General features: G+C 38.1%; 1 protein-coding gene, 4 long non-coding RNA genes and 1 pseudogene across 8 annotated transcripts; 3 read left to right on the top strand and 3 right to left on the bottom strand.

Moving 5' to 3' along the window:
- Positions 1-3,728: 3,728 nt before the first annotated feature.
- ABRA (actin binding Rho activating protein) lies at positions 3,729-12,348 on the bottom strand. The gene is made up of 2 exons (XM_004328455.4): positions 11,666-12,348; positions 3,729-4,279 (listed from the first exon to the last, which is right to left on the bottom strand). The coding sequence occupies exons 1-2, from the start codon at positions 12,340-12,342 to the stop codon at positions 3,760-3,762; spliced, it is 1,197 nt and encodes a 398-aa protein (XP_004328503.2). The 5' UTR covers positions 12,343-12,348; the 3' UTR covers positions 3,729-3,759.
- On the top strand, positions 3,990-246,364 carry LOC141276926 (uncharacterized). Of its 4 annotated transcripts, none has more exons than XR_012327307.1 (11): positions 3,990-9,673; positions 13,542-13,584; positions 15,362-15,527; positions 41,652-41,782; positions 209,836-209,901; positions 210,369-210,426; positions 233,962-233,991; positions 235,404-235,560; positions 236,597-236,799; positions 238,815-239,135; positions 245,110-246,364. It is a non-coding gene; the product is annotated as an uncharacterized lncRNA (long non-coding RNA). The 4 variants fall into 4 exon arrangements; XR_012327306.1 differs by having other exon boundaries at positions 41,652-41,732; positions 245,113-246,364; XR_012327309.1 differs by lacking the exon at positions 236,597-236,799 and having other exon boundaries at positions 41,652-41,732.
- LOC141276929 (uncharacterized) lies at positions 152,039-172,670 on the top strand. The gene is made up of 3 exons (XR_012327312.1): positions 152,039-152,197; positions 167,971-168,053; positions 170,149-172,670. It is a non-coding gene; the product is annotated as an uncharacterized lncRNA (long non-coding RNA).
- On the bottom strand, positions 201,615-401,458 carry LOC141276928 (uncharacterized). Its single transcript, XR_012327311.1, has 6 exons — positions 401,374-401,458; positions 311,798-311,981; positions 241,483-241,572; positions 237,258-237,322; positions 217,502-217,635; positions 201,615-204,171 (listed from the first exon to the last, which is right to left on the bottom strand). It is a non-coding gene; the product is annotated as an uncharacterized lncRNA (long non-coding RNA).
- On the top strand, positions 317,949-321,206 carry LOC117308662 (RNA polymerase II elongation factor ELL2 pseudogene; annotated as a pseudogene).
- A 46,339-nt stretch (positions 401,459-447,797) lies between the features above and the next one.
- Positions 447,798-457,343, bottom strand: LOC141276859 (uncharacterized). The gene is made up of 3 exons (XR_012327109.1): positions 457,201-457,343; positions 448,135-448,298; positions 447,798-447,905 (listed from the first exon to the last, which is right to left on the bottom strand). It is a non-coding gene; the product is annotated as an uncharacterized lncRNA (long non-coding RNA).
- Positions 457,344-495,328: the final 37,985 nt, after the last annotated feature.

Here is a 495,328-nt window from a genome sequence, read left to right on the forward strand (position 1 = left end):
GATCCCCGAGCTTGTGATCTATCCCCCTCCTCTTTGTGTTCCCTGCTCAGGGCGCAAGCCCTGATCTGACAGCTTCTCCTCCCTTCCTACCTGGTTCTGTGTGAATCTTTCTTTAGAGCCTTTGTTGTAGAATAGCCTTTCTGCCAGTCTCCAGTTTGTTTTCAGTGAGAATTGCCCCACGTGAAGTTGTACTGTTGATGTGTTCCTGGGGTGAGGTGAGCTCAGCATTCTCCTACTCTCTGCCATCTTAATCTCCCCTGCAACCTTTTCCTTACTTTTTTCAGAGCTGCATCCATGTGTATGTACCATGCTTTTTTCGGCCATTTTCCTATATGTATTAGGTTATTGCATTATTTTACAATTAAAAATAGTACACTATGTTATGCATATGTATTTTCATATTGTTTGAGTTGTATCTTAAAAGGAAATTTGGAGATTGGAATTTATTGGTCAAAAAGTAAATGCAGGGCTTCCCTGGTGGCGCAGTGGTTGAGAGTCCGCCTGCCGATGCAGGGGACACGGGTTCGTGCCCCGGTCCAGGAAGATCCCACATGCCGCGGAGCGGCTAGGCCCGTGAGCCATGGCCGCTGAGCCTGCGCGTCTGGAGCCTGTGCTCCACAATGGGAGAGGCCACAGCAGTGAGAGGCCCACATACCGCAAAAAAAAAAAAAAAAAAAAGTAAATGCAATGTGATTTTGTTAGATACAGGGGTGCCCCCCAAATCTGGACACACAATGCCATGAGATAATCCTTGCTGGGATGATATTGAACCACAGCACTCTGAAAACCTCTAGGCCAAGAAGTTAGGTCCTACGGTGCATTTATAAATTAAATACTTCTGCAGACATTGTGTTCTTTCTGTGTATCAAGAAACATCCTCGGTACTGGGAATGAAAATGTATATTCTAGGAGGCATCTGCATTAAGAGGCCACTTTAACATGAGCCAGATGGTTCGCTGCTTCTGTAATCCCTGAAAATAGTGACAATAAAGTACAGCGATACTTTCTCTAGCATGAGTTCCCGCTGAAACGAAATTCTACTTTACACAGAATTATTCCCACATCGTGTGAGAAACAGTACCTAATATATCTGTTGGTAGTATTAAAAAAAGGGTGGGGGGCTTCACTGGTGGAGCAGTGGTTAAGAATCTGCCTGCCAATGCAGGGGACACGGGTTCGAGCCCTGGTCTGGGAAGATCCCACATGCCGCGGAGCAACTAAGGCCGTGCACCACAACTACTGAGCCTGCGCTCTAGAGCCCACAAGCCACAACTGCTGAGCCCGCGTGCCACAACTACTGAAGCCCGTGCACCTAGAGCCTGTGCTCCTCAACAAGAGAAGCCACTGCAATGAGAAGCCCACGCACCACAACAAAGAGTAGCCCCTGCTCGCCACAGCTAGAGAAAGCCCGCGTACAGCAACGAAGACCCAACGCAGCCAAAAGTAAATAAATAAATTTATTTAAAAATATATATATTAAAAATAAAAATTCATTTAAAAAAAAAAAGGAACTTGAGTTGGGGAAGGGAAAGTAAAAGCAGAAGTAAAAATATAGTTGCAGCCTCATTTTCCAACACAGTGTTGGCGAGAAACAAAGTCCGAGTGCCGACTTCCCTCCTGTTGATGTAAGTGGGCAAAGTGATAAGAAGGTGAACTTGGGAATCAGGAAGTCATAAAACTTCAAGTTAAAGAAATTAAAAGGCATCAAACATTTGGAGGTCCATACAGAAAAGGTTAAAAAAACAAAAATGTACCTTTCAGTAACCCCAAGCTCTTTAAACATCTGATTGAAAGTTTTGAAAAATCCTGAAGATTTGGAAACCAACTATACACTTATCCATTACTAGGAATTTAGAATTGCCAAAAGTAAAGTGCTATTGATAGTATATTTACTTTATATATAGTTATTTCATATGTTATTTGGTGACTGAAAATATGAGGACTTTCATTAACATGTTTGCCACCTGAGTTCTACTCATCTTTTTTAGTCTAAAAGCCTTAAGGTTTTCAACCATGGATTTTTCCTGTCATGGAGTTTTTTTAAGATAAAAATCTGTCATATAGCAGGCATTTTCCTCTAAGAAAACTTTCTGATGTTAGAGTCACACCTTATTCAGAAGAGTGTTAATGTAAGCTCTCTGAGAAGAAGACTTTTAAATTCCATCCTCACATTCAGACACACTGAACTTTGAATGATCTGCATCGATGCTTGCATAAACTGTTACTGTCCAGAGTGGGATATGCGCTCTCTGTCTAAATATTCCACCGATTCTAGAAGTAACCCGAGTTGCACTCTATAATTTTGTATTTCAAACACCAGAAAGTGGCATTGTGGAATATAACTTCAAAACAGTAATATAAAAACAAGAACATAAAGTACAAGAAAGTATCTTTTATTCTTGTGCCATGTTTTTAAGTTTGACATAGGTTTCACTGTTGTGATAAAAGTATACATCTTATATGAAATCCTACTTAGAAATATTAGTCATTAATTTGTAATTTAACAAATCTGTTATGGAAACAAAAATGTATAAACCTTCTTTAAGAAGATTTTTGGAACTTTCAGTTTGAAAGAGAATCATACATGAAAACAAGGATAACTCTTACAGTAGTTTAATCCATACTTTATATTAAACCTAATGCCTAACAATTATGAGTGTCTTACTTTGAGGTATTATGCTTTGACATTAATTTCTGTATCTAACACCGAAGTGCTATAATATCATTTAGTAACTTCCATTGAATTCTGTAAGAATTGTAATCTCACAATTTTTATTCAGTTTGTTTTTAAAATTATACAAGGCACATTAAATCTAATTGAGAACAATTGACAAGTAACAGATTAGTGCCAAATAAATTTGTCATCATTAAGCTATACTTTTTTCACTTTGGCAGGACTAATATTGCTGCTTTAGGACTTTCAGATATTTCAAAAAATTTGTTACAGCATGAAGTAAATTAAAATGTCTCAAGTCTGTTTCTGATCTACCCATGATTCTATCAGATTCTTCTACACTCAACATTCCAATTCATTGTAGCATTTTCTGTATTTCTACTTCAAACAGCATGACTCACTAAGGTTTTGAGAAAAAATAAAACTTCCCCAAGAAGTCCTGCAATGGCAGGTAAATCTAAATGTCTTACCTTTGCTCTGCTTTCATAGAGAAAGTGAACAAAATCGCCTTCTCTGCTGGTCTAAGACCACCAGCAATGTCTTTTTATGTGATTTGTGCAAATCACATCAGAGAAGGGTGGCTAATTTCTGTTGGAAACCTATTAAATTCAAAGTCCACAGAGAAATTCCAGCATCTTATTTGAATACAACTTTTTATTTGTGTGCTTATTTTGTGTGCTTGTTTTTTAAGGGATAAAAATAATGGTACAAAGTCAAGCTTCCTAGAAAATTTTAAATTTAGTTTTGCCAAACTTGCTGGAATTTTTTTTTCCTGAACAATGACACATTGTAATATGTTTTGCTGATATTTCCCTGAAGTCAGCATTTTTCTTAGATATAATTGTTTATTTAAAGATTTATAGTAGTTGTGCAAAGAATAGCCAAACATTTTTGCCTAGAAGGGTAAATGGAATTTCAAATATTTATACTATTATATACGAATAGTCCTCGATGTCCTTTCTGAAATGCTTTGTGTGTGCTTAAATAGAGTGCCAAAAAAGTCAATCATGTAAAAATTGTTTAATATTTACCAGCTTATTACAGAGCAGTTTGCATTTTACTTTTCACTACATTCACATTTAGCATTAAGACAAAAGTGGGTCAAGTTTGGCTTGTGCAGTTGAAGGTTCACTCAGTAGAGTAATCACAACATGGTCATCCCGGCCTTGCCATAACATCTCTCCTTCGAAGTCAACCAGTCCATGCTTCCTGGCACGCAGGAGAATGCCCACAACTTTATCTGAAATACGAACGTATCTGTCAAAGAGATCTCCAAAAGTAACCTGGATCTTGCCGTCCCGTCTGTGGTGAGCCATCGTTCGGATGATGAAGCACATGTCCATGATTTCTCTGTAGATGTGCTCCTCGGCTCTCTTGGCCCTTTCGGCAGTTTTGGTTCCTTCCTTGGGACGGCCGTAGCCTTCATCTCCTTTGTGCAGGCAGGTGGACATGGCCAACTCATAATCAAACTCTTCACTGAAAGGATTGAGCTTCTGAGATTGTCTGTGTTCATCAGCCCAGTGTTGCCATCTTTCTGTCAGGTTGCCCACTTGGCTGTATTTTTGCTGGGCTTTGCAGTTGAGTTTCTCTGTGACTCTATTTGCCCTAAAAGAGAGAGAGAGGATGAAGAATCAAAATATTGATATTTTAACACCCAAGTGTTGCTTTCTATCTGTACTTCTTGTACATATGCATCTTAATGTAACTATAATTGTTTCATTATGAAAGAAGTATGAACAATTCAAAAAAGTAAGAGATAAAAGAAGAAAAATCATATACAAGGCCACCATTGTTCTTAGTTTGAGGTATCTCCTTCTAGATTATTTTCTCTCTAAATAACAGTAATGTTTTAAGCTCTGTAAAATAATCATATTAAACAATTTCAAGAAAAAACCTTCCTTACACAAATGTAATGCAAATATGTGTATCTTTTTTTTTTTAAAGAAGATGTTGGGGTAAGAGTTTATTAATTTATTTATTTTTGCTGTGTTGGGTCTTTGTTTCTGTGCGAGGGCTTTCTCTAGTTGTGGCAAGCAGGGGCCACTCTTCATCGCGGTGCGCGGGCCTCTCACTGTCGCGGTGCGGAGCACAGGCTCCAGACGCGCAGGCTCAGTAGTTGTGGTTCACGGGCCTAGTTGCTCCGCGGCATGTGGGATCTTCCCAGACCAGGGCTCGAACCCGTGTCCCCTGCATTAGCAGGCAGATTCTCAACCACTGCACCACCAGGGAAGCCCCAAATATGTGTATCTTAAAGTTGCATATTAGTAACATTTAGAACTGGACTTGAATGAGTGTATTAAGGGAATACACTTTACACAGGACATCAAGAAACAGTTATTTGCCCAAAATAAGCCTTGTATCGGCACACATACTCTGTAATATTTACTCATGTATAGATTTTTATATATGGATTTTTTTTTTTTTTGGCCCCCTGCACAGCATGCGGATCTTCTTTCCCCGACTTGGGATGGAACCCGTGCCCCCTGCAGTGGAAGTGCGGAGTCTTAAGCACTGGACCGCCAGGGAAGTCCCTATACATGGATCTTTAATGAAGCATATCTATACTAGTATCTATGATGTACCACAAATTTTGAAAAATCAAGCTGTATATATAGGAAACACCAGCTAGCAGTAGTAACATTTATTGAACACAGTGTGCTGGCATTCTTCTAAACACTTTCTACTAATATTTCCACAACCATTTCATGAGATAGGTACTGTTAATCTCACTTCCCAGATGAGGAAACTGAGGCCAGAGGGGTTAAGTAACTTTGCTTAAAGTCACAAAGCTGTTAAGTGATGGGTCTGTGACTTGTACCAAAGTTAATCCGGCTCCAGAGCCTGTGTATAACTTCTGTGAAATGCTGCCCTAACCCAGCGGAAGAGGCAGGATTCAAACCCAGACTGTCTTAGGCAGCGTCAGTGCTCTTCCCTCTGTGTGATGATGCCACTCAGCCTGCCAGGACAGTGTCTAATATGTGGATGAGCTCTGTCTCAAATGTGTGTGTCTGCCCTTGCAGTTTGGAATGCATTTCTTATTAAAACAAAACAAAAACCAGCATTGGAAAGTGTAGACCAATAATGTCATGAGGGTGCAGATCTAATTTTAAAATGGCAAAATTTGTCTTTAACAGACTTTCCTGTCATTTCTGTATCTCCAATCTCCTAGACCTTTTTTCGAGGTCTCTTTGCCTTCATGAGTAAAGCATGAACTCTTGGACTACCTAAAAGTCAGAAATTTGTATTCGTCATCTGTACAGGTGCCTCACCCATCCTTCTCCCCAGCTCCGAGTGGCCTCATGTGTGGAAGCGTTGGAGGTGGCAGATGGAGAGCAGGGTTGGATTTGCTTATGGCAATGGCATGCCCGAACTCAGCGGCCCCTGCTATCTGAACTCTCACAATTTGCTGTTCAAAACCCAGGAACGGGTCAGATGTGAGTCTTCCTCGCTATCCAGACTCACTTCCTGCAGTCTGGTCATTCAGATGCAGGAGGCTAACCCTGGGTAGAGAGGCAAGCATACTTGCCTGAGCATTGTTTTCTTCGAAGAGGAAGGCCATCCACTAGATGGCGACCTTTCACTAATTCCCGTGGTTTGTGTCCTACACTTGCTGCATTGTTTCACTGTTGCAGTAGAATTCAAACTAGGAGTACATTGCTGAATATAACACTGCTCTTCTTTGTAATGACATGGACAAAAGTATATGACAAAGTTAATTGGGAAAAAGCAGCATACAAAAACTGTTTACACAATTATCACAACTTAAAAAAATCATACATGTATGGAAAAGTGCTAGGAGCTACACTGCCCTGAAGTGGAATGCATTTCCCTCAACCCTGCTGGTCCTTGTCTTCATCTGCATCTCCATAGACTGTCCCTGTTCAGCTGCTCAGATTATGGGCTGCTTGATCTCATGACCAAAGGAGAGGAAACACCTAGTGCCCTTGGAATGATGGCAATCCATGGCAGACATAGTCTTCAAAAACAAGCCCAAGGCTGGAACATCTTGCTGGAGAAGCGACTTGAAACATCTCAGAAGAAAGTGAAAAGAATAGCACGATTTATTAACTCATACTTTTTGTCTCCTGAGCACCACCTGTGGTTCTGTCCTATAGTATAAAACATAATACATCCTCCCTTTAAGGAGCTTCTGGGCACTTTGACATTCCTTCCATCCTCTAGTAAAGTACTTATGACAACTGCTGTGTGCCAGACAGTCTTTTAGGTACTCATTGAATATTCAATAATGAAAAAAGAATGACGAATAACCACTAAAAGACATTCATGAAAATCATCAGAGTGAACCAAATTTGAGTATATATGGTACAATTCTAACCATGTAAAATGTGTACACACCAGGCTGAAGAAATCAAGAGCATGTGCACAATTGAAAATAATTATGTTGGTATCTAGGTGACAGTTGATTTTTTTCTTCTTTTTCAAAATTCTCTTTCATGCTGGTATTATAGTTGACGCTTGAACAACACAGGCTTGAACTGCGCGGGTCCACTTATACATGGATTTTTTTTTTTTATAGTAAATACTACAGTACTACAGGATCCTCATCTTGTTGTTCAAGGGAACAATGGTGGGGGAGGGGTTCTGATCTTTCAAGCACTTGAAAATCCGAGTATAACTCTACACTTATACTGTATCCATGGTTCCACCTCCATAGAGTCAACCAACCATGGATTGTGTAATAGTGTTGCAAGCATTTATTTGAAAAATCTGCTTATAAGTGGACCCACACAGTTCAAACCCATGTTGTTTTGCATCAACTGTATTGATTTTAAAATTTACAAGAAGCAGAAAAATACTCAAATTATCATCCAGAGGTAATTTGTTTAAACTGTATGTTATATGGGTCTCTCATTCATTGATGTAGTATTTTTTCTTCTAATTTTAATTAGGAACTTAAATTCCCTGAGTGTTGACACTCTATGTCATTTGGAATAAGGGTTAGGGTTGGTGAGGTAATAACTCTTTGAAGAAGAGAAACATCTAAAAAAGCACCTACTAAATCTTAATTTCCATTTGTTTTATGGTCAAACTGTAATTTCCAGTAATAAGAGAAAAGGAAAGCAAAAGAATTGATCCTATTAGCAAGAATTAGAAAATAGACAAGGTTGTTTTAAAGAAGTACTAGAAGAAAATATATCTTAATGAGTATTTAATTTTCACTATCTTATAAACGTTCTATATTGTCTTAGTATTTCCAGTTTTTAAAAAGTATGGAAGTTTCAGGTTTAAATCAGGATTAGAAAGTCTTATACCTTGAGTATCCTCCTGATCAATGAGTGTAAGACTTAATATATCAGCTTATCCTGTTTTTCTAAATTTCAAGTAAAAATGTGAATAATAGTTTAGATTGAGCTTTAGAAAGACAATCTCTTACACATTTACAGAAGCAAAGCGATATTCAAAGACTAGCACCACATCCATACCTTAGGCTAGAACACTTCTCTGTCAGTAAACTGAAGAACTTCTGCCACCCTTTCCAACTTCTCAGGGTAGTTCTGGGGAGAATCTGCTCCTCTGTCCACTGGTTTGCTTGCCCTTCACCACAGGAAGTATAGCCAATTTGGTTAATGGGAGATTGATATCTACAGGGTCACACTTTTCAGAAGCAGGGTGACTGAATTCAAAACTGTGCTCTCCTTTCTGTTATCAGCCAGGTTTGGGAGCCAAGCCTGTGCTTCTCCTTGCAGATTGGCAACTGTCCTCCTAGTCCATGGAAAGGGTTCCAAGCTCGAGAATTGAGGGCAAATATTAGAAAGCCATACTTTCCCCTTCATTTCTAGCAAATATCTTCAATATAGTTGTACCAAAACACTACAGTTTGGGAGTTATTGGGATTCCACTAATTAAGCTGATGCTTTGATCTCCATTTGATTTCTTGAGTCCACTCTGTCCTCAGAGAATCAATCTAACACAGTGGTTAAGAATGCAAGCCCCGGCATCAGCCTTCCCAGTGTCATCACTTACTAGCTCTATGACTTGTATACATCTCCTCGCTCAGTTCCCTTTTCTATAAAACGCTCAACCATTAGTATTTTTGCTAAACAGAACTTGGAGGAGAGAATGGATGAGTGATTGTCATTTCAATATTGCATCATTACTGTATGGGAGATAAAATTTCCTTTGTCTACAGGAGCTGGACCAAACAAGTCACATAGCTATACAATCAAAAGACTGAATATTTAAAAAATAAAGCATAAAATAGAAATCATTTTCATGGTAAAGCCCCAGGTAGTAAAACTCTACTGGTGAAGAATATTTCTACTTTCTACCAAACCTGACTTGTCTCTGTTATCCATAGAACATCTTAACCACCAAGAAAACTTTTTTTCTACTTAAATATTCGTGACACATAATTTTCTCCCTCTTAGTGGATATGGGGAAAGAATGGTGCTTAGAATTAAAAATAAATGAACAAAACCCCCTTTCCCATAGGCCTCCTCAATAATGCCACATTCATTTCTCAAGCAGTGTGTGAGAGTCCCATCAGGTAAAAAGTCCCATTGGGCTTCTGCTGAAGCTTCCTGAGCATAGCTAGGATTACTGCTGACATTCAGAGCTGCTGTTGCTGTGTACAACATTCTGGTACCCTACGTATTCTAAGACTAAGGGAAAGGAACCAAAGAAGGAAGGAAGGGATTTCATTCCCATTCTCCTCCCCAAACCCTGAGAGCCAATCTCCTAGCATCTCATAGTGTTGGGATCACCAGGGCTGGCCCCTTGCATTATAATGAGTACAACTTATTAAGTAGCTTTCCTGGGTCCATTGCTTTACATAATTAATACCAAAATAACTCTATGGATTATCACATCTATTTTTTTTAGATGAGTACAAAGAAACTTAGGATTTGCCAGAGTGACCATGATTCAAATCTGTCTCTCATTCAAAGGTATCTCTCTATCACACTAAGAAGGTGTCCATGTACATGTCTGTTTGGAGGAACCAACAGAAGGGTCCGGTATGGAAGTTCTCACTTCCAGGTGAGACAGTTTGAGTAGTGTTCAAGAGGGTGGGCTCTGGATCCAGAGTGCCTGGGTTCAAACCCCATGGGCTGTACAATCTTATACAAATTCCCTAATACTTCTTTGTCTTATGTTCCCATCTATCCAATGAGGATAATGACTGTACCTACCCCATGAGAATGTTTTGAGGATTAAATGAATAAATACTTAGACGAGTGCCAAAGAAGAGTACATGCGTTGGAGATTGGTCCTAACTGTCACCTCCCTACCTCTGGCCAATTCAAAACATGCTGACAGTAAGATCGTCATTGTGCCACCTTTAGTCTTTATTCCGTTGGGTTTATTCGGTTCTATTGTTTTGTTTTGTAGCACACGCCCCCCCCCCCCCCAAATTCACAAGGCCAAAACTTAGACTATGGTTCCATATGGTCTGGTAGAATAGTGATTTCTGATTGTGAATTCCTATGTGAATGTAAATAGAGCACAAATCTAGATCTCTGAGTGCATCCTCAAGGTGCTGCCTGAGAAGTAGCGTCATGTCTGGTTCCAAAGCATTACATTTAGAGACAGGCATACTCATCTCAGGTCACTAACTTGCTGAGTGAAATTTCCCTCTGAGCTTCAGTGCTCTCATCCCTAAAACGGGATATTACCTACCTCATTGTGAGAGTTCTAAGGACAAAGCACGTAAGATACCCACAGCACACACTAGATGCACGCGGAATTATGATTATCTACGTTTGCCATTTCATTTTGCTTGAAAGCTTTCAATATAATAGTGCTAATTCTTTTAAAACATCTTTAAAGTCACAAACTGACAGCTTTTTGTCAAATAAGGTAACCAGTTTTGTTCTTTACTTTCTGATTATATCATAAGAGTTGAAAAACACACCTACACATCTAACCGTTCCCAGGAGTCAGTTTATAATTATTCGCCACATCTGAGACTTTCCCTATATTCTGACATCCTGTGGTTGTTGAATGAGAAATCCTGACTTTCTGTTATGTGGAGGCAGCTACTGTCTTGAAACAAAACATGCGTTTCTTGTCAGACTAAAGTATCAGTTTGAGTCAGTGTGTGTGTGTGTGTGTGTGTGTGCGCGTGTGTGCATTTAGTTGTTTTCGGATTGTGATATTTTAATTACCTAGCTTTTATAGCATTTCTATCTTTGTTTATAAGCAGAACAAAATTTTCTGAAGGTTTGAAAAATTGCTAAATAATAAAATCTATATGAGGAGTAATAACCTTCATATAGTGAGCTTATGTGCAGGCACTGTGCTAAATTCTCCTCTCCTCCCAATACCACAGAATTTATTCCAAAAGCTTACTGTTGCCGTTGTTTTACAAAGGAGGAAATGGGTTTAGAAGAATAAGCCGTTTTTTTGTGTGGTGAGAACATTTAAGAGAGATTCTCTTAGCAACTTTCAAGTGCATAATACAGTATTGTTAACTATAGTCAGGGCAGAGCTGGAATCTGAACTTGGGTCTGTCTGACTTCAGAGCCTGCTTTGACGTCAGACAGCAGCTTCCCACCTGTATACAGGCTCACAGAAATCCGTGTTCCAGGGGCACTATTTGGGTAGATGTGTCTCTTGAAAATATTGTAGACTGATTTTGGACAAGGGAAAGGTTTCTCCACTCAGTCTACCAGTAAATACTTGTCTCTGCAGAAAAATAAGCCAATTTGTTACTCATTATAGAATTGACTTAAAAATTTTTCCCAAAGCAGATACCCCTCTCCGGTGGCTTCAGATTTGTTGTGGCTAAACCTGGAGTGTTCAAAAAGAGAAAGGAGAAACCAAATAGTGCAGGCCCTTGGCCCAAAGGTCCATAGCTGAGCTTGGTCCTGCCCTCCTAGCCCAGGGGCGTGCCTTTCCCCAGACCTCGCTGCCTGCCCGAGCTGTGAGATTCTCACTCTGACTTTGGTGGTCCTTCCCTGCTCTCTGGGATTCCCGCAGCTGCCTGGGGCTCAGGAGCGGGATAAGGAGTTGGGAGATGCATTCACTTACTGGAAGGGCAAGGGACGTTTGATTCTGGCAGTGGCCACCCGCTCTCCATCCAGCTCCAGCCTCCCCTCCGTCTCCCCTCCGTAGCCACTGTCCTCTGTGTCTACGCTGCTGCTCCTGCACTTGGGCCCTTCCCGTTCCTCCTGTCCCATCTCTTTCCAGCCTTCGATGAGCTCAGATACCAGGCTGGCACATTTTCTCCTCCGCGTCGGGGAGCCATGGCCGCAGAGGATTCTGTCCATTTCGCTCTCTGGCTGCCCAGCTTCAGGCGTGTCCCCATCCTTCTCGTATCTGTGGCTGAGGTGGCCCACATCTCCTCCTCTCTCGTAAGCCTTGCTGACCACTGTTTTGGTCACCTCTTTCCTTCTGATCTGAGACACCTCGGTGGCTTCCTCTGAGCTTGGTCCATCTCCGTGTTCCTCTGGCTTTGGGGAGGAAGACTTTGGGGCCGTCTGAGCTTTCTGGTGGGTGGTGGGATGGATCACTGGTCCAGAAGCTTGGGGTGGGTTCTGGGTCCCTCCTGGCATCCAGCCTGTGGGCTCCTGGGCCTGCCTGATGCTGTTCTCATTGGCCCACTGCTGCCAACCTCGGGCCAAGCTGATAACCAGGGTGGCTGTGCGTACCTTCCGGAGGGCACTCTTGGCTGGCCCTTCCTCCCTTTCCTTTTCCCCTGGAGCCATGCTACCTTCCTCTTCTCTGCTGCTAGCCTGGGCACTGGCTAAAATGAGTGGGGGCCGGTGGAGGGCCTGGGATTTAAATAGAGTGGGACGTGGGGTGGGAAGAGAATTTGGTCACGGTGGAAACTATGTTAAGCACTTCTTGCCAAGATGCAGTGCCTTCCCTGTGATGGTGTGCTTTTTTTAAACCCTGACAGCTCCAGTTTCATCAGAGCAGAGGGACATCTCTGTTGGTAAAAGACAGTGATAGGATCACGCCCTTTCTTCTCCAAGTGCCAGAGTGGAAATTACTAGATCCGATCATGTGCTCAGCCTTAGGTTTTTCCTGACCTTAAAATATGGTCCTACCATTTATAGGAGCATAAAATACATGCACAAGTTGTGCTGGGAACATCATAGGCTTGTTTCCATTGAAACCTCAACCGCTTTCAGTATAGCTCTTAGTCCCCATTTTATAGCTGAATACAGTGACACGTAACTTCCTATAGCGAATAATATCTGAGACTCACACCCAGATGTCTGATGTAGGGCATGTGCCTCTTTTCTCTCTACTCATCAAGGGTCCTAAGTAGCCGTTTTCTTTTTGTCTTCAGCTCTATTCAATACAGACTTTAGAAGTCACCTCATCCAACCTCCATTTACCAGATGAGAAAATTGAGGCCCAGATAAGGGGGGGGAGACAAGGGCCTGGTGTTTTAGTCCCACGTTTGAATTATTTTATAGACAAATCCTATTAATACACAAGACGATAGTCAAAATTTTGGTCCAATTATTTTTTTAAAAAATCTTTAAATTGAGACCTACACACACACTGAACTTCAGAGATTATTACAACAAATCTTTTCAAATGTTTTGTTAAAGCAGACTATTTAAAGACAAAATAAGTGAATGCTATCAGAAGCAATCCCTACCCGAACTTTTGTTTTGAATAACACAACCTTCCTTAGCAGAACTTCAAGTTCATGCAGAAAAACCATTTTTTTCAATTCTCAGAACAAAGACCTGAAATATAGTTTTTAAAAAAGGACTGGATAGATAGGGCACTTGGACAGGAAAATAACCATCTATTAAGTGTCCTAAACCAGGTAAAAATGCTCAGGGCTCAACACTGAGTAATAAAGTAAGACAAATAGAATTTTTTCTTCATACAACAGTTCTATAGATTTTTTAACTGTATTCTTTCCTCCAATCTTGACATGTAGTTAACCACACTGATTGAAAACCGCTGTCTAAGACCATAAAAAGGTAAGAACTTTAATTACTTCTGATTGTGAGACAAATTTATTTAAAAAAATATGTTGATGTCAGTTTTCCATCCTGTAGGTCATTTACCTCCCAGGATTAAGACAATTGGGGAGACGATTTACTACTCAATCTAGAAATCTGTCAGATGTGTTTTTAGAGTTCAACAGCATCTGAAAATGTTAACTGTGGTCCGACAATGCAGAGACAAAATCCCTCTTGATTAAGAGGAAATTGGATCACAAGAAAAGAAAACTATGACAAAGATTTCAATCTGAGTCTGAAATTTCTGGCATTCTTTCTTAGAATGTAGACACACTGCAGACTGGTTCCTGTTAGATTCCCTTCAGCTACTTAGAATGCCTTTTGAAGGAATGGGGTTCCTCAGAGATGCCCATGAACTCAACCCAGGACCAGGCTAATTTATAACTCCCCAAGGGACTTTTCTGCTTCCCTGCCCACACCTGTTCCACATTCAATTCTTATAGGGAGAGAATGGAAACAGCAAAATGTTACTAGTCTTTCACATATTAACAGGCATTGCAGTCAGCTGCCTGGGCTTAGGGCTATCAGCAGATAGTCTTGGCAAAAACAGGCAACTACTAAAAGAATCTGGTCATTCCTTCTGAGATTTTGCTTCCACGGCAACTGTGGTCCTTCACTCATGCTTCTTCAGAAGAGAGTGTGAAATCCTTTTCCTCCTCGTGTCAGCTTTGGGCATTCCTTCCCTAAAGAAAGGTCTGTATACTACCTACTGTGCATCTTATAAGGAATATCTTCTTTCTCAACCTCGATCTAGATTCTTAAGAGTTCAGCATTCTTCTGCTTTAACAGAAGGTGTAAAAGAAATGAAAACAGGGGCTTCCCTGGTGGCGCAGTGGTTGAGAGTCCGCCTGCCGATGCAGGGGACGCGGGTTCGTGCCCCGGTCCGGGAAGATCCCACATGCCGCGGAGCGGCTAGGCCCGTGAGCCATGGCCGCTGAGCCTGCGCGTCCGGAGCCCGTGCTCCGCAATGGGAGAGGCCCGCATACCACAAAAAAAAAAAAAAAAGAAAAGAAAGTCTCAAAGAAAGAAAGATATAGTGAACTAAGTAGTTTACAATGTGAGTTCCCTGTGAGACGATGAGATTAGAAACTGTAGGTGAAAATGCAGACCTGATTAATGAAGTAGTTACCACCTAAGAAATTTGTCATAAGTGTGGAAGTGTTTTGTAAAAAATACTAGTTATTATTTGATCATATGGGCAATACTAAGGAAGGGAGGAAGTTATATTTATACAATTCTCTGCATGATACACTTAGAAGCCAGATGGAGCCAGCTCTCATCACCAGCTATATAATCTTACTAAGAGACTTTAGAAACCGACGTTTGCTCAAGGCTTATATGAAACAATAATTTCATTGATCCTTTCTACATAAATAAGTACGTTTTTTACTTGTTCATTCACAGAAAAGTGGGAATGAAAAGACTTTAATGGGCAGCAACAAATGGCTTTTGATTTCAAATGAATTTACTTAACTCACTGCTAATGGAATGAATACAATGGGTGAGGCCTGATGGTAGACAGTGTCGGGGAGAGTGTAAAGCTGAACAAAGCAGAAACTACTCTCAACGTCTTCCCATCTAGCCAGGAGAGGACATGCATACAACTGCCCTTAACATTTTGGGGAGAACTACACTAGAAATAGAAATAAAGCTTTATGGGCTCATTGAGCACAGGTGACTGATTTTATTGGAAGGACTTCACAGCAGGGGTGGTCCTTTATCTGATCCTTAAAAGGTAAAACTCTACGAGGTGGAGAAAGGGTGCTGTAATCTGAAGAAACGCCGTGAACCAAGATAAGGCATGAAGATGCACGGTACACCTAGAGACCTTCTAATGGCCCCGCCTGGAGATCACAACCTCAGATGCCTACAGGATCATGCAGGTCATTTAAACCCATGAGGTGAGTTGGGTTGGGGCACAATATGGGGTGGTGAGGACTGTGGGCAACTGGCGAAGCAATGTCACAAGAGAAGTAAGAGATCTGGATTTTTACATGAACTCTCCCGGTTCTTTAAGTGGTGACAGTTAATACACACACACACACACACACACACACACACACGCTCACACACAGTAGTATTGGGTGAACCTACACAGTTCTCGGACCAGATTCTGTGGGCCCCCAGTTTATAAGCTTTAGAGAAGAGCATACAGTGTTTATGGGGTAAGAACAAGGGGCCCGGGAGCAGTAGGACAGGCCTTTGAAGAAGTCAGTTGGAACGATATTACGAAGAACGCCTTGCTAAGGAATCAGTGTTTTATCAAATGGGGCTCACTGCATCACTAAAAAATTTTAAACCTCAATGTGTTATCAAATTTGCGTCACCAAACGATCAAATCAAAAACCAGTGAAGTGGGGTTTGGATTTGAAAAAGATAGGACTAGGGTAGGGAGACTCTTTATAGGGGTTACAAAAATAATCTTGGAAAGAACCCAGTGAGGATCCGAAAGAAGAGAGAAAGGTTTGAGAGCCATCGAGGTTCACATCAGACCCGCTAGTTGCCAAGGGTGATGGGTATCGGGGGTGGTCTAGAGGTTTCAATTTAAGTGACAGGTGTGAGGAGGTGCATTATCTGGAAAAGGATAGAAGGGACGATTTGTGGTGAGAAGGAGGTTTTCCCCCTTGAGTTGCGGAAGTGCTGGGGCGCCCGTGGAGACCTGGAGCACTGAGAGGAACCAAGAACATGGACCCGGTGGTCGGGCAGAACCAGGTGAAGATCCAGGCTCTGCAGGTTAGCAGGGTGACCTAGGTCATGTTACTTAATTTCTCTTAGGATTCAGTTTTTTCATCTGTAAGATGAGTATTATCAGAGCGTCTACCTCATAGGGTCAGTGTGAGAATCAAATGAGTAACACACGTGAAGCACTGAACAGCGTGCCTGGCCCATGGAAGCTCGATAAGTGGTAATTGCTATTAATATCTGGATGTTGAGTCATGGAGTTAGAGAATTAAAGCTCCTTAGATATTTCTGTCTGACCAAGGACAGGACTGATGCCAAACCCACGGCCCGGATGCGTCTTCAGGTGGGAGGGTCAAGTGGGGTGATTTGTAGGGAGGGACTGGTGGCTGCGAGAGAACGCTTATTTATAGTGTTTCATTGTAAGGTAATTTATAGTGCGGCCTTTAAAGCAGTGTTTGAAAGGGTTCCCTCAGCCTGCTGCAGGTCAAATGAGGTCTCAGTTACTTGGTAGGGATAACCAAAGGGTTGAGCACAGGTGCTCTCCTGGAACCTCCTGGAATATGGAGCTTAGTGGTTTCCAATCACTGAGGCTCACATCAGAATCTTAAATCACATTGGGATCACCTGTGGAGCTTTAAAAACTACCACTGGTGCTAAACTGTCTCTGGACACAGGTCTTGGGTAGGATCCCAGCACCATCTTAACCTAACACACCATCGGGGCTGACAACCCTTGTTCTAGATTCTAGAGGCTTCCAGCAGACATTTCACATGCAGGTCTCAAGAGTGTCGAGACCAGTAGCCCAGGTATGGATTCAGGCAGATTGATTTTGCATTCTGGATCTCCTTTCAGAATCTGTGTACCACAAGAGTTAACTCCTCTGAGACTCAGTTGCCTTGTCTGATGGCAATAACGTGACTTTCCCCGCCGTTCTTTGTGTGTCTGCATGAGGTGATGTTTGTGCAGCAGTTAGCACAGTGCCCAATACGCTGCATAAGAGCACCACGTGGAAGCTGTTCACATTGTTCTTTATACTGTTACTGAGGATAATGATGCCGCCTTCTACATAAATGACCTCAGTTCACAGACAACACATCGAACCTCAATATGTATAATACAACATAAACTTTTACATCATAAACAATAATAATTTACATACATTGCCAGAGACCAAAGAAAATTTCAGAGAACAAATGTCACACAAACCATTACCAATCTATAGTCACATTAATTTAATTCAGGAAACAAACAGATAAGTGCTTATGATATTTAATTAAATCTGAACAATGGTGTCTCAGAAACTGACCTTGTAATCATGACTGAAACTCACTCTTCTTTGAATAACGTTGTTCAGTCTTTACTGTGTTATTAACACTAACTTGGTTCAATTCATGTTTAATCGATTAACTCCAAACTGCACAATTTAGAAGTGTACCTCATTAACACCCTAAACTGACAATACCCATTAAAGTATCATGTTCCTAACTCCTCTGATCATTGAATAGTATAACATAACACACCTAGGATGGTGTCAACCTATAGTTCAATGAAAAAAAAGTGAAATCAATGGCTGGTTTGGGCTGATCACGCCCACTTAATTAGTGCGATAGCTGCTTAATACATTTTGCTACTTCTCATTTTGCTCTATGCAAATCCATCTGAACACATCTCCCATGTTTATACCTTGAAAGTCGCTCAGCTGATCAAAACCCTTTAACCACTTCCCAGTATCATCCAGATAAAGTTAACACGTCTTAGCCTCATAGTCAAAGCTTGCTATCATTTGCCTTCACTTTTCACTCCTTGCCTTTATAGTTTGGTAACTCTATGGAATTTCACCGAAAAAAGCCTTTTTCTTCCTATTTTGGAGGATGTATGGCTGAAACAACAGTGCACATAGAGAAGCTTTGTGTGTGCTGCGACAATTCATTTAATTTTTGCTCCTGTTTCTTCCTGCAAAAATCTTCTTTGTCCTGGACTTGGTGTGAGTGTCAATAATGTACACCGAAGTGTTTCATAGACTGTAAAGAAGGACAGCAGCCCCGTCACCATGCTCGGACTTCTCTTTTTTTCTTCACCACTGGGTCTATTGTAATATTGTAATACATCTCCGGCTGTGTAACAGCTCTGTACCAGCTGTAGTTTTTAAAGTTCCACAGGTGATCCTAATGTGGTTTAAGATCCTAATTTGATCCTCAGTGATTGTAAACCACTGAGCTCTGTAATACCCCCATCTCTGGGTTCCATTGGTGCCACCTACTTTTACCTTACTACCTGATGTACACCCATGTAGTCACTAAGCACCACCTGTGGGCTATGGAGGGGACGGGTGACAAAAGAGATGAGTCTGACCAGTGTCTGTCCTAATGAAGCTCACAGTAGAACATGGAGAAAGAAAGAAAGCAATCAGGTGTTACTGGGTTATGATATACGGGTCAGAATAGGGGTATATCTGAGGTCAGAATCAGTTATATCTTTGGGGTTAGGGAACGCCTCAAAAAAGAGGTGCTGATTGAACTGAGCATTATGGGTTGCTGTCCAGTCGAAGGCGGTTGGGGAGAGGAAGCCCCAGAGACAGGCTTAACGACTCAAGGTACGGAGGAGAAAACAGCATGTCTTACTGGAGTGTAAACTGGGTGTCCCTACATACTACAGCCTGATGGGGTCCCCTTTCTTTTTTTTAATTTTTTTTAATATAAATTTATTTTATTTTTGGCTGCGTTGGGTCTTCGTTGCTGCTTTCTCTAGCTGTGGAGAGTGAGGGTTACTCTTCCTTGCGGTGCGCGGGCTTCTCATTGCAGTGGCTTCTCTTGTTGCAGAGCACAGGCTCTAGGCACATGGGCTTCAGTAGTTGCAGCACACATGCTCAGTAGTTGTGGCTCACGGGCTCTAGAGAGCAGGCTCAGTAGTTGTGCTGCACGGGCTTAGTTGCTCCGTGGCATGTGGGATCTTCCCGGACCAGGGCTCAAACCCGTGTCCCCTGCATTGGCAGGCAGATTCTTAACCACTGCGCCACCAGGGAAGCCCCCCTTTCTTTTAATAACCCAAGAAAACGACTTACATCCCCCTCCACTCAGTGTAAACGGAAAGAGTCTAGTGGCTATCTTAGAAGTCTTTTCAAATATGAGTGTGAATGGAAGTATCTAGAATTTGACCATTTCTCACCATCTTTATGGACATTAACCTGCCCGCCCCTTCTCACCTGGACCATGGGCAGCTCAAGCCACCATCAGCATTTTTGTGGATTATTACATCGTCTCCTTAACTGGTCTCCCTACTCTTAACCTTGTCCAATCTATTCCCAACATTAGTCATATCCTTTAAAAACTTAACTCAAATTTTTCTCTGGTTTTTGCCTCAGAGTAAAAGCCAAAATCCTCACAATGGTCTGCAAAGTCTTACCACACTCTCCCCGTTTAGGCCCCTGACTGCTTTCCCTGTGACTCTCCCCTACCCCATTCTTCACCCTGCCTGGGCCACACGGATCTCCAAGCTCTCACCTGCCCGGGGACTTCTGCACTGTAGCTCCCTTTGTCTTAACCTCCTGATTCCCCACCAGCCGGCGCCATTGCCTCTGCATATTCCAGAGACACAAAGTATCTCTAAACAAAAGAGGTTCTCCTCTTAAGAGCAATGCTGCATCCTTCTGCAGTGGAAACCGAGGAAGGAAGTGCAGTGAAGTTTGCAGCTGGTCAGGTAAATAAGTAAGACCAGATAGTGGAGGAACTTTAAAGCCCTGATAAGAAAGACAGATTTTATCCAAACCTTGTAAAGTTTTAACCTGAAGAATGGCATGATCAGAATTGCGTTTTAATAAATTCATTTTGTCAGTAGTATGGAGAATGGACTCAAGGATGGTGAGTGGGCAAGAGTAGAGGCTGAGATAATTTTTGTTTTCTTTTATCCAGAGGCAACCCCGCCAAGGGCAGGATGTTTGGGGGTCTCTACTGGCTCTCTGGTCTCTTTCCCACCCCCTTTATAAAGGCTCTTCTAAAGCAGAAATTCCAGTCAATTCTTTCCCCTACTAGTTCACCAACTAGACCAAAATTGTTCCCACCGCTGGAGGTGGGAGAGTGGAGAGACGGCCCCACCCACTAAGTTTCGTTACTATGGTGACAGCGGGGGGTGGGGGAACCTAAGTGCCTCTCCCACCCTCCTCCCAAACCGAGAAAGATAGTGGGCCCTGCTGACCGCGCCAAATTCTAGCCAACGGGCGGCTGCTCCTGCTTTCCGCCAGTTTTCCCGGCCCCCCCACCCCCCACCCCCCGCCCCCCGCCGTCGGCCTCGCCCCCAGGAATCGGATTCTCGAATCTGGACTAGGGATTTACAGTTCCAGGCCAGGTGCGAGGGCGCTGGGCGGAGGAGCGCAGAAATCTAGGTAAGAGATGATGAAAACCTACTCTAAGATGGTAGTGGTAAAGTCGGAAAGGAGGGAATAAGCACTACAGGTGTAATTAAGAGGTGGAATTGATAGGCGTTGGTCACAATGAGATATTAGGTGTGAAAGAAATGAAGGCATTTGAGACGAACAGGCTTTTTGTCTTGGGTTGATAGGTAGATGGTGGTTTCATTCACGAAGAATAAAAATACGAAGGGAATGCTAAGCTTGGGGATTGGACAAATATTAAGTTCTGGACATACTAACTTGGAGATGCCTGTAAGACCTCCAGGGTAAGGTATCCAGTAGACGCGGATTGGAGCGCAGGAGAAAGGTCTGGGCTCTTATGTAGATTAGGGCATCATTTTGGATCATGGAGGCTAAGTCATGCCAAGTCACAGAGCCAACAAGAGTTAACACTGGGATCAAAGTCAGACACTTTGACTCCAGAGTCAGGGCTGCTAATGACTGTGGTCGGACACAAATTCCTTTCCTCCTCCTCGCTTAGGGCCCCACCTTGAAGGATGGGCTTCGGAAGCTTGTGACACCACTCTCGAAAACAGCTTCTTAAGAAGATCTAAATATAGGGTTTCTTAGCCCTGACTTTCTCTCTGATCCTGTAAAACTTCCCTTTCCTTAATGCCAAGTGTCTTTATGTGACCCGATGGAGGTGTTAGCTAACTCTATAGTGGTAATAATTTTGCAATATATAAGTATCACATCAACACATTATACACCTTAAACTTACACATTGTTACATGTCAATTATATCTCAATAAAGCTGGAAAAAAGGTATGTTTAAAAAGTAGTCTTCACGGGGCTTCCCTGGTGGTGCAGTGGTTGAGAGTCTGCCTGACGATGCAGGGGACGCGGGTTCGTGCCCCGGTCCGGGAAGATCCCACCTGCCGCGGAGCGGCTGGGCCCGTGAGCCATGGCCGCTGAGCCAGCGCGTCCGGAGCCTGTGCTCCGCAACGGGAGAGGCCACGGCGGTGAGAGGACCGCGTACCGCAAAAAAAAAAAAAGTAGTCTTCACTTCTTAATTTGTGACCTCCTGTTCACTTCTCAACCCATTCAACCCACAATTCTGGTTTCTGCCCACAAACTCAATTTAGTCAAGGCACAGATGACTTCCTCATTGCCAAACCCAAGGGAGATTTTTAGTTCTAACTTATTTAAACTTTCTATAGCATCTTGTATACATCCCCTTCCGTGTGTGTGTGTGTGTGTGTGTGTGTGTGTGTAAATATGTGTATGTGTTGAGGGAAAGAAAGTCCTAACAGAAAGATAAAGTTTGGAAAACCAAGAAGGAATAGCCAATCCTAATTATACTCATACAACTTATCATAGGCCGGCATGAATGTAACATACAGTTACAATTTATTCCCAATCCTGAAACCTTAGTTGTGCTAGAAGTATTCCTTTCAGTGCAGGGCTGTCATTTTGAGAAAAAAGTGCTGAAGTAGCCCATTGAACATGGCTTTGTACACCAGATGTTTCCGTCTTTTCCTGGAAATTATCTAAAAGCAACAGGTACAATTTTTTTTTAAAAAAACCTCTCGGACTCTATCTTCTGTTAAGTAGGACACAGGTAATCTACAGACTCTGACATATGTGTAATAATTGCTAAAACTAGCTGAGGTTGGTTAGAATCTATGTAGCAGAAAGTCAAGAGGGATACTGAGAAGGCCTGCAGGGGTGGGTTGCAGAAGGATTTTGTAAAAACACATTTTCTGAAAGGAAGCAATTCACGGTGTAGTAAAAAAAGCTGCATGGCATGTTTGCTGTAGTGAGTGTAGAAATCTGGTGTCAGGTCTGGCAATCAAAATCCTCCTAAACTTCAACTTTGAAAAGCAGTTTTGTTTTTCTTTTTACCATCTTCATTGGAGTATACTTGCTTTACTTGTGCTAGTTTCTGCTGTACAACAAAGTGGATCAGCTTTATGTATACATATATCCCCATACCCCCTCCCTCTTGCTTCTCCCTCCCACCCTCCCTATCCCACCCCTCTAGGTGGTCACAAAGCACCGAACTGATCTCCCTGTGTGATGCAGCTGCTTCCCACTAGCTATCTACCTTACGTCTGGTAGTGTATATATGTAAGTGCTACTCTCTCACTTCGTCCCAGCTTCCCCTTCCCCCTCCCCGTGTCTTCAAGTCCATTCTCTATGTCTGCGTCTTTATTCCTGCCCTGCCCCTAGGTTCATGAGAACGATTTTTTTTGTTTTAGATTCCATATATATGTGTTAGCATACGGTATTTGTTTTTCTCTTTCTGACTTACTTCACTCTGTATGACAGACTCTAGGTCCATCCACCTCACTACAAATAGTTCAATTTCGTTTCTTTTTATGGCTGAGTAGTATTCCAGCGTATATATGTGCCACATCTTCTCTATCCAAACAACCCAATCCAGAAGACATAAATAGACATTTCTCCAAAGAAGATATACAGATTGCCAACAAACACAGGAAAGGTTGCTCAACATCACTAATCATTAGAGAATGCAAATCAAAACTACAATGAGGTATCACCTCACACCCGTCAGAATGACCATCATCAAAAAATCTACAAACAATAAGTGCTGGAGGGGATGTGGAGAAAAGGAAACCCTCTTACACTGTTGGTGGGAATGTAAATTGATACAGCCACTATGGAGAACAGTATGGAGCTTCCTTAAAACACTAAAAATAGAACTACCATAGGACCAAGCAATCCCTCTACTGGGCATATACCCTGAGAAAACCATAATTTGAAAAGCAGTTGATTTAAAGAGGCAGAAGCAGTAAGGGTACACAAAGAATTAAATGGCTGCATCATATTTGCAGGAAGCAGTCAGATCTCTAAGGTGGCTATAGAAAGTTCTTTGGATTGAAAAACCTGGAAGCTACTCTGGTCCATCCTCTTTCTTTACAGGAACTTTCTTAAATGCCTAGTCCAGAAAAATTCAACTCATTTAGTGATGTAAAAAAAGTTTTAAAATGGTACAGTAGCAACCCAAAGACACTTTAAGAAAAATATGTGGAAAAGAACAATAAACTCACCAACAAAGACCACTCACCAGAAAAAAGCTACCACAGAACAGGTGAAAAATGTGAACCTTCAGCCAAAACTGTAAAGACAGAAAACATGACCTCTGTGAAGTAGAAGGGAGCACGCAAAGCAGATATAATAATTCTTGGGAGAGATGGTAAGACAGCAATCAAGGCCAAAAAAGACTAGAGAAAAGATATTAGAGGTAGAAGAGTGGGACCGGAAGAAATCTGGTATTTTTCTCAAAGAATTTGAATGTATACTTGGAAAACACGAGAGGAGCACACATGGTAGGCGCTCAACAAATGTTTGGTCAGTGAATGAATGGGTGATGGGGGAGGGAGATGTTCGTGAATTCCATTGTATACCTTAATAATGAATCTATTTTAAAGGTAAATTATAAAACGACAAAAGTGTGATTGATAGAAGGGCCTCAGATTTATTCTTATTTTCTCCAGTTGTTATGTTCTCCAGTTCAGAATTTACAGGAATCTGTCTCCATTTCCATGACTGTGTTTTGATTTGATGAAGACTGAAAACATTTGTTTGCTCTGAATTTCATGGGGCCTCCTCTGCATCCCCCCAAATGAGGGCAGGGTTCCTGGTCCTTCTTCTCAGTCCTGCGGAAGAGCCACACAGGCGATTCCAGTCTGATCTGCCCTTTGGAAGGGACTGACTGGTCACAGCCTCCTCTGCCTGCGCTCAGATGATTCCAGGCTTGCTGTCTCTACAGGTTCCGCTTGCCAGACCTTCAATTATTTCCGTGGCCCAAGTCAACAAACATTCCTTGAGCTAAGTATCATGGTTGTAAGAGGTACCAAGACACACGAGGTGGTGTCTCAGGGTTTGCACCCTAGTCAGGGATTCAGGTGCGCATGATAATTACAGGGGCCTCGACAAGTTGTTAACCTAAGGATTTGTTTTGTCTTAAGTCTGTATTATTTTGCTAGGGCTGCTGTCACAAATTGCCACAAACTTGGTGGTTTAAAACAGAAATTTATTCTCTCACGGTTTTGGTGTTCAGAAACCAAGATGGTGGCCTGGGGCTTCCCCGGCGGCGCAGTGGTTGGGAGTCCGCCTGCCCATGCAGGGGACGCGGGTTCGTGGCCCGGTCCGGGAGGATCACGCATGCCGCGGACAAGCTGGGACCGTGGGCCGTGGGTGCTGAGCCTGCGCGTCAGGAGCCTGTGCTCGAGGTGGGAGGGGCCGCAGCAGTGGGAGGCCTGCGTACCGCAAAAAAAAAAAAAAAAAAAAGATGGCCTGGCTGTGCTCCCTGTGAAGGCTCGAGGGGAGAATGCTTCCTTGCCTCTCCCAGCTCCGGGTGGCTCCAGGCTTCCTCGGCTGGTGGCTGCACCACTCTAGTCTCTGCCTCTGTCTTTACATGGTTCTCTCCTCTGTGTCCGTGTCTTTTTCTCTTCTTTCTGTGTCAAATTGCCCTGTGCCTTTCTCTTATGTAAGGACACGTGTCATTGGATTGAGGGCCCACCCAGATAAGCCAGTATGATATCAAGTTCCTCAAATTAATTACATCTGCAAAGACCCCTTTTCCAAATAATATCATATCCACAGATTCCAGGGGTTAGGATGCGGACGTATCTTTTGGGGGGGCCACCATTCAACCCACCACAGTCTTCTTGCAGAGTGTTTTACTTTCCTTTGGCATCCTATTGTGCTTTTAGGCTTCTCTGTTTGTATTATATAGTCTGACTTTGGATCAAATTAAGCCCCATTGCCAGCTAGCTGTGTGACCTTTGGGCATGTTACCTAGCTTCTCTCTGCCTGAGTTCTCTATTGAAACAGGAAGTGCAAATGTGCTTTTGACAGGATTATTATAGGAGGAATGGGGCATGGAATGTAAAGCTGTTAGCCCAGCTCAGTAAATAATGGGAAGAGGTGATTTCACTGCAGTTAGCAGCTGTGACACTAGGCACTGGGAGGTCGTCAGCTCTTCAATGTGTAGTTTTACAAGGAGGCCGTTATCTCTCCTTTGTTTCCTTCTGCCTTAATTTTCCCAGCGCCAAGGTAAGCACTGCAGACTTGCTCCAACCTCAGAACAGGGGCTTTACTTTGAAAGCCTTGCAGCTAGCTGGCAGACAGCTGGAAATTCACTATTTTAAGTTTTAGGACACTGGCGGGAGGTCTGAGCTATGTTAATTTCAGAACCCTCTGACAGGCTTATCTTCAGATTTCTTTTTTTGTTTTTTAAATAGAGATTAGAGCTTACTCAGAGAGGCAAAGGCAGCTGTGTGGGGAGGTATCTTGTTTAACGGTCTGTCTGTCATTTAACACCACTTGTACCCCACAGGGAGGAAGGAGAGGCTGCCTGAGAGCTAAATTTAAGTTGTAAGGGTCTAAGCATCATTTTAAAAAGAAGATAGATAACAGCTTCCTGTCTGGGAGAGATTACCAAAAAAGAAACTTTAATTCAACCATTTTTATGCTTTTGGTGAGAATGGTTCCCCCACTACAAAGTCCAGGGAGAATTATTTGTAGTTAGTTAAGTAAGATGTTTTAAATCCTTGTAAGTCTTTTCTTCCAAGTAAATATTTATTCTCTTAAAACACCAAGGAGTGTTCAAAACCTGTACTATCTTTCCTTTTCTTTAAAAGGAAAATTTTTTTTGGTAAAACACTTGGTCAAGTAAAAATATCCATGGAGGCCCAATTTATAAAACAAGTTAAGAAGAAACTTCTCTCGTTTAGAGCGGGGAGGGGATGGTTGAGAACCTAGGGGAATGCTTATCCAACACTCCTCAGCAAGCCGAAAAGGGAACAGGCAAAATCCCCTCCCCAGGGTGTCACCCTTAGCCAGGGCAGACTGTCACCTGGCTGAGGAAGGGGATGGAGGACACTAGGGCCAACTAGAAGGTGTCTGAAGCTTTGATTTAAAGGCTAGCTTGCCCATGGTAAAGTTTTGTTCTGTAAACCACATATATGCGCAAAGAGGTAATCAGATGTCAACTACACGAACACCTTAGGGTTCCAAGAACAAATGCGCAGCAAAAATAAAAGTAGACACATTGTTGCCAACAGCCTTATGTCCAGTCCTGGGAGATTTAACAGGTATAGTGAAGTGGTTAAGAGCATGGGGCCAGGAGCTCAAATTGCTCGTTCCTACCTCAGCTTTTCAGGGTCTTGGTGGTCCCCAGACTGTCAGTAGCATCAGCATCACCTGGGAGCTTGTTGGAAATGCAGATGCTCAGGCCCCTCCCAGACGTACTAAACCAGAATCTGCATTTAACAAGATCATCAGATGATTTGTGTGTACATTGAAGTTTGAGAAGTACTGGCAGACAGACCCTGGGGTGACCCCCCAGCAGTTCCTCCCTCCTGTGGTTCATGCCTTTGCATAATCCCCTCCCTTGAGTGTAGGTGGGGCAGGTAGCCTCCAGGACCAGAGGATGGCCTCCAACCAGAAGCCAGATAAAAGGGACACCCTCCATCATACAGGTGCAAGGAGATGATTCCTACTAACCACCTAAATGACCTTGGATGTAGATTCTTCCCCTGCTGAGCCTCGGGGTGACTCAGCCCAGCTGACACCTTGACTGCAGCCTCGCAAGATGCTGAGCAAAGGGCTGTTAATTCAGGCCTGGACTCTTGACCGACAGAAACTATAAGGGAATAAATGTGTGTCGTTTTAAGCTGTTCGCTTCGTGATATTTTGTTACACAGCAATAGAAAACCAGTACATCTAAGGCAATTTATCCACTCTGTTTGCCTAAATATTAAAAGGCGATAAAAACAGTATTAGCCATGGGGTTACTGTGCAGATTAATGAGTAATACGTGCAAAGTGCTTAAAACCGAGCTTGGTAAAACATGGTAAGTGCTAAAAAATTGTATTATTATAGCATATAACTGAAATGTGGTTATAATTCCCTACTTTTTGAAAACTGCTTTTTAATGGGGCTGAAGCAGGATGGACAAAGCGAATGATGGTCAAGGAATTATGTTGTATCTTGTGTATATGAGCTTCCAGGACATCCCTAGTGTGTCTTTTGAATTTGCTTCAGTGATGATGTAGGTAAGTGCTGCTGGGGTCTATGTTGCTTCTTGTGTTAAGTTTATTCACCTAAGAGAATCTAATCCAAGCACCTCCTGGTTATAACTCAAAGTGGAAAAACGTGTGCCTTATCTTCATTTTACAGACAGGTAAGTGAAGCTCTGGAGGAAATGATTTGTCCATGTTGTGGTGGAAATACACGCTGCTAGAACTGAAGTCTGGCATCTTGATTCAAGCTCAGATAATCAAAACAGCATGAGCTATTTGCTATGTGGATCAAGACAGGTTCAGGTAGAAGATGGGCTACATAAACGGACATTTCCCAGTGCAAAATCTCAACACTTGCTTCTCTCTTCTGTGTCTGCCCTACCTAACCTGCCAATCAGTAAACTGTCCAGTTTTCCCCTTTGACTGAAACTTTGTTTTGGGACTTGCAAAATGTTACTTCCGATTATACACCGTCTCTTGCAGGTGTAAGCAATGCAAAAGCAATAGCAGGTCTCTGAGCCTTTGAGTGTCAGCCTGCCTCCTGTCATGACAATAAAATTAGAATGGGAGATGAATTATACCCTTTCTTCTGACACCATTTGTTAAAGCCCCTATGTGAAACTTCATGTGCAATGTAATTTCCAAGCACTTGCTTTCTGAGAATCCTTGTCATTCTTTGTCAGTGCCTGTGTTACCTTCTTACTGGAATGGCCTTGTATATTGTATTTAAAAACTATTCAGGTATTTTTAATTATAATGCCCTTTCAGGAGACGTGTATCTGGCAGCCACCCATTATATTGCTCTTTTGTTTTGAAGATCAGTATGCGTTCAGGGCTGTTTTTCTGTTCTACTTTACCAAAGACACTCACATCTGGTTCTTGGCGAATACCACAGACGGGGTCGCACTATAATTGAACTTTCATAAATCATCCTCTGCCACATGCAACCAAATTCCCACAACCTTTTCTTCCCTCAGAAACATTTTCAAGCTGCTCAAGGATGAGATAAAGAAACAGGTCTATCTCCCTCAGTACATGTTTTACTTTTCATTCCTTTATCAGCTAAGGGTTCGGGTCTTGTGGCTAATGCAAACGTGCTATTCTCAAGTCAGCTGCTGAGGAAGTGGCTGAGTTGTGAAAATTGTATGTGTCCTCAGATACGACAATATTGTAGAGGATATACATATATATATTATATATACATGTTAATCATTTTAATATGCTAGTCTTGATGTTTACAAGTCATGTCTCAATTAGTATACAGGTATCTGAATACATATAAATATCTATTTATGTCCTAGTAGTAGAAGTCCCTGGATTTGTAATATACTCTAACCCTAAAATGCCAGCATCATAATTATTTTTTTTTATTGTGGTAAAAAACATGAGGAGAGTATATTTTTAACCCAATTAAAATTATTTGACTTAAGGATAGTGGAAAAAAGTGAACATAAACTTCTCTTTAGAACATCATTAGGTGCTGAAAATATCTAAATAATGTCAACACAGTGCACCAGTGATGATGATGATGATAGTCATCTAGCTAAGACAGTATGTTTGCAATTTTAATGACCGTGTTAGGAAAGTTACAGGACAAAAATTCTTTAAGAATATTTCAAAGACAGACAATGCTAGAGAGTAATAAAGAGCTTTCTGATGACAGATTTCCCTGCAGAAAGCTTTCACAATCTGTGTTTTCGTGATGACTGAGGTTAGAAAAACTATTTTCCACAAGAAAACTAAGACAATGAGATTAATCACACAGTTGCCTAAGAAACACAGCAAAGGTTCAGAATCTGGATCATACCATGTTTTCTGTTGTATCTCCTAATGAACAATTTGGAGCGGCATAAAACAGGAATAATATGATGCAGGTGTACACAGACACAGCTAGTACGGTTGCTAGAATGTTGAAATACTCATGTAAACAGCAGTTATGCTTTCCCACCTCACCTCTGACCCAGGGACCCCTAGACACCCCCAGTCCAGCAACCAGGGGATTAACACCTGGCACATAGTGGGACTTTCAAGACCCAGGTTTAATTTAGTGCTCAGGCTGTCCAAGTGGTTCAAGCGTTTGAGTGTTACCCATCGATAAAGTTTAGTAAGTCATTTTGATGCTAGTGAAGTTTCAGCGGTTGAAGTGACCTGTTAAAAAGAATTGTGATATGTCTTCTCCTATTTATGTTGCAGTGTGTTTCATTGCATCTTCATCTCAAACTCTGAAAATGTCAATTTACCCACCTCTGTTCTGTAAAGTTTCAACCTGGAAAGCTACTCCAGGGAGTCTGATATTTGGAAATCTGAATACCTTAATGGAGCTGCTAAAATACTCTTGCTGAGACAGGAAAGGGAGAAAAGGAACGGGGACTCTACATATGCTTTAAAGCAGTAATCCGAAAAGAGCAGAAATATTATCAGAAAGACTTCTTAGAGGATGCCGGGATTTGGCTACATAGCTGCAAATTTTCCTGGTTATGGTAAACTGGCTTCAAACATACAGGAATAAAGAAGAGGTTTTGATCTTCCCTGGAAGATAAAGACAGTCTGTGAATTAAGTTAAATAAACCTCACAAGTTGTTGTTCTTTAAGTGAGAGAGGAATAGTAACAGAAGTTTGAAACATCTGTAAATAACCATGCTTGTCTTTCTGCAACAATGATGATACAAGGTTAAAGCAACATTTCATGTAGCAAGATCCACCTTAAATTTCCAACATTATCTAAATGCCTCTAATGGCAAGACTAGTTCTTAGGGAAGGAGACTGAAGACTAAAATTTCAGATGTTTTTACCTGTTTCAAAGGCTGTTCAGAAATGCTGTCTTAGGACAGGTTGAGCTCAACCTTCATCTTGTATGGAGTCAAATGGATTACTTCCCCTTTATGGCCTTAACTCATTTGCATTCTTAATCCTCATTTTCCAAGTAAAACTTTCTTCTAGTGAGTAGTGGCCAGCCCACAACAACAAGATGCATGTGTTGCTGATTGACAATCAGTTTGATTTTGCTTTCTTCCAGGGCCCTGTGTACTCTGATTCAGCATGAAATGCGCCCCCCCCAACCCTGTTACCTTTCCTTCCCTACTCAAGTGGCTTTCCAGATCCCATAATTGATCGCTATTCGTGAAATTTTTTGTTTTCTGATATAGTGACAGACCCAAAGATCATAGCCTGAGTTTTCAATCAATGACTGGACAGTATGATCTCGTTTTTCCCTCTCGGTATGTTCTCCCTCTGGGCTTGGCTTTCAGAAACAACTCAGTTGCATCTTAGTCCAAATGTACAGCTGAGTTGCTTGACCTTTCTATTCTGCAAAGTCTCTCAGGGCAAGCTGGGCTCTCAGCCTCCCCCTTTCACATCTCATAGCAACAGGCAGGACATATTCTTATTCACTACTTTTCCAGCCACCAACTGTTTTGCTCAGCAGGCAGCTATGTTATGGCTGGGAAAGGTGACCTTCTAACAGACCTAATATTTATTTAACCAACAGCAAGCTCTGGGGCTCACCTACAATCATACTGAGCCTCAATCAAACATCTTCTGCACATGCCTAGGCATGTCAAGGACTTGAGATTAGAAACGTTGATAGAGTGCGATTTATACTCACTTAGGCTCCTGAATGCCTTTGGGGCTCTCAGCTTATACTTGGGACATTCATGAAATATGAAAAGGAAACAGCAGTGCAGGGGATGTTATCATATAATTCAAAATATAAGCCAAGATCCGTGTTAGAGGTGAGTTCTTTCGGTTCAATTAACATTTTTAAGTGCGTTTAAGGGAAAGTAACCTTTTATTAAAGCAACTGGGCATAGACTTAAATGAAAAACAGGTGTAAAGTCAAAAATTTTACTTTTTAAAAAAGGATTAAACCATTAACCTACTATGTTTTAGTCCCTTATAGGGTCTAATGTATAAAAATATTGGGGCAGATTTTTTAATTGGATTCCACGTTCTTAGTTTTTCTTCCCTAGGGGTCAACTTATTTCTTAATTAAACCAGCTCTCAGAATTATCCTAGATAATCCGTATATCAGTCCAGTGTAATTCATAACTCTTCCATTTTACCTACTACCCTGATCCACCTAAGATAGCTATTTCCCTGCCACCACTTGTGTCTTTATAACTTGCCTCCACCTGTCCTTCTGCCCTTTGTTCAATCCTCACTTCACAGGCACTATTTGACCTCTCTTGCATCTTTCTTTTTCTTTTTTTTTTTTTTTTTTTTTTTGCGGTACGCGGGCCTCTCACTGCCGTGGCCTCTCCTGTTGCAGAGCACAGGCTCCAAATGCACAGGCTCCACGGCATGTGGGATCTTCCCGGACCGGGGCACGAACCCGTGTCCCCTGCATCGGCAGGCGGACTCTCAACCACTGCGCCACCAGGGAAGCCCTGCATCTTTCTATTCTTACTGATTGAAGTAAATGTGTTCTAGAGAGCAGAAGCCATGTAACAAGTGCCATAACAATATTAATCATCTCTAAAGCATGCATAGTGGTGGTATCAACAAATTCACTGAGTTTGCTTAGTTTGAAAGCAAAAGCAAAGGATTTAGCTCTTGGAATATAATTGTCCCTTGGTATCCAAAGGGGATTGTTTCCAGGACCCCCAAGGATACCAAACTCCACGGATGCTCAAGTGCCTTGTGTAAAATGGTATAGTATTTGCATATAACCTATGTAATCTTTCCATATATTTAAACCATCTCTATGTTACTTATAATATCTAGAACAGTGTAAATGCTGTGTAAATAGTTGTAAATACAATGTAAATGGTATGTTAATAGTGGCCAGTGGGCTTCCCTGGTGGCACAGTGGTTGAGAATGTGCCTGTCAATGCAGGGGACATGGGTTCGAGCCCTGCTCCGGGAAGATCTCACATGCAGTGGAGCAACTGAGCCCGTGTGCCACAACTACTGAGCCTGTGCTCTAAGAGCCTGCGTGCTGCAACTACTGAAGCCTGTGTGCCTAGAGGCCGTGCTCCGCAACAAGAGAAGCCACCACAATGAGAAGCCCACGCACTGCAACAAAGAGTAGCCCCTGCTCGCTGCAACTAGAGAAAGCCCACACGCAGCCAACAGAGAACCAACGCAGCCAAAAATAAATAAATTAATTAAATTAATTAATAAAAAAACTAGTTGCCAGTGCATGGCAAATTGAAGTTCTGCTTTTTGAAACATTCTGGAGTTTTTTTTCCAACTTTTGATCTGTGGTTAGTTGAGTCTGCAGATGCGGAAACTGTGGGTATGGGGGCCACTGGACTCATTCTTGGAATGTTCTCTAGGACCACAGCCACCATATTGGGAGATGCCCAAGCCATGTGGATTTGCCATATGTAGACACCTTATTCAGTATCTGTCAGGTGAGCTCCCAGTCAGTTGTCGGTTCTGTGAGGTCTCTTGGGTTTGCAGCTCACTGGCATGATTAGACCACTCCAGCCCCAGCAGCCATGGAATTGCACCTACATGAAAGACCATAAGAGAGAACCTTTCAGATGACTCTGGTCACCCTACAGAACCCTTTTCCAGGTGGCAAATGTATCTCAATTTTTAACAGAGTAAAGATAATCTGAAGGTTGCTGTTTTGTTGACTCCTTATAGACCCTTTAAAGTAAATAAGGAGTCTTCTTAGAATCTTCTAGGCGTTGTCTCACCTATAATTGCCAGATAAAATACAGGATACAACATTTGGCAATACTGTACTAAAGCTTCATTTATTGTTTATCTGAAAATCTAATTTAACTGGACCTCTATTTTATTTGCTAGACTTGGCAACCTAGCACATACCCTGAATCTCTACCCAATATTGAAAAGGGGCTGGTTTCAAAGAGACTACTTACCTTCCCTATCCATCCTTCATTCCTTGACTCCTGGTTAGATCAATACAGGAAATAAAATCTCTAGATCAATCAAATCCACTTATTAAAATCCTGTAAACCTTTCCCTAAGATCCTGTAAGCAAACATTCATCCCCAACACTCCCAAAACATCTATAAAATATGTAACTCAATCCCACAAAACAAATCCAAAAGCAGAGTAGAACTTGGGCTTTGGAAAAATCAATTGCAAATAAAAACAAACTGAAAAAACCCAAAGCAGTCCTTGTTTTGATTTGTCTCTGAAGGGTACAGTGAAAGAAAAAGAAACCAAAGAACTTGAATGGCTTTCAGTGACAAAAAAAAGACCTTAAGCTTCATGGAAAAATAATCCAAATAGCATTTAATTGTTGGATATTGATTCATAGTTTACAAAAGATTCTTGTATTATCTAATTTGAATTTCATAAGAACCTGTATGAAGTAGAAAAGCAATAGATCATTTTTGAATCTTATGGACCTTAACTCTGACTGGGATTCAATACACTGTTATGCAGTTGGATAGTTATTTCTATTTGCCCTCAAATAAACTGAGGTTCTGAGAAATTATGTTAACTGCCCACAGCCAGAATTAAATAATACTTGAAAAAGCCAGGACTTGAACTTGGTATTTTCAGTCTTGATGAAGTGATTTTCCCATTATACCATGCAACCTCTCTGAAAATTCTGTAACAAATGAAAATCAATTAAAAAAATAAGCAAACAAAGACAGCATCACAATGGAGGAAAATGCTGATTCAACTTATGTTATTGAGCACCTGTTATGTATCAAGCACTAAGCTAAGTGGTTTTGCACATGTTTTCTCACCTCACAAGGACTGTCAGTAACAGTTTATGCAGAATCCACATATCTAAACCTACAAAGCCAAGAAATTTATTTATTATTATTTTTATTTTTTTATTTTCTATTTTTTTAACATCTTTATTGGAGTATAATTGCTTTACAATGGTATGTTAGTTTCAGCTTCACAACAAAATGAATCAGTTATATATATACATATGTTCCCATATCTCTTCCCGCTTGCGTCTCCCTCCCTCCCACCCTCCCTATCCCACCCCTCCAGGCAGTCACAAAGCACCGAGCTGATCTCCCTGTGCTATGCGGCTGCTTCCCACTAGCTATCTACCTTACGTTTGGTAGTGTATATATGTCCATGCCTCTTTCTCGCTTTGTCACCGTTTACCCTTCCCCCTCCCGATAGCCTCAAGTCCATTCTCTAGTAAGTCTGTGTCTTTATTCCTGTTTCACCCCTAGGTTTTTCATGATTTTTTTTTCTTAAATTCCATATATATGTGGTAGCATACGGTATTTGTCTTTCTCTTTCTGACTTACTTCACTCTGTATGACAGACTCTAGGGCTATCCACCTCATTACAAATAGCTCAATTTTGTTTCTTTTTATGGCTGAGTAATATTCCATTGTATATATGTGCCACATCTTCTTTATCCATTCATCCGATGATGGACACTTAGGTTGTTTCCATCTCTGGGCTATTGTAAATAGAGCTGCAATGAACATTTTGGTACATGACTCTTTTTGAATTATGGTTTTCTCAGGGTATATGCCCAGTAGTGGGATTGCTGGGTCATATGGTAGTTCTATTTGTAGCTTTTTAAGGAACCTCCATACTGTTCTCCACAGTGGCTGTATCAATTTACATTCCCACCAACAGTGTAAGAGGGTTCCCTTTTCTCCACACCCTCTCCAGCATTTATTGTTTCTAGATTTTTTGATGATGGCCATTCTGACTGGTGTGAGATGATATCTCATTGTAGTTTTGATTTGCATTTCTCTAATGATTAGTGATGTTGAGCATTCCTTCATGTGTTTGTTGGCACTCTGTATATCTTCTTTGGAGAAATGTCTATTTAGGTCTTCTGCCCATTTTTGGATTGGGTTGTTTGTTTTTTTGTTATTAAGCTGCATGAGCTGCTTATAAATTTTGGAGATTAATCCTTTGTCAGTTGCTTCATTTGCAAATATTTTCTCCCATTCTGAGGGTTGTCTTTTGGTCTTGTTTATGGTTTCCTTTGCTGCACAAAAGCTTTTAAGTTTCATTAGGTCCCATTTGTTTACTTTTGTTTTTATTTCCATTTCTCTAGGAGGTGGCTCAAAAAGGACCTTGCTGTGATTTATGTCATAGAGTGTCCTGCCTATGTTTTCCTCTAAGAGTTTGATCGTTTCTGGCCTTACATTTAGGTCTTTAATCCATTTTGAGCTTACTTTTGTGTATGGTGTTAGGGAGTGATCTAATCTCATACTTTTACATGTAGCTGTCCAGTTTTCCCAGCACCACTTATTGAATAGGCTGTCCTTTCTCCACTGTACATTCCTGCCTCCTTTGTCAAAGATAAGGTGACCATATGTGCGTGGGTTTATCTCTGGGCTTTCTATCCTGTTCCATTGATCTATATTTCTGTTTTTGTGCCAGTACCATACTGTCTTGATTACTGTAACTTTGTAGTATAGTCTGAAGTCAGGAAGCCTGATTCCTCCAGCTCCGTTTTTCTATCTCAAGATTGCTTTGGCTATTCGGGGTCTTTTGTGTTTCCATACAAATTGTGAAATTTTTTGTTCTAGTTCTGTGAAAAATTCCAGTGGTAGTTTGATAGGGATTGCATTGAATCTGTAGTTTGCTTTGGGTAGTAGAGTCATTTTCACAATGTTGATTCTTCCAATCCAAGAACATGGTGTATCTCTCCATCTATTTGTATCATCTTTAATTTCTTTCCTCAGTGTCTTATAATTTTCTGCATACAGGTCTTTTGTCTCCTTAGGTAGGTTTATTCCTAGATATTTTATTCTTTTTGTTGCAATGGTAAATGGGAGTGTTTTCTTGATTTCACTTTCAGATTTTTCATCCTTAGTGTATAGGAATGCCAGAGATTTCTGTGCATTAATTTTGTATACTGCTACTTTACCAAATTCATTGATTAGCTCTAGTAGTTTTCTGGTAGCATCTTTAGGATTCTCTATGTATAGTATCATGTCATCTGCAAAGAGTGACAGCTTTACTTCTTCTTTTCCGATTTGGATTCCTTTTATTTCCTTTTCTTCTCTGATTGCTGTGGCGAAAACTTCCAAAACTATGTTGAATAAGAGTGGTGAGAGTGGGCAACCTTGTCTTGTTCCTGATCTTAGTGGAAATGCTTTCAGTTTTTCACCATTGAGGATGATGTTGGCTGTGGGTTTGTCATATATGGCCTTTATTATGTTGAGGAAAGTTCCCTCTATACCTACTTTCTGCAGGGTTTTTATCATAAATGGGTGTTGAATTTTGTCAAAAGCTTTCTCTGCATCTATTGAGATGATCATATGGTTTTTCTCCTTCAATTTGTTAATATGGTGTATCACGTTGATTGATTTGCGTATATTGAAGAATCCTTGCATACCTGGAATAAACCCCACTTGATCATGGTGTATGATCCGTTTAATGTGCTGTTGGATTCTGTTTGCTAGTATTTTGTTGAGGATCTTTGCATCTATGTTCATCAGTGATATTGGCCTGTAGTTTTCTTTCTTTGTGACATCCTTGTCTGGTTTTGGGATCAGGGTGATGTTGGCCTCATAGAATGTGTTGGGGAGTGTTCCTCCCTCTGCTATATTTTGGAAGAGTCTGAGAAGAATAGGTGATAGCTCTTCTCTAAATGTTTGATAGAATTCGCTTGTGAAGCCATCTGGTCCTGGGCTTTTGCTTGTTGGAAGATTTTTAATCACAGTTTCAATTTCAGTGCTTGTGATTTGTCTGTTCATATTTTCTATTTCTTCCTGATTCAGTCTTGGCAGGTTGTGCCTTTCTAAGAATTTGTTCATTTCTTCCAGGTTGTCCATTTTATTGGCATAGAGTTGCTTGTAGTAATCTCTCATGATCTTTTGTATTTCTGCAGTGTCAGTTGTTACCTCTCCTTTTTCATTTCTAATTCTATTGATTTGAGTCTTCTCCCTTTTTTTCTTGATGAGTCTGGCTAATGGTTTATCAATTTTGTTTATCCTTTCAAAGAACCAGCTTTTAGTTTTATTGATCTTTGCTATCGTTTCCTTCATTTCTTTTTCATTTATTTCTGATCTGATTTTTATGATTTCTTTCCTTCTGCTAACTTTGGGGTTTTTTTGGTTCTTCTTTCTCCAATTGCTTTAGGTGCAAGGTTAGGTTGTTTATTCGAGATGTTTCCTGTTTCTTAAGGTAGGATTGTATTGCTATAAACTTCCCTCTTAGAACTGCTTTTGCTGCATCCCATAGATTTTGAGTCGTCGTGTCTCCATTGTCATTTGTTTCTAGGTATTTTTTGATTTCCTCTTTGATTTCTTCAGTGATCACTTCGTTATTAAGTAGTGTATTGTTTAGCCTCCATGTGTTGGTATTTTTTACAGATCTTTTCCTGTAATTGATATCGAGTCTCATAGCGTTGTGGTCAGAGAAGATACTTGATACAATTTCAATTTTCTTAAATTTACCAAGGCTTGATTTGTGACCCAAGATACGATCTATCCTGGAGAATGTTCCATGAGCACTTGAGAAAAATGTGTATTCTATTGTTTTTGGATGGAATGTCCTATAAATATCAATTAAGTCCATCTCGTTTAATGTATCATTTAAAGCTTGTGTTTCCTTATTTTCATTTTGGATGATCTGTCCATTGGTGAAAGTGGGGTGTTAAAGTCCCCTACTATGAATGTGTTACTGTCGATTTCCCCTTTTATGGCTGTTAGTATTTGCCTTATGTATTGAGGTGCTCCTATGTTGGGTGCATAAATATTTACAATTGTTATGTCTTCTTCTTGGATCGATCCCTTGATCATTATGTAGTGTCCTTCTTTGTCTCTTCTAATAGTTTTAAAGTCTATTTTGTCTGATATGAGAATTGCTACTCCAGCTTTCTTTTGGTTTCCATTTGCATGAAACACCTTTTTCCATCCCCTTACTTTCAGTCTGTATGTGTCTCTAGGTCTGAAGTGGGTCTCTTGTAGACAGCAAATATATGCGTCTTGTTTTTGTATCCATTCAGCCAATCTGTGTCTTTTGGTGGGAGCATTTAGTCCATTTACATTTAAGGTAATTATCGATATGTGTGTTCCCATTCCCATTTTCTTAATTGTTTTGGGTTCGTTATTGTAGGTCTTCTCCTTCTTTTGTGTTTCTTGCCTAGAGAAGTTCCTTTAGCAGTTGTTGTAGAGCTGGTGTGGTGGTGCTGAACTCTCTCAGCTTTTGCTTGTCTGTAAAGCTTTTAATTTCTCCATCAAATCTGAATGAGAAACTTGCTGGGTAGAGTAATCTTGGTTGCAGGTTTTTCTCCTTCAACACTTTCAATATGTCCTGCCACTCCCTTCTGGCTTGCAGAGTTTCTGCTGAAAGATCAGCTGTTAACCTTATGGGGATTCCCTTGTGTGTTATTTGTTGTTTTTCCCTTGCTGCTTTTAATATGTTTTCTTTGTATTTAATTTTTGACAGTTTGATTAATATGTGTCTTGGCGTATTTCTCCTTGGATTTATCCTGTATGGGACTCTCTGTGCTTCCTGGACTTGATTAACTATTTCCTTTCCCATATTGGGGAAGTTTTCAACTATAATCTCTTCAAATATTTTCTCAGTCCCTTTCTTTTTCTCTTCTTCTTCTGGAACCCCTATAATTCGAATGTTGGTGCGTTTAATGTCGTCCCAGGGTCTCTGAGACTGTCCTCAGTTCTTTTCATTCTTTTTTCTTTATTCTGCTCTGCTGTAGTTATTTCCACTATTTTATCTTCCAGGTCACTTATCCGTTCTTCTGCCTCAGTTATTCTGCTATTGATCCCATCTAGAGTATTTTTCATTTCATTTATTGTGTTGTTCATCATTGTTTGTTTCATCTTTAGTTCTTCTAGGTCCTTGTTAACTGATTCTTGCATTTTGTCTATTCTATTTCCGAGATTTTGGATCATCTTTACTATCATTATTCTGAATTCTTTTTCAGGTAGACTGCCTATTTCCTCTTCATTTGTTAGGTCTGGTGGGTTTTTATCTTGCTCCTTCATCTGCTGTGTGTTTTTCTGTCTTTTCATTTTGCTTATCTTACTGTGTTTGGGGTCTCCTTTTTACAGGCTGAAGGTTCGTAGTTCCTGTTGTTTTTTGTGTCTGTCCCCAGTGGCTAAGGTTGGTTCAGTGGGTTGTGTAAGCTTCCTGGTGGAGGGTACTAGTGCCTGTGTTCTGGTGGATGAGGCTGGATCTTGTCTTTCTGGTGGGCAGGTCCACGTCTGGTGGTGTGTTTTGGGGTGTCTGTAGACTTATTATGATTTTGGGCAGCCTCTCTGCTAATGGGTGGGGTTGTGTTCCTGTCTTGCTAGTTGTTTGGCATAGGATGTTCAGCACTGTAGCTTGCTGGTCGTTGAGTGAAGCTGGGTGCTGGCGTTGAGATGGAGATCTCTCAGAGATTTTTGCCGTTTGATATTATGTGCAGCTGGGAGGCCTCTGTCCTGTGTCCTGAAGTTGGACACAGTGGACACAGTTGGACCAGTGTCCTGAAGTTGGCTCTCCCACCTCAGAGGCACAGCACTGACTCCTGGCTGTAGCACCAAGAGCCTTTTATCCACACGGCTCCTTAATTTGGGATGATTCGTTGTCTATTGAGGTATTCCACAGATGCAGGGTACATCAAGTTGATTGTGGAGCTTTAATCCGCTGCTTCTGAGGCTGCTGGGAGAGATTTCCCTTTCTCTTCTTTGTTCTCACAGTTCCCAGGGGCTCAGCTTTGGATTTGGCCCTGCCTGTGCGTATAGGTCGCCGGAGGGCGTCTGTTCTTTGCTCAGACAGGACGGGGTTAAAGGAGCCGCTGATTCGGAGGCTCTGGCTCACTCAGGCCGGGGGGGGGGGAGGGAGGGTCACGGAGTGTGGGGCGGGCCTGCGGCGGCAGAGGCCGGCATGATGTTGCACCAGCGTGAGGCGCACCGTGCGTTCTTCCGGGGGAAGTTGTCCCTGGATCCCGGGACCCTGGCAGTGGTGGGCTGCACTGGCTCCCCGGAAGGGGGCGTGGACAGTGACCCGTGTTCGCACACAGGCCTCTTGGTGGCGGCAGCAGCGGCTTTAGCGTCTCATGTCTGTCTCTGGGGTCCGCGCTTTTAGCCGCGACTCGCGCCCGTGTCTGGAGCTGCTTTAAGCAGCGTTCCCAATCCCCTCTCCTCGCGCACCAGGAAACAAAGAGGGAAGAAAAAGTCTCTTGCCTCCTCGGCAGGTCCAGACCTCTCCCGGGACTCCCTCCCGGCCAGCCGCGGCGCACTAACGCCCTGCAGGCTGTGTTCACGCCGCCAACCCCAGTCCACTCCCGGCGCTCCAACAGAAGCTGGAGCCTCAGCTCGCAGCCCCGCCCGCTCCGGCAGGCGAGCAGACAAGCCTCTCGGCTGGTGAGTGCCGGTCGGCCCGATCCTCTGCGCTGGAATCTCTCCGCTTTGGCCTCCGCACCCCTGTTGCTCTCCTCCGCGGCTCCCAAACTCCCCCACTCCGCCACCCGAAGTCTCCGCCCGCGAAGGGGCTTCCTAGTGTGTGGACACTTTTCCTCCTTCACAGCTCTCTCCCGCTGGTGCAGGACCCGTCCCTATACTTTTGTCTCTGTTTATTCTTTTTTCTTTTGCCCTAAGCAGGTACGTGGGGGGTTCCTTGCCTTTTGGGAGGTCTGAGGTCTTCTGCCAGCGTTTAGTAGGTGCTCCGTAGGAGTTGTTCCATGCATAGATGTATTTCTGGTGTATCTGTGGGGAGGAAGGTGATCTTTGTGTCTTACTCTTCCGCCATCTTCCCGGAAGTCCCTGGAAAGCGCCAAGAAATTTAAAAGTTTCAGAGCAGTTAAATAAGTGCCAAACTGTCAATTCATTTAGCCATTCAGCATTTATTTATTGAGTACCAATTATATATCATCTACTCTGGTAGGTTCTAAGAATGCAGATGTGGCCCTGCTGTCTTAGACTTCTGAGTGTAGTGGTCGATGAATATAAAATAGTTTATGCACTGCCACTGTTGTACCTTATTCATTGCAGAGCTCCTCAAATGATCTATGTAGTCTTATTTTAGAAGAATTCTAACAAGCTCACTTACCATTTTCTCTTCTGCCACAGGTTGGAAATGGCAACCAGGAAGATATACTTACAGCACTATGAAGCCACAGGAGGACACAGCAGACACAACTCCAACCGCATGTGAGTTTGAAGTCATCTAACATATTGGCTAAACACCCATACAAACCCCAGTAAGTTATAAGCCTTGAGACTGTCACTGATTTTTGACATATTAACTTAGTTGATGTTTTTATCTATGACCCAGATATGTATGCTAACTAAGCTACTACATAAAATAATGCACTTTAGAAAAATATACCAAAGTAACACATAATTAAAACAATTATCTAGGAAATCTTCTTATATAGAATACCTTGTTCTATGACAATGTTAAACAAGATAGTATCATGTTAGGACACTAAAACTAAATGTATAAAGCCATGAAAGTCACTCATTTCTACCTTCATTTTAAGGCATGGATTGTTCTGCAAATTATATTGTGGATATCAATAACATCCTTGGCAATTCCTGCATAATATACTGGTATAGGTTGAAAATCTAAGGACAAATTCCAAAGTAAACCCAAATAACATAAACTAAGCAGCTAGAAAAATCTTTAAGGAGCTAGAGGCTCTCCTTCTGCAGAGTTGGGTTATACCCGAGGGCTCATTCTTCAGAGGTCTCGGAGCAGCTCTCAAGCTTTTATCTGCTTTCACACACGTGAGAGATGGCACTTAAAAAAATCTGGATGTAAATTTAAGCAAAGTTTACCATAATGGTGTCAGAGTCAGTATGGATATGCAGATACTACTTACTCTTTTTGCATTTTCCCTTGGTCTCTTTCGTATTCAAAATGTATCTATCGAGAAAATGAGAAAGCAAATCGTTAGAATTTATGAAATTATAATCCACAAGTACCACCACAAAGTCATCACTGTTGTCATTCAAGAGAGTAAAGGGTAAGATAGGATCATCTGTGAGGTATGTTTGACAAGTGCTTTTGCTAAAGCTCCACCTTGCTCTATGGAGTTGACTGCTTTTGGTTTTGTCTGCTTGGCTCTCATTTTTCTTTTTTCTGGAAACAGCATCCCAATTTTTCTTTGAGAAAGCATCTTATTCTTTGCCTATGTAGTTGAGTGAGACTAAAAACCCACCACCTGTCCTGTACCTCCCGTCCTGGTGAGTGACTGATCTAACAAACCAGTGTGTTTTATCCCCACTGGAGGTAGGAATGGACAAGTAACCTTATTACTATAGTGAGACTCAATCCCAGAGTTTTTCTGGAATTATTGGGAAGGAAAGGTTTTCTTTCTATTGGTGTTGCTAAGTTATAAGGTAAGCTGTTTTGCTACATAGGGAGAGCCTACATGAAAATGCCATCAACATAATGGAAAGCAAATCAGAAGATGGAGAGAGTTAGAGTCCAGATAACACTGTTTTAGCACCTTGGTCAAGCCATACCTGTAGATGTTACTCCCCTAAGACTCTTCAGTTATGTTAACTAATAAATTCCCTTTTTTATTAAGCTACACTGGACTGGAATTTTCTCATTTAAAATCAATCAAAATCCACAATTAAACAAAATATAAACCAGCGAGAGTGACATTATAGGAAAAACTGTGACTGTTTTAATTTAAGGAAAGCATAAATTTTGACCCCTTAAATTGCAGTTACTTTAATGAATTAGATAAATTATTGACCATTTGTGCCACTGACTTCAGAGCACTGTGAGATGTCTGTGAGGAAGAGCCATTATTTGTCCTTTGCACATATTTAATTAAATGAAGGCCTTTACTACACCTAAGAATGTCTTATGGCCTAGCATCATAGACAAGCCACTTCACTACCACTCATGAGAAATCCCAGCACAAAGTACTACAAAACACTAAACCTAACAGGTGGCAGCTTCTTGAAATATATAATATGAAACTCAAGCAAGGAGTACTTGAATTGGATTTAAGGTAGCCTACCCATGTGAGTGTTGCAAACAAGGAAACAAGATGCCTTATTTTACCTTCAAATACTTTTGGTCAGCTAGCCCAAAAGTTATGTCATGGAGAAGATGCTGTTGAAATAATGACTGTAATGGGCCAGGTGCTGTGGTAAATCTTTGCATTGAGAGTATATTAGCCGCAGGTTTGTTGTACTAGTAGTGTTAGGGCGATGAATATTTATACCCCTCAAAAGGAAGGATTATATTCAGTTTTCCTGCCAAAGAACTTGTCCTTCAGGGATAAGAAGGACATTGTAACTGCATTCGCTTAAAACTTATACAATAAATTTTGGTGGTCACGTATGAGGTTGGTGGCACAGAGTTAATAAGCTTGAACTTGTAGGGGAAAGATTCGCCTTCCCTCTTATAGAAATATAGAAAGACCCTATTTGAAAGGAATTCCTCCTTTTCTACCTTCTTCTCAAGTCGTGTGCAGCCATCTTGCCCACATACCTGCTGGTCTAGAGTAAATTCCTCCTTGGGCAGGAAATACAGTTTCTCTGGCAAGTTAACAAGTCAACTTTGCCTTAGATGGGGCTCTTCTGAGTTCTAATCAGAAGTTATTTTTGATGATCACAGGCATCCTTCTCAGGGGTTTTTTCCTTAGTTTCTAACTTTCAAATCCACCAAAATCAATGTGTGTTTGAGTGTGCCTGTGTGTGTGAAAAGCAAGTGGCTACTTTTAAATGTACAAGTGACGCTGTCATATCCCAGACTGGAGCCCTGATGAGCTTCTGGAAGGAAAGGGATTTCACAACACTAGAGGTTAACTGCAGTGAAGGATAAAGGATATAGCTAGACAACTTGCCCAATGAATCAGCATAAGAGTATGTGTTTACTTGGTCAAGGCCAGAGAGAAAATACTCTCTGATATATTTTATTAGTCTCTGTGGTATTTAATAAAATGGGCTTGCATTGTGGTGAAGGACATTGGGTTCTGTAGTCAGAGAGATCTGGATTTAAACCCAAGCTTAGCAACTTACTAGTGGTAGGACCTCAGGTAACTTTCTGAACCTTTCTGAGCCTTGGTTTCCTTATCTGTAAAATGGGGAGGTAATAGCTGAGAGGTTTATATTCGATGATGTTGGTGAAGTGCTTAGTGCCCCAGGGGACACTCAATAGTTCACTGTTAGACTCTAATCTTACTCGAAAGTGGCGGGGCAAGTGACCACTTGCTCAAGTGGTCACTATCTGTCTGTCTGTTAATTCAGCTCCTCAGTGGTAGTTGAAGTGTGACATGAAAACCTTGGCACAGTTTTTTTTTTTTTTGCGGTACGCGGACCTCCCACTACTGTAGCTTCTCCCGCCGCGGAGCACAGGCTCTGGACGTGCAGGCCCAGCGGCCATGGCTCACGGGCCCAGCCGCTCCACGGCATGCGGGATCCTCCCGGACCGGGGCACGAACCTGCGTCCCCTGCATCGGCAGGCGGACTCCCAACCACTGCACCACCAGGGAAGCCCTTGGCACAGTTTTTATTGAACTCAGAACTAGGAATTTGGATTGTGACAGACATCTGAATTCTAACTTAGGATGAAATGACCCGTTCACTGTATTCTCCTCGCTTCTCTTACATTTTGAGAGTGAGCCCAACCTGAGGGCTTGGATTCACTTCCTGAATCTTGCCGTATCTCTACACCATAGACTTACACCTGGGTATTTCCAACCCCTTTGATAATAAAACTTGTGTCCATTTAGGGGACCAGACCTGCCATCAGTGGAATAGAAAGAATGACTCTGAGAGGTTTCATGTTCTCACTCATTTACTCAGAAACCAAATTGGGAGGCCTGGAGGTTCCCTGGAACTGGACCTCTCCCCTCTGGCAGAACTGGATCCAAAACTTTTCAGAAAATTAATAAATGTGTTTTTTTTGTTGTTCAGTCTTGATTACCTGGTAAATCTAATAGTATTATCGCCAAGAGAGACTATATACTACTTAAGATCTCTGTACTGATTTTCCCTTCTTTGTATGTGATCTAATTTTAATTTTCTGAGCCTAAGTTTTCACTTACGTATAATCCACAGCAGAAGGTCTTTCAAAAGCAGTCTTAGCTTTGCTGACTTCTACATGGACTGTGGAGACCTTGCTCTGCCTTTATTCATCTAGTGCAATGCCATTTATTAAAGCCTTTTTAAAGGATTTCGGTTATCTTAAACCTTTCTAGTAGTTTGCATATTTACTAAGGGTACGCTTTAAAACTCCACAGTAGGGAAAATTTCAAACACAGACAAAAGTAGAAAATATAGTGTAATCACTTCTTTGTACACTGAGTCTCCATCAGAGGTTCAACCATCATAAGTTAATGGCCAAGCTTGTCTCATCTATGTACCCACTCTCCTTCCATTGTCAGATTATGTTGAAATAAACCCTAGACAACACACAATTTTACTAATAAATGTTGCACCTGGGCCTCTCTTTCTTAAAGATCTCTCTCTTATTTTTAATATATCCATAATACCATGATCACACCTAAAAAATAAACAATTTTTCCTTAGTATCATGATCAATCCGTTAGTGTTCAGATTCTGCGAAACTCATCATACTTTTAACTGCATAAAACTGCAGCCTCTTTTCCTAGGTTGGTCTGCAGAGCAAATCATCAGGATGTGGCCAACACTGGATGGCCACTATGTGCCTACCAAGAACTTTTGGCAACCAAGTTGATCCACTTTTACTCAGAACTCGGGGCATTCCCTGGGGGCTTTGTATGCCGAGGCCCAGGAGAGCTGCCTGCTCTGAGGAGCAGGGGAGGGGTGGGCCCTGAAGATCCACATACATTCATGAGACACGGAACCAGTGGTAGTGGTTAAGCGTGGGAATCACAGAAAGCTTTCTCTTTGCCCATTAGTGAGCTGGGTGATGCAGAGGTGTGGGCAGGGACCCTCCTTACAGACGGAGAGACTGCACAGCTTACAGTTGCCTCCACATAATCTCCCCCCAGCCCCCCACCATATCATGCAACCTAGGGGTGGGATGTGGCGCAGAAAGGCTGGAATCTGTATCTGTCATTCCAGAATGGCCTTTCCAGTCAACCCCAGGGGGAAAAGCAAGGATAAAACCCTTCCAGTATGGAAGGCACATATTCTCTCACTAGTACCTGCTCTCCATCCCTCTCCAGATGAGGCTGTGCCCTGAGAACAATGCTGACAGATAGGTGTATCCTACTGAGGTCCCTGCTCACGTCTGTCTATTGGGAATGATCCAGGAGGGCAGTACCAGAATCAGGGGGCTGGCGGTAGACCTGGAGCCTATGGTGTCTAATGTTTCTCTTGTTGACAGTTGCCTTCTGGGAGAGGGTGGCAGCTTCCTAGCAACCTTTGGTGGGAACTGCAGAGAAACAGGGCAGAGGGACAGTCACTGACTCTACCACAGTGTCACCTCTAGACTGTGTGCAGGAAGTGTTCAGAGCAGGTCAGCACCTGGGGATGTCTGGGCAGGGAGAGAGCTTTGCCCCAGGAAGAGACGCGCGTTGGTATTGGGTGCGTTGTTTCATTGTGCTTGGGGGTGGGGCTTTCCCTAGTCCCAGTATAACTGAGTTGATGTGGCTACACAACACAGTCACCAAGGAGCGACGGACCTTGGCCCTCCTCTCCAGACTCATTGCTCAGGATCGTCTATAACCCAGCCACGGGCAGCTTCTACCGCTTCCTCAGAAGTGTATAGCTACCCTGACTTCCGGCCTTCGTGCTTTGTTCTCTGTTTGGAACACTCATTCTTTTCCAGGTCCAATTCCCTCTCCTTCCTCAGGTCTCAGCTTGAAGGCCTCTGGCTCTGGCAGGCCCCTTGTCACCCCGACAGGTGAGAGGCTGCCGCCACATGCTCCTTTACTGCCCTACAGTTTCCCAAATTATACTTCATTTATGCTAGTGCTTGTTTATTTGCATATTTTCCGTATTTGTTAACACCTTGAAAGGCAGGACCCACCCCTATCTTGCTCACCCCTTTAATCCTGGTGCCTGCTACAGTGCCTGCTACACGTAGGTCCTTGATACAAATTTATTGAATGCATGCTTTCGGTTTATAAATATACTCAAGGGACAGGTTTGAGCCAACGTTTTGAGCAGGCTTGAAAACATCAAAAGGGGACCTGACTAATTAGGGATGGGATCTTCACTGGATTGCAAACCATTTTGCTGATGGCGAGAGGAGTAAGGGCAGAGAAGAGTAGAGGTGGGCCATTTGCGTTCTCTGGTAACCTGCACTATTGACAGAGCTCATGCTCCGTCATGAACAGTGGCTCCAACACAGAAAATAGGCCAAGCCTCCTGTCACTGATGCTCCGGGGTGGCAGGGGGGGGGGGGTGCTGTGCTAGGTCCCTATGGGGCTGGAAGAGTCATCTGACATCTTAGAACCCACCACCTGGGAGCCTTACATGACGGCCACCTCCAGATCCTGGAGTGTAGACCCTGGCAGTGTGAAGAGGCTGTTCTAAGGGCTGCTAGGCTAGCCTCTCCTTTAAATCATTTTAAATCAGCGATGAGGCAGCCCCTGCTGGAAGAGCTGATGTACAGTAGAGCTCAGTCTGTGGCTAAGCCATTCTCCTTAAACAGCAACAGCAAGAGGTTTCTTTCTGTATTTTGTTCTGAAACCTGATTTCCTAAAGCGTCTGTCCATGGGCCCTCGTTCTGGAGAAACACATAGGGACTTAATCCCCCCTAAGGTAACAGACCTTGAAATATTTAAAGAGAGCTATAAGTTGTGACCATAATGCCTTTATCTGTAATGTAATTGAGACATCACCTTGAATCTAAGAGGAAAATAGGAATTAATTATTTTGAAGGAGAAATGGGGATTTTTTTTTTCCTAATTGTGTAGTGTTTATTATGGGAGTATATTTATAAAAAATCATCTAAAGTAGAACCCTGCTAAAAAGAACCCATTTATCTATCACTTTTAACTTACTTTTCCATTCCCAAATACTGTTTCCATAGACTATCACCACATCTGGCAACTGGACATCATAAATGTGCTTTAAAGAAAATCCCAATTTAAAAAGTCTCTATCCCACAAAAAAGACCCAGCTGACCTTATTGATGGTCTGAAAAAAAAGTCACAAAGAACCTAGGAATAAAGACGCAGATGTAGAGAATGGACTTGAGGACACGGGGAGGGGGAAGGGTAAGCTGGGACGAAGTGAGAGAGTGGCATGGACACATATACACTACCAAATGTAAAATAGATAGCTAGTGGGAAGCATTCGCATAGCACAGGGAGACCAGCTCGGTGCTCTGTGACCACCGAGAGGGGTGGGATAGGGAGGGTGGGAGGGAGACGCAAGAGGGAAGGAGTATGGGGATATATGTATATGTATAGCTGATTTACTTTGTTATAAAGCAGAAACTAACACGCCATTGTAAAGCAATTATACTCCAGTAAAGATGTTAAAAAAAATTAAATAAATGGGTTTATGCAAAAAAAAATAGCGACAATACCAAATGCTGCAGGGGGTGTGGAAAAACTGAATCTCTCATATATTACTAGTTGAGAAAGTAAGATGGTACAATTACTCTAGAAGATAGGTTGTCAGTTTCTTAAAAAACTAAACATGAACTCATCATACAATTCAGCAATTATGCTCGTAATGAAAACTTATGTCAGCACAAAAACCTGTAGGTGATTACTAATAGCAGCTTTATTTGTAAACCTGGAAACAATAGAAATATCCCTCAATAGGTGAATGGTTAAACAAACTGGTTTATCTGTCATCCATACCATGGAGTGAATTACTGATACACAAACTTTGATGGATATCAAGGGCATTTTGCTAAGTGATTAAAAAAAAAAAAAAACCTCAAAAAAAAAAGTCACCCAAATTCTTGGTTATTTTGCTATAGAATAGAACCTTGGACTCTCTGTTCCATTAATTTATTAATTTGGTTAATATGATTGTGATGATGGATTAAGTTTTGCTCTCGCTGAATTCTTCGTTTTCAAATGTTGTCTCCTGAATTCATACACTGCCTTATTCACAGGTTATAAGCCACCACCTCAGTTGCTTTGTTTAGTTCCTGAATCACTTCCCTATTTTTAGATCATTACCATATTTGAGAAGAATAGGTAACCTTTGATTTCTTGTGCACGTGGCAGCCTGGGGTCCCAGCACTTAAGGTTAATGTAGCTAAATCTAAAGTATGGAGTAAAAATACTGGCTCGGTTGTAGGCGTGACATCTACTTCAGTGGAATTTTTTTTTTTTTCTGAGAACAGATCCCATTTAGTAACTTTAGCCCGAGTTAATGTAGCTCTGTTTGAAGCCCCTGTCCCTCTCAGGGAGTGGCTGTATGGCGACATCCCCCCTGCCCACTGGCCTGTGCCCTGTAACCCAAAGCCACCTGCAATTGGTTGGGTTGGTGTCTGATCTCCTAAGAAGTCACGCTATGCCCTTACAAGTGCAGCCACTGAACCTCTGTTTAATGCCATTCCAGGTCAGTTTGCCAGGAAAAATGACTGACTCATGGAAAAAGAGCTTGTATTAAAAGTGGAGGAGAGTACAGTGAATCAATCCAAGAAGGTCCTAATACCTAAATCACTTTGAAATAGCTATTTGTATCCCTGACACTGTGTGTTTTGTGCATTGAGAATGTAAAGGCCTGTGGGATTGACACATATCCTACCAGTGTATATTCTCAACTGAACATTTTCCTATCCTGAATTAGCAAAGTTATCCTTGGACGATAGCTTCGTTTATTTCCCCTCAAAATACCTTTGGGATAGAACAGTGGTTCTGAACTCACAGATTATTTTGTCTCAAGGGGACACTTGGCCATGTCTGGAGAAATTTTTGTTGTCACAATTGGAGGCTCCTGGCATCTAGTGGGTAGAGGATGCTGCTAAACGTCCCACAATGCACAGGACCACCTCCCACAACAAAGAATGACCTGGCCCTAGGTGTCAGTCATGCCAAATTGAGACGCCTTGGGTTGGAGAATTTATTTCTAATTGATTTAAAATTTCTTCCAATTGACTTCAACTTTATTGTTTTAGATCATTTTCTTGAGTCCAAGAATGACTAAAGTTAGTACAGAACCGCTGCTTATCAAAATTCCCCACACCACATCCAAGGTAAACTGGCATTACAAGGGTAACAAGTATAATACAGATCACTAGTGTATTCCTAGGTGAGACTGTGTCTCCATGTCTTTTGTATCCTTAATGAGGAGAGACTGAAAAGTAATAAGGAATTACTTTTCCAGGGCTGCCATAACAAATTACCACTTAGTGGCTTAAAACAGCACACATTTATTATCTTACAGACTGTAGGTCAGAATTGTGACACGGATCTCACTGGGCTAAAATCAAGGTGTTGGCAGACCTGTGTTCCTTCTTGAGGCTCTAGGGGAGTATCTATTTCCTTGCTTCTTCTGTCTTCTCTAGATTGCCCACTTTCCTTTGCTTGTGGCCCCCCTTCTCCACTGCAAAGCCAGTAATGTTGCATCTTTCTGACCAGTCTTCTGTAGTCATATCTATGTCTGATCACAGCCAGGAAATGTCCTCTAGTTTTAAGGACCATTGTGATGACATTGGGCCCACACATATAATCCAGGATAGTTTCCTCATCTCAAGGCCCTCAACTTCATCACATCTTCAGAATCCCTTCTACCATGTAAGGTAACATACATATTCACAGGTTCCAGGGATTAGGATGTAGACGTCTTTGGGAGGCATTATTCTGTCCCACACAGAATAATACTAACTTTGTCATCACCGAATTTCCATTGAGCTACTGATGTCCCACAAACTGGGGACGGGTTAAAGCACATGGGCTTTGGGAAATATGCTATCAGTTGTCATGGAACTGTCCTGTGAACAGCTCAACTGCAACCTTGTAGTACGAGTGGGTTTGCCTCCGAAGGAAATGGACATTTCAACTGTCGATCATTCTGGAAAGAAGTCATTCCTAAATGAGCCTTAGAACAGGGTGAGGGAAACACTTTTCTTTCTCTCTCTGAGACTGGGTTCCCTTTGGCCTAGACCTGGAGATGTGGAGGTACCTGGAGCACGAACAGCCACTGGGCATAGGATAAACCCTTGGGGCTGAGTAAGTGGCCTGGGGTAGAGCACATGTTATAAACTTGCTTTATAAGGGACCTAGAAGGGGCGGGACTGTGCAGTCCCCTTGAATTACTTTTAGAATAATTTTATTATCACTGTTTTTTCAAAAGTAGCCTGTTTCTGCTTGGCTGTGAAAAGTGAAAGGGAAGGGCTTCTGCTATACTTGGGGATGGCTCTCCTGGGGTGAGAAGAAGCAGCTTACAGAATCTAGAATCAGATGACTGGTGACAGGAGGATTTAGAGAACACACAAGATACTGAGATACTCAGAAACCGGTAAAAGAGGAAAACCTATGCTGTAGGCAGAAGGTTTATATCCCTCCCCACTAAATTCATGTTGAAATCCTAACCCACATGATGATACTTTTAGGAGATGGGGCCTTGGGAGGTGATTAGGTCACAGGAGCAGCGCCCTCGTGAATGGGATTAGTGCCCTTATAATAGAAGCCCTAGAGAGCTTCTCGCCCCCTTGTACCATGTGAGGACACAGTGAAAAAATATCCATCTGTGAACCAGGAAGAGGGCTCTCACCAGATACCAAATCAGGCAGGTGCCTTGATTTTGGATTTCCAGCCTCCAGACCTGTGAGAGATAAATTTCTGTTGTTTATATGCCACCCAGTCTATGGTATCCTCTTAGAACATCCTGAACTTGAATGGACTAAGACAACCTGGAAAAGAATGCATGTCAAAAGAATGAGGGGTTCCAACTGTTGTGATTTATGTATAAAAGGGAAATGTGACCTCCTGGGTGCTGAAGTCTGGGATATTTGGGCTATGTACCCCAATCTGCTTTATAGTAAACAGTGCAAGTGTGAGATTTGAATGCATTTTGGTCATAAACATGACATTTTACATTCACATAAAACTGTCTTAAATCACAAGATTTTACAATGTGATGCTGTGGAGATGACATTAAGTTTTTCCTTTGAAGGTATTGACTGGAGTGGGCCTTGTGGAAAGAACCTTGGGTGGCTCATGAGGAGACGGGCTTTTGTGTCTCCTGTTTTCACTCTGCACATTGTACCTGAATGATCTCCTGACTCCTGCATTTATCCACTGTAGCACGTATGTGATTCTTGGTGTGATGAGTGTAGATTGTTTATTTCCCCTTTGCACCCATTGGTACCCAGCACCACGCCTGGAAAAATGACTTTTTTTTGCTAAGTAACTACATCAGAGTCTCTGTTGTCACTAACCAGCTGGCTGGCTTTGGTGAACTCACTTTATTTGAGCTTCAGTTTCCTTACTCAATATGAGGAGTGTGGAAATTTTAACTCTAAGATAATTTCTGGCTCTCATATTTCATATCCTTTTCAATGTATAAATTGTTGCTTCAACCCAGTGATTGTTTTTCCTACTCTCTTTTATTTGGTAAAGTAGGGAAGGCACCTAATTATCTTCCAGTAAAGCGTTGGATGTTTCAACTGACAGGTAACCAAGCTAAGAGTAGGATGACCCTTGATATATATGCATTTCGTTCCTTTGATTCTACTCGGTTCCTGCTATGTCTATACAATATTAAGTGCATTGGAAATAAATTTCACCCTTGTCGGACAGAAATCAAAGGAAGCAGTTTCTGGGCTTTACATCAGACAAAGGTTTGAGCCAAATGAGGCGTGGGATGGGCTCTGATCTTTTATCATTCCCTTCTGCCTTGCTTTCTCTTTAAGCTTCTTAGATTCATGTATCTAGTTCTAGAGATTCCATTCCCCTGGCTGGAACCCCCTTAGCTCTCCAGCTTTCCCCCTTATTCTCCAAAGGAAATGCTGAGGTTGTGTGCTAAAACATTTCTTAACTGCATTCTCCTTCAATACACACGTAGCTGTCTTTTGAGCTTTGGCATGCAAGTGATGACAGAAATATACTGGTTTACAAGTGCCAACACCCAAGGCCACCACAGGGGTGTAGAATTCACCTGCCAGAGCATTTGACACTTGCGTCAGGAATAGGCAACAGCTGAGAAAAGCCCTGTGAGAAATAGTTTTTCACGTACACAGGAAAGGCTGTCCAGAATTGTAAATCAGTTGGATGTCTATTTCTTCCAGCAAATTCTCCCAAGGGTGGAGGAAACGGGGAGTCTATCCAGCTCACTTGGTGGTTGTGTGGAAAATGATAGCATACCAGTGATGCAGGAGTCATTTTGCACCATGAGATGAAGGCCTTTGGTTCCTCATCCTGAGAAGTTTGGCTAAGACTGGGAGGCCAATTGCTTCCAGGTGCAGAGGTTTGGGTGCAGTCCCTCTTCATATTTAATAGTAGAGATCACAAGCTTTGAGCCCGTCTAAAGAGACCAGCTGTTTCATTTGGCCAATCATGACGGTGGTATTCAGGCATCCTTCCCTTAGCTCTGCCACCTTGAAGCCTAATCTTGGAGAACTTTTCCTTTCATTCGTGATGGTGTGCAGATGCCTTTAGATGCTAACAGGAAGTAAGCCACCCGGTTTATGGTATTTTTTTTATAGCAGCCTGAACGAACTAAGACACTGTCTCTTGACTTCTAGGACATTACACTTCATAGGTATTCATCCCACATCTTTGATTGTGTCTTGGTGGTTCCTTGCCCTTCATCTGTCACTTAGAGGTCAGTTGCTCCGAAGCTGGCCAGACTTCCTATATTCTTCCTGGTCAGTCTCACCCACTTTTACATTTTTTTCTAACATCTCTATGGTGATGATTCATAATTTTCCAACCAAGTTTGGACCATTCTTTTAACTTTCAGATCTGTGTTTCTACTGTCTCTAGTTGGTTTCATCACATACATTGCAATTATTTTATTCATACAACAGATATTTGTTGAATACTGACAACACAACAACAAATAGCACAGTTTCTCTGCCCTTTCGTTGTTCATGGAATCTTGTGAGAGGCAGTTTTCTTGTCTGTCCTCTCTAGAATGTGAAATCCTTAGAAATATAAATTGTCTTTGTTTTGTGTGTGTCCAGATTCTACCAGCAACTGGCACGCTGAGATGCTCAAAATATGTTCACTGCATTAATTCACGAATCATAGACACATGAGGGCAAAAGGAATCTTACGTTCAACCACTGTCCCAGTTAGATTCCCAATTTGATTTACTTCTAAAATATACCAATACCTGGTCACCCAGTTTCTGCAGGCACTGGGAGTTGTTCTTTATCATTGGTGTTTACAGACTATGCAAAATGGCTTTTTTTCTTTCTTTTATAATGAGAAAGAAAGAAATACCGAACCTAGAAAAGTGTGGGGAAAATCCTAGGGTATGTGAACAGAGGTAGAAAGAAATGACCACTTTGCAAGGAAGAAGTCATATAAGCAGGTTAGAAAAAGAGACTGAACTATTCACCTCCTATAGCACCCATTCAAAACAGAGGGTCAACAGCTACAGCTGTTTCAGTTTTGCCAATTTTGTCCTCCAGGTTAGACACGTGCCTTGCATTTACTTTAATAGGAGCCATATGTACGCAGTTGATGGTGATACTTATTGCTAAGGAAGCGAAGTACTGAGTTCCTGCCACCCGCCCACATCTGCGGCTTTATAAGCCGCAAGAAAATGAAAAACAAACACGCTGCTGGCATACTAGGAAACCATGGAGGTTTGACAACACCAACCAGGAAGAAAAAGAGAATTGGAGTGTGGAGACTGTGCTGGTGGGACGCTGGAGCGTTACAAAAGGTCAGGTCTTAAATTCACAGCCCTTGGGTTACTCCGCTCCTCATAGCTGGGGTCTTTCTTTGGATGAAGTGTTATGGAGGATATTTCTGCGTCTCTCGGATCTGGGAATGAAACACAAAACTCATGGGTGATAAAGATAGCTTTCAGTTCATTTTTTGAACAAATGCTTGTTTGAGTTCCCAGAAGTTGTTAGCTAGGACATGGCAACCCTTCCCATAGTACCAGGTTTGAGTGTTTGTTTGTTTTTTTTTTTAAAAAAACCTCTTTTCATAAGTACAGTCAAGGATATTCAGTGCAGCATTCTTTATGCTGTCTCTAAATTGGGTAGAGGTCGTGGTCAGCAATAGTGGATTTGATAAATAAATGATAAAACCTTTATACAAGGAAATTTGTGGAACTTAGAGAGGGTTATTAAGCTCGTAGGCACTGATATGAAACTCTCCCCGAGACATTGCTAACTGAAAAAAGAAAAGCTGCAGAAAACTATATGTGTGGACTTTTGTTCAATAGACCAAGGATTCTCTGAAAACACAATTCCCTTAAAAGCTTAGTAGGTTTGGGCTCTGTTTGCAGCCACTCAATTTTAGTAAAAACAAAGTTAGTTATCTTGTCAAGTCAGTGCCCCAGAATTGAGATTAGAGCGAGTTCTGTCCATCTGACCAGAGATCAGCTTAATACTCTCCAGTTTGGCCTCTGTCTCAAGGTAGGTCAGAAGTCCCATCTTATCTTTCCCTTGTCCCTAACCCCAAGTCCAATGACTGGCTCTTTTCCTTGGGGTAGATTGTCTCCTTTTAAAATAGGAAGTTCACAGGTTTTAAGAAGCCTGAGGGAGAAGCCTGTTGATTCCTCTTGCTGTCTAATCTGCTCCCACGTTTATCTTCAATTCCAACGTTATCCTGGGGCTTAGTATCTCTAACCCTGCAAGTAAAATACAAACAGAATTGAAAGCTTCTCCAAATTACTTGTACGTAGAAAGGGTCTTTCTTAGCAAGGTTTTATTTTCCCTCTGTTTCCAGAAGGGCAAGTGTGCACAGGAGTTCTTTGTAAAAGAAATTTTTTTCTTGCTGGAGCTTAGTGAGGGCGGCAAGGAGTAACCGATACATCCCTACATTCTAGAGTTTTTCTGCAAAATTCCCTAATATTCCAGCCTTCTTAGACATGTTCTCTATATCCCCAGGTGCAAGAGGTAAATCACCTTGTAACAAACATTTCCAGCTTCTTAGCTTAGTTAGGCCAGAGGTCTCCTAACTGCCATCTAACCTAACACAGCTTGGCTAATTCCCCATTATGGACTCTTATTTATAATACTATTCCCTATTTCCAAGCACCGGTTTCTGTATTACATATAACTTTCAGTGTCAAGTGACAGAAACCTAACTCAATATACTTTAAAATAGTTTCTCTTTCATTTGTGAAACAGGGTAGTTGTTCTTGAAGCACAGCTGGATTCCATCAAAAGCTTAATAGGTGTGGGATTAACCTACTTGAGCAATGCTGTCACACCCAGGTGCACCTATTTTCCACCCCTGCGTTCTATGTCCTTGTTGTTGGTTTCATTCTCAGGCTTCTGTGCTCGCTTAGGGCAATTAGAGATGTATTTCTAAGGCTGGTATCCTCAGAAGAAAGAGAAAGTCTTTGTCTAACAGCATAAGCCGTCTTGAAGTTGTCCTGTTGCCTCTAACTGGGCTGGCTGACCTGTGCTCACCCGGAACAGACAGGTCACTGCGGATTTATAGGTGATGGCCAGCTCGCGCACTCAGCCTTGGAGACAGGTTTGCTCAGCTACATTTGAAACACTTTCAAGAAAGGGGGTGATTTCCTGAGAAAAAGTGCTTTTATTACTAGAATAAGAAATTATGGTTGCTGGGCATAAAACATAAAAGGTAACAACGACAGAAATATTATAGAGACAGAAAGCTATTTGTAGGAGGAAAGAGTGGATCTGAAGGAGGAGAGAGAAATGGAAAATGCTGAGTAGGCCGAGTTTTTGAAAGACAGGGTGTTTCTGAGAGCAGGGAGGAGATATTAGAGACATTTGCTATGCTGTGATGTGGGATTTGGGGAAGATGGTGTTTTTAAGCTTAGTTTGCTATGTTTCATGCTATATAATTTCTTCTCTCTCATTTTTCAAGAAATATAAGTAAAGACTTATACCCTTCGTCAAGGCCTTTTGGAGATACATTTGTGCTGGCTTATGGATACAACACTAGGCCACTTCTGGTCTAGAGGGCACCCAGATTTGTTTGGGTTACATAAGATACTTAGAAACAATTGCTAAATTTTTAGGGAGAGTGACTAGACACAGGATAATATTGAGTACAGAATTTCTACTTTCAAGCAACAGACAATTTTTCTAAGAGCTCTCCTTTTTCTAATAGTCTTCCATTTTTTCTTAACTGGTAAATTTCCTTTTAATAAGGATTTAGGGCCATTTGCAGTACTACCTGTAGCAGCAGTTGAAGGTCAACAGTAAGGGTGGTCAGCCCTCCAGTCTGAGAAGGCATTCAAAAACATTGATTCTGAAACCAATAAGGATTAATTGACTATGAAAATAATATAAAGCAGAAGTTCACTTAGCTGCACATGAGAACCGTGAGGGAGCTCTTAAAAATACCAACTCTGCGTTCCCACTGCTAGTCATTTTGATATAACTGTTCTGGGGCAGGCTTGGCATCAGCATTTTTAAAAGCCCTTTAGGCGATGCGAATGTGCTGCTGGACTTGAACCATTGCTGCAGAGGTTAGGGCTTAATCAGGCTTGCCGATTAGTGTCATCGTCACATGAACTGCATTTGTTGAACACATACCTTCTATCCAACACACTCCTGTTAGGCATTCCCATGTCATAGTAACCTAAATAATGAGCTAACTGTAATGCTTCTCTCAGGAAGTAATGACAGTGCCAAGTAAGCTCTCTGGGTTGGCATGAGGAACTGGGAGTTGACCTACAGAGTGACTGAACCCAACGAAGTACTTCATGACCACATTTCTATGTTGCATTTGTAATAGAGAGCAGAGCTGGCCCAGAGTTAAAGGCCAGCAAGTAAATATCAAAAACCTGCAGCAGAGGCCTCTGAGATCTATGGAGCCAATGAAATATTCAGGCCGTGATCTGACAGCAAAGCTGTTTTGACTTTCTGTACCTGTAGAAAGGAGGACCGGGCCACTTAGTTCGTATTTAGCGTATGTGGCAACTCTAACTCCCATGTAGGAGAGCTGCCACGGCCTTAGGGAGAAATAGTTGATGAGTTAGAGCTCGGGTGTTTCACTTGCTTTCACCTCACCTATCCCCCTGCCCTGCCCAGCCCCTGTTCTCTGCTTGCTGGCTACCACCCACCCCCATTGCTTCCCGCTTCAGTTAGTGTCCTGGGAAGAGGGAGAGGGGCGTGATTGACCTCATTGGCAGATGCTGTGATTGTTATTCCTGCGTCTGCTTCCCTGCCTGCAAAGGTAGCACCCTGTAAGTCAGATCTGGGAAGCAAATGCCTCACTGAGAGTTGCCTGCATTTGTTGTCCTTCAATAAGTAAAACACCTCCTGGTGTGGTGATTAAAAGGGGCCGCCCAGGAAGGTTTTACACGTGCTTTAAGACACAACATTTACATTAATGCTGTGTTGAAAGTGACCTTTTGATGCTGCTGTCTTCCAGTAAAATAGCATTTCGTAGTCATTTGGTAGTTTTCTCTCTCGAAATAGCCGCTTCTGAAAGTGAGGACCACTAGAATTTCCAAACTGAGGGGTTAGAAAGTGGTGTTTCACTTGTTTTGTAATGAAGAAGGTTTGACAGAGCTGAGCTTCTGCATTAGAAAAAGTGCTGCAGGAGGCCTTAGAATGAAGCGGAGAGGGGAAACTGGGAGAATGAAATCAGTGGCTTCCAGGGTTGCCAAAACCCTTCTAAAATACAACAGTCTTTTTAGGCAAATATACGATGACTTTTAATCCTTTTTCTGGTTAAAGTTGAAGGAGATTGTATTCTTCGTAAGATCTGTTTCAGGTTATCTATTATTGTGTAACAAGCCACCTTCCAATAGTGGTTTGTTAGAACAATCTCTTATTATCTCTGATAGTGCTGAGAGTTGACTAGGCTCAGCTAGGGGGTTCCCACTTGGCATCTCTCATGGGATTGCAGTCCTTCCGTGGCTGGGTCTGGGTGGTCTCTAAGGCCTCCAGACTCACAGGTCTGCTGCCTGGGCCGAGGGCTCCCACAGCTGGGGCTCCTCGGACATCTTTCTCTGCGTCTATGCGCCCTTTCCATGTGCTGTCTCCATCATGGTAGTTTTAAGGTAGCAGCACTTCTTACATGGTGACTCAGGCTCCAAATACACTTGTCTCAAAAGAGGTTGCCAGGCGGCTTCCTTCTTGGTGGCTCTCTTTCTCTTAGAGCATGTGCTTCTAGGGAGGCCAGCTGCCATATTGTGTGCAGTCCTTTGGAGAAGACCATGGGGTGAGTAACCAAGGGCTGTGGGCAACAGCCCCATGAGTGACCTGGGAAGTAGATGCACCAGCCCAGCTAAGACTTCAGATGACTGCAGCCCCAGCTGATACCTTGCCTGCAGCCTCCTGAGAGACCCTGAGCCAGATGCCCCCAGCTAAGCCTCCCTCAGATTCCTGACACTGTGAGATAATACATTTTTGTTGTTTTAAGATACTACACTTGGGTTAACTTGTTATGCAGCAATAGATAATATATACAGCCTCTTTTCTGCTCTTTCCTAATCTTCCATCTGCCAAGTAGGCACTCAGTTGCTGTGGAACGAATAAATGAATGAGGAATGAATAAATACATGGTTTTTGGCTCTAAAGGTAGTCCATTGTTTCTCATAGCACACACTTGCTTTTGTTATGGAAACTTTAGAGATCTATATTGATTGTCTCCACTTCCTACAGAGCTGAAACTTGCCAAAGGCCATTACTTAATCTCCATCCAATAAGTCAGTGATATAGACACACATACATGAACACGCAAGCCTATGTGTGTGTGTATATATACATACATGTATATATGCGTAGACACATACATACACTGGGCTGCCATATATTTTTCATGTCAGAAAGGCTTCCCTTTTCTAATAAAATAAATTAGATGGTATGTTGGTCTGCCACATCCAGAAGTATTTAAGTCCTAGCATAAGTATGGTATAACCCTATATAAACTTTTCTTTTTTTCTGACAAGTTATATTCTTGGCTGTTTTGCTGTTTGTCGTGTTTATTTCTGCCTATTTACTTCTCACCTCTTTAAGTCAATTTAATTGGTATCTGGGAGTTATAAAAATATTTTAAAGTAGACCGATTTTTTTTTTTTTTGTGGTACGTGGGCCTCTCACTGCTGTGGCCTCTCCCATTGCGGAGCACAGGCTCTGGACGCGCAGGCTCAGCGGCCATGGCTCACGGGCTCAGCCGCTCCGCGGCATGTGGGATCTTCCCGGACCGGGACATGAACCCGTGTCCCCTGCATCGGCAGGCGGACTCTCAACCACTGCGCCACCAGGGAAGCCCTAGACTGATTTTTACTACCCAACCATTGGGTTATGATTTTGAATTCTCCCTTAGAGGATATAGATATATATACACATACATCTGAAAGTAATTTTTATACCAGTCGACTCTGTTAAAGGTATTTGCTTTGGATCTGTAGTACCCAAATTATACTTTCTAGTCTTTATGTAGAACTATGCTAATAATTCAGTGAAACCTAAGTCAAACCAGAAAAAGTGGCTTGCTCGAGATTTCTTTTTGGTAACGAGGTAAAAAGATGAGTGAAGACATTCTAGGTAATGTTTCTAGACCATTCTCACCTGCTGTAAACCTCATCCCAGCTGTCCTTATGGGGGCCCTTTTTCCCTATAGCTCCGTCAGCGTTCACTCCTGGCCCCTCTTGCTCCCTCACTTGTTCCCCTCGGCAGAAGAGCGACTTAGCTGATGTGACTTTGGTTGAGGAGCTGAGCACACACGACTTTATCCCTTTCTCTTTCTTGGCTCAGGAGAGCCTAACGGCTGGTCTGCTCTTGGTCACATGCTGAGGTTGGCCTGTGCTGTCTGTGACTCGATGGGTGCAGCAAGTACTGTGGGTGCCCCATCTCTCTCCTCCCAGCCTTCACCTCTACAGGCAGAAGGTTGCTTATTACCAATGCCTGCGCTTTCTTAGCGTATGTTCCTGGCCACAGGAACATACTTGGCCCATGCACAGGACAAGCTGGAAGTGCCCTAGAGTTGATGTTCTTAGAGGCAGCTCTCCAACAAGGATGAAGTGGGAGTTGATGAATAAAGAGCTAGTTTCAGAGACACTGGGGTGAGACAACTCTCAGAGGTGTGTTCTCTGCTTTCTCCCAGAATTCCCCAGCTGGATTGAGAACAGGCTGCCCACGGTGGGAACTTTATTTATTTATTGATTGATTGATACTTAAAAAAATATATATTTATTGGCATACAGTTGCTTTACAGTGTTGTGTTAGTTTCTGCTGTACAGAGAAGTGATTCAGTTATACACTTGTATATCGGTAACTGACTTTAGGACATGCTCCTTGCTGGCTTTCTTCCCTTCCCTGTCACTCCCTCACTCTTCTGCTTGGATTAACGCCCAGGGATACTACTTGGGGTCAAATCTTTGCCTTGGGTCCAGCTTCTGGGTAAATCTGTTCAGGTGCATTATTAGGGACCGCTGCTGCTTCCCACCTGAGTCACATTCTCCAACAGCTCATGTGAAGCTGACATCTGTCGTCTCATTTGCCCGACTTCTGTTTATCTCGCTTAGTTCAGAACTCAGGAGGGTAAATGGATTATATTATTAAGGTTCCTTCTCAAATCCCCATAACTTGTACTTTTCCACGTCTCCTAGTTTCTTCACATTAAAATTTAAAAATATAAAATTAAGCCTTATAACCAAACATTAAGTGAATTTGGCTCACAACCCACTCTGTTCCTGCCAAAGACATGGATAAAAAAAAATGTGTATTTTGATATATGATAAATATATAACTTCTATTTTGTTTACAATGGTATAGTCTCATGACAAGTTTAATATCTTTAGCTAGATTTTGACAAAAATTTCTTTAGTTGCAGTATTGAATGTTTTAATTTTTTTTTCTGCTGGATAACGGTATTTGTCTCTTTATTCTACCTTTATATGGTGATTTTCTGTGGAAACGGAAAACATTTTTAAGAGCATATGGCTCTTTATTTTTATTTTCTCTTAGAGCTGAGTCAGAAAAATTTACAAGTGGGGAAGTTGATGCTGAGAAGTTAACCCAATGTGCAAACTTGGGTTAATTGTTTAGCCTCCATCTCCTCATCTATAAAATGGGCATGGAATTATTTTACCGACAACACAGGATTGCTGTTAATATCAAATACAAGGGAAAATGTTGTCTTATAAGCATAAAGTGGTATAAGAATATCGGTTTTTATTTTTGCTTTTGAGGCAAAGAGGGGTAGCTAATTCTCAAGCATATGGCTAATTTGAAAGTCCATGTGAGGCCCCCACAAGAACCCATTGACCTTGAGGTAGAAAAATAAGAAATTTTCTGGGAGGTGCCAGTCTGTTCTAAGCATGGCAATTTTCAGGGCCCATTGAGGTGAGGGGGAGATGATGATTTTCACTTGATTCTTTGTGGCAGAGGCCATTCCCTAAATAGGCAGAACCTTCTCTAAAATTTCCAGTAAGAATCTGAGCGAGGTTATTTGCGTGGAGAGAATGGAAGAGCCAGTTAAAATTCCTTGGAATTAATCAAAAGCCGTGATCCTCCAACAGCTGCCCATTTCCCGTGATGCTTGTGGTGATCCCAGGTGGGAATGCGTCTGATGGCCAAGTTTATTAAAGTAATTTTGCTATTTTGCTGTGTATCTGATCGATAGGAAGCACTGTTTCTTCCTCTCCCAATGTGGCATTGGTTAACTAAGATAGACATTCTCTGGAATCATGAGAAAAATTGGGAGTTCATTTATTATGGTGTTCATTAACAAACTTTTTTGATAATTTTTGTGAGTTTCTGTATTTGATATTCCCTTTATTATCATTACTTTTCAGTATTACTATTAACACATGTCCAGAATGTTATCTCCTAGTGTAAATTTAGGCAAGTTAGTTTTTTTTTAAAACACCCAAACTTGATTTTATTTTCTAGCTTTCACTGACCCCTGGTGGCTTCTCCTGCTATGTGGGAAGGAAAGCCATGATGCTAGGTTGCACTTTGGCTGGACAGCAAGCAGCCAGGTGACTTCTGTATAATGTATTTGGATTTCAGAGAATCTTTAATTTCTCAGTCAAACTGTATATCCTCTCTAGAGCCCCCTGCCATGACCATCTACCTTCCGTATCATGTTTCCAGTGATGGGTTTCCTTCATTTGCTGAGGATTTTCATTGTTAGAATTTTTATTTTTGCTGAGGTTAAATTTACTTCCTACTTTATATGGCTGTTAATCTTCTCTCCTCCCATATTTCTTCTGGTATTTTTTCTTTAACAGGATCTTGCTCTTGTTATTTGGGAGAGAAATAGAGACCAGATGACCCATAAGATGTGTTGGATATTCTAGACTGTATTGGATCTGCCTTTTCAACTGCAGCATTTGTGTGTATTTAGGGAGAGGAGGAGTTAGAACTGGAGAGTTCAGTGTTCACTCTCTCTTCTCCTTTGCCCTGGGGTCATAAAGAAACTATCCCAGAAAGTGAAACTGAGCTGGTTTAGAAATGGCCCATTTTAAGCCTGTTGGCATTCTAGGATACCAAATAATTACTTGTCTTCTCCTCTAAGTGCTAATAGATATAAAACTGATTCAGGGAAAACAAATTATTTTTAAATCAAGAACTAATCATTCCAAAGCCGAGGGCTCCTTGGTTGGAAATTAAGGCAAAATTCCTACTACCTCCATCTAAATCTAGACCTTGAACTGGCCTTGGAGAGAGTTGGGTCTGCAAAGCGGACAGTGAATTGACTCTCTGAGCTTTGTGGAGGATCTTGGGCTGCCTTGCAGCCAGGAGAGCAGGGAGAAGAGAAAGATTTCCACGTTGGTCCACTTGGGACGCACCAAGACTCTAATAGCCTTGGAATAGTGATGTTTCACCCTGATGCAGTCCAAAATGATCACTCAGACATGGTTCACAGGTGCCCCACAGTAATTTTTTTCTACATACGAAGTTCGCAATGATTACTGTCTCTGTTTAAATTCCATTCCAGCAGTATGGAATGGTTGACTCATAGGGTAGAAATAACAGACAAGAAACTGTATGCCTAATGACTCACTTAGATGCATCAGAAATTGGTGTTGGTTTGGTCTCCTTTTAAAAACTTTCATGGTCAAGCAGAATCTTCAGAGTTGGTTTTTGGACACATACCCCCAGGTTGCTGGCCTCCTGAATAAAGCAAACTTTTTGTTCCTATAGAAAAAAAAAATGGGTGTTAGCTTGCAAAGTGCAGGGGGTGGGGAGATTAATGAAAATTGAGTCACTAATTATGTAATAGAATTCCTGTACGTAAATAGAATTGACCTAACAGGCACTAAAAAAGCGCTATTTGGAAATTCAAGGAGAATCTGTTTCCTGTGGAAGCACACTTACTACTAAAATTAGTGTGACATCACAAACTTACCATATGCTCAGTACTGGCTAGATATTTGCTGTGGGAGCTTCTCAGTCAGTTTCCCCTTTAAAGGGTATATTAGAGTTCTCCAGAAAAGCACAATCAATAGGATCTATATCCATATCTACAGATCTATGTGAGGAGGTTTCCTATAGGAATTGACTCATGATCATGGAGGCTGAATCCCACAGTCTGCTATCTGCCAGCTGGAGACCCAGGGAAGCCAGTGGTATAATTCAGTCCAAGTCTAAAGGCCTGAGAACTAGGGGAGCCCGATGGGGTAAATACCAGTCTGAGCCTGAAGCCTGAGAACCTGGAGGGGTAGGGGTGCTGGTGTAGGCCCAGGAGTTCAAAGACCCAAGAACCAGAAACTCTGATGTCTGAAGACAGGAGAAAAGGGATGTCCCAGCTCCAAGAGAGAGGGGGCGGGAGAGAGAGGGAGAGAGACGTTTCACCAGCTCTCTGGGCATCCCTTAGCCCAGTCAAGTAACCATCCACCAATGGCCTCAAAATCCCTGACACTTAGCGTATAATTATTTGTTTTTCTTTTCATGGGAAACAAATAGGATTAACAAACTGTGCTCATTGTTGTTTATTCTTAAACAAGTCACTATAAAATACATTCTACATGTCACACAAGGGGAGAAAGCATGATTATCTCGTAAACATTTCTGAGGTAAAGTTGTCCACAATTCTGCATGTTGTTTAATGATGCTATAACAGGTTAGAAAGAGATTTGCCCCTTTATGACTCAAAAGAAGTAAAAGAGCAGTGATTCGATAGCACAGTTTGAGGCCCACGTTGCACCAGAAGGACGTAACAGCCCCTTACCTTTTGCAGCCATCGCTTGGTAAAGGCCATGGGGTTTGGCTGCGGATTTGTACACATACCCCTAGGAATCCTGGATCACTCAGGTGGGGAGACACACACCCTGCTCAGAGCAGGGGAAGAGCTGGTGTTTCCTGGGTGCTGCTTGGCGCCACATTTTGTCCAACAAAAAGGGACAGTAAAGCTTTCTTGGCTGGTCTAATTGTCCTAAGCTTCCATCTCATTGTGATTAAAACAGTGCAGGGTCAAGTCCTGCCTAGAATGGGGAGGTGTCACTAATTTCATAAAGCTCCTAAGATCTTTGGCAAAAAATTCGACAGGTCCTAAAACAGTGCTGGAGAGACATTCTTGGCAAATGCCTTGTTCCTATGACAGCCCAGTGTCTGTCTTTCTGTTGAGCTGATATAATACCATGAGGGCAGAAACCGTGCCTTACCCATCTTAGAATCCTCAGCAACTGACACATCAGAAGACACACAACTAATGAGATAAGTGGGCAAAAGTTCTGTGGGGAAACAGGGGGAGATGAGTCTAGAAGGTTAGAGTGACTATGGACAATTCATGAAGGGTCTTGAATGAACCCTGGTGAATGTGTGGTTGATTTTAAAAATAAAAAAAATATCTTTTAGTTGAACATTTGCATCTGAAGCTATAACCCCTTAAAATCCAGGAAAGGCACAGATTGGAGAACAGTGATCACGAGGCCTCTGTGTGAGATTTAGGATCTCATCTGTCTCGGATAGGATAGTATTTAACTCAGCTCGAAGAGTGAAGAGTTAAGAATGGATTTTACCAAGTCTCTCAATGTCAGGTGTTCATGGGAGCTTTTGGCCAGGGCTGGATCACAGAGAATTCTTGTCTGCATTCTTGGAGTGCCCAAAGTGCCAACTGTCTGTGGTTTTGATTAAAGATAGATCTATATGCCTTACATGCCAGACTTGCAGGCTGCGGAGTTGACTTCCTGCCATGAAATGTTAGCAGCCCTGGCTTTTGTGCTTAGGCACAGATCATCCCACAGCTGGGAGGAAGCTTCAGGGCTGCCTGGGAGCAGGGGAAATATTTTCGTTAAAATAGCCTAGACCTTCAATCCACTAATTGTTGAGGGAGGCATTCGTATCCTTTTGTAAAAAGCATCCTAAGAGACCTATGAAAACCTTGTTAGGGATGGCCACCAGTCTGGCTACTTTTGGCTTACAGTTTAAGAAGGAGATTGGAAAAATTATATACTAGGAAAGGACTTCAGCACCCTGGCTTCTGGGGACAGAGAGGAAGACATTTTAATCAAGTCTATTTAATGAAACTGTCAATAAAAGAGAATTTCTGATAGATGTTTAGATGTCATATCAGGCCTCCATTTCAAAGAGTGTTACAGTAACTTTAGAACTTCTTCAGATCAATTTACCAGGTTGCTTAAAACTCTTCAGTCGTTCTTTATTGATTCTAGAGTAACGTCCAAACTCTTTTATATGATGATCAAAGATTTTCAAAATTTGGTTCCAAAGTTTCTTTTTGGTGTCTTCATGCAACTCTTCCCACCTGCTTGTTCCCCATCCTGCAGACACTTGATAGAATCTCACACCTGTCTAGCTACTTCTACCAGGTTCTCTAAAATAACCTGCATTTTTTTATTGTGGTAAAATATATACAACATGAAACTTACTCTTTTAACCAATTTAAAGTGAAAATTCAGTGCATTAAGTACATTCATAATATTGTGCAACTGTCGTTACTATCTAGTTCTAGAACTTTTTACCACTGCGAAAAGAAACCTGTACCCATTAAGTGGTCACTTCCATGTTCCCCCACCCTGCCGCCCCACCCTTGGCACCTGTGCTTGTTGCTGTTTGTATATCTTCTTTGGAGGAATGTCTATTCAAGTCCTTTGACCATTTAAAATTGTCTTTTTTGTTGTTGTAAGGGTTCTTTCTATATTCTAAATACTAGACCTTATCAGATATATGGTTTGCAAATATTTTCCCCCATTCTGTGCCTTGACTTTTTACGTTCTTAATGTGTCCTTTGATGTATAAGTTCTCAATTTTGTTGAAAACCAATTTATGTATTTTTTTCTTTCATTGCTTATGCTTTGGGTGTTGTATTTTAGAAATCATTAACAAATCCAACATCCTGAAGATTTTCCACTATATTTTCCTCTAATAGTTTTTAATTCTTATTTGGGTCTTTGGTCCATTTGAGTTGATTTTGTATTTGTATAGTTTGTAAGGTAAGGATCCAACTTATTCTTTTGAATGTGGATAATCAGTTTTCTCAGCACCATTTGTTGAAGAGACAACCCCGCAGTTTTGACATTTCCTTAGAATGCTCTCAATTCCTTTTATTTAAGTGAAACATGGTTTTCCCTGATGATACAGCTTTTCTGGCCACCCTCTCAAACAGAGGGCTTTTTTCCTACCTTCCCTCATTGATCCTGGAAAGGTCATTACACGTTAAGTTTCCATTTATCTGCTTCTCCCTCACTGCTCCCCACAAACCCTTGTTAATGCCTTTCTTTGGACTCCCAATGTTATTCACTTAATGCCACCTTCTCCCCAACTTCGTTGTTGTTATCTACTTATTCCATCTTATTTGATGACTTCAACACTTAGTTGTAGACAAAGACTTCTCTGAATCACTCTTGTCATCTTTGTAGACTCCAAACATTGTATTGATGACTGGCCTCTTCATGCCTTAACTGTCACAATGCCAGGATCTTGATCTTCCCTTTTCACAGCCATTATTAGTGAGGCCATGATTTAGACATCATAACCCTTGGAAACAGCTTCCTTTATGTGGTAAAATTCTGAACTCCTTCTTCTCAGCATATGCTCACTTATGTTTCTTGTTGTTGTTTCTTTTCTTGTTGAACTTGATATTAGCTTCTGACATTATTTATGACCTTTATTGCCACTCCTGATTCTTCTAATTAATTAATTTATTATTTATTTTTGGCTGTGTTGGGTCTTCAGTTCTGTGCGAGGGCTTTCTCTAGTTGCGGCGAGCAAGGGCCACTCTTCATCGTGGCCTCTCTTGTTGCGGAGCACAGGCTCCAGACGCACAGGCTCAGTAGTTGTAGCTCACGGGCCTAGTTGCTCCATGGCATGTGGGATCTTCCCAGACCAGGGCTCGAACCTGTGTCCCCTGCATTGGCAGGCAGATTCTCAACCACTGCGCCACCAGGGAAGTCCCTGATTCTTCTAAAACAACATAGATATAAACATTACTTTTAATTTTAATGCAATTTCAATCTTTTAGAAAAGTTGTGAAAATAGTATGCACTCTACTTCATATTCAGATTCACCACTTATTTACATTCTAGCTCTCTTGCTTTAACATTCCATTTCTCTTTATGAATCATTTTAAAAAGTTGCAAATCACACTTTATCCCTAAATATTTCAGAGTGCATTTCCTAGAACAAGAAATTCACTTACATAAGTACAGTAAAATTATCCAAATCAGTATATTTACTGTTGAATGTTATTTCTCATCTAATTTATATTCTATATTCAAAGTCAATTTTCCAATATTGTCTTTCTTTTTCTTTCCAGCCCAGTATTATGCATTACTTTCAGTTTCCCTATATCTTCAGTATCCTTTAACCTGAAACAGTTCCTCATTTTTGTCTTTCTAGACCTTGATTTTTTTTTCTTTTCGGGCCTCTCACTGTCTTGGCCTCTCCCGCTGCGGAGCACAGGCTCCAGACGCGCAGGCTCAGCGGCCATGGCTCACGCGCCCAGCCGCTCCGTGGCATGTGGGATCTTCCCGGACCGGGGCACGAACCCGTGTACCCTGCATCGGCAGGCGGACTCTCAACCACTGCGCCACCAGGGAAGCCCGACCTTGATATTTTTTAAGAGGAGAGGCAAAATAATTTCTAGTATGTCCTTTAATTTGGGTTTATCTCAGGTGTCCTTATGATTTGATCAGCAAGCCTTTTCATCAGGAATGCTACAAATGTTATGTCCTCACTGCATCATATCAAGAAACATATAATGGAGCCTTGTCCTATTATTGGTGACATTAGCTTTGATTACTTTGTTAAGGTAATGTCCACCACCTCTCTCCACTGTACAGTTACTGTATTTCACTTTGCCATTAATCTACAGACAGTTACTTGGAGATTAATATCCTGTAAATACCCTGTTCCTCCTCAAACACTCAACCACTAGTTTTATCAGCCACTGATGATTCTCTGCTAAATCAAGTCTTACAAAGATGGTTGCAAAATGGTGATTTCCATCCCCCCCAAACTCTATCATTGTTTTCACATTTATTAGTTGTCATTACACTTTAAGGTAAAGCCTTACTTTCCCCTGCATTTATCAATGTATTTATATTAGTTTTATCTCATGGATATTTGTTTTATTCAAAGGATTATTTTTATATATTACCATTACTAATTATTTCGATGTTCAAACTTCCCAAGTTTAGCCAGTGAGAGTTTCTTCATGCTAGTTATGTCCTTTTGACATATCTCCGTTATTCTTTGAACAGTTCCTTACTTTCTGGCACAGGAAGATGCTCCAGGCTTACCTTCTACTTTCCTTGCTCCTTGGTTTCCAAGAAATCCTGACTCCTTTTTGTGAGGAATGGCATTTTGAAATCAAGATCTATTGTTCCTGGGATGTCAGTGCTTCTATGTCTTCTCAGCAGGAAGAGCTGTGTGTATGTGTGTGTGTGTTTCTATATTCATTTACTCTATCTGTCTATCATCTATTGATCTATGTCAAACACCCCAAGTTTATACTAATACTTTTAACTTCTCCATTTCTGCATTTGTAATTTCTTCTCCAAACAACCAGCCAGTGAGAAACCTGGTTCCTATTATTCTCAATATGTTGACCCATTTGCTCAATCCTGCACTATATACAAAATAGTTTCAGAATTGCTAATGCATATCACTGTGAAAAATAAACTGTGAGCTACAGTTCAATATTTCTTTGCTTTTTTTGTCTTAAGACTAAGGGAGGATTTTAAGTTCTATTCAGAACAATTACATTTGAAGTGCTTATTACATATCTGAGTAGACAGGTAGAGTAGGCTTCCTGCATTTCGGAGGAGATGTCAGGAATAGAGATAAAGATTCAGGAATCATCAGCTTAAAAATGATATTAAGATAATTTAAAGCAAGAATTGAGTACACTGATTAGGGAAAGTAAAGGTAGAGAAAAGAGCTGAGGAGGTGGATGCAGCAAAGGTAGCTGAGAAAGATGGGCCAGTGAGATAAGAGGCATATTTAAAGAATATAATATTCTGGAGGCCAACTAAAGGAAGCATTTGGAGAAGAAGAGAATCATCAGCTGTGCCGGATGCTGCCAAGAGGGTTTAGAAGATGAGGTTTGAGAAATAACCAGCAGATTCTTATGTGGGTGAGGTTTCTATGGGGTGATCTAGAATGAATGCTTATTTAGAAGGGATTAAAATATAGCCAATTCCTTCCTACGAATGGGAAGTGAGGAATAGACAGTGAGTACAGACAGATCTTGAGAAATGTTGCTATAAATGGGAGCAGAGCAAAGGGTTGATAGCTGGAGGGAGTTGTTATCTTTTTAAAGACATCAGACAATACAGCATGTAAGTGTGCTGCTAAGAATGACCTCAAGAAGACTGGAAACGAATGATACAGGAGAGAGAGGGCAATTATTCAGGAGAAAAATCTTCAAAGAGCTGGGATTATAATGATCCATTGTACAAGTGGAGTGGGTTGGGAAGGCCATCCATGACAACAAATAAAGGGAACTGAGGATTCTGAACTGCACTTTGCTGACTGCTGAGTCACCTTAAGGTATGACAAACAGCATAGTAACTGCACTGTTCAGTACTGCTTTAGGTGGCCTTTCAGAACCAGTTTCCTGTTATTCCTACTCTTCCCAGTCACCTTATCCTCAAATCACTAGTCCATGTGTCTGAATAACATTCCTGCCTCCTCCTGAAAATGCTTTAAAACATAACAGTCCCAAAGAGAGCATTTTCAATGTTTATCTCCTACTTCCTTTTTCCAGCCAAGTGTTATATTCCCACTAGCTTTCAACCATGGGCTCTGGGCTGCTTATAACTAGAGACTGGCATCTCCTTACAATAAAGGAGATCTTGGCCTCCATGCCTGAGGTCATGTTTTGTTTCTGAATCCCCTCATCACCCACCCCAGACACCAAGGGGGAGTTGACAAAGACCAATTTAAAAATAAAGGACCTCTGGACTTCCCTGGTGGCGCAGTGGTTAAGAATCCACCTGCCAGTGCAGGGGACATGGGTTCAAGCCCTGGCCCGGGTAGATCCCACAGGCTGCGGAGCAACTAAGCCTGCGCACCGCAACTACTGAGCCTGCGTTCTAGAGCCTGTGAGCCACAACTACTGAGCCCACGCGCCTAGAGCCTGTGCTCCACAAGAGAAGCCACTACAGTGAGAAGCCCGCGCACTGCAACGAAGAGTAGCCCCCGCTCGCCACAACTACAGAAAGCCCGTGCGCATGCAGCAACGAAGATCCAATACATCCAAAAAAAAAAAAAAACAAACAGAAAAATAAAGGGCCTCAATATCTTAGGTTTATGTGTAAAACTCAGGGTCCTCCCTACCAGATACAAAGAACTACATATGGAAATCGAATGTGTTAGGTAGCATTTCGTGCGGGTGTGATGCCCTGCCTCACCTCCTCAAACCCCCCACCCCAACCCTACTGCCATGGGATTTGAGGATCTCAGAGCAAGTGCACTGGAACCTCTTCCCTGTTTGAGATCTTAGCAGTGTGCCTCTTCTCCCCACAGCACCAAGCTCATGGTGGCTGAGTTGGGGAGCTGAAGTGGAAACATATAGTATCTGAGCATCAGAGGGACAGTGACTGCCCTGTCCCTCATCTCCCATCTGAGTTTCTCAGGGCTCCAGAGAATTGGAAGGGTCCTTGAGTTCCCTGGGGCCCTGAGCGAGTGAAGAATTGGAAGTGTTCCCAGGCCTGCCACCTGGTGGCCATGGCTAGAAGCAGGATGAAGTGTGAGGGCAAATGCTGTATTGATAGTTTACCCCCACGTTATCAGGGACACTTGATCAAAATCTGAATAGATCCCAAAAGTCAGGGAGGAGGAAATACGTAGAGTCAGTTACACAGGATGCTAGGGTCCTCATCGTTCATGGGAGGGACCCACAATCACTCAGGCTCCAGGGAGAAGTGGGACAGAGATTCATCAGCTGTTACTGGAGCCTCCCTCATATTAGGACTGTAGACGCAACTTAGGAACTGGGTGAAGTAGAAAAGCCAAAAGCATGTGAGGGAATTTGGAACTGTAACAAGACTGTGCTGTAGGCCTGCACTAAGTACTCGGGCTGGACCCAGAACTGATCCAGAGTTGACCCGTTTTCTACCATCAGCAGAAATGGGGCTATAGAGCTAGTTACAGAGAAGAAGCCTAAATATTTTCATATTCAAGTATGTACTTAAAAAGCATGTAGATTCCAATAGAGTTACAATAGCTTCCGTATTTAATAAATTTAAAATCTAAAGAGGAGATCTGATCTTACCTCTATATTGTTGGATTTGTAAAATACAAAAACGCTCTAGGAGAATACGCTAAATCTAGTATAAATTAATAATTTTTACATAAAATCTAGTAGAATATTTAATTGACCAATAAATATTTGAATAGTAGACTATTTAAATGATCAAATAATCTCTGCTCATTTAATTACTACTTTTTGGTAAATTTCTGAATGTAGATTAATTTGTGTTTTGGTGAAGTTTATTTTATATTGTCTAAGTTAGCGATTAGCAAACTATAGCCTGTGGGAAAAATTGGGCATGTTATCGATGTTTGAAAAGAAAATGTTACTGCAATATAACTACTCCCATTTTGTTTATATATTGTCTACCGTTACTGTTGCAACAGAACATTGGGCTGGCAAAGCCTGAAATATTTATTATCTGACTCTTTGTGGAAAAAGTTTGCCAAGTTCTAGACTAAGGCTTACATTTGTACTCTTATCTTTTACAGTATTAAGTAGAGACTTTTATTTCCCTTTGAGCCTATTTAGGTCTTATTTCATTAAGGCATGGTGCTTTCCAAACATGATGGTTGGAACATTGCTAAGAATGAAACTGTAGAGATCTTGTCCTGTAAGAAATGGAGCTCCAAGTAGAATATTAATCTTAGAACTCAAGCTGACATTTATAGCTGTACAGCGATTTTCCTTAGCTTGTTATAAAAACTGAAGTACTTGCTACAGTAGCTAGAAAAGAATGTCTGCTGTTTTTTGAGAAAAGAGTTCAATGAAGAACTTTCCTGCATCACTTTCACTTCCATTCCATATACTAACACCATCCCGTTGCAGTGTGGACCTCCTGCCCTTAGTTTCCACGGAGTGTTAAAGTTAGACCAAGTGGACGCTATGATGTACTGATAGGAAAACGTGACAGTGCCCTCCTATGAAATGACTCGGTACTTTACAAAGATCAAGTCCATATTGCATATCCTACATGTAAGGCCTGATATCCTATTGACTTCCCTTTATCAATTTAATCTTAAAATATATTCTTAAAAGGCATCTTCTATTCCAGCTGGGTTAGTTTCTTCTTGTCTGCTTTATATGCTATTCCCATTTCTTGCTTCACACTTTAGGCTGTCCCCTGTAGGACTTAAGATACTCATAAGGAATTGTGTGGGCTGAATACCAGAGGTTCATCTTTGGATACAGGCTCTGGAAGTCATAGTGTTCCCAATTGGACAGGATTGAAATAAGCGTCAATGTTTCTAAAATAAAAATCTATATTCATTTTAGAAAAAAGTGAAATAATAGAAAAGGAAAAAAATGAAACATTCATAATGCCTCCCCACTTCCCACAGAGTTACTGATTTTACAATTTTTGTATAAATGCCTTTTCAGAAATTTTTCTATGGACACATTTTTTTTTTCAATTTTCAGTGTAATTTTACTTGATTTTTCCTTTTTGTCCCTTCCCCCATCCCATCTCCTTTTATTAGCCTCTTCATCAGGTAAAGTCCATACAATTAAATTTATTTTCTCTGTGCTTATATAATCATATGTTGACATATGTATATGTACGTACATACGTTCATAGTAATTGTTTACAGAACTGAGATCACATTACACTCACTTTCTGCGTCTTGCTTTTTTCTGCTTATGATTCCTTGTGGAAAGTCTACCAACTCAACTAGTATACCTCTGCCTGGTATGGGTGCTCCCTTACGTTATTTCTGTAAGAACACGTTCTGATTTCTGTTTCAACCTGTAATCCAATGTGTGCTCTTCCCAGCTCGGGCGGCCACACCCAGGGTCTCCTGCCTGGGGATGGGAAAGAGACGGTGTGAGAAAGTTACGATGCCTCGCCCCAGGTTTTGCTTAAAGCTGGCCTGCCTGGTGGGGGGCACCCATTCCTCCTTCTCCAAGTGGGGGAGCCCCATCTATTTCAGAGGAGCAGGAATGGCTTTGGTTGTGGAAAGGAGACAAGGAACCACTGAGGTACCTCTGACAACAGCGGCTGTGCTGCTGTGGGGACAGATTCCAATGGGGCAGGACTCCTTTCTGCCCCGGGCCACCAATGACGGGCTTGTTTTATGGACACACTTTTTTTTTTTTAATTTTTTTTAACATCTTTATTGGAGTATAATTGCTTTACAATGGTGTGTTAGTTTCTGCTTTACAACAAAATGAATCAGTTATATATATACATATGTTCCCATATCTCTTCCCTCTTGCGTCTCCCCTCCCTCCCACCCTCCCTATCCCACCCTTCCAGGCGGTCACAAAGCACCGAGCTGATCTCCCTGTGCTATGCGGCTGCTTCCCACTAGCTATCTACCTTACGTTTGGTAGTGTATATATGTCCATGCCTCTCTCTCGCTTTGTCACAGCTCACCCTTCCCCCTCCCCATATCCTCAAGTCCATTCTCTAGTAGGTCTGTGTCTTTATTCCTGTCTTACCCCTAGGTTCTTCATGACATTTTTTTTCTTAAATTCCATATATATGTGTTAGCATATGGTATTTGTCTTTCTCCTTCTGACTTACTTCACTCTGTATGACAGACTCTAGGTCTATCCACCTCATTACAAATAGCTCAATTTCATTTCTTTTCATGGCTGAGTAATATTCCATTGTATATATGTGCCACATCTTCTTTATCCATTCATCCGATGATGGACACTTAGGTTGTTTCCATCTCCGGGCTATTGTAAATAGAGCTGCAATGAACATTTTGGTACATGTCTCTTTTTGAATTATGGTTTTTTTCAGGGTATATGCCCAGTAGTGGGATTGCTGGGTCATATGGTAGCTCTATTTTTAGTTTTTTAAGGAACCTCCATACTGTTCTCCACAGTGGCTCTATCAATTTACATTCCCACCAACAGTGCAGGAGGGTTCCCCTTTCTCCACACCCTCAATGGACACACATTTAAGAAAAAAACTTAAAAATTAGGTGACGCCATTTGAACTGTAATGTAATCTTATCACGAATATCTTTCTGTATTGATAAATAGCAACTAGCAACCTTTGGTGTGTGATGTATACCTGCCACAAAATTTGTATAAAGCATCACTCTATCCTTTGATCCCTTGATTGTTTCTAGGTTTTCATTATTATTCATGATGCTGTGGGAAATTATATGTATCTAAGTATTTGATCAAATACTTCTTTAGGCTAAATTCTGAGTGGCAGAATTACAAGATCAAAAGATCTGAATAATTCTGATGCTCTTGGAACTTATTACCAAATTGCCCTCTGTAACAGTTGTACCTTTTCACTTTCTCTGTTGAAGTGTAAGAGAGTGCCTTGTTTTCAACAGCATCACCACTACCAGGTTATCTAATTTAGTGACCTTTAAAGTTTTTCTTGAATATGACCCAAGAGTAAGGAAAAAAAATACTTTATGTTGTGATTTAGAACACATACACTCATACACACATAATAAATGCATATACATAAACAAACACATATTTAATGAAAACAAAAATCACACAAAATAATTCTAACCCTTACGGTATAAAATGCGTTTGATTTTTTTATCCTGTTTCATTAAACAATGCTGGCTGAGACCCACCAAGTAGATTTCATAAATGGCTAGAAGAAATGGTGAAATTTTAGGGTAAAATAAATATGTCCTAAAAAGTATCTTAGCCAGAGCAAAAGTCCATAACGAGCTGAAGTTTAACGCCAGTATTGTGAGGCTCCTCAAGTGGGATGAACGCCAACATCACCACCACCTGTATCCAGGTTTTCCATCCGTACAATGCTTGTCCTGCCGTCACTTGCTAAAAATCTTTTGAACTTTTAAGATGTTCTTAATGGTTTCCATTCCTAATTCATCATAAAATTTGCTTCATTCCCTTCAATATGCTCCCTGAGTGTTTAAAATCTGTATTGGTGATGACCCTTCCAGCATCTAGCAGCATTCCTCAGCCTTCTCAGCTTTAGGCAGTCATCTTCAAATCTAATTCAGGTACCACTCTTTGTCCTTAGAGTTATTTGGAACCATTTTTGTGAAACTTTCATTCTGCCCCTGGGCATCCATCCTTCCACCCTCTCCCTTCACTATATGTGCTAATAACCTTCATAGAATCTTCTCTGCTTGACTCTTTCTTTCCTTAGAATGACGTGAAGATGCTCCTCAAACCCTAAATTAAAGGGGCTTATGTTTGGCCCATCACATGTGCTTGGGCATTTCTGACTTTTAGGAAAAGACATGGGTGTTCCCTTCTCCCATCCCTACCGTTCCCATGAAGACCTTCAGGGAAATGGACTTTACTGGCTGACTCTGGCAGAGTCATCAAAACCTGACTTCATTCTTCATCCTCAGAACATATCATATCACCTCCAGAGGTCAGGAATACTGCCCATTTGTTTTCCACTTGGTAACAGCCAGTGGTTTACAAACTCTAGTCTGGAGGCCTAGGGGTTTCGTAAAGACCTTTATGCACTCCCTCAGGGGCAGGAGGGGGATGTACTAGTGGAGGGGGGGGATGCTCCAGAACTCCAAGCCCCTTCAGTGAAGCTGCCACACTTTTATAACGTTTTATACGCTGGGCTTGCATCTAAAATCTACCTTAACTCTCCATCAGTAACTTCCATAGAATTTCCAATACTAAAAGTTAGTGATAAGAAAATAAGAAATTTACCCCCAAATTATTAAATACTTAAAATTCAGCAGGCAGTATTAAACAGACGTCAAGTCCCATTAGGACATTTGTATTGCTCTACTCACCGTCACGTGAGTGAGTGACTGGGGCCGTCTCTAAATGATCTAAGCGGGCTGACCCTGGTGGGTCTTGGTACCCTAAGGATAGTTTTGAATTTCACATGGGCAACGTAGAGAGCAATCAGATGTTTCCTTTTTGGTACCTGTCATTTCCTGCTACAACATAAAATAAGTAGAGTGGCATTGGCTTTAAACTTGTACTTGGTCCTTTATCCAATGCTGTTTGTCTGCCAAGTAAGCAAAAATCCATTGCCTTTTCTCCGAACAGCCCATTTCAATTTTGTACAGCATTTCCCACCTGAGTTGGGGCACTGAAGGTTGTTCCCAGCTTTGTTGTCTCTGATGGTCTTACGGAGCCAGTACCAAGCCCCTAAGCATAAAATCCTATCCATGCTGGCCTCCCAGAATCTGGGCAACAGCTTATTTATGAGTGCAGCTCTGAATTCAGAACGTCTGGGTTCAAATACCAATCCTGGGACTTCCTAGATGTGGGTCCTTGGGCAAGTTAGATCTCTCTGTTCCTCACTTTGCTCATCTGTAAAAGAGTCTTGATAAGCGTAGTACTTGGCACATAGGGATAGCATGTGCTTTCTAAGTGCTTTATGTAAAGCACTTAGAAAAATGCGTGGTGCATAGTAACTTCTCAAGAAAAGTTGATTTTTATTATTCCCAAATAACTCTAATCCACTCTAAATTAAGATTGAGATTTTACTGTAAGTGAAGGCTACAGGTCTGTATTGCTATATCATAGTAGAAAAAGTATGAAAATAAAAACCATTCACACATGTGGAAATATCGGGTTGGGCAAAAAGTTCATTTGGGTTTTCCATAAGCTGTTATGGAAAAACCTGAACGAACTTTTTGGCTAACGCAATGTTTTTGATTCATTTCTTTCTTTTTTTTTTTTTTGGCGGTACGCGGGCTTCTCACTGTTGTGGCCTCTCCCGTTGCGGAGCACAGGCTCCGGACACGCAGGCTCAGCGGCCATGGCTCACGGGCCCAGCCGCTCCGCCGCATGTGGGATCCTCCCGGACCGGGGCACGAACCCGTGTCCCCTGCATCTGCAGGCGGACTCTCAACCACTGCGCCACCAGGGAAGCCCTGATTCATTTCTTAATACATGTGAATGTACAATGAGAATAAACTGAGTCAGTTTGGTGTGATGTCTAGCTTTATAAATTATGATACCCACTCCATAGAGATATTTTAGAGTCTGACATGTTCTAAATACATCAAATATTTTAACAAGAAAAATCCGTTTTTTGATGAGATAAATGGCTTTTTATACTCACTGATTTCCTCTACCTTGTCACCACTTTTCTTCTTCCTCCACTGTCATTGCTAATAGCTTTTTAATGGAGTCTCCCACAAAGTACTTTCACATTTAGGAATATAAAAAGCACAGACGCATGTTGAGCTGGAAGGAAAAATTTAGATCAACGAGTCCCAAGCAGCCACATTTGCTGGGATCTCTGCTTCCCCTAGAAATGCGAGGTGTCAGTACAAGGTAATGCTGTTCTTAATGACGCAGGGAACTGGTGAAATCCTGTGACAGAGATCTGAAAATGCTGACCCTGATTCAAACTTGCTAGGTGTTCAGTGATGCTGTTGAATAGATTAGGTACCAATAAGACCACTTCTGGATCATCAGCTGATTCATGGACTGTTCCTTGTCCTAGACCAGTCATGCCACTCTTTTTTTTTTCTTCTTCTTCTTTCTAGAGCCTGAGGTGACATACTAACTGCGATATTTAAGTTTATGGCTTTTAACAACTCTCTCTTTATGACGCATATTTTCTTTCCTATGTATCACGATAAGGTGTGTACAAATATTGAATCCTCAGACTTGGCTCTTTTTAAATGCCTGCACTGCAGGATGACACCTCTCCGGATAGCAGTGTAGCATTGGAAGAGGTTGTAGGCACCTCTGTTGTATTTGGCAAGAAGAGAAAACCCTTTAGGCTGAGTGCTACTTCAGACTTGGACTCTTCACTAAAAATCATTATTTTTGTTAGCTGTTGTTTGCATCATCAGATGACACTATCCCCCCTCTCCTGCTTGAAATCCACCTAGCTGTAGCTGTAGTTTAAGCTCTCCAGTTACTGATTAGCAAGGAGATGACTGTTTTTAATTGTTTTCTCTGCTATACATATTGGTTACACGCAGAAATTGAAGATATAAGAGAAAGGGAAAGATCAGAGAGAGAGAAAAAGAGAATAGTTTAGAGCGTTTGTGTTAGGTGGAATTATTTTGGTTGAAAAGACCAGAAACCAACTAAAATGAAGTTCGGCCAGAAATTTCTTTATAAGGACACTCAGTGTAGAATGGAACCCAAAGACAGGAATGCTTCTAGGTTTCAGGAGAGGCAGGATTCAGGGATCTGAACCCCTGTCAAGACTCTGACTTTTCTCTCTCTGTTCCTCACTCTGTATAGGTTTATTGTTTGCTCTTACTTACATGATGGAACACAGTCATCCAGCAACAACTTCCATGCTCTATGTGTTACAGTGTAGACACAAGGAAAGACTGTCTCAGTTCTCTTGATTCAGGTCCAAATTTCCAAGGAAGAAAACTCATTTACTAGCGGGCAGGTGACCTGTTGTAACCTGACAGCTCCTGCAGCAACTACCCAGGCTGTGGAGAGATCAATTCCTAGAAAAGGAATGCTGGACACACACAGAGGTGATCACTTCGGATATTTTAGCCAAAATTCTTTTTCTCAAACCAGTTTTGAATTAATCTCTACAAATTTCTAACTGCTGTCACCTCCTAAGTTACCCAGCTGAAAGAAGCAATACTTCCATGTTTCCTAACTCCACCTCACTCAGATTTGAAGGGTATGTTAACATTATAGAATTAGGTGAATGAGTCTGCTAATCCTTGTTAGTGACTATATTATTCATTTTTCTGTTACAGTCCAGCCTCACCCTTATAGACCTACGTGTTCCAGAACTTTTAGCCTTCTCTCTCCTCTGATCATTGTCGTTACCTTTCTGTGCATGTTTTCCACTTCATGAACCTTGAGTTTATGACATGAGAAATGATTTCCAGTAAAATAGTAATTTATTGTGAAATTCTAGATGGCTAGTCAACTTAAATGTTAAGATCATAAACTTCATCTGTATCATATCCCATGTCCTCTGGTACTAAATACCGTACACATCACTGTTGATCGATTGTGGTAAACTAAGAAAAAACTATTCAGTTTTTGAAAAGAGTTGAGAGGAGGCCAAATTATCCTTGACTGGTAAAAGAAGGATGAAAACGTAACTTTCTTGGAATTTGCGAGCCCACCTTCTCAGAAAGCTATTAAATCCTTTCTGTGTAAAGTTAATCCCCTGGGCGATCTGTTGATAGTTAATGGTGACAGCTGAAGCATGAAGAGGGTTGACTCAGTTTATACCAGCATTTTAACTTGATTATTTGGGAAGTGAGTTTTTGGGTGACTTTCCTTTTTTTTGTTTTCGTACCTTATATTTTTCTTCTATTTTCTCCATCTCTTCCACAACTTATTATTTTTTTTTAACATCTTTATTGGGGTATAATTGCTTTACAATGGTGTGTTAATTTCTGCTTTATAACAAAGTGAATCAGTTATACGTATACATATGTTCCCATATCTCTTCCCTCTTGCGTCTCCCTCCCTCCCACCCTCCCTCACAACTTATTTTTTTGTTTGCTTGTTTTCTTCTATTTCCTCTCCCTACCCCCCACTATCTATAAAACATGCTATTAGGAGGATGGGGTAAAGCATGCCTCACACAAGCCAAAATGGTAGGACATAAAACAAGACAGCACATGAAATTATCCATGGCAATTGCACTATTTAAGTCATGTTTGTTTTGCAGCTACTTAAAAATGCATATTTTAATCAGGAACAAGTCTTAAAGGAAACAGTGATGGAGACGATGTCCACCACCACACCAGGCTGTGTACTCCATCCACCCACTTATTCCTTGCTTCTGCCATGATCCCTTTTGTTTCTCTGTTTGACCTCTTACAACTCTATTTCTCCTTCCTCTTTTACCCATATTAATTTCTCTGTGATTTTTAATTCTTCCAAATAAAAGGAAGAATGTACTTGCTGGTAAAGTACATTGGTAAAGATATTTTGTGATTATGATTGAATATTAATATCGCTTCTAGACTGTGAACTCACCAGCATCTAGCTCATTACCTGGTGTATGGTGGATGACCAACAGTGCTTGTTAACTAGACTAATAAGTTTTGTTGTTTTTTTTTAACATCTTTATTGGGGTATAATTGCTTTACAGTGGTGTGTTAGTTTCTGCTTTATAACAAAGTGAATCAGTTATACATATACATATATCCCCATATCCCCTCCCTCTTGTGTCTCCCTCCCTCCCACCCTCCCTATCCCACCCCTCCAGGCGGTCACAAAGCACCAAGCCGATCTCCCTGTGCCACGCGGCTGCTTCCCACTAGCTGTCTACCTTACATTTGTTAGTGTGCTAATAAGTTTTCTAAAACGTTTTTGGCGGGATGATTTTAGATTCACAGAAAAGTTGCAAATATGGAGCATTCCTGTATAGCATAACCCATGCGCTAATACCATATCATATATCCTTGGTTCATTTGTCAAAACCAAGAAATTAACATTGATACTATGCTACTAACTAAACTACAGACTTTATTCAGATATCACCAGTTTTTTCCACTAATGCCCTTTTTTTCTGTTCCAGGATTAAATCCATGACACCATCTGGCATTTTGTAACCATGTAATTTTAGTATTCTCTAATACTGAATACTAATTTTTAAATTTCCCTTTTATGATTTTACTTTTAATAATTATGTTAAATTGTAGGGAACACTAAGAAAATTAAAATATGAATATCTAAAATAAACTAGACTCTATGTCATTTTACAGTGATTCTAATTTTGCTTAAATTAAGATTGCCTAATATCAGTATAGTAGAAAGAAAATTTATCAGATTTAAATTTCAAGATCTGGAAAGGGAACATTTTTCCTGGCATCTCTTGACCACTCAAATTCCCTTTATTTTAAAATATAACTCTGTTTATTGACTTTCATAATATAGTGAAGGTTTATTTCTTAGCATTGATAATTCAATTTCTACTCAGCTGGTCTCTGGAAAAAAATATTTTACAATTTTATTATTGTAAGCAAATTAAATTCCAAAGGAAATACTTTTAGAAACAAAAAGTTTGGAATTTTGGAGTCAATCTTCAGATTTTTTGTGGTAATCCTGGTAGGATTTTTAAAGATTGTCAGATACACCCAGTCTGCTATCTTGATTATTGCTTTATGTGCTACTTTTCTTGCATACATTTTAGTTGTGTCTTCCTGTGCAGCATATAATTATATTAATGTACTGTCCAAAAGTTCTTGCCTTTTCTCCAGGGAACAAAATACGTGGTGTTTTTTTCTAAGTCATATGGTAAATAAAGGTAATCTTTAAAACTGAATGGTATTCCCCACCTCCCCAAATCTAGTATAATCCTTGTCACATAATATGTATTCAAAAAAGATTTATTGAAAAGTCGAACTCATAGAAGCAGAGAGTAGAATGGTGGTTGCCAACTGGAGGATGGGGAAAATGGGGAGATGGTCAGATGGAATAGACTTTCAGTTATAAAATGAATAAATTCTGGGGGTCTAATGTACAGCATGGTTACTGCTGCACATTAGGTCCTCAGACTATAGTTAACAATATTATATACTTGAAATTTCTAAGGAGGTGGATCTGAGTGTTCTCACCACAAACAGAAAGGTAACTATGTGAAGTGATGAATGTGTTAATCAGCTTGGTGGTGGTAATCATTTCACTATGTACATATATCAAATCATCATATTGTACACCTTATATAAAACTTTTAATGTTTCAATTATACCTCAGTAAATTTGGGGAAAAAAGAAAAAAGATTTGTTAATCGATTGAATAACAGGTGATCTGAATCAGAAAAAAAGATCTATGAAAAGTCTTTCACTAGCGCTCTTAAACTTAGTCTAAATCCCCGCCTGCCATCTTGTGGACACAATGAGAATTGCAACGGATTCTATCTAAACCGAGCCTACTCGTAAGAGCAAGGCCATTTATTGAATCAAGGAGGAAACATTGCAGTTTTTAAAAGGGACGTGAATTGAGACAATTATTCAGATGATTAAGATGGAAAGGAGTTTTCACCAGAAATGTTCCAATTATGGAAGCAATTTCAAACAAAATTACAAGAAAAACTATTTGTCCTGTACTTGATCTGGTTAGAGTGGAGAAACAAAAAATCTACCGTATTTTCTTAAACTCTTCAGTATCCATGGATCAAATTCTACTTTATTCAAGTAGTTTGTTTAGTTTTCTTAAAATGTATGATGCTTAGGTTGGAAACAAAAAAGAAGACTGTTGATAATAGAGGAACAAGGAGGGAAGAAGATCAGGCAAAGAAACAAAAGGCTGCTTTGCATATGGTCAAGGGAGGCATCACCCTTGTTATTTTTACCATGTAAAATCATGTAACATGAGCACAATGGAGTGGGCCGTTTGTGGCCAAATAAATCTAGGCATAATCCTTTTTCTCTCTTCCTTCTTTGTCCTTCTGCCTCATCACAAATCTGTTACCACTCTTATTTTTATTCCCTTACAGAATCTTTTTGTATGCACAGGGCACAGTCCCTTTCTCTACACTCACCCTTGATTATATCTGGTGGCGCTTTGAACTCCCAAGTGTCTGGTGCACAAAAGGTGCCCTTTGTGTGAGCGGTGAGGCAGCGCCCACACCCTATCCTCAATGTCCTTTGTGGAATCATTGCCTCCTTAGCATTTTTCCTCTTGCAACCTGTTTTCTCTTTATTGTGTCATTTTGAAACGTCACGGGTATTGTTCTCTGTAATAATCATTTCATTGAAAGTCTGTCCCGTTGTTAAGACCACAGCCCTTCATCTCTCCATCTCCTGTGTCATCGGCCTCTTCAGTGCACTCCTTGATCTTTCCAGATGTCTCATTCCCAAAACACAGCTGTCCTTTCTCTTCTTCATTGTTGTGCATTTGCCAGCCAGATGATGAGAATACTTACATCATTATGGACACATTTTCCACACGAGGATTTTAATGGGCATGACTGTACATCCTGGGATTGACAAAATTGTTAGAACTTGGTGTTGGGGGAGCACACCCAAAGAGGAATCGGTTCTGGGCAGGCAGTATAGAGTGGGCTGTCTGTAGGTACAGAGATTTTCTGCTCACTAGGCCAGCGTCTTTATACTCCTGGTTGCTCTGGTGGTTTCAGCTCCTACTTGATACCACATAGATCCATGTAAATGCTGAGTTTGCCAATCTTACACAATCCCTTTGGAAGCTAACATTTCTGAGAAATAGCACACATGCTATGTAACAGTAACTGTGTGCCAGGCATTATTTGAAGCACTTTACATATGGTAACTCATTTTAGCCTTACGACAACCCTATGAGGGAAAAACTCATCATCTCTAGTTCAGAGATGAAAAAAATCAAAGCTTATGAAATACTTCTCCCACCGTAGTCTTGGAAGGTGTTTTCCAAAGGTACCTGGATAACAAAACTCCTAAATTGTGGAGCCAGGATTTGGACATAGGCAATTGGTCTCTAGAATCTGTACTCAGATTATCTAGGTGCCTAGTGCTGGTGAATACCTCCTGGGGCAAAGGTGAGAGGGGGATTTTATGGGCTTCATTGGCTTTCAAATGATCTGATATGCTCCAGCAAGCTACAGTTAATTCAGCATGTTAACTCTAAAAGAACGAACGGCAGACATTAGGAATTTGATTAGAGTCTGTGCACATCAACCAGAGCACCAAATCTGGGTTCTCAGGCTGTTTTTGTGGGAAACCCTCAACCTGAATAGAGCTCTCCTCACTGAAAGATGAGGAATCTGGTGAAAGGGAACACTGGACTTAGGAAAAGATTCTACGATCTAAAGAATGACACTATTTTTCTCAAGTCGTAGAGAAAAATCAGACTTCTAAAAATTATGTAAAACACACAAATTTAAATTTTATAAACCATCTGCTTTGGGTTTTCAATAGAATACAGAAAATTATTCTATAAAAATATATGAGGAACACAAGTATATGTAGGTGGCTAGCATAGTAGTGTAATATACATTTGACAAGAAATATGAAAAAGGAGTGACTTCTATGCAGGTAAAAATAAGAAAATCCTGCACAAAACCTAAAAATGATGAAGTTTGATTTACAGCTGCAATAGAAGCAGTGAAGGGCATACTCAATATTCAGGAAATTCTATTAGAAAAAAATGTTCCTGGTCAGAAAAAAATGAAGAGTAATAAGGAACAAATATATAAAAGCGTAAAGCTTTACTGACTTAAAGACCAGTTATAAATAAAGTAGGCTCAACCAAATATCAGGCAAAATTGATGAAAAGGAAACAACCCTGAGACAGATCCTGATGAATTGTTTTTAAATTTTAGAGCTAGAGAGCAATCTATTTAAGTGTCCAGATGGAAAAAAAACAAAACAGAAACAAACTAGGGTAATTACAAATAAATTGAAATGAAACTTTCTTTTTTTTTTTTTTTTGCTGTACGCCGGCCTCTCACTGTTGTGGCCTCTCCCGTTGTGGAGCACAGGCTCCGGGCGCACAGGCTCAGCGGCCATGGCTCACGGGCCCAGCCGCTCCGCGGCATGTGGGATCTTCCCGGACCGGGGCACGAACCCGTGTCCCCCTGTATCAGCAGGCGGACTCTCAACCAGTGCGCCACCAGGGAAGCCCATGAAACTGTTTTTACAATTCTTTATATTAGTGTTAGACTCTAAGGGCACAACACATCCACTCCTGGGAAGAAATTGTGATCCAATTTTTCTCTTTTTCTTTCTTTTTTAAAATTAAAAAAAAATCAGTTGAAATTTTTTTGACATATAACATTGTTTAAATTAAATGTATAAAACATGTTAATTTGGTAATTTTAGGTTGTAATATAATTGCCATTGTAGCAATAATGAACACCTCTATCATGTTATATAGTTATTTCTTTTTAGAGATTGGGATAATTGAATTCTAAATTCTAATCTCTTGGCAAGTTTGATTTTAATACAATATTGTGTATATTCACTACATTGTGCATCAGATCTCTAGGACTTATTTACTACGTGTTTCAAGTTTGTACCCTTAAATAGCATCTGTCCTATCCCCATGCCCATTCCCTGGTAACCACCATTTTACTTTCTGTTTTTATGAGTTTGGCTTTTATAGATTCCACATACAAGTAATATCATATAGTACTTGTCTTTCTCTGTCTGACATATCTCACTTAGCATAATGTGCTCAAGGTCCATCCATGTTGTTACAGATGGCATGATGTCCTTCTTTATCATAGTGGAATAATATTCCATTGTATAAATATATCATAACTTCTTTATCCATTCATCTGTTGATGGACACTTAGGTTGTTTCCATACCTTAGCTATAGTAAATAATGTTGCAGTAAACATGGGAGTGCATATGTCTCCTCCATATCCTGTTTTCATTTCCTTTGGCTGTATAACCAGAAGTGGAATTGCTGGATCATACAATAGATCTATTTTTAATTTTTTGAGGAACCTCCATGTTGTGTCCCATAGAGGCTGAAGAACCAATTTATATTCCCATCAACAGTGCACAAGTTTTCTCTTTTCTCAGCATCCCCACCAACACTTGTTATCTTTTTCTCTTCCTAATGATATCCATTCTGATAGGTGTGAGGTGATAATTCATTGTGATTTTGATGTGTATTTCCCTGATTAGTGATGTTGAGCATCTTTTCATGTACCTGTTGGTTCTTCGGATGTCTTCTTTGGAAAAAATGTCTATTTAGTTCCTTGGCCCATTTTTGAAACATTTTTTGTCATGTTCTATGAGTTATTTATATATTTGGATGTTAACCCCTTATCCAATATATGGTTTGCAAAATTTTTCTCCCATTCTGTAGGCTGTCTTTTCAGTTTGTTAACTGCTTCTTTCCCATTTGTTGATTTTGCTTTTGTTGTTTGCACTTTCGGTGTCATATTCAAAATCATTGCTGAGACCAATGTTGAGGAACTTCTTCCCTAGGTTTTCTTCTAGAACTTTTATGGTATCCTATCTCATGTTTGAGTCTTTGATCCATTTCTAGTTAATTCTTGTGAATGGTGTAAGATAGGGGTCCAAGTCCACTGTTCTGCATGTGTTTATCCAATTTTCCTGAGATCATTTATAGAAGAGACTATCCTTTCCCCACTGGTATTCTTGGCTCCTTTGTTGAATATTATGTGACTGTGTGCTTCTGGTGTCTCCTTTCTGTTCCTTTGATCTATGTGCCTATTCATATGCCAGTACCATACTGTTTTTACTACTATAGCTTTGTTGTGTAGTTTAAAATCAGGACGAGTGATGCCTCTGGCTTTGTTCTTCTTTCTCAGGATTGCTTTGGCTATTTGAAGATTTTAGGATTTTTTTCCTACATCTTTAAAAAATGCTATTATTATTTTGATGAAGATTACATTGAATCTATAGATGGTTTTGGGTAGTATGGATGTTTTAATATTCTTCCAATCTATTAACATGAGATGTTTTTCCATTTGTTTGTGCCTTCTTCAATTTCGTTCAACAAATTCTTGTAGTTTTTACTGTACAGATCTTTTACCTCCTTGGTTAAATTTTTTGCTAGGTATTTTACTGTTTTTGATGTTGTTGTTAATGAGATAGTTTTCTTTATTTCTTTTCCATATTTTATAATTAGCATATATAAATGCAACTGATTTCTGTATGTTGATTTTATATCCTGCAAATTTACTGAATTTTTAAATTAGTTCCAACAGTTTTTGGTTGAATTTTTAGGATTTTCTATATACAAAATCATATCATCTGCAAATAATGACAATTTTACTTCGTCCTTTCTGATTTGAATGCCTTTTATTTCATTGCCTTGCTTAATTTTTCTAGCTAGAACTTCTCCCTAGTGGTGGGAGTGGCCACTGGCATCCTTGTTTTATTCCTGGAAGAGTATAATATGGGCTGTATGTTTGCTGTATATGGCCTTTATTATGTTGAGGTATGTTCTTCCTATACCCAGTCTGTTGAGGGTTTTCATCATGAAAGGATGTTTTATTTTTTCAAATGCTTTTTCTGCATCTATTAAAATGATCATGTTATCTTTATCTTTCATTCTATTAATGTGATGTATTATATTTATTGATTTGCATATGTTGAACCATCCTTGCATCTCAGGGATAAAGCCTACTTGGCCATGGGATATAATCCTTTTAATGTAGTCTTCAATTCAGTTTGCTAATATTTTGTTGAGAATTTTTGCATCTGTATTCATCAGGTATGTTGGTCTATAGTTCTCTTTTCTGTAGTGTCCTTATCTGTCTGTGGTATCAGGGTAATGCTGGTCTCATGGAATGAGTTTGGAGGTGTTTCTCCTGTTCAATTATTTGGAAGAGTTTGAGAAGGATTGGCATTAATTCTTCTTTAAATGTTTGGTATAATTTGCCAGATAAGCCATCTGGTCCTCTCTTGGGAGAGTTGTGATTACTGATTCAATCTCTACTCATTGTTGGTCTGTTCAGGTTTTCTGTTTCTTCCTGCTTATGTCATGTAGGTTGTATGTTTCCAGAAATTTACTCATGTCTTCTAAGATGTCTAATATGTTGGCATGTAATTGTTCATAGCATTCTCTTATGAACGTATATATTTCTGTACTATCAGTTGTAATGTGTCCTTTTTCTTTTCTTTTTTTTGAGTGTTTACCATTCTTTTCTTTAATTGAAGTATAGTTGATTTACAATGTTGTGTTAATTTCTGCTGTATAGCAAAGTAACCCAGTTATACACATACATACATTCTTTTTTATATTCTTTTCCATTATGATTTACCCCATGATAGTGAATACATTTAGTTCCCTGTGCTACACAGTAGGACCTTGTTGTCTATCCATTCTACTATCCATGTAATAGTTTGCATATACTAACCCCAAACTCTCAGTCCATCCCTCCCCCACATTCCCTCCCCCTTGGCAACCACAAGTCTGTTCTCTATGTCTATGAGTCTGTTTCTATTTTGTAGATAGGCTCATTTGTGCCATATTTTAGATTCCACATGTAAGTTATATCATATGGTATTTGTCTTCCTCTTTCTGACTTACTTCACTTACTTTGATAATCTCTAGTTGCATCCATGTTGCTGCAAATGACATTATTTCATTCGTTTTTTTTTTTAATAGCTGAGTGTTATTCCATTGTTTATATGTACCACGTCTTCTTTATCCATTCGTCTGTCATTGGACATTTGCATTGTTTCTATGTCTTGGCTATTGTGAATAGTGCTGCTATGAACATAGGGGTGCATGCATCCTTTCGAACCATGGTTTTCTATAGATGTATGCCTAGGAGTGGGATTGCTGGTCATATGGTAATTCTATTTTTAGTTTTCTAAGGAACCTTCATACTGTTTTCCATAGTGGCTGCACCAACTTACATTCCCACCAACAGTGTAGGAGGGTTCCCTTTTCTCCACACCCTCTCCAGCATTTGTTATTTGTAGACCTTTTAATGATAAGAGTGAAGTGGTACCTCGCTGTAATTTTGATTTGCATTCCTCTAATAATTAATGATGTTGAGCATATTTTCATGTGCCTATTGGCCATCTGTGTGTCTTCTTTGGAGAAATGTCTATTTAGGTCTTCTGCCCAGTTTTTGATTGGGTTGTTTGCTTTTTGTTGCTGTTGCATTGTATGAGCTGTTTGTATATTTTGGAAATTAAGCCCTTGTCGGTCCCATCATTTGCTGGATTGTCTTTTCAGTGGATTGTCTTTTTGTTTTTTTTTATGGTTTCCTTTGCTGTGCAAAAGCTTGTGAGTTTGATTAGGTCCCATTTGGTTATTTTTGTTTTTATTTCTATTGCCTTGGGAGACTAATGTGTCCTTTTTCATTTCTAATTTTGAGTCTTCTCTCTTTTTTTCTTACGGTAGCCAAAAATTTGTTTTCTTTTTGAAACAGCTCTTAGTTATATTGGTTTTTTTCCTATCATTTTTCTGGTCTCATATATTTTATTTATTTCTCTTCTGATCTTTATTATTTCCTTCCTTCTGCTAAATATGGATTTAATTTTTTTCTTTTGTTCCTTGAGGTATAAAATTAGGTTGTTTATTTGAGCCTTTCTAATTTTCTAATATGTGCATTTATTGTTATAAATTTTCTCTCTGAATGCTTTTGTAACATTTTATTGGATTTGATACATTGTGTTTCCATTTTGTTTTTATTTTGAGATAATGTTTTACTTTTCTTTTGATTTCTTCTTTGACCCATTGGTTTTCCAAAAATGTCTTGTTCAACTTCTATATATTTGTAGATCTTACAGCTTTCTAGTTTCATATTACTGTGATCAGAGAAGATAGTTGGTATAATTTAAATCTTAAATTTGCTAAGACTTATTTTGTGGCTTATGATATGATCCATCCTAGAGAATATTCTGTATGCACTTGAGAAGAATATGTATTCTGCTGCCATTGGTTGGAATGTTCTATATATATAACTGTTAATCCATTTGGTTTAAAGTATGGTTCAAGTCCAACATTTCTTTTATTGATATATATATATATATATATATATATATTTTTTTTTTTTGGTCTGGATGACATATTTATTGCTGCTAGTGGGGTACTGAAGTTCCCTACTATTACTGTATTGTTATCTATTTCTCCCTTCAAATCTATTAGTTTTTGCTTAATATATTTAGGAGCTCTGCTGAATTGTGCATATATATTTATAATTGTTGTATCTTAACCCTTTATCATTATATAATAATGTATTAACCCCTTCACCATTATATAATTGTCTTCTTTGTCTTTTGTTACTGTTTTTGGCTTAAAGTCTATTTTGTCTGATATAGGTATGGCTACCCCTGCTTTCTTTTGGTTTCCACTTGTCTGGAATTTCTTTTTCCATCTCTTCTCTTCGAGCCTATGTCCGTAGGGCTGAAATGAGTCTTCTATAGGCACCATCTAGTTGGGTCTTGTTTTTTAAATCCAGCCAGCCACTCTGTGCCTTTTTGATTGGTGAATTCAATCCATTTATGTTTAGAGTGATTATTGATATGTAAGGACTTACTAATGCCATCTTATTGTTTGCCTTCTGGTTGTTTTGTATATCCCTTGTTTCTTTTTCTGTCTGTTTCTGCTTACTTTTGTAAATTAGTGGTTTTCCATTGTGGTATGCTCTGTCTCCCTTTTTTTTTCTTTTTTTAATATTTTCCTGGCTGTGCCGTGCGGCACGTGGGATCTTAGTTCCCTGACCAAGGATCGAACCTGCGCACCATGCATTGGAAGTGCAGAGTCTCAACCACTGGACCACCAGGGAAGTCCCTCCCTTTTTTATATTTCATGAATTTGTTGTAGATTTTTGCTTTGTGGTTATCACTGAAGCTTGCATAAGACATCTCATAGATAAAACAGTCCATTTTATGCCAATAGCAATTTATTTTCATTTGCCTATAAAGTCTCTATTCTTTTATTCCTCCCCTTTTATCTTCTTGATGCCATAATATACCTCTTTTTATGTTGTATATTTGTTCATAAACTATAGTAGCTATAGTTATTTTTAATGCTCGTTTCCTTAAACTTTTATACTATAGTTAAGTAGTTAACACATCATTCTATCAATAATAGAATTATAGTTTTCTAATTCTATCAACTTTTTACCTTTACCAGAGTGTAATATACTTTCATATGACTCTGATGAACATCTTTTCATTTCTGCTTGAAGAACTTTTTCAGCCTTCTTGCAGGTCAGGTAGGTATATTGGTGGCGAACTCCCTCAGCTTTTGTTTGTCTGGGAAAGCCTTTCCATCTCCTTCATATCTGAAGGATAACTTTGCTGGATAAAGTATGCTTGGCTGGCAGTTTTTACCTTTCAACACTTTGAATATATCATAACACTCTCTCCTAATCTGTAGAGCTTCTGCTGAGAAATCTATCGTTAGCCTAATTGGGGATTCTTTGGAGTTACTTTCTTTTTTCCTCTTGCTGCCTTTAAGATCCTGTCTTTGTCACTGATTTTTGATAGTTTCATTATGTGTCTTGGTGAAGGTCTTTTTGCATTGAGACAACAGGGTGGACTTATATGTCCAAGTTCTTCCCCAGGTTTGAGATGTTCTCAGCTATTATTTCTTTAAATAAACTCCCTGCCCCCTTCACCTCTCTTTTCCTTCTGATACATCAGTTATACTTATATTTGCCTTTCTAATCAAATCCAATAACTTTCCTAGGGTTTTTTCACTTAAAAAACTCTTAGTTCTCTCTCCTCTTCTAATTGAAATATTTCTATATTCCTATCCTTCAAGTCACTTATTCTCTCTCCCATCTGTTCTTCCCTGTTATTGATGCTCTCTATTGCATTCTTTATTTCATTTATTGAAATCTTCAGCTTCAGGATTTCTGTTTGGTTCTTTTTTTATAATTTCTGTCTTTGGGTAAAGAACTCCTTCTCTTCATTAATTTTATTCCTGAGTTCATTGAATTGTCTTTCTGAGTTTTCTTGTAGCTCAATGAATTTCTTCATAACAGCTATTTTGAATTCTTCATAAGTTAGACTGCAATATTCCATGCCTTTGAGTTTGGTTGCTGGTGAATTATCATTTTCTTTTTATGATACCACATTTCCTTGATTTTTCATACTGTTTGAAGGTATGCACGTTTGCTTTTGCATTTGAAGTAGCAGACCCATCCTTAATTGAACTTCGGTTCTTTGGTTCTTAAAATTCGACAAACTGTCTACTAGAAACCTTTCTTTTATATTCCAGAAGGTGGCATGATAGCTCAAGTCTGTGGTTTCTCCTACTGGAGCTGGCTGTCTGGGATGCTCTTGGGAATGTGGAGCTGACAGCAGAGTAAGGGGAGGTGTGAGCTTAGCACCTGCGACTTTTGGGGTACCCACGAGCGAGCCCAGGGATGAACTCCTCAAGTGTGTCACTCCCAGAGGCCCACAGGCTGACCTCCTGCTGAAGTCCTGAAGCAGACAGCAGGAAACACACTCCTTCAAAGCCCTTTTATGTTATCTGCCTCCTTCCCTTTCCTGTCCCTTCCCCAGTCACAGAGTTTCGTCCTCAGAAATCTGGGTGTTGGTAGAGAGAAACAGGTTTCTCCAGCTGCAACCTGCACACCTGGGACAGCCTGGAATTCACTCACCACTTTTGCTTTTTACCTCCTCCATGGGAAGGGTCCCCACTGACACAGCCAAAAGCCCAGCCACTTGCAGTGTTGCCCTGGAGAGGGGTTCCCATCTTGGCAAATTCCTTCCCTTTTCTGCATCCAAACTCATCTCTGTCCTGCTTCTGTGGTATGCCAGATTCTCCCCTCAGAAAGGCTGGACCTCCACAAAATTTCTCACAGGTGGCCACGGGTATCCACCCAGTTTTGTACCCTCCAGATTTCCTTTCTGTGATCAAGGTGAGTGAAGGCGGGGCAGGCTCATCAAGTCAGCCTCATAGCCCCTACCGAGGTCCTGTCTGCCCATTTTCAGAAGCATGTGTGGGTAGAAACCTTCTGGGTATCCTGGTATAATGTGCAGCGGCACTTTTGTTCCATTATGGATGTCTAATTAGCTGTTAATCAAAGGGGAGAGAAAAGAGGAATGACTCTTGCTGCCATGGTGCTGGTGTCACTCCCAGCTTCCCCTTCCTTTCCCAAGGTATATAGGAAATGTGAAAATATGAGTATATGGAATATGAAACATATTAAATAAAGGAAAGAAATTCTCATAAAATCAAAAATTGTATCACTCATCCGTTTTTAAAAAATTAAATATACATTAGAACAAGACATAAATTAATAACAAACTGAAAAAAGGACAAATTGGGTCATAAAAAGATTGATTTTAGGGAATTCCCTGGTAGTCCAGTGGTTTGGATTCAGCTCTTTCACATTGAACCAGGTTCAATCCCTGGTTGGGGAACTAAGATCCCACAAGTTGTGTGGCTAAAGGAAAAAAGAAAGAATAATTGATTATAAACACTGCTACCAGTGACACGTAGATAAGTTTAAATTCTTGCTGTAAATATAAATTTAAAAAGTACAAATATAAAAATATGCCCAAAGAGAATATACAAAATAAAAATAATTCATGCCTTAAAAACTCATATTTTATATATAAAAAAACTGAGTAGCTGAGAGAGAATTAAGGAAAGCCAAACATGCTAATTTTCTTATTTACAGGGGAAAGTCAAGAGATTCTCTTGCATTCTTAATATTGATCATTGAAAACAGCGAGTTCAAGCACATTTTGAGTTTTGAAAACACTTAGGATAACTTTTAATTGATAAAAATAGAGAAAATATAGCATTAGTGCACAAAGAAAAGACAGAAACAAGGTAAGTTATAGGACAAACCATCAACAAGGGGTGTATTAAAATACATACATGTAAATAACAAATTTGTCTATAATTTAATATAGATAGATTACAGTTTTATATTTTTTTAAAAAAGAGAAAAAACCCAAAATAAATATATGTTGTTTCCAAAGGACAAAAGTAAAATAACAAAAATTATTGAGAGTAAAAGGATCGGCCAGGATAGATCAGGCACATAGAAATGAAAAACGGTGTGAACTCCTACAATGGGGCTCTCCTGTAATTCCAGGTTATTCTCCCCTAGTTGAAAGAAACCAAAACAACCAAACAAACAAAACAGTTGTGGCAACATCAACATGCTGCAGAGAAGAACCATTTCCTCCGACTCTGAAACTAAGTAGCACGCACACTCCAAAACCAATAAACAAAACACAAAACCCCACCCAGTCACATATATACACCCGTGAAATTAATATTTGAAGAGCAGTACATATTTACTGACTTTGTACAGTTTGAAAGCACTTTGAAACTGATCTCTTAAATGTCCCCCTCTTCTCCCATCCAGCTTGCACACTTCATAGTCTTTTCTCCGCTCCTCTCATTACTTACTTCTGTGCTGTGTTTACCACTTGACTAATCCCTACTTCCCCTCTAAACTCTGTTAATAGTTTTTACCCTGTAATCCTTGGCTTTATTTTCCTTCTTTGACCAGCCACACCCCCTGTCTTTCATAAATATATGTTCTCCTTAAGACTTAGTAGATTTTCCCTTTTTCAGCATCCCACCCCAATTTTAATCTCCTATCTGTTGTCATGTCTATTTCGAGAAGTCAATTTAGATCTGTCATCCTGATCTCCTTTCTAAACTGCTAGCTTAAAATTTCAACTATATATGCCTACTTGGAACGATTTACTGAGCATCTACTATGTGACCGGTACTATTGATATTTTAAGTGTGTTTATGCGTTCACTCACTTAATCTTTGGGAAATCCTGTAGGGCAGATGGCATCACCACATTTACAGAAAAGGAAATCAATTTAAGACATTTAGTTAACTTGTCCAGTAGAGCATCAGAATCTGTTTTCAAATCTTATTCTGACCAACTCCAGTGCCCAGGGAGAGGACAAGTGAACACTTAAGTTTAGGAAAATCATCCTTTTGTCCTTTCATCTAGGGAATGACCAAGTTCTTTGGGATGAGAAACAAAGAAAACATTTCTAGAACTTGCTCTGTACCCAGCACTGTGCTGCATTTTGTACCTGTGATCTCTTTTGCAACAACACTAAGGGGTGGAGGCAGACAGGAAAAGACGCTTGAAAAGATCATGCAGTGGATAAGCAGCAGAATAGAGATTTGATTCTGAGTCTTTTTCTTCATTAGACATTCTGCCTCAATTAATTAACTCGTTGTAAATTTTGGATTAAGTTGCTTTCTTTCCTAGTCTGTGCTCAGTTCCTTTATTTTTAAAATGAGGAAGTTAAACGTCTGATAACCAAAGTCCTCTTTGGTTCCATCATTACAAAATTCAGCAGCTCTAAACAGAAAAGTTGTCCTTTGATAAAATTAGGTACCTTAGTAACAGAGCTGCAATTGGGTATTTTGCCTCAAAATCTACCCTCTGCGTTCTTGTTACACCCAACCTGTTGTCTCCATCTCGTTCAATAGCACCGTCCTCCATTGAGCCGACAGACATGTGTTTGTGTGTGCACTCCTCACCCCTTCCGTTTAGACAATCATCTAGTCCTATCCACTCCTATGTCCATTATAACTTTCAAAACTGGACACTTCTCCCCAGTCTCAACTACCCTTATCTCTAGCCTGTAACAATGCAAGATCCTTGTTACTGGTCTTTCTGCTTCCACTAGGGCCCTTCTCTAATCTATTCTCCACAAAGGGCCAGAATGGTCTTTGCAAAAACCAGTTCTCATAACAAAAGCCTGATTGTGGGATCCCATGACACTCAGGGTAAAATCCAATCTTCTCAGCATGACAGATATGACCCTGCATGATCTAGCCTTTTCTAACATGTCTAGCCACAGTACTTGTCAGTTCTGTCCTGCCTCTAGTAGCATTGAGTTATTTGCCGTTCCCTGACTCCATCAAGTTCTCTTTTTTTTTTTTAAATAAATTTATTTATTTTATTTTTGGCTGCGTTGGGTCTTCGTTGCTGCGTGCGGGCTTTCTCTAGTTGTGGCGAGCAGGGGCTACTTTTCGTTGCAGCGCGCGGGCTTCTCACTGTGGTGGCTTCTCCTGTTGTGGAACATGGGCTCTAAGCCTGGGTGCTTCAGCAGTTGTGGCTCGTGGGCTCTTGAGCGCAGGCTCGGTAGTTGTGGTGCGCGGGCTTAGTTGCTCCGCGGTATGTGGGATCTTCCTGGACCAGAGCTCGAACCCATGTCCCCTGCATTGGCAGGCGGACTCTCAACCACGGCGCCACCAGGGAATCCCTCAACTAATCTTTTATCACAAAAATATTTGTTCCTGGGGCTCATTTCAGCCCCATTCTGCTTTGTGGGTGTACTTGCTAAGAATAAGAGAAGAATGATGAAGACAGGGATGCTAGAGGAAGGAAGGTGATGGAGTTTGGCAGAAAGAGAAGAAAAAGAGCAAATAAACTTTCCTTCACAGAGTAGACTTAGCCCATTCCAAGGCTATTTTTTTGGAAAAGGAGGCAGACCAGAGGCGCGTTCTCAGTTACGCCAGGTGGGATGTCTTATGCTGATGAAAAGGGAGCGAAAAGTGTCCAAACTAAACGCCAAAGACCCCAGCCGGCCTGTTTTTCAGTATTCATCTAAAGTTCAAAATCATTTTGCCTTAGATTATGCATTCTAAAGTAGACTTTTCCATCTATATTTGGATTTGGGCTTTCTTTTCCTCTCCTAGAGGTGGTGCTTCCTCTGCTCTAAGTGTATGGTCTACTCTCTTCTATAGCAGTGGTACTCATTAGGGGCAGTCCTGCTGCTAAGCGATGTTTTGGAAATCCGTGGGGGTGTTTTATGGTTGTCCCAGTGATTGAAAGGCCCTGCTGGCATTTAGTGAGTGGAGAATCACCAGGTTGGATGTCTAACAATGTTCGGGAGAGTCCTGAGCCACAAGTAATTGCTTTTTGTACTGCTGACTTTCAGAAGTCCCACCAGACATTCATAAGTGTAAACAACCTATTTATAATTTTCTGAAGGAAGAACCAAATGATCTTTTTACATATAAGCAAATGGTATTTTTATGCAGTTTTAACATCAACTGAATTTGACAGAATACAACCATTGTGTACATAGAGTCTCCCTTTGTTTTATTTGGAACTTTTCCGAGAGTTATTCATCATTGTGGAACATCTCATCACTGATGACAACACTGCTTGAGGTACTTGAGTCAAAAATGCAACACACCGGGCTTCCCTGGTGGCACAGTGGTTGAGAGTCCGCCTGCTGATGCAGGGGACACGGGTTCATGCCCCGGTCCGGGAAGATCCCACATGCCGCGGAGTGGCTGGGCCCGTGAGCCATGGCCGTTGGGCCTGCGCATCCGGAGCCTGTGATCCGCGATGGGAGAGGCCACGACAGTGAGAGGCCCACATACCGCAAAAAAAAAAAAAAAAAAAAAGCAACACACCTGTGTTGGTCTGCATTTTTGGCTGTTGAGGTCATTATTTCTTCTAATGTGAGTTTTTGTATATTGAATTATGTATTATTTTACTGTAATTTGCTTTTTTTTTATTTCTCTTTTGTATAACAACTAGGGAGTTTTGGGGGGCTTTTTGTCTGTTTTAATTATATCTGTAGGTAGATTATATTTTCTATAAATTTATTTTAGAGTTTTGAAATAGGAGTTAGACAATATTATTTTTAAGTGGGTATTTGATAGGGTTAAAAACCATGAATCTATAAAGAAGTGCTTAATTATTTAAAATCAAGGACTATGGAGTCGGCCCTGGGTTTGAATCCCATCTCTGCTACCTGCTTGCTGTGAGAACTTTGAAAAGCTATTCCCATTCTCTTTGATTTCATTTCCTCATCTGTAAAACAGTTAACCTGAAGGGTGATTATGGTCATAATGCAGCAGAAGGTGCATAGATCTGGACCGGGTACAGAGAAAGTATTTGGTAAATGTTGGGTAGAATTATTTTAAGCCTTGATTATTTATTTATTTATTGGCTTTTGAAAAAAGAACAGCTTTATTGAGATATAATTGAGATACCATGAATTCACACTTTAAAAGTATAGTTCAGTAGTTTTTAGTATATTCACAGAGTTGTATAATCATCACCACCATCTAATTTTAGAACACTTTCATGACTCTAGTGAGAAATCCCGTGCCCATTCGTAGTCACTCCCCATCTCCCCCTCCCCCCAGCCTCTGGCAAGCATTAATCTACTTTTTACTTCTATAGATTTGCCTATTCTGGAAATTTAGTATAAATGAAATTATAAGCAGTGGCCTTTCACTTGACAGGCTTCTTCACGGGCATAATATTTTCAAGGCTCATTCATGTTGTGGCATGTATCATACTTTATTCTTTTCTATTGCTGAATAATTTATGTATGCAAGCGTTGATTATTTAAGTACTCATTTCCTATTTATTTTTTAATCATATCTGAAAGCATCTGTTTTAATTTTTGGTTCTCCTCTGTTATTTATTATTAGACTATTAGACTTTCCAAAGCATTTTTATCTTTGCATATGAAATATAACTTGTCAAGCTCTGTTAATATTCCATAGTTTAAAGTACAAAATTAATCATTTAAAATACTTTGAGACACGTATGGGTTGGAGAGAGTTTATAATCACTACGAGAAATTATTATAATAGTAATAAATACAGATTAGTTTGTAGATTTACTTGGATGATAAATTAAGATTTGTGTTTGAGTCTTCTTTTGGAATGGGGTCAAATGTGAAGATTAATTGGTGGAGAAAAGATGAGAGTGCAAGGTATGGCAGTGAGGTGGCCTTGATTAATCAAGTAATTCATCTTAGTTCTTCTTTTTATGGACAAAGACAGCCTGTAGATGTCCCCCGACACAGTTGTGCTAATGTTTAAAACACAGCTTTGCTTAAAGCAGTTAACACATTTGTAAATTATCAGCAGCTCCAGTTAAAGGGTACAGGAGGGAGAAAGGCAAGCCCGAGATGGAGTTGGCTGGTCTTGGAAGGGTGTTGGAGGCTCAGGCAGAGGGAGGAGTGTCCCAGAAGACAAGCACGACTGCCAAGAAGTGGAGAAGGAAATAAGGAACTCTGCATTTCCAGGAAGGATCGTCCATTATGGACAATATAGCCAAGAAATAGATTTGTTTGGCTTATGCAATGCTAAAATAAATTTTTTTTAATTTAATTGGTAAGTTTGAGATTTAGCTTTTTAAAAAAATTCCAGACAGAAAATTTATACAATTTGGTTGACATATTACAACATATGTTACTAATCATTATATTCCTTAACGTGGGAAGAAAATTTTTTTAATTATTTAAATATATTTATGGTCGAAGTATTTTTTTTTTTTGAAATTAAATGTTCTTAAAATCTTACTTCCACAGAAAATGGCATAATAGACATATATTTTCAGTGGCTTTTGGCATCTAAAAATCTAACGAGTACGTTAACCAATTGGAAACTGGAAGTGTGACATAGCCTAAGAATTAAGAATTTAATCATGGGCTTCCCGGGTGGTACAGTGGTTGGGAGTCTGCCTGCCGATGCAGGGGACACGGGTTCGTGCCCCAGTCTGGGAAGATCCCACATGCCACGGAGCAGCTAGGCCCGTGAGCCATGGCCGCTGAGCCTGCGCGTCCAGAGCCTGTGCTCCACAGCAGGAGAGGCCACAACACTGAGAGGCCTGCATACCGCAAAAAAAAAAAACAGAAAACAAACAAAAAAAAGAATTTAATCATTATAATTTATTAATCTATGAAGGCCACTGGGTGTAAAATGATGTGTCTCACTAATAGGAAAATGAATAATTAGCATTTGTTTACCTCATTGAAAAGTTCAAGTGAATTAGGTTTTTCAGAATTTGATTGTACAAAGCAGATGACATCTTGGACTTACAGCAAAAGTCCAGCTGAAAAGACCTATGTGCAAGGAACAGTTATGCTAACATGCTTTCCAAGATAGGTGAATATGCACCAGCTATTATTTTTCTGGTGAGAGCATTGCTGAATATAAATGCTCTCAATGTAGAAGAATAAATGAATGGAAGTATTAATAGAATTTTAGAGCTCAAAAATACAAGAGGTAGGGTGGAGAGCATTATTTATCAACCAAACCAGGGCATGTTTCAGTGTGAGAGGAGATGCCATAAGAACTCCAGAACAGGTGCAAACTGGGTCTGTTCTCGGATGTATGGTCGTTTACTAAGAGGTCAACCAGTCAACCCTTCTCTTGGTACGTATTAGGAAATGAAGCCACAAGATTTGCAATTTAGTGAAGTCACATTCTATCAGGGACCAAAGTAGGACTACAGCCCAGCTCTTGGTAAAGTGTGTATCTTTCTCCTACTCATGTGCCTTCCTTTCCAATTACCTCTTTTACACGTTTCTATATCAACTTGCAAGAGAGGCTAAATCTTGATCTTTGCAAATATAGAAAGAAACAGAGCAGAAGTTAACCCTTATCCTCAGCTTGTTTTTAGAAGTTGGGCTTTTTGCCTTCTTACCTGCACATATGCAGAAATACTAGGAATAGAATGAAAGAAAGGACTTTAGAAGTATACTGGTTAGTGATCTCTTCACTAGCTCAATGTCACTGTTTCAGAGATTGTGTTATTTCACCTACTTTAGTCTTACTGTTTTCTGAAGCTTGCTTTCAGAGTGTGAGTTGCTTTCATTGTCCTTTTCTTCTTTCTTTCCTAATGTCAGCAACCTGGTGACGCTGAATAGATGCTGATGCAGTGCTTTTCAACATGACATGTCTTTTATGTTTATTTTGGTTTGTTTTACTTAACTACTGTTTAAGCACACTTGTGCAGGCGCTGCTTAATTCGGTACCTCTCTCTTTGTAACCCGTTCTACCACATGAACCCTGGTATGGATCAGGTCTCCTGGGGACTCTGCAGAACACACTGTCTGCATTTAAAGGCTTCCAGTACACCCAGTGCTGAATTTGTAGGGATACCTAAGGGGATCATCAGTTTACAGAGCCAAGCCTGAGGGCTGTATGTTTGAGGACCTTGTTGAGCCCCCAAGCACAGTGAGTTCTGAATCCACACATTAGGATGTTAAAGCCCTTCGGCCTGTGGGCATGACTGTGGGTATCCCTGCACCAGATGCCCAGGACATCTGTAGTTCTTGGCAGGTGGGGAAACCTGTGGTAAACATTTGATTTGACTTGTCAGAACTTTATGAAAAAGATCTGACCGTAAAAGGATTCATGTTTTTTCTTAAATCAAATTTGTTCATTAAAATGAACTTTATAAAAATTCTTCAGTTTATAATGATTCGTTCGTGCATTTAAAGTAAGAACAAAGTCATTTTGAATTTGTGACATTAAATTTAAAAAATTCAAATAGTTTTATCCAAAAACTACAACTGAGCACAGAGAACTAAAAAATGAGGTTGTAAGAGCCTCAAGTTAATTGAGCCCTCACCACATGGCAAGTATGGTATTATGTGATTTATAGGTCTTAAATAGTTAATCCTTAAGACAACACAGTAAAATACACAGTATTATGATCAGACTCTAGATGAATAAGCTGAGGCTCACAAAGTTTATTGCCCAAGACCACACAGCCAGTAGTGGCGGAACCTGGGGTTAATCAGGCTTCTGTTCAAACCAAAGCACATGCCATGTTTCTTCACCTAAACAGTAGCGAAAGTAACGTCGTTCAAGCAGTGTCTACAGAGTTCATATCAGCTATGGTTTGGACTTTCCCTGTAATATCAAAAACTAGCTAGCTTTTACAGTTACTAAGGAAATCACATCATCATTAAAAATCAATCCCCATTCTGTTCCCTTCGAGGAACACACACACACACACACACACACACACACACACACACACACTCTCTCTCTCTCTCTCTCTCTCTCTCTCTCTCTCTCTCTGTCTCTCTCTCTCTCTCTGTCTCTCTCTCTCTGCACGGGGAGAAGCAGCTTGAGCCCATCACAGCAGTTTGAAGCATCTACACTTGTAGATGCTTTCTGTTTGGAGATCAGATTTGAAACCAGGGTTTTCTGTCAGTGGTGTCTTAACATTGTCTTTGGCAAATCTCTTCAAGTTGGCAGCCGTACTGGGCTTTTTATGTTCCTTAGTTTCAGCTGTTCAGGCACTTGGGGCAGAGCCCGTAATAAAGATCAATCATCCCAAATGTAACATACAGATCTGATGACGATGTATATTTGTCTACGGCTACATCCTATAGCAGCAGACAAATATATACATAGACCAGAACTTTAATAGATCATTTTTTAAAAAACTTTTGTCTCTGTGTCTTTTCCACTGAAGAAGAATGAATGTGGATACTTGGGTTAGAATATGTAATCTGTATATAATTGGTCCCCACCTGTCGTAAATATGGCTAATGCTCACTGACTCCCTCCTCTTCCCCGCCCCCGGGTGTGCAGGAACCTTACTCCACAGCCCTTGCAGCTGTGTGAGGTCTGTGACTGGTTCATGACGATGAAGTACGAGTAGGAGGCAAATAGCTACCTTTTGGTTTCCCTGCTTATATAGCCTACTCTGACACCCTGTTGCCCTCAGGGTAAGTACCAAAGTCTGAATATGGTTTAAAAGGTTTCCAGTGCCCTGACTGCCTTCACCTCTCCATCCCTTCTCTCACGATTTCATGCCTTGCTCTTTGTCTCAGGCATCCTGAAGCTTCTAGAAAGAGCCAAGCTCTTTCTCTCCACTGTCATTCAAATGACAGTTATTTCCCCCAAGCAGTCCTCTCTGACCTCCAAAGCATGGTTTACTTCCCTACTTAAAACTTGCCAATAGTTTACTACTTTATTTAGAATTTAAGGCAAACTCCTTGTCATGGCCTGTGGTACTATGTGAACTGGCCACAACCTACTCCTCTGACCTCATCTCATATATGCTCAGTACTTTCCAAGCACTCTGGCCTTCCTGCTGTCCTTTGAGCTTGTGTAGTCCAGATGTGTTTGTGTGTCCACTGTGCTGCATGAATATCCCATTGTGACACGACAGTGTGTCCGAGGGCAGTGATAAAGGAGCAAATGCAGTGACATGCCATCTTTACTACCTCTTTTATTTCGTTTGCTATGTCAGTAAACTGCTGCTGGTAATTAGTCTTGTAGCCATAGATTTTTTTTATCTCCTACAGAGAAGTAGGCTAAATCACTGCATAATGGCTTATGGGATAAATTGTGTCATTGTAGTGAGGAAAAATTTCTATTCTCCTGGAGTGGAAACTTGCTCAGTTGGCAGACACCTGTTGAGGAAGTGAGTGTACAGAGACAACTAGCTGAAATTGGAGCTACTTACTGACTATAGGCATACCTCGTTTTATTGTGCTTCACATTATTGCACTTCACACACTGCATTTTTTACAAATTGAAGGCTTATGACAGCCCTGAATCGAGCAAATCTATTAGCACCATTTTTCCAACAGCGTTTGTTCACTTCATGTCTCAGGGTCACATTTGGTAATTCTTGCAATATTGCAAACTTTTGGTTATTATATCTGTGATGGTGATCTGTGATTAGTGATCTTTCATGTTACTATGAATTGCTGAAGGCTCAGATAATGGTTAGCATTTTTGGAAGTAAAGTTTTTTTAATTAAGGTATGTACTTTCTTTTTAAACATAATGCTATTGCACACATAATAGACTACAGCATAGTGTAAACAACTTTTATATGCAGTAGGAAACCAAAAAATTTGTGTGACTCACTGTATTGTGATATTTGCTTTATTGTGGTGGTCTGGAACTGAACCCACAATACCTCCAAGGTATGTCTATAGTTCATTCTTCAAGGCTGTCCACATTCTTTCAACAACTTAGCTGGCACTAAAAATCTAGTAATAACCAGAAAGTAACTAGAATGGGACCTCTCAATATAGTGTAAGAAAAAATATTAACAGGACTATGACAAATAAAGGACTGAAAATTGGTTCAGATGAGAAATATTTTACCATTAAGCAGACAAAAATTAGGATAGAGAGTCTTTATAAAGTTCCATAGTGGCTACCCTGAAATAAATGCTCAAAGTGGAAATAAGACAATAGAACATAATAAAAATATTGTTGGAAGCACTCCTTAAAGAACCATGAGAAATAAACAAAACCACATCAGAAGTGAAAAACATAGATGGATTAGCAAAAAGAAAACTGAAGACTAGATGTCGCTGAATATGGAATTAGGGCTATGAAAAACAGGTCCTAGGAAATTGAACAAATAAAATTTTAAAAACCCCAGAAAACATTGAGTCAAAAAAAAAGAAGGAATACAGAGAGTGTTCCAGAACGTCAAAGGAGATACACACACATTGATATTTCGTAAAGAAAGAATGAAAAAAGTAGAACAAAAATATACAGTTAACCCTTGAACAACACAGGTTTGAAGTGCACCGGTCCATTTATATGCAGATTTCTTTCAATAAGTACTACACAATCTGCAGTCGGTTGAATCCACAGATGCAAAACTGCTGATGTGGAGGGCTGACATAAAGTTATATGCCATTTTCTACTGTGCAGAGGGTCAGCACCCCTTCCCCTCATGTTGTTCAAGAGTCAACTGTATTAAAGTGTACTCTAAATATTTCTTCTACTGAAAATGTTAGATAAAATATATCTTTTCAAATGCATCACTGAGCTGACAAGAAAACAAATCCATACAGGCCAAAACCTAAGTGAAAGCAGGAATACTGGGAAGCGAAGGTTTGCCCTGAGGATATCTGCTACACCCTAAGTGACCCTAGACTTCTGGTTGTTTGGTTTTTATTATTTTATTTCAACATAATTTAAAACTACAAAAAAGGTGCAAGAATAACACAGAGAACTCCTATTTATCATTCTCTCAGAGACTCCATTCAAGTTTTGCTAATTGTCCCAGTAATGTTTGTTTAATAGCAAAGGATCCAATCCTGGATTATGCATTACACCTGTTGTCATGTCTTTCTCTTTCAACCTGGAACAGTACCTCAGTGTTTGACTTTCACCACATTGATGGTTTGCAGATTCTAGACCAGTCATTTTGTAGAATTCCCCTCAATTTGAGTTAGTCTTGTGTTTCTTTACCATCAGTCCTAGATTATACATTTTTCCCCCCAAATATCATTGAATCCTATTGGGTGGCACATGATGTCCATTCATCCCTTTATTGATTGTGTTAAATTTGACCACTTTATTTAGCTGTTGCCTGCCAGGTGTCTCCACTGTAAATTTACCCCCAATATTCCTCCCTTTTAAATAATTATTTTGTGGGGAGATACCTAGGGACTATACAAAATCTTGTTTCTTAACTTTTACCAACTAATTTTAGCATCCGTTATTGTTTCTTGATTGAATTAATTATTACTAGTATGGTTGTCAAATGGTGATTTTTCTAATATAGCATTCCTTCAGTATTTATTGGATGGCTTCTACTTATTTATTAATTTATATTAGTGTGGACTTTGGGTTCCTATATAAAAAGTAGGATATAATCCATTACTATCACTATTTGGTTTTTTTTTTTGAGTTTCTTTTTTTTTTGAATTTTATATTATTTATTTTTTTACACAGCAGGTTCTTAATAGTCATCAATTTTATACACATCAGTGTATACATGTCAATTACAATCGTCCAATTCATCACACCACCACCCCCATCCCCCCCATGGCTTTCCCCCTTTGGTGTCCATAGGTTTGTTCTCTACATCTGTGTCTCAACTTCTGCCCTGCAAACGGATTCATCTGTACCATTTTTCTAGGTTTCACATACATGTGTTAATACACGATATTTATTTTTCTCTTTCTGACTTACTTCACTCTGTATGACAGTCTCTAGATCCATCCACATCTCAACAAATGACCCAATTTTGTCCCTTTTTATGGCTGAGTAATATTCCACTGCTTATAGGTACCACATCTTCTTTATCCATTCGTCTGTCAATGGGCATTTAGGTTGCTTCCATGACCTGGCTATTGTAAATAGTGCTGAAGTGAACATTGGGGTGCATGCGTCTTTTTGAATTATGGTTTTCTCTGGGTATATGCCCAGTAGTGGGATTCCTGGATCATATGGTAATTCTATTTTTAGTTTTTTTTTTTTTTCATTTGTTTTATTTATTTATTTTTGGCTATGTTGGGTCTTCGTTTCTGTGCGAGGGCTTTCTTCTAGTTGTGGCAAGTGGGGGCCACTCTTCATCGCGGTGCGCAGGACTCTCACTGTCGCGGCCTCTCTTGTTGCAGAGCACAGGCTCAGTAGTTGTGGCACACGGGCCTAGTTGCTCCGTGGCATGTGGGATCCTCCCAGATCAAGGCTCGAACCCGTGACCCCTGCATTAGCAGGCAGACTCTCAACAACTGCACCACCAGGGAAGCCCTATTTTTAGTTTTTTAAAGAACCTCCATACTGTTCTCCATAGTGGCTGTATCAATTTACATTCCCACCAACAGTGCAAGAGGGTTCCCTTTTCTCCACACCCTCTGCAGCATTTGTTGTTTGTAGATTTTCTGATAATGCCCATTTTAACCGGTGTGAGGTGATACCTCATTGTAGTTTTGATTTGCATTTCTCTAATAATTAGTGATGTTGAGCAGCTTTTAATGTGCTCCTTGGCCATCTGTATGTCTTCTTTGGAGAAATATCTATTTAGGTCTTCTGCCCATTTTTGGATTGGGTTGTTTGTTTCTTTAATATTGAGCTGAATGAGCTGCTTATATGTTTTGGAGATTAATCCTTTGTCCGTTGATTCGTTTGCAAATATTTTCTCCCATTCTGAGGGTTGTCTTTTCGTGTTGTTAATGGTTTCCTTAGCTGTGCAAAAGCTTTGAAGTTTCATTAGGTCCCATTTGTTTATATTTGTTTTTATTTCCATTACTCTAGCAGGTGGATCAAAAAAGATCTTGCTGTGATTTATGTCAAAGAGTGTTCTACCTATGTTTTCCTCTAAGAGTTTTATAGCGTCCGGTCTTACATTTAGGTCTCGAATCCATTTTGAGTTTATTTTTGTGTATGGTGTTAGGGAGTGTTCTAATTTCATTCTTTTACATGTAGCTGTCGAGTTTTCCCAGCACCACTTACTGAAGAGACTGTCTTTTCTCCATTGTATATCTTTGCCTCCTTTGTCATAGATTAGTTGACCATAGGTGCATGGATTTATCTCTGGGCTTTCTATCTTGTTCCATTGATCTATGTTTCTGTTTTTTGTGCCAGTACCATATTGTCTTGATTACTGTAGCTTTGTCATATAGTCTAAAGTCAGGGTGTCTGATTCCTCCAGCACTGTTTTTTTCCCTCAAGACTGCTTTGGCTATTCAGGGTCTTTTATGTCTCCATACAAATTTTAAGATGATTTGTTCTAGTTCCATAAAAAATGCCATTGATAATTTTATAGAGATTGCATTGAATCTGTAGATTGCTTTGAGTACTATAGTCATTTTCACAATATTGATTCTTCCAATACAAGAACATGGTATATCTCTCCATCTGTTGGTATCATCTTTAACTTCTTTCATCAGTGTCTTATAGTTTTCTGCATACAGGTCTTTTGTCTCCTTAGGTAGGTTTATTCCTAGGTATTTCATTCTTTTTGTTGCAATGGTAAATGGGAGTGTTTCCTTAATTTCTCTTTCAGATTTTTCATCATTAGTGTATAGGAATGCAAGAGATTTCTGTGCGTTAATTTTGTATCCTGCAACTTTACCAAATTCATTCATTAGCTCCAGTAGTTTTCAGGTGGCATTTTTAGGATTCTCTATGTATAGTATCATGTCATCTGCAAAGAGTGACATTTTTACTCCTTCTTTTCCAATTTGTATTCTTATTTCTTTTTCTTCTCTGATTGCCATGACTAGGACTTCCAAAACTATGTTGAATAATAGTGGTGAGAGTGGACACCCTTGTCTCATTCCTGATCTTCAGGGAAATGCTTTCAGTTTTTCACCATTGAGAATGATGTTGGCTGTGGGTTTCTCGTATATGGCCTTTATCATGTTGAGGTAGGTTCCCTCTATGCCCACTTTCTGGAGAGTTTTTATCGTAAATGGGTGTTGAATTTTGTCAGAAGCTTTTTCTGCATCTATTGAGATGATCATATGGTTTTTCTTCTTCAATTTGTTAATATGGTGTATCACATTGATTGATTTGCATATATTGAAGAATCCTTGCATCCCTGGGATAAATCCCACTTGATCATGGTGTATGATCCTTTTAATGTGTTGTTGGATTCTGTTTGCTAGTATTTTGTTCAAGATTTTTGCATCTATATTCATCAGTGAAATTGGTCTGTAATTTTCTTATTTCGTAGTATCTTTGTCTGGTTTTGGTATCGGGGTGATGGTGACTTCAAAGAATGAGTTTGGGAGTGCTCTTTCCTCTGCAATTCTTTGGAAGAGTTTGAGAAGGATGGGTGTTAGCTCTTCTCTAAATGTTCGATAGAATTCACCTTTGTAGCCGTCTGGTCCTGGACTTTTGTTTGTTGGAAGATTTTTAATCACAGTTTCAATTTCATTACTTGTGATTGGTCTTTCATATTTTCTATTTCTTCCTGGTTCAGTATTGAAAGGTTATACCTTTCTAAGAATTTGTCCATTATTCCAAGTTGTCCTTTTTATTGGCATAGAGTTGCTTGTAGTTGTCTCTTAGGATGCTTTGTATTTCTGTGGTATCTGTTGTAACTTCTCCTTTTTCATTTCTCATTTTATTGATTTGAGTCCTTTCCCTCTTTTTCCTGAGGAGTCTGGCTAATGGTTTATCAATTTTGTTTATCTTCTCAAAGAACCAGCTTTTAGTTTTATTGATCTTTGCTATTGTTTTCTTTGTTTCTATTTCATTTATTTCTGCTCTGATCTTTATGATTTCTTTCCTTCTGCTTCTGCTAACTTTGGGTTTTGTTTGTTCTTCTTTCTCTAGTTCCTTTAAGTGTAAGGTTAGATTGTTTATTTGAGATTTTTCTTGTTTCTTGAGACAGGATTGTATAGCTATAAACTTCCCTCTTAGAAGTGCTTTTGCTGCATCCCGTAGGTTTTGGACCGTCGTGTTTTCATTGTCATTTGTCTCTAGGTATTTTTTGATTTCCTCTTTGATTTCTTCAGTGATCTCTTGGTTGTTCAGTAACATATTGTTTAGCCTCCATGTGATTGTGTTTTTTATGGTTTTTTTCCCCTGTAATTGATTTCTAATCTCATAGCATTGTGGTCAGAAAAGATGCTTGATATGATTTCAATTTTCTTGAATTTACTGAGGCTTGATTTGTGACCCAAGATGTGATCTATCCTGGAGAATTTTCTGTGTCCACTTGAGAAGAAAGTGTATTTTGGTTGAAGCATTTAATCCATTCACGTTTAAGGTAGTTATTGATATGTATGTTCCTATGACCATTTTCTTAATTGTTTTGCGTTTGTTTTTGTAGGTCCTTTTCTTCTCTTGTGTTTCCCAGTTAGAGAAGTTTCTTTAGCATTTGTTGTAGTGCTGGTTTGGTGGTGCTGAATTCTCTTAGCTTTTGCTTGTCTGTAAAGCTTTTGATTTCTCCATCGAATCCGAATGAGACACTTGCCGGGTAGAGTAATCTTGGTTGTAGGTTCTTCCCTTTCATCACTTTAAGTATATTATGCCACTCCCTTCTGGCTTGTAGAGTTTCTGCTGAGAAATCAGCTGTTAACCTTATGGGAGTTCCCTTGTATGTTATTTGTCATTTTTCCCTTGCTGCTTTCAATAATTTTTCTTTGTCTTTAATTTTTGCTAATTTGATTACTATGTGTCTTGGCATGTTTCTCCTTGGGTTTATCCTGTATACGACTCACTGTGCTTCCTGGACTTGGGTGGCTATTTCCTTTCCCATGTTAGGGAAGTTTTCGACTATAACTTCTTCAAATATTTTCTCTGGTCCTTTCTCTCTCTCTTCTCCTTCTGGGACCCCTATAATGCGAATGTTGTTGCATTTAATGTTGTCCCAGAGGTCTCTTAGGCTGTCTTCATTTCTTTGCATTCTCTTTTCTTTATTCTGTTCCACAGCAGTGAATTCCACCATTCTGTCTTCCAGGTCACTTATCCGTTCTTCTGCGTCAGTTATTCTGCTATTGATTCCTTCAAGTGTATTTTTCACTTCAGTTATTGTATTGTTCATCTCTGTTTGTTTGTTCTTTAATTCTTCTAGGTCTTTGTTAAACATTTCTTGCATCTTCTTGATCTTTGCCTCCATTCTTTTTCCGAGGTCCTGTATCATCTTCACTGTCATTATTCTGAATTCTTTTTCTGGAAGGTTGCCTATCTCCACTTCATTTAGTTGTTTTTCTGGGGTTTTATCTTGTTCCTTCATCTGATACATAGCCCTCTGCCTTTTCATCTTGTCTATCTTTCTGTGAATGTGGTTTTTGACCCACAGGCTGCAGGATTGTAGTTCTTCTTGCTTCTGCTGTCTGCCCTCTCGTGGATGAGGCTATCTAAGAGGCTTGTGTAAGTTTCCTGATGGGAGGGACTGGTGGTGGGTAGAGCTGACTGTTGCTTTCCTGGGCAGAGCTCAGTAAAACTTTAATCTGCTTGTCTGCTGATGGGTGCGGCTGGGTTCCCTCCCTGTTGGTTGTTTGGCCTGAGGCAACCCAACACTGGAGCCTATCTGGGCTCTTTGTTGAGCTAATGACAGACTCTGGGAGGGCTCACGCCAAGGAGTACTTCACAGAACTTCTGCTGTCAGTGTCCTTGTCCCCACGGTAAGCCCCAGCCACCCCCGCCTCTGCAGGAGACCCTCCAACCCTAGCAGATAGGTCTGGTTCAGTCTCCCCTGGGGTCACTGCTCCTTCCCCTGGGTCCTGATATGCACACCACTTTGTGTGTGGCCTCCAAGAGTGGAGTCTCTGTTTCCCCAGTTCTGTCAAAGTCCTGCAATCAAATCCCACTGGGCTTCAAAGTCTGATTCTCTAGGAATTCCTCCTCCTGTTGCCAGACCCCCAGGTCAGGAAGTCAGACATGGGGCTCAGAACCTTCACTCCAGTGGGTGGACTTCTGTGGTATAAGTTTTCTCCAGTGTGTGAGTCACCCACCCAGTAGTTATGGGATTTGATTTTACTGTGATTGTGCCCCTCCAACCATCTCATTGTGGCTTCTCCTTTGTCTTTGGATGTGGGGTATCTTCTTTGGTGAGTTGTAGTGTCTTCCTGTCAATGACTGTCCAGCAGCTAGTTGTGATTCTGGTGTTCTCACAAGAGCGAGTGAGAGCACGTCCTTCTACTCCACCATCTTGGTTCCTCCCTCTTTCCACTATTTGTTTTGATACATTAATTTTCCCAGATTTAGCCAATGTGAGTGACTTCAAGTTGGCATTTGTGTTGTTTTTCCATGACTTCATTATTTGCATACTTCATTACTCTTTGGTACAAGAGATTCTAAGGTCATCTTTCTATTCATGTGCTCTAGCCCAGGATTCACCTATTTTTTCCAAACACCCCAATTCCATTTAGTGGAAAACAGTATTCAGAAACCAAGATCTAAGTGGGACTTGTGCATGATGCTAATGAAGTGTCGCTCTTCCCAAGCTCTATCAGTGGAAAAGTTAAGACATAGGTGTATATGCACATATGCATATTCGCAGAAAACATACATTTACATTTAACTCAGTGTACATTTAAAGCCACGAGTTTACATGGTTATCTCAAGTTCCCATCCAACAATACAAGGTTTATTCTAGCTTTTCCCTTTTTTGCTATTTGTACTTCCTCCTCCAATGAGAAAGCTAGTTCCCATGGTCTCCATCTCCCTGTATATATCCAATGTTCTCCTCCTGCTGACTGTTCATCCCCTCCTGCAGGAGAGTGCTTCCCTAAGACACCATCTCATTTAGGACTACTTCATGGCTTTTTGATGATGAAAAGAAGGAATTCAATAATTTTTTAAATTAAAAAGAGGAAAGCAAAGGAAGAAGAGAATTGAAACCCAGTTTTCAAAGTTCATAGGGCTTGATGTATGGGAAATAAAATCTAGGACCTTCTCAATGTAAGGAATATAATAGAAGACTCTGCTAAAACTGGAACCTCAAAGACTCACACTTCAACACAATGGAAAATGAGTAATAGCTCTGCCACACAGAAGAGGACATACCTTTGGCATTGCTTGAAAGGAGAGCGTATCTCCTTGATGATTTGTACAAGTTAATCCTCACACAGGTTTGCTACCTGGATTCATGTAATCTGTTTGTTTCAAAAAATATGTCAAGCGTAAACCACTCTAAATTTAGTGAGTAATCTGTAAGAGAAGAGTATAATTGAATCTTTTGAGACCACATACAAAAAGACATAGAAAATGTTTAAGACAGGATAAGACGCACACATACACACACATACACGATAGTGAAATACGTCTAACATATACTTATTTAGAATCCTAGAAGAAGAAGTAAGAGAAACTAGAAAAGAAACAATATTTGAGGGATAAATGCTAAGAATTTTCCAGAATTTGGGAAAGACCCTTCAATTAAAGAAAGACAAAGATAAGACACAAAATTAACAAGATAAATAAGAAGGAATTCTAATTTGGATGAGTCAGAGTGAACTGTAGAATACTAAAAGCAAAAGTAAAATGTTGAAAGCAAGCAGAGAAAGAAAAAAATGATTACTAGAAAGAAATAGCAATTTGATGGCTGACTGACTATTTAATAACAGTAACCAGAAAACAATTAAATACCTTCCAAGTGCTGAAGAAAATAACTGTCAGCCTAAAACTATATATCTGGTGGAAATATCTTTCAAGAATACTGGTAAAATAAAGTCATTTTCAGACAGCAGTAACTGAGAACATTTATCACCAATATATCCACACTAGAAGATATTCTAAAGAATATTCTTTAAGGCAGAAGAAACATCTTACTGTAGGAAGGCTCTCAGAGGTGAAAATAAATGGTGACCAAAGATGTTAATAATTGTGTGAGAACGCTCTGAACAAATATTTGTTGTGATAGAATATCTGTAAGAGTATAATTCAAGTTTTTTGGACTGCATAGACAGAAAAATGTAAAACTGAGAGGTTAAGAGAAAAGGATAGTGAGATATAGTCTAACATATATCATATAATGTGAGTGAAATACAGCCTAACATATATCATGCAATGTGTAATAGTGGAATTAATAATACAAGATAGAACTAAGACACTGGAAAGCAATAGCATATGAGTTAGCAGGGGATATCAGAATTAATGTGTCCTAAGATTCTTATATTTGGGGGGGAAGAGAGTAAAGACCTGGTCTGGAATTAGAATTGGTCTGGATTTAGTTATGCATGGAACTTATTAAAAGAATAAGCGTTAGGCTTCCTTGGTAGTGCAGTGGTTGAGTCTGCCTGCCAATGCAGGGGACACAGGTTCGAGCCCTGGCCTGGGAAGATCCCACATGCTGCGGAGCAGCTGGGCCCGTGCGCCACAGCTGCTGAGCCTGCGCTCTGCACCACGCAAGCCACAACTAATGAGCCCAAGTGCTATAACTACTGAAGCCTGTATGCCTAGAGCCCGTTCTCTGCAACAAGAGAAGCCACCTCAATGAGAAGCCCGCACACCACAACAAAGAGTAGCCCCCACTTGCCGCAACTAGAGAAAGCCCACGCGCAGCAACGAAAAGCCAATGCAGCCAAAAATAAATAAATAAATAAAATAAATTTATTAAAAAAACAATAAGCATAAAAGCATGTTATATAAATTAATAGAGGGAGTAATGGATTGAGAAAAAAATCTTCTTCCAATTGATCAAATAAGGCAAGATAGGAAAAAAAAGAAGAAATAGGACAATCAGGACAACGATAAAGTACAAATAAGATGGTAGAAATATATCAAAATTTATCAGTAATCAAAATAAATACAAATAAAACATACTCCCCAGTTACAATACAGTAATTGTAAGACTAGATTTTAAGAATCCAACTTTGTGATATTTATAGGTGAATCAGCTGAAACAAAAAGATACTAAAAGTTTGAAAGAAAAAGAAATGGAAAAATATCATTATATACTAACCAGAAGAAAAGGAAATTCCAAAGTGTCTGAATTACGAGCACGCAAAATAGACTTCAAGGTTTAAAAAAAAAAAAGACTGTAAAGATGATTTAAAAAACTTATTTTATATTTTATGGATTCTCTTCATAATGAAATAATGTTTGAGTCACCTGGGAGAAATAAGAATTATGAACTGAAAATATGGCTACAAAATATTATAAAACAAAAATTAAAGTAAAAAGAGAACTGGAAAAATCCATCATCATCTAGGGAGGATGTATCATACCTCTTTCAGTACCTGGTAAAAAAACAGTCAAAAAATCAATTAAGTACATAATAAATTTGAACAGTAATTTAGAAACTCGACCCGATGACAAAAATAGAATGTTGTATTGAATAACTGGAGACTATGTCTAGCGTCAACCTGGGAGCAAAGCACTTAAGTGCTAGCCTGAAAAGATATTCCTCTGAGTTACTGATGAGAAAGGGTTAAAATCTAAAAATTCTTAGAGATCTAAATCCAAAGCCCTAGACAAAAGCTTATTCCTCAGTCTTTACCTTTATGTTTTTCTATTTCCCTCCTGAACTTCAAATGTTTATACATAATGAAGTTGGCTGTATTTGAATTAAAAACCTGCTGAGAGTGAGTTTCTGTTTTCCTCCATCTGTGTCTAATTGGATTTCCTTCTTTCATGGGCTGGTCAAATCAAGTAAAGCTTGTCTACAGGCAAAGCAGATTGTAAATTCCCATCCAGATTTGTGATCAGTCAGGCTTTAATAAGAGTGTTTATCATTTTATTTGGGACGGGCCAAATGTTCATGCATAAAGTTGATCTTGAGCATGTTCACAGAATATTTAGTTTCCACTAATATGCTACTAACCTACTACATGTATTTTTCTTTTAACATTTCTTTCCTGTCAGGTCCTCTTTTCATGTTGAGGATTGTGCGAGTGGCCATATGGCCATTCTATATACCTATTTTAGTAAAAAATAATAGTTTGTTTATTTTCAGATACATATGGCATTGGCATCTGGTTCATGAAAATGGAGGAGTGTGTGTGTGTGTGTATGTGTGTATGTATCTCTCCTCCTATTCAGAGAAACGATGGATGGTCACATAACGTATGCAGAAATTTCATTTTTCATATCAAATCTCAAAAAAAACACCCAACTTCTACTAGTCTGAGGAAACTTCTGTTCTAATCTGAAGAGATACTCTGCCTACCAAAATATAGGGTTACAACTGTAGTTCATGTAATTGGCTGAAAAATAAATCTTAGAAAAGAATGCTGTGTAAGAAAGAAATGTGATATGGCTAAGGGTTAAAAATTCTGCTTTCTTTTTTCTGTGGAGCTTCAAAATCCCTTATCTGTTCTCTTCCTGATGAAGTTCTTGTTTTTAAAGTTGATGCTCACAATGCAGCTCCATTTCCTGGTCTCTTTTCAATTAGCCTTAGAAAAGATGGTCTATTTTTTTAAACTATTTTTTCAGCTTTACTGAGGTATAATTGACGAATATATATCGTATATATTTAAGGTGTACAACTTGATGCTTTGATATACGTATACATTGTGAAATGATTACCACCACCAAGCTAATTAACATACTCATCACCTCACATAATTATTTCCTTCCTTCCTTCCTTCCTTCTTTCCTTCTTTCCTCCCTCCCTCCCTCCCTTCCTTCCTTCCTTTGTGATAACTCTCAAGTCTACTCTTTCAGCAAATCTTAAGTATACAATTCAGTATTGTTAACTAAGGTCCCCATGCTGTACATTAGATCTCCAGCACTTATTTATGTTGCATAACTGAAACTTTGTACCCTTTAACTAACATCTTATTTCCCTTTCTGTAGCATGTGTTTGCAGATAACTTAGCACTTCACAGGTGCTCACTGCTTCAGAAAAATCTGTGCAGTAGAAAAGTTCAGTGTAAATTTATTTTGTTTGTGTATATGAATCAGTATTAGAAGACTTGATGTTGAAGTCATCCCACAATGACTACTTTAGTAATAACAATAATGCTGGTATACAGAGAAGAGTTTCTAAAACTTGAATGTGTCTGCATACCATCTGAGGATCTTGCTCAATACAGAATCTGATTCAGTTATGTTTCCAGTGGGCCTGAGATTCTGCCTTTTTAATGAGTTCCCAGGTAATGCTGATGTTACTTATCCTAGGACCACGCTTTGGGTAGCATGGGAGTAAAGCTTTGTGAGTTTACATGGAATTCTCCCATAGCTGCTTGGAGTAGGTATTAACCCCTTGTACAGATGAGGAAATAGAGGTTAAGAGAATTTATCCGATACTGTCAGGTAGCCATAAGTCCTCTGATTAAGCTTTTGTTCCCCCTGCTATTCTTCAACTGCATTCCTCTTATAATTATCTTATTTATCTCTTGAATTACTATTTTTGTATATTTAGTTTTCATGTAACAGCAACTCCTGCTCTTCCCTTAAGGATTTTGTATCTTCTTTGTGAGTTCTTTCCAAAATGGTAATGTTTAAGTAAACCATAACACTTGTTAGCACTAGATTTTTAAAATCTTATGGGCTTATAATTTGTCCAGTCCCTTAGATAGGACAGCCCCACTCTCTTCTGTATAGTTGACCACAATACAGCTTCATGTTGACCTGCAGAACACAGCATGTTCTGCAAACATAAGGCCAGGGAGCTGACCTATTTATAGGTCCTTCTGCTAAAGGTGAGTTTGGGTTCTCTCAGCAATTTTGTAGAAGAAATTCTCCCAGAAGTTAACCTAGGCTGCTATTAAGAAACACCGGTGAGCTTTTAAACGCAACTGTCATTGGGTGCCAATCCCAGAGAGTCTGACCAATTGTTATGGAGTTGGGCTTGACATTACATGGTTAGAGAACTATTGTTTTAAAAGAACTGATACTTAAGCACCTACCTACCCAGGACAATTAATCACAATTTTGGGTAGAACTCAAACATAGGTTTTTTTTTTTAAAGCTCCTAGGTGATTTTAATTTGGAGCATGTTTGAAGATCGCTGCCACAACTCATTTTCCTAGTGAGTTCATTATCTTTGAGACGTATGGCTTATATTAGTGTTGTGGATTTTTAAAAAGGAGTTATTTTCTTTCTCCCAGGAAGATTAATGAGAATTATCACAAGAGGCTAGGGGGTTAGCTTTGGTTAAAATGGTAACAGTTCTGAAAACTGAAGTAACAGGGAAAGGGCATCAGTAAGATGAGGTCAGTTTCTACATGTTTTAAATCAGTGGTTTGTAAACAAGAATGTGGCAATTGTTTGTCGGATAACTGTCAGTTAATCTCATTTGTACTAATCTTAATGCGTGTTTGCATTGTGTATCTTTCCTGTTAGAAGTAATAAGAATAATTCAAGGACGTAAAGGTAAAAACATTTTGAGATCTTGTATTAGGTAAGTTGTTAGAATTCTTCAGATGTTAACTTTTATCTTCAACATTTTCCCCTGTGGTGATTTTTTTTCCATAGGCAAGGTCACGCTGATTTGTCTTGTAAGCTATTTTAGCCTCGTAGATCTTGGTTTCTTATCAGGTTCAATGCCATATCCCTTAATATAAAAACAGCAATTGCAACAAATTCACCGTTCTTGGATAAAAATGGAGTACGACTAAAATTCATTGCTCTAATTTATCTAGGTTGTGCTACAAGAAAACTACAAGGCTATTTTCTACAGTACAATGAAATATGTTCACATTCCCATATGGAAAGCAAACTCAAATTTAGGAGCCTGTCTACCACTTCCTTCTAGAGAGGCACTGAGATTTAAGTTGGTCTCTTCACAATTTATTGAGAGAGAATCTCAGTTCCTGCCCAAGTTGATGGCAAAATCAAAATGTTGAGGTGAGACCTCAAGTAGTCAACAGCTTAGCTTATAATATTCTAGGCAGTTAAAATCATTACTTTTCATGTTTATTTTCATGCAACATACTCTCATGAAGTTAGCTCATTGATAGTTGATAAGCAGACAGTAAATATCTCTGCCTCATCAATCTCTTGCCCTTTACCAAGACCCTCTGTTTGGAAAAAATCTTAATTTTTGTGTGCTTTCAAAGAATTGAGGTGGGGAGAGGGCAACGCAGTTCTTCACAATGATGATGATGATGTGACAGAAATGAAGATCTCACAGTGACATTGCTTCATAACCAGTGGGTGCTGAACTATTAAATGTGATGGACCTTCATGGTGAACCATGAGATGCTAAGGTCCCTGATAAGTTTGTGCCATATTGACAGGTGTTTTTCTTCATTTCTTCAATACTTGCCAACCTCTCTCACTTTCTCTTACAGAACTTCCCTCCTTCTATTCAACAGTTAAACTAAACTGAATTTCTTTCAGTTCTTGCAATGACGTTACATCTCTTCTAGCCTCTAAAATTTTGCACGTTTTGTACCTTTTGACCAGATCAACGATTCTCAAACTGTTCTCAGGACCCCTTAACACACTTAAAGATGATTGAGAACCCCAAAGAGCTTTTGTGGACATAGGTTGAATGATCATATCTACCACATTAGAAATTGAAGCTGAGAAAAATTTAAGTTATTAACTTTTCTGATATAATGACAAACCCATTATATCATTACAAATAACATTTTTTTATAAAAAGAAAACTATATCTTTCAAAAGAAAAAATAAGTGAAAGGAGTGGCATTGTTTTCTGTTTTTTCAAGTCTCTCTAATAGAATATAGGCAGATTCTTATGTTCTGCAATCAGTCTTTTGTAATATATTGTTCTGACTGAAGCATATGAGCAAAATCCAGCCTCAGACAGATTTGTAGTTGGAAAGGGAGATGTATTTTAGTAGCCTTTTCAGATGATTGTGAATATCCTTCTTTGCTACTATACCAAAATTCAACAACAGCTTCTTTCAGCTTATTTGTGCTGTGGTTGCAAGACTAGTTCACAATAGAAATTTTTAAGACGCCCAATCATAGATTTACTACCACTTCTTGGAGAGAACAAAGAAATCTCTGCTTCTATGAACCTTCTCTCAAATCACCTAACACAAGCCAACATCCTGTTACGGATGATTTCTTAAACCCTCTTATGGAACTCTCCCCATGGTTCTCTGTGGTATGTATTTTCCCTTGTTGAAATAAGTCAATCAATAATGCCAGCTTTGTCTGACTACAGGGATATTCCTAGTGGTGGTCTTGGACTGGAAAGAATCAACAATTTCTTTTATGGCCCCTTGTGAGTGGGGATTTGTAGAGTATATTTCTACAGGCAGATAAAACAACTTATTAACCAAGAGATTGCTATAAAGATAGAGCAGCAACAGCCCTGCTTTAAGATTTGGTGTTATTCTGACAATACAACTGCTTTAAGTCTTTTGACTTTCTCTTTAGAAGACCCTGAAACCCAGTAGTAAATGCTGAAAGTGTTGTTGAATTGTAACATTTGTATCTGGGCTTTGTGAATCTGAATCCCAGAGTCAGACTCCCTGGGTTCAAATCTCAGCTCCCCTACTTACTAACTGTATGATCAGATGCAGTTTATTTATGCTGTCTGTATTTCACCTTCCTCATCTGTAAAATGGGGTCATAGTACTACCCACTACATAAGATTGTTATGTGGATTAAAAGCGTTAATATTTGTGTTCACTCTGCATAGCATCATCGGGTACATTATGCATATGTGTTTGGGAAAAAAAAGTTTCTTAACAACAACCTGGACCCTGACTGTCCCCTTAGACCTTAGCTTAACTGCACAGGTTTAATTAGAGACAATTTTCTTGTGTGGTTGTCACGATGAAATAGTGATGTGATTGGTAGAAAGATAACTACTTAAACAATTGAAGATTGTGACGTTTTTTTAAAGACCACTAAAGAAAGTTAAAGGTATGATTACATGAAGCAGGAGATAATAAAGCATGCCTCCACAGAGTCCTAACAGCACGGCATGTTTAATCCGTGCGAAAATCTGAACTTTTATACTACAATTAGCTAAGCTCTTCTATATTAATAGTATCCTAAACTTTACTTGGATTGAGATGGGAGGATATATATGTAATATGAATTAGGATTGATAATTGAAATTAATTATAATTCAAATGTACTAATTTTTTATTAGTATATTGTTAGACAATTACAGAAAATACTTAGAAAATACAGTAAAAATTACAGGAGTCCACAGAAATGATTTTACATGAACTTTTGTGGTAAAGCCCATCTTTACAGCTATGTCAATGGAAAGTTTTAATACATGAGGAAACATTTGTGTACATAAGGGACTCTTTACGTTTATTAGGATTTTAACTAATACTGAAATTATTGAAAATATAAAATTGAAACCTGGCTTTTCTTAAGCCCTATGTACAACTTACAAATTTTCTTTCACTTAAATCTATGGGATGGCAGCAGTCACACATTTACTTGTTTGATTTACATTCATTAACTCATAAATTTAACAGATTAAATTCCTCTGTATAAATAATCTTATCTACAATGTTATTTTAAATATTTCAAAAAATTAGTGTACCTAATTTTCTGAACACTATAAAGATTCAGACTTACACGTCTAGCAAGCAGAATATTCCTAAATCTTTCATTACTACTTCTAAACAAATATTGTGTAAACTTATAAATTTAATAAATCATATAACATTTAATATTAAAAATACTGTGTACAAATCGATCAATCTGTCTTTTATACCTTTCAAAGTAAAATCACATCTCTACTATCAATTTAAAAATTTCAAGTAAGGCAACATGCCTAGTAAATCAATAGAGAGTCCACATCACATAGTAGATAATACATAGTATGAACTCTGGAACTTGACTATCTTAGGTTCAAATCCCAGCTTTACCACTTACTACCTGGATAACTTTGAGCAAATTAATCCTCTGTGCCTCATTTTCTTTATCTCTAAAATGCACTGATAACAGTACCTCTCGTAGGCTGGCTGTGTGTTTTAAATAGGTTAATATTTCTAAAATACTCAAAAGAGTGCCTGTTACATAAAATACACTGTTTATCAAAATAAATACATACATAAATTTCTCTAAAATATCAAATTAAGCATTTAAAAACCTAAAAAAAATTGATGATTGCAGAACTTATTTATAAATGTTATACCAAATTAATTATATGGATTTGATTTACTTATTATTTCTGTCTTTGCTTTCACAACTTCTTGTAGTTTCAAACTCACCTAACTACATAGGGGAAAAATGTAATGTCTTATACAAGTGGACATTACTTGCTCAACATTGGTGATTGTGATGCAATCATAGATTTGAGTTATTGGCCAAAGACTTGAGGAACAGGGCCTAGGATCTGTTCTGGGTTTGTGCCTTCCAGAAGGATTTTTTTCTAAAATATTTAATGTCAGTAAGCTGATCTTACTCTTAATGGTGGGGCTCTGCTTGCTTTGTCAATAGAGAACTGAATGTTCATAATTACAGCTATGGTTTAATTTAACAATCTGGTAACTTTAGCTCTAACCCAATTTTCAACTTCAATCTTATTTCTAATCTTGTTTCCAAAATTTAATTGGCTGAATGGGAAGGATGGGATTTTTCAGCCCCTACATAGACTTTAATTTATTCACTATTTGGATTACACAAATCTCTTTATTGTCTGATAAAATTTTTGTTTCTTTTCATTTTTTTCTTTTTATACCATGTAAAATTCTATGATCATTTTATTGACAGCTTCCTCAATTACTCTGCTTCCCCTTTTTATTTATTCCTAGCCAAAACACAAAGGAAACAAATTACACTATTACACTGTCTGACATTGACAATCGAATTACTGGCCCTCTCTTGGCAAAACTTTGTAACCCTGCTGCTGGCCCCCTTTAGCTGGAATACCTTAGGCCTTGTGCCTCCTTCTCTTGAAACATTTTATCAAAATCTGAAAGAAGTAGCTAAAACACTCCACCATCCTGACATTTCCTATCCAGCAGCCTGGAATTCTTATCTTTAGTCATATTATCTGGGTCTCAAAATACAACAGATGGTTGCTTAATCAAACAACTTTTCTGTTTAGCGTAGCAAGAATTGAAACTTTCCCAGCCTTTAATGTAAGAAAACCTCACTGTTTGTCATTCAATCTCCATGCAGTTATTTTCACATTTTAGTGTTTGGAACTTCCGAGGACTAACCTCTTTATTAGTTAGGACTCTTGCTTGCAAGCAACAGAGGATTACTCTGGTTAGGAAACTAGGGTTATTTAAGAAATACTGTGATAACCCATAGAATCAAAGGAAGAGTAGAACAGTTTAGCCTTGGGGAAGTAAGAGGAACAGGTGGACTTCGGATCTTCTCTCTAGTGTTCTGACATTTTGATGACATAGCTTGAAAATTTTTTCATTAATTACCTAAGTCCAACTCTACTCGTAAAATACCATTTAGACTCTAAGAAGTTTTATCAAAATTCAGTGGTCTTAAACCCCCTTCATTTTACAGATGAGAAAACTGATCTAGACAAGTTAAATAATTGGATTATTGTACATATATTAAAGTTCCTTTGACACTTAACTAAATAAATCCCTCTGAATGGTCCTTAGAGTAAATTAACTTCTAAAGCATTCCTAAGAGTAAATATGATTAAAGTGACATTTTACCAAGATGCATTGTGTAACTTCCTTTGTTGTGTCACTGAATGTGGCACCATGATCTTTATATTTATTCAGTCTTTATACTTTTCTCAGCCCTTCCCCTCTATCTACAACAATACCAAGATTATGTATCAGTTGTTGCCCAAAGTCAATCAGTAACACTGAGAGCATATTTGAGAAAGACTGCCTAGATGTAATACTTTCGGGAAAATCATATTTTTCTATATTATCTCAATACTTTTTATCTAGTGGTTTGTTAAGATTAGCTTACTCTGAAAAAAATTTTTTTCTTTGGAATTTCATTCATTTGTTTAACAAAGATTTATTGACCATGTACTGTGTGTAAGGCATATAAAAATTTGGGATGCATTAGTGAACAAAACAAACAAAAATAAAGTATCTTAAACTTACATTCTCATTGGAGAATAAATGATAAACATATGATATAAGTAAATTATATACTATATTAGCTGACATTAAGCATTATAGGAAATAGAGTAGTTTAAGGGATCAGAACTTGGAAAGAAGGGCTGAAATTTTAAATGGAGTGGTTAGGAAAGTCCTTGCTGAGAAAATGACATTTGAACAAAGACTCAAAGGAGATGAGAAACTCCTTCATGTGGGTATTTGGGGGAAGAACTTTAGACTATACTACTTTGATTTACTTTGGATTTTTAAATTAACTGTATTGAGGTATAATTTATACACAGTAAAATGTACCCACCTTAATTTCAGAGTCTGATGAGTTTAGACAAACGTATATTCCATGTTACCACCATCACAACCAAAACACAGGACATTTTCATCACCTCCAAAACTTTCTTTACATTCTATCCCAAGCTCCACTTATTACCACTAGTCTCAGCTAACTGCTGATCTTCTTTCTATATCTATAATTTAGATTTATCTTCCTAGAGTTTCATAAAAATGAAATTATACAATATGTCTTTCTTTGTGCCTGCCATCTTTTGCTCATCATAAACTTTTTCTGACTCATCTTTGTAGTTGTACATCTCAGCAGTTCATTCCTTTTCATCACTGTGTATTGCTTCATTGTATGAATATGCTATAGTTTGCATCTTTGTTTACTTGTTGACATTTGTGTTTTTTCCATTTTTTCACTATTGCATATAAAGCTGCTATGGGCATTTAAGATAAGACTTCATGTGGACATATATTTTCATTTCTTTTATTGATACCTTGGAGGAGATATCTTGTTGGGTCACACATAAGTTGTATATTTATAAGAAGCTGTCAAACTCTTTTCGAAGTGCTGGCACCATTTTTATTCCTGCCATTAATGTATGAGATTTCCAATAGCTCTATATCCTTGCTAATGTTAAGCAATGTCAACCTTTTAAAATTTAACCATTCAAGTGGATGTGTAGTGGTATCTCATTGTGTTTTTTTGTGTGTGTGTTGGGGGGTTATTTATTTAGTTTTTGTTGAGTTGGGTCTTGGTTGCTGCATGTGGGCTTTCTCTAGTTGCGGTGGCTTCTCGTTGTGGAGCATGGGCTCTAGGCGTGTGGGCTTCAGTAGTTGCAACATGCAGGCTCAGTAGTTGCAGCACACGGGCCCTAGAGTGTGCAGGCTTCAGTAGTTGTGGTGCGTGGGCTCAGTCGTTGTGGCTTGTGGGCTCTAGAGCACAGGCTCAAAAGTTGTGGCATATGGGCTTAGTTGCTCCACACCATGTGGGATCTTCCCGGACCAGGGATCAAACCCATGTCCCCTGCATTGGCAGGCAGATTCTTAACCACTGCACCACGAGGGATGTCCCTCATTGTGGTTTTAGTTTGCATTTTCTCAATGGCTGATGATGTTGCTCACTTGTGAATCTTCTCTTGTGAAAAGTTTGTTCAAATATTTAACCTATTTAAAAAATCCAATTATCTCTCTTGATATTATTGATTCATAGGAAGTCTTTACATATTCTGGATACAAATCCTTTGACATTTATATGTATTGTGTCTATTTTCTCCCAGTCTGTGGCTTGACTTTTCATTTTCTTAACAGTTAATATAGTGTAGATGACTGAGTTTTCCAAATTTCAGGAGCACATGAAATAATATGGATAAAGCAGGAAATACTAAATGCAGATGTGAAATAAATGAATTTTTTATGCCAATGACACCTTTGTCCAGTCCAAGGCCATTTCTTAGATTAAAGAAAATCTTTTTTCTTTTTTGCACCATCTAACACTTGATTATATTTTCTCATGTTATTTTGCCTTGGTTGTTTCATGTAAGTCTTATTTTCTTAGCTAGATAGTGTTTCTCTTTCCATAGCTGAACTCTAAGTCTTTTTTCCTTCACTAGACTGTAAGTATTGTTTTTTCTTCTGTGTCTACAACAACAGTTTTGGGCTCACTAGGTACTGAAGAATATATCTATTCATTTGATTATATTTGAATTCCAAAGTCTAAGTTTTGTAACTATTTGGTGGGTTTGTAATTATTTTTGTGGTTTTCCATATTTTTATTAGGGTTCTCCAGAGAAACAGAACCAACAAGATATATATATATATATATATACACACACACACACACACACACACACACACATAATAAAGAATTGACCTTTATAAAGTGTGTATATATATATATATATATATATGTATATATATAAAGTAAGGAATGGGCTCCTGTTGTTAGGAAGGCTGAGAAATCCTAAGGTATGCAGTCGGCAAGCTGGAGACCTGGGAGAGCCAATTGTCTAGTTCCAGTTTGTGTGTAAAGGCCTGAGAACCAGGAGAGCTGATGGTATAAGTGCTGGTCTAAAAGCTGGCAGGCTTGAGAACAAAGAAGAGTTGATGCTTCAGTTTGAGTTTGAAAGCAGGAAAATATAGAAGTTCCAGCTCTAAGGCCATCAGGCAGAGGAGTTCCCTTTTAACTCTAGGGAGGGTCAGCATTTTTGGTCTATTCAAGCCTTCAACTGAAGTTCAACTGATTGGATGAGGACCACATCAGAGAGTTCAATCTTCTTTACTCAGTCTACCAATTCAAGTGTTAATATCATCCAAAACACCCTCACAGACACGCCCAAAATAATGTTTGAGCAAATAGCTGGGTACTCTGTGGCCCATTCAAATTGACACATAAAACTAGCCACCACATTGTAGAAGGGAAATTATCTACAACATAACAAAGTTCTTCTCAATTTACTTGGGGACCTGGCAAATCTGAGTAAGCAAATTTCAAATAAGAAGAGATGTAGCTATACAAACATTTATACTTGGTACCTACCTATAGAGAAATATAGATATCTTTTTTAAAAAAAATATTTATTTACTTATTTATTTATTGGATGGGCCGGGTCTTAGTTGTGGCATGAGGGATCTTTAGTTGTGGCATGTAGGCTCTTTTAGTTTTGGCATGTGGACTTTTAGTTGTGGCATGTGGGATCCAGTTCCCTCACCAGGGATGGAACCTGGGCCCCTTGCATTGGGAGTGTGGAATCTTAACCACTGGACCACAGGGGAAGTCCCAACATATAGATGTCTTGAACAACACAGGTTTGAATTGCATGGGTCCACTTATACATGGATTTGTTTCAGTAAATATATTGGAAAAAATTTTATAGCCATTTTTTCATTAGCATATAGGCTAGGCTACTGTGAAGCAGTCATATTACTCCTGCTTCCTCATCAATGCATGAACTGTTTTACCTGTAAATAAATATGAATTTCTTTTTTGAGTGTTTTTTTTTTTTTGCGGTACGCGGGCCTCTCACTGTTGTGGTCTCTCCCGTTGCGGAGCACAGGCTCTGGACACGCAGGCTCAGTGGCCATGGCTCACGGGCCCAGCCGCTCCGCAGCATGTGGGATCCTCCTGGACTGGGGCACAAACCCGTGTCCCCTGCATCGGCAGGTGGACTCTCAACCACTGCGCCACCAGGGAAGCCCATAAATATGAATTTCTTTGTCATGTTATCTTTTCATTTTTTGATGTCTAGTGTTAGTAATACATATAACATCTACAGTGTTTTGTGTCATATAAGATAATATTGATGTAGGTAGTAACAGATAATTCATGTTGTAAACAGACATAAAGTTATGGTATCAATGAATGCAGTACAGTACTATAAATTTCTCTTCCTTACAATTTTCTTAAAAACATTTTGTTTTCTTTAGCTTACTTTATTGTAAGAATACAGTATATGGTACATATAACATACAAAATGTGTGTTAATCAACTATTTATGTTATTGGTAGGGCTTCTGGTCAACAGCAGCCTATTAGTAATAGCTATACTTGGATTTTCCACTGTGCTTGGGGTTGATGCCCTTAACCCCCATGTTGTTCAAGGATCAACTGTATCTTGAATTACTAGGTACTTGATGTGAATAAATACCTACTTTTATTATAAACAATTGTTCATTGATGCTGTTACTACATTTTTATTAAATGTGTTTTAGAACCGCATTGTTTAATGTTCCTAAATAGCTTGAAATATTCAGATGCTAATTTATAACCCCTGAAACTGGAGGAAGGTATATTCCCCATGCAGTCACTGGGTTCTTAACATTGCCTAAGTTTTACAGGATGTAAAAGAGAAGATATTTGGAGAAAAAAGGAAATCAGATATTTCTAGTTTCCATGAGGCGCCATGCTGTGGTCAGACCAAGTCACTAATGAAAGCTTCAGCTGTGGATATATAAAAATGCTATCTTCTTTGTGAACAACTAGAAACTAGACATGAATCTGAGGTTGTATCAGAAGCACTCCTTGCTTTGGATTTCCAGGGACTTAAAATGACAAGCTAAGGCCAGCTCAGTGGTGGGCAAGATGCCCAAGTAAGACATTCCTCTCTAAACCCGCCATACTCGTCAGAGACATTGGCCCATGTTAACATAATAGGAAGCAGGGTTGTCTAATGGGATGGAAGCAAATGGAAGGAACACAAGCTAGTAAGTTTGTAGATGGCATTTGTCAATAACATTGCCTACATTTTGTTGATAGAATAGTATGTCTTTTGGAATAGCTTCAGATGGCCAAACAAGGAATGGTTGGGTATAAATGAGGATGGGAAGTCCAGACAGGATATGGTTTCATCCTATTAAATTTCCAGGTTTTTGGCACTGACTCCACTGCTGTGGGGAGGAGTCTACATAGCCCATCACATCACAGCTTTCTTCTAACTTGACAGAGCTTCTATTGTACCAGGCAGATAAAACCCAAGAGAGATTCATTTGGATTTAGGCTTTGGGTGGGAACTAGGTTAAACTTTGTTCCCAGCTCATGTTCTACATATCACATTCTTATGCCAAATAAAAAAACACCCATCCCTTCAAGGTTGACATACAACTGGGTTTTACTTCACATAGTGAGATTGAATTTTTGAACAAGGAGCATGTCCCTAGGGGCCACTTATGGGTGAACTTTCACTCACTTCAAGCTGTAGGGGAAATCTCAGCAGCATATGAATATTCAGTGAGACCATCAGTACTTCTGTTAGAATACAGATTCTGTTTGATTTTTGTAGGATAGGTACTTATTCATTAGGATTTTTCTCCTTGGAGATTATAAAATTAAATGTTTTTCTTCCTTTAATAAAATACTTTCAAAAGAGGAATTTTACTCCTTAAGCCAGGTGGATTCCAGTGATATTTACCTAACCTTCACTGACATCAGATGTTCACATAATTCAATTTACTTACAGCTCTAGCTATTTTCTAAAAGAAAAAAAAATTTCTGAGATTTTCATGATACGGAATCTCCCCACTTAGCATATAATATTTTACCTAATTTTAGATTTGGTTATAAAATTTTGTCTTTATTTTCTTCTTATTCATATTTACCACCACTTTATTACTTTGTGAATTGTTTTTGTGGGTAATAGATTTGAAACTTGGGATGTTCTTTTGTTTTTGAAGAGTTTCATATCACAGAGTTCCATACCACTAGGATAGAAATTAATTCATTTTTGTGGCCTCAGTCAAAATAATTTTCAAAACAATGTTATGTTCAACTTTCACTTGATAATATTTTAGTTTTGACCATCTGTCAATATCCATTGTGCTTTCATTCTCATATTCGCACATTCTTACTGTCGTGAAACATGTAGCATGAAAAATATAGTAGATTTTTTTTTTCATTTAAAGTGCACAACTAGGGACTTCCCTGGTGGTGCAGTGGTTAAGAATCTGCCTGCCAATGCAGGCGACATGGGTTTGAGCCCTGGTCCAGGAAGATCCCACATGCCACGGAGTAACTAAGCCCGAGCGCCACAACTACTGAAGCCCTTGCGCCTAGAGCCCACGCTCTGCAACAAAAGAAGCCACCGCAGTGAGAAGCCCGCACACTGCAACGAAGAGTAGCCCCCCCCACTCGCCACAACTAGAGAAAGCCCGCACGCAGCAACGAAGACCGAACACAGCCCAAAATAAATAAATTTATTAAAAAAAATAAATAAAGTGCACAACTAAGACTGACTACTGGTATTACTTTAGGAATTTTCACAGCATGTTTTCTTTCTGGGAATTATTAAGTTAGTTTTGGGATCTGGACAAGTTACAAAGAATTCTGAGAATCTTGAGTTCTAAAAGTAGCTATATCAGTTCAGAGGTCAGGTAGTTTGCCAGTGAAAGGGCAGTGCTGGGGCAAGTGACCCTTCATCATGCTGTCATAGAACTGCTTCTTTCTCCTACAATCTGCAGTGTAGAGAATGGCTTCTTTCCAACCACCTAGCCCCATTCTGACTCCTCAGTTAACATCTGATGTGGGGGCCTGTAGCCCCTGTTTGGGGCAAGGACTTATTGAAGGTTGGTGAGCTTGGTTGTGGCTTATCTCTCTTGGCTGCTGACAAGACTAGCTACGTTTGTTTGGAAGTTGATTTCAGTTTCTTTTGTTTTTGTTTTTTTTAACAGACGAAAATGCTTCATCAAAGGCCCAGATCCTTGTCCTCAGCCATTCTTGAGTTGAGTTTATGGTAATCATATCATTCAAACTGGGACAGTTTGAGGAGTGAAAGACGTATCATGAATAATTACACTGGGGGACAGGTATAAAATAAGACTGTCCCAGACAAACTAGGATGGAAGTTCACTGTATCCATAACAGTATAGAGGTGGTTTCACAGTGTATCTATAGTGAGAGTGACTGACGAGAGGAGAAATGTACTGTCATAAGGTGAACTAGGTGATAGATTGATGCCATGTTCATGCAATGACCTTATAAATCACAGGCCACCAGGACCAACACAGAAGGGAAACACTAGATCATTGCTTATCACTCATTGCTTGGTTTCAGTAAACCACGACTTGCTCAACTTTGTGTAACAGACTTTTTTTGAAATGTGATGAAAGTTAACAAAATGCTCTTCAAAAGAATACACATAGATGTCAAATTTTGCGTGCAAGTCCAGGGAAGTCTCACTTTCCTTGAAACCACCTATGAAAATATGGACCCTAGAGTTATCAGCCCTATAAGACATAAACTACACAATAGATTTTTATTACTTTTTTCAAAGGTGTTACAATAAATTTAGGAATATATAACTTGTGGAAGCAATTGAAATATGATCAAAACCCATTGTGTATCAGGTAATATACAAAATGTATATGAATCTAATTCATGAGTGGTTACCTTAAGTTCACTTTTGTGAATGTGCATCACATTCGCATCACATGTGAATGACTTTTGGACCAACTGGGGGACGATAAAGAAATTCATACATCAGAATTCAGCATACCCTGAATCCAAGAAGATTACTCCACTAGAGGTGTCAGTTTATGGCAGTAATCACAACTTGGTAATATTCTGTGGCTCTAGTTGATGTACGATCTTATAAGGAATATAGACCAATCTTTTAAAAAGCTAGCATTTGTTGAGCACTTACTGTGGGCCAGGTGTGCATCCAAGGACTTTACATGCATATCTCAATTTTCCTACATATAACCCTTGAAGTATTTAATTTTAAATTGTATTCCCATTTTATAAATGAGGAAATTGAAACTTAGGGATGTGAAGTAATTCCCTCACATATTATCATTTCATCCCAGGTTGTCTGACTATAAAACAGGCTCTCACCGTTTACAAAATGGAGGCTATGATCTATGAGTACCATGTTTTCTTCTGCTAATGTTGTAGGATTGCAATCCCATGTACAGGCAAGAGAAAATATGACAACATAGGGTTAGGAGGAAAAGAAGTTGTCCGTAGTAGGATGCAGTTTGCCTCACATGTCATTTTAGAGCTGCCTTGGGAGAAGAGAGGTGAGATTTTTTTTTAATGTTTTAGGTTAGTTGTGATAAACAAAAAATGAAGTTGAAGTTTTGATAGAAATATAGGTAAGAAAATGGTCCCCTGGATGGGCTTCAGAGACACGGACCCCCTTAGCTTTTATCTCAATCACTTCTTGTGCTTTTTCTCATTCTTTTCTCTCCCTTTTTATAGTGACATATTCAAAGACTTTGTATCCTACCTGGAACTTCTGGTATATTTAAAGAAATTGTAAATTGTTTTGGGCAACTCCAAATCCTCTAACAACCTCTTTAAGAAAAAATGGAATCACCTAAATACAAGGAATCAGAAAAATTGAAAAATTATAGTATAAGCATACAATGGAAATCTATGCAGCTTTAAAGATAAATAATTAGAATTACAGTTATTAATATGAATAACTCTTACAAACAAAAATAAAGCAAGAAGAATATATTCAGTATGATATAACTCCTATTGTGTATCATTAGGGATACAGACATATGTGGCAAAAGGAAAAAGAAATGTAATACAAAACACCTAATCCAAGTTCGTGGTTATCTTTGGAGCAAGGAATTGAGAGAAGTGACTGTGAAGTGGTATACGGGGGGCTTCAGTCCTGCTGTCCTCAGCTAAAATATCTGTGGGAAAGTCCCAGAGAGAGGAGTCATCTGAGAACTATCAGTTGCCTATACGCCCAGCAGCTGGGAGAATGGCTGTTTCTATCCTACACTGGGGATCTGAGTGGGCACCACAGCTTCCACTAAGTCATTAGAAATCAAACTTGCCTGCACATTAGAATAACTTGGGGAGATTAGCAAACTTCCAAATCCCCTTGTGCATGCTGGACCAATTAAATCATAATTTCAGGGAGTGGGGCCCAGGTGTCAGTACTCCTTAAAACTCCCCGAGTGGTTCCAGTATGCAGCCCCAGTCAAGTTGAAGAAACACTGCATTTCAGTACAAACTTCCACTTATATAGGTATTTAAAAATGTCTTATGGTATGATTCTTTTGAGTGTAACTGTCCAACTTTCCCAACACCATTTATTGAAGAAGCATTCTTTCCTCATTGTATATTCATGCCTACTTTGCTATAGAGTAATTACCCATATAAGGCTGATTTCATTTCCGGGCTCTCTATTCTGTTTCATTGATCTATGTGTCTGTTTTTGTGCCCATACCATATCATGTTGATCACTGTAGCTTTGCAGTATAGTTTGACATCAAGGAGCATGATACCTCCAGCTTTGTTCTTTTTTGTCAAGATTGTTTGGCTATTCAGGGCCTTTTGTGTATCCATAAAAAATTTGAGAATTATTTGTTCTAGGTCTGTGAAAAATGTCATTGGTATTTTGATAGGGATTGCATTGTATCTGTAGATTTCCTTGGGTAGTATGGTCACTTTAACAATGTTAATTTTTCCAATCCGCAAACACAATATATCTTTCCATCTGTTTATGTCCTCTTCAATTTCTTTTCTTTTCTTTTCTTTTTTTTTTTTTTTGCGGTACGCGAGCCTCTCACTGTTGTGGCCTCTCCCGTTGTGGAGCACAGGCTCTGGACGCGCAGGCTCAGCGGCCGTGGCTCACGGGCCCAGCCGCTCCGCGGCATGTGGGATCTTCCCGGACCGGGGCACGAACCCACGTCCCCTGTGTCGGCAGGCGGACTCTCAACCACTGCGCCACCAGGGAAGCCCTGATCTATGTATCTGTAACTCTTTTGTTATGTTTGTTCATTTGTTTTGCTTTTTAGATTGCACATATAAGTAAAATCAGGCAATATTTGTCTTTGGCTCATTTCAGTTAGCATAACACCCTTTTGGTCCATTCATGAGGTCACAAATGACAAGATTTCATTATTTTTTAATGGCTGAGAAATATTCCTTTGTATATATATCCACATCTTCTTTATCCCTTCATCCATCAGTGGACATCTAGGTTATTTCCATACCTTGGCTATTGTAAATAATGCTGCAATGAATCCAAAAAAAGAGGGGATATTTGTATATATTTAGCTGATTCACTTCGTTGTACAGCAGAAACTAACACAACATTGTAAAGCAGCTATACCCCAATTAAAAAAGAAAAAAAAAAAAGAAAACCAACATATAGCAGGTTGTTATGGCAACTGGAGTACTGGAGTTTATAACATCACTCTAATTAATTAATGTTATCCAAACCTTATTAATCTTTCAACATCACTCACATTCTGTGAAGGAACAGCAGCTGTGGCTCTCCCAGGATTTTTCAGTAGTGTAATCTCTCCCAGCTTTCTTCACAATTTTTTTTTCAAATAGATCTTAACCTGACTTTGCTTTAGTGAAATTAGCTATTGTTTCTACTCCTTTACTCATTCTATTTTCGGCTACTATTTTATTTTATTTATCTATTTTTTGGTTGCGTTGGGTCTTCGTTGCCACGTGCGGGCTTTCTCTAGTTGTGGCGAGTGGGGCCTACTCTTCATTGCGGTGCACGGGTTTCTCATTGTGGTGGCTTCTCTTGTTACGGAGCACAGGCTGTAGGTGCACAGGCTTCAGTAGTTGCAACATGTGGGCCCTAGAGCATGCAGGCTTCAGTAGTTGCAGCACGTGGGCTCAGCAGTTGCGGCACGTGGGCTCAGTAGTTGTGGTGTGCAGGCTCAGTAGTTGTGGCTCATGGGCTCTAGAGCACAGGCTCAGTAGTTGTGGCGCACGGGCTTAGTGGCTCCGTGGCATGTGGGATCTTCCCGGACCAGTGATCAAACCCTTGTCTCCTGCATTGGCAGGCAGATTCTTAACCACTGAGCCACCAGGGAAGTTCTGGCTGCTATTTTTTGATAAAGCTTGAAATAAAATGAAAAAAAAATTACAGCTAAAAAATAGAATAAAGCCTAAAGATGTTAAAAAAAGGCTTATATATTTAAATGTGGAGAACCTGAGAAAAATATTAAAATATTTTCCATACCAAAAAAAAAATAATGCTGCAATGAACATAGGGCTGCATATATCTTTTCAAATTAGTGGGGTTTTTTCCTTCAGATAAATACCTAGGAGTGGAATTGTTGGATCATAGGGTAGTTCTATTTTTAATTTTTTGAGGAAGTTTGATACTGTTTTCCATAGTGGCTGCACCAATTTACATGCCGACCAATGGTGCACAAGTGTTCCCTTTTCTCCACATCCTCGCCAACTTATTTCTTGTCTTTTTTACAGTAGCCATTCGGACAGGTGTGAGGTGATACCCCACTGTGGTTTTGATTTGCATTTCCCTGATGATTAGTGATGTTGAGCATTTTTTCCTGTGTCTGTGGCCATCTGTATGTCTTCTCTGGAAAAATGTCTATTCAGGTCCTGTGCCCATTTTATAAATTGAATTGTTTGTTGTTGTTTTGATATTGAGTTGTACAAGTACTTTATGTATTTTGGATGCTAATCCTTATCAAACACATCATTTGCAACTATCTTCTCTGGTTCAGTAAGTTGCCTTTTCATTTTGCTGATAGTTTTATTCATTGTGGAAAATCTCTTTAATCTTGTCCCATTTGTATCTTTGCTTTTGTTTCACTTGACTGAGAAACAGATCCAGACAAAATGTTGCTAAGACTGGTATCAAAGAGTGTACTGCCTATGTTTTCTTCTATGAGTTTTACGGTTTTAAGTCTTACATTTAAATCCATTTTGAATTCATTTTTGTATATAGTATGAAAAAATGGTCTTGTTTCATTCTTTAACCTGTAGCTGTCCAGTTTTCTCAACACCACTTGTTGAAGAGATTGTCTTTTCCCTGTAGTATATTCTTGCCTACTTTATCATAGATTAATTGCCCATATGTGAGTGCATTTATTTCTGGGCTCTCTATTCTGTTTCATTGATCTTTGTGCCTGTTCATGTGCCAGTTTTGACTACCATTAACTTTGTAGTATAATTTGAAATCAGTGAGCATGATACCTACAGCTCTATTCTTTTTTTTCTCAAGATTGCTTTGTCTGTTTGGGGTCTTCTGTGGTTCCAAACAAATGTCAGAATCATTTATTCTAGGTCTGTGAAAAATGCCACGGGTATTTTGATAGGAATTGCATTGTGGTAGTATGGACATTTTAACAATATTAATTCTTCCAATCTATGAGCAAGCATGGGATATCTTTTCATTTATTTGTGTCTTCAGAGTACAAGTCTTACATCTCCTGGTTAAACTTATTCCTAGGTATTTTATTCTTTTTGATGTGATTGTTAATGGGATTGTTAATTTCACCTTCTGATAATTTATTACTAGTGTATGAAATGCAACAGATTCTGTATATTAATTTTACCTCCTGCAGCTCTACTGAATTCATTTATTAGTTCTAATAGTTTTTTGGTGGAGACTTCAGAGTTTTCTAGATTTAGTATGCTATCTGCAAATAGCAACACTTTTACGTCTTTTCTTCTAATTTGGGTGCCTTTTATTTCTTTCTCTTGTCTGATTGCTGTGGTTAGGACTTCTAATACTATATTAAATAGACGTGGTGAGAGAGGGCATCCTTGTCGTGTTCCAGATCTTAGAGGAAACGCTTTCAGCATTTCACCATTAAATATGTTGTTATCTGTAGGTTTCTCATATATGGCCTTTATTATGTTGAGGTATATTCCCTCTATACCAACTTTGTTGAGTGTTTTTTTCATGAGTGAATGCTGAATTTTGTTAAAGGCTTTTTCTGTATCTATTGAAATGATCATGTGATTTTTCTCCTTTGTTTTATTAATGTGGTGTATCACGTTGATTGTTTTGTGGATATTGAACCATCCTTGTATCTCTGGAATAAATCCCACTTGATCATGATGTATAATCTTTTTAATGTATTGTCAAATTTGGTTTGCTAATTTTGCTGAGTATTTTTGCATCTATGTTCGTCAGGGGTATTGACCTGTAATTTCTCACTTTTGTAGCTTTTTTGTCTGGTTTTAGAATTTGGGTAATGCTGGCCTCATAAAATGAGCTTGGAAGTGTTAGCTCCTCTACAGTTTTTTGAAACAGTTTCAGAGGAATAGGTATTTCCTCTTCTTTTAATGTGTGTCAGAATTCCCCTGTGAAGCCATCTGGTTCTGGACCTTTTTTGTTGGAGTTTTGATTACTGATTCGATTTCATTACTAGTAATCAATCTGTTCAGATTTTCTATTTTTTCCTGATTCAGTCTTGGAAGATTGTGTTTTTCTAGGAATTTATCCATTTCTTTTAGGTTGTCCTATGTGTTGGCTTATAATTGTTTATGGTGTTCTCTTATGATTTTATTTCTGTGATATCAATTGTAACTTTTCTTCTTTAATGTTTAATTTTATTTATTTGGGCCCTCTATCTTTTTTTCTTGATGAGTCAGGGTAGAGGCTTATTAATTTTATTTATCTTTTCCAGAAAAAAAACTGGCTCTTAGTTTCATTGATCTTTGGCATTTTTCTTTTTGGTCTCTATTATATTTTGGTTTCTGCTCCGATCTTTATTATTTCTTTCCTTCTACTACCTTGGGCTTTGTTTTTCTAATTCATTTAGTTGTAAAGTTAGGTTGTTTATTTGAGAATTTTTTTTGTTTTGCTTTTTGAGGTAGGCCTCTATCACTATAAACTTCCCTCTTAGAACTGCTTTTGCTGAATTTGATAGATTTTAGAAAGTTGTGCTTCTATTTTCATTTATTTCAAGATATTTTAAAATTTCCTCTTTGATTTCTTCATTGGCCCATTGATTTTTTTTTTTTTTAGTAACATGCTGTTTAGTCTCCACATGTTTATTTTTTTTCCAGTTTCATTCTTGTAATTGATTTCTAATTTCATATCAGTGTTGTTGATGCTTGATATGATTTCAGTTTTCTTAAATTTATTGAGACTTATTTTTGTAGACTAGTATGTGATATAATCCTGGAGAATGTTCCATGTGCACTTGAAAAGAATGTGTATTCTTCTCTTTTGGGATGGAATGTAGATATTGATCAATTTCATCTGGTCTAATGTGCCATTTAAGATCACTGTTTCCTTATTGATCTTCTGTCTGGATGATCTATACATTGATGTAAGTGGGGTACTATTATTATATCACTATCCATTTTTCCCTTTATATTTGTTACTATTTGCTTTATATATTTACTTGCTTCTGTGTCAGGTGCGTATATGTTTACAAAATGTTATAGCATCTTCTTGGATTGACCCCTTTATCATTATGTAATGCCCTTTTTTGTTTTTTGTTATAGATTTTGTTTAAAGTCTATTTTATCTCATATGAGGATTGCTACTGCAGCTTTCTTTTTATTTCCATTTTCATGAAATATCTTTTCCCATCCCTTCACTTTCAGTCTGTGTGTGTTTTTAGCTCTGACGTGAGTCTCTTGCAGGCAGCATATAGGTGGGTCTTATTTTTATTTATCCAGTTACCCTCTGTCTTTTGGTTGGAGCATTTATTCCATTTATATTTAAAGTTGTTATTGATAGGTATGTACTCATCACCATTTTGTTACTTGTTGTCTGATTGTTTTTATAGTCCTTTTCTGTTTCTTCTTCTTTTAGTCTCATTCTTTGTGGTTTGATGATTTCCTTTAGTGTTATGCTTGGTTTTCTTTCTTATTTTTTGTGTATCTATTGTTGGTTTTTGGTTTGGGGTTACTTTGAGGTTCATGTTTATCAACCTATGTTATCCCTATTTGTTTTAAACTGATAGTCATTCAAGTTCAATCCCATTCTAAAAGCTCTACATGTTTTACTCCCTCTTCCCCCATGTTTTATTGTTTGATGTCATATTTTACATCTTTATGTGTATCCCTTAACTATTTATCATAGTTATAGTTTATTTTATGACTTTTGTCTTTTAACCTTTATGCTAGCTTTATCAGTGGTTGACCACTAACTACCTTTACTATGTATTTGTTTTTACCAGTGAGATTTTAAAATTTATTTTCTTATTTTTCGTTGTGTCCTTTTCTTTTTCACCTAAAGAAGACCTTTTACTATTTTTCTTTTTTAAGTCATGCTTAGTGGTGATGAACTCTTTTAGTTTTTGCTTGTCTGAGAAACTCTTTATCTCTCCTTCAATTCTGAATAATAACCTTGCTGGGTAGAGGATCCTTGATTGTAGGTTTTTTATTTCAGCCCTTTATATATATTATGCCACTACCTTATAGCCTGCAAAGTTTCTGCTGAAGATCAGCTGATAGCCTCAAAGGTGTTCTCTTTTATGTGACTCTATTTCTCTTGCTGCCTTTAAAATTCTTTATCTTTAATTTTTGCCACTTTAATTATGATATGTCTTGACATGGTTCTCTTTGGGTTCCTCTTATTTGGGACTCTGTGCTTCCTGGACTTGGACATGTGTTAGTTTCCCCAGGTTAGGTTTTCAGCCATTAGTTCCTCAAATAAACTTTCTGCCCCTTTCTCTTTCTTTTATCCTTCTGGAACTCCCTGTAATGTGAATAGTAGTACATTTGATGTTGTTCCAGAGGTCCCTTAAATTATCCTCATTAATTTTTTTTTTTTTTTGCTATTCTGATTTGGTGATTTCCACTATTCTCTTTTCCAGGTCACTTATGTGTTCTTCTGTATCACCTAATCTGCTTTGATTCCCTCTAGAGTATTTTTCATTTCAGTTATTGTATTGTTCAGCTCTGATTGGTCTTTTTTATACTTTCTAATTCTTTGTTGAAGTTCTCACTGTGTTCCTTTATTCTTTTCCTGAGTTTCATGAGTATTTTTATGACCATTTCTTTGAACTCTTTACCAGGTAAATTACTTATCTCCATTCCATTAGGGTCATCTTGTTCTTTCATTTGGAACATACTCTTCTGTAGTCTCATTTTGTTTGAATTTCTCTGTCTCTATGAAATTAGACTATCCCAGTCTTGAAGGCATGTCCTTGTATAGGAGTGTCCCTAAGCAGTCTACATGTAGCTGGTAGTTTTGGTGGGAGTGCTGGAGCTGAAACAAGCATGGACTGAAGCTTTTTCTGGGGTACCTAGGGCTGCTGTCTTGGCAGGTGCAGACTAGAGCCAGGGGGCTAGTGCCAGAGCCTTGTGCTTCTTCTGGAACATGCACAAAGCTTTTCCCTTATGTTTATTTTTACCCGTTGTGTTTTTTTAAATTATCTAAAATGCTTTTTTTTTAAATCTCATTTTCTCTTGTTGCTAGTATATAGGAATAAGCATCATTAAAAATAATCTACCTATGTCCATCAATCTTGATGTATTTTCTTAGTAATTCTCACACATTGCCTGTGTTTCCTCTTATGATATCTATATGAATAATTATAAATTATTGAATAATAATTGTTTAGTTTCTTTCTTATCAATGTTTATCCACTTAAACCTTATTTTCCCCATCTTACTGTGATGGCTTGTATCTCCAGGGCTAAGTGGATGACAAGTGATGATGACAGAAACAATCCACTCTTGATTTTAAAGGGGGTGCTTCTAATGATTCATTATTAACTACGTTTTTTTTTAGTTTTTATGTAGATCCTCTTTATTGGGTAATGAAATTCTCTTCCTGCTTTTATAAAAGTTTTATATTAACTGGTATAGAATTTTACTGAATTCTTTTCTTGCCTATATGGTTATCTGAATGTTGTTTAATCTGTTTATGTGTTGCATAACATCTTCTATTGTTAAAATATTCTTTCATTCATGGAACAAATCCAACTTGCATTACCCCTTTTTGTTTCAATTCTGTTCATAAGTGAGTTTTGCTAAAGTTTCCTTTTTATACTGTGATATTGGTAAGAAGGTTATACTATCCTAAAAAAAGATAAAACATGGTATTTCTTTTTTCTTTGGTAGAGCTTGTGAAGTTTGTAACAATCTTTTCCTATATTGTTCAGTAGAATTCATCTGTAATACAGTCTGAGATACTTTTGATTACCTGGGTAGATTTTCAACTACCAATATAATTTCTTTAATGATTTAGGACTGTTTATGTTTTCTTTTTCTTCTTGAGGTAGTTACACTAAGTACATATTTGTAGGAAATTGTCCATTTTACTTAGTTTATTAAACACATTGGTTTGATGATAAAATGATTATTATTATGTCTTCTTCTGACTTTATGGCTCCGTAGTTGGTGCTTATATAATTTATTTGTCCCTCTTTTATTTTTTATTGGTCTTTTCTGGGGAAATGTATCCATTGGTCTCTTCTCATGCTAAGAGTGATGAATAGATTCATATTCAAATACTTGATCCAAAGAAAACATTGGATTTGACTAATGCTCTTCTGCAAACAAACCCAAAGTTTTTTAATGACAAACATATTGAGCATACTTTGGGAGGGGTGGGTGTTAAACTCAAGACTTTTGAGAAGTTGCCAATTCTGGTTATGAGTAGTACTGCTTTGCTCTCATACATTGCCCAGGTTTTTTTTGTTTTCGATGTTGTTAACAATCAATTAAAAAAGGAAAAGGCATATTCAAAAATAAAGAATTAAGTTCAAAGTGTATAGCGAAGCAGTGAACAGATTTGTTTATTCATTCATTTATTCAACAAGTATTTATTAGACACATGTGCCAAGTAAAATCTTAGGCATACCACATTACTAGGCATTGCCATTTTCCTGGCCTAGAATGCACATTGCCCTGTGATTTGAAATGTGCTATTTCTAAAAATCCAAGAAAAACATAGAGTATTCCTAAGGGCCAAGATCAGCAATAGGAAGAAAACACTGAATCAAACAGTTGATAAAAACTAAAACACTGGGCTTCCATTCTACCTGTCTTCAACCTAAGTCCTTGTGACCAAAGTGTATTTGGGTATGTTTCTCTCCTGGTGCTATTGTTTATGTCAGATTGATGTCACCCAGTGAGAGGTTCATTTGCTTCATACCATTTATATTGCTGGTGAAATCTGAATAGTATATATATTTCTTTAACTGAGTTTTTTTTTTAACTGAGTTTTTTTTTTTATTATATCACTGTCATTTCTAATATATTCTGAGAGAGATGTGGTTACATAGTTATGTCCACTCACATAAGGAAAACCATTTTGGTTTTGATGATACATAGTTTACAATGTTATTGCCAAAATTTAAGAGTCAATAGCCATTTATATGAGAACCATTTTACAATTTTCAGTTTTGACCTGTTGCAAATTGCTTTCCCAGGGTATAGTGTTTGGCATTCTTGTTGTCCTTTGGTGGACTATAGATATTAATTCTCATTCTCTATTATATAAATAAAATTATCTGAACATGCTTTGAAGGCAATTCTCATTTCACTGCCCATCTAAATTTGCCTTTAATATTTTTTTATGTGACTTCAGGCATTTTACAACTGAGTTGTTTTCAATCTAATGTCCTTCCCAACACAACTGAGTAACTCAAATGTTTTCATTAGTAAGTAAGATACCTTATCAATGATATGTTTGGAGGTGGGGAATGATATGAATTTTATAAAAATCCCCAAAGAAGTTTATTCACAAAGATTATCATAAAAATTTGAGTGTTGGCTATATGTTAAACACAATCCCAGCTACTGAAGATATAGTACTGAGCAGGATGGTTATTGCTGTCTTGGGATTGTATGGTGAACTTTTATCGGGTAATAGGATAGGAGTTACCGTGGATTTAATACAGGTGCTCATGGAGCATGGAGGAGGTGCATAGAGCCCAAACTTGGAGACTAGAGAAGGCTTCCTGGAATAAATTATCTCTACACTGAGACCTGAGTAACAACAGTTAGCTAGATGAAGAGATGTCAAGGTTGTGGACTGGAGGTTGGGCATTTTAAGAAGCAAAAAGCAAACAAACAAAAAAACCATGTGGAATGAGCTGGGGTTATATGGAACAGAGCAAGTTTAGTAAATTCAGTATTCACCAGCTGTACTAGAATGTGTACCGGATGAATTGAAGCAATTTTAGGACATGGGTCTGTCCCTCTTTGTTTTGTCATTTCCTTCATATATACTGTATATACATTTCCTTATATACTTAATAGTGTGTGAATTAATTTGTACACCACCCTTTATAGCTTTTACCTGCTGAGGCTCCAAAATCAAATGAATAAAAATGGCAAAAGGGGGTATTCAGAGAACAGTGGTGACTATTAGTAGTCCGTCTGGTGAAAAGAGCACCGAATTTAGTATAAGAAAACCTCATTTTCTCTGGCTCAGAATAACATTCCCCATTCTACAGAAGTCACAGATGCCAGCAGCTCTGGAGTTAAACATATCAAAGCCCTGTCATCAGAGAGAAACTTTCTTGGCTTAAGCCCAAAGAATCTTGAGAAGAGACCCTTTGGCCCAGATTGCGTCAGAGGTCCTCCTTGGACCAATCACTTGTGGCCACTGTGAATGTCGTCTGCTATTATTGACTCCGCTTGAGTCTTGTCCCTACTCTTGGGCCAATCGGCTGTTGTCAGGAGTATGGATTTACTTAAGACTTGGAAGTTCTCACAGGAGGCTTATGAATGAAGTGGAAGGCAAGACATTTTCCAGGATGAAGAAAAGTCCTCAGCAACCAAAATATATCTACTACACTAACAGTTATTATTAAAAAGTCACTTAATTTCTCTGAATCCCAATTGTCTTATCTCAAAAAGGGTATGAATTGGCTATTGCTATGGATTTGTATCAGATGAGATATTTATAAAGTGTTATAAATGATAAAGTTCTATAAAGTTCTATAAAGTTCTAAAATGTTGCTTTGATTAGTACCATGACTTTGCTGAGCACTAGAACACTAGTGAGCACTAGAATCTACCTCTCAAGATCTTTAATTTGTGAAAGTAGAATGAGTTTCCTCTATTTCCTGTGGTTATGGACCAAGAAAACAAACAAACAAAAATCTTCCTTTTATTGATGCGTTATTAGGTAACAAGAATTATGGTAGGAGCTTTGTATATATTATCTTTAATTTTCACTACAGTCATATTAAGTAGATATTCTAACCAAGTGCATTGTAAATTGAGAAGGGTAAGTAGATTAAGTTCCTATAATTAATAAGCATCAGAGAGCAGATTTAAATCCAGGTCTCAGAAATTCCAAAGATAAGGAATGAATGGCAGGGATTTTAAAGAGTCATTTCAACTCATTGTATGAATGAATATATTATAATAATTTATTTTTATTGTTCATCTTTACAATTCAATTATTATTATGGTTGTGTTATTTCTTAACTAGTATTCTTTTAAAAATTAAAATAATATTTTACTCTTTTGTTTCTATTTGGTGATCTAGTGATTGTATTCAAAACCCTATATTTTACAAAGACATAAGAATTTCATATGATGGATTTGCCAAGAGGTGCTCTACTAGTTGGGAAATTAAAAATTTAATCCAAATGGAAAGCTTGATGTTTGTAAATAACTGCAAGGAGAGAGGGATAAGTAATCGCAGTTTGTCCAGAAACAGTATAATAGCCTCCAGGATGGTTTCTGGAAAATTCTCAATAGCAGGTCAACATTTTTGGTCTCAATAGTGGAAAGTACAAGTAATAAGCAATTATGAGAATTTCTGGATTCTGACCAGCTGAACAGAATACACCCTCCATTCTTTTAAATTTTTTATCGAAAAGGAGGAGGTACCTGGCCTATCTAAGCATGTATGATTAATTTGGTGGAATTGTGTTGTAAACATAAATATTAGTCTTCTAATTATCTTTGTAAGGCAAAATTTTTCCATCAGATAGCAAATACCAAAAAACAAGTCTTCTACTTTTATGTTTCTGAATATAATGAAGTGTAATAAATCCCAAATTACATCCAAAGCAATGAGTGAGCCAGCTGTGTGATAGTTCTTATTACTAGGATATTTTATGACCCTTTCAAGTATATCTGAAAACCCATAGGGCAGAGTCCACTCTTCATGAAGCCTCTTCAGTGTCTCAACATTGTTACTGTTTACCTCTTGACTTCCAGAAAGTTTCTGTGCTATGCCTTTCTTTTTGACTTGACTTTAGGTCTCTCCTCTGTTAGTCTGATGCATATACTTAATGGTTCTCTTTCAAAGAGTATTATTTCTTTTAATGTTTAAGCTCCTTTGTGAATTAATCCAAACTTGTGGCTTCACATAGTCATCTAGGAATCACAAAATTATTTATATACCTGAGAGAACAATTCCATCCACAACACATTATCACATCATTTACTCAGAAAGTATTTTGATTTCTTTGGACATGGCTTCTTGAGAGTGAGTTATCCTTTCATGTACCAAAAAAGTCTCAGGTACATATAGCTTTCTTATTTGAAAATACTTTTCAACCATGGCATCCTGTGATGGTGGAAGAGAATGTTTTACTATTTCTATTTTGCAGATGGTAGAACTAAAATTTTGAGGAATGATATTAGACAATGTCACATGGCAGATTGGGAAGTAACACTAAGATCTTCTGGCTTTTAGTTCAGAATATTTTCTGTAATCTCTTTAGACATGACTTTCATCTCTATTGTATTATTTTGTTCTTAACATAATATGGCATGCAGACAGGAACATATTTGGTCCCCTACTAGTTTACTGATGAGAATATTGAGTCTCAGAGGAATTTTTCCCCAAGGTTACACAATGAGGAGTTTACTTCCCAGTCCAAGTTCACTTCCTGGCTTCCAGGTTGCTGGCTTTCCAACTTTTAATAAGTCCTATATGGCTTATTTTAAAATTCTACAATCTCTTGGTTTTTAAAAAAGTTGTCTTTATTTTCTTGACTTCTATTTATAATATTTTAAAATATGTTATTTTATTAAACTAATGAAGTAATACTTTATGTAGAGTTTCAGTCTGAACTCTCAAGGGAACCTGACCTGCTCTCAGAGTACTAACTGCAGCAAAAAGCTTTTTCAAAAATATTATTTAGGTAACACTGGATTATAACGTCATATAAGTTTCATGTATACACATCATATTTTGATTTTGCTGCATGCACTACAGCATGCTTACCACCAAAGGTTAGTTTCTATCCGTTACCCTAGAGTTGACTCACTTTGCCCATATTGCTTGCTCCAGCCGTCCTCCTCCTTCCCCGCTGGTAACCACTACTCTATTCTCTGTGTCTATATGTTTGTTTGGGGTTTTTTTTGCTATTTATTTACTTTCCACATGAGTGAAATTATACAGTATTTGTCTTTCGTGATCTGACTTATTTCACTTAGTATAATGCCCTCAAGGTCGTCCATCCATGTGTGTGTGTGTGTGTGTGTGTGTGTGTGTATATATATATATATATATATATATATATATTCACACATACACATATACACACCACATCTTCTTTATCCATCCATCTATTGATGTGTACTTAGGCTGTTTCCATACCTTGCAAATAATGCAATGAACATAGGGATGCATATATCTTCTTGCATTAGTGTTTTCATTTTGGATAAATACCCAAAAGTAGGCTAGCTGGATCTATTCTTAATTTTTTGAGGAATTTCTATACTGTTTTCCTTAGTGGCTACACGAATTTACCTTCCCATCAACAGGGTATGAGTGTTCCCTTTTCTCCATGTCCTCTCCAACACTTGTTATTTCTTGCCTACTTAAAAATAGCCATTCTAATTGGCGTGATACCTCATTGTGCTTTTGATTTGCATTTCCCTAATGCTTAGTGATGGTGAACATCTTTTCATGTGCCCGTTGGCCATCTGTATGTCTTGTTTGTAAACAAGTCTGTTCATGTCCTCTGCGCATTTTTTAGTTGGGTTGTTTGGGGTTTGGTTTTTTTTTGGTGGTTGTTGTTGAGTTTTTTAAGTTCTTTATATATTTTGGATATTAATCCCTTATTGGATATATGATTTGCAAATCTCTTCTCCCATTTTGTAGGTTGTCTTTTCATTTTGTTGCTGGTTTCCCTTGCTGTTCAGAAGCTTTTTAGTTTGATGTCCCACTTGTCTATTTTTGTTTTGTTTCCCTTGCTTGAAGAAACATATTCAGAAGGATATTACTAAGGTTAATGTCAACGATGCCCAGGTTTTCTTCTAGGAATTTATGGTTTCAGGTCTTACAATCAAGTCTTTAATCCATTTTGATTTGATTTTTGTGTATGTTGTGAGATGGCGGTCTAGTTTTATCTTTTTGCGTGTGACTTTTATTGAAGAGTTTATCCTTTCTCCAATGTATGTTTTTTGTTCCTTATTGTAAATTAATTATCCATATATGTATGGGTTTATTTCTGGGCTCTTAATTCTGTTCCATTGATCTGTATGTCTGTTCTGCCAGTATCATGATGTTTTATTATTATGGCTTTGTAATTTTTAGGATTACTTTGGCTATTTGGGGTTTTTGTGGTTCCATATAAACTTTAGGATTTTTTTCTTCTATATTTTGAAAAATATCATAGGGATTTTGATAGGAATTGTATCAAATATGAAGATTTTTGTAGGTAATATGGACATTTAAACAATGTTTCTTCTTCCAATCCATGAGAGTAAAATATCTTTTCTTTGTGTCCTCTTCAATTTCTTTCAACAATGTCTTACAGTTTTTAGTGTACAGGACTTTCACCTTCTTGGTTAAATTTATTGCTAGGTATTTTATTGTTTTTGTTGCAAAGCAAATAACCTTTTGATTGAGGCCAACATCTGTCTGTAGCCAATAAAATGAACATTTCTTATGTGATATGTGTGATTTAAAACTTTAAAAAAAATGGAAATTCTTTTCATCTAAGCCAAAATAAAAGTTCTTATGATTCTTTTCCTTGAAAACTAATTGACATTAATTTAAAACCATCATTATCTGTATCTTTCAGAACATCTGTTAATTTGCTAAATGTCCACTAAGAAGCAGTTCAAATTTATTACCAGGAAAATAAAGGTATATTTAAATTTTAAAAATATTAAATTAATAGGGGACTTCTCTGGTGGTCCAGTGGTTAGGAGTCTGCACTTTCACTGCAGGGGGTGCGGGTTCAAGCCCTGGTTGGGGAACTAAGATCCCATATACTGCTGTGCGGCCAAAATATGAAAACAATGTCCTAGCCCCAGTGTTATCCCTAAAAGTTCTATGACTTTGAGAAAGTTACTTCTCTTTTCACTGTGGTCCTGAATTAGTTTTCTTTTTTTTTTACATCTTTATTGGGGTATACTTGCTTTACAATGTTATGTTAGTTTCTGCTGTACAACAAAGTGAATCAGCTATGTGTATACATATATCCCCATATCCCCTACCTCTTGAGCCTCCCTCCTACCCTCCCTATCCCACCCCTCTAGGTCGCCACAAAGCACCAAGCTGATCTCCCTGTGCTATGCAGCAGCTTCCCACTAGCTATCTATTTTACATTTGGTAGTGTATATATGTCAATGCTACTTTCTCACTTTGTCCGATCTTCCCCCCACCCCCCATGTCCTCAAGTCCATTCTCTATGTCTGCGTCTTTATTCCAGCCGTGCCACTAGGTTCATCAGTACCATTTTTTTAGATTCCATAAATATGTGTTAGCATACAGTATTGGTTTTTCTTTTTCTGACTTCACTCTATATGACAGACTCTAGGTCCATCCACCTCATTACAAATAACTCAATTTCGTTCCTTTTTATGGCTGAGTAATATTCTATTGTATATATGTGCCACATCTTCTTTATCCATTCATCTGTTGATGGACATTTAGGTTGCTTCCATGTCCTGGCTATTGTAAATAATGCTGCAGTGAACATTGTGGTACACGTCTCTTTTTGAATTACGGTTTTGTCAGGGTATATGCTCAGTAGTGGGATTGCTGGGTCATATGGTAGTTCTGTTCTTAATTTTTTAAGGAACCTCCATAGTGTTCTCCATAGTGGCTGTATCAATTTACATTCCCACCAACAGTGCAGGAAGTATTAGTTTTCTCTTACTGCCATTACAAACTACCACAAACTTAGTGGTTTAAACACACAAATTTATTATCTTTTATTTCTGAAGGTTACGAATCTGATCCAGGTATCATTGGGCTAAAATCAAAGTGTTGACAAGGCTGTACTCATTTATGGAGACTCTAGTCAAGAATCTTGTTTCCTTGCTCATTCAACTCAGAATTTATTTCCTGGCAGTTGAAGGACTGAGGTCCCCGTTTCTTTGTTGGATGTTGGCTGGTGGTCATTCTGAGTTTCTAGATGCCAGCCTCATTCCTTGACATGTGGGCCCTTTTGTCTTCAAAGCTAGCAATGGCAGGTGGCTGTCTTTTTGTGCCTTCTTTCTTCTGCTTCTTTATCTGTCATCACATCTCTCTGACCACAGTTGGGAAAGATTTTTTACTATTTTTTTTTTGTGGTACACGGGCCTCTCACTGTTGTGGCCTCTCCCGTTGCGGAGCACAGGCTCCGGACGTACAGGCTCAGCGGCCATGGCTCACAGGCCCAGCCGTTCCGCGGCATGTGGGATCTTCCCGGACCGGGGCACGAACCCGTGTCCCCTGTATCGGCAGGCGGACTCTCAACCACTGCGCCACCAGGGAAGCACCAAGATTTTTTACTTTTAATAGTTATGTGATTAGATTAAGCCCACCTTGATAATCCAGAGTAATGTCCTCATCTCAAAGTCCCTAACTTTAATCATATCTGAAAAGCCCCTTTTGCTGTGTAAAGTAACAGTCACCAGTTCTGTGAATTAGGCGATAGACATTTTGGAGTCCATTTTTCTTTGTACCACAGGTCGCTTATGAGATTTTGTGACTCTTTCACTCAAGTTTAATTGCATTAAAAAATAACTTTCAGGGGGTGGGTAAGATGGGTGAATGTCATCAGTAGGTGTAAACTTCAAGCTATCAGTTCTAGGGATATAATTTACAGCATGATGACTATAGGTAACAATATTGTATTGTATATTCAAAAGTTGCTGAAAGAGTAGATCTTAATTAAAAATTTGCATCACACACACATATTCAAAATTTGTGACTACAAATTTGTGGTGATGGATGTTAACTAAACATGGTGGCAGTCATTTTGCAACATATACATATCTCAAATCATTATGTTGCAAACCCAAAATGAATACAATATTATATGTCAATTATTGCAGTTAGAATGTTTTAAAAATTTTTGTTAAAACATTAAAAACTCCTACTGTAGGTTATAAACGTATAGGGAAATTCTTTAAAATAGTAAATATTTAAATATTTTATCTAAATTATTGAAAACATCAGAAACATTGAGAATTAAAGGGCTTTATCTCTTTGTAGAGAAACTTCTCAAGAGTACTTTGAACAACGCTTCCCTTCTTTTCATCATATAAATAAGGAGCAAATATCTTAAAAAAAAACTTTCTGGAAAAACAAATTCTATCCCAGTTTATGCTAAGTATACTGTGAAATGACAAACCCGAAACAATTTAGTAACGAGTTTGATGTCCTTTATTAGGAGGAAAATAATCCGTGGATTGGGGGAGTGCAGTGCCTCATAAGCAGTAGAGCACTCCTCCCAAGGGATTTTGGGCAAGAGTAAATTGTAGAGACTGTTAGGGGCAGCAGTATGGTACAGGGCATGATTGGCAATGAGCTTGGGTGATCTCCTTAAAGGCTAGGTAGTTCTATTTTCTGGGGTGGGGTAAGCTAGCTAAAGCTGAGTTGGAAGATTCTGACTGGTGTTCACCTTCCTTGATAGTGAGGCATTTCCATAAGTGCAGGATGGCTTAAGTTTAGATTTGTGATGTGGGCTGGGTGACTGGGTCTGCCTCCATTTTGTAGGTCCCAATATACAAATTAAGTGTATCAATACCAAATAAAAGATTCATTTTTATTAATTCAGTCAATGCCATGAAAAAATTATACTCTTGGTTGTTAAGTGTCAAAAGACTGAAGGTCCTACTTTCAAGGTGTGAAACATAATCACATAAATATAAATCCACTAAAAGACAACATTAGCTTAAAAGAAAACGTTACAAAATAAAAAAATAAATTATTTGGTCTTTGTCCCTGGCTCCTGGCATAGAATTCCTAAAGCCCTTAGTCTCCAGATTAATGAGTGTCTTTTGTATGTTAATAAGATGTCCAGTGGCCCTTGGATAGCTTCAGGGTGGGTGCTAGTCACCAGAAAGACCAAAGTATAATTAGAGGGTGGAACCTGCAGCCCCATTCCCTGGCTTCTGTGTTTGCTTTAACCTATTATTCGTTCCCTAATCTATTTATTGACATTGATTGAGCTTTTTAATCTAACATATATAATTTCAATTATATTTTTTATACCTGTAAATTATAACCTCTTCAATTCTATCTGCTTATTTCTCATAGTTTTACTGTATATTTATCTTTGTAATTGCATTTTTCTTTTATAAATTTTATAAATTTCATACTTAGCTATTTTCTGTTATGTCAAACAGTTACAGTATCTACAGTTCTTTCCATTTAAACCTTTGTTTCTTGTCTGCTGATTCTCACACATTGTGGCTTGTTTTTCTGTGTGTTTGGTGAACTTTATTTGTAAGTTCATGCATGCTTTCCATCTGTGCGAGACCCGTGGGCCTGTTTCAGGAAACTTTCCTCCAAGGAGAGTTTACTTTTGCCTCTACTGTTGGGCAGGTAGGTGGGAGGGTGGGACATTCCTGATACTTCCGACCTCTAATCCCAGTTATGGTTCCAACGAGGAATCTCAGACTCTACTTTCCCTCCTGGTGCTGTTCTTACAACATTGCTGCCTCGGGTCTCTGCCTCTCAATGGTGCCTGTTGATTAAGCCCTCTGTCCTTCTGTCTGCCTACTACTCAAACTCTACTTTCTTAGCCTAGACTCTCTTTCTCTGTGGGCCTGGCTCCAGGACATTTCATGAGATCCTTCAGAGATTCTGCTTTGTCTTCTGCCTCACCCAGTCCCTACCCCTGGAAGTCCTGTGGTCATCTCTCCTTTGCTGACTTGTCTGTTTTCTTTCTGGGGGAGGGGAAAGAAAACAGACAAGTCAGCAAAGGAGAGACGACCACAGGACTCCTACCTTTTGTGACACCAGTGGTATGTCCAAGAATGTGCAGTATATGGTTCTAGTTGCGAATACGATGATTGGTCGTACCTCTTAGATACTAGGGCTCTTGGGAGTAAACTCAAGCCAATGGCTTCTTGGCATTTGGTTTTACAAGTGAGAATTCCAGAAGACAGCCACATGTTTGTATACAAGAGAGCAAAGAAGCTATATTTGGGAAGTTCTATTTTGAGAAGCAAATGTTGGCAATGACTGTCTTGCTTGTATTTGTGACCAGCTAACAAGAAGCAGCAGCCAGAAACTGGACAACATTGCAAACATAAAAAGAACAGTCAAATCTATGCGTTATCTCTGTGGAAAGAAAGAGGTGAGAGTTTCAATGCTGTTAAGGATATTCTAATTATTTAAGTATTAAATAGCTTTAAATATGAACTATTTTCTGTTCTTTCTAGGAAGCACAAAAATCTGGGTACTATATGAATGATCTAGATGGGGAGAATTTATTTTCTGTACAAGTCTGTATAGATGTATAACTCTGGAGGAGTTAATGTCACATTGTCCAACATATGTAGATGACATGAAAAGCTTCTGAGAATTATAGAACTTTATAATTATAAGGGATCATCTCCATTCAGCTCCTGTAGAAGACTAAGTTCAAATAAGGCAAAATGTGTTGTTTAAATATAAAGAACCATCAAGTGACACAGCCAGTTGAGGATAAGTTTTTGATTTCCAGACCAGTGCTCTCTTCATTGTAACCTGCTGCCAATCTAAGGATGGGTGAACAGGGCCTTTAGGGACAAGCTGAATAGAGAGTGAGGGTCTTTGAATTAAAGCAAATCTAAAACTGGAGTTGGCTTTATTTAGGCCTTTAACAAAAAACACTAATTCATGAAGAGATGTTAGCAAAAACAAATCTTTCTTGAATTATCACTGATTGAAATGTCATGGTGTCTGCTGATTAAAACAGTGTGTTCAAGGAAAGGACAACTTGTAGCTTCATTTCTTCCTAATGAGGTAGAATTTGGCACTCATCTAAAAAATTTAAAATATGTTTCCATTTTCATGGTGCCCATTTCTATCATTTTATGCTATTGAATAGTTAATGAGGAAAAATAGCGGGAACAGTAACATTTTGAAAACATTTTAAAATTAATTTTTAAAAGAATAATGATCATGGCAGCCACTTTATAGTGTTCAATGTGCCAAGCATGGCTCTGAGTGTTCCAGGAATTTTAACCCATGTAACCCTCACAACAACCCCATGAGATAGGCCTTATTATAATCTATATTTTAAAGATGAGGAAATGGATGTACAGGAGATTAACTAACTTTCTCTGGGGCAAACAAACCATTAAGAATATGAACCACATGTCTCAATATTAAATTTCCAAAATGAAGTATTTTACAAATCCTTATATATTTAGAAATGAAGAGCAGAACCAATTATAAATCTAAGTGAAGATCTTTTATGTCAGTTCATTAGATGGCTTCTAAAAACCCCTTTCCCAAATTTGAGTCTGAGATTTCAAAGAGGTACTCAAATCCATTCATTTTGCTGATTGTCCTTTCCGCCTTTTTCTAGACTGCTTTGTTGATGTTCTTCCACAAGGCATAACTTTACTCTGAAAATAATTGACATCTATGTAGGAAGATAAGCAAGGTCAGAAAATTCCATAGAGAGCAAGACACTCTAAAGGAGTGCCAATGGCAATATTATTGTATAGTTTCTATATGAACAAAAATAGAGGACATCTGTAATGAGTTATAGTCATTGGATAGTTTTATGTGGTCATCACCTTAAGTGGGGTACCCAGCCAGTGATGGTAGCTATAGAAAGAATAAGAATGGTTTCAGAAAATCAAAATAAAAAAATAACTGTGGAATTGGAGATGACAACGGAGAAAAAGTTGATGGCAAGGGATGTAGAGACTGTTGGATTGACTAGAGGAATATGAGCTTGAATTGAATTGAATAAAAGAATAAGATCTTGAATTGAAAAGAATTTAATCTTGTTTGCTCAAAATTCTTTTGCAGATAAACCAGAATGTTTTTCCAACATTTTGGTCTAAGTAAATTGTTGCGCACACCCCACAGAGTATCTAAAACAATGACCAATGTTTCAGCCTTTAACTTTGTTCAAAAATGCCACATAGAATATTATACATAAAGAACTTGACATAGACTAAATGGCTACATATGTTTAGTGTAAATAAATAACTTAACTTGGAAGAACATCTTGGATTGGATATTTCCTTAAGTCATAAGGATGAAATTCAAGTCTTAATAGAATGCAGAGTGGGAAATTTCTTACATTTTCACAGTTTGTTTGTAGGGATTGATAAGGACATTGTTAAGGATGCTTTCTCACATTTTCTTTTTAATGTTGACCTGCAGAGGAAATGTCTGACAGATTTCCATGACATGAAAAGTTGTGTTTCTCTTGAGTCACTACTTTTTAAGATTTTGGGGTCATTATGTATCTAAGTGATTATGTTTCTCTCTTTGGGCACTAGGAATCTCAAAGTTGAATTTGCAAAGCTTTTTAATAAGCATGTAAGCTCCTGTTGGATTCCATTTTATGTATCAAATCCATCTAACAGGCCTGCCTTTATTCTCCTTTGCCCTCATTTGCCTTTTTGGCCCTGCTTCAGTATCTATATTTCTGTAAGCAACTCCAAACCATTTTGAAAGCATGTAAGGTGTAATTACCTTAACAAATGCTCTATTTTTCCCTTGCCAAAACTTATAAGTATGATAAACAGTGATAGGGAATGAATTATCAACTATGCCAAAATGACATTAGAAAACCACATACCATTAGTTTGAGTATGGGGCTCCAAAGTATAAAGAAGATCAGAAATAGAGAAGTCTTAATGTTATATTATTTCAATAATGGAAAGGGAGAAAGATAGATATACAATTCAAATATTGAACAAATACTAGATAAGTGTTATTGGAAGGAATTAGGGCACCAAAGTCACTTATTGTTTGAAATTTAAAACATGGTTATATATTGGAGAAACTTTTAAAAAACCTTTAAGATGTATGAGCTTTGTAATCTGTTTTGCTTAATGTAAACCAATTGTAAATTATCCCACTTGTTTTTTCCATATTAGTCAGTGAGAGTATTCAAGGGACCAAATTTAATTTGTTATACATTCACTTTGGCTTATTCAAAGGTCAGATTTTTGGAACTGAATTTCAATAGCATGAATAATAGTGATGGGATTGTGATTTGAGGCCAGGCAGTTTGCTGATCTCATCCTCTTAATCACTGTCTTACATTGTTTGTATCTGTAGGGGTAGACAAAGTTAATGTGCAGTAACAAATGACCTCCCAAACATAGGGGCTTTAAACCATAAAAGTAGATTTCTCATTCACATGTACATGTTCACCATGGGCTGGCTGGGGCTTTGCCATCTGTTGTCTTTAATCTTGAACGTAGGCTGATGGAGAAGTTCCTATCGGGGCATTGCTGGGCTCATAATAGAGGGAAAACTAGAAACATGATTCATGTGCTGGATCTGAAAGCTTCTGCTAAGAAGTGATATGTGTCACATTCTGTTCACATTTCATTGTGCAAAGCAAGTCACATGGCTAAACCTATTGTCAACAGAATGGGGATATATAATACTCCCACAGAGGAGCAGTTTTGAATGGTAATACAATATATAACATTGCTGCAAACAAGAGTCTTATCTCTTGTATTTTTTTGTTTAGCTAGATTGAGCTTGGTATAGTGTACAGAACCTAAACTATATGGCTATCTGTCAAGTATACACACTTCCAGACTATCTGATCTTGACCCTGGCACAAATAGATAGCATTTCCTTCTTCCTGTATTGTCTAGGATGACTACTCTTTGAGGTAATGAAACTGAGACAAAAGTCTCTTAGTAAAGCCTACTCTCTTACATTCTTTTCTAAAAGGCTTTACAAAGGATAAATAGAAAGTGTATATGTGACCTTGGCAAAGGTATGAGGTATGGCATATGTTAACCTCATAGAGTTGTTTTAAGGATCAAATGGGATGATTTTGGGGTGATCTTTAGCAAGGTGTTTGGCACATGGAAAGTGTTCAATAAATTTTATTATTAGTAGTAGTATTAACTCTAATGTAATATCATCTGCTCTCTTCATGGATCACCTAATGCTTGAACAGTTGTGTAAAAAAGTGACTTACTTAAAAGAATTTGAAAAAACTACCCTATTCAATACATTTGTATTTTATTAATATAATGGTGTGTATACACACACAACTAGAAAAGATGTATGTGAGAGGCATTATGTATTTAGCCTACTAAAAAGGCAAGATAGGTGTGCCAAATTGTTTGAAGACTCTTTGCAATACATCTGTATCCTCTGATCCACTCTGACCCTCCAAAGTTTCATGGTTAGCTTCTTGATATATGTCGACAACTGCTTCCACTCCTGCAACAGAACACTAATTCTAACTCTGGCCTCTCATTAACTGCCAATCATCAAACTCAATATTATACTGTAGGTTTATCTGACCTTACTGGTCATCATCAAGAAGTTCACTTAAATCTTAATGATTTCAAATGGAATCAAACTCTTCTGAATTAAAATTTTCAATAAAACACACATAGCTTTAAAATTTGGAGGGCCAAAATATTCCATAGAATATGTTTTGAATTTAATGAACCTAAGGCTGTTAGCAATAATTCGAATCCCAATGAAATGAACATGTGTGGCAAAGATTTGTCTACTCTGGTAACCAGCATTGCATTTGTGCACCAATTTCAGCTTTAAGTTTTATAGAACTGTAACAAAAGAGAATGTGGTTGCTTACTTCAGCTCAGTTCTTTAAATCAGTTTCTGAATAAAATGGAGAAAACTTTGTAGGAAAATAAATGAATGACATCATTCAATACCATCATTCAAGTGAGTTGACTTTTCTCCAGTGAAATTATATATTATCATGTTAGTACCATGCCTTGCATTTTCATTGTCTCTTTCTCTAGAGAAATGTTTTCCTTATGGTGGAAATTCAATGATTTCTTTCCTTATAATTGAAAATTTCTGTTTGCATGAGGCTAAAGCAGAGCAAATAAGATACAAGTGAGGAGGCTAACAAAGAAATGTTGTATGGAAGCTCTTTTCTTGTGTGTAGGGGGCACAGACACGAATGCGTGTGCTGAAGTAGTTTTACATCACTAGAAACAAGTCTTATCACTGAAGCACTGTGTGAATTAATGTTTTGGAAAATGGGATAATTTATTCCCATTGATTTATAACTATAGAGATATTTGGTTTTTATTTCTAATTGCTTTTTAACAATGTCCCCTCCTTATTCAACCTTGAAAGTATCTATCTTCTATGTATACATAAGAATTGGAAGATAAAAGGATACTATACAATTTACAGAACTTTGAGATGAGTGAGTGCTTATGTAAAATGAAATATACTATTTTAATTGTAGTAATACCTTTCAGTTGATCTCTTTTGCAAGTTGGCCTTTTAATATTTAGTCTTATGCTTCTGAAAGTGAGTGTACAATGAAGAATCTGTTTGTAATGTGAGTGATTGTCCCGTAATTTTTCTTCTTTGGAGGTATGGACCAATTACATGTTAAGTTTCGAGGGAGGAAGGATAGATGCACACATCTCTGGGAGTGGGAATGGGCTGGGTCTGAGGAATTTTGCCAAAATGACATGGCCCCTAGTGTTGGTGGGGCAGAGGTCTCCACAGAAGTCCCACCCATCTTGTGTCTGGGAGGGCTTTCGTCTTTTCATGCCCTGGTTCCCATGGTAATTTAGTACATTATTTGCCTTTGGCATTAATAGTGGCATATCATGTTAAATTAGAGCCAGGGACTCAGCTGCAAATGCTTTGGCTTCCTGATTTATGAGAGATAGCATGATTTCGAGAAAAGAATTTGTAAGTAGCAATTAGAGGAGCAGAAGTAAAGAATTGCACTGAGATTTATTTTCCCGGTGAAGTGCAGTTAATGGAGCATGTAAATGGAAAGGACTTTCCATTCTTTGGTTAGCTGGTACATTCTCTGATTTAATCAAATGAGACTGAAGTGTGCCTTTTACTTTCTGTACAGTCTGACAAAGGTAATTTAGGATGGAGCTTTTAGATGAGTGTTGGCTGTTGCTGCCAGGACTTATGTCTTTATGGAGGGACTACAATTGCAGATGTCTTCTCCAGCTGATTGATCGGCAGTAAAGAAGTGAAACAAGAGCTCCATCTCCAAGAAACGAGAAAAAGTCGTGTTTGTTAAATAGGGCAGGAAAGATATCTGCTATTCTGTTGTGATTTTTGCTTCTCTCTTAGTGCCTATGTAGGTCTGTACTGCAGCATGTGAAACCTTATACACATTTCCAATGTAACATGCTTCATTTGAGTCATAACATTTTCACTGAACTGCATATCCCATAATGTTCCAAAGCCAGCCAAAAAATTTTGACTGATTAGAATTATCCACATTTGTAAATTATTGATGTTGGACCTGGAGAGAAAAGAGAATTTGCTGGGCCAGGGGCTCTAGTACATATTGTAATTAATAGAAGAATTTAAATTCGGATCCTTGTTTTCATCCTCAAATTATTCTCTTCTGTTCATATAAAATCTGTCTACTAAAAATTGAAGAAAATACTCTAAGGTCACTGTATAGATTATTGTTTATTACTACAGCACATTCCTTCTTCCCTCATTCCATTCTTACACACATTTATTGCATCTTTACATACCTAGCAAGGACATTGCTATCTGCTATGGAGATACTCGTAAAACTGAATAATTATGACAATAGTAGATAATTTATATACTAGAGGATTAAGTCTGTGTAAGAGATTTGGAAAGACAGAGTCAGTAACTCTGTCAGAGCTTTGGGGGTGAGTCAGAGAAGACTTCATGCAGGAGCCCAAGGAGAAAAGAAAATTCCAGGCAGGCAGAACAGACAGTGCTACAAAGACATGAAAAAGTAAGGTATTTTCAATTACTTAGTTCCGGTCAAGACTCCAAGGAAGGCCTAAGAACAAAGGGTAACGACATTAACCTTTCCATGCTACTAAGCTGGATTACCACGTTGACTTGATATTATAAAAGTGAATAGAGTTTTCCGACAAAAGATGTAGTCAGGAGCAAAGTTGAAACGTTAAATTTCTCCTTGACAAATCTCTCATGTGTGTTAAGTGACTAGTATTCACCTAAGCAAGGTGCACGTCGGTAAAGAAGATCCAAATATTTGGTGCAGATAGCAAGAAGCTCCCCAATTTTGGAGAAAGTATTAACAAGCAAAAGTGATGATTGTGAAAGATTATTGTGAGATTTCTATTTTGGATTACTGTGATGTCTATGCAGGTATCGGACAGCTTAAGTTTGAAATACTAATGAGCCAAGATAGTTATCCTGTAGCTAGAAATACAAATTTAGATTCCAGGAAAGAAGCTGAGACTTCAGACATAAATTTGAGAGTGCCTATCATAGAGTTGGTAGTTAAAGCCATGAAGTAGCAGATGAAAATACCCAAAATTGCTGTACGTGAAATTCTAGAAAGCCACAAAATTTAATTCACAGTCCAGGGGGAAGCTGATGGGCCTTTGTCTGTGGTCAGCTGAGCAATAATACCGCCTCTTTCCCCTTCCTAACAGTACCAGATTTTTGTTCGGGTATGCACACATTTTTCTATTATGCTGCTGATATATGTGTGTCCTCAAAAGCTGAGTCAAACCCAACTCCAGGGATGAGGCCTGGTTTATACAGCTATTCAGAGTAATCCTATACCACTGCCACAATGATGGGTTCAAATACCCCAAGCCTGAGACAATCAGAACATTTCTAGGGTAAGAAGGATTACTTTAGGAAGGGGCAGAGACCCAATTAAATTTAATTAGACATGATGGGAAATTTGCTGGAGATTTTGGGGGGAAAAGATCTCCTGAAAGGTAAGCTCCTCCTTCTGAGAGGTGTGGCCTATTAATATGAAGACTGGAACTATTACAGCATAGGATGAAACTGACACCAGAGAAGCAGAATACAAGGAAAGAAACCAGGTTCTTGATGAACTGCCTAATCAAATCAGCTCTAAAACCTGCTGTAACTGAAAATTTCGGTTATATTACCTTGTAAATTGTTGTTTAGGCCAATTTTAGTTTAGTTCTTCTTTATTTGCAATGAAAGTCGTCCTGACAGATATAGTCGCATTGTCACAATCAAGAAGACATTGAGAAAAGTGTCAAATGTCACAGATTACTGAGGTAGACATAGGTCTGGCTATTACAGTTCATTCCTGATCTTTGCTAGAGCAGCCTTGGATAGAGTGAGGACAGGGGGATGGGGGAGAAGGGGGAAAGCAGATTTCTGTGGGTAGAAGAATGAATGAAAAATGAGACAATGAAAACAAGTTCAATAAGGGCAAGTATTTTTGTCTTTTTAAAATGCATTATTATATTCCCAGCATCTAAAAATGCTCGTGACACACAGAATGCACCAAACACATACTAGAGAGTGAATGAATGTGCAAAAATTCATTGCATATCTCTCATTTAAGAAGTGTAGGGAGGAGAGAATAGAGAGAATGTGGCAACAGCTGAAAGAGGGTACGGTTAAGTAAAACAATTCAAAATTGCAAATTTTTTAGTTTAGCAAGGTTTTAACTAAGTCATTAGAAGAATTCAGGAAAATGTAAAAGACAATAGAAAAAGGCTAGAAAATGTGACGAATAGTCCAAGAAAATGTTTGATAAGGTGGAAGATACAAAGAGAAAATCTTGCAAGTTTCCTGGTTGAAAAAAAAATAGACTATTTACAATGGAAGAAAAATGATACTGGAATTCTGGAAGCAAGAGGATGGTGGACTAACTGCTATAGGCTACTGGGAGGAAAGGGCTTCAGGCTGAGAATGTTGATGTAATTCATTCGCTAAGGCATAGGAAAGATTTGTGGATATATGAGGATTCAGAGAACGTGTCAAGCACACACCCCAAATGGGAAAGATACTTGTAAAAAACCCTGAATCAGAGGAATTCTCAACATGGTGAATATAAAGAGAAGAAAGAATGGCAAGCAATAAACTTTAAAATGTGTGTAAGTGGACATAAATATATGTAAATTTTATTAAATGTATGTAAATGAATAGTGATAATGTAACAAGAAATGTAAAATTTAAGTGGTAAATACAAATTGTTAAAGCAGAAGGGACATATGGAAAGGGAAGCTGCAGTTCACCAAATATTTGCCTAAAAACTTGGAATTTATGTGTTGGTGGAGTGGAATAAAGAATGGGGAAGCATTCTACAGAACTCACCACCAAGCAGTGTAGAAAGAAAAGCCTTTATAGTGGTCTTGTTGGGGAAGGGAAAGAAAACAGTGGAGAAAAAGCTCATCTCATTTGGGAGAAATAGTTATTATTTTGGTTCATATAAAAAGAGATAAATAAGAGTTTGATTATGAGTGTTGGAAAAAAGGTAAATACTGGCAGCCTGGAAAAGTACAGATTTTCAAATTAAATACAGGGGAAAGAGGGAATAACCAGCAAAACAGCAAAAGCATGAAGAAAGAATAAGTAAGCAAAAACAAAGTAAAAATAAATGAGCAAACAAAGATGTAAGGAGTAAAGTATGTAAATTGTCACATTCAATATGACTTGGCAAATTCTCTTATTAAAAGATAAACACTGAGAGATTGGATTTTTAAGAAAAGAAAACAGATACATTCAATTTAATGAAACACACTTGAAATGGTAAAGTTTGGAAATAGAGGATGGACAAGAGAGACCAAAGGCCAACAAAAATGAGAGTGGTGATATTAGATGAGGTTGAATTTAACATTAAAGCATCAAATATATATGTGTGACCAAAAGAATGAGTTAGATCTTTTTTTTTTAATAGATCTTCATTGGAGTATAATTGCTTCACAATGCTGTGTTAGTTTCCTCAAGTCCATTCTCTATATCTATGTCTTTATTCCTGCCCTGCAACTAGGTTCATCAGTACCATTTTTCTTTTTTCTTTTTTTAGATTCCATATATACGCATTAGCATATGGTATTTTTCTCTTTCTGAATTCGCTCTGTATGATAGACTCTAGGTCCATCCACCTCACTACAAACAACTTAATTTCATTCCTTTTTATGGCTGAGTAATATTCCATTGTATATATGTGCCACATCTTCTTTATCCATTCATCTGTTGATGGATATTTAGGTTGCTTCCATGTCCTGGCTACTGTAAATAGAGCTGCAATGAACATTGTGGTACATGACTCTTTTTGAATTATGGTTTTCTCAGGGTATATGCCCAGTAGTGGGATTGCTGGGTCATATGGTAGTTCTATTTGTAGTTTTTTAAGGAACCTCCATAGTGTTCTCCATAGTGGCTGTATCAATTTACATTCCCACCAACAGTGTAGGAGGGTTCCCTTTTCACCACACCCTTTCCAGCATTTATTGTTTCTAGAATTTTTGATAATGGCCATTCTGACTGGCTTGAGGTGATACCTCATTGTAGTTTTGATTTGCATTTCTCTAATAATTAGTGATGCTGAGCATCTTTTCATGTGCCTCTTGGCCACCTGTATGTCTTCCTTGGTGAAATGTCTATTTAGGTCTTCCACCCATTTTTTTTTTTTTTTTTTTTTGGTGGTACACGGGCCTCTCACTGTTGTGGCCTCTCTGGTTGTGGAACACAGGCTCCAGACGCACAGGCTCAGTGGCCATGGTTCACGGGCCTAGCCGCTCCGTGGCATGTGGGATCTTCCTAGACCGGGGCACAAACCCGTGTCCCCTTCATCGGCAGGCGGACTCTCAACCACTGCACCACCAGGGAAGCCCCTGCCCGTTTTTTAATTGGATTGTTTGTGTTTTTGATATTGAGCTCCATGAGCTGTTTGTATATTTTGGAGATTAATCCTTTGTCCAATGTCCCATTTGTAAATATTTTCTTACATTCTGAGGGCTGTCTTTTAGTCTTGTTTATGGTTTCCTTTGCTGTGAAAAGCTTTTGAGTTTAATTAAGTCCCATTTGTTTTTTTTTTGTTTTTATTTCCATTACTCTAGGAGGTGGGTCAAAAAAGATCTTGCTGTGGTTTATGTCAAAGAGTGTTTTTCCTGTGTCTGCTTCTAAGAGTTTTATAGTGTCTGGTCTTACATTTAAGTCTTTAATCCATTTGGGGTTTATTTTTGTGGATGGTGTTAGGTAGTGTTCTAGTTTCATTCTTTTACCTGTAGCTGTCCAGTTTTCCCAGAATCACTTATTGAAGAGGCTCTCTTTTCTCCATTGTATGTTCTTGCCTCCTTTGTTGTAAATTAGGTGACAGTATGTGCGTGGGTTTATCTTTGGGCATTCTATCCTGTACCATTGATCTATATTTCTGTTTTTTTGTCAGTACCATACTGTCTTGATTACTGTAGCTTTGTGATATAGTTTGACGTCGGGGAGCCTGATTCCTCCAGCTCCGTTTTTCTTCCTCAAGATTGCTTTGGGTATTCGGGATCTTTTGTGTTTCCATATGAATTGTAAAATTTTTTGTTCTAATTCTGTGAAGAATGCCACTGGTAGTTTGATAGGGATTGCATTGAATCTGTAGATTGCTTTGGCTAGTATAGTCATTTTCACAATATTGATTCTTCCAATCCAAGAACTTGGTATATTTCTCCATCTGTTTATGTCATCTTTGATTTCTTTCATCAGTGCTTCATAGTTTTGTGAGTACAAGTCTTTCGCCTCCTTAGGCAGGTTTATTCCTAGGTATTTTATTCTTTTTGTTGCAGTGGTGAATGGGATTGTTTCCTTAATTTCTCTTTCTGATCTTTTCATTGTTGGTGTATAGGAATGCCAGAGATTTCTGTGCATTAATTTTGTATCCTACAGCCTTACCAAATTCATTGAATAGTTCTGTTAGTTTTCAGGTGGCATCTTTAGGATTTTCTATGTATAGTATCATGTCATCCACAAACAGTGATTGTTTTACTTCTTCTTTTCCAATTTTTATTCCTTTTATTTCTTTTTCTTCTCTGATTGCTGTGGCTAGAACTTCCAAAACTATGTTGAATAAGAGTGGTGAGAGTGGACAGCCTTGTCTTGTTCCTGATCTCAGTGGAAATGCTTTCAGTTTTTCACCATTGAGTGTGATGTTTGTTGTGGGTTTATCATATATGACCTTTATTATGTTGAGGTAGTTTCCCTCTATGCCTATTTTCTGGTGAGTTTTTATCATAAATGGGCGTTGAATTTTGTCAAAAGCTTTTTCTGCATCTATAGATGATCATATATTTTTTCCCCTTAATTTGTTAATGTGGTGTATCACATTGATTTATTTGCGTATATTGAAGAATCCTTACATCCCTGAGATAAATCCCACTTGGTCGTGGTTTATGATCCTTTTAATGTGTTGTTGGATTCTGTTTGCTAGTATTTTGTTCAAGATTTTTGCATCTATGTTCATCAGTGATATTGGTCTTTAATTTTCTTTTTTTGTGATATCTTTTTCTGATTTTGGTATCAGGGTGATGGTGGCTTCATAGAATGAATTTGGGAGTGTTTTCCCCTCTGAAAATTTTTGGAACAGTTTGAGAAGGATCATTGTTAGCTCTTCTCTAAATGTTTGATAGAATTCACCTGTGAAGCCATCTGGTTCTGGACTTTTGTTTGTTGGAAGATTTTTAATTACGGTTTCAATTTCATTACTTGTGATAGGTCTGTTTATATTTTCTAATTCTTCCTGGTTCAGTCTTGGAAAATTGTACGTTTCCAAGAATTTGTCCATTTCTTCATGGTTGTCCATTTTATTGGCATATAGTTATTTGTAGTAGTCTCTTATAGTCCTTTGTATTTCTGTGGTGTCAGTTGTGATTTCTCCTTTTTCATTTCTAATTTTATTGATTTGTGTCCTCTCCCTCTTTCTTGATGAGTCTGGCTAATGGTTTATCAATTTTGTTTATCTTCTCGAAGAACCAGCTTTTAGTTTTATTGATCTTTGCTGTTGTTTTCTTCGTTTCTATTTCATTTATTTCCGCTCTGATCTTTATGATTTCTTTCTTCCTACTGACTTTGGGTTTTCTTTGTTCTTCTTTCTCTAGTTGTTTTAAGTGTAGGGTTAGATTGTTTATTTGAGATTTTTCTTGTTTCTTGAGGTGAGATTGAATTACTATAAAGCTCCCTCTTAGCACTGCTTTTGCTGTAACCCATAGGTTTTGGGTCATCGTGTTTTTGAATAAAGAAAAAAGAATGAAAAAAATTGAAGACAATCTCAGAGACCCCTGGGACAACACTAAATGCACCAACATTTTAATTATTGGGGCCCCAGAAGGAGAAGAGAAGAAAGGTCTGAGAAAATATTTGAAGAGATTATAGTCGAAAACTTCCCTAACATGGGAAAGGAAATAGTCACCCAATTCCAGGAAGCACAGAGAGTCCCATACAGGCTAAACCCTAGGAAAAACACACCAAGACACAAATTAATCAAACTAACAAAAATTAAATTCAAAGAAAAAATATTAAAAGCAGCAAGGCAAAAACAAAAAATAACATACAACGGAATCCCCATACGGTTATCAGCTGATTTTTCAGCAGGAACTCTGCAGGCCAGAAGAGAGTGGCAGGATATACTTAAAGTGGTGAAAGAGAAAAACCAACAACCAAGATTACTCTACCCATCAAGGATCTCATTCAGATTCCATGGAGAAATCAAAAGCTTTTCAGATGAGCAAAAGCTAAGAGAATTCAGCACCACCAAACCAGCTTTACAACAAATGCTAAAGAAACTTCTCTAGGCAGGAAACACAAGAGAAGGAAAAGACCCACAAAAACAAACCCAAAACAGTTGAGAAAATGGTAATAGGAACATGCATATCGATCATAACCTTGAATGTAAATGGATTAAGTGCCCCAACCAAAAGACACAGGCTGACTGAATGGATACAAAAACAAGACCCATATAGATGCTGTCTACAAGAGACCCACTTCAGACCTAGGGACACATACAGACTGAAAGTGAAGGGATAGAAAAAGATATTCCATGCAAATGGAAATCAAAAGAAAGCTGGAGAAGCAATACTCATATCAGATAAAATAGACTTTAAAATAAAGACTGTTACAAGAGGTAAGGAGGGACACTACATGATGATCAAGGGATCAATCCAAGAAGATACAACAATTATAAATGTTTATGCACCTAACATAGGAGCACCTCAATACATAAGTCAAATGCTAACAACCATGAAAGGAGAAATCGACAGTAACACAATAATAGTAGGGGACTTTGCATGATACAATAGACCAGATAGATTTAATTGATACTTATAGAACATTCCACCCGAAAGTGGCAGAATACATTTTCTTCTCAAGTGCCCCAGGAACATTCTCTAAGATAGATCACATCTTGGGTTACAAATCAAGCCTCAGAAAATTTAATAGAATTGAAATCATATCAAGCATCTTTTCTGACCACAATGCTATGAGATTGGAAATCAGTTACAGGAAAAAAAATGTAAAAAACACAAATACGTGGAGGCTAAACAGTGCGCTACTAAATAACCAAGAGACCACTGAAGAAATCAAAGAAGAAATAAAAAAATACATAGATCTTTATTCACTTTCTTGGTGAGATTTCCGTGTGTGAGTGTGAAATGGTAGATGTAGAGACTATAATGTGAAAGTGAGTTGTGTAATTTAGTCCCTCAAACCTAGATACTTGTGTTTGTGAGTGTGGATGTGTACTTCTATGATCATGAGGAAAGGTGTGGAAGGATGCATACTAGGTTTTAACATTGGCTGCCTAGGAAGGGTTGGGGCAGGTTTTACAAGATCAGGTCAGGTGAGGTTGGAGGAAGAAAAATAAGGATTCAGTAACATCTGACTTTGAGCAAATGAGTTGTTAAAACACCACCACCACCAGATGCCTTCCAAGATCTTAGGACTGTCTGCTTAAAAGAAAATTCATATGACGCGTTCATGAACACAAGAAAGATGAGTTCATTTACAGGGGGCTGGATGGATTATAAGGTTGATGTTGGTGAGCACATTCATAACTTAAGTGTGTAAATTTATCTTCTGATAACAAACTTTTTTTTTTTTTTTTTTTTTTTTGCGGTGCGCGGGCCTCTCACTGTTGTGGCCTCTCCCGTTGCGGAGCACAGGCTCCAGATGCGCAGGCCCAGCGGCCATGGCCCACGGGCCCAGCCGCTCCGCGGCATGTGGGATCTTCCCGGACCGGGGCACGAACCCATGTCCCCTTCATCGGCAGGCGGACTCTCAACCACTGCGCCACCAGAGAAGCCCAAACATTTTTTATTTAAGTGAATAAGTATGATTTCCTATAACAAATGTTGCATAAAGTTTGTGGTCACCAAAAACTATATTGTTAAGCATCACATTCCTTTGTGATTAAACCAAAAGTTAGTTAAATAGCTGGATATTAAAGAGAAGAGCTTTAATCATGCTAATAAGAAACAGAGCTTGTGTAGGTTTAAACTTAACCAAGATAGTTCCTCCTTCTGACTAATCTCTACGTCATAAGCTACCCTTGTTCTGTCTCCCTTTTAGGTTCTACCAGGGAGAGGCACAGGCAGGCTACTGGAGGTTGGGAGAGTGGGTTGGGATACTTATTCCCCTAGCTCCCTCCCTGTCCTATTGCTGCAGGTTGACTGTGTTTGTCCCTGGAAGTCAAGGCTGTCCAGCAGCCCCTTTATACACAAGTCTTTGGGTTCCAGTAACCGCCTTTCCCCTCGTCCCTTCTGATCTGGGTGTGGCCGTGACTCCCACTATTGCCCTAGGCTACTGGCTGTCCTCTGCTCAGAGCTATGCATAGGACGCATCAATGAACCCTCCTCAATACCTAGTATGATTGTGCCAAATGTTTGCTGTTAGGCCCCCGACAACTACCGTGTACTCTTACCTTGTCTTCTGCATCTTATTCAGAAGTGCAGTTCAACACAGGGCTTTTTCTTTTTTTTTTTTTAACTTACATCAACAAGGTAGTTCTCCTCAAGATCATTTTCCTCAAATATAAGCATACCTTACATTTTCATAATCAAAGCCAGCCAAAGAATTTAAAATTTACTAATCCCAACTTTCATAGTTAGATCCTGTTTTATAAGTTGCTAATCAGGGGACACCCAATTATGATGTGGATGTTATGATCTAGGGTTTCATTACTGTGTATGTTCACAGGTTTACGCCTGTATTTCTTTGGACTGTGGAATTAACATGTCGACATTTTCTGGCAAGGATGTCTTTAAGAGAATCCTGAGTAGGTATGAGTGACAATGATTAATCATTTTGTTGTTGTTTGTGAGACAGACAGTCTCAGCAGGGCCTCCCAGGGTGCATAAGAGGGGAGTGTGCTGTGGATGGCAGTGGTGAGTGACTCTGTTTGTCCCTTCATCCATTCAGTTAAGAATTCTTGAACAAGTAGAAGTTTGAATCTTTAGAGACGTTTTCCTGCTCCAGACCCCTCAGCCTAGCTAATGACAATGAGGTATTTCTCAAACTGAGAACATCCTAAAAAGCATGAGGGAAGTTGACCAACCACTAAGGATGAGCAACCTGACAGCCCAACATGCAAATCACTGAAAAGCCTTTGTAATCCTCAGGGTTGACTTTTGTTTGGGAAAAACTGCTGCGCATAAAATTACACAGACTAAACTGTCATTGGGATGCAGTTTCTTTCTCACATGAAACAGATGTGAGAAGGTTTCTGGATAGGATTTTTGACCACCTGCTTAGTGTGTACTGCTCAGTGCCCGCATCTTTTTCCAGGAGCCCTGCCCAGAGATCCAAGCGGTAAGAAAGGAGACCCAGGTTTCCCAGGCTGAAGGCTAGCTCTGTTCAGAGGCATCCTGTGAAGATGGTGGTGCTGTGAACAGGAGAAATTTGGAGCCCCAGCGCAATCTTCCTCTGGGTAGTTTAGAGGTTTCTTGCAAAACATACTCTTACCATGTGATCTAGCAATTATATTCCTTTGTATTTACCTAAATGAGTTGAAAACTTACATTCACACGAAAACCTGCCACAAATGTTTATAGCAGTTTTCTACCTAATTTCCGAAACTTGGAAGCAGACCAAGATTCCCTTGGTAAGTGAATGGACAAATAAACTGTGGTATATCCAGACAATGGAGTATTACTCCACCCTAAAGAGATTTGCTATCAAGTCATGAAAAGACATAGCAGAACCTTAAGTGCATATTACTAAGCACCAGAAGCCAATCTGATAAAAGCTCTCGTATAGAATGGTTCCAACTGTATGACATTTTTCAAAAGGCAAAACTATGCAGACAGTAAAAAGATTAGTGGTTATCAGGGTTGGGGGTGAAGAGGGGTGAATAAATGGAACACAGAAGAGTTTTAGGGCAGTGAAAGCATTCTGTGTGATGCTATAAATGGTAGATATATGTCATTATGCATCTGTCAAAACCCATCGACGGAGCAACACCAGGATTGAACCATGATGAATCTATAGACTTTGGGTAGTAATGATGGGCCAGTGCAGGTTTATTGCTTGTAACACATGTACCGTGTTGGTGCAGGATGTTGATAGTGGAAGAGGCTGTGTCCACGTGGGGGCAGAAGGTATGTGGGAAATCCCTGTGCTTTCTGCTCAATTTTTCTGTGAACCTGAAACTGCTTTAAAAAAGCAGTCTATTTAAGAAAAAGAAATGAGGCCCAGATTTAAACGTGAATTGAGTGAGGGCGTGTGTCTCACAGAGTCTCCAGCTCCGGGGTCACATGTAAGGAGTGTTCAAACAGCCTCTGTTTAAATGCCAGGATCCTTTCACACTGTGTGTCTTGCTAATAGAGCAGAGCATCAGAACTGGAAAGCAGGGAAGGTCATCCAGTGGTCAGGGGACATACCCCTGTCTTCAACTTATTCTTCTGGAGCATTCTATGCCCGTGGGAATCTAATGAGAAGTTTAATAAACACCCTCAATCTATTAAAGAGTTTCATTGCTATTGGGGGCATTGGCCTGTTTGTGTGTTTCTAAAAACATTTCCTAAATTACTGTTTGTGGCTTGGAAGCATTCAGGGGTGTCCAATTTCTAAAGACCAAGGGTTCACCCTGCACAAGATTTACTAAGAGGATAAGAGAAGAGAGAGAATTTGTATTCACACCGGAGACCAAATAAAATATTGTGCCATGATTGCACATTTTTGGGATACTGAGGCTTTGGGGCAGTGTTTTCTGATGCCCTTAAACTTTCAGTAGTTGCCAACTGGCCAAAAAAGAAAACAGCAGGAGAGCACGTTTCTGTCCTCTGCTATTCATAAAGGCTTTGGATATTTCCCCCAGAGAAACTGATGCTCCTTTGGCAGATGGTAGATCATTAATCCATCATCCTGTCCCTACAGAGGAGAGTTTCCTGATTTAACAGATGAAGAAAATCTGATCACCCACGGAAGAGAGACTGGCAGAGATCAGGGCCTTGTGTCATGGTCAAGTTGAACAGCTTGGACTACTGTGAACTTACGGTGCTTGGGCTGCTGCTGCAGTTTCCGAGAAAGATTGGCTTGTTTGTCTTGACATACGCATTTCAGAAGCAGATGAATATACAGGACAGCATAAAGCTGGGGCAGAAGTGTTCAGACATTTCTCATGCTATGCATTCTTTCGTCCCTCCTGGAAATTCAGCACGTGCATTTATCCCATTAGTGGTAGGAGAAAAAGTCCCGATCACCTTCCAATTTATATGAGGTACGTCGGTGGGTTGGGGCAGTGCTGGTGATGCATTCTTCTCTGCTGAGGCTGTTACACGTATGTAAGGGTCCTTGAAATCTGAAAGTGGCCACACTAGAAGCAGCCCCTTTTCCGAGCTACTGCTTAGATACAGGTTTCTAATTTAAACAAACACATATCCTAATCCAGGCTGCAGAACTCTGAAGGAGATGATAGAAAATTCTACTTCCCATCTCCTTTCTTTGTTGTGGTTTGTCGTGATTTTACAAATATAAATTTAGGTTGGAAAAGACACAAGTCTTTATCACACATACATAAACATACAGATGTGGTAACAACAACATCAACAAACCTAGCTACTTTGAGCTTTAGAACCTTTTGTCCTGCTGTTTTGTGTGACTGCTGTTAGGATAGTATGAGGAACGTGAAGAAATGTCAGCAACCTACCGGGAAGGGGGCACTGGGGTAAGTTTTCATGCAGGACCCGTTTCCCAACTGCAGAATGACATCGGGAAAGAGTTGCAGGGCCTTTTGGCGTAATGTCCTTTATGTCCTGTCTTAGTAGGTGTAGGCCAACTCCATTTGGAGAGATGGTTGAGTTGAGCCCTCTGGTGAATTGTTTGACTCTAATGACCCGCCTATAGATTGAGTTTTGTGTCCCCCCCCACCACAAAATTCATATTTTGAAACCTAATTCCCCATATGATTGCATTTGGAGGTGAAGCCTTTGGGAGGTGATTAGGTCACGAAGGTGGAACCCTCATGATGGGATTAGTGCTCATGTAAAACAGACCCCAGAGAGCACCTGCATCCTTTCCCCATGTGAAGACACAGCAAAAAGAGGGCTGTCTATGAACCAGGAGGTGGGTTCTCACCAGACAGTAAGTCTGCCAACACCTTGATCTTAGGCTTCCCAGACTCCAGAATTATGGGGAATAAAGGTCAGGGTTTTTTTTATAAGTCCCCCAGTTTATGGTACTCTTTTATAGAAGCCTGAACTAAGACAAGTCAGAAAGAGTAGATTGTATTTATGGCAACAGCAGCAAGAGGCAGGGACACTGAAAAGCAGTATAGAGTAGGGATTGTGAAAGGTTTTGGAGTTTGGAGGCGCATGACTTGAATCCCGACTTTGACCTTTGGTTGTCGTGGGCGAGCTTTCATTTTTCTTGTATATAAAATGGTTTCAGTAAGAAATAAATGTAGGTAAAACACTTAGCATAGTTCCTGGCCTATAGTGGACATACAACGTATAGTGCAGTGATAATGACGATAGTTAATACTGGGAATAGATTATTTTTGGATCAGACTCCTGTAACCTTTTCTAGCATCTTCTACAGAGTTACAGAATCTGAATAGCTAAGATTAGGGACTAGACATCTGCATTTTAGAAAGCTCCATAGATGACTGTGTAGGGATTGGACGGAAAATCACCCTTTGGGAGTTGGGACTCTCTCTGACCTCTCCAAGCTTGGTCTCTGGTTATCTGGCTCAGATAACTTTAGTCAACACTGTGTGCAGCTAAACTCCTGGTCCTAGCCCAGACTTTCCTTGTTATTATACAATCCCTGCCTCATGCCATAACCATTTCTCTGCCCCCCACCCAGAACCCCACACTTCAGGGAGTGGTCAGAGGGCTACTAGGAAGATAGTATTTTAAAGAGAATGACAGTTACACTGAAGTAGGACAGGTCTTTTGTGTAGAAGATACAGCCTATGAAGAGATGTTAAATTTAGGAGTGGTAGAACCATTTATAATCATACCTTGTTTTATCATGCTTCGCAGTTACTGTGTTTTTTACAAACTGAAGGTTTGTTGCAACCCTGCGTTGTCAGATGATGGTTAACATTTTCTAACAATGAAGTACTTCTAATTAATGTATGTACATTGTTCTTCTCAGGCATAATGCTATTGCACACTTCATAGACCACTATATATATATATAAACATAACTTTTATATGCACTGGGAAACAAAAGATTCATGTGGAACACCTTATTATGGTATTTGCTTTATTGTGGTGGTCTGGAACTGAACCCACAATATCTCTGAGGTATGCCTATAGTACATGATAAAGTTGCATAGGCAAAATTGAAAAGTAACTTCTGATTCATCTGTATTTTCACTGAAATAGTTTTATCAAAACTCCCAACTTATGTCAAGTGTGCAAGAGGGTAATAAACTAAAATTTATTTATTCAGCCTGGCATTTGCTGTGTTAACTCTGTTAGTTGTTTAGGGAATGGTGGATATTTAAATGTCCTGTTCACCTGTGAGTTTAGGGAACAGTGGACATTCCTGTTCACTTATGGGCAGTACCAGGGTCATAGAGACAGCAGGACTAGGATTGAGCACAGGCAAATAAAACACAGCTTTTCATAGAGCATTCAAGAAGAGAACCAAACCTTCAGTGTCAGTGAATGTTGTGAAAATGCGAAGACAACCTCAGAGATTGGGGAGTGTGGCCAAGAAACTGGAATCCCAGGTGAGATTTCTAGAAGTGGAACTTGAAGTCAGAAGTCCAATTATATGAATCTGGGCAGATTGTTTGGATGTTGACTCGGGAACCCAGAATAAAATGACGAGACACCAAAGAATAGTGAACAGGTTTTAAGTCAGGAGAATCAGCCTGGGATGCCACTTTTTCAAGTTAGAGAATAACTTAATGCTATCAGACCCTTAGGATAAGATTCCATCTTTCAGGGAATCTTCAGTCAAAGGAGATTAGTAGGTATAACTGTGAGGCAAATCCAGAGGTGTTAACTGCTCTATACCTTCTGAGTTTGGCTAAAATTTGTTCATCTGTGCTAAATCAAAATAGTCCTTTCTGAAGTAGTTTTCTTTATTCCTTTCCACTTGTAACTCCACGTTACTCAGAAGGGAGATGAAGAGACATGAAAAGACACAAGAATATACTCACATTCTCCTTCTTTCTGTCTTCCATCTCTCTTCCCCCCTCTATCTCTCTCTCTCTCTCTCTCTCTTTTTTTTGTGTGTGTGTTTTTTTTTTTTTTTTTTTGGCTACTTTGGGTCTTAGAGCTTTCTCTAGTTGTGGTGAGCGGAGGCTACTCTCTGTTGCGGTGCGCGGGCTTCTCATTGCGGTGGCTTCTTCTGTTGCAGAGCATGGGCTCTAGGCACACGGGCTTCAGTAGTTGCAGCACACAGGCTCAGTAGTTGCGGCATGTGGGCTCTAGGGTGCATGGGCTTCAGTAGTTGTGGTGTGCATGGGCTCAGTGGCTGTGGCTCACAGGCTGTAGAGCACAGGCTGAGTAGTTGTGGCACACAGGTTTAGATGCTCCGTGGCATGTGGGATCTTCCCGGACCAGAGATCGAACCCGTGTTCCCTGCATTGGCAGGCAGATTCTTAACCACTGCACCACCAGGGAAGTCCTGTCTTGCATCTCTATTAACTATAAATTTAGATCTATATAGTGCTAATGTAGCATTAGTTATTAAACTTTACAAATACTGAGCTCCTATTCTGTCTTTAAACATTAAGTAAGACAGTGTGAAAGATTTAAGCATGTAGGAAATATTCTCCCTGGGCTCAAGAAATCTATAATTCAGTTGGGGGCAATAAGCAAAGGCCATAATAATGTAATGAAGGTCATATGTATCACATGGTGTGCAGTCAGGCAAACAAAATGCTATAGGAGTCCAAGAGGGAAATTATCTCCTTTGATAATTGGAGATGACTTCATGGTCAAGGGAGCTATTCAGTTAGGCCTTCATAGAATTCTGTAAAAATCAGCTGACTTGAGTTTCAGGCTTTATGTCTGTACCAGGAGTATCTAGCCCAGTGCCTAAGACACAGTAGGAGTCAATAAATGTTTTGTATTAAGAGGATGAGCCAATGAATGATATTTTTTGACCACTTAACTTCTCTACTTTGGTAACAGATTTACGGCTACACATAAATCATTCCCTTTATATGACTGTTGTATATTATTTAAAAGATAATTACATTTACTACCAAGACTTTGAATCCAATCATCTTCTAATATTTGTAGTTATTGTAAGGGGCTCTCAAAAAAAGCTGGAAATGGAAAATAAAAAACCACTTTGACCTGGAAAAGAAACTCAAAATGTTTTGAATTAGACTCATTAAATTGTGCATATCTGTATTTCTCCACAAGCAGAAGCTTGCAAAATCTTGTAGACAAGCAGTTCTTATCCTACTGAAAGAGACTCAAAATAAAAATATTTCTTTCATTTTTGGGAAACCAGTATTAATATATTTCTTTATTAATTACTAATAGCTTCAATCTTCTAGTCTTTCCCTCCCAAGGCAGTTGCAATGCTTATCTATTTTGGTAAAATAAATCACCCCAAAACTTACCAGCTTAAAAAAACAAACATTCATTATCTCAGTTTCTGTGGGTCAGGAATTTGAGAACAGCCCAACGGAGTGGTTTTGTATCAGCATCTCTCATGACATTGCAGTCAAGATGTCGGCCTGGGCTGCAGTCATCTGAAAGCTTGTCTGGAGCTGGAGGATTTACTTCTAAGCTCTATCATGTGTTGATAGGAAGCTTCAGTTTATCACTGGTTGTTGGTTGGAGACCTCAGTTTCTTGCCACATGAACCTCTACATAGGGCAGCTCAAGACAAGCTAGCTGGCTTCCTTCAGAACGAGTAATACAAGAAAAAGAAAAACGAGATAAAAGCCTGCCTTTTTATGACCTAGTCCCTGAAATTGTACACCACTGCTTTCATTGTATTCTATTTATTAGAAATGAATCACTAAGTCCATCTTCCCCTCAAGGAGAAGGGAGTCAAAGAAGGGGAAGAGAAGCAAAGAATTTGTGAAGATTTATTTCAGACCACCACAGTGACGTGTTTATATTTGTCTCTCTACATTCTTCTTTAGAATATGAGCAATTTTTTTTCCTTGAAAAGAGTGATGTATATTTTGGTATATGTCACTCTCCATACTACAAATGTATTAGCATGGTGGCACTGGATGATTCTGAAGGGTATTTTAAGAAACAAACTTGTATGAAGCTCATTGTTTTGTTGATGAGATGAATGTTTATCATGCTAAGTAAAAAACAAAAACAAAAAAACAGTTTTGCTTCATCTGAACAAATAATTTTTACTTTCAGGGCCCTGAGAATCTTTAAAATGATCAGGGTTCCTCTTCATCCTACCGGCAAGATTTAAAGTAAAATTTCTGGCCCAAATTTAGTGAAATTAAAATCTTTTGTACATATTTTGAGAACTTATGTCATACCTGTCTTCCTCTTATTATCTTACTATAGTTTGCCCTTACCCCAATTTTTTTTTACTTTTGTTTTTATAAATTTATATTACTGTTAAACAAGCAGTTTTTAAAATGGCATATTGTCCTTTTTGAAACAGAAGTGTGTGTGTGTGTGTATCTTTGTCATTCTAAAGTAATGGCTATCATTTCTTGAGTGCTTATTAGGTGTAAATCATTTCATGAATATTATTTAATTTAATGTTCACAAAGATACTTTGACGTAGGGAACATTATCCTCATTTACAGATGATGCAGCAAGGTTAAAAAATAGCTAGTAGCTGGCAGGACCAGGATTCAAACCCATGTCTGTCTGACTCCACAGTCTCCCCACAACTTAGAGCATATGTAAATAAATGGCCAAGATGCCTGGACCCTTAGCCGAACTCTCCCAGTGAAGCTCTCTTCCCAGTCACCACTGATCAATCCTGCTTCCAGGAAAAGACACTAAGTTGCTCTCTCTGGGTCACAGGCTTGAACTGAAACCTTCCTTTTTGTGGTACGAAGGGTTGGCTTCCCAGCTCTTTTCTGTTTTGTCCATTCCTCTCCCCACCCACCCCCAACAATTAAGCAAAATGATGAGATAGCACTAGTGGAATGTGGACAAAAGTTTGTATTTCGGGGAAGGCACAAACAACTTTGTGGACTTAGCATACTTGACAAGTATTTTTGAGGGCTCAGTTTGATTCTGTAAAATTCCCTTCACAATTATCCGTTTGGTCTTTGGGATTGAGATTAGTATTTCACCTGATATTCAGTCTTACTGCCAAAATGAAACAATAACCTTCTTGTTTTTAAAACAAATCTATACAATTTACTGAGCCATGTATAATTTCTACTTGTGTAGAAAACAGTGACCTAAAATCAGAGAAGGAGGCATGGAATATACTTCATTTGATCTGTTGGCTGGTGAAGGCAGAGAATTAAGTTAATGTGATTCAAATTCACATTTTGCTTTCAATCAACTTTTTTTAAGTCTAGAGAATATTTTTTTTCACTCTCAAATTTCCCACATGAGTAGATTCTGGAGTAGTCTATTCAATCCATTCTATGACAGGTTGACAGGGAGGGAGACCCTTGATAGACATAAACTCTCTGAGCTGCATGTGGTCTGTAATATTCATCTATTGATTTGGCCCAGGGAGAACTCAATTTATTCAGATCAGCGTATGAGTATTGGTTGATTGTAGCTCCTGCTTCATTTGTTCATGTAGATTGTATTCTACTTTAGACCTAGGAATATAAGTACAGATTTGAAGTATTATACAAATAGTTTATATTTTCATAGCACTCTTTTTTCACGTCTGTAGGGACTGAATTCTTTTTTTTTTTTTTTTTTTTACAATGGTATGTTAGTTTCAGCTTCACAACAAAATGAATCAGTTATATATATACATATATTCCCATATCTCTTCCCGCTTGCATCTCCCTCCCTCCCACCCTCCCTATCCCACCCCTCCAGGCGGTCACAAAGCACCGAGCTGATCTCCCTGTGCTATGCGGCTGCTTCCCACTAGCTATCTACCTTACGTTTGGTAGTGTATATATGTCCATGCCTCTTTATCGCTTTGTCACCGTTTACACTTCCCCCTCCCCATAGTCTCAAGTCCATTCTCTAGTAAGTCTGTGTCTTTATTCCTGTTTCACCCCTAGGTTTTTCATGACATTTTTTTTTTAAATTCCATATATATGTGTTAGCATACGGTATTTGTCTCTCTCTTTCTGACTTACTTCACTCTGTATGACAGACTCTAGGTCTATCCACCTCATTACAAATAGCTCAATTTCGTCTCTTTTTATGGCTGAGTAATATTCCATTGTATATATGTGCCACATCTTCTTTATCCATTCATCCGATGATGGACACTTAGGTTGTTTCCATCTCTGGGCTATTGTAAATAGAGCTGCAATGAACATTTTGGTACATGACTCTTTTTGAATTATGGTTTTCTCAGGGTATATGCCCAGTAGTGGGTAAGCTCAAAATGGATTAAAGACCTAAATGTAAGGCCAGAAACTATCAAACTCTTAGAGGAAAACATAGGCAGAACACTCTATGACATAAATCACAGCAAGATTCTTTCTGACCCACCTCCTAGAGTAATGGAAATAAAAACAAGAGTAAACAAATGGGACCTAATGAAACTTAAAAGCTTTTGCGCAGCAAAGGAAACCATAAAGAAGACCAAAAGACAACCCTCAGAATGGGAGAAAATATTTGCAAATGAAGCAACTGACAAAGGATTGATCTCCAAAATTTATAAGCAGCTCATGCAGCTTAATAACAAAAAAACAAACAACCCAATCCAAAAATGGGCAGAAGACCTAAATAGACATTTCTCCAAAGAAGATATACAGAGTGCCAACAAACACATGAAAGTATGCTCAACATCACTAATCATGAGAGAAATGCAAATCAAAACTACAATGAGATATCATCTCACACCAGTCAGAATGGCTATCATCAAAAAATCTAGAAACAATAAATGCTGGAGAGGGTGTGGAGAAAAGGGAACCCTCTTACACTGTTGGTGGGAATGTAAATTGATACAGCCACTGTGGAGAACAGTATGGAGGTGCCTTAAAAAGCTACAAATGGGACTGAATTCTTTTAGAAGGTAAATTTAGCAGAATACTGAAGTAAGTATCTCAGAAGTTGAATAGAGCAGTAAAAATTTAGTCTCAAGGATTGAAGTGGTATAATTATTAGACTTTCTCTAAAATAAAACAATTACTCTATCCTCAGATCTATGAAAGTGTAAAAGAAATTGTCTTCTCAGGAAATGACTAGAAAACTCAAATTTTCTTAGGGAAGATTTAGGAAAGGCATCAATTTGGGTTTGTTTTTTTTTTTTCTACAAATTTCCTGACTCTAGTCCTCTAGAGCCAGGACTAAATTTGTAATTTCTGAAGAAATGAGCCAAAAAATATTTTATCTGATATAGACAAATAATTGAAGCCAAATGAGGATCTTTAATTAAATTATTCAAATATTTCCTTAAATCTCTCTTGTCACTGAAACTAACATTGAAAAAAGAGCACTCAGCTGTGTATTGGGGATGGCATAGAGTCTCTGGGATACAAAAAATATACAATGTCAAAGATTTTGGATATTCATTTGTTTATTTATTTTTACATCTTTATTGGAATATGATTGCTTTACAATAGTGTGTCAGTTTCTGCTTTATAACAAAGTGAATCAGTTATACATATGTTCCCATATCTCTTCCCTCTTATGTCTCCCTCCCTTCCACCCTCCCTATCCCACCCCTCCAGGCGGTCACAAAGCACCGAGCTGATCTCCCTGTGCTATGCGGCTGCTTCCCACTAGCTATCTACCTTACATTTGGTAGTGTATATATGTCCATGCCTCTCTCTCGCTTTGTCACAGCTTACCCTTCCCCCTCCCCATATCCTCAGGTCCATTCTCTAGTAGGTCTGTGTATTTATTCCTGTCTTACCCCTAGGTTCTTCATGGCATGTTTTTTTTCTTAGATTCCATATATACGTGTTAGCATACGGTATTTGTCTTTCGCTTTCTGACTTACTTCACTCTGTATGACAGACTCTAGGGCTATACACCTCATTACAAATAGCTCAATTTCGTTTCTTGTTATGGCTGAGTAATATTCCATTGTATATATGTGTCACATCTTCTTTATCCATTCATCCGATGATGGACACTTAGGCTGTTTCCATCTCCTGGCTATTGTAAATAGAGCTGCAATGAACATTTTGGTACATGCCTCTTTTTGAATTATGGTTTTCTCACGGTATATGCCCAATAGTGGGATTGCTGGGTCATATGGTAGTTCTATTTGTAGTTTTTTAAGGAACTTCCATACTGTTCTCCATAGTGGCTGTATCAATTCACATTCCCACCAGCAGTGCAAGAGTGTTCCCTTTTCTCCACACCCTCTCTAGCATTTATTGTGTCTAGATTTTTTGATGATGACCATTCTGACTGGTGTGAGATGATATCTCATTGTAGTTTTGATTTGCATTTCTCTAATGATTAATGATGTTGAGCATTCTTTCATGTGTTTGTTGGCAGTCTACTTTCGAGAAATGTCTATTTAGGTCTTCTGCCCATTTTTGGACTGGGTTGTTTGTTTTTTTGTTATTGAGCTGCATGAGCTGCTTGTAAATTTTGGAGATTAATCCTTTGTCAGTTGCTTCATTTGCAAATATTTTCTCCCATTCTGAGGGTTGTCTTTTGGTTTTGTTTATGGTTTCCTTTCCTGTGCAAATGCTTTGCAGTTTCATTAGGTCCCATTTGTTTATTATTGTTTTTATTTCCATTTCTCTAGGAGGTGGGTCAAAAAGGATCTTGCTGTGATTTATGTCATAGAGTGTTCTGCCTATGTTTTCCTCTAAGAGTTTGATAGTTTCTGGCCTTACATTTAGGTCTTTAATCCATTTTGAGCTTATTTTTGTGTATGGTGTTAGGGAGTGATTTAATCTACTTTTACATGTAGCTGTCCAGTTTTCCCAGCACCACTTATTGAAGAGGCTGTCCTTTCTCCACTGTACATTTCTGCCTCCTTTATCAAAGATAAGGTGACCATATGTGCGTGGGTTTATCTCTGGGCTTTCTATGCTGTTCCTATGATCTATCTTTCTGTTTTTGTGCCAGTACCATACTGTCTTGATTACTGTAGCTTTGTAGTATAGTCTGAAGTCAGGGAGCCTGATTCCTCCAGCTCCGTTTTTCATTCTCAAGATTGCTTTGGCTATTCGGGGTCTTTTGTGTTTCCATACAAATTGTGAAATTTTTTCTTCTAGTTCTGTGAAAAATGCCCGTGGTAGTTTGATAGGGATTGCACTGAATCTGTAGATAGCTTTGGGTAGTAGAGTCATTTTCACAATGTTGATTCTTCCAATCCAAGAACATGGTATATCTCTCCATCTATTTGTATCATCTTTAATTTCTTTCCTCAGGGTCTTATAATTTTCTGCATACAGGTCTTTTGTCTCCTTAGGTAGGTTTATTCCTAGATATTTTATTCTTTATGTTCCAATGGTAATTGGGAATGTTTTCTTGATTTCACTTTCAGATTTTTTCATCATTAGTGTATAGGAATGCCTGAGATTTCTGTGCATTAATTTTTTATCCTGCTACTTTACCAAATTCATTGATTAGCTCTAGTACTTTTCTGGTAGCATCTTTAAAATTCTCTATGTATAGTATCATGTCATCAGCAAACAGTGACAGCTTTACTTCTTCTTTTCTGATTTGGATTCCTTTTATTTCCTTTTCTTCTCTGATTGCTGTTATTAAAACTTCCAAAACTATGTTGAATAAGAGTGGTGAGAGTGGGCAACCTTGGCTTGTTCCTGATCTTAGAGGAAATGTTTTCAGTTTTTCGCCATTGAGAATGATGTTGGCTGTAGGTTTGTCATATATGGCCTTTATTATGTTGAGGAAAATTCCCTCTATGCCTACTTTCTGGAGGGTTTTTATGATAAATGGGTTTGGAATTTTGTCGAAAGCTTTCTCTGCATCTATTGAGGTGACCATATGGTTTTTCTCCTTCAGTTTGTTAATATGGTGTATCACATTGATTTGCATATATTGAAGAATCCTTGCATTCCTGGAATAAAACCCACTTGATCATGGTGTATGATCCTTTTAATGTGTTGTTGGATTCTGTTTGCTAGTAGTTTGTTGAGGATTTTTGCATTTATGTTCATCAGTGATATTGACCTGTAGTTTTCTTTCTTTGTGATATCCTTGTCTGATTTTGGTATCAGGGCGATGGTGGCCTTGTAGAATGAGTTTGGGTGTGTTCCTCCCTCTGCTATATTTTGGAAGAGTTTGAGAAGGATAGGTGTTAGTTGTTCTCTAAATGTTTAATAGAATTCGCCTGTGAAGCCATCTGGTCCTGGGCTTTTGTTTGTTGGAAGATTTTTAATCATAGTTTCAAATTCAGTGCTTGTGATTGGTCTATTCATATTTTCTATTTCTTCCTGATTCAGTCTTGGCACATTGTGCTTTTCTAAGAATTTGTCCAGTTCTTCCAGGTTGTTCATTTTATTGGCATAGAGTTGCTTGTAGTAATCTCTCATGATCTTTTGTATTTCTGCAGTGTCAGTTGTTTCTTCTCCTTTTTCATTTCTAATTCTATTGATTTGAGTCTTCTCCCTTTTTATCTTGATGAGTCTGGCTAATGGTTTATCAATTTTGTTTATATTCTCAAAGAACCAGCTTTTAGTTTTATTGATCTTTGCTATCATTTCCTTCATTTCTTTTTCATTTATTTCTGATCTGATTTTTATGGTTTCTTTCCTTCTGCTAACTTTGGGGTTTTTTTGTTCTTCTTCTTCTAATTGCTTGAGGTGTAAGGTTAGGTTGTTTATTTGAGATTTTCCTTGTTTCTTGACGTAGGATTGTATTGCTATAAACTTCCCTCTTAGAATTGCTTTTGCTGCATCCCATAGGTTTTGGGTCATTGTATCTCTATTGTCATTTGTTTCTAGGTATTTTTTGATTTCTTCAGTGATCACTTCGTTATTAAGTAGTGTATTGTTTAGCCACCATGTGTTTCTATCTTTTACAGATCTTTTCCTGTAATTGATATCTAGTCTCATAGCTTTGTGGTCAGGGAAGATACTTTATACAATTTCAATTTTCTTAAATTTACCAAGGCTTGATTTGTGACCCAAGGTATGATCTATCCTGGAGAATGTTCCATGAGCATTTGAGAAAAATGTGTATTCTGTTGTTTTAGGATGGAATGTCCTATAAATATCAATTAAATCTATCTTGTTTAATGTATCATGTAAAGCTTGTGTTTCCTTATTTATTTTCATTTTGGATGATCTGTCCAGTGGTGAAAGTGGGGTGTTAAAGTCCCCTACTATGAATGTGTTACTGTCGATTTCCCCTTTTATGGCTGTTAGTATTTGCCTTATGTATTGAGGTGCTCCTATGTTGGGTGCATAAATATTTACAATTGTTATATCTTCTTCTTGGGTGGATCCCTTGATCATTATGTAGTGTCCTTTTTGTCTCTTCTAATAGTCTTTATTTTAAAGTCTATTTTGTCTGGTATGCGAATTGCTACTCCAGCTCTCTTTTGGTTTCCATTTGCATGGAATATCTTTTTCCATCCCCTTACTTTCAGTCTGTATGTGTCTCTAGGTCTGAAGTGGGTCTCTTGTAGACAGCATATATATGGGTCTTGTTTTTGTATCCATTCAGGCAGTCTGTGTCTTTTGGTGGGAGCATTTAATCCATTTACATTTAAGGTAATTATCGATATGTATGTTCCTATTCCCATTTTCTTAATTGTTTTGGGTTTGTTATTATAGGTCTTTTCCTTGTCTTGTGTTTCTTGCCTAGAGAAGGTCCTTTCGCATTTGTTGTAAAGCTGGTTTGGTGGTGCTGAACTCTCTCAACTTTTTTTGTCTGTAAAGCTTTTAATTTCTCCATCAAATCTGAATGAGATCCTTGCTGGGTAGAGTAATCTTGGTTGTAGGTTTTTCTCCTTCATCACTTTCAATATGTCCTGCCACTCCCTTCTGGCTTGCAGAGTTTCTACTGAAATATCAGCTATTAACCTTATGGTGATTCCCTTGTGTGTTATTTGTTGTTTTTCTCTTGCTGCTTTTTTTTTTTTTTTAAATATATTTATTTATTTATTTGGCTGTGCCAGGTCTTTTTTTTTTATAACAACACCTTTTATTAATTAATTAATTAATTTTTGCTGTGTTGGGTCTTGGTTTCTGTGCGAGGGCTTTCTCTAGTTGTGGCGAGCGAGGGCCACTCTTCATCGCGGTGCGCGGGCCTCTCACTATCATGGCCTCTCTTGTTACAGAGCACAAGCTCCAGACGAACAGGCTCAGCAGTTGTGGCTCACGGGCCTAGTTGCTCCGCGGCATGCGGGATCCTCCCAGACCAGGGCCCGAACCCGTGTCCCCTACATTAGCAGGCAGACTCGCAACCACTGCGCCACCAGGAAGCCCCCCTTGCTGCTTTTAATATTCTTTCTTTGTATTTAATTTTTGACAGTTTGATTAATATGTGTCTTGGCATGTTTCTCCTTGGATTTATCCTGTATGGGACTCTCTGCGCTTCCTGGACTTGATTGACTATTTCCTTTCCCGTGTTAGGGAAGTTTTCAACTATAATCTCTTCAAATATTTTCTCAGACCCTTTCTTTTTCTCTTCTTCTTCTTGGACCCCTATAATTCGAATGTTGGTGTGTTTAATGTTGTCCCAGAGGTCTCTGAGACTGTCCTCAGTTCTTTTCATTCTTTTTTCTTTATTCTGCTCTGCAGTAGTTATTTCCACTATTTTACCTTCTAGGTCACTTATCCGTTCTTCTGCCTCAGTTATTCTACTATTGATCCCTTCTAGAGTATTTTTAATTTCATTTATTGTGTTGTTCATCATTGCTTGTTTCATCTTTAGTTCTTCTAGGGCCTTGTTAAATGTTTCTTGCATTTTCTCTATTCCATTTTAATATTTTGGATCATCTTTACTATCATTCTGAATTCTTTTTCAGGTAGGCTGCGTATTTCCTCTTCATTTGTTAGGTCTGGTGGGTTTTTATCTTGCTCCTTCATCTGCTGTGTGTTTTTCTGTCTTCTCATTTTGCTTATCTTACTGTGTTTGGGGTCTCCTTTTTGCAGGCTGCAGGTTCGTCATTCCCGTTGTTTTTGGTGTCTGTCCCCAGTGGCTAAGGTTGGTTCAGTGGGTTGTGTAGGCTTCCTGGTGGAGGGGACTAGTGCCTGTGTTCTGGTGGATGAGGCTGGATCTTGTCTTTCTGGTGGGCAGGTCCACGTTTGGTGGTGTGTTTTGGGTTGTCTGTGGAGTTATTATGATTTTAGGCAGCCTCTCTGCTAATGGGTGGGGTATGTTCCTGTCTTGCTAGTTGTTTGGCATAGGGTGTCCAGCACTGTAGCTTGCTCGTCATTAAGTGAAGCTGGGTGCTGGTGTTGAGATGGAGATCTCTGGGAGATTTTCGCCGTTTGATATTACGTGGAGCTGGGAGGTCTCTTGTGAACCAGTGTCCTGAAGTTGGCTCTCCCAACTCAGAGGCACAGCACTGACTCCTGGCTGCAGCACCAAGAGCCTTTCATCCACACAGCTCAGAATAAAAGGGAGAAAAAGTAGAAAGAAAGAAAGAGGATAAAAGAAAATAAAATAAAGTAAGGTAAAATAAAATAAATTATTAAAATAAAAAAATAATTATTAAGAAAAAAGTTTTTTAAAGTAAAAACGAAACAAACGGATGGATAGAATCCTAGGACAAATGGTGAAAGCAAAGCTATACAGACAAAATCTCACACAGAAGCACACACTCACAAAAAGAGGAGAAGGGGAAAAAATAATAAATCTTGCTCTCAAAGTCCACCTCCTCAATTTGGGATGATTCGTTGTCTATTCATGTATTCCACAGATGCAGGGTACATCAAGTTGATTGTGGAGCTTTAATCCGGTGCTCCTGAGGCTGCTGGGAGAGATTTCCCTTTCTCTTCTTTGTTCGCACAGCTCCCGGGGTTCAGCTTTGGATTTGGCCCCGTCTCTGTGTGTAGGTTGGCGGAGGGCGTCTGTTCTTCGCTCAGACAGGACGGGGTTAAAGGAGCCGCTGATTCGGGGACTCTGGCTCACACAGGCCGGCGGGAGGGAGGGGTACAGAGTGTGGGGTGAGCCTGCGGCTGCAGAGGCCGGCGTGACGTTGCACCAGCATGAGGCGCGCCTTGCGTTTTCCCGGGGGAGTTGTCCCTGGATCCCGGGACCCTGGCAGTGGCGGGCTGCACAGGCTCCCTGGAAGGGAGGTGTGGATAGTGACCTGTGCTCGCACACAGGCTTCTTGGTGGCGGCAGCAGCAGCCTTAGCGTCTCATGCCTGTCTCTGGGGTCCGCGCTGTTAAACGTGGCTCGTGCCTGTCTCTGGAGCTCCTTTAAGCAGCGCTCTTAATCCCCTCTCCTCGCGCACCAGGAAACAAAGAGGGACGAGAAAGTCTCTTGCCTCTTCGGCAGCTCCAGACTTTTCCCTGGACTCCCTCCCGGCTAGCTGTGGTGCAGTAACCCCTGCAGGCTGTGTTCAGGCTGCCAACCCCAGTCCTCTCCCTGCGCTCCGACCGAAGCCCGAAGCCCGAGCCTCAGCTCCCAGCCCCACCCGCCCCGGCGGGTGAGCAGGCAAGCCTCTTGGGCTGGTGAGTGCCGGTCGGCACCAATCCTCTGTGCAGGAATCTCTCCGCTTTGCCCTCCGCACCCCTGTTGCTGTGCTCTTCCTCCGTGGCTCCGAAGCTTCCCCCTCCGCCACCTGCAGTTTCTGCCCGTGAAGGGGCTTCCTAGCGTGTGGAAACCTTTCCTCCTCCACAGCTCCCTCCCACTGGTGCAGGTCTCGTCCCTATCCTTTTGTCTCTGTTTATTCTTTTGCCCTACCCAGGTTCGTGGGGAGTTTCTTGCCTTTTGGGAGGTCTGAGGTCTTCTGCCAGCATTCAGTAGGTGTTCTGTAGGAGTTGTTCCACGTGTAGATGTATTTCTGATGTATCTGTGGGGAGGAAGGTGATCTCCGCATCTTACCCTTCCGCCATCTTCCCCCTCTCCATTCATTTATTCATTCAACAATTTTCTGACTACCTCTATGGACCAGGCAGTGTTCTAGGTACTGGGCATTCAGCAGTGGAAAAAATAAAAAATAACACCTAACGTGAACAAAACAAAGACAAAAATCTCTGTTCTCTTGAAGCTGAATGTAGAGAACTCTGAAGGGAATAAGGAGTGTCTTGGTGAGGTCTTGTTTTATGGCTTTAGTATGTGTTGAGACATGTGTGACCTTGACCTATGTTTTGGGTGTCTGTGAGGCAAGAAATTCCCAGAGTTTTTGTCCCAATGGGAGCAACCATGAATAAGGAATTGCTATTGCCATTGATTAGAACATACAGTCGGATACTGTCAATGACGCAAGAGCCTGTAAAAAATGTTCAGAGCGGGCCGATTATTGTCTAGGTCATCCTCCAGTACTAAGACAACTGCCTCAAATAGGTCAGTCATGCTGACCCTTGGCGCCATCTTTGATCAGGGATGTCCAAGTTAGGGGATAGATAGTAGCAGCTCTCCAGGGAGCCTCATCACCTGTGCCATCCATAAGGTGGATGAACTTCCCTTCTTGATCACTCACTTGATTCCTGTGGGCTTCCCAAGTGGCTAGTGGGTCTGAAGAGGGATGACCACCTGTGGTGCCGTTGCTCCTGCCAAGGGAATGACAGTGGGGAAGCCACTTCCTCTTATAGGTGGAATGTAAGAGATGGTCCGGGTTCGGCTCTATCTGTAAGTACTGTTTCCATCTGAATAAGGAATTCTCTGGCTATAGCGAGCCTTCAGCATTCTGCCCCCATGACCCAAGGCAGAACGGTCAGTTGGGCATGGGGAGTCACAGGCTCAGGGCTTGTGAGAGCCTCCACCTCCAGAAGGTTCAGTATGTGGACAGCATTTGCTGCTGTAATGGAGTGTAGTATGGGGCTGAGGAGGGCAGTTTCTTGTACCAGAAGCATATGGGCAACTATGGCCATCTTGGATAATCTAGAAACTCTAGGCAGCATGAGAGGAGGTTGCCAAAGCCTCAAAAGTGGCAAAGTCTCTGTGGACGCCAGTGAGAGTGCCTGTCATATAGCAATTTGAATAGATTCTAGCGTCTTTTTTGTTGGAGGACAGCATTTAGAATGAAACAATTTGTAAGTAACAGCATGAATAAGCCTACCATCAGTTACAGGTTATGCTGGAATTGAGACATCTGATTCAATCTGAGTCACTCAGATAGTCTTGGCCAAGACACACAACCCAGGCCCACTTTAAGGGGAGCCCTATTCCCATATTCTTAACAAGAATTTTTTTTTTTTTTTTTTGCGGTACGCGGGCCTCTCACTGTTGTGGCCTCTCCCGTTGTGCAGCACGGGCTCCGGACACGCAGGCTCAGTGGCCATGGCTCATGGGCCCAGCCGCTCCGCGGCATGTGGGATCTTCCCGGACCGGGGCATGAACCCATGTCCCTGAATCGGCAGGCGGACTCTCAACCACTGCGCCGCCAGGGAAGCCCTCATTCCCATATTCTTGCCCCTAATGTCAGTTATTGAAACTTGTGACTTAGGTAGGTTATATCTATACCAGGCTTGGTAGGACTCTACAAATGCAACAGCGTGCAGGACAGCTCAAAATGCCAGCTTGCCAGGGGGCAGCAGCAGAACTCAAAGCTCGTGCTAGTTGGCAGACAGCTGCTCAGGGTGCACGTTTACCACAGGCAGATGATCCAGTAAGCAAACCAAATGCAAGAGAACAAAGACCCCCAGGTGGCGGTCATCTAATCCCTAGAGGGTCATCTTTACAGCACCAGTTGTATTGTGGTGGCCTCGTGGCAGGCGGGATCAACCTCACTCACATGTGGTTCACATGTTGAGAAGGGTGTTGTCATACATGCACCAAGAGGATAAGATAAGCTTTATTACTCAGATAGTGGGATCATTCAGAATGGCTTAAACCAAAGAGGGACAAGTGGCTTTGGTTTTTATTGTGGTTGGGGGTTGGGGCTGGGATGAAGGGTTTGTGTGGTTTGAATTCCCCCACTTGTGCCAGAGGTTTTCTTATGGGCTTGCCCAGATATGGGGCAAGAGGGAGGAGAGGGGGGATGGGATTTGAAAGCAGTCAGCATCCAAGAGCAAGAATAAAGTCAGACTCTTTATTATAGTACGTACAACATAGTTCTGTTTCTATTGAAAGAATTAGGTCTAACCTGAATACTCAAGAAGAGCGTTGGGTAAATAATTTGTAGATCCATGCAATGGAATATTGTGAGGCTAGAAATATTGTTAGGTGAGGAAATTAAGTTATGCTGTATAATTCTATTTTAGTGTATATCCAAACATACATCTAAACATGCATACACACATATAATTAGAGGTAAATACACCGAAATGTTAACAGTATTTACTTATGTAGGATTACGATGGTTTTCATTCTGATTTTATTTGCCTTTTCCTTTAATTTATATTAAAGGAATATTAAAAAGAAGTGTGGGGCTTCCCTGGTGGTGCAGTGGTTGGGAGTCCGCCTGCCGATGCAGGGGACGCGGGTTCGTGCCCCGGTCCGGGAGGATCCCGCGTGCCGCGGAGCGGCTGGGTCCATGAGCCACGGCCGCTGAGCCGGCGCGTCCGGAGCCTGTGCTCCGCAACGGGAGAGGCCACAGCAGTGAGAGGCCCGCGTACCGCAAAAAAAAAAAAAAGTGTGTAATACTTTTTTTAAATAAGGGATTTTGGGGGAGGGTGTGGGACAAGCGGTTTTTTCTTGAAAACTTTGGTTTAATGTCATTTCGAGCCATGAGGCCACAGGTAGAGTTGAGGTGAGAGTTGGCTTTGCTGCATGTGGATTGGGTCCTTCTGCCTGTGTGTTTCATCATTTTGTTTGTCTAGTTTAAAGATGATCCAGGTGGCCAAAAATGCTATGTTGTGTAAATAGCTTTGCTACATGGTCTGCTTAATTCTGATTTACCATGGTTCAGAACATCTTGAATTACTTTTGTATTTATTTTGTAAACCCACCAAATTTCAGAGGTAGAAAGATAAGATTATTCAGAATTACTATGGTAAATTACTTTCCCCTCCACTTTTTCAGTGCCTTGCCTAGAAATGGTAACATCTTTATAATAAAGTTATTGAATTCTGATGATTGAGTAGAGTGAAAATGTGGTCCATGATACTACTTGTTAGTAAAGAGCATAATTTGTAAAGGACATGAACATTTCATAGCACGAATGAAGGCTAACAAATGAGGATAATTAAAAATTGTCCTAAAAACTATCCAGACTTTGCATGTTTGAAAAGAGCATTGCTTTCTCTTGAAAATGAATTACTATGTTAAAACATAAAAGATCAATAAACATTTGTTAATGCTTCATCGTAAGTACTGAAAAAAAAGAATATGTTTAAAAGTTGTTTTAGTAGACCATCTAAAATCAAGTCTTTATTATGTGGTTTTCCTTTCATTATCAGAATATTAGTTAAATATATAACAGTGTCAGTGGGTAATACTGTAGAGCCTTCTAAGTCTGAAAAAAAAGAGGGTTCATTGAATTCAAAACCGTTGGCAATAATTACACGTATTACATTCTGATTGTTTTAAAATTGATAATGTACATAATGTGTATTTACCGTTTAAACATACTATTCCATAAATCAGAAAACGTATTCTCCAATTGCCAAATATAAAGAATTTGTATAACATAGTTTCCAGAGAGGTGAGTGTTGTAAGACTGGGAGAAGAAAGGACATGCATTACTTGGCTATTACTTGGCCACACGGCCTGAGTCTTCACCCATATTGTTCGTCTATCCATTGCTTTTAAAAATTCATTCCTCTAATAACTCTTACTGAACAGCTATTACGTTCCAGCCTTGAGTTGGGGGTCAAAGTATCTTCTTTGATGAAACTTATACCTGTTTATATAATTTCAGCCTTTTTATTTTATTTTTGGCTGCGTTGGGTCTTCGTTGCTGTACGCGGGCTTTCCCTAGTTGCGGCGAGTGGGGGCTACTCTTCCGTTGTGGTGCACGGGCTTCTCATTGCAGTGGCTTCTCTTGTTGCGGAGCATGAGCTCTAGGTGCGTGGGCTTCAGTAGTTGTGGCATGCAGGCTCAGTAGTTGTGGCTTGTGGGCTCTAGAGCGCAGGCTCAGTAGTTGTGGTGCACAGGCTTAGTTGCTCTGCGGCATATGGGATCTTCCCGGACCAGGGCTCGAACCCGTGTCCCCTGCATTGGCAGGATTCTTAACCACTGAGCCACCAGGGAAGTCCCTAATTTCAGCCTTATTACAAATCTTCAAAAGAAGTATCTGTAGTTGACTGATGGGCAGGGCTATCCTCCACTTCATTTTCTCAGCCTCCTCATAGCTAAGACGTGGGCACTTTGACCCCAGGCTTTGAATGGGAAGAGCAGGTCCTGATGAAGCAGAGCCCATAAGAAAAAAATCTGTACTTGTGACTGGTGGAAGCAGCGGGGATAGAAGGGGAAATCCATTTTCCTGATGTGGCATGGCATCCTAGAGGTAAGCTGAGGTGTCTGCCAGTGGTGGCTACTGTGGAGGTGGTCAGCCTCTGAGCATGGTTCTCTGGTCTTCCCTGAGATCCTGTGAACCACATTATAATAGCCTTTAGCTAAAGTCTTATGGGTTTTGTTTCTGTTTTTGGCTAAAATCAGCTAGAGTCAGTGTCTGTTGCTTGCATCTAAGAATCTAAGTCATTTAACATTATTAATCTTATTTTACCAAGGGAGAGACAAAATCTAAAAATATGACTAAGATCTGTTTGTCTGCAAAGCCCATGCTCTTGTTAATATGTCATGCTGTAGAGGTGGCTTCTCTTGCAGAAAAGCTGCTTCTGTGTCCAATTTTCCAACCTGCTGGAAAATCACTCAAGGCTTATTATAGCTTATATGCCCTTCTGCAATGGCACCTCTAATGAGGGCAGGAATAGGCTTTATCGTCTTAACCTGGGTTTTGTCTGTGGTGCTGAAACAATCTTCAATTCATTCAATTTAGTAGGAAAAACAGTACGAAACATGACTGTACAAATAAAGCTCTGCATTGTGGAAGTGGCTAAGTTGACTTATTGCATATTTTAGTTTTCAGGTCTTTGTTTTGCTATTAAGTATAAAATAGCACTTTTAAAGTAAAACCTGGTCATCTTCTATCAGAGAGGGCAAGGCTGTTTGAAGTGGACGGCGGTAACATTGGCTCGTTCCACACACTCCTGCTGTTATGTAGAACATGCTCTCAAGATTTATGTTTGTTTTGAAGTTAATTAGCCCAATGTAAACCTTATGTACTTTTGATTAATGGGCTTCACACTGGTGGGCCCTGATATGCATGCATGATCTAATGCTGACACGGAAATGGGATGACCTAGACTGGTGGAGGGAGGAGGGCTGGCGCGTCTGAGGAAGGAGCGGGTGGGAGGTCTTGCCATGAGGTGGCACTCCGTTCTCTTTGTTCCCAATTAAATGCAAACAAAAACCTGAGTACATTTTACAGTCTCAGAGGAAAAATTTGTGTTTCGCAACCCCCGTGGTGATTTCATGATGTATCAGGTTCATGTCTGAGCTCATTTCTGACAGTTACAATATATGATCTGTTCTTTTTGGGTTTTTTTTTTTTTTTTAGCTTCGCAGGGTGTATTTTGTGAAATTCCGATGGTTGTTATGTCTCTTTTTTATGTACCAGAGCCCTTCTTGAGTAAATAGTTTTTCAGATTCTGTCCTTCACCCTTCTCCTTCCCAAATTGACTACTTAGCCCTTGGGGTGGTCCGAGGTGGTGGGGATGAGGGAAGGTTTCAGATCATCATCAAAGCCCCAGAGTTATTTTCAGGTCCTTGTTGGGCTCTGCTTCATGGTAACTGTTGTCCATGAGATCGCTGCTTAACCTGCTGGCTCTGCTTCTAAAGCCCGTGGCTGGATTAAACCCAGGCTCTGGTTCTCCTCCATTGCACCATTCCATTGTATATACTGTCGGGTGGCCGCTCCCTGTGGGTCGGCTTCCACAGGCCAAGATGGGAAACAAGGCAAAAGCCCTTCCACTTTCAGTTTTCCCCTCAACCTATCAAATATGCCTCCAGCCCCAACCTAAGATTTTGGCTTAAAGTGGGGAGGAGGTCTTGACCCCTCCTTACCTCTAAATCTTTTCCTCTTTCCGTAATCTTCTAGGCTTGGAAGAAACTTCTTTCTCTTTCCCAAGATGACATCTGTCCTGTCACCTTCTCTGGGCCATAATGGTTGATCAAACTGTTAAAAAATAAAGAGACTGGCTTATTTTAAGAGAAGTTCCAAAAATTTTATGGAATGTAAAATCCCATGTGTATGTGTGCATTTAGTTCTATTGTAATGGGATACATACATAATATTTTCCTGCACCTTGTAGTTGTAACTTAATAACATATCATGCACACGGTTCTTTGGGGGAAGTATGTGTACTTACACACTTTAAAGAATTTTTTAAAAAGGAGACAAGACTCCAGAAGTAAAGTGGTAGTTACTGGCCTTTCTCTTCCCTACCCACTGTCCTGTTCCCCAGAGGGAAACATTTTTATCTTTTTATATAATTCTGTTTACATTTTTCTGATCATTATTTCTATATCACTAGATAGTACAGTATCATTGCGAGGAAGGAAGCTGTCAGCCTGCACGGAACTCCTCCACTCCACCTGGAGGTGAGCTTAGAGTTGAGTCCAGGGGTTATGGGCTGATGCATCACTTGTACCTGTTACACTGTCTCTATGATGACTTAGAACCATCTATTTCTTTTTGAGAACTCATTACATGCTAAATGTATGGTTATGATTAAATTTACTCTAGCATTTGAATTAAGCATGTCCAATTGTTTGCAGATGTCTTAAAATGTCAAAACCACAACATTTATAATGAAGATTACCTATCTATAATCGGTATGTGTTACTGATAAATTGAACGCATTACTCATGGGACGGGATCAAAGCTTTGTCTCTCAATGCCCCTTTTGACTTTATTCAGTAGAGGGAAAACTTTCCTCAGCTACTCAACAGAGCTATTGAAATAATAGAACGTCCTGGAGTCAATTTATGTCAGAAAACAATCACATTTTAAAAGCTAAAAGCATGTTGTCCAAGCTATTAACACTTGAGTCTTTATTCAAAGACATATCTTCTCACCTTCTCCCAGCTAAGACCCAGGGTGTAATGATATCTACAGTCGTTCTTATTCTATCCTCCACGGGATGTTCTTTACCCCATCAGTGACAAGGCATGGGAAGAGAGGAGAGCTAACAGGACCCAGATGTTGTCTGGATGGCTTTGTGTCCTCTGAACTTGGCATGGTTAAAGCCTCCTCTTTCTCTGTGGTTCCTTTCTTTGGCTCTTTTGAGAATCCCAAGTGGGAGACCACTTACCTGCTGTTTCCTTTGACCCAGCAGACTGATTGTCCACTCTGACTAGTGACTTGAGTCTCTTTCTGCAGCCTCTAGGAACTTGCTTCCATCTCTAACTTCTTGCATCTTCTAGTTTTCTCTCCAAATAGAACATTCTCCAGCCTACTGCCAAACATTCCTCCATCTTCTATCCCCACCAGCACCCTGGTTCACTATGCTTCCAACTTCAGGGGTCACAGATTAAGCTCTCTGCAGAGCCTAACAGGAATCCCTCCCCACCAGAGCTTGAGGGGAGGGGCCACCTCTGCAAGTCCTCCACCTTAGGGAGCAGGTCTTGCAGCGCTATGTGGCGGTCTCCAAAACTCCTCTTCACACGATTATCTCCTCACATCATATCTCCTTTCCACTCTGGCCTCCTTGATGTTCTTCATCTGGCCATGGTGTTCAAAGAGTCATGGACAAGGTTTTGACTTCGGTTTTGTAAGTTCTGTATTTTTATCTGGCATTTCACCTTTGTAAATTTTATTTTTATCTTTGTAATCTATTTAAAAATGTAAAAATAACACATCGTCACATACTTTTTTCATTCAGGTCACCAATCCTTTCTTACACAGTGAGTTGATTATAGTTCACTAGCTTGTAGTTTTTAGATACAAGTCTCAATTCATCTCATCCTGTTTTCATTTACCTGCATTATTTAGGACGCTTTGCTTTCTAACTAAAAAAAAACACCTAAAGTTGGCTTATGCAACACTTTATGATGACAGCTCTTCCATGGAGGTGAAAGGCATGAAGGCAGCTTGGCCTTAGGGTAGCTTGAGCCAGGAAGAAGGTGATAGAGAGCCTAGGGAATAGTCTCATTCTATTCTATTTATACACACACACACACACACACACCCCCCCATATGTGTGTGTGTGTATATGAATTTTTTCTCTCTTTCTCTGCAGACAGGCTGGCTGGCTTTGTTATCAGCAACATAGTGGGAAGAAATAATGGTGCTCAAGTTCATATGCGATAATCCTAGTTGCAAAGAAAGATATCTCTTATTTCTAGAAAATGGATCCTGATTGGCCCATCTTTGGTCAAGTGTTCATTTCTTGTTCCCATAAAGAGGGATAGTAGTAAAATAATAGAAACATAGTTGCTACCAGGAGCCCAACATTCTGGACTGGGGTTGGTGAACAGCAAATACACTAAAGCTGGCCACTGTGACATCTATGATGATTTTTCTTGTTGAATTGGCTGCCATCTAACTGTCACTGTAATTACTGAATACCTTTTCAATATTAGTTTCTATGGCGGCTGTAACAAATTACAACAAACCTCGTTGCTTAAAACAACAAAAATTTATTACCTTGCAGTTCTGTAGGTCAGAAGTCTGAAATGGGACTCACTGGACTAAAATCAAGGTATTTGCATGGCTGTATTCCTTCTGGAGGTTCTAGGGGAGAATCAGTTTCCTTGCCATTTCCGATGTTTAGAGGCTGCCCACATTCCTTAGTTCATTGCCCCCTTTCATCTTCAAAGACAGAAATAGCTTGTTGAGTCCCTTTCAGTCTGCATCACTTTGACACTCACTGTCTTGCCTCCCTCTTTCACTTATAAGGACCTTTGTGATTACGTTGGATCCACCTGCAACACAGAATAATCACCCCATCTCAAGATCCTTAACTTAATCACATCTGCAAAGCTTTTTTTTTTAATTTTTTTTTTATTTTTATGTAAGGTAACAAAGAGAATCACAGGTTCAGAGAACTGGAATGCAGATATCTTTGTGGAACCATTATTCTGCCTACCACAACTTTCATTTGTCTACATTTTTCCTGACTTCTCTGTATATGTTGTACTTGACCCTGTGCTTAATGTTTCTTCTTTCTCCTTCCTCTCTTCATGGCTACTTTTCTTTAGTTGGTCACCTGCAGCCTACACAGACAAAAAATGATTTTCTATTGCTTTATTTATTCTACTCTGCCACTCTACTGATACTACAGGAGCTTACTAAGTATTTATTAGATGGACTTGTAGGTGAAAATTACATATCAAATAGATCTTGAGAGTGTATATTCTTGCAAGTTGCTGAGACTTCTAAAGGAGCAGAAGGCTAATGAGATAAAGAGATAATAAGAGAAAGCTAATTTTAAAGGGAACATTCTTATTGGGAAAGGAAGGAGACACTGGTTGTATGGTGACGAGGAAAAGTGGTAACTTGAAAGTGAAAGAAAAATGATACTCTGGCATTATGTGATTTTTCCCAAAGCTAGTCAATTAAGGAACCAACAACAATATAATTAATAATTTTAGTTATGAATAAAATCAGGAGGGTCAGACAAATTAATAATATATATTTATATGGCTAGTAAAAAATGAAAATACTGGCTATCATTTATTGGAAACTTAGTACGTGACAGGTGTTGCATTAAATGCCCTATGTATACAATCATAATAATTATCCTGACAGCTTAGGTATTATCATTATTCCCCCTTGTAACTGGGAGACTGAGAGTTAGCCAGATTATGTGAGTTTTCCAGAATCACGCCAGTTGTAGGTAGAGGAATTTGGATTTAAACCCGTGTAGTTCAATTATACTCCACAGCATCCCTAAAATACATTTCAAACCCCCCACTAATTGCCCTCCTCCCCACTTTATCCACCCTACAACCATACAGATAAAAACATCAAGGTATGGGGAGCTCAAGAGACTTTCCCAAGGCCACCCAATTTTTGACAGAGCTAGAACCTAAGAGTCTAGGTTCTCTGATACCCAGTTCAAGGATGGTAAGTCTTAGGTATCAGCAGGAGAAAAAAAAAAAAAAGAAAGAAAGATAAATGAAGAAGTGAAAAAAAGAAATGAAGTAGAAGAGTGGGAAAAAGCTAAGAGTGGAAAGGACAATTTAAGTTGAATAAAACTTAAAAGTACTCATGGTGGGCACTGGTAGATGCTGCTCTGTTTCCCTGCTACCGACCTAGAATACTTGCATCCTATTCAGCTGACCAAATATTCCTGAGCTCCCACTATTTCCTGTTCTTTCCCAATGGGCTGAAAGCTAAACTGTGTTGTTTTTGCATACTCATGAGCCATTGATGATGACTAAGTTGTATGGTCAGGTAGGGGGTCATTAAGATCAGATCATAAGGGCATACTCATAAGGAGATCCCCTATGGAAACAAATTGGCATTACCTAGACCTTGATTGAATGCAATTAGATGGACATAAATTTGGATGCTCTTTTCCATTAGATGGTACCTGATAGTCACTGATTACAAGAGCAGCTCTAACCTCATCTTTGCTTTGAAGACATGCTTCTCTGCTTCTGGGGTTACTTTTGGTGTGAAATGATAATGACCCAATTCCTGGAGAGTTCAGTGCTCCAGAAAAAAAGACAAACAATTGGGACTTCCCTGGCAGTCCAGCAGTTAAGGCTCCGCACTTCCACTGCAGGGGGTGTGAGTTCAATCCCTGGTCGGGGAACTAAGGTTCCTCACGCCGCATGGCGTGGCCAAAAAAAAAAAGACAAACAATCTGGCTCGTCCTCAAGGCTGAAGGCCTGATGATCCCAGGAAGGGTGAGAAGTTAAAGGATGTGTAACTTCTTCTCCCTCTGCAATTTATATATGGATAGATAGCCCCATACTGCTTCTTAAAACTGTCCCAGGAAGTAGCCCAGAGTGAAAACTTGTCAAAAAAAGTTGACAAAAATATTGTACATCCCCTTGATGGGAGGATGTAAATTTAATAAGCCTCTGGAAACGGGGTGTCACCTGAGACAAACCCGCATGTCTTCCAGATAATCTTACTCACAAGCTAGCAGCGGTTCCTCAACAGGTCTCTCATACGCAACCTCTGCAGGCAATTGGTGTCAGAGAATAGAATGTTTTGCTTGCCAGTAAGACCAGATAAAATGGTGATCTCAGCTCTTGTCTAACTCCTTTATAAATGCATGAGGTGGCTGGAATCTAGGTCCCTTTCCAGGAGGGAATGTGTCTGTCCACGATGTGTCTATTCATGACTGATTCTAGCACACCTCTCCATGAGTGGGGACAGTGGGATAATACAGGCTTAGTCCTATGACTGTAAGATTTTATAGCGTTTGCCGTCACCCCTTGTTTGGTGAATGATGGTCTTGATATCATTCTCTATCTAGAATGTGAGAAATATACCATTTTTAGTTTCTGATCCCACAAGTTTGTCTGGGGTTCTTTGAAACTCTCCACATTGAGCTCATCTTTACCCAGATCTATCTACATAAAATACAAAGAGTCATTATATGGTCTGGCTAGGTGGAGGTCAAGGCACTGGGAGTCAAGGAAGATGTGTTTTTACTCATGACACATGTTTCAAGGATGATGTGTTTTTACTCATGACACATGTTCCAAATCCATACTAGAGGTTCTCAAGTGGAAACATGAGCGCTAAATCTGGCCTATTAGGACCAACATATGGTGATTAATTTTTTTTTTTAGTTATTTTTTTTAATTGGAGTATAGTTGCTTTACATTGCTGTGCTGTACAGCAAAGTGAATCAGCCATACGTATATATATATATACCCTCTCTTTTTGATTTACTTCCCATTTAAGTCACCACAGAGCAGCGAGTACAGTTCCCTGTGCTATGCAGTAGGTTCTCATTAGTTATCTATTTTATACATAGTAGTGTATATATGTCAATCCCAATCTCCCAATTCATTCCACCCCCCTGTCCCCTTTGGTAACCATACATTTGTTCTCCACATCTGTGTCCCTATTTCTGCTTTGCAACTAAGATCATCTGTACCATTTTTCTAGATTCCACATATATGCATTATTATACGATATTTGTTTTTCTCTTTCTGACTTACTTCACTCTGTATGACAGTCTCTAGGTCCATCCACATCTCTGCAAATGACACAATTTTGTTCCTTTTTATGGCTAATATTCCATTGTATATATTGTACCACATCTTCTTTATCCATTCCCTTGTTGATGGACATTTAAGTTGCTTCCATGTCCTGGCTGTTGTAAATAGTGCTGCAATGAACATTAGGATTCATGGAGCTTTTTGAATTATGGTTTTCTCTGGGTATATGCCCAGCAGTGAGATTGCTGGATCATATGGTAATTCTATTTTGAGTTTTGTTGGGGTTTTTTTTGCGGTACGCGGGCCTCTCACTGTTGTGGCCTCTCCCGTTGCGGAGCACAGGCTCCGGACGCGCAGGCCCAGCAGCCATGGCTCACAGGCCCAGCCGCTCCACAGCATGTGGGATCTTCCCGGACCGGGGCACGAACCCGTGTCCCCTGCATCGGCAGGCAGACTCTCAACCACTGCGCCACCAGGGAAGCCCTATTTTGAGTTTTTTAAGGAACCTCCATACTGTTCTCCACAGTGGCTGTACCAGTTTACATTCCCACCAACAGTGTAAGAGGGTTCCCTTTTCTCCACACCCTCTCCAGCATTTATTGTATGTAGATTTTTTGATGATTAATTTTTTTAATTTAAATTTGCCATTATTCAAAAATGAGAATAGCTCATACATAAGTTAAAGTGTCTATTTGTGTGTGTATTTTTTCTTTAAAAAATCCTGAGTGGTTTCCAACACTTGATGGAACATGTCCTCTTCAGCTCAATATAGTCCCCCCTATTTTCTCTTGTCCCTTCGACATGGTACTGAGTGCCAATTGCCATATATCACCACACACACACCCTGAGATTCTCCTCATAGTTTAAAAGTATGAGAATCTAACATTTTAGCTGTAATTTCAATAAAGCTGAAATGTTTATGATTTCATCCCATGTTCTGTTGAATTTCCATAAGGAATAAAATGATTGGTAAAGAATTGATTCAGTATGGACAGAGAATGAACAGGTGAAGTTAAGCCTTATTGTTTATACTTTAACAGGGCAATGAGATACTCATTGACCAAAAAACAGTAAAGCAGTGATTTTAACTCTAAACTGCAACAGTGAAAATCAATAATTATTGCTAAAATGTCTTTTGATTTTTTTCTTTGATGGGACAGGGACTAAGAACATGTGAGAAATGTCTGAAACCCGATTTCCCAGCCATAGGCATGGCTCTATTCTTCATCTCCTGCAGCTCTGCTCAAATACTATCAGTGGAGCCTTCTCTGACCAGCCTCTTTAGAATCACAACGCTGTTTACTCCTCAGCAGTCTCTTGTTCCCTTCTCTGCTCTATTTTTCCTTCAAAGCAATTATCACCTTTTAAAATAGTACCATATGAAAAAAAATTTTGTTGCTGTTTATTATTTGCCCCCCATTCTAGTCTTAACTAGAATGTAATTTCTATGAGGACACAAATTTACATTTGTTTGGTTCATTCCCATGACCTAGAAGAGTGCCTTAAATTTAGTAGGTCTTTAATCTGTATATTTTGAATGGATAGTAGTTAAATGAAGAATCACCATTTGTTGAATGGGTAAAGAATGTGTACCGCCATTTTAACTGATAATCTAAACAAATATTTTCCAAAGCAGATGTTTCTAAGATTTGAGAGTTGTGAGCTACTTAAAAACAAATTAATTCAGTTTTTTGCTGAGTTGTTTTTTAGCATAGTACTTTTCATTGTTTAAGATGAAATAGGGGTTACTCAGGGGAGATTATGGAGGATTTTACTGCTCTTGTTATATTTTTTAACATGAAATTTTTCCTGAAGAACATTCATATTCATTTTTTGATTAGAAAAAAGGTCCATGAATATGTATTTTAGTGATTATCCTTAATGTTTGGGATTTGTGCTATCTGGAATAAGGACAAATCCTGAAGGCTGTTAACAAACGGGACATCCATCGTTACTAATTCAGTCATCTAGAATCTCAATATTTTTCATAATGGCATGCTTCCTTGCTATGTATTTACCAGGGCCAAAGAGTGAAATTGCTAAATTCAGAAAGCATCTAGGAAAATTCTGTATATATCCTAACATATTATTATAAGCAAAAGTAAGCTAGTTGGAATGAAAAGGAAACGGCACACTTAAACTTTTATTCCTTTTTACTTAATTCAGAACTTTTGTTGTTTTTCTATCTAAGATAATTTTGGCATGCATTTATTTTATTTTATCTGTATGTAATGTTACTGAGAACAGTGCTTAAGGTTTGTTCTGATTTTGAGGGCTTTCTTTTACTATATTTTATGAAACCAATAGAATATTTAAGATAACACATAATAATTAATATGAAGCCCCTTTAGAAGGGACACTAAGGTGATTTATAAACATTGTCTTAACAGTTTTATGAGATATATGTGGAGCAAATGGCTCATTTCTTCTATTTGCTGTATTTAAGTTGAATTTTTATCTCCATTCACCATATGGTATATTTTAGCTTTCTCATACATATTTTCTATGACCCACATCCCATTGAAGTAACTGGGGGAATTTGCAGAATGTGATAATGTAGGCATAGAATCTTCACAAATAGATGGCAGGAAGCAGAAAAGAAAAGAGCTTGGATCTCTCAGTTGTTAGATAAATGTGTTTAGTTCTGAATATAGTAGTAAAAGCTTGAGGAAGATACTGTTGTATTTATGGCTTTTTAAATTATAGATATAGAACAATGAAGAACTCTGGCTTTGAAGTCATAAAAGTCAATCACAATTTCGTATCATTATAATGTTGGGCTCAATTTCTCTAAGCCTCAGTTTCACCATTTATGTTATACATTTATAATACTTACTTGTTTGTCTGTTTATAAGGTCTATATCTTTAGTCTTCCCAAACCATATGAATTAGGCACTGACTCTGACTTTATGGTATTGATCAGGGAGGTCTAGTGACCTAAGACCTCATAACTAATAACTGGTAGAATCTGGGTAAGCCTGAGACAGCTTCCAATACTGCTTTCTTCTCATTATGGCCCATAGGAATTATTAGCCTTATAGGACCTGTGGCATCCAAGAGATAGAAAAATAAAGAGTTGGAATTAATGAGAGACCAAGAGACAATGAAAATAAGTGGGAGAGCAAATGAAAGAGAAGGGATAGGTCAGTCAGGGTTTAAAGAGTTTTCTTTTATTACAATTTTTTCCATTGAGAAGTAATTGACATATAACAATGTATTAGTTTCAGGTATACAACATGATTCAATATTTGTATATATTGTGAAATGATCACCACAGTTAAGTATAGTTAACATCCATCACCACACATACAGATATTTTTCTTTTCCTTGTGATGAGAACTTTTAAGATCTATGCTCTTAGCAACTTTCAAATGTACGATACAGCACTATTAATTATAATTACCATGTTGGATATTACATCCCCAGGACTTATTTTATAACTGGAAGTCTGTGGCTTTTGAACACCTTCTCCCATTTCACCCACTTCCCACCTCTGACAACAACCAATCTGTGTTCTCCCTATCTATGAGCTCTATTTTTTTTGTTTGTTTTTTGGTTTGATTTTTAGATTCCATATATAAGTGAAATCATGTGGTGTTTGTCTTTTTCCATCCTACTTCACTTAGCAAAATGCCCCGAAGGTGCATCCATGGTGTTGCAAACGGCAAGATTTCCTTCTTTTTTTATGGCTGTGTAATATTCTATTGTGTGTATTCCATTCCACACACCCCCCCCACACACCACAACTTCTTTATCCATTTATCCATTGGCTGCTTCTGTGTGTTGCCTATTGTAAATAATGCTGCAATCAACATGGGGGTATAGATATCTTTTCAAGTTAGTGTTTTCATTTTTTTGAGATAAATACACAGAAGTAGAATTGCTGGATCAGTTTTAATTTTTTTAGGAACTTACATACTGTTTTCCATAATGATTGCACCAGTTTACATTCCCACCAACAGTGAACAAGGGTTCTATTTTCTCTATATCCTCATCAACACTTGTTATTTCTTGTCATTTTGATAGTAGTTATTCTAACGATCATGAGATGGTATTTCATTGTGGTTTTGATTGGCATTTCCCTGATAAACAGTGATGTTGAATACCTTTTCATGTATCTGTTAGCCATCTATATGTCCTCTTATATGTCTATTCAGTTCCTCTGCTCATTTTTACATTGGGTTGTTTGTTTTTCTGTTGAGTTGTATGAGTTCTTTATATATTTTGGGTATTAAACCCTTATCAGATATATGATTTGCAAATATTTTCTCCCATTTGATAAATTATCTTTCCATTTTGTTGATGATTTCCTTTGCTGTGCAGAAGCTTTTTAGTTTGGTGTAGTCCCACTTGTTTATTTTTGGCTTTTGTTGCTTTTACTTTGGAGTCTAAAGATAGTTTATTGATTTGAGTAAAAATGCAGTAAATTCCAATCATGAAAGTGGAACTGTCATATTCACATTTTACTTATCCAAATTCAACTACATGTGCTCAGTATAAGAAAATCATCTATAATCACCTATTACAGAATGAACTTTATATGTTAGTTACTTTATTTGGTGCCCACCAAAAACCAAAAGCCAAAAACAAAACCAATTCAATCCCATGTTGTAGAGACAGAATGCACAAAATCACATAGTGTAGTTTATGGTTATTTAATGGGCTATTAAGCATAATTTTTACAACATGCAGTTTTCTCTTTATGCACTTATTTTAAAACATAACCCATGTTAGAGATGATTTTACTGTGGTGTTAATATAAATGGTTTTCTATGAGTTATATTTTTGCATAATTACTATAATTCATAGATTTGTACCAACCCTTTACATACTGCAAAAAGATTTAAGTAGGGCTTCCCTGGTGGCGCAGTGGTTGAGAGTCTGCCTGCTGATGCAGGGGACGCGGGTTCGTGCCCTGGTCCGGGAAAATCCCACATGCCGCGGAGCGGCTGGGCCCGTGAGCCATGGCCACTGAGCCTGAGCGTCCGGAGCCTGTGCTCCGCAACGGGAGAGGCCACAACAGTGAGAGGCCCACGTACCGCAAAAAAAAAAAAAAAAAAAAAAGATTAAGTAGTATAGAACTGGATATTTTTTTTATGGTGATATGCTTATATGTCTATTATTTCCTAGTTTGTTCATATTTATATAGCTTAGAATGTATTCATATTTTATATTCATGTGCATATAGAGACACTGTTTTCAGTGGTAGTTACTGCTCCCCCAACCCCAGAAACTGCAATGTACCTGAAATATGCATTCAACATTTATAATGAAAACAATAACACAATACAAGCTTAAAAGTGAATTGCCCTGGATTACTCATAAAGCAGAAAAACTTATGCATAGAAATGCTTTGAAAGCCTTGGAAGAAATGTGCAATCAAAATGCAAATATGTTTTCACTTAAAAAGAAAAAAATTTCTCTCTGGAAACTGGTTTACATAGGATTTGGAGTTAACATTCCAGTTTTTCATCTGATTGAAACCGTTGGCGATTTTATTTACCAATATTCTTTGGACTTAGTACCATCTGCTGTTCATTGTTGGGGCATGCAAAGTTCCTGGGATTATATATCCTCCAGCAGATTTCTTTGTTATTGTCCATTTTTGTAGGCTGTTGGTTCAACTTTTCTTGGTAGCTCCAGTATTCTTTTTGCTAAAATCTGTGTTTGGGTATAGTTCTTCCATGACCTGAATTACAAATTACTAATTTCTAGAAGAAATAACAAAGCATATGTAAATTGTCATATCTTAAATTATTCTGACATTATTAACTACATTTAACTTTTTTGCTTTTGATAACTAGATTCATTTCCCTTCCTCTCATTTTTGCTTCTTCCTTGGACTAAAATCATTTAACTTTGGTTGTTACCTAAGGTATTGTTAAGCAGTACTTTACTCCATTAGCCCATTAAATTAAGTCCTTCCTGATCTGTTGCTTATTGTAATGTGTTGATTGTGTCTCCTCTGCTACTGCTCAAAAAAGGCATACTGGAATCTAAACTCCCAATGTCTCAGAATGTGACCTTATTTGGAGATAGGGTCTTTACATAGGCAATCGAATCTCCAGAGGCTAGGAGAAAGGCCTGAAACAGATTTTTCCTTAGTGCCTGGAAAGGGAGCATGGCCCTGCTTGATCTACTTGATCACAGATTTCTAGCCTCCAAAACAGTGAGAATAAATTTCTGTTACTCAGTAAGTAGTGCTTTACTATGGCAGACCTAGTAAACTAATATTTACTAATCTTGTTGCCCATTCTATTACTTCATGTCCTCTCCTATGTTCCCAAACTTTCCCAATTCTTTGCTTTTTTTCGTTGCTATTCATCATGGGCTATCCTTCTCTCATATCAATGTATTCAAATTTTACCTTTTAAGGTCCTGTTTCTCAAATGCCAGATTGTTTATGAAAATTTCATAAACAATAAACTTCTCGTAAAATTAGGTGTGTTTTCTCCCTGATGTCCTGTTGCAAGATCCTTTGCTTAATCCCAAAGGGCTAGCTAGAGATTCTTTCTACCACCATAGTAGATATCCAGGGCCAATGTATTCTGGGAAAGTTTGTGAAATGAGTTATTTGAAGAAGACATGAGATATTCATGTGGAAACTGATATATACAGGTGCAGGTGGTAAGAAGTCCACATTTATGGTGAAATGAGTGGGAAAGTTCTTCACATCTAAACCAAGCTCCATTTCTGGATATTACCCCAGAGGCCCTAGGAAAGTTTCTTCTTTATTCTGCTTATCCTGGCTCTGCCCAGTTAGCAAAACCAATGCAAAAATGTTCTCCTATGTTTTATCCTAGTTCACTTTAATACTTAGCCTTTAATATGAAATTTATTTGGGGATGCAGTGTGATCTAATTTTCTACAAGTCAAGTTTTTCCAGCTCCACTCAAATAGAATGACCCAATTCTATTTTATTGTGCAGTGGTTCTTCTGTTGATTGATTTTGGGGTTAAGTTTATATTACTTTAATTATTGTAACTCCATAATAAATTTGAATTTTATACAAGGCACATCCCTTTAATATTTTTGTTTGTTTGTAAAACACATATTAACTAGATGTTTGTTACTCCAGGTAAATTTCAATATATTTTTATCTCTGAGTATAACCTAAAAATTTATTACAGAAAAATATCATCTTTATAGTAATTAGCATTATCATTTAATGTGAATGTTTATTCTTTAGCAAAATTTTGTAATTTTGTATACACCTAATATGTTTCTTATTGAGGTCATCTATAGTTACCTTTATTTTCTTATTTTCCTCCCATTAAATTAGAAGAATGATTATTCACTTGTGAATATTACATTTTTATTCAGATTCTTAACTCAAGTAATATTTCAATTCTAGTAAACTTCCAGCCAATTCCCTTGAGTTTCTAAGTAGAGAACTGTTGAAATAAAAGTGGCTTTTCTCACTTTTATATTTTGTTACATCTATGTTTTCTGATTTCTTATTGTAATTCACTAGAACATAAAAAAAGGAAATAAGGATCAGAATAGGAATCCTTACTAATTCCTATTTGAATGGAAATTTATTTTAACTGTTGTATTAAGCACCAGTAAGTGTGAGATTTTTATCAATTGTCTTTTTCAGTGTTTCATGAGATGACTATGAAGTCATTTTTCTTTCAAGTTCTTTTGGCTTTCACATTTGGGTCAATTTTGGTAATTTATATTAGCAAATCAGTTTTTCTATTCTTGCTATAATTTCTAATTTTAATCATGTTTTCTTTCTCCTTAATTGAATAGAAATTTGTTTCTAAATATGTTTCTATATATCTAAAATTCTATAAATAAATATTTATATATATTTACTATTTCTGTTACTTAATAGATTTCTGTTTTTATCCTTATACTTTTTTGTTTCTGAATTCTATGCATTCTTCATTATTATTTATTTTAAGACTTTTTTCATTGAGATATAATTCACATGTAACAATGTATTAATTTCAGTACAACAAAATGATCTATATTTGTATATATCGCAAAATGATGAACACAATAAGTCCAGATAACATGCATCATCATAGTTATAATTTTTTCCTTGTGATGAAAACTTTTAAGATCTACTCTTAGCAACTTTCATATATACATTATTATTAACTATAGTCATCATACTGTACATTACATACTCATGACTTATTTATTTTATAACTGAAGTTTGTATGCTTTGGCCACCTCCCATTTTGTCCACCCTCCCAACCTCTGGCACACCAATCTTTTCTCTGTATCTGTGAGTTCCAATTTTATTTGTTTTTTAGATTCCACATATAAGTGAGATCATATGGTATTTGTATTTTTTCTCACTTATTTCACTTAACACAATGCCCTCAAAGTCCATCCATGTTGTCACAAATGGCAAGATTTCCTTCTTTTCTATAGCTGAATAATATTCCATTGTATATACATACACAACCTCCTTATCCATTCATCTATCATTGGACACTTAGGTTACTTCCATGATTGGCTATTGCAAATAATGCTGCAATGAACATGGAGGAACAGATATCTTTTCCAGTTAGTATTTCTGTTCCTTTCAGTTAAGTACTCAGAAGTGGATCATATGGTAATTCTATTTTCAATTTTTGAGGAAAGTCCATACTGTTTTCCATAGTAGCTACACCAATTTACATTCCCACCAACAGTACACAAGTGTTCCCCTTTCTCTGCATCCTTGCCAACACTTGTTATTTCTCATCTTTTCAATAATAGCCATTCTAACAGGTACAAGATACTAACTCATTGTGGTTTTGATTTGCATTTCTCTAATGATTAACAATGTTGAATACCTTTTCATGTACCTGTTGGCCTTCTGTGTATCTTCTTTGGAGAAATGTCTTAATTATATCCTCTACCCATTTTTAAATCTTTTTCTAGTGTTGTTTTGTTTTGTTTTACTATTGAGTTTTTAAAAACACATTTTGGATATTAACCTGTTATCAAATATATGATTTGCAAATATTTTTCTCCCTTTCAGTAGGTTGCCTTTTCACTTAGTTCATGGTTTCTTTTGCTGTGTAGAAGCTTTTTAATTTGATGTAGCCCCACCTGTTGTTGTTGTTTGCTTTTGTTGCCTTTGCTTTTGGTGTCAAATGCAAAAAGTTGTTGCCAAAACCAAAGTCAAATAGCTCATCACCTATGTTTTCTTCTAGTTTTATGGTTTCAGGTCTTTGTTCAAGTCTTTAATCCATTTTGAGCTAGTTTTTGTGTGTGGTGTAAGATAATGGTCTAGTTTCATTCTTTTGTGTGTGACTGTCCAGTTTCCCAACAACATTTATTGAAGAGACTGTCATTTTACCATTGTATATTCTTGGTTATTTTGTCATAAATTAATTCATTATATATATGTGAGTTTATTTCTGGGCTCTCTATTCAGTTCCATTGATCTATGTGTCTGTATAAAGGCAATACCATACTGTTTTGATTACTATAGCTCTGTAATATAGTTTGAAATCAGGACGTGTGATGCCCCCAGCTTTGTTCTTCTTTCTCAAGATTGTTTTTGCTAATCAGGGTCTTTGTGGTTCCATATAAATTTTAGGTTGGTTTGTTCTATTTTTGTGAAAATGTCATTGGAGTTTTGATGGGAATTGCATTGAATCTGTAGATTAGTTGAGCAATATGAAGGTTTTAACAGTATTAATTCTTCTAATCCATTAGCATGAAATATCTTTTTGTTTCTCTTCTTCAATTTCTTTCATCAAGGCCTTAAAGTTTTCTGTGTACAGGTCTGTCACCATCTTGGTTACATTTCTTCCTAGGTATTTTGGGGGTTCTTTGGATGCAATTGTAAATGGGATTGTTTTCTTAATTTCTCTTTTTCACAGTTTGTTATTAGTATAGAGAAGTACAACAGGTTTTTGTATAAAGATTTTGTATCCAGCAACTTTACTGAATTCATTTATTCTAATATAGTGTTTTTGGTAGAGTCTTTAGGATTTTTATATATCATCTGCAAATAGTGACAGTTTTACTTCTTCCTTTTCAATTGGGATACCTTTTATTTCACTTATTTATTTATCTAATTGCTCTGTCTAGGACTTCCAGTACTATTTTTTTGTTTTTTTTTATGAATTTATTTATATTTGGCCGTTTGGGGTCTTTGTTGTTTTGCGTGGGCTTTCTCTAGTTGCAGCAAGTGGGGACTACTCTTTGTGGTGCATGGGCTTCTCATTGCGGTGGCTTCTCTTGTTGCAGAGCACGGGCTCTAGGTGCATGGGCTTCAGTAGTTGTGGCACGCAGGCTCAGTAGTTGTGGCTTGTGGGCTCTAGAGCACAGGCTCAGTAGCTGTGGTGCACGGGCTTAGTTGCTCCATGGCATGTGGGATCTTCCCAGGTCAGGGCTCAAACCTGTGTCCCCTGCTTTGGCAGATGGATTCTTAACCACTGCACCACCAGGGAAGTCCCCAATACTATGTTGAATAAGTGGCAAGAGTGGGCATCCCTGTCTCATTCCTGATCTTAGAGGAAAAGCTTTCAGCTTTTCACCATGGAGTATGTTAGCTGTGGGCTTGTTTTATACGGCTTTATTATGTTGAGGTGTGCTACCTCTATACCCACTTAGTTGAGAGCTATTATTATAAATGGATGTTGAATTTTGTCAAATACTTTTTCTGCATCTATTAGACAAGCATATGATTTTTATCCTTCATTTGTTAAAGTGGTATATCGCATTAACTGATTTGCAGATGTTGAACCATCCTTGTATCCTTTGAATAAATCCCACTTGATCATGGCGTAGGATGCTTTTAACATGTTGTTCAATTCAGTTTGTTAATACTTTGTTGAGGAGTTTTGCATCTATGTTCATCAGGGATATTGGTCTGTAATTTTCTTGTGGCATCCTTGTCTGGTTTTGGTATCAGGGTAACATTGGCTTTGTAAAATGAGTTTCAAAGGGTTCCCTCCTGTTCTGTTGAGAAAGGCTGGTAATAATTCTTCTTTAAATGTTTGGTAGAATTCACCAGTAAAGCCATCTGTTCCTGGACTTTTGTTTGTTGGGTGCTTTTTATTACTGATTCAGTCTCCTTAGTAGTAATAAATGTGTTCAGATTTTCTATTTCTACATGCTTCAGTCAGTGGATTGTGTGTTTCTAGGAATTTATCCATTTCTTCTACTTTGTCCAATTTGTTGGTATACAATTGTTCATAGTAGTCTTTTATGATCCTTTGTATCAGTTGCAACATCTCCTGTTTCATTTCTGATTTTATTTATTTCAGTCCTTTCTTTTTTCCTTGGGGAGTTTAGCTGAAGTTTTTTCAATTTTGTTTAACTTTTCAAAAAATCAGCTAATAGCACTGCTTTTTTTTCTAGTCTCTATTATTTCATATATTTCCTTTCTGAACTTTGTTATTTCCTTTCTTCTACAGGCATACCTCAGGAGATTTTGTGACTTTGGTTCCAGATCACTGCAATAAAGAGAATATCACAATAAAGTGAGTCACATGGATTTTGGGGTTTCCCAGGGCACATGGAAGTTATGTTTACACTCTATCTTAGTCTATTAAGTGTACAATAGAATTGTGTCTTAAAAAACAAAGTATATATCTTAATTAAAAAATACTTTATTGCTAAAAAATGCTAAACATCATCTGAGCCTTCAGCAGGTTATAATCTTTTGCTGGTGGGGATTTAAAATATTGTGAGAATTACCAAAATCTGACACAGAGACACAAAGTGAACAAATGCTTTTGGAAAAATGGCACAGATAGATTTGTTTAGTGCAACATTGCCACAAACCTTTAATTTGTAAAAAATGCAATATCCATGAAGTTCAATAAAGTGAAGCTCAATAAAATGAGCTGTGCCTGTACTACCTTTGGGCTTCAATTGTTCTTTTTCTAGTTCCTTGAAGTATAAAGTTAAGTTGTTTATTTGAGATTTTTCTTATTTCTTGGTCTAGGCATTTATCACTAGGAACTTTCATCTTAGAATGGCTCTGCTGCATCCCATAAGTTTTGGTATGTTGCTTTTATATTTTCATTTGTCTCAAGATTTAAAAAATTTCTCTTTTGATTTCTTCTTTGACCTTCTACTCAGCAGCATGTTGTTTAATTTCTACATATTTGTAAATACTCCACTTTTATTTTAAAAAATTTTTTTAACATCTTTATTGGAGTATAATTGCTTTACAATGGTGTGTTAGTTTCTGCTGTATAACGAAGTGAATCAGCTATACATATACCTATATCCCTATATCTCCTCCCTCTTGCATCTCCCTCCCACCCTCCCTATCCCACCCCTCTAGGTGGACACAAAGCACTGAGCTGATCTCCCTGTGCTATGCAGCTGCTTCCCACTAGCTATCTATTTTACATTTGGTACCACTTTTATTCTTGTAATTGACTTCTAATTTCATACCAATGAGGTCAGAAAAGATGCTTGATAGGATTTCAGTCTTCTTAAATTTATTAAGACTTGTATTGTGGCCTAACTTATGATCTCTCCTGGAGAAAGTTCCATGTGCCCTTGAGAAAAATGTGTATTCTGTTGCTTTTGTATGGAATGTTCTGAAAATATCTGTTAAGTCCATTAGATCTAACATGTTGTTTAAGGCCAATGTTTCCTCATTGATTTTCTAACAGGATCATCTATCCATTGGTGAAAGTGGGGTATTAAAGTCCCTTACTATTATTGTACTATCTATTTTTCCATTTAGGTCTGTTAATATTTGCTTTATATACTTAGATGCTCTTATGTTGGGTGCATAGATATTTATAAATGTTATATCCTCTTCTTGAATTGAGCCCTTTATTATCATGTAATGACCTTCCTTGTATCTTTTTAAAGTCTTTGTCTTAAAGTCTATTTTGTCTAATACCAGTATGCTGCCCCAGATTTCTGTTGGTTTCCATTTGCATGGAATATCTTTTTTCATACCTTTATTTTCAGTCTGTGTGTCCCTATATCTGAAATATGTCTTCTGTAGGCGACATAAAGATGGGTCTTGATTTTTATCCATTTAGCTACTCTATGTCCTTTGATTTGAAAATTTAGTTCATTCACATTTAGTAATTATTGATAGGTATATACTTATTGCCATTTTGTTAATTGCTTTCTGGCTGTTTTGTAGTTTCTCTGTCCTTTCTCCTCTTGCTGTATTCCTTTTGATGGTGATGTTCTGTAGTGCTATGCTTAGCTTCCTTTCTTTGTGTATCTACTATAGATTTTTGCCTTGTGGTTAACATGGGGCTCATGTAAAACAACTTATAAAAGTCTATTTTAAGTTAATAACAACTTAAGTTGGAATGCATCCCAAAGCTCTATATATGTACCCCCACACACATTTTATGTTTTTAATGTCTTAATTTACATCATTTTATATAGTATATCATTAACTAATCATTGTAGTTATAGTTATATATACTACTTTTGTCTTTTAACCTTCATACTAGACTTATAAATGATTAATGTACTACTTTACAACATTAGATTATTCTGAATTTTACTATATATTTACCTTTACCAGTGAGATTTGTATTTTCATATATTTTCCTGTTACTCTTTACCAAGCACCTTTCATTTCAGCTTTAAAAAGTCCCTTTAACATGCTTTGTAAGGCTGGTCTAGTGGTGATGAACTCCTTTAGCTTTTGCTTGTCTGGAAAACTCTCCTTCAATTATTAATGACAAATTTTATTCTTCTTATAGGTAGTTAGGTGTAAGTCTTTTTTTGTTTCATTTCTTTTTAGTAGTTAATTTGGGATATAAAGTTACTTTTACTATACCTTTGTCATTCTATACCTTTTGATATGGTAGTATCATTTTTATTATTGTATAAATTGTCACTGCTGTTGTTTTAGATTTTCTCTTTGTTCTTATGGTTAGAAAATTAAGTTTTAGTTCCCATGGTTGGGATTTGCTTTATTTTATTGTGTTTTAATGTTTAACTTTTTTACATTATGGAGAATTATAGATTTTAAGGTTTTATTTAAGGTTGAAGAGATGATTGATTTTAGCAAATGTCCCTTGACAAAATATGAAAGTCTTTCTTTCCTTTGTAGGATAGGAAGTTAGCTATATCTTTTTATTTAACTTTATTTATTTACGCAAAAACCTTTTATTTCTTCCTCTTCTTGTTTGTGTGCTTCATCTGTTAAAGATTGAAAGTTATCTGTTATATCCCCCACTATAATGTTTTCAGTAATTTGTGCTTTTTATTTGTTTGTGTATGTCTATCAACCTCAGAGGCAAAGGACTGAGTGAATCACACACCTCAATACACAGTGCAGAATCACTGATGGTCCTGTAAGGCCCTACTCTCTTTGTTTGATTTATATATTTATTCCTTTTAATCCTCATTTTCTATTCCACCTGTTCCCCTCCCACATCCCAAGCTCAATTCTAACTAGTTTGGCAGGTGTCCTTTGGTTTGTATATATGCCTGTGAAACATGAATTGTTTTATGTACATTGTTATTTTTTAATTTTCATAAATGGTAACATAAATTACATCTTCACCTGTTTCTCACTTTTTCACAAAATATTGTGCTTATATGACTATCAATTTTGTTGTTCAAAATTGGCTTGGTTCTCATTAGTAGTATGTATGTATCTACCATGTTTATCCATTTATTCTATCAACAATGGGCACCCAGATCATGTTCAACTCCCTGCAACAAATCTGCATAAATTTCCTTATATATTTCCCCTTACAGACCTTACAGACTTACTTCTTATAGAGGCAAGAGAAGGATACCCAGATGGAGGGATATCAATATACTTAATTTAACAGATTTCTCAGAAGCATTACACAGTCTGCACTTCCACCAGCAAGGCATGAAGATCCCTGTCTCTAATTCCAGCCAACATTTGGCCTTATCCAGCTTTCTAATTTTTGACAGTCTGAAGGGTATAAAATGATATCTCATTTTATTTTTCTGATTATTAGTTAGTCTGAGTGTATATTTAAAGGTTGAGGCCTTTTAAATTTCACTTTTTATATTTTGCTTGCTTTTACCTTTTGCCTTTTTGGAATTGCTATTCTTCTTTTGTCTTGTTCATTTGCAAAGCTTCATTTACAGTCTAGACCAAGGGTCAGCAAATCTTGGTCTCTGGCCCAAAACTGACTTGCTATCTCTTTTCATACAGCCAACAGGCTAAGAATGAAGTTTACATTTTTAAATGATAGGGTAAAAAATGAAGAGAATAATAATACTTTGTGACCCATGAAAATTATATAAAATCAAATTTTAGTGTCCATAAATAAAGTTGTATTGAACGTAGCCATGCTCATTCATTTACGTATTGTATGTTGCTGGCTTTATGCTACAATGACGGAGTTTAGAGTTTAGTTCCAACAGAGATTATATGACTCACAAAGCCTAAAATATTTACTAGCTATCCCTTTATGGAAAAAGTTCACTGACTTCTCATCTGAAAGAGTCTCTGATTGATTTCAGACATTGTTCATTTTGCCATCATGTTCCCTAATCAATAGCCATTATTTTGATATAATCAGGTTAAGCAATTAAAAAATTTTTGTCTGATATTTCATGCTTTAAGATTGTTTAAAAAGTTCATTTCCACTCCACTGTCACAAAGATAGTTTCTCACATCATCGATAATTAGTTTTATAATTTAACTTTTACATATAGGTATTTTATAAACCATGATTCCATCTTTGCAAATTATATTAACAAATGAACTTATTTGAATTTTTCTCTGTATAGTGAACCAACTTTCCCCAAAGCATCTAATAAATTATCTGTTCCTTCCGTTTAGTACATTAATGTATGATGCCATCTTTATCATGTGTTAAGTTCCTATATGTTCATGGGTCTGTCTCCAAGCTTTCTCTTTTGATCCATCTGTCCATTTGTCTATTTACTGGTTATTATATAATAACTGGAAAAGCAAGTGTTCATCTTTGCTTTTTTTAATGTAGGTCAACTTAGTTATTTGCAAACTTGTATTTGTTCATGTAAATTTTAGAATATTTTTGGCTTTTTCTTTAAATATTCCACATGGATTTTTTTTGGATTCAGTTGAGTTTATAGATGAAATTGTGGAGAAGTGATATTTTTATAATGCTAAGTGGACTTATCCATAGAACAGAATATACTCCATTTATTCAGGTAATTATCTACATACTTCAGTGAAGTTTTGTGTCTTCTTTTTTTTTTTTTTTCCTTCCGGTACGCGGGCCTCTCACTGTTGTGGCCTCTCCCGTTGTGGAGCGCAGGCTCAGCGGCCATGGCTCACGGGCCACGACGCTCCGCGGCATGTGGGATCTTCCCAGACTGGGGCACGAACCCGTGTCCCATGCATCGGCAGGCAGACTCTCAACCACTGTGCCACCAGGGAAGCCCTTGTGTATTCTTGATAAAGAAAATGCCTAGGTACCTTAAGTTTTTGTTGCTATTGGAAAGATATATACGTACTGTATTTTATAGTTTGTTTTTGCTGTTATAGAGAATGCCATTGGTTTTTGTATATTGAGTTTGTCTCTGTCAACCTTGTTGAGCTCTCTTACTCTTCCTGTTTTTTAATTTAGTTGGTTTGTCTAGGTAGATGATGAGATTATCTGCAAACAACATTTTTATATCTTGCCTTACACTTTAGTTCCTCCTCCTCATCATTGTTGTTGCTGCTATTATTATAATACTTTATAGTATTGGCCAGGAGTTCTGGTACTATGTTAAATGACACTGTTGTCGGTGGACATCCTTGTTCTTTAAAATGGAGTAACTTTTAAGTTTTCCTGTAAATGTTCTGTTTATCATAGTTGGGTTTTCTGTGTGTGGGTGTGAATATAAACTTTAACAAGTTAAGGTGGTCTCCTTCCATCCTAGTTTGTGATTTTTTTTCTAATTTGGAAGTTTTTCAAAAAATTTTTGTCTTTATTGAGGCAATCACATTACTCCCGCCTTTTTATGTGGCAACTTACATTGTCATTTTTTGATGAGATATTATTCACATTTCATAAAAATCACTTTTAAAGTGTACAGTTGGGTGGTTTTTAGTATATCTATATATCTGTGAAACTACTACTTCAATCTAGTTCTAAAACATCTTAATCACCCCCAAAGGAAACTCTGTACCCATTAAGCAGTTACTCATTGCCCTGTACCCCCAGCCCCTGGCAACCACCAAGCTGCTTTCTCCACCTCTATGGGTTTGCCCATTCTAAACATTTCATATAAATGAAATCATACAATATGTTGTTTTTCATGTCTGGCTTCTTTCATGTAGCATAGTATCTTCCAGGTTCTTCGGTGTTGTAACATGTATCAGTACTTCATTCTTTTTAGAGCTGAATAATATTCCATTGTATGGATATACCATATTTTGTTTATTCACCAGTTGAGCATTTGGGTTGTTTCGACATTTTGGCTTTAATGAAATATTTGGCTACTATAAACATCTGGATACAAGTTTTTGTAAGGATATATGCTTTCATCTTTCTCAGCTATATACCTAGGAGTAGAATTGCAGAGTTATAAGTTAACTATGTTGAACTTCTTGAAGAATTGTCAAACTGTTTTTGAAAGCAGCTGCATTTTTTTCATTCTCATCAGCAATACATGAGAGTTTGCACATCTTCACCTTCACTTATTTGTTCGTCTTTTTTATAACGGTCATCCTAGTAGGTGGGAAGTGGTATCTCATTGTGGTTTTGACTTGCTTTTCCCTAATAGTTTTTTGTATATCTTCTTTGGAGAAATATTTCTTTGCTCATATTTTCATTGGGTTATTTGTCCTTTTGTTGTTGAATTTCAAGAATTTCTGCCAATCTGGATGCCTTTTATTTTTTCTTCTTGTCTAATTGCTCTTGCTATAGCCTCCAGCACAATGTTGAATAGGTGTAGCAAGAGCAGACATCCTTGTCTTTTTCCTAATTTTAGGAGAAAATTTTAGGAGAAAGACTTTTGGTATCTCTAAGTATGAAGTTAGCAATGAATTTTTCACAATTTTTATTGTACTTTTCAACCCCAGAATTTCTCTTTATTCTGTCTCTATTGATAATCTCTACCTGGTGAGAAGTTGTTCGTACTTTCCTTTAGTTCTTGAGGCATGAATTCCTTTAGTTCTTATTTTAAACATATGTATTTTAAACATATTTAAAATAGTTGATTAAATCTTGTCTATTAAGTACAACAACTGTGTTTCTTCAGGAACAGTTTCTATTGACTGATGATTTTTCTGTGTATGGACCAACACTTCCTTGTTTGTTCCATGTCCCATAGTTATTTTTTGTTGAAAACTGGACATTTTGCATAATGTGGCAACTTTGAAAATCTAATCTTCTGCTCCCTCAGACTTTGTTGTTACTATTTTTTGTCATGGTTGGTGTTTGTTTGCTTAGTGATGTTCCTGAACTATTTCTGTAAATTCTGTGATCTTTGTTGTGTGGAATCACTGAAGTCTCTACTCAGTTGAAGCTCAGATTATGATTGGACAATGATTTCCTTAAATGCCTGGAACCAATAAGTCTCCCAGTCTTTGCCAAGGGTCTGTGTGTGCATGTTCATACAAGCTTTCCACAGTCAGCCAGGCACTTTACAACTCTGCCTTACCCTTTATTTCCTTGAAGTCAAGGTCAGCCAGAGGTAACTGCAGAGGGCTTTCTCAGGTCTTTCTGGAGCACGTAGACAGCCTGAGCATGCGCACAACCCTCAACATATGTGCAGCCTTCTAGATACCCAGGAATAGGTGCGAACTTTTCAAAGCCTCCTATGCCTATTTTCCACATCCATATTGATGGTCAGTGGATGCTCAAAGTTGAACGTTTCTCTTGAGAATAGTTCCAAGGGGTTCCTCACTTGGCTATGACTCTCTGGTATAGGCGGTGACTTGTTGGCTGGCTGCTTATTACCTCTTCCCTCCACACTTAGCTTCTGCCTCTAGTGGTCAATGTTCCCTTCCTTCTGCAGCATTGCTCTTCGAGCTCCAGAAGACTGGCATCAAGCTCTCCAGTGCTCCTTAAAATTCCTCATTAGGCATAAAGGGACATCTCTTTTTTTTTTTTAACCTATTCGGGGAGAGGAAAAAATTGCTATTCTAAAATTTTTACCATGAAAGTTTTCTCTCCTTACCTTTTTAACCTGAAGATAATTGTCCTTGATGTGGTTTTGGGCTGAGTGTTACCAGCTACTTCACAACTGTTTCAAAGGTATTTACTCCTTCCCTTCAGAATAGGTACTTCATTTTGTTCTTGGCCTCAGGGACTCTTTTAAAATAGATAGAAAGAGACCCATTTTAATATTCTACTGTATATTCAATATGATGCTAGTTATGTTTTCTAATGACAATGCAATGAAATTAGAAATTGAGAAGAAAATGATAGTATAATTTTTCTTTAACATCAGTGAAAACTTTCTACATGGCTATAATAGTTAAGATAGCACAGTATTAGAATAGAATTAGATGAACAGACAAATAGAATAGAGAGCCCAGAAACAAGGTCATATATACGTAAGAATACGTACTATGACAGAAGTGTTAATAAAATTAATGAAAAAGAACTGAGAATTATAAATGGTTCTTGGGAAATTGATGATCTAAATGTAAAAAACAATAAATTGCTACCTTATTTCATATATAAAATCCAAGTTCAGGTAGATTAAAGAACAAATTGTAAAAATCAAAACTTTAAATTGTTAGAAGAAATTATAGAAGATATTAAAGCCTCAGAATAGGAAACATTTTTAACTATGACACCAAGAACGTGTTTCATAAAAGTATTGTTGAATAATTTAAAATATTTGTGTAAAAATATCATCAAAATTGAAAGTCAGTTAAAAAGTAGACAAAGGAGATTAAAAAGATAATTTTCTGAAGAGGGAATCCAAATTAGCAATATATATATGCTCAGTATCATTAGTGAAAGAAAATTAAAATAAGATTCTCTTTTATATCTATTACATTTAAAAAGTCATGCGATAGCAAGTGTATTGGTTTGCTAGAGCTGGTGTGACAAAGTATCACAACTGCATGGTTTGGACAATAGAAATTTATTGTTCATAGTTCCGCAGCCTAGAAGTCTCAGATCAAGTTGGTAGGTTTGGCTCTTTCAGGGAGCTATGAGGGAGAATTGGTTCTATGATTTCTCCTAGCTTCTGGTGGTTCTCTAGCAATCTTTGGTGTTCCTCGGTATCTGTTACATCACCCCAATCTCTGTCTGCCTTTATCTTTACATGGCTTTCTCCCTGTATGTATGTCTCTGTATCCAAATTTCCTCTTTTTATAAGGACATCAGTCATTGGATTAGGAGCCTAGCCTACTCTAATATGATCTTATCTTAATTAGATTCATCTGCAATGAGCCTATTCCCAAATAAGGTCACATTTGAGGCACTGGTGGTTAAGACTGCAACATAAATTTTCAACATGGTTTTTTAAATGAATTTTGGAGGAGGACACAATTGAATCCATAATATCAAGTATTGCCACGGATGTGGAGTAACACAAATTCTCAGTCACTATTAGTGGAAACATAAATTAGCACTATTGATTTAAAAAGCAATTTGAAAATATCTATTAACAGTGATGATACATAACTGCAACTCAGAAATTTTACTTCTGGATGTCTGTCCTAGAGCAACTATTATACAGAGACAGAAGGTGATGTGTTTAGGGATGCTCACACTAGCATTGTTTGAAATAGAAAAAATAAGAGACTGGATAAATGGACAATTGAAAACGAAAGAGCTGGTACTTCATGTTTCAACAAGGATAAGTACCAGAAGCAAGAGTTGAATTTAAAAAGCCAAGTTAGAGAGTGATTTATATTCTATGATAACATATATTTAAAGTTTATCTATACATATGGTCTATAGCTATCTCTCTCTATAGGATTAGGTATATAAATCTGTGTTGAGAAGGATACAGAGCACCTTCAGGATAGTGGTTTTACTGAGGAGAGAGGGAAGGGGATGGGATTTTTAGAGCCATCAGATGGGCTGTAACTATATTTAATGTTTGGTTTTCTAAAAAATATAATAACCAAAAGAAAATATGGAATAATGTTAATATTTATTATATCTGAGTTTGGGCACATGGGTTTTCATTACACTAGTCTAATTTTTCATATGTTTGAAATAGTTTATAATAAAAATATTTTTTAAAATCTCAGCAGGGTGGAATAATGTGCTGACAATGACAAGATAAAAATAGGAGAGATAAATTTTTAAAAATCCTAACCTTAAATAGAAACCACAATAATTGGATATATACACAGTAGGGGGCATGTGGGATAAAAGAAGAATTTATTTAAATCTCTGATTTGATTTGACTATAATTTCGTGTATCAATACTACTAAAACTTGCCAACAAACCTAATTTGTCCTAAAGCTGAATGGTATGAGTGAAACGTCAGAAACAGAAAAATGGTAGTACTATTCAACTTTGCTTCAGTCAAAGCTTATGCTGGTCAATTTTATAGAAACTGGAAGCTGTTTAGAGGACAAGGACCAGAATGATGAGAGGAACTCTTGAGTTGTGTCATGTGCCTGGCTCAGAGAAGACAGAGTTCAAGATGGGCATGAACTCTTCCTCATCATTGCCTATTGCTGTCTTATAGAAGTAGGATTTGGATATAGTTTTCTGGGGCCTGAAGGGTAGAACAATAGCCAAGAAATTGCAAGGAGATGATTACAAACATTATGTTTCACCTCACCATAAAGAACTTTCCAGTAGGACTGGCCAAATATGACATTCCTCACCATTAGAATTGCTTAAGCAAAGACTCTGATTATTTGGTTGTGAAGTGTTTGTTGCTGGCTGGACTAGAACAGTGATTCCAGAATTTGGAGTTTCATGGACCAAACTTCAAATGAATAATTGGCGAACCAACAAAAAGTTTCCAATCTACTATTTTGTTAAGCAAGAGAGTTACAGACAGACAAAAAACATACACAGATGTTATTTTCACCATTACTTTAACACCAAAATTAATGCAGTACATTCTCCCAGAATATTTTTTTTTCTTCTCAAGGAAAAAACATTGGCCACTTTGCACTATTTTAAAAAAATACATATTTAAATGTTTTCAAATAGAGGAAAATATAGACATATTTTTGGGTTTTGTTATATGCTATGTAATCATTTCCTTGATTAAATAAATCAGTTTGGAAATTCATACATATAATTGCATACTATGAAGTGGAATTTAAATATCCAAACTATTCTTCAAATTTATTTTTGTTTATAGTCATGGTCAAACATACTGCTTGGCCTCGAGGTGGAAGTAAATTCCAAATGTTATTTCTCTTAATTTAGAATATTCTACGTGGGCTGAGAAAAGCCAAATAAATCAGCTAATATAGTTCTAGCCTCCCTTTTGTGCCTTTCTTTTTAGGCCACAACAGGTCAGGATCTGACAGGTCTGCTACAAGGAAGGAGTAGGGCAATAGTCTCCAAATAGTTGTTTACAAGAAAGACCACACAGCTTAGAAATAGGGACAGAAACGCCACCAGTTGAATACATCCAAAACCAGGGGGAACATGGCTCTAAACGTCTGCTTACAACGAGGACCTCCAAGGTCAGAAATCAGTAAGATCGTTCTTCCTCACAGATTGGGCTGATCCAGGGGACACTGATCTAAAAACAGTGTTTCTTATTCTCTGCACTTAATATTTTGGGCCCTAATTCTTTCTTGTCAAGGACTGTCCTGTGCAATGTATGATGTTTTGCAGCATTCCAGGCCTCTACTTATTAGATGCCAGTAGCACTTCTCCCCCCCCCACTCCAACTGTGACCATCAAAAATGTCTCCAGACATGCCAGATGTTCCTTAGGGACCAAATTGCTCTCAGTTGAGAACCACTTGTTTAGAAGACCTTTAGACTCTTCCCAGACTGGGGATGTTAGGATCAATCTTCTTGAACTGACCTGATGTATCTAAAAGAGGGTTTCTGATAGTAATTCTAGAATTACTCACTTGTTTTTATGATCTTTAAGCATAAATGAAAATCAGAAAGGGCATGAGGGTGGGCAGTTTTACAGACTCTCTCCTATTTAGTCAGAGATATTTCTTCTTTTGGACATGGATATAAATATCTGGGAACAAGTTTCATCTGCATTTGAGTGTAGGGAAACTGGTGAACCTTTAAATACCATAGCTGCCCTTTTTGTATTAATCAGTCTTGACGAAGGCTGTGGCCCCTTTATCATGCTGTTTCTTCTTTTTAAAAAATTACCTCCAAGTATTTGGAAAACATTTTTAAAGTTTTGTAGTCTGACCATTACATTTTCATCATCCTCCAAAAGCCATCATAAAGTTAACTTCATTATTTGGGGGAAATCCCTACTTATGTAGGCAACTTTCTCTCAGACATACATATGGCTTCTCTTATTCTAGGTTTGGCTTTCTGCCTGGATCAAAAGTAGAAACTGATCTGTATTTGCCTTTGAGAAAGGGATTTGTGATCTGACTTTTGTTTTCCAGGGCTATTGCAACCACATACTACCCAGATGTAAATAGTCTCTCATTCATCGCGATGGAAAATTGTACTTTGCAGATAAAGTTTTAGTGTGTCTATACAAGGCACCATTGGGACATGTGAAAACAGCAAAAGGAATGAAGTACTATACCAATTAAACGAATATTTTCAGGGATTTGTTTTCATTATGCAGAGAATAAAGAATGCAGAGGTTAGAGCAAAGCATAATTTGCATGAAGATATTATTTAGTGCTAGAATAAGTAGTTCATAAAATAAATTTCATATAGGCTACAATCCATCTCAGTTTCAAAATCATCTCAGTTTCTTGATAGAGCTGTGTATGGTGTCTGGAGCCTCTGCTTTCCAGAATTTCGACTCTTGCTTGTGCTCAGAACCCCATTTATTCCAATAGGAGAAAGAAATCTAAGGCACAGTTAAGGTGGATGAATGTTCAGTGATCTGCTTTGTAGAGGTATCTCAAAGAAGGTAGAGCTAGTAGCCCAATAGTTCTAAGATCTCCTAATCCCATGCATTGGAAATCATTAACTACTTAGGAAAACTGGAATGAGATGATAGACTCAGAGTGGTGGGGGTTTTTTGCTTATGTATTTTGTTTTGATAGTGAATGGGGCAAGACTCCTTGTTTTAGATACAGATATTGCCAGAGGCAAAAACAAACAAACAATTGAAAAGCAAATTTTAATATTTAAAATCTCCCCTGTGGCCTGATTACAGATTCATTCCCTGTGGTTCATTTCCCTTTGGGGTGTCTGAGAGTGAGGAATGCCCTTTCAGGAAGGTCAATGTCACCACCAGAGTTTTGGGTTGAAAGAGCTCTACTATGTATTCTCTTATGTCCTTTTCTTAGGAAATTAAATGATTGTGATCTCATCTCTTGCTTTTTTGCCCACACTTTTCCATCAGTAACTATCTGAATACATATTGAAGTCTCATTTTGTTGTTTTGCTCACAGTTGTAGGAAATTTCCCAGTTATGACTTGTACAAATGTCTTTGACTTATTTTTTATTACTCTTTTTTCCCCTGCTTTTCAGATGCTGAGAAGTTAATGATCATTGTCTTTGTTTCTTTTTTAAATTTTTTATTAAAGTATAGTTGATTTACAATGTGCCAATCTCTGCTGTATAGCAGTGACTCAGTTATACACATGTAGACATTCCTTTTTTTTGTATTCTTTTCCATGATGGTTTATGACAGGATATTAAATATAGTTCCCTGTGCTATAAAGTAGGACCTTGTTGTTTATCCATCCTATATATACTAGTTTACATCTGCTAACGCCAAACTCCCAGTCCTTTTATATCTGTATTTCAAATGAATGTGAGAATTTACTGTTGGTTTCAGGACGGTTCTTTGTGTGACCCATAAGCTACCTTTCTGCTAAATATGAGGGTTTTTTATTACATTCTTATAAATATCATACTTGCAAATCCTATTTTTATAGTAACCATACTGTTATCAGATTTTCACTTTATTTTTCTCTAAGGTTCTTCTTACATGAGGATAGAAAGCTTTTCTGCTCTCAAACTGGCCATGTGGCCCTTTGGAGCAAGTTTTACTTCAGGATAGATGGTTATTGATAAACCAGCATCAATGATGGTAGCCCCAGGACTGCTTGAATATCTAAGAGCTCAGTGGGAGCATGACAATAATAGGAAAATGAGACCCATAGAGAAAGTGAGAAAGGCAGATAGGAAGGGGGTGAACTCTGATTCTGATGTCTGCAAAAGCAAGATGGGAGAAATGAATCCTCTTTCTGGTGACACTAGGGAGTGAGAATATAAATGGGAAGAGCACACAGCAAGGGAGTCAGGGATTATTAGCATATGATAAAGTTATAATAAAGCCTTCTCTACAGAATCAGTCCCTTGTACCCTAGCTGACCTAGCCTCACACCATGAGGAATCTGATAGACTGACAAAAAGGCAGATTGCCAGCTTCTTATACAAACTACTTATGTTCATATTAGTATATAAAATATCCTGGTCTACATTTCATATATTCCCAGGAGTGTTGGAAGAACAGCCAATTTAGAAAAGGTCTATGAAATAATTTCCACAGAAATTCATCTCAGAGGGCACTGACATGGATCTTACACCAAGAATTTCACCTTATTGGTGGTAAGCCATTCCAGGCTTCTGTGTAACCTCTTCTACGTATACTTCTGTAGCACCTGGACGTGCTGCCTGTTTTGTTTACCACTATACCTCTAGTGTCCTGAACAGTACTTAGCACATATCAGTCCCGCGATAAATATTGTTGAAAGAGACCGATATTCAGAGATCTTAAGTATCTCACTCAAGATTATACAGCTCAATCTAGCAATCATCAAAACAAAAATTCCAATCCAGATCTATCTGGCTCCAAATTCACGCATTTTACGTTCACTCATGCATAAGGTAATTCAATTAATGTACCCTTCTTACCATTTTTAGCAAGCCAGTTATGCAGTACATCAAACTGTACACAAAAGCTCTGATTAAAATGTCATATAATATTCAATACATATAAATAATTGATGTGACTTTATGAAGTGTAATAATACCAACATGGTGAACTCACTGTTTAGATTAAAAACTAGAATATTATTGACATCAGTGAGTTATGTGTGTATTCCTCCAAAATTCCATTCTTCTACTACCATTCCAGATAACTAATATATTATTCCCTATGCATTTTTTATTTTGTAAATATGATCATTTTATTAGAATTGTGACCTAAAACCTATATAGTGGTAATTATTATTTCAAGTTCTGGGGTTTTTTTTTTATTAAAATTTTTTTTTTTAATTTTATACCGGAGTATAGTTGATTTACAATGTTGTGTTAGTTTCAGGTCTACAGCAAAGTGATTCAGTCATACACACACACACACACACACACATATGCTTTTTCAGATTCTTTCCCCATTTAGATTATTACAAAATATTGAGTAGAGTTCCTTGTGCTATATAGTAGGTCCTTGCTGGTTATGTATTTTATGTATAGTAGTGTGTATATGTTACCCAACCTCCTAATTCATCCCTTCCCCTCCACCACCACCTTTCACCTTTGGTGTTTTTGAAGTCTGTGAGTCTGTTTCTATTTTGTAAATAAGTTCATTTGTGTCTTCTTTCTTTTTAGGTTCCACATATAAGTGATATCATATGATACTTGTCTTTCTCTGACTTACTTCATTTAGTGTGATAATCTCTAGTTCCAACCATGTTGCTGTAAATGGCATTATTTCATTCTTTTTTATGGCTGAGTAATATTCCATTGTATATGTGTACCATATCTTCTTTATCCATTCATCTGTTGATGGATATTTAGGTTGCTTCCGTGTCTTGGCTATGGTAAATAGTACTGCAATGAACATTGGGGTGCATGTATCTTTTCTAATTATGGTTTTCTCTGGATATATGCCCAGGAGTGGGATTGTGGGATCATACGGTAGCTCTATTTTTAGTTTTAGTTTTTTAAGGAACTTCCATACTGTTCTCCATAGTGGCTGTAGCAATTTACATTCCCATCAACAGTGTAGGAGGGTTCCCTTTTCTCCACACCCTCTCCAACATTTACTGTTTGGAGAATTTTGATGATAACCATTCTGACTGGTATGAGGTGATACCTCATTATAGTTTTGATTTGCATTTCTCTAATACTTAGTGATGTTGACAATCTTTTCATGTGCTTTTTGGTCATCTGTATGTCTTCTTTGGAGAAATGTCTGTTTAGGTCTTCTGGCCATTTTTTTTTATTGGGTTGTTTGTTTTTTTTGATATTGAGCTGCATGTGCTCTTTGTAAATTTTGGAGATTAATCCCTTGTTGCATCATTTGCAAATATTTTCTCCCATTCTTTGGGTTGTCTTTTCATTTTGTTTATGGTTTCCTTTGCTGTACAGAAGGTTTTGAGTCTAATTAGGTCCATTTATTTTTGTTTTTATTTCCATTACTCTAGGAGACAGTTCAGAAAAGATATTGCTGCAATTTATGTCTAAGAGTGTTCTGCCTATGCTTTCCTCTAGGAGTTTTATAGTATCCAGTCTTACATGTAGGTCTTTAATCCATTTTGAGTTTGCATATAGTGTTAAAGAATGTTCTAATTTCATTTTTTACATTTAGCTGTCCAGTTTTCCCAGCACCATTTATTGAAGAGACTGTCTTTCCTCCATTGTACAGTCTTGCCTCCTTTGTCATAGATTAATTGACTATAAGTGCATGGGTTTACTTCTGGGCTTTTCATCCTTTTCCATTGATCTATATTTCTGTTTTTGTGCCAATACCATACTGTTTTGATGATGGTGGCTTTGTAGTAGTCTGAAGTCAGGGAGCCTGATTCCTCCAGCTCTCTTTTTCTTTCTCAAGATTGCTTTTGCTATTCAGGGTCTTTTGTGTCTCTATTCAAATTTTAAGATTTTTTTTCTAGTTCTGTGAAAAATGTCATTGGTAATTTGATAGGGATTGCACTGAATCTGTAGATTGCCTTGGGTAGTATAGTCATTTTGACAGTATTGATTCTTCAAATCCAGGAACATGGTATATCTTTCCATTTGTTTGTGTCATCTTCAGTTGCTTTCAACAGCATCTTATAGTTTCAGAGTACATGTCTTTTGCCCCCTTAGGTAGGTTTATTCTTAGGTATTTTATTCTTTTTGATGTGATGGTGAATTGGATTGTTTCTTTAATTTCTCTTTCTGATCTTTAATTGTTAGTGTATAGAAATGCAGATTTCTGTGTATTAATTTTGTATCCTACAACTTTACTGAATTCATTGATGAGCTCTAGTAGTTTTCTGGTAGCATCTTTAGGATTTTCTATGTATAAGTATATCATCTGTAAACAATGACAGTTTTACTTATTTTCCAGTTTGGATTCCCTTTATTTTTTTCTTCTTTGATTGCTGTGGCTAGGACTTCCACAACTATGTTGAATAAAAGTGGAGAGAGTGGACATCCTTATCTTGCTCCTGATCTTGGAGGAAATGCTTTCAGCATTTCACTGTTGAGTATAATGTTAGGTGTAGGTTTGTGGTATATGGCCTTTATTATGTTGTAGTATGTTCCCTCTATGCCCATTTTCTGGAGAGTTTTTAGCATAAATTGTTGAATTTTGTCAAAAGCTTTTTCTGCATCTATTGAGATGAACATATGGTTTTTATTTTTCAATTTGTTGATGTGGTATATCACACTGATTGATTTGTGGATATTGAAAACTTCTTACATCCCTGGGATAATGGTGATAATTATCCCTGGGATAATTGATCATACTGTATGATCCTTTTAATGCATTGTTAATTTGGTTTGCTAGTATTTTGTTGAGGATTTTTGTGTGTTCATCAGTGATAACTGGCCTGTAATTTTCTTTTTTTGTGGTATCTATGTCTGATTTTGGTATCAGGGTGATGGTGACCTCATAGAATGAGTTTGGGAGTGTTCCTTCCTCTGCAATTTTTTGGAATAGTTTCAGAAATGTTATAGGTGTTAACCCTTCTCTAATGTTTGATAGAATTTGCCTGTGAAGCCATCTGGTCCTGAACTTTGGTTTGCTGGGAATTTTTAAATCACAGTTTCAGTTTCAGTGCTTCTGATTGGTCTGTTTATTTTTTCTGTTTCTTCCTGGTTCAGTCTTGGGAGATTGTACCTTCCTAAGAATTTGTCCATTTCTTCTAGGTTGTCCATTTTATAGGCATAGAAACACATATTTCTATGGTGTAAGTTGTAACAGCCTTTTTTCATTTCTAATTTATTGACTTGAGCCCTCTTTTGTTCTTGATGAGTCTGGCTAGAGCTTTCCCAATTTTATTTATATTTTCAAAGAACCAGCTTTTAGTTTCACTGATCTTTTCTATTGTTTTCTTCATCTCTATTTCATTTATTTCTGCTCTGAACCTTATGATTACTTTCCTTCTACTAACTTTGGGTTTTGTTTGTTCTTCTTTCTCTAGTTGCTTTACGGGTAAGGCTAGGTTGTTTGAGATTTTTCTTGTTTCCTGAGGTAATACTGTATTGCTATAAACTTCCATCTTGGAACTGCTTTTGCTGCGTCCCATAGGTTTTGGATCATTGTGCTTTCATTTTTTTTTCATTTCTCTCTAGGTATTTTTTGATTTCCTCTTTGATTTCTTCAGTGATCCATTGGTTGTTTAGTAGCATATTGTTTAGCCTCCACATGGTTGTGTTTTTTACAGTATTTTTTCCTGTAATTGATTTCTAATCCTGTGGTGTTGTGGTCAGAAAAGATGCTTGATATGATTTGATTTTCTTAAATTTACCAAGGCTCACTTTGTGGCCCAGCATGTGATCAATCCTGGAGAATGTTGCATATGCACTTGAGAAAGCTGTGTATTCTGCTGCTTTTGGATGGAATGCTCTATAAATACAAATTATATCCATCTGGTCTATTTTGTCATTTAAGGCCTGTGTTTTCTTCTTGATTTTCTGTATGGAGAAAGTGGGATGTTAAAGTTCCCCACTATTATTATGTTCCTGTCAATTTCTCCTTTTATGGCTGTTAGTAGTTGCCTTATATATTGAGGTGCATATATATTTACAATTGTTATATCTTCTTCTTGGATTGATTCCCTTGATCATTATGTAGTATCCTTCTTTGTCTCTTATAACAGTCTTTAAAGTTTATTTTGTCTGATATGAGTATTGCTATTCCAGCTTTTTTCCATTTGTGTGGAATATCTTTTTCTATCCCCTCACTTTCAGTCTCTATGTGTCCCTAGATCTGAAGTGGGTCTCTTGTAGGCAGCATATATACAGGTCTTGTTTTTGTATCCAATCAGCCAGTCTGTGTCTTTTGGTTGGAGCATTTTATCCATTTACATTTAAGGTAATTATCAATATGTATGTTCTTATTGCCATTTTGTTAATTGTTTTGGATTTGTTTTTGTAGGTCTTTTTTATTCCCATCTTCTTTTGTTCTCTTGTGATTTTATGACTATCTTTGGTGTTGTATTTTGATTCTTTTTCCTTTTTTGTGTATCTGTTGTAGATTTTCGGTTTGCAGTTACCATGAGGTTTTGATATAGCAGCCTGTATACAGACAAGATTATTTTAAGTTGCTGGTCTTTTCAATTCATATCCAATATCCTGCATTTGTTCTCTCCTCACAGTTGCTGGTTTTGATATCATATTTGTATGTGGATGATTTCCTACCTTTACTGTATGTTTGCCTTTACTGATGAGCTTTTCCATTTGTAATTTTATTGTTTCTAGTTGTGGCCTTTTCTTTTCTGCCTAGAGAAGTTCCTTTACCATTTGTTGCAAAGCTCATCTTGTGGTGCTGAATCCTCTTAGCTTTCACTTGCCTGTAAAGCTTTTGATTTTTCTGTCAGATATGAATGAGAGCCTTCCTGGATAGAGTATTCTTGGTTCTTCCCTTTCATCACTTTAAATATATCATGCTATTCCCTTCTGGCCTGTAGAGTTTCTGCCTAGGAATCAGCTGACCACCTTATGGGAGTTCCCTTGTATGTTATTTGTTGCTTTTCCCTTGTTGCTTTTAATATTTTTTTCTTTGTCTTTAATTTTTGTCAGTTTGATTATTATGTGTCTCAGCATGTTCCTCCTTGGGGTTATTCTGTCTGGGACTTTCTGTACTTCCTGGACTTGGGTGACTGTTTCCTTTCCCATGTTAGGGAAGTTTTCAGCTATTCTCTCTTCAAATCTTTTCTCAGGTCCTTTCTTGCTCTCTGCTTCTGGGACCCTTATAATGCAAATGTTGGTGCATTTAATGTTGTCCCAGAGGTCTCTTAAACTGTCCCCCATTCTTTTCATTCTTATTTCTGTATTCTATTCTGTGGCAGTGATTTTTACCATTCTGTCTTCTAGCTCACTTACCCATTCTTCTGCCTCATTTATGCTGCTCCTGATTGCTTCTGGTGTATTTTTCATTTCAGTTATTGTATTGTGCATCTCTCTTTGTATGTTTTTTATTTTTTCTAGGTCTTTGGTAAACATTTCTTGTATCTTCTCAATCTGTGCCTTGTCTTTCTGAGATCTTGGATCATCTTTACTGTCATTACTCTGAATTTTGTTTTGCGTAGATTGCCTCTCTCCACTTCACTTAGTTGTTCTTTGAGGTTTTATCTTGTTCCTTCATCTGGATTATATTTTTTTGCCATCTCATTTTGTCTAACTTTCTGTGATTACAGTTTCCATTTCATAGGGTGCAATGGTGTGGTTCCTCATGCTTCTGATGTCTACCCCTTGGTGGGTGAAGCTGGTCTAGAGACTTGTGCAGGCCTCCTGGTGGGAGGGACTGGTGCCTGCCCACTGGTGGGTGGAGCTGGGTCTTGTCCCTCTGGTGGGCAGGGCCTTGTCAGCAGGTGTGTTTAGAGGCAGGTTGTGGGCTAAGGACGATTTTAGGAAGCCTGTCTGCTGATAGGTGGGCTGTGTTCCTGCCCTGTTGATTGTTTGGCCTGAGGCATCCCAGCACTGGAGCCTATAAGCTGTTAGGTGGGTCCAGGTCTTGGTGCTAATGTCCCAAGCAAGATGTCAGCCTTCAGATGAGTATTTCCAGATATGTTCGCTACCAGCTTTTATGTTCAAAGAGAGAACCACAGCCACCCCCCACCTTCCCAGTTGACCCTCCAAGACCAGTAGTTAGGTCTGGTCCAGGCTCCTATGAAGTCACTGCTTTTTCCCTGGGACCTGCTGCACATGAGGCCTTGTGTGCACCCTCCAAGAGTGGTGTTTCTACTTTCCCCAGTCCTTGGAGTTCTTGCGATCAAGCCCCACTGGCCTTCAAAGCCACAGGCTCTGTGGGCTCCTCCTCCTGATATCAGACCCCCAGGCTGGGGATTCTGACGTGGGGCTCAGAACTCTCACTCCTGTGAGGAACCTCTGCAATATAATTATTCTTCAGTTTGTGGGTCATATAATTATTCTTCAGTTTGTGGGTCATCCACCTGGCACGTATGGGATTTTATTTTATCACAGATGCACCCCTCCTATCATCTTGTTGTGGGTGCTTTTTTGTCTTTGGATGTAGAATATCTTTTTTGGTAGGTTCCAGTCTTTTTTGTTGATGGTTGTTCAGCAGATAGTTGTGATTTTGGTGTTCTCGTGAGAGGAGTTGAGCTCAAGTCCTTCTACTTCCCCATCTTGTCTCCAACCCGCGTCCCTTTCCCTCTTAAATAAAATCTTCACATATGTAGCAATCCCTAAGTAAAATCAGAAGCTCATTGTAAAATTTATAGCATATAACTTAGGTAATTATATAATTATGCATGTATATGCTTTATATAATTTCATAATGTGTAATTTTCTTCAACTTGGTTTTTTGCACTCAACAGTGTTTCTACGATTCATCTATTGTGTTCCAATAGGTATAGTTCACTCATTTTCAGAGCTATATAACATTCTATTATAAGTGAGTATGCCATAATCAATGTATACAGTTTCTTTTTGGTCAATGCTTCTGTTACCTGATTTTTTTATTGTTTTAATTATTATTGTCATTTATACAATTCTTAATCTTATCTTCTGGGACTCATGTGCAATTCTCTAGGTTTTTGTTTCTGGGAGTAAAATTCCTCAGTTATAGGTACGTTCATGTTTAGATTTACAAAAGATTGTTTTTCAAATTAGATGTTTCAATTATGTGTCCCCTAAAGCTGTTTATATTTTTTTTATCACTCTGCTTTCTTGCCAGCAATTGATATCAGAATTCAATTTTTTTAATAGAAATAAAATGTATTTCATTGTGACACTAATTTGCACTTCTCTGATTACTAATGAGGCTGAATCATTAGTATTTTCTCTCATTTGAAATGCCTGTTTGGTCATTTATGAGGTTGTTGGTTTGTGTGTGTGTGTGTGTTTTGTTTTGCTTATGGGAGAAGGGTAGTTCTTTTTCATGTTGCTTCATAAGCATAACTATACTTAACGTATACTGATCCTTTGTTGAATCTATATGCTGCAAATAATTTGTGGTTTGGACTCTATTTTCTTTATGGTGGCTTTTGATAAACAAGTTTTTCTATTAATATTCTACTAATATAATTGAGTTTAGCAATATTTTTTCATTTAAGGTTGACATTTACCCTATTCTGTGATCATAAAAATTATCTTCTAAATTTTCTTCTGAAAGTTTAAATAATTCCAAAAGGAAACTTTTCAGTCAATCCTGTAATTTATATATATATATGTACTATATAAACAAAAAATTAATTTTATTTTTTAACATAGCTCCTTTCTCCAGTGATATCACCTTTGCCATCACCAAGTACTATTAAGCTGTTTTGGGGCTTTCTAATCTATTGAATATTCTATACCAATGGCCAGTTGGTCTCTCCCTGAATAAATATCACATTTTATTCATTGGCATAGCTTTATAATAAAGCTTGGTATCTGGCAGCACAATTTTTCCCACCTTATTCTTCTTCAGTTATGCTTTACCTGTTATTGGGACTTTGCTTTTTCAAGTAAGTTTTAGAATTAACTCATTTCCTCAAAATTCCTGTTAAATTTTGATTAAATATGTAGTGAAATTTAAGAACTTTTTTTATTATATTGAGTTATCCCCTCCTCCCATCTATGAACATGGTATATTTCTTTTTATATTTCTGTGCTCTAAAAAATAGCTTTCAATAAAATTAAGTCTTTGTTCCTTAGCTTTTTGCAAATCATCTTTTAAAATATCTGTTTCATTGTATTTTTTATATTATTAATAATATATATTTTAAGTTATGCTCTAAATTTGTAGCTGGTGTATATTAACACGTTAATTTTTAAATATTATATTCAGGTACTTTGATAAGCATTCTAATATTTTGTTGGTATATTCTTTGGGTTTCCATGTAGACAATCATATCATTTGTTAATAGTGACATTTTAGTTTTTTTCCATATTTGTTGTAACTCTTGTCTTACAAACTATATAGGACCTCCAGTACATATGGCTACTAAGCACCAGAAATGTAGGTAGTATGAGTGAGCAACTGAATTTTTAACTTAATTTTATTAAGTTTAAATAGTAATTTGTGGCTAATAGATACTGTGTTGGACTGTGTAGTCTATCAGTAGTATTTTTATTGTCTTTTTTAAACAAAAAGTTGTTCATCATTTAACAAAGAAGTTATCTGTTTATTATTTTTACATTTTTTAGATTAATTTACATGTTTAACAATTTCTTTGATCAACATTTCTTCTTCCATTTCATAACTTATATCTATAATCTTTCTTTCCTTATTTAAGTACATCTTTTAGAATGTACATTAGTAAATGTTTGTTGGTGGTAGACTCAGTTTTTCTTTTTGTAAATGTCTTTATTAAAATAATGACCTTGAAAAAGAATTTTTGTAACACAATTAGTTCATAATTATGTCTCCCAATATTTTGAAGATATTGCTCTAAGGACTTTTGACTTCCATTGAAGCTGTTCAGAAGTATACTGTTTGTTAGACTAAATTTTCTTTATTATAGTTCTGTTTTTTTCCTCTGGGGGACTTTCAGATACTTCCTTTATTGTGGGTGTTCTGAAGTTTTACATATAGATTTTCCTGTGATTATTATGGTTCTGTCTATCATAATTCTCATAAGGCTCTCATGTTCATAAGACTCAGCAATTCTCAGCCCGATTTTCAATTATTCCACTATTGCCTCTCTGTATTATTTTCTCAAGGACTACAATTAAATGGAGTTTGACCTTCTTGTGTTTATTCTGTCTTCAGTGATTCTTAACCTTTCTTTTATATTTTCATACCCTCATCTCTCAACTGCAAATTCTTTAGTTCTTGCTTCTACTTCATTGTCTCTTTAGCTGTGTCTAACATGTGATTTAATATAGCAGTTGAGCTTTTAATTTCAATAAATATTTTTTATTTAGAAAGCTTCTATTTGATTCTTAATAACTTGTTTCTTACTAATTTTTACTGTGTTTCTTAAATTTTTTAGACTTTTATAACATTTTATATTTTCTATCAGCCAATTTTAATATCTCCAGGTTTTGACAGTTTTATTCTTTGTTGTTTCTCATGACTCACTCATGCAGCCTATTCTATTTATTGTTAAGTGATTCTTTTAAAAAACTGTAAGTTTTATTTTAATTACACAACTTTTGAGAATTCTGAAGGGCTAATGTAGGGTGGCTTTCTTCCACAGAAGATTTGCATTTGCTTCACTGAGCCAAAGGTATGTATACCTACAACCACTTTAGTTCCTATGGAGTATCCTGCCTTAATATTCAGCATCCCTACCTTGCAGAGAATGGCTTAGATGTCTCCTGAGCCCAAGACTGCTGTTAGAATTGGGGAAGCTTGAGTTTTGTATTTGTTTCCTGGCACTATTCAGGGTTTAGCTCCCTGTTCTTTTCTTCCCCCACATATCTTTTCTCTTCCTTATCTTAACCTTTGGAGATTTTCTATGTTTGTTTGCTTTTGTGCTCAACTCTAATTTAAAAAACAAGTATGTTGTAATTATGCAGGATCAACTTGCATTGCCATAGGAGGACCATTTGGAACATCTATCCTATCCTTCTGCTAACATCAAAAGTCAGTGCATGGCCTTTATTTGATAGCAAATAGGCTTCTTCTAGAGCCCTACAGCATTTCTGGATTAGACAGTGCTTATTATAGAGCTCCTAGCAGTGGGATTAAATTGATTCACTTTATTTTCCCTGTATTCCAGACTTTTTTGAGCTTCATAAAAATCCAATTATGTTATCAAATCATTAAATTGATTGTTTTACTAAAATATGAACAAAATACTAAATTATATATGAAAAGCAGACATAGGTTTCACACTTACGGTCTTCCTTGGGAAAACAGTTTCCAAGAAGGTTGTAGATATACTTTTAAAATATTTTTCAATGTTATCCTTCTGGCCCATATTGTCTAAGATTACAGAGAAAGACAACACATGGAAAGAGTACTAAATTTGGGGTCAGAGTAATCTCACTGTAATCTCAGGTTAGACACTATGCATATGATTTTCAATGATGTAATTAACTTCTATGTACCTGTATTTCCTCATTTGTAAAATGGAGATAATTTCTATTTTACACAGTTATTATAAGAATTAAGGCCAACAAAATAGTACATGTGGAATTACATATGACAATTTCCAGTGAGGAGAGCAGAATATGCCACCCCCAAATATTTCTCTTTGACATAAAAATTATCTTGACCTGGTTATTTTTAAGACACAGGAAAAGCTCTGAAAATTGAGAAGTTGTCCGTTTTATAAGCAACATGCACATTTATAAGGGAAATGTCCATTTATAAGTGTGTCTCCCTTTCTATACCAGGCAGAGAAGGATCACTAAAATCTCTAGACACTCTTATTCAATGGAAAAGGCAACTATACCCCTGTTTATTTCGCTTTGCTTGATACCCTTCCATAACTGGCTTATTCCTTCCTTTCCCAACATCTTCCTTTGTCTTGAGCTGGTATGTAAAGGTGTGGTTTGGACCATTTTGGGGAGTTACTCAGTTTTCCATGTTATTAGACTTCTGTTTTTCTCCTGTTAATCTGTCTTTTAGTACAGGGGGTCTCAACCAAGAACCTAGAAGTGTAGAGGGAAAATTATTTTTCCTCCCCACCAGTTTGGTGACCCATGATGGGACCTGCTGAGACACCATACTCACTCCAGAGCCTGCAGATGGGATCCTGGAAGACTGGTAGAAGCTGGCAAAAAGTAAAAATTCTTACCAAAGTCAGCTCTCCCAAATCTCTCTCTCTATGCCCAGTTTAAAGGAGAAGGTAAAAATTTCTTGTCCCTTCCTTTCTAAATTTAAATTAGCAGGAAAAAATATTTGTGTGAACTAGTTTCTTGCATATAGCAACTGGTAAAGATTTTTGTTATTGCTCTTGTTTTCTCTTTCCTCCCAGAAATGGTCATTGTTTTGTCTCTGTCTTTTGTGTCCTTTGTTATAAGGAGGAGAACCATGGGCAAGATGAAATTTTCCTTTTGTCTTATTTAACGTTTTGAGAGCTTGGCTTTGTGGCAAATGAGGATATTCTCTCTGCCAGCTAAAACAGTCTGAGGGTCCAGGACATGAACTGACAAGCCGCATTCTCTTTGTCCACTAGAGCTGGCTCACAGGGGATTTGTCTTAAGGGGTCCTGGTCCATAAAGGGCCTTTGTCATCTCAGCCTTTATTGTCTCATTAGTGCTGAAAAGTCCCATTCCAATTGTACATGCCCAGTGTCACAGATTAGCAGGACTATAAGTAGAGGCATTTCATGTTCTGGGAGACCAGAGACGCCGTTTTCCCTCCCGCCTTTCTTAGCACCTGAGACAGTGAAGGTCTCTTTGCTTTCTTAGGCCAACTCTGGGAGTGAACATTTTGGATTATGGGGGCTTTATCTTCTGCACTATCTTTTGCAATGCCTTTTGTGTCCATAGTTAAGTCAATTAAAGGCTTATTGGTTTGAGTCACTACTGAGATAAATATATTGAGGATTCTACTTGTCAATGGCCAGATGAGGGATCTTTTGAACTGGAAAAACTTCTATATTTGAAAAAAGTTGTTTTGAAAAAAGTTGTAAACAACTGTCTTATTGATACCTATGGAAAGATAACATTGAAAAGAAGACACAAAAGAGTATGGCATCTAGCCTTAGGGGTTTCCTTAACAAGACAAAATTATATAAACCCCCCTTTTTCTTACTTCCAGTTTCAAAAGATCCTACCAAATTTATAGAAGAGTTGAAAAGATCAGTGGACATTCACATTTCTACTTACAGAGGACCTTGATTGGCTGCTAAGGGGTGTTCTTTCATTATATTACTGTAGTTAACAGAAAAGCCAGATGGCCCCCTGGGGAAAACACCTCTTACAGAGGTAACAGATGAACAGAATTTCTCCCAGGCCCTCTTACACATGATCAGGAAATGGCTCAGCTGGAGGTTGATGTTAAGAAGCTGACAGAAGCAATAGCAGAGCTTTTCATCCTAAGGTGAACTGGTTGAGGTTGAATTGAACATGCAGAAAAAAAGGTAAGCATTTATACAGACTTTACAAAAGCATACCACATTAAACCCTGAAGTTCCAAAACATAGGATTCTTTTGATTTCCATCTTGGTTGGAAATCTTGTTGATATAAAAGAAGGAAATTGAAGATAATGTATTTGGATGGGCAGACCTTGATATAATTCAGCCCACAATCCAATTCCTTGAGGAATTAAAAACAACTGTCTTTGTCTTTAAAATCTTTACGAAACCAGAAATGTAGCTCTAGAAGCAATTCAAAGTCCACCTATCCTTACCAATCCCTAAATCTTCCCTATTGATCTCCAGATGCCTGCAGATATTGTAAAACATTAGGACACTGGAAACAGACTTGTCCTGCACTTGAGAAAAAGGAAACATTTTTAAATAGTAATTTCCCTAGACCTCTAATAGTATCCCAAAAACTTCGTCTTGGAGAAAACTTGTACACTTTCTCTGCGCCTACCTTGTCTTCTGTAGGAGCTGACAGCCATTTCTTTGAAATGCAAACTGTAGGTAAATCATTCTCATCTAGAGGAAAAAAAAAAAAAGCTATTTAGAGATTAGGCAGATAAGAAATCTTAAGTGTCTTCTCCACAAATATTAGTAAAAAAGCTTCAGCCATCTGAGCAGGTAAACTTATTCCATCTGCCAGAAACACAATTTGGATCCAATTGTTTTTTGTTTTTGTTTTAAAATAAATTTAGTGAGTTTTGTACCTGACTGATGGCTAAAATTTTAGAATAAAAGCTATACTATTTCTCTTTGTATCTCTCTATATGATCATGTGTGTCTACATATGTATGTTGTAGATGTGTTATTTTTCTATCTCTAGATGGTACTGTCAAAATTTGTAAAAATTCTATTGGGTTGGCTTGAAGGAAAACGCTGTATGGATTGGGTATTCCAAAACTCACAGAAATACAGAAACTAATGTTTTTCAAGTATATGTGATCTGGAATAATATTTGGTAAATGAAAGCTAGTTGAAGTGTGTTGGTTTAATTAAAACAGAAATGTCTTCAGTATTATTAGCATTAAATACAATGCAGAGGTGCAACTTTTATTCTACCTGGGTTTACTACTCAGCTAAGCTCATGTTATATCTGTTACAAAAATTGTCAGCAAGAGAAAATTATGAAACTTTCATAAAGAATCAAAATATGATTATTAATAACAAATGAAATAGTTGAAGGTAGACTAGAAGTTTATAAATAAACTTTTCAACAATGATGTTTTATAAGATATGTCTCCTTTAAAATCTTTTAAAGCTTCCAAAATCTTTTTAGTAACTTGAAACTTAAAATTTTGCTAAATTAAAGGATATAAATTCATTGAAATCTACATCATTTCTAAATAAGAAAATTTAACATTAGTACCTCTGTAATAAAAAAAGTAGATAAACCAAAAATGTTTGGGTCTATTAGTAAACATGTCTCATGCCACATTGAAAAACTGTACTATAAAAAAGGCATATACTTCTAGAAATTATGAACTGTATTCATAAATTTACCAATCTAAAGAACACTGTTGTAACAAGTCATTCACAATTGCTTACTTCTGAGTTTTCACTAGAAATTCAGGTTTCTGCAGGTTAAGAGTTCTAATGTAATTAAAACTACTCTCAATAGTAAGAGAAACTATTCCATCTTTGTATGCAAGGAAAGTAGGGTATGTTATTGGGTAACAAAGTATGAGATATGGAGATGCATTTTTGTTAAGGGAAATGAAAGAATTTTGTCTTCAAGAACAACCAGCTACTTCAGAATGGAAAAGATGAGAATAAATAACAATCTAAATGGATATTAAAAGTTCTGAAGAGAGAATCTTGTGTTGTTAAGCTGGATAAAATTGAATTGTTATAAGGATTTTTAAAATAAGCTTTAATATCAATATTATACTTATGTAAAACTTAATTTTCTTTCATCTGCTAAAAGGACAAAGTTTTCTTACTAGTTGGGTAAACTGCAGGTGCAGGAACCTCAGGATATCTTTATTAATACCTAATTGCTTGCACCATATAGGTCTAACTTTGGGAGCCCACCTGCAAGACTGCCTCCTGAAATGAGACACAACTGTTTAACTGAACTGACCTATTTCAAGACTAATACTGGTTCAATGAGATAGATATGGAGAAGTCTTTCAACTCAACTTCTGTACTATGAAATTCCTTGAAGAAATTTCAACAGCTGGGCTGGAGGTGAACAGAATACGCCACCCTGAAATATGCCTCTTTGGCATATGGATTTTCTTGAGCCGGTTACTTTTAAGAAACAGCAGACACAGGAGAAGCTCTGAAAACCAGTAGAAGTTATGCTTTTGTAAGAGACATTCACATTAATAAGGTAAGCCCTCTTTTATAAGGGAAGTCTCTTCCTCTGTACCAGGAAGAATGACTAAATCTCTAGAAATTCTGATAAATGGAGAAGGTAACAACTTAAATTCACATGATAACCATACCCTTGTTTACTGTGCTTTGCCTGGTAACCACATAACTGGCTTCTTTGCCTTACTCCCAACATCTTCTTTTGTCTTTAACTGGAGATGGTATTTAAGGTGGTGACTTAGGCCATTTTGGGGAGTTACTCAGTGTTTCTGGGTATTTCCTAGGTATATCTTCCATGTATACTCAGATTTCCATGGGTCTCTCCCAGGTATACATGTTATTAAACTTCTATTAATCTGTCTTTCATTACAGGGGTGTCTCAGCCAAAGACCTAGAAGGGCAAAGGGAAAATTCTTTTCCCTCCCCTACACAAGCACATAGTGGGCACTTGGACAGTATTATTTTTTCTTTCCTTCTCATGGCATCTTTGAGCTAATATGGTTAAATGTATGATTTCAAAATATATATCTTGAATTCTCATTGATACTCATTCACTTCTAGAGAGATCTATCAGCCTTATCTCTGTATTTAAGTTGAGAGTTAATTTTTAAAAAATAGAGCAGAGTCTAACTCCTACCTATACAAATTAAGCTACTTTCAAGAAGTGGGAACTTAACTCTGATTGTACTTAAAAATATGAACAATGCTTATGTAACTTTAGTTAGGCAACATCTGGAGCTGATTTCCTAACTTTGATTAAGAGAACCAGCCTGATGAATCCCAGATGTTTAAACATGGCTGTGTTTCTTACACTCACTAGATTATGAGAGTGAATACATGGAAGGAAGGGAAACATTTATAAGAACTAGGTGTCAAAGTGGCCAAGAGGGGTTTTTGGGTGTTGGCTTCGTTGCCGGGGTGGGGGGGGGTCTTTCTAAATGAACATCCCCTTTAAAGTTTTATGCATGTTATTAAGACAAAGGCCCAATCTTTGATAACCTCAATAGTATGTCATAATAGCTTCACTCATATTTATTCCTGCAGAAATATATTTTTGAGCATCTAAAGTCCTGTGGTTAGAAAGATAAATAATAAACATTCCCTGCCTTTGAGTCACTCAGTTTAGTGAAGGAGTCAGGCATGTGAGCAGTAATTAGAATCAATTACAACTGCTATATTGAAGGACTGAGTTCAGAAAGTAAGCAGGTCTTCCAAGGAAGATAGGATGGTTTCAAAGAGAAGGAAGCACTGGGCTCAAGATTTCTATGCATTACCTCTATCAGCTGCATTTAGCTGTGCTAATATAATTCAGCTTCCATATATTTGTATGTTCCATTAGATCATGGGGCCATTTATGTGTCATAAAAATACATTAAAAACAGCGATTTCTGAAATTATACAACTATTTTGATAATCCAGTGTCACAGTGGTAAAATCATGATGATTAATCATGTTGACTTCCCATCATTTGGTAAAGCTTTTAGAAAAACAATAAATATTTTAATCTTTCTTTCCCACAAATTGTGCTTTTAAGTGAAAGAATGCCTTTGCCTTTTGCAATCTTTTGCTTACTCTAATGCATGCCCAGTGTTATGGACAGAAAAAGAAAATCAGAAATGTTCTGAGTTCAAAATTTCTTTAGAAGTTTTTTTGGGGAAAGGTGTAGTAGTTGTTTTGTGACATACTTTAGTTCTCATAAAACCTGCTCCATTTTTCCCCCCAAGGAAATATCAACTCTGGGTGAAAAGAAACAAAATGTGTACCCTAAGAAGAATAACCCAAATGCCCTATTGACAGCAATTTTGTAAAGAATTAAAATGCATTGTTACGCTTTCAGAGGTAGAGAGGGATTAAGTATAAAATATTAGCCTGATGACAGGAATAAAAAAGGCTACCTAATTCTTACACAAAGGTTTTCAGTAAAAATTAATGTCCCATCAGGCTCAAATGTACTTCAACTCCTTTCCTTACCCAGCTATGACTAGCAATTTCTTGCTTTTTTTCTGTATTCGGTGTCTCAGTACCTCTTTCTCTATCACCCATCAAACCTGCACTCCCCATTTACTCCTGTACATTCTTCCTCTGAATTAACAAATATTGTCCACTTTGACAAATATACCAGAGAACCTATATCAATAGACCTGGGCTGTTCCCTCTTCTTGGACAGTCTCCTGAGCTTTCAGCTCTTCACCCAGCAAATGCCTACTTATCTTTCACAACCTGGTTTTAAATATCAGTTCCCCAGAAAGGACTTCCCCAGTCGTTCTAGGCTTGCTAAGATCCATTCACCACCGCATATGCCCACATAACCATATCACATGATCTTCATCACATCTGTTTGCATGCTGAGTGTCTGTCTTTCTCACCTTATTGTACGTTCCAGGAGAGCAGGAACTTTTTGTATTTATATCCATCGTTGTATTTTCAGCTCATTGCATTCATGCAGTAGATACCTGCTGAAAAGAAAACATTCAAAATCTTTGAATGTAATATTTAATTTTTTTGCTTTAATATTGAAAAAGATTGAGCATTTAATGTGATGAAGTTATGTCACAAAGGAGCTCTTTGGTCCTCACCCCAATCTCAATTTGTTCTTACTTAAGCTACTCATTCAGTAAATGGTACCACTCAGCTGCTCAAGTGGTAAGTATTGGTCATTTTGATTATCCTCTTTCCAGTTCCTTCTAATTATCCCACCACTGAATTATGCAAGATATATCTCAAAACATATTTCAAATCAATTGACTTCTCTTCATCTGTCCTGCTACTACTATCACTGTAATATTTCATGCTCTAATAATATCTTGCCTGATCTATCTAAAAGGTATGTGTTACCTTAGAGGCTTCAACACACTGGTCCCTCTGTCTGGACCAACTTTCTCATAAATGATTACATCGTGACCTTCAGGTCTCAGCTGAAACCTCACTTTTTCAATGAAGATCTTCCCTCACCAATCTAACTGAGTGGGTTAATTTCTACCTTACTTGTTTTCTTCATGGTGCTCATCAGAATTTATAGTTATATAGTAAATTTTTTCTTGTTCAATGGCTACGTCAAGGGCTGGACTGTGTTATCCAGTATTTAGCCAGGTGTTGACTAGACAGCAAGATGCTTTTTTTTTTTTTTCTGAATGAATAGAAGTTACATACATGAATTTGGTAAAGCTCTAAATATATTTTTTCAGTTTCTTAGGCACAGAGACTGTGGCTTTTCATCACTCTTATTCTATATCTAGCATACTTCTTTATATATATATATCTATATATATATATGTTCATATTTTTATTAAATGTATATAAATAATGTTTTAGAGTCATCCAAAGAACTTGATGTCTTATTATATAAAGGTTGTCATCTATACTCTATGTCATCTATACTCTATATTAGAAAAAAAATTCAAGATGAATTGCATATCAAAGACAGTAAAACATCAATTACCAAAATCTAACTGTATAACTTTTGTTCAGTAAGTATTAACACCTGGTGTACAAGGTGCTATTGGCCTCTCTGAACAAGACAGAAACCATCTACTCAAGCGGTTTTATTATTGTAACTGGGGTGGCCCTTGCCTCAACATTTCAGGGTTGTTACTGTTGGGTTCCAATCCATCATGGGAAAATGGGTTTGAGAATGTTCTCCTTACCTATTAGGAGTAGCAGCAAATCCAAAATAACTCCCTTCCCGGAGGTCCTATGGGGTTAAACACTCAGAACCAGACTCCCAGTGCTGCCCTAATGAATGAGTAAGTGCCTTAGATCAGCAATCTAACGTGCAGACCCTAAGATCCCCAGGTATGCTAAGATCCATTCTCTCCTGAAGCTCCTGGGCTGGGTCACCAGGGACGTGTGAGCCCAGGGGCTAAGCAGGGTGCTCTGTTAAGGGCACTGGCAGGTGCACTGGGATGATGCCTCTTTAAAACCATTCTTATACTTCACAGGCCACAGGACAGGGTAAGGGAAGAAAAATAATTTTTCTTCCACCCTTCTAGGTTCCTGACTGAGACCCTGCCCCCATAATAAAAGACAGATTAACTGGAGAAAAACCAACAGAAGTTTAGTAACATTCTTGATGGAAAAATTAATAGTTAATCAAGAAAGAAATGGAAAATTTTATATGAGACAACCTGAGGATTATAACCTGGAAAACAGTATTTCAGAAAGCTCTGAGGACTGTTTTGCCCATTAGAGGTCAAAGCAGTTGTATACATTTTTGAGACAAAGGGTTATATTTCAAATGATGTATTGACACTTTACACAATCCAGATCTACATGTACAAAGAAGCACATAGTGGGTCATGTGTCATCCTGGCCCATTAAAAGATTAAGAAGGAAGGTTATCTCCTAAGGAGTTGTAACCCTTGATGTGATTAAGAAGCAAGGAATGTTATCTCCTAAGCAGGTCTGGTTAATGCAGATGCACATGAGGCCCAAATTGGCAAAGAAATAAGTTATATTTAAAATGTTTTCATCCTGCCATAAAATAGGAATTTTATTTCGTCAACATGTATACCTCCTGTATACACGGGAGATACCCAGAAAAACTGAGTAAAACTACCAGAACTGGCCAAAGCTGCCATCTTAAATACCATCTCCAGCAAAAGACAAAAGAAAGACATTTTGAAGGGGAGGCCAGTTATGGGAGGTTACCAGGAAAAGCTTGGTAACAAGAGTAAGGGTTGCTATGCAGATTTAAGTTGCTGCCTTCTCCACTGATAAGAATTTCTGGAGATTGAAAGTCCCCCTCCTCTTCCTGGGACAGAGAGGCAGACACCCTTACAAATGGAGATTGCCTTTATAAATGTAAATGTCCCTTACCAAAGCGCAATTTCTATTCTGTTTTCAGAGATGCCCCTGTGTCTGCTCTTCCTCAAATATAATGGGCTAAAAATAATCCTTATGCTCAAGAGGTATGTTTTGGAGTGGCATATTCTGTTGCTCTTCAGTAGCTTCAGAGGGTGGGTCACGATTGGGATGAGCATCTGCTAACTCCCCCAATCCTGGGGCTGCTCTTAGTTTAAACTAAACTAAGAAACATAAAAGGCTTTGTTCTGTTTTCTTTCCAAGGACAGTGGGGCCACCCAGTCACACCAATCTTCCTTATGTAAAGCAACTTTTAGTGTTTCCAAGTGCTTTTCTCTCCTGAGGGTAGGAATGATGACTCAGTGATTGCAGAGTGCACCCCACCTCAGCCACCCACCCAGGCTCTTTTAAAAGAGCTGGACCTCATTTTTTCCCCTTTTAAAGCATCTTTCTTGCTGAGGCAGAAAGGGAAATGGTCCCAAGTTTAATCTGTGTTAGGACAATCCAAATATAGTAATACTATGAGACAAGATTCAATGTTTTCAGATATAAGGTAATGAGTGATGCATGCTGAAGGGTACCAGGATACATCACCCCCAAATACCTCTCTGGCATATGGATTATTTTGAACTAAAGTACATTGAGAACAAGCAGGAAAAGCTCTAGAAACAAGTACAAGTTTTCCTTTTATAAAGGAAATTTACATTTTTAAAGGAAATTTCTCTTCGTAGAGATGCCTCCCTCTCCAATATCAGTAAAAGGCAACCATTCTGATTCTGGAGAAGATCACAGAAAAAGTGAGTAAGGCTATCTGTGCTGATGGGGCATGCAGACAGGCCAGATTTGCCTCCCCAGTCTCTATCACTGTAAAAATGGGAGGCTCATATCCAAGGAAAAAAGCAATACCCTCTTAAGAAAGAGGCCATACAAGGAATCCAGCCAGTTTTAAACGGATTTCTAAAGTATGGACTAAGTAGACCCTGCAGGTCTCCTTATCATACTCCTATTCTTCCGGTCAAGAAACCTCATACCAATGAATACTTATTCGTTCAGGATCTGTGAGCCATAAATGAAATAATTTAGGACATTCATCCTACAGTTCCAAACCCATACACCTTACTTAAGAACCATACCTGGAGATTATGATTACTCCGCTGTATCAGATTTGAAAGATGCCTTTTTCTGTATTCCAGTAGAAAAGAAATTGCGGTTGCTATTTGCCTTTGAATGGCAAGACTCCAATTCCAAAACAAGAAGTCAGTACTGCTGGATGGTGCTGCCACAAGGATTTAAAAATTCCCTCACCCTCTTCAACGAGACTTTGGCTAAAGATTTATGAGGATTATACGTGGATCAAGGTTGAGTAGAGGCCTTCCCAGCCAGAATGGAAAAAGCATCAGAAGTGACAAAAGCCCTTCTTAAGGACATTATTCCTAGGTACGGCCTTCCCTCTACTATTCATAGTGACGATGGATCTGCTTTTGTCACAGAAGTAACACAAACAGTAAATAAAGCTTTAGGTATAAAATGGAAACTTCATTCATCATGGAGACCCCAATCTACAGGAAAGGCCGAGAAGATGAATCACACCCTGAAAAAAACTCTCACCAAGGTATGGAGGAAACTCATCTAAAATGGGACAAGGTCTTGCCAATTGCTCTCCTCCATATACAGTTGGCCCCTAGAAGCAGGCTAGGATTGAGCCCTTACAAAATTATATATGGGAGACAATTCTTAGCTTCTAAGAGTAAAGAAAGAGAAACGTTTCTCATGCAGGAGGTAAAAATTAAACAGTATGTACAACAGATTGACCAACTGTTAACTGCTACTCATGAGTTTGTGTCCCAGAGGTCTCCCCCTCACCTGGAAGTTCCCTTGCATCCCTTCAAAGCAGAATACTGGGTGCTGCTGGAAATGTGGAAAGAGCAAGGACCTGAGCAGCAGCTTGAAGAGAAATGGAAGGGACCCTATGACATTCTTCTTACTACTCATGCCTCTCAAATTGTATGGAGTAAAACCATGGGTACATCACACTAGAGTAAAAAGATTATCAGAGACTGACCAGCCAGGCCTGCCTATAGCCAGTGAGCAGATTCCCAAGAAGTGGACATCTCACCTTTTGGGAAACCTTAAGTATTTGTTCTGGCAAGCGAAATGAAAGTTCTGTTTTCTTATCCTTTCTCATACCTTTTACCTTTCCCCACAAAACTATAGATTCATATGCTGATTCTTTCAGTGATTCTAACTGCTGGATATGTGGTCAGCTTCCTATTTCTGGGTCTTCAGGATTGCCTTGGTGGGTTTGCCCCCTTACAGGGAATGGTGTGGAAATAACTGGCAACAAGTCTCCCCAAACCAGTTCCAGACTGGGTTTCAGACTTATTTTCCTGAATTCCTAAGAGAATGAGACGTATTTTTGTCTACTAAAGTTCCAGTTGTCACTCCTCCTACCTCTAACTGGGTCTGTTGTGCCAAAATGGCAGACAAAGAAATTGAGATCTTAATCATACAAAACTCAGATCTAGGACTTGGACCTCAAATATTTCTAATTCAGTATCCATTCCCCCAAATTTAGGCAGACTACACCCCATTTCAGCAGGAAGTAGCCAGAGCAATCATTGCCCTGTCCCTGAAAGATTTGGGGAAAGATAAAATTTAAGTGGGGATTAAAAACAAGTCTCCCTAAAACAGAGTTCCTCTGCCAAGTTTATGATTAACATCTCTATCCACAATGATTATTCATTTTCTTGTCCAACATCTGTTCTCCTCAAGATTGAGGAGTATCAAAGAAAAAGGGAGAGTGAAACTGAGCAGGACCCTGTTGTCTCCTGGGCACAGAAGCCTGTCTGTGTCTCCTGTTTCTTGTTTGTAGGGAATAGACTCTAGCCTCCATGACCTTCCCTGAGTTCCAAAGAGCCGATTTGAACAGTTGCTAATCAGGAGGGGATGCAGAGACAAGGGAGGAGCACCAAGAAACAATAGTGCAGCCTTGGGGCAGGGTTTTGGTTCCATCTTAAGGGATAACAATATCTTTGAGCTATTTACAGAACTAAAACCCCCAACAAATGGAAGATGTCAGCGTTCTTTATTCCAGAGAAGACCACCTGAGGCCAGATTAAAGGAACCAGAGAAACTCACCAAGAGATTACCAGATTAAAGGAGTGCTGGCCCTGCACACACCCTAATCTTATCAGCAACCCTGCTCTTGAGGCATTGCTATAAAGCTCCTCATGAAATCCTCCCAGGTTGGGACACATAGTTTTGAGGAGCATGAGCCCACTGTGTCCCCCTTTGTCTGGCAAAGCAATAAAGCTATTCTTTCCTACTTCACCCAGAACTCTGTCTCCAAGATTCAATTCGGCACCAGTGCACAGAGGCCAAGTTTTTGACATCATTATCAATGGAGAAAGCACTTCTTAAATACGCATAACAAACCTTAATAAGCAATTCTTGTTTACCATGCTTTCCCTGGTCACATTCCCTTAACTGCCTCCCTTGCTCAGAAGCTGCAAACTCCTTTACCTCCGTTTAGCTTGAGATAAACCAAAGTTCTAATCACCCCTCTGAGTTACTCGTTAGGTGCTCCCATGTGTACACTCATGATACAAATATTAATAAACATGTTTGTTTTTCTCCTGTTAATCTGTCTCTGGCCAGTCTAATTTACCAGGTCCCATGCTGGAGAATCTAAGTTGGGTAGAGGAAAATTTTTTTCCTCCCCACAATGCCACAATTTGTAGAAATGTATAAATAACATGTGACATGAGTTCATGGGATGGCAAGATCACATTTACTTGAAGGAACCAGGACAATTATGGAGGAAATGGTCTTGGAAGTTCACATTGAAAGTAGGACAAAGCTTGAACATGTGGAAAGGTAGCAGAGAAGATCAACTGAATGTAATAATACAAAGACACAGCAGGGAGAATAATACATGACTGGGGTGAAGAAAGACCTGGAAAATTAGTGCTAGAGACAGATTCTGGATATCCTTGACTGGCAAAGTAAGGAAACTTGACTTCAGCTAGAAAAACAATTTTAAGCTGGGCTGTGGTCTGCATGTAGAAATGATGGGATCAGGAGCATATTTAAATATTCTAGGAAAGAAGTTAATGAGATTTAGAGTAGAAGCAGTGGAAAAGGACAGAAGAAAGATGAACTGGATTGAAAGAGGTACAGTGACTGATGATGCTGGATGTGAGGAGAGAGCAGAGTCAAAGAAACTGCCAGTTTCTGATGAAAAGATCAGTTGGCATCATAGCATGACTCACCCCAGAGATTCAAATTCTTGTTCTGCCCCAAGGAACAAGAGCTTTTGGGTTGTTGTTGTTCTTGTTTTGTGTGTGTGTTTCTTTTTCTTTCTTTAATATTTTTGCCTAAAAAATTTCCAAATTTTCTCTCAGGGTTAGAACATAACTCACAAAAAACTGCTTTACCCACTCAGGGGTCTTCTATGAGCTTTCCTTTTGTCAGGTGCAAGGTTTTTTGCCCAACAACCAAGAATTTCCTTTGAAATTCTACCCTTAAGAATCATTTATCCTTTCTTTTATCAATTAGGGAAATAATAGCTCTTGACACATGACAGTTGTTATAATCTTATAAGTGAGTTTCATATACTCCTCATTTTATCCTGATCACAGCACCACGAGAAAGCCTTTGAGACTCATTTGTATGTGGGAAGCAGTGTACGTTGTTTAGCTGTTATTAAAGTTATCTGTGAAACTGGAAATAATAAAAAGCCACCTATGAGCAGCTGCAGCCCCATGGGCATACCTGGGGACATCTGTAGTTTTAAAGAACATGAGGCAAGAACTACCAGTGTGCTGTGTCAGAGCCCAGGTTCCGCAGTCAGATCTGGGCATAAGTACCTTTTCAGGCAATTGCCAGTTGCACGATCTTGGGCAAATTACCTAGCTTCTCTGGACTTTAATTTCCCTTATCTATATAATGGGGTTATAGTGATCAATCTCATTAAATGGAAGAAAAATGCTAGTATCAGTAACAGCTAATATGCTAAGTACCAAACATTCACTAAGAGTTTTACATGCAATATCTCAGTTCATTCTCAGAATAGCCCTGGAGTAGGTACCAGCAGGATTTCCATTTTATACATGAAAAAATTGAAGGCCTTTGAAACATTGATTTGCCTAGATTACAATGCTAATAAAGTGCCAAATGAGGATTTAAATCTCTGTTGGCTGATATTATATTGCCGCTTTTAAATTATTATTCTGTACCATCATTGTACATGTAAAGTACTTAACACAGCATCCAGATGCAGTAAGGACCAAATATGTAATATTGCTGTGATGGTTATTATTCTCTTTAGTCTCAAATCAAATTACAACTTCAATGGTATAATATATGTACTCCACAAACTACTTAATGTTTAATAGAACTAAAGTTTAAGTAAAAAATGTCAAGCAGGGTAGAATCAGATGAAAGCAACTGATTTTAAAGTGCTAATAGAATATTAAGATGTAAAATGGGTTTTAAGATGGATTGGAGAGTTAAAAGATAAAAGTGATAAGGACACTGAAAAGAGAATAGGTGGAGGGAGGGAAGGACCAGAAAAGGAACATCATCATGCTAGCATTTTGCCATCTTCCCCTAATGAATTGGGAAAGCAATGGCTGCAGCAGACCTATCTGCAGGCATGGAGTCTATACCACAGACAGCATATGATTGTACTACCACCAGGATAGTCTGTAGGCCAACCATCTTATTGTGCAGATTGAGGGGATAGTGTGAATTGCACATAAGATTTGTTGGCCACAAGTACCCTGGGAAGAGGCCAGGTTAGAAGCCCTGGGAAGAAAATGGTAGAGATTCTTGCATAAAATGGCTACACCAGATTCTGTGAGAGTCTTACTAATGTGCTCCATAGCACAAGGGTCTATGAATCAGGGAGTAGCTTGGGGAAAACCATGGACTGGAGCTGCCAACATGCTGGAAAGAAACCTTAGCTTGTGAAAGGGAGAGGACTCACGTTTCTACCTGGGAAAAGTTGAAATCAATGGCAGGAAATCCTTCTGAGGACTTGAACTTGATGTCAGTAAGCAACACATGGTTCTGCATGAGGTTGGCCTCCAAGAGTAAAGATGTCGTAGCCCCTCCCTGTTGTCTCAGTGAGATTGCTGATCTCAAGAGTGCCAGTAACCAGGTAGGTACTTAATGCCATTATGGTTCTGTATTAGTGCCTCATTCCCAGATTCCTAATCTGTTCAAACACCTGCATGGGACCACATTCTGAATTAAGCTGGACCTCCAAGTTGTATCCGTATCACCTGTATAACTTGCTGATGTCTCCTGAAGTGTCTGGAGCTCATGGCCTCCCCAGGGAACGTCATATTTCTGAGCCAAACTCAAGACAGTTGTTCTTTTCCTGCCTGCTTCTGACTGACCAAGGGAAACTTTCCTACAGAAAAATGGTACCAGATGAAGACTGAACTTGAGAAAAATGATGCCAGGTGGAGACTGAACTACATGAAACATGGTTAGTCATTTCTAAAAGTATAGCTGAATCCACACTCAGAGTTTATAATAATTATGCATATACTATGCTATTTCAACATGATTTTTAAAATAATGAAAATTAAATTACCCAGAAGATTGTAGATCTGTCTCTACACAAGAGTTTGATTTGCATGGTAAAACAATGGTTGTGCTTTTGTTTAACTAAACTGACCAATAGTTTGATTGATTTAACTGAATGAGCCATTTATTTTTGTGCTGAATTCACTGTAGAAGCCATGCATGTAGGCTGTAGACATTAAGCCATGCTGGCACAAATAAGCAGAGAATATGGAGTTCACCTTATATGTGTTTTAGTCAGTATTGTCCATATTCTGTGCTTTAAAGGAGCACAGAATCGCTCATGCTGAATTTCAATTAACATGGTTCACTTTATACAAGAGGCATCTTATAATTTTGTGTCTCTTCTCCCATCTCCTTGCCTTGCAGTAACAAGTATCTTTACTTTCTTTTGATGCTACTTCAAATAATCAATTTGAGCTATAGAAAATACTGGAGAGTTTCACCTCAAAAGAAAATTTGGGGCAAGTTTTCAGTGAAAACAGAATTATAATAGAATCCACTATGCATACCTCTACTACTGAGAGCAGACCTCATGTTTTTATAGTCACCCAGCGCTAATGCAGCAGGAGGGCTCTGTCCTAGATTCTTTGTGGCTCCAGACTACTTTATTTCCTTTCTTCTCACTGTAGGAGAATGTTTCCTTTTTCCCTGTGTCTCAGTGCCTATGAGACATCATTAGCCCTTCTGGCTCTATATCTTGCTATTTATCTTTTTGGCTTTCTTCTGTTTCGATTTTCATATTTTATTATTTTTACTTCTCTGTGAATAAGACTAGACTCGCTGCTAAATTAAAAGCTGAAGGAATAATAGTTCATTACCACTTGTGAATACCTGTTGCATGCCAGGTGCTATAGGTGCTCTGCATACCTTATTTCTAATAAAACCACCCTATAAGCAAGGTTCATATTCACATTTTACAGCTGTGGAAAGTAAAGCTTAGAGACTAAGGGAAATCTTGATCATGCAGCTGATAAGTAACAAAACTAATGGAAGACCTCAGGACTGTTGCCTTCCAGAGGTTGTACTCTCTTTCCTATCCTCAGAGTCTATTCACATGGTCTAGCTTAGCATGGGTTACCTTTCCAGGCATGGAACACTAAACTGTCATTGATGACCATGGAACTTTTATCTTTATCAAAGGATTAGGTTTCTTCTTTAATTTTGTGACATTTCTTTTGCCGGCCTGTCTAGAAACTATAGCTCTAACTGGAAACTCATTAGACTGTGCACTCCTGTCTGACTTCAAAGGCTCTGCTCTTTGCATCTTGCTACACTTCCTATCAAGCATGATTGATCAGTTATCACCCATCCACCAAGTGCTGGAAGCTACAACAAAATTTAAACTTCAATGGCTGAGTTTCTTGGAAATGCTTTCAAACATATAATTGGAATTTTCTGACTTAAATACACCTCAGCTACACTTTTCTAAACTGTTCTTTCTGAGACACTGTCAGTCACAATACAGTTATAAGAAACAAAACTTTAGCTATTTGAATCAGAAAAGGATTCAAAACAAGGAAGGAGTAGACTCTAGGCAGGTCCTCCAGGAATGACCCTCACAGTAACAATGAGGAACTTGCCAATCAGAGGAGCCGTTCTTTCTACCCCAATCAAGGGGTAGGAATCACAAGGCTACCACAACACCTTTACAACTGCTGCTGGGCATCTCTATGGCAGCAACCAGGCACTAGAGTGCCAATTTAGAAAGACCCAAAGTCTTTGGCTGTGGTTGCCCACAGAAGACAGCACTACAGCAAATCACTGGCCTCTACTTCACTTCCATCATGAGTGGATCTCATTTGTAAACCCTGCCTGGTATCTAGAACCCTCACTGCAAGGGAGTTTGAAAAGCAATTTTTAGTTTTTCAGTCTCTGCCACACAGAAACGTTTTGGAAAGCAGATGGAATAGAGAGCCAGTAAACCAATTATTCTTATTCAACAGAGGAGTATTTGGTAAACAGTTTTCTTTGTTTTGTATTGAAATGAGATGGAGACTTTTTGGCAAATAGCTGTAATAAGGTAAACAACATTAGAGCACACCATGTAAGTATCTCACTTATCTGGATGACTGGTGTGTTGCCTTACTGGATGTGTATTTATACTTCATTGATGACAATATTTGACAAAGGGTATTCCTTTATGAAATGCATAAGTGATCTCTTAAGTGGAGGGAATCTGTCTTAAAGACTGACTCCAGGTAGAGGGACTCAAAATGTAGAATGTAAGCTCTATAATCCTTATGGTATAGAAAGACTGGAAGAGAATGGAAGGTATCTTCTTGGGAAAAGCTAGACCTCTTATATTTCAGATTAAGCTAAAAGAAATTCAGTATTACAGGGAATCTTTAACCAATTCAAAGCAAACTACCCAACTTAAAATTGTTTAAAGACCTAAATGTAAGACTGGATACTATAAAACACCTAGAGGAAAACATAGGCAGAGCACACTTTGACATAAATAGCAGTAAGATCTTTTTCACTCCATCTCCTAGAGTAATGGAAATAAAAGCAAACAAATGGGACCTAATTAAACTCAAAAGCTTTTGCACAGTAAAGGAAAACATAAACAAAGTGAAAAGACAACCCACAGAATGGGAGAAAATATTTGCAACAATGCAACTGACAAGGGATTCATCTCCAAAATTTATAAACAGCTCATGAAGATCAATATTAAAAACACAAAAACAAAACCAAACAATCGAATCAAAAAATGGGCAGAAGACCTAAAAAGACATTCCTCCAAAGAAGACATACAGGTGGCCAAGAGGCACATGAAAAGAAGCTCAACATCACTAATTATTAGAGAAATGCAAGTCAAAGCTACAATGATATATCACCTCACACCAGTCACAATGGCCATCATCAAAAAGCCTACAAACAATAAATGCTGGAGAGGCTGTGGAGTAAAGGGAACCCTCCCACAATGTTGGTGGGAATGGAAGTTAGAGAACAGTATGGAGGTTCCTGAAAGAACTAAAAATAGAGCTACCATATGATACAGCAATCCCACTACTGGGCATATATTCAGAGAATAACATGGTTCAAAAGGATACATCCACCCCAATGTTCATTGCAGTGCTGTTTACAATAGTCAAGACACAGAAGCAATCTAAATGTCCATTGACTGATGAACAGATAAAGTACATATATACAATGGAATATTACTCAGCCATAAAAAAGAATGCAATAATGCTATTTGCAGCAACATGGATGGACCTGAAGATGATCATACTAAGTGTAGTAAGCCAGACAGAGAAAGAAAAATATTATATGATATTGCTTACATGCATAATCTTTAAAAAACGATACAAATGAACTTATTTACAAAACAGAAACAGACTCACAGACTTAGAAAACAAACTTATGGTTACCAGGGCAAGGATGGCGGGGAGGGATAGATTGGGAGTTTGGGATTGACATGTACACACTGCTATATTTAAAATAGATTATCAACAGGGACCTACTGTATAGCACAGGGAACTCTGCTCAATACTCTGTAATAACCTAAATGAGAAAAGAATTTGATAAAGAATAGATACATGGATATGTATAACTGAATCACTTTGCTGTATGCCTGAAACGAACACAACATTGTTAATCAACTATACTCCAATATAAAATAAAAATTTTTTTTAAATAAAAAGTAAAGAATTGATGGGAAAGGGGAGGAAATTCACAAATAATAATGATGTAAAACAGTAATGAGAGTTTCTTTGAGAAATATTCAAAATGATATTGGCAATTTAATAAAAATATACACACCCCTGGAAAAAAATAGATAACAAACAAGGACCTACTGTATAGCACAGGGAACTCTGCTCAAATTGTGTAATAACCTAAAATGGAAAAGAATTTGGAAAAGAATATATATATATATATATATATATATGTATAACTGAATTACTTTGCTGTACACCTGAAATTAACACATTGTAAATCAACTGTGGTCCAAAATAAAATAAAAATTTTTTAAAAACCCCAAAGCTAACTGAGTGACTCCTATAAATTGAAGAAGTGAGAAAAAAACCCCAACAAATCCATATTGAAGTGGGTAGGACAGGCTGAGCCACAATCTTACCATAAACCACATCCCTGGTACAGTGATCCATAATCAGGAGGATACTCAAAACCCTGAGCTTCCCCCTGATGAACAAAGGTTTTGAACCCCACATCAGGCACCCTAACTTTTAAGACCTGCACCTGAGAGATGAGCCCCAAAACTTCTAGCTTTGAAAACCAATGGGTCATGGGTCCAAGAGAACCACAAGGCTATAGAGAACTGAGAAACAGTTCTTAAAGGGCTCCCGTGCATAGATTCATCCATCCCAAGGCCCAGCACAGAGATGATAGCCAACTGAAAAGCACCCAGACTTTCTGTGAATGAGGCTTATTTGCTTATCTCAAAGCATCAGCCTGAGGACCAAGCATCCAATTTAACAAACATCTAGTGACCTACTTAAATACTCTCCTAAAATAGAGGCCAAGAGATGCCATCTTTGTGGTCTCCTTCTGCCTCATGTCAGGTTGCTGTTATCTCCTGGAAAGCAGCTTGTACACTCATCTGTCATCCCAATTTTAACATCTGCCACCCAGGGGACACCTCTAGATCATCTGGCTCTGGTGACTAGTGGGGGTTAGGCTTATGGGTCCCACAGGACTCTAACAAATGGAGAAAGAGATCTTAACCAGCTACCACCCACAGGGCACAGCAGAGAAGAAATATAGTAAGGTGTCCAGTCTTTCTGTGAAAGAGGCCTACTAGCTTATCTTTATAGCTGTGGCCTGAAGGGTAGGCTTCTAAGTAGACACACATCTAGGGTCTGATTATAACCCCCTCAGAGAGTGAGGAGGATGGCAGGCACCATATTAGCACTCCCATTCTGCTCCACCCCAGGTCATTGGTGTCTTTAAGAAAGGAACTTGTGTATAAGTCTGCTGTCCCAGCTTTTGTGTCTGCCACCCAGAGGATAATCCCTTGAAAGCCTGACATTAGTAGCCAGCCGTGCTTATGTTTATGGGTTCAATGTTTATGGTGGCAAAGTAAGAAGGAATTCTTAACTGGCTATCACCCCAGGTCTCAGCACAGAGAGAGGAGACAGAAATGTCCATATCCCAGTCTTCCCTTGAAAGGTGTATATTTTTATATTTTAAAAGTTGCTGCCTGAGGACCTGCCTTCTAATCAGCCTGCATCTAGGTGCTGACTAACATGCTGCCCTTTGGACACTGACAGGATTTGGGCATACCTCAAATACTGGGATCCACTAAAAATAAAATAGGCTGCTTGGACAATCACAAAGATTTGAGAGACCTAAGAGCTAGGGCAGAGTTGAATGATAATATTCATCTCCTACAGGAGACCACTCCTTCAAGACTGGGGGAGGTGGCAATTTTATCTAATGCATAGAAATGCATAACCCATACAGGGTCAAGGAAAATAAAGAAACAGAGGAATATGGTTCAAATAAAAAAAGATGGAACCTCAGTAAAAGAACTTAATAAAATGGAGATAAGAGATTTACCTGACAGAGTTCAAAATAATGGTCATAAAGATGCTCACTGAGCTCAGAAGACTGAATAAATAAAATAAATTTTACAGAGAGATAGAAAATAAAAGAAAATATTAAATAGACGTCAAGTCACAGAGCTGAAGAATACAATGATTGAACTGAAAATATAATAGAGGGGCTCAATAACAAAGTAGATGATGCAGAAGAAAGGATCAATGAACTCAAAGATACTGCAGTGGAAATCACATAATCAGAGCAACAAAAATGGATTAAAAAAAGGGAAAATTGCTTAAGGGACTTACGGGACAACATCAAGTGGACCAACATTCATATTATAGGGATCCCAAAGTATAAGAGAGAGAAGAAAGGGACAGAAAATTTTTTTGAGTAAACAATAGCTGAAAACTATCCTAAACTGGGGAAGGAAAAAAGGTTCCAAAAAAGATGAATCCAAAGAGACCCACACCAAGACACATTATAATTAAAGTGGAAAAAGTTAAAGACAAGGAGAGAATCATAAAAGCAACAAGAGAAAAACAACTTGTCACATATAAGGGAAGCTTTATAGGACTAGCAGCAAAATTTTCAGCAGAAACTTTGTAGGCTAGAAGGGACTGGCATGATATATTCAACCTACTGAAAGAAAAAAAAGCTGCCAACCAAGAATACTTTATCCAGCAAATTTTTCCTTCTGAATTGAAGGGAAGTTTTCCAGACAAACAAAAGCTAAAGGAGTTCATCACCACTAGACTGTCCTTTACAAGAAATGTTAAAGGAAATTCTTTAAGCTGAGGTAAAAGGGCACTGATGGTAATAGGAAAACATATGAAAGTATTAATCTCACTGGTAAAGGTAAATATGTAGTAATTCAGAATAGTCTAATATTGTAAGGTGATGGGTTAATTATTTATAAAGCTAGTATGAAGGTTAAAAGGCAAAAGTAGTAAAAACAAGCATAAACCACAATAATTTGTTAATATATATACAAGCTAAAAATGGAAATTGTGACATCAAAAACAAATTATGGGGGAAGACTAAATATGCAGAGCTTTAAAAAATGTTCAAATTAAATTTGTTGTCAACTTAAAATAGATTGTTATAGATATAAGTTGTTCTATGTAAACCTCATGGTAACCACGATGCAAAAACCTATAGTATATACACAAGAGAAAAAAAAAAATCTAAGCATACCACTATAGAACATCAAATCACAAACAAAACAAGCAAAAGAAGAAGGAGCAAAGAAATTACAAAATAACCAGAAATCAATTAACAAAATGGCAATAACATACTTATCAATAATTACTTTAAATGTAATAAATCCTTCAATTATAAGATACAGAGTGGCTAAATGGATAAAACAACAAGACCCATCTATATGCTGCCTACTAGAGACTTGTTTCAGATCAAAGGACACACCACACACAGACTGAAAGTGAAGGGATGAAAAAGATATTCCATGTAAATGGAAATTTTAAAAATCTGAAGTAGCTATATAAGCATACCTTGGAGATACTGTGGGTTTGATTCCAGACTACTACAGTAAAATGACTATCTCAATAAAGTGAGTCACAATTTTTTTTGTTTCCCAGTGCATATTAAAGGTTATATTCCCAATATACCATAGTCTATTAAATTTGCTATATATATCTCCTTATATTTAAATAATGTACATACCTTAATTTTAAAATACTTTATTGATAAAAATTCTAATCATCTGAACCTTCAGCAAGTCATAATCTTTTTGCAACAGTAACATCAAAGACCACTGATCACAGATCACCATAACAAATATAATAATAATAATAGTTTGAAATATTTTGAGAATTACCAAAATGTGACAGAGACATGAAGTGAGAAAATGCTGTTGGAAAAATGGCACAGATAGACTTGCTTGATGCAGGGTTGACAAAAACCTTCAATTTGTTAAACAACAACAACAACAACAAAAATACCACCACAGTACCTGCGAAGTGCAATAAAATGAGGAATGCCTGTACTTATATCAAGCAATAGACTTTAAGACAAAGACTGTAATAAGAAACAAAGAAGGTCATTATATAGTGATGAAGAGGTCAATCCAACAAGAAGATTTAACATTTGTAAATATTTGTGCATCCAATATAAAAGCACCTAAATATATAAACCAACTATTAATAGCTTAAAGGGAGAAATAAATGGCAATATGATAATAGTAGGGGACTTTAATACCTCACTTTCATCAATGAATAGATCATCCAGAGAGAGAATCAATAAGTAAAGATTGGCCTTAACATGTTTAAGACTGGATGGACTTAACAGACATACACAGAACATTTCATCCAAAAGCATACACATTCTTCTCAAGTGCATATGAAGAATTCTACAGGATAGATCATATGTTATGCTGTAAAATGGGTCAATGAAAAAATATCAAAAGAGAAATTTAAAAAATAACATACCAAAGCTTATGGGATGCAGCAAAAGCAGTTCTAAGCAGAAAATTTATAGTGATTAATGTCTATATCAAGATTAAGAAAAATGAAACAACCTAACTTTACACTTCAAGGAATTAGAAAAAGAACAACAAATTACAAAATTATTAGAAGGAAGGAAATAAAGATCTGAGCAGAAATAAATGAAAGAGACTAAAAAGACAAAAGAAAAGATGAAACTGAGCTGGTATTTTGAAAAAGTAAGCAAAATTGACAAACCTTTAGCTAGACTCACCAAGAATAAGAGAGAGGACTCAAATATGTAAAATTAGAAATGAAAGAGGAGACCTTACTACACCAGATAAATACAAAGGATCACAAGAGACTACTGTGAACAATTACACATCAACAAGTTGGACAACCAAGAAGAAGTGGATAAATTCCTAGAAACATACAATCTACCAAGACTGAATCATGGAAAAAAAAAAAAAAAATAGAACAGACTGATTACTAGTAAGGAGATTCAATCAGTAATCAAAACCTCTAACAAACAAAAAGTCCAAGACCAGATCGCTTCACTAGTCAATTCTATAAAACATTTAAAGAAAAATTAATACCAATCCTCTCCAACTATTCCAAAAAATATAAGAGTACTTCAAAACTCATTTTATGAGGCTGGCATTACCCTGATGCCAAAATAAGACAAGGACACTACCAGAAAAGAAAATTACAGTCCAATATCCCTGATGAACATAGATGCAGAAATCTTCAAGAAAATATTAGCAAACCAAATTCAACAATACATTAAAAGACTCATACATCATGATCAAATGGGTTTTATCCAGGGAAACAAGGTTGGTTCAACATCTGCAAATAAATCAATGTGATATATTACATTAACAAAACGAAGGATTAAAACCATATGATCATCTCAATAGATGCAGAAAAAGCATTTGACAAAATTCAACATCGATTTATAATAATAACTCCTAACAAAGGAGATATGGGGGAACATACCTCAACATAATAAAGGCCATACGGGACAAGCCCACATCTAACATCATACTCAGTGGTGTAAAGCTAAAAGCTTTAGGGTCAGAGACAAGACAAGAATGCCCACTCTCACCATTTTTATTCAACATAGTATTGGAGGTCTTAGAGCAATTAGGCAAGAAAAGGTATAAAAGGAATCCAAATTGGAAAGGAAGAAGTAAAACTCACTAGTTGCAGATGACATATTATTATATATATCAAAAATCCAAAAGACTCCACCAAAAAAAACTGTTGGAATTAATAAATTTAGTAAAGTTTCAGGATACAAAATCAATATAAAAACTGTTGTGTTTCTATACACCAATAATAAATTATCAGAAATTAAGAAAACAATCTCATTTATAATTGAAACAAAAATAAATTTAACCAAGGAGGTGAAAGAACTGTATACTGAAAACTATATGACCTTACTGAAAGGAACTGAAGAAGACACAAATAAATGGAAATATATTCCTTATTCATGGATTGGAAGAATTAATATTATTAAATGTGCATACTACCCAAAATAATCTACAGATTCAATGCAATCTCTATCAAAATTCCAATGGAATTTTTCACAGAAATAAACAATCCTAAAATTTGTATGGAACCACAGAAGACAAATTGAAAGCAGTCTTGAGAAAGAAGAACAAATTGGAGGCAACAAAGTACCTAATTTCAAACTATATTACAAGAGCTATAATCATGAAAACGGTATGGTATTGGCATAAAAACAGAGAGATAGATTAATGGAACAGAAGAGAGCCCAGAAATAACCCGATGTACATATGGTCAATTAATTTCTTTAAAGGAGCCAGGACTATACAATGGACAAATGACAGTTTTCAGTAACTGGTGTTGGGGAATCTGGAACACATGCAAAAGAATGACAGTGGACCACTATCTTATACCACACACAAAATTTAACTCAAAATGGATTAAATATTTGAATGTTATACCTGAAACCATAAAACTTCTAGAAGAAAACATAGATGGTAAGCTCCCTGACATAGGTCTTAGCAATGATTTATGGATTTGACATCAAATGCAAAGAAATATAAACAAAAACAAGTGGGACTACATCCAACTAAAAACCTCTGCACAGCAATGGAAACCATCAACAAAATGAAAAGGCAACCAACTGAATGCGAGAAAATACTTGCAAACCATATATCTGATAATGGATTAATGTTCAAAATATATAAAAACACATACAACTCAATGGCAAAATAACAATCCAATTAAAAAATGGGCAGAGGATCTGACTAGACATTTTTCCAAAGAAGACATACAAATGGCCAACAGGTACATGAAACAGTGCTCAACATTACTTATAAACAGGGAAATGCAAATCAAAACCACAATGGGCATCACCTTATACCTGTTTGAAGATTACGAAAAAGACAAGAAATAACAAGTGTTGCCAAGGAGGTGGATGTGTACTTTTGGTGGGAATGTTAATTTGGTGTAGCCACTATGTAAAACAGTATAGTGGTTCCTCAAAAAATTAAAAATTAAACTACCATGTCATCCAACAATTAACTTCTGGGTATTTATCTACAGGAATCAAAAATACTAACTCAAAAAGATATGTGCACACCCATATTCACTGCAACATTATTTACAATAGCCAAGACATGGAAGCAATATAAGTGTCCATCAATGGATGAATAAATGAAGGAAATATGGAATTGAGTGGAATGTTATTTACCCATTAAAAGAAGGAAATCTTGCTATTTACAACATCACGGATGAAGCTTGAGTGCATTCTGCCAGGTGAAATAAGTCAGAGAAAGACAAATACCATATGTTCTCACTTATTTGTGGAGTCAAAAAAAAAAAACAAAACAATAAACCTCAGATACAGAGAACAGATTGTTGCTGGTTGCCAGAGGTGGGGGTTTGGGTGGTGGGTGAAATAGATGAAGACAGTCAAAAGGTACAAACTTCCATTTATAATAAAAATTAATTTGTGGATGTAATGTACAGCATGGTGACTATAGTTAATAAAATTGTATTATATATTTGAAAGTTGATAAGAGAATAAATCTTTAGTTCTCATCACAAGAAAAAATTTGTAACTGTGTGATGAGGAATGTTAACTAGACTTATTGTGGTGATCATATCACAATATACACAACTATGGAATCATTATGTTGTATACCTGAAACTAATGTAATGTTATATATCAATTATATCTGAATAATAAAAAGGAATTTGAGTCCTTGAAATCTGATTCTTAAAAAAAGTATGATCCATACAAATGCAATTGAAGCCTGTCATTGTTCATTTTATTTTATTTCACCACAACCTCATGCACATCATTTTAGCAGGTTTATTATGCAGCTTTATATCTCCATTTAAATGACAGCATGTCTGAAATCAAAGTAGAATCTGAATCCTGGATTTCAAGACATAAATGCAAAGTTATTACTATCATAAGTTGTGGGCAGAATTATTTATTTCCAATACAAAGGGATCTTAACTTATGTAACAGGTTTGAGGTTATGTTCCTTAGACGCAGAGCCTGAGACAAGAATTCAAATGCAGATTTTTTTCAGGGAGTGCTCTTCAGAAAAAATCTGTAAGAGTGGAAGTAAAGTAAAGCAGGATAAGAAAGGTGAACAAGCGGGGAAAAGGCAGTAATCTGTGGGGTGAGGCAGCTCCTGTCAGCTGAGGACAGTTTCCTGGAAAAGGCAGGCTGCTGTAAGCCTTTAACAGCCACACTCATGGAACCAGGGAGGTGGGTGCACTGGATTGTAAAGGGGGATATGGGTTGGGCACCACCTACCTATTGCAATAGGAAAGAAGGAACTGCAATTGGCATAATTCACAACAGTCATAATAGTTGCTTCCCTCTGGCCCAATTTAAGGACAACTAAGCTAGCAGCAATGGCTGCAGAAGGAGTGAGTCTGGATGATCATCTTTGTACCATGGGATAATCAAAGCGACACATGATTGGACAACCAAGGCTAGGCCTTGAACAAAGGGCAGTCAATCCATATGAGGCAATCAATCCATTTGTCCAATCCAAATGGACAATCCATTGTCCAATGAGCTATGATAGGACCAGGTTTAAAAGATGACCTAGGAGATCAGCTTTTTTAGTTTAAATAGTTGAAGTAGGCAGTATTGGGAGCATAAATTGAAAAGTCAGAGAGGTCATGATTATCTAATGTAGAGGCTGAAGTTATGAGGGAAGAAGAAACTACAAATAAGCAAGCAAGCATGAGGTAGAGACAAGTCATACAGACAGTATCAGTGAAGAAAGCATTTGCTGGAGAAACGTAGGATGGAAGACAAAGTAGAAACATAAAGGGTAGCTAAATCACATTGGTAGAGCTCCAGAGCGAAGAACTGAAACATCCTGATGTTACTTTTATTTCGTCAGATAGGGAAAGATTTCAAAGAGCAAAATCGGGAAACACCACACTGGATAAATTGCCTCTGGAGAAGGCAGATACTGTTATTTCCATGGTCTTGTTTTCTTCAACACTGAAATGCTTCTGGTATGCTTGACAGTGCAATTGTTCTGCATAAGGGATACTAAAGAATCCTGGAGGCAAGGGTGCTACCAGGAGACTGGTTAAAAAAAAAAAAAAAAAAAAAAAAAAGGTGACCTTGAAGAAGATAGATGCCCAAGCAGAATTTTTAAGTTGTTAATGGTGGAGTGTGTGATGTAAACCAATTTGCACAGTGATTTTTTTTCTTTTGATGAAATGTGATTCAACTATGGAGATGAGGGAGCAGTTGAAATCTGGACTACTCAATATTATTTCCCTGAGGAAGGGACAGAGATGTACAAAGAATTCAAAGTGAACTCACAGGAAAAGTACTTGCCAATCAGGGAAGGATTTCTGGAGAAGGAGACGCCAGAGAAAGATGTGAAGGATGAGCAGGTGTTAGCCTGGTGAAGAGGAGGGAAGCTCAGGGTCACTGTTCTAGAAAATAGTGAGAAGTGTTGGACTTGATTATGTCTATGGATCTTGCTAGCTTTGACCCTTTTAGTGTCCTTGGATATAAGGTCTTAGGCATTCTGATCTCCTGCAGCAGGTGGAGAGAGAACTTGGGTGGCCTGGGCCAGAATTTAGTAAGGGGAGTCATTTCTGCAATGCTCTGAGGTTGCTGAAACAGTGATGGTAGTAGGGAGGCTGAAACCTGGTTATCACAACTCATCCCCTCTCCCCCATAAGAATATTCTATAAGAAGTATTAAATATACAAATTTTAAAGTCAAACAATGGCTGACTCTCCAGGAATTGCTAGATCTTCCTTAGTATTTGAATTATGAACTGTTGACCCAAGAAAACAATGTGTGTGTGTGTGTGTGTGTGCATATGTGCGTTTATGTCCGTATGTGAAAACATATCCATAGATCCACTTTTATGAGGTCAAGAGAATCTTACACATATTTTGTTGTTTCTGCATTTGCCCTTTGCATTTAAGGTTTGGTCCAGTGATTTCTTGAACATGCCATTAAAACAGATCTCAAGATAATAATAATGGAGCTGTAAAATATACAATAAAAAGAAATAATAAAGCAACACAAAAAAGATGGTAGATTGAGAACAAGTTCATAGTGTAATGAGCCCTCATTATATGTGGTGGTGGTGTTTGCATGTGAATGTATTTGTGAGGGTCTAATACCATGATACGAGAACACATTTAACATTAATTCAGGAGAAACATCTCAGTAATTATTGATTTACCTCGCTATGAAATTCTTGGATTCATCTTGCTGCCTCTTGAAAACACTATATAAAGCTACTACAGATCTTTCCTCCACAGTACTTCTGGAGAATGTCTAAGAGATAATTTCACAGCTTTTGGTGTTAACAGTGCTAATCTTAGATATTTAGTCTTTAATTTTAAATGAAATACTTTCTCTGTTCCCACTGAATGTTGTCATAAATGAAATACAATCATTAAGTATTGTAGATCAGATTAGAAGAAAAAGTATTAATCAGATCAGTTCAAGGTTGGAACGTAAATGGAATGCTCTAAAAATCAAAACAGTGTGCCCCTAATGTGATAATATGTATTTATAAACAGAGCTCTGTGGTTGATGCCATCAACCACTTTGCAAACTCTTGCCAATAATATTATTGCCATAAAAATTGGAGAGTTGATTAGTGGGTCACTTAAAACCGTAATCTTAGCCTTTATAGGATTTATTTAAATCTGATTTTAAAAGAGTTCTTTAATATTTATTTTTATAGAAGTTTACTTAGAAATTTAAGATTAGAAAATAGTTTCAAACGAGTGCTGCTGAAACTAAAAGAATTTGGATATGTGGCTTTTTTCCAAGGTGGTCGTATTTCCCTCAAGGCCAATTTGTCATTGATGAAACATCTGTCCAAAACCATTCATGTGTGTTTTGAGAACCTAGGATCAATCAAATTCTCTGTTTGGATAGGCAACTATTGTTTTCTAAGTAAAGATGGATGATGATAGGTGAATATATTTTTAGATTTAACTTTAATGATGTCTATTTATTTTTCTGAAATTGGAAAAATTTTGTGCTTTTGCCTTATCTCACAATTAAGTTCTTACTGGAAACTTGGAAAAGGAAACAGTCAAAGGATATTTAGAAGTCTTATGAGATATTTTGTGCTAATGGCATTTTCTCATGGAACTGTTTGAATACACTGCCAATGTGGAACTGGGTGTTTATAAAAACAAATTACTGAAGATTTTTCTACTTTGAAACACTTTTTTTTTGAGGCACAAAAACCATGATGTCATTCTACTTTTCAAGGTCTACATACTCCATTTTCTATCTCCCAGATCTTACTCTTCTCTATTCTAGCCACAGATATACATTAGGCATATTGTGCTAACATATACACGAACTGGAATTTTTAGTCTTTGCCAATATAGGATAAGTGATAACTTTAAGTTGAAATCTCCAGAAAGAGTTACACAATATAGGTTAAGCTTTTCACTTAACCATTTGTTCATTTTTTCACTAAGAATTACTTGAACTCTAAGGCACATTTTACACTACACTATAATTAGTTGTTTAATCTCTTATCAGACTGTGAGAACTTCTATCTCAGTGCCTGAATTAATGGCTATCATTTAATACAGTTTATACATATGTCAAACAAATAAATGTGAAGATTCAAGAGTGATGTTTTAAAGATGAAGGGAAATGGAAAAGAGACACCTAACATCTATTTAACAAGTAATATATGTTAGAATCACTTCAGTTACATCATCTTCTTTGTTTTATTCAACTCTTAGAGTAACCTCTGAGAAAGGATGAAAATAACTAGAATCAGAGAGATCTAGTGACTGGGTCAAAGTCAGTGGGCTAGTAACTTGGAACTGGGAGTTGAGCTCATATCTATATGGTCTCAGAGCCCATGTACTTAGACTGCAATAGCTGACCACCACACGAAACCCTTACCACTCTACCAGGCTCAATGAGAAAAAAATTCTTTTACCGCTGTGTTACATTAGAAGGAAAGTTAATAACCAGGTTCTATGCCACCCTTGAAGGTAATATAGAGTTAAGTTATACAAAACATATACAGCAAGAAACTATAAACTAGGAATCATTTCAGGTGGCAGGAATTAAGTGGGATGAAATTGTAGTTATAGCTTGCAAATATATGGTGCTTTATGTGGGAGACACTCATTTTCTAAGTGTTACACATACATAGCAGCTCATTTAATCATTACAATAGCCCTGTGAGGTAGATACTATTATTATTCCCATTTTTCAGGCAAGAAAATTCAACCACAGGGAGATTAGGGACCTTGCCCAGAGTTACATCAGAAAGTGACAGTAAGGTCACACCAGAGAATAATAGAGGTCAGAATTCCCATCCCGCCCCAGCCTCTGGCATTTTCTCATTGTGATGTGTGCTATTTGAGTACTTCACTCTGGAAGAACAAAGGTAAACGATGGAGAGGACCAATACCTACAAGGTTTTCTTGAGAGAAGGCAGCAGTAATTCAACTAACTGAATGCATCTGGACTGTTGAAGATGATAAAAATCAGCTCCACGAGCAGAGCTAAGCAAGGACGATTGGCCCGATCATTGTTCTTATGGGTTACTGGGTTGTTGGAACAAGGCTGGGAGAGTGGCCCGGGGATAGATGATTGAGTGAAACGTCATGGGACGAGAATCAAGACAAAAGATTTTTTAACATCCTGACCTTATGAGGGGGGCATGTTATTGCACACCAACATAAGGACACCTTCCTCTCATTGTCATGCCAAGGTGGACTGCCTCACTTGATAGATCAGCAGTCAAAATAGAAAGGGAGATATTTCATGTTGCTCCAGGCCCATAAACTTGTGGTTACACAGTCAAAAGACAAGGCAACGACAGTGGCTAGAACATGTTCTGTCTTTGGGAAGTAGGAAATGGTTATTGGGTGTTTGTGAGGCAGGGAAGGATTTGGAAGATGACTATTTCCTTATAGGGCCTTGTAAGGTTTCTAAGTCTTTATGGGCGTATATGTCTAATTTTTGTTAGATGAACTAAAACCTGTTATGATATTCAATTTTTTACCTATCATGTTAGCAAAGATGCTAATGAGCCTGGGATGAAAACATTAAGTATATGATGGAATGCTCCAATTATTGCTGGTGGCAGAGTTAAGTGGTATGACCTTTCTAGATAGCAATTTATCAATATGTACGAAGAGCCTTAAGAAACCTGATGTCCTCTGAACAGCAATTCCACCCCTGAGAATCTACCATAATAAAACAATCCTAAATATAAAAAGGAGCTTTCATTCAAAGAAGTTCATAGGATCATCATTAATAATTGTGAGAAACTGGAAACAGAATGTCCAATAACAAGGAAAAAATTAAATAAACCATGATACATTCACTCATTAAAATATTATGTACCACTTAAAATATTTAAAAAGATAATATAAGAACATGGAAAATGCTAATGGAATAATGCTAAGTGAGAAGAATAGGATATAAAGCCATATATACAATTTGATTTTAAGCGCACATATTTTTGTCAAGGGCTTAGAAGACAAAAGACCGTAACTGTTAGAAAAAGTAATTGAAGGTAGTTGGTAGGAAAACTGATTTTACCTTTGTTTCTATTTCTCTGAATTTTCAAGTCTGTTCATAAATGTTTTGAATTTAAAAATTAAATAAGTTATATGCAATAACAATAGTGTAAATTTAACCATCAGAAAGAAAGGGGAATTGTAATAAATGAGCCTGAGCCCCTTAAGCTCATTGCCATTAAGGCCAAGAGAAAGTCCCAACACTTGAAAAGTGTAATTTAATGTTCTACTATAGCTGTTATAGGAGTAGCTTTCAAAGAGAAGCTCATAATAGAACTAAAAGGGTTATGCGGCAGAGCTTAGTTTATTTGCAATCAGTTGGCTCAAAAACTTTGTCGTGATTAACCTGCATAAGAAAGCTGGAATTTAACTTGAATTTTCAGTTATATTGCATCCAGTCTTGCTTATTCCACTGAAAAACCTCGTACTGGGAAAGGGTAGGGTGGGAAGTAAGGGGAAATTACAGACAAATATGTTTTAAATTAGACACTCTTTCTAGACTATGGCTCTGAGGTGGAATTTGTCTTTGCCATGAATGCTTCCGTACCATAAACAGTTTAGAAAGGAGCAAAGGTAAGTGTGGTTGTGGGTGTGCGTGCGCCAGATTTTCTCAGGTTCTCTCACGTTTGTATGTAGTCACTTAAACTAGGATTCAAGTTATGAGATGGCAGCCAGGGCTTCTAATTTGTAACCCACTAACAGTATTTTTTTTTTTTCTTTTAAAATTTCTTCTGAAGGACTGGCCTCTCTTAGTGCATAGCTTTTCAGAAATGTTTAAAAGCACAATAAATACCACCTCTTGGTTATTGCCCTAAAACTTACAAGAAAAAAATCCTGCCATGTGCAACAACACGGATGGACCTTGAGGGCATTATGCTAAGTGAAATAAGTCAGACAAAGACAAATACTGTATGACATCACTTATATGTGGAATCAAAGGAAAAAAAACCAGCATAGATACAGAGAACAGATTTGTGGTTACCAGGGGTCGGGGATGGGAAGTGGGCAAAATGGGTGTAGGTAGTCAAAAGGTACAAGCTTTCAGTTCTATAATAAATAAGTCATGGGGATGTAATGTACAGCCATGGCAACCATAGTTAACAATACTCTATTGTGTGTTTGAAAATTAGATATTAAAAGTTTTCATCAAAAGAAAAAAATTGTAACTATGTGTGGTGATGGATGTTAAGTAAACTTATTGTGGTACTCCTTTTCCAGTAGGTACATATATCAAAACATTATGTTGGGGGGGCTTCCCTGGTGGCGCAGTGGTTGAGAATCTGCCTGCTAATGCAGGGGACACAGGTTCGAGCCCTGGTCTGGGAGGATCCCACATGCTGCAGAGCAACTAGGCTCGTGAGCCATGGCCGCTGAGCCTGCGCGTCCGAAGCCTGTGCTCTGCAGTGGGAGAGGCCACAGCAGTGAGAGGCCCGCGCACCGCGCTGAAGAGTGGCCCCCGCTCACCACAACTAGAGAAAGCCCTCACACACAAACGAAGACCCAACACAGCAAAAATAAATTAATAAACTCCTACCCCCAACAACAAAACAAACAAAAAAACATTGTTGTACACCTAAAACTAGTACAATGTTGTATGTCAATTACATCTCAGTAAAAGATGAAAAATTAGAAAAACCAAAATAATACTTTTAGATATATAAATCTGAATTACACTGAGGGACTCACAAGATATTATATACAATTTACTTTTGTTAAAAAGTACCTCTTGCCCTTTTTTCCCCCAAATGTGACATTATTCTTTTTATTATAAAAGAAAATAACAAAGAAAATATAACAGGATAGCTGCTTCTATCCATTTTGGACATTTGCAAATTGTAGAAGATAGATGCATGTAATAGATCAGGTCACTACTTTTGGCTTTTTCTTGCATTCCCAGTAAGATAATTATATTACAGGAATTTGTGCATTCTGTCTATGCTGATACTACCTACTATTTTTATTTTCAAACTCGACTGCTGCCTTCAGCATTGCGCAGTGTTTGGCTAGCATCGTGTTTTGGCTGTGTCAGGACTTTCTTGTGTTATACATGATTGCAATAGATTTTGGTACAGATTCCAGATACGTTTATATGTCTTTCTTGTTCTCAGTGTTTGGAGGTTAATCTGTTGAACATTTGTTCCTTTTCTTGAAGAAAGGAATCTAGGAATCCTCAAGAGTTGGGTGAAACTGGCACAAAAAAGTGGGGAAGAAACCTAAATGAAGTCTTTGGAGAGAAAAGTGACTCAAAGGAAAACCTTTAGTTCTGAAAAATCTCAGACAAATTTAGAAATATTCTTATGTACAGTCTCTTCACATTGTTGCTGAGTATCAGGAGTAAAAATAAGTGTTCATTGATATGCTTTTAAATGCATAAAATGGTGTATAGGCTTCTGAAATTGACGCCAGCTCTATGTTTGGCCAGCAAAAGAAGCGCAGCCTGGCAAAAGCCGCCAGTACAGTAGCTGGTAGTGTTTTTCTTGGTGAATCAGCATGGTGGACAGGTAGACACAGATGGAGTTATCCTGAAAGCTGTTTCAGCCGACCTGGTTCTCACAGAAAGGGCATTTTCATCTCTGTCCCAATATTACCATATGAACCACCTGAATCACTGGATATAATCTAAGCAGTTTTAGTTTTGTCTCCCACTGCTCCTTTATAATTTACTTAGTTGGAGAAAACTTTTCTCTATCAGATTAAAACTTAGCAGACCTCAAAGTGTTTATGCCCATTATTACAGTATGCAATTACTTTAAGAGATATGACACAGTCACAGTGCAAAATTTTTCAAATAATCCATTAATATCTTGGATAATCAATATCCAAGATATTAATTAGCATTTTGATTTTTAATCCAGAGTAAAAGGCTGAGACCTGTAGATGGTAGGCTGGGGCATTTGGAGAGAAGAAAGAGAAACTTATCGGTAACGTTCCTGAACTCGGACTCATCAAACTATAGTTTTTGACCATGCCGTGGTTGAAAAGGGAGTAGGGAAGAAAGGGAAATAGAAAAGGGAAGTTCTTTCCTGGCTGGGGACTGAGATCTTCATAAGCTGGCTTCTCACTCTAATTTGGCAGGTGGTTGTAGCTGATACTTTCTCCTGTGGGTGCTTTAAAGACCACTGAGTAGCCCTTTGTAGTGGCAGCTGTCATGGCGTGAGTAATGTCTTCCTTCTGCCCTCAGCCCTAGTGTTCAGTGATCTTCCAACTTGGTGCTGCACCCAAGTTCTCTTGTGCTCCAGAGCACCTCTTTCCCCACAGGCCCACAATTTGGTCCATGGGAATCAAACATTCCTTGACTTTTGCTAGTAGAAGTATAATTCCTTTGCCAACCTAGCCCTGTCCTCTCTTTTTTGTCCTGAAATAGGCCACTTTATTAGTCCATGCAATCCCCCAACTATGGAGAGAATTAGGCCCTCCAAGGGCTCTGGCTGAACCCCTTACTTGTACTGAGATGAGGGGCTACAAATTCCTCTCCTTTCCCCTGGGGAAGTGGAGGTAGGGCTCAAGCCCAACTTTTTCCATAGAAAAGTCCCCCACAATATCTCTTTCTCTGAACGCTGTGACCCCTTTTTATATTCTTCTTCTTCTTTTTTTTTTTTTTTTTTTTTTTTTGCTGTACGCGGGCCTCTCACTGTTGTGGCCTCTCCCGTTGCGAAGCACAGGCTCCGGACGCGCAGGCTCAGCGGCCATGGCTCACGGGCCCAGCCGCTCCGCGGCACGTGGGATCCTCCCGGACCGGGGCACGAACCCATGTCCCCTGCATCGGCAGGCGGACGCTCAACCACTGCGCCACCAGGGAAGCCCCCTTTTTATATTCTTGATCTCACTGAATGGCCCAAGAAGAGTGGAACCAGTTCTTGCGATGTTTTAATTTGTGGGCTCTGCCCTCTGTCTGGCCCCTGGCTTTGGCATGCAGCCCATTTTGTAGCCTGGACCGAAGCTTTACACACCTTTACACTGATGTGACTCCAATCACAGTCATGTTACTTTGATCTTAGCCTAAGGCTGACAGATAAAATAGAGGACACACATTTAAATTGGAATTTCAGATAAATAATGAATAATTTTTTGGTGTGTGTATGTCTTATGCACTATTGGAGACATGTAAACTAAAAAATTATTCATTGTTTATCTGAAATTCATATTTAACTGGTCATCCTATATTTACTTGCTAAATCTAGGGAACTTCTCTTAGCCAAAATCCTTTAAATGAAAATGAAAAATATTTTGATTAACATTTCATTATCTGCTGGGCCATATGCATGTATGCATGTCTCTCATATCCGGTTTGGATAATTAGGTGTAAACTCTGTGAGAGGCATAAAATCTATTCAGCAAATCTCTTTTGATGGCAATATACATGGTTCTGCTTCTGGGTGTGTAAGCTTTGTCATCTTCCTGGCTACTAATTTGTCTTGTACCTAAACATGTGTATTGAATCTTCAGAGTAGAATAAAGTCTGTTTCTCCTTAGCTATGTTGAGAGCTGACTTTGGGAGGGTTATGATAAAATGAAAAGCATTTTAGTACAGGGAATAAGCTGTTTGTTCTGCTATTAAACACTTTGTAACTGATTGAATTTATCTATTTATTCTTCAACTCATAAATACATTTATAATGTGTCTTGTAAGGAGTTCAAAATGCATCCTACTAAAGCTATCTAATTCCACTGTTGGTATTATTAGATATCATGCTATGAGCATGCTTTTAATGATAAACAAAGGAGTTGAACAATGAGGTTACAGAAATCATAGCACAAGAAAGCAATTTATGAAATCAAAGTTTCTACTCAACATTTTCAGTTTACATCATGAGAATCATTTAATCACACAATCTTTGTGAGGAGTCTTTTTGTAGTTGTATGTGTTCTTGAGATCCTGCTTTGGTGGTAGACAGAAGGACAGGTTTACCACAGTGAGACCGATGAGGTGTGTTTAGAGTGTAGAGTTCCTGAGAGGGTGTGGGAAGATGTTTCACGGAAGATGGGATCCTTTTTACCACAAATTCTGAAAATTTTAGCAGAAGACAGTGTGGTGGAAAAAGATAATTTATGGAAGTTACCTGTGTGATGCTTTAAATATATAACAAGTGTTTCTGATTATAGATGGTAGAATTTATTATTTTTCTTTCATAGCCTGAGAGTTTATAGCATTACCACTGTAATACTACACTATTTAATTTCTAAACTTAAGAGGACAGGATCTCAATGAAGATTGTTCTGTATTTGTGGGAAATGTATAGAATGGAATGGAAGAGAACTTTAAAAGGAGCTAATGTCGGGAAAAATACACAAATTATAAACATCATCTGGCCATCTTAAACCACAACCAGTTCAACATAAGCTAATGGTGTGATGACACTGGATAAAATATTAATGGTTGGTTTGCAATAATGGAAAATACTGGTGTAGCCACCTCTGTGCTCACTTCTGGGTGTAATGGAAGATGTGTACGAGCTTACAATATTTATGAGAAAAAGACTTAAATGGGACATTCTAACTACTTTCAGATATTCAGAATGCTCCCTCATGTAGAAGATGGGCACGCTTAGAGTAGCTGCAGAATATAACCAGAGTATATATAACCAGATAACCAGATAAATATAACCAGAATATAACCAGGAGACACATTACAGCCTGTCACTGGCTAACAAATAGAAAAAAAGAAACTGGGTGCTCTTTGGTAGCAAATGGCTTATTGAGAAAGAGATTACTTAAAGATCAAATGATCACCTTTCAAAAATGTAGATTAAATAAATGGTTTAAGTTCTTTCTAACTTTATGATTTCACAATTCTATGATAGTCTCACAGAACATGAGAATAGTTAAAATGTATAGAGTACTTGCTATCTCTAGGCATTGTCCTAAGGGCATGTACTCATTCATTCATCCATTTATTCATTCATTCATAAAAGTTTAACTACTAGGTATGAGGCATTGTTAAAGGCCCATTTGTATATCAAATTCTTGCCTTCATAGAGTGATATTCTAAATAGCATAAGCAAACAATTTACACAGTAAATGAGAAAATGATACAAGTTGAAGAGAGAAAGAGTCAGGAAATGGGATGGGGAGTCCTAAGGGAGGGTTTACAATTTTGAATATGAAAAGCCTTTTTGAAAAGATTATATGTGAATGAAGGTTTGAAGAGGGTATGGGAGCAAACAATATAAATGCCTAGGGGAGGAATGAGCCATGCAGAGGGAACGGCAGGTGCAGATGTCCTAAAGCAAGCCTTGCCTTTTGTTCTGGAGACGAGTGGCACAGGGGAGAGCAGTAGGGGTTAAGGTCAGAGGCATAATGATGGACCAGCTTTTGTTAGACCTTCCAGGTCTTGGTTGAGAATTTACTTTTTCCTCTGAGCAAGATGAACAGCCACTGAAGGGTTTTGGGAAAGGCGTGACATGGTGCGGCTTACAGCGTGATTTCCACAGAACAGATTGTGGGGAGCAAGGGTGAAAGTTAGGAGACCATTGCATTGGTGCAGGAGCGAGATGACGGCTGGCAACAAGTTGGTGGCAGTGGAGATGGTGAGAAGTGGTCAGAGCCTGAATTTATTCTGAAGGTAAAGACAGCAGAATTTGCTGACAGATTGAATGTGGGGTGTGGAGAAAGGAGGGATTAGGATGACTTCAAGGACTTGGGTCCAGCCAATGAAAGGACTGAACTGGCATGAGATAAGATGGGGAAGACTAAGGTTTGGGGAAATGCGAGGGCTATTAGCAGCTTTATGAGAATTATCACTTTAGTCATCTTAAAACCCTCTGAGGTTATAATGCCCATTCCACAGGTGAGGAAACTGAGATAGGAAAAGTTAAGAAACTGGGTAGCATTCAGTGCTGAATGGAGGATGTGAACATAGGTGCCTGACTCTACCTAACAACAATGTTTTGGTGTCTCATAATAAACCTGGTTACAACATAGCCTCAAATGCTTCTCAGCAGGATGACACAAGCTTCAATAACATGAAAAACACTGAGTTGTAGGAATCTGTAGGAAGAAACATGAGGTACAGAAAAAGGAAAAAACTGAAACTCCAATTCTGAGCATAGACAATGACTCTTGTCTTTTGTTGATTATTATTAGTGAAGAAAAGCATTTTGAGTAAAGAGACTTTTCTCTGGTTAGCTAAAGGTTGAATTAAAAAAATGTATTTTTCTAACTTGAATTTGATTCTGTCTCATTTATCTAAATTGAGCATGGAAGTACTCTTTTTCCTCCTTTAAATGGTTTTGCTTTTACTTTTAATCATCATGGCTAGAAATTTTCAGCATGATAAAGACTTTTAAATTTGGTATTATATACTTACCCACCTTTCCTTTCTATGAATATTAAAGATACGTTGAAAAGTATAGCAAAGTATTAAGAACCTAATAAAGGTCACACTAAGATGTAACTGTGAATGATCTTTTAGTACATTTCCTTTTAATAAACTTCCCTTTAGTACTTTTAGTATTCATATTTATAGATGTTATATATGGTGGACATTACACTATATATACAGCTTTGTATTATGCTTTTTCACTGACATGATATCATGACATTTTCCCTTTTTTTTTTTTTTGCTACGTCACATGGCTTGTGGGATGTCAGTTCCCCGAGCAGGGATTAAACCTGGGCCATGGCAGTGAAAGCACCAAATCCTAACCACTAGGCCACCAGGGAACTCTCCCCCCATGTTATTAAATTCTTTATAAATATAATATCTATTCATAATTCTTTTAAGCATTTCCCTGCTATGGAACTGACCCATAAATTTGTAATATCTGTAAAAAAAACAAAAAAAAAAGACTTCTTGGGCATGTTATGAATATTTCCCAGATACAACTGTTCGTGTTTGGAATGAAAACATATTATGGAGGTGGTGCAGTCAGTGATGTGCCAGTGTTGCTGTTTTCTCTGAAGTGGTCATTGGTAAGCGAGAAAGCTCGTCAACTGATAAATCACTTCACTAGAGATCTATGTTTTATGCTCTTTGAGAATCTGGTATTATTAATGTTCTCTTTCATGTCAATTAACTTCGTCACAGACATCTGTTTAAAAGCAGGCAAACAAGTGGTGTGCCCCATGCCAATATTTGTATTTTTGTCATAGTCTTCTTGGAACTTTTATAGGACATGATAAATACAAGCCTCTCCAAATAACAATGTGAACTTCAATTCCACTTTAATGATTTTTTTCCACTAAGTGGTGTTTAAGTGTTTAATATTTTTCAGGGATTAAAGCTAGATTAATGGTGCAATCTATGATAAGCAAATCAGTATATATTTGTAAATTTCAAGCTTTGGGGATTAAATTTTCTAAGTGCTCTGGAAATATTGTGTATTTTCTTAGGTATAATGAATATACTCTAATACTGATCCCTGTTTATTCTTGGACAGACTCCTGATTGGAATATAAAGTGACTTTGACAACTTCGTGATGAATCTATGGTGATACTATTTGCCTACTTTATTTTTACCGAGAAATAAATGTAAATTTCACCAATTTTCATGAAGTATTTGTGGTAGCTCATGCTCAGGTCAAGTCTGTAATATCCAAAAAATAAACCAGGTTGAATAAAGAGCTAGTCAATAACAAATTATATTTAAGAAAAACTTCTATATAAGTAGATGGCCAATTTTAAAAGTTAAATATGAAAATAATACATACCTAGAATTAAGATGCTGAATAAAATTTAATCTGATAATTTGTACATTTATTTTTCCAATTATAAAAGATTTGCATGAAAATATCAGCTGCTCTTGTATTGTGGATATTTTGATGTTTACTAAGAAAAACCCAAGAATATTAGAGTTGGAACACCTATAAACTTAATCTAATAAAAACTTGCTAGAAGACTGGAGCCAAATAAATTCAAATAATGCAGAGCCATAAATAAGCCCCAGGTTGTCTGACCTCTCATTCATGGACTTTTTTCCACAATAGGACATCAATCACTCTTCTTTATGAGGCATCAGCTTGTAAATGTGACTTAATGCTAGGTGACTAAGCCTCATGTCCAAAGATCCTGAGAGAGGAGTGACATTACCAATATGGCAACATAACTCATTCCTGACTTTGCTTCCTTCTCACAAGGACAGTAACTAACAACTGTTCACAGACAAGATAACCTGAGAAAATTCTAGAACACAGGGGTGAGGCTGAAGCGCCCCTTGTACCACAGCAACCAAGACACTGTATTAGAAGTGTAAAAGGAGTAACTCCACACTAATGACATTGCCCCTCCTCCAGGCTGGTATAGCACCACACTAAGAAGTCTCCCCTAAGCCTATGGTTCCTCCAGAGGGACATGAGAGCCGAGGGTAGATATCCTGCCTCCCCAGCATTGTGGGTCACTCCAGGGAAACTCCCACTCTGGTTTTATTCCATGGGATTGCAGGGCAATCTGCGAGGCTTCACCCCTGGAAATCTGATTGTGATGGAGAAGTGGGTAGGGGCTTGCAACAATCAGCACTCACATCTCTGTAGACTGAGTTCCTACCTGCAGTGCCCAAGTAAGTGTCAAAATCGACATCTTCGCTCATCAGTGGAGCCAAAACAGTGGAGCAGGATGACCAGGAAACTTGGCAGGGTAAAGGTTTGTCTGCTTCAGGTCTTAAAGAGTATTGCCAGCCTTAGAATTTGGTCAGGACCACAAAGAGACTTTTTGGCTTTGAAGCCAGTTCTCCAGCTTTTCCCAGACAGGGAAACTAGTTTGTAGTCCTGCCCATTGCTAAACACAGCCTTCAGCCTACCCAACCACTGAACCTATTTAGAGTACATAGAAAGCTGCATAGCCCATCCAGCAGCCCTCTGTACAGTGGAACTTGAACAGCAAGCATAGGTCATTGCTCCCTCCATCTGCTGAGCAAAATCAGTGGCCTCATCTGAGGCCAAAGAATTCAGCACATGATCTTTCCTGATTTGGGTCTCCAAACTATGAGCTGTGTGAGCCCTGGGGCCCATTTTTCTGCCCTGCCAAAACAGGAAAACTAATCTGTAGCCTTGCCTACTGCTGAGAATAGTGTCTAGTCTCAATATTTAGAAAACCTAAACTGATGACCCAGGGAACTGCAAAATCCATCCTACAGTCTTGCTTGGGCAGGAAACCAAGCTATCAGTCCTATCCAACTATTCTCCACCAGCAGCACAAATCCCCCTCCTCACCTCAGAGCTTGATAGGGAACTTGCCCCAAAATAGACCCCGATAGCAAGCCCCACCTGCATAAGGGCATTAGCAGAAACCCAAACTGAATTGACTGGTGAGGAGTTATCTCTGCAAAAGTGAACCTATAAAGTATGGAAGAAGAGATTGCTTGCTCAAATGTACAAGTACCAACAAAAGGAATTAAGAATCATGAAAAATTAAGTAAACACAACACTAAAGAAAACTAATAAAGTTCCAGTAACTGACCCTAAATAAATGGAAATCTAAGAACTGTCAGAGAATTCAGAATAATCTTGATGTTTAGCGAACTACAAGAACACACAGGTGGACAACTAAAATTAGAAAAGCAATGCATGAACAAAAAAGTTCAAAGTAGAAACCATCAGTAAAAAATCCTAGAGCTGAAAAATATATTGAATGAACTGAGAAACTTAATACAAAGCTTGGAAAGCAGACTCAACCACTTATAAGCAAGAATCAGTGACCTTGAGATAGAACATTTGAAATTATTCAATCAGAGGAGCAAAAAGAAAAAAAGAATGAAGAAGAGTGAACAAAGCCAATGGGACTCATAGGACACAACAAAACAAAACAAGTCACATTATGAAAATTCCAGAAGGAGAAAAGAGAAAGGGACAGAAAGTATATTTAAAGCAATAATGGCTGAAAACTTCCCAAACCTGGGGGGAGAAATAAACACCCAGATCAACGAGGCCCAAAGGACCCCAAATAGGTTGAACCCAAATAGGCGTGTAGAAGATATATTAAATTGTTAAAAGTCAAAGACAAAAAAAAAAAAGAATTTTAAAAGCATCAAGAAAGAAGAGATAAGTTACTACAAGGGAACCCCCATAAGACTATCAGTGGATTTCTCAACAGAAACAGTTCAGGCCAGGAGAGAATGGAATGATCTATTCAAAGTACTGAAAGAAAATAAACCTATCAACCAGAATTCTATACCTGGCAAAACTGTTCTTCAGAAATAAAGGACAGAGAAATACTTTCCAGAAAAACAAAAGCTGTGTGAGTTCATCACCACTAGGCCTGTCTTACAAGACATGCTAAAGGGAGTTCTTTAGGTGTAAGTGAAAGGATACTAATTAACATCATAAAAACATAAGAAGGTAGGTTAAAACTCAATGGTAATGGTAAATTTATAGTCAAAGTTAGTAATATGGTAATGGTGGCATGTAATTCATTTACAATGCTAGTTTCAAAATTAAAGGAACTAGTAAAAATAACCATAACTTCAATAATCTCTTATTGGATACACAATGTAAAACTGGTAATCAATAACCTAAAAAGTGAGAGGGAAGAGAAGTGAAAGTGAAAAGTTTAGGAATGATATCAAAGTTAACTTGTTATCAGTTTAAAATAGGGCATTATAATTTTAAAATATTTTTATGCAATCCTCATAGTAACCACAAGGGAAAAACCTGTAGTAATTACACAAAAGAACATTATAAATAAGTAAAAGCAAACTGATACCAAAAGACATCAAAACACACAAAAAGGACAGCAGGATAAGAAGCAAGGAACGATGGATATAGCCAGAAATTTATGAAGTGGCAATAGTAAGTCCTTACCTATCAATAATTATCTTATTATTTTTTAAGTCTTTATTGAATTTGTTACAAAATTGCTTCTGTTTGATTTTTTTGGCCCCGAGGCATGTGGGATCTTAGCTCCCTGAGACCTAAGGGATTGAACCTGCACCCCCTGCATTGGAAGGCAAAGTCTTAACCCCAGACCACCAGGGAAGTCCTGTTACCTATCAATAATTATTTTAAATGTGAATGGATTAAATTCTCCAATCAAAAGACATAGAATGGCTAAATGAATTTAAAAAAAAAGATCCAGTGATATGCTGAATACAAAACTCACTTTAGCCTTAGACACACAAAGACAGAGTGAAGCGATGGAAAAAGATATTTCAATATAGATCAATGGAAAAGGATAGAAAGCCCAGAGATAAACCCATACACATATGGTCACCTTATCTTTGATAAAGGAGGCAGGAATGTACAGTGGAGAAAGGACAGCCTCTTCAATAAGTGGTGCTGGGAAAACTGGACAGGTACATGTAAATGTATGAAATTAGAACACTCCCTAACACCATATACAAAAATAAACTCAAAATGGATTAAAGACCTAAATGTAAGGTCAGACACTATCAAACTCTTAGAGGAAAACATAGGCAGAACACTCTATGATATATGTCACAGCAAGATCCTTTTTGACCCACCTCCTAGAGAATGGAAATAAAAACAAAAAATAAACAAATGGGACGTAATGAAACGTAAAAGCTTTCGCACAGCAAAGGAAACCATAAACAAGACCAAACGACAACCCTCAGAATGGGAGAAAATATTTGCAAATGAAGCAACTGACAAAGGCTTAATCTCCAAAACTTATAAGCAGCTCATGCAGCTCAATAACAGAAAAACAAACAACCCAGTCCCAAAATGGGCAGAAGATCTAAATAGACATTTTTCCAAAGAAAGTATACAGATTGCCAACAAACACATGAAAGAATGCTCAACATCATTAATCATCAGAGAAATGCAAATCAAAACTACAATGAGATATCATCTCACACCAGTCAGAATGGCCATCATCAAAAAATCTACAAGCAATAAATGCTGGAGAGGGTGTGGAGAAAAGGGAACACCCTTGCACTGTTGGTGGGAATGTAAATTGGTACAGCCACTATGGAGAACAGTATGGAGGTTCCTTAAAAAACTACAAATAGAACTACCATACAACCCAGCAATCCCACTACTGGGCATATACCGTGAGAAAACCATAATTCAAAAAGAGTCATGTACCAAAATGTTCATTGCAGCTCTATTTACAATAGCCAGGACATGGAAGCAACCTAAGTGTCCATCAACAGATGAATGGATAAAGAAGATGTGACACATATATACAATGGAATATTACTCAGCCATAAAAAGAAACGAAATTGAGTTATTTGTAGTGAGGTGGATAGACATAGAGTCTGTCACACAGAGTGAAGTAAGTCAGGAGGAGAAAAACAAATACCATATGCTAATACATATATATGGAATCTAAGAAAAAAAATGTCATGAAGAACCTAGGGATAAGACGGGAATAAAGACACAGACCTACTAGAGCATGGACTTGAGGATATGGGGAGGGGAAAGGGTAAGCTGTGACAAAGTGAGAGAGTGGCATGGACATATATACACTACCAAATGTAAAATAGATAGCTAGTGGGAAGCAGCCACATAGCACAGGGAGATCAGCTAGGTGGTTTGCGACCACCTAGAGGAGTGGGATAGGGAGGGTGGGAGGGAGGGAGACTCAAGAGGGAAGAGATATAGGAACATATGTATATGTATAACTGATTCACTTTGTTATAAAGCAGAAACTAATATACCATTGTAAAGCAATTATACTCCAATAAAAAGATTAAAATAAATAAATAAAATAAATAAATAAATAAAGAAAAAGATATTTCAAGCAAATGGTAACCAAAAAACAACAACAATAAATTGCAGAGGTAGCTATACTTATCATACAAAATAGACTTTAAAAGCACTAAAACAAAGGGGTCAATTCATTAAGAAAACATAACAATTGTAAACATTTCCACATGCAACACTGGAGTACATAAATATATAAAGCAAACAATAAAAGAGCTAAACTGAGAAATAAACAGCAATACAATAATAGTTGGAGACGTCAATATGCCACTCTCAACAACAGATCACTGAGACAGAGGATCAGTAAGGAAACATCAGATTTGAACAACACTATACAAATGGACCTAACAGACATATACAGAACCTTCTATATGACAACATCAGAATACACTTTTTTTCTCAAGTGCACATAGAACATTTTCTAGGAGATACCATATATTAGGCCACAAAACAAGTCTTAGCAAATTCAAGAAGACTGAAATCCTACCAAATATCTTCTCTGACCACAATCATTTGAAACTAGAAATCAGTAACAGGAGGAAAATCAGAAAAGTCACAAATACATGAAAATTAAACAATCAATGATCAAAGAAGAAATTAAAGAGAAAATTAAAAAATATCTTGAGACAAATGAAAATGGGAAAACAGTATGGAAAAACCTATGGGATGAAGCAAAAGCAGTTCTAAGACGGAAGTCACAGCAATAAACACCTACATTAAGAAACAAAGATCTCAAACAATCTAACCCTACACTTCAAGGAACTGGAAAACAAAGAACAAACAGAGCCCAAAGTGAGCAGAAGGAAGGAAATAATACAGATTAGAGCAGAAACAAATGAACTAGAGAACAGGAAAATAATAGAAAATAAAAACAAAAATGAGTTGGTTCTTTAAAAAGATTAACAAATTAATAAACTTTTAGCAAGACTAACAAAGGAAAAACAGAGGACTCAAATTAAAAAAACTGTAAATGAAAGAGGAGACATTACAACTTGACACCACAGAAATATACAGGAGCATAACAAGGTACTGTGAACAACTTACATCCACAAACTAAACAACCTAGAAGAAATGGAAGATTCTTTGTTTTTTTTGGAAGATTCTTTGAAACAAACAACCTACCAAGACTGAATCAGGAGGAAATAAAAAATCTGAGCTGACTAATTACTAGCAAGGAGATTGAATCAGTAATAAAAAATCTCCCAGTGAGGAAAAGCCCATGACCCAAACTCATTTTAGGCAGCCAGAGCTACCCTTGTATGAAAGCCAGAAAAGGACACTAGAAGAAAAGAAAATTACAGGCCAATATCCATACTGAAGATAGATACAAAAAAATAAAATACTAGCAAAATGAATTCAGCAGCACATTAAAAATATCATTCACCATGATCAAGTGGGATTTACCCTTGGTATACAAGGATAGTTATCATATTCCAATCAATAAAAGTGATACACACATTAATAGAAGAGAAAATATCATATGATCAATAGACACACAAAAAAGCATTAGATAAATTTCAACTCTGTTCATGATAAACCCCCTAAACAAATTAGGCACAGAATGAACATACCTCAACATAATAAAGGCCATATATGACAAGCCCACAGCTAACATCATACTCAATAATGAAAGGTTGAAAGTTTTTCTTCCAGGATCAGGAACAAGACAAGGGTGCCCACTCTTACCACTCTTATTCAACATAGTACTGAAATCCTTGCCAGAGCAATCAGTCAAGAAAAAGAAATAAAACTCATCAGAATTGAAAAGGAAGAAGTAAAATGGTCTCTGTCGGCAGATGACATGATTTTATATGTAGAAAATCATAAGGACTTTGCCAAAAAAAAATCAGTCTAATCAAGGAATTCAATAAAGTTGCAGAATACAAAATTAGCACAGAAAACTCAGTAGTGTTTTTATACACTAATAAACATTCTGAAAAGAAATTTTAAAAAAGATTCCATTCACAATGGCATCAAAACAAAAATAATACTTAGGAATAAATTTGACCAAGAAGGTAAAATATCCGTATACTGAAAACTATAAGACATTCATGAAAAAAATTGAAGACGACACAAATAAATGGAAAGGTATTTGTGTTCATGGGTTAGAATTAATACATCAGTACTACCAAAAACCATCTATAGATACAATGCAATCTCTATCGGTATTTTAAAGAGATGTTTTACAGAAGTAGAAAAAGCAATTATAAAATTTTTATAGAATCACAAAAGACCCCCATAGTCAAAGAAATCTTAAGAAGCACAAAGCAGGAAGTATCATACTTTCTGATTTCAAGCTGTATTATAAAGCTATAGTAACCCAAGTAGTATGTTACTGACATAAAACAGACATACTTACCAATAGAACAGAATTGAGAATCCAGAAAAAAAACCCATTCATAGACAGTCAACTAATATTTGATGAAAGGAGCCTACAATACTCAATGGAGAAATGAATCTTTTCAATAAGTTGTGCTGGGAAAATTGGATATTTACATATGAAAGAATAAAACTAGACCCCTATCTTTAACTCAAAATGGATGAAAGACTTAGATGTAAAACTAGAAACCTTAAAAATCCTAAAAGAACACACAGAAAAAAACTCCTTGACATGAGTCTTGGCAATGAATTTTTGGACTTGACACCTAAAGCACAAGCAACAAACTAAAAAAAAAGTGGAACTACATCAAACTAAAAAGCTTCTTCACACACAAAGAAAGATCAACAAAATGAAAAGACAAAGTAGTGAATGGGAAAAAACATTTGCAAACTATGTATCTGATAAGGTGTTAATATCCAAAATATGTAAAGAATTCATACAATTCAGTAACAGCAACAACAAAATTACATATATATAAAATTTAAAAATGGGCAAAGGACCTGAACAGAATACCTGGAATATTCTTCCAAAGAAGGCATATGAATGGTCAACAGGTAAATAAAGGGTAATCAACATCACTAATCAGAGAAATACACATCAAAACCACAATGAGATACCACCTCACACCTGTTAGAATGGATATTATCAAAAAGACAAGAAATAACAACTGTTCTGGAGGATGTAGAGAAAAGGGAACCCCTGTGCACTGTTGATGGGAATGTAAATTGGTGCAGCCACTGTTGGGAACAGTATGGAGGTTCCTCAAAATGTTAAAACTACCATATGATCCAGCAATTACACTTCTGGGTATTTATCCAAAGGAAATGAATACACTTACTCAAAAAGATATCTGCACCTCCATGTTTACTGCAGCATTATTTACAATAGCTAAGACTTCGAAACAATCTAAGTGTCCATCAATGGATGAATGGATAAAGAAGATGTGATACATATATACAACAGAATATTATACAGCAGTAAAAGAAAAAAATTTTGCCATTTGCAACAACATGGAGAGACACTGAAGGCATTATGCTAAGTGACATAAAGTCAGAGAGAGAAAGACAAATACTATACGATCTCACTTATATGTGGAATCAAATCAAAAACAAAAACAGAAAAACCAAAAAAAACAACTCATAGAAAAAGAGATCAGATTTGCAGTTTCCAGAGCTGGCGGTGGGGGGAGGGAGTTGGATGAAGGTGGTCAAAAGGTACAAACTTCCATTTGTAAGATAAATAAGTACTAGAGGTGTAATGTACAACATGACAACTTCAGTTAACACAGTTGTATGGTATATTTGAAAGTTGTTGAAAGTAAATCCTACAGGGTTCTTAACACAAGAACAAATTTTTTCTTCTTTAATTACCTGTATGAGATGATGGATGTTAACTAAACTTATTGTGGTAATTAATCACTTTACAATATATGTAAGTCAAATCATTATGCTCTACACCTCACATTTATACAGTTCTCTATATTAATTATATCTTAATAAAATGGAGGGGAAGGTCCTTTGAGAAATTTAGGGCTATTTTTGATGATATTATCAAACTACTGTCATGTTTTCCTAGTTTTAAGATGCCGTCATTTAGTTAATGTAGTCTATCTAATTACAGTAGTTCAGGAAAAAAAAAAACCCACTACTACATAAAGGTTCTAACATTATTGATTTTAGAAATAGTAATTGTAGGGCTTCCCTGGTGGCGCAGTGGTTGGGAGTCCGCCTGCCGATGCAGGGGACGCGGGTTCGTGCCCCAGTCCGGGAGGATCCCACATTCCGTGGAGCGGCTGGGCCCGTGAGCCATGGCCGCTGGGCCTGCGGGTCCGAAGCCTGTGCTCCGCAGCGGGGGAGGCCACAGCGGTGAGAGGCCCACGTACCGCAAAAAAAAAAGTAATTGTATACCTTAGATTCAAAGATATAATTTTGTAAACTTTTTGGCAGGTACTTGTTGGCTTTTATACATTTAGGCTCTGTTCAGACACAATTTAAAGAGACTGCTCGTTGACTTGTTCCAACAGAAGTGTTCCCCGTTACAGTTCCATTTCTGTAGATCCATCAGTGATCCACAATAGTAACTGCAGTCTTAGGTGGATCCTTCTCATTTACGTGCCCTTCCTTAATAATGTCTGAACAGGTTATTTTACCTGATATTTTATAAGATCAACAAAAGAATCAGTTGAAACTTAAAATCTACTCTTTAAAATATTCAATTTACAGTTGACAGAGGTTTAAGACAATTATTGCTTGCAGATTGCCTGCATTTTTCCAAGCTTCAGATTGCAAATCCATGGCACAAGTGCCACTCCGTATGGCTCTTCTACCTATGGACAGCCACTGATTATCAACCCTTTTCTTGCTACTGGTGAAGCCCCTAACTGGGCTTATTTAGAATCATGTATCTATCTGATTCTTGGTCTGTTCTACATCTTCTTTTTTCTTAGTTCTCTTTCTGCCTGTGACTCATATTGTTTGCTCCTATATCCTACATCTGGGGCTCGTTGAGAGCAGCAAATGTTTGCCTGCAACTGTTCAAAGCTCAGCTTGTAAGGGACAGATGCTTTCTTTCTGAACTCTATGGATCCTCTCAAGTGTAATTTTACTGTCTCTTCTGTTTCTATCTACTATTGCTCAAATTGATAAAAAGAAGGGGTGTTGCAGGAAGTACAGTTCTCCTTTGAAACTCCTTTCAAATACTCTCAAGTAACAAGAATGACTGAAATACTTTTTGAATGAGTTTTGGCAAGAAATATATTGCCTGTACTAAGAGCTGCTGGGAGACATTCTTTTATGATGGAAATCCTTTCTAAATCCTATTTCCTTCATAGTTGTTGGCAGTCTTTCACTTAAAACCAATACAAACAAACAAAATAAACATGCATTTAAAAGCACACACATGCACACAAAAAACTTCCCCGTGGCACTGTATCTGCAAAAGCCCATAGAATTTTGCTTATAATAACATATGAACTATATTGGGGTCTCACAATCACTTGTGACTTTTAGCTGTTTGCAACACATGTAGAAAACAGTTGTTTCCAAATCTTTGAAAGATGGAAGAAGTTAATATAGTATTATCAGATGGTTTCATGGTAGTTCTCAAACTGTAATCCTGTAAACCACTGGTGTTTCTTAGCTGAATAGATTCCAAAAGAAAACCAAGAAAACAAGAAACAATTAACAGCGGCCTTTTCCAGATTCTAGGAAAGAATCCACAGACATAATTTTCCCAATTTCAAGTTACTTGCATTTGTTGTTTTTTTAAATCTGTGGTGTTTGCTACTGTTATGGAATACACTACTACAAAATAGAGATACAATGAATGAAGAAATTTCAAATCAACATGAATGGGATAAAACTGATCATATCTATTTTAGTCATTTGCTTTCTTATGCACTTGTGTATCTATGCCTACTTGTATTTTATACATTTGTGGAGAGACTGAGAGACTTGAGGGGAGGGAGGGTGGAAAAGAGAGAGATCCTGCTCATAAACATGATCTTAATTTACACAGATAGGTTCAAAACAAGATATTTTTAATAGTTGAATTCCATAAAACAAAAATTTACATCATTCTGTAAAGAATTCCCTGACTTCCAATTACTTTGACATTTGAGCAACTTTAAGAAAAAACATCCAGTAAGGTTCTTTCAGTTTTCCTTGCCACATCAGAGGTCTCTGCTACGATCATAGTTCTAAGTTCTATCTCCTCTAGGGTTGCTGGAGAAGTGCAATTAAGCAACTTATAAAAATGTCTTCCATTAGGCAGAATTCCCTCTCAGCATGTATCTGAGAAGACATTCTCTTTCAAGTAGCATTTTTCTTGATGAACTGTTGTTGAGGTGATATTGTATTACATTAGCAGTATGTTTCCTCACTCAGAACAACATCAAATATCTTCCCTGTCTTAGCAGCTAGGTCATCCGCTAAGTCATCCTGGGCTTATTACCCTCATGGTAGAGATGTTACTGCAGAAGTGCAGAGTAAAAGAAATGAAGGATGCTTAGCTTTTGCATTTTGAAATAGACTTTTGAACTTCAAGACAAAGGTAATAGTAATAATGACTTTTGAATTGCAGGGGGTGGGCTTTTATCTTTTTCAGAAGCAGAAACTGAAGAGTTCAGAGCATAAAGTTCATGATAAAAAAATTGGGACATTTTTCTCAATCTTGACAAAGATCCTTTGAGTTGGACTTAGGGAGTTAATAGTCAAGAAAAAAAGTACACGTAGTGAAGCTTGGATGCAAGTATCTGAGATACAAGTGGGTTATGCTATTATCCCTCTGGTTAGTTTCAAGTGGAGGCAGATGATAGAACATTTTATACCTTCCGTTTAAGTTTGTTACTGAGTGGGAAGAAGGAACTATGCTTGCTTCTAAGGTGGAATTCAAGAAGCCAGAAAAGTTTGAGATTGCCCTTATATCACATCAACTTGGTGCAGTAGCAGTGAAGTAGAAGTGGTGGTATGATGTGAATAGGCAGATCAGACTTGAGACAGCTCTACAAGATATTTTCCTGTGGCCCCAGAAAGGTTCAGGGGAAGTATTAACATATCCCATGGCCTCAAGAGTGGAAGAGAAGTGGATGAAAGCAGGATAAAAGATTAGAAAAGTCTTCTCTATATGGAGAGAGGAACATAAACTTTGCAGAACAATGACTATGGCCAATGGGATAGTGCATCTCAGTGGATGCCAGCCTGGGAGGATGAGATGCCAGGGACCAGGGAGGGTGAAATTGTCCATGAGTGACCAGAAGATGACAATAATCAACCTTCCCCCATCCCTACCACCACCACTCACCAATCCCCACAAAGTTATATAAGAACCCAGGAACCTGGGAAAGGAGGACAGGAAGAGGAACCCCTTGGGTGGCTAACTTAAATTTGGAATGAACTAATTTTAATCAGAATTAACTAAAATCAGGTAGGATGGGGGTTTGAGTTGATTTATAGAAAACTATGGAGGCATGCTATTTTTGCATATTTGGTTGTTATGACCTGATAATTTATACTTGCTACATACACTTGACTTCCTCCTATTTCTGTTGTAGAATACTGATTGGAAGTGATCCTATCTCGGGGTATAGTAGAATCACTTCTTAAAGATTTGTTTCTTAAACAAGAGTGTAAAGCAAAATTGTTTATAATGAAAATCACTCAAAATCCCTTAAGTCAAGCATACAAGACAGTACACAGGCATGCTCTCATTCAATAAATCCCACACAGGCAGGTTTTCCTTTAGGACTGGAGTATAGCTGTTTCTTCATGTGACACTGGATTAAGTTGTATGCTTTAGATTTCCAGACACTAGGGCAGAAGATGCCCTCAATATGAGAGGGTCATGGGGTTGAACATCAAGGGAGGACAGATTCACTCCTCCCACCTGCCATTCTGAGGCATTGGCTCATCTAGCAAAAGGCAGGCACCTTGCACCACATTAACTGCACCTTTCCCCACATTAATTCTCTCTCCCATACATGGGCTTTGACTTACACTCTCCCTCTCTTTCTCCCTCACCTCACTCTTGTATATTTGAATAAAGTGTACACAGGCCACTGGATTCTTATGTTAATTCTTGAAGTTTTGATGTTCAAGTTATGGCTCTGGGCAGGTGGCCTCTGTAAACATCCTACCTGGCTTGATAATTTTGGGCTGGATCCAATATCATTTAAACTCAGCCTCTTCCCTCCCAGTGTTGTGTCTGTTCTCCATCTCAAAAGGTTAAAACAATATGGGCTCCTTTCTTCACCAGATACACAGTTTTTGACAGTGTGCTGACGTTTTCAAAACTACACTTGACAATTCAATAAAACAAGTGCCTACTTGTAACAGCAGACTTGAAGAATACCTGGCTTCTAACTTCCCATGGGCACTGAGTCAGTGTCTTAAATACGAATCTATTGTTGATGGTAAATACTTTAAAAACAGAACTAGTTATACATCCTTAATTGTGAGCTCATATTTCTCAATTATTATTTTGAGCTAGGAAAAGTAATCAAATTATACTGAATTTTAGTGTTACTAATTGATTCTCATTATTAGTAATGACTGTAATAGCTACAGGCACAGGCAGATAGAGGATTTTGTGGGACTTAAATTTTAATTTAGGAAGCTTTCTAAGAAAAAAGATATATACAATATTACAAAGACAAAGTTAGTTAATAAAGTTAAATTTGCTTACAATGAGATAATTTTAAAAATTGTTTTTATATATTAAAAGTTGACATACATACAAAGCTACACATTGCTAGGGCTTCCTCCAGAGTCTTAGAAGATATCCCAAACAAATGAAGTGACCAGAAACATACTTTATAAGATACAAGGTAAATCCCACTCTGAGCACAATTTATTGGGCATTTACTACATGCTAGATATTGAATTACACACTTTATTATCTCATCTGTTATATTTCATATTATCATCCTATTTAGAAGTTAGGAGGGGGGAGCTTAGAGAAGGTAAGAAACTTGCCTAAGGTCACACAGCTAATAACTGAGAAAAAAAATCTAATAATTCAAGTCTGATTTGTTCCAAATCCCTCATTTCCTTTTTATAATACTTTTAAAAAATTTTATTACATAATTTAAAACATTACTTAATGTCGTATAAGTTGCAGTTAAACATGAAGAGGCAGAAATATTTCCTTCCTTCTTCACCCATCCTTACAATTTATTTTACATATAAATTAAATCTAGACCATAGATATACGTTTTAAAAGCCAATTCTTTGACAAACACTAGACTTGTACCTGGATTCTGGGAACAATTATGTTTTGGAGTAGGTTCTGGGTAAAAATCAGGTTAGGCACAGCATTTTATTTATTTTTAACATCTTTATTGGAGTATAATTGCTTTACAATGGTGTGTTAGTTTCTGCTGTATAACAAAGTGAATCAGCTATACGTATACATATATCCCCGTATCTCCTCCCTCTTGCGTCTCCCTCCCACCCTCCCTATCCCACCCCTCTAGGTAGACACAAAGCACAGAGCTGATCTCCCTGTGCTCAGCTCCCTGTGCTATGCGGCTGCTTCCCACTAGCTATCTATTTTACATTTGGTAGTGTATATATGTTCCCAGCTTACCCTTCCCCCTCCCCATGTCCTCAAGTCCATTCTCTATGTCTGCGTCTTTATTCCTGTCCTGCCCCTAGGTTCTTCAGAACCATTTTTTTTTTTTTAGATTCCATATATATATGTTAGCATATGGTATTTGTTTTTCTCTTTCTGACTTACTTCACTCTGTATGACAGTCTCTAAGTCCATCCACTTCACTACAAATAACTCAATTTTGTTTCTTTTTATGGCTGAGTAATATTCAGGCACAGCATTTTAAAACCCCAGTAGTTCTATCAATAGTTACGTGAACGACAACATTCCACTCAATGATTTGCTGAAAACTGAATGTTCTTAAAATGTTTTTTTTAAAATTCGTCCTTGAATTATATATTGTGGGACAAAGAACTGGTGTAAATATTGGCTTCAGACGTGTTTGTCATTCACCTGAGCTCCGGCTCTGTCTTGTAGACACACAGAGCACCATGATTTTTTCTGTGCTTTGATTAGTGTCGGCTCAGGTTATTGACTTTTGCCTCCAGCCTGGCGTTTGGTATTTAGTATGCCTGGCGAATACAGGCATTATGACTACAGAAGTCTTCAGGTTCCAAGTACAGGGCAGCTTTTGTTTGGTGGATTTACAATTTGTCAGACTTCTGGGTATGTTAAATAAGAGGTAAAAAGGAAAAAACCCACATCTTTCATGATGTACATATGTATGTGTGTATAGGTAAATTGGCAAAGGTTATTTGTGTTCAGATGTGCTTGTTCTTGACATGATGACCCCACACCCCAAGTCCCTCACCAGTGGAGATTTCTGCTCCAAGAGTATGTCTTAGTTTATTAGCTGCTTTGGATCTTTGGCTGTGTGATCCTTTTGTTTTTACCCTCGGTTTCATGGTAGGTCTTTCAAACGGTGCCATAACTTTGTTCACATCATCCTAACTTTAATATGTCACAGATCAAGTATCTAATTATATGCTTTCTTGCCTCCTATGATCTTTCACTGCTGGTCTCCTGTCAACACCAGTTTTTAAATTGAATTCCTTTGGCAGTCATGCCCCTGAAATTTTTATATATGTATATACAATTTTTTTTTTGCCTTGGAGTTTGTCCATAGATTTTAACATCTGGGTTTTAATCAAGATTTTAACTTTGTTTTCCCAGTGACTTCCGATGGTAAATTTACTACTTTCTCTGGGCATCCCTTTGAAAAGGAGACATGAAGGGAATTTTTTAATTCCTCATTAATAGAAATATAATTACTGTAGTATATTGAATAATATAGACAATATATGAATAATATAGACATTTTGGCCCCTTAGAATAAGATGGTGATTGCTCTTCAGGTATGGGGGGAGGAAATCACACTTTTATATGAAGTGTTTTATTTAATGCTTACTAATAAATTTTCCTCAGAGTCAGGGCATAAAGTAAGCACTGTTGTAAGAGGGTTAGACCCTTATTTACTCTAGTATCTGTTTTTATTTTGTTATATTATTTCATGAAATGGTGTTATTGAGATCTAAGAAGTGATTAAAAACATACATGCCCTATAAAGTCATGTATTTTTTCAGTCTTTTCCAGAAAATTGCTTACATTTTGCTAAGAGTGTTTAAACCTAATCATTGCTGATATTAGATGGTAAGACTTGGCATTTAGAAAACAAAATGTGAGATAACTCAAGTTTAGTTCAGCTCAATCAATGATTCTTAGGTGCCTACAGTGTAGCAGAAAATGTGCTTGCTTACCATTGAGAATATGAAGATGACTAACACATGCCCCCTTCAAGAGTTCACTATCTATTAATGGTGAAATAGAACACTGGCAAAACAGGAGGGAGACTATTTATTAAAGAAAGGAGTCATAGTGGCAAAATAATTTTGTCTCTGAAAAATTGCAGTGAAGATTATCTCCAAGAAATGTATTAATTGATGATCTCTGTTCAATTAAATTGTGTGATACATACCAGAATAAAAGTTATTATCTCAAAGGAAACAGTAAGGAGGGAGTATAGCCTCATAATCTGGTGTCAGGAGGCCTCTGTGTGACTCTTGGCTCTACTTCTAAATGTTGTGTGACATTTTTACATATCTGTAAGGTGGGGATAATATTACATATTTGTTCAAATTTATTATATTAATGAGATTAGCTATTACATAATGGTGTGATAACATAAGCCTTCAAAAACTATCGCTTATTAATTTGATCAGTATTAGTAGTAACTAACTGCACAGAGACCTATATCATGATCATCTCCCTGCTCCTTCTCTCAAAGTAGCCAGGAGATGATCATGATATAGAGCAATTTTTTCTTCTCTAAAATCCCATGAGGAATGAAAAGTAATTGGATGCTCTTAGGAAGATTTTCAAAATATTCATGGAGCAGAGTAATTCTGTAGAGCAGTGATTCTCAGAGTGTGGTTCTTGGAACAAATGCATTAGCATCATCTGAGAACTTGATCAAAATGCAAACTTAGGGTCCCATTCCAGATGTTTGGAATCAGAAATTCTGGGAGTGGTGCCCACTGATCTGTGCTGTAATAAAGTCTTCAGGTGTTTCTAAAGCATGATAACATTTGAGAACCACTGTTATGGAGAATACTGACATCAATATCATGTCTCATTAGACAAGTCAGTTGTGACCAATCTTTTACAAAACACTTCTTTATTACTAAGTCTGTATTTAGCAGTATACCCCAATTTACTCTTACATGGAAACTTTCAAAGCCATTCATTATAGCAATTTTCCTTTTCATTTATTAAAGAATTACTTTAGCCACTAGGGAAGAAGAGGAAAAAAAGTTCAACTGGTAAAATTTTGTATAGATTGACATATAAAGTAACAGAATATTCTGAGAATTTTTATGTGATAATGACTTGAAGGTAAGAACATTTTTTGGTTTCTCCTGATCATAATGTTCTTGTTCCTATTATTTTTTCCTCAGCTGATTTTTTAAACATCTTCTGGGAAGTAACTGTTCTGTCCAAAATGCCTTTTTTGTTTTCATTTGGCAAGGAAGACAAGAAATATTCATAAACCTACTAGATGGAGACTGCTTGAGAATTTGAACACTGTTTAATACAATTTTGCATCCATAGTGTCTACCAATGTGCCCTGTACATGTGTTTCATAAGTATTTGTTAAATTGCATTAAAATTATACTAGTACAAAGCCAAAAGTGACTGATGCCATAGATGAAAAAAGGTAAAAATAATCTAAGACTTCATAAAAGAGAGAGTTCACTTCCAGCTGGAGGACTAAGAAATATTTCACAGTAAAGATGGAATTTAAGCTAATCTCTTGAAGAATGAATAGAATCTAGACCTGCTTGGATGGAGGAGTTGGCAGGCATAGGGAATTCTAGGCAGAGTGAACAACATTTTGCAATACACTGAGAGAGGAAGTGCAGGATAGGTACTTGGAGCAAATAGTTCTGTGTTACAGAACAATTATGGAAAATAGCATTATAAAATTTTTTGAAGCCAGACCATTGATGAATAACAAACTTGGAGTCCAAACATTATTCTATGAGTAGTATACAGCCATGTTAGGTTTTAGAATAGGAAGTGAATGCTTAGAGCTATGCTTGAAGATTAATCTGCCACCTGTAAACTAGATTGAAGAAGGAGCTGTTGAATGTGAGAAGAGGAGGGAAATCTTGATTTGAGAGAAATAGGGAAGCTCAATTAGCAACTCAGTGTTTGATGAGGTGTGAGGATCAAAGAATGGTAGAGAGATGTCATTTAGATTTAAAACTTGGGTCATTAGGAGAAAAGTGACAAAACAGAGGCTGAGGAGGTTTAAATTTTGAACGTGATGAGTTGGATTTGCCTTCAGACCAAACAGGTAAAGAAAGCTAGTAAGTAGTTAAATATTAAGTATTACAGCTTTATAAAGAAGTCAGGTTGGACACGCAGATTTAAGAGCTATTTATTTAGAAATGATTATTATATTTATTGAATATGATTTTCCAAGGAACAAGTGCAGTAAAAGTCAAAGATATATCTTTGGAGAATATCTGCATAGTGTGGAAGAAGAAACAAAGAAGAGAATATCTGGAAATATCAAATAAGCAGATATAAAATAGGATAAGGGATGAGAGAATGCCTACAAATAGATGATTATGAAGTCATCAGTGACTATCAGTCAAGCAGTTTGGCAGAAATAATGTTGGAAACCAAGTTCTCTAATATTTAGAGGGGATGAACTATAAAGGAATAAAAGCAGACATGAGAATTTGTCTTTTAAGATGTCTGGCTGGATTGAAAGAGTGACATTAGTGTCATGGTGGCATAAGATGTCCCTCGTTTTTGTGCCCCATTTTAACAATTAAAACTCAACATTTATACACGAACAAATGTGCCTCTGTTAGAGTTGTGGGATCTATCACCACACACCAAAGGACCTGGGAAAAGTCTTGCCCATCTGGGCACTGAGTAATAGGCAGATAGAACTTGGTATAGGCTATGGAACCAACAGGAGCCTATGAACTGGCCTCAGCCTCTCTTGGCTGTGTTCGGGGTACACCTGGAGAGTGCTGACTAGGGAAGACACCCACACATGAGAGACCCTTTGTAGAACTCCATGTTTCCAGAGTAGAAATGCCAGCACTCCACTGGAGAAAAAAACACAAGTTTGGATGTTTTAGAAAAGGTAAAAAGAACTTTGCCAGTGCTGTGCCTCCTCCTAAGTAGCATGGCATAGGCTAAAGAAGCTGGTGGCAACCTTTCCTGTGGGGAAAAGGAGAGCAGTGAGCTAGTGCCTGGCTATTCCAACTGTGCTGACACCATGGAAGAAACCCATTTGTCCCCTGTGAAACCTCAGAGTATTGAGGTAGAACCTTCATGACTGGAGGAGGGAGGAGACTAGGGAAAAGGCAGATAATATATCAGAGAGCACAAAAGGGAAGTGGTTCCCCCCGACCACATTCTAAACTTCAGACGGGAAGCCTGCCTACGAGCTGCTGGAAAAACCTCACCTGAGAATCACCCCACCTGGCGCATGGATACTCCCAAAGCTCCAAGTGCCAAACCCACATCCTCTCCACTCTGAGGCTATCTCCTTATGTGAGCTCTGGCTCCCTGTGAGGCTCCAGGGGCAGCAGCGAGAGCAAGCTCTGGTAGACAGGCAATGAGCATGGAAAGCAGTTCAGAATCTATAGGCAAGAGAGAAACCACAGATTTGAGCTGTAGCACCACCTTTGGGAACAAGAGATTCCCATCATCTGGCTTGATGAGTTGTAAGATTGAGAGAAGACATACAAGCTTAAGAATTCTGCCACAGTCAATACCCATTTACGCTGAAAACTCTCAACAAAGTAGGTATAGAGGTAACATGCCTCAATATACCAAAGGCCATGCAGGACAAGCCCACAGATAGCATGATACTCAATGGTAAAAAGCTGAAAGCTTTGCCAGTAAGATCGGGAACAAGAAAAGCTTGCCCACTCTCAACACTTTTATTCAAAATATTACTGGAAGTCTTAGCCAGAGCAATTAGGCAATAAAAAGAAATAAAAGGCATCCAAATTAGAAAAGAAGTAAAACTGTCACTATTTTCAGATAACATGATACTATATACAGAAAATCCTAAAAGACTCTACCAAAAAAAGTTAGAACTAGTAAATTCATTAAAGTTGCAGGATACAAAAATCAATACACAAAAATCAGTTGCATTTCTATGCACTAACCAGCAAACTATCAGACATGGAAATTAAGAAAACAATTCCATTTGCAATTGCATCTAAAACAATAAAATATCTAGGAATAAATTTGACCAAGGAGGTGACAGACACATACACCAAAAATTCTAAAACACTGATGAAAGAAATTGAAGACACAAATAAATGGAAAGATTTTGTGCTCATGGATTGGAAGAATATTGTTAAAATATCCATACTACCCAAACCAGTCTACAGCTTCAATGCAATCCCTATCAAAATTCTGATACATTTTAAACAGAAATAGAGCACGTAATTCTAAAATTTTCATGAAACCATAAAAGACTCCGAATAGTCAAACCAATATTGAGAACAAATAACAAAGCTGGAGGCATCACGCTTTCTGATTTCAAATTATATTACAAAGCTATAGTTACCAAAACAGCAAGGTATTGGCATAAAAATAGAGCCATAGATCAATGGAATAGAATAGAAAGCCCAGAAATAAACCCATATATAAAGAGTCAATTAATTTATGAAAAAGTAAATAAGAGTATATAATGGGAGGAAAGAAAAGACTCTTCAAAAAATGGTGTTGGGAAAACCGAACAGCCACATGCACAGGAAAGTGGACCACTATCTTACATCATACATAAAATTTAATTCAAAATGGGTTAAAGACTTAAATGTAAGACCTGAAACCATAAAACTCCTAGAAGAAAACATAGGCAGTAAGCTCCTGGGCATTGGTCTTGGCAACGATTTTGTGGATCTGACTCCAAAAGCAAAGGCAACAAAAGCAAAAACAAGTAAGTGTAACCTCATCAAACTAAAAAGCTTCTGCACAGCAAAGGAAATCATCAACAAAATGAAAAGGCCATCTACTGAATGGGACAAGATATTTGCAAATGATATATCCAACAAAGGGTTAATATCAAAAATATATAAAGAACTCATGCAACTCAGTAGCAAAAAAGAAGTATCCTATTAAAAAATGGGCAGAGAGTCAGAATAAACATTTTCCCAAAGATATACACATGACCAATTGGCACTTGAAAAGATACTCAACATCAATAATTGGGGAAATGCAAATCAAAACCACAATGAAATATCACTTCACACCTGTCAGAACAGCTATCATCAAAAAGACAAGAGATAACAGGTGCTGGCAAGGACATGGAGAAAGGGAACCCTTGTGCACTGTTGTTGGGAATGTAAATTGATGTAGCCAATATGGAAAATATGGAGGTTCCTCAAAAAATTAAAAGTAAAACTACCATATGATCTAGTAATTCTAAATCTGGGTATTTATTTGAAGAAAATGAAAACACTAATTCAAAAGACATATGCACTCCCATGTTTACTGCAGCATTATTTACAATAGCCAAGATGGAAACAACCTAACTGTCCATCAGCAGATGAATGAAGAAGATGTGATATATATATATATATATATATATACACACACACACACATATACATACATATATACACACACATATACATATAATATATACACGTACATATAATATATACACATATATATAATATATACATATATACACACACATAAATACATACATCCACACACAAAGAGGAATATTATTCAGCCATGAGAAAGAAGGAAATCCTGGAAATCCTGCCATTTGGGACAACATGGATGGACCTTGCAGTCATTATGCTAAGTGAAATAAGTCAGACAGAGAAAGACATACACTGTATGGTATCACTTATGTGTGGAATCTGAAAAACAAAACACCAAACTTTCAGCTATAAAAATAAATGTCATGGAATATAATGTACAGCATGGTGACTATAGTTAATATTGTATTGCATATTTGGAAGTTGTTAAGTCAGTAGATTTTAAAAGCCCTTATTTTTTAAAAAAAGAATTCTGCCAGAAGAGGCAGCAAGAAGCATGGAGCAGGTGTACCCATACAAGGTTGGAGAAAGCTCCAGATATAAGCAAGATCAATGAAAAGTATCTCCTCCCTGATGGCAATTAGTAGAAATTAGAGGATGTATTTGCTACTTCAAATACAAAAAACAGCAATGGAAAACTCAAAGAAACATCAAGAATGAAGGAAACATGACATAATCAAAAGATCACAATAATCTTCTAGTAACTGAACCCAAAGACACAGAATTCTGCAATTTACCTAATAAAGATTTCAAAATAGCTGTTTTGAGGAAACTCAATGAGGTATAAAACAACAAAGACAATTCAACAAAATCAGGCAAAGGATATATGGGTAAAATGAAAAATTTAACAAAAAAGGTAGAAATCATATAAAAACCAAACAGAAACTCTGGAGCAGAAGAATTCAATGGATGAAATGGGGAAAAAAACTTTCAATAGAGAGCATCTCCAGCAGAACAGACCAAGCAGAAGATAGAATTAGTGAGTTAAATAACTCAGAGGAGAACAAAGAAAAAAGAATGTAAAGAAAGCCTACATGATCTATGAGACACCATTTAAAAAATCAAATATCACAATTATTGGAGATCCGGAAGGAGAAAAGAGGGAGAAGGGGATAGAAATTTTAAAGATATAATAACTGAGAACATCTCAAACCTGGGGAAAGACTTGGACATCCAAGTTTACAAAGCTAACAGTTCACCCCATTTTCTCAATTCAAAACAAACTTCTCCAAGATATATTAACCTGTCAAAAATCAAAGAAAAAGAGAGACTCTGAAAAGTAGCAAGAGAAAAAAAAAAGATTGTAACCTACAAAGGAACCCCAATTAGGCTATTAGCAAGTTACATAGCAGAAACTTTATAGACCAGGAGAGAGTGGAATGATATATTCAAAGTGTTGAAAGAAAAAAGTTGCCAGCAAGATAACTATCTAGCAAAGTTATGATTCAGAAGTGAAGGAAAAATAAATACTTTTTCAGACAAACAGAAGCTGAGGGAATTCATCACCAATAGACTTCCTTAGAAGAAATGCTGAAAGGAGTTCAAGCTGAAATGAAAGATGCTAATTAGTAACAAGAAAGCATATGAAAATATACAAAACACTGGTAAGGGTGAATATACAGTCAGATTAGAAAACTCTAATTCTGTAATATGATGGTGTGTTAATGACTTAATTTTAGTATAAAGGTTAAAGAAAAGGAATATTAAAAATAACTATAGCTACTATAGGTTGTTAACAAATATATAAAAGAGGTAAACTGTGACATCAAAAACATTGAAGGGGAGGAATAAAAGGGTAGAGCTTTTATATATAGTTCTGTTAAATAGCTATCAGCTTATAATGGACTGTTTTACCTAAAAGATGTTTTATGTAAGCCTCATGGTAACCACAAAGCTAAACCTATAGTAGATTCACAAATGATAGAAAGAAGGAAATCAGAGCATACCACCACAAAAAGTCACCAGTTCACAAAGATAGGCAGAAAGAGAAAAAAAGGAATAATGGAACTATAAAGCAGCCAGAAAGTGCCTAGTAAGATGACATTAATAAACCCTTACATATCAATAATTACTCTAAGTGTAAATGAATTGAAATCACCATCAAAAGGCACGGCGTGCTTCCATCCAGCCACCGGATGGATAAAAAAATAAGGTGCAATTAACTATGTGCTGCCTACAAGACCAGCTTCAGGGAATCTGAGACCATTTTAGTTTCATGACAGTTACTCTTTAGTGGGAGCATCTTTTTCATATCCGCCATAGGCCTTCAAGTTGCTCACTGACTCCTTACACTTCCAGTTAGCAAAATGTAGTTTTAAATGTATTAACATGATCCCAGTATATGTTTGATTTTTAGGAGTGACTGAGGAATGGTTTTCCAAATTTTCCTTACTATCTTTATTAGGAAATAATTCCATAAGCATTTTTAAAACTTTTACAATAGGTTACATAAGCAAGTTCTAAAACATATGACTCATTTATAGCTTGAGTATTAAAGAAACTAACTTCAGTTTTGCTTAAAATGAACAGGAGACCATAAATGTGTAACAGAAAGACCATAAATGTTACCATAAATGTATAACAGAAAGCTACCAAAAGCTTAGTATAAGGAGAAACCTTAGAATTTATTTTAATTAAACCTGCTTTTTTCAGAGTTTGTATTAATGAGATAAATGAAAAATAAAAACATGTAAAAACAAATTTTTTATTTTATATTGGAGTATAGTTGATTTACAATGTCGTGTTAGTTTCAGGTGTACAGCAAAGTGATTCAGTTATGCATATACATATATCCATTCTTTTTCCATATAGATTATTACAGAATACTGAGTAGCGTTTCCTGTGCTATACAGTAGGTCCTTGTTAATTATCTATCCTATATATAGTAGTGTGTATATATTATCTGGAGAAAACCATAATTCGAAAAGATGCATGCACCCCAATGTTCACTGAAGCACTATTTACAATAGCCAAGCATGGAAGCAACCTATGTGTCCATCGACAGAGGAATGGATAAAGAAGATGTGGTACATATATACAATGGAATATTCCTCAGCCATAGAAAAGAATGAAATAATGCCATTTGTAGCAACATGAACGGACCTAGAGATTCTCATACTAAGTGAAGTAAGAGAAAGACAAATACCATATATCACTTACATGTGGAATCTAAGAACAAGATACCAATGAACTTATTTATAAAACAGAAACAGACTCACAGACTTTGAAAACAAATTTATGGTTACCAAAGGGGAAATGTTGCTGGGGGGAGGGACAAATTGGGAGTTTGGGATTAACATATACACACTACTATATACAAAATAGTTGATTAGATAATTTAAATGAGTTATATAAGACATTCATAATATAATCTATTTGAATGATATCCCCCCTAGTGTTGTGCAATGTACAACAAGACTGTATTCAATGGCTCTACTCTTAGACCTAAAATTGCCGTCTCCTCTTGAATGTCAAGTTTATATGTTTAATTGCCTATTTGGTTCAGTTTGGAGATATAAAACTTAAGAGACATTGGCATACAGATGATATAGGTATGGGATCATGGGACCAGGGACATTTTGTAAGGAGACTGTTCCTATAAAGAAGAGGGGCTACTGAGGACAGAGTTGTAGGGTACTTCAACAATTAAAGGTCTTGCAGAGGAAAAGAATCTTAAAAAGTGATGGGAAGAGTACTCAGGGAAGAGCAAAGGAGGCAAGTGTGTGGTCATGGAATCCTAGCATAAACAGCATTTCGTGAAGACAGAAGCAGCAAACACAGTCAAATGCTGCTAAGAACGCTGGCTTTTGCAAAAGTTGGTGTCTAGTAACCTTAAGCAGTTTCACAGAAGTAATGGGGATAATGCATCAGGCTATTTATTTACAACAGGGAATCCAAATTAACATAATATAGATTCAGAGCTTAGGCACTGCATGGATAAGACGATAGTCCCTGGTGTAAAATACTTTACTTAAGCAATGGGGTACATATCATAGCTCATTTAGGGCTAGGGCTATATCTTACACATTTTCTTAATCTTTTGGCCTAGAACAGAGATTTACACATAGTAGTACTACATAGTTCATAAAAGAAGAGAAGACAAGCTTATCTCTAAGTACTTTTTAACTCTAACCTTTTATAAGCCTATGTTAAGGCCCTTTAAAAATATGTGCACCTTGTAAAAAGACCAAAATAAATATGGAATAGTGAGAAAAATAAACAGAATGCTATAAAGCGAAAAACATTTTACCAAGAACAAAAAGGTTAAGGAGAGAATTTGGTGTAATTTTTCTCAAGTTCAGCTGCCTTTTGTGCTTTTAAAAAGGACATATTTCTAGACAAGTAGGGCACCTACCAGGCACCGGTGGGGGACCACGGACATCTAAAGGGACGGGAGGAACCCCCAGTGACCAAGTAGGACGTGGGGGGTGGGTGGGGAGAGTGAAGGAGGAAGAGAAGTGGAGGCGGGACAGGACTGGCTCCCCTGAGGGGTGGCTGGGGGAGGGGAAGGGATCCCACGCCTGAAGCAGGAAATTGGAGAATCATTGGGAGGGCAGAGAATCAAAAAGGAGTGTGGCCAGGTTTCCCCTGCTCACTTGGACCCCCAGGAACCTGCTGAGATCTCGGGCCTGATCATCTGCCCACCAGGGTCCCTTCCAGCCACATGGGTCCTAAGAGTGGGAGGGAGGGAAGGGGGAGCAAAAGTAAAGGCCAGACCAATGGGACCAGCACCCTGAGGGGTGACTGGGGGAGGGAAGGAGTTCCTATACCCAGAGGGACCACTCACAGTTAGGAGTCCAGCGGTGATGGGGGAGACTATGGGGGAGGGGCGTGAAGGGATGGAAGGGAACGAGGCCAGTGCTTTCCCTGTCCACTTACGCACCAGGAAGCCTGTTGGGTCCTCTGCCTTCAGAGCCTCCCTCCTAAAGCTCACAGCCCAAGCCCCGCCCCTACACCCACACCCAGGGCGCCACCTCTACACTCCAAGACCCCCTCCAACGAGATGGGCCTAAACACCACCCACACACCCTCACCCAGGGCCCTACCTCCAACTCGGGAACTCCACACTCCAGAGGCCCTCCTTTCCACATGCTGCCTCCCCCTCTTCTGCACAGGTCCTAAGAAGAGGTCACGCCCCATGCTCAAACGTCACTGCCCCCACCTGCCTAGGTCCCACCATACCCAAAACCCTGCCCCTGCCTAAGTTCCACCCCTGCCGAAACTCCGCCCCCGTAGCCAAGGCTTTTTTTTCTTTTCTTTTTTCCTCTTTTATATTGGCGTTCTGTATTAACTTGTTGATTCATTGTTGTTGATTCTTTTATATTTTTATTTTTCCTAATAAGTCTTTTACTTTTCTAATTTTATTTTAGTTTTATACTATGTTAGTGATCACTACTTTTGGCCTACTCCCCCACCCCACCCCCCCCCTTCTTTTTTTCTGTTGTGGTTTTATTTTACCTTGTTGCTGCTATTTCATTATAATTTTATTTTTTCTAATATATTTTTTATCTTTCTAATTTTATTCTTTGATATTGTACTGCTCGGTTATTTTTCTTTCTTTCCTTTTTTTTTTTTTTTTTTTTAATAACTGTGCCATGAAGCTTGTGGGATCTTGGTTCCCAGGCCAGAGGTTGGGTCCAAGCTACTGTGGTGGGAGCTCTGAGTCCAAACAGCTGGACTAACAGAGAACCTCAGACACCAGGGAGTATCAATTGGAGTAAATCTTCCCAGAGGTCCACATCTCAGCACCAAGACGCAGCTCTATCCAACTGTATGCAAACTCCAGTGCTTGACATCTCAGGCCAAACAACCAGTAAGACAGGAATACAGCACCACCCATCAAAAAGCAAAAAAATGAAATGAAAAAAAGATTTGTTACAGACAAAGGAGCAAGGTAAAAACCTACAAGACCAAATAAATGAAGACGAAATAGGCAACCTACCTGAAAAATAATTCAGAGTAATGATAGTAAAGATGACCCAAAATCTTGGAAACAGACTGGAGAAAATAGAAGAAGCATTTAACAAGGATCTAGAAGAACGAAAGAGCAAACAAACAGTGATGAACAACACAATTACTGAAATTAAGAATACTCTAGAAGGAATCAATAACAGAATAACTGAGACAGAAGAATCGATAAGTGAGCTGGAGGATAAAATAGTGGAAATAACTGCCAGGGAAGAGAAAAAAGAAAAAAGAATGAAAAGAATTGAAGACAGTCTCAGAGGCCTCTGGGACAACATTAAATGCACCAACATTCGAATTATAGGGGTCCCAGAAGAAAAAGAGAAAAAGAAAGGGTCTGAGAAAATATTTAAAGAGATTATAGTCAAAAATTCCCTAACATGGGAAAGGAAATAGTCAAGTCCAGGAAGCACAGAGAGTACCATACAGGATAAACCCAAAGAGAAACATGCTGAGACACATATTAATCAAACTATCAAAAATTAAATACACGGAAAAAATATTAAAAGCAGCAAGGGAAAAGCAACAAATAATATACATAAGGTTAACAGCTGATCTTTCAGCAGAAACCCTGCAAGCCAGAAGGGAGTGGCAGGACATATTTAAAGTGATGAAAGGGAAAAACCTACAACCAAGATTATTCTACCCAGCAAGGATCTCATTCAGATTCAACGGAGAAATTAAAACCTTTACAGACAAGCAAAAGTTGAGAGAATTCAGCACCACCAAACCAGCTTTACAATAATCCTTTAGGAACTTCTCTAGACAGAAAACACAAGAGAAGGAAAAGACCTACAATAACAAACCCAAAACGATTAAGAAAATGGTAATAGGAACACACATATTGATAACTACCTTGAATGTAAATGGATTAAATGCTCCAGCCAAAAGACATAGACTGGCTGACTAGAAACCAAAAAAAGACCTGAATATATGCTGTCTACAAGAGACCCACGTCAGACCTAGGGAACATACAGACTGAAAGTGAGAGGATGGAAAAAGATATTCCAAGCAAATGGAAATCAAAAGAAAGCTGGAGTAGCAATACTTATATCAATCAAAATAGACTCCAAAATAAAGGCTATTACAACAGACAAGAAGGACACTACATAATAATCAGGGGATCAATCCAAGAAGAAGATATAACAACTGTCAATATTTATGCACCCAACATAGAGGCACCTCAGTACTTAAGGCAAATGCTAACAGCCATTAAAGGGGAAATCAACAGTAACACAATTATAGCAGGGGACTTTAACACCCCACTTTCACCAATGGACAGATCATCCAAAATGAAAATAAATAAGGAAACACAAGCTTTAAGTGATACATTAAACAAGATGGACTTAATTGATATTTATAGAATATTCCATCCAAAAACAACAGAATACACTTTCTTCTCAAGTGCTCATGGAACATTCTCCAGGATAGACCATATCTTGGGTCACAAATCAAGCCTTGGTAAATTTAAGAAAATTGAAATTGTATCAACTATCTTTTCCACCCACAATGCTATGAGACTAGATATCAATTACAGAAATAAAAATGTAAAAAATACAAACACATGGAGACTAAACAATATGCTAATAAATAAACAAGCAATCACTGAAGAAATCAAAGAGGAAATCAAAAAATACCTAGAAACAAATGACAATGAAAACACACGACCCAAAACCTATGGGATACAGCAAAACAGTTCTAAGAGGGAAGTATACAGCAATACAATCCTACATCAAGAAACAAGAAAAATCTCAAACAACTTAACCTTACTCCTCAAGCAATTAGAGAAAGAAGAAGAACAACAACAAAAAAACCCCAAAGTTACCAGAAGGAAAGAAATCATAAAGATCAGATCAGAAATAAATGAAAAAGAAATGAAGGAAACAATAGCAAAGATCAATTAAACTAAAAGCTGGTTCTTTGAGAAGATAAACAAAATTGATAAACCATTAGCCAGACTCATCAAGAAAAGAAGCAAGAAGACTCAAATCAACAGAATTAGAAATGAAAAAGGAGAAGTAACAACTGACACTGCAGAGATACAAAGAGAGATTACTATAAGCAACTCTATGCCAAAAAAATGGACAACCTGGAAAAAATGGACAAATTCTTAGAAAAGCACAACCATCTGAGACTGAACCAGGAAGAAATAGAAAATATAAACAAACCAATCACAAGCACTGAAACTGAAACTGTGATCAAAAATCTTCCAAAAAACAACAGCCCAGGACCAGATGGCTTCACAGGCGAATTATCAAACATTTAGAGAAGAGTTTACACCTATCCTTCTCAAACTCTTCCAAAATACAGCAGAAGGAGGAACACCCCCAAATTCGTTCTTCAAGGCCACCATCATCCTGATACCAACACCAGAGAAAGATGTCACAAAAAAAGAATACTAAAGGCCAATATCACTGATGAACATAGATGCAAAAATCCTCAACAAAATACTAGCAAACAGAATCCAACAGCACATTAAAAGGATCATACACCATGATCAAGTGGGATTTATTCCAAGAATGCAAGGATTCTTCAATATATGCAAATCAATCAATGTGATACACCATATTAAGAAATTGAAGGAGAAAAAACATATGATAATCTTAATAGATGCAGAAAAATCTTTCAACAAAATTCAACACCCATTTATGATAAAAACCCTCCAGAAAGTAGGCATAGAGGGAACCTACCTCAACATAATAAAGGCCATCTATGACAAACCCACAGCCAATATCATTCTCAATGGTGAAAAATTGAAAGCATTTCCACTAAGATCAGGAACAAGACAAGGCTGCCCACTCTCACCACTATTATTCAACATAGTTTTGCAAGTTAGAGCCACAGCAATCATCGAAGAAAAAGAAATAAAAGGAATCCAAATCGGAAAGAAGAAGTAAAGCTGTCACTGTTTTCAGATGACGTGATACTATACAAAGAGAATCCCAAAGATGCTACCAGAAAACTACTAGAGCTAATCAATGAATTTTGTAGAGTAGCAGGACATGAAATTAATGCACAGAAATCTCTGGCATTCCTATACACTAATGATGAAAAATCTGAAAGAGAAATTAAGGAAACACTCTCATTTACCATTGCAACAAAAAGAATAAAATACCTAGGAATAAACCAACCTAAGGAGACAAAAGACCTATATGCAGAAAACTATAAGACACTGATGAGAGAAATTAAAGATAATACAAACAGATGGAGAGATATACTGTGTTCTTGGATTGGAAGAATCAATATTGTGAAAATGACTATACTACCCAAAGCAGTCTACAGATTCAATGCAATCCCTATCAACTACCAATGGCAATTTTCACAGAACTAGAACAAAAAAATTCACAATTTGTAGGGAAAAACAAAAGACCCTGAATAGCCAAAACAATCTTGAGAAAGAAAAACAGAGCTGAGGAATCAGGCTCCCTGACTTCAGACTATACTACAAAGCTACAGTAATCAAGACAATATGGGACTGGCACAAAAACAGAAATATAAATCAATGGAACAGGATAGAAAGCTGAGAGATAAAACCATGCACATATGGTCACCTTATCTTTGATAAAGGAGGCCAGAGTAGACAATGGAGAAAAGACACCTTCTTCAATAAGTGGTGCTGGGATAACTGGAAAGCTATATGTAAAAGAACGAAATTAGAACACTTCCTAACACCATACACAAAAATAAACTCAAAATGGATTAAAGACCTAAATGTAAGGCCATACACTATAAAACTCTTAGAGGAAAACCTAGGCAGAACACTCTATGGCATAAATCACAGCAAGACCCTTTTTGACCCACCTCCTAGAGAAATGGAAATAAAAACAAAAAAAACAAATGGGACCTAGTGAAACTTAAAAGCTTTTGCACAGCAAAGGAAACCATAAAGAAGATGAAAAGACAACCCTCAGAATGGAGAAAATATTTGCAAACAAAGCAACTGACAAAGGATTAATCTCCAAAATATACAAGCAGCTCAGCAGCTCAATATCAGAAAAACAAACAACCCAATCCAAAAGTGGGCAGAAGATCTAAATAGACATTTCTCCAAAGAAGATACACAGATTGCTAAACAACACATGAAAGGATGCTCAACATCACTAATCATTAGAGAAATGCAAATCAAAACTACAATGAGGTATCACTTCACACCAGACAGAATGGCCATCATCAAAAAATCTACAAACAATAAATGCTGGCGAGGGTGTGGAGAAAAGGGAACCCTCTTGCACTGTAGGTGGGAATGTAAATTTGTACAGCCACTATGGAGAACAGTATGGAAGTTCCTTAAAAAATTAAAAATAGAAGTACCATATGACGTGGCAGTCCCACTACTGGGCATATACCCTGACAAAACCATAATTCAAAAAGTTTCATGTACCACAATGTTCATTGCAGCACTATTTACAATAGCCAGGACAGGGAAGCAACCTGTGTCCATCGACATATGAATAGATAAAGAAGATGTGGCACATATATACAATGGAATATTACTCAGCCATAAAAAGAAACAAAATTGAGTTATTTGTAATGAGGTGGATGGATCTAGAGTCTGTCATACAGAGTGAAGTACGTCAGAAAGAGAAAAGACGCAAGAGGGAGGGGATATGGGGATATACGTATGCACATAACTGATTCACTTTGTTATACAGCAGAAACTAACACAACACTCTAAAGTGATTATACTCCAGTAAACATGTTAAAAAATTGTATTTCTACTGTTTATATACATATCCCTAGGTCACTCTCAATATTGGTATTTTTTTCTTCATTGTTCCCTTCTCACCTTTTGTGTTTCTGCCTTTTCTTGTCTCTTTCCTTCCTTCTCAGAAAGAACAATGGAGGAAGAAAGTGAGAATTTCAACAAAGAGAAAATATTTTTAAAAGTACCTAAAGTACCAAATGGAAATCACAGAGTTGAAGAATATAGTAACAGAACTAAAAAAATTCAATACAGTGCTTCAAGAGTTGACTAGATTGAGTAGAAGAAAGAAAGAATCAGCAAACTCAAAGACAAGGCAAGAGAATTCATCTAATCAGAGGAAAAAAAAGAAAAAGAATAAAGAAGAGTGAAGAGAGCTTAAAGGATTTATGGAACAACACAAAATGAACGAGTATCTACATTATAGGGTCCCAGAAGGAGAAGAGAGAGAAAAAGGGAGGAAAATCTTATTCAAAGAAATAATGGCTGAAAACTATCCTAACCTGAGGAACAGCAGATATCTAAATCCTGGAAGTCCAGAGAGTTCCAAGTAAGATGAAATTAAAGGGACTGACATCAAGAAACCTTATAATTAAACTGTAAAAAGTTAGAGACAAGGAGAGAGTCTTAAATGCAGCAAGGGAAAAGCAACCTGTTACATACAAGGGAACCACCATAAAACTATCAACAGATTTTTCAATAGAAACTTTCCAGGCCAGAAGGGAGTGGCATGATATATTCCAAGAGCTAAAGTGAAAGAAAAAAAAAAAAAAGCTGCCAACCAAAAATACAATAGCCAGTAAAGTTTGTCCTTCAGAATTGAAGGAGAGGAAGAGTTTTCCAGAAAAGCAAAAGCTGAAGAAGTTCACTACCATTAGACCAACCTTACAAGAAATTTTAAGGTGCCCCTTCAAACTGAAATAAAAGGATGCCAATTAGTAACAAAAAAAAATTTGAAATTATAAATCTCACAGATAAAGGTAAATATATACTGAAATTCAATGTTTTGTCATGGTGGTAGGGATATCACTTATAATTCTAGTATGAAGGTTAAAATAACAATACCTACAATAATTTTTTAATGGATATACATGCTAAAAGATGTAAATTATGACATTAAAGCATAAATTGAAGGAGGGGGAGAGTAAAAATGTAGAGCATTAGCATGCCTTCGATCTTAAGTTGTTATATAATCTATAATAGACTATTATAAATATAAGATGTTTTACATAGCCTTGTAGTAACCACATACAATAAACCCTAGAGTAGATACAAAAATAATAAAGAGAAAGGAATATAAGTATACTACTACAGAATATCATTAAAGAGTAAAGAGCATAATAAAGGCACAGAGGAATTACAAAAGAGCCAGAAAACAATGAACAGAATGGCAATAGCAAGTCAATACTATCAATAATTACTTTAAATGTAAATGGACTAAATTCTCCAATTAAAAGAGTGGCTGAATGGATTAAAATAAATAAGACGAAACTATATGATGCCTATCAAGACTCACTTCAGCTTTAAGGACACACATAGACTGCAAATGAAGGGATAGACAAAGATAATTCCATGCAAATGGAAAGCAAAAGAAATCTGGGGTAGCTATACTTATCAGACAAAATAGACTTTAAGCCAAAGTTTGTCATAAGAGACAGAGAAAATCATTACATAATGAAAGGGGTCAATCCAACAAGAGGATATAACAACTGTAAATATTTATGCACCAGCATAGGTGCACTTAAATATAAAAAGCAAATATTAACAGAACTGAAGGGAGAAAATGACAGCAATACAAGAATAGTAGGGGACCTCAATATCCTCCTTTCAACAATGGATCAATATCTGATCCATTAGAAAATCAGTTAGAAAATCATTAGAAAATCAGTTAGAAAATCAGTTAGAAATATTGGACTTAACATATTAGGGCACATGGACTGAAAAATTTACAGAACATTCTATCCAACCACAGCAGAATATATATTCTTCTCAAGTGCACATGGAAAGTTCTCTAAATAGATCATATGTTAGGCCACAAAACAAATCTTAAGATTGAAGTCATAATCAAGCATCTTTTCTGAACATTGAAAAATGCACAAACATGTGGAGATTAAACAACATGCTACTGAACAACCAATTTGTCAAAGAAGAAATCAAAAGAGATAAAAAACTATCTTGAGTAAAATGAACATAAAACTTATGGGATGCAACTAAAGAATTCTGGGAGGGAAGATTATAGCAATAAATGTCTCCATTAGGAAAAGAAGAAATATCACAAATAAACAACCCATCTTTACACTTTAAGGAACTAGAAAAGAAGGAACTAAGCCCAAAGTTAGAAGAATGAAGATAAAGATCAGAGTGAAAGAAGGAAATAAAGACTAAAAATACAATAGAAAAGAGAAATGAAATGAAAAGCTGTTTTTTGAAAATATAAATAAAACAGAAAAACCTTTAGCTAGACTTACTGAGAAAGAAAGAATAAAGAGAGGACTGAGTAAAATTTGAATGAAAGAGGAGACATTACAACTGATACCAAACAAAGTATCATAAAAGCCTGGTATGAACAATTGCATGCCACAATTAGACAAAGTAGAAGAAATGAATAAAATTCTTAGAAACACACAACCTCCCAGGACTGATTCAGGAAGAAATAGAACATCTGAATAGACCAATTACTAGCAAGGAAATTGAATCAGTAATCAAAAATATCTCAAACAAAAATCGAGGACCAGATGGCTTCACAGGTGAATTCTACCAAACATTTAAAAAATGATTAATAACACTACCTCTCAAGCTCTTCAAAAAAGTGAAGAGAAAGAAAAATTCCAAACTCAATTTATGAGGCCAGCATTACCCTGTTACTAAAACCAGACAAGGACACTACAGAAAAGAAAAAAAAAATTACAGGTCAATACCTCTGATAAACACAGATGCAGAATTATTCAACAAAATATCAAACAAATTCAACAATACACTGAAAGGGTTATACACCATGATCAAGTGGGATTTTTTCCAGGGGTGCAAGGATGATTCAACAGTCACAAATCAATCAATGTGATGCATCACATTAACATAATGAAAGATAAAAATCATGTGATCATCTCAACAGAAAAAGCATTTGACAAAATTCAACCACCATCCATAATAAAAACTCTCAACAAAAAAACTGGGTAGAGAGGAAAACTTCCTCAACATAATAAAGGCAATATAGGACAAACCTACAGCTAACGTCATGCTCAATGGTGAAAAGCTGAAAGCTTTTTCTCTAAGATCAAGAACAAGGCAAGGGTACCCACTCTAAACTTTTATTCAACATAGTCCTAGAAGTCCTAGCCACTGCAATTAAACAAGAAAGAAAAGATATCCATACCAGTAAAAAAGAACTAAAACCATCCATTTACAGATGAAATGATATAATATATAGAAAACCATAAAGATTCCACCAAAAAATTGTTAGATAAATCAATTTGGTAGATTTGCAAGATACAAAAATCAATGTACCTGGGGCTTCCCTGGTGGCGCAGTGGTTGGGAGTCCACCTGCCGATGCAGGGGACGCGGGTTCGTGCCCTGGTCCGGGAAGATCCCACATGCCGCGGAGCGGCTGGGCCCGTGAGCCATGGCTGCTGAGCCTGCGCGTCTGGAGCCTGTGCTCTGCAACGGGAGAGGCCGCAACAGTGAGAGGCCTGCGTAAATAAAAAAAAAAAAAAAAAAAAAAAATCAATGTACCAAAATTAGTTGTATTTTCATACTTTAACAATTTCTAAGAGAAATTAAGGAAACATTTCCATTTGTAATTACATTAAAAAGATTAAAATACCTAGGAATGAATTTAACCAAGAAGGTAAAAGTCCTGTACACTGAAAATCATGAGACATTGATAAAAGAAATGGAAGGTGACATAAACAAATGGGAAGATATTCCATGCTCATGGATTAAAAATAATATTGTGGGGCTTCCCTTGTGGCGCAGTGGTTGGGAGTCCGCCTGCCAATGCAGGGGACGTGGGTTCGTGCCCCGGTCCGGGAAGATCCCACGTGCCGCGGAGCGGCTGGGCTCGTGAGCCATGGCCACTGGGCCTGCGCGTCCGGAGCCTGTGCTCCGCAATGGGAGAGGCCACAGCAGTGAGAGGCCTGCGTACCAAAAACAAAATAATAATAATATTGTGAAAATGTCCATACTACCCAAAACAATCTACAGGTTCAGTGTAATACTTATCAAAATTTCATGGCATTTTGCACAGAAATAGAACAATCTTAAAATTTGTGTGTAATCACAAAAGACCCCAAATAGCCAAAGCAATCTTGAGAAAGCAGATCAAAGCTAAAGACAACCTACAAATTGAAAGTATTTGCAAACCATATCAGAAAAAGTGTTAATATCCAAAATATGTAAAGAACTCATACAAGTCAATAAAAACAAATAGAAAAAAATATGAATAAAAAATTGGCAGAGGAACTGAATAGACGTTTTCCCAAAGGAGACATCCAAATGACCCACAGGTACATGAAAAGATGCTCAACATCACTAATTACTAGGGAAATTGCACAGGTACATGAAAAGATGCTCAACATCACTAATTACTAGGGAAATTACTAGGGAAATTACTACCATCAAAACTACAATGAGATGTCACCTCACACCTGTTAGGATTGCTATCATCAAAAATACTAGATATAACAAATGTTGGTGAGGATGTGGAGTGAATGGAACCCTTGTGCATTGTTGGTAGGAATGTAAATTGGTTCAACCACTATGGAAAGCAGTATAGAGTTTCCTCATGAAATTAAAAGCAGAACTACCATATGATCCATTCTGGGAATATATCCAAAGGAAATGAAAACAATATATTGAAGAGATATCTTCACTGCCATATTTATTGCAGCATTATTCACAATTGCCATGATTGAAAAAAACCTAAGCATCTGTCAACAGATCAATGAGTAAAGAAGATGTGGTACATACAAATAATAAATTGTGCAGCCATGAGACAAAAGGAAATCCTGCCATCTGCCACAACATTATGGACCTGGAGGGGTGTTATGCTGAGTGAGATAAGCCCGACAGAGAAAGACACATACTGCATGGTATCACTTATACATGGAATCCAAAAAGAAAAATCAAACTCATAGAAACTGAGTTGAAAAGTAGTTGCCAGAGTTTGGGTGGTTGGGGAAATAGGGAGAGGTGGTAAAAGGGTATAAGCTTTTAGCCGTAAGATGACAAGATCTGAGAATCTAATGTATTACATGGTGCCTGTAGTTAACAGCACTATTGTACAATAAAAGTTTGGTGAAGAGTAGAAAAAATGTAAATATGTGAGGTTATGTATGACTAGATGACAGAAATCCTTTCACAATGTATATGAATATCAAATCATGATATATACTTTAAATATGTTACCATTTTTTCTCAAATATATGTCAAGCAAAGCTTAAAAATGAAAAAAGGGAGTAAGCGCAACCAGAGTTGATCAATTTCAGAATAGAAGGAAAACTCATGTCGTTTCAAAGGAAATAATAAATTATAAGATGCACAAGAGAGAAGAGATTCAAGTAAAAATTTAAGAATACTGAAGAAAGGCATGATAACTTCCAAGAAACTGAGAATGAAATAAAGGAAGAAATAAAAAGGGTCAAAGAGAAAGTGGCTGAAAGGAAGTCAAGCAAAGAGGGTTTAATATACACGTCGCTGGAGTCTCTAGGGGAAAAAAATCTATGGAACAGAATATTTAAACTCCTAATCCAATAAAACTTTCTGGATATAAGAGAAAACACAAATTCTATAAATCAAAAGTTTCCACTGTATATCTATTAAAAATATTATCAGGGCTTCTATGCAGATGATTAACTTATAAGATTTTAAAAAATTAACTTGATATCAGACTTCTCAAGCAAATGAAAATACAAGGTTACAGTAGACCAGTATTTTTAAGAAATCAAGGAAACCAAGATTTGTGAACCAAGAATGTTGTGTTCAAACTGTCCTTCAATTATCAGAACTATAGAAAAATAGTTCTAAACATGTAAGTAATCAGGGAATATTGTTCAGAAATATCCCTCTTGAGGAATTTACTAGTAAATAAGTGTCATCCAACCTAGTAATAACTAGGGAAACTTTAGCAACATAACCCGATGGTGAGCATAAAACATTTATAAATGGTGAGCAAACAATATATCTAATTATAAAGCCAAGACAAAAACACAAGTGGGAAGATAGAAGGAAGAACATTTGTGTTATGTGACATTTATAGAGTAAGAAGACTGCAACTAAAAATAAGAAAGAGAAAGGGAAAAGTGGAATAGGCTGCTGTTGTTGAAAACATGATAGGTGGGAATCAAAGGATGCAATTTAAAAAGACTGCATAAGAAGGTAAGAAAGAAAAATATTAGGGGCTTTATAAAACTATAAATACAAAGGTAAGCACTAAAACAAAAATACAAATCTTCGCAAATTCCGAGAAAATTTTATAAAATTAAAGAAGGCATGTCCAATAGAGAAAGAAAAATGGCAAATAAAATGTAATATAGTAATTACTATATAAAATTATGATACAGTTGAGAGCAAATATATAGCAGTGCAATCAATAAGTGTAAACTGGATGAACTTTGCTGTTAAAAATATTTTCAAGTTTGAAAATCCAAAAGATATATACATACCTATGTACATACAAAAATACATAATTAGGGAGTGGTGGAGATTGAAAACCACCAAATGCCATAGTAGTTAGGTTGAGGCAGTAACTTAATAATTATGAACAGATGATAAATCTTAGGGGTAGTGGATTGTCTGATGAGGAATAAGATGTTTACATTGTTTTTAAAGTGTCTCCCCACAAGACAAGAGCAAGATTAGGCGCAAGGGGGAAACAGACTATAATCACAAGGAAGTATCAGACAAAGTCAAACTGGATAACATCTGTATAAAATGACTGCTCTGTATTAAAAAATTAATGTCATGAAAGCTAAAAGCTAAGGAATATGTTTTAGATAAAAAGAGACTTAGAGATATGGCAGCTAAGTACAATATGTGATTCCAGACCAGAACATGTATTGAAAGGAGGGAAAAACATTATAAAGGACATAATACCATTCACAAAGTTGGAATGTGGATTATAGGTTAGGTAAGAGTACCGTATTAAGATTAACCACCACAATCAAATTCAGAAAATTTATCTAAGAGAATGTCCTTGTTTTTAGGAAATTCACACTGAGCATTAAGGATTAAAATAGTCTAATATATGCAGCATGCTTTCAAATGGTTCAGAAAATATAAATAGTCTGTGTGTGCATGTAGATACAGAGAGACAGAATAATCAAGTGTCAGGATTTAACATTAACCAATGTTAAAATTTGGTAAGTCTGGGTATAGGGGTTCCGTTCATTATTCTTCCAGATTTTCTTTTTCACTTATTTCAAAATTTAGAAAGTTATAAAGGGAGTAATGTTTCAATAAAGTTTTATTCTTTGCTCTTATTTTTTCAGTTAGATATTTTAACAATTTTCCTCTCTCTCTCTCTGACATGTGACTAAGCTTCATTTTACTGTGACAACTTTAAGAGTACTAATTTTCTCATGGATCACATGATCGTGACAAAAATCACATTCCCTACATAGTCCCAGTAAAACGCATGTAATTTCATATAATACTGCTGTGATTCTAAGAATTTTGATGTAATCTAAACAAAGGAACATCACCTGGGTACACAACCAAGTTACTAGTATAACTCTTTATAATACAGGATTCTAGTATCCAAAGAATGCACACCAACAGCTCAAACTAAGGGGTGTAACTATTTTTATTATTTAACAGTATGTAAATATGGATAGCAACCAGCTTCTCACACAGCCTAACGAACTGCAGGTTAGTTCAGATAGAGTAATGTGTAGCACAACCTCAGAATTCAAATATGTTCAATTATAAGAACTCAAATGCAGTAACGAAAAAAGATACTAATATTAGAGATGGAAAATTCAACTTTCAGGTCTTACCTGGGGGTATGTTCACACTACCTAGTTACACATATTTCATATTAATATGAGTATATATTTACATAGAGTTTTATAAGTTATAAAGTATATTTATACACATTGTGCCATCTTAATTTTGAACTAATATTTTAAATGAGTCTGAAATCATCACCCATTTTACAGTTTAGGAAACCAGGACATAAGTGATTAAGTATTTTGCTCAACAATGTCTATTAAGTTACAGGAACAGACAGCTATTGAACTCAGTTCTTATTTTAAGTTTACTGCCTTATATGCCATCCTTAAGAAACTAGTGGAGTCACCTTAAGATCTTTTGTTTATATTTATGACAACAGGAATGAACAAATAATTTAGAATGCTTTTCAACAATTCATGTCAAAAGCAAAAGGACTCTAATTGTTAGCAAAGATGCAATAGCAACAAACAGTTACACAGAGTACTTGGCATATTCTGACGGCATGCAATTCAACTTCATATAGATAGCAGGCCATGAGAACGCTTTTCATGTCTCTGTGATATCTAATACTATTCTAGTAATTGCATCTATTTAGAGTTGAGGAATTGAAGCATAGTTTAATATACTCAAAATATAGTAACAAGCCAGGCATCTTTATATGACCAGCATGTTAAAGAATATTCCAGATTGGAGATTTTGATTGAACCAATCATTTGCATTTGCTCTTTGGGGAGGTATATTTGGAATGATGGATACTTGGACCACACAACTGATTGCACTGTTGGATAAAGGGCTGTAGATTTCCTGTGGGTTTTGGAGCTTAAATAGTGAACTTTTCTCCAACCCTTAAAATATAGACCCCTGCCTTTGTCCAATAACATTAGTATATATTTATCTTGTGAAAGGACAATGTACCCTCTAAGCAGTTTCAGATTCCTTCATCTTTAAGTGTACATACTTTTTGAGAAGATAGACATGTATAAAGGAAGCAAATTTAGCTGTGTAAGAGATTAACAATACTTAACCTTCTTATATTTCAGTTGAGTTGATGGTAAGGATTAATTCATGGATGCCAGTTCCAAGTTGAGCCTGGTATTCTGTCAAATCCAGTAAAATGAAGTGGTTATGAGCATGAAATTTAGAAGCAGATTTCTGGATTTGAATTCTTGTCCCATGCTTATCAACTGGGTACCTGGGACAAGTTAATTAACCTCTCTGAAACTCAGCTTCCTCATCTATAGATTAAAGGTAAGGATAGAATCAATGTCATAGGGTTGTTTTGAAGGTTGCATGGGTCCATATATATATATATATATATATATAAGGAAACTGATATATAAAAATAGTGCTCAGCATATTATAAACAATTAAAAAATTACTGTCTACTTGGAAGTGCCAATGTAGAAAATCAAAATCAATGCCGCTTACATCATAAATCCTCAGGGAGTAAGCAAACAAAGGTGAGACAAGCATTTCTGGGGCATGTGCAGTTCTGATAACGAAGGCGTTCATGTAGTCCTACTTGAGTGTACAGAACCTGGGCCACCACGTGGAGACGGGGCACCAAAGAGAGCCATTAAGAGAGCTCTAGATATGACAGTACGTCAGCAGCGGGATGGCCGTAGCTGTGGCGGCGGCTGCAGAAGCCCGAGCAGCCGCGGCCGCAGTGGAGGCTAGAGCCCGAGCGGCGTCGGCGGCGGCGGCACCCCGGGGAGTTTAAGATGGCGGCAGGGGGGGCGGCGGGCCTGCGGGAGGAGCAGCGCTATGGGCTGTCGTGCGGGAGGCTGGGACAGGACACCACCACCGTACTGCATGTGAAGCTCACCGAGACGGCGATCCGCGCGCTCGAGACCTACCAGAGCCACGAGAATTTAATTCCTTTTCGACCTTCAATTCAGTTCCAAGGGCTCCAAGGGCTTGTCAAAATCCCTAAAAATGATCCCCCCAACGAAGTGCATACCTTTAACTTCTATTTGTCAAATGTGGGTAAAGACAACCCTCAAGGCAGCTTTGACTGCATCCAGCAAACCTTCTCCAGCTCTGGAGCATCCCAGCTCAATTGCCTGGGATTTATACAAGATAAAATTACAGTGTGTGCAACAAATGACTCGTATCAGATGACACGAGAAAGAATGACCCAGGCAGAGGAGGAATCCCGCAACCGAAGCACAAAAGTTATCAAACCTGGTGGACCATATGTAGGGAAAAGAGTGCAAATTCGGAAAGCACCTCAAGCTGTTTCAGATGCAGTGCCTGAGAGGAAAAGATCAACCCCCATGAACCCTGCAAATACCATTCGAAAGACACATGGCAGCAGCAGTGTTTCCCAGCGGCCATATCGGGACAGGGTGATTCACTTACTGGCACTGAAGGCCTATAAGAAACCTGAGCTGCTAGCTCGACTGCAGAAAGACGGTGTCAATCAGAAAGACAAGAACTCCCTCGGAGCAATTCTGCAACAGGTAGCCAATCTGAATCCTAAGGACCTCTCATACACCTTAAAGGATTATGTTTTTAAAGAGCTCCAAAGAGATTGGCCTGGATATAATGAAATAGACAGACGGTCATTAGAGTCAGTGCTCTCGAGAAAACTAAATCCATCTCAGAATGCTGCCAGCACCAGCCGTTCAGAATCTCCTGTATGTTCTAGTAGAGACGCTGCATCTTCTCCTCAGAAACGGCTTTTAGATTCAGATTTCATTGATCCTTTAATGAATAAAAAAGCTCGAATATCTCACCTGACAAATAGAGTGCCGCCAACATTAAATGGTCATTTGAATCCCACCAGTGAAAAATCTGCTGCAGGCCCCCCGCTGCCCCCTGCAGCCGCTGCCATCCCCACGCCTCCACCGCTGCCTTCAACCCACCTGCCTGTCTCCAATCCTCCTCAGACTGTAAATTCTCACTCCAATTCCCCTAGCACTCCAGAAGGTCGGGGGACTCAAGACCTACCTGTTGACAGTTTTAGTCAAAACGGTAGTATCTATGAGGACCAGCAAGACAAATATACCTCTAGGACTTCTCTGGAAACCTTACCACCTGGTTCAGTTCTACTAAAATGTCCAAAGCTTATGGAAGAAAACCATTCGTCTCACAAAAAGTCCAAGAAGAAGTCTAAAAGACACAAGGAAAAGGACCAAATAAAAAAGCACGACATTGAGATGATTGAGGAAAAGGAAGAGGACCTTAAAAGAGAAGAGGAAATTGCCAAGCTGAACAACTCCAGTCCGGATTCCAATGAAGGAGTTAAAGAGGATTGCACTGCCTCCACGGAAGCTTCTTCAACAGTTGAACTCCCAGATTATTTGATAAAATATATTGCTATTGTCTCCTATGAGCAACGCCAGAATTACAAGGATGACTTCAATGCTGAGTACGATGAGTATAGGGCCTTGCATGCCAGGATGGAGACGGTGGCTAGAAGATTTATCAAACTGGATGCACAGCGAAAGCGCCTTTCTCCAGGCTCAAAAGAGTATCAGAGTGTTCATGAAGAAGTCTTACAAGAATATCAGAAGATAAAACAGTCTAGCCCCAATTACCATGAAGAAAAATACAGATGCGAGTATCTTCATAACAAGCTGGCTCACATCAAAAGACTAATAGGTGAATTTGACCAACAGCAAGCAGAGTCATGGCACTAGAGCTCTGCTTGGACCAGAAGATGTGAATAAACTTAAGCTTATTTATTTAAAATTCCAAATGAATTGCTCTCAAATTCTAAAAAATGAAACTTTGCCTGTTGGAAGTTTCAGTATTAGTAAACTTGAGTTACCTTCCCCCCCCCGCCCCCCGCCGCATTTTACTTTGTTTCCTTGCATTTTTGAAGCTGCTTTTTTCTGGTCCTTTTTTCCTACTTAAGACTTGTGTTTGTCAATAGAAATAATTTTTTTTGTAGATATTGAGGATCCAGTGTCTGTACTTCAAATCAATTTTTTTCCTTAAAAAACTGTGTTTGTCATTAGAAATGATTTTTTTTAGATATTGGGGATCTAGTGTCCACACTTCAAAGTTATGTGTGTTTAAAAAAAACAGTAATGTACAAGGTGAAATGCTTTTGGATAAACATAAGCCTATTTTCTGACCTTTCTTAATATGAACTCTTTGCCTTAAATGGTAGAACATTTAGAAATTTGCACAAAATACAAAAAAACTTAAAACATTGTTTTGGAGGGTTAAGAAATAGAAAGGTGTGTATGTGTATAGATCTATATACACATGTGTATATATAGTCTGACTTGATCTAGAACAGTAAATCTGCCCTGCAAATTAACCCCCCATTGCAATGGTTGCCTTAAGGTGTTTGCTAGTTGTGTACCTAGTGTGGTTAATCATTAGCTACACTGCTTCCCACTTGATTCGAGCAATGGGAAGCACATTGTGGCCTACCAGCGTCTGAAAGCGTGTGCTCAACCTGTATGTGTGCAGAGGTGGTGTGGATGTGAGCGTGCGTGAAGGAAAAAAGCTGCTACTCTCACTAGGCCAAACGCTCAGGTGAAACAACTGATGAGTGTTACTGTAGGTTTTTTTTTCCTATCAAATTGCTACTTCTATCGTGGAAGACAAAAGCATTTCCATTTCAACAGTTTGTCAACTTTATTAATGTTGGGCAAAATTGATATGTTATGAAAATGAAACAGATCTATAGTTTGGGGTAAAAATTATAAAATTAAACGTGTAGGTAACCTATTTATATACTGCTATAAAGTATTTTTTGAAGAGAGATATGCAAAGAAGCTATTACCTACATGAAATGTATATTTAAAGATTTTTTTTTTTTTCATCCTGGGTGCCAGGAATATAAAAAAGAGTGGATATATTTAACCATAACATACTGTGATTCATCAAACAGCACAAACTTTCATTTCATGGAGTTTATCTGTTGACGTTGATTTAAACTATCATTTGTTTTATCATGTGGGAACATAAGTTATGTGGTCAAAAATATAAGGATTTTGAACTAATGTTGATTCAAGTTGTGTTGTCTTATCGTATTGTTTTTCAAAGTGCTGCCAGTTTAAAAGGGAAGCATTATGTTTACAAATATGTTTTGAAATGTTTGCCAAAATTTTGGTGGTATCTTTAATAAAGATGTTTGTCTCCAGCATCCAAAACAATAAAAAAATAAATAAAAAAAAAAAAAAAAAGAGAGAGCTCTAACTCGGACCTGAGTCAAACCATAAAAATACCCAAATAGAGGTAATGGATGCCCAGACCCCAAGCTAATCTCAGCGTGAACAAGGGATAGTGAAAAAGGTATCACTGAAGGCAACTGGGTGGCAAGGCAGTGTGTTCCTGCATTCTAGGCATCAGTTTTGCAGGACTGATTTATTCCTTTCACATGCTAGACTCCGAGATTCTCAAAGGTAGCAATTATTCTTCTTCTTTTACTTAAAAAATATCCCTATGCTTGGCATGTTACCAGATGCTTAATAATTAGGGTAAGCATATGACCCAGTTTGCTTTGGAAAAGCCCAACTTATACCTATAGTCCCAACATAATTACTAATAGCATTTCCATTTCACTCTCAAAAGTATCTCAGCCTGGATAATCAATTACACATTTTTCCTATTAATAGTGGTAGCTGAATGAACAAATTCTCCCAATCCATATATCTATCTCCTACATCTAATTTATGTTCCCTGTCTTTTCAGTATTTTCCACTACAAATAAATAAGTGAAGGGTGTATTATATTCTGTTAGGAATAGGCCTTTCATATTTTTATTTTAACTTCTTTATTTTTCCTTTTTAGCAAATTGAGACAGATTAGTGGAAAGTTGTATATGTTACTTAATAGAAAACAGCATATCTTTAAATATATTTAACCCCCATGAGAGTTAACATAAATATAAAAGAAAAAGCCATTTCAGAGAAGGTATATGAAGAGGCAATTTTACAATCTAGTAGAGGCAGTTGCTATCAAAATCGAGCAAAAAACAGTTTACTTGATCACAGTTCCACATGTTTGAACCATCTGTGGGCAGCTGTTGTTTCAAGTTATTTTGTTAATGCAATAACATTTGAAGAATGTACTATTACAATCACCAAATAGATTCAAATATACAAAGAGGCTTCTAAAATTTGTTTTTAAAAGAATTGCAATACTTAAATTAGCTCCAAATTGGAAATGTCCATAATTTCATGGAAGCAACTCAATAACACTATAAGAATTATATTTGCTAGTACACTCAAACATTACTACTATCAATCCTGTTTCTGCTTCCTCATCTATTCATTTTGCCAGATATAATTTGATTCAGTTAAAAATTCTGCAGATATTTTATTATCTTTTACATAATTTAGTCTCAATTGAATTCCAACCAACCAGAACATTGCCTTTCTTTGTTGCAATGACACACTCAGTTGATAGTTATTAAAGGCATTGTTCAGACTCATTTATAACATGCCCGTTGGAAATCTGTGCCAAGAGAAGAAAAGTTAGAACCCATTCTAGGGGCTTACAATGTCACTATTTTTCATAAAAATCATCAAAACAACAGTGTTGGTGAAGGTCTGGTTTCTCCTTCCCCACCAGCTCTCTCCCCATCCTTTAGCTTGGTTCCTTCTACATAGCACTTCTTATCACATTTGTATCATTTAATTGCAAACAAAAATTATATTAATTTTTGTGGGATTAAGACCACAAATATTAGTCTGAATGTTTTCCTTCACCTTCTCTTTATCTTTTTCCTCCAAAAACATCAAGGGCAGCTCCATTGTTTATCTAATTTGTGGGTAAGTTATAAGGTTGAATGTAATAAAGCTGTCTTACACTTTAAATTCTTAAAGGAGCATAACTACACAAGTATGATTTTTAAATATCCATATATTTTAGCCATATAAGTACTCATTGGTTAACTGCTAACATTTCAATGGACAAGAAATGTTTTTACCTGGCAAGTCCCCTTTAAATTTTGAAAAATCACTAAGGACAAAATTCAGTAGAAACGTTTTTATTACTATGTAAACATGTTCGCTACATCTAAAATGGTGTTGCGTTCATCTGCTTTAAATTCCTATTTTAAAGTCCTTTGCATCGTGGATGTCTGGAAAGTCTGTAGATTTAAACAATCTATTTTCTCTTTATGTCTTTATTCCACCAAGTTTAAAAGATAATATGTTACACCACTGACTTTATAAACTATTCTTGACCACATATTTTGGATGCACTCTTAAAACATACTATACTGGAAGCTGGAAACTGGTGATTGATTTTGATTATAGATATAGAATAATGTAATTTAGAGAAACTGATTTATCGGTGGCTGATTACCTCCATGTTGGAAAGGCTTACATTTAAATCTTTTCTGAAGACAAAGAAGCAGGCATTAACTGCTTTGAAAGCCTGACCACTGATACAAAAAAGGAATAATTTTTCTACTGTATTTGGTTTGATCATGCAAATTAGGATGGAACTAGTAGATTTAGTTGGCCCCAGTGGTGTTTTAAGGTTAACATTCTATAGTAATCATTTGATTATTCGCCCCTTTTTGGTTCTTAATTTGATATTGCTTTGCTAGATTGAAAGTTATTTTCTAGCCAAATAGTAGATTCTGCAAATAGATGGGTTTGCTACTCATATAGGCATAACCTGTGATCAGCTAAGTTTTATTGACAGAAAAATCATAGACCACAGCAGAAGTTATTATCTGAGACCCAGCCTGTTGACCTAACACTGTAAGGAATTTTACGTGGCTATACTTGTGACCATCTTTGTGGGGAGTGGGTTCTGAGCTTTGATATAACCCTCAACAAAGCTCAAGACCCCAAAATGCTTGAGAACAAGTCAACCACACTTTATTACCAAGGCACCGTCCATTCAATTGCCTGTGTACCTCCACCATATATTTATTGAACGTGGCAGACCACTGGGGAAAATAATGGTTAAGTACAGACTCTGTACTTTAATAGCTTACAGGCTCTTAAAGGAGACAGAAGAGTAATTATTACAGAATGTGATAAAATCTATGATAGAGGTATCTTCAAAATACTGAGAAACTATTCAAGACCAGAGTTGATCGTGCTGAAGAGTGGAGATCTCACAGAGAACATGACATTGACCTATATCTTGATAGGTAAAAACGAACACAAGAGGATTCTGACCTTTGGGAACAGGACAGGAAAATGGTAGAAGACTAGAGGTGTGAAAAATTTGAGGAACAGTAAAAGCGGCTGGAGTATCGTGTAAGGGGGTGCAGTAGATAACTAGGCCAGAAGTACGAAGGGACAGAGAGTCAAGGGATTTATGTGGCAGGTTAAGTAATTTAGTAAGATAATAGTTATCAATTTGGGGGTTCATGTATCCTTTCCAGTGACCTTGGAAGAAGTCTAAATACTATTGGCAATACTTCCAAAATCCTATAGATATTTGCACAAGATAAAAACATTTAGCTTTTTGCTGAGATTTTATTTAAAAGGCACTATTAATTAATGCATTTAGGGAATCAAAATGTTTCAAAACATGGGATTTATGATGGAAAAAAGGTATCTTTTGCAAAGTTTGCAAAATGTTGCTATTGAATCATTGAAGTAGATGGATTCTAGATTTAAGGATTTGTGTATACTTGGATGTGGAGATCAAGGGAGAGTAGATGAATGAAATTAACCCCCATCTTTCTAACCTAATCATAGATAGATAAAGATATTCTCCTCTAGATAGATAGATATTCCATTCACTTAGGGAATAAAAGAAGCATTCAATAGACAACTTCTATAACCCACTCCTGGAGATTAGGGCTGGGTATATCAATTTAGTAGGTTATTGGGAGAGTATAAAATAAGAAAAAAGGAATCCTTGGTGAACACACTTAAGAGATAAATGGACATAACAGCTAAATGCAACGTGTGATCCTTGATAGATCCTACACAGAGCAAGGTGGGGAGCTACAAAGGACATTACTGGGCAATTGGGCAAGTTGAAATATGGATTATGTATTAGATAATAAAATTACACAATGTTAAATTTCTCAAGTGTAATTGTTCTCAGGAGATACATTCCAAAGTAGTCAGAGTAAAATGTCAAAATATTTGCATTTAACCCTCAAATGACTCTGAAAAAATATACATACACCATAAATGTGTATGTGTATGGAGGAGGGGTGTAGAAAGAGTGAAATTAGGAAAATGTGGCAAATTATTAACAATTGGTGAATCTAAATGAAAAGTATGTGAGTATTCATTACTGTATAGTATTCCTGCAACTTTTTCTGCAAGTTTGAAATTTTCAAAATAAAAAAGGAAAAAAAGAGGTAGATATAGAAAAAAATGAACTGGTGAAAGAGAAAAATTGGTGTGAAAAGCAAGAAAGACAGCATTGGATTGTAGTGTTGGTCAGAGTTAGCCACCATTGATGCTCTTGGAAGAATGTTTGTCTCTGACAGGAAGGAAAGAGAAACAGTTTAAAGGGAAGGGACCATTTGTAGGAAACCATCTGAAGATTGATATGTTAGTGAAGGAAGGAGACTTGGAAAGAAGGACACCGGCTGTAAAAGTTTAGCTACAAAGCCCAGGAGTAGTTACTGCTTAAAAGCAGATGAATATTTTGAAGGAGGACTGTACAAAAACTTGCTCTGAAAACTATTTTAACCAAAAGAGTTTTGAAGGCAAAAATCCGTTGAAATTTTTCCTTGATGAATTTTTACTTCAATTGAGAACATTTCAGAGTTCATTAGTTCGTATTTGATACAACTCTTTCAAAAGAAGCCATTTCTTTCAGAGAAGATTTTATCAGCTTCTTAATGGTAATAATAATGAAAAGATGCTCAACATCACTAGTTATTAGAGAAATGCAGATAAAAACTACAATGAGATATCACCTCACACCTGTCAGAATGGCCATTATCAAAAAATCTAGAAAAAACAAATGCTGGAGAGGGTGTGGAGAAAAGGGAACCCTCCTGCATTGTTGGTAGGAATGTAAATTGATACAGCCACTATGGAGAACAGTCTGGAGGTTCCTTAAAAAATCAAAAATAGAACTACCATATGACTCAGCAATCCCACTACTGGGCATAAACCCTGAGAAAACCATAATTCAAAAAAGACATGTACCACAATGTTCATTGCAGCTCTATTTACAATAGCCAGGACATGGAAGCAACCTAAATGTCCATCGACATATGAATAGATAAAGAAGATGTGGCACATATATACAATGGAATATTACTCAACCATAAAAAGAAACGAAATTGAGTTATTTTTAGTATGGTGGATGGACCTGGAGTCTGTCATACAGAGTGAAGTAAGTCAGAAAGAGAAAAACAAATACTGTATGCTAACACATATACATGGAATTAAAAAAAAAAAGTGGTACTGATGAACCTAGTGGCAGGGCAGGAATAAAGATGCAGACAGAGAATGGACTCGAGGACACGGGGTGGGGAGAGGGGGAAGTGGGGCAAAGTCAGAGTAGCATTGACATGTTTATACTACCAGATGTAAAATAGTTAGTGGGAAGCAGCAGCATAGCACAGGGAGATCAGCTCGGTGCTTTGTGTCCACCTAGAAGGGTGGGATAGGGAGGGTGGGAGGGAGGCTCAAGAGGGAGGAGATATGGGGACAGCAGTGTGAAGCAATTATACTCCAATAAAGATGTATAAAAAATACAATAGGGGCTTCCCTGGTGGCACAGTGGTTGAGAGTCCGCCTGCCGATGCTGGGGACAGAGGTTCGTGCCCTGGTTCGGGAAGATCCCACGTGCCGCGGAGCGGCTGGGCCCGTGAGCCATGGCTGCTGAGCCTGTGCGTCCGGAGCCTGTGCTCCACAGTGGGAGAGGCCACAACAGTGAGAGATCCGCATACCGCAATCAATCAATCAATCAATCAATAATAAAATAATAAAGATTATAATTAGCATCATTTGAGTACGTGCTATCTTCTAAGTACCAGGCAAAGAGCTTTGGCTATATAGCCAGGTTTGATTCTTGCAAAAATCCTATTTGGAGATATAAGTTTTATTGCTATTTCGATTTTGCCAATTTTACAAGGGAACTAGATAAAGGAGATATAATTACATAATCACATAGCTAGGAGGCTGCAGAATCAGGACTCAGACCAAAGTATCTGAATCTAAAGCCTGTGATCTAAAACACAGGATGTTTATTTTCTTTGAGAAGTATTAAAATCCTAAAGAGTATTACCAACTTCTCACGAGTTGAGTATCATAATTTCAATGGCTTATTTTAGATTTACTCTAATTTAAATCTCAGTGTAATACGTTCATAAGCTGCTCTCCCCACTTTTTTCCTAACCTGAAGCATTTTGAAAATTAGATTTTCTATTCATTCATTCATAAATATACATTTATTGGGGAAATTGCTTTGTCTATATACTCACAACTGATAAGATATGTTAGTGGGAAGTCTTGGGGGAGGAGGGAAGGAGAGAAATTAAGGATACTGATAAAGGGCAAAGGGCACAACTTGGAATAGTTCAGAAAACTTCCATGTTTCTCCTTCCCTCCCCTACTCCAGAACACAGAGCCACCAGTTTCAAAGTCCAGTTAGCCTCCTCCTCACTCCCACTCGTTTATCAAGGCTTCTTTTAAAGAAACACATCTTTTTTTTTTTTTTTTTTTTTTTTTTTGCGGTACGCGGGCCTCTCACTGTTGTGGCCTTTCCCGCTGCGGAGCACAAGCTCCAGACACGCAGGCCCAGCGACCATGGCTCACGGGCCCAGCCGCTCTGCGGCATGTGGGATCTTCCCGAACCGGGGCACGAACCCGTGTCCCCAGCATCGGCAGGCAGACTCTCAAGCACTGCGCCACCAGGGAAGCCCTAAAGAAACACATCTTTAAAACTGAAGCCCTTGTTGTGAAAGAATCATACCATGTCTAAAAAAACACCACTTGAGAATTCATTCTTCCCACTGAACATGAGTATTCCCAAGAATTCACAAAGAACAAGAGGCCTAGATTGAAACCTTGGCAAGATTCTTGGCCAAACCAAATAAAACCAGCAGATGATGCCCAAGGCCAGCAGTTCTGGTAAGAAATGATGAGTTACTCCTGTAGGATACAAGATCCCAGAGTTCTGTTCTTTCAGCAGAGACCTAAAAGCCTAATTGAAACATGAATAAAAGAACAACCTTTATGTGATAACACATAAATATTTTTTTCAGTGGGAATCACATTCTAATGGCGTGATACTTTCCATAAATTCAGCAGAAATGCGTCAGGAGGTTACACATGATTACCAGTGAAAAATCAGGGTCAAACATTGTCTGCTGGTTGAGTAAACTCACATATTTTCACTAAGGCTTTTTCAATTTCTTGTATGAAATTACTCATATAAAAGCAGTTTCAATTTCTTATATGAACTATTATACCTGCTCAATTAGGCCTTATTCCAGGCTTTAAGAAATGGTCAGGCTAGTGACAGGCATTGAGTGAAATGATAAATCAGCCATAGGTGATGGATGGACCACAGGAAATAGGATGGAGAAGAAGGGAGGCAGGAATGATTTAGAAGTCCTACCCTAGAGAGACCCAGGAGACTGACAGTTGTATTAATTTGACAATGCACAACTGAACAAAAAGTGAGTATCTGGTTAATTTTGGTTTCGCACAGTCCAAATAAAACTTATTAAATGTTTGAACAAGTTCACTTAAAAAAAAAAAAACTAATTTAGGGCTTCTCTTGTGGCGCAGTGGTTGAGAATCTGCCTGCCAATGCAGGGGACACGGGTTCGAGCCCTGGTCCGGGAGGATCCCACATGCCACGGAGCAACTGGGCCCGTGTGCCACAACTACTGAGCCTGCGTGTCTGGAGCCTGTGCTCCGCAACAAGAGAGGCCGCGGCAGTGAGAGGCCCACGCACCGCGATGAAGAGTGGCCCCCGCTTGCCACAACTAGAGAAGGCCCTCGCAAAGAAACAAGGACCCAGCACAGCCAGAAATAAATAAATAAATAAATAAATAACACTAATTTAAATGATGAAACCACCTTGAAAAACAGCCTTGCAGTTCCTCAAAAGATTAGAGTCACCATATCACCCAGCAAATGTACTCTTTAGTTATATACCCAAGAGAAATGAAAATATATGCCCACACAAAAATTTATACAGACATTCATAGCAGCATTTTTCATAAGAGTCAAAATGTGGACACAACCCAAATGTTCATCACCTGATGAACAGATGAAATATGGTATCTTATACAATGAAAAGGGATGAATTACTGATACATGCTACAACACGGATGCACCTTGAACACCTTATGCCAAGTGAAAGAAGCCTGTCACAAAACACCACATATTCCATGACTCTGTTTACCTGAAGTGTCCAGAACAGGCAAATCTCTAGAGAGTTACTAGTGGTTGCCTAGAGCTAGAGAGATGGGGTTGGAGGGTGACAGCTAAAGGCAGTGGGTTTCTTTGCGGGATAATGAAAATGTTCTAAAATTGTGATGAAGGTTGCACAAATTACTCCAAATTACTGAAAAATCATTGAGCTGTACACCTTAAATGGGCGAATTGTGTGATAGGTAAGTTATCTCTCAATAAACCTGTTACCAGGAAGAAAAAAAAAAAAACCCACCTAATTTAGCTAACAGAGGCAAAGAAGTATTTTTCTTTTAAAAAAAGAATAACTTCCCTTTTGTCTCTTCCTTTCCTGCTACTGGTGGCTCTTTGTGAAGATGCAGGCTTCAGACCCATTCTTTTTAAACCAAGTTGATCTCGTAGCAATGGATAGTGGAAAAATAAAAGTTCTAGAAGCATAGCTTACATCATCTATGATTGGGGAACAGCAAGGAAGAATACAGAAAATATGGGACTTCCAACAAGGAAACCTGGAGCTGAGACTTGACCCTACCATTAACCATCTTGTTGACCTTGAAAAGGTAAACTAATCTCTGTGAGCCTCAGTTTTACTGATTTGTACAATCTGATTGAATAACAGCAACAAGGACCTTACATAACTGTAGATCAAAAAACAGGTTCATTCATTCACTCAATGCTATGTTAGGGGTTACAACTGGGGAGTTGCAGATCCTTGGGGAGGCTGAGAGAAGTCAGCTCTAGATTTGCTTTGAGAGCAGATGAGAAAGCACCTGATCCTGATTAAGAAGTTAAGGAATTAACCTCTCAGAAGCTGATTCTCGAATAGGGAGGATTTAGACAGGCAAGAAGGTGTGGTGGTGGGGTTGGTGTTTGAACAAGGAAAAGCTAGACAAAGGCTCATAAGTGCCTATAAACAGGATGTTCAAGGAACTTCATGTAGTCAGGCATGATGAGAGCAGTGGTTCTCAAACTGTGATTCCCCAGACCATTAACATCAACATCACACAGGAATTTGTTAGGGATGCAAATTCTAAGTTCACACCACAGACCTAGTGAATCAGAGATTCTGGGGATGGAGCCCAGCAATCTGTGTTCTAATAAGCTGTCCAGGTGCTTCTGATGCCTGGTCAAATTTGAGAACCACTGGACTAGGGCCTTGGGTACTAGTAGCAAGAGATGTGTCTGCCTACCCTAGTTGCCTATTTGTACAGTTTACAAAAGCAGTTTTATAGGTCAACTTATAAGCTGTATGAATTACTTACTTTAGGCTATTTATTAGAAAACACAGAAAAGGCTAAAGAAAAATGTAATCTTACCATCTAGGCATACATATTGTTAGTATTTGGTGAATTATATAAATATAGCTTTTTTTTTGCAACATTGGGCCATAATGTACATACTTTTTATTCCATTTTTGTTAACTTAATATTTTATGAGTTTTTCCCTATGAATTTTGAATTCTATCAGTCCTAAAACTCATAGAAAATAGTTTTAATGACTGCAAAGCATTTCATCATGTGGATAGACCATAATTTAATTTACCACATTACTGTTGGAGATTTAGATTGTATTATTTATAAAAGTTATTGAAACAATGATGAAAAACATTTTCCATGAGTATTTTTTCTGCATCTCTATTTTTCTATGGTAGATTCCTAGAAGTAGAGTTACTGTGCTGAGTACCTAATCTTCTTGTCTGTGTCTCTCCTTCTGGTAAGAGACCCACCTTCTCCGGCTACAGGACTGGCAAGTGTCCTAGACTAGGATGATTATGATGCCCATTCCTCCTACCACACAGACCATTCAGGGACAGTTCCGTGACTCAGGCTAGACCAATCAACTTAATGACTATGTTTCAGGGAAGCCATGCCCCTCCCCCTTCCAAGAGTAGAAAGAAACCAGTCAGCTGTAGGAAGTAATGAAATTAACCTGAAAAGAGCAGAGAGGCAGAGAGCAACCATATTTTCAATGTTTTCTAGTTTACTTACTCTTCCAAAACACTTTAAAAAATCTAGTTCAAGCTGGATTTATCAGTCCTGAGCAATACCTAGGGCCTTGAAGGGTATGAGTGCAATTGCATTAAAACTATATTTTAGTCTGAGAACATTGAATACCTTTACAGTATTTAGCCTTCCTATTTGGAAGCATTTTATGTTTCTCCAATTGTTTGGATTTTCTCTTGTAATCTGCAGTAAAATTTTGTAAGTTTCTTCATATAGGAGCAGCATATTCCTTATAAGGTATATTCTTAAACATGTTATTTTTGGTTGACTTGTTATAATGAGCTTCCCCCTTGTATTAGATTTCTAGTGCCACTGTAACTAATTACTACAAACTTAAAACAACACAAATTTATTATCTTACCATTTTGGGGGTCAGAGTCCAAAAAGCATCTCAGTGGGCTAAAATCAAGATGTCAGCAGGGATGTGTTCCTTCTGGAGGTTCACGGGGAGGATCTATCGCCTTGCCTTTCCAGCTCCTGCAGGCCGACCCATTCCTTGGCTACTGGCCCCCTTCCACCTCCAAAGCCAGCAACTGCCAACTGAGCCCCCCTCTCAACGCCTGCTATCTGCTTCTGATTCTTCTGCTTCCTTCTTCTCCTATTTAAAGTGCGTGTGTTTCCATTGGGCCCACCTGAGCAATCTCCTACTTGAAGGTCAGTGGATTAGCAAGCTTGTTCCACCTGCAACCTTAATTCCCCCTTGCCATGTTACTTATATTCACAGGTTCTGGAGATCGGAATGTAGACTTCTTTGGGGAATTATTATTGTACCTACTGTGCCCTTCATATATGTATCAATTGGCTACTGATTTTTGTACACATATGTATGTCTATATGTGTGTGTATATATTATATAAATATATAATTTTTCTGCTTTCACAGTAAAACTCCCCAAGCAATTGTGTCTCTATATTTGCTCTTGGATGTATTGCAATCATGCTTTCATTCTCACTATTCTTTAGAAACTTATTTCAAAGTTATCAATTACCTGCAGCCTGCCAAACCCAGGGATTAATTCATTGTTCTCATCAGGGGTTGCTTACTGCTATTCATGAAACCTCAATCTCTTGGCACAATGAAAGCTTATTTTTTTGCTCATAACACAGTGAAATGAAGGTTTTAATATGGGATGACTGGGATCCACACAGTCATTGTATGACCCAAGTCCTTTCCAAATGATGATTCTGTCATCCCCTTGAGCCCCAGAGTCCTCCCCTGAATCCTCTGTGTACAGCTAGCAGATGAGGAAAGAGAAAAGAGAAGAAAAGGGTGCATAGTTTGCTCTTTTCAAAGGAGATAGTGCTGAAACAATGTACATGATGGACAATAAAACTTCCACACCCCATTCGGCATAATTCAGTCACCTTGCCCCACCTAACTGTCAGACATGGTGGAAATTGGATCTAGCTGTGTGGTCAGGAGGAAAGAAAGATGGGGGTTTAGGGAACATACGGCATTGTGTCTGCTGCTAACCACTCATGTGCATTTGGTGCAATTCCTAACTGCCTTCCTGGGCCTACACTATTTCCCTGAGATCAACCCAGGCAGTGTCTGGAAAACTCAGCCAGTTCCAAAACCAATATAATCTGCACCAAATTTAGGATATCTGAGGTGATTTAATTCTGTACTTATTTTTCTCTCCCCACACCTTTCCTTCATCCTATTTTCCATTTATCTTTATTAGTTTTCTGTTCTTCTATAATAATAACACTATTAAGATAGACAGCATTAGTTTATATGTTGTTTGCCAAGCATTAGGGTAAGGATATATATATATGTTCATTTAATCTGCAAAAGAACAAATTATTTTCCCCCTAATTTCAAAGTAAAAGCTCTCTCTCTCCCTTTAAATTTCATTTCATTCGACCTCATAATTATTATCTGAAGGTCTTTTCTGATTATTTATTTATTTTTTACTTTGTTCAGTATTTGACCTGCCAAAACCCTTTTCACAATGATAATAGCTACCAGGTCTCATGTGCCAATTACAGGCCAAAGTGTTAAATGCCTTATGAGAACTGCCATATATAATAATCTAAGACACTGGGACTTTTTACCTCCATTTTACAGAGCAGAAAACAAAGGCACAGAAATATTTAAGAACTTGTCTGAGATCACGTGGTTTCACAGGTGGAAGAGAAAGACCCTTAAGGGAGACCCAGCTGACAGGGGGATTCCATCCCCTGTGGATACTGTCACAGTTTCCCAGACGATGGTACATTTCTCATTTGGCACTTGACTCTCCCAGATTGCTCTGCCTAGGCCCTTGTTCCTCCTCTTTAGAGCAAGACTCTCCCTAGCTAATTTTCTGTGCTGGATCTCTTTTACCTACTTTATAAAATGACAATATATTAAAAATAGAAACAAGGTGGGGAGTTTTTTGTATGTATTATTTTTAAAAATAATCGTCCATATATTTTCTTTTTCAGTTCTGATTTTGCATAATTTTGATGGTAAAATTAGAATTAGGGTTTGATTTTTCATGAGGTCATCAATTAGCTACGTTTAAAACTGCACTTTCATGCATTTATTAAAATTTTTCTAAATGAGATAAAATTCTGGCATGTAAGAATGAAATACAAATTCATTCTACTTCAGTTCTGCAGATGTTTACAATGGGAAGCAATGAGGGTAATTTCTGAAAAAGATTTAAAATTCAAAGTTCAACATTAATAATGTTAAGCATGATAAATAAATAAGCAAAATAAATAAAAAGGGAATTAAAAACCAACACATGTATGCCCATATCTGGACAAGTTTACTAGTCCCTGAACTTCTAGCATGGGTTCAAGTAGGCAATAAGCACAAAAACTGTTCCATCGCCTCTTGACTAATCAGACTCTTAATAGTCACCTCTGTAGTCATGAGATTATACACAAGTCACAGTAAATCAAGTAGAATAAAATAGGCTTTGAGGTAACCTGACCCAGAAAATCTCCTGGCTTTTCTTTAGATCCATGCTCAATCAATTCTGGTAATTTTATTTTATTTTAATTTTTATTTTTTTTGTGGTACGCGGGCCTCTCACTGTTGTGGCCTCTCCCATTGCGGAGCACAGGCTCCAGACGTGCAGGCTCAGTGGCCATGGCTCACGGACCTAGCCACTCCGTGGCATGTGGGATCTTCCCGGACCGGGGCATGTACCCGTGTCCCCTGCGTCGGCAGGTGGACTCTCAACCACTGCGCCACAAGGGAAGCCCGATTCTGGTAATTTTAATTTAGCCAATTCATGTGCCAAGATGAAAACCAATAAAGATATCTTTTGCAGTATCATTTTTGGAGAAAAAGACTTCATGTTTATTGATAGTAGAAGGAAATTCAAAAGACTGAGGTTATGTTGAAATTTTCATTAATAAAATATTCTAAAAATGTTTGTTAAGCTTTATTTATAAGGAATGCAGATTACATTCTTATTGGAATACCAATGTTGACCTCAACCCAATGACACTTGTCAACTTTGAAAGTGAAGAGTGTAAAACTGCCTGGATTTCCATAGTGATTTAACTTTGCTGACCCTTTTCATCAGTTCTTATTTTTGAAGATTTGTAGTTCAAAGAAAAGTCCACAGTTTAGCCCATTACAAAGTAGCATATGCTCAAATCCATGTGAACTGCACCAAACATTACTCTAGCTTTACTGGGTCTCTCTTGTTTCCTAAAGAATCTGCAGCTATTTAGCAAATGTTTCCGAAATTTTGATTTGATTCTTCTCCTAGTTTCCCTGATGTATGAGCCACATGTCCATAAGCTATTTAAATTTTTTCAACAAAAGCTATAAGAATACATGCAAAATCAAGGATAAAAATAAAGTCAATTATCCAAATAACTCAAATCAACATAATCTCACCTTTAGTCCTGCTACCTGTTAATAAAACATAAAAATTTGCTCTTCCTTTTCTCAGAGTAGTTTTTAGTCAGGTCAACGTGTTGGTCACCAGAATGTGTTATTGTAACAGTATCATCAACAGCACATATTCTATGATTTTTATTCTACTCTTCCTACCTCTAGATGTTTTCTGTTTGTATAAGTTTATATAACATTTGATTTTTAAAATGTACATTTTTAAAATCTAACTTTACAAAAGTTGAAATAGTATCATGAGATCTTAAGCTTTATTCATTGTAGCATTTAAGTCTGTCTTGTTGACCAGAGAAACAGGAATGTAATAAAGATATTTTCCAGCATCAGTCATGAAGGTTTGGAATTAGAAGGGAGGTGGGTCATTTGGGCAACACACTTCCCTTGGGTCTGATGCTGGTTAATTTAAGGCTTATAGCTAATGGGTCTTATCACCTCCTATGACATAAAATTGGCAAGAGGCCCAGACCAAGAACATTTAATTGGATGAATGATTATTAATTCTGAAGACAATATAAATCAAAAGATTTAAAGAATGGGGCTGTTAATGGTCATCACAATTGGCATCTTTGGTAAATTTAATAATTCCCATCCTCCCAGCACTGGAAGACCATGTTAATCTTGGGGAGGATTTCAATGTAAGAAAAGGTTCAGGCTAATATGATCATCAAGCCCTGTGGCTCAGACTCCAGGCAAGGTAGATGTAACATTATCTGGGAGCCACCAGATGTCATCCATACATTGTTCGTTATTTGATTCCTCCAAGTATATGTAGTAAGCACTGGAAAGAAAAAAAATGTTTCTGCAGTTGTTAAAAGGGTAAGAGGATTCTATCCAGAGCAGTGTTGAGTTCACAGATAAAATTTGCTTCCTTTACCTTTGTACATGCAGTTTATTAAGAATGTCTACCTCATTCATGGGAAGCATTTTAAGTTAACATGAAACAGAATAATTATTTTTACGATGATTCAATTTTCCTGAACACAATTAGAATAGTTTTCCTTTCAAGCTGACTCCATGGTTATTTTTTCATTCATTCAATGTACAACTCCTAATCGAGTGTTTCCTATATAATCACCACTAGCTAGGTGCTGGGGATACAAAACTAAATAAGACATTCTCTGTCCTCAAGGATCATACAGTCCATCAGGGAGTTAGAGAAGTAAACTAATAGAACATAGCTACTATGCGGTCTCAGGTTAGGCTCTGTAAAAGCAGGTGCTAAGATGGACTTTGGGGTGCAAGATGTTATTAGGGGTGAACACCTGTGAAAGGATGGGGGAGGAAACAGAATTCGGCAGGGGGAAAAACCAAACTGATGTCAGTCTGCCAAAGTGTTGGCCAGCACAGCAAAACATTCTGGAACGAGTATTAATAGCCCATCAGAACTGTTCCATGCCAGGTTGGGTCTTTAAATCTCTTACTTTGCTCAGTGGCCAGATGTAGGGGTGCCCTAGGAAGGGCATGACCTTGGGGAAGGTCGCTCTCTGTGGATGATGCAGACCCTGAAGCTGTCAGCTGAAGGCTGTCTGATGGCCACACTCCCTGCAAACTGGGAAGCAAATCCTTTTTGTGGGGAGATCTAAGTGGTACATCTCTGTGTTGACCACACACAGGATGCTGTGGGGCCCTGGAAGAAGGTTAGTTCAGTCTTGGGGGCTAGTTCATAGAGGTTTAAAATGAGGCCATGATGAATCTTAAAAACAATAATGATAATAATAGCTAAGACTTATTGAGCAATTCCTATATGTCATGTATAATATTAAATTTTTTACATGGATTCTCTCATTTAAAGTTTATCCCATACCTGGGAGATGGATATGTAACTATCATTCTCAGGTTACAGAGAAGGGTATAGCAGGTGAATGATTAAGTAATTTTCCCAAGTTGGATTCACAGCTGAATTCAATTCCACAATTCAATTCAATTCAACTCAGTTCAACTCAAGGCTATATGACTTCAAAACCAACTGAGTATAAGCATATATACCAAGGAGTGTGGGCTGGGCTGTTACTTTTGGGGAAATAGTGCATAAAGACATAAACTGCCAATCAAAGTTCCTAACCCAGAATGTGAATTTAATAAGTATTTGTTGAAGGAGGTAGAAGAGGAAGGAGGGTGAAAGAGAGGGATGAAGGGATGAAGGAAGAAAGGGAGAAAGTAAACAAGCATATTTAAAGAACTGTAAGATGATACATATGGTTAGATGCCTGAGTTCCAAGCCCTACTAAGAGTCTCCCAAATTTTTCCTAAAAAGAATTGAATCGGTATTAGGCATGTTGTTCTTTGTGTTCTCTGTATGGGAAGATATAATCTTTCTGAGATTATTCCCTCTAATTTACCTTTTTTTTTTTTAAAGCTACATATGTGATTGATAGTTCTTTCTCCAATGCATATCAGAGATATCCTATGTTGGGATTACTTACAGAGGTTTTTACACCTTACCTGTGGCCTTAGAGACCACACGATTCTTGTCTCAAAAAGGTACTCTATCCTTAGAGTACAACAGACTGCCAACTGGGTTTGACTGCACAGAATGTGATGCTTATGCTAAGTTGACTCGATTTTTCTCTTGTCTCTTTCCCAGCTTTCTCCTTTCTACACATTTTGTGTTCAGCGCATCTCCTCTACCATCTAGCGGTACTTGGGTCTCTTGCTCAGTTTTCAAGCCTAGTGGAAATGTGTTTCCACAAGACACAAGCCTGATTTCAGTAATACTAGAATATCTGCATTCTTAAGTCTACCTTAAGCATATAATATGGTTAAGGGTTATTAAAAAATCTACATATGATGCTACTTATGATAACTGCATAGGTATGTTATTATGACACTTTGTCTTTTAACCTTATTTAAGGGTCTCAAGATCTTGTTGATTAGATTTTCTACTTCCTGGCTGTATTTTAACTTATGTGGCTCTATTTTAAAGCCCATGCTTCATGGTTTCTGGAGTTGAGACCAATACGATGTACAAATACAGCCTTATATTTAAGATACTAAAATGGAAAAGAATAATGAAATAGAAGAGGTGTGTGACAATGTATTTGTTTCTTTCATGAGTTTGGAAGAGATGACATGTCAGAAAATTCAGTTTCAATGGTGCTGGCAGATAAGCCTCTGGAGCCCAAACACCCAGCAGCGTTTTAAACTTCCACCAGTTCATTTTAAAAACTTACAAGAATCTTTATAAAAGAGAAGCTGGGACCTCTATGAAAAGCTAACGCCATAGGTCCACTCAAGGCCCTGCAGATGTCTGATTCTCTGCTGAATACTGGTGATCTGGACTGGCCCCAGTGTGATGTCCAAGGCCAAAGCAGGAGTTTTATCTGAACTGATTTAGGAAACATGTGCTTAGTGTCAAATCCAAGGTTAAATGAGGGTTAGTAGAAAAGAAATAGAAGCGATCAAGTACAAACTTGAGCATCCTGTTGACTAGGGCAGGGAGACGGAATGAGAGGTCCAGAACAGAGACAGTCAATAAAGGCACAGTTTGGGAACATCTCCTAACTAGTCCAGGGAAGGGTTAGCTTAACTACACCAGAGCTTGACAGTGGCTGTGGGGATGTCTGTGTTAACATGGGGCACAGGAGAAAGAGGGAGGTATGTGATCTCAGAAGGCACATTCCACTTTATTTTCTGTTTTTATCTGATCTACTTACACATATAAGTGTTTTTCAAAGTACCTTTACTTTACTAGTAGACAAAATTCTACATGGAGCCTCAATACAGAAAAGAAATAAAAGCAGAGCTATAGTGGTTAAGATGTAACAGTTTCTACAGGTTTAACCGTACCTGAGAGGCTATCATGAGGATTAAATGAATTAATACACATAAAACACTTAGAATACCCTCTGGCATATAGTATGTGTTATATAAATACTTTCTATTATTTTTGTCATTATTAATATTATTTTCTGCACCTTGCATTTGCAAGCAGATTGCAAATTTCCTGAAGTCAGAGGCATTATTTATGTCTCTTTTCATCTTGAGTGACTACAATAGTGTTTTGTATGTGATATTAGATTAAGATATTCAAGAAAGTAATTAATTAATTAACCACCTATTAATTGGGCACCTGCTGTGATAAAAAGGCATTCTTAGGGTTTGAGAGAATAAATATGAATAAAACAGGGCTCTTGAGAAACTTGCAATCTAATGACCCTAAGTAAAATATAGTTAAATATACTTAATTTAATTTAATTTGGTATACATTAATGTAATAAAAGAGCTGTAATAGAGGTATGCAAACAAATTTTTAAAAACACTTTGGGAAAACAGGCACTTGGGTTAAGTTTTTTCCATTGGTAACAGTACCCTGAATTTTGTTTGAATTAAATTTTGAAGAATGTATTAGAGTTTGCTTGTTCTAAAAGTGTAAAAAAGACTTTTGCCCAAAAGGATAAGTGTAAGTAAAGGCAAAAAGCAGCATGACATTCAGAAATAACAAGGTCTTTAGGTTCTGAAAAAGTGAGAAATTATTACTTGCATAAGATGTAAAGGTACGTAGGAACCTGAATATGGAAACTCAGTGAGCCTACGTGTCAATCCCAATCTCCCAGTTCATCCCACCCTCCCTTCCCCTCTTCGTGTCCATATGTTTGTTCTATACGTCTGTGTCTCTATTTCTGCTCTGCAGATAAGTTCATCTGTATCATTTTTCTACATTCCACATATAAGCAATATTATACAATATTTGTTTTTCTCTTTCTGACTTACTTCACTCTGTATGACAGTCTCCACAGCAGAAACACAACATTGTAAAGCAACTATACTCCAATAAAAATTAAAAAAAAAAACTGAAAAAATAAAAGAAGAAACGCAGTGTGCCATCCTAAGATTTGGGACTTACTCCTGTAGAAATTGAGTAATTATGCAGGCTTCTCTGCATAAGTATTTGTGGATCCTGATGATTTCTATTCTGGATTGAACAACTCTGTCAAGCTCCCTTTGGGGCTTTTGAATCTTTATACATAGATCCTTTTTTAAATAAAAAACTAAAAATGAAGAACTTTGCTCTTTGGTGGCTCCAACTAAGTGTCGTTAAAGGTCACCGCAAATAACTGAGAGATTGTGTATTTTGTACTATTCACTCTCCCAGGTTTACTTTTGAAATCCTGTTTTTCTGCAGCAAAATTAGATTTTTTTTATATATAGTAAAATGTCAGGAACATAATCGTGGGAAGTTTTCACTTGGACAAAAACCACAAGTTCATAGTCTACTGTAATTTTGTAGGAGGAAGAACAAGAGCTAAACTTGGCCGTAACACATTCTTTCTCTAGATTTAGGAGGATGAGAACCATCAAAGCACATGAGGTGGCCTGTGAGATTTTGTTGATTTAGCTGAATTTTGAATGTTGATCTTGAATTTTGGTCTTTCCTTTTGTACTTTAGCTTTAAAACTGGTTTATATCTTGACTGTTTTATTAGATATTTTATGCCCTTAGGTTTCTTTTTTTAATGTTACCTTATAGTAAAAATTCAGTAAATGGTTGTTATATTAATGAATAATACAGTCTGACTTTCCATACCAACTAATTAATATAAAATTCATGACAAATAATAAACTTGCTGATTACATATAGAAGTAGAAAATCTCATCAAATCTCCATTCTTTTAATGCTATGATATAAGTGGAAAAGAAAAGTTTCCATCACAAGTGCCTCACCGAAGGCCTTCTTACTGCTTCTTACTGCTTTCAATGCTAATGACCTCCAGTTCCTAGATTCTGATAACGGATCACTTTCTCAAAGTTCCTATCTAAAAGGTGACATGTCTTTTTTTCTTGGAGGAAAGGAAGAGGGAAAGCAAAACAAAATGAAAACCTCTGCTTGCTTTGTCAAAGCACCAACATTCTCCAAGTAAGAACATTACCATATGTTGAAAAGCATATGGTTTTCAGAAGTAGATCTGGGTTCAAAACCGGGCTTTGATTCTTGGGTGACCAAGCTTGTGACCTAGGTCAGTTTACTCTTTTAATCATCAAATGAGGAATAATAACATATATCTCAAAGGATTGTTTTGAAGGTTAAAGAGAAGGCAGGCGTGGTCACATAGCATAGTGAGCATTGCCTGTTGTAAACAGCAGTCATCAACACACCCTGGGTACCCATTCTGCTGCCAAATTATGCCTCCTGGCTTCTGGAAGCCACTCTCTTTCTAGAGATCTAAACCATAAAACTTTCCTAAAATAGTTATTGAAAATAATAGTCCAATGAATTCTTTATGATTGCTTACATTGAGTGGTATGGCAGACATTTCCAGTATAAGAAGCACTCTTTCCCATGGTTCTGTGGTTGAGATAACCCTAGTCACTCCATTCATCTATCACAGGGGTGGTCCTGGTGGTCATAAACCCCAATCAAAGTATTTCTTCCTTTAGCCAAAGAGATTGGTTAAGAAATGGGCATGGGATCTCAGTCAGGACAATTCTTCCCTAGCTTTTCACCATAAATAATAGTGAGGCTATCTCTTTCCACTGGCCTCAATAAATTGACACGATATGAATCAGGGTTTGTCTTGAACTATCTCGTGTACCATAAGAAGAACTGACTGAAGAAGGAAAAAGAGGAAAGAGAGAGAGAGAATCTTATAGTATTAGTTGAATCCCTGAAAACAGATATCCTGGAAGCCATCTTTATGTTTCTTCACTGTATTCTTACACTGTTTGAGATGGGTTTCTGTTGTTTTGCAATTACAAGAATTCTGAAAATACACAGTTTGGCTTCCAGAAGAAGTTACTTTGACTAAATAGATTAAAAATATCAATCAGCCCTTTTACACATTTATAATTTTCTAAAGACAATTTTATGTTGGAAAAGATATATACAAAAATATTTGATATTTTCCAATTTTTAGGTCCTTAGTATTAATAGCTAGACTAAAGTTTATAGAGTGAGATCAGACTTTCTTGCATTAAAGGAAGAGTATTAATATTGAAGCTAAGTGACTAATTCTCATATGCAAATGCACCTCAGAAGCAGAAGAGGCCACTTGGATTAAGAACCCCAAGAAAAGTCAACATTATCACCAAAAACAAAACCATAGACATGCTGAGAATACCCAAAGGTGTTAATCAGGGCAAGTGCTTGACTAAGCTGCTGGATACAAGCCCCTGACAGCTCCTCTAGAATCCCTGAAGTATCTGCAGTGTGGTGCTCTACACCTCACCACTCTCCAGTGACAAGGGATTTAGTACAACTGAGGTGGGGAAAAAAAGTAAAATTAACAACAACAAAAATAATAGAGAAAAATGACTGGTTACAGTGGTATAGAAGATTAAAAATTTGTTTCCCCAAAGTCACAAAACACAAGAACTCAGTCTTCTTGGAGACTCACCAGCACCTACAGCATGTTAATAAATTGTCCAGTGTTCGTTTAATCCTCTCTTCAACAGATAATGAGTTCCCATGAAGTGCTTGTTACTGGCCTAAATCATGGAGATACAGCATTGTACAAATGCAAATCAAAACTACAATGAGGTACCACCTCACACTGGTCAGAATCACCATCATCAAAAAGTCTACAAAAACCAGATGCTGGAGACAGTGTGGAGAAAAGGGAACCCTCCTGCACAATTGGTGAAGCCACTATGGAAAACAGTATGAAGGTTCCTTTAAAAACTAAAAATAGAGTTGCCCAGCAATTCCACTCCTGGGCATATATTCGGACAAAACTGTAATTCAAAAAGATACATGCACCCCTATGTTCATAGCAGCACTATTCACAATAGCCAACACATGGAAACAATCTAAATGTTTCCACTGACAGATGAACAGATACAGAAGACGTATACATATATGCAATGGAATATTACTCAGCCATAAAAAAGAATGAAATAATGCCATTTGCAGCAGCATCGATGGACCTAGAGATTATGATACTAAGTGAAGTAAGTCAGAAAGAGAAAGACAAATACCATATGATATCACTTATATATGGAATCTAAAATATGACACAAATGAACTTACCTAAAAAACAGAAACAGACTCAGAGACATAGAGAACAGACACGTGGTTGCCAAGGGGGAGGGAAAAGGTGGGGGAGGGATGGACTGGGAGTTTGGGATTAGCAGATGCAAACTATTACATATAAAATGGATAAATAACAAGTTCCTACTGTATAATACAGGGCACTATATTCAATATCCTGTAATAAATCATATTGGAAAAGAAAAAAAGTGGTCAGCTAATACAGAGAAGCAACACAAATAAGGTATGTGATAGGATTTCTTGGACATTTCTGTTTCTTAGAGTGCCAATGCCTACTTTCTGAAAATTGTGTTTGAATTGAAAGCGAGTCTTCTAGGGGCTGTTAGTGTCCCTACTTACTCAGTAGTAGACAGGACATGCCGAAGTCCTACACGTGGCAGACCCACTGGATTTCTATGCTCACAGGACATTGAGATCCCTCCCTATATGCAAATGAGGCAGCAAGAAATGGCAACATGCATATCGCACGTCTCCTCTGCTCACACACGTTCCATCGCCCCATTGGATTTCACTTCAAAAATACACTTGCAAAGGTTGAGAATGGCAAGGCAGCAACAGCAGAGCACTAAACGAAGCATGGGGTGACGTCACAGGTTGCATACCCGTGAGCCCAGTCCTGTTTATATCCTACATTTCATTAAGGTGCCCTCCTTCTTTCAGAATTCAAGATGAAACTTCCTGGACTCTCATGTAAAGGGTGAGATTCACAGTATTTCCCAAACAGTTTTTCCCTGCTTTGCTCTATTCTCTCCTTCTTTCATTTTTGCTTCCCTCACTCTTGGGTTTGCCTTGGAAACTTCCAAATCTTTTCAGTATTTCCTTAAATTGTATAGTGCTATCCCCATTCCCACATCCCACCCCAAATTTTGCCCAGCCAGAACCCAATCACTGGTGGAGGGTGTACCTTCCCATCCATATCACTCATCAAATATACCTGCAATTATGTTTCCCCATTAACTTAATTATCTACCTAAGAGGGATTTGGCTGTCATTTGTCAGTTTTCTTCAATTTATTACCTCGTTATTTCTATGCAAATGTATTTTCCTCTTTTAAACATTTTTGAAAATGTGATTACAACTTAAAATCAATATGCACATGTAATGTAACAGTGTTTCAGGTATGTTAAAATTTGAGGGGGGGGGGGAATGAATGTGTAATACAACCCAACATCTATTTGGAAACATTTTGTGGCCTTTTAAGGAACTAATTAAAAGAGAACACATGGCATCTACCCAGTGCTCCTGAATAGTAGTTCATACATAGCTTTATGACAATACTCATTACTCAGAATTACAAGTATTTACACTATGTCTGTTTCTTCTACTATACTGTGAGTATTCTGAGGACACAGACTGTCATATGCAGATGGGCACCCCCATCACCACCTGCAGAGCTAATTTTAGGCTCCTAATGGAAGGTATTCAGTGCTGATATCCTGAAAGAATGAAGGGCTGTTTGTTATTCCTGGGGCTTCAATTTTAATTAAGTTTTCAAAAATACATTTTAATGTTTACAAGGCATTCTTCATAAACTGCTCTAATGTTTTTGCTTGATATATGTGGAAAACCACATTTAGGAATCTATATGGGTTAATAATACACAGACACAATATCTTAAGCATTTTATGTTTTGTTTGTACATACACCTTTAATCCATCGAATCTCTGAATGTAATTTTTTCCAACACCAACATTAGACAAGAGGTCGATGCCTTGTATAGCAAAATTATTCTCCCAGTGCTACCCTATGCCTTTTTCTGGGCACTGCTCAGTGCACATGTATCCCTATCTGCAACAATATTTTCTCATAACTTCCAAGGTCACTGCCAGGGCACCAGGACAAAAAACCCTAAGTTGACACAGAAGAAACCTATATAATTCTACCACTACCCACCCCCTCATATTTTTATGGAATTTTAGAAACCTTGAATTGGGAGCAGACTTGAAGATCACCTAGTCTGACTTCTTTCTTAATGCAAGAATCTAGTGTATATCACCTCTGACAAGTTTATAAAAATTTGTCTTTGAGTTCCAGGCTCTGAATCAAGATTCAGAAGTGTGTGCCCTGGAGTAGGAAAGAATGTGTTTCTGTTTTATACTCAGAACGCTTCTTCAAGGGTGGCATTTCTCAGTCATCACCGTAAGCTACATGCCTTTTGATTTCATAAGACCTCAGCTTTCAGAATATATTACTTTTTAAATCATATTTTTCTTTTAAGAATTCAGAGAACTTTCCTTTTTTGGAATTACTTGACTCTAAATGGCAATAGTTATAACTCTGGATACAACTATGAATTTCTTTTATTTATAAATATGCACCTATACCTAAGGCCAGGTTATGTGAGATGAAAATCCCCATTTACTTATTGTTTAACAAGTATTTGAGGACCTACTAGGTACTAGGTGCTTTTTCTAGGCCTTGGGAATAAAGGGATGGTCTCAGAGCTATGGCTCCTGCCTTCAGAAAGCTTATGGTTTTGAGAGTAGAAAGATAATGAAACAATTAACCCTGATGGACTTGCAGGAGTTTTCCAATGTGAGGAAAAAGCTGTAGGAGAATATGTTAGAAATGCCTGCCTGGTTAGTTTTCCTGCACAATAAATGTTTAAACTGATACCTGGATAAGTAGGAGTTATCAAGATGAAGAGAGCAAGGAACCCATATTTGATGGCCCAATGACCAGAGATATCATGGCAGATAAGTTAAAGGAACTAAAAAAAAAAAAAATCAATATGGCTGGTGTATGATTAACGAGGGGCATCCAATGAGATTGGAGAGATGGGCATGGGCCAGACAATGGATGGCCTTGTCAATTCAGTGAGGTGTTTGCCCCCTAGTGCTCAGGGAAATGGGAGCTACTGAGGGTTGTAAGCAAGGAGACCACAGATGACTGGCTGCATGGAAAAATGCATGGAGGCCGTGGTGGCCTTGAGCCTGCTCACGTGGGCACAAGAATGCCAGTTGTTAAATATTCAGGAATTTTGTTAACTGGTGGTTAAACTGTGGGTAGTTTGACGTAGAACATGGTGGGAAAATTTACATGTTGGAAATTGGCAAACACCACAAGTGAGGGTTTTGGGTTTTGTTGTTCTTTTTGGAAAGCTGGTTTACCAGCACTCCACTGGATAGACCTAAGCAAGGCTGGAGACAAGAAGAAGCGTGATGGCCTGGACCAGGCTGGTAGGAGTAGGAATGGAAATCCGTGGTTACCTTTGAGAAACATTTAGGTATGGTCTGTCCTTGGGGAAGTAGATACGGAGGTAAGAGAAAGGCATAGCAGACACCAGGCTCATTTCCAATGCATCAGTGGACTTCTAACATGACACCCTTTAAGTAGTTCCAGCTTGAAAGCAAAGGTCAAACTCTTCGGACATTCCATTCTACATTCAGTCGTGCCATTTGTTTCTTAAGAAAACGTGTATTTAAAAATCTTACATAGGTTCTTCTGAACAAATTAATAACACTGTACTTCAATTTCGATCATACTATCAGTAACATAAAGCAAAAGCCTTTTTCTCTCCAGAGGCTTGTTTTGCTCATCTGGCATGTATCGCTGATGTTCCGCAAGCCCTCTCAAAGACGTGAATGCCAAATGTGGAAAGCAACTTGGACATTAAACTCTGCGTCCTCATGTGATGCTGCGAAGACGACTTTTCCCCAGGGTAATGCTGAAGCAGATGTTACAATTCTGTGAAAGTTTTATTTGTAATTTTACGAGATTAGCCCACAAAAAATCCATATGGTATGTTCTCTTTGGTTTTCAGCAAGAGTTATATATATGGAGAGGTAAGAAGCAGAAAAGAAAATATTATTTATTTTGGCCAATTCAGTTGCTAAGCAGATTTATTATTTATGTACTGGTTCGAAAGTAGCACATTTCGAATGTGGATCAGAATTTTTTTTTTTTCTTGTTGTGTCAGATTACGGGGGTTGAATTGCTTCACCAATAGTTACCGTTTCTGTGACTGAAAAGCCATATCCTGTCATTTTTACACTCCAAAGATGATTCTGTTTAGATAGAGAAAAGTGTCAGGAATGAAGCTTTCTGACAGCAGGGTGAAACTCTCTCACATTGAAAGAATTCTCACCAGAGGTGTCTGTAATCTCCCTGCAATTTTTCCTTCCTCCTAAAACCTGTTTGAAGATAAAGCAGAGTGTAACCTGTGCCCTGTCAACTTCCTGCAGGGTGTTAACTCAAAAACCTCCAGGTCACAGAATACATCATGTAACTAGTTCCTGGTGATCCGGAATGATTTCCAGATCACTTTCCATAGGACTGATCGTCTATCGCTCAGGCCACTGTAGCTTTTCCTTAAATCTTCTGAAGGAGATATCTAGCTTCATGATTAAAGAATCTTGAAACAAGGCACAGTGTGATTCCTTGTCAGCAAACTCACCTCACCTCCCCCAAACTAGGAAGATATGAAGTGGCTTATGAGAATTTAATAGCTTTCAAAAAAAGAGTATGAGAACACTCGATATCCAGGGCATGTTTTTATTGTTGTTATGGTCATTATTTTACTTTTAAGATATAAAGATAAGTCCAAATCATTAAATCTTCTTTTAGTTCGATTATCAAAAAAAAAAATCCTCTTGTCACACATTATACTGGGATGTTGGGGTTACAGTGGTGAACACAACACATAAATTTCTTGCATTCTAAGAATCAATAATTGATTGAATGAATAGATAAATGAAGGCAGGAGGTTGAATCAATTTTTCACTGAAGATTTCTTCCAGCTTATAAAACCTTTTTATTTTGAAACAATTTTAGTCTTAATAAGAGTTGCAAAGATGGTCCAGAGAGTTCTTATTCCCTTAAGGTTAACATCTTACGTCTTGCCTGGTAAGACAACCAAAACTAGGATATTAACGTTGGTACAATACTAATTACCAAACTATAGATTTTATTCGTATTTCCCCATTTTCCCCTAACGTCTTCTTGCTGTTCCATGTCTAAGCCTGGATATCACATTGCAGTCAGTTGTCACATCTCCTTAGTCTCCTCCCATCTGTGACAGTCCCTCCGTCTTGGCTTCTCTTTCATGACCTTGATACTTTTGAAGAGTTTTGGTCACATGTTTTGTAATATATCCCTAAGTTTGGGTCTGTCCATGTTTTCTCATGATTAGACTGTAGTTATGGATTTGGGGGAAGAAAACACAGAGATGTGTTCTCATCATCATCTGGGAAGGTTCATGTTATCAATGTTTTATTATGAGTGATATTAACCTTGATCACTTGGTCAAGGTGGTCAAGGATTTGCTACTGTAACTAATTTTCCCTTCACAGACTCTATTCTTTAAAATCCAATCACTAAGTCCAAACCACACTCAAGGGAAGGGGGAATTAGTTTCACCTCCTAGAGAGGAGCATCAAAGAATTTGTGGCCGGGCCTTCCGTGGTGGCGCAGTGGTTAAGAATCTGCCTGCCAATGCAGGGGACACAGGTTCAAGCCCTGAGCTGGGAAGATCCCAAACGTCGCGGAGCAATTAAGCCTGTGCGCCACAACTACTGAGCCTGCGCTCTAGAACCCACGAGCCACAACTACTGAGCCCACGTGCCACTACTACTGAGGCCCGTGCTCCTAGAGCCTGTGCTCCACAACAAGAGAAGCCACCGCAATGAGAAGCCCGTGCACCGCAACGAAGAGTAGCCCCCTCTCACCGCAACTAGAGAAAGCCCGCGTGCAGCAACGAAGACCCAACACAGCCAAAAATAAATAAATAAATTTATTTAAAAAAAAAAAAAGAATTTGTGGCCGTATGTTAAAACTACCACCGTAATCAATAATCATGTTGAGGGAGGTACTTTGAGGCTATGCAGATTTCCTGTTTCTGTTTAATTTAGCCTTCATCCCTGAATCTTGCTTGTAGAAGTTATTACTGTGGTCTTCTTACTGTGATCTAGTAGTGATCTCCTGCTTCCCTCATTCATTCAACATTTATTAATTAGAGTTCCTCTGTGAGAAAGAGCTCTCCCTGCTCCCCAGTTCATTTGTTTGTTTCATCATATATTTGTATCAGTATGGACTCATGCATATGTATTTTATTCTTTGGGCTATAAAACAATCTTATTGTTTTTTATGTTGTTCAAATTGTTTAAGCTTTGGCCAATTCATTTTTGGTTGAATGCTCTACTGTTTGCCACTGAGAGTTGGCACTGTTATTTTTTTCTCTGTACGACATAGTGGAATTTCCTTCTGTGAGAGGCAACTTTGTATGAAATGTGTGAGGCTTAGAAAGAAACCTGAAGAAAAGAAGTTGTCCTCACTGAGAATGACTCACACATATATTTACAAAAATTAGCTGCATTTGGTGAGTGGAAGCACTAGCCCTAGCATGGAAGAATAATGAAAACATACATTATCTTGGCTTTGTTAATGTATTATTAAGAGTAATCATGCATTTCTTTAAGTGGGATACCATGCCTTGAAGACACCTGTCAATTCTTGACAGTTTTGTCTGAGCCTAGTAAAATGTCATGTAGGAAAACCTAGCTAATCATTACTTACTGAACTTCATTTCATTTGAAGTTCGTTTTGGCACGGGGAAAATTAGAAATGCACGTGTTTGTTGAATAAATGAAGACATAATTCCTCCACTGAAGAATTGTAATATCTGCAAGTGAGATAAATGAAAAACTTTGAAGCAATTAATTCAGAGCACAATATTATATACAGGTAAATGTACATTTCATGAAATAGATGTAAGGGATGCTCCTAATTAGAGACTTTACTATTTGCTTTTTGTTGGTGTGATTGAGCTTTAGGGGTTTTAATTGTGGTTTACATTGAAAACTGAAATGGTTATGAGATACAGTTTAGGCTAATTCACCTGTCTATTATAAGAAGGCAGACTATGTTGAATGTCATAATCATATTTTCTTGTCACCTGGCACCCTAATTTAAAATTGTTGTGAATCAGATTTCTAACTTCAATATATTCTGATATACTGCATTTAAGGGATCCCTTCTTTTTTTTTTTTTTGTTTTTTTTTTTTTTTGCGGTACGTGGGCCTCTCACTGCTGTGGTCTCTCCCGTTGCGGAGCACAGACCTCCGGATGCGCAGGCTCATTGGCCATGGCCCACGGGCCCAGCCGCTCCGCGGCATGTGGGATCTTCCCGGATCGGGGCACGAACCTGCGTCCCCTGCATCAGCAGGCGGACTCTCAACAACTGCACCACCAGGGAAGCCCTGAATGACTTCTTGATTTAAGAATATTGTTGGTAAATATTGAGTCAAGATCAAAGTGTTTCAAAGGAGGACTGTTAAGATTCTGCAGTGTATTTCCTCACTCTAACTTGGCCTTATCCATCACTGCATGTAGAATGGACGATTATTATTCCATAGGAATTTTCTCCAGTGTCCAGATTCAGGAATAACTCACTTCAGTGTGCAAACACAAAGCCTCATGAAGGTGTGTGTGCTTATAGTTGCTAGGCTCACTCGCTCACTCTGCACAGCAACCATACATCCTTTGTAATAAGTTCAGGGTCAGCCAAGGTACACAGACGCAGATACCACGTACCTGTGGGGTCATTCAGGAATACTCAACATGGCAAATTTAAATTTGAGAATACCAAATAGGTAGTGTTCCTTCAGGCAATATTTGGAAACAGAATATTTTTCAATGTCAAATATAATTTTATTATCAGATCACCAGGCTTTTTTTGGTCTCTATGTTTCGGTATCTTGATATTCCAATAGTCAGGGTTCTGTATTTCCAGGAGCATTTGACTTTGAACGGAGAATCACAAGCCCTTCTTTAGCATGAGAGTAAGATGTCTGTTGAGATGTAGGAACCTCAGCAGAACCAGCTTTTAAAAAAAAGGTTCAGGCAGCTGTCTCTACATCCATGGGTATGTTTGATGGAATCAGGCTTGTGGAGAAGAAGGAAGAATGTATGGGAGTTTCCTTACCAGGATCTCTGAGAATGCACTTCCCTCACATCTAACAGTATATATTAGAGTGTAATATAATATGGTATAATTAATTTTATCAACTGTAACATCTGGGCCAAAAATGATTGTATTTTAGAACAGAGCAGCGTAAAGATAAGCATCAGAATTGCAGAAACTGTAGGTAAGATTAATAAAAAAAAATGATAGGAGGAAACTGCTTTCTAGAAGTTATTGATGGGAGGGACTAAAATCACTTACATAAAATTATGTCTTGGTGAGTGGTTTTTCTCTTGCTTTACATACAGATTTAATCTCCCTCACACTCCTCAGTCAAAATGTAACACTTCAAGTGTTATTATTGGTGGATTATTTCACTATTATTCATCTCCTCACCTCCCTGACAATACCTACTTTTTAATTTATATATATGCGAATACACACACACACACACACACACACACACATATATATTATAAACATACACATATATAAACATTTATATAAATTCTTAAGTTTAGTTATTAGACCATCATCATCATCGTCATGATCGTCATCATCACCATCACATTATTACTGGCCATTCTTATCCAGAATAATAATGGGCAAGAAAATAAATGAAATGATATTTATTTCATAAATGAAAGGATATTTTTTTAACTCCCAGCCTTATATATAAGATGATAGACCTTTTGGAGAAGGGAAATTAGAAGATCTTCCTTATTTCTTAACTTTTTAAAATCCTTTTTAATCTCCATTGCAATATAAGAAATATTTTCTAGCCCTGGTGGTCATGAAAAAGATCCCCTCAAAATAGAAAAACCAAAACTAAGATAAACAGAAAATTCTACCACTAACAGCGAGAGAATTACTATTAACAGCTCTTTTTTCTTTATTAGAAATGCTGGTTTGGGAGGTCTGGATTCTAAGAAGCCTGCTTATCTAATGAAGTAGCTCTACATAAATTGAAACTTAACATTACCCAGAAATTTGGCTAAGTTTCATAACTGACACACATCTTATTACTGTTAGATGAAATGTTAAGGAAGCAAACATTTGCCTGTTTCTGATCATGTAGCCTCAAGTCTGCATAGTCACATTTAGATTAGAGAAGTTTAAATTACAAATCTTATTTAAGATGTGAGTGCCACTCTGATAAGAAACTCATAAATAAGAGCGTGAAATACATTTTACAAAACAGACTCAGGAACGTATCTTTACAAAGTGAGTTACATATGGAAAGGTTCTCTTGATAATAAGAATCATTACTACATTCAAAAATCAATATTCTTTCTCTTGTGGTAGTAAAGTAAATGGGAACCCACAATTTAACATTGCTAGTCAAAGAACCCCTTATTATTCCATCCCCAAAATTCTGTTACAACATTATTTAGTTGGCATTTTAGAAGTTTAAAAATAGAATCATATTTTAGAAAATTAAATATCTGTGACAATGGAAAAATAAGAATAATATGTGCATTAAGTTTTATTTTTAAAGTCTGATGATACTATGTATTTTTTCAACAAATTTAATATTGGTACATGTCATTTAATTCTAGTGTCCTCCTTCCAAAAAAAAAAAAATCAGTTAAAAAAAAAAGTACCCTTTTCAAGGACAGCTAAAAGTACATAAAAAAGGGTAATAAAGTCTTAAAAATACATTTCAGTTTGTAATTAGCTCATGGTTAACATAATGGATTATGGCATTGTGTGTTAATGAAATACACAGTTAATATATGTGAAACAGTCAATTAAAAAGTAAAACATAGACTAATAAAAATGCTTATTTTAACTTCACCCTTCAGAATGGGCCATGTATCTTAACCAAAGTGAGTGCTTGTCTAAAGCACTTCATGGGCTCCCTAAGCCTTTTTTTTTTTACTACCTGCTACTACCATTATATCCAGACCCATAACAACCATATATAGCATCACCCAGCTTTCTAATTTCCCTTACTTCTTCCAGTTTTCTTTTCCTTCGGTCATATCTTACACACAGTCCAGACTAATTTCAATTTTGTTCTCAGCATTTTCTTACTCACAGATCTTCAATGGTTCCCCACCACCACTTTATTTTTAAAGGAGTAGTGTCCAAACTATTATTAGCTCTTAAAAGCTTTACATATCCAAACAAATCATGACCTTTGAAACTGAATCTGACATTACTCTTTTTTTACGTATTTCTTCAGCTAGTGTGTCTTGTTTGCTGTCTCTTAAAGGAGAAACACTTATTGTTGATTTTATAACATTTTTCTCAATTACACCTTTATTAGAACTTGTGTCCCTCTTCTCAATTCGTATTACCTTGCATTCCAGTTACCCTTCCAATCACCTTTGTTTCCAGGTCCCATTCAACTCCCACCTCCTTTCTGATAATTTCAAACTACGCTAACCTCTAATCCCAAGCAATTATCACATTATATCAATCTCTTGCACTTAATCTCACGATACTTTTTGGCATATCTTATGCCTTTTTAATGTGCTATAGTTTAGTTTTTGGACTGTTATTTAACTATCTATGTTTTCAGAGTCCGTTAGGGCTGACATTGTGTATTTTAACCTTCAGAATACTATGCACAGAAAAGGCATTGATTTTAAAATAGACAATTCTAAGATTGAATCTTGACACCACTGTTACTAGCTGTGCCAGGGCCATTATATAACCTTTCCAGGCTCAGTTCGCCCATCTCTAAGAATGAATGAAACAACTAATTTACAGGATTGTAGTGACAATAGTCATACTCAGGTAAAGCACTTAGTACCCAATAAGTGTTCTTCCCCCCTTGTACCATGCGCAATATCCTTACTCAGTAATTATTTATCAAATGCATTGAAGAGGCATTCACATATCTGCTTGACTCTTTCTTTAATTAGTAACTTAAGGATGTATCAAAATCCAAGTCCAAGAGGGAAGAGATATGGGGATATATGTATAACTGATTCACTTTGTTATAAAGCAGAAACTAACACACCATTGTAAAGCAATTATACTCCAATAAAGATGTTAAAAAAAAAACAAAAGTCCAAAAGATTTGAGAGCTACATGGCTCTCTGTGGAAAATTCTTTGTGGATAGTATCCCTGAAGCATTTTACCAGCATCAGCTATATTCTCAGCTCAATTTCACATAAATAGGATGAGGTTACCAAAAACAAAATTCTGGAACAAGCCAGTCATCAGGATGCTAGCAAAGCTGTCTCAGAGTCAGCTCTGTTGAGGTAGTCACATGCAGGAGACAGATGACGGCATGAATCCAATCCGAGAGCTCCTATAATTCTACATGAGATTGGCTATGCAGAAAAGTCAGAGAAGCATTGTATTTAACATACAAGGAGAAAACTTCCAACAGGGAACCGTAGGTGAGAGATTTGGAAGGTAAGAGCACTGAAGATGGAAGAATTCATATTCAGATATTTAGACCTGTCCAGTCCCAAACAATGAGGAGCCCAAGTCACATTAGATTGTTAACAACAACAACAAACGCTGCATGGACGTGATAATAATAATTATTAATATAGAAAGTTATAGAGAAAATTTGAGGACTTGCATTGATCTTTAAAATCACAATTATACATGTGAAAGTACTATAATAAATGTAACATGTTCAGGAAAATATATGTGGTAAGGGTGTGTAACCTAAGGAACGTTTAAGTTATTAATTTGTAATGACGCTCATGTAAATCAATTTGTACTCGATACTTAATTTGTCCAGCAAATGATTAAAAGGATGTGAGAATTCTGTATGGACACACATATAAGTAATATTAAAAAATCTGGTTTGGCCACAGAGATTTCATGTCACAGAATATAATCCACCACTTGAAAAAAGAAAAAAAGAAGGAAAAGGATGTGAATTGCCCGGGAGCTTATGTCAAAGTGTCATTTCTCTTTCCTCTAAAAAATACTAAATTTTTCCTAACATGTTTTCAAAATATTTATATGCCAGGACTGACTACTCTTCAGAATGCTTGGGAAATACTTCACAAGGTGTTAATCATTACTCTTGATAGATGTCATTACATTACTATTGGTGAACAATGTACCTAATTTATTTAAATCTGTAATTCTTTTAAAGGATTGAGAAAGCAAGAATATATTTTTGCTTTCAAAGACTTTGATGAAGTGAAATGCTTAGTGTTCAACATTCTTGGTACATTTTTGTCATTTTTTTATACCACTTTTCTTCTCTGGTACCTTCGAACATTCAGCTGGGTGCACGTGGTCAGCCAGTGATTCCTACTCCACTACCCAAGCAAGAATAAACTATATAAACATTTGTTTCTCTTTTTTCCTAATATGTTTAAATAATGATTTTCAAACTTCACTTTAGAATCAAAAGCCCATGGTAAATCAGCTAAATGTCCTGGCCAACTCTCTGAGCAAGAATCAGTTAAATCAGTTTTATGTAGTGCTGAAAACACAACTGACTGAAAACTGAGTGATTCTTATTTTCTACTGGCTGTCTAGACCTCACCCGAGATGCAGGCATAGAGATGTCCACAGGAGTCTCACCTTGACTTTCACCATTTCCACAGGGGAGTGGCTGAGGCTCAATCACATTGACCCATAAAATAGAGGCAATTACGTTGCACATTTTATGTACACTTTAATCTGGCCTTACCTACTGTTATCACTAGATTGGGGTAGAGAGATATCCCATCAATTCTCTTCAGAAAGAACTCTTACGGGTACATGTGTTTTGCTTTTTTTTTTTTTTTTTTTTGCTTTATCTGCAACTTAGAGGACATAATTTATAATGTCAGTCTAATTGTCTTAAACTCTATCATAGTGAGTGGAAAGTCGACAGGAAGAAGGAAAGGTCAAATCTTCTGTTTAGACAAGCCTTTGCCTGAGGAAAGTTTGTTGGACAGGAAGTTTTATTTAAATTGACTGGGGATCACTCTAGATTGAGTTTTATTGTCATCACTGTGCTACTTTAGTTGCTTCTAGTTTTTTCTTAAGAAAAAATAGTATTCTATAATGTGCCCTGGGACATTTGATTACACACATGAACTAATAAATTCCAAAAGAAAGAAGTGTCTTTAACTAAGGCGGTCTATAAACCAGGATAACAATGAAAGAGATGGCTATTCTCCCCAGAGGCCCAAGCCACACATGGGAAAGCAATGGATCCTCAAATTTTATTTTTCTGCAAATGTTTTCTTATCTAAAAATAGATATATTTATATTTGTATAGACACACATACAAATGTAAGTGTATATTTATACACACATATACCAACACACTTCATTAGAGAACATGAGGTCAGTTTCTGTTTGTACCCTTAAGATACTGAAATACACTTTGCTCATTTCATTAAAGTAAAGCCTTAATTATTCAACCGTCTTGTTCTTGGATCTTTAAACCTTTCAGAAAAGCCAGGAATCAAGATGGAAGGAGTCAGACTTCAGTGAAGAGTTAGAGAAATTCTTAAGAGCTGAGTGAAAGATATAAGATGGGCTAAGAGATTATCCTACTTTCCAGAAGAAAGGATCAGCATGTGGTCAGAGCTAAACCTTACTGATGCTAAGTCAGAGATGTTTAGAAAAATCATTTTAAAAAGCAAAAGGAAGCAGCTGCTCGAGCAATGTGTGTTGGGTGGCAGAAGCAGTGGATGGCAGATGCTGTGATGGTGATTACTAGAAGTCATGCGGGTTGAGTAAAGCTGAGAAAAGTTACATCAGTAAACAGATCTACAGGCAAATGCCTTAACTTCTCTGAATCTCAGTTTCTTCATTAGTAAAACTGGGATAATAGAAGCATCTACCTCACAGGATTATTATATCATTTCCAAAGATATTCATGTAACAAATGAAAAGTATCATATAAATTGAGTTCTTGCTGTTAGCTCTATAACATGAAGTTTCCAAAAATCGCTGTCTCTCCTGATATTCCATGCCTGTCCACCTACCTATGGTTTGTGTTGATTATATTACCTTGTTGGTACATTGGATTGTGTGTTCTAATCTTCCTACATGGCATGCCATTTTTCCAGTTCACATCCAATTTTGTGATGGTGTATAGTGTTGTGGATGAATCAGTGGCCATGGAAGCTAAGATTTTTAAGAATGATATATTCTCAGTAGAGAAGTATAGTGAAGTTTAATATAACACAAGTATCAACTAATCAGACCAGATACTGGCTCAATTTGGAAATGAATCAGTTATACACAACTGGAATAGATATACCACTGTGTTCCGATAAAGACTATGTGATTCCAAGTTCAGCTAATCTGTTGTGGGGAAGTTTCGGGGGTAGATTTCTGTGGATGGCGGAAACTCCACAAGTCTCTGGTGATTATTTAAGGATTTATTAAAGCAATAAAAAGATAAGTAAAATAAAGTATTTAAAAATTGAGCAAATCCTCTTTCTTAGTTTAGGTAATGTATTATTAAGTTCCCAAAGGTTAAAAAAAAGAAAGGATGCCTACAAGGGGACAAAACAATGCTTTCATTTTTGAAATCCTGTAAAAAATATAAATATTTATAAAAAATTAGGTTGGATATAAATGTAAGCAAGTTAGTTTTCAAAAATCTTGAAAAGCCTGTGTGAGAATGACAGAAGAAATTAAGACATCTAAGAAGATGATGAAGCACTCAGAAAAACAATGGGTTTTAGGAGATTTGGTCATTGGGTACATTTCTCATTAAACTGCTTCTAGGCAAAGGGGCTTTAGACAAAGTAAACTGAAGTACATAAACCCAGATCTACTTGATCCAAAAAGATTGCCATGTCACACCATAAGAGAAAGATTTTCTGGATTAGTCAGATCTGCTCCAAACCTCCATCACTGGATGACTGAATTGTGAATGTAGCATGATGAATTAAATTAATGACCCTCTGAGAACTTGCATTACCATATTTGGGACCAACTTCTTGTAATGTAGTTGGTACTTGGGTCATCGTAAGAGACCCAAGTTTCTATTGGGGGTCCCTATTAAATGAGTTCATTAATGGAACATAAAAGGTGGAGAAATGGAACTTGGAACATATGGTGTTTTGCTGAAACCATAGAAACTTCAGATATATTAGCCTAAGCAGTCTGCTGTTCTAAGAGGGTAGATGCAGATGTTGATGAATGACTAAGACACGCTATGCTCTGGAACTCTACTGCTTGGATGGAAATATTGCCTAGGGTTAGCTTAAAATTGATGATGTCTGAGCTGTATGTAGATTGAGAATTTCTGCAACAAAGTCTGAACAGTATATTAGAATAGCATCCAAATATATTACATACTAACTCTAATCCTTCCCAGGGCAGGAATTCATGGAGTAAACCCTTCATTGACTAATGGGACACAGCATTACAATGGCCTATGGGCATCAAGACGTTTGAATTGGCTTAGGTGCCTACCCAGAGGAGTTTGAGTATACCCTAGAAGGACAGTTTTTTGTAGACACAGGATTCTCTAATACAGGTAAACCAAACTGTATTGTTAACTACACAGAATCCAGAGAAGACCAGGGCCAGAGGCTCCTGGGGTTTTTGTTGTTGTTGTTGATATTAGGTCAATTGCAAAATAACAGTTGTGTGAGACCTAATATTTAGCTTCTGAGAAAAGTCTCCTTGGTAGGCATATATTTGGGCAACATCTAAAGTAAGGGATAGAGTAGACTTGTAATCTCAATTGGCCAGATATGATTCCTTTAGAAGTAGTCTGTCAGAAAGCACAGTAAGTCCAGGCAGCCCTCACTTTGCATGGCATTGTGCTGAATGACACCTGCGCTTTCCAAAATGGGCTCATTGTTTTGTATGGTTCCACTGTACGAAGCCAGCAAACAGTTCTGACATGCGTGAGTTTCCATTAACATCATACCAGGCAAAGTGATGACTACCTGTAGTTACTCCAGGACACAGCGGGTCACAGGTACGTGAGAATTTGTTATTCAAACTGGGATGGGTTTGAAAGTGAAAGTGGGCTCTATTAATTATCACATTGGGACGACAGGCATAACTCACAACTGTTCCAAGCAAAATATATGGTCACTGTGGTCTTAGGTTTCTAACCAGGTGACACCAAGGATGAATGGGAAAGAAGTGGTAGACAACACCAGTGGTGCCAAGAGCTCTGTCCAGACACAGGACATGGTCTTGAGAGGATTATTGACTGTTAGCCTATTAAATTGCCAATTGCTTGACATATAACATATTGTGGCTCCAAAGGCAGGGCTTGACCTGCTCTGTATCGAATTGGTAGCTCAACACTCCCAGCATTGGCAAGAGTTTTAGGGTTATTGGAGGTCAAGCCTGAGCTTGACCACTTTCCCCAGTACTGTAGGATGTGGTATTTACCAGTGACAAGTGGTGATGCAGAATGGATTTGCCTTTCTAGTAGCACATGGTACTAATAATTCAGCATGCTTGGTATTTAGTAGGCAATCAATAAATACGCAGAAAGTTAAATACAAGATGCTTTCATACAACTTTCTTGCCAAATGGTCATCTAGACTGGTCATCTAGACTCTGCTAGAACTCCACAGAATATCACCTGTGACAGAAAACATACAGCTTCATAAACAGTCAATTTCATTGTTAGCCAACTCTAGCTGTTTAGTATTCTTTCTTAGATTATGTTGATCTGAAATCTGTCTTTCTATACTTTCTGCCCTTTTCTGTCTTCTGAATTAATAAAGAACAAGTTTATTTCCTTTCTTGGTATTCTCATGTTACCCCTTGGACCCTTACTTTACTCCAGGGGAAAAAAAAAATCCCCATTGCTCCCACCATTCATCAAATGATTTGTTCTAGCTACTTAGAAGAAAAGTATATTAGAAATATACTTGGGAAGATGCATGAAATTATCTTGCTTTGTGTAGAAATTAACAGATAAGTCACACTATTTTTCTCTCTATGATACAGAGTATTAACATCTTGATTCATGAGCTGTACTTATTGCTGATGATAAATTTTAGTGCCCTGTTCTGTTAGCTATTATCTTTGCTTTTTCTCATTTATCACTTTTTAATCTACTTTGTGAACAGTCAGATCTGTCACTAGAATTTCAAGAAACTATTTAATAAAACTGTTTTCTAAGAAAATATACTGTCTCCGTTATTGTAGAGTCATTTTGTTTAAAAAAGATTTACAATATTCCTGCACCATCCTCCCGCCCTTAACCCACCACTGCTTCAGTGTTGTTAAGCTAAGCTTCAATGGATATATTACTTCTTTGAAATCAGTCATTATTTCCATAGATTATTTTTTAAAAAATACATCCTATGTATGCAAACTTGGCATATATGTTGCCAAGTTTCCAGCAGGGAAATAAAGTTGTTTAAATCTGGATAACTTAAAAAAAAGTTTTGTGTGTAAACCACAGACTTCTCCCATGATGAGTAAGAAGCTAATGAATAACTTAGGTTTGCTAGGCAATAGTAGAGGTTATTTATAAAGGACCTCAAGGGTTAAAATGCATTTTTAGGGATTTTATCTTATGTGGTTCTAGAAGAACTGTGGAGGTTTTTAAAGAAAGAAAATTCTCAGGGCTATCTGCACTATGAAGATGCTTTACAGAATAGATTCCTGATTTTTGAAAAGCAAAGCGATGTGACAAAATAAAGGGAGAAAACAAATCCAGTGGCCCGGGTAGCCTTAGGAAGGCTCTGTTCAGCATACACGAAGGAGGCCGCTTCTGCTCAATGGCTGTCTTTGAAATTATCCACTCTTGGTGATTTCTGCTCTTTACAGTTTATTCTCTTATTACGGTTTTGAACCAACAAATTTTCTTTAAGCATTGTCTAGGTGTTCACAGCGGGACTCTTAGCTTAGTATTTCAGAAGCAGGGTGTAAAGGGACAATTGTTTATAGATTTAGGTCATTTGAGGATTGGATGTCACTTGTGGACTTGAAAAGAATCAAATCAGGAAAACTTATTATTCCAGAGGCTGGATTTTTTGAGTAACTGTAAACCTATCCATTTTTCAATTACTCTGTTTTTTAAGATACACATATTTAGCTCTAAGACAATAAAGAACTTGAATTTGCCCCTAGGTCAGCAGTTGGACTGTAATTGCTGACATTAGGTGAATACCAACCAGCTAAATCACAGTGGCTCCAGAAAGCTTTAAGGAGCTGTGTCTGCACAGTATATGGCCTCAAGTGCAAAATAGAAGGCTGCTTATACAAACAGAAGTGTGCACGTGACAGTTCCTTTTTGTGTTGAGAGCTGCTTATTTTGTACAGATAATCACCAGGCCACATTCCCACTAAATATATTCTGCTGCCTTAAATTGGGGGCTTAATTGTGAAAATTGATCCTTTGAAGACATGAAACTCTTTGAAGGTTTCTTTCCTGACTGCAAAATTTTATGGGTTTTGTCTATAAATTGAATTGTGCAGGATGACTGGGCTGATGGATCCTACAGACTGAGGTCCAGTGGTGTCAAATTACCCATCTTCTACCAGAATACCCTCTTTGGCACAAGGACCCATGGGCCGTAAGTTGATGGTGACCTTAACTCTCCAGTAAGTCAGGTCTCTGCTTTTGGACATTTTCCCCATTTGGATAGTCTCTCATTGTCAACAATTGGAAAACATGTTTCTATCAGGATAAAACTGTTACATGGAGATGAAGGCCCTAGTTAACATTAACAAATGATTATGCTTGTTACTTAGCAGAAATGCTCTGAGCACTGGGAAGAAATGGCTTTATAATGTCCAAGGCTTATACTTTCTTAGTTCATCATTTCTGAGGGGGAAAAATGACTGCCAAGATTAATATTAGATCCCCAGATCTCTCCACAGTGCCAGATTAAAATTTATTTGACATGTAGGTGCAGAGAACATCTACACAGACAGGAATACTTTGCAAAGTTACCTTTCAGAATCTTATTTGAGAGACTCATTGGATATTTTCTATGTGTATTTTTATGTATTTCTTTCTCTGCTCTGCTGATTTCGTCCTGTAGGATTGACATGTGATCCTGAAAATGACAGTGCTAACCTGGCTGGGAAAATTTTTCAAAAAGAGCATGTAACTGGAACCAGCATGCAAGGTAGGCATGAATACTTGTGGTTTGCACTCTAAATCCAAGGTGTTGCTCTTAGCTACTCTGTAACTTTGCCTCAAACGTTTCCATGAAGAGAACCTTCCTCATTGTCACACACCAAGCCATTCAATCTGCTGTGGTTTGCCCTAGAAGCCCACATCTGTGCCATATTGTGAAGGTAGGTCACACTGTGGTTTTAAAACACTGCCTTTAATATATTTCGCCTGTGAATTGATGCAACTCTTCTGAAGGGAAATTCAGCAGTATCCATTCAAAGACTTAAAAATGCCTACAATTCATGACTCAGCAGTTTGGCTTCCTGGACTTTATAAGAAGAAGAAAAAACAGTGTGTTAAGATTTATGCATATAGTTCTTCAAAGTGTTAGGTATAATTTAAAAATTGAAAAGTTTTATGCTGCACAATGAAAAATTGTTCATATAGACTCCATAGTATTGTAAATCAACTATACCTTAATAAAAATAAATAAGGAAAAATAAAATTAAATAAATTTCATAGCTGAGGATACCATGCAGCCACTAAAAACTAGTGTGACAGATATGGATATTAGGAAATGTTTATAATTGTTTAAAAATGGAAAAAGTAGTTTTGGAAAGTATGATCACTTTGAAACTACATTATGTAAAAAAAAGAGGTAACTATATAATAATGAGCATTGTCATATTACATAATGTGTGTATATAATGTTATACATTATCATCATCATACATTTTTATCATCATTAACTCTGGATTTTTTAATTTTCTTTTTTGTACTTTTTGGTATTTTCATAAAAAACTAATAATCACCATGTATTAATGGTATTGTAATTAAGTAAACAATAGTTGTTCTATTTTCCCTCCTCATATGGAATTACGAAGGGCAGCAGTGTTTTATGGAGAAGTCTTAGGGCTAGACAAGCAATGACTGGGTCTTCAATTAAAAAAACAAAATCCTTTATTACTACAAAAGCAGCGTAGCTAATATGCGCTCTTATCCTGCCTTCTCCCTTCCTGTGTGCACCGAAAATGGCTGCAGTTTGATCTGAAATCATGGTCCACTCCTTTCCAAACGTTACTGCACAGCAACACTACAATGGCCACCACCCCTTCCTGCTGCATAGCTTGAAATAAACAATGTCCCTGCATGCACAGCAAACTTAATACTTCAACCAGTGAAGGGGCATACTTTTTTTTTTTTTTTTTTTGCGGTACGCGGGCCTCTCACTGCTGTGGCCTCTCCCGTTGCGGAGCACAGGCTCCGGACGCACAGGCTCAGCGGCCATGGCTCACGGGCCCAGCCGCTCCGCGGCATGTGGGATCTTCCCGGACCGGGGCATGAACCCGTGTCCCCTGCATCGGCAGGCGGAGTCTCAACCACTGCGCCACCAGGGAAGCCCGGGGCATAGTTTTATGAAGCTATTTCTGTCACAGTGAAAGTTGAGGAAGGATTAAAGAAATATTAAGTAGGTAGAAAAGAGATTAATGTATGTGGGGATTGGGACGAGGCAAGTTTGACTTTCAGGTTTCTGGTTTGAGCAACTGGGCTAATCGTGGTGCCATTATCTTAAATAAGGGGGAAGGAAGAGGGGCAGAGATGGATAAGGAAGAAAACAAATTGGAATCTAAACATTTACAGCATGAAAAAAATAGCAATGCCACGTGCCAGTAAATGTTACCGTGCTGTGATTGTTGCAGTTTGGACACTGAAACAGTTTAATTGAGACATCTTTCCTGTAAAAGTTCTGCAAAAAACCCCAAAGGGAATCCTTGATCATGGCTTCTTGCCACTTCCACTGGACTGCAGGTATCTTTGCGTGTTACACTCCAAGTGAGCTGCAACACCACAGCCCATCACCGGGGCATCTACGGGTTAGCATGCAGGGTGTAGGGACATAGAGATGGATAAGGCACTGCTGTCCACCCACGGGAGCTCTCAATGTAGAAAGTGAGAAACAAATATTATAATGCAATATAGTTAGCATAATAATTGACATATGTACTCCATACTGCCAACTCAGAAGAAGGAAAAATTACTCTCTGGACCTTGAAGCTCTATTTAGCTTTCAAAACCAGGGTGATGCTTGATTTGGACCTTGAAGATTGAGTAGGCATGAAAATTATGAGTTCTTACAAATTATGAGTACTGCAAATTATGAGTGGTGACATGTGGCAATGTAGTCCATCATTTAGGGTTTTCTTAGGCCAACACAAAGGTCAAATTTGGTTCAGTGAACTGAACCATTGGAAAATGTCATTTTGAATTTTACATATATAGTCCTCTCCCCACATGCCATCTCAGAAACACCAAAAGTTTCACAGCTGTGGGAAATGATACAAGTCTTCAATATCAAAGAAATAAGACGCACACAGGCAGTGGATTCTGTTTATGAAGCATAAACTTCAGAACAAGAACTGATAAATGTTGGAGAAATGAACTTTCAATAATTTCACCAATTCATCACAAAGCTCAATTTAGATTAGTGTTTCTCTACCTTATTTTCATTACCACTACCCTGCCAAAGAGCCTTTTTAGACTTTTTTTCCTAATTGCCTCTTCTTCCCATGAAATTTCAATACCACAGATATACTTTATCTGTTTATACACAACTACAGACCACTGTAACAACTAAGATTTTCTTTTACCCTGCAAGAGCCAACTCTTGCCCCATTGGGGTTCATATTGCCCCCCTTGCCTATGTGTGATTTAGGTGAAGATGTTAGCACAAAAATCTGTCTCTTAGATTGCTTGCAGCCCAACATTATTTTTAAGGGGGCTTATATTTTATTTTGTTGTTTACATGCCTCAAGCCTATACATTGAAAGACATACATTGACTGCTCTCAAATCCTTTAATGTGACCCCAAATAAACATTCAAAGCAAGAAATCTTGTTCAGATTCTTTATGACATCATTCTCAATTTCTGAAGTGTAGTTCTCCAATGAATATTTTGACTGCCTCTTATTTCTCAGATTTTCTAACAATACCTCATTTTTGTTTTCACAGTATCATAAGTAATCATTTAAAAGATAGACATAGATCAAAAATCCTTCGAATGGACAGTCCTCCTTTTTTTGGCCATAATTTCCCCTGGGTAACCTCAACTATACAAAATCAGCATCAGTTAGTGCAATTTCAAAGAACACACACATACTCACAAACTAAAAAAGAGGCATAATTTTATTTGGCAAACACAGACTATGGCCAAAATTGTTCTGTAAAGTATCATGCTTCAAAAAATAGCATACCCACAGCTATGCATCATGGAGGCTCCTTATGAAAGATAGTAAAGGTTGACTGGGGGAGGGGGGAGCCGCCACGGGAAGATGAAAGAGACAGCTTCCAGGTCTGGCAAAGCTAAAGTGGAAGACGTTTGGAAAGGAGATGGGTTGAGGACTTCAAGTGAATGGGAAGATGCCCCCTCTTCCCTGGACATATTTTGGATCCGAGGAGCAAAGAGCTTTAGATTCCTTCCCAGTATAACAGCACGCACATGAGGGGCCTCAACAAAATGCAGACGGAGCCAATGAACTCCGAAAGATGAATGTCCTGGGGACTAAAGAATGAATATCGGAAAAGCATGGAAGACGCCCAAGAAAGACTTCCTCAGATTCCACCATCATAGCCGGACTCACACGCACCAGGAAAAGATTTTACAGCTTCAGGGAAAAGATTTTGCCAGTTTCATACACCAACCACTGAAATGATACATTATTAAAACCATTAATTAAAAAAAACTATGAATAAAATATTTTAGATATTTTACCCAGGAGCAACAGAAATTGGGGTGAAGGGCTGGAGAGGGATGAATCTGTTATCTTGTCCATGGGAGTGTTTACAGGAAAATTCGGAGGGACATGGCTGGAGATGGGGTCCATAAACAAAATGTGCCTCAGTGCTCTTCCCTCCCCTTGGTTTTCTCCTTCAACTGCAGATCTCTCTACTCACCTAGATCTGTCTCTCTACCCCCTAGATCTGTCCTTCAGCTCTCAGGAACCTGCCCTCTTCACTTCTGGATGAGAGAAGAGTTACCATCTCAGACCCACTGACACTGTTGATTTATAAACTTTATGTTGGTCTAGGGCTTAAGGTTCACAAAATGCTGTCTTAAATGGATAGTAGACGTGCCCAAATAAAATGTTTCTTGGGAAAGTAAGGTTGAGAAACTAGGATGAATAAATTTAAATTTAAATATGCTTACCAGTATGCTAACAAGCACTTGATTCTTTAAGAGGAGCGTACAGTATAGTTTCCTAACATATTGGGAGATGGTCTGAGAAATGTTAAAAGGCAGCATTCTAGTTTACCTTCACACTGACTAATAGAAACTGTTATTTGTTAATTTTCTTTTGGGGTTAGGGGCAGAAATAGCAACTCTTGGTGAGCCAAAAAAAAAAAAAAAAAGGCCTCTTTGTAGTTACTTGGGATCTAAGTGAATACTCAATTTGTTAAGTTTGAAAAATTTTAAAAACTTAGCTTTCTTTTAGCTTTTCAATTCAACCTATAGCTCTTGACCTTCTCTCTGTACATCTATGATTAATACTATGAGAATAAAATCACTTTCACCTGAATCAAAATGTCAATCAAGTAACTCAATTTGAACACACCAAATCACCTTAAACCACCAACTACATTTAAAATTTAAATTCCTCTAAATATTTTATCTGCATTTATACGTTTAATCATTTGATTTTAAGTGGCTAAAATATATGACAGCATACACTTATGAACTTAACTTGCAAAAACTTTCTAAGTCCTTACAGCTAATATTTATATAGTGTTTACTCTATGCCAGATAATGTTCTAAGCTTTTTACAGATATTCATTTAATTAATCCTCACATCCGTCCCATGAGGGAGCTAACTATTCTGATTTCCATTTTACAGTTCAGGAAACTGAGGTATCGAAGTCTTGAGTAACTTGCTAGAAGTCACACAGATAATAAGTGCCAAAGCTCTTATTAGTTTGATACAGTAAACTTAACAGTAAAATAAAATTCTCTTAGTCATGCCAATACTCTTGACTAACTTAAATTCCCTAATAACCTTCATTAATAATTACAAAACTGATATGTCAGATTCTCTCAAACATACAAATACCTTAAATAGCAAACGCAGACTGGAATGTAACATCACCTTTTAATACTAAGGATTAAGTTTGATTTTTAATTCTAAGTGTTCCTAGAGTTTAAAAGACCCAAATAAAGGAGAGTTACCATCTCAGACAATCCACAAACTCAGGACCACAACATAGTTACTTCTCAATCAGAAATCAGAACCTAGAACATGGGGCCTGGGAGTAAAAAGCTTCCAGATGACCCTTCTGGAATCACAGTGGGAATGTTAGGTCATTTATTTTAGTACTGTCCATGGGGCCTTGTGTTGAACTGAAATTGCAACCTACTTCTGAAATTATAACCTACTCTACTGGTGTGTGTGTGTGTGTGTGTGTGTGTGTGTGTGTGTGTGTGTGTGTGTGTGTGTGTGTGTGTGTGTGTGTGTGTGTGTGTGTGTGTGTGTGTGTCTAAGGACTGCTTGGCTGGATTTACAAAGGTTTTTTTTTTTTTTTTAACAGTTTCATTGATTTTATTGATTTTTATGTTTTCCTTTTAGCAACAATTCTACAGTCCTCCTAATGATAAATTATGATAAGCAGTTTGCAAATAAGGAAGCTGAGGATTTGAGAATTGATTAACTTGCCCCAGGTCCAGTAGGGGCTAAACAGTAGAGCTGAGATATAAGCCCAGGTCTTCTACATCTCAATCCAGTACTTGCCCACAACTGGTTCCTAGTCCACCTGTTGTGAATGCTTAGGTTAAACATCAAACTTGCCATGCAATAGCTCTGTATCTCATGTTGAAATTATACTCCCTCAGCTTCTTTCTTCTGTCTGTGCCTTTGAAAATATTCATAGTTACTATTAGGTCATTCATTATTTCATCAGCCAGTCACAGTATTTATTGGGCTGCTGTCAAATGCTGGGCACTGCTTTAGGCACTTAAGATGTGAGAACAAAGTATTAATTTATATTGAGAGAAGGGTTAGACTGTTTTTAAACAGACCCGTCACTCCTGTATTTGTCAGGGGTTTTTCCCCAAAGTAACAGAAATCCAACTTAACTTAAATTAAATTTAAATCAAGTGGATTTATTTGTGTAACTGAAAACTCTGTGAGTAGGAAGCCAAGTCTTCACGTGTGGCTGGATGAGAAGCCTAAAGATGTTATAAAGTCTACCTCACTTGCTTTTACGATGTTTTCACACATTCTCTGTCTCCACATTTCAATTTGCTAAATTTTGATTTCTGGCCTGATTTTTTCCCGCTGCTGATTTCTTCCACTTGGCAAGTGAAAGTGACTTCAAATCTCTTCATGTGCATTTTCCTTTCATCTTGTGATTTAAAAAGAAACAAGAGCATCTCTTCTACATGTTATTGGAGAAGAAATATTGGAAAGAACATCAATTGATCCATCTCTTTGAGCCACATGCCCATCGTTGAATGAATCATGGTAACCAGGGGTTTGGAGAGGCTTGGACCACATGCCCTGGAGTGGAACCACTCCTACCCAAGCCACTTGGAGTGGTAAAGGAAAGATGATGGGAGACAAACCTCATGGGCCACACGTGTATTATTCTCTCTCTCCCTATCTCCATCCTTCCCTTCTTTTCTTCCTTAGTTGCAGGATACAAAATTAATGCTCAGAAATCTCTTGCATTCCTATACACTAACAATGAAATATCAGAAAGAGGAATTAAGGAAACAATCTCATTTACTATTGCATCAAAAAGAATAAAATACCTAGGAATAAACCTACCTAAGGAGGCAAAAGACCTGTACTCAGAAAACTGTAAGACACTGATGAAAGAAATTAAAGATGACACAGATGGAGAGATATACCATGTTCTTGGATTGGAAGAATCAATATTGTGAAAATGACTCTACTACCCAAAGCAATCTACAGATTCAATGCAATCCTTATCAAACTACCAATGGCATTTTTCATAGAATTAGAACAAAAAATTTTACAATTTGTATGGAAACACAAAAGACCCCGCATAGCCAAAGCAATCTTGAGAAAGAAAAGTGGAGCTGGAGGAATCAGGCTCCCTGACTCAGATTATCCTACAAAGCTACAGTAATCAAGGAAGTATGGTACTGGCACAAAAACAGAAATATAGATCAATGCAACAGGGTAGAAAGCCCAAAGATAAACCCACACACGTATGGTCACCTAACCTATGACAAAGAAGGCAAGAATATACAATGGAGAAAAGACAGGCTCTTCCATAAGTGGTGCTGGGAAAACTGGACAGCTACATGTAAAATAATGAAATTAGAACACTCCTTAACACCATACACAAAAATAAATTCAAAATGGATTAAAGACCTAAATGTAAGGCCAGACACTATAAAACTCTTAGAGGAAAACATAGGAAGAACACTCTTTGACATAAATCACAGCAAGATCTTTTTTGACCCACCTCCTAGAGTAATGAAAATAAAAATAAATAAGTGGGACCTAATTAAACTTAAAAGCTTTTGCACAGCAAAGAAAACCATAAACAAGATGGAAAGACAACCCTCAGAATGGGAGAAAATATTCAATATTTACAAATGAAGCAACTGACAAGGGATTAATCTCCAAAATATACAAACAACTCATACAGCTCAATATCAAAGAAAAACAAACAACCCAATCCACAAATGTGCAAAAGACCTAAATAGACATTTCTCCAAATAAGACATACTGATGGCCAAGAGGCACATGAAAAGATGCTCAACATCACCAATTATTAGAGAAATGCAGATCAAAACTACAGTGAGGTATCACCTTACACCCGTCAGAATGGACATCATCAAAAACATCTATGAATAATAAATTCTGGGGAGGGTGTGGAGAAAAGCGAACCCTCTTGTACTGTATGGAGAACAGTATGGAGGTTCCTTAAAAAACTAAAATTAGAACTACCATATGACCCAGCAATCCCACTGTTGGGCATATACCCTGAGAAAACCATAATTCAAAAAGGCACATGCACCCCAGTGTTCATTGCAGCACAATTTACAATAGCCAGGACATGGAAGCAACCTAAATGTCCATTGACAGATGAATGGATAAAGAAGATGTGGTACATATATATAATGGAATATTACTCAGCCATAAAAAGGAACGAAATTGGGTCATTTGTAGCGACATGGTTGGACCTAGAGTCTGCCATACAGAGTAAAGTAAGTCAGAAAGAGAAAAACAAATATCATATATTAATGCATATATGTGGAATCTAGAAAAATGGTACAGATGAACCTATTTACAGGGCAGGAATAGAGATGCAGACATAGAGAATGGATGTGTAGACACTGGTGGAGGAGGGGGGGTGGGATGAACTGGGAGATTGGGATTGACATATATACACTACCATGTGTAAAATAGATACCTAGTGGGAAACAGCTCTATAGCACAGGGAGCTCAGCTCGGTGCTCTGTGGTGACCTAGATGGGTGGGATGCGAGGCAGTGAGAGGGAGGTCCAAGAGGGAGGGGATATATGTATACATATAGCTGATTCACTTTGTTGTACAGCAGAAACTAACACAACATTGTAAAGCAAGTATACCCCAATTAAAAAAAGAATTGTTGGGCTTCCCTGGAGGCGCAGTGGTTGAGAGTCCGCCTGCTGATGCAGGGGACATGGGTTCATGCCCCAGTCCAGGAAGATCCCACATGCGTGGAGCGGCTAGGCCCATGAGCCATGGCCGCTGAGCCTGCATGTCCGGAGCCTGTGCTCCGCAATGGGAGAGGCCACAACAGTGAGAGGCCCGCGTACCAAAAAAAAAAAAAAAAAAAAAGAATTGTTATGGTATATCTACTATGTTCTACTTAATGCAAATAGAGTCAGGAAGAAAACATATATAACCTTGTACCTCTGAAGATTAGTCTACTATCAAGGAAGATAGGCATCAAAGGACCAGTTAATTATTCAGTTTATTAATTAACTTCAACTGTGATCAATATTAAGAAGCAGAAGCATAGGTTGTTAACACAGTGTATGGTGAAGCAGTAGCCTGGCCTAGAAAGTCAGGGAAGGCTTTCTTGAGAAAACGTGATTGAGATATTTATTGAGATTCAAATGAAAAGTAGTAATTGACCTGCAAAAGAAGAAAATGAAGAGCACAGCAGGGAGAGGGAAGAGAATCTTTGAACTTTCTGAGGTGGGCAGGACCGTGGTGATTTAGATTATGTAAGAGGCTAGTCTGACTGGGCCGTACTGAGCACGGGAGAGAGGAAACAAGAGCGTGAGCTGGGGGTCAGTGGGGGGAGACAAGGGGCCAGATCACGCAGGGTCTTGAGAAGTCATGGCGAGTCTATGTGTCTTTATAGAGACAGTGCCCTACTTGTATTGACATTGTGTAATCCAAAGGAATGAAATTAATGTCAGGAATTTTATTAGAAATGTGGAATGGGACGACAACAAGATGTCAGGCTATTTAAGGGCACCTGGGTCTTACAAAGTTCCACAAACACTCCATGTAGCTGGCAGCTGACCCTGCCCAGGGGTATGTTAAGACCAGAAGCAGTCACTGCTGAGGGGTTCTGCCCTCAGTATTTCTCAGCCTAGAGCACATTTAATTTGGTTGGTAAGGATAAATGACTCTGGTGAGCATATTTTAAAACTCCTAAGAAACATAAAGTCTGCACTGCTTTTGAAGTTTGAAAAATTTGAAAATGCCCAGAGCTATCTTTATGCATCCCTTATCTTCAATCCTTTGCCAAAATAACGTCTCTTCATGCTTGATGTAAGCTCAAGCATCACTTCCTTTGAAAGTCTTCCCTGATGCCCGGTCTGGATCAAGATCTATCTGCTACATACACTTTACCACAGTTCTCTTGCATAGCACTTACAGTTACTAAATACATATTTGTGTGATGCTAGATGAGGGTATAGATTGTAAGTTCTATGTGTGTAACGATGATATCCCCCAGTGCTGAGCACATAGTAGGTGATCAATAACTGTTTACAAATAAATGAATCTTATTTTTTCTGATTTATATTTAATTTTTCAGATTTATATTTAAACCTGGTGATATTCTGTGATTGTGGTTGGTCTGCAGTTGAAGACTCTCAAAATGGGCTCTCAACAGTATTTGCTGAAAGGAATTAAATGAAGAAAAATAAATCAAGGCTGTTTTTAGAATGCCTGAACCATGTAACTTTTTACATATAATTTGATTAAGAGATCAAAAGCACAGAAGAAATATCCAAGTAATCTCCTTTTGAATTCCTCTCTTTGTAGAGTCACACATTCATGACCTTTGTTCCTGTCTCTGAATCCCTCTGTCAGAAAAATGCCTGCTGCTTCAACCCTGGAGGGGGATGATGAGACACAAGAAAGAAGGGACAGAACCTCTGGGCCAAATAATAACCTCATCTCTTCCGGCGAATACCATAATATTCTATGGCTCAGGTCTTGTCTGGAAAGATCTTCTTAGACAGTTTCATTTATTAACTGTTCAATGTTTAAATGATTCTTAATAGAAGAGAATTGAGCATGCGTGCGCGCGCACACACACACACACACACACACACTTCTCATTTGCTGATGTCTCTCTTGTTTAGTTCCTGTGCCTAACCATAACTCTTATAATTTTACATTATCCTTTAACCTTCAGTTTCCTCTTGAATAGACACCATGTCCAGGCCTCCAGCAGTAGCTGGTTAGGACTGTACCGTGGCTACTACGATATGAGATTTCAGTGATGCTAAAATATTCATGGCATTTGGACTCATAACGGCTGTACTATTCTAGAAGGGGAATCTTGAAGATGAGTTGACATAGCTCCATCAGCAAACATCCCATCGGATGTTTTCTTAAGCATTCTGAACAAAGTTCAACTGCCCTTTGGGAGAGAGCACACATTTCTTCCTAATTTATAATTTTTGGAATGATACCAACCAAAAAATTCTGAAGAGTTCATTAGAGGAAAAACTGCCCAAATATAACAATACTTTGCTTGTCCTTTAATCCACAGAACCATATATTTTTTAAGTATCTCAGCAATTAATTACCACCCTTTTCTTGAGAAAGACAGGAAATACTAGCTACAGTTTACAGCTGTTGTAGCAGAAACAGGACGGGTTTACTCTTCTGAGATTAAGAGTCTTCCTAGAAGAAGGTTAGCTTCTTGGAGAATGTGTTAATAATTTCAGCTCATAGTTAATTTTAGCTCTGTACAAGAAGAGCTGAATTCAAAGCGACCAATATAGACTTTCATTTTTGCAAATACAGGTTGTCTTGTGTGGTTTTCTTTAAAAGATGAAGAACCTAGTGATTAAGAAAACTTGGAATAGTTATGTAACTCAATGTGGAAAATATTTATCTTCACTGAATTACATTTACACATTTATCTTACATTTCTTTACGCCACTGCAGCCTGTAGTGCACCAGATCGTAAACAAAATAATGGTTTCCAATGATATCCCCTTTCCAGCAATATCAACGAAACCTGAGTGGTCTAAAATATTTTCTTCCAGTATAAGCAGTGTTTGGTTTTTCCCATGTATGTAGGAGTAGCTAAGGGGTTCATCGTTTTCAGTTTTGTGGTAATCATGCTTGTATCCTTGTTTGTTCTAAATGTTCACTGATTAGATTCCCTCCCCCCACCTCTGGCAACCACTGATCTTTTCTCTGTCTCCACAGTTTTGCCTTTTCCAGAATGTCATATAGCTGGTATCATACACTATGGAGACTTTTCTGATTGGCTTCTTTCACTTAGTAATATGGATTTAAGGTTCTTCCATATCTTTTCATGGCTTGATAATTCATTTCCTTTCAGTGCTGAATAATATTCTATTTTCAGGATATACCACAGTTTATCCATTCACATCCTGAAGGACATAAATATCTGTGTGCGCGCTTTTGTGTGAACATAAGTTTTCAACTCCTTTGGGTAACTATTAATACCAAGGACTGTGACTGCTGGATCGTCTGATAAGAATATGTTTAGTTTTGTAAAAACCTGCCAAACTGTCTTCCAGTGTAGCTATCCCATTTGCATTCCCACAGGAATGAGAATTCCTGTCCCCCTGTATCCTTGCTGGCATTCAGTGTTGTCAGCGTTCTGGATTCTGGCCATTCTAACAGGTGTTCATCATTTATTTTTGTGATTCACTCACATTGTTGTGAGGTTAATTCATTTTCCTTGTCTGTATAACATTTTATTGTTGGATTGCCACTTTACAAATTGTTTCATCTCTTGATGGACTTTTGGGTTGTCAGTAGTGTTTTTAATAATCTGAATGGTTCTCTTGTGAACATTCAATGTTCTGTTTAATTCTGTGTAAATATGTATAAGTGTTTCTCTAAGGTATATGCCTTAAGAGTGAAATAGCTATTGTAGAGTCAGTTCAGCATTACTAGGTGAGGTTCAGTTGTCTTCCAAAGAAGTTGACCCTATATATATTCACCTATAATGAATGAGAATTCCTTTTGGAATATAATCGTATCAACGATTGTATCGTATCAACACTTGGTCTAACATTTAACATTTTTGCACGTCAGTTTAGTTTGAAATGTTATTTCATTATTAGCAAAGTTGAGAATTTTTTCAGATTTTTATTGGTCACTTATGTTTCCAGTGAAATGTCTCTTTATGTCCTTGCTTGTTTTTCTTTTGAGTTGTCTTTTTCTTATAGACTTGGAGAAGTACTTTGTAATTTACATATTTAGAGTCTTGTTTACGAAATTCTTTCCTAACTATAAGCTTATCAAATTTCTCCTACATATTTTTCTAAAAGTTTTGTCTCTGAGATTTAAGTCCTTAATCACTTTGGAATTGTTTTTGTGTATATTGTGAGGTTCCATTTTTCCCCACACAGATATTTTTTTCAATACCATTTACTGAGTAGTAGTCCTTCCTTTCCCTACTTATCTCCAATACATCTCTGCCCTGCTTCTGTTTCCATGGATTTTTGTGTTATTTCCAAGCCCTGTATTTGATTTCATTGGAAAATTTTGTCCAGTGCTCTTCCACTATCACATTCTTGTTCGCTATAGCTTTAAAATTTTTTGATATCTAGTAAGTCAGCTCCCTTTAGCTAACTCTTCAGGAATGGTTTATCTCTTCTTGGTCCTTTGATCTTTCATATAAATTTAACATAAAAAAAATCCTACTGAATTCTAATTGGATTTTACATCAATTTATAGATATATTTAAATAGAATTCAGACTGATGTCTTTAAGCTATTGTGTTCTATTCCACGATTATGTTGTATCTTTCCATTATATAGACCTTCCTTAAAATATTTATTTTAACGGTTTGATAAATTTCTCCAAGATAGTCTTGTACATCATTTACTAGATTTATTCTTAGGTGCTTTATATTTTCAGTTGCTATTGCAAATTATTATTTTTTAATTTCTTGTCTAACATTTTCTCTCCAGTATACAGAAATACAATGGACTCTTGTGTATCAATTATATACAAACTTTGCTAAAATCTCTAGTGAATTCTAATAATAGTTTGTTCACTTATAATTTTGGTTTTCTGTGTGTGCATATAATCATAGAATCTGCAAAAAATAATAGTATTATTTATTCCTTTCTAATTATTATACTTTTTAAAAAATATTTTTGTGTGTCTAAGAGATGATCCCTCTCTGTTAATAAAAAAGACATGTTTCTGGAGTTTGTTTGGTAGTAATGTGAACCAAAATATCAAGGCTATGAAATGGTATTTGGAAGAAAAATTTAAACCACTAAACAAAATTATTACACTGTTGTAGGATTACTCAGGTACAATTTTGGTTTTTTAAATCTAGGAATTTATTTATTTCCGCTAAATATTCAATATTTTTCCTAAAAGTTGTTTGTAATATTATCTTATCTTTTATGTCTTTGTTTCATCTCTAATCATGCCACCTTTATTATTATGAACTAATAACCAGTTTTGAGTATTTAAAAATTTGGGGTACTATGCCTTCTTTGACACATTAATATTGATTTTTTTAAAGGTGTATTTTCTTGGTTTTAATTTCTAAAACTGAACTTGGATAGATAAAGGTCTGTATGTAAAGCTGTTTGAAATTTGTTTTGAGATGCTATATGGGCTTATACACTATGAATTTTTATATATATATACACACACACACACACATACTTTATGCTGGCAAAGAATATGTATTTGCAATGATGGGGTCCAGTGTTCTGCAAATGTCCATAAAATCAATCTTGTTAATTGTGTTCAATCATGTTAATTGTGTTATTTGTATAGTCTTATTGGTATCTTTTATCTGCTTGTAAATCAATACTGAGAGAAGTATTAAAATGTTCAATATTCACAGTTGATTTGTCAATTTCTTATGTAGATATACCAATACTTTCTCTTTATATTTTGAAAGTCTCACCATAAGTGCATTAAAGTTTAGAATTGCTATATCATCCTTACGAATTAAAAATTTATCATGTGATGATCCTCTTTATCACTAATATTGCTTTTTGCCTTAAAATACATTTTCTGTGTTATTAATATAGCTAAACTAGACTTGTTTTGAATTATATTTACATAGCATGTTTCTTCATTTTTAAATTGCAACTTTTGTTTCCTGTAAATAATACAAAATTAAATTTTATTATTCATTCTAACAGTCATTGATTTTCAAGAAGAAATCATTTTTTTACATATATTATAATTACTGATACATTTGGATTAACCTCTAACACCTTATATTCTACTTTCTATTTGCCCACTTCTTTAATTTTTTTTCTTTCTTGACCTTTTAGATTGATATTTTTTCCTTCCACCATTGAATATTTTCTCTGATAGTTTGGGAGGTATAAACTATTTCTCTATAGTTTTCTACAGTTTATAGTTTTAATATAAATTATTTTTAAAGTTTTAACACTACACATTTAAAAATACTAAAGTAACCTATTAAATTCTAAAGCAAATACATACCTTTATTCTTCTGAATAATACAAGCATCTTAAAGTCGCTTAACTCCAGTCATCCATTCAGGGTAGTGATAATGCTTCATTCAGTTCAATCTTGAATTTTTAATCCCACAATGGGATTCATTACTGTTAAAATTTCATACATTTCTATTAAATTATATTTTTCCGCATACTTAAAATTTTCGTAGCTCACCATTCATCTCATGTCTCAGATCTCTGTCTTTAAGGACATCCTTTAGAAGTTACTTTCATGCAGATATTTGTGTAATAAATCTCTCAGTTTTGTTTACCTGAAGTTGTCTTTATTTTGACCTTTTTCTTAAAAGATGGGTTTATTGGCTATACTAACTGGCATATATTCTAAATGCCATTACTTCTTTTTCTCTGCACTTTGATTGTGTTATTTGCACATTCTATGCCTTTTATAATCTGAAGCATGGCCCCAGTTCTATAGACCATTTTAGTTTCAGACCAAGGTGGAATTACAATTTGGTGACACACATTTCTGTGACATACATTTTTTTCTTTGACTCTAGTCCCACCAACAAACTTCATGGAAATCCAGCTTCTCCTTCAAAGTCTCTATACTGTCCCTGGGAGTTCCCCGCAAACAAGTCACTTCCTCTATGGGTAGCAGGTATCACTTTCTCTGCCAGGTTCTTTGCCTCCTCCAGGCCTCACCCATCTATGAAGCCACATGAGAGGATGTACCTTTGCTGAGTATTCCCACCACACAGTTCTGATGTTCATGCCATGCCAGGGTTCCCTCATCTCCAGGCCCCTGGTGTTGCTTCTTCTTGGCAGGCTGTGTCACATGGAGAGGAAGGGGCAGAGGGCAGGGTGTTGGTGGGAGAACTCCGTATATAGCAGATGCGAAGTAAGAGACACCGTGCTCTTTTCAGAGAGACCTGGTTCTCAGATGACTGATGTGTTGTTAACACGATAATCTCAAATGCCTGTCTTTTTCTTCTTTAGAATGAGATCTTTCCCAGGTTCCTCTTTCTTCCATCAGACAAATAGCCTCCTGGTGGACCCATCCTATAAGCCCTCCCTTCATACCCAAGCATACCTGAATCCCAGGCTGAAGATCTGTGTATAAATTAACGCTGGAGCCTGCCCAACAGCATAAATTGGATGTTTTGTAAGTATATTTATACCCTTATTTTACCATAACTTTCTATCTCATTCTTTACTGCATCTCTTAATTTGCTTTACATTTAAATACAAAGATTTGTATTATTCTTTGAAAATTTCACTATTGAAGCATTTATCATTTATTTAACTGGCTTCAACCTTCATTCCTGTACTTTAAATATAATTAAGCTCCTCTTCCATTTGTTGGTGGTTTCTTCTACATTTAAAAAACTATTTTATCATTTTTTAAATTTCCTGTTTTCTATTTGTATTTTTTTTAGCTGATTGTATTTTCAGGTCTTGAAAGTTGAATTTCTTGATGTCCGTGTCTTCTTTTTTCCTTTGTTTTCTTCATCTGAGAATGTTTTGTGCTTATTTGTATTTCTTATCCTTTTCCCAATGTTGTTAAGACATTCTCTGGTGATTTACTCCTTGGCCCTTTTGATATACTTTAAAATTAACTGAATAAAGATTTTGTAGAAGAAATTCAGTCTGCCTTATTCTAGACATATTTTTATTTCAACTTTTACTTAAACTTAATGTGAAGCTTTATAAATATTATTTAATCTGTTCTGTCTTCTCAAATGAACATAACGACCATGTTCATTGTATTGCAGCTAAAGCCTCGTAAAATGATATTCAACTCATGTCTCAAGACATGTTGGCCACAACCAGCGAGACCATCACTGACCCTAGAGAAAAGCAAAGAAGTGGAATCTTTAATATATATTAAAAAACTTGGCTTGAACTTCCAGAAATATAAATGTTTTATTCTTTGTTCTCACTTTAATATCGGAGTCCAATAGTAAAACTCTGTGTTTTCAATGATCACATTTATCTTAGGAACTCAAAACACCATCAGAACAAATATAAAATACTAATAAGCTTAATCAGTGAAATCAGCACTATTAAAGGGAACGATGTGTGTGTGTGTGTATAGAATCTCAGCCACTTTTTGTTTAATTCTGTCATGCATTGAGCTTCTTATATGTTTCTGGAATTCTATATATACCTTGGTATATGTAAGTTTGATATTGTGTAAAGTGATTTAGAATTTTATCTTAAACATATGCATATTCTACAAACAACAATTGAATACATTTATTTCTGCGTATGCCAGTTTGCATGAGGTGTTTGTTTTTAACCTCTTCCAAAACCTCCTTACTCTGACCTTAACATTGGACAAGAGGGACGGTACAATCATCACTGAAAATGCATTAGTGCTGGCTCGTCGATCAGACACAAGTCATCTACAGAAATGCACTGAACAATCCTCGTCACAGAACAACAGTCTGTTCCCAGGAGTGTCTCACCTGGCAGCCGATATGGAGGAGTTTTCCTACCCATTTCATGCTCCCCTGTGCACAGTCTTTCCCTCTCCTGCTCCCTGGGAGCCCATTACTTTTAAACGTTCCTCTCTCCCACCGCTTCACCACTGGCCTTCTAGGTCCACCTTCACACACCACCTCCTTCCTCTTCCTACAGTCTTATTCCTTCTCTTTCTCCTTTGACTGGGGATACCTGCCATGCAGTCCCCACTATTTTTCTTTTCTTCTGGATGAAACAAGAAAGGCTTCAAATCCAGGGAGGTTTGGGGAAATTGAAAGAAGCCAATTAGAAAAACTTGTACGGGTCTGATCTCAGTGCCATATCTCTCCAAGATAAACAAATCTTGGCATAGCCAAGGTCTGTCTCTTGCGGGATACCTGTGCACTGTTTTATCGAAGAGACCCTCTGTCTTCTATCTTGCTCTCCAGTGCAGTGAAAAGGGGCTCTCTTTTGCCATCCAGATTTTCTAAGTGCATGTTCCAGAAGGGTGATGGATGTGTTTTGTGTTCCAGTGGGTGCAAGAAGGAGAGAAAACCTCTCACATTTCACATCTGTTGAAAATGGATTTGAACACATTGAAAAAGCCATCACAGATGGTGTTGGGCAAAACGTAAGTGGAAAACTGTAACATTTCTTGGTAAGTCTTGGTTTGAAATCCATTGGCTTACAGTGAAGTTGGGAAAGTAGATCTAGACGGGCAGAAGAGAGCGTCAGGTTCAGCCCATGACATTTTCTCAATCCTTCCTTGAGCAAGTCACGCATGCGTGTGGTTAGTGAGGAGCTGGTGGCCTTCGGAAGGTATCTGCATTTGGAGCAGGATTCCAGCTGGTTGAGCAAATAATAGAGTTCACTCTACAGCTACTCAGCATAATGGACATTTTCAGTGCTTTCCTAACCCCTACTCTGGAGTGAGGGTCCTGAGCTTGAAGATTTGATCGCTGACGCGTGTGGTCATTTGAAATACTCCTGGACTTGTCTCATCTGTTTTCGGCAGAGTGCAGTTACAAAGTTAAGCTCAAAATTCTGTAGGGAAAGCAATCCAAGTGCCAGCTTTAAACGTTCTTGAGAGATTTTTTTTAAAAAGACATTTGTATGGAATTTTCCGTATTGGTAAAATATACATTTCAAATGTAAATAGGGACATTGTTAAAGTCATCACCGCTTATTGAGATTTGAACCTATTTTCATATGAACTTTAGAACACACCCTGGGGTAGTATTTAATCCTTATAACAATGTATTTGACTGTCATTATCTAACTTAAGGGATGCCTAAAAAATAAAAGCTAGAACAATATAATTCAATGCACAATGATGGTGTTCTTTATCTAAGGGAGTATACACTAATTCTTTACAGTCTAATATACAGATCTCCATGCTGATGCTTTCTAAGATAAATACTGTAAAATCTGGCCCCCATGAAAAACAGCATAGAAAAAGGTAACATATGCATGTTATAGAATGCTCCCTAAAATGATCGGGGTTAATGTCCTCAAATATCCTTGTTGTTATGTCTCATCTGAACCTCTGAAGCTTAGAACCATCCAATGCTCATAAAACTCTATGCTTAGGCTTTTATCAGTCTTGAGTATTTAAATGATAAAGGACCTAAACAATGTAAAAAGTGTTTCTTAACATGTGAGCTATAGAAGAGTATCCAGGAATATTCATTCATGTTAATCACTCACAGAAAGTTTAGTTTTTAAATAAATTTGGGAAATTCTGGTTTAAACAAATTTAAGCAGGATTCTTTATTGAAATTCTGTGTGATACGTTAAGATGCCTCATGGCTCTAGACAGCATTCAGGCAATAAATATTTATCCTGTCCCTACTGTGTGCCAGGAACAGTATCATATTTTGCTCAAACAAATGTCAACAAATCAGATATGGTTTCTATCCTCACAGGGTTTACGAAGTAATGGGAAGGGAGAGATTAAACAAATAATGACGTAAATATTTAGGTTGCATAAATATTTAAATTGTATGGTGCTATAAAGAGAAAGAATAGGATGTTATAAGAATGAACAAGAGGTACTAATTAATTGGAGGAAGGATTTAGGAAAAGACTCTGGGAAGAAGTGAGATTTAAGCTGAAGCAAAAAGAGGTAGAAATTAGCCAGATAAAAAGGGGCGTTCCAGGCGGAACGAACAGCAAAGCAAAGCCTTGAGGCAGGAGAGAGTCTGCTATACTGGAGGAAGAAAAGACCAGTGGGGCTAGGATACAGTAGACAAGAGGCCCATGGAGAAGCAGAAGAAATAGTGAAGGGTAAGTTCATGCAGAATCTTATAGGCTATATGAAAGATTCTTATTTTAAGTGAATCAGGTTTTAATGAGGGGACTGGTGTTAAAATACCATTTTCCTGAAGAAAAATATAGTATTACATTTAGCATTGCCCAACTGTATTTGACCATGGAAACATTTTGCTGAGAAATTTCCTGGGAGCAGTATCTTCAGAAAACATACTGCCTACTCTAACCAAGGATTATGTCCTCAGACTGTAAGTGACAGAAAACAGTAAAAGAGACTTTACCAGTTCAAATTCATGTATCAGTATCAGAAACATTGAGAAGGGTGGCTGCCAACATGGATGGATTTGGTGTTCAAATGTTATTAGGACTCAGTTTCTCTTCATCTATCAGTCTTCCTGTCCCTGTTTTTGTTTTATTCTGAGGCTCATTAACATGACCACAGAAGCTATAGGATTTTCCCATTGCGGGGGCAAGGGGAATGAATCATCTCCTCACATGCTCCCAGATTGCATGTCAGTGGGAAAGAGAAGTCTCTTTCATAACATTTGCAGAAAAATTCCATTGCCTCGTGCCACCTCTCATTGAGGTGTCCATCTGGAAACCAATCATGGAAGTAACCAAAGTAACAGGATATGTGGATGGGTTTAGGCCTAGGTAACCTATAGCCTTGACTATTTGGATTCTCAAACATAAATCTAGGATGAATACTACAAGAAGGAACAAGGTTGGAGAGGCAGAGATCAAAATTACAGTACAGATTTTTTAAAATTTTAGTGTTTTAAATTATGTGGATATGTTTGAAGTAATCATGTTGTATTTCTTGTTAAAAGTGTAAGAGGGAAAAGCAATAAAGTTTCTAAAATAGTACCAACGAATGTGCTTTCGTTGCTTCTGGGTGGTTATAGAAAGTAGAAAAATTATGGAACAGTGAAATAGGACACTTCTGTTATTACTACCACTGACAATTCACTTCCATTCATGACTTTTTTGTTTTTTTTGGTCTTTTCCATCTGCATGGAAATTGGTCTATCTAGACTAGTGAATCACTAAAATGATGTCACTGAAATTATGTTAGTAACCCTTCCATACACACACACATGCACACACACACAAATATAATATGTATGCATATATGTGTGTATATATAACATACATGCCTTTACCAAAATATAAATCTTCAGGATCATAAAAGATGATTTTACAGTTGGATTCTTTAATCAGAATGTTCTCTAGAGTACTTTCAAGATAGTAATAAATATTGGAATTTATTAGAGGCAGTGAGTCAAACTACTGAGCACGTAAAATAAAGTTTAGAAGTATAAAAGGGAAAAATGCTCTTCTATGAGAAGATTATATGGTCTGAGTGATCAAAATAGACTTAGGTAAACTGTGGAGCCTGCATAAAAGCTACAGGTCAAGGAGAAGCTATGACCCTTACAACGTCAACTAGCAACATATTTTTAGTCTTAGAGAGGGTGCCTAACACTTCTGGTCATTTATACTTTGTTCCTCATTTTATGACTGTTGTCTAAAAATAGTTGGGGCAGACGGGCAGGAATTGTTAGGGCGGAATTTGTGGATAAAATGAGACCTCAGGGAATTCTTTTAAAGGGGGCTGTTGGAAGTGCATGGTAGAGAATCCTAATAGGATGCCAAACAGAGGGGGAAATAGTTTGGCAAATGCAGTTTTACTCTTCCCACCTCAAAAACAGGTCCTATTTGCTTCAAGTCACAAGACTGGTCCTGTTGCAAATTTCTTAAGGATTTCCAGACTGGTAGACAGCCAAGGCTAGATTACATTTTCTGATTTCATTCTGGATATTTGTGTCCCTGTATATTTCTCTCTCATCCTAGAGAAAGAACAGAACTAGGTTTGCCTTTAGAAGTGAAGAGAAAGGCAAGTATGTACTTTTTCTTTCTCTCTCTTTTTTTTTTTTTTTTTTCTTTTTTGGTCCTTCTGAATTAGGTACGTAGGTACAGAAGTTTTAAAGCCAATGGGTTTAAGCATAAATATTACATAAATGTACTTTTTTACTTAGCAATCGTTGAGTATTAGAACACTTAGTTTATAACATATCCATCAGTTGTCCTGTGTCATCTTATTGGTTGATGTGCTCTTGTAAAAGTCCAGATTTACAAGAGCTTATTCCTATCATCTAAAATTTACAGATGTTTATTCTTAAATATCTGTATCTTTAGATTTTGTAAGAAAAGGGATTAGTAAACAACCAATTGTCACATGGCTCTGTGAAGTAAAGAGGGCATCATTGGAAACGTTATTAGAGTTATCTTATTAATATAACTGCTGCAATTATTTCCTGAATCATACAAAATCCCATGCATGATGTCCTGGTTGCTTTTAAATGTTATGCCATGTTTATTCTTTGTTTTAAATGATAGATTCTTGCACTCTATGTAAGAATATTAATATTTGTATATGTTTAGTTAATTAAATTATGCTAAGGTGATGCATTAAACATATTTTTTAATCTCTCATGCATACTTTATTACTAAGATATTGAATAATGTACTTCACAAAAGTTGGTAAACCAATTAAGGTAAAATGCTGACATACAAGAAACAGTGTAACTGACTGACGAGAGTAGCAACATGAAATCCCAGTATGGGCTGTAAATCTACACGGTGAGAGCAGATTGGAGGTAGAAGATTCCAGGAGAAGTCCAGAAAAACAGAGTAAGTTAATAAATACATAAAATATAATTTAGATAATAACCTTACTATACCAGATCAATGGTTATTAACCATGATCATCTATCACATTAGAATAGTCTGGAGAGCTTTAAAATGATATCAGTGGCTGGGCATCACTAAAGAGGTTTTTTTTTTTTTTGTTTTTCTGGGTTTTTTTGTTTTGCGGTACGGGGGCCTCTCACTGTTGTGGCCTCTCCCGCTGCGGAGCACAGGCTCCGGACGCGCAGGCTCAGCGGCCATGGCTCCCGGGCCCGGCCGCTCCGCGGCATGTGGGATCTTCCCGGACCGGGGCACGACCCCGTGTCCCCTGCATCGGCAGGCGGACTCTCAACCACTGCGCCACCAGAGAAGCCCAACTCTGCATTTTAATGAGATAGATAACCAAGTCACATTGCAAAGGGCATGGAAAGGAGAGGCATGCTTCATTGGGACTATCTCTGTAACCATGAGCCATATAAGTGATACAAAAAAGCAAACAAACAAACAAAAACAAAAAAATCATAACTGAAGGAAAATAAGAAAATGTAAAATAAAGAGTAGGCCACTACATGGCACTGAACAATATTTACATAATCATCATAATAATGTAAATACTATTTATCAATTTGAATAAAAAAGGGTGATAACTCTAGAAAGGCTAAATGCTCATCTAGCATCATAAAATATCAACAGATAATTTATAAAATCAATAAATTAAGGAAACATAGCATAGTATAATATTTTTAAAAATTAGAGTAAATACTGAAGGAAATAATTTGAAAAATTAATTGTTGTTTCCTGTGAGGAATGGTTTTTGGACTGGAAAATCAGAAATTTCTGGTTTTTGTTATGGGCCTTTTGTCAATTTTGTAAAATGTGCACAGAGTTATTATAGAGTAAAAGTATTTAAAAATAGACACTAGCATATTAAAGTTTTGTCAGTTATTATTAAACTAACATTAACATTAATTGTTTTAAGGAGGATTTTTTTCACCATGAATCTAGTTGTTTAGAAATGGCATTTTTTAAGCTTTATTGAGGTATAATGAACAAATAAGAATGGTATTAATTTAAGGTGTACAACTTGATGTTTTGATATATGTATGCTTTGTGAAATTATCACCACAATCAAGCTAATTAACATAACCATCACCTCACATCTTTACCACTTTCCTTCTTCCCTCCCTCCCTCCCTCTTTCTTTCTTTCTTCCTTCCTTCCTTCCTCCCTCCCTCCCTTCCTCGCTCCCTCCCTTCCTTCCTTCTTCCTTCCTTCCTTCCTTCTTTCCTTCCTTCCTTCCTTTCAACATATAAGATCTACCCTCTTAGAAACGCCAAGAATACAATATGGTATTGTTAACTATAGTCACCATGTGGTATCTTATAAGAAAAAAACAACAGCCATGTTTTATTTGGTATCATATTTTGCACCGAACACATATCTGAGGATTTTAATCTGCCACATTATATTTTTTGTTTATTTTCTTTTAGATTCCACACATAAGTGAGACCATATAGTATTTGTCTCTCTCCATCTGACTTATTTCACTTAGCATAATGCCCTCAAAGTCCATCCATGTTGTTGCAAGTGCCACGTTATTTTTTAATACAAACAAACCAAACTTGGAGGGAATTATGAAAAAAGTTGACTGATACGATGGCTAAATTCACATTAAAGTAAAATTCAAGAATTCTGATTTCTTTCTCTCAATTTATATAATAACGTAAGGAGCCTCTTAAAAAACATAGGTTGTGAGTTAGAACATTACTTTTAGCTAAGCTTCCTTAGCCTTATCATCCGGGTAAAACAGAAGAATATACATCCTTCTTCAGTTTACCTCTCCTACCTTTTAAGATTTTCCATGGCAGGTTCTATTCAGTTCTCACAATTTCTGTGAGCTCCCTCCACCCCAGCCTGGACCTTGTGTTTTATCTCTATAAGCTGTGATGTAACCAATTCCTCCTACACTCATTAAACCACCTTCTTTACACACAGGACATGCACGTGGACTCATCTACCTATGATCCAGTTCCCAGAGTTCTCAAACTAGCTGTCTTGGTGCCACGTCAAGGAAACTCAGCAGAGATGGAACAGTGAACTTTTCTTTCATAATGGCCCCCACTCCCTAGTCTCCCAACACACTGAATCATCTACCTATCACCAAAAGCACAAAAACCTGAGGGTAAATGTCTATTATTACCAAGTGCTGATGGTTTTCCTCTCCCACCTCTACACTGCATTTCTTTCTCTCCACCTTCATTAATTAAGGTGTGCTTAAATCCCATCTTGATCACTGTAGTTTACTTTTAAAAAAATTCAAATTCTGGTACCAACCCATTATTATTAATTATCAGTGTTTTCTCTTCATTTTGGAAAACATGACATTCTCCACTTTGGTATCTCGCACTGTTTCCAATTACACTTTTCAATGAGTTACACTTTTCAATGAGTTCCACTTTTCTGAAAGTAGGATGGATACAGCAGAGAGTGCTTATATGAGATATAGATTTATAAAAGAAGTTTTTACACAGAATTGGTCAGGATTCTTCCCACTGCAAGTGAGAGATAAAAATAATTGAAACTGTTTTAAGTTAAAAAAAATGAAACTTTATGCATGGCTATCCAGAGGCTCAAACAATATTAACTGAACTCCAACTTACTCTATTCATCTTTCAGTTTTGCTTCTTTCTGTGTTGGCTCAAGTCTCAAATATTTTCTTTTCCTCATGGTTGCCACCAACTTCAACTTACAATTTACCTTCTCAAGATTCTACCCAATGATTCCAGTAAATGTCTTAAAATGGAGTCTCATAGCCTCTGGTTGGGACACATGCTTATTCCTGAGCTTACCACCATGACCAGGTGACCTCAGTGATCTAATGGGCCATATCTTTGTTATATGCCACCTCTTGCATCTAAGGGTGGAGACATCATCTATAGAACCATATGGACTAGAGTGGAGAAGGGGTGACTTTTAAAGATTAGAATGCTATTCAGAGAACCCAAAACCAGTAGATATAAACTATATATGAGAGGAAGAAAAGCATACAGATATTATATCAATAGGGAGAATATGTAAAATATACACAAATAATCATGGAGCTCAGTATATCATGACATAGTCTTAGAAATATTTGACATTAGGCAGTAATTACAGAGTAATCCTTATTTTTTTCAAATACATAATATTTAGGGTTATTTGGAGAGTCACCAAAAAGTAGATGAAAGAATTTTCCATCAGGCCCTGTCTAACAAGTGTTCAATTATTTTTTTCAGGAACCAGTGATCCCTTTCCCTCTAGATATGGGCAAAAAAGGCAGATTACCTCAAAGAAACAGGCATATTCATGATAAGCCTCAGGATGATGTCCAAACTCTTCATTATTATACATTTTTTTCTGTCCTTACCTGTAAATATCTTTCAAAACTGTCATTAATGGAATACTTAACTTCTTAATATATGTACTAATAACAAGAAATGTATGAAAGAAAAATGGATAACAAAAATGAGTATTACAATCTATAATTTAAATCTCTTTCAGGTGTACTTTGTTGGCCATAGGCAAAAGCAATTAAAGTTCACAATCCTGTGCAGAAGCTGCTTTTTCTGAAGATGGATAAAATCAGCAAAGTTGTAATTAGAGTAGGTTGAGAAAGGCAGCTATGCTTAATGTTGAGAAAAGTGCTCCAGACCAAGAAACAACTGCACTTTGTGGAGAAATAATTGGATCATGTATAATGACTGGTGACCAAGAAATATCCAACATTGTTTAGGAAAAACAACTGGTCTACGTATACAGAGACCTGGCTTCTGGTCCTGATTTATTAATTTGCTATGTGATATTGCTTAAGGACTTTACCTTTGTGGGCTTCAGTTTTCTCATCCTTAAAATGTTTGCATGTGCATGTGTGCATATGATTTCTGTTTTCTAAGTTCACTTCCAAGTACTGAGATTCTATAATCCAGTGGGATGAGGAGAGATAAAGACACATGGATAAGAAAAGTATTTTGAGAACCTGTACAATTGCATTATGGCAGTTGCTGTATTGCTAAAATAAATACTGCAGAAGGGTTCCATGCCTGGGAGTAGAATGACATCAACAACAGTGGCAGCCAGGATCACCAAGAAATGATGCAGGGAGGGGAGAGTGCCCTGAGCCCACCTCCTCCCACAGGCACACCAAAATTACAACTATTTGTAAAGCAAATATTGATGATAAAAGACCAGAAGACTAGCAGAAAAGGTCTTCTATATCTAAAGGTGTAAAGAAGGAACCACAACAACATGGGTAGGAGGGGGTAGAGACAAGGTATAGTCAAGACCCATACCCCTAAGTGGGTGACCCACAAATGGGAGGATAATTACAACTGCAAAGTTTTTCACCAAGGGGCAAGGGATCTGAGCCCCACACGAGGGGGTAAATAGAGACTCCACTCCTACAGGGTGCACACAAAATCTCACACATTCCAGGACGCACGGCAGAAGCAGTAATTTGAAAGAAGCTTGGGTCAGAACCACCTGCTGATCTTAGAGAACCTCATAGAGAGGCAGGAGGCAACTGGAGCTCATCCTGGGGACATAGACACTGGCAGTCGCCATTTTGGCAGTCTTGTTCTACCATGAGGACACTGGTGCTGGTGAGTGCCACTTTGGAATCCCCCTTCTAGCTTATTAGTTCAGGGACCAGGCTCAACCCACCAGCAGTCCAGCTGCCTTAAGGCCCTCTGAGCCCTCTGAACAATGAAATTTGTAAAGTTGCAGGATGCAAAATTAATATAGAGATCTGTTGCATTCCTATACACTAACAACAAACTATCAGAAAGCAAAGTTAAGAAAACAATCCCATTTACAGATACATCAAAAATTTAAAAATACCTAGGAGTTAACCTAACTAATGAGGTAAAAGACCTGTACTTGGAAAACTATAAGATATTGATGAAAGAAATTGAAGATGACACAAACAGATGGAAAAATATACCATGTTCATGGACTGAAAGAATAAATACTGTTCAAATGACCATACTACCAAAGGTAATCTACAAATTTAATGCAATTTCTATCAAAATACCAATTGCATTTTTTATGGAACTAGAACAAATAATTTAAACTTTGTATGGAAACACAAAAGACTCTGAATAGCCAAAACAATCTTGTGAGTGAAGATCAAAGCTGAGGGTATCACATGCTCTGATTTCAAACTATCCTACAAAGCTACAGTAGTCAAAACAGTATGGTACTGGCACAAGAACAAACACACAGATCAATGGAAAAGAATAGTGAGCCCAGAAATGAACCCACACTTATATGGACAATTAATCTACAACAAGAAGGCAAGAATATACAATGGAGAAAATACAGCCTCTTTAATAAATGGTGTTGCGAAAACGGGATAGCTACATGCAAAAAAATCAAACTGGATTACTCTCTCACACCATGCAAAAAAAAATAAATTAAAAATAAATTAAAGACTTAAATATAAGACCTGGATCCATAAAACTTCTAGAAGGAAACATAGGCAGTAAGCTCTTTGGCATTGGTCTTAGTAAATTATTTTTTGGATATATTTCCTCAGGCAAAGGAAACAAAAGTAAAAATAAATAAATGGGACTACAAAAAACTAAAAAACTTTTGCATAGTGAATTAAACTATCAACAAAATGAAAAGGCCACCTACTGATTGGGAGAAGTTATTTGCAAATGATATATCGACAAGGCATTAGTATCCAAAATATACAAAGAACTCATAAAACTCAAAATCAAAACAACAAACAACCTGATTACAAACAGGAAGAGGATCTGAATAGACATTTTTCCGTAGAAGATATACAGATGGCCAACAGGAGCATGAAAAGGTGCTCAATGACACTAATCATCAGGGAAATGCAAATCAAAACCATAATGAGAAACCTCACACATATCAGAATCCACCATATCAAAAAGACAAGAAATGGCAAGTATTGGAAAGGATGTGGAGTAAAGGGAACCCTACTGCACTGTTATTGGAAATGTAAATTGGTACAGCAACTATGGACAGCAGTATGGAGATCCCTCAAAAATTAAAAATAGAACTACCATCTGATCCAGCAATTCTACTCTGGGTATTTAACCAAAGAGAATTGAAACACTAATTAGAAAAGATTTATGCACCTCTATGTTCACTGCACCATTATTTACAACAGCCAAGGTACAGAAACAACCTAAGTGTTCATCAATAGATGCACAGATAAAGAAGATGTGGCATATACAAACAATGGAATATCAGCCACAAGAAAGAATGAAATATTGCTATTTGCAACAACATGGTTGGACCTAAAGGGTATTATGCTAAGTGAAATAAGTGAGATAGAGAAAGTCAAATACTGTATGATTTCATTTATATGAATCTAAAAAACAAAACAAATGAACAAACATAAAGAAATAGAAACAGAGTTTTAGATACAGATGGCAAACAGGTAGTTGCCAGAAGAGAGGGGGATGTGGGGATAAAAAAGAATAAGTGAGGGAGATTAAAAGGTACAAACTTCCAATTGTCAGATAAATGAATCATGGGTATGAAATGTAGTGTGAGGAATATAGTCAGTAATTATGTAATATCTTTGTATGGTGACAGAGTGTAACTAGACTTATTGTGGTGATCATTTTGAAATGTATAGAAATATCGAATCGCTATGATGTGCAACAGGAACTAAGATAGGTTGTAGGTCAGTTATACATCAAAAACAAGCAAACAAACAATTAGAAAGAGATTAGATTAGTGGTTACCAGAGGCAGGGATGGGGGAATGGGGATTGGATGAAGGCAGTCAAAAGATAGCAATACTAACTTCCAGCTATAAGATAAATAAGTACTAGGGATGTAAGGTACAACAGAATAATTAACCCTGCTTTATGTCGTATTTGAAAATTAAGAGAGTAAATCCCAAGAATTTTTATCACAAGGAAAAAGAAGTTTTTCTTTAATTTTGTACCTATATGAGATGATGGATGTTCACTAAACTTATTGTGATAATCATTTCATGACGTATGTAAATCAAACCATTATACTGTACTCCTTAAACTCATATGGTGCTGTATGTCAATTATATTTCAATAAAACTGGAAGGAAAAAAAAAATGACTCAGGGAGAAGGTAAGCTCTCCCTCTCAAGTGCACATGGTCCAGCATAAGAAGAGAGCTGGACAGCTGGAGAAGGCTGGCGATTGACATGGCCACACGTGAAACTCCTTTCCTAGAAACTAAATTGTTCCTAGAACTAACCCCATCCAGCAACACGATTGTAGCAAGGAGCAACCTGGCCTCAGTTACTAGATCAGTAGTGGGCTCATGAGCCAAAGGGGACTAGTGAAGCCTTTCCTCAGAAATCTGAATATGGCATAAGCAACTTTTCCCTTTTGAATGGCTGACGTTATAAGCCTTGGAATATGTTAATGGTCATGACTTCCACCATATGGTCAAGATAACAAGAAACCAGAAAGGAAGAGAGAAGGATCAAGTGGATATTCAGAAATGTGAATAGTTGAGAGAAAAATCCCTGCTGGTTGTGAAATTCCTCTTCTAATTCTTCTTGAGACCCAGTGGCATTCCTGTCCTGGGGTTCTATAAGACTCCCCAGTATAATTTTAAATTATTATTAATCAATCATTTCTTTCCTTAAGTTAATTTGAATTATTTCGAACTCTTACCAGCTGGTGGCAGCTGGAGTCAAACACGTGTTTGATCATAAGCTAAGCTTTTACTATTTACTGTAACTACTGGGCTTTTTTGTTGAATTATTAGATATTCAGTATTAAAAACAGATTGTTTTCTTTAATGCCCCTACATTTTATGAAGTGGCCAATATTATCCCCTTTGTACAGATGAATAAACTGACTGATGTTTGTTTTTGTTACTCATCCTGAATCAGACAGCTATTTAGTGGTGAGGCCACTTTCTAATAGACTTCCCTTAGCTAACTAATCCATTTAACCTCAGGCATATGGTTTTAGCCACTAATTCATAAGGTTAGGTTAGATGATTTGCTAGTGGGAAATCTGATACAGAGAAAGTGTACAAAATACTGATTTTCCTAATACTTTTCAATTTTCCAGAAAATCAGTATAATTCTGGGGTAGGAATAGAGATAAGAGGAGAGACTGGTGGGTGATTAGGGAGCCTGTTATCAAAACGTATCTTGTTATGTCAGATCTCTGTAATTCTAAAAACTGGAGACTCATGGAATTGCGAAGGGAAAGGAAATTATGTAAGAGCTAGTCATTTAGAAGCGAAGTCTGTGTATCATTTGGCTGGTATTTACCAGTGCCAGAGGTCAAAAGCTACCACTTCAAGCATTAGTGGATTCTCCCTCAATGAATTTCTCCCAGGCTGCAGGACTATATAACTCTTCTCAAGTCTAGCAGGGTTGCTTTCACAAGTATTTTTAATCACAAACATTCGGTTGGCCACAAACACATTCCTGTACAATTCCTTCATCGGTGCCTTCTTAAGAGTGAACTGAACTGTTAACTTACTTTTAAACAAAACGGAATAGTTGAAATGTCTGACTGCTTCCTATCAGTATAAAAAAAATGAATTTGTACAAACAGCTGCAACTTGTTCAGTAAGATTAAGTTTTACCCAAAGAAGGACAAAAAAAAAGTTGTCTGTAACAAGGGAAGATTAATGTTCTCAATGGAAAGAAATGAATATACCCACAGCTTTTTAATGTTGGCTAACATAAAAATGGCTTTGAAGATTAAATGAAGAACATCCTTTCTATTGTGATTCATCTTATTTCCAGATGATTAGTAATGTCAGACCATAAAGATTGTAAAATTACTAAAGAAAATGGGGGAGTAGGATTTGGAGTACACTACAAAAATTCAACAGCAGTAACTATAAAACGGTTGATCAAACTTTGTAAAATGACATGGCTGCTTTATAAAGAATGGCAAAAATATGCCTCTGAGGTCTTTCCTCATGGAGACCCCTAGCAATCTTTCCCCATGAGTGAACGAACTGGTATATTTTTCCACTGACCAAAGTTACATAACAATATTAAATAGCTGTTAAATATTTTATGAGCACACATACCCACCACTGCCAATTAACAGCTCTTCCAAGCATGCGTGGTGCAGTAGAAATAAGTGAGAGGGAAGCTCCTGCAGCCATTGGCTGTACATCTAAGCACTAATATCTGGGCTGAACCACAGATTTCATGGTCAGTCCCTGCTCTTTAAAATCAGAAGTGGGCATTCTCAGCCCACTAGAGATAAACAGTTTCTTAGTAGCCAACTTGTTCATCAAACCATTCAATAAGTCATTTAGGAAACATGGCACAGAGGATGAGAGAAAAGAGTCAGGAGCCAGCGGCCAGGTGTGAATCTTATCTAGCTTTCCCACTTGGGCATACGGCTTAACCACTGTGTAACTCAGTCATAATCAGTCAAATGGAGATAATGCTGATTCTAACCTCACAGGACTGTTATGAGAATTAAAAACGTTAGTAATTAGAAAACCTTCAGGACACTCCCTGACACTGTAGTAAGCACTATGTAATTGCTGAGTAGAAAAATGAAATTCATTGATCTGTTCCAGCAGTATTTTTTATGTGCCTGCCAAAGCTCAGGTGCCATGAGTTGCTCAAGATCGATAAGGTACCTGCCCTCATGGAGCTTACGTTCTAGTTGGAGAAGGGAGACAATGAAAAAGTAACAATTAAATAGAAAAGATTATGGTAGACGCTGAAAATTTCTGTGAAGAAAATAAACTTCAAAATAAATGATGAAATTAGAAGATTTGAGGTGCGGAGATGGGGAACAGGTACTGGTCAGAAAAGCTCTCTTTAAAATTTCGTATTTGATGAGAAGGTTCCAGCCACGTGAGGCCCAGAGATGAGAGCCAGAAGGATGAGGGAGGATAATCTAGTGTCAGAGGGTGGGGTCAGCTTCACAGGAGCAGTATGGAGAGAATGGGGTTGGAGGGCTTTCCAAAATGAAAATTTAAGTGCTCCTAGCAGAACAAAAAGTGATGGATTCTGGACAGGTAAGCACAAAATATTTCTATCAGATATTTGAAGGGTTTTAACCAAGTAAATGATATACTCTTAGTTACATTTATTAGGTACAATATTTTTGATCTGTAATTTGACCATCCAAAAACAATTTTTCTTATTTTTTTACAATTTAAAATAAATTACCTCTTGAGCTGCTATTCTCCCTGGTGTCAGAAAATGTAATCTTCTCAATGCCAAGTAAACTCAATCAAATTAGCAATTTCCCTGTTCACCTCATTCCTCTCTTTTCAGCTGAAATGATCCTCATGCCAGTGGGCTTATATAACATCATGTCTTTATGAGGTTGGGTTTGGAGGACCACCAGGATTGTGGTCCAAGTTCCTCATGCGTCTACTCTGCCCACTGAAATGTATTTCAATTCCATCCTTCTTTGTGTTTTGGCATCTGTCTCCACTGGTATCTGTGGAGAAGGCAAGTTCCCATCTGACATGGAGGCACTGGTCCACACACACTGCATCCTCTTGGATCCTAGAAAACCCTCTCTGGGGCACTTCTGCATCCTTCTGAGGACCAGAGAAACTTTCTGACTCTCTCCAATATCATCAAAACTTGAGGGGGTAGGCACATCCAGCCCCTCTTCCCTGTGTTTACTTTTCCTCTGTGAATCACCTTGGGTGTGAGGATCACAAGAAGGTTTCCTGCCTCCTTAGGCTCGCTCAGAGGCTGGGCACATAAAATCTGCTCTCTGATCCTACTACACCTCTTTTGGAATGGGGACGATCAGGAGAAGATGACATGACTCACTCCTTCAGGAACTACCAAACCCCAGTCCCTACTGCCCCCTTCTCAGGCTCTTCTTCTCCTGCCTCAGCCTGAATTTTTAAAACAACTTAGGGTAGAAAAACTGGCTCTTATGTTATATGCATTCTTTTCAACTCTATCGGTTACACACAATGATTTTAATTTTGGTAATCAAAAGCCAGGCTTTGGAAACTCAAAAATCCTTTATTACATCCTATATCCTTTGCTTAGCATTTAAAAAGCCGCTTTTTTTTTTTTTGAGAATTGACTTTTCTTTTCTCTGTTCAGTGTGACTTCCCTTCTCTAGTGTGAGTCCAGTCCACATTAGCTGATATCTGAACTCGCCTCTGTTGATAAAATTATGTGCTCCAGATCCATTATCAGTCTTTCTGGGAGAGTGAGGGGGATGTACATTAACATGGTTAGGTTTTCTAAATCTTGTTTTCCAGGTTACCACTCTCACCTTGTTTATATCTCTTCCCAAGATAGAACTTCCAAGAGCTCTTCCAATGCGCAATTGTAAAATTCAGTTTTTGATTGTAAGCAACAAACATATACTGTGGCTATTTTAAGCAAGAGGGGTTTACTTGGATCACATCCGGGGCTCACAGATGGAATGACATACAGCAGGAATTTAGGAAGCCTGTCACCACTACAGTTGTAAAGAATAACCTCTGACCATGAGTACGTCCTTGCATCATTTACTCAGGTCCAGGAAGAGAGCATCTCATTGGCCAAGATCATACTACACCCACTGCATGCAATGGGCCATGGAGAGGGGTTATCTGGTCCCCATGACACTGTAATAGGAAACAGAAGTTACTTCTCACCAAGATTGCACACAATGGGGAAAGGATAACTCCCTTTACAGAAATCAAGATAGGATTAGGAAGGTGAAGAACTCCTGGACAGGAAAAATGACTAGATCCACTGCCACAATTCTATGATTCTATATTTCATATAAAATATTGCCTAGGGCTTCCCTGGTGGCTCAGTGGTTGAGAGTCCGCCTGCCGATGCAGGGGACGTGGGTTCGTGCCCCGGTCTGGGAAGATCCCACATGCCGCGGAGCGGCTGGGCCCGTTGAGCCATGGCCGCTGAGGTTGCGCGTCCGGAGCCTGTGCTCCGCGACGGGAGAGGCCACAACAGTGAGAGGCCCGCATACCGCAAAAAAAAAAAAAAAAAACAAAATAAAATATTGCCTAGATATCACTAAGGTGCTATTGGGGAATATTACAGTGACCTCTTTCTAAAGATTAACAATGGAAAAAAATCCTTCTACCAAGAAAGACCAACAAATTCATTCACCCAGTTGGATGTAACTCTTAGATAGGTGTGTCATTGGACTGGCTGCACGTTTTTGACAGCATTCAAGTTGTATGGTTTCTTGTGATTCAAGTTGTATGGCTTTTAATGAAAATTAACAACAATCACCATTATTATCTTCAATAATTATTGAATGCTGACTATCTTTCAGGAACAATTCTCAGCACTTTAAATGCAGTGTTTCATTCAATACTGATAACCACCTTATGAGATTATACATTGTTATGTATTGAGGTATGTACTGTCATTTCTATTATCATCCCCATTTTACAGGTCTTACGAACAGCTAATCAGTAGTAAGCCATACTTCAAATCGAGGTATGCTTATTCAAGAGCCCATGAGGCATTATATCCTGAAAGTGATGGGCTGGAGCATTTGGAAAGGGATGCTTTATCATATTTAGCTTTGTAACCAGTACTTAAACTTATGAGACTGATGATAGCAGTCCAAAATGTATTGAGTTGATTTGTCAGAAGAAGTACTTTTCCTAAGCTCACCAAGACACTCTTGTAGTGTATCTTCTGTTGTACTTAGTTCACAGCACTTCTCCAATTTGAATGTGAGTTGAAGAGAGCAAGGATTTCACCTATCTTTTTACTGCTGTTTTCAGAGCATCTTAAAAGGTTGACTGACCCATGGCGTGTGCTCAGTGAATACTCACTGAATGCTGACATTGCATATTGAATTTCAGCCATAAAAATAAGCTCTGCACCAGATACCCAGATGAAATGAAAATCCGGCCCCGTGGATGATGTAATCTGCTTTCCCAGTTCTTTCCTTTTTGAATTCATCTGTACGTGTGCGGGTATTTGTGTATATGTGCCTGTGTGCGTGTTTGTATACTAATGGAGATTTAACAAATTTCCATGTCTTTGGGGGAACACAGGGTATCTTCTCCAGCCTCAGCAGCATGGAGTTTGAAAACGTGCCATAGACAAATACTTAAAGCCCCAACTGCCTTTAAAAATTATTTAAAAGGACAACATATGAAAGTGATTAAAAGTATGAGCTCTTAGTCTGGCAGCCTAGGTTAAAATCCCTATAAATTCTAATTTTCTAATTACTTACTATATTCTCTTTATATTTCTCATGCCAATATTAGCATTTTCGTTCTCTTGATTACAATGTTAATATATTTTGTTTCATTTTCTATCCTTTTTACTGGCTAGATCTTCCATTTGAATGTTGAATAGAAGCAGTAATAGCTAGAATCCCTATTCTAGTCTTGACCGTAAAGTGAATGCTTTAAAATAAATTACGATAGTTGTATATTCTTGTTAGATTTCCATTAGTAATTATTCCAGTTATCAACCTATTTCCTCTTGGCTCCAAGTATATACTTTATTGCCTGCTCTTTGAAAATGGAGATGGGCCCTTTAAATATTATTCCTTTGACAGCTGGCATGACGTTAAACTTAGGCAGTAGAGGCAGTAGAGAGATGCTGCAGAAGGAAAGCGTTCTCCTTCCTGGTTGCATTGCCGTGTGCTCACCGGACACGCTCCTGCAGCTCACAGGGATTCTCCAGTGCCTATCTCCTAAGGTACAGGCAGCTCTTCCAGCATCTGGCTCTTGAAGCACCACAGCTTCTCCAAGCCCAGGCATCTAGAGAACAGGCAGCTTCTCCAACATCAGGCTCCTGTGGTACATGCAGCTTCCCCAATGTCCAGCTCCTGCAGCACAAGCTACTTCTGCAGCACTAGCCTCCTACAGTGCATGGAGGTCAGTAGCACCTAGTGGCTAGCAGCTTCCACTGGCATCCCCTTGTATTGCTTCATTGCACAGTTCCTCCAACAGGGTACCTTCCCATGAATGACTTTCCCCAAAATTCTAAAGTTTTTGGCAACTTCTAGAGGGTATATTTCCAGCAAATTCCACTGGTATGACACTACAGTAACTTCTCTGCCCTCCTTTTCTCTAAGGAAGTCAGGCCTTAGCTAGGGGAAGAAGTGGAAGGGTCATCCTTGGGCACTGTATCTCAACTCTACGGGTAGTGCTGCCTCTTACTGTTGCCATATTCCTTAGTGTTCTCTTTACTTTTCACTAACCAATCCCTCACTTATTCCAATAGCTTGTTACAGTTAAAATTCTTTAAGCTTTCCCTGTTCAAATTCCTGTGTTGTTTCTGTGTCCTGATTGGACCCTGATTGATTTGCCAGGGTAAGTATGTTTTCTTCTATACTTATTTTGCCAAAATTCTTATTATAAACATTCTGAATGGGCACTGAATGTAATCAAAGGCCTTTTACGCACAAATTGAGATAATGATGTCTCTCTTTTTAAAAAGTTGATAATATGATGATACACATTAATTTTTCAAAAATATGAAGCCATTCTTTCACTCCTGGGAGAAATCCAACATGGTAATGATTTTTAATGCCCTGTTATCTTTGATTTTTCCAATGTTTTCTTAGGATTTTTGTGTATATGCATAATACACACAAGTTTGAGTTTTTCTGTTTGTCCTTACCTGGTATTAGTTTCAAGCTTATGCAAACATTATGAAAAATTTTGGAAAGAGTTAGACCACATCTATCATCCCAACTCCTTTTCTTTCTGGCCTTTTCTTTTTCTTTGAGCAGCTACTATAGAATCTCTTTTCATTTTCTTTGCCTTTGCCTTAGATCTCCATTATCTTTAATTTGGGCTATAACAAAGCCTCCTCCCGTACCCAAATTGATTCCTCCCCTACCCATGTAGCTATCCAAATTGTCAGTCTCAGATAGTCCCCTGTTTTCTTACAGAATAATATTCCTGAAAACTTATCAAAGGCAAATATATGCAAGCCACTATGGAATTATGCATTATAAGAAAAACTCTCTTTCTGGAAAACTAAAAATTGATCTCAAATTCCTAATTGCAGTTCACCTTTTAGACACAGACTTTAAAAATTTATATGTCATACATATTCTTTTACTTTGTTCTTTTCTTTCCTAATTACTCATGTAGTGAACAGGTTTATGTCCAATGAGTCTCTCTGTTTAGCCTAATGATTCCCATCTTTTTCTCAAGTTTATTAAGTTTATGAGATCTTTGCTTGCTATCACTAATGTCAGCACTTTCGGGGGGGGGGGGTAATCATGTTTGTAAACTAATAAGGGTAAAATGCAACGAAACATACTCTTTAAAAAATTTCTATGCTAAGATGCTGACATATTTATAAATTATAAGGCAAGTACTACCACCAAAAAGATAATTGACAGAATGGGGTATAACCATGTAAATTTAGAACCTAAAAGGCAATTGTAGGGCTTTCAAACATAATGGCTGAAAGTGAGCATTGTTTGAAAATATTAAAATGGCCAAGGGCTCTATTTACAAAAACTTTGGGTGTTTCCTCATTTCTTTAAAAATAAATCTAAACTTTTGGGCATGTCATTCGATATCATCTGCAATCCCTGCTGACTTTTCAAGCTAGGGCTCTCACTATTCTTTTACTTGCATCTCCCCATGTACCACTCACCATTCTCCAGTGCTTGGTTTCCATGCCTTTTCTATAGTTATGACTTGCTGTCAGTCTGACTTTACCATCTCATCTCTCCTCTCTAATCACACTAATTTTTTCTAAGTCTTTTGGAAATACTAACTACAACATGAATCCCCTCCCTTCTCCTTCAAGCATCTTCAGAACAAATTAATTTTCCTCCTATGTTCCCTAATACTTTATTTCTTGAAGCTGTATCTTCTGGTTAGAGATAACTGTACCAGTTTGGGGTACAGTATAAATCACATCTTCTTTTAATATTTCAATTAAATAGCTTGAGTCGTCATTTAACCTCTTTCAGTAATTTCTTCATATTCCCAGAGCTTACACTGTCGAACAATTCTGAGAACAGTAAAAGTTCTAATAACTGTTGGCACGTATGTAGTACTTACAATGTGCATCTTCTGGACATTAATGCATTTGGTTGTGACAACAACCTATAAGTAGATCTTATTATAAGACCTATTTAGTACAGCAAGATATTGAGGTACAGAGAGGTTAAGTAACTTGCGCAAGATCACACAGCCGGCCTCTATCACCTGGGTGCATCCCTCTGAGCCTCACGGAGAGAGACGCTGCAGGCAAAGGTGAAGAAACTGGTTTTGTGAGTGACTATGAAACCCAAGGTGGCACAAGCAGCTTTGGGGGCTCAGGTGAAATGAGGCAGAGTAACAGAGAGACTCTTCTCACTTCTGAGTGGACTTCACCCTGGCTTCAGTGCAGTGAGGATTCACGGGAAGGCAGTGGCTCAAATACCATAGAGGGTTGCATCTGGGCAGCACCGCAAGCCAACATTCTTAGCACATGTGCTGGCCTTTTCATGAAGGGCATAAAGAGCATAGACACGGGAAAGGCTTCAGGTTCAGAGGATATTGATGAGGAAAGCACTTGGGTGTTAAATATTGTTGGGGAGATCTCTCTGGAAATGCCAAGAAGTAACCAGGTGAGACTTGGAGAAACTAAACTTAAGTCCTCCATATCTAGGACTGGGCAGGAGACACTGAAATCTTCATTGTTATGATTAACGAGACTCCCCAGTGCTTATGGCTTTGGAAAGTCAAGAACGACTTTGGATACACAGATAATCTTATCTATAATCCATACTTAGCGTTCAAGATATGCATTATTATTTCTACCTTAGATGTTTAAAAAACTGGAACTCAGATAACTTACTCAAGACCAGGATTCTTGTAAGTAGCAGAGCTGGGGTTCAAACCCAGTGGTTTCTGAGGTTCACATTCTCTCCACTGTGCTGTCTTCCTGTAACGATGAAAAAAAAAAATACTGTGGTGTCTTCTGTTTGACACACACAAGCGAAGCATTCCTTTCTCAGTACTTGGCATTTCTCATGACCTAGAAATTAGAATTCATTGATAGTTTCATAAAATGAAGTCCCCAGTGAAGAGTTTTGTCCTCACCCAAGTTAGATAAACCTCAGAATGCTGCTACAATCTGATGATTCTCAGTGTGGTTTTCTTTAGAAAATGTGAGTGCAGAGTATGGCTATCACTTTTAATGTGTGGATAAGTACGTATGGAGACCACAGCCGTCCACTATCACTTCATATGGCAGACACATGAGGCAGGACCCTCCACTTCCCACAGTACACAGTCCAGCCTCATGTAAGTTTTTTTTTTTTCATATTTACAACAAAATGTGTTTCCCAAGACATTGTATTCATCAAAACTCTGCACATTATCTTTTTAAGAAAGAAAACTTAAGAAATTCTCTGAACCGTTTCTCTTACTAAAAAAAAAAGAAAAATGAGATTGTGTCTCAAATAGGAAGGAGAGAGGGTGTTACAAATATCATCAATTGAAATATAACCCAATCAGGGGATTCTTCTGCATTAAATTAGATTCAGTTCATATCAATTTTGATGAAATTGCAAATTTGATTTTTTTTAATAGATCTTTATTGGAGTATAACTGCTTCACAATACTGTGTTAGTTTCTGTTGTACACCAAAGTGAATCAACTATATGCATACATATGTCCCCATATCCCCTCCCTCTTGAGCCTCCCTCCCACCCTCCCTACCTCACCCCTCTAGGTCATCACAAAGCACGGAGCTGATCTCCCTGTTCTATGCTGCTGCTTCCCGCTAGCTAACTATTTTACATTCGGTAGTGTATATATGTGGATGTTACTCTCACTTCACCCCAACTTCAGAGTGTGGTGAAAAGGGAACCCTCCTGCACTGTTGGTGGGAATGTAAATTGATACAACCACTATGGAAAACAGTATGGAGGTTCCTTAAAAAGACAAAAATAGAACTATCATATGACCCAGCAATCCCACTACTGGGCATATACCCTGAGAAAATCATAATTCAAAAAGAGACATGTACCACAATGTTTATTGCAGTACTATTTACAATAGCCAGGACACGGGACCAACCTAAATGTCCATCGACAGATGAATGGATAAAGAAGACGTGGCACATATATACAATGGAATATTACTCAGCCATATAAAGAAATGAAATTAAGTTATTTGTAGTGAGGTGGATGGACCTAGAGTCCGTCATACAGAGTGACGTAAGTCAGAAAGAGAACAACAAATACCATATGCTAACGTATATATATGGAATGTAAATTTGATTTTGTCATAGCAAATGTGATTATGCATTAGATTTAATTTTGAGTAATTTATGATACCATAAATCAGAAGAAACTTCAATCCATTCCAAAGAAGGGGGAACACCACTGCTTATGGCCAAAAGTTAAAGTTTCACTGAGAAACTTAGTTCAATTGTTTGCTGATCAGGGAAGCATATCTGATTCATTAGGACACCTCAGCTGAGCATGTGAATGTTCCCCAGGTGGTCTACTTCAATCTGTACCTACTTCTCTTTCTCTCTCAGCCTATCTGAATTGATTAGGTCAGGTTGGTGAAGTGATGCCATCCTTCCTTCCCTGTACCTAATTCTGACTGGCTAAAAATCAGCAAAGTTTCAGAAACTACAGCCCCCTTGGTTGAGTTAGGAATTTACATTCCCATGCTACACAAATAGGATTTTTGCTAGAATGCACAAATGTAACAGATTTATATTTATATAAATTATATATTTTTAAATTGTATGTAGAAGCAACAGGGGAGAAAAAAATTATGTCTTGGAGTCAGTCCCTTCTAGTTATGCAAAAGTTCCCAAACTAACTGCCTGAAGGAAAATCAAGAATATATTTTTGTCAAGAATGTTTCCCTCTAGTATTTTAATCCCAATAAATTCTGTATGTTTCAGAAAATGAATCCATTCTTTTCTAACATCTTTAATTCGCTGCTGTTCATGATTGTCTACATTTTAATTAGAATCAAAGTGTGAAATGGGACATCAGTTCCAAAAAGATGCACTTTGAGTTTTGTACCCAGTTAGAATCTAAAAAGGGTGTTTTGAATATTTGAGGTTTTTCTTCCTCTTAACAATCATGAATAAACTACTGTTCTTGCACAATGTGGATGATTAAACGATAAAACGTGGAAGTAAATTCAATGATGGAATAACAATGAAAACTCATGAGGGTTGTACTGATGCTATACGAGATATTTCATTGAAATGGTTGTTGCTTCTTAACAAATGATGTATCACTGCTTTTGAGGCTGGTGTGTGACTGACTGCTGAAAATTTAGCAGACCGTTAGAGTATCTTAAGAGGGTAAATCTGTTGAAACAAATCTTCAAAGTCAGCACTAGAATCTGAAAACCTTGCAAAATGAAGGCGTGTTCTGTCCTCTTAGCTAGGAATGCAATACCTCACTATTCTCCCACAACTCCAGGTGCCCCCATCTCCAGAGGGTCATACTCTTTATACGTTTCTAAATTCAGTTCTAATACCACCTTCTCCACAAACTCCCCCCATATCCACCTCGCTCCTTTAAAGTCAGTTCTCTTCTTTAAATGCCCCTATTATTACCTGTATCTTTCTTGAGGCAGATTTATTCCTCTTTATTACGTTCATTTGAATCCCTGTCTTATTTGCCCTACTTGATTTCAAGAGTTCTTACACATCAGGTCCATTATCTGATTCATCTTTGAATCCTTCACGGGCCTGAAGTAGTGCTGGACACCAGCCAGGAATAATCATAAAGGTAGCTTACATTTATTGAGAGTTTACTATGTGCCAATCAGTCTGAAAGGTGTAATTAAATCCTTCAAAAACCATGCAGGGTAGATACTATTATTATTTCTATAAGTGTGAGACCAGAGACTTCGAGAGAATCAATAATGAGTAAATATTCAAACACAGGACTCAAACCCAGACAGTGTGACTTCAGAGACAGTGTTCTAAAAAAAAAGAAAGACACTAAATCAGAAAAAATGAATTTACCAAGAAATTGAATCAATATAAAACAAAGAACAGAGATTAAAATTATGTGTTCCAACCTTCCACTGCAAGAGCAGTCAAATAATCTAATTCCCATCTTTTATGCTCTAACACTCTCTAAACCATTACAAAAACAGTAGTCCACAGTCTCCCTCCAAACACAGTTTTCTGGTCAGATTTATTCTAACCTGGCAGTGGCAGGACTTAAGTCCAGGAATATTGGAGTCCAAAGCCATGTGTTATCAACTGCTTTCCTAGGGCCCTCTAATCCCTTGAACATTTGTCCTTAGCTTCTGTTATGATCATTAGAGTTCATTTCTACCACGTTCCTCTGCTGCCCTCTTGACAAGTCATAGACCCTCTCCCTTTACAGCCGGTCTCATGTATTCTTAGGCTTCTAATTTCTCCCCCGGCCTCCTGTTTCCAAGGTCAAACAAGCCACCTTTTTCATTCTTTCCTGAAGGTCAAATTTTTTGGCCTTGCAACATTCTTGCTCCCCGTCCCTGTACCCTCATCAAGTTATGCACACATGACATTAATATTAAGTGACTGCTTTGAATTATTCAATTGTTGATCTAATAATTGTGATGTGCATTTTTCTGAAAACAATTGCAAGATTGCACAGGCTGATTCGGTAACTCTGCTGTCATGAGCATGAATATAAAACACAAGGGAGCAGATGAGAGGACAGGAAAGTCACTGCCAGCTGGAACTTGAGAAAAGAACGATGTTCTGTAATCTCAGGAGCCACTGAGCACAATTAAACCTTGTCTGGTTTTGGCAATATATTAAGGCTACATGAAATACTGTGGCTTCCCTCCCCTACCCACTGTGCTTTTGGGGTATAGGGAACCGATCTAGCGCATAATGGTAAGCAGCATAGTAAAGTTGGTTGCATGGTACTTCAAGTTAGAATGTGGCTCAGAACAATTTTTGGCATTTTGTTTCTATCAAGACTCATAATGATATAGCAATCCTGGTTCTTTTCTATGTTCCAGTATTTCTATGTTTACCCTATGGAAATAACGCAATACGACTTTTCTTGTACACAGGACATACAGATTTTATGAGGTTATTATGCAGAGCTTTAGTATTGATCTCAGTTTTTTTTTTTTTTTTAATTAACCTCTGTCAAAATACATGGGAGTAGAGAAGAATTTCAGTATTTTCTTGCACACACCATAAAATACAATGCCATTTCCCCCCATACTCTTAAGGGTTTTCCCTTTAACTTGAATTTCTCTAATAGAAAAAGTATATAAAATCAAGAACTGAGTAACTGTACAAGTCTTAGTCATTGTCATAAGTACTATTTCTATTATACTTATCATTTTTATTGTTAGTCATCATTGTCTTATCACATTTCAGAATTTGAAAATTTAATTTGCTTATTTGGTGATGAGTTTCCATAAGAAGTTCACCTAATTATATAATCAAGCCCATCTTGAATAGGTTCTTATTATTGATAATTTAATTATGTCCCTGCATTTCCTTCTTTCAGTTTTGAATCTAACCTGTTCTCTTAAGATCATGTATGTCTCAGCCCCAATGTTGCCCTACTTTGGAGCACTTCTTCTCCAACTTCAAACTTCAGTGTGCATACAGATCCCCTGGGGATCTCATTAGCAGCCCCGTTCTTGGTAGATCTGGGTGGGCCGGAGAGTCTGTATTTCTCACAAGCTCTCAGGTGTTGCTCAGGCTGCTGGTTCTGCGGACAACACTTTGAATAGAGAACAGCTTTATGTATAGTAAGTTCTCAATTAAACCAATGTAAGTAGTATCCTTGATTCTTTTCTCCTCCTAAATGTAAAACTAATCAGTCAGTTTTTCAACAAATATTATTGAAGCCCACTATGTGTCAGGTAAGTCAAATATTCTTCATTTTAAAAGAGCCATGTACTTTTCTCACTTCTGCTGCTACTACCACTCAAGTTCATGCAAGTATTCTCTCTCTCCTGAATTTCTGCAATAGCTGCTGAATGCATCTCTCTACATACATCTTTGCTTCCTTCTTCAATTCATTTTTAAAAATAGCAACAGAATGGATTTTTAAAAATGCATTTCTAATCATAGCATTCCAGTGTATCAAATACTTCAAAAGCTTCTCATTGACTTTTAAGATAAAATCCCAAATATTTAACATGAAAAAAATCATCAAGAGACTGCTTACATTAATACCTTCATCCCCCATAACTCTCCTTCTGGCTTTTGATGTTCCAGCCCGTTTGGATCTCTTTCAGTTATTAAATTTGCTAAGCTTCCTTCCACCCCAAGTCTTTGGCACACGCTGTTGCTTTGCCTGAAATGTTCTTCCTCTCCTTCTTTATCTAATACTATTCATCCTTCATAACTCAGATTAATATTACCTCATCAGAGAACCCTCAGGATATCATGTAACAAGTTCTTTTAGTGCCACTCATTTCTTTTTGGGGGGACTTTCACAGCCATAATTACATAATTAAATATGCAAATTAATCTGCTTCCTCTGATAACCAGTTGCATGAGGGCATGGATTTTGTCTGTCCCTTCTTGACTTTTATACATCTGGTCCCTAGCACACTGCCTGGTGTAGAGTAGATGTCAACAAATATTTAATAAATGAATGATTAAAAAAATAGAAAGAGGTTGGAACACTCTGGTCCATCTATATCCCTCTGTTAAAAACAGAAGTAGCTTGTCAATTTTCAAATAACCAGTCTATAACAAAATATACATCATTAAAATATCATCCAGTCTCTCAGATGTATCCATAAGGTGTTTTATTATCTTCCAGTGCTCCCAAGTCTCTTCTATGGTATCCATTTTCCTCTAAATTTTATGCGATGACTAACAAAAAGCTTAAATTACTTGCATGTGAAAAAAAAAACCCAGCTGTTTATGTATTTGAGAAGTGTTTAATATACTACAATATACAACCTCCTACTGCTTCATAAATTGTTTCTGATAACGCACAGTTTTTATATATAGTGAATTATTATATGTGCTTAAGAATCCTTTGTCGGGCTTCCCTGGTGGCGCAGTGGTTGAGAGTCCGCCTGCCGATGCAGGGGACACGGGTTCGAGCCCTGGTCTGCGAAGATCCCACATGCCGCGGAGCAACTGGGCCCGTGAGCCACAATTACTGAGCCTGCTCATCTGCAGCCGGTGCTCCGCAACAACAGAGGCCGCGATAGTGAGAGGCCTGCGCACCGCGATGAAGAGTGGTCCCCGCTTGCCACAACTAGAGAAAGCCCTCGCACAGAAACGAAGACCCAACACAGCTCTAAATAAATACATACATACATTAAAAAAAAGAATACTTTGTCAAAAAGGAAGATGAATCTCTGGGAGTTACATCCCAGAAAATCTTTGTAATTACGTTATTCGGGTATTCTACAAAGCTATGGCCTCATCTTTCTCTGGTTGACAAAATTCATTTGTGAAAATAAGTGTTGAATCTATTTCTTGAAATTCTGCCACCACCTTGGGGCACAGGGGAAGGAAATGGAGGGGTTCCTGCTAATTATCCTCGAGGCCTGTGTGCCCCGAGATATTCAGGACCACAAATATGCTGGTCTAGGAGATCTCTAGGCTCTTTTCAGAAAGCATTATTTTAGAAATACTTTTCAAGGTCTGGAAAGTCATCCTTAACTTTCTGAAATCAGTGGAGAAGAAAAACTGACTTTGGAAAATCCATCTATCCATCTTCTGCATAGAAAACAGGAAAATAATTCAAATTGGTAAACTGAAGTAACACAGTATATGGCTCCGTTCACATATCTTCTTTTTTTAAATAAATTTATTTATTTATTTATTTATTTTTGGCTGCGTTGGGTCTCCATTGCTGCGCACAGGCTTTCTCTCGTTGAGGTGAGCAGGGGCTACTCTTCGTTGCAGTGCGCAGGCTTCTCATTGCGGTGGCTTCTCTTGTTGTGGGGCACAGACTCTAGGCGCACGGACTTCAGTAGTTGCAGCATGCAGGTTCAGTAGTTGTGCCTCATGGGCTTTAGAGCGCAGGCTCAGTAGTTGTGGCGCACAGGCTTAGTTGCTCCACGACATGTGGGATCTTCCCGGACCAGGGCTCGAACCCATGTCCCCTGCATTGGCAGGTGGATTCTTAACCACTGAACCACCAGGGAAGCCCTCACATATCTTCTGAAGGGCTCTATTATCGTCCAACCCAAGAAGATCGCAAGCAGTGACCTCAGCCCTCCCCAGGCTGACACATTCTGTATCTCCAAAGTGGTGATTCAGCTTTATTTTAAGCTCCACATGAAGCAGGGGAACAATATTATCCTCAGGTCCACGGTGGGCTCTAGGCCAGCAGCAGCTGTCAGCTCGGTGGTTTTCAGCAAGCTGCTCGATGCAGACTGACATAGAGCCCTTGGCCAGTGCAAATGAAAGCCTTGTACTTATGGGGAAATGCTTAAGTTGTCTACTCTCTTCTTGTGGCTATTGTTTTACAGTTCAAGTTCCACTTAATAGACATCAGGAAAAACCTGCTCTGTCAGCAGTGGCAGTGGAAACATCCATTCTCACTGGTACTTTGCACTAACACAGCTCGACTGAAGGTCACTGAACTCTTGGACCAACCGACAGGGTGGCAGTGGGTGTTCTGTAACTGAGGGGATCTGAGTACACATCACCACAGGGTTATCCTCAGCCACATTTTGGCCCTGGCTCTAACTTTTACTCATCTTCTCACATGTACATCTCTAATTTTATCCTGTTCCCAAAGGCTTAAGAACATGGCTACAGTAAGCATTCTTTTTACTGTCTTTTTTCTTTTTTTCTAACAAACCATGTTCCAATTGTTGCCTGTCATTTTCATTAATCATTTGAGTTAATACCCTTAAGATGTTTAAGTTTTAATCTTCAAGCTGAATTTCCTAATTTATAAACAGGGTAGATGGTTAAGGTAACCAGTCTATGAGTGAGTCTAGAGGCTCAGTTAGTTCCTATAGAATATTCAAAGACGTTTGTTTTTGTGGCAATTTGGATATTCCCCTCTGATTTTCCCTTCCTTTCTAAGGTCAAATCCCATAGTTATATCCCCAAAGAATCCCAGGATATGACAACATACACCTTCATCTTGTCAGTTAGGTTTGTGGGGAAATGAAGGAGTTTTAAATGACCCACAGGAAATACACCACCTCTTCTCCGTATTCTCTCTCCTCTCCTTCACTGTGTGCATGTGTTTCTCACCTCCTCTTATCTTTCCATTTCACTACAAAACCTTTCATTCTTCTCTTTATTCACTTATTTAACAACATTATGCCGAGTTTGAGAAGCTAGACTAGTCATTAGGGATGTTGCAATGAACAAGACAGAATGTTTCCCTGCCCAATTTGCATTTCAGTGAGGAAAACCAACAGCCAACAAGTAAACCAATTCACCATCAGGAGAGTAATGGGCTGCTGTTATAGATACTAACAGAGACAGTTCCTTTCTACTTAAAGTAGGAACACTCTACCTAGTGTTCAGGAGAACCTTCTCTGAAGAGTTATATTTAAGCTGAGATCTGAAGAATGAGATCAACTCAAACGTGCAAAGAACCCGGGAAGAAACGTTGCAGGCAGAGGGAAAGGCAGGGAGCAGGAAAGAGCTTGTTATATTTTAGAGACTGGCAGAAATCCAGTGTAGCTGGAGGATGACACAGAGCGCCCGTGATTGAGCTTGGTGAGTGAGGCTGGGGCCAGGTCACCTGAGAGCCCTGTGGGTCATAGCAAACTCTAGAAGAACAGTGGTAGGCTCTTTGTGAGGATGAACTTGTGAGAGCTCTGGTGACTGACCAGTAAAACCAGGTTATAAGTCCAAGGAAATCATGTGCTTGTTAGATTATGTATAGACATGTTCAGCAGGGACCTGGGGTGAGTGTCGGGGGAGAAACTCAACAAAGTCCATTCTCAGGACTGCTACCCACAGAGAAGTATCCAGAAGAACCAGCCTTCTCATTTTCAAGAGTCCACTGTGTAATATAATGGCCACAGTGATGTATATTCCAGTACTTGGAATGTCTCCCCTATGTTATTTCCAGTCCCTACTTCCACCCACTGGGCCAACCACTTATCTCCCATCAGGACTTATTTACCAGGCATCTAAGTTGGGCACACCAATGCAAACTGCTCAGCGAGTTTGGCTGAGCTCAGTCTACTTGAAAACAGACTAAAACAACCTCTAAATGCCAACTCCTTTTAGCTTTCCATTCCCATGATTCCTTTCTATGTGAATGCCTATTGGGTTAGTTCTTTGTACAATATTCCACATCTGTTAGTATTTGGCTTTTTTTTTATTCTTAATATGCTTTCATCACCCTCCCTGGTTACATGTTAAAATGTGATCATTTGACTCCTAAATTCCCCTCTTCTATTTGGTTTTTGTCAGAGGATTACCATCGAGCTGTAAACTCCTAACATTTTGGTAATAGTTTTAGAAACTTAAAATACAAATGCACTCTCTGCATTATTTTCCAACATACCATTTTTTCAATTCTGCTTCAAATGAACAGTTTAGTTGACTTCCTTAGACTCTTTGAATAATAGGTTGAGCCAAAGGTGAAATGACATTATTTGCATTATTGTATTTCCGAACATGTGACTAACTCTGGTGGAGAACTAGGATAAGTTACATATAAAGACCCCAGATGGCAGAATACCACATGTTCTATGTCTTAGTATGAAACAGCTCAAGCAAGTAAACTATTCCCAGACGTTTATTGCATAGCTCAGGTCTGGAATAATTCTTGTGCTTCTGGCAAGGGACAAAGGTGGAAAATGGACATTTAGGTAGAGTTAACATTAAAGGAATTATTGCATTCTTTTCTGAACATAATCACCTGTAACTGGAAAAGTAATAGTTCCACAGGTCATGTTCTTTTTTATTTTGGTTTTTTTTTTTGCTGTACGCGGGCCTCTCACTGTTGTGGCCTCTCCCGTTGCGGAGCACAGGCTCCGGATGCACAGGCTCAGCGGCCATGGCTCACGGGCCCACCCGCTCCGCGGCACGTGGGATCTTGCCAGACCGGAGCATGAACCCGTGTCCCCTGCATCGGCAGGCGGACTCTCAACCACTGCGCCACCAGGGAAGCCCAGGTCATGTTCTTTATTGATCTGTTAAGATATTTGCACTTGTTTAACCTGAGTGTAGGTGTAGAATGTTGCCAATATATATTCTTGAGAACTTAATAAAACCAAGTGGTTATTGCTAATAGAGCAGTATGTCTAGAGTATATAGAAGATAGTATTTCCAAAAATATAAATAGCATGCTTTTGTTAAAATATCTAAAAATATGTCCTACCTCTATTACTTATACAGTTTTCAAAAAAATTGACATACATTTTGTGCACTCAGTGCAAATTGTGGTACAATTTTGTTTGATCACTTTATACATATACTTCTGAACGTGTATGGCAAAGCTCTTTTGCATGGCATTTCTTACCACCAAAGTCACTATTTTTGAGCTGGCATCTCAATATCTCACTTCTCAACAAAGAAGATATTGTTATGTCTTCTTTAACAAATATGTCATTTCTCTTATTGAAATTACCTAGGTTATTTAAATATATTTTTAAGGCCAGGAATGAAGATGATTCAGTATGAGAGCCTTTGATTAATAAAGCTATTAGTACTTTTTTTTTTTAATTCAGAAATTAGTAAATGGACCAAGTCAGCTTCCAGGAAATACCTGATTTCAGCTAATACCACCAACAAAGTACATTCAGTTTCCTTTAGCATAAAAACACAGTTACCTAGAAGAGGCAGCTACTCAGACCTCTACAGAGGAACTCACAAATGAATGACTCCAGGCATAAATCAGCTCTCTTGGCTTTGATAAGACAATGTACTATGATGGGAAAGAAAGATTTATCCTGTATTTCCTGTATAAATTTTATCTTAAGGTATCCAAATAGCTTATGAAGGAAAGTTTTTATTTACAGAATAATACAAGCTAATCAACTCAAGAAATGGAATTTAGAAAATCACCTAAAATGTTCTTGAAAAAAAAAAAGTGTAATTCAGGCCAAAGTGTCAAGATTTACATCCCGTTAACAACTTAAAAACTATCCTGTATGACAGAATTTCAAACATTATTACAAAGTCTCCTTTTTTTTTCAGAATAGAAATTCAGACCCAGAGAAGTAAAGGGACTTGGCCCGGGTCATGCAGGAAATCCAGTGACTTTATTTGTACTGGAATCACAAGCTAAGTCTGTCCTTTTAAGATAACAAACGTGTTATTTTGGTGCTCTTTCTACGACATTAGAAGGAGAATGTCCCTTAGGATTCTACTGGGTGACAAGGGCAATGCATGATAAAATGGCTGTTGTCTTTATTTTAATTTTGCTGTGAGAAGGAGCCCAAAACTGAAACAAAGTGAGTAAAGACCCTGAGGCCTCTCTCCTCAGACTCTGTTTAGAGTGAGGGTTACAGAAGTCCGTGTTTGCAGTATGTGCCGTGGCCACAATCACGATTGCCCAGACAGTTTAAGCAGAAACTTTGGCTCTTCATAAGTAGTGGGTCTGCGGAAAAAGAGAGCCTTCCCAGGCTTTTCCATAACTTTCCATGGCTTACTGCTGGGGGAGGAGGAAAGGTATGAGGAAAACAAACAGAAGCAGACCTTCTCTGTGCGCTGGCTCCTGGCCTGCCGAATCAGCTGACTGGATGCAGAGGCAGTTTCCTTAGTGTCTGTGGCCTTACGCTGGTTTCCGCACAGGGGAGCTGGGCAATATTCATTGCTGAATGGGGCCTTGGGAGATCATTCTTAGAAGGAACAGCCTCTGTGGACCCTTGTGTGTTGACTGAAAGTCTCCTGTAGCCAGGGTTTCACAAACTAGATGTGACTGCCTCCTTCTAATGCAAAAATGACTGGGAAACAGAAAAATTCTTAAAGTAAGTCCAGTCTTATAGATGTGGTTTTTTCTCACTCAAGGTGATTTACCTCTCTGGAGCACTGAGTTAGGGAAGTGTGGAAACAGGGATACACTTGAAGATACTGCAAGCTACTTTCTAGGATTTTGTGAACCATTAAAATTTAAAAATATCTATTTAGTCATTACTCATTTATAAGGGATTTTTGGGGTTTTTTTTGAGCTTCCTTTACTTGCAGAATCATGGTCAGGTACTAGAAGAGATGCAAAGATGAAAAAAGCATGACCTTTGATATTAAGGTGCTCACACTATTTACCATCTTTCAAAGAAAATCTTCCAAAAACAATAAGACTAAATAAACCACATGGTATCAATATTAGTCTAATCTAAACAGTCCATCTAAGTGTTATAAAGTAGTCATTCAAATACTATCTCTTGTCACTCTTTCTCTCCCTAAGTTAGTATCTGAGCATATGGAGAAAGGGGTGCCAAGCACATAGCCTTAAGTTAATGGGAAGGGCCGGGCCCTCGGGCTCCATGCTGTCTGTCACATGGGCTCTAGGACAATGTCCCTCATCCAGCTGGTCTGCTGGTCCTCTTGTCATTTGCAGCTGAAGTGTGCAGCTGGCCAGATTCACCAGCTGGTCTTTGCCAGCCTGGTCGGGGTTGAGCAGGCCTCCCTGGCAACAGAGCCTGACGTTGGCTGCTGCTTGTGTATAGACCTTGCAGGGTCTAACTCAGTCGGCCTTGAGCCTTGCAGGCTGCTCAGTAACCCATGTGATCTAACCAGTGTGATAAGCTCCCCAGCTAGAGTCTCAGTTGCTTCAAAACAGCGGGTGACCCCACAGAGTGAACCTTTGAGGTCTTCCCTTGCCTGACCACCTCACATTGCCAAGTTGCTGTGGCTGCCTCCCAGTGTGGTGATGTTTCAGAGGTGACCTCTTTCTACAGCCCATAGTGTGGAGCGGGCAGAGCCCTTCTCTGCCTTCAGTGTTTCCCTCACCCCTCGGGAATGTTCTCTCCTCTTTGCCACAGAGAGGGCATCAGAAGATACCTATCTGTCATCCTCTCACTGTTCTCTTCTCCTTCCCACAATGTTCCTAGGCCTGAAGAGTGTGGCCATGGCTTCACACTCACTTGACCCAGATGGAGAACACCCTCCACAGCACAGTGAGTCCCCTGAGTGTATTTTCATAACCTAAAAGGACAGCAACGGCTCAGTGGGACCTGAAAATTCTAGTCTCATAACCATACTCTGTCTATTTTGATTTCAGAGCCCAAGTATTAACTTGCTTTTTCTTCACAATATACAAATGTCCCCTGAGGCTAACAGATGCTTTGGGGAAACAGGGGGTGAAGAATCTTATATTCAGAAAGGTGAAAGGAAGAGCATATTGATAATACTTAAGGCTGATCATTTGGGCTTGTCTTACTGCCAGAGAGCCAAAGGACTTGTGAGTTTACCCTCGTGTGAGGAGCTCTATGCAAATGAGTGAGGAAAACCCAGTTTATTTGTCCGTGTAACCTCCTTGAAACAGTGAGACCAGTAACTTTCAACAGCTTCTTGCAATGATGAGAAACAGTGCCAGAAGCTTCTATAGTGACAGAAAGCACTCAGGAGCAGTCAGTAGAGCCCTCAGTATAAGAAATTAATGGCCTCCAGACAGATATCACAGGCAGGCACAGCCTTCCTCTGGCGCCCATCAGCCTTTGGCAACCCCAGCAGGCATGAAGGTGCGCACACAGGAGAGCTGCTGCTTCAGGCTTCACTGGCCAGGAGAAGAAAACGAAGAAGAAGATGGAAGAGGCTGAGAGTCCTCATCCATGGAGCACGTGTAAGACAGTCTGCACGGGACTGATGACACTGTTCTGGAAGAATTAAGAGGGCCCTACGTTCCTTAAACACCAATGGCAGGTTGGAGAACTTGGGGGAAGACAATTTGGAACATTTTACCTTTTTCTCTCTCCTTTCCTTATGTTGGGACCTGGGAAAAGTGATAGAAACATGTTGCATCACAATGGAAATGACTATATCCATGCAATTACTATTTAAATAGTATTGCTGATTTAGTCTCATTCTTTAAGAATTTAAATGTGGCAGTTCTATTTTTTTTTTAATTTGTAAGCAGCAAGTCGTTCACAGGTCAATTGGCTCTAAAGCCCGTCGGGTTCCTGGATAACAGACAGACACGGACACTGCTTCTCAGAGTTATTATCCGACTGATGGTAACATAGAATCTTGCTGTTCCCTCAGCCTAGAAACCCCTTTCCTCCTACTCTTTACACATTTAACTTCTACTGATTCTGCTCCCCGACTTCTCAGCTCCAACCCTCAAACTTAAATCAGATCCCCATTATATTCTCTCATTGTAACCTCTTCTTTCCTTACTTAGCACTTATCTTGATTTGTAATTATATACTGATTTTTAAATGTCTGAAACAAGAGTTCATTCTTCAGAGAGCCAAGGAGGAGAGGGATAAAGAGACCCTTGTCACAGATGGCAAGTGGTGGCAGGAACCTGAGAAGAACACAAAGGAAGTGATTTGACCATTTCAGAACAGCTGCACTTTGGGGTTTACACCACATGGGCCCCAGATCCTCTAGCACTTTGCTCCCCTACTTGCCGAGAGCCCAGGTTTATGATCATTACTTTCCCACCCAGCTCCCAGCTTATTCTTCATCAATTTCTTTTGCTCTCTCTGTAGCATCCTCTGCCTGAGCCTCGCCCTCAGAGAATTCGAGTGGAGGGACATTTCCAGCTGGCTGAGAAGGGACAGATTATGCAGGGGCCATGGGAAGGATGTTATAAACCACTTAAAAGCTAAAGTATTGAAAATGAGCTTCTGGAGTTCCATGTCAGACCACTAGACATATACTTTTCTCTAAATACATGGTAGTGGGAATCTAAAGTAGTAGTAAAAAATAAGAGTCAGTGAGCTTAGAAACGTGCCCAGGGGGCTGCCCTGGTGGCGCAGTGGTTGAGAGTCCACCTGCCGATGCAGGGGACACGGGTTCATGCCCCGTTCCGGGAGGATCCCACATGCCGCGGAGCGGCTGGGCCTGTGAGCCATGGCCGCTGAGCCTGCGCGTCCGGAGCCCGTGCTCCACAACGGGAGAGGCCCGCGTACGGCAAAAAGAAAAAAAAAAAAAAAGTGCCCAGGGTCTGTCGCAGATTGGGAGCTGAACCCTGGCCAACTTGAATCCAAGGTGCATGAGCTTCCTGTTATATCCAGCTGCCTGGTGCTCCCAGCTCAGCCTCAAGATTGACCTAAATGCAATGGTATTTCCAATATTGCATGCTGGAACCATACTGAGCTCCTTGCTAGATTTTTTTTTTTTTTATGACCAAGCCCCTATTTCAGTGATTTTCAGCATTCCACCTTTTTTATTTGTCTCAACACACGTGTGCAATAAGAAATTTTCCTATCGGTGACAGTGGCTTCTTATGATAGAGTGGAGGGTGGAGGGAGTAGAACAACTGTGTAATTTGAAGACGGCTTGCCCTTGCTCCATGCAGGCTCTGACATGGATTGCCTAGGGAGACGTGCCCCCTTCTATTTCTGACAATCCTTTTAAGGTCCTTCGATTGCAGAAGCAGAGTCACCTGTGCTTTACTCCTTGCTTTGTGAGTCTCTGCATTACCCCGTTCTCTCTAGAACCAAGGCCCTTTCAGTGTCAGAGATTTATTCCTGAACACACCGCCTCTGGTGCGCACTGTAGCTGTACTTCCCAGATTCTGACGGCTCTTCTTCCTCAGCTTCTGTGTGCTGCTCGTCTCTGGCCACTGCCACTCCTGTGCTCTGCTTGGCCTCTTCTCTCCTAACCCCCGCACGCCCCACCACCACACTCTCCTCACTAACTGGAATGTCTGCCAGCTGTTTACCATGAATCTTTGGCACATCTGTGTAGATCTCCTTCTCTTTATTTATACTCAAATAAGCCCCCAGAGGACATCCTTGTGGTCTCTCTGGTCGCCAGGTCTCCGTCATTCTAACCCCATGACCATTCGCCTGGACCTTCCCACCACAGATATTCACACAATTACCCCTTGTTCTTTATTGTTAACTTGAACCTTCTTTTAATAGCTTCAGCATGGATGAATGAGCTTTCAAAAAGAGAAACGTGTCTTTCTTACATGCATTTTTATATGAATTCTTGTTTTATAGTCCCTGAATGGGTTGATTTGTTCAGGAAAACACAATAGAGCACAGATGTTTGGGCCAAGTGTGCTTGCTAAAGGTATTCTCTATAGGATGCTTTTAGGAACACGAGTATTCAAAACAAAAGGTGGACATGTTTTCCCTTTGAAGGGTTTTATTTCTTCTTAGTCTTATTAAAAGTTGGATTTATAAACTAAATCGGTGGACTATTTATTTTAAAATATCACTAGCAAAATGTATGATAAATGTATATTAAAGCTTATGAAACCACTTTCATAAAAACATTAAACCCTTTAAAGGTTGGTATCACCAAACATTCTTCACTAGGTTGGACCTGTTGGTTCATATTCTTGCTCAGAAGAATTTTTTTTTTTTTCTCTGAGCCACTGAGAATGGCTCTAGCAAGGATGTGTTGGCAGAGCCTGGCATGTTGTGGAGCTACTGGGTGAGGCCTTTGACAAATACCTATTCTGTGCAATTCACTTGAAGGAAAAACGTCTTTACTGCGAGTTTGCTTTTGAAGAATTTGTTTTCCTGGTAACTGCGGCCATAGCAATTACCTAAAACAAAATCGGTAGGTGACCTCCTTCTCTTTACTCAAAGTGTAACAGTATACTTCTAGGGACTTTATTTATTCATCTATTTTTTATCATCTTAATTGGAGTATAATTGCTTTACAATGGTGCGTTAGTTTCTGCTGTATAACAAAGTGAATCAGCTATATGTATACATATAACCCCATATCTCCTACCTCTTGCACCTCCCTCCCACCCTCCCTATCCCACCCCTCTAGGTAGTCACAAAGCACCAAGCTGATCTCCCTGTGCTATGTGGCTGCTTCTCACTAGCTATCTATTTTACATTAGGTAGTGTATATATGTCCATGCCACTCTCACTCACTTTGTCCCAGTTTACCCTTCCCCCTCCCTGTATCCTCAACTCCATTCTCTACGCCTGCGTCTTTATTCCTGTCCTGCCCTTAGGTTCTTCAGAACCTTTTTTTTAATTTCACATATATGTGTTAGCAGACTCTAGGTCCATCCACCTCACTACAAATAACTCAATTTCGTTCCTTTCTATGGCTGAGTAATATTTCATTGTATATATGTGTCACATCTTCTTTATCCATTCATCTGTTGATGGACACTTAGGTTGCTTCCATGTCCTGTCTATTGTAAATTGTGCTGCAATGAACATTGTGGTACATGACTTTTTTTTTTTTTTTTTTTTTTGCGGTATGTGGGCCTCTCACTGTTGTGGCCTCTCCCGTTGCGGAGCACAGGCTCCGGACGCGCAGACTCAGCGGCCATGGCTCACAGGCCTAGGCACTCCACGGCATGTGGGATCTTCCCGGACCGGGGCACGAACCCGTGTCCCCTGCATTGGCAGGTGGACTCCCAACCACTGCGCCACCAGGGAAGCCCCATGACTCTTTTTGAATTATGGTTTTCTTAGGGTATATGCCCAGTAGTGGGATTGCTGGGTCGTATGGTAGTTCTATTTTTAGTTTTTAAAGGAACCTCCATACTGTTCTCCATAGTGGCTGTATCAATTTACATTCCCACCAACAGTGCAAGAGGGTACCCTTTTCTCCCACCCTCTCCAGCATTTATTGTTTGTAGATTTTTTATGATGGCCATTCTGACTAGTGTGAGGTGATACCTAATTGTAGTTTTGATTTGCATTTCTCTAATGATTAGTGATGTTGAGCATCCTTTCATGTGTTTGTTGGCAATCTGTATATCTTCTTTGGAGAAATGTCTATTTAGTTTTTCTGCCCATTTTTGGATTGGGTTGTTTGTTTTCTTGATATTGAGCTGCAGAAGCTGCTTGTATATTTTGGAAATTATTCCTTTGTCTGTTGCTTCATTTGCAAATATTTTCTCTCATTCTGAGGGTTGTGTTTTCGTCTTGTTTATGGTTTTCCCTGCTGTGCAAAAGCTTTTAAGTTTCATTAGGTCCCATTTGCTTATTTTTGTTTTTATTTCCATATCTCTAGGAGGTGGGTCAAATAGGATCTTGCTGTGATTTACATAATAGAGTGTTCTGCCTATGTTTTCCTCTAAGAGTTTTATAGTGTCTGGCCTTACATTTAGGTCTTTAATACATTGTGAGCTTATTTTTGTGTATGGTGTTAGGGAGTGATCTAATCTCATGCTTTGACATGTACCTGTCCAGTTTTCCCAGCACCACTTATTGAAGAGGCTGCCCTTTCTCCACTGTACATTCCTGCCTCCTTTATCAAAGATAAGGTGACCATATGTGTGTGGGTTTATCTCTGGGCTTTCTATCCTGTTCCATTGATTTATCTTTCTGTTTTCGTGCCAGTACCATACTGTTTTGATTACTGTAGCTTTGTAGTATAGTCTGAAGTCAGGGAGCCTGATTCCTCCAGCTCCGTTCTTGTTCTCAAGATTGCTTTGGCTATTCGGGGTCTTTTGTGTTTCCATACAAATTGTGAAATTTTTTGTTCTAGTTCTGTGAAAAATGCCAGTGGTAGTTTGATAGGGATTGCATTGAATCTGTACATTGCTTTGGGTAGTAGAGTTATTTTCACAATGTTGATTCTTCCAATCCAAGAACATGGTATATCTCTCCATCTATTTGTATCATCTTTAATTTCTTTCATCAGTGTCTTATAATTTTCTGCATACAGGTCTTTTGTCTCCTTAGGTAGGTTAATTCCTAGATATTTTATTCTCTTTGTTGCAATGGTAAATGGGAGTGTTTTCTTGATTTCACTTTCAGATTTTTCATCATTAGTGTATAGGAATGCCAGAGATTTCTGTGCATTAATTTTGTATCCTGCTACTTTACCAAATTCATTGATTAGCTCTAGTAGTTTTCTGGTAGCATCTTTAGGATTCTCTAAGTATAGTATCATGTCATCTGCAAACAGTGACAGCTTTACTTCTTCTTTTCCGATTTGGATTCCTTTTATTTCCTATTCTTCTCTGATTGCTGTGGCTAAAACTTCCAAAACTATGTTGAATAGGAGTGGTGAGAGTGGGCAAACTTGTCTTGTTCCTGATCTTAGTGGAAATGCTTTCAGTTTTTCACCATTGAGGACGATGTTGGCTGTGGGTTTGTCATATATGGCCTTTATTATGTTGAGGAAAGTTCCCTGTATGCCTACTTTCTGGAGTGTTTTTATCACAAATGGGTGTTGAATTTTGTCGAAAGCTTTCTCTGCATCTATTGAGATGATCATATGGTTTTTCTCCTTCAATTTGTTAATATGGTGTATCACGTTGATTGATTTGCGTATAGTGAAGAATCCTTACATTCCTGGAATAAACCCCACTTGATCATGGTGTATGATCCTTTTAATGTGTTGTTGGATTCTGTTTGCTAGTAGTTTGTTGAGGATTTTTGCATCTATGTTCATCAGTGATATTGGCCTGTAGTTTTCTTTCTTTGTGACATCCTTGTCTGGTTTTGGTATCAAGGTGATGGTGGCCTCGTAGAATGAGTTTGGGAGTGTTCCTCCCCCTGCTATATTTTGGAAGAGTTTGAGAAGGATAGGTGTTAGCTCTTCTCTAAATGTTTGATAGAATTCGCCTGTGAAGCCATCTGGTCCTGGGCTTTTGTTTGTTGGAAGATTTTGAATCACAGTTTCAATTTCAGTGCTTGTGATTGGTCTGTTCATATTTTCTATTTCTTCCTGATTCAGTCTTGGCAAGTTGTGCATTTCTAAGAATTTTTCCATTTCTTCCAGGTTGTCCATTTTATTGGCATAGAGTTGCTTGTAGTAATCTCTCATGATCTTTTGTATTTCTGCAGTGTCAGTTGTTACTTCTCCTTTTTCATTTCTAATTCTATTGATTTGAGTCTTCTCCCTTTTTTTCTTGATGAGTCTGGCTAATGGTTTATCAATTTTGTTTATTTTCTCAAAGAACAAGCTTTTAGTTTTATTGATCTTTGCTATCGTTTCCTTCATTTCTTTTTCATTTATTTCTGATCTGATCTTTATGATTTCTTTCCTTCTGCTAACTTTGGGGTTTTTTTGTTCTTCTTTCTCTAATTGCTTGAGGTGTAAGGTTAGGTTGTTTATTTGAGATTTTTCTTCCTTCTTGACGTAGGATTGTATTGCTATAAACTTCCCTCTTAGAACTGCTTTTGCTGCATCCCATAGGTTTTGGGTCATTGTGTTTTCATTGTCATTTGTTTCTAGGTATTTTTTGATTTCCTTGTGATCTCTTAGTTATTTAGTAGTGTATTGTTTAGCCTCTATGTGTTTGTATATTTTACATTTTTTTCCCTGTAATTGATATTTAGTCTCATAGCATTATGGTCAGAAAAGATACTTGATATGATTTCAATTTTCTTAAATTTACCATGGCTTGATTTGTGACCCAAGATATGCTCTATCCTGGAGAATATTCCATGAGCACTTGAGAAGAAAGTGTATTCTGTTGTTTTTGGATGGAATGTCCTATAAATATCAATTAAGTCCGTCTTGTTTAATGTATCATTTAAAGCTTGTGTTTCCTTATTTATTTTTGTTTGGGATGATCTGTCCATTGGTGAAAGTGCGGTGTTAAATTCCCCTACTATGATTGCGTTACTGTTGATTTCCCCTTTTACGGCTATTGGCATTTGCCCTATGTATTGAGGTGCTCCTTTGTTGGGTGCATAAATATTTACAATTGTTCTATCTTCTTCTTGGATTGATCCCTTTGATCATTATGTAGTGTCCTTCTTTGTCTCTTGTAATAGTCTTTATTTTAAAGTCTATTTTGTCTGATATGAGAATTTCTACTCCATCTTTCTTTTGATTTCCATTTGCATGGAATATCTTTTTCCATCCCCTCACTTTCAGTCTGTATGAGTCCCTAGGTCTGAAGTGGGTCTGTTGTAGACAGCATATATATGGGTCTTGTTTTTGTATCCATTCAGCCAGTCTGTGTCTTTTAGTTGGAGCATTCAATCCATTTACATTTAAGGTAATTATTGATATGTATGTTCCTATTACCATTTTCTTAATTATTTTTGGTTTGTTTTTGTAGGTCTTTTCCTTCTCTTGTGTTTCTTGCCTAGAGAAGTTCCTTTAGCATTTGTTGTAAAGCTGGTTTGGTGGTGCTGAATTCTCTTAGCTTTTGCTTGTCTGAATAGGTTTTAATTTCTCTGCTGCATCTGAATGAGATCTTTGCTGGGTAGAGTAATTTTGGTTGTAGGTTTTTCCCTTTCATCATAAATATGTCCTGCCACTCCCTTCTGGCTTGCAGAGTTTCTGCTGAAAGGTCAGCTGTTAACCTTATGGGGATTCCATTGTATTTTATTTGTTGTTTTTCCTTTGCTGCTTTTAATATTTTTTCTTTGTATTTAATTTTTGACAGTTTGATTCATATGTGTCTTGGTGTGTTTCTCCTTGGTTTTATCCTGTATGGGACTCTCTGTACTTCCTGGACTTAATTGACTATTTCTTTCCCATATTAGGGAAGTTTTCAACTATTATCTCTTCAAATATTTTCTGAGTCCTTTTTCTTTATCTTCTTCTTCTGGGGCCCCTATAATTTGAATGTTGGTGTATTTCATATTGTTCTAGAGGTCTCTGAGACTCCTCAATTCTTCTCATTCTTTTTTCTTTATTCTGCTCTGTAGTAGTTATTTCCACTATTTTGTCTTCCAGGTCACTTATCTGTTCTTCGGCCATTGATTCCTCCTCGAGAACTTTTAATTTCATTTATTGTGTTGTTCATCATTGTTTGTTTGCTCTTTAGTTCTAGGTCCTTGTTAAAACTTTCTTGTATTTTCTCCATTCTATGTCCAAGATTTTGGATCATCTTTACTATCATTACTCTGAATTATTTTTCAGCAGACTGCCTCTTCATTTGTTTGGTCTGGTGGGTTTTTACTTTGCTCCTTCATCTGCTGCATATTTCTCTGTTTTCTCATTTTGCTTATCTTACTGTGTTTGGGGTCTCCTTTTCGCAGGCTGCAGGTTCGTAGTTCCTGTTGTTTTTGGTGTCTGCCCCCAGTGTATAAGGTTGGTTCAGTGGGTTGTGTAAGCTTTGTGGTGGAGGGGACTGGTGCCTGTGTTCTGGTGGATGAGGCTGGAATGTTTTCTTTTTGGCATGCAGCACCACATCCGGTGGCGTGTTTTAGGGTGTCTGTGAACTTATTATGACTTTAGGCAGCCTCTCTGCTAATGGCTGCGGTTGTGTTCCTGTCTTGCTAGTTGTTTGGCATGGGGTGTCCAGCACTGGAGCTTGCTGGTCGTTGAATGGAGCTGGGTCTTAGCATTGAGGTGGAGATCTCTGGGGGAGCTCTCGCTGATTGATATTATATTGGGCCGGGAGGTCTCTGTTGGTCCAGTGTCCTGAACTCAGCTCTCCCACTTCAGAGGTTCAGGCTTGACAACCGGCTGGAGCACCAAGACCCTGTCAGCCACACAACCAGGTACGTGGTGGGGTTTCTTGCCTTTTGGGAAGTCTGAGGTCTTCTGAGGTCTTCTGCCAGCATTCAATAGGTGTTCTGTAGGAGTTGTTCCACATGTAGATGTATGTTTGATGTATTTGTGGGGAGGAAGGTGATCTCCACGTCTCACTCCTCTGCCATCTTGAAGGTTGATCCTCTAGGGACTTTAACATTAGTTATTATGGTTTTTATCTTTTAGTCTTCAATCTTTTTGCTTATGAAGGGAAGACCCATAGAGGAACTGATAATAACAGGTAGAGCATTTTCAATTAGTAATAACAATTACTCCTGTTTTCATATGAAGAGGTTTTAAATATCTGAAGATTTGGACTATCATTTCCCCAATAAAACTTGACATATATCTGTATATATAGATATATATATCTATACAGATATACAGATATGGCTTTAAATTTCAGTAAACTGATAAGGTCAAATACATTCACAGCACAGTTGACTGTGCTATTTCAGAGAAGTTCAGGATAATTTCACATCTTAAAAGGGAGCCTTCTTTGCATTCTTGAGAAAATGCCAGTTGGGAATTTTCTTATTTAAGACACCCCTTGCCCCTGCCAATAAAATATAGGTTATATGATTCTAAAGTTTTCAGTTAGAAAGTTTTGCTTTCATGGCAGAGGAAAACTGCAAGTTATTATAGCCCATGATGTGTATTTAGGGAAAATGGTGGTAAAACACATAATTTCAACATGTTTCTGGACTAAATTAATATGATTATATAGTATTTCATACCACAAAAGTAAAACTATTCTCTCATAGAAGTTGATTCTTCTCCCAAATGAACTGGACTGTTAGTTATTTTGATCAATATTTTCTATCAGTACCACAACCAGCCAGATAGTTTAAGGAAAGAATAAAATCATGTTTGTCACTAGTCTTACCTCAAATTAATGATAAAAAGCAGGTAAGTTGCAGAATATGTACTTGTTAGTTGGAATTTGGGGTGGAGGGGGCAGTGGTAATCATTAATGGTTATCTGTCTACACAGCTTACCAAGAGCATACAGTCATTAGAACACCTAGGTTCAGCTGTATAAACAGATGACCACTAGGGACTAACTAAATCTGGCTGCCCCCTTGAAGGAAAGAGATGGAGACATGTACAAGAGGCATCTGACTTGCGGAATGCTGTTTGAGAAAGACTTAACAACTAAGATTCTTTTTTTTCTTTCTTTTTTTTTTTTTTTGCAGTACGCAGGCCTCTCACTGTTGTGGCCTCTCCCATTGTGGAGCACAGGCTCCGGACGCGCAGGCTCAGCGGCCATGGCTCACGGGCCCAGCCGCTCCGCGGCATGTGGGATCTTCCCAGACCGGGGCACGAACCTGTGTCCCCTGCATCAGCAGGCGGACTCTCAACTGCTGCGCCACCAGGGAAGACCCTCAGATTCTTAATTGATAGTGAAGTACGTGTTTTAGAAGGCCTATGGAGCTACCCTCTTACCAAGGAATATTCAGGAGATTAGTTACCATAAACTTACTCAAGATGAACTGAGGTGTTCTCATTCAAACAGGTAAATGAGGGAGAGAATTAGAATTGAGAAATGTGTTTCTGCTTACATTACCTGGATAGCATCTCCCAGCTAATGCAACAACTAAGTTGAAAGATGTGCCTCCCAGATGAAGGAAAACTGAAGTCTATAATATAAAATATCACAACTCCCAAAGTGTCTGGGTTTAAAAAAATGCAGAGAGAGTTGATCTATTGCCCAGTCTGCTGGAATTGGAATCTTGAGCATAGCTCCTTGAGAGGGAGTTTCCCAGAAATATGACTACATATAAATTGTTTAGATAATAAAAAATGTATTTAGCCAAAATAAAACAGTGAAAACAAAGTTAAGCAAAAGCACTTGCAGCAAATATTGATAGCTATTATCTACATTATTTTATATAAAGGGCTCATAAAAATACTAAGAAAAGCCCCAAGAATCTCAATGTATAAATAAATAATTTATACTAAGAGAATTGAAACATTTTCAATATCAGTAATAACAGAATATAAAAGAAAATGATAACGTAATGCTATTTTTAGTGAAAAACTGAAGGGAATATTCTAGTCCCCATTAACTTCAGCACAGAAAAATAATTAATAAAAAATAATTTTCTAGGAATCAATTCATCAATTCTTATCAAGAAAATTTAAATATTCATTTCCTTTGGCCTAGTAGTTTTACTTCTAGCAATCTACCTTTAAAAAGAAATAATAATAAAGGCAGAAAAAATTATGCACAACCATGTTAATTAGAACCTGACAGAACTGTGATTGCCCTGGCTCCATCCCTAACTAGTTCTATGGCTTTGATGGCTATTCTCTCTGAGTGAATTTTAGTTTCATTATCTGTAAAACATGATAAGATGGCGGTAAGAACCTCCATCTCATATAAGTATGAATGTTGAGATGGTATACATAAAATGCTTAGCAATGTATGCTCAATAAATGACAGAAATATAATATTACTAATATATATCTAGAATATTAAAATATTAAATAATGTATAAAATTATTATCTTAGAATATTAAATATATAAAACTGCACAGAGTAGTCAACTCTCTCGGAGTAGAAACTGCCAAAAAAGTGAGCTGTGCTAATGTGGATTAGGGCCCCAATTCCTAGCCTGACACACCTGGAGGAGAGCCTCCATCCCATGAGAGGAGACTGGGTGGAGGAAGCCCCCCTGCCAACTTCTTAGCTTCACTCACCTAGAATACAGCCTCTGCAACAAGAAAGCTGAAAGTGATGAGAAGAGCTAGTGTCCTGCCCAACTTGGGGAGAATACCACAGCCTTCAACTGAGAACTGTGGGGTGGGGATAGGGGGAGCAGGAATTTTCAATATTTAAATAGAAAGGAAAGAAGGAAGAAAACAGGAAGGAAGGAAGGAAGGATGGATAGAAAGAATGACAAATGAATGAAATTAAGTCTATAAAAATGTCCTGGGGCTTCCCTGGTGGCCCTTCTCAACAGTGGTTGAGAGTCCGCCTGCCGATGCAGGGAACACGGGTTCATGCCCCGGTCCGGGAAGATCCCACATGCCATGGAGCGGCTGGGCCCGTGAGCCATGGCCGCTGAGCCTGCGCGTCCGGAGCCTGTGCTCTGCAACAGGAGAGGCCACAACAGTGAGAGGCCCGCGTACCACCAAAAAAAAAAAAAAATGTACTGGAGGAAAACAGAGCAAAATGTTAGCAATAGTTGCTTGTGGTAGGATGAAGAACATGCCTTCCCCTTGTATAGTTGAAAATGTGTTGAATAGGTGATCCACCTCCAGACTGATGGTGTGAGAAGCTCTGTAGACCTGCTCCCCAGCAAAACAACCGTAACTAATGAAAATTATAAAGAACAACCATTTAAAATCTCTGCAAGTTTTCCTAGGGACATACAGCTAATAATAATTTTTTTAAAAAACACAAACATTTATTCAAGAACATCTCTTAAGTCTCAGTAAGAACAGTGGCAAACTGTGGTGCTTGAGCATGACCTACTCTCTGCCCCCTCTGCCCCCAGCTCAGCATGATGGAAGCTCTACTCTGGGTCAATATAACCAAGAACACAAGATTCCTGCTCCCTCCTTTCTACCCCCCAGCTCTCAGTGAAGGCTATGGTATCTCCCCAAGTTGTGCACGATACTAGTGCTTCTCATCCCCCTCAGCTTTCTGTTGCAGAGGTCATGTTTTAGGTGAGCAAGGCTAAGAAGTTGGGGGCAGGGGGACTTCCTCCACCCAGTTCCTTCTTATAGGGTGGAGGCTCTACTCTAGGTGTGGCAGCTCAGGAACTGGGGCCCTAATCCACCTCACCCCAGCTCACTTTTCTGGCAGAGTTTCTACTCTGAGAGAGTTGACTAGTTGAGAAGACTAGATGCTACTGCCACTGCTGAATGATCTGCTCATAAAGCAGAACTGTAACTCCAGTTCTGGAGGCAGATCTCAAAGATTTTGACCAAGGGTGGGAGGTAGGACATAATAACAAAGAGTCCCAATGTTTTTCCCATGGAATTAACTTTGTTCAGAACAGACCACGGGGAAGTTTTAAGTCCAATGGCACTCTTTAAAACCATGAAGATTTTAGTGATAAGAAATAAAGAGGGGGCTGGTAGCTCCATAAGAGCAACAAACTAAATCCTAGGCCAGCTAGTTACCAGGGAGAACCAGAAAAAGAGATAACTAAGAATACGCTTGGTGTCCAGAACAAACCTCAAAGCCTGGCTTCAAAAAGTACCTCTTCAAAGACATCTGAATTTAAATGGATCATGCTGTGGAATAGTTTCTGATCCAGGGAATTATTGAAAACAATACAGAAAACAGCAATGATTGGAAGCTAACAACGGCGTGTGATACCAAAAAAAGGCAGCTAGTTTAACACAGATCATGGGAAAAAAGCAGTCAAAGAGAGACCTGGCTACATCTACTGTCATAGTGGGGGACTGTGCACATGCCCAAGGCCATGCCCTCTGAGGAACAACATCAGAGACTTCATACTGCGAGGGATATAGACTCCATAAAAGAGTCCGGCCAGACCACTAAACAAATAAGCAAACAACAATAATAAGCACAGGGGAAGAGGTAGACATGCGGTGGTTGTCATATCCAGAACCATTAAAATATATGCTCTAAAATGGCCAGTTTTCAACAAAAACTATGAAACATGCAAAGAAACAGAAAAGCATTTCTCGCACACAGGGAAAAAAACAAAAAAATAGAAGGTAATGTAAGAAGGCCTGCATGCCAAACTTACCAGAAACAAATTTCAAAACAGCTACTATAAACATGTTCAAGAACTAGAGTAAACCATGATTAAAGAAGGAAAAAATATGACAATGTCTCATGAAATAGAACATATCAATAAAGAGATAAAAATTCTTTAAAAAATGAATGAAAGTTTTGGAGTTGAAAAGTGTAACAGCTGAACTGAAAAATTCATGAGGGGCTCATAGTAGATCTGAACTGGCAGAAGAAAGAACCAGTAAGCTTGATGATAAATGGATAGAGATTATGCAATCTGAAGAACAGAGGAAAAACAATGACGAAGAAAAAACGAACACAGCCTCAGAGAAATGTGATACATCACTAAGCTTGCCAACATACATGTAGCAGGAGTGTCAGAAGGAGAGGAAAAAGAGAAAGGTTAGAAAAAATAGTCAAAGAAAATTACCCAAATATGATAAAAAAAAACTTTAACTACACATCTAAAGAATTCCTAATAAGATAAACAGAAAGAGATCCACACACAGACATATCATAGAGAAAACAGTAAAAGCCAAAGATAAAATCTTGAAAGCTAAAATAAAAACAACTCATCATAAACAAGAAAACAATAATATTAACAGACGACTTCTCATTAAAAACAATGGAGGCCCGCAAAAGAAGGATGATATTAAAATTGCTGAAAGAAAAAAAGCCTGTAAGTATCTTATATTCAGCAAAACTATCTTTAAAAGGCGAGGGCAAAGTAAAGACATTCCAAGACAAGCAAAACTTAGAAAAATTATTGCTAACAGACCTTCCTCGCAAGAAATACTAAAGGAAGTTCTTCAAGCTAGAAGTAAGTGATGCCAGACAGTAAGTAATCCACCTGAAGGAAAAAGAAAAATAGAGTTCCAATAAAGGTAATTATGGGGACTTCCCTGATGGCTCAGTGGTTAAGAATCCTCCTGCCACAGGGGACACGGTTTCGAGCCCTGGTCCAGGAAGATCCCACAAGCCATGGAGCAGCTGGGTCTGTGCGCCACAACTACTGAGCCTGTACTCTAGAGCCCGTGAGCCACAACTACTGAGCCCACGTGCTGCAACTACTGAAGCCCGTGTACCTAGAGCCCATGCTCCACAACAAGAGAAGCCACTGCAATGAGAAGCCCACGCACCGCAGTGAAGAATAGCCCATGCTCGCCACAACTAGAGAAAGCCTGCGCACAGCAACGAAGACCCAATGCAGCCATAAGTAAATAAATAAATTAGTAAGTAAAGGTAATTATGTAGATAATTATAAAAGTAAAAATTATGTATTGTCTCCTTTCTTCTTTTAACTAATCTAAAAAGCAATCACATAAAACAAAATGTATAAAATTATGTTACTGGCCTACAATATATGTAAATGTAATATATTTGACAATAACAGCACCAAGAAATTGGGTAGGAACAAAGCTATATTAGAGTAAGGAACTAACACCAGATGGTAACTAGAATCCAAAGAAAGAAAGGAAGAGATCAAGAAATATTAAATAAGAAAATTACTATAATAAACTATATGAATATATATACTAGCTCTTCTTTCTTCTCTCAGTTTCTTTAGAGTACAGAAAATAACACTAGATAATAAATATAAAAATGTATCACTGGGGACTTCCCTGGTGGTTCAGTGGTTAAGAATCCACCTTCCAATGCAGGGGACATGGGTTCAATACCTGGTCAGGTAACTAAGATCCAACATGGTGTGGGGCAAGTAAGCCCGTGTGCTCTAGAGCCCATGCACCACAACTAGAGAGCCCATGTGCTGCAACTACTGAGCCCATGCGCTCTGGAGCCCGTGCTCCACAACTAGAGAGAAACCAGTGCACTGCAATGAAAAGCCCACACACTGCAATGAAAGATCCAGCATGCTGCAATGCATGCACGACGCAACCAAATAAATAAATTAAAAAAAAATGTGCTGCTGGTTTGCAACATATGTAGATGTAAGATATATGGGAATAATAGCACAAAAAGGGGAAGAGGGAAAAGTCATATAGGAGTAATAAATTCTATATCTAATTTAAATAAAGTTAGTATAAATCTGAAGTAGATGCTGATAAGTTTAAGTATATATACCAAGTCCTAAAGCAACCACTGAGAAATAACTAAAAAAATTGTGAAAATATCATTAAAGGAACTAAATATGAGTAAATTTTTGGCATTTGGGTTAGGCAAAGCCTTCTTAGATATAACACCAAAAGTATATGCAACAAAAGGAAAAAATTAAATAAATTGAACTTCATCAAAATTGAAATCTTTTGTTTTTTGAATACCAACAAGTATATGAAAAGACAACCCACATGATGCAAGAAAATATTGCATTGAGAGGTAATTTGTATTTAGAATACATAAAGAACTCTCTCAACTAAATGATAAAATACAACCCAGTCAAAAATTCACAAAGGAATTCAACAGACATTTCTCCAAAGAAAAAATGCAAATAGCCAATAAGCACATAAAAAGATATTCAACATCATTCTTCATCAGGAAAATGCAGGATACAGTCAAAATCTCAATGAGATACCACTTCATACCCACTAGGATAGATTTAGTTAAAAAGTCAGAAAATAATATATGATGTTGAGGATATGGAGAAGTTAGAACACTCATCCATTGCTAGTGGGAATGTAAAATAATGGAAAACCATCTGGTAGTTCTTCAAAAGGTTAAACATAGAGTTACCATATCACCCAGAAATTCCACTCCTAGGAAAACACCTAAGAGAAATGAAAACATATGTCCTCACAGAAACTTCTACGCAAATATCCATAGCAGCATTATTCATAATAACCCCAAAGTAGAAACAGCCCAAATAACCATCATCTAATGAACCCTAAACAAAATGTGATATGTGTGTATCTTTGTCTAATATGATATATGATCCCATTTATATGCAACGTCTAGAATAGGCAAAACTACTGAAACAGAAATTAGATTAATAATTACCTGGGGTGGTAAAGTTGGGGTAAAATGGAGAGTAAGACAGGTAATGCCTACTGGGTTTCCTTTTAGGATAATGAAAATGTTGTAAAATTTATTGCAGTGCTGGGTTCATAATTCTTTGAATATACTAAAAATTATTGGATTGTGTGCTTTAAATGGGTGAACTAGATAATATTTCAATGATATGTCAATAAAGCTGTTATATTTGAATAAATAAAATATATAACAAAATGTGCACAAATGCACATACAGTACAGCTTTCTCTATAGAAACAGACCATTTTATAACATTCCTCTAATGTTAAATAACATGATTCTATGAGAATACTAAATAAATAGAGAAAAATATTTTTATAATGATAAATGAAATATAATCAGATAGCAAAGTACGAAGAGACCTTAAGTATGAAGAAGAAGTGGTGAGATCTAGGTGTTGCCAAATTTGGGGGACTATCCTTCTGGAGAAGATAAAACTTGATGGAATCCTTAATGGTAGGGGTAATTGGTTAAATAACAAGTCTCTCATGAATAAACATGTTTTGTTTTAAAAGGGTTCTTTTCTCTTAAGTAGCTTCTATTTTGTTAGGCACTTTTCAAGGTATTTTACATACATTATCATTCGTTCTCACACAACAGGTTTTACAAATGAGAATACTAGAGCTTTTTAAAATGGTAACTGCCAATTTTCACGTAACAACTATATGGTGAGTTAAAGACTAAAATTCAGGAATGTTTACCACATCATTCTATGTTGATTATTATAATTTAAAACTGTGTGATCCACAAAACAAATTTTATTAAAACATCTTTGGCATATTATTTAATTCAAAATGAAGGGGAGAGAATAGAAATTTGTAGTCAAAGTCATTAATTTGTGAATAAATTCCCAAGTTCCAAAGAAAATTCCTGGGACTTCTTCAGTATAAAACCTTTAAAAAAAAGCACCTCAGATCACATAAGCAAGTTTCCCAAGTGAAAGTAATGCATTTTTTAGTTCTTTCTGGATAGGTATCATTAAAGATTATATTCTCTCAGTTCTTTAAAAATGATTGCATGAGGCCAGTCAATGAAGAAATTTTGATCACATTTATGAAAAATCTTAAAAGATTCCTTCTCTCTCTGGTTGCAAAATGTATCATACCAAGTATTTTCTCAGCTCAATATATTACAGCAATGTCCCTCATGTAAATAATATCTTAAACAATATATAATATACTAAAACTCTATACTCAGATTAGATATTAAAAGATTAGATTAGATATTAAAAGAAGGAAAACACCACGCTTATGAGGAGTTTTTTAATTATCTAAAGGTTTGCAGGGTTTGTTTTGAAAAGAAAAATGATTGTTTTTTCCCCAATGGAGAAGTAAACCAGCAACAGAATTTTGACAAGATTTGTATGATTCCAATTAGAATTTGGGTCGCAAAGAGTAACAAATACATTGGTCATAATCTCCTGCTTGTGTGAGCCTCTTAGAACATGGAATCCCTGATGAGATCATACCTTTGCAAAATCATTTCACCAACATCTGGTCCTAAAATACCTCGGTTTGATTCAGATAGGTTGATTCAGACAGGACTACGCTGATTAGAGGGGAGAGAAAGGGTGTGCTCCAATTAGAGTAGGCAAAGCTTAGACCAGAACTTTATCTTTAGGGACTGATTGATTTAATGTGTTGCAAATTTATAGAGTTTAATTCATTCACCCCAGTGGAACCTCAAACAATTCCCAGATATGCAAAATGTCCAACATGTCTTTGAGAATAGACGTATACATTATATGACAGCTGTTTATGTCTTTTAATGGAAGGGAGAGCTCTTTTTGCTTTTGAATTTGGCAATGATATATTCTCTTTGGCCAACAGAGTAGAGTTATTGTGGATTAAGATTAGAGGTATGAAGAGTGAAAGGTAAATCATAGGAAGCAATCAGAGGGCGATGATGAAACAGAGCAGAAAATGCTGATTTAGATAAATGAGGCATATTAAAGGCTAAAACATCATTTATGAGGATTCTCACCCAAAAAGAATTTATTTTAAACTCTAAAATAGATTGACATAAAAGCACAAGGTCTTTAAATGATACATGGTCACAAAATCACAGTCCAAAACCTCTTATTTTAAAAAATATTATGTAAGAAAAAGGACATTAATTAAAACCTCTCCCCACATCCACACCAAAATAAATGCTATGGAAAAGAATAATGCTGGAGAAAGACATCCCTGAGTTTCAGCTTCCTTATCTATAAAAATCACAGTAAAAATACTTGCCAGTTTGAACTTGTAACCTCTGAGATTCTTTCCAAATTAGTTTTTATGATTCTAGGTAAGATATACTTATTGTTAAGTTCACGGTGTCACATTTAGCAGGAGGGTATGAATTTTAATAAGTAATGAAGAGGCTTCAATACCCAGTGGGATGAACCTCTAAGGATGAACTATCGTGCAGTCTGACAGGTTTGTGATGGACACATATGTGTGTGTTAGGAGGGAGACACTTCCCCCAGCCCTTAAATCACACTGCCATTACTAAAGCAAATTCTAACAAGGAGTTCTCAAGCTTAGCTGCGTATTGGAATCTGGGGAGCTTTAAAAAATCCTGATGTCCAGGTCATGTCACAGAAAAATTAAATCGGGATCTCTGGGGATGGGACCTGCACATCAATATTTTTTTAAAGCTCCTGAGGGGATTCCACTGTGAGCCATGATGAGCACTGCTGCCTCCTGCTTTCATGTTACAGAGGAGAAAACTGAGACCCTCATAAGCTAAGTGACTGTGTTTAGGTTAAGGAGTCTGAGGGGAAGCCAGGACAAGAGTCCCAGTCTCCCACATTTTCATCCTATTCTTTCTACCACATCCCTGTCTTTCTGTCTCTCCTTATTTCATGCCATTGCCTCTAAATTGGCCTGCCTGTGCTCTTAATTTCAGATCCTCTGTTTAGCACCTATACATATCACATAACAAAGCCGCGAGAAGTCTTCCCTGGTACAATTTTTGCGTATTATTTTCCTTTTCATAATCATTTTCTTAGACTGGCAGTTTAGAGTTGACCCTAATTCTCTCATCTTACTGGTGAGAAAACTGAGCACCAAAGAAGTTAAGTGACTAGTCTACGGTCATTTAATCTGCAAAGATCAAGATCCAGAACTGAAATTGCTTAATATCTTGTCCAAGTTCTCTCCACTCTCCCAAGCCTCCAACTTTGATGATGGGAATGTCCCACAGGAGACACTGGCACCTTTTGTCAATAAGCTAACACACATTTGTCCCAAGAGTAGAGAAGCTGAAGAGAATCAGGCAGCAGCATCTCACTTTTTATGCTTGGAGGTCAGAGGAGAGCCCAAGATGCTGCTGCAGCTCACACGTTACTGCTAAAGGGCTGGCGCCGCTGGCAGGGGGGCAGCAGCTCAGAGCACAGTTTCTCCTGCAGGGCTCCTCCATCATGAGAGGGTGAAGCTTGGGAACAGGGAGAGACCACTGCAGGGGCCAGTTCTTGTTCATGGGCTCCAGTTCAATGTTACAGGTTCTAGTTTTTCCTTGTTTCCCCCTCATGTCCATTCTCCCTTCTCAACCACTTGTTTTCTAGGCTTCGGCTTCCAGTATGAGACACAAGTAATAAACAACAGCTTAAAATAGACTATGTAACCAGCTCTGACGATTGCATAAGGTCAAATCCCTATAATAAATTATATCTGTATCTCCCAGAGCTCTGCTTTTCTGATTGGAACTTGACCCATTTGTGGGCTAGGACCGGGTAAAGGGAATGAAGTGGCACCACTCTCTTGGCCATGACTTCCTTTTGTTTACAGGCAGGCAACTAAGATTGAAAAACCCAAGATCTGACAACACCAGATCTTCACTGACCTTTTGACAACAACCTGCTGGGGCAGAGCAGTGACTGTCCCTGCTCCATTTTCCCATTGTCTCCATCCCTGCCCATTACATCTGTACAATGCCTTGTCTTGTACACTTACCTTCCCTGTGGATGTTTGAGTTTGATTCCTGCAGTCTACTCACATCCCACCAACAATAATCAGCTTTTCTAATACCCTTTTGCTGATACCATTTTTGACTATTTCTCTGATTTTTTTTCATGTCTGTGATTTTTATGCCATCTCCCTGCTCAAATATGTTTGTATTATTACTAATGTTCTCATTTGTGCCACTCCTTAACATTCTTTGTTAAAATTTTAATCCTTGAGTTTAGAATGCAACAATTCTTATATCTCTTCTTATCTATATAAAGATTAAGACAGAGTTAGGAATGTAACAGAGGCTCACTGAATAACTGTTGAAATTAAGAGATTTTCATTGAAGGTCCACTGTTTATTTATTACTATGCTTGTTTTGTTGGAAGGGGGCTGGCAACTTGCCTTCTAGTATATGCTTGAAATAGAGCAGCAGTGTTAGCCCAGAGCAACTTCTGTCTGTCTGCCTTTAAGACATGTTAACACCTAGAGACCTGGCTGATAATGTGAATTAGTTGTAGAAAGACAACTACCACATATACACTCTGCAAAACTTTATAGCCACAGTATTTTGAAAAGAAAAAAAATATTTTATACCCAATAACTCAATAATAGAAAATATCATCTTTGAACAATTTATTTTAGTTTTCTATTTTTAGACCAACGTCAGTAATCTGCTTTCAAAAAAGCATATTATGATAATATATTATATGACATACTTCATTTAGCCTTGTTTTGAAGTCTGAGGTGATGGGCTTGTTTTTAAAAGTTGCAGCTGCAAATGATTGACTCTTTATACTTGTAATCTATGTTTAAAAATGCTTATACAATTGTTCTGTATATTTTAAAGTAGGTGAATTATGCTATAATCTGACCTATTGTAAAAGAGAAGTATGCAAAACTCAAAAACTTGACACTTGAAAAACAAAACAACTTTCCCTTTAGAGATACAAATTTTTTCATTTCAGTATAAATATATGTATGATTAGATAGATAGGTCTTCATTCCATATGTAAAATTTTATAGTCTGCTCAATTTTTACTTAAAAGTATAAGAATTTTACATTAAAACCTAATTTTTAGTGCTCACATATTTTCTTCCATAAATATAACCAGTTTACTTAATCAATCTCCTGTTGTAAGACATTTGATTACAAGTAATGATTCACTCTTACACTGTTGGTAGGAATGTAAATTGGTACAGCCACTATGGAGAACAGTATGGAGGTTCCTTAAAAAACTAAAAATAAAGCTACCATATGATCTAGCAATTCCACTCCTGGGCATATATACAGAAAAAAAACATAATTCAAAAAGATACATGCATCCCAATGTTCATTGCAGCATTATTACAATAGCCAGGACATGGAAGCAACCTAAATGCCCATCAACAGAGGAGTGGATAAAGAAGACGTGGTACGTATATACAATGGAATATTACTCAGCCATAAACAAGAACAAAATAATGCCATTTGAAGCAACATGGATGGACCTAGAGATTGCCATACTGAGTGAAGTAAGCCAGACATAAGCAATATCATATATCGCTTATATGTGGAATCTAAAAAAGTTGGTACAAATGAACCTATTTACAAAACAGAAATAGACCCACAGATGTAGAAAACAAACTTATGGTTACCAGGGGGAAAGGGGGGGAGGGATAAATTGGGAGACTGGGATTGACATATACACTACTATATATAAAATAGATAAGTAATAAGGACCTAGTGTATAGCACAGGGAACTTTACTCAATACTCTGTAATGACCTATATGGGAAAAGAATCTAAAAAAGAGTTGATATATGTGTATATATAAAACTGATTCACTTTACTGTACAGCAGAAACTAACACAACATTGTAAATCAACTATACTCCAATACATTTTTTTTAATAATAAAATAAAATAAAAATGAGTAATGGTTCAGCAATGCATTTTGTTCATCAATCATCTGCCCATGATTTTAATAATAATCTCAGGATAAAAATTTTAAAGGCGCTTAAAACATATGTGCATTTAAAAATGTTTCATACATATTTTCTGCTTTTTCTTAGAAAGGGTACACCAATTATATTTTCATCAAAAATTTATGCTTTTTTTATTTTGTCAAGTTGATAAGCCCAAATTACATAAAATTATTGTTTTAACTTGTGTTTCCTCAAACCTACAGCTCCAAAGACAATAAATATGTTTATACCTCAAGATACCTGGTGGTTTGGTATGCTGAAGGATGCATTTTTTCCATCAAACTTTTAGTTTATCAGGTTTCTTTTATTACAGTAAATAAATAGTGATAGAAAACACTGATTTCAGAAAGGGGGGGAAAGAAGCATAATTTTGAAATGAGGGCAATGAAACTGAAAAATTGCAGAATGATCATTCTTTCCCCATCCAAAAATCAGTGATGGACAGAGAGGAGTAAGACTTGCCTAAAGTGGGGATTAAGTTGCTCTGGATATCAAACAGAGAGTAAGACTGAGTGAACAGCTTTGGCTGGGACACTGCAAGTGTTAGATGCTATAATGGACAGGGCATCAAGCCAAACATTATATATCCAAGACTGATAAAGGAAGTTAGAGTAGAAATTGGAGAACTGTCAGTTGATATTTTCACAACTTTGTTGAGCTCAAAATGAGATTCCTGAAGATAAAGATGATGATTAACATAACCCCATTATGATAAAAGGGGGGAAGGGTTGGCAAATTACTCAGAATTATATACGTCAGTCTATTCTAATCTCATGTGGGAGAGAAACTGTACAAGCCTTTTGAGGAATCCAATAGAGCTACACTTAGCAAGCCCATGGTTTGAGGGAGAACAGCCCCTTGCTCTCATTCCTTGGCTTATTAGAATTTTTTGAGCATATCATTACAGCGAAGGTGCTAAGCCATCTTCAGAAAAGAGGAAGCTTACAGCGTGTGCTAATATTGCTTTGCTGGTGCAGGATTGGAGCTGCTACTGTCTACTGAGAGGAGACTTCATTTGTAATCATATACAGGCTGTGAATGACTTGGGTCCTTCTGAAGTGGTTTGTATGAAGAAATGCTTTTTGAATTTCCAAAATTCTGGTAAGAAAAATCTTCCTCCAACAAAGGGGATTGTCCTTATATATAGAAGACTTGAGAACATGGCAGCTTTGAGAAGAGTGGGCTGGCGTGGCAAATGTGTGAGGTGACTTGTAGGCAGTCTCAACCTACAGCTTCCCCAGTACCTCTGGGGACCTCTAAGAGGCAGCGTGGCCTGAAGACTTGACTACTGCCCAAAGTTCAAAGAAGGGGAAAGAAAACACAAGAGGGGAGGAGCTAAATGGCAGAAGAGAGATAATGTGTAACCTGTAAGTCACAAAGGAAGGCTTCTAAGGACAGCGCCCTCCCACTCCCTCTTCACTCTCATTTTGAGTCTTTCTTATATCCAAGGTCCTCTGGGCCCACAAAACTGGGCAGAAATTTTCTGACCCAATTAGTTGCTTAACAATTATTTTAGCCAGAGAGCAACCTATCATTTCCTGCTTTAGACACAGCTGGAAAAAAAAAGGAGCCCAACACATGTAATTAGCTCTCAAGTACGCTTCTCAACAGAATGAAGATTATGTAAGATCTTTTAAATGTCAATAATCAATAATCTGCCTGAGATAGTGGTCTCACCCTGCTGCTCCATGGACTTAGGCTTGGCTGATCTAGCCACTCTCTAGTAAACAAACAAAACAAAACCAAAAGACAAAACCTCTTTAAAGATTTGAGTCACTATCCTTATCCTGGAAGCTATCTGGATTGCTTCTGTTATAGATTTTCTGCCCTAGTTTAGAATAGTTCCCTGTAATCCAGACCTGGTGGTTGTAAAATTGAATAACCCCAGAACATTTACAAGTCCCTTGAATAACACATGTGCCTGGGAAACGGTTTCCTGCCTTTGGCCGCCTCTCTGAAGCTGCAGTCAGGGCATCCTTGGATAGGATGTTCTGTCCTGGCTTAACAGGCACAGGATGAACAAGACTCTCAGTTGCACCTGCATGTCCAGATGGTACGTGTGGTTTGTATTTACTTTCAGAAACCAAGGACAGTATTACTCCATTTTATTGAGCCACAGTCCTAGTTGTGGGAGATCTTTGAGATCAAACGTATTGGCTAGAACAAGCTTTAGCAAGCCTCTGGGAAGAACATGTCTTTTCTGTCCTAGCTGAGTGTGTTTCCATCACATTTCCTCACTTCCAGTGGGGTCATCCAACCATAACTCCTCGTGGTAGTTTCTTTTAATAAACAAGCCTTACCTTTTATCTGGGTATACCTGGCTCTGTCTGAGTTCCTGGGGTAGTTTAAACACTTTATAGTGGATAAAAGAAAGAAATTATGGCCGCTGTGCTAAACTGGTTCTGATGCTATCAACCACCCTTTGCGACAGGGCTGTGATTGTCAAGAGGCGACATAGAAGGTGAGAAATGGGAAGATTTCTCAGGATTGCTTATGTTCCCCATTAAAGTAATAATGAAAGACTTTAGGGTCAATTCAAAAGCAGAAAAGCCTACTTCAGCCAGTAGGAATGTTTCTACAATTAGGCAAAGCAAGTAACTGTGCATGTTTGATTATCATAAATTTTCTTCACCATCTCAGCATGGAGAATTGGTTTTCCTAACTTCATACTTTCACATATCTTTCTATGCTGTGCTGTATCTTAAACTAAACATGTTCGCATAAGACTGCCATGTGTTTCTTAGAACACTAATGAATCATAAGCAATTTGAAGGCAAGCGCAAGTTGTCGTCGGACCTAACAGCAGTGCTCAGCAAATGGTAAATTTTCATTGAAAATTTTTTGCTATCTCACTGGTATGTTTTTGGGATATCAAGCGACTCATTCTTCTTTGGCATACTTTTAAATCTTTTCCATCTTAAATACCAGTCATGCCACTTGATTTCCAAAGAATACAATTTTATTTCTTTAGGCTTGGAAGTTTCTAAATCTTTACTCATGTCTAATTAAAAATGCAAATACACGTGGGCAGAGTGAACCCAAGGTCTTCTGGCAATGTGTACCACTCTCCCAAGGTATTTCTCTTTCTCAGGTCCTTGCTTTCTAGTATCTTCTTTATTATCTAAAGACGCATGCAGAAGACAATTTGGATATTTTATTTTCCCTTGCATGGAACTTAAAATAGTTGCCAATGTGTTTTAGTGCAGTAAGTCAAAGGGCTTGCTCTAGCTCTTCTTGAAATTTTTGATTTGTAACTTTGACACATCTGCGGGTTAAAAACCAAATCCTACTTGGCCTTTTTAAAGTCCAGAGTAATTTCATATTTGCATAGTTAGTTTAAATAGTGAGTAGCTGAACCTTTCTCTGAAAGCCTGTACCGTCTGAACTATCATGGTGCTCCTTTTTGGTATTTAGGGGAAAGAAACATTAATTTTCATAAAACCCAGGAAGACAAAAGATGAGTCAAAGCAGTTATGGTCTATATCCTCCTATTATGCATAGATATTCAGTGTTGGAAAGAAGGGAAAATTTCACAGTTTTAAAAAATTTATACTCCAACTGCCTTAATCCACAAGGGAAATGTTAGGATGGCAATAGAGGAGGAGACCTGTTTCTAATTCACAGCCCTGCTGTCTGTGGATCTGAAGCCTTTTAAAGTTTGGGGGAAATTCATTCCTTTGCTCCTTGCTTCATTGTGAAGTCTTGGAATGTTCTCCACTCCTCTCTGGCTCTTTCAAGAATAATTAGTACCCTCATCAATTTCCCTGCCGCTGCTCATTTGACAAACAAGTGGAATTTGAGTGAAATGTTGGCATTCTCTGCTGAGTAGAATTTGCGGGCAGTTTCTAATTCTATAGATTTCACAGCAGCGATGTTCCCAAGAGAGTCATAAGTGAATTTGTGGTAACACAAGCAGTTTTTGACAACCAGCAGTGTTTAAATTGGCCTTTCATTACAGTGGTTAACAGGTGTGATGCAGGAAGCCTTTGGTTTCAGCTCCACTTCAACTCGACAGCCTGCTTCTGCTTTGCTACCAGGTCTATGAGACAATAATATCAGACTTGCAGAAGAGTAACTAGCCTTCCACACATTTAGATTATTCCAGAAATGACTTAGCTAGAAAAATCTAACACAAAGCACCAAGCAGCCACAATTTCCTAACTCCTTCCTCTTACAATTTTATAAATAGAATGACTTATTTCAGGCTGTGTGTCTTAACTAAGAAACAAAATCTCTTTTAATTTCAGAACTATACAATAAATTATAATCATTAATCCATAAGACCAATCCTGAATCATTAACCTGAAAATGAGCTATTTTCCTGAATTTCTTCCTTTTTTTCTCTAAGTGCATGCAGTTGGGTACTATACTTCCAGATAGTTCCTATTGCAAATGATGATCAGAAAGGAGAGTAGGAGGATGTAATAATAATAATTCATGTTACTGTTTGTTTTCAAACAGCCTAAAAGTTGGTTTGAAGGGGTTAACAAAAAAAAAAAAAGAGTTTTTGAGGGGGCAAGACAACGCTATTGAAAGGTTTTCCCAAATTGCACTGATGTCCCTTCACTCACCCGAATCTGAAGTATCTACTGTATACTGAGTATTGAAGTTGGCTCTGGGTGAAATACCAAGAAAAACAAAACAAAACAAAAAAACACATTGTTTCTGCCTTTTTGAGAATGAGAGACAGGCCACTGACACATGAAATAAAGAGTAATACAAATAGCTAAAAGGGTCAGGAAATTCAAAATAAAGGGATCGGCACCCTGGAGCTGAAACTGTCAGAAAAGATTTTTTACTTTGAGGAAGGGAAAGGGAAGTCATTGAAGGCAGAAGGCACAGAGACAAGAAGAATCAAGTACATGCACCAAAGGGTAAGGCTGAGTCAGCCACACATGCTGGGAAGGAGGACATCATTCTAGTGGCTGTGGAACCAGTTATTCTTGGGTTTGGAATAATGGCATCTGTAGTGAGAGAGAAACTCTAGTTTCTTAACCAGAGAACTGATGCAGAGAAAGCTTTCGTGTATTTCCTTACTGCAATCTGGATTAGACCGGATGTTCGGTATCAGTTAAAGCTCACTTATGAAAGAACAATTTGAGGCAAACAATCAAACTTAATAATAATACAAATCATCAAGGAAGTGCTCCAAATCAACTAACTTTGGCTGATTATCCTGGGATTGATATTAATCAAAACAGTAGATTGAAATTAATGAATTCACTTGAGCTCCAAGTAACTTCAAATGTTACACGCTTCCAAATGATTCACCTTAAGTAATTATGAGGCAAAACTATTACCTGAGATGTGATCAAATCCAGACATCTAAGACAGGAAACCTACAGAGCAGGTTATTGACATATTCCATTCCTTATCATGACGCTTAAAACCCTGAAAAAATAAGGGCTTCTTATTCACAAGTTTACGGAATTCACTGGAGCCAAGGATGACCTTGTAATCCCTGCAGTCAGTCTTCAGAGAGATCTCACCCACAATATAACTGTTTGAAAGCAGACTTGTCATTATAAGAGCTGGACTTAAAGTCACAATTTATGATCAGCACAATATTCATGATATGCACTGCAGTGTGAATTAGGCTTTGATATAGCTTGACATTCACTGGAGGATATTTTAAAGGCAAAACTTGGCTTTAGTTTTAGTCATTGGTTGCTTTGTTATCTAAAACAGAAGAAAGCATTTATCAATGCATCAATCAAAGTTTCGGAGATCTCGGAATGTAAAATTACTTAAGGGGACTCAGGGGAGCCACACCAAATTGTCTACCTAAAATGACTTCAATGTCACTTTTATTTTTTACTATGAATACTAAAGTTATCTGATTATAGCGACTTTGCCTTACACTTACTCAAGAACAGATTCATGACCCTGCTTTCAAGCTGAGTTTAAACCTTAGAGAGATTCCTAAGTATAAGTAAAACACTGTAATCAATACCACCATTTTACAAGACTCTGGGAAATAAATTAGAAATTGCATTCCTCTAAAATGAAACATAAATCAACCAGATTTTCAAAACGTAGTTTATATGATATTCTTTGGCTGCATCTTCAAGATTGTTTTCAAAACACAGAAATTAAACTGTAGCATATTGAACTGAGAACACTGCATACTTTGGAACCAGTAGGAACGCACGCTATATTTCATGTATTGTGTTCATGTTAATTTATTCATTCTACAAATATTTATTTAGCATCAAATATTATTGTGCATCAAAGATAATGAGAGATGCTAGGACACAAAAAGAAATCAGAAGGAAAACTATTTTTGCCACTATTCATTCTCCCTTTATATCAAGATCTTCTTTCCAAGTTTTTAGACTGTTCAGTCTATGATTCTTTTTCTCCCCTACACAGAATCTAAAGACTGTTTTAGTCAGAATCTAAATAAAGATTTCAGCTAAGTGTAGGGATGGTTAATTTAGATTGATAATTAATGGAAAGTCGGAAATAATTAATATGCTTCCCTATCCTTTTAAGACTTGTGTCGCAAGTAGGCTGCTTTAGTCAATTCTTGATCTTCTTTGAAGGACAAGGGGTTCTAAAATATTTCTAACTCAAGAAAAAGATTGCACCAGATTTCAGGATGTCACAGAAGAAAGTATAGAGGTGATTCAAGAGAATAAAAGGGCTGAAGGGAAGCCAGTGACTATCTTGATTGCAGGAGTCCGAAGGAGGAAGACAAAGAGTGCAAATAAGGACACACGTGCGGCACCTTTGAAGACATTCATTTTTTAAGAGTTTATAATATTCTGTAGAGAAATGGTGTGTGTGTGTCTATGAATTCATCATGTTAGAATCTTTGACAACCACATGTAGTGTGAACAGAAAAGTCAATCCAAATTAAATGGACCAAAGAAAGTGGAGGCCAGTATTACCGTTATTCCTCCATGTGAGTAGCAAGGCATGGATTTCTTCTTTTCTAGTAAGTGCGGATATGTTGTAAATGTTATGGACCAAATACGGGAAGACAAAAGTGAACCAAGAGAAATATTTACAATGATCCTCACTTTGGCTGCCTGTGAGAATTGCAGAGGTGTGATCCTCCTATCACCAATGGAGACAAGCAAGATAGAAGATAGAAGCACAGTCTTGGGGGCTAAAGCAAGTGTTATGTTTGTCTTTATGATGATAGGTTTGCAGGCTGTGAAATATGTGGGCAAAAACATCTGAAAGCTTATAAGTGTAGGTCTGGACAGGAGTAGGAAGGTTGGCTTAGAAAGGTAGATCTGGGAATGATCTGCCAGATGCTGCCACTGTAGCTGGAAAAGTGTAGGAGTCTGCCAGGGAGGGAAGGTCTGGGTGTCATGTCATCCAGGAGTTAAGCCAAGTTGGAGCTGGTCCCAGAAACAGGGAGAGAAAGCTGGGGTGAGACTGCAGAGAGCACGTTTCTGGAGCTGGAGCTTCAAGATTCTGTATCTATATGAATCCTGCCTCTGCCTATGGTTAGGTGTTTGCATTTTAGAAACTAGCAAAAGTAAACAACAACAAAACCAAAAACAAAGAGAAGACAGATGCCTGCAAGAATAGGGACATGCCTACAGAAAATGGAGTTGTTACCACAGACCAAGCACAGTGAGAATGGGTGAATGGCATGTCCATCAGACACAGTTACTTTAATTTTTAATAATTTTTTGTTCACATTTTTTAAATTCAAGAAATACATATTTAACACTGTATATGCCCAGGCTTTGTGCTATGAGCTGAGGATATAAAGGGGTTGAAACCCTCTCCCTGCCTTCAAGATGCTGCCAGCCTAGTAGGGTTAATAGAAGTCATCAAACAATCACACCAACACGTGTGTAATTTCAAACCATGATGGATACAAAAAGGAAAGATAGAGGATGTTATGAGAGCATCAAACAGATCTAGTTTGTGGGGAGCATTACCCAGGAGTAGGTATGGGTGGGGAAGGAGCAAACACCATGCAGAGGGGACACTACAATGTAGAGGCTTGGAGGGGAGAAAGAGCTTGGAGCATAAGAAATACCGAGACAAGGTTGGTGTAGCTGGAGCCCAGTGAACAAGCAGCTCTATGTTTTGTTTTGGTTTTTTTAGGTAATTTGCTACAATATCTTACTGTGCCACTTTTTTTTTTTTGTGGTACGCGGGCCTCTCACTGTTGTGGCCTCTCCCGTTGAGGAGCACAGGCTCCGGACGCGCAGGCTCAGCGGCCATGGCTCACGGGCCCAGCTGCTCCGCGGCATGTGGGATCTTCCCAGACTGGGGCACAAACCTGCGTCCCCTGCATTGGCAGGCGGACGCTCAACCACTGCGCCACCAGGGAAGCCCATTGTGCCACTTCTAACGTATGTTTGATTCAGGTTTCAACTGCACTTGCTTTCGCTGACGTTATAGATTGACATTATAGATCAGCACTTGAGAATGGAATTCCCCTATTCTGTGCAGAGCACCTGACAAATTTCCTGGGTAGCACAGAAGATGACTTTGAAGAGTTGGCAGTCTGGCTGAGAAACTAAGACTGATGAAGAGACATTAAGCAGGGACCAGAAATAGGCATCGTTAAGGACTAAATTGTGAATTACAAGTCAATTGCGGTTACAGGATTTTGTAATTTGCTGGATCAGTGCAGGCTAGAAAATATAGGGAGGGCTCAAGGAAGAATGCTCAGCAGGGCTTTGAAGGATGGGTAGGATTTGACTTGACAGGGAAGGGGAAAGGCTTTACTAGTATGAGAAATGACATGAAGATTAGACTAAAACTGGCATCTTTGAGGTCTGGTAAGATAACCGGCCTCTCACAAATAAACGGTGTATGTTTAAAGGTTGTGGGAGTTAACACTTGCCAGATGAAGGAGAACTTGGAAAGCTGGGATGAGGAATTCAGATTTTAAGTTGGGTCCAGGTAAATTGCCGTTACATTTGGAGGGTGATATCTGATTGAGGCTGCCAGGGTTCCTGACTTAGAGGACCACTGGAGCCCAGAAGAGGTGAGGGGGGACGAGTGTCCCTTCCCACGCCACAGCTAATGAAGGGCGAGCTGTGCCCAAAGTCCATTCACTCCAGTGGAAATATTCCACTGCGCCAACAGCCATCAGCTGGTCTCAGCACTGAACACCAACCTGTATCTCTTCCTCTCCTTCCAAGGCTATTTATTAGCTGTGATTCTAACATTCAGTCCGATCAAAGCCTTATGCTTAAGACTTGGCAACTGTGTAGTTTCAATATGTTAAATGAAAGATAGCAATTTAGCTCTTGGCACAGAAGGCGGCACACGGTAAATGGCAATAAACCGACAACATGGCCTCTTTTTTCCCTGCAGCCAGCACACCCTAATTTCACCATCCACCTTGGATTTTCTTTCTACAATTTAAATGCTATCACGTCCTTTATCTTTCTAAACTGCTTCTGGCTCTCTAACACCCACAGCGGAAGATGGCAGCGTCACCCCCGAACAGCGGCAGGGCAGTGGCATTGGCATCACCTGGGAACCTGTTAAATATGCACATCCTCCTTGTGCCCCGCCCCAGACTTGCTTAACCAGAAACTGCAGGTGGGGCCCGTTGATCTGTGTTTTACACAGTCATCCAGGTGATTCTCGCGCATGCTAAAGGGGAGAACAACTCACCTACAGGACGCAGTGATGACTCCTTAGAATATCATACGAGGCTCTTTACAGTCTGTTCCTGACTCACTTCCCCAGTCGTGTTCAGCCTCTGGCCTGGCCGACAGTCCAACCCTGACACTGAGTATTATGGACAAGGCACAATTTTCGGAGTCTCCTGACCACATCAAACTCTTTTTTTTCTTTTTTTTTTTTTGCGGTACGCAGGCCTCTCGCTGTTGTGGCCTCTCCCGTTGCGGAGCACAGGCTCTGGACACGCAGGCTCAGCAGCCATGGCTCACGGGCCCAGCCGCTCCGCGGCATGTGGGATCTTCCCGGACCGGGGCACGAACCCGTGTCCCCTGCATCGGCAGGCGGACTCCCAACCACTGCGCCACCAGGGAAGCCCCACATCAAACTCTTTAATGCACCTTTGCTTTTGTGTTGTCATTGATGGCACCCGCTTATTTTGGTAAACCCCCTACCTTTCAAGTACACCTTCAACATTCCTCAGCCCTGCCCAGCAGTTACCTTAGTCCCAAAGCCCTTTGTTTACCCTGCTGATATAACAATTATCACAGTTGAATTGAGTGCTCTGTTTATGTGTCTGTCTAGGTTCAGGACAGGAATCTTGTTGCATTCAACTCTGAATACTTACCCACATCGGAGAGTCGGGTTGCCGGATCTAATCCCACCTCTGCTGACTGGCTGGTGCCCTTGGGCACATGGCTTGGCTCTCTGACTCCCGTGTCCCCATTTCTGCATCTGTAAAACGAGGGAGTGGATTAAATAATCACCAGGGGTTTAACACTAGGAATCTACATTTCTAAAATGCAGACGGGTGATTTGTAAGCACTTTGAAGCTTGAGAACCACTGTTTATGGCCTCCTTACCTATACACAATTAAAAGGGCTCCAGCTATACATTTTGGAAAACTTCATCTTCTTTAGTTCTTACAACTTCAAATAATTCAGACTCCTAAACCCCTGCTTACCAAGAAACCATAATGAGGAAGCCGGCCCAGGTTTCCTCTCTGCCATCGGCTGAGACTGACTTGAACTTTCTCCTAATTTCACAAGTCTGTAGAGGCCCAGCAAAGAGCTTCACTGGAAGCTCCTTAGAATTACCAGTGACTTGGAGAAGCAGCTGAAGTAAGGTCTGGGAAGGAAGAGAGAAATTTAAAAAAATATGTTGTGCCCATTTCTGTTTGACCAAACAAATTAAAGAGATTATTTAACAAGTCAATAATCATATATTCAAATAATCAAATTAGTTCCCAATTAAAGACAAAATGCCATTATAGCCTCTCCAGCCCCAATTTCTCATGAGCTGGTTGTTACAGTTTTTGCAAAGTGGTGAGCACCCAGGAATGTGTATATATGAATATTCTTTTTCTTATCAGCAATGGCTGACTCAGTGGCAAAGACAGGCCACCCACCGTACCTTGAAGCCGCAGTTTGCTACCAGCAATGATTTGGTTAACCTTTGATTAAACATAGGAATTTAAAGCATGAAAAGGTCTGGAACCCGACACAGCCCTTTGACACTGCGCTGTCTCCCATTAATGATAATCCACCATTAGATGTTCAGCTTTGAAAATGGAAATTAGATGACTCCAGTTCGCAGCCCTAACCCTGCAGTACTGTAAACTGAACCCTGCTGGGTTTGGAGACTTCCTGATTTACTGCTTCGACTTTTAACTCTTTTCAAGCAAATGGGAGTTGGGGGCAGGGTAAAAGAGACCAGGGATCAAGTGAGAACAAACAAGGCATCTCAACGACCATCAAGGGAACCGAATTTCTGCTTCAATAAGTCACTAGGTCAAAAGAGCTTTATTCCCAAGTTGATTTAATCTTCCCTTTTTTCTTTCTTTCTTTTTTTTTTTTTTAACTAGGTGTAAGAATTTCCTTGCTGGGACATCATGCAAGAAATATTCGGTATCCTTTTTCACTTCCTTTTAAAAACAACAGCAATAATGTTAGAGCTCCCTGGGGTCACAAAGGTTCTTTTCCTTTTTAACCACAGTACATCGCTGATGTCTGAATGCTCCGCATCTCGTTTCACGTGTAGTGCAGTGTTCAGAGGAGGATTCAATGTATGTCTCAAGGCTTGTTGAATGAACAAATGACCAAATCTGCCTCCTAGTTCCCGGACTGTGGTTTGCACATAAAAGCAAGTTTTAGACAACAATAAAATTACAGGCAGTTGACCCAGACCTCTTCCTGTTAACAGTTGACTTGTTATTCTCAGGTTCACTTTTCTGGCTCTTCAGTCCATGGCCATCCCTCTCCACCCACAGCCCGTAGATTTGGCTAATTGGAGGTTAGTATCTCTCTCAGCTGTAGCTGGTGGACCCAGGGCTTTCAATGTCAAGGCTCCTTCTGTCTCCATCCCTCGGAACCCCTCAGGAGGACTGCAATTCACCTTCCCTGCCCACCGAGGGGAGAGATTTGGGCATCATCTTCCATCTATCTAAGTGAGAAGGACTAGAGTAAATTGTATTTTCTTTGGATCTCAGATGCAGGGATGGGTTGACATAATTTAATCATTTTATTCTCTCCACCAAATGTAATTACATTGTATCACTGCCATACAAAAACTTGTCAAATTGTAATAACCTCCATGAAATTTCTGTTGCAAGCAAAGGGATACGACACAACCACTATAGCCACTACATCAGCATTACTTTGAGAATCTGGAGGCTATTCCAGATTAAATCAACCAATCACTGTACTGGGAAATTTTATTTTATTTAACAAACACACATAGCATTTACCATAAAATAGGCACTGTTTTACATGCTTTATAAATTTTAATTTATCTACTTTCCAAAATGTAAGAGGTAGGTACTGTTATTAGCTGTATTTCAAAATGAGGAAAGTGAGACAGAGAATTAAGTAACTTACCCAAGATCACTTAAGTAACAAATGGCAGAGTTGGGATTCAAGTCCACAGAAATCCAGCTACAAGGTCTGTGCTCATAAACACTTTACTTGACTCCATCTGGTATTTCTCAAAAAAACTTAGGGCTTCCATGGTGGCACAGTGGTTGAGAGTATGCCTGCCGATGCAGGGGACACGGGTTTGTGCCCCGGTCCGGGAAGATCCCACATGCCGCGGAGCGGCTGCGCCCGTGAGCCATGGCCGCTGAGCCTGCGCGTCCGGAGCCTGTGCTCCGCGACGGTAGGGGCCACAGCAGTAAGAGGCCCACGTACCGCAAAAAAAAAAAGAAAAAGAAAAAAACTTTGTGGCTTCCCTGGTGGCGCAGTGGTTGAGAGTCCGCCTGCCGATTCAGGGGACGCGGGTTCGTGCCCCGGTCCGGGAGGATCCCACATGCCGCAGAGCTGCTGGACCCGTGAGCCATGGCTGCTGAGCCTGTGCGTCCGGAGCCTGTGCTCCGCAACGGGAGGGGCTACAGCAGTGAGAGGCCCGCGTACCGCAAAAAAAAAAAAAAAAGAAAAAAAGAAAAAAACTTAAAGATAAATGATAATTTAATGATATCATTAAATATCAGCAATGATAAGATTAAGATAAATGGTTTTATTAATAATAATGGATTAATAATAAGAGAAATATAATTTCTCCTATTACTTGATAGTATGATCCATGTCCTGGTATATATTATACCATACGTGGTTCAGATATTCATTTAAAAATGAGATTACTGTTTTTTTACTATGATACATAAGTACTATAATATTAGTATTTCCTTTTTATTGAGCTATATATATATACATTTATATATATAAAATAAAATGCCATTTTAACCATTTTAAGTGTACAATTCAGTGGCATTAATTATTTTCACAATGTGTGCAACCATCACCACTATCTCCAATATCTTCATTACCTGAAGCAGATACTCTGTACCCATTAAGCAATAATTCCCTGTTACTCCTTTCTGCAACCACTAATCTACTTGCTGTCTCTGTGAATTTTCCTATCCTAAATATTTCATATAAGTGGAATTACACAGTATTTATCCTTTTGTGTCTGGCTTATTTCACTTAGCATAATATTTTCAGAGTTCATCCATACTGTAGCAGGTATTAGAACTTTATTCCTTTTTATGACTGAATAATATTCCACTGTATGTATACCCCACATTTTGTCTATCCATTTATCTGTCGATAGAGCCTTGGGTTGTTTCCTCTTTTTGAGGAATTTTAATGCCTGAATTAACATTGACATACATGTTTCTTCTGGAGTCCCTGTTTTTCAATCTTTTGGAATTGCTAGGTCATATAGTAGTTCTATTTCGAGTTTTTTGAGGAATGGCCAACAGTTTTCAATAGCAGCTGTATTATTTTACATCCCCAACAATAATGTACAAGGTTTCTACTTTCTCTATGTTTCAGCAACACTTGTTATTTTCTGGGTTTTGTTTGTTTGATTATAGCCATCCTAATAGGTGTGAAATGGTATCTCACTGTGGTTTTGATTTGCACTTCCCTAATGACTAATAATGTTCAGAGCTTTTGAAATGCGTATTGGTCATGTATATATCTTCTTTCAAGAAATGTCTATTCAAGTCCTTTGTATGTTTTTTAATTGGGATGTTTGTCTTTCTCTTGTTGAGTTGTTATGAGTTCTTTATATTTTCCGGGTATTAAACCTTTGTCAGATTTAACATTTTCAAACATTTCTCTCATTGTGTGGGTTGCCTTTTCACTCTGTTGATAGTGTCTTTTGATGTAAAAAAGTTGCTTTTTTTAAATTTTAATGAAGTCCAATTTATCTATTTTTGTTGTTTCTGTTGCCTGTGCTTTTAGCATTATTTTTAAGGAACAATTGCCAACTCAAAGGTTGTAAAGATTTGCCTTATATTTTTGCCTAAGAGTTTTACAGTTTTAACTCTTAAATTTAGGTTTTAATCCATTCTGAGATAGTTTTTGTATCTCGTGTAAGGTAAGGGTCCAACTTCATTTTTCTTATACATGGATTTCTAGTTTTCCCAGCACTATTTGTTGAAGAGACTGTTTGTTCTCTCCCCCGTTGAATGGTCTTGGCAACCTTTGTGGAAAATCATTTGACCAAATGTGCAAGAGTTTTTTTCTGGGCTTCTGGGTCTGCTATTATATTCCATTGGTCTATATATCTAGCCCTATGCCAGTTTCACACTGTTGTTGTTGTTTTTTTTAGTTACTGTACAGAGTTTTTATATAAGTATTTTCTAATCAGCCACTATAAGAGTTGAGGGTCAGCAACTTTGTGTGTAGGTAAATCACCTGTGTCCCATAAAACACTGAGTTCAATTAGCTAACTCTAATTCCATTCTTAGAGAACTGGAGCTCACTAATATCCAATTTTCTTCTCATTCTGGAAGGACTTAAGACTTCAGGGGTCATATGAATAGTTCTGGCCAATAGGCCCTGAATAGACATGACATGTGTCACTTCTAGATCAAACATGAGAGCGGCTGTGAGATCTCCATGGCTCTCTTCTCCTGCTTTGACAATCAAGGAGGTGGTGGGTTCTAATGGTGCAGCTACAGAGGTGGAGCCCAGCCTTTGTCTGTGACTGTGGAGCGACTGTGGAGCAGAGACACCCCTAATCCCTGCATTTTTATCCACCCCAGGCAGCCTGTGTTGGACTAGTAGCATGTGTGACAAATGACCTTTTGTTGTGGTAAACCACAGGGATTGGGGGGCATATGGTTAAAATAGCACAAGTGCTCTCAAAGTGTGGCCCCTGGACAAAGAGCATCAGCTTCAGAAAGGAACTTATTAGAAATGCAGATTCTCAGGCCCTACCCCAGAATACTGAGTCAGAATCTCTGAGGTTGGGGCCCAGAAATCTATAAGTTAAAAATCCCTCCAGGATATTCTTATACAAGCTAACGTTTGAACACTATTGCAGAAGCATAATCTAACCTATCTTAACACCTCGTGATGGATTTTTTAACTTGTTGAATAATCAGGTACAATCTATGTATTAGAAATGGAAAAAATAAAGCTAACTGCATATTTTTCATCATGATCTTCTTTACCATTCCTACTATTACAACGTTAGTTCTGGGGGGGTATTGAGTTCAGCTGCAGTATAGGGTATGAGAAGAGGAGTAATGGAAAAGAAGATTGTGAATAAAGGCTCGGGCCATATCAAGCATGTTGTATGTACACTTAATGCTCAGTAAATGATGATTAGCTTCCTCTGCCCTTTAGCTCCCTAGTACTTCTTCTTTTTTTTTTTTTTTGCAGTACGTAGGCCTCTCACTGTTGTGGCCTCTCCTGTTGCGGAGCACGGGCTCCGGACTCACAGGCTCAGCGGCCATGGCTCATGGGCTCAGCCGCTCCGCGGCACGTGGGATCTTCCCGGACCGGGGCACGAACCCGTGTCCCCTGCATCGGCAGGCGGACTCTCAACCACTGCGCCACCAGCGAAGCCCCCCTAGTACTTATTGATTGGACTAATGCAGAAGCCCCCTCTCTGTTCTGTTCAGTTTTTCTCCATGCTAGTCTCCCTACAGTTCACTACTAGTTTGCATTAACCGTTCAGAAGTTCAACTTTGATCACATCATTTTTAACAGATTTATTGCGATGGAATTCACCTTGGGGAACTTGGAGTTAAGGGCGGGTTCCCACCATTACTAGAAAGGATAAGAATGGCTCACTATGCCTAAACTGTTTGCACAAAGGATGTGGTTTCGATTAACTCCTGCTTTCTGTTTGGAAGTCTGGAATTTTTTTACACGCTAGGCAGAGTGCCTAGGTGAGCAGCCTCCAGTAAAAGCCAGTCTCTAATGAACTTCCCTGCTAGACAACTTTCACATGTGTTCTCACAACGTGGGGACAGAGGAATTAATGCATCCTGTGTGATCCACTAGGAAAGGCTCTTGGACGCTTGCACCTGGTTTCCTCTGCACCACACCTCATTCACGTTTTCTCCTTGTTGATTTTACTTTGTCACCTTTCACTGCAATAACTTGTAGTCCTGAGTACAACTGTATGCTGAGTCCTCTGAGTTGTCCTAGTGAATTGTGGGACTCAGTGCGGTCTTGAGGATCCCCAACATAACCTCCATCTGTTAGCTTCTGCTAATTGCTAACTGATTGCTCTATTGTTTTTGAGGATGCCCTGGGGCATAAATTGTTTCACAGTTTAATCCAATTAATGTCCAGCCCTTTGTAGGGACAGGGGATTGCCAGACTTTGAGACAAGCTTCACCCTGGCCGGGCTCCTCTTAGCTGTCTCTTTCCCTGTTTCTCTCTCAGACTAGTTTTATGGAGCTATCAGTTTTTTCTCAACTGCTCAGAATCAAGGTCACCAATGTTTGCCACACCTTCAGGCAAAGACTTCCCCATGCTCTGTTCCAAATGAAGTCTGTTTCCTTAGAGAAACAGAGAACTTCAGAGCTCTCTGATCTTACGGCTGGACAAACTGAGGGCAGAACTGCGATTCCACAGCAATGGAGCTGGGGCCGGAGACACAAGGCTTGCTTCTTCCATAAAGATATGCTGCTCTTCCAGCAAAGGGTACTGGGTGGGGAGGTAGCCCCTGTTCTTGCAGGCTGAGCCTTCTGGCATGGATCCCACTCCCTATGAGAGAACTGATGTAGAGGCAGTTGAGGCCTTGTCTTCTTGGCCTAACACATCTGGGGTAGGGACCCTGCCCTATGAGTGGAGGTTGGTCAGCGGACGCAAGCTCCAGTCCTCTTAGCCTGGAAGGGCTTTGGCAACACAGGATGTGGGAATGAGAGAGGGCAGCTGGCCCCTCCTGGGGTGGAATTGTCATCCGAGAGGAGGAGGTGGGGGAAGAGGCCCATCTCTTGGCCACTCCTGCCTGGAATAGAGCTTCTGTTACACTGATCAAGGGAAGTGCGGTAGCAGATTGTAACTAAGATGCCACAGGCTCTCACTGTTCTTATTAAGAGTTAATAGATAGGGAGGGTGGGAGGGAGGGAGACGCAAGAGGGAAGAGATATGGGAACATGTGTACATGCATAACTGATTCACTTTGTTATAAAGCAGAAACTAACACACCATTGTAAAGCAATTATACTCCAATAAAGATGTTTAAAAAATAAATAAATAAGAGTTAATAGATTTCCTTGAATGAATATTTCCCTATTTAAGATTTCCAGAGATAAGTGGTTGTTTTTTAAAATTATCATTTATAATTTTCGTCAGGTAATCAGTCTCTTTATTGGGCAAAGCGTTCTCTGAGCTCCTCATACCACCATTCTGGAAGTCCTACTTCTGATCATATTATTATACTCAAAAATGTCAAAGACTCACTATTTCCTAGTGAAATAAAATCTATATTCCTTAGCTTGATTGTCAACGTTCTGTATCATTTGGCTCCGTATGGTATCACTGTAAGCACGACAGAGCAAGTCTGGTGTTCCTGGAACATATCTTGTGCTGTTCACTCTGTCAAAACTTTCATTTCCTTTCATATCATAACACATATTCATATTCTTCAGTACATCAATATAAATACACCTTTTTTTGTCTTTGGCTAATTTTCCAGCTCACAGTTGTCTCTCCCTATAAAATGTGTTAGAATATAAAGACACTAATCGCATTCTCTTTTTCCAATTTTGTACAAGTGTTAATAGATGCTATCATTCACTGCAGTTATTAGCACAACACCTGACACATAGTAGACACTCTAGAAATATTTCTTGTTTCGTGAGCAAATGGCTACATGAGAACAAGTCAGAGCAGCATGTCAAAAGCAAGGTCTTTACCATTTAAAGAGGACTTTCTCACACATGCTTCCCATGTGCTTGTCCCAGCAATGATATTGGTCAAGATTGTCATTACTACTCCCAGGAGGAAATTGGGGCTTTTGAATGTAAGATTTCTACCTCAGATCATAGAGTTACTGAGTCGCCATTGCAGAGCTGAGTTCAGAGCCTGGGCTCTGTTAAAAACCAAAGTCTTTCTATAGTGAAAACGATCAGCAAAAGTTAAGTACCTTCTCCTACTGAGGCTTGTTCATTTTTCAGTTGGAAAGGGATAAGGGCAATTAAAAATAAGGACAAAATAGATAAAGGAATCCCTTTCTGAAGTTTTTGCTTAGATTATCTAAAATGTAAACTTAAGGCTTTGGTAATGAATGCTGGCTATATAATAGATAGGAACAAAGTCAGTTTATTCTTCACAAAAAACGCTCTGTGCTAACCTAATCACATGGCCATTTTATTACAGTAACTATGTTGTTTTGAAAAATAACTCATTCCACTGAAGATGAAAGATAAGTGACTGCAGTATATGGAACAAAAAGGGGAACTTTTGTTGTATGTATGAGTAAGGCTAAGGGCGGGTGAGAGTTGCCTGAAGAAAATGATTTGGGAAGGAATTAACTTCTGTGATGGGGAAGGCTATTTAGAAATGACATCTCGCTCCTTTCTTTCAGTCCCTGAACCACCTGTGTACTCATTCACCGAGGGTTACTTTAGCTTCCCTCAGAAAAGCCCTGTTTAATTGACGTTCAGTAGATTTTGTTCACTACACTTGGCATCGTATCTGATTCCTCCACTTAGACGGGTAGTTATCAACAGAGGGGCTTTTTTTGGTAGGTGTTCGTTAAGAGTTAAAAAGTAACTCTTTATCCAGTCTCTTGAAGAGGCAGAACCAATATCACAACACTGTACCCTGTGCCCTGAACGCTGAACCTTGAGCATCACTTCGCCTATCTTTAAAATGGGCATATTATTCTATTTATGTGTTGCCCTAATGATTAAAAAAAATATGTGAACATGTCTAGCAAAATGCCTGGCCTATGATATGTGCTCAACAAGGTTCTACTTGCCTGCTTTGCCTTTCCATTGCTGCTACCCTCTAGACATGGTCCCAGATCCCCTGATTAGCTTTATCAAAGTGGATAAAAATATATACAAAAGAATGTTGATGATGCAGTACATTAAAGGGACTTGAATTTTCCCATCATTCACTTATTTTAACTGTGCCGTTATAGTGGTGGTGGGGAGTGGGTGAGTAGTGAAGGAAGCTGTGGCAATGTCGTATGTACAGATCACACAAATAATAGATGATTTACCCTGTGTTTTCCAGTTTGAAAAGCATTTTCATGTACATAATCTCATTTGACTCACCCCAAGCATGATGATGTAGATGTGCTCAATGTGCCTTCTACAAATAAAGAGACTGAAGTTCAGAGATGATCGATGATACACCAAACATATTCAAATGGAAACGTTAATACAGGTGACCACGTTTTCTATGGAGAGAAAAGAAGTGGTCATTTTATAATACTTTGTAGAAAGAAAGATGGCAACAGACAGGTAATTTTAGATTAGGAATGAGATACCATATTTATGCTTAGGGGTGAGGAACAAAATTTATTTGGGGACTGTACTTGCAATTATGCAACTTCTCATTGCTGGTATCAGATTTTCTTTGAAAATAATTTTCATCCTCCTTTTCTTGTTGCTCCTATAGAATTTCTGATGAATGCACATGACATTTCAGAGTGAAAGCTTATACACTTTCACTTATCATATATTCCTCCAAACAAAAAGCTCTTCTTGGATAACAACAAGGAATTTGGAACAGTATAAAAGAATTGCATTTTATTGACCATTTCCTTAGTTTTAGTTCATTTATAATAAATGGGTTGAAGAGTCCAATGAATGGGTTGAAATGCCATTATTATTTGTCAATATACTTTTATTCACTTTCTTTAACTTTAAATCTCTGAATATTCCTGACTTCCTGATGCATTATTTTTAAATCCTAAGAACTTTCATTTTTTTCCTTTTATTTGGTAGGAACAATATTTATATGGTTTGTTTCCAATTAAAATAAGAGGTGTGTAATAGTAAATACTTATTTATAGTAACCAATTCACTCATAAATGTGGGAAGATTTCAATAAGAAAATACTAAAGAACCAAAATATATAAGTTTAAGGAAAAAAAATGAAAGTAACTTAAGCAACCTGAGTTTAGGAGAAATAGAATGAAATGATGTGAATATTTTTGGTCTATGGTCTTCTATACTAATAATTAAATTATTTGGAAGAATTATTTTTTTCACATTGTATATTATTAATGTCATCATTTAATTAACATCAACAAAATTTTAGAATTCATGGCTAAAGACAAAGGAAATTTAACATGGACTTTAGAGAGAGTTTTATTTCTTCTTGGAAATATATATTAAATTTTATTCTAGGTTCACTTTACAGAAAATTAAACCTTGATTTACTTTTAGTCTAATTTTTCTTACGAGATTGAAACTCCTTTTTAAAAATTGTTATCTCTGATAACATTACCCAGAACACTTGCTGAAGATAAACACGATGGAATCAACACAGTAATGTGATATTTCCTCATGGAATACCAAGCTTATCCCCCCTGGGACAGGAAACCCATAATCAACTGTGAAGGTTGTGAAGGTCTTTCTTACACACTAGATTGATCCGATAATCCGTACCATGTTTGGACATATTGTATGTACTACAACTTATATTCTTTTGCTTCTATGGCAACTGATGGCTTTGTAAACTTTTGAAGCACTAGGGAAAGAAACATATTGGCAGAATGCTTAGGTTTTCATTTTTCCATAAGATAGAAAAAGCAAGATATTCAACAACTAGCTGTGATGATGTGACAGAGATTATTTAATTATTCTTGACATGCTCCTACGTAGCCAAGAAGTAATCTTAATTTTGCTAAAGGCCAGCATTGATTTAAAAACAAACTCAAAATACAAACATTTATTTTGTTATTTTAATGAAACAATAGATTTTTCAGTACAACATGCACGTGAAGCATATGTACCATTTTGGTATAACTGGAAATGAAACCTTGCTATTTTGAGTATCCATTTTTTTTTCGGTACGCGGGCCTCTCACTGTTGGGGCCTCTCCTGTTGCGGAGCACAGGCTCCGGACGCGCAGGCCCAGCGGCCATGGCCCACGGGCCCAGCCGCTTCGCGGCATGTGGGATCCTCCCGGACCGGGGCACGAAGCCGCGTCCCCTGCATCGGCAGGCGGACCCTCAACCACTGCGCCACCAGGGAAGCCCAAGTCACTGTGTTTTAATGCCAAAAAATTGATTAGATTTTTAGAAATCTCAAGTTTCTTAAATGTATTTCTACATGATAAAATTTAAATAAATATTTGCTGTTTTTCATCAAAACTAGTTTTCTTAATTGGCTAATTATTTCTATTGAGATAGGTCAGGGGTTAACAAACTGTAGCCTATGAGCCAAATCCAGCCTGGTGATGTGTTTGTACATCTTGTGATCTAAGAATGATATTTATATTTTAATGGATGAAAAAAATTTTAAGGAATAATACTTCATAACACATGAAAATTATCTGAAGTTTAAATTTTAGTGTTTTTAAATAAAGTTTTCCTGGAACATAGCCACGCTCATTCATTTGTGTATAGTCTATGGCTGCTTTCGCACAATAATAGCAGATTGAGTAGTTGGGACACAGCTCTTATGGCCCACAAAGCTGAAAATATTCATTATCTTGCCCTTACCGAAAAAGTTTGCTGGCCCCAGAAATAGTTACCTCTAAATCCCAGATGGCTACTAAAATGCACACGTAGACACACACACACACATATACACGTATACTCAGTGCATCCTGGGTGTGTGTTCTATGAAAAACTTTCCATTCCAAATACTTTGATTCATGGGAATTATCATTTTATATTTTGAATATATCTTTTCAAGTTTAAAAATTATTAGGAAAACAGTTTCCTATATTTACCATCAAGACCATGACAGTTTAAAAAAAAAAACCCAAAAACTAAAGAGAACCTATATTGTGCAAATATAAATGTCATAGGTTAAATGTACTTAAATCCTGGGGTCACAAACTGATTGCACTGATATGTGAAGTATCCATATTCTCCTTCCTTATTCCCCACCATTGAACTGAAACATCAGTATAGTCATTATTACGACATTTGTTGTTACACGGTTGATACTATTGTTCAGAGTGGTATGTTGGACCATTACTGAAAAATGATGGAATCTAGAGTTAACTTAATTTTAATAATTTGTATTATCTTGACTGGAAATCCAATTATATGTTACTTAACAGTCTGATGTCTAATTGACATCATATATCTCTATGATATGATAAGACCTATCCAACAATTTACACACTGATCTGTATTTTCCAAAGAAAGAGCTCAGCTGAAAATAGCTTTCAAATTGTGCAGAGTTCTGGGGAGGCGATGGCTTGTGGGAGAGATATAAGGAAGAAGCCAAAGGGTTTAAGGTCCTTGACCTTTGCCCCTTTCAGCCAAGCAGTTTTTGTTTTCTGACCTTCATGAAGATTATTATTATTTTTTTTTGTGTGTGTGGTACGCGGGCCTCTCACTGTTGTGGCCTCTCCTGTTGCAGAGCACAGGCTCCGGACGCGCAGGCTCACGGGCCCAGCCGCTCTGCGGCATGTGGGATCTTTCCGGACTGGGGCACAAACCTGCGTCCCCTGCATCGGCGGGTGGACCCTCAACCACTGCGCCACCAGGGAAGCCCTTCATGAAGATTTTTAATGTTCTACTTTTGCTAAATGCAGTGGCTTTATACCGTGTCAACTTAGGCTAACTAGAACTACATTTTCCAGAAATCCCTTCCCTATATGATTCCAGGTTAGCCTTGGCCACAAGGGAAGTTTGCATTAGATTTGGTAGTCAAGTGGAGAGGTATCATGATGCTCTGAAGTTCAGGGTAGGGCCAGGTCCTACACATTGTCACTGATCTGCCAGATCCCTTTGTTTGCTTGAGACAGCACATCGTCCCCTAGCTCCTTCAGCTTCTCCATGCCCTCAGCCTGTCAAGATGGAACTCTCCAATGGTGCAGGGTGCTAGCTTCTTTTGCAGGGCACCCACATCATCACGGTTGGAGGTGGGAAGGAACAGAGGTAAATTTCAGTTTGACCTCATGGCTTTCTGTTGTCCTTGAGAGTTTCAGTTTGTGCATGCTCTCTCTGCTTCACGTTCAGGGTTTCTTCCCAGAAAGACTGATTCTGCTGACCTACAGCAACTTCAGACCCACTCCCGGACACAGATGCAACAACCTTCCATACATGTCTTCACAGATCACACTTTTTTGGGGTAATACCAAAAATAAGTCCCTTATTCCATATCACTTCAAGAGGTATACCTCTCTAATGGAATCATAACAGGTGTACTAAAAAGTATTTGAAAGTTATTCATCATCCATACATATTGTTTCATAAATAAGGAAATTGCAATTCATAGAAAATAGTAGTCAACATCATCACAGGAGTAATAGTAGTAAACATTTACCCAGGGCTTTCTAAGTAAATACTTTAGCATGTAAAGTCACCTAATCCTCATTCTAACTCTGTAAATTAGTGATATCGTTTTTCCCACTTTAAAGGCGAGTAAAACTGAAGCAGAGAGAATGTACATTTAAGTCTTGAGGTCATAGTTATTTAAATAGTGGAGTTAGTTAGAATTTGAATCAAAGCAGTTTGATTCACTCCAAGTTCTTAATCATAGCTTATCTTTGATGGTAGAGATTTTGTGGAGATGAACTGAAAAACAATTGTTTTCCAGGTCTCTATTTTCCCAGGCAATTGCTTAAACAATTCACAACTACTTATTGAGTATCTACTGGAGAGTCTGTCCTAGACAAGCAAGACAAACATGGCTCCTGCCTTCATGGAATCAGCATATATTTTGTTATACCTGCATTTGTGAAATGAGAATTGTGCTCCTGTTTGAAGCTATATCTATACTATCATTCTCACTCTTTCCCTCTATGTAGCTATATTTCATTGCATTCCAAACATAAATTTGTTAGAGGTGATTTGAGGAAAATCATAGGCATTTAGAGCAAATGTATGGAATCCTAAGAAATAATAAAAACTTTGTAGTTTTTAACATATTTAAAATAGAATTTGTATTTTAAAAAATGTAATCATTTCACATGAAAATTATGATACACATGGTTTGGAAAGAAAATTATATAGGTCCACTTTCTAATTCAGAAATGAATAGACAGGTCAAATATGTACTGTGGTTGGCCATATATTATCACGAATAAGCCACAGTAGTAGAAACCCTTTAGACACTTACACCTTTTGGAGAACGCTGGTAGCGCTCACTCTGAAGATTCTTGATAACATGTGTAATTGACTATAAACTAGAATCAATATTAAACTTGGCTCTAGTGTGGAACTTCTGTTATCCAAGAATTGTCTTTCCAGGAAGCTCAATCTTCTATAACAAGTTCTAGCCTTTAAGTAGCCTTCTAAAATGAACCTTTCTATGCTGTGAAGAAGATGCCTTAAATGGCAATGAAAATCTTTAGGGCCTGTCATTATGTTGCCATTCAGAAAGGATCTTTCTGCTGGCTGGTGGTGTCAATAAATGCCATTCTCTCATGCATTACTTGGGAGGTTTGTGAGAGAAGTGACAAGAGATAAATGAGACAAGAAGAAGAAAAGAGGTTCAGACAAGGTAAGAAAGCAATAAAATGAGATTCCATACAGAGGTAATTGCAGTTAGAAGTGGCAATAGGAGGGGTGAGTAGCAAACTGCGGGGGAGGGGAATGAACACTTGTGTTTGATTAGCCCTTAAATGCATAGATATCATTAAGGCTTAACTCTGGGTGAATTGTTAGATGAAGCAACCTCCTTTCCCTCCACTTTCTCTTTCCATTTGTGTAGCATTGAATCCTCCCTCTGCTCCCTGACTGATGCTTCCTCTTGCCAGATAGGATGACTTATCCATAGAATTTTCAAAAAGGACTGATTCTCTGTAATGTTGTCCTTTTTGCTCCCTTTTCTCTCTATGAATATCCTGGCTATTGAGAGCAAGGGTTCAGGAAAGGGGTGAGTTTAGAGAAAAAGATTCTGCCTTTGTTGTAGGGAAGTTCTGAGGTTGTCCAACACTGCCTATGACTGGGGGTAAACCAGTCTAATTCTGAGGTCCAACTTTGGGAAGTCTACCATTGACTAGGCTAGCTCAGGTACCATTATGTCAGGCTGTCCTGGAGCTTGGATGGAAGTATAGTCTGTTCTCTTACTGGTAGACCACAGGATATGTGGGAGTACTGAGGAGAAGTGGGAGAAGTGCCTTATCTCATTCACTTGTTCCATCGTATCTCACAGGACTTAGAGCTGCCCAGTATGTGATACAACCACTGTATGAAGGCATGCACTCATACCCCAGGGGTCCTATCAGACTGCAGTGCTGGAGAGTGACAATGGTGTTATCATGTTAACAGAAGGGGCCTCCCACTCCTCTATCTAACCCTTATAATGCCCATGACAAGAAAGAAGGCATGTAGGGAAACTTGGACAGCTCTCTTCTAGGCTTTAGGGAAATATGCTCATTTTCCTTTTGGTTCATCCTTCCGTGACTTTTACCATTTACAGCGATGAGATTACAAGGACTAACTTTGGATCTGAGACAAAGGTTCAACCAAGCCTGCTAAGGCAAGCCTCAAGCAAGAGTGTCAAAAGGAAAACATATGTCTCTCACAACAGCCAGCCTAGTATGTGGCAGAGAAGACCAAGAGGGACTCGGGGCTAAGGCCTATCAAGTAACAAAGAGTATTTTTGCCTAGACTGTCAAGTTGTATCCCTCTCAGGACCCGTGATGGAAAAAGGCATCTGGTTAAGGATGGGGCACTTTTGTAGTCTGGCTATGTTTCCTTCTTTGTCTCAGAGATGGTTCTGATAAAACTGCTGCCTTTTTCTCACGAATAAATTAGCAGAAGCCCTGGGTCAGTGTCTAAGGAAAGAGACTCTAGCCAAAAGTGTGTTAATCTACTGAATTCTGCTACACCTTTTTTTTGGTAACACATGACATTCTCACTTATAGGATAAAAATCTATAGAATCTTATAGAGTAACACTGTAACTTCTCTCTTTGGGACCCTTTATTTTCAGCCTCACTTATATACTTGCAAAAAGTTCTCCAGGGCTTCCCTGGTGGTGCAGTGGTTGAGAGTCCGCCTGCCGATGCAGGGGACACGGGGCCATGCCCCGGTCTGGGAAGATGCCGCGGAGCGGCTGGGCCCGTGAGCCATGGCCGCTGAGCCTGCGCGTCCGGAGCTTGTGCTCCGCAACGAGAGAGGCCACAACAGTGAGAGGCCCGCGTACCGCAAAAAAAAAAAAGTTCTCCAGTCTTTATCCACTTGTTTATTCAAACTGCTACTTTGAAAAGTTCTGCAAAATGTTGGATTGTGCCAGTTAATCTCAGGCATGGTACTGTGTTTGTTTGCTTGGATCTGCAGCTCTCTGTGGCTTTAATGCTCTATTCTTTTTGTCTTCTCTTTGCTGGATGTGCTCTACTGACACAGGTGATGGTTACATTCTCCTCCTTAGATGGGAAGGGTTTCTCTCTTTTTTTTTTTTTTTTTGTGGTACGCGGGCTTCTCACTGTTGTGGCCTCCCCTGTTGCGGAGCACAGGCTCCGGACGCGCAGGCTCAGTGGCCATGGCTCACGGGCCCAGCCGCTCCGCGGCATGTGGGATCTTCCCGGACCGGGGCACAAACCCGTGTCCCTTGCATCGGCAGGCGGACTCTCAACCGCTGCGCCACCAGGGAAGCCCTCTCACTTCTTTATTAGAGTTAGTGTTGAAAACTAGCCCGCCCGTTGTATAGCACCGTGCACAGATTTTGATGTAGCCCCATTACAGTCATGGCAGGGGCACTGCTGCTAAGCGACTTCACACCCAGTATCACGTGGGATTTGGGATTTGGGGCCTTGGTTCCTGTGACTGTTGAAGGCGTTAGAAACAATAGGATAAGCCAAAATATGGTTCACAGCACATCTATGAGCATAATAACATTGATTGTTCTGTAGATAATATTTTCTATAATATGCGGTATTTTCTTAAGTGTGTTCTAGAGAGCATGAGTTTTGAGACTTTTGGATAACGGTTCAACGAGAAAAGCATTTTGATACCGGGAAATGTTGCATATTATAACCACCTCATGGAAAATTATAACTATACTAGCATTTTTTGGTGGGGGCCTGCGTTGGGTCTTCATTGCAGCACACAGGCTTTCTCTAGTTGCAGCGAGCGGGGGCTGCGCTTCCTTGCGGTGCGTGGGCTTCTCATTGTGGTGGCTTCTCTTGTTGCGGAGCATGGGCTCTAAGGCTCTAGGCGTGTGGGCTTCAGTAGCTGTGTCACGCCAGCTGAGTAGTTGTGGCTCACGGGGTCTAGAGCACAGGCTCAGTAGTTGTGGTTCACGGGCTTAGTTGCTCCATGGCATGTGGGATCTTCCTGGACCATGGATTGAAACCGTGTCCCCTGCATTGGCAGGCAGATTCACAACCACTGCGCCACGAGGGAAGTCCCAACTATACTAGCATATTAAAAGCAAGTAATTTTGCCATAAATAAACTGTTTTAATTTTTTAATCCAGTATTTCTGGATTTATTTAAACACAGACTTTTCTTTCTTGTCATCAAATCGTTTTTTCACATGGAAGATGATAATGAAAAGCAAAGTGCAGAACCATATTATTGGTTGTGCTCACATGAAGAAAGGAAACGGACATATCTTTATATCCAAGGATGGGAAGGGTCAATGAGGCAATATAACATAGATTCATGCCCCTTGTTTAATATCAGGGTTAAGAAAGGGCAGTTATTGAAAGTCTTTGTAGGTTTTGAGTGGAAAAGATATGATTAAATACCTCATTGAGTGATGTGCTAAAACTGTGCTCTGAGGATCCTTTCCAGCCCCCCTGATGCGTGTGGTGGACATTGCTGGGTTTCTTCAATAACTGCTTCTCCTATTCTGCCAGGCACGTGGAAGACTGTACTTCTCAGTCCTTTTACTTGTTGGCTAGGCAATGTGATGAGTACTGGCCAGTGAAACGTGGGCCGAAGTGACACATTTCACTTCCTGGTAAAGGAGAAAGGAATGAAGAGTCTGTGAAATTATCCAGTCTCTTTCTTTCCCTGTCCTTGTAATCAAGTCCATGAGCTTCTGAAAGTAAAGTAATGAGGTGGAGGAACCCCCTTTAAATTGGATCCTTGAGTGACTGTGAGGACCTTCATCTACCCCCACCTTTTCCCACATCCCATCACTCTCACTCACCTAACTCAGACATACAGAATGAGCAAGAAACACTTGTTGACCAAAGTGACTGAGAATTAGAGATTACTTGCTACTGCAGCATAACTAAGCCTCCCCAGAGTACGTGTGTGTGTGTGTGTGTGTGTGTGTGTGTGTGTGTGTGTGTTGTGAGGGGATGGTAGTCCAGATCTCCATACTCAATGTTTCCCCTCTTTTTTTTTTTTTGCGGTACGCGGGCCTCTCACTGTTGTGGCCTTTCCCCTTGCGGAGCACAGGCTCTGGACGCGCAGGCTCAGCGGCATGGCTCACAGGCCCAACTGCTCCACGGCATGTGCGATCTTCCCGGACCGGGGCACGAACCCGTGTCCCCTGTATCGGCAGGCGGACTCTCAACCACTGCGCCACCTGGGAAGCCCTGTTTCCCCTCTTTAAACCTCCTACCCAACCCTGCTGTACAATCAGAGAAACTATATGTTGGTTTGTTTACCATATTAGATGTCTAAAATTCTCAAATAATTCCATTGTTAAAAATATTGGAAATAATTGTTAAATATCATTCCTATTTTATGTTTAAGAATACTGAAGAACCACTCAAGCATACAACTCAGTAAAGTTACTTTTGACAGTGCAGAAGCAGAACTCAAATTCTTGTTTTGTTTTATATTATTTTAAGTTTATCTTATTTTGTTGCACTATAAAGTCAGCAGTTAATAATTTAAAAAATGGAAAAATAATACCAAACAACAGAAGAACAAAAATAGGCTCACCACCCAAAGACAAACACTCTTTGTTTTCTCACGTGTTTATGATCTTTTAAATCAATAATAATGGTAATAATCATCTGTATCTATTGAGTCCTTCCAGATGCCAGACACCCAGAAGTTAAGGGCAAGGCTTTTGGAGTCTGCCTGGTAAGTAGCCATAGTCTCCTCTTATCAGCTGTGTGATCTTGTTCAACCCTCTGCCCATCAGATTCTTCATCTTTAAAACAGGGGTTTTACTGTGGTTTCATAAAGATTGAATAAATTTTAAAATATGTGTAAAATATTAATACTTGGAAGAATGCCTGGATTATTGTAAACACTTAATAACTGTTAGAAATTTTAATTTTAATCTTTTCCCCATTTAATTGTCACATCACGCCTGTGAAATAGGTATTACTATCTTTCTTTTATAGGTAATGTAAAGAAGGATTAGGGAAATTAGTGATTTCCCACAGTCACACAGCCAACAAGGCAGCAGAGACTTATTTCAGAACCTGTTCTCTTAACTACTATAATATAAAAATATGCAATTTTTGTGCAACACACAAATGAGAGGTAGTCCTGTTTCTGATTTTTTCACTATTATAAACAAAATCTTGCATGCAGTGAATGTTACTGTGAATTAAATATCATTTTAATAAAGGTTTTTGTGTGTTTTTATAATTGTTCCTTAGGCTGGATTACCTGTAATGAGGGGAGGGGAGTGGGAAGTGAGAGAAATAGGTGAGGGAGATTAAGAGGTACAAAGTTCCAGTTGCAAAATAAGTGTCTTATTATCATGGTGATCATTCTGAAATGTATAGAAATATCAAATCACTATGTTGAGACTAACATAGTGCTGTAGGTTAATTATACTTCAAGAAACAAACAAACTTATAGCCAAAGACATCAGATTTGTGGTTACCAGAGGAGGGGGACTGAGGGAGGGGGTATTAGATGAAGGTGGGCAAAAGGTACAAACTTCCAGTTACAAAATAAAGAAGCACTACGGATGTAATGTACAACATGATAAATATATTTTAACACTGCTGTATGTTATATATGAAAATTAAGAGAGTAAATCTCAAGAGCTCATCACAAGGAAACTTTTTTTTCCTTTTCTTCTTATTTTTTATCTGAATGCACTGATGGATGTTCACTAAACTTATTGTGGTAAAAATTTTATGATGTATGTGCTGTATGTCAATTATCTCAACAAAATTGGAAGAAAAAGAGGGAAAGAAAAAAGTGTTTTATTTTTAGATTCTTGACTCATACCCTTAAGACACTGTCTAAAATTGTTTTAGCAAGCCCACCAGCTGTAAATAAAGATGTGCTGGGCTTCCCTGGTGGTGCAGTGGTTGAGACTCTGCCTGCCAATGTAGGGGACACGGGTTCGAGCTCTGGTCTGGGAAGATCCCACATGCCGCGGAGCAACTAGGCCCGTGAGCCACAACTACTGAGCCTGCGCATCTGGAGCCTGTGCTCCGCAACAAGCGAGGCCGCGACAGTGAGAGGCCCGCGCACCGCGATGAAGAGTGGCCCCCGCTCGTGGCAACTAGAGAAGGTCCTCGCACAGAAACGAAGACCCAACACAGCCAAAAAAATAATAATAATAATTAATTAAGTTTTTAAAAAAGATGTGCTATCAGAGAAAAATAATTGCTGTTCTGATTTAAAAGGAGAGGTGTTGGTGGTTAATCAACTAGATTTATAAAAAAAAGGATCTCATTTTAATTTGCAGTGGCTTCAATGCTCATTCTTTAACCAACAACATTTTATTTAATATTATATTTTATATAATCAGGTGCTTAAATAGACGTATTATATGGCCCCAAGTCTTCTTTAATTGAACCAGGAATTTAAAGTTTCTGCATGGCTTTATCCTCTGCCATCTTTTCTCCTCACAGCACATTCACTCCAGGGGACAGCATCCTCACCTGAGACTTATCATCGTTATCCTGCCAATGTCCAAATATCCAGATCTCCAAATCTCCAACCCAGATCCTTCTGCTCAGTGCCACCCCAGATATCCACATATGCTCCGAAAAGTACCATCTGGTTATTCCTTGTGTACCTTGAACCCAAATTTTCCAATGCCTCATTCATCTTTACCTCCAGACTAGTTCCTCTTATTTTGTTCCGTATGTGGTGACTTAGTGATTAAAAAAAACATCTATCAGATTGCCCAAACTTGAAATGAATTTCTTTTCTTGATTTTTCTCTTTCCCTCACACTCCAAGGCACATGGGTGCTGACCCCCAAATATCTCTAAAATTAATTTCTTCTTTTCCCCTGTACCAGACATGTTTCATCCTTTGCCTGGAATCAATGAACTCTGATCTCCCTTCCTGCTATCCAGTTCCCACATAATTCAACTTTTGCGCCACCTCCAAAATGACAGAAGATAGCCATCCTATCACACCACCCCCCATTAAAAAATTCCTGACATGTTCTTTCCTTTGCTTATATGACAAGACCTAATGTTCATCTGTAAATCTGACGGAGTGCCCACCTCCAGCATCACCCTCTGCCACCTCTGCCCCCCTCTCCCCCACCTCCACATGCGCTACGCTAGAGCAACAGTTTTGAAGTCTGACGGTACATTAGAGTCACCTTGGGAGCTCTTAACAAAGACCGTGCCACGACACCATGCCCAGAGCCTAAGGGTTTGAGTGAAACCTAGACACCGGTATTTTTAAAAACCGTACCCAGGGATTCTAATGTACTGCCAGCATAAGACCCACTTCTCACTAAATTAAACTATTGTAATTTCCTCAATTTTCTTTTTCTGTCTTGCCTTTCTGCCAGGGGTGCCCTTGCTTATCATTTCAATCTTACCTCTATTCATCTTTAAGCACTCAGCTGAAGTTACTTGAGGGGAGAGAGAGTTGGAGTGACTTCGGCACTGCCCCGCCCGCATATTGGCCACGTCCCTTCCATATTTTCTCTCTGTGAACACCTGACAGTTTATCAATCTATGAAGTGCTATGCAAATACAATTTCAAGCCAGCCACTTGTGACAGACTGCTGCCCCTAAGACTCTCCTAGGCAGTTATTCCAAATCTACTGGTTCAAGTGCTACAACCTCAGCAAAATCTTTTTTCTCCATTGGGTAGACTGGGGTGCCCCTGCCTTAGGTGTACCTGGCACCTTGCCTTCTGGCAGCTCTTTGAGAACTCTTGTGGCCATGCTGTAGAGTAACTCCTCGTTTGCATGTTTCTAGGGCCACTGGATGCTGTAGCACTCTAAGGTGGCTGCAGCAGAAGCATCTCAGCCATCTTTGTTTCTCTACGGTCGGGCATAGCGTCTGGCTATGTAATAGAGACTCAATAAATGTTTATCCAATGAATGTCTTTGTTAATCAACCCAGCTGCTGCTGGTTGACTACTACAAGCTCTGCAGATCTCCAAGGGACTTAGGTAGATGAGGAATCAGTCATAAGGAAATGACTCTCTGCCCTCCTGAATCTTGGCTTACCTACCAAGTTCACCTTAGGGTTGTGTTGCATTTCCATTATCAAACTTTATTTTGTGTATCTGGAAAAAATCCTTTCCATGTGTTAGGGTTTAAGTGAAATAGTTTCAACCTTTAAAACATTGATTCCTGCTTCTGGAGTATGGACTATATACTTACTCATTCTTTCTGCAGTTCAGGAGTTTGTGATACATAATAAGTCCAGGATGTGCATTTCTCCAGTTTCTTTACATCTAAATAAATCAAATTAATGAAAAGTCATTACTTACTCTGTTTTTAATAAGGCTTTTAGTCTTTAAACTGGGATAGGCAGAAAAGTCCAATATATTTCTGCTTTCCTTCAGAGGAAATGTGACCCTTAATCTTAATTAGCTTGTAGGAGTGTGTTTCTTTACTCTATAATTTCAACATGACTGAAAATGTCTGAGTTTGTTGGTTGACAATGCTTATACTTGACCCTGTGCACTCTGATAAGGCCCTATTAAGCAACAATCTTCACCTTGGGTTGGGGGGTTAATAAAAATAATATTAATAGTACTACGACTAATACAATGATTGCCTACTATGGACCAGACAGTGAGCTAAGGGCAGGTAATGCATTATCTTATCTAATACTTATTACTGAAGTTCAAAGTAGTGAAGTTATCTCTTAGTGTCACATCCTTACTAAGCCATGGAGCTGGCATTGCAGGGTTGAGTTGAACACAAAGCTGAGCTCCCTGAAAGGCTGTCAGGTCTATGACTAATGCATAGAAACATGGTGCTGCACCTCTCTAACCTACGAGTGGAAGCTGATGGACACACCCCAGAGGTGGCTCCAGAGAGTTCTCATGCCCCTCCCCGGCCCGATCCGGTAACCATGAGTCACCCAATGCACGAAGGTATCTGAGCTCTCTCTGCACAAATATCTTGAACCAACATATTTTCTTGTGGTTTTGTATTGATTATTTACAAAGCACATAGTAAAATAATAAAGAGGTATTGTTTAAAACATGATATGAGTCATTGTGCTTGGTAAACTTGACCTTTGTGTCTTTGCATTCTGGGAAGGGTTATCTTTCAGCTAAGAAACACAGAGAGAGGATTTGTGATTGCCAACTAAGGACTGTATTTCTTGAAAGTTTGTCCCTTAAAAGCAGAATATATAGTTTCAAGACAATTTTGAAAGGGAATTTTAGATTCAGAGCTGGTTGCCCTATAATAAATCACACTTTTAGTTTTTTAAAATATGTTAGTTAATTTATTAATTAGTTAAAATAGGCTTAATTAGTATTGTCCTAATTCCACACAGATCATACATGTCTGTTCTGTCATGTCTATGTCAACTTCTATTTTAGGATACTCAAGAAATATCATTATTGATTCACGTTTCCAAGAAAAATTAAGTATATTTCTGAGTGTTAGTGATTCCACAAAATAAGAAATCTCTCTTTGGCGGTCACTTGGTGGTAAGTACTTGCTTTAGCATGTAAAATGTCATATACTGTGTTAACACTAGGAGAGCTGTATATGATTAGTGATTTTCTGATGATGGGGGTGGGGAGACAGAATGGAAACACTGTATTGGACTCAAAGCATGTGCTCTATTTTAATTAAAAGTGGACTCATTCTCCCAATGGAAATCATTTTATAGCACTCTGTATAAAGGATGAAATTGCTTTTCATTTATCATAAAGTTTTCCCCCAAGACAGCTTGATTTCTGTAACTAGTGTAATACTTATTCTTTTGTTTAAATTTCATGCTATCAAAGAAACTGAACAACATTCCTCAAGGATGACTAATTGTTTGATAAAGATGTTATAGTGAAGGATCTTTCTCTCTGACTCCACTTTCCCTCTCTCCTTCTCTCTCTCTCTCTTTTTTTTTTTCTGGTCTACTTTCAGGAATTCTCATTGATTGTAAACAGTCTACTATGAATCCTCTATGAATGTACGTGAGCTCAATTTGTGCCTAAAATCAGGTCTGATATCCCAAGCTTACAATTTGAAAGAAAATTTAAGTTCAGTCCATACCAACAACAATAAGAACAAGAAGTGATTGTATTTGGGCAATACAGTATCCTTTATCTGTGTTATTAAACCACTTCACATCATTCCGTGTCTTGTGGTACTCCCTCCCTCTAAAATTAAACACACATGAAAGACACCTGGTTTTACATTTTGAAGTGAAATATAAACCAGATGGGTTTTGTCGAAAACGTGGTCCTCGACTCATGCTGAAATGGGAAGTTGGTTTTTGTAAATGACATCTACAAATACACACTTAAAAGGCAGCTTTTGTTGGTCAGATGTTGGGGCCCTTGGGGTTTTGGCCTGTCCCAAGAAGTTGTCCTATAGAATATTTGGCCTCCTTGCATTGGAAGATAAGAAAATTTAGCTTCTGTTGAGACCTAGTATTCAAAGTACAAAAGTGCTACTTTTTTAACCTAATTTTGAGACAGTATCATTGCTTTAGCATACTAATTCAAGTCATAAAGTGGCAGGGAAATTTTAATCTTAACATCTTTTTCAAATTAGTGATATAATCTATATGTGGTAAATTATAATATTAGCTTATTTTTGAGGGCCTACATTGTGCTAAGCCCTGAGTATGCAATGGTAAACAACCAGATTTGGTTCTTACCCTCGTGCAGCTTAGTCTTGTGAAACTATTTTGTTCATTGTTTAAAAACAAATCGATAATTAGTTGCAGAGAAGAAAACTAGCACATGACAAGTACTAACTCTGTACTAGAACTGAGCTAGGATTTTTCCCTCTTGTTTAAACTTCCCAAGAGCCTTGCAAGATAGTTACCATGACCCTTGTTTTATAGATAGGAAAACTGAGGCTTTGAGAGATGAAGTAACTTGCTTAAGGTCACACAGCTAGTAAATTAGTAAATGGCAGAGCGAGCACTAAAATCCAGGGCTGATTCCATCGATCAACAGCTCTCCTAAGTTTAGTGCCATCTCTGCTTTATAGAATTTTGATTCAGTAGTTCAAAAAGTGCCCTTTCCCCTGCTCCACTAAATGATCTAACTTTATCAAAAGAAATAATATACTGTAGAACACAAAGTACCGGATTGAAAATATGGAAATCTGCACTCCCAATATTGTCATTGGCCATTAGAGCTTCGATATTTTTTTCTTTGACTCTAGTCACAGGGCTGAAGAAATTGAGTAGTGCACCTAACAGATTTTAAAACTAAAAATCCATATAAATAGGAGGGACCCTGTTTTCTTTTAAGCTTAGAAAAGAGGCCAATATTTAACAATTGCTTTTTGATAGTTTTGATTATTGGATGGTGTAGCCAGGCAGAGGTCTTTGCTGGGTAAGATGGGACCTTATGAAAGCTGGTTTCCACTCATTTCTATTTTTATTCCAGAGAGTCACCCTCAGTGGATGCTCAAATCCTTCCAAGCCAACTAATGTAAAACTTAAAGCTCATTTTTTTTCATATACTTCTTAAATTCTCTCTATAGCCTACTCGCCAAGGGTGTTCTAGCTTTTCCTTTGAATATCTGCAATAATAGGGATCTCACTATCTTCTGGAAGAGTTCACTCGAACATTTCTGTTTAGTTCTAATAATCAGGTCATTTTTCCTCAAAATATGACAATGCACATGTCGTTCCCATGTACGGGGCATATTTACTTACCATTTTGTGTAGCGATTGTTCAAATCTACCCCATACAGTCTTCTGTGTGGCAGCCATTCAAATTGACAACTATTTAAAAATAACTATCATGATCTCTATCTGTTACTTCTGTTAAATATCCCCAATACCTTCACCTGCTCCTGGAATAACAGAACCTTGAGTTTCTTCACTTGAAACAAAGATGGTACTGACAGAGCTAAGCCCCACATTCCCAGTGTAATTTTATGTAAATAGTACACCAGTTCTAAACCCTTTCCCTTTATTCTAATATAGTCCCTATCTTTTTAGCAGTAAGGTCTAAGTTCATGTTAGTTTATTTTGGAAGTCACTTCTTAATTTTGGCTAAAACCGAGTTTACTCTCACTTAAATTCCTGTGCTTCTTGCCTATGCTCTTGTTTAAATTCTCAGCATTACCTTCAGTGTTGCTCTTTGGATGTTTACTGTCAGCCTAATTTTATTTCCATATTATATTAGTCAATTTTTTTTCTCCCTACTTGCTTTTAAATTTTCTTTTTTTGGTGTCCTGTAGTTTTATTAGGTTAACCCTAGTTGTAGATTTGCTGTCTTTCCTGAATCTAAGCATTTATACCTTTTTCGGTTCTGTAACTTTCTCAGCCATTTTATCTGCAATGGTTGCTTCTCCCATATTCTCTGAATTTTCTTTTCCTGATTCTCGAATATGATATGTTAGACTATTTCACTGTATCCTCTATGTCTCGTTACCTCTTTTATTTTTGTGTTGTGTTGTATTTTGACTACTTTATTCAGATCTATATTTCTTGCATGGAGTTTTTTTTAGCTGAATTTAAATTTGGGTATTTCTAGGGATTTTCTAGTAGCTCACTTGTATTTTTACCCTTTGATCTAATAAGTCCAGTTTTGAAACTTCACATAAATGTACAAAGATCTGTGTATCAGGATGTTTCTTTCAGCATTTCATATAAACAAACTGAATTTCAATCGATAAGAAATTAAAGAGGCACTATTAATAGATTGTTATGCAACTGTTAACAAGAATTAAGTGCGTGAGTCTATATGCATACATATATACATATACGTGTATCTATATATTCTATTTATATTCACATAGAAAATATCTAAAAGGATAGTCAAGAAACACTGAAGAGTGATTATATTTGAGAAGTGAGTAGGAGTCCAGAAGGAGGGGAAAGAATCCTGTAAGTTTTACTTTACAGCTTTCTGTCCTGTTTGATATTTTTCTAAAATTGTTTTATACAGAGACTATGCCTTTCTATATTTAAAATATAATTTTAAAACATCCTATTAAATTCAACTCCTCACCCCATTTGTCTTTTTTTTTTTTTTTTTGGTGGTGAGGCAGAGACCTGACAGATGGTCAATGGGTTAGATAGCCGCCTTTACATCGTGTCATCTGAAAATTGGTTAAACATGAATTCTATAACATCATCAGTCATTGGTAAAAGTTTGGAATGTCTTTCAGAAACCTCCTTCCAGGGAAGGCTTATCAACTCGTAACCATGGCATAAAGGAAAATGGTCTGAACCCATATTTTCCTTTCCTTTCCTCTCCTCTCCTCTCCTGTAGTCTCCTCTCCTTTCCTTCTTCCTTCCTTCCTTCCTCCCTTCCTCCCTTTCTTTCCTTCCTTCATTCCTTCCTTTCTTTATTTCTTTCTGTCATATATACATTTGTGTATGTATGTATAACATATCAAGCACTCTGCCAAGCATATTATTTCTTTTAGACAAATTAAAAGCATGAAAATACTGACACATTTGTCCCTTGTGCATAAAAAAAATCTGCCATCATCTTTCCTGTAGTATCAAAATTACTTGGGGGGCTTCCCTGGTGGCGCAGTGGTTGAGAGTCCGCCTGCCAATGCAGGGGACACGGGTTTGTGCCCCGGTCCGGGAAGATCCCACGTGCCGCGGAGCGGCTGGGCCCGTGAGCCATGGCCGCAGAGCCTGCGCGTCCGGAGCCTGTGCTCCACAATGGGAGAGGCCACAGCAGTGAGAGGTCCGCGTACCGCAAAAAAAACAAAAAAACACAAAAAACAAAAAAAAATTACTTGGGATCACAGAATTGTAAAATTCATGCCTTAATCATTTTCCAAACCTTTTGAGCATCTCCTTTTATTATGTCAAGCTACAAAAGCATTCGTGACTTACATGTTTGTCTTGACATTCATAAACTTCAAGATATAAGTCTCAGAAAGCAGACCATCATTGAGAAGAATTGTTGCTATAAAGCCAGATAAAGTCTTCGGTTTGAAACTTTCCTTCCATGTCATGCTTCAAGGTATCAAGTTAAGAGTTCAGATTAATTACATACAAAATCTAAACTGAATTTTGCAACATCTGAAGAGAGAGAAATGAAACTGCTTGCAAGGAAATAAGAGTTTTCTGTAGTGATTAAGTTTGATTTTCCCTTGAGTGATGCTACATCTGAATACACTTCTGTGAGGTACCAAGGAGTCAAAAAGGTAAAAATTGCTTCTTTAGTGCTGCACATTTTCAGCTCTGAAGTATCTTTCCAAAGCTCTCCAAGTCTCATGGATACTGCTGAAGGAAGGTCCCTGGAAGAGCATCCAGAAACTTCATCTAAGCTTTTCCTTTGGGATCACTTCTGCTCCCCCTTTACATTCCATGAAGATGAATTATTTCACTCATCTTAATTGGATTCAACTCTTTTGGAAAGTCTGGTGTGAAGATACTGTACTTTGGAATTCCCTGATTGACTTTTAGAGAACAGTGAATGTATCATTTTAGGTCACCTGTACCTAGGAACCCAGAGTTTCCCTCTTTTTAGGGGTGTGGTTTTATTTTCTTCATGCCTTTCAATATATATAAATTTCTTAAGACATGGGAACCCTTTACAAATCATTTCACCTTTTTTTTTTTTTTTTTGTGGTACGCGGGCCTCTCACTGTTGTGGCCTCTCCTGCTGCGGAGCACAGGTTCCGGACGCGCAGGCTCAGCGGCCATGGCTCACGGGCCCAGCCGCTCCGCGGCATGTGGGATCTTCCCAGACCGGGGCACGAACCTGTGTCCCCTGCATCGGCAGGCGGACTCTCAACCACTGCGCCACCAGGGAAGCCCCATTTCACAATTTTTTAAGTGGGTAAACCAGTCTGAATAAATAAATATAATAAGAGGAGCCTAAACAAAAATTAATGTATTATTTTTCTTATAGTTGGTAATTCCCGGTTCCCTGACTGTGGTTGAATTAGGCTTCACAAATAAACGACAAAATTTTGTGATTTTAGAATCAAGTCTACCTGAAGTAATGTTTACAGACAAAAACTGGTCCAGCAATTTTGACTGATTTGAGTGCTGAAACTAAATTCACATATATTCCGTAAGTTAAAACTAACCAATGTTTACAAGAAGGGATTGATTTTTTTTTTTTCCAGCTAAACTACCCTGTAAAGTAACAAAAAAATTTTGATCTGGTTATATATCTGACCCAATGTATGTAAAAACATCTTTTGTTTCTTCTAAACTGATAAGGCTGTAAAGCTTAATGTAATTATGCTCACTGTGCTTAAACATTTTACATGATTTATTTTTTATCCTTGGTATAAATCTAAATTAGAGGAATTAATGTTGTTAATTCCATTTTGCAGGTGAGAAACCGAGGTTTGAAAAGGTTAACTGTCAGGCTCAAGGTCACCTAGATAATAAGTGGAAAATCTGTCATTAAAATGGAAATCTAGATCAGTGCTGGAGTCCAGCGCAGAACCATTATACCAAATAGCTTTTCAGTATTCTCAACTTTCGCATGTTAGACAGATGTGATACTGACTGGTTTGGAGACTCTATGCTAAGGAAAAAGTCAAGTTTGCAATTCCGTCCTAATCTACTGATATAGGAAGGGTTTTACAAAGGCAAGTGCTTGGCTAATCGTGGCCCACAGTAGAAATCACAAGGGTGTTACAGGTCAACAGTTATGGGGGAGAATTTCAGAGATGCTTGTACTAGGTCTGGTTCTAATTAGTAGCTCATTGTGAAGAATACTAAACACAGACAGGCACTCAAGATTAAATGAAAAGATGAAAAGGCCATTTTATCTAATGGAAACCTTTTAAAAATTGTCCTGAATAAATTGTTGCATACTTAACAATTTTCTCCTGCTGTTTATTACAGGATGTTGCCAAAGTTTGCCTATTTTGTGCACAGCCAAAAGTTTTGCAATTTCCCTCTGATCTGAAAACATTCTTGTCAGATTTTCTTTTGCGTCATCAATTTTTCCAGACATCACACAGTTAAGTCAATTAAAATAAAGTTAATTGGTATTTTTGTCCTTTGTCAAATTAAATCATTCCATATGGAGGGGTTTGCAGATTGCTGGAGATGTCTTTTGGAAAGGCAAGAGTTCAGAGGTAAAGGCCAAGGAACTGTTTTACTCCTTTGGAAAAAAATAAGTGACCCCTTTCAAAAAAGAAGAAATGTCATTTTAAAATAATCTAGGTGCCAACCTTGGAAAAATAATTTCTTGAGTTTCGTAAGATTTTACTTAAATGTGCCCACAGAGGAATGTAAGTAAAACTAACCATCACAGAGAAGTCATCTTGAGAGATTGTTCTCTTTCATAAATGTTGAATCATATTATTTTATTATTCATGTTCTTTGTTTAATTCTTAAAATACATATTTGGAAGCTGAGCTATTTTGTGGTGAATTTATGTAAATTTTGGTTAAAAAATATCCACATGTTCATATAAGTTCTTGACCTTTCTCATAAGCCCTTGCATGTGGGTTTCTGAATTTATTTAGGTGGTTCAGGGACCAGAAATGGTTACAGATTCACTGTGTTCTTCCTTTTAATCAAAATATGAGGCTGCACTGGTAATTGTTATTTTAACCATTTAAATAATAAAAGCTACCATTTAGTATACCTACCACGTATAGGGTGCTGGAATGTAAAATAAGTTTGTACATTTTTTCCGCTTAACCCGAATCGTAGTCTTATGATGTAGGAATTAGTCCCATGTGGAAACTGAGGTTCAGACAGGTTAGGTAATTTGCTCAGCATCACACAGCTTTAAGTGGGAGGGGTTCAACCCATTCTCTGTATGTGAAAAAAGTTATCTTCCAGAGCTTGCTATCTATCCTGAATATAGTTCTTAGTATAGGCACAGAAATGATCAAAAGATTATATTTACTGGTAGTGAGAATTGACTAGGTGTTTGGACAAGTAGAGACATGGCCAAATGACTGACCTGAATGAAAAGGAAAGAAGTATGTAGAATGGGACCTTTTGAACAAATAATCGTGTCTGACCTGGGGGCAAATAAGCAGTGTCCTTGGCCGCAACAGGAAAAGTGCAATAGGAAATTCACAATAGGAAATGTGCAATAGGAAATGTGCCAAAAAGAAGGCAACAGTGACTGAGAGAACACTGAGGAACAGGTTCTGAGTCAGGAAACATCCATCTCTTGCCAGAATTCTGGTCCAGTGGGTTATTTTGATTCTGATCATCTTTTAAGAATTTTTGGCGCCAATTTTTTTTTTCAAAAGAAAAGTATACTCCATTGTTACTAGATCTTCTACCATCAGAAGAAATTTACTATCTTTGGGAACATTTTATACCTTGAAAGTTTTTCTTCATGGAATTCATCTTTAAGGATTGTTTTTATTCATTATCTCTCTAAAATTTTCCTCTGTGAAGAATCTGCGAAAGAATGTATTTCTGGAATAATATTTAGGATAATATTTGGCATATGCTCTGTGCTGCAGTGATATCAGTGATAAGAAAGGGATGTAGGGTATTAGAGATCCAGCTGTAGCTCTCATTACAAAGCAAAAAAATAAATTGAGATAACCTTTAAGAATTAAATCAGATCACATTGCTTGCTGCTCAAAACCTTCCGCTGCTTCCCACAGCGCCTGGAAAAAAACCCAGTTCCTTAAACTACACTGTGAAGACCTGCAGGACACAGCTGCTGCAGACTTCTGCAGCCACCTTGGACACTCCCAGCCCCGACTCCCTCCACGCTGACCTCTTCTCTCCCAAGGACACCAAGCACATGCCTGCCTCTGGGGCCTTTCATTTGCTGTTTCCTCATCTAGAACACTCTGTCCCCAGAGGCTCTGCCTAGTTCACTTCTTCACATTAAAGTCCCCTTAAAGTCCTCTTCTCCTTATTGTCTGACTACTTTCCCTGAAATGGCCCGCCCCCTTATCCTCTGCCCCTTCATGCTCGCATCCTACCTTACTTTATTTTCTTAATAGCCTCCGTCATTATCTGAGACTATATCTCAGATATAGTCACATTATTTATGTGTCAATGAAGTCTCCCCCAGAAAAATATAACCTCAGTGATGTAAAGAATATGTTACTGTTCCCAGTCTAGGGCTGTATGTACATAATGTCTATTCATTGTATTCATTAATAAACAAACAAAAAAACAAATAAATGTTGCAGGAGGTGACTTCTAACTCCCTTTCCACTCTGCCAGTTAGTGCGCTAATGTCTCCATGTTTCCAAATTAAGGCCAAGCACAAAGAGAAAGCTTTGTCTCTTATCAAATGAATGTTTGTTTTCTAAGTCACTACTTCCTCTCTGGGTTTTGGACATGAGAATGTCCTCTGCTTTCAGGGGAAACACCGTCCCCAGTTATTCATTGTTTATCTTCCATGACGACTTCCTAAAACTATTTTTCCATCTTATTACTGGGATCTCCCAGCCACACCTCCCCTACCCCACCCTGGACTGGGCTTTGTAGTTATTCTGCCTTGTTTATGGTGAGAGTTCCAAAAATAAATTTGGATAGTCTGCTGTTTGTCCCAGCTCCACCAAAATGTTAATATGATACCTCCTTCCCCCAAGCCACAGATCAAAACTCCCTCAAATAGGCTTCCACACATCTACCCAGATATATGCTCAGCCTTCTTGCAACACTAGTGTAATTGCTTCCATTTTGGGATGTGCATTTAATTGGTGCTGGTTTCCTGACAATCTTGTCTTTCTAGACCTGATCTTCAGTTACTCCTGGCATGCTTGCTAGTAATATATTCTGCTCAATGATGCATATTAGTCTCTAGTCGGGGATAGCCCTTTCACTTATCATTGGTTATTGCTTTTTTTTTTGAGGCACCCTCCTAAAAATGTTGGAAGAGCTTTCCTTTCTCCTTCCTTATTCGAGAGTTTCAGTTTGCTTTCTGGGAACCAGGCCCTAATTCGCACTCACTGTTTTATGGAAGGGAACTAAGAATTTTCAAGCAAATAGAAGCTGGGAAATTGCCTTAGCATTCCAAAGACCTGGGATGGAAATGATGAACAACCTTTGTCAGGATCATCAAAAAGTTGCAGTCAGCATTTAGGGTGTGACAGAATCAGGGATGAGACCTTAATATCATAGAAAAATAAAAATACTTGAGTTAGTTCAGTTATTAATATTCCATTCAATTACCTATCAGAGTGACTAGCATAATATTGAGGGTGTGACACAGTGATGTCGCAACTGAATTGTTCATTTCTTGTAATAAAATGCTTACTTTGTTTCTTTGCTATCCATGGTGCCACTACAGCATTTTCCACACAATGGGTGCTCCATAAATATGGACTGGGTGGAATCTGGAATTTCAAGTGTCATAACCTAGGGGTTATTGTCTCCTTATAATTGCGACTGTGAACTACAAATGAAGCTAAAATTGGATCTCTACCTTGAATCAATTCCATTCAGCTCCTGGTCTAAGTCGCATAGCCTAAACCCTTAAGGTAGAAATTATCCTTTTTTTTTTTTTTTAATAGCTCCAAGTCTATTATTTAAGGCCAATAAACAGTGGTTAATAATGGAGAAGTCTTAAATTTCAGATATGTTTTCAGAGACTAAACCTAATAATATTATTAAGTGGAAGCAAAGAAATATTATTTGTTTTGGTGGTAGTCATTAAATATCTAAGAGCACACATATCAATATGGTTTTGTGGTTTGACTCTTCTTCCTTAAATACAGGAAAAGGCACTGAAAATAGTACAATATTTTTTTTTAATGCTTAGAGTCTCCCTTTTAAATAAAGCAGATATTTGTGCATTCTAAATCCGATTTCAGGTATTTGGGGAGTGCTTCTTCTTAAGAACTTTAATAAAATACAGCTCACCGTAATGAAATTTGTGTTACTGTTAAACACTGCTATATCTATAATCAGTGTCATTAAAAGGTGAGTGAAATGAACCTTGGAAAAGAAATTGAGTAAACCAGGCAAAATTTTCTCTTCTGAAAGAGTAAGAGTATATATAACTTAATCAGTATCTAATATTTCAGGTTTTTTTAGTTCCATAAACAGCTATTTAGCTTGTGCCAAACACTGAACTTGGATGTAGGTTTACAAAATGACTAAAACTTTCGTCCCTGCCTAGGAGGAGTTTATAAGAGAGAGGAGTGGTTTCAAAGTGGGGTTGCTACACCAGAGGGTCTGTAGAACAGGACTTTGATCACGGGGAGAAACACTAAAACATTTGTTTCTGTTTCTATGTATACAACTTGAATTTTTTTAGTAATAAAAAATTAATCAGTAAAATATAAATTCTAAAGATGTCCAATCAAAGAAATTAAGACTTGTCATCCAGATGGCCCCTGGTGCCTTGACTCTCTCACATTTAGTATGAGGAATTCTGAGGAAAGTCGTCAGAACATATAAAAATAAATATCTCTACCTTTGTCTAACATATAAAATACTAAGACACACAACCAGACTACAATATGAAATACACAAAGAACTATTTTTTTTTAATAAACCACCAAAGGAAAGATGTAGCAGAGATGGCGCATTCTTAGCAGAAAATTATTTCCTTAGTAAAAACAACGTTTTGTGGAAATAACCGTGAATTGTAACCACTGATTAAGCAGCTGTTTTACACTGGAATTTTTCAAAGGGATTCCAGGGAAATGTTGAGGAGAGAACATCATTTCCTGATTTCTTCATAGGTAAGCTATTTAGACAAAAGGGTGTGTAAATCCAGAAATGCTTAGATTGCATAAACTCTTAGAGAATATACTCTGTATAAAAACAAGGGGAAGGGGAGGGTGGGAATGAACTGGGAGATTAGATTGACATATGTACACTACCATGCTTAAAATAGATAGCTAGTGGGAACATGCTATAAAGCACAGGAGGCTCAGCTCGGTGCTCTGTGACGACCTAGATGGGTGGGAGGGAGGTCCAAGAGGGAGGGGATATAGGTATACATATAGCTGATTCACTTCATTGTACAGCAGAAACTAACACAACATTGTAAAGCAATCTTACTCCAATAAAAACAAACAAAAAAGAAGTATTTTAAAGAGTCTACTATTTCTAGATGCCTTGTTTTTTTTTTTTTTTTTTGGAATATAATTCCTTTACAATATTGTGTTAGTTTCTGCTGTACAATGAAGTGAATCAGCTATATGTATACCTATATCCCCTCCCTCTTGGACCTCCCTTCCACCCCCTGCATCCCACCTATCTGGGTCGTCACAGAGCACTGAGCTGAGCTCCCTGTGCTATACAGCACGTTCCCACTAGCTATCTATTTTACACATGGTAGTGTATTTATGTCAAACCTAATCTCCCAATTCGTCCCACCCTCCCCTTCCCCCACTGTGTCCACATGTCCGTTCTCTACATCTATGTCTCTATTCCTGCCCTACACATAGGTTCATCTGTACCATTTTTCTGGATTCCACATATATGTGTTAATATATGATAGTTGTTTTTCTCTTTCTGGCTATTGAGATAGGGAGTAGTCATAAAAATATTCTGTATAAATATGTTACAACTGGAAACACAAAATACTTTAAAGAAACTTCTAAGTGTTGGACTTAAAGCTAATCTACACACTTCTTTTTTTACTGAAGTATAGTTGATTTACAATATTACATTACTTTAAGTGTACAGCATAGTGATCCAATATTTGGATAGAGTATACTTAAAGTTATAAAATATTGGCTATATTCCCTGTGCTATATCTTTGTAGCTAATTTATTTTCTACATAGTAGTTTGTACCTCTTTATCCCCTACCCTATCTTGGCCCACCCGTTCCCTCACCCCACTGGTAACCACTAGTCTGTTCTTTATTTGTGAGTCAGTTTCTGTTTTATTATATTCATTCCTTTGTTTCATTTTTTAGATTCCACATATAAGTGACAACATACTCTATTTGTCTTTCTCTGTCTAACTTTCTCTAGGCATAATATGCTTCAGGTCCATCCAGGTTGTTGCAAATGGCAAAATTTCATTCTTTTTTATGGCTGAGTAATATTCCATTATATATATAAAATGTATATAATTTTCCATTTTATATATATATAATATACATGTAAATATATGTATGCCACATCTTCTTTATCCATTTGACTACTGATGACACTTAAGTTGCTTCTATATCTTGGCTATTGTAAATTAATGCTGCTATGAACATGGGCTGCATATATCTTTTCGAATGTGTTTTCACTTTCTTCAGGTATATGCCCAGGAGTGAAGTTATTGGATCATGTGGTAGGTCTATTTTTAATGTCTTGAGGAATCTCCATACTGTTTTCCGTACTGGCTACACCAATTTACATTCCCACCAACAGTGAACTAGGGTTCCCTTTTCTCCATATCCTCACCAACATTTATTATTTGTGGTCTTTTTGATGATGGCCATTCTGACAGGTGTGAGGTGATATCTCATTGTGGTTTTTATTTGCATTTCTCTGATGATTAGGGATGTTGAGCATCTTTCCATGTGTCTGTTGGCCATCTGTATGTCTTCTTTGGAAAAATGTTTGTTCAGATCCTCTGCCCATTTTTAATTCTTCCACATAAAAGAGTATTCCAAATTTGTTGATGATAAATGGATATCACTAGTACGACAACTAATGGATTTTTAAAAAATCACGTATTTATTCTAAACAAAATTGATATTCAAACAAATATTTGCTATGGAAAAATCATTTTGAAAAAGAATGTTAAGAAGTTTTTCCAGGTTAAATGATTTTGTTTCTGAAAGTGTTTTGCATGTGTTTACTCTGAAACATTAATCTCTGCACATTTAAGAAATATTGGAAACATTTTCTTCACTTGTTAAAAATCTTACAAATAGGGCTTCCCTGGTGGCATAGTGGTTGAGAGTCCGCCTGCCGATGCAGGGGACGCGGGTTCGTGCCCTGGTCTGGGAAGATCCCACATGCCGCGGAGCGGCTGGGCCCGTGAGCCATGGCCGCTGAGCCTGCGTGTCCGGAGCCTGTGCTCCGCAATGGGAGAGGCCACAACAGTGAGAGGCCCTCGTACCGCAAAAAAAAAAAAAAAAGATGCAGGACTTGGGTGGGGGAGAATTTTGTGTTTGAGGAATGTGATTTACAACAGTCTGGCTGCAGTATATTGCTGGTCCAGCTCCCAGCACTTTAGCATCCCAGGGTCGATGAAGAAGGTTGCCATAGGGACAATGGGATCACTAATGTGCAGTTTGACTGGAGATGTGATCTCCATGACCTTGACTCTGCATAAGACTCTAGGACCTCCACACTATGCTGTGGTAGGGGAGCCCCCAAAGTGAGTGAAGTGATTTCCTTGCTGATTTGATGGGGATTTGAAGATAAAATTAAGCTGATTAAATCATATAATGTATTATATAATTACATTACCACAATATAAAGTATTCTGATATTTCTTCCTTGTCTGGCCTTGTGAATTGAGACTTATAATACATACTTAAATTATCACATTGATTCTGACAATGATACTGCAAAGGAAAAAAAAGCAAGTAAAGATTATTATTATCCATGTTTAATAGCTGAGGAAACAATTTCAGAGAAGGTAAGAGAATTTTCCATGGTAAATATGAGGGCTAGGTTGTTGGCCTAGATCTTCTGAAATATATTCACCTGAGATATTTATCTACAGATATCTGTCCTCTGTTGAAGATTCTTTCTTGAGACATTAACTATATATATGACAATGTTTTATTGAATATGCACCATTTCCAAAACACTAGATCTATTTCCTGATAAGCAGAGTATTATTATACCATTTGTTTCTCATCCATGATAGGCAAAATTCTTTGCTGGCCTCTAAGATTCTTTACCCTGTGTTTTACTTGCCCAGTATAACCCCCAGGACTGTGAATGTGATGGATTTCACTCCTGTCTCTGACCTCTAGACCCAGATTTACAGGACTCATGTGATTAGGTCAAGCGCATATAGATAATCTGTCCTGAGAGTGGCCAAGTATGGCCACCAGCTCACACCCAGTAAGAAAAAGAGACTTCAGTTCTACAACCTCAAGAACATCATTCTGCCAACAGTGAGCTTAGATGTATCCTGAGCTCCAGGTGAGGGTACAGCTTGCTGAAGCCTTGATTTTGACCTTGTGAGACACTGAGCAGAAAGCTCAGAAAAATAATACAAAAGGACGTGACAGTTTGAAATAAATATTTTGATAAAATGTTTCTTGGAGAAAACAAATAAGGTTTTCATGTTGCAAAACAATGAAACATACTGAAATGTTTTAAGCCAAATACATGTTTCCCACTGAAATAGTAATATGGAAAACGAGCTTTTAAAAACATGAAAGACTGAGTTATATGATTTATAGGACTAAAAATGTTCTGAGTCTATATAATCAGGGAGGAATGAGGTTGGAGCAGTAGAAAGGTAGCAGGGCAATGGAGATGGGGCAGTGAGAGGAATGTTGATAGAGAAGAGGTGAAGAATAGTACAGAATAGAGAAGTAGGGCATTGACTTGGTTCTGTGTGAATGTATAAGATGCATTTAATTTGGGGGCCACCCTAAAGAAATCTGATGATTCCCTTAATCTGAAATAGTCCAGGTTTACAGTGGTAGAAGCATCTTCCCACGAGGAAGGGCAATATGACTTAGCTGCTCTAATTCATATCACTCTGGGTTTACCTTCCCCTTGGAGAACTTCCCAGTCCCCAGGGCCACCCCCAAAATTGCCTCAGGGATAATCACTTTTAATTCTTCTACTCTATCACAGAGTGGGCACAAATCCTTCTCTCAATTATCCATGGTATATTTGATGCTAGCCTGGCACATTTAACAAAACATTATAAAGGGAAGCATAAAGGTAACAGAAATAAAATACAATTCACTACTGGTATTTAGATGACCGCTTTGAGAGACCACCAGCTCCATCTGTCCTCACAGAGGCTCCTCTGTGACTGATCTCATTCAATTGGCCTTTATCTTATTGAAGGCACCTCTCTGTTTCTCAATAATTAACAATGCACCTGATACATACAGACTTCTCTTGATTTGGGTTCTGCAAGAAGTAGAGCATGAGGAAAGGAGTTATGGGCAAGTAGTTCATTTGAGAGGTGATTCCAGGAGCACTGGTAAAGGATTGGAGATAAGACATGTAAGAAAATAAGACAACGTATAGTGTGCTACCAAGCTAGTTGCCAATGTGAGCAACTGGAGCTTATTTCTACTGGGGAATCTGGGATACAGTGTAGAATACATCCCAGAGTTACCTCAGTCAAGGGGAAAAGAAGCTGAGGTGTTCATCTACAGAAGTCTGTCATCTGCTGTAAACTGTTTATTGAGACATTAACCATCCAGCACTTCTAGGTCACCCTGTGTGGGAGCTGAGCATGCTTTCCTGGTCAGAAGAAACAAAACCAAAGCCAAAACCAAAACAAATGAACAAACAAAAACCCAAGAGCAACCCCCCTCCACCAAAAAAAACCCCCAACCCCCCCCCACAAAAGCCCATAACTCTTGATAGAGAATCACAGATGGCAAGTTTTCCCAGTAAATAGCCTTTCCTATGGAGAGAAAGTGCCTCGGGGCACCAGCAGTGTCTGCTGTGAGACTTCCCAGTCTTGAGGCCCAGAGACTGTCAGTTAACGCACTTTTACTGATCCCTGTCTACACACCAGGCACCCTCTCCAAGTGGCTTATTCCTACTCTCAACCTCACAAAAGCAATAATATCGGAACCTGATAGTCCAGAAGAGACTACAGCAGAGGCTTTGTGGGGTTTTTAGGTACAATAATGGAAATTCCCACGCCTCCTTTTCCCTGTTCCACTGCCACCAGAAATGCTGTCATCCGCACTCTGACTGTCCCCTCCTGGGGTGGGGCTCAGATCAGCGTTGTTGCTCTCTTAGTACTAGACTCGTGTTTATTACTAGTTTGGACATAGGCAGCTCAAACATAAGCAAATGTTTTTGTTATGCTAGGATCCAGTTCTTGTTTCTGGCTGTTCCTTTTACTCTAAACAAAAAAGCTTTAATTTTGAAAAAAAATATAACCCACATGATTCTCATTAGTATATAAATAATCTGATGTTCTTTGATGTTTGGGGAAAAAATGTGTCTTTATAATTTTTTGTTGAAAGCAGAAAGGCATTTTTCTTAAAATATAACCTCTCAGGAAAAAAAAAGACATAGATCATTTTGATTTCCTGCAGTTTTCATTCATGTGTCATGGGTCTATCCATCCCTCCACCCACTCACCCAATCAACCCAATTTACTTACCATCTAAGCTGTCTTCATATTATACTGGCTCCTGGAAACACAAAGTAAAATAAGACACAGAATAAGAACTCAAGTTACAGTCTGGAACAGAAAAAGTGCAAATCATCTGACACTTCATTGAGATTCAAGAATGTTCTAGACACAATGTCAGGTTCTAGTAATAAAAAAAATAAATAAATTTGATCACCGACCCAAAATGCTCATTATCTGGACAGAGAACAAGTATATTCATAGTGGACTGGAACACAAGACAAACTGAAAATTCTCTCATATAAGTAGAAGTAAAATGCCATGGGAGCACATAAGGAGGGTGAGTGATTGAATTTAGGGGAATTTGGGTGAACTTCAAAGAGGAGACGGTTTTCCTGGATATGAACATTCACAGGCACAAATGCTGTAGGCTGAAGTGGGCACTAGGTGCTGTAAGTGACCTAGGTATGATGGAGTGAGCTTTTAGGTGAGGCTATTTATTTCATTATCTTCACACACATGAAAATCACTGGGAAAAGTAGATTAGTCTGTTCACACTCATGATTTCCAGTCTCAATTAAACCTTTAGAAGCACTTGGTAAAGTTGTGACTCCTTTGGGCGTTTAGTTCTCCCATTACCTGAAGTGATTATTCCAAACCTATTTTCAAACACTATTTAATTGAACTGCCCACACTCTCATAAAGTTTCCTTCCCTTCCACTTCCTCTATGAAACAGAGGCCATTAGGTGGCTGTCCCTCCTACAGCATTTCAGTCTCTCCTAACCTCTTCTCCTAGAGGAAGAGATGTTTCTCCTCCTGTTCAAACTCCCAATATCCCATGCTCTCAACCTCAAAACACTTGTTCCTCAAGGAGCTTTCTGTTCCTTCTTTCAACCTCAGTTCATCTAAAGGTTCATTTTCCTTAGCCTTCATGTACATTCACACACCTGTCATCCTGTCCCTCTAGTTCCTGTCCCTCTAGTTCCCTCCCTATCTCCTTCCATTCTCAGCATTCTTTTTGAAAGTCTAATCTAAACCAAGCCTCCACGAGTCACCTGAAGATCATATTAAAATGAAGATTCTAAGTAGTGGGATGGGGTCTGAGATTCTGCATTTCTAATGAGCCCCTCACCTATAATGGTATCCTAGAAGTCATTCTAAATAGGAAGGGTCTGAACTCTTAATTTTCCTCTTGTCCTTACCTCCCATTTATTCATAACCCTCTTGCTATCTGGTGTCTACCCTTACACCCCTAATTCTGGCCTTACAAAAATCACCAATGGCCCCTTGAATGCCAAATTCAATGGACACTTTTCAATCACAATGCCTCTACCCTCTATGGTGAGTTAGGCACCCCTGATTCTTGATGCAATCTACTCACCGGCTTCCATAACTCCATTCCCTCCTGATGATTTTTCTCTTGTCTAGCTGTAATTTATCATCTCCTTTTTGAATTCTCTGTTTACCTGCTCCTTAAAATTTTTATGTTCCATCAAGTGTTTCACTGAGATCTATTTCACTATATACTCTCGTGAAATAATCTCATCTAGTAATTTTAATTTCTGCCTAGATAATATAGAGCCCAATATCTTCCACTTTAGTCCTGCTTGAGCTCAGACTCATATATCCCATTGTCAAGCTTGAATCACTAGACTCTCTACCTCAACATGTAAAATTGAACTCATTAGCCACTCCCCCAAACCCGTGTTCCCTATTTTGGACACTTGCACCATCTTCTATCTAATTAACCAAGACAAAAATCTGGAATGACCTTGACCCTGTCCACCTTCCATCTAATCATTAAATTATTTGGATTCTTTTTCCTTAAAACCACTCAAAATTCAGCTTATCCAGTTCATTCATATTGTACTGCTGTATAGATCATGTCCTCATTCTAACAGACTTGTATCACAGTGTCCTCACTAGCCCAGACTTTTCCAGTTTTACTTCTTTCAAATGCATCGACTAATTGCAGCAGGTATAGTCTTTCTAAAGTGTGCAAAACCCTTCATTGTCTCCCTTTAACAACAAAATAATGCCTAAGCTTAGGAATATGACCTATATTCTCTCTTTATCTAGCCCTATCTCCAGCCTCATCTCCTGCTGCCCCTCTCTCAAATAAACTTCAGTCCATTCATACTAAATAACTTGGGGTTCCCTATAACTCCATGCTTTCTGACATCTTTATGCCTTTGCAGTTCCTCTGTTTCTCTGCAAACTCCCCATAAACCTTCAAAACAAAGCTCAGAGGCCATCTTCTATAAAATGTATTGTGTAAATTGAAGGAAGCCTACATGTTTCTTTAAATTTTAAAAACATGTACATATAAAATTTACTACTGAGTAGTAGTTCATTTGTTTTCCTTACAATTATTATACACAACATAACCTTCAGCACATAATCACTCTTATCTCAGTTGCAACTCTTATTCTTGTTGCAGCTTAAACAAACATACTAATTTTATTAATTTCAATTTTGTTGTACTGCTCATTAATGTAACTTGCTTATTTTTCTCACTGATTTTAAGTTTCCTTATGCCTTAGTCACCTATATTGCTATTACCTTCTTAATGCTTCATCTGGATGCTGAGTAGTTTCTCACTATGTTTGTAAAAAATAATTCACCAGTGTTTTATAGTTTTCTGCATACAGGTCTTTTGTCTCCTTAGGTAGATTTATTTCTAGGTATTTTATTCTTTTTGTTGCAATGGTAAATGGGAGTGTTTCCTTAATTTCTCTTTCAGATTTTTCATTAGTATATATGAATGCAAGATATTTCTGTGCATTAATTTTGTATCCTGCTACTTTACCAAATTCATTGATTAGCTCTAGTAGTTTTCTGGTAGCATCTTTAGGATTCTCTAAGTATAGTATCATGTCATCTGTAAACAGTAACAGATTTACTTCTTCTTTATGATTTGGATTCCTTTTATTTCTTTTTCTTCTCTGATTGCTGTGGCTAAAACTTCCAAAACAATGTTGAATAATAGTGGTGAGAGTGGGCAACCTTGTCTTGTTCCTGATCTTAGTGGAAATGGTTTCAGTGTTTCACCACTGAGAACGATGTTGGCTGTGGGTTTGTCATATATGGCCTTTATTACATTGAGGTAAGTTCCCTCTATGCCTACTTTCCGGAGGGTTTTTATCATAAATGCGTGTTGAATTTTGTCGAAAGCTTTTTCTACATCTATTGAGATGATCATATGGCTTTTATCCTTCAATTTGTTAATACGGTCTATCACATTGATTGACCGATGAAAGAAATTAAAGATGATACAAACAGATGGAGAGATATACCATGTTCTTGGATTGGAAGAATCAACATTGTGAAAATGACTCTACTACCCAAAGTAATCTACAGATTCAATGCAATCCCTATCAAACTACCAATGGCATTTTTCACAGAACTAGAACAAAAAATTTCACAATTTGTATGGAAACACAAAAGACCCCGAATAGCCAAAGCAATCTTGAGACAGAAAAACAGAGCTGGAAGAATCAGGCTCCCTGACTTCAGACTATACTACAAAGCTACAGTAATCAAGACAGTATGGTACTGGCACAAAAACAGAAATATAGATCAGTGGAACAGGATAGAAAGCCCAGTGATAAACCCACTCACATATGGTCACCTTATCTTTGATAAAGGAGGCAAGAATATACAATGGAGAAAAGACAGCCTCTTCATTAAGTGGTGCTGGGAAAACTGGTCAGCTACATGCAAAAGAATGAAATTAGAACACTCTCTAACACCATACACAAAAATAAACTCACAATGTATTAAAGACCTAAATGTAAGGCCAGACACTATAAAACTCTGAGAGGAAAACACAGGCAGAACACTCTATGACATAAACCATAGCAAGATCCTTTTTGACCCACCTCCTAGAGACATGGAAATAAAAACAAAAATAAACAAATGGCAGGTAATGAAACTTAAAAGTTTTTGCACAGCAAAGGAAACCATAAACAAGATGAAAAGACAGAATATCGTCAGAATGGGAGAAAATATTTTCAAATGAAGCAACTGACAAAGGATTAATCTCCAAAATTTACAAGCAGCTCATGCAGGTCAGTATCAATGAAACAAACAACCCCATCCAAAAATGGGCAGAAGACCTCAACAGACATTTCTCCAAAGAAGATATACAGATTGCCAACAAACACATGAAAGGATGCTCAACATCACTAATCATTAGGGAAATGCAAATCAAAACTACAATGAGGTATCACCTCACACCAGTCAGAATGGCCATCATAAAAAAATCTACAAACAATAAATGCTGGAGAGGGTGTGGAGAAAAGGGGACCCTCTTGCACTGTTGGTGGGAATGTAAACTGATACAGCCACTATGGAGAACAGTATGGAGATTCCTTAAAAAACTAAAAATAGAACTGCAATGACCCATATGACCCAGCAATCCCACTACTGGACATATACCCTGAGAAAACCATAATTCAAAAAGAGTCATGTACCACAATGTTCATTGCAGCACAATTTACAATAGCCAGGACATGGAAGTAATCTAAGTGTCCATTGACAGATGAATGGATAAAGAAGATGTGGCACATATATACAATGGAATATTAGCCATAAGAAGAAACAAAATTGAGTTATTTGTAGTGAGGTGGATGGACCTAGAGTCTGTCATACAGAGTGAAGTAAGTCAGAAACAGAAAAACAAATACTGTAAGTGAACATATATATATGGAACCTAAAAAAAAAAAAAGTTATGAAGAACCTAGGGGCAAGACAGGAATAAAGACACAGATGTAGAGAATGGACTTGAGGACACAGGGAGGGGGAAGGGTAAGCTGGGACAAAGTGAGAGAGTGGCATGGACTAATATATAATACCAAATGTAAAATAGATAGCTATTGGGAAGCAGCTGCATCTCACAGGGAGATCATCTCGGTGCTTTGTGTCCACATAGAGGGGTGGGATAGGGAGGGTTGGAGGGAGACACAAGAGGGAGGAGATATGGGGATATATGTATATGTATAGCTGATTCACTTTGTTATAAAGCAGAAACTAACACACCATTGTAAAGCAATTATACTTCAATAAAGATGTTTAAAAAAATAATAATTCACCCTCTGTCCCTTAAGCCTATAAAATAATTTCCTAAAGGGAGAGCTATGTAAATACAATCCAGAAACTCCTTATGAATATTATTGTTATACCTTTCTCCTAATGGAACGTTCAATTAATTTAGAGCCTTAATAATTTTCTTCTCTAACCTTTTATATCACTGTTTTGATGTTTAGGCATTGTATTAAAGTGCACAGATATTCTTATGTGTGCAATATTTTCTTTTAAGTCCACTGTAACTTACAATATTTTAGTACTTTCTCGAAAGCCACTTCTGGTTCCTTACAGCATATGTAGGAAGCATACATGTATTTTAAAACTTAACTTACATAAGAGGAACTTAGGTAAGGTAGTCCCAGTTCTGTGGCAGCAAGAGCTGATAATGTTACCTCCCTTTATGCTCTTTACCTTTTATACCAAACTCAGATATTCAGAATGCATCCTATTATTCTACACTGAGTTCCCAGAATTTATTGTTAATCGTCATATAATAATCCAACATTTTATAATTGACAGGACATCCTAAAGCAAAGGAAATAAAAGCAAAAATAAACAAATGGGACCTAATTAAACTTAAAAGCTTTTGCACAGCAACGGAAACCATTGACAAAATAAAAATACAACCTGCTGAATGGGAGAAAATATTTGCAAATGATATGACAGATAAGGGGTTAATATCCAACATATATAAATGGCTCATACAACTCCACATCAAAAAACAAAAAAAACAGGGCTTCACTGGTGGCGCAGTGGTTGAGAATCTGCCTGCCAATGCAGGGGACACGGGTTCGAGCCCTGGTCTGGGAAGATCCCACATGCCGCATAGCAACTAGGCCCGTGAGCCACAACTACTGAGCCCGCGCGTCTGGAGCCTGTGCTCCGCAACAAGAGAGGTCGCGATAGTGAGAGGCCCGCGCACCGCAATGAAGAGTGGCCCCCTCTTGCTGCAACTAGAGAAAGCCCTCGCACAGAAACGAAGACCCAACACAGCCAAAAATAAATAAATAAATATTAAAAAACAAAAACAAAAAAACAACCCAATTAATAAATGGGCATAAGAACTGAATAGACTTTTTTCAAAAGAGGAAATGCAGATGGCCAACATACACATGAAAAGATGTTCAACATTGCTAATCAGGGAAATGCAAATCAAAACCACAATGAGACATCACCTCACACCTGTCATAATGGCTATCGTCAAAAAGAACACACAGGGCTTCCCTGGTGGCACAGTGGTTGAGAGTCCGCCTGCCGATGCAGGGGCCACGGGTTCGTGACCCGGTCTGGGAAGATCCCACATGCCGCGGAGCAGCTGGGCCCGTGAGCCATGGCCGCTGAGCCTGCGCGTCCGGAGCCTACGCTCCGCAACGGGGGAAGCCACAGCAGTGAGAGGCCCGCGTACCGAAAAAAAAAAGAACACACATAACAAATGTTGGCCAGGATGTGGAGAAAAGGGAACCTTCGTACACTGTTGGTGGGAATGTAAACTGGTACAGCTACTGTGGAAAACAATATGGAGGCTTCTCAAAAAAACTAAAAATGGAACTACCATCTGGCCCAGCAATTCCACTCCTGGGTATATATCCAAAAAAACCAAAAATACTCATTTGAAAAGATACATGCACCCCAATGTTCATAGCAGCATTTACAACTGATAAGGTATGGAAGCAACCTAAGTGTCCATCAGCAGATGAATGGATAAAGAAGATAGGTGTATATATATATATATATATATATGATGGAATACTATTCATCTATAAAAAAGAAGGAAATTTTGCCATTTGCAGCAACATGGATGGACTTGTAGGGCATTATGCTA

Source organism: Tursiops truncatus, chromosome 17 (genome assembly GCF_011762595.2).
Source record: "Tursiops truncatus isolate mTurTru1 chromosome 17, mTurTru1.mat.Y, whole genome shotgun sequence".
In the NCBI taxonomy this organism is placed as follows: Eukaryota; Metazoa; Chordata; class Mammalia; order Artiodactyla; family Delphinidae; genus Tursiops; species Tursiops truncatus.

Bases quoted from the DNA above. Each gene is read 5' to 3' on its own strand.
- ABRA (XM_004328455.4), bottom strand. From the start codon at position 12,342: ATGGCTCCAGGGGAAAAGGAAAGGGAGGAAGGGCCAGCCAAGAGTGCC. The intron at 4,280-11,665 runs GTAAGTGAATGC...TCTCTCTTTTAG, and splicing joins AAACGTCCCTTGCCCTTCCA to GGCAAATAGAGTCACAGAGA.